The sequence below is a fragment of the Topomyia yanbarensis genome, chromosome 2 (genome assembly GCF_030247195.1).
Source record: "Topomyia yanbarensis strain Yona2022 chromosome 2, ASM3024719v1, whole genome shotgun sequence".
Classification (NCBI taxonomy): Eukaryota; Metazoa; Arthropoda; class Insecta; order Diptera; family Culicidae; genus Topomyia; species Topomyia yanbarensis.
Window position 1 is genome coordinate 209,113,811 of NC_080671.1, and position 576,716 is coordinate 209,690,526.

At 38.8% G+C, this 576,716-nt stretch overlaps 5 protein-coding genes and 3 long non-coding RNA genes across 15 annotated transcripts; 3 read left to right on the forward strand and 5 right to left on the reverse strand.

The window, feature by feature from the left end:
- Positions 1 to 42,563: 42,563 nt before the first annotated feature.
- On the reverse strand, positions 42,564 to 46,514 carry LOC131680008 (uncharacterized). The gene has a single exon (XM_058960744.1). The coding sequence runs from the start codon at positions 46,512 to 46,514 to the stop codon at positions 42,564 to 42,566; it is 3,951 nt and encodes a 1,316-aa protein (XP_058816727.1).
- Positions 46,515 to 80,086: 33,572 nt separating this feature from the next.
- LOC131682810 (polypeptide N-acetylgalactosaminyltransferase 2-like) lies at positions 80,087 to 358,408 on the forward strand. 6 transcript variants are annotated; one of them, XR_009304157.1, is made up of 6 exons: positions 80,087 to 80,105; positions 80,198 to 80,399; positions 80,458 to 80,500; positions 355,787 to 355,955; positions 356,223 to 356,403; positions 356,462 to 358,408. XR_009304157.1 is itself a non-coding variant. In XM_058964571.1 (4 exons), the coding sequence occupies exon 4, from the start codon at positions 308,527 to 308,529 to the stop codon at positions 310,276 to 310,278; it is 1,752 nt and encodes a 583-aa protein (XP_058820554.1). In that variant the 5' UTR covers positions 80,215 to 80,399; positions 80,458 to 80,500; positions 150,287 to 150,347; positions 308,362 to 308,526; the 3' UTR covers positions 310,279 to 310,553. The 6 variants fall into 6 exon arrangements, 3 of the variants coding, with proteins under 3 accessions (XP_058820554.1, XP_058820553.1, XP_058820555.1); XR_009304158.1 differs by lacking the exons at positions 355,787 to 355,955; positions 356,223 to 356,403; positions 356,462 to 358,408 and adding exons at positions 207,047 to 207,258; positions 207,333 to 209,987 and having other exon boundaries at positions 80,090 to 80,105; XR_009304156.1 differs by lacking the exons at positions 355,787 to 355,955; positions 356,223 to 356,403; positions 356,462 to 358,408 and adding an exon at positions 282,531 to 283,606 and having other exon boundaries at positions 80,091 to 80,105.
- LOC131682811 (uncharacterized) lies at positions 175,603 to 181,453 on the reverse strand. Its single transcript, XR_009304159.1, has 7 exons — positions 181,326 to 181,453; positions 180,681 to 180,835; positions 180,573 to 180,622; positions 177,224 to 177,424; positions 176,528 to 176,962; positions 176,243 to 176,423; positions 175,603 to 176,167 (listed from the first exon to the last, which is right to left on the reverse strand). It is a non-coding gene; the product is annotated as an uncharacterized LOC131682811 (long non-coding RNA).
- A 6,237-nt stretch (positions 358,409 to 364,645) lies between the features above and the next one.
- Positions 364,646 to 498,460, forward strand: LOC131682813 (lysine-specific demethylase 5). Its single transcript, XM_058964574.1, has 4 exons — positions 364,646 to 365,566; positions 494,558 to 496,294; positions 496,370 to 497,260; positions 497,330 to 498,460. Exons 1-4 carry the CDS (start codon positions 365,234 to 365,236, stop codon positions 498,401 to 498,403), a joined length of 4,035 nt encoding a protein of 1,344 aa, XP_058820557.1. The 5' UTR covers positions 364,646 to 365,233; the 3' UTR covers positions 498,404 to 498,460.
- LOC131682814 (zinc finger BED domain-containing protein 4-like) lies at positions 448,934 to 453,206 on the reverse strand. Of its 3 annotated transcripts, XM_058964576.1 has the most exons (5): positions 451,879 to 453,206; positions 451,514 to 451,815; positions 451,312 to 451,456; positions 450,190 to 451,154; positions 448,934 to 450,126 (listed from the first exon to the last, which is right to left on the reverse strand). In XM_058964576.1, exons 2-5 carry the CDS (start codon positions 451,802 to 451,804, stop codon positions 449,476 to 449,478), a joined length of 2,052 nt encoding a protein of 683 aa, XP_058820559.1. In that variant the 5' UTR covers positions 451,805 to 451,815; positions 451,879 to 453,206; the 3' UTR covers positions 448,934 to 449,475. The 3 variants fall into 3 exon arrangements, with proteins under 3 accessions (XP_058820559.1, XP_058820560.1, XP_058820558.1); XM_058964577.1 differs by having other exon boundaries at positions 451,069 to 451,154; positions 451,514 to 453,206; XM_058964575.1 differs by having other exon boundaries at positions 451,514 to 453,206.
- A 20,390-nt stretch (positions 498,461 to 518,850) lies between the features above and the next one.
- On the reverse strand, positions 518,851 to 519,409 carry LOC131682821 (uncharacterized). Its single transcript, XR_009304166.1, has 3 exons — positions 519,335 to 519,409; positions 519,090 to 519,197; positions 518,851 to 519,017 (listed from the first exon to the last, which is right to left on the reverse strand). It is a non-coding gene; the product is annotated as an uncharacterized LOC131682821 (long non-coding RNA).
- Positions 519,410 to 527,768: 8,359 nt separating this feature from the next.
- On the reverse strand, positions 527,769 to 528,983 carry LOC131682820 (uncharacterized). The gene is made up of 3 exons (XR_009304165.1): positions 528,658 to 528,983; positions 528,413 to 528,520; positions 527,769 to 528,340 (listed from the first exon to the last, which is right to left on the reverse strand). It is a non-coding gene; the product is annotated as an uncharacterized LOC131682820 (long non-coding RNA).
- A 43,833-nt stretch (positions 528,984 to 572,816) lies between these two features.
- On the forward strand, positions 572,817 to 574,073 carry LOC131680009 (uncharacterized). The gene is made up of 3 exons (XM_058960745.1): positions 572,817 to 572,910; positions 572,968 to 573,422; positions 573,687 to 574,073. Exons 1-3 carry the CDS (start codon positions 572,817 to 572,819, stop codon positions 574,071 to 574,073), a joined length of 936 nt encoding a protein of 311 aa, XP_058816728.1.
- Positions 574,074 to 576,716: the final 2,643 nt, after the last annotated feature.

A 576,716-nucleotide genomic window follows, 5' to 3' on the forward strand; every position in this document is an offset into this window, starting at 1 on the left:
GCAGCTTTTCTCAAAGCCAGACGTGTGTAAGACGCAATGCATAACAGACGTGCGTGGTCGTTAGAAGCTGCATCGGGCGACTAATCAAATCGGCTACCACCGGAGAGAAGAAAAACGTTGGTGGAGGTGAGAAAGCCAAAAAGCCAAAAGCTAAGCAACGCAGTCACTGAAAAGGCGGTAGTAACTGCCACTAAAAATGCCACCAAAACATCGAAGGCTGCAGCGAACAAGCCAAAGAAGGCCGCCAAACCTGCCAAGAAAGCTGCCCGAAGAAGATAAGTAAATTCACGTGTCTCTAATGTTGCCAACAGTCCTTTTCAGGACTAACAAAATACTTGTAAAGAATTAGTGGTGCTTATTTTCCGTTAGCGCTGTTAATTGTAGATGGATTTGTGTCATAGGTGTAAGCAAACCGTCCTTAGGATGAATATATAATGGAAAAAGAATTTTATTAGGAAGTTCCTTTTATTAATTTGTATAACTAAAAATAATTATATAAGAAAATATTCTTCAAATTAATCTACAAACCCGAAAGTTTTCGCAAATCCTTCCAAGAAAATCGGTGAATGTGGTAACTCTGCCACTAAGCGAAAGCTACACCAAAACGAATGATGAAAATATTTTCATTTATCGCACAAAAGGATGGCCTTCCATCTGCATTGAAAAGTCAATAAATAGGAACGCCTTGATGCAAAGCGTGCTCATTCGGTGTGAGCTACGAAAGGGGAAAGATCAAATGTATGTACGCAGTAAAACAATCGTCGGCAAGGTTTGAATTGTTTCAAAAGATTCTAGTCTTGTATCAACATAGTTATCTACAAACCGTCCTTATTAGGACGAATGAAAAATGGAAAAAGATGGGTTGGTAATGTATATGACATAACAGGAGTGTCGTGACCACGCTTCGAAGTTATTTCCAATCTTGCAAAGCATAAATTGACATAATTTCAATGATTGTTCCTATATGAATGAAATAACAATTTTTCAGGTCAACGTGGCAATAACTTTGCAATTTATAGAACAATTTTATATTTTTAGTTATCATATATTAACTGTCATCTCTTCCAAACAACTTAACCCTCTGCTGCCAACCCCGTGGTTTTGCAGGGTTAAGGAGAATCATTGTAAAATGTCCAATACACGATTTTATGTTGTTACCTCCACTAAAACACTTCAGAACACTCCCACCTGTCATACATGTACATTGTCTACTTGATGAAATCATTATATGAAATTATTGACCTGTATTCAATGCGGAGAACTCGGTAATAAAATTGTTTTGCTGAATATACTAACGAACGGGATCCCCAGGAAAATTTCGCTGAGCCCGATGAATCGAACTTAATGCGTAAAATTTAGCCATTTGAAAGAGATACAAGCAGAATTTTAAGAATATGATCATCGTGGTTATGTCCCGGACATTATCCGCCCCTAGTTTTTCGCTAAGCGTGTTCATTTCTGTACGCTAGGAATAAGATTTCGAGAGATTTTAACATTGATATTTCAAAGCAAGAAAATATGAAATTTGTTCATTTCATGAATGAATATCTCAACGAGCTTAGAATCCAGCGCATCCCCTATCAACGCAGACGCTAACAACAAAGGTTCTTTTCAGAACCACCATAATTATTATAAAGAATAACTTGAAACATTCCCACATATTTCATTGAGTACCATTCGATTTGAATTACAAGTCAAACGAGTAGTCACGACACTCCGGTTATGTCCTAGACATTACCCACCCATCTTTTTTGACTAACTTTATCTTTTATGACTTTTTGTTTATAGAAATACATGGGTTAGTACTTAAATGTAATTTTTTGTTTTGTTTTGAATATATCGCGCTAAAATACAGAACGACCGTGATATAATGATATAATACAGTAATGTTTCGTATTTTGTATTTAAGTAGAAGTGCGTACGGTTTTTCAATATAAGAAATCCGCTTAAATATTTCATCAATTTTAAAAATTCAATGGATTCTTTGGTCAATTTTCGATTTAGTTGAATGTTTATATGGAGTTATGATAATATTATATAACACAAGGCCTCGAACGTTTCTACAGGAAGCCAAAATATAGATAATGTGCTGTTTATTAGGTCTATAACAGATAAATTGCGCATATATTGTTATAAATCACCACCACTTTTTCAAAAGCACCATTCCGCTCGGTCAATTATTTTTCCACCAACTATTTTGTATGATTTGAATTGTCATAATCTAAAAAATTGTCTTTTAGAGTTTAATAAATGCTTTATGTGGATAAACCGGCGGAAAGGTGTAATCAATTTTTCCTGCGCATACCACCAAGCGTTCAATTCTTTGACATGCTCAAAGAAAGTTGCTTGAGCCTTAATACAGCTCAACTGGAAGCGCATTTCACTACTGAATACTTGTAAGATAGAATTCTTCTATGTACACTTTTACTAACTAATCTGGTGAACTTCGTCCTGGCCAAAACAGTATTCATGATTGAAATTGTTTCAAGCATTCACGATACCAACACAACAAATAACAAATAGCATAAATTCATCAAGTCGTTCTTAGGTGATGCAAGGTCTTACGTACGCCAACATCGTTTATATATGTACACTAAGGTTTTTTTTTACACGGTTTTTTTTGCACGGTTTTTTTTACACGGCTTTTTTTACACGGTTTTTTTGCACGGTTTTCGCAATTAACACGGTTTTTCGCAAAAATATTCTAAGTCCTTTTAAAGGCAAAAGACTTAGACGATTTCTCAACAATTTTTTTTGCACGGGTTTCGCAAAAATGTTCTAAGTCCTTTTGGAGGCAAAAAACGATTTTTGATCAATTTTTTTTTTGCGCGGATTTCGCAATTAACACGGTTTTAGCAAAAATCCTTATGAAGGCAAAAGACTTAGACGGTTTTTGACCAAGTTTTTTTTGCACGGATTTTGAAATTTACACGGTTTCTGCTTTTCCATTTTGAATGCAAAGAATTTCGAAGATTTTTGGAAAAGTGGAAGTGATTGCTTTTGGAACAGCATTAACGAGTAGATGCCCAATGTTCATGTCTGAGGCCATTTAGAAAACCAAGATGGCGACTTCCGGTTCAGTGGAATTCTCTGAAACCCCATCAATATGGCTATTTATGGAACGGGATTGATGAGTGGACGTCAGATATCGATGTTTAAGGCCATTTTGAAAACCAAGATGGCGACTTCCGGTTCAGTGGAATTCTCTGAAACCCCATCAATATGGCTATTTTTGGAACGGGATTGATGAGTGGACGTCAGATATCGATGTTTAAGGCCATTTTGAAAATCAAGATGGCTACTTCGGTTTAGTAAAATTTTCAATTACCACAAAAATGTTAGAATTTTTGTAATAGCGTTAATGAATAGATACCGGATGTCAATTCCGGAAGTCATGTTTTCATCTAAGATGGTGACTTCTATTTTAGTGCCAAGACGATGTTTTAAATATAAAGACACGCGGCGAGAAAAACAGTAAATTTGGCTGCACGGTTTTACAAATTATTTGTCTGCTAGTTTTGGCAACCAGGAATATTGTGTAAACAGCGAGTGACTTGTAGTTTTAATTAATGCTTGGCGAATTCCTTTTTTGAAATATTTCCCACAGTACTCAATCATGTAACTTGGAAACGCATTGATTTACGTTACTGAGCCTGTCTACATGTTTTTCGTTGCACTAGAAAAAATGTATCGAGGATGCAGGATGCAGACATGCATTTCTATTCATTTCAATCTCGATACTCCCCACGCATTACTTCCTAAATCCGCCATATTTGTTTACATTGCTAGTTTGGAACCGTTGTTTTGGGTTCGATTGGAACTTTTGGCTTCAGTCTTCGCGCATCTCTATAAGCATCATCTCTGCTTTAGTGTACATCTCATTCATCTTAAGGGGGCGTCTGGTGTAGTGGGCAAAAAAATCGACTTCTTTTTTATCCGCTTAATTGTTAGTATTGAGCCTCTAGAATAGTCTCCCGCAATCTCGGTGACCACGCTGAACTTCTTTTGTTTTAAACAGCCATGCATTCCTCGTGCGTATTTGGTGTGACACACGCAGATTTCAATCTATCGGCAACAATTTTCTTAAGACTGACAGCGATAAAAATACAGTGTGAACAATACACTTTAAACTACTTCCACCCAAATTTTTAAGAGAAAATACCAAATGGATTGTTTTCCACGTCATTTTTTCCGTGATGCAATTTGGTATGGAGTATCCTTTAATAGCGTTTTTTCGAAACCGCGTTTTTCAAATTGGTGAACACGATAACTCAAAAACTAATCAAAGAATTGACTTGATTTTTTTTATGAAAATGCACAATATGTGTTGCCTGTCGGTGAACCACAGAAAACAGAATGAAAAAATTGTTCTCTCTATTATTTTGAAGAAAAGTGCACGAATTTTACAGAAAAATATGAGATTTTTCGGTTTACATGAAGCCATTTTCCTAAACTCGAACTTTTTTTTGGGTTCATCGAGTAACTACAAGTCTAAGCTTTACAATTTTTACTTAATTTCCTGTGTCAAACAATTTTATCAAGAGTCATCGTGTTAGCCGCGGCGCTCCTCGACGTGGAAATGGTTGGACGTCTACTCTTGGAACGCTCGTATGTGTGGCTCTGCGTGGCTGCCGACCCTATTCTGCGCGGCTCGTGACGTGAGACGACTAATCTCACCTCACTCTACGTGACTTCACCCAATTCTGAAGAGTCACTTCGGGTGACGTGAGACTCCCATTTAACCGCAATGAGGAATCTCACCTCACCCGAGTCGACTCTCAGAATCGGGTGAGAAAAGTCACGTAAAGTGAGGTGAGTTTCGTCGTCTCACGTCACACGCCGCGCAGAATAAGGCCGTGCAAATATTTTTTTCGTACAGAATAAACGTACAAATTTAAAGCTTAACATTACATAAAAGATGCATTGTTTCCTTGCCTTCAAAATCGTAAAACAAAATAACTTTCGGTTTGAGCACTTTACACCAGACGCCCCCCTTAATAATACAGCGAAGACCTGATTTTATTATTTCCCCCTGATTATGTCAGCTTTTTGATTCGACTTTGAGTCTCGCATGAAGATTCGCTCGATGAGCTCTAGCAGACGAACCAACTCAAATTCGAGTAAATCCATTCATGAGCACATTTTTCTTATCTTATAAATGCAAAATATACAAAAATAAATGTATCTTTTTGTTTTACGCTGGATATTTATACTAAATAATCAGAACCATTTTGGGTGTTACAATGACGTCAGACCTCTGGCAACTGCATATTTGTCAATCCAGTTCCAAAACACTCCATGTTGTGAGTTATACAGAATATCGCTAAGCCGATAGTCTCAATGTTGTATTTCAAAATGGCCTCAGACATTGATCTCTATCATGCGCTCATTAGGCCCGCTCGGAAAATATGCATACTGATTGGGTTATTGAAAATTCTGTTAGACCGGAAGTCGTCATCTTGGTTTTCCAAATGGCCTCAGGCATCGATATTTGGTGCCTACTCGTTAACACTGTACCGAAAACAACCATATTGTTAAAGTGCGGGACAAAAGGAAACCTCAAGATCCGACGTTTCCACTTTTCCAAAAACCTAAGGAATTGGAAAAAGCAAAAACCGTGCTACTTGCATAATCCGTGCAAAAAAAAACCTGTTCAAAAATCGTCTAAGTCTTTTGCCTTCAAAAGGACTTAGAACATTTTTGATAAAACTCCGAAATCATCCCTTTTCCTAAAATCGTCTAAGTCTTTTGCATTGAATGTAACGCGGTTTTTTTTTGCACGATTTTCGGAATAAACGCGGTTTTTTTGCACGGTTTTCTGAATTAACACGGTTTTTTTTACACGGATTTCGCAATTAACGCGGTTTTTTACACGGATTTCGCAATTAACGCGGTTTCTTTTTACACGGATTTCGCAATTAACGCGGTTTTTTTTTGCACGGTACGTATCCCCCGTGTAAAAATACCTTAGTGTATACATATATATATATATATATATATATATATATATATATATATATATATATATATATATATATATATATATATATATATATATATATATATATATATATATATATATATATATATATATATATATATATATATATATATATATATATATATATATATATATATATATATATATATATATATATATATATATATATATATATATATATATATATATATATATATATATATATATATATATATATATATATATATATATATATATATATATATATATATATATATATATATCCCATTCAGATTTTCAAAGTTTCAAAGTAAAGGGTTACGATAGACTGCAGCGATATGGAGATGTTTCGATTCCCAAGTAGCAATTTTTGTTTCAGTAACTATTTCACAACCAGTTGGCAACAAAAAATAGGTGCTGTTGTGACTGACATCTAACTTCCTGTGCGGCCCAAAAAGCGCAGTTTTAGGCCGATTTTCAACATGATTATGATTGAGCAAAACAGTAAAAACTTGTTCCCGTTTCGTTGGAATAACCATGCGAGAATAACTAAATGAAATCATATTGTTGTCAACATGTTGAATGCAGGTCGCAACAAGATTACTTAATCATACCATTTTTTCGTTCACCTAGACTGTCAATCGCAACTGAAAAGTTATTTATTTTCTTTTAAATATGTTAAGATTATGTTACCACTGGAAATGAAAATGAAGACCAAGTTAAAATATATGTTGATTATTTAAATTTGAACAGTAGTGTCATTCTTCATATCAAAAATTGCCAATGAAACATCAAATTTTACTGCGCATCAGGGTCTATCGAGTGATATTTTATTCCACTTCATATTATTTCACGCGCTCTTGGTGAAACCAAATTATCAACAAAATAAAACTCATTTTTTCAGGGAGAAAAACGAATCATATCAGAAATCCAACATTATTCAATGAAATCACACATTTATCATAAATCAGGAACATAAATCGCTTTACCGCTAGACTTTTATGAATATTCGTGTGCCGGTTGAGGTTTTATTTCCAATACATTAGAAAATGATGCATATAAGAAACATGGCTTTCTAGCCATCCAGGGCCAAATTTAGGATGTGATTTTGGTGAATGCGAAACAATTCGCTTTTCGAGCAAATTTATATCAATGAGCAAAGATTTTGATTTGTGAACAACTGCATTCCAGCGTACGGTTTGGCTCCATCGAACAATTTTTAGTTCACATCCAAATATACCTTTCCTTAATATGACCCTGTACTATACTATTCTTACTGAAAACGTTCTAGTTACAAAGTCATATTCTTGTCATACGCGCGTATCAGGCACATATCATCATTATACCTTGAATCACAAACTCACACGTATTGATGAATAGCATTTGCAACACTGAATTGACCAATTCATAACTAAAGGTCAGCAAGATAATAATTAAGTTGAATTTTTGTTTCCATTACGTTGACAAAATTCACCTGTCACACTTCATGCGCTCCACTTCATATTATAGAAGCATTGAACTGTATGGTGGCGCCAACTACAGAATGTTCGGTGTATCGGAAAAATGTAAACATGTATGGTTGTAACGAGAAATTTTAAAAGTAAATTTTGTTTTTACCGCAGTAGTAGCATTAATACTTAATAGTTGAACTATTGGGTCATATTTCTATGAGAAGCACAGGGAAATATTATTACAGGACGCAATAAAAATAAACAACTTCCACCAAAATAGGAGCTATTTTAAACCAACGGTAAATCATATGTATTTATACTTGTGCATCTTATAACGAATGAATGGATAGGAATAATGACTCAATGGTTACAGGAACTGAAATTGGAAATAACGCAACCAGTGGTACACATATGTTCCGCGAGTGAACCACGAGATTACAAATTGAAAAATAAATTTACTTGCAACTTTGATATTTTTTAATATTATCAAAAATATCAAAACGTAATTCAAGCGTAGGTTTTTTTCATGAAGGCTGCAACTATTAAAAAAGTTAAGGATTCTATATCAACTCAGTTGGCAAATAATCCCAATCGTCAAATAAATGCTACAAAATACCCATTAAAAATGCGGCAGTGGAACTTTTTTAAAGACTTTTTTGTTAGGAAAAGCCTACTTGAGTCTACGAGTGGGGAGTGGGTCCAAAATGCCGGTATTTTGTCTATGTGCTTTGTAAACGGTCCCTTTTCGGGTGGAATTCTCAAGAAATTTTTTGAATTATTAGACAAAATGTCATTCAGAAAAAAATACAAAAAAAAATCTATTTTCATTATTTGCATATCATGGGCTAGTATTTTCAGACGCTTCAATTATTAAACAAGAAATTTGCTAAATAGGAGTACTCCTTAGATCACGTTAACTTTTCTATTGTTTCCGGAAGGTACTCCAAGTAAGCGATATATCTCAAATTCATACTACTCATTCCGATCTATCTACTATCTTTCTTGTTCTTAGTTCCGAAATTATTTTCAAATATATCAATTATATAATCAGTGTTGAAGGAATTTAATCATTTCGTTTAAAATCAGCAATAGCATACATGCCATTTGTTTATATTTTTCTGATACATCGAACATATTATAGTTGGCGCCACCGTACAGCTCAATGCTTCTATAATATCAAGTGGAGCGCACGAAGTGTCATCAGTGAATTTTTGCAATATAATGCCAATAAAAATATAACTTATTTTTTGTTTTGCTAAGCATCAATTGTGAACTAGTGGATTCAATGTTGCGAAAGCATTTTATTAATATGTGTGAGTTTGTGCTGAAAGGCGTAATGATGATATGTGACGGATACATTCGTATAACACGAATACGACTTTGTAAATTGAAACGTTTTCAGTAAGAATTTTGGTGTTTGACAACTGTGACTATTTGGTGACAAAATATGTTATTAAATAACCTTGATGTTATCTATGTTCAACCAGTGCAACAAAAATAACTGTATTGTTCTCTCGTTGCAACATAGTTTGTACTTAGACAATTAAAACTAGTTGCGATTTGCTACTTGGGTTAGGGAATGTTTGAAAACTTACATTTTGTCTCCTATGGTAACTATCAACTTTTAACAAGCAGTTTAATGACAGGTTCACTTCGCTTTTCTTCCATCGCCTTCGCTTTGTAAGAGGAACCCAACTAAACTGCAGTTAACCTGGTTTAGAATACACTAAAGGACGAGATTTAATTTTCAAAGTGGTACCAATAACATCACTTTCGAATTTCATCCAAAGTCGGTTAATATGATCACCGGAATCATCTTCGCTATGTTCGATAAATTTGAGTTCCCCTATAGCACCGTTAACCATTCCATCTTCAACGTCAATGTTGGTGGTGATCATATAGGGCATTCCGATTGTCAATCGTAATAAATAAGTTAAACCACATGTTTCCACAACGTCCATTTTATGAAGTTTACTACGAGCGCTTGTTAGCTGTTCAGCGTTCGTGTAACCTGTGAAAACATCGTTAACAATGACATGATGCCCCTCCCGATCACGTAATGTTTCAGTATTATACTTTTCTACGTCTATATTACAATGAAAGAGACGTATTGCGTTCGGTATATTTTTTTTATATTCATTTCGTTTATTTGATAGGCACAAATGCGTTAGCTTGGCGGTGCCAAATTCTTTGTTTTTATATTTTGGATATCTTAAAACTAGGAGGTTACAATGTTGAAATATTTTTTTACAAAAGAAATGAAAGTTTACAGCTATCTTAAGACTAGGAATAATATTCAATATACAAGAGAGGGCCAAAAGAAAAAAATTAAAACAAGGGATTCAGTTTGATATACAAGAGGGGGTGTAATACTATTTTACGAAATATTTTATAGTTATCTTAAAATTAACAATATAGTTTAGTACACAAAAGGGGGAACAAATATTTATGAGAAATTTCATAGATATCTTAAAACTAGGGATACAATTCTATTTAAAAGATGGAGGACAAGAGTTTCAATAAAGAGTAAAAATTATAACTATCTTAAAACTAGGAATACAGAATGCTAATTTGATTTTTTTAACGAAGACTTATGCTTGGTCAAGATATTCAGAGGGTGGCTTATTTCCACATCAGTGTAGCAGCAGTTGTATCAAGGACAGGGGAGAGAAGGCGTATGGTGACAGGGAAAGAAGAGCAAAACTTGCAACTTTCGCTCAAACGGGGGGATCAGCGAAACAAATTTGCGCCTCAGTCTAGTAAGTCGTCGAGTACCGGATTGGCGGATGGTATTCTTCGGACCCGCGGGGAATCCTTCAAAAGTCATCGGACCTCGAGTCGCTCTCGCTTCATTTTCCTTCTATGCAGGCGTAGTGGTAAGGGCGACGGCGGTTACATAGTGGCACTCTGGAGCTGATTGGTTCCACAAGGCAGGAGGAAACTTCTAAAAACGAGAAATAAAAAGAGAGGGGCTAAATTGGGATATTTATCGTTTTTATGAAAGTATAAATAAGGGACATATAGGGGAAATCACGATTTGCCAGCATATATCGGACTGGGACATTGGGTGGTCTACCTCGGGCCCGAAGGGAATCCTTTAACTGAGACCTGGCGTCCAAATACCCGGCGCATACCCAGACAACGTGCTCGATGTCGTGATAGCCCTCGTCACAAGCGCACAGTCTACTCTCCGCAAGTCCAATACGCCGCAAATGCGCATCTAAGGTGTAGTGGTTGGACATAAGTCGGGACATTACACGAATAAAATCCCGACCCACATCCATCCCCCTGAACCAAGGCTTCGTTGATACCTTTGGGATAATCGAATGTAGCCATCGTCCAAGTTCCCCATTGCTCCACGAGGTTTGCCAATTGTTGAGCGTCCTCTGACGACAAATACTAAACAATGAGAGGGAACCCAAACAAAGGTAATCTGATAAGATTTTTCAGATAACGTACACAAGGACTCCTGTATCTTCCCCAGAAAATACGGGAATTGCTTTTAGGCTTCACCGCATGAAGAGCCTCGATAGAGCTGAGGCTGTCCGAAACGATGAAGCAGTGATCTGTGGGCAGAGTGTCGATGATCCCAAGGGTGTACTGAATTGCAGCTAACTCTGCGACGTAAACTGAAGCAGGATCATTGAGCTTGAATGAAGCGGTGATAGTATTACTGAAGATACCGAAGCCAGTGGACCCATCGAGATTTGATCCGTCAGTGTAAAACATTTTGTCGCAGTCGACTTTTCGGAATTTATTACAAAATATATTGGGGATCACTTGCGGGCGTATATGGTCCGGGATTCCACGAATCTCTTCCTTCATGGATGTGTCGAAGAATACAGTAGAATCAGAAGTATCTAGGAAACGAACCCAATTATCGAGGCGAAACAAGATCATTTTCTCGAACAACTTCCTAATACAGGACAGCATTGCAATCGGTCGATACGGACATCACATTTTAAACTATTTAGTAAAAATTTGAAGGAATCGATTTTCGGGAGGATACTTCTGCAATTCCACTGTAAGACAGTGATCGAATCAGTGACCTCGTGTGATGACTTAGCCATCGAAGGATACGATCGCTGCAAGGAGGGGCCATTTAGCAGTCAACTGCTTCAAAAATGTTTGCACTATAGGGAGAAAATGTATCAGAATGCTTTTAAGAGGATCAGTAACATTGAAAGTTGTGAAAATTAACGTTTCATTAGTCCGTTACTGGACTGAGTGGAAAAAGGGGACACTTGGGGTTTTTGGTGTCCTTGGAAGTGGTGGATACTCCTTGTTAGAATTAATATTTCAAAGTCCTGTAGCAAATTGCTTCGGCTTTAGCGCATCACTTCCGTTGGATTTATTGATTGTAGTTGGTGCACTCACCTTGGCACCCTTACGAGGCAATCTAGGGGAGGCTAGATTTCTCCTCTTCAGGCCCGTAGCCAGGATTTTGTTTCGGGAGGGGCTTAAAAATTATTGCATAAATGTATTAATTCTGATGACTTGAAACAATCACTGGAAACTGAACGTAATTATGAAAAGTTCTTAGTGAAAACAATTCCAAAAATAAGACAATAGACACTAAAAACTCTAATAATATGTTGCCTGTTACAAGAAAGGCTATAGTGCATCGACGAATTAAATTTGATTATTTTTTATTTACAAGTTAGAAATTTCTCTAGTTACAAAAATGAATAGTCAAGAGCTCAAAGTATTAAGGGCTGCTTGAAAATGCTACGCTGCATGCTACGCTGCTTGAAAATGCTACACATTCGATACACCTTTACAATTTGTAGAAGACGCTAAATTGGAATGAGTAGAAAAATATCCAAAAACCCGTCTCATGAAACTTTACACGCATTTGCTAATCAGAAGAACGAAACCAACGTCAAGGTTGTCCCCATGAATAGGAATATATCAGTGTGAAATCAAAGTTTACCGTTGCAAAGAATGTTCGAACAAAGTGAATGTCGAAATTTGCTTCAAATCTTCTGATAAGGCAGGCGATTTGTAGATGCAGAAAATAGGTTCAACTCCTATTTTCATGATCAGGTTTCTTTCTACTATTACTAGCTCTTTGACTTCATCCGAAGTTTGCGTTAACTCGACTTTATGAAATTTTCAATTTAAATGATACTGATCATGTCGTAATCAAAACAATCCTGAAAAAACACATGTTTTTTTCATTTGACTCTCATAGGTAATGGGTTAAAGACTATCTTCGACAACATTATCAGGCAACTCAGAATAACTATCTTTTTATCTATTTAAGTTGATTCTTTTTAGGTACTTTTTATATCATTGTACTTATGAATTAAAAATATCGTAGACTGATTTTCCTAGATCCCTAAAACTATAGTAAAAGTCAAAATGTAAAGTGAGTGCAAAAACTACTGATTTCACTACAAAGCAAGAATGCCTTAGCTCTATTGACTTTTGACAATCTTGCAAAACCGTTGTAACTTGAGAAGATTACCTAGATTAAGTAAATATTATATTTGAACATTTTGGTTTTATTTATTTATTTGAAGGTTTTATTTCGGAATTCGTGGGGTTTTGGACAATGTCAAATATATATTTCAATGATTTAATCTACTAATGGAAACTACCCAGAATTTAATCTACTGAGCGAAACTGCTCAGAATCTATTCACAAATCGAAAGAAAATTACTTAGCACTGATTACTCAATGCTTCTAATTTACATAAAATTTGGTAAATATAACATTGATGACACCACCAAAATAACTAGAGACTATAAACATAGATAATAATTTCAGCATCACTTGCTTCCGACACATGGAAGAGAACACATCGCACTTGCACCTAATTTGCCGAGGCTTTCTTTTAGAGTTGTCTGTTTTAAATTACAGCAAATTATCCGTTTCCTGTAAAACTTTTGCAAAACTCTTTGCCAATTCATTAAACAAATATGAACACTAATCTGTTTAGTAATAGGTTTGTTTGTGAATAAAAATAATTAGCTCTTGATTTTTTTCAATCATCATCAAGATTGGAAGAGATGTATGATTTCTTGAAGAAAGTTGTAATGTTTGTCTGATTACATGTTTGTTTTATCACTATTTGGGAAAAAGTTTCAATTAAAGTTGTTGCACCTAACGCAACGAAGACGAAATGAGAAGATCAGAGCGCAATTCGGAAAGAACTCGTGTTGAGTGTATAGTAAAGATAGAAGAGTGATCTTGAGTCGATTTAGATTGGTTGATTTTTTCCTCTCTTTGCTCTCTTATTTAAGATTATCTCTCTCATTTTATTCCATGACGAGCAAAAACGGAACGAAAGACTGTCACATACTTAAGACATGAAATCGAAACTGTTATCCCAACTTATTGACTTATAGATTCAATCAGTCCCAACATTTTAGTCCCTCTTCGTGATTGCCTATTATTTTACCACTTTTTGCCCGGTCCACTTTTAAAAGTATTTTTTTTGCACGTTTGTCGAAGATATCACGGATTTACGGATTAACAGTGTATTAGTACGGAACGAATTACTCGTAACAATGAAATGAAGCGTTAATAAAAATGGTATTGCGTTAAAATGACGCGAAATGAAAATTTTATTCTCGGCTCAATCGTTCTCAGATAAATTGAAATACTTTTTGTGTAGCGCAGAGTAGTGTACAGAGAACAGAGTGTACAGTGTGCACTGACCTAATACAGAAATTCAAAATTGTGTGCAATTCAAAAACTTATCATTTAAAAATAACAAACTGGGTCGTGGGTCTTTTATATATTTCCTTATGTAAACAATAAAAATAATATAACGAGTTTATGTGGTTATCCTACAGATCTCGCGCAAGCGCTTAGCCATTGCACGTGAAAACCTGTTTACGAGGCGAGGAAATATTTTTTTCCTCACCAACTATGTCTTGGGGGGAGTAGTTCATTTCTATCTCGCTATTGTACATTTCCGTGTCATCATCGTAGTTGCTGCCTTTATGTTCGCGAATATCTTCCTTGCTTTTCGCCCTCAATAATTGCCCTTCCAAATAGATTCCATTTCTCCCAAATGTGACATTAATCTGCGAGTAAGCGGTATCCGATCTTGTAGCGGAACATTCACTTTCTCATAGTCCATATACAGAAGGATCTTAATTATAGCATTGTCACACACAACCTTGTGCTTTAAGTTGTGCGAAATGAATGGTTTCGTCTGCACTAATTTGTTGAGCGCTAAATGCCTGCCATGGTAGAACTGGATAGAGCCGGTTTCCGAAAGTCTAATCTCTATTTACACCTTCAGGATGCGAATGATCAATAATTTTATAATCACCGCATTTGGCTGGAGCACCAATTCTTGCTTCTGCTAATCACTAATCTCGACAGATTATTACAGCTACAATTAAAGTAACAGTCTCTTGTATTCTTCAGACAAGGCACACAATATAAAAGTTACTTTTTTGTTGTTCGCTTGGCTCGAGCAAAAGCATAAAGCACACTGAATTTCGTGACCATTGCCTTCGGTGGTTAGAAATAGCCTTCTTTAACTTTTTCTCAATAATTTGTTCAAACCAAATAAGCAACAAGTTTTGTTAAAAGTCACCGGTTTTTTAAATTTATTTTTGAAAAATTTCGGGGGGGCTTTAGCCCCCTAGCCCCCCCTCTGGCTACGTGCCTGCTCCTCTTCCTGGATTCCCCTGGGTTAACCAAAGATGTTCCCTCTCGTGGGTCGTCAGATTCTTGCTCAACGTTAGCCAAACCAGCATAGGGATTTTCGGACAGGACAGATGGCGAAGCATTCTTTAGCATTTTTGCATAAGAACGCCTCGAGCGTTCCTTAAGGGAGCGCTTAATTTTATCCCCGCGCTGCTTGTACGCAGGGCATGATTTAAGAGCATGTAAAGGGCTCCCGCAGCAAATACACTTTTCAGTTTCTTTGTCGCAAGAGTCATCCTCATGCTCTCCTTCGCATTTGCCGCATCGATTCTTATTTCCACAATATGTGGCTGTGTAGCCCAACTGCTTGCAATTGCTGCAGCTCATGACCCGCGGTATAAACAGGCGAACTGGTAGGCGAACCTTGTCAAGGAGGATGTAGTTGGGAAGAGAGGGCCCGGTGAATGTCACCCGAAGCGAGCCTGATAGAGAGTAGGTAGTCTTACCTCCCTCGGTGTTTACGGTATTCAATTGTTTGCATTCCAAGATCTTAATCTGTTCAAGTGAGGGGTCCTTAAAGCAGCCAACCCCGTGCTCCAACAGTTTTTCGCATTTCAGGCCCGGTTCGGACACTACCCCATCGATTTCTACGGCCACACAAGGCACGTACGCTTTAAATTCCCGCGTAAAGCGCTCACAGCAAGCAATCGCGTTTGCCTGGCCGAGATCATTCACTAGAACACGTATCTTGTTTGCCCGAACACGTGTTATCTGAGTTACGGTCGGGTAATTAGCAGTCAGATCTCAAGAAAGTTTTAATATATTAACCGGTTTCTCTCCGGTCCGAAAATATACCACCCATGGCCCAGAGGAACCTTCTGGGTACTGCTTCATACGGGGAGCAATGCGAGTGTTAGGGGGATCAGGGACTTCCATGATTACATCAGATGGTATTTCGCCCTCGGCCATTTAAGCACGAGGGCAGAGCGTTATATAAACGGGAATGTGTCTTATTATTTGATTACAAGGTTGAGTAAAAGTAGGGAAAAGGAAAGAAAGCAAACGAGGAAAAAACAGGCAAAACTTATCTGCAAACAACGTCGATTGTTCCGCACCAGCGAAAACAATGTACTGGATTTACTGCCGGTACCAGCAGAACGGCAGCTAACGAACGAACAAAGGATGACCTTCACTCACTAAAATTTACACACCGAACACCACTGTGAAATATAACGATCCGTTCCGTTCAAAGGTTGGGAGACGTATGATTCGGTACATTTTGTCTACACCAGTCGACTGTTCGAAATCAGCTCTCAATCCGCTCAATTTCAGAGCTAGTAAGGGCCTCGCCATTACCAATTTTGGTTAGTGTGGTGGAAAATACAACATCGGTTTGACGCATAACTTGCACTAATGGAAAGAAATTTAAGGATTGGCCTAGTACAGGCCCTTGAAAAGAATTTCAACATGGTTTGAAAACAAATCATGAATTCCTCCAAACGGATCATCAAAGTTACCAGTGATGTCTTGCAATCGAGAATGAATGGTATTAAGAACATCTGCACCTATCATACTCACTTCATCAATATTTTATTTTATTAACAGATAAAGGCCGAAATGGCCTGTGCCGTATACAAAAGATTCCTCCATTCCACTCGGTCCATAGCCGCGCGTCGCCAGCCACGCAGTCTGCGAAGGGTCCGCAAATCGTCTTCCACCTGGTCGATCCATCGTGCTCGCTGCGCGCCACGTCTTCTTGTACCGGTCGGATTGCAATTGAGAACCGTTTTCACCGGGCTATTGTCCGACATTCTGGCTACGTGCCCGGCCCACCGTAGTCGTCCGATTTTCACGGTATGACAGATGGGCGGCTCCCCCAACAGCTGATGCAGCTCATGGTTCATTCGCCGTCTCCATGTGCCGTCTTCCATCTGCACTCCACCGTAGATGGTACGCAGCACTTTCCGTTCGAAGACACCAAGTGCGCGTTGGTCCTCTACGAGCATGGTCCAGGTCTCGTGCCCGTAGAGAACTACCGGTCTAATCAGCGTCTTGTAGATGGTCAACTTCGTGCGACGGCGAATTCTGTTCGACCGAAGTGTCTTGCGGAGGCCAAAGTAAAACTCGACAATGACTGGGCAGTGCGTAAGCCTCTCGTACCTGAAGGCATAAAATAGACCCCACTTGCGGTCCTTAGCTTCCTGCCCAGTAACTCCTAGCCCTGGCCTCCTCGTGGCGTCGACTGGGATACGAGTAACCTTAGTGAAGATCGGGTAACCAACCCCGGTGGGAACTTTGGTCGTATGCTGGCAGGGAAGGGGGGGTTACCCTTCTTCGGAAGGTGTAAACCTGTTCTGGTGCCCAGGTGGGACCTTAAGCAGTCCTGGCACGATGGCCCACCGGCGAGACAGGTGGTTGGCGTAGGCCCTATAAGCCACCCCTTAAAAAACCCACATAACGAACAATACAGAAGAGAATACGACCCAGAACAATCGGCAACGACCCAGGCGACGAATAAAGGATCACGATTGGAAACTCGGAACATGGAACTGCAGATCGCTCGGCTTCGCAGGATGTGACAGGATAATCTACGACGAGCTACACCCCCGCAACTTCGATATCGTGGCGCTACTTCATCAATAATGATTGATTTTATTCCTGCGAAAGCATTACGATATAGCTGAAGAGTTTCAAATCCAAGTTTCGACTTATGTCTACGCGCCATTGTTATACGAAAAGCGGAGTGAGCTGTAGTGCCGCCAATAGCTACCGCTGCTTTTCCCTAGGAGGCACAAGCAAAATATGCATTTTTTAGCGAATTATGGGATTGATTGAAACGATTATACGTCTCCATCAAAATACGATTTCTAAAGGTTTTACCACATCCTGCAGGACCAGTGAAAAATATTTACAAAGGTATGTTCGTCCCGTCGAAACTATGCAAGATATCAATTAAATGTAGAAACAAATTACGTTGTTCTACATTTGTAGCCCTCACCATAGCGCAATACTCAAACTTGCTCATAACATTGGTACGTTTCTTAACAACCGCTGCTAGAGAACCAGTAGGCAACTGTTCGATATCATCATCGTTCGGCTCCATGACAATAGCTCGAACGAATTCGAAAGTTGTGTTTATCGTTGGTTTCATTTTGTAGATCGACAGATTGAGTTTCTTCGTTTATACGAAGATATTCAGCGACGATATGCTTGAGATTTATATTGCAATCATATTCTTTCAGTTTATTCAATATGACTGCCTCATTTTGGTCATACAATTCAATAAACTTGTTGCGATCGAGAATATCGCAAGTTTCATTCCGGAATGGTTGAAACAAATGAACCATTTTACGCTTGAAATCGTTTAATTCGGTCATTTTATATTTTCTCCATCGTACTATTCGAGGGATACTTCGCCGTTTATAAGTGTTTATACTACTTCTATCCTTAGTTCTGCGCTCTGTGCCATTTCCAAGCTCTTTGAGTTAGTCGTGGTGGAGTCAGTGTTTTTTCACTGTAAGGAATATATTTCTAATGCTGAATCGATCTACGTCGACGAATCTACTATCTCTAACCTCTTTTGTGTCCGAAGGGTTCGATGCGAATCAACAAACTGATGTTATATATACTGACTTATCTGCAGCTTTCGACAAAATCAATCACGATATCGCAGTCGCTAAATTGGAAAAACTTGGCTTCAGTGGATCACTCCTGCGATGGTTTCAATCCTATCTCGTTGGCCGTCAACTCAGTGTGAACATAGGTGATGCATACTCAGTTTGGTTCTCCGCAACGTTTGGTATTCCGCAAGGAAGTCATCTCGGACCATTTATATTCACTCTCTATTTCAACGATGTAATCTATCAGCTGAAAGGACCACGGTTGTCGTATGCAGATGATCTAAAAATTTTCAACATAACTAGGAGCCGAACGGACGCACAATATTTGCAGCAGCAATTCGACACTTTCAGCAGATGGTGTTAAAACAACCGAATGATTCTGAATCCGGCGAAATGTTCTGTGATATCGTTCTCCAGAAAAAAGATCCCATTGAGTTTGAATATAACTTGTCTGGAGCTCTTGTTTCCCGGGTGAGCTGCGTTAAGGATCTTGGAGTGCTGTTATATTCGAAACTTACATTTAAGAATCACATTTCGTATGTTGTTGGTAAAGCATCGCGAAGCCTGGGCTTCATTTTCCGTACGGCTAAATCCTTTACAGACATTTACTGTCTTAAAAGCCTATACTGCTCTTTAGTGCGCTCTACGCTGGAGTATTGTTCGACGGTCTGGAACCCGAATTACATGAACAGCAGCGATCGAATTGAAGGCGTTCAACGAAAATTTATACGGTATGCTCTTCGACGCCTGCCTTGGCGCGATCCTGTTCGTCTACCAAGCTACGAGAGTCGGTGTCAACTCATCCAGCTCGATACTCTCCAGCGTCGTAGAGAAACTGCAAGAGCCTTATTCATCTCTGATCTTCTGTCAGGACGCATCGATTCTCCAGATTTACTAGAGCGAGTTAACATCCAAGCAAGGTCCAGAACGTTACGCGGAAACGTTCTTCTGAGATTGCCGTTTCGACGAACTATTCAAACAGCTAATGCCGCTACCACGGGACTACAACGCCTCTTCAATCGTGTGTCGCACCTGTTCGACTTTCATTTGTCTCGAATATCATTAAGAAATCGATTCCTGCAGTTTTTTAGATGTAATTAGTTTATGTTTCCATCATTGGGGCCGAGTGCGGCCTGTTGATGTACGTGATAAATAAATAAATAAATAAATAAATAAATAAACAAGATACAAAATCAGCCAAACAAATGTCGTCAAGACCCTCACGCTTTTCATACTTTTGTATTATGTTAAGTGTCCACACATCGGTCGAGTCATCATTAATACCTTCTTCGTCAATTCGTTTTGTGTGTTTTCTCGATTTTATTCGTTTATGTGGCCACATTGTTGGTATAAATTCAACTTTTCTGCTGGCTTCCGACATTGGCTGTCGCAGCAAATACCAAGCAGCTTCTTGGGCACACATTTCTACTGAATTCAGCATTTTAATACTGACTTTCTTCAGTAATGAACAATAATCTTGGTCAGGGAATTCTTCTTGCAGCTTGATTAATTCGAGATGCAAGTTACTAATGCCGCTGTTTGTTTAATTTACATATTCCACAACATACGCAGCACATGAATATTCGTCCATAATAAATTGAAAATCCATGTTTGAGAGTAGTTGATTAGCAACCCATGGATTGTAAAGATTAGTCCATAGTTCTTCCATGGATCGTTTCAAGAGAACGGTGGGTCTTTTTTTATTCATTTCGTTTATTTGATAGGCACAAATGCGTTAGCTTGGCGGTGTCAAATTCTTTTGTTTTTACATTTTGGATATTTTAAAACTAGGAGGTTACAATGTTGAAATATTTCTTTTATAAAAGAGAAAAATTTTACAGCTATCTTAAGACTAGAAATAAGATTCTATATACAAGAGAGGGGGCAAAAGATTTTTTTTATGAAAAATTTTAAAACAAGGAATTCAATAGTAATAGATTTTTAGGAAATATTTACAGTTATCTTAAAACTAACAATATAGTTTGGTACACAAAAGGGGGAACAAATATTTATGAAAATTTTCACCGGTGTTTTAAAACTAGGGATACAATTCTATTTACAAGATGGGGGACAATAGTTTTAACAAAGAGGTAAAATTACAACTATCTTAAAACTAGGAATACGGAATACAAATTTGATTTTTTATCGGAGACTTATGCTTGGTCAAGATATTCAGAGGGGGGATTATTTCCAAAATCAGTGTAGAAGCAGTTGTATCAAGGACAGGGGAGAGAAGGCGTAGATGGTGACCTGGAGAGAAGAGCAAAACTTGCAACTTTCGGACAAACGGGAGATCAGCGAAACCAATTAGCGCCTCAGTCTAGTAGGACGGATTGGCGAATGGTATTCTTCGGACCCGCGGAGAATCCTTCAAAAGTCGTCGGACCTCGAGTCGCTCTCGGTTCAGTTTCCGTAGCGGTGAGGGCGACAGCGGTTACATAGTGGCAGTCTGGAGCTGATCGGTTCCACACGACAGGAGGCTTCGTTGATACCTTTGGGATAATCGAATGTAACCATCGTCCAAGTTCACCATTGCTCCACGAGGTTTGTCAACTGTTGAGTGTCCTCTGACGACAAATACTAAAAAATTTGTTGAAGCAGATTGGTCTTTCGTATATGTCACCATTTAATGCGCCCACCTTTGCTAATGAGTCGGCCTTTTCATTGCCCGGGATAGAGCAATGAGGGGGGGGGATACAAAGGTAATCTGATAAGATTTTTCAGATAACGTACACAAGAACTCCCGTATCTTCCCCAGGAAATATGGGAATTGCTTTTTGGGCTTTGGAAACAAGATCATTTTCTCGAACAACTTCCTAATACAGGACAGCATTGCAATCGGCCGATACGAGTTGTGGTCGGAGGCTGGTTTTACTGGTTTTTGAATGGCGATGACCTTCACTTGCCTCCATTCATGAGGGACAGTGGCAACACTGGTTGTGGCGGTTTATTGTCTAGTGTCTATCAGCTCCACTTTAAAAGTACTAAAATCGTTGTATTCTATACTTTTTCTTTTATAGCGTTGGTTATTTGTGTGACTAAAAGGTATTAGTCCCGTGTCGTTATCAAATTATACGGTAAATCATGAAAATTACCCAAGGAATAAAGCATTTAGTTTGGTGAATAATTCCTATCGAGCGAGTGATGATAGTTTAATTGTAGTTGTTGTGATAGTGCTTTCGCCTGTTTGGCGCTTCTGTTGTTGTTGCTGCTGCTGTGTGGTGATTTGCTTTCTTTCATTGGTTCTGTGGCTGAAAGCTCTCAGGCTATAAACAATCCCTAAGGTATTCTAGTACATTTTTTACACATACTTGTGGTTCGATAGTGGAAGGCAAGGGCCAGTTTCACTGTATGCGGCAATGCTCAGATAGCTTACATACATACAGAGGTGGCTGTGGTCAGAAAAACTACTGATTTGGAATAAACCGAACGAATAACAGATTCAAAATATCTATTATCTAGTACGTCACTGTTCACACACTTGTGGTTTAGTTGTGGAAGGCAAGGGCCAGTTTCACTATATGCGGTTATGCTCAGATAACTGTCATATATACAGAGGTGGCTGCGGTCGGAGAAGCAACTGATTCGGTAAAACAGAATATTAGCGGATTTTTTTGGCTTAGCGCGAGTAGTGCCGTGGGATTCAAGTCGGAGTGATCATAAAGCAGTTTGTTAGCATACTTCCCAATAGGCAGACAAAACGATTTCTAACCGTATCGAGTTGGATCGATTCACTAAACTAAACTTATTATTCTGCATCCCCCATAGTATATCCCGCATGTCCTACTGTTTGTGATCGATTTAAGTATTTATTTCTTTTCTGCTATCGTTTTTGTTCTAACAGCTGTGATGGATGATGATACCGTTTGCTGTGTCGTATGCAAGAAGCAAGAACCAGATACAAATAAAATAATATCTTGCATGTATTGTTTCTCTACAGCTCATTTCAAGTGCAGAAATATTATCGGTGGTGCTATTAGCCGAGTGAGAGCAAACATGTATTTCTGTACCACAAATTGTTCTGAGATATACAAGCGAATCGTAGAGATGCAGAACAGCAGATCGTCTATGATCAGTATGTTTGCTTCTGAGTTGAAAGAAACTGTTGCCAGTGTTGTTGCAGACCAAATGACTCACGTGAAGTCAGAGGTTCGTTCAGTTACTGCTGCAATCGAAAAATCGCAGGAATTTCTTTCAGCGAAGTTCGATGATATCGCGTCAGACTTTAATAACCTTAAAAACGAAAACGAAAATCTAAAACAGCAAATTTCGGATCTATCTACATCGCACACTGAGCTAACCAAATTTGTTCATCAACTGGAGGCTAATGTAGATAAGTCGGATCGTAAGACAGTGTCTAAAAACGCAGTTTTGTTGGGGCTCCCATATGTAGCGAATGAAAATACATTTAAATTAGTCGATAAAACTTTTGCTCATATCACGATTGTATGCTAGTATGCGACACGATTGTATGCTAGTAACAAAGCAAACGTGACGATTCCCATTCAAATTGCATTTAAAGACAATAATATCAAGGAAATTGTTCTCTCACGTAGAAAAGAGCTAGGAATGATAACTTCAACCCACGTTGATCAATCTTTTCTGGTTAATGGTAAGGCAACAAATGTAACAATTAGGGATGAATTAACCCCATTATCGTTAGAACTACTGCGAAAAATGCGTGAATATCAAGAACCGCTCAAAATCAAGTTTGTGTGGCCTGGAAGAGGGGGTGGCATACTTGTAAAAAAAGACGAAAATGCTAAGCCAGATCTGATTAGAACTAGAGATGATTTAAAAAAATTGATTAGTCAGTATGCTGTGTCTTCCAAACAAACACCATCGCCGAAGCGGAAGAAAAATGATTTGAACTAATGTTTCATGTTTGTATAACTAATTTGTAAACTTATGTTGTGCTTTGTTTTTTTTTTATAATAAATGGATCAAACGTTAAATTATCTTCATAATCATATCGATGATTTTAACAGGTCTTGTGGGAGGGTATGTCCGAAACAATTGCGTGTGTTACAGTGGAATGTACGGGGAATAAATGATTTACATAAGTTTCATGATGTTCTAATATCAGTTGACCATTTCCTGGTTCCGATTGATATTATTATCGTCGGGGAAACATGGATTAAAACCGGAAATACTTCGCTGTATAACATTAAGGGCTATAACAGCATATTCTCGAGCAGAGAGAGTTCATTTGGTGGCTTAGCAATGTATGTTAGGGATACTATCGAATATAAAATTATTGAAAATGTATGTATTGATGGATTTCATCATATTCATGTTAAACTTATTGTGTCCGAGGGAGCCTTAGATGTTCATGGTGTGTATCGTCCACCGTCATTTGATTTTAATATGTTTCATGATCGTATGGAAAGCTGGCTCAATAAAAGTAATACCAATCATCCTTGTTTAATTTTCGGAGATATGAATGTACCAGTGAATCTGTCGAATAACAATGTTGTGTTGAAATATAAATACCTTTTAGAGTCGTATGGTTTTATATGTGCAAATATATTTGTTACGAGACCATCTAGCTCAAATATTTTAGACCATGTTTTATGTAAAATGGGGGACGCTTATCGCCTATGCTATTTATAGCGATTTAAGTGATCATTCCATGATTTTGTCAGAATTCAACATGCAGTTTGGAACAAATCGGGTGAAGTTGTCCAAAAACATTATAAACCATGATAAATTGGAGGTCGACTTCAAAAGATATATTGATAGTATTGGACCTGTACTTGACGTGAACATATGTTTGCAAAATATAATATCCAAGTACAGCACATTATTGGAAGAATGCACCAAAACAGTTGAAAAATATGTAAACCTCAAAAGTATGCAGTGCCCTTGGATGAGCCTTGATTTGTGGACACTAATAAAAATTAAAAATAATTATTTAAAAAAATCTCGTCGTGATTCAACCAATATTCGCTTAGGTGAACTATTGAAACATGTTTCAAAAAAACTCGATTTAGCCAAGAAGCAAGCAAAAAGAAGTTATTATACTACATCACACTCAAAATTATGGAAAAACATAAACACAATTCTTGGGAAATCACAAAACAAATCAAAACTATCCTTGAACATTAATGGTGGTCGCATAGATGATAGCAGGATGATCTGCGAAGCATTAAACGAACACTTTGCAACAGTTGGTTCAAAACTAGCAGAAAACATCATTCCAACAGTATCAAATCCACTGCGACATATAGAACCAATCGCAAACTCAATTGTTTTACAACCATCATCTGTAAACGAGGTTGTAGTACTAATTAGTGAGTTGAAGACAAACAAAAGTTCTGGGCCTGATCGTATACCAGCAAAAATAATTAAAAATAACGCTCTGTCACTTGCCCGTATTCTGTCTGATTCTTTTAATCTAATGATTCAAACAGGTACCTACCCAGATTGTCTTAAAACAGCAAAAGTTGTTCCTATATTTAAATCTGGAGATTCAACAAAAACTGATAACTATCGACCGGTATCAATGCTCTCAGTTTTCAATGAAATACTAGAAAAATTATTGATAAATCGCATGGTTCAATTCCTGGACAGTAACAGAACACTTTATAGTTTGCAATATGGATTTCGAAACGGGAGTAGTACCACAATAGCTATAACTGAACTTGTAGACAAAATACTGGAGGAAACGGATTCCAAGCGATGCGTAGGTGCCTTGTTTTTAGATTTGAAAAAAGCTTTTGATACTCTAAATCATGGTATTTTGCTGCAAAAATTGGAATCTTATGGGATTAGAGGAGTTGCAAACGACATTATCCGCAGCTACTTGGAAAGTAGAACAGAATTTGTGTCATATGATGGAGAGATAAGTTCGCTAAGACAAATAAGCACAGGTGTACCCCAAGGGAGTAATATTGGGCCTCTACTCTTTCTCATTTACATAAACGACATTGGTAAAATTCCTCTTACTGGAACTCCAAGGTTGTTTGCTGATGACACAGCCTTATTTTATCCTAATGTCAACCCAAGATCGATTATTTCAAGCCTGAATGATGATCTACAAATTCTCCAGGAATATTTTTGCGACAATCTACTCTCACTTAACTTGCAAAAAACTAAATATATGATCCTTCGATCCCCAAGAAAAATCCTTCCCAGTGTTCCAACTTTAGTGATGGGTGATTACGTTATAGAGAAAGTAGAATCATTTAAATATTTGGTTGTTCATCTAGATTGTACCTTGTCTTGGGATAAACATATCAAGGAAATTGCGAGAAAAATTTCGTCTATGTGTGGCATTTTAAAACGTGTTAGTAGCTTCGTTCCACGAAAGGGTTTGCTTATGTTCTACTTTGCTCACATTCACTCTCAGCTAAACTATCTAATTATTGTATGGGGTCGAGCCTGTAAATCAAAAATTTAAAAACTGCAAATTTTACAAAACCGATGTATTAAAATAATATATAACTTACCGTTTCTGTTTTCATCGGTAAGGTTATTCACAGATTTTCCTCATAAAATCCTACCTATTCAAGGCATGTGTGAAGAGCAGACATTGCTTTTGATGCACTATGTGCTACACAACCCAACAAGTATCCACAACTTAATCATAAACGTAATACCTCGGCTGTACAACACCAGGCAAATTAATTATCTCTCACGACCTCGCACATATTCAAACTTTGGCCAGAAACGATTTTCTTTCATAGGCCCTGCAAAATATAACAACCTACCTAGAGATTTACAGATCATAACTAACCGTTTATCATTTAAATCTAACATTAAAAGTTACTTACAAACCCAAATACCTCAACTATTAATTTAAATTTTCTTATGTTGCCATCTAACCATTAATTTGAATTGTCTTATGTTGTCATCTAACCATTAATTTAAATTGTCTTATGTCGTCATATAACTTTTTAATTATTAATTTAAATTTAATTATTTCATAGTAAAAATTAAGTAATTTTTATATTCATTGTTTTTTTTTCTTATCTGTACTTGTGCTTCTTTAAAAGGATACCGTATCCACTAGAAGCACATTATTTGTTTTGTCAGTAATATTCTCTCTCTTTATGTTGATTTAAAATAAAAATATTCTCAGCCATCTTAAATGTAATATTTTATAAATTTTGTAAGTTTTCGCGTTAACGATGGCTGATAATTGAGTGTCCATTACCAGGAGGCTCAACATTGAGCTTTTTGGTGTGGGGGAGAGCGGAGGGTCACTCAAAAAAAAAAATGTTACCCTCAAGAAACTTGTTAAATAAATTCAACAAGCGCCTTTTTGCAGTATCAGGCAGATTCTTCAGCAAGTTGAATTTGATTCTGTCTTACCCTGGGGCGTTATTGTTGCATGACAAGAGAGCAAGTGAGAACTCCACCATCGAAAAAGGTGTTTCGTTCGCGGTATCGGGAGGAGACGCGGCGCGGCACGTTTTCTGTACCGGGACAGAGTCCGGACAGATCTTCTTAGCGAAAGCGAATATCCAACGGTTTGAATATTCCACGTTCTCGTTGGTACTGTTTCGGTTACGCATACGTCGAGCCGTACCCCAAAGAGTGCTCATCTCTGTTTCTCTTGTTAACCCGTCGACGAACCGGCGCCAATAACTGCGTTTTTTGGCTTTCATTAAACTCTTCATTCGCCTTTCTAGCGACGCGTACTGCAGATAGCTAGCGGGTAACCCGTCTTCCCGGAAGGCCTTATATGCAGTGGACTTTTCCGCGTACAGCTCTGAGCACTCTTTATCCCACCACAGGGTGGGAGACCGTCCATGGGTATTCGCGCTGGGTACTGGTTTAGTCTGAGCTTGATTCGCACTGTCGAGAATCAAGCCAGCCAAAAACCTGTACTCTTCCTCCGGAGGAAGTTCTTGAGTGGATTCGATTTTAACGGATATCGCGGTCGCGTAACTCTTCCAAGCAATGTTCCGTGTGAGGTCATACGAGACATTGATTGTTTCCGATGGTCTTGAACCGTTAGCAATTGAAATCACGATAGGCAAATGATCGCTACCGTGGGGATCAGGGATCACCTTCCACATGCAATCTAACTGTAGTGATGTCGAGCAAAGCGATAAATCCAACGCGCTTGCGCGTACTGGTGGTGTAGGAATCCGCGTCATTTCTCCCGTGTTGTCATGTTGAAATTGTCGCAAAGATCTTGGATTAATGTTGATCTATTATCATCATGAAGACAGCCCCATACCGTACCATGCGAGTTAAAGTCTCCCAGAACTAGCCGCGGTGCCGGTAAGGATTCCGTGATATTACAAAGCGTTCGGTGCCCTACCGAGGCTCTAGGAGGAATGTAGATGGAAGCAATGCAAAGGTCTTTACCTTTGATTAGAACTTGACAAGCGACAATTTCAATGCCTGGTGTCGAAGGGAGGTTAATTCGGTTGAAAGAATAGCACTTTTTGATCCCCAAAAGTACTCCTCCATAGGGGTTTTCTCGATCCAGACGAATTATATTAAAGTCGTGGAAGTTGAGATTTATATCGGAAGTTAACCACGTTTCACATATTGCGTAAGCATCACATTTGAAACTATTTAGTAAAAATTTGAAGGAATCGATTTTCGGGAGGATGCTTCTGCTGTTCCATTGTAGAACAGTGATCGAATCGGTGACCTTGTTCGATGACTTAGCCATCGAAGGATACGATCGCTGCAAGGAGGTGCCATTTAGTAGTCAACTGCTTCGAAAATGTTTGCACTATAGGGAGAAAACGTATCAGAAGGCTTTTAAGAGGATCAGTAACATTGAAAGCTGTGAAAATTAAGTCCATTGGATTTATTGATTGTAGTTGGCGCACTCTGAGTGGACGACACCTTGGCACCCTTACGAGGCAATTTAGGGGAGGCTAGATTTCTCCTCTTCCTGGATTCCCCTGGGTTAACCAATGATATTCCCTCTTGTGGGTCGTCAGATTCTTGCTCAACGCCAGCCAAAAGAGCAAAGGAATTTTCGGACAGGACAGATGGCGAAGCATTCTTTAGTATTTCTGCATAAGAGTGCATCGAGCGATCCTTAAGGGAGCGCTTAATTTTATCCCCGCGCTGCTTGTACGTCGGGCATGACTTAAGAGCATGCGGAGGGCCCTCGCAGCAAATAGTGGAACATGGGGAGGCTTGACCAGGTTTTCAGCTAAAACTGCATAAATCTCTAAAAAGGTCATCAATCCATTAAAAGTCATTGAGATAAAATGCGCAAAGTTATTGTGCGTCTTCATGATTTTTGGCAGAATTTTTAATTAAATTTTTGAAAAGTTACAAAAGTTTTTCAGAGGTCGTTTTTTTGGTCAAGTCTCCCCACTGCGGGGAGACTTGACCAAGGCGTGGGGAGACTTGACCAAGAGATTTTTTAAAAATCATAACAAAAATAATGACATAAAACATACTGTAAATATTTTTTTCCATATTGTCGAGATCTTTAGGTAGCAGTAAAAATATAAAAGGGTTGCATTTGATAAATTTAGATTTTTTATAATGCATTTCTTTTTAAGCATTAACTGTGCTGCTTGCATTGCATGTTCACACATCACGAAATCAGTCCTACTATTGCTAACTTTGTTTACTAACACTAAAATATAAAAACTTATGTTTGAGGTGGGATTTTTTATGGCGTGATTAACATTAACAATAGATACCCAAAGCATAAAAAATATCAGGAATTTTGTATCTTTCTTCAGCTAATTGCCACTTGGTCAAGTCTCCCCATAAAATCTTGGTCAAGTCTCCCCAACATTAGTTATTACGTTCAATGTCATTCAAATTCTAGTAATCACTATTCCAATGTTCCAATTTATGTATAATCATTTCACTGCTTCACAAAGATTAAGATGGTATATTTGTACATTAATAGTAATTAGTAGTCGAGTAGATATGTCCATACAAAATTTGATAAAAGATTACATCATTTAATGCAAATTTATCAATCACGTAATATTGTAGCGGTCATGTCATATTCAGCAATATTTTTCAAATTTAGTAGAACCAGTCCTATTTGTTTGCGCCAAGAGTTAGACAACCTACCGTTGATCGACTCTTGCGCAACACCCTAGCAAATACTCCTCTCCGCGAGGGGAAGAAATTAAATTGCCTGTTGAGATTCTCCTGAAGACGAAAACCATGACGATCCTTCACTTGGAATGCATGATGGAAAGGGACAGATAGAGCCAAGGGTTAGCTGACAGAATAAAACAGCTAGTAGGGTCGTTGATTTCCGAACTTGTCCGAAGAAATTTGCGGGAAAATACGCGCTTCCTGTAAGTACGTACGAAATTACCTTCCCTAATCTGAGGATTAACGCTGCTAGTCCATTTCGTCCCAGTCCGCCAAACGTTTTGGAAGCTCGCGTGATTTGTCCGGTTTTAGTTTGTCCAAAGTAATTAATGTGACGTAATGTTACTGTGAATTTTGTCTAATTCTTTGCTCTCCCGCCCCAATAGCTCAAGTATAGTTTAAAAGGGAGTTAAAAGTGCGTTGGTAGGAAAGTGTGTGCAGAAAGTTGCTAGAAAAGGTAAATGTGCTCAACGTTAGGTGCCATTGACCCCAACGCAAGTGCTAACGACCCCGTTTGTCGTAGGCAGACGGCATTCTATTTTCTATTCCGCACAGCTCGCCGACGAACGAGAGAAGAGGCAAAACGAAGGAAAGCAGCACGCGCGCAAGGACGAATTTGAACCCGGCACCATTACGCCGCCGGAAGGAAGAACGGTCCATCAATAAACCGTTTCCTTCAATCGCCGGGAAAACCATCGCAACTTTGCCGGCAGATAAATCTGCATTAGCAACAACCAACAACCGCTGGTCAGAAACCGGCGCGGCCGATCGATGTGATCGCCCGTCATCGAATCAGCCACCGCATCGCAGAACGATCGACAGCAGTAGCAGAAACCAACAGCAGCAGAACTGGTGAGTCGTATCGTTCTTGCTAATTAAGTGTGAAGGGTGGCGTCCAGGGAGGACGCCACAATGAGTTAATCCGTCAGAGCGAAAAACGCTCGAGAAGTCGTCCACGGACGGCTAGATTTAGGGACGCGTCCATGAAATAGGTTGTGTGTCGGCCATTATGTTCTAGCCGACTTTTTATGAACGCCACACACAACCCTTTAATTAATTAGCCACCCGGGTGCAAAGCGATAGCCGTTGAGCGCTGGAGCCGTGAGGTGACGTCACCGAATTTGGGAGAATTTGATGAGGAGCAAAGCACATGGTCAATGAGCACTAGTAGGGAGAGAGTACACGCACACAATTAGAAGATAGGCCTAGAGTTTTAAACATGCAGAAATACAAACCAAAATAGAAATGAAATTCTTTCAGTGCGCCGTTGAATAATAGCGGTAAGCTTGAATCTAGTTGGTACCGCCACACGGTACTATCTTTGATTTTAGGCCCGAGTTTAGTCCGGCCTAAGACGTTAGTACCTGTCATTACAGAAATGGCTGCATCCTGAAGCCAAATGAAAACAGTGTAAAAGGCCGCCATGTTCCTCTTGCATACATCTCAATAATTTGAATCAACTTTTCGAACTTTATGTGCAATATTATGGCCCATGTTGCACAAAAATCATATGAGTGCAAGTAAGCAAGTTTTATCCCGTACGAAAAACAGGTGTAATCGAATTTTAAATGCATTTTTTTAAATATTCTTTATCGTCCTATATCTAGAAGGTGCTACACGCTCATTTCAAAATGCCACATCGAAGAGTTATATTGTAGGTTAGCAGAAGTCGAATCATATTGAAAAAAACTGTCGAACGAAATTTTATAATTGGATTCAGAGATGAAAATTGTTTTCGTTCGTTAGTTTACCTATGGCTATCAAAATGAGTGAAGTTTAATTTGCTCACATTTTTTTAGTTATTTTAACACGAGGAAAAGAATATACAATCACAATTTGTTCCCTTTTCTAGGTTTATCTTCTCTCAAAGAACACCATAAGCAAGTGGAAGTTTATTTATATTTTTACTGCTTTCGAAAGAGTTCAAAACTAAGATTGAATAAAAAACTGTAAATGAAGCCATGCCATATAGCCTAAGTAACACTTTTAAATATGACGGCAAACAAACTGTTACAAATATTATCATTTTGATCGTTATTTAAATGTTATCGGAGCTTATTTGTATTATTTCGTAATTTATAATTTTCTAGCATATCTTGAACGATTTGCATTTCCGCTGTGGTACAAATTTTCGTTTAATTCTTTATGATAGAACAGATATGCTCAGGGTATGAAAGAGCTGTGAAAGCTGAGACTAGACAGATGACTTGGCAAAATTACGCAAAAAGTTGAATACGGAAAAATCGCTTAAATCGTGTCGGAACTTAAGAGGGGTTGTGTAAGATATAATCGGCAGAAAATTGGATACTTTAATTTTTTTCGATGCAAAGATTGTCTTTTCAGTCTGACGCCACATCGAAAACTGTACACCATAACTCAAAATCTACTGGACCAAACGTTGAGACATTTGCACAGTTGTTTTTCACAGCATTTCACAATTAGTCAAGGGAGCTTTTATTTTTTGGTCGATTTTTTCATAGTACTTTGAAACCAAAGTCCGATTATTGCTAAAACAACGATTAACATGTTATTGTAAAGTAATAATATTTAGCAGTTTGCAAAAAGCTCTTGTAGTTGCCTGGGCAATGATGTAAAGAAGAAGAAGAACTGTGCAAAATTCAGAACGATTGGTCCAAGAAATTTTGTCTGCATCTGCATGATCAGGTTCAATTTGTAAATTTATAATTGTCAATTCATTATCAGACAGATGGCAGACTATAGGAAATAACTAATTATAATTTTTATTAATTAAAATTACTGGACTTTTGGTATTTCAGGCTTGATTGGGTAGTCGTGCTGATAATTTGAATTACTTCATTTTCAGCAAAGTAGGTCTGCCAAATTCTATATGCATGGTTCGTAGACTAGTTGGGTAGGATGGTATAATAAGCCCCACCAGGCTAAAATTTCAGATTTCCATTCCATGGACGACATAATTATCTGAAGCAAATAAATAATTTTTCTTGCATTTTTCATGTGTTGCAGAACAGCAACTGATACAAACTTTTCAAAAGATGTAAGCTTCCACTCTTTTTCTATAAGCATTTGATTAAATTTGGAACAGTCAGATTTGGCTGAACTGACTACTAAGTGTAATGTTAGAGAAGCTCTTCAAGCCCTTGGAGTGGCTAGCGCCTAACATTACAACTCTATAACGTTCTGGATAGTATGTACCATTATTAGCAAAATAACGTTTTAGTCAATTCAGCTTTTTGTTGGTGGCTGCGTCCCCAAATGCGCACCCCACTTTGACAAGTCGTCCGTCCAATGTCAATTTTGACAAATCATCAGTCTTGTCAAATTTGACAAACCGTCCTTCAGATTCAATTTTTTGATCGTGGTAGGCGTTCACTTCTGCTCTCAACTAAAATTGAACGTCAAATATAAATAGTTTTTCAGTTGAAAGACTAAACTGATTTCGGTACGGATCCGCACAGTCAACTGTAGTCCCATTCAACAGCGGCACTTAACTCGAAATGTGGATACAGAACATCTGCTATTCAAAACTATTCGCTACTCGCAATCGGCATACAAAAATCGGTCGACCAATACGGCAATTAATCAGTCTTATCATGTAATTGGGCGATTAGCAAACTGAGTAAAACCAATCAGCGATACTCAATCTAGTCGAAACTAATAAGTCAGGTGAATTGCTACCGATTTCTTCGGTAAACGCAGATGCAGCTGTAGCTGACAATTGTCAATTCTTGGTGCTAAATTTTGCTACAAATTTGTATTCAAAATCAGGTGTGAACAAATATTGTTTAGGTCTAGGTTTAGGTACTGAGCATCTTCTAACGATAGTTAGAAGATGCTTTTCCGCGTAGTTTAAAAGCAAGTTTCGTGTAGCTATTATTAGTAATTTCATGTGGGATGAATTTAAGTAAGAGCAGAGGTTCAAATCGCATAATTCTCTCGACACTTTCAAACAGCTGAAAATATGCTTATAAATAAATTCACGAAGAAAATAAAATCATCGAAAAAGGCGTTTGAAAATAAACTAACAAATTTGAAATTTGACGTTTAACGTTTATTAAGAAAATAAATAAGCAGGATACATGATAGCCGTGAAACTCAAGGCTGATGAGACCGCTTGTCAAAATTGACACCGCTGACGTGTTGTCAAAGTTGACACTGTACAAACGACTTGTCAAAATAGAGTGCGCATTTGAAAACGCAGCCACCAGCAAAAAGCTGAATTATGGATCTTAAATAATAAATTGTTTAAGCGGTTACACCACTGTAAAATTTTAAAACAATCGATTTTTTATTTATTAGTCTAAAATGTGCTTTAGGATGTAAAATATGATATCCCAAAACATGGAGAACGAAAACAATTCAAAAATATACAAATCTCGATAAACATATGATTACAGCGTATAAGCTAACTGTCAAAATTCACTTTGAGAGGAAATTCTGGACAAACCGTTACTCACCAAGCACAAACGTTGGTAGTAAACGCAAGAGAAAAGTTTTCTCTTTCATTAACTGATGTGAACTGTATTCAGCCAGTAACGGTTTGTCCGGAATTTCCTTTCAAAGAGAATTTTGACAGTTGGCTTTTACGCCGTAATCATACGTTTGTCGAGAAATTTTCAATTTTGCCGCAACGCTTCTTATGTATAACCCATGTGTACTGCAAACTTTACCCGCGTTTTTCTCGAAACCACTGGCCGGAAATGTAACTCGAACAAATGATTTTTGGTCGCTTTGAAATTTTCACAGTATATTCAAAATTGTTTTCTCCAGTCACGTACGCAGGATTAAATTTTATATTGCTTACCTTTTTATTGATTTTGTGTAGAGTTTTATGACATTTTCTACGTTTTATCACTCAAAACTGCGCCATTTCGCTTAAAATCAAAATATCGAAAAAATCCTACGTACATCGCTATTGACATAAGGAATCAGAAAAACTTTAGTTTTTGGCGCTAGGTAAAAAATCACGGGAGATAGATTTCCGACCATGGACCCCTTCCAAAAAACGCTCATGAGGTGAAAATGCTGCAGAGCCGCCATCTTGTGATGAAATTGCCTGAAAAAAATATTTTATTTGATACAATACTTATGTTATAAATCCTATTCAACAAGATGTCGATTCACCATTTTATTGAGCAATAAAAAAATTCTCGAAATATTCAGACTATTAAATAGCATTAACAGTGAATTTTAAATTAACTTTATTGTACGGTTTTTTAACATAGCCGTGTATTGCTGATCCGAACGCAGCAATGCAAATGGCAGCATCATGTTACCGGAAGAAGACAAAATATGCAAAAATTTGTCATGCTTCTCCTGCACACATTTCGTTATTTTCAATCCTCTCTTCGGCTTTCTTCTGGATATATATGGCTCCCTTTGCTCGCAATAAAGATGGAAATAAATAAGCAAGTTTATCAGGTAGGAAAGACAAGCACTATCGAACTACACTAATAAAATAAAATACCAATTAATGCGTCGAAAACTACGCATTTTCAATAAAAGTGGAATAACCCATTAAGTGGGTAAAGAGTTCGTATCCATAAATGAATACAGCTCTTGTACGTCAACCTGGGTATGCTTTACTCTTTATTTTTCGCAGAACTGTTACAACAAAACGCGTGAAAAATATCCATTCATGAAAATCGCGCCAGAATGAAAAATACTGTCAATAGAATTATTTCTGAATTAAAAAAAAAAACATAAAATAACATTCATTTCACATTATTATCTCCTTAACTACTTAATAAAATAAAACTGCCAACTGGATATATTTTTGGTGGCTGGATCTTTTGGCTGCTCTAAAAATGCCAAACTTGCGCATATTTGCAACATCCTCAGTAGTTTAAACAACCGTTTCTACGAGCATTGCCGAAATGTTCCGTTTCCGCCACGTACTCAGATGCAGGCCGGTAATTTGCAGGTTCCGCTACGAACCTTAGTTTGCAGGTAAACTCGCTTAATTTTTTTTTAATGACTTTTCACTCATTATTAAGATCAGTATATCCATTGACATTATCTCATCGAGTAGTTGTGAAATGAATAACAAGCACCCATTGTTAGAAGCAAAAAATACCCATTTTTTGACAGCTCGAATAACTTCCGAAAATGGGCAATTTGAATACTTAAAATGGGTAAAGTTTTTTTTTACCGTGTTTATCTACCCGCATTTTTTTATTTCCTCGTTCTTTCCTTCTCTCTACACGCTTGATTCCAATTGCACATCAAAGGGTTACAGTTGAGCACGTTTGGATAAATTGAGATCAATTCAGATCAAAGTTGTTTTTGTGAATTAGAAGCAAAACTACAATAGGAATTGTTTTGATTCTTTTCTTTTTGCTTATCGCTAAGAGAATAAGCGGGACCATTTAATTCGTTAATATATATATATCGATAACATATTTTCACGAATTATTGCCCATATATCTACTGTATCAAACATCAAAAAAAGTATATAACGGAAGAAAATTATTGTTTTAGGGGATAGATCCAAACAAATGACAATTGGATATAGATCGTAAAATGCAATATTTTTTGAATTTTCCTACACTCGTGGTTAGTAAATTGAATCAGAATGTTAACAGCTTAGAAATTAGCTTCACAAATACTCTAAGCTAAGAGTAAATAATTGATTTTAAATATGTGCAATGTTCCAATAAGAATAAAATCACATAAAACATCTGAACACAAAATATTTTGAGATTTATTGTGAACACAACGGTGATCAATATATTTATTTCGATTTTTGGCATATGCATCAATAGTTCTGAACAACCGGTACATTATTCCAAAACATTGCTTGAACCGCGAATCAGAAAAGAATGCGACATAAATATGGAATACGTCATATTAAAATATTAATTAACTCTATAGAAATAATTAAACAGGTATAAGATTCTGTCAGTTGTTGTAATGATCATAAGTTAGTTTGAAGCAAAATTGCGTATAAACGGCACAAATAGTTACAGGGTGTTGGTAAAAATATATTGCTAGGATGTTTTAAACTCTCATTTATGTTTTAATGTACTTATTATTTTATTCATAAAATCATAGAAATTTTGTTAGCAAATAAAATCGTTCCAATTTGCATTGATGCATTATAAAAATATATCTATATTCTATCTGCCAAAAAAATAAATATAACGCTGATCATTCTGTCAAAGTTTAATTTTTTGTTTGATCTTTGTTTACTTTTTATTTAAACCTCGCTGAAAAACGTGTATAATTTTAATTCGCAGGCCTTCATTGATAATTGATCTTTATTTCAAACTTGTGAAAATTCACTTGAATGTTCTCCCCCACATCGATAGGTATCATGTTCAATTAGAATGACACTCACAGTTCATTTTAAATTCAAATTGAAATATTTTAACCAATTTTTTAATCAATGTTTGAAATCTCGACAAACATATAATTCCGGCTTTAAAGCCAACTGTCGAAATTCTCTTTGAAAGGAAATTCCGGACAAACCGTTACTCGCCAATCACAGATGTTGGCAGTAAACAAAAGAGAAAAATGTTCTCTTCCATTAACTGCTATGAACTGTGTTTATCCAGCGACGGTTTGTCCGGAATTTCCTTTCAAAAAGAATTTTGACAGTTGGGTTTTAACCAGTAATCATATTTTTGTCGAGAAATAACTATCATGGCACCAATTACAACCGATGGTTCAGCCACCTCTAACTCGACGAGCGCCTATTCAAACTGAATAAAAACATGCATATGTATATCAATTTATTTTCTTTTGTGCATATTATGTCACTACAAAGTACTGTACATCATCGGCCAACTTTCAACTATCCAACACGTTAAAGTTCTATGTTCAGAAACATATCGGCAACAAGTTGACAAAATTGTTCTCAAATCCTATGGAACGAGATATTTGACGAAGAAAAGCTATTTTACTGCAAGAAAATATCGGAATGAATTTACTCATTTTCTTTAACTTGAATTTGTTGTTTTTTAACATTGACGTGTAACGCAGATCAGAACGCAGCCATATAAATGACAGCATCGTTTGATTAAAGCTTACCAAATATTTTAGGCCGGTTTAAAAGTTAGTCCGGTTTAAAAACAGTTAGTACGGCTTTGTGCTTACGGCTATAAATGTTGTTTAGTTAAAATGTAATCAAATGTTTGTAGTACTCCCGCAAGATTTAGTCCCGTTCTAGTATGTTTACGTCACTTCGTTCGGTGTAGTTCTCGTTTTGTTTCGCTGTCTTCCGCTTGGCGGAATTTGATGAGTGGTGAAAGCTTCGCTTTCAGCATGTTTGTGCCACCTGGTGGTGAGTGGCTGCAGTTCCAGTGAGGATAATTTAGGTATGGGGAATTTCTTACCGCCGATTCTCTTAGGGTAAATAGGCTTTGATGATTGCTACTGACTGATAATAGGGTCGTCTACCCGACTTTTGGAGGCTAACTTTGGATAAGCCTGTCTGGTTCGATCCTGATTAATTTCATTTAGGTGAATCTTCTTCAGGGACTCGCCCTAAGAAGAGTTTCATCCGGGCAAACAAATCTTGGCGTGCAGTCTTCCTACGGGAAGTGGCGCATAAGCTGCACGCTTGCTAGGGATCGACCAGGGCTGGCTACAATATTTTCTGTAAGGAAAGGATTTTTCATTCCAAACTTTTAAAGTTACCTTAAGGGATCGAAACAAGTATAAAAATATTTTTGAAAAAAAATTAAGAATCGAATAGAAGACACCATAGCCAAAAATAGAATTTTGCCTCCCCATGTTCCCCTACACTCCTCAGTTTCTCCACCGCAAGCGTCATCCTCATGCTCTCTCTCGCATTTGCCGCACCGTTTTTTATTGCCACAATAAGTGGCTGTGTGGCCCTGTTGCTTGCAATTGCTGCAGTTCATTACCCGCGGTACAAACAGGCGAACAGGTAGGCGAACCTTATCCAGGAGGACATAGTTGGGAAGAGCAGACCCGGAGAAAGTGACCCGAATCGAGTCTGACGGAGAATAAGTTGCCTTATCACTTTCAGTTTTTGCGGAATACAATTGCTTGCATTCCAGAATCTTTACCAGTTGAAGTGAAAGGTCCTTAAAGCAGCCAACCCCGTACTTCAACAGGTCTTTGCACTTCAGACCCGGTTCGGCGACGACCCTATCGATCTCCACTGCCCTACAAGGCACATACACCCTGAATTGCTTCGTAAAACGCTCGCTGCGAGCAATCTGGTTTGCCTGATCGAGGTCATTTACTATAATGCGTATCTTATTAGCTCGAACACGTGTTATCTGAGCTACGGACGGGTAGACAGCAGTCAGCTCCCGTGATATTTCTAGAATATTGGGCGATTTCGTGTTGGGCCGGAAATACACCACCCAGGGTTTATTTGAACTGGCTGGGTATGTTTTAATACGGGGAGGACTGGGGGAATCAGGGGAGGGAGTAATTTCGGCTTTATCCGGTAAATCCATGGGAATATCATTCCCATCCAATGTCACTTCGCCCTCGGCCATTTAGGCACGAGGATAACACGTGGTGTAAACGAGAGATGAAACTTATATTCAGGGGAAAGTGAAGAAGTAGTAGCCGATCGGGGAAAGGAAAGAAAAAAAAATACTTAGGTTATATAGCGGCGATTCCGGCTATTCTGGTATTCACTTCACCAGCCTGGGCACCGGCGAACAAAGACTGCCTCAAACAATGGTTGACCTTCACTGACAATATTTTTTCTTATTCACTTTATGCACGGCACCAGAAAACGAACTGCTCCGATCGAGAGCTCGGAGAGTTATGAACGGTGGGTCTTTGTATAGAAGCACGAATAACATCCAGGTAGTTATCGTACGAACAATTACAATCAGAAAGATAGTCATCCAGTGTTGTATACACCTTTATGTTTAATCTTTCGTGCATTTCCCAGCCTTTTGCTTTTAGTTGGCTACGACGCGAATTAGTCGATTCCATTGGCAACAATAAGTTAGTTTGAAGCAAAATTGCGTATAAACGGCAGAAATAGTTACAGGGTGTTGGTAAAAATATATTGCTAGGATGTTTTAAACTCTCATTTATGTTTTAATGTACTTATTATTTTATTCATAAAATCATAGAAATTTTGTTAGCAAATAAAATCGTTCCAATTTGCATTGATGCATTATAGAAATATATCTATATTCTATCTGCCAAAAAAATAAATATAACGCTGATCATTCTGTCAAAGTTTAATTTTTTGTTTGATCTTTGTTTACTTTTTATTTAAACCTCGCTGAAAAACGTGTATAATTTTAATTCGCAGGCCTTCATTGATAATTGATCTTGTGATGTTTTCGGCGAAGAGAAAGAACGGTTCTGTTGTTTGTAACAGTTGTTACAAATTACCTGTTTTAATTCAATAAACTTGTTTATATATGTAAATTTTAAGATGTATCGTAGTAACTTACATTTAATATTTCTCCTCGCACCAGTGATCAATCTATCTATAATAATCTATTGTTAGCTAGTAGAAACGGTACCCGGGCCGATATGCTAAACCGACGTTCCACACTCTAGCCACGTTGGAATATATATATTTTAGGTTAGGATGTATAGCATGTAACATTTCATTTTAATTCACTTTTACCTTATTTATATCTTTTCTATGTAAGACTTTTTAATCCGTGTGTGGTGTATGCTAGCCCTAAGTTTATCAATTAATCTCGCGCTACCTGTTGCTTCAACGTCTGTCTACTGTCTCATTGCCTGTCTAGTGTCAGCTTATGGCAGCTTATATCCGATAAAGTACAATAGGCCGGTCTAGGGGTGCCAGTTGAGCGCGCATATTCTGTGCCCACACTCCCCCCAGTACAACAGTACTACTCACGCTCCACGTCTAGTACGGCCAAATTAAGCGTGGGCCTCTCGTAGATGCCAGAACCAGTTTGCACCGCAGCGCTGCGAACCTGGCCGTCTTTTCCAGTAGTAGTGGCTATGATACGTCCCTTTGGCCAACAATTCCTTGGCAATTTGGGATCTATGACGATAACGATGTCTCCTACTGTTAGTGGTTTTGATTTCTCGAACCATTTCGTTCTCCTGGTCAGTGTTGGAAGGTAGTCACGGATCCATATCTTCCAAAATTGATTTGCGATTATCTGCGACATGTGCCATGCTCGTTTTAATGCTACTCCACTGTCGTCAAATAGAACATCCGGCTTTAAGCCGTTGGATGATCCTATTAGGAAGTGGTTCGGAGTTAATACGGTCGCGATTTCATCATCTAACGGAATATAAGTTAAGGGGCGTGAGTTCACCGTATTTTCGATCAGTGTTAGGGCATTCCTAAATACTTCATCACTTGGGAGTCGTGACAATTTAAGTTGGGCTAGGTTTCGTTTCACGCTTTGAACTAGCCTCTCCCACGCTCCGCCCATGTGCGGAGAACCTGGCGGTATAAATGTCCATTTTGTTTCCGAACTTGTGAACTCTGCTGCCATCCGATCCTGATTGATGTGCTCACTCACGGCTTTAAGTTCATTATTTGCACCATGGAAATTTGTGGCATTGTCGCTAAAAAATTCTTTCGGTATTCCTCGACGCGCCATGAAATTTTTCAGCGCCATTATACAGGAATCTGTGGTTAGGCTGTGAACTATCTCAATATGAATAGCCCGCGTGGTGAGACAAGTCACAAGAACTCCCCATCGTTTCTCCGACCGTCGTCCAACCGCCACCATCATCGGACCAAAATAGTCAATACCGGAAAAAGAAAATGGTTTTGCGTGAGCAGCTAGTCTAGCTGGTGGCAAACTTCCCATTTCAGGTGGTATTGAAATTGCTCTTTGATTTTTACACCACTGGCAGTTTCGACGAACTTTCTTGTAGGATGCTCGAAGACGCGGCGTGTAGAACCGTTGTCGGATTTCGTTCAGCGCAGTTTCGTGGTTTTTATGGCAATATAGTGTGTGATAGTAAGTTAATATAAGTATCGTAACAGGATGATTCCGAGGTAGAATGATAGGTTGCTTCATGTCATTGGTGGCAAATTCACAAGCATCAATCCTTCCGCGTACTCGAATCACGTTATTTTCATCTTTAATTGGGCTGAGACGATAAAGCTGACTGGATTTCGGGAGTTGCGCGTCAGTTTTAAATGATAGCAGTGCCAACTCATCTGGGTACGCCAGTTGCTGTGCTTGACGAAGTAGCTGATTCTCACCAGCTTTTATCTCAGTATGTGTTAAGGGACCAAAACTCCTAGGATGACATTTAACTGTTTGTCCCAAATTTTTAACGTAGCGAATTACATATGCTGTTACATGGACGACGCGTTTCCATGAGGAGAATCGATGGACGGGTACCACGGGGGGCTGTATCATACCATGAACTAGGAGATGCGGTCGAATTTCCTCATTAGTAGTCATAGAATTAAATGGTAAGAACGGCCACTCTTCCACCGGTAGTTTTATGAACCCTGGCGCGTTAAACCATCTGCTTGTGCTAGAGAGGTCTGGGTGTCGTATCCATTTTGTACCCTCATCGGCAACATTTTCCTTGCCTGCGATCCACCGCCATTGGTGCATATCCGTCGAGTCGAGGATTTCACTTATCCGGAAAGCCACAAATTGTGAATAACGACGATGATCAGCGTGGATCCAGCATAAGACATCACGGGAATCAGACCAAAAGAAGCATTCAGATATAGAGTAAGAAAGTGCATCTTTTACTGTTTTGGCTAGTCTCGCTCCGAGAACGGCAGCTTGTAGCTCCAGTCGTGGGATAGAGACGAATTTCACAGGCGCCACTCTTGTTTTTGATACCACTAACGAGCATTCAACCCTTGAATTCTCTTCAAACCGGAGGTAGATCACTGCTGCATAACCGCTTTCGCTGGCGTCCACAAAGGTGTGAAGTTGAACTGTTCCATTGATTTTAATGACGTCACGATAACATCTTGGAATTCTCACGTTTTTCGGAAACAGTGGCTTGATGAAGGACATCAAGCCACTGTTTCCATTTAGTGAACTGTTCATCGTAGATTTCATCATCCCATCCTACGCCCGACCGCCAAATCTCTTGGAGAAGGATTTTGAGGTACATAAGAAAGTTGGCTATCAGACCAAGTGGGTCGAAAATGGTCATCAACGTTCTAAGCACCTCGCGTTTCGTTGGACGACGTTCACCTGTCAGCAATCGAGAGTCATGCCTTGGCGATGCCTTGTATGAAAATTCGTCCTCCTCCGTACACCACCATAATCCTAGAACCTTTTCTGTCGCGAGCTCAGTTCCAATGTTTAGGTTCATTCTAGCTTTGGGTTGTTCCTCCAGCGCTTCAACTACCCTCTTAGAGTTGGATATCCAGTTCCTCATCTCAAATCCACCTTGTGAGTGAACATATTTGACCTCTCGTGCTATTTTTATTGCTTCCTGCTCCGATTCGACACTGACCAACATGTCATCGACATAGTGTCTGTAAACGATGGCGTCAACAGCTTCTGGGTATAAACTTGAGTATCTCCGGGCGTTTTGATTTTTAATAAATTGCGCACTGCTTGGGGAACAGCAAGCACCGAATGTCATAACCAGCATGATGTATACAGCTGGTTCAGGGTCGCCTTCTTCACGCCATAAAAAGCGCTGACAATGCTGATCCTCCTTTCTTATTAATATCTGGTGGAACATCTCACGGATATCGCCACATATACCCACTCGATGTTCCCTGAACTTCAGTAAGATTGACAATAACGAAGTCAGTTGATCGGGGCCTTTGAGGAGAAAGGAGTTTAGAGATACTCCGAAAGCTGTAGCCGCTGCGTCCCAAACTATTCTCACCTTACATGGTTTATTTGGGTTCACTACAGGAAAGGTAGGAAGATACCAGACCCTGCTGTGTTGCATACTTAATTCGGCTCCCGAAAGTTTCCGAGCGTATCCTTTTTGAATGTATTCAATGATCTTGGACTGGAGATTTTCAGCAAGGTTGGGGTGTAGAGCCAAGCGTTTTTCAAGGCAGCGGAATCTGCGCTGCGCCATCGGAAAGCTATTAGGAAGGCGGATGTTATCATATTTCCACAGAAGTCCTAGCTCGTAGTGTTTGCTTCGACGCCTTGTAAGGGTGTTTAGAATGGTTTCGGCGCGTTGCTCTTCTGCGGATATCAAAAACTTGTCAGGCTTGGTAATGCCAAGGCTCTCCAGAGAGAAATATTGTTTCACAGTTTCGTTCATAGATTGGTCAGCAATAGGATTACATGAGCACATATGTAGACTATGGTGTTGGTAGTTATGTGACGGAGCTTGATCTCCACAGCTGCCGTATATTACCCAGCCAAGACATGTCTTTGTTGCTACAGGTTCATTAGGTTTGCCTTCCCGGCTTTGTTGCGGAAATCCTAAGGTGGTATTGTCCAACCCAATCAGAATTCTTGGTTGGACATCTGTGTATGAATCTATCTGAAGCCCCTGCAAATGTGAATACTTCTTCTTTAACTCGTCGATGTTCATCGTTTGTCTCGGTAGCTTCAATGACTGGACAGTTTGAATGTTATTCATTGAGTACCATTTCGTTCCGCAGACTCCTGAAATGTTCACAGACACTGCTCTCGAATCAGGCTCGTATCGGCGAGTATCCGCGGTCCACGTTAGACACAGTGGCTGTGGTTTACCATTAAGGCACAATTCGGACGCTAGTTCCTGCTCCATTAGGGTGAGTGAGGATCCGTTATCCAAAAATGCATAGGTATGTATTACTAGGTTTCTATTTCGGAGCCTTACCGGAACTATCCGGAACAGAACGGAACTAGATCTACCTCGATGCATGTGGGTATATCCCGAAGTGGGTTCTTCTGATAAAGTCCGCCGTTGTATTGATACATCTCGTCCCATATCTGGCGTTGCAGTTGTATGTTGCGGGTTTGCCTCAAAGTGCACTAGTGGATGGTGATTGAAGGTGCAACCATTTACCCCACAAGTTCCCTGCTTCCTGCATCGTCCACTGTGTTTCTTGAGGCACTTTTTACATAAATGTTTTTCCCGTACTACGGCCCATCTGGAGGATCTGCTAAATTCCAAGAAGCGTTTACATTTGTCGACCGTCGTGCAAATTCCTTCGCAAACTACGCAGCATTTTTTTACAGGCAGCTGGCTTGCATGCAGTACGGCATTTTCTGGTGTTTCAGTGACAAGATCATATTCTGTGTCTTCTGCGTGAGCGTTTATGTAGCCAGTACTTCTTCTATTACTTCGAGTAGTTAGCTTCGGTACGATGACTAGGCTTGCATTTTCCGCTAGGTCGTATAGCCACGCACTAAAGTCTTCGAGATTTGTGTCTGGATGCAACCGTCGATATTTGGCCCAATCTAATCGAGTAGGAGGCGGTAACTTTTCCACCAATTCTTGAAGCAAAGTTATATTGTATTTCCAGTCTTCCACTTCGCAGGCAACGATCGTGGCGCACAGGTTCTGAACCGATAGTGCGAATTCGACCAATGACTCAAGCTGTTCCGCACGTGGTGCTGGCAGTGCGTGGATTTTTTCGATCGCTGAATGAATGATGATTTCGGGTCTACCGAAAAGCATTCTGAGAGTGGCGAGTATACCTGGAACATTTGACGGATGTAGCAGACGGCATTTAACGGCTTCCAAGGCTCGACCCTTTAAACACTTTTGCAAACGAACTACGTTTTCTTCGTTTGTGTACCCGCACATTGTAGTTGTGCTGTTAAAAGTCGAGTAGAATATCGGCCATTCTTCAGCATCTCCACTAAATAAAGGTAGCTCTTTTGAAACGGCATGACGCGCGGCTATCTGACTGCGATTAAGTGTCCCATCCAGATCAACAGCGGAATGTATAGACGATTGGTTGAGAATTACGCTTTGATGCGGAATCAGGCTTGGTGGATTTAAGTTTATATGATGTCTGAGTTGCTTTTCAGCCTTCTTGCCTTGGCCTTTCTGCCCTTCTGGTGGGGTGGGAACGAGATGGGATTTAATCGGGCGTCTTTGGGTTCCAGATGCAGATTCGATTTGTTTTACCCATTGATGTGTCCGATCTTTGGATTCTTCGCTATGTACTGAATAAACAAGGGAGGACGTGTCGCTGTCCACTTGCTCCAACTCTTTTAGCAGTCCGTACTTTTTATCCAAAAAGTCCTTCTTCGCCTGGCGAGCTTGTTCCGCCAGCTTTTGCTGAAGCTCTCTTTCGAACCTGTCTTCTTCCTCCAGTCGTTGAAGCTTCAGTTCTAGCTCTTTACGATGCTCCCATCTGGAGGATTCCTGTGATGATTTCCTGCTTGTTACTTTAGCGGGATGAAAGCTTTTGTCGTCATCGTTGATCACGAAGCCCTCTGAAGTTTTCTTGGCTATTTTGCAGTTCTGACAACTCCAGTCTTCGTGCTCTACTCTTTGGTCCACATTGACACACCTAAAGTGGAACCACTTTTTACAATCGTCGCACTGAACCATGAGCATGTCGTCTGGTTTGCTGCACAATGGACAGCTAACTTCGATGATCGCATTCTGTTCGTGTTGAGCACCCTTTTGTTTCTGACGAATGTCTTTAGGCAACGTTCCGGTTACCGTGCTTAGCGCTGTTGAGTTCGCGGCAGGAGCTTCGTTTACTACTATAGAGGGAGCCAATGGATCTAACATCACAGGAATAATATAGCCGGGCACTGCTGGCGGTGCATCTGTACCTGTTGACAACGTTCGCATCTTTTTCGTTTTCTTCGAGCCGGACTTCCCTGTGCTTGTGGTTAATGCGGTATACTGCTTGTCGACCTTACCGGCCGTGCCTTCAGCGGCATACGCAGAGGTTTCCTCGGTACAATGTTTACCGATCTCAGCATTTCCCAGGGCGTCTTGTCTCCCAGATGATCTTCCACTTCTAGTTGACATCGTACTACCGGCTCGTCGGGGATACGTAAATGTAATTTGTAATTTGTGATGTTTTCGGCGAAGAGAAAGAACGGTTCTGTTGTTTGTAACAGTTGTTACAAATTACCTGTTTTAATTCAATAAACTTGTTTATATATGTAAATTTTAAGATGTATCGTAGTAACTTACATTTAATATTTCTCCTCGCACCAGTGATCAATCTATCTATAATAATCTATTGTTAGCTAGTAGAAACGGTACCCGGGCCGATATGCTAAACCGACGTTCCACACTCTAGCCACGTTGGAATATATATATTTTAGGTTAGGATGTATAGCATGTAACATTTCATTTTAATTCACTTTTACCTTATTTATATCTTTTCTATGTAAGACTTTTTAATCCGTGTGTGGTGTATGCTAGCCCTAAGTTTATCAATTAATCTCGCGCTACCTGTTGCTTCAACGTCTGTCTACTGTCTCATTGCCTGTATAGTGTCAGCTTATGGCAGAGGCCCTATATCCGATAAAGTACAATAGGCCGGTCTAGGGGTGCCAGTTGAGCGCGCATATTCTGTGCCCACAGATCTTTATTTCAAACTTGTGAAAATTCACTTGAAACGAAAATAAATGTTCTCCCCCACGTCGATAGGTATCATGTTCAATTAGAATGACACTCACAGTTCATTTTAAATTCAAATTGAAATATTTTAACCAATTTTTTAATCAATGTTTGAAATCTCGACAAACATATAATTCCGGCTTTAAAGCCAACTGTCGAAATTCTCTTTGAAAGGAAATTCTGGACAAACCGTTACTCGCCAATCACAGATGTTGGCAGTAAACAAAAGAGAAAAATGTTCTCTTCCATTAACTGCTATGAACTGTGTTTATCCAGCGACGGTTTGTCCGGAATTTCCTTTCAAAAAGAATTTTGACAGTTGGGTTTTAACCAGTAATCATATTTTTGTCGAGAAATAACTATCATGGCACCAATTACAACCGATGGTTCAGCCACCTCTAACTCGACGAGCGCCTATTCAAACTGAATAAAAACATGCATATGTATATCAATTTATTTTCTTTTGTGCATATTATGTCACTACAAAGTACTGTACATCATCGGCCAACGTTCAACTATCCAACACGTTAAAGTTCTATGTTCAGAAACATATCGGCATCAAGTTGACAAAATTGTTCTCAAATCCTATGGAACGAGATATTTGACGAAGAAAAGCTATTTTACTGCAAGAAAATATCGGAATGAATTTACTCATTTTCTTTAACTTGAATTTGTTGTTTTTTAACATTGACGTGTAACGCAGATCAGAACGCAGCCATATAAATGACAGCATCGTTTGATTAAAGCTTACCAAATATTTTAGGCCGGTTTAAAAGTTAGTCCGGTTTAAAAACAGTTAGTACGGCTTTGTGCTTACGGCTATAAATGTTGTTTAGTTAAAATGTAATCAAATGTTTGTAGTACTCCCGCAAGATTTAGTCCCGTTCTAGTATGTTTACGTCACTTCGTTCGGTGTAGTTCTCGTTTTGTTTCGCTGTCTTCCGCTTGGCGGAATTTGATGAGTGGTGAAAGCTTCGCTTTCAGCATGTTTGTGCCACCTGGTGGTGAGTGGCTGCAGTTCCAGTGAGGATAATTTAGGTATGGGGAATTTCTTACCGCCGATTCTCTTAGGGTAAATAGGCTTTGATGATTGCTACTGACTGATAATAGGGTCGTCTACCCGACTTTTGGAGGCTAACTTTGGATAAGCCTGTCTGGTTCGATCCTGATTAATTTCATTTAGGTGAATCTTCTTCAGGGACTCGCCCTAAGAAGAGTTTCATCCGGGCAAACAAATCTTGGCGTGCAGTCTTCCTACGGGAAGTGGCGCATAAGCTGCACGCTTGCTAGGGATCGACCAGGGCTGGCTACAATATTTTCTGTAAGGAAAGGATTTTTCATTCCAAACTTTTAAAGTTACCTTAAGGGATCGAAACAAGTATAAAAATATTTTTGAAAAAAATTAAGAATCGAATAGAAGACACCATAGCCAAAAATAGAATTTTGCCTCCCCATGTTCCCCTACACTCCTCAGTTTCTCCACCGCAAGCGTCATCCTCATGCTCTCCCTCGCATTTGCCGCACCGTTTTTTATTGCCACAATAAGTGGCTATGTGGCCCTGTTGCTTGCAATTGCTGCAGTTCATTACCCGCGGTACAAACAGGCGAACAGGTAGGCGAACCTTATCCAGGAGGACATAGTAGGGAAGAGCAGACCCGGAGAAAGTCACCCGAATCGAGTCTGACGGAGAATAAGTTGCCTTATCACTTTCAGTTTTTGCGGAATACAATTGCTTGCATTCCAGAATCTTTACCAGTTGAAGTGAAGGGTCCTTAAAGCAGCCAACCCCGTACTTCAACAAGTGTTTGCACTTCAGACCCGGTTCGGCGACGACCCCATCGATCTCCACTGCCCTACAAGGCACATACACCCTGAATTGCTTCGTAAAACGCTCGCTGCGAGCAATCTGGTTTGCCTGATCGAGGTCATTTACTATAATGCGTATCTTATTAGCTCGAACACGTGTTATCTGAGCTACGGACGGGTAGATAGCAGTCAGCTCCCGTGATATTTCTAGAATATTGGGCGATTTCGTGTTGGGCCGGAAATACACCACCCAGGGTTTATTTGAACTGGCTGGGTATGTTTTAATACGGGGAGGACTGGGGGAATCAGGGGAGGGAGTAATTTCGGCTTTATCCGGTAAATCCATGGGAATATCATTCCCATCCAATGTCACTTCGCCCTCGGCCATTTAGGCACGAGGCTAACACGTGGTGTAAACGAGAGATGAAACTTATATTCAGGGGAAAGTGAAGAAGTAGTAGCCGATCGGGGAAAGGAAAGAAAAAAAAATACTTAGCTTATATAGCGGCGATTCCGGCTATTCTGGTATTCACTTCACCAGCCTGGGCACCGGCGAACAAAGACTGCCTCAAACAATGGTTGACCTTCACTGACAATATTTTTTCTTATTCAATTTATGTACGGCACCAGAAAACGAACTGCTCCGATCGAGAGCTCGGAGAGTTATGAACGGTGGGTCTTTGTAAAGAAGCACGAATAACATCCAGGTAGTTATCGTACGAACAATTACAATCAGAAAGATAGTCATCCAGTGTTGTATACACCTTTATGTTTAATCTTTCGTGCATTTCCCTGCCTTTTGCTTTTAGTTGGCTACGACGCGAATTAGTCGATTCCATTGGCAACAACATTCTAGTTCGATCCATTGGTCAATAAGGGATGTTGAATCGACATTCTTTGTCATTTCGCTTGTAACAAGTGAATGCATGTTTATGGATCTGATTTCCATTGGTACTAACGGAACAAAGTAAATTTATAAGTTCCACAGTAGTGTGCATGTCCTCTGGATGTATTTCTCGAGGATCATTTTTCAACCATTACAAAATGTGAGCATGGGGACTGCCACGGTGTTGAAATAATCAACAACATAGTATTTGCCAAATGGGCTAAATCTTGATGAGGAAAGTATATTTTAAAAAGTTTCAACTAACCTATTGAAATAAATGCAACAGGTAACAGGATCATTATTTACGAGAATAGTTCGCGGAAGAGCAGTTAATTGCTCTATAGGATCCCTCAAGTCGATATTATGTTCGTTAGTGAGTTTATATAAAATTCGCAACAAATGAGACCATCGAGTTTCGTTGGCACTCAATGTTATGAACATTGTTGGCTTTCCGAGTTGGCGACTCATTGCAAAAACGTCATGTTTGCGTTGTTGCCAATATTGAACTGAATTTGGAATAGACTTGAGGAACGAAAAGTTACGCTCTATGCAGGATTCCAAGAATTCTCGGTCCTTCAACATTCCACGGGTTATATTTGCAGTTCCTACATATGTAAATGTGTTTGGCAAACCTTCAGAACCGCGAAGCCGTAGTATTTTCATAGCCATGTAAAGCAAATGTTGTGGCTTTGCGCCTCGTCTGTCGCGGCGTCTAAGTTCACTAGTAGCAGAGAAGAGAAGGGCCACTCGAAATCAAAACTTCTCACAATTCTTTTTAAAATCACTAGCGGCACGTGGTGTCGAAGCCCTGCAAAATACACTGTTAATCAACACATTAGTTCAAAATTATACGACGCTACTGGTATAAAATATATAGCAAATTCATCCCCGATAATCCGACAAGTGGTCAGAATATGTTCTTCCAAATAAAAATTGTCATGCAATAATTAACCCATCTTTCAAACATTGACTGCGTTTTTGGGTTGCAAACGGATATTTTACTTTAAACATTAACCTATCCTTTTCCATCGAAAAATGAAAGTTTTAATGTTGACGTATGGAAGCATACATTTACGTTTAAATAAACTTTAAAATTAAAAATACGTTTAAATCGAAACTTTTGACTGCACAGTTGATTCTTAGCGTACTGACCAAGAAAGATTTTCAATGGATATCTTCCCAATGGTTACTGTGTGTCCTTTTTTTTGAGAACCACCACGCAAGGACATTAAATTAAAACACAAACAGCATTTTATTAGCCAGCCATTTTCCTTTTCCAGGATTCGATATAAGTTTTTTGGTCCTTATAAAAGTGGAGGAAATTAGTTCATAATTATTTTGAATCTTTAATATTAAAGGCTGCTTTGTATAAATTCTCATGAGTACTTTTTAAGGATTTAACGTCACATTTCAATTTTTACGAAGTGTCACCAAGGTCTGTTAAACCATGATGGGCTCGAAAAATTCAGCGGAGTGATTCGTATGAAAAATGCAAACAACAATCGTTCTGACTACTCACCAGTGTTGCCACAATTAAATCTGTACTGGGAGTAGAATATTCTTCGTATTCTGTACCAACACAATGACAAACAGAATCATTTTATATAAAACTCCGATTCGGAATCAGTTGTTTCTTTTGCGATAAAATTTCTCCAGATACCAGTAAAAATTCCGGAGTGTTTGACTGGGTAATGTCAACATCAGCTCCAGTTCAAATTATCGTTGTCATTTTGTTTTCAACCTAAGCTGAGCCACGGCCAGGGCCACATTGAAAGCTGTGTTTCAGTCTAGAAAATCTTTTAGCCATCTGTTTTGCTTTAAACACAAGGAAGATCTGTGTAGTGCAAAAAAACCAGATAGACTGATTACACCCAAGTTTGAATGAGTGTTGCACCGACTACACCGGTGTAGTGCAAAGTCAAAAACGAAAACGCCATATGAGACGTTTGTTTGACAACTCAGTGGTGGGTTTTGCCAGTAGATACAGAACACTAGATTAGGATTGTCGCTGGCATCAGTGGTTAGAACATCATTGTTTTGATTCCGGGATATACCTGTCAAATGGGCCAAATAAAAAAAGCAAAAAAATAATCCTCTATCGTTGTTTCATAGCGACTAACAATTTTTGTTTCTTTTAGCCAGCAAAACAATGGCCATTCTTGGTTGATGTATTTTCACTAATTAGAATGTCTAAATTGTCTAAATCTGTACTGAATTTTAATGAATTTTCATTTCCTTGTGCGGTATATACAAACTATTCCATTTCATAACAATAACAGTCGAAAATGTACAAGAAAATTCGTTCATAAAAACGGAACTCGATATAATGGCCGACACACAACCCTTTAATTAATTAGCCACCCGGGTGCAGAGTGCTAGCCAATAGAGCACTGGATCAGTGAGGTGACGTCACTAAAAGTTTGGGAGAGTTTTGATGGAAAAAGCACACAGTATGGTCAATGAGCACAGTAGGGAGAGAACACGCACACAGACAGAAGCTAGGCCTAGAATTTGAAAACTTTCAAATACAAAATGAAATAGAAATAAATCTGTTCGTTCCGTACCGTGAAATAAATGCTATTTAGTGTAAACGTAGTCAGATGTTGTATTCATGTAGTACTCCCGTAAGATTAGTCTCGTTCTAGTATGTTTACGTCACTTCGTTCGGTGTAGTTCTTGTCTTGTTTCGCTGTCTTCCGCTTGGCGGAATTTGATTAGTGGTGAAAGGTTCACTTTCTGCATGTTTGTGCCACCTGGTGGTGTGTGGCGGCAGTTCCAGTGATGATATATTAAGTATGGGGAATTTCTTACTGCGAATTATCTGAGGGTGATGAGGTTTTTGATGATTGCTGCTGACTGATAATAGGGTCGTTTACCCGACTTTTGGAGGCTAACTTTGGATAAGCCTGTCTGGTTCGATCCTGATTAATTTCATTTAGTTGAATCTTCTTCAGGGACTCGCCCTAAGAAGAGTCTCATCCGGGCAAACAAATCTTGGCGTGCAGTCTTCCTACGGGAAGTGGCGCATAAGCTGCACGCTTGCTAGGGATCGACCAGGGCTGGCTACAAATTGGCGCCCAACGTGGGGCATCTACAAACAATTGTTACAATTAAACTAAAACATTTGTTTAACGGTGCACTGAAAGAATTTCATTTCTATTTTATGTTTTGTATTTGAAAGTTTTCAAATTCTAGGCCTAGCTTCTGTCTGTGTGTGTGTTCTCTCCCTACTGTGCTCATTGACCATACTGTGTGCTTTTTCCATCAAAACTCTCCCAAACTTTTAGTGACGTCACCTCACTGATCCAGTGCTCTATTGGCTAGCACTCTGCACCCGGGTGACTAATTAATTAAAGGGTTGTGTGTGGCGTTCATAAAAACGGAACTCGAGATAATGGCCGACACACAACCTCACTTCATGGACGCGTCCCTAATTCTAGCCGACCGTGGACGACTTCTCGAGCGTTTTGCGCTCTGGTGGCTTAAATCACTGTGGCGTCCTCCCTGGACGCCACCTTTCACTTTTAATTAGCAAGAACGATACGACTCACCAGTTCTGCTGCTGTTGGTTTCTGCTGCTGTCGATCGTTCTGCTGCGATGACGGGCGATGCGATGCCGGGCGATGCGATGCCGGGCGATCACATCGATCGGCCGCGCCGGTTTCTGACCAGCGGGTGTTGGTGCTGGTTGATGCTGATTTATCTGCCGGAAAAGTTGCGATGGTTTTCCCGGCGATTGAAGGAAACGGTTTATTGATGGACCGTCCTTCCCTCCGGTGGCGTAACGGTGCCGGGTTCAAACTTCGTCCTTTGCTGGAATTTCGCGTGCTGCTTTCGTCCGTTTTGCCTCTTCTCTCGTTCGTCGGCGAGCTGTGCGGAATAGAAAATAGTATGCCGTCTGGCTACGGCAAACGGGGTCGTTAGCACATGCGTGGGGTCAATGGCACCTAACGTTGAGCACATTTACCTTTTCTAGCAAACTTTCTGCACACACTTTTCTACGCACGCACTGTTTACTCCCTTTTTGACTTTACTTGAGCTAAAGGGGCGGGAGAGCAAAGAATTAGACAAAATTCACAGTACTATCACGTCACATTAATTACTTTGGACAAACTAAAACCGGACAAATCACGCGAGCTTCCAAAACGTTTGGCGGACTGGGACGAAATGGACTAGCAGCGTTAATCCTCAGATTAGGGAAGGTAATTTCGTACGTACTTACAGGAAGCGCGTATTTTCCCGCAAATTTCTTCGGACAAGTTCGGAAATCAACGACCCTACTAGCTGTTTTATTCTGTCAGCTAACCCTTGGCTCTATCTATCCCTTTCTATCATGCATTCCAAGCGAAGGATCGTCATGGTTTTCGTCTTCAGGAGAATCTCAACAGGCAATTTAATTTCTTCCCCTCGCGGAGAGGAGTATTTGCTAGGGTGTTGCGCAAGAGTCGATCAACGGTAGGTTGTCTAACTCTTGGCGTCTTGGCTTGGACTGGGTCTACTAAATTTGAAAAATATTGCTAAATATGACATGACCGCTATTGGTGACCGTATTGGTGAATTATTTAATAATTCTTATGGATTAGTGTACTAAAACGTACAATTGTATGCAAGCATTGTATTTTTGTTGAATAATCAATTGAAACCGAATGTTACTGAATTTTGACGTTTAAATGTTATTGTAGAATGCAAGTAGAATAATTTCATAAACGCAAATAATACAATTAGTACAAATGGTTCAAGATTAACGAACAATTCAGCATTATGCCAAGTTTTATTTTTAGAGAATTAGTAATTTCTTCAGTTTGCTTCTACTGGTGATTCCCATTAGACGTATGTTAAAGAAATCACCAATTTGGACATGACATGAGAAGCAGGAAGCGGAGAGATTTACCAGATATGCTGCTATTGTTGAACCAAGGCTGATGAACATGTAACTAAAGCAACCTTTATCTTTGGTTTGGTGAAAACTAATTAGGCTTGCTGAATTCTAATTAGGCTTACCCAATGGTTATTTTTTGAGCAACGCGGTATTATATTTAATCACTGCAGTATTATCTAAATTTATTTAAAAAATTGAGATGCTACTTAGTAAAATTGAGATGCTCCTCAGTAAAATCAGCCGGAATTCTGGTTGTACTAGACTCGGTTGTGTCACTAGAGCCTGAATTCTGGCAGAATCCAGCCGGAATTCCAACTGGACTTAGAGTTATGGCTGAACTCATTCCTGCAAGATGATCGGAAGCGACTCGTAATTCGGATTCTTGTGCTTTGTATTATTTTTTTATTATTTTGATTATAGAGGTTTTAACCTTAGGGTCATTCGCCTCTTTTGTGGAAAAATCTCTAACCCTATGTGCCGGTTTGGGAATCGAACCCAGGTGAGCTGCGTACAATATTGTGTTTTGCGTTCTCAATCCATCGAGCGTTGGTTTCGATTCTATTCCCCCAACGAGTGTTGATTTATAATGCAACCTATATATCTAAACAAAATGATCCATCGCAATGTAAACTTCGAACTTGCAAGATTTCAGAGCTTCACTATTTAGGGTAAACTTTAAACCATTGTTTATGTCGTTAAAACAAGCGAATTCTTGATCAAAAATTTCCTACTGATGCTGGTAGGAAGTTTTAGATTTACCTATGTTCACGTCCCCTGGGAGAATTTTCAAATGTACGGGATGTTTATTTTATTTAAAGATTATGGGATTGTTCCTCTGAATCAAACTAACAAGAATTCTGATTGATTTCTGCCTAGTTGTCATTCTAATGTTTCACCGATTCTGAGTCCGTTTGCTGGGAGTCCCAATTCCGAGAAAGGTAAACAATCCAGCTTGAAAAAAACATACGCTATGTCATAATAAGAAACATACAGTTTCATTTAACATGAAATTAATGTAATAGTTGTATGGCTTGTATCAACAGTGTATTACTTGACGAATTGAATTATTATCGACGCATTGAAAAATATTTCCGGTACTAACGTATATGTGTGTATTAACGTATTTTCGACATATTGAAAAATTCTTCCAGAAGTAACGTATTTTCAGTGCATTAGTGTATTGTCGGCGTATTAAATGTATTAAGGTGTATTGAAGCATTTCTCGTATATTTTTTCAATTTGGTATTTTCAATTCACTTTGAATGGGGAGCGAACTGCCCCTCGCCTTATCTAGTGTTCTGTATCTACTGTTTTGTCAACAAGTTTGTTTTGCTTTACTCCTGCGAACAAAAAAAACCCGTCCGACAAATATCTTTCATTAGTTCCGATTCGTTTGATGTTGGATCGAATCAACGGTTTTGTCGGACGTTAGCCCATCAGTGCGGAGTAATGCCAGAAGAAACAATCAATAAATAATCAGCTGATCCAACACGTCTCATGAACTGCCTGGTTGTTAAATAAATCTGTGACATTAAAGAAAAATTTGTGAATGTGGCAACCCTGGCTGTGGTTTGTACTAACATTTGGATGCGAGATGTGACAAACCTGGATTCAGCAAATCAAATGAAGCCTATCCCGATCAGAATGAAATAACAAGATTATAACAGAACACAATTTTTGTAACATATTATGTTATAAATTAGGTCTCGTTAGTAGTTAAAATAACAGAAATTTATAACAAGTAATAATGCGAGATATAATTTTGAAATATTTCTGTTGTGTTTCTGATCGGGATGGGTGCTTACAGAGTGGCGGCGAGAAGCTCGGCTGGGGCTAGAGCTGACATTAGAATGCAAGAAACCTGCTTGCTGCTAACCAAAGGGATGATGTCAGAGTGAAAGCCGAGCGGATCTACACCGGCTACCTACTTTTACTCTAACAGGTTCCATATGATATGCTGCAAGCAAGTTTCTCGTATCTCGCATCCTACTGTCAGTACCAGCCCCTACACAGTTTCTCGCCGCCACTCTGTAAGCGGCCTATCACAGTAAACGCAAGCAATCCGCGCAGATCCGTTCGGCTTCTATTAGGTTTGTTTCAATACACGCTTCTTGCACCTAGTTGCTCCGTAGCAAACAGGAACAAAAAAAACTTGCTAATTTTTAATTCGGTTTGCTACTAGAAGTAGAAAAGGAAAAGTACTTCCGGAGTCTCCTGGTACTGTAACAAGCTTATTTTGACATCAATCCTTTGATTTGCTGCAAGCAAGTTTCTCGAATCCCGCATCCTAATGTCAGTCAGCTCCAGCTCAGTTTCTCGCCATCACTCTGTCAGCGGTCTAACTCAACATTTACAACCTGTTTACTGGTATGCATCGCAGTGTTAAATTATTTTACATGTCATGTTAAAAAAATCTGTACCAAACTGTAATTTTTTATAAAAATATTTTATCCGTATCGTACAGAATCTGTACCAAAAATACTGGAACCTTTCTAGATAAATCTGTACTTGTGGCATCGCTGCTACACACATTTCAGATCTGCGTACCGAGAAGCAATTACACTAGTTTGCAAATTAAAAATAAAAATCTGAACTTCAATATTCGAACACCATTTCTGATGTCAAATTTCGTGCTGAATCCGAAAATGAGGTCCAAAAAATTTACAGTAGAACAGTTTTCGAGTAACAATAAAAAAATGAATTTAATCTTTAAAATAAAAAGTGCGTTCAGTAAAATCCAAATTCCTTCGGTTGTAGTGCATCGATATGAAATAATATAATTTGAATTAAAGGTAATTGAATACACTTTCGATCGTTAGAACATTTTGTTTTAATGCGACTACTGGTTCTGACTTTATTTACGAAACTATTAAACTTTTTCTTTATTTTTCGTGATTTTTTGAAGAAAAATGAGCGTTTGGTCAATATTATGAACAAGATAAAGCAATCCCAAATATATATTTTTATGGGAAATTAACAATGCTAATAACCAATGAAAATAAGCACTTTTTGGGTTAAATCGGATTGCAAAAGTTATTCGATTTTTTGAAAAAGGGAGATTTTTGTGTTTCTCTGGGTCAACTTATTGAACCGTCTCGATTCCAATTTTTTTCTAGGGTTTGCTTCATAATATATGAGGGACTCTCTGTCAGGATTCTGTTAAACAAGTAAATGGAAGAGTTTTTGAAAGATTTTAAGGTTGCACAGAGACTGCTCAAAATTCGCAAATGAAAAAAGCAGTTTTTTTCCACACCGTATGTCAGATCTTCATAAAAATCAATCAGCAGCACTGTAACAACATTCTACACACGCTGATTGATTTTTATGAAGATCTGACATACGGTGTGGAAAAAAACTGCTTTTTTCGTTTGCGAATTTTGCGCATTCTCTGTGCAACCTTAAGGTGGGGTAATATTCGAACTCGTTTATCCAAATGATTCAAGACTTCTGATAACAATAATTTCAGGCTAAATAAAATTATAAATCATCGAATAATGCAATACTGCTTGTACTCTTTACAAGTGTATTACATAAAATAACACTCTCATGATATAAATTTCGTTGTAAACTAAATCATCACATGTCACAAAATTCGTTTTTTGAACCGCTAACTGCTCAACTGGGTTTTGTACAATGTTAATACAAACTATACGAATCCGTAGATATAAGTGATACCTACTACATACGTCAAGTATTATAAAATTAATAATATATAAAACTTTTAATTTGTTAGGACATCGAACAAGACTTATTTTAGGTTTAAAATCTCAAAATCTGATCTTCAGAATGATTTGAAGAGCGCAGAATATTTTTTAATTCCACTTAGATGTTTTACGCAATATATTGTAGTATATTGAAGTTTTGTGAACCAGTACAGTAAAATCGATACATTGTGGAAGCCAGTGTGAATCCAGCATAATTTCAAATTATGAGCTTCAAGACGTTTTAATAACGTAAAATAAATTGTTATTAGAACAAAACGTGACGAAATCGCTGAATAAATCATCATTTGTGAAGCTAGCGTCCGAATTTAACATTTTGCACCGTCATAAGCTTCCGATGTGTGTATCAAGGCGTTGTGGAGCGTGAGGTTTACAACGTATTTTGAGGATATACGATTCTGTATGATGTATGTAAATATTATGCGTATTTTTAATGCCAAAATTTGTCATTACTCCACTGAGCCTGTAATTATTGTCAGAAGTTTCGAAGAGTTCGAATATTACCCCACATTAAATTCTCTCAAAATTCTTCAAGTTACTTGTTTAACAGAATTCTGACAGAGAATCCCTCATATATTATTAAACAAACCCTGGAAAAAATTGGAATCGAGACGGTTCAATAAGTTGACCCAGGGAAACACAAAAATCTCCATTCTACAAAAAATTGAATAACTTTCACAATTTCCATCAGATTTAACCCAAAAAGTGCTTATTTTCATTGGTTATTAGCAGGCTTTAATTTCCCATAAAAATATTTGTTTTTAGGATTGCTTTATCTTGCCCAAAATATTGACTGAACGCGAAAATGAAAATGACGAAAAACTAAGAAAAAGTTCAATAAATTCGTAAATAACGCCAGAACCAGTAGTCGCACTGAAACAAAATCTTCTAACGATCGAAAGTGAATTCAATTACCTTTAATTCAACATTATAATATTTCATATCTATGTACTACAAGCGAAGATATTTGGATTTTACTGAACGTATTTTTAATTTTATAGGTGAAATTCAGTTTTTTTACTGTAACTCGAAAACTGTTCTACTGTAAATTTTTTGGACCTCATTTTCGGATTCAGCGCGAAATTTTACATTGAAAATGAACACCAGCTTATTTAGTTCAGAAATGCTGTAAACTAATGTTATTAATCAGTTACTCAGCAGCCAAGTTAAAGAATTTTTCTAAGATAAATTTTCGATTTTTTTCCGATGCAGCTGACGTTTTATCGAACTTTTTTTTATTTTTTTGTTCGCGAAATTACAAATATTTTTTTTACAAAATTGAATTATCACGACAAAATCTTCCATTGGATTCCCTAATATGTGCTAAGTGCTCCTGTGACATTAAGTTTTAAGTACTCACATTAGCTTTCACTGCATTGGATTGGAATTCAGAAAAAAAAGTGTAGCTTAATTATCACAAGTTATATATATATATATATATATATATATATATATATATATATATATATATATATATATATATATATATATATATATATATATATATATATATATATATATATATATATATATATATATATATATATATATATATATATATATATATATATATATGACAAATGGAAAAATCCACCACCCACGATCACGTTCCACTACTTAGAAAGACAACTCTGCAATCATGTGTTGCTTAGTAAAGGTTCCTTACGAGTTAATCTTCATTGTGCAAAATTAATAAAAGCATTTCCGTTGGACCAGGTAATCAGAGAACATTCCGTTGAAACTGGAATATTCTCCGGACGCCCCGCGAAAATAACAGATAATGTCGTTTTAAAAAACGAGCGTTCAATGATTACATACCCCATTAGCCGTAGCTATACACGTTCTTCAGAAAAACTACGCCCCTATATTTGGCTCAACTATTTGAAATGTTTTCTATACTTTTAATGTTTTGTAGATACCCAGTTTTGAAGAAAAACAAATGAAAAACAAAAAAAAATACACTTTTTACCAAGTTTTAAAGGCTCTGCCGCTCTCATAAGCCACAATTTGTACAAATTAACTAACCAAGCTTCTCCATTTGGATCTCCAGAAAAATAAAAAAATACTGAAAAAATCTAAGACAGTTCAGGATCACTTCAACAAGCATGAATTTGAAATTTTACCCAAAATCGGCCCATTTTACAAAAAATCAAAATTCGCCAGTAGTAGGGAGCGTTTTAACAAATTCACTCCGAAGAAGAAAGTAGTCCTGCTATCCTAACCTTTCATTTAAGAAGTGAGCCCGATGACTTTTTTAACATGATGTCATTTTGGGACACCCTAAGCAATAAGCATATCAATCAGAAAAGTAAAATCTATGATACGAAATGCAACAATACATTTTCTGTTATTTACTGTACGCTTTAGCGAAGCTCGACCTTATCGCCTGCAACGATTTATACGAGCCAGTCTCAAAAGTTATACTAGTTGAAACGTCATACGGGTGCACTCTCAAATCAAAGCAAGGAAAACCAGCAATAAATCCGATTCGCTTTTGTGAGAAGTTTCGTGATTTTTTTTTGTTCGAAGTGGTACTTCTCTTCTCTGATATCATCTATACCGATCTTATACCAGCGCTAGATCGTGTCGATCACTCCCTCCTACTGGCAAAGATCTATCTTTGCCGTCTTTGCGTCTTGGTGCCTCGCACAGTTTTACTGAGTGGCTCAAATCATATCTTGTTGGCCGTTCCCTATCTGTTAAACTAGGAAATATCGAATCACATAAATTCAAAAACTTATCAGGTGTGCCCCAAGGTAGCAATCTCGGACCATTACTATTCTCCTTGTTTTTCAATGACGTTTGCAATGTCCTTCCGCCAGGATGCAAACTTATTTATGCAGATGATGTTAAACTGTTTCTAATTGTGCGATCTAAATTAGACTGCATTGAACTACAGCGTCTACTAGATTAATTTTGTAACTGATGTGTTCGAAATCGATTGATTCTCAGTGTATCCAAATGCTCAGTAATATCTTTCACACGCAGAAAAAACCCAATTTTGCTATGCTATCTCGGGGAAGTCACTTGAAAGAGTGTCAGTTGTCAGGGACCTTGGTGTACAACTGGATTCCAAATTGTCGTTTGAAGATCATTATTTCCACATCTTTGCAAAAGCTCGGTTTTATAATTAGAATAGCCAAAGAGTTTACTGACCCATATTGCCTGAGATCACTGTATTTCTCTCTTGTTCGCTCCATCCTGGAAGCTTCGGCTGTTATCTGGTGCCCGTATGCGACTATCTGGATTAATAGAATTGAATCAATCCAAGCTAGGTTTCCCCGATATGCTCTTAGATCTCTGCCATGGCGCAACCCGATAGAGCTACCACCTTACACTGACCGATTACGTTTGCTTGACATGGACCCCCTTGCAAAAAGGCGAAACATATTCAGAGTCGTTTTTGTAGGAAAAATTCTGATTGGTGAAATTAATGCCCCTAACATACTCTCGCGGATTAATATAAATGTACCCCCTAGAAGTTTAAGATCGTGGGATTTTTTAAGACTTGACTATCAAAGTACTGAATATGGACAGAACGAACCCATTAGGGCGATGTGTAGTGTTTTTAATAGTGTCTACGAGTTTTTTGACTTCTCTGTACCTTGTGATGTTTTTAGAAATAGGCTTAAACAATTACTTAGTGCATAAGATGTGATGTAGATAATTGTTTTAATGTGTTAGATGTATAATTAAGTGAAACCCAATGTAATGTAATCAAATTTAATCTGAAAAAATTGTATAATTTGTATATGCGAAAAGATGATGGGGTTTTTACGCGTATTTGGAGGGCGTTATTAACACGAACTTCAAATGGGCTTTTTCACAAGATAGTCGGAGGATCGATTAGATTAAAAGCATAGCAGAGAGCATGGTGTTGTACTATAATTTCCTATTGTCGGAGGATAAATAATAAATTATGTTTACGGGACCTGTTTTTACTGAAGACACGCACGCTCTTGAAAAAACTACATTTTCAATGTCATTGTGGTTGTGTCCTGTACACAACCCTTTATTTTTTTTCTGCCAAAGTTGTCTTCTAAAAACTTTTATAACTTATTGAGGTGAATATTTTTTATGTACCTAAATTTGAGATAGATCATTCAGTTCAAAAGTTATGAACAATTTTAGTAAAAAAACACAAACATTTCAAATACCTCCAAATACCTTAAAATGGAACAAGAAAAATTGATTTCTTCTTTTAGAATTTGAAAGAATTTAATTGATAGTATATTTCAAGAAAAAATCTCCTAATATGTTTCAAGAAAAAAATAGTGTTTAACTCATTTTATTTTTGTGTGAATATTGTGAATATAATTACTGTTTGTAGTATTGAAAGTAAAACGGATAGTGTAACCTAGCAACTATCATTGGAATATGATCAGAGAGATCAACAAAAACTTAAACAAAGTTGTTCGAATATGATGAAGGGCCGTTGACCAGATTTTTCAGTGTCAGTTTGTTGGAATTCACCTGCGAATCGAAAAATCTCCCTAGTACCTTTTTTGAGTGTTTCTAATACCTCTTTACTGTACATATCAACCAGAAAAGCATGCTTGACTATAGAAGAACAATGTATCAAAAACTTATGATGGGTTGGTAGCGAAGGGTTCCAACAACACTCGTAAAAATTGCTCGTTGCTTACAAATATCATATTATATGTGTTTATAGACTAGCTAGTTAATTAAAAAATCACACAAAATGCAATTTCTAACCTTCAGGAATCAGGAATCAGTAGCGTCTGGCTCAAATGGCACGTTCCCCATGTTGATCGGAGATTTGTGCCTTGCCAAGAATCGTCTTTTCATCATTTTCCTGATGGGAAGGATTGGGGAAGTGGTAAGGTTAGGGGTAAGGAAAACAACAACACAGAACAATTAAAACAGAGCATTCTGCACCCCCGGAGTGATGCTGAACGATCTGCAGGTGCTACAACACCAGGAATAAAACTTCCAACCCCCGGAGGGATTTAGAACCTCTACTCAAACAGTGAGCGGATATATCAACACCCCCGAGGGGATATTGAGAATACAGAACGACAACACCCCCGAAGAGATATTGTCATTCAAATACGGCTAAAAAACTATAGCTTTTTACCACACTGGGTTAGGAACAAAAGCATATCCTTAAATTTCAGCTCTCTGTACATAGGTTCATCTATGTATGGAGAACCAAAAATCCGGATGCGCAATTGCATTAATACAGGGCAATTGCATATCAAATGATATGATGTTCCGTAATCGGATTCACAAAGATCACATGAATAATACTCAGTGCGCTGAATAGTAGCCATGTGATAATTGAGTGTGCAATGTCCAGTCAGTGCCCTGACCAGAATACTGCAGTTGTGCTTGGAAAAATGCAACAAATTTCTTGACATTTTCGGACTCACATCCGGCAGAAAAACCTTTGTTTGAACGCAAGTTTGTAAGCTACGCCAATGGTTGGCATGTTCGAATGCAGCCCAAGAGCGAATCTTGTGCTTTATCCAACTTATTGATAGTGGTAGAACTGGTTCTGGACCAACGAAATCAGTCGCAGCGCCAGCTTTAGCCAATTCGTCCGCCCATTCATTTCCAGTAATACCGGAATGACCGGGTACCCATAGAAGGTAGATAGCATTTGAAATGCTAAGTTCTTCGATTTGAGTTCGACATGCGATTACTAATTTCGATCTCGAATCTGCCGAACTACGTGCTTTCAGAGCAGCCTGACTGTCAGAGCAAAAATAGATTATTTTACCGCAAATTCCCTGTTGAAGTGCGGATTATACGCCACACAGAATCGCAAAGATTTCTGCTTGGAATACGGTACAGTATCTACCCAGCGAATGAGATTGGTTTAATCTCATCTCATGACAATAGACACCAGCACCGTCTCGGCCCTCCAACAAAGAACCGTCCGTATAACAAACTACGTATTCTTCAAGTTGTCGCTCCATCCAGCCAGATAGCCATTCCTCACGAAGAGGAATTCTCACATTGAAAGTTTTAGAAGGAAAACTTCATGTGAGTGTAAGGTCACTGGGAGCAAGTGTATATTCATCCCAAGTAACCATTTGGGGCCACAGTCTTGTGTGGCTAGTTACACGATCTATTGGGTTACTGTTCCAGAGCCCAGTAACCTTAAGACGGTATGCACAAGAAAGTGCTTCTTTTTTCAGAAATACATGTAGTGGTTTTATGTTCAAGAGTGCCTCGAGAGCAGCAGTAGGTGTTGTCGAGAACGCACCAGTCATCGCCATCAAGACCATCCTCTGAAGATGGTTTAACTTTGATTGGATTGTCATGACTTCTCCCTTCTGCCACCAAACAAGGCACCCGTATGTCAGTATTGGTCTAACAATTGTTGTGTAGATCCACTGAATGTACTTGGGTTTGAGTCCCCAAGATTTGCCGAAAGCCCGTCTACATTGGCCAAAGGCCATGCAAGCTTTCTTGATCCTGAAATCGATGTGAGCTGTCCAATTAAGTTTTGAGTCGAGAATTACCCCAACGTACTTAACTTGATCTTCGACAATAATTTCAGAGTCAAAAAACTGCAATGGGCGAGCTCCGGTTGTAATCCTTCGTTGCGTGAAAAGCACCATTGAGGTTTTATTTGGATTAACTGATAGTCCAACATGAAGACACCACCGCTCAACAACACATAGGGCTTGTTGCATCAAATCAAAAAGTGTGTTAATGCAAATACCGGTGATCATTATATGATAATCATCGGCGAAACCATACGTGCAATGTTCATGTTTAGGCATGCGGAACGAAGAATCGCACTTTTTTCAGGCTTTGTAGGTGAGCACCGCGGGACTTTTCTACGGCTCATGCACGCACACGTCATACGACACAAACACCACATCACCGGCTGGTGGACAAAGACGCAAAGCAAAGCAAATGGGATCGCCCTCAACCAAGAAACCACATAAGTACCAACAAGAACTCAATTCAAAACAGGGATGCCAAGTGTTTTTCCAAGAAGTCTGTAATAATTTTCGAAAAAGTCTGGAATTGTCTGGATGGCCTATTTTTTGAAAAAGCTTGAGGATTGAATTTGAGGCTGTGAGCTTTCAGGATCTTGGATTGTTGAAATTTCCAGCTGATGCAAACTTAACAAAAATTATTCGCTTTTAGCGAACAAAAACTTTGCCATTTGTGTTTCCAGTTTATCTAAAAAGTTTTGTTTTCAAAATCGTAGCTCGAAAAGGTAGTTTAAAAATCAACGATGCATTCTTGTGTCTCATTTTGTTATTTTTTAAATCGTCTAGATAAATCTAGACAAATTTTCTGAAATCTGGATCAGAAAAACATAAATCTGTATGTCTGGACGACGCTTAAAAATCTAGAAGAATCCAGATAAATCTGGAAGGTTGGCACCCCTGCTCGGGTCAGACACATCGGTTTTACTTATTTTATACCTCGCAGGATGCATTCCGGTTAGCATAGCGATGCGTGCGATTATTGTTGTATTACCTGTATTACGAGGACTTTAACTGTTCTACGGTTCTTTGAATGTCGTGTATACAAACAAGGTGAAAGTTAATCGTTCACGTGCCGTTATACAATTAATAGCTCTTCAGGATCGCGCATAGATCGAGGACCCTAATTCTGTACAGCGCTGCGGCGATGGCCCGTCAGCTGGCGCTGTTAAACGCGTGTGGGTATAAATGTGGATATATGTATATGTGCACATAGGTGTGTGCGAATATATGTGTGTGAATGTGTGCATGAGTGTGTATGTACATGTGTATATATGTGCATACACTGGTTATTTGAAAGTAGATCGCGATCGGTGGTCCGGCGAAACTTTGCCTTAGAGGTTGGAGGTAGGTACAGCCCGCGGGGGCTATGACTCGATATGAGAAAAGACTAAGTTGTGGCTTTATTTAAAAGTGCATATTAAAAATACTCTTATCTTGTGTTCCTACTGCCCAATTCTCAAAGGAATATTGATATCAGACTAGCTCACACTTTTAGCAATGCTCCTACGGCCGGCTGTTTGGAGTTCAAATTGCTGTAGTTTAGGGAGAAACTAAATCACTCTCGATGGCCGGCTATCCAGAGTTTAAATACAAGAAAAATCATAACTAAATACATTTTTGCTCATTTGTGGTTGCATTGCCTGCTTGTGGCGAATCCTAGACCTGCACCTGTCCTTCAATCCAACTCCGTAATACCTATGGAAGCGTCGCTGAGTCGGGGGCCTTCCTGAAGTAGGTATTACATCAACATTTCCTACCCTATCCTAAGTATCGGTGAAGATGGTCGTGGCCGGAAATAACGATTCTCATGCTATTGGTTTACTGAACTCATAAGAGATAAAGTTCATTCCCGATCATTTATCTCACAAGCAAGATGAGTTGAGCTACCTATAGGCAACATGATAATCGTTAGTATGCAATCTACGAATAGCACCGTGCTTCGCAACGCAACGCAACTTCAAATGGGCTTTTCCACATTCTATTTCATGTAGACCATGTCGGTCAGATGAAAATAATAATAAATAAATAAATAAATCAATAAATTTCTGGTGTACCTGGGTACTCCTCATTAGAATTAAAATTTCCATGTCCTGGAGCAACTTGCTTCGGCTTTAGGCCAGCACTTCCGTTGGATTTATTAATTGTAGTTGGCGCACTCTGAGGAGACGACACCTTGGCACCCTTACGAGGCAATCTAGGGGAGGCTAGATTTCTCCTCTTCCTGGATTCCCCTGGGTTAACCAAAGATGTTCCCTCTTGTGGGTCGTCAGATTCTTGCTCAACGCCAGCCAAAAGAGCAAAGGAATTTTCGGAAGGGACAGATGGCGAAGCATTCTTAAGAATTTCTGCATAAGAGCGCTTCGAGCGTTCCTTAAGGGAGCGCTTAATTTTATCCTCGCGCTGTTTGTACGCGGGGCATGATTTAAGATCATGCGGAAGGCCCCCGCAGTAAATATACTTTTCAGTTTCTCTACCGCAAGCGTCATCCTCATGCTCTCCCTCGCATTTGCCGCACCTTTTCTTATTGCCACAATAGGTGGCTGTGTGGCTCAGCTGCTTGCAATTGCTGCAGTTCATTACCCGCGGGACAAACAGACGAACAGGTAGACGAACCTTATCCAGGAGGACATAGTTGGGGAGGGAAGACCCGGAGAAAGTCACCCGAAGCGAGTCTGACAATGGATAAGTTGTCTTATTATTCTCAGTTTTTGCTGAATACAATTGCTTGCATTCCAGAATCTTCACATGTTGGAGTGAGGGGTCCTTAAAGCAACTAACCCCGTACTTCAACACGTCTTCGCACTTCAAACCCGGTTCGGCGACGACCCCATCGATCTCCATTGCCAAACAAGGTACATACGCCTTAAATTGCTTTGTAAAACGCTCGCTTCGAGCAATCTGGTTTGCCTGGTCGGGGTCATTCCCGCGTATCTTATTAGCTCTAACACGTGTTACCTGAGCTGCGGCCGGGTAGTTAGCAGTCAGATCCCGTGAGATCTCTAAAATATTAAGCGATTTCGTGATGGGCTGGAAATAGACCACCCAGGGTCCATTTGAACTGGGTGGGTATGTTTTAATGCGAGGAGGATTGGGGGAATCAGGGAAGGTGGTGGTGTAAATGAGAGATGAAACTTATATTCAGGGGAAAAGGGACATGAAAAAAAGATACTTAGCTTATATAGCGGCTTGTCCGGTTATTCCACTATTCACTTCACCAACCTAGGCACCGGCGAACAAAGACTGCCTCAAACAATGGTTGACCTTCACAATGTTGATTGTTATATTGATTTCCTCTATGCACAGCACAAGAAAACGATCTGCCTCGATCGAGAGCTCAGACGATTGTAAGATTTCAATGTTACTGATCCTCTTAAAAGCATTCTGATACGTTTTGTCCCTATAGTGAAAACATTTTTGAAGCAGTTGACTGCTAAATGGCACATACTTGCAGCGATCGTATCCCTCGATGGCTAAGTCATAAAACGAGATCACTGATACGATCACTGTCGTACAATGAAATTGTACAAGTATGCTCCCGACAATAGATTCCTTCAAATTTTTACTAAATAGTTTAAAATGTGATGCTTTCGCATTATGTGAAACTTGGTTAACTTCCGATATAAATCTTAACTTCCACGATTTTAATATCATTCGTCTGGACCGAGAAAACTCTTTTGGGGATTAAAAAGTGCTATTCTTTCAACCGAATTAATCTCCCTTCGACACCATGCATTGAGATTGTCGCTTGTCAAGTTCTAATCAAAAGCAAAGATTTTTGCACTACTTTCGTCTACATTTCTCCTAAAGCCTCGGTAGGGCTCCGAACGCTTTGTAATACCACGGAATCCTTACCGACACCGTCGTTAGTTCTAGGAGACTAACTCGCACGGTACGGTATGGGGCTGTCTTCATGATGACAATAGATCTAAGATCTTTGCGACAATTTTAACATGACTATCTTAAGCGGACCCTACATGAGCAGAAATATTGTCAATAAACCAATTATTGATCAATATATTGATCGTGTAATGTCGTTTTGAAAATATTGATCCTGTAGAATTCAAATAGGATTGACGTATTGATGCTGTCTTATCAATATTTTTATTGACAATATTCTAGTCTCGTGTATGGTCCGCTTTAAACAGGGGAGAAATGACGCGGATTCCTATTACACCAGCACGCGCAAGCGCATTGGATTTATCACTATGCTCGACATCGCTACAGTTAGATTGCATGTGAAAGGTGATCTCGACAGCGCGAATCAAACTCAGACTAAACCGGTACCTGGCGCGAACACCCACGGACGGTCTCCCATCCGTGGTGCGATAAAGAGTGCTCAGAGTTGTACGCGAAGAAGTCCACTGCATATAAGGCATTCCGTCGTTAGAAAGGCGAATTAAAAGTCTAATGAAAGCCAGAAAACGCAGTTATTGGCGCTGATTCATCGACGGGTTAACGAGAGAAACAGCAATGAGTACTCTTTGGAGTACGGCTCGACGTATGCGTAACCGAAACAGTACCAACGAGATCACAGAATATTCAAACCGTTGACAGGGTTTCGCCAAGAAGATCTGTGCGGACACTGCTCCGAAAATATACCGCGCCGCATCTCCACACGATATCGCGACCGAAACACCATGCAACACCAACCCCAGGGTGGGACATAATCTAATTCAACATGCTGAAAAATCTACCTGACACTGCAAAAAGGCGCTTGTTGAACTTATAAAACAAGTTTCTTGAGGGTAACATTGTCCCTCATGACTCGAGACAAGTGAAGGTCATCGCCATTCAAAAACCAGGAAAACCAGCATCCGAACACAACACGTATCGATCGATTTCAATGCTGTACTGTGTTCGGAAGAGAAAATGATCTTGTTTCGCCTCGACAATTGGGTCGAAACAAATGGATTACTGTCAGGTACACAATTTGGCTTCCGCTAAAACAAAGGGACGAACGATCGCATTGCGTTGCTTTCTACAGAAAATCAAATGGCCTATGCTAACAAAGATGGCATCAATCTTCTTGGATATTAGGGGGCTTTTGACTCAGTCAACATTCTGTCAGAGAAGCCGCACCAGTATGGTCTTTCACCTATTTTAAATAACTTTTTGCTAAACCTGTTGTCTGAAAAACACATGCACTTTTCGCATGTCGATTTAACAACATTGCGATTTAGCTACATGGGTCTTCCCCAGGGCTCATGTCTAAGTCCTCTACTCTACAATTTTTACGTGATTGACATTGACGATTGTCTTGTCAATTCATGCACGCTTAGCAACTTGCAGATGACGGAATAGTCCCTGTTACAAACTGCCGATTTGCAAGGACCGTTTGTCTGCTTGGGCTCACCACTTGGGTATCGAGTTTTCCACGGAGAAAACTGAATTGGTTATCTTTTCTAGGAAGCGTGAGCCGGCGCAACTCCAGCTTCTATTAATGAGTGTAACGATCAATCAGGTCATCACATTTAAATATCTCGGGATCTGGTTCGACTCTAAAGGTACCTGGGGATGTCACACTAGGTATCTGAAACAGATATACCAACAAAGGATCAATTTTGTCCGGACAATAACTGGAACATGATGGGGTGCCCACCCCAGGTTGTACCAAACAACGGTGATGAAGTACGGGTGTTTCTGTTTCCGCTCCGCTGCGAACATGCACTTCATCAAACTGGAGAGAATCCAGTATCGTTGCTTGCGCATTGCCTTAGGTTGCATGCACTCGACCCATATGATGAGTCTCAAAGTGCTGGCGGGCGTTCTCGGGCTGAAAAATCGATTTTGTAAACTGTCATATCGATTGCTCATCCGATGCGATATTTTGATCCTTTTGGTGATTGAAAACTGCGAGAGGCTCGTCGAGCTGAATTCTCAAACCCGATTTATGTCCTTGTACTTCGACTACATGGCACAGAGCATCAATCCTTCTTCCTACAATCCCGACCGTGTCCGTTTCCTCGATACTTCTGATTCTACTGTGACACATCCATGAAGAAAGAGATTCGATGAATCCCGGATCATATACGCCCGCAAGTGATCCCCAATAAATTTTATAATAAACTAGCTAATACCCGTCGCGCGTTGCTGCAACTTTTAACAAAATAGGAGTAAAACACAATTTGTTCCGAAGCGCCATCTGGCGGACAGATGATCCCCAACCAATATCACACAAACACGCCCCACAACAAATACCTACTGTGTATAAATTTTTACGGAAATCTGTTAAGCCGTTTGGGAGTCTATAAATCATATACATACAAACTTTGACTTTTATATAGATACTAGCTAATACCCATCGCGCGTTGCTGCGACACTCTGCAAAATAGGAGGAAAACATAATTTATTCCAAAGCGCCATCTGGCGGGCAGACAATCTCCAACTAATAACACACAAACACGCCCCATACCAAATACCTACTGTGTGCAAATTTTTACGGAAATCTGTTAAGCCGTTTGGGAGTCTATAAATCATATACATACAAACTTTGACTTTTATATATATAGATAGATAGATAGACTAGCTAATACCCATCGCGCGTTGCTGCGATTTTCAACGAAATAGGAGGAAAACTCAATTTGTTCCAAAGCGCCATCTGGCGGGCAAATAATCTCCAACTAATAGCACACAAACACGCCCCATAACAAATGAAAACTGTGTATAAATTTTTACGGAAATCGGTTAAGCCGTTCAGGGGGTCTATAAATCATATACATACAAACTTTGACTTTTATATATATAGATAGATATATAATATATGGAACTAGCTAATACCCATCGCGCGTTGCTGCAACTTCCAACGAAATAGGAGTAAAACACAATTTATTCCGAAGCGCCATCTAGCGGGCAGAAAATCCTCTACCAATAGCACACAAACACGCTCCAGAACGAATGCGTACTATGTATAAATTTTCACGGCAATCGGTTAAGCCGTTTGGGAGTCTATAAATCATATACATACAAACATTGACTATTATATATATAGATAGATGGATAGACTAGCTAATACCCATCGCGCGTTGCTGCGATTTTCCACGAAATAGGAGAAAAACACAATTTGTTCCAAAGCGCCATCTGGCGGGCAGATAATCTCCAACTAATAGCACACAAACACGCTCCAGAACAAATGCCTATGTCCAACTTTTTGTGTGCTATTGGTTGAAGATTATCTGCCCGCCAGATGGCGCTTTGGAACAAATTGTGTTTTTCTCCTATTTCGTGGAAAATCGCAGCAACGCGCGATGGGTATTAGCTAGTCTATCTATCTATCTATATATATAATAGTCAATGTTTGTATGTATATGATTTATAGACTCCCAAACGGCTTAACCGATTGCCGTGAAAATTTATACATAGTATGCATTCGTTCTGAAGCGTGTTTGTGTGCTATTGGTAGAGGATTTTCTGCCCGCTAGATGGCGCTTCGGAATAAATTGTGTTTTACTCCTATTTCGTTGGAAGTTGCAGCAACGCGCGATGGGTATTAGCTAGTTCCATATATTATATATCTATCTATATATATAAAAGTCAAAGTTTGTATGTATATGATTTATAGACCCCCGAACGGCTTAACCGATTTCCGTAAAAATTTATACACAGTTTTCATTTGTAATGGGGCGTGTTTGTGTGCTATTAGTTGGAGATTATTTGTCCGCCAGATGGCGCTTTGGAACAAATTGAGTTTTCCTCCTATTTCGTTGAAAATCGCAGCAACGCGCGATGGGTATTAGCTAGTCTATCTATCTATATATATAAAAGTCAAAGTTTGTATGTATATGATTTATAGACTCCCAAACGGCTTAACCGATTTCCGTAAAAATTTGCACACAGTAGGTATTTGGTATGGGGCGTGTTTGTGTGCTATTAGTTGGAGATTATCTGCCCGCCAGATGGCGCTTTGGAATAAATTATGTTTTCCTCCTATTTTGCAGAGTGTCTCAGCAACGCGCGATGGGTATTAGCTAGTATCTATATAAAAGTCAAAGTTTGTATGTATATGATTTATAGACTCCCAAACGGCTTAACCGATTTCCGTAAAAATTTATACACAGTAGGTATTTGTTGTGGGGCGTGTTTGTGTGATATTGGTTGGGGATTATCTGTCCGCCAGATGGCGCTTCGGAACAAATTGTGTTTTACTCCTATTTTGTTAAAAGTTGCAGCACCGCGCGACGGGTATTAGCTAGTTTATTATAAAATTTATTGGGGATCACTTGCGGGCGTATATGATCCGGAATTCATCGAATCTCTTTCTTCATGGATGTGTCACAGTAGAATCAGAAGTATCGAGGAAACGGACACGGTCGGGATTGTAGGAAGAAGGATTGATGCTCTGTGCCATGTAGTCGAAGTACAAGGACATAAATCGGGTTTGAGAATTCAGCTCGACGAGCCTCTCGCAGTTTTCAATCACCAAAAGGATCAAAATATCGCATCGGATGAGCAATCGATATGACAGTTTACAAAATCGATTTTTCAGCCCGAGAACGCCCGCCAGCACTTTGAGACTCATCATATGGGTCGAGTGCATGCAACCTAAGGCAATGCGCAAGCAACGATACTGGATTCTCTCCAGTTTGATGAAGTGCATGTTCGCAGCGGAGCGGAAACAGAAACACCCGTACTTCATCACCGTTGTTTGGTACAACCTGGGGTGGGCACCCCATCATGTTCCAGTTATTGTCCGGACAAAATTGATCCTTTGTTGGTATATCTGTTTCAGATACCTAGTGTGACATCCCCAGGTACCTTTAGAGTCGAACCAGATCCCGAGATATTTAAATGTGATGACCTGATTGATCGTTACACTCATTAATAGAAGCTGGAGTTGCGCCGGCTCACGCTTCCTAGAAAAGATAACCAATTCAGTTTTCTCCGTGGAAAACTCGATACCCAAGTGGTGAGCCCAAGCAGACAAACGGTCCTTGCAAATCGGCAGTTTGTAACAGGGACTATTCCGTCATCTGCAAGTTGCTAAGCGTGCATGAATTGACAAGACAATCGTCAATGTCAATCACGTAAAAATTGTAGAGTAGAGGACTTAGACATGAGCCCTGGGGAAGACCCATGTAGCTAAATCGCAATGTTGTTAAATCGACATGCGAAAAGTGCATGTGTTTTTCAGACAACAGGTTTAGCAAAAAGTTATTTAAAATAGGTGAAAGACCATACTGGTGCGGCTTCTCTGACAGAATGTTGACTGAGTCAAAAGCCCCCTAATATCCAAGAAGATTGATGCCATCTTTGTTAGCATAGGCCATTTGATTTTCTGTAGAAAGCAACGCAATGCGATCGTTCGTCCCTTTGTTTTAGCGGAAGCCAAATTGTGTACCTGACAGTAATCCATATATATATATATATATATATATATATATATATATATATATATATATATATATATATATATATATATATATATATATATATATATATATATATATATATATATATATATATATATATATATATATATATATATATATATATATATATATATATATATATATATATATATATATATATATATATATATATATATATATATATATATATATATATATATATATATATATATATATATATATAAATATATTTATATATATATATATATATATATATATATATATATATATATATATATATATATATATATATATATATATATATATATATATATATATATATATATATATATATATATATATATATATATATATATATATATATATATGCTTACTACGTATTAATTTTGATGGCGATCGGTTAAGCCGTTTGGGAGTCCATAAATCATATACATACAAACATTGACTTTTATATATACAGATATAGAATAGATGTTCTACACTGACGGATCAAATCTCGATGGGTGCACTGGCTTCGGTATCTTCAATGATAATATCATCGCTTCACACAAGCTCAATGATCCTGCTTCAGTTTACGTCGCAGAATTAGCTGCTATTCTGTATACCCTTGGGATCATCGACACTTTGCCCACAGATCACTATTTCATCATTTCGGACAGCCTCAGCTCTATCGAGGCTCTTCGTGCGATGAAGCCCAAAAATCAATTCACATGTCTACTGGGGAAGATACGGGAGTCTTTGTGTACGTAATCTGAAAAATCTTAGTAGATTACTTTTGTTTGGGCCCCCTCTCATTGCAACATACCGTGCAATGAAAAGACCGACTCTTCAGCAGAGGTGGGCGCATTAGAAAGTGACATCTATGAAAGACCAATTTGCTTCAACAAATTTTTCAGTATCTGTCGTTAGAGGACACTCAACAATTGGCAAACCTCGTGGAGCAATTGGGCACTTCAACGATGGCTACATTCCATTATCCCGAAGGTAACAACGAATCCTTGGTTGCACTACACGTTGGATTCGCGGCGTATTGGGTTTGCGATTGCGGAGAGTAGTCTGTGCACTTGTAATGAGGGATATCACGACATCGAGCACGTTATCTGGGCGTGCGCCGGATATATAGACGCCAGGTCTCAATTAAAGGATTCCTATCAGGTCCGAGGTAGACCACCCAATGTCCCAGTTGGTTTGCCAGTATATGGCAAATTTCGATTTCCCCTATATGTCCTTTATTTACATCTTTATAAAAACAATAAATATCCCAATTTAGACACTTTCTTTTATTTCTCATTTCTAGAAGCTCCCTGTCCTACCTTGTAGACCCGACCAGTGACAGAGTGCCACTATGCGACCGCCATCGTCCTTACCACTACACCTGCATAAAAGGAAACTGAAGCGAAAGCGACTCGAGGTCTGATGAGTTTTGAAGAATTCCCCGTGAGTCCGAAGAATATCATCCTCCAACCCGGTACAGGACGTCCTACTGGACTGAGGTGGTAATTTGTTAATTTGTATCGCTGATCTTCCGTTTGCCCGAAAGTTGCAAGTTTTGCTCTTCTTTTCCTGTCATCATACACGCCTTCTCTCCTCTGTCCTTGATACAACTGCTGCTACACCGATGCTGGAAATAAGCCCCCATCCGAATATCTTGACCAAGCGTAAGTCCCTGTTAAAATATCAATTTGTATTCTGTATTCCTAGTTTTAAGATAGCTGTAATTTTTATTCTTCATCAAAACTATTGGCCTCCATCTTGTGAATAAAATTGTATCACTAGCAGGGATTGTAATTCTCTCTCACTCACGCGAGACGTAGCTTATCCGATGTCCAACTTTTCCGAGATAAGATGAGTCGCAAAATTCTCCGTCTCCACAAATAGTGTGAGAATGATTTTCCGGATAAAATTTATTTGACTTTTTCCTTCTCACCGGAGAAGGTGATAAAATTTTAATTTCGTGGAAATCAATAAAAACTTCAAAAAATACACTTAATTACAAAGAAAAGCGGCAAAGAAGTATGATAGACTTGTTTTATCGTGTTTTGGAATAACGACAGCAAAGCAGGGAACGCAAAAAGGATACCGTGATAGACTCATTCACTCATTCTCGGGCTGTTTTATTTATCCGGAGAAATAACACGTTGTATTTATCCGGAGAAGTTGTGTGAGTGCCAATAACTTTTCGTGTGAAAATGTAAGTTTTTATTGTCGCAGTAGCAAACTATCCGGGCACATTTACTCATATGAGCGATAAATGCAATGCCTGATCACTAGTTTTAAGGTAGCTGTGAAATTTTCCATAAAAACTTGTTTCCCCTTTTGTATACCAAACTATATTGTTAGTTTTAAGATAACTGTAAAATATTTCGTAAAAAACTATGACTCCCCCTCAAACTGGATTCCTTGTTCTTAAATTTTTCATAAAAAAAATCTTTTGCCCCCACTCTTGTATATCGATTTATATTTCTCTTCCGAAGATAGCTGTAGAATTTTCCTCTCAATACCGTAAAATGGGGGAACATAGATCACTTTTTCAAATGGTTTTCGAATAACTATCTTCAATTCAAATAATTGTAACAGTTTGCATTTTTAAAACAAGTACTGGTACCCATAGATTGAAAATGTTCAAATTATTCGGTATTTTATTTCGTTTTAATATGAAAATAAAATTACATTGTTGTCAATTTTCATTCTTCGCTTTCGGGGTAACTTTGATCAGCAAAATATGCGTATCGAAATGAGAGATAACGCCCGAAATGCTGTGTAAATTGCATATCTGTAGGCAATTTCAAGGCCCGATATTGTGACGTCTCGAAAGAAAACGAAATTACCTAGAATGATGCAGTTGACTTTTATCGAACTTTTTCTGGAAAATAGTCGAAGTTAAGAAGAAAAATCTGAGATTTTTAAAATGGATTATTGAACTAAAATATTTACGGTTTCTAAAAAAGTGATAAGTTCAGTTGAAGTTGATTGATTTCATTAATATTCAAGGAATTGTTTGAACGGATTGAAACGATGCATGGGAGTTGTATAATTTTCAATTTGAATTTGTTTTAATAAAAGGTACATTAAATGACGAAATGAACGTTTTGGATAGACGCTGAACATGTTTAGAGTATTGTTTGTTTTTTTGTTTCGATAATTTTATTGCAGGTAATCATATTGTCGTACGTTACTGAAAAAAAATCTCATTCGATCTATCTTACCCCGATGATCAAAGATACCCCGTTTTACGGTACAAAAAAAAATATCTGAACATTGTAACCTCTTAGTTTTAAGTATTTAAAATGTAAAAACAAGCGAATTTGGCACTGCCAAGCTAACGCATTTGTGCCTATCAAATAAACGAACTGAATAAAAAAAAACGCTCACGACATTCCGTGGAATATTTCAGTTCTGCCAGCCGTTTAGTCCTCGACACGAAGAAACATCTAGCTTGAGGACTCGTATTTCTAGTTGTCTCTTACGATATGGGAGCAGTAGCCAATAGATCAATTTTTGGCTGAACCTGAGATACTTAAACCCGCCGAATGCCACACGGCTTCTAGGCTGGTTTTGTCCGGAGAAAGATATTATTAACGATCTAGTGGACCACAGTCACATTGAGCCAAATTAAGCGTGTTTACCATCTTTGCTGCCCTTAGGCGAAGGTAACCGACTAGTTCCACAAATAAAAGACTAGATTTTGAATATACCATAAAATATTAGATCGTCACGAACCCCAAAAAAGAAATGGAAACTTTTTATTCTCCATACTTATATTCCGGAGACATTTTAGTTTTGAAGTGTCACCAAAAATTCAATGTTCAACAAAATTAAATTTTTTCGCAGATTTGAGAAAATATGCTTTAATGTGCTACCAAACATAAAAAAACTGTTTTGATCCACCTAGTGGTGTAATTGTGTCTTTCTCATATATCCAAACTATGATGCAATAGCTGGTTATGCTCAATACAATTGAGGGCATGTCTCTTGCATTTTAATTACACTTTGCACATGTATACAAGCGCGCGATTGCCACGAACCTAATGAGCAACATGTCGACGCTGACAAACTTTAAGCAAAAAATAATATTTAATTAGCTTAATCAGCATGAGCTCAATATTGTCTTCATGGTAACATATTTTGAAATGCTGGGTGGGTAGTTATTAGTGTGAGTGGGAGGGTGCGTCAGTTATCACCTAACTTATTTTGGTATGCGGGGTGGAGGAAGAAAATGCGGGTGGTCTGAGGAGGGGCGTAGATGGAACCGGCTGGTGTAAGGGGAAGGGGGTACGATAGGTGGTGCAACTCCCAACCACCCTCCATTTGAAACAAAGTTAGCACAAATTAGTTCCGTCATCACCGAAGAACCGAAGTGACTTTAGTTCTGGAATATGCCCGGAACTCGTCACTTCCGGAAGTATGGATAGTGGACAATATATTTTAAAGCAAGTTTTCTAAAAATCGGTCAAGAATTTGCTGAGAAATAGGTGTAATACTAATTTAGGAAATTGACAATTTCGCCGGGGACATCAAGAATCGTCATAAGTGACCAATGTTGCCAAGGCTACATTGATTGGTCATTAGTGATCTAGACCCGCGAATTTAAGCAATGTTGCATCCATGCATTGAAACATGTGGACATAATGGTGATGCTAGTTTATATGAGAATTCGCTGTGTGTTTCTTCAACCCGTAATTCCGGAATCGGAAGTCCGATCAACTAAAATTTAATAGCAGCTTCTTGGTTGATTATACCGTTCATTTGAAACTATATTTGTAGAAATCGATTCAGCCATCGCTGAGAAAATTGAGTGATATTATTTGAAACACACATACTCACACATTACATTTTTTTATGCTCAAGGTGTTTTTGAATATTTTTCTGCTCCCTTAAAAAACACACAGACAGACATGTTGCAAACTCGGCGAACTGAATCGATTGCTATATAATACTCGGCCTTCGAGACAAGTAAAGTCAAATTTTTGAGTGATTGCAAAGCTTTTCTTTATATGAGAAGGAAAAACAGAATTCAACCAAAAATTTAAATTTTGTTGAGATTTCTGCCGGTTGTCGCACACTGTGCGACGCCAATTAGTACAGAAGTTCAGATTCTGTCGAGATCATGCCGACATTGAAACACTTCGGCTCGAAAGCCAATGCACTTTGCCTCTCTTTCTAAGGAAAAAATCGCCTAAAACTTTTTTGTGCAGGACACAATACCTACAACTTAAGTAAAGCTAAAAAATATTTTCGGTTGTGCGGAAAAAGTGAAGCGTCGGCGGAGCGATTCATTGTTCGTTTTTAGAGATAATCACTTTGAACGTTAAGCCACATTTTTCGAGAGTGGTGGGGCTCAGGAAATTCGATTGTGGAATGAACCATGTATAATACGTAGTACGTAATATCATCATTTAAGGAAAATCAGTGGAAACTTGGTTTAAAATGATTTTTAGGTTGAAACTAATTTAAAATTACAACAAGTTGGAATTTTCGGGGTGGGGGGATGGAAAAATCCGGACCCCCAAGTCTTCATCCCGGATCCGCTTGTGCTATACCTCAATTGTTTAAAACAACACCACCACTGCGACATGTGATGGTTTCTGCAATCTACCTCCGTGCCATTGAGGTGGATAGGATGTGGGTTTTCTAACTGGTATTACACATCGCTTTAGGGGGGTAAATATGAAACATGTGTATTTGCTTAGTCCGATATAAAGAATAATAAAATTATATCAAAAGACTGGTCATTAAAGCCACCATAAGTAAAACGTCAAACTGACAAATTCCTTTTAGGATTGTGCGAATACATTTAACTGGTAGTTTCTGTCATCATAACATTCGTGAAAGATGTCAGCAGAATTAAAAAAGCACGTAAAATTTAATTTACATTGAATAGTTTGCTAGACCGCTCGTAATAAATACTTCATTAGAAAATATACCAACCATTCAATTCGTTCTTACAGCTGTCTGATAGTCCTGGCACTGAACAGCTATCGATTATTTGCTACGCAAGCGCGCAACTAATAGTACTGGACATCGTTCTGTAGCAGACCGAAATGCAGTGAGACCTTGTTTTGAAATCTCATCGCGGACAGCGCATTGTTTTGGAGATTCAGTTAAAATGTAGTTAACATATAAAAGTATAAACATATAAGCAGAAGAAAAGTAAATCGAATTAACTCGAGCAAATATTTGAATTTTTATAAAGTATCATTATTTTCAGATTCTGCTCTTCTGATGGTCGTCGTGTAAATTTGGTAGTAAAGGTAAGTAAATAAATGCGAATTTATCGATTATAATACTGTCGTATTAAACGTGTAAATTACGAACATTAGAAAGTGTCAATGTTCATAGAAAATGAATCGCTTAATTATCATAATGTTGTGTTTAAAGCATCAGTGCTTGATACCTACAAGTCGCCAAGTTTATTTCATCTACTAATTTAAAAAATATGAGATAAATTCTACAGTGACCTTTTGTTATGCTTAACCTATTCGTGTTGAATAATCCGAACACGCGTATAGGGTATTAATAAAGAGTAATAAACTATAACTAGAAATCAAGACTAACATTTCAGGACTCGAAATAAATTGACTCCCCAGATTTGTAGGGGGTTTATAATTTGTTATGTATTTTCTTCATTTTCCTGATGAAAACAGAAGAATTGAATTTGACAACACAATACAGACCGCATTCTTATCAATCTCTATTACACTTTTCTCGAACGGGAAAACTACGATTATCCAGGTTTTCATTAACGCAAATTTTGAAATTTACGCGGTTTTCATTTACGCGGTTTTTGAAATTTACGCGGTTTTCATTTACGCGGATTTTGGAATTTACGCGGTATCCATCAACGAGGTTCCCTTTAACGCGGATTCTTAAATTTAAGTGGTCTTCATTTACGCGGATTTTGAAATTTACGCGGTTTTCATTTACGCGGATTTTGAAATTTACGCGGTTTTTATTTACGCGGCCTGTATCTCCCGCGTAAAAAAAACCTGAGTGTATTGACATCGAATTATGATTTAATTCAAAGGATTTGATAAAAAATAAGAGTTGTGTGCAGGACACGACCACGGTGACATAAAAATGTGGCTTTTTTCAAGAGCGTGCTATATAATGAAATTTCGACCCATATCAGGGCTGGAGACTACCCAAGCAGAACAAAACAACTGCGGAATACTAAATTCAGGTATTTCATACCATCGACTGAATAACACATTATGGTTTTAATAAGCTCTACATAAGAGGTAAATTATCAAAAATAGTAATATTATAGGCAGGTATTGAAGAATGTTTCTTCAATGTTTGTTCTCAAAACTTTTACAGAATTAATAAAATTACCCATTAGATACTATACTTTTACATACAGAATTCCAGGAGAATGTCAACTATGTGAACACGTTATGATTGAACAGAGTTTTTGTTCAACTATATTTTTACTAAAGTTTGCTGAAATAGATACTATGGGTTCACTTCATCCTTTCAAATTCGTTGAGATTTGATCCTCTTCGCCATGATTAATGCACACCACTGATCATAACAAAATTCATAACATAACAACTGAGGTAATTATTGCCAGAAAATGACAAAACTAAATTGCCGAAAAGAATGTTTCATCGTACAGAAACTTAACTGTAATTGTTTACTACAGTGTACAGTGGCGAGCAAAACTGGAAACAAAATTCAAAAATTTATATAAGATTATACTAGCTTTTTTATTTCACCACACTTTAAAGACATTTTTATTTTCTTTTATCGTCTATATAATGGCAGATATGAAGATTGAAAAAAATCGCCTTTTATTCCATTCTGCTAGTAAAATAAACTTAATAATCCGTTTAAGGTCCATTTATCCGCTTTTGCTCGATTTTTATCAATGGAACTCTACTAGTATCCTAGCATTTGGTCCAAAGTCCTTTATTTTTGTCTTTCTCAATAGAAAGGTATTGCAATTGCTCTGAAAACCGACTTTCCAACGGAGGCCCGGAGGGCCGAGTGACATATACCATTCGGTTCAGTTCGTCGAGTTCGGCAAATGTCTGTGCGTGTGTATGTATGTGTGTATGTATGTATGTGTGTGTATGTGCGTCTGTGTGTGTATGTGACCAAAAATGTCACTCATTTTTCTCAGAGATGGCTGAACCGATTTTGACAAACTTAGTCTGAAATGAATCTCATCATAAACGGTTCCGGAAGTGCCCGGGAAAAGCGGCCATCTTTCAAAATTAACGAACTTACATCAATTTCCCGGAAATGGTTGGGCCGATTTTTGCAAACTTAGCCCCAAATGATAGCTATATTATCCCCACAGATGTCTATAAAATTTCGCACGGATCTCTTATATGGTTCCGGAAATATACACTGAACCGTCCGGTCACATATGAAATTCCCATATAATCCGGAACTCAAAATTTTTTTTCAAGGGGGGGACCCCATGAAATTTCAGAAATCGAATTCGTATTTTTGATGCCAAACATCTTTAAAATACATGAAACGTCGAGATTTTGCTATCTCGAAAATTTTTTTTTTTTATGAAAATCGCCTTGTTGGGACTTAACCGATTTCGCTCCTTTTTGCCTTTCTCATATAAAGAAAGGCTATGCAATCACTGTAAAAATCGACTTTTTAATCGGGGCCCGGAGGGCCGAGTGTCATACGCCATTCGATTCAGTTCGTCAAGATCGGCTAATGTCTGTGTGTGACATATACCATTCGGTTCAGTTCGTCGAGTTCGGCAAATGTCTGTGCGTGTGTATGTATGTGTGTATGTATGTATGTGTGTGTATGTGCGTCTGTGTGTGTGTATGTGACCAAAAATGTCACTCATTTTTCTCAGAGATGGCTGAACCGATTTTGACAAACTTAGTCTGAAATGAATCTCATCATAAACGGTTCCGGAAGTGCCCGGGAAAAGCGGCCATCTTTCAAAATTAACGAACTTGCATCAATTTCCCGGAAATGGTTGGGCCGATTTTCGCAAACTTAGCCCCAAATGATAGCTATATTATCCCCACAGGTGTCTATAAAATTTCGCACGGATCTCTTATATGGTTCCGGAAATATATTATATTCCCATATAATCCGGAACTCAAATTTTTTTTTCAAATTTAATTTTTAATTTAACCGATTTCGCTCCTTTTTGCCTTTCTCATATAAAGAAAGGCTATGCAATCACTGTAAAAATCGACTTTTTAATCGGGGCCCGGAGGGCCGAGTGTCATACGCCATTCGATTCAGTTCGTCGAGATCGGCTAATGTCTGTGTGTGTATGTATATGTGTGTGTGTCATTTAAACTCACACAATTTTCTCAGAGATGGCTGAACCGATTTTCGCAAACTTAGTTTCATCTGAAAGGTATAACGCTCCCATAAGCTGCTATTGAATTTTTAGTTGATCCGACTTCCGGTTCCGGAGTTACGGGTTGAAGAGTGAAGAGTCACAGCAAATTCCTATATAAACTGGTACCACCATGATGTTAAAATGATGTAAAACATATTAAAATTGATGTAACATTACTCTAGTTTGCGGGTCTGGACCACTAGTGATCAATTAAAGCAGCTTTGACCACATTGGCCACCTATGACGGTTTACGACGCCCCCGGGGAACCCGCCAAGTTCCTAAGCTAATATCACACCCATTCCCCAACGTATTCTCTACCGATTTTTACAAACTTGATTTCAAATGAAAGATACAGTAATACCATGGACTGCTGCTGAATTTTATTCGGTTCTGACTCTTGCTTCCGGAGTTACCATATAAATCGGTACAATCGTAATACCTCAGAGGCTAAAACTATTGAAATGGTTACCAAATTACTTCTAATCGCAGATCTAGATCACTGATTGCCAATCAAACATTCTTTGAATATATTGTCCACTATCGACGATTCCGGAAGTCCGTAATTCCGGGCATATTCCCCAATTAAAGTCACATCGGTTCTTCGGTGATGACTGAACCGATTTTCTCAAACCAAGTCTCAAATAGAAGGCAAAATATGCAGTTGAGTATAGGGTCGCCGCCCCTCCCCTCCCGCCTTGCCCTTACACTTCCCTCCTTCATCACTCCCCTCCCCTTGGACCACCCTCACACCCGCATTTCCTTCATCCACCCCGGGTACCGAAATAAGATGAAGGATTTCTGACGCATCCTCCACTCCCACTCTACTAACCCCCCATTCTCTCCACTTTCAAACCCATTCCACCAACATTTCAAAATATAATCACATGAAAATAACATTGAACTCATGATGATTAAGCTAATTAAATATTATTCTTTTGCCTTTCTCATATAGAAAGGTTATGCAATTGTTGCAAAAACCGACATTCTAACCAAGGACCGGAGGGCCGAGTCTCATAACATTCGACTCAGTTCGCCGAGATCGCAAAATATCTGTGTGTATGTATGTGTGTATGTATTTGTGTATGTATGTATGTATGTATGTATGTATGTATGTATGTATGTATGTATGTATGTATGTATGTATGTATGTATGTATGTATGTATGTATGTATGTATGTATGTATGTGTGTATGTATGTATATAGGTATGTATGTATGTATGTATGTGTGTGTATGTGCAGATTTGTTAACAAAATGTCCACATCGGTTTCTCGGAGATGGCTGAACCGATTTTTACAAACTAAAATTCAGATGAAAGGTATAATATTCCCATAGGTTGCTATTGAATTTCATTTTCAACCGACATCTTGTTCCGGATTGCGAGTTGAAGAGTATGGTTACAAAACAAAATTTGTTGATTTGTCCACATCGGTTTCTCGGAATTTTGTGAACCGATTTTGACAAACTTGATTTTAAATGAAAGGTCCATCAGCTGCTGTTGAATTTTGTGTGGATCCGAGTTCTGGTTCCTGAATTACGAGGTGATACGTACGATCACGCAGCAAATCCCGATTCTAACGAATTCTGCGATGAATGTAAAAAGGTGATTTTTTTTTTCCAAATTATAAACACAACTGTTGAATTTGTAGATCTAGGTCACCAACAGTCATTCAGTCTCTTTGGCCACACTGGCCACCATCGACGGATCAGGAGGCATCCAAATTCAGAATATCAGTTATATTGGTTTCTCGAAAATGGCTAGACTGATTTGATCAACTTAGTCTCAAATGAAAGGTGTTGCGTCCCCGGAAACTGATATTAAATTCCATCTCCATCCGTCTTCCGGCTCCGGAGTTACGGGTTGTGGAGTGCGATCACATAGAAAACTCCGATTCAAACCGATACCGCGATGAATGCAAAAAGGTGCTCTTATATATACTTACCAAGTGTAATAAGAATGAAAGACATTTCCATAATGTTATATTGTACGAACCAGCTATTAAATAATAGTTTGGAGAAATGAGAAAGGCACAATTGCACCTCTAGGTAGATTAAAACAGGTTTTTTATTACATTTTTAGACGATGTGGGAGGCTCTCGACCAATGTTTCGATTATATGGATTGGAATTCTGCACCATTCCTCTTCAACTCTGAACCGCAGCTCGTTTATATTCTTGGGGGGGGGGGGGGGGTAGGAGTGAGTCATATTGTGAATGGTCAATATAATACATTGAGTTTTTGTTCTTGTACTCAAGCTTTGACTATTTTGGCCATGTGTTTTGGATCACCATCTTTCTGGAAAATGATCTCGTGGATTCCGAGTAGGCTTTGGCGAGAGATGGATGTAATTTTTCACTTGTCGCGTTTTTGCAAGAGTAAAAATTTCTGTTGAACAAATACAAAATAGTTATGGAAATGGTTCATAAAGCTGAACTAGCCAGTGAATAATTGCATCGATACATTAATCAGGAAGCCTGTACCTGAACCTTGAAGATCCTTCGATGTCCTATCAATGATAGTAAGGGTTTCTTCTGCCTACTTGCCAAGAGAGGAGGAAAGAAGGCTTTTCCGGATTCGTTTGTAGTTCAAGAGGATTGGTCCAACTTTTGAGTCCGGTGGCCGGCCCAGGGCCTCCGCTGGAGAGCTCCAGCGCAACCGCGGTGAAGGCGCTTTGCAGCTGTTACATCGTCTTCAAATCTTTATTGGCGCGAAGCATTCAGTAGCACTCGAGTACGGCACAATAACGGAAGCATTTATGATGACAGTGGCGCTACCCAAGTAGCAATTGCAACTTGTTGAAAGTTTTAACTGTTGCACAACTGCTAAACAATATTTTTTATTGTTGGATATATTTGAAAAGAATTTCCACGGGTTTTTAAACTGATTGTGCAAATATGTAACTATAGAGCTGGCCAATAGTGTTAAGTATGCAAACATCAATAACAGTTGTGAAACTAATCAGAAACTTTGCTAACTTGCACAAACAGTCTAACAAGTTGCAAATGCCTCTTTGTTTGCCATTCCACCCTAAAACAGAACTGTCCAACTACCCAGTGCTCGACAAATGGCACAGCTATTGTTTTCATTATTTTGCTGCAATTAGGAACATGTTGCACAACATACAAACAAAGTGCGCTTTTTCTATAACATATTTGTTACCAAGAGAGTTACAGATACTGTACAGTAACAAAGCGTGCTACTTGGGTATCGGAGTTTACGCCAGCTTCTTTCAGCTGAAACAGATGTGTCAGCTCTGGCGTTCCATCGCTGGAAGTGGCTCCGTCCGAAGCTCTCTGATTCGCAGTCGCTTTGACATAGGACTTTTTGGGACCCCAGATTTATTGTTGGATGAAAACATTGTAGCGGTTACTGCTGCTGTAAAGTAGTAAGAACGACATGTCCGACGGTCGATAGGTTGCCAAGACTATTTTGTCTCGATGGATACAATGGGATCATGTTGGCGACATTGGAAATAAAACGATGTTCTATTACAATCTATTTATTTATTTATTTATTTATTTCAAGGCGTCAATCAGATGTAGACCGGTTTCTTATAATAATTATTAAACTAACTTAACACTAGTTAAAATTTTGGTTTACTTTAAACTGCTGCTTAAGTTTTGTTTTCGACATAGTGAAGTCAATGCTTTCGCAATGTTTGTTGTAAATATTCATCATTTGGTTTAAAGGGCCAAACTTGGCATAATTAGTGCGATGGCGAATTGTACAAAAGATGCTGCGGTTACGTAGTTGTCGAGAAGGAGCATAAAAATTTAGTTTCGATAAAAGTTCGATTGAATCAATACGATGTGATACAATGTCGCTTACAAATATTACCATAGAAAATTCACGACGATCTTTCAAGGTTTGAATGTCAATTAGCATGCACCGTGCTTCATAAGATGGCAAATGTAGTCCAGTCCAACCTAGTTTACGAAGAGCGAACATCAAAAACTGCTTTTGTACTGATTCTATCCGGTTTGCATGCGTTGCTGAAAAAGGCGACCAAACTATACTACAATATTCTAGTGTTGAACGCACATAGGCTACATATAATGTTTTTATTGTGTAGGGATCTTGGAAATTATAGCTGAAGCGTTTAATAAAACCTAGTGTGCTGTTTGCTTTGTTAATTATTGTGTTATAATGATCTTTGAATGTTATTTTGGAATCTATAATAACTCCTAGGTCTTTTATTCTGTCACACTTTTCTACTTGTTGATTTCCCAATAAGATTCTATTGTTCTGTATATTATTCTTTCTACTCAATGTTATGGAATTACATTTTTTTACATTCAGTTTCAGCAGGCTTTTATTACACCATGTATAAAATATATTTACTTCGTTTTGAAATGTCTGAAAGTCTTCACCATTTCTTATTTCTAGAAATAGTTTCATATCATCAGCATATATAAGAACTTTTACATTTTTTAGAATGAAGGAAATGTCGTTAACAAATAAAATAAAGAATAGCGGGCCCAAATGAGACCCTTGAGGGACTCCTGATGTAACTTGAATTGGGATTGATTTTATCCCTTTAAATCTAACAGCTTGTTCACGATTTGTAAGATATGATTGTACCCATGTGAGAAGTCCTGGCTCAAACCCCATTTTTTCTAATTTAAAAAGTAGCATGGGTATGTCGATGCGATCAAATGCTTTGCTAAAATCTGTATAAAGAGCTTCAACGTGGTTTCCGTTATCCATTGCTGTTAATGTGTAGTTAAAGAATTCGAGTAGATTTGTACTTGTAGAACGCCCTTTGAAAAAACCATGTTGCACATGGGTAATTCTGTTCTTGATTTGGTGGAATAAATTTTCATTAACAATCGCCTCGAAAATCTTGGGAATGCACGAGATGATACCTATTCCACGATAGTTACGCACATCGGATTTTTTACCATTTTTAAAAAATTGGAACTAGGAAAGAGCTTTTCCATGTTTTAGGAAAACAACCTGATTCTAGAGACATATTAAAAAGCCAAAATAAAGGAGCGGTTAGTTCTATTGACAAAGTTTTTAAAAACACCGGAGGAACGGTGTCCAGGGCTTTTAGAGCTATCCAAGTTTTTTAAGGCATCCATGATTGTATGTACTTTTATCTGTTTAATGTTAATATCTCTTGAAAGTTCTGGGAGGAATGAAAAGTATTCACGCTCTCGATCCTTCTCTGAAAATGTAGTGTAAACTTCCTGGAAGAATGTTGCAAAAAGATTGCAGATTTCCTCTGAGTTATCGCCTACCTTTCCATCAAGATGCATTTCTGTTGGGAAATAATCCGATTTTATTTTAGTTTTTACGTAATTAAAGAAGTTTTTTGGGCAAGTTTTTATATTGCGTTCTGTTCTTGCATTGTACTCTTCAAACGCTATATCAATGGCAAGGTTCAATTGATCGCATAGATTTAAATAGTTTGTTAAGTTATCTTCGCTGTTGTATTTTTTGTAGATTTTGTGTGATTTTTAAAATTTTTGATTTCTCTATTAAACCAGATGGGATGTTTTGAGTTATAGTGACGCCTTCTTCTTTTCAATGGTATATCTTCGTGAATGACTTCAAATAATATTTTGTAGAAGATGTCTACGGCAGCTTCAACATTTTCTTCATTTCTTAAAATCATTTGCCAGTTTATTGCATTAATGTTTTGCCTCAAGCTTTCATAGTTAGCGGACTCGTAATCAAATACCTCCTCAAATTCACTATCACCAGGTCTGTCGTTAACATGCAAGAATATAGAAAACTCAATGGCTGTATGATAAGCTTCATTCTTCCATAAGGGAGTAAGTGATTCCGTTACACAGAAGTCTTCGTCTATATTCGTCATTAATAAATAATTAATAATAAATTATAATAAATAATTAATCTAAATAGCAATGTCGCTGATTTCTTATGTGATTTATTTGATTAAGTCCTAAACTGGCAGATTTATCGCAAATGAACTGCAAACAGTGGCGTAGTAGCGGGGGAGGGTTTTGGGGACGAAACCCCCCCCCCCCCCCCGAAATATTTTGGAGAAATTTGAAAAAAATGAATATGTTGAACAAAAAAATGCCTAATATTTTAAATGAAATTCTCAAAGTTTCATTTGCAAAAGTTATCCTGTGAAAATATTTCCTTGTAGTGAAAATTGGCTGCAGACTCAACACCTTCCTTTCGGCACGTTATGGAGGCTAGCTCAACCGCCGAGGACTATAACGGGTAGATCGCGGCGAAGCGAGGAGCTAGGAGCTTAATGGTTCACGAAACGGATATCGGTATCGAGAGAAATTTCGCCACATTCTGTAGTCCTTGACTGACGGCGAACACTGGACTGGAGAGTGTGAGAGAAGTATCCCCATAGAGACCACCAGGCGATTCGCTACCGCATTGGCCAATGGAACCCTGCTGCAGCACGAAGAAAGACGGGCGGCAAGCTAAAGTGGAAGACGAACGCCTTTAACGAAAACCTCTTTGTTGAGTTACTTCGGCGAACAACGGAATCAAGTACGTTGATACGGCTGCCGGCTAACAAGAAGGATTGTGACGGCTTGTGACGTTACAATGTCACGAAAACTAGGGCCATGTAGTAGACGGCGTGCAGCTTACTGGTTAAATGAGTAACTCAGTACGCTAAACGCTGCTTGTCTTAGAGACAGAAGGCGGGCTCAGAGCGCAAGATCGGAGAATGAGAGAGGAGCGCATCTAGAAGGTAGGGACTCTTTAAAACGGGAGATCAAGCTTAGCAAGCCAAGTGCCATAAGTATCTGTGCTGAGAAATAAACGTCAATCCCTGGGGGACGCGTACTGAGTCGTCATGACGAAGACGAGGGTTCGTCGACACCAGTTGAAACATGCCCGGGTAAGCTAAAGATAATCGTTGAGGGTCTCTTCCCGAATCACGATACAAATACCTGGTCACCAACACCGTACGGCGAAGAAGAAGGAGGTAACACAGTCGAGTGGCAAGTGACTAACGACGAGCTCAAAGACACGTCGATGTGACTAAAATCAAAGAAAACCCCCGGTCCGGATGGAATGCCAACCGTGGCGGAAGTCACCGGGCCATTCAGCCTCGAATAGACCAATGCGCAGCGTGGCATAAAAGAATGTGGCATCCTGAAGAGCTACTTCCGGAGTAGAGCACTGCTATCCCAGACGAACAAAAGGGCAGAAGGCGATGCGAGTCGCAGCGGGCGTTACTCAGGGCTCCATTCTCTGTCCAACACTTTGTAATGGGATGCACTGATAATATAAATTCGTGAATATAATGAATCATGTAATGCACGAATTCATGCGTCGTTTTCTGCAACGAAGTATTTTCGTGCCCTGTAAATAGTAAGTTTCGTTCATTTTATGAATAAGATTGGCCGTATGGTGAACGAAAGCTTTCGTTAATTTTACACATTTAATGTATGTACACTGCACGAATGTTATCGTTGATAACGACATTATTTTTCGTGAATGAAATGAAATGTTTTTTTTATTTTAATGAACGTTTGTGTATATTACGAACGATTTCGTTGGTCGCCCGAAATTTTTTCGTTTATCTTAGAAAAGTTTTCGTATTTATTAGCCTCTTATTGTTCTTTTGGGATCGATGTTTGACAAAATCGTTTTTTTTTATTTAAAAAAATCGATGTGGCCAAATCGATTTTATTGTGGTACGAAGAAATGGCCGCTTGATGAACGAAAGTTTTCGTAAATTTTACTTATTTAGTTTACATTGCACGAAAGTTATCGACATTATTTTTCGTGAAAGAAACGAAATGTTTCGTTTATTTTAATAAACGTTTATGTATATTACAAACGATTTCGTTGGTCGCATTCGATCTTTTAGGATCGATGTTTGACAGCACCGATATTGCTCCGGCAGAGAAAAACTCAAAATTGTTCATACAAAATCAACGAGCAGTTCGCGACGGCTCAATCGATTCTGTACTGCTCCAGATTCCGAATCAACTGGAAGCGAAAGAGGTTCAAGAAATCTTCCTGCAACTGGCGGACACGGATACGACTACTAAATAGTCAGAGAACAACAATTATCTGACGAATAGCAACAATGGCTCCATATTGCTCTTTTGACGTGGACGGTTTGATGAATGGTGCTCGTAAATATTATAAAGATATTCGTATATAACAGTGAACGACTCGTTTGCTGAATGAAGCTGTTTCATAATAAGCCAACGAAAGTCATTTCGTAGTTTTCACGAAAAACTCGTAATACAAAATAAAAGAGTTTCGATGGAACTACGAACGGTTCATCATATGTACGAAAAATTCGTATATTTTATGAAAGTTGTTTGTACGAAATTAATTCCTAGCGATTTACGAATATATTCTATTAGTGTGGGGTCTTAACACTGCGGCTGCCCAGGAAAGTGAAAATCGTTGGTTTCGTGGACGATGTGTCAATAACGGTGAGACACTTGAAGAAATGGAGGTGTCGGTGACGGAGACAATAGATGCGATCGAGAGCTGGATGAACGGGTCAGGCTGCAAATAGCTCACTACAAGACGGATTTGTTGTAGGACAGCTACTGCAAAGCGGTTCAGCGGATACAGATCACCATCGAAGGGCATGTGAATGCATCGAAGCGTGCACTGAAGCAATTGGGAGTGATAATCGACGACTGATTGAGCTTAAACAACCACGTTGATTACACATGCGAAATGTTGGGTCTTTATCTAGTGTTTCGTCATCGATACTGCGATATGGGGCTCCTGCTTGGGGTGCGGCGCTGAAAACCAAGTGAAACCGCGAAAAGCTGAACAGGACTCTTCGACTGCTGGTCGTACGAGTTGCGATTGCGTACCGGAGGCAGTATGCCTTGACGCCGAGATGATTCCCATCTGCATTACCCTGACGGAGGATATCAAGTGCTACAATCAATGAAACGTCAGAAACGCGAAGAAGATGATGATAATCGATTCGATGGTGACGTAGAAGCAGGAATGGGATAATACGGAGAAAGGTAAGTGGACCAACCGGCTCATCCAATCCTGTCGACGTGGGTCAATAGAAAGCACGGAGAGATAACCTTCCACCTGAAACAGCTCCTACCGAGCCACAGATGCTTAAGGAGTATCTTCATCGGTGTGGGTACGCAACGTCAACACTGTGCCGGGAATGTGAGAACGTCGAGGAGACACCGGAGCGTCTTTGAATGTCCGAGGTTTGAAGTCTTTGAATGTCCGAGCAGAGTCTTTGAATGTCCGAGGTTTGAAGGGACGTGCAGGGAGCTACTTAAAACGGGAGGACCGGATATCAACCCGGATAATGTAGCCTACAGAATTACAAGTGACGTAGGGACGTGGAACGCAGTAAACAGAGATATGATGTAGATCAGTGATTCTCAACCTGGGGTCCGCGGGCCCCTAGGGGGCCGCGAAGTCATTGCTGGGAGTCCGCGAAGAGAAATATATTTTCCGAGTGCATATTGAAATTTCAAATCTTGTTTCCTAACAAATTGAAAATAACATATTGATAGCATACAAAATTTATGTTTATCTGTGGGGGTCCACAGCAACCCAGTGTGATATCTAAGGGGTCCGTGGTAAGAAAAAGGTTGAGAACCGCTGATGTAGATCGACACCGTCTTACAGCGGAATGGACATCGAACAACGGTTTCGGGAGAGCAATCACCGCCAGGGAACTCTCCGCAGGTATAAGTTAGATCCACCGCCGAGGACTAGTCGAATAGACTGCAACAGAGCAGCGAGTATGAGTCGTCCAAACGCCAGCGAACCGGACGTCACGCTCCATGCGGATTCGCCCGACCGACCACGGCACCCCACCGGTTGTTCCGATAGAAAAATAGCGAAAACCAAAGAAGAATCGATATTGGGAAAACTTTTTTCGCCAGGGAACTCTCCGTTAGCGTAAGCTAGATTCACCGCTGGGGACTAGACTGAGTAGACAGCGACGAGATACCACTAGTCGCGGGTCATCGGCGCACCAGTACATCAGATACCCTGCTTCACCAGAATCGCCGAACTGACATCGGCATCTAGCTGATTAGCTCGATCTCGGGAGAACTTCTCTCGCCGGGGAATTCTGTCGGAGTAGGTCAGGTCCATCGTCGGGGACTAGACCGAGTTGTTCGCGAACAAGTCGAGGACTGAATGGACCATCAAGGAAGTAGTGCTAAATGGCCCAAGAAGAGAACTAAATGGCTTAAAGGAGTTGCGGTGCTAAATGGCACCGGTTACGGAGTCAAAGGGATCAAGAAGTTGTGGTACTGAAACCAAATAAGAATCGGTATCGGGAGAACTTCTTTCGTCTGGGACCTCTCCGTCAGCTTACAGTCAGATTCATCGCCGGGAACGAGACCGCGTGGACCGCGACGATACACCACCAGCCGCGCCGGGGATCCAGCAAACCGGATGCCCTACTCTACCGGAATCGCCGAACTGACCGCAGCACCTGGCTGGTTGGCTCGAACTTCTCTCGCCGAGGAATTTTTCGTCGGAGTAGGCTAGATCTAGCGTCGAAAACTAGACCGAGTAGTTCGCGAACCAGTCGGAAGCTCAACGAGGAAGTGGTACTGAATGGCACAAGGGAACTGAAGGGCTCAGTGAATTAGACAGTCTGAAGTTTGCCGCCCAGATTGTCCTCGTAGAGGAAGAGCATTTATTCTATACCAACAGCTAGCTTTCCTACCTTGACTACCCAAACCCGTTCCCTGAGTTGTTGGTTTTTGAACATTTTTTTCTCCTGCTCAGAATATTTTTGAACATTTTTTTCAAATATATAAAAAAAATTCATATCCCCCCCCCGAAAAATTTTCCTACTACGCCACTGACTGCAAAGTTTCATTTTCCCCTACAACAGGAAGTAGGATGCTCTCATTATCAGCATCTGGTATGAAATCAATACCGCGTTGATTGAAATCGCCATATATGTGAACTTTTACGTGCGGGGAAAGACTATTAATAATGCATTCAGCAGCATGATAAAACTTTTCGTAAGTCGTTTTTCGAGCAAAATTTGGAGGAAAATACACCGAAGCGAAAACGTGAGTTTCGTCTTTAACATGTACTTTCACCCACACATGCTCGAATTCTTTTGATTTTATAGTTTTGATAACTTCTGCATTTAGTTTTGCTGAAATCGCAATCAATGACTTCTTACCAGATACATGACAATCACGGTCATCCCTAAATACATTGTAATTGCTCCCGAAAACTTCTTCACTTCTCACTGTTTCGTCCCAACTAGTCTCAGTTGCTAAAATTACGGAATAATGACAACCTAATATTTTGTTTTGAATCACATTCATCTTAGCTGCACTTTTCATGCGGTTAAAGTTTTGGCAATAGACCAAGATTTCTGTTCTTGACTGAGATTCTCTTGGAGAAGTGTTAGTTTTATGGGAATTAATTAGACCTAGCTCTACCTCTTCTAAATCTTGAATCGCAATATGATTTGTCAATTCATTATTATCTTGCTCTAATGAGCGCGTCGATAGCGGCAAAAACACTGACAGGCGCCAATTCCGGAGGGGTACATAGGTGTGGCAGCAGCTGTTCGATGTAAGGTGCTAGGTTGGTCGGTAGGGCACGGGTTTAAAACATCGCCTCTCTGGAATGCAATGGTAGGTCTGAACGAAGTTGAAGGTGGCCTCGAAAAACGTTTCTTTGCCTCAGCCAGTAGCTCTCTATCCAACGGAAGATTGTCGATGTCGCGGCGTTTGTTATCGTGGTACGCAAATCTGCTGTGGTTGTAATTACATCCGTTATTTTTGTCGAAAATTGTGTGGTGCTTGTAACCGTGATTCTTGCGACGCTTAGTATTATTATTACTGTTACGGGTGGTGTCAAGTGCATTAGCGGGCCTCTGTTGATTCCGTTTCTTCTTTATTCTTGCTTTCTCCGCCGCTTTTTGTTGATTAAGACGACGCAATTTACGTGCGTCGTATTCGGACCAATCAGCCTTCCATACCTTAGAGTTGCCAAGGAAACGCCAGCCTGAGTTACTGGCTGCCTCGACGGACATCTCAGCCTCTAAACTAGGGGAGGAATCTGTTGCGGGTGAAGCAGCAGTCTTTTGTTCCAGTGAGTTTACTGCACTAGAAATTTGCTTTAACTCATCGATAATATCATCCGTGAATATTGGGTTTACATAACTCATATTCTGAGCCGAACAGTTGTTAGCCATGTCAGTTATCACGCTGCTGACCTTTTCAATTTCTGAACAAATTTGTTTCAACTCGCGTGTCATATCGGTGGTCAGTTCATTGACATAGGCTGCGATGTTGTTTTTCGTAGCTTTCATCGATATGTCGAATAATGATGTTAAGTGATTTTTTGTGGCAACGACATCAGTTTTGTTGGAAGCAGCCAGCTCATTCCACAACTTCGAGGTTTTGGCTATGTGTGCAACCGCGTTATTATGATTAGCTGCAGTTGTTTTAATTTCGCCTTTCAACTCGTTTAAGAGCATTTCGATACATTCAAATCCATCTCGGACATTGAAGTTGCTAAATGTGGATGTGAGTTTGTGATTCGACTCCATAACTAGCTTGTTGAGGTTGATGGCTTCTTGTTGTTGTCTGTACAGTTTATCGAAATTTAACTCCATCACGAGACGCTTCTGGCACACGTAGCATATTGGCAGCATGTATGTTAGTATTCTTTGCTCATGGTTCCTCTGAGCACCAACGCATGCAGCGTGGAATTTTTTCCCGCATGATCCATGGCAGTACCACACATGTTTGTCGTCACTCACTGTACAATTATTAATCGCGCACGGCATGTTTTACTTACGCAGCAATGATAAATGAAAACAATACAAATTAAAACACGCACGGTTAAACTTTAAACGGCGCAAATGGAAACGCGACCGAACTGTAACGACGACTTGAATGCAATCGGATTGGGGGACTCAGCATTACTTAACCGGTGAGTTCGTTCTAATTACACTAGTTTACAAACAAAAATAAGCTGCGAGAAGAAGTGTTTTCTAGGCTAACTTTGGGTTGCTGAGCACGAAAACAGTGTTCATTGTTTTTTCAGAGAAGCGATTTGGAGATGTTTTGAAAAACATTTTTTCGTCTTTTTGTTGTTGGTCTAAATCCAGTGAGAAATGTGTAATGTGTGTCGACCACAAGTATATATTTTCAGACTTACATGCGGCTAAAGTCAAAATAAAAAAAATAATTTCAAAAAATCACGAAAATTATTCTTATAAAACTTTGGTCGCTTGAAACATCAATAAATTTATATTTGGTTTACACATATTGCATAGAGCGAGTAAAGGCGCTTTAACCTAGGCTTAATGAGCCAGGGCAAGGTGTAAATACCTGTGTCCCATCCCAAAGGACCAAAGGAGTGACATTAACCTTCTTAGCCAAGTCACTCCCAACGATTTATCATATCCCCTTTAAACTGAAACGGTCGGTACGGTTGTCCTCGTTCGAGATTCAAAAGGATTCGCTTATTTGATTATTCATTAAATGAATTACATTTAATTACTGTATAATTTGGAATCATCTTTAAAACAAACTCTGCACAGTAGGCCTGGCCGTTTTAATATTTGCGACATATTACATATAATATGCTTCAAATGTTAATATTGACCAGAAAAACACTAATGTGTAACTGCAGTGTTTTCCAGGATGCTTTTCAGTACTGGCTGTGTAAGGGTTAGAATAGAATAGAATAGAACCATCTTTCTGGAAAATGGTCTCGTATTCGAGATATGCACATTCTTCGACAAAGTCAGGTGAACTATTTTGCAATATGTTTAGGTAATCTTCTCTTTTTATAATCCCCTCTATTCGCACTAAGGGTCCAACATGCCACCATGTAAAGCAACCCCACACCATCAAACTCCCTTCTCCATGTTTTACGGTTTGCTTCACTTGGTGTTTGAAGACTTTCATTCGGCAGATGCCAAAAATATTCCTTACCATCCGATAACTCGCTTCCAGTCGACCTCGATCTAGCTTTTATTATCCTTGCAGAATTTCAATCGTGCTTTTAGGGGAATTATGGTTACAACCGACACCTTAAGCTTAACACTTTTTCTGGGTTGCCACAAAACCAATAAAATTATAATTTCTACGCAGAATTCTTCTTTAGAAAAATTTTAACAAGGCTTAATTTTGTCAGTGCTTCAAAAAATGAATTTCATTAAAAATTATTGGTTGAAAAACTTGGAAAACAAAGTGACTTTTTGTAGACACTACGGGTAAAATGGACATCCCATATGGGTAAGATCGACACCCCTTTTAATTTATTTTCTCTCCACTTTTTTATTAAAAATATGATATATGCGTGACTAATAAAGTGTGAGTATGTGTGATGCAAACATGTGCTTTTTGTAGCTTCATCATGTAGTGAGGGGAAGAGAGTTCGAAAGCGTATTGCTATAAACAAGAGTATTTTATGCTATAGGATAATTTTTTGATAAGGGTATTTCCAAATAATCCTTACGCACATCGTTGCAACCTTCAGTGTCATTTTATTTCGTAAGAGAAGATTTGCAAGCGTTCTACATTCTGCTAATCGGATTAATTCACTTATAAGTGACACACACTTCTTAGTAAAACTACCTTTTTCAGACTTGATTTTTCGGGCTCTAATCATCAACGATCTACTGGGGTATGCAAAAGATCATTGTCTCATTATGATAAAGTTCGTCTATGACAAACCAAGAGAACACTAGAACTTCGATTTGATGAGCTTTTTGCAGAAAGAGCTAAAGCTTCGATAGAATATGATAAGCAAAAATTCCGATTTTTATTTTTAAAGAGACTAATAAGAAATAAACACAAAAGTATTTCTGTGTATTTCTGCTATTACTATAGTGTGCTAATAGTGTAATTGAAGTATCACAAATATCCTCAGCCTTTTGTAGTGAATCGCATGTAAACACAGCCATCTTAACATCGTGTCGGTTTTACCCTAACCAAAGGGTGTCGGTTTTACCCCAACAGCACCCATTTTTTTTAAGGGCAATTAAAAATATTGAATTTCTCAAACTCGTCTTCAATGCACCCAGTTGATCGAAGGAAAAGCCGATAATAATAGGTACTGAAAAATGTGGTGATTTGAAATGCTTTTGTTCTGTTAAAACCTTAAAATCTACCAACCAAATTTTACATCCAGACGAGTATGAACGCTGCTGTCGTATTTTTTGCTTATTTTTTGATATTCGGCGAACTAACGCAAATCCAATTTGTCTTCAAATGCTCTACATAATCGTATTAAAAATAAAGTGTCATTATAAAATGAACAAACATTTGTTTTCTAGGGAAAGTTGTGGGGTGTCGGTTTTACCCACAATGTCGGTTTTTTCCCACAATTCCCTTACATTTTTATCCGGTTCTCGTGGTAAAGAGAAACAGGTCTGTCTTTGTCGTGAGACATGTTGGTAGACTCGAACGATTCGTAATAACTCTGCCTAAGCTCGACCCCTACCAGCAGAAGACAAAAGATTAGTTCGTAAGTTTTTAAGCCTGTGTCTAATGACTTCGAGTTTTCCAATCTGTATATTTCACATCCTTGCTATTAATTTCCTTAACTTTCCGTACTTAGTAATCTGTGGCTAATTGAGTATCATTGCATACTAGTAGAAATAAAAAAAAATTAAAAAAAGATTCATTGTAATATTACATCCATTTGCGACCTACAAATTTGTTCTAAGACAAACGTTTACCAAGCTAGCAAACGTTCGTGCGGATAAGCCCTTTTCATAAAAGAACCACAATCATATGTTCTAGATCTTTTGATATTTTTCTCATATTCCCCTACGTGTAATGTTATCGATTCGAATACACAAAGATTTCTGAGAGATTTTTCCAAACACTTTTTAAAATGATTGTTTCTTGAGAAAAGATTGTAAACAAGTACAAAACAACAAAAAGTTCAGATAATAATGGCAATAGTTGAAATTGATGGTAACCGAAAATGACTTTTGAAAAGGAGCAAAAGTGGATACATGGTAACATAGGGATGCAAAGATTTTCAGTAACAGTATAGGGCGACCAAAGCTATACATTACCTTTCAAAAGTCGGGGAACACACTCAGTTTAATAATTAGTGTAATAGTATCTTAATACGGAATAGTAGTTTGCATATATTATCAAAAATACAAAATATTTAAAACATATATCCAGTTTTGCTCGCCACTGTAAGTAGCAACCATGCATCCCACATTCGACGTTCCTCGACCATAGCAACATACAGATTTCAAATAATTGATCGGATTTTCGGGGAATTCGCATAAAATAAAGGTGGGAAATATGAGCGACTAAAAATAAAAGTCGCAAGGGCAGAATATGCTTCTTATAACCCGTTTCAAATATACTAGAATTTAAAAATCGGGAATAAACTTCAAGCATAAAAATCGGACAGAGATCCTTCAGCATGAGAATTGCTTAAAGAAATTCACCCATAAAACTCGGCAAGGATGAACCTCCAGTATAAAAACTTGTTAAAAATAAATAAATCGTTCGCAGGAGCATCCGTATATCGTGCTGTTCAAGATTAAAAGTCGGCCAAAAACAACTACTTTGTAAGAATCGGATATATTTTTTCCGGTCATTATACTGAAGGTTTTTTTATACGACTCTTCCAAAGGAAAGTCCCAGACCGATTTTTAAATAATATATTTGAAACGGGTTTTATGAAGCATGTTCTGTCCTTGAGACTTGTTTTCGGTCGCTCATATTTTGTAACAAAAATAACAATATCTAATCACAACAATCTAATCAATACCGCCATCCATTTATACCATTGAATAGAGTAAAGTGCCTATTTTGATCCTATTAGGGAGGGTACCACACTATTACATTAATTCTGCGTCTTTGTTTTTGTCTTAAGTATCAATACAATAACAAAAATTCCTTGAGAATTATGAAATTCTTCTGTTTGAGCGCAGCAAAAACTCAAATCGAATGTCCCAATTATCACACTAGGGTGGGTGCTCCTATAGTTGAGGTGTACCAATAGTTGCAGTAGTGGGTTATACGCCTAACTAAGGTACCAACCATCAACAAATATTTTTTTATCGATTCATCGCATTAAAAATATGCGAGAATAAAACTGTTATCCTTGAAATTTGCTCAAAAAACTTTTGAAAAAAATGATTTTCTTAGAATTTTGAGCTCCCTTGCACCTATAGTTGATATAGTGTACCTATAGTTGCAAGTCCCATAAGAAAGCAATGGATTTGCAACAATAGGAACCGAAATTAGCGATTGCATCACTATTGGTACATGTGTTCCTATAGTAGTACAAGCGGTTTTGAATACATAAATTGGCTATTAAACCATCTTTATATTTTTCCTATGAGGTAGGGACTGAAAGCTTTCGTTTAATGTATTAACATTGCCCATAGGTCTATTCGATTTTTTATTAAAAGTTTTCCTTAAGCATGCGACTATTGATACATCCACCCTACCATTTGAGGCAATGCATTTAGTAAAGATGGCAGGCGCTGCTCTACACCGAGCAAAATTCAATTTCCATAAAAACGTCTTATGACTTTCAGACATAAGGATTTTACATGGATTTTATAGGTCTGTCTTATGATTTGGAGGGGAAATTTTCCAAATTCATCTCTTATTATTTTCATAAAACAGTCTTATGAAATTTATGAAAGTATCCGAATGAACGCCATAGGCGCTCATTTATAAAAATTGCTGACATTTATAAGGAGAAAACGTAGTAGAAATAATGATTTCCATAGAATACCCTAATAAACATCTTATGATCCAAGAGCCTAACAATCTGTTCAGGGTATCATCCAAACAATATGTGGAATCGTTAGACTATATAAGTTAAAGTTCAAGTATAATATTTTTTTATTAGGGTAGTCTTATGAAATTCATCACAATGTTGGAATGAATTCCATAAGTTTTTGATTCAAGGATATTATTGTGCATTTATATAAAAAATAGAACATGGCTGACAACTCTCGAGCATTTTTAGTAGACGAAAAATCAACAGTAAAAATCAACCTTGAGAGGATATTAGGTTTTACACCAACCGATATAACCCCACAAAATGAGCCGGATGAATTTCGTTTGACAATTCTCGGTGGTTTGTTTACATGGGAGTTAGGTGAGTTTGAATCTAACAGATGGGCACCCGTTGCACTCGTACTCACGCAACTGACAAAGTAAACAAACCACCGAGAATTGTCAAACATGAACGTCATTCATCATGAGTTCATTCGTGTGGTCATCTTGTAAAACTCAATTCGGGACAAATGAACCGCCAAGTGTAGATCCCTTCAGAAGATTGAAGAGAAAACTCATTAAATATTAAAATTTGTACATAATGAGCAGAGGTTAAAATATTCGCTCATTCTTACGACAAGCAGTTTATCGCACAGCTTTTTCATCATTAATAGGCACCCAACTTTTCACCTTTCAAGAAATTGCGAAAACTTGCTGACAATGCAGTATAGAAGCGTGATAATTTCGCAACTTCGAATCTTGTGATAAATAAAGTTCAAGAAAAACCATTAATATATTACATTATAGAACTTATTTCCCCACATCATTGCAGTATTTTCATTCTAAGGATCTGTATCTGGTCATTTTTGTGAATTTTTGCGAGACCATTAATTATTCGGCAGTTTTACATTAGGCGCTAAAATATCATCTCATATTATATCGCGAGATCCAATGCTGTCTAGTCGAGAAAAGATGGAGAGCAACCAATGTTACATCGTATGTTTGCTTTTTTATTGCTAGTCGAAGTAGGTGAAATGTCGCCTTATTCTGTTCACGAATGCGAAAATTGTAAACTCTGATAATGAGCAACGCTTCGTCAATATTTCCTGGGAAACTGGACTAGACAACTGAATGCTAATGATTGTTACTTCTTAAATGATTTTGATAATTATACAATTCGCGTCAGACAACTTATTTCATTTCAAATAATCGGATATCTTCAGTAAAAATCATAACCATGTAAACTAATTCAATGCTCACAGTATCCGATCAGAAAGAAATAACAAAATTATTACAGACTGAGTTACTTTGTTATGATAACAAGTTGTGTTATAACTTTGGTCTCGTTAGTTGGTAAAATAACAGAAAACATAACAGAAATTCTTCTAGTATATATCAAAAATATGACAACCTGTGATAGGCTTCTATCAGAATTATAACAAATTTTGTTAGGTTCCCCCACTGCCAATATAGCTTTTATTACCTATTGCATAGTATCAACGAATTTAGCGTGCAAGTCTAAAAATAGAATAGAATAGAAAAATATAGCATATATTAGGGCGTTTTCGTTTGGCAGCAAAAAGCTTCATATAGCAAAAGCTTTTTATAGTTTGGTCAAATGATTGCGTACATGCTGGCTGATTGTTATTACGAATATATGACACGCTGATGGTTATTTGTGCATTATAGCGATTTGAACCTGGGTATTCTGAGTTTTATGTGGATGTTTCCTGCATGAACCAACGACGTTGCTTTCGACTGATGTTTAATGTTAGCATAATATTCCTCGAATCCGTCAAGGGCAAAACGATTATAGATGCATCTTGTTTCCAGAACGCACACATTGAACTTTGCCAAAGCCTAAGGACTGTTTGTTTTCTTTGTGTCATACGCTTTGTTTTCTTGCAGTTTTACTCACTACTACAGCTGCCTATATTACGATGGATTGGATAGCTTTATAATGTCTTTTCAGATTAAGAATGTGGGGCTATTTTTAGATTCTGAATAGTGCGCTTCGGTGCTTCTCTTGTACGTTAACATGATTTACACGATTTTTAGAAATAATGTCGATGCGATATGGTAACATTTAGCAGATAATTTACCTACATTATTTTACGGAGAATACGACAAATGTTACTTATGATTCCAAATAGATTCAAAGAAACAAATACCAAAGTTTTGAGGCTTGCATTTTGAGATTTCAAGTAAAGTTGTTTTCGGGGTTTTCTTATTGGCATTTTTATATGGGGAAGATTAAGCAAACCATTACAATAATCTCATATCTAATAAATTCGCAGAAATACAATTTTTTACAATAGTTCAATCTATCAACTGCGAATATTATAACAGATAATCATAAAAGTCGAGGAATTGTTGAGGATTTTTCGGTGAGACGAATTTTGGAACATTTCATGTTTTCAAAAATACATTTTCTTTTCTAAATTTTATTTAGTTTTAAGGAGGAAATTATTCAATATTTTTTCATTAAAGTTTTTAGCTATTTCAAGCAACACATATTTAAATTGTAACAGCAAACAATAATACCAGCTGGGATATGTATATATTCAGAGATTTCTAGGCCATTTTGGAATATTGATAGCTTTATGCAGCATACTCACAAATATTAATTTTTCAACAATTTGAACAGGTCGCATTATTCCTTCTTTTAACTTTCTACAAAATGAATCAAGTATCTTGATTATTACGAAAAATTTGTTAGTTCGATGTTTTTTTAAAACGAACGAAGCACCATCGAATACAACGGAAACATTAGTACATATGCGCATTCAAAGTAATTGTCAGTTCATTGTAAATGTCAAACTGTCTTAGGTGGAATGAAAAGATACAACAATCTCAAACTCAACTATTTTTATGCGTGAGTTTAAATAAAAAAAAATACAATGCTTTGGTAACTCGAACGCACAAAATAAGATACCCACAAACTGGACAAGTTTCGGTTGTTTATGAAAAACCCGCATAAATTGGAGAAATCGGACTGAAGATCCTCGAAGATCCTCAAAATTCATAACGGTTTTGTGGAAATCAGTATATATCAAACAGTTTTTTAAGTTCTAAAAATTCGTTTTCGCAATATGCACAATTAATTAAAAGAAAATTATTTATATAATTATTTGACTAAACCATAACAAATAGTTTAAAAATGCTTTTTATTTGAATCCGTGTTTCTTTATTTCATCTGGAGTGCTTGATACTTCCTTCTTTAAAATAAGTTTTATATGAAAATTATAATCTTTAGAATAGCTTGTTGATAACTTTACGATTCCAAAACTTTTTGAATAAAGGCTTCAACATTGAAATTATATGCCACATATTCGAAGTTGCGCGTCAGACGAGTGTCTCAGAAAATAGGCAATCTCTTAATCAAAATGCAACCAAGTAAGTTAAACACCTTACTTTCAAGTTTTTAGACCACTTGCATCTAAAACTTATCTATTCTCAAAATAGTGGAACTTTGAATATCCATGTGGAAAACGCAAATATAAGGAAATCAATAAAACTTCGAAAATTTGCTTTAAAAAGTTGAATATATACGCATAAAAAGAGGCTTCAGCGTATTAGCCAATAGACAGTCATTTGTATAATATAACAATCATTCACAGTTGATTGATTGATTTGTTTATTGGGGCTTTAATCAACTGGTCATTTGCCCGCTTTACAGTTTACAGTTAGCATTCAAAGATAATTGTGAAAGAATATGTAATATATTATAACATCATCGTTGTATGCGTACATTAATATCATATTAGCAGTTCAATGATATCACCAGAAGATATAATCTTGATATAAGTTTGCTTGCCTTGCTGATTGGGATATCACAAAAATAACACAGTGAGTAATAAATATCAACATGAGATATAAATTTGATAGTTTTCTGTTATGTCGTTCTGATCGGGTAATTTATTGAATAACACAAAAAAAATATTTAAAATGTTGTTGCAATTTCACTAAAAATCTCACTTCTTTTGTTTCAAACAGCGGTAACCGAAAAGTGCTAGCCTGAAACTATTAGCTTTTGGTTGGCCGTCCAGGCCAGTACTGAATTCATAAGAAACAATTATGAACTTTTCACAAAAGCGACGTTTATGAAAAGAAATATAATTTTATAGAATCAATAACAGATCTCATATTGGATTCATGAGAAAAACTTATGAAATTATTGACGCATATATTGGAGCAAAGTCATAAGACTGTTTTATGAAATACATTATTTGTACGTCTATGGAGTGCATGAATAAAAATAAATGAATTCATAAGCCTGCCTATGACATTCTAAAACGTTCAATGGCATCGTCAGAAAGCTGGTTCATATGCCGAGACTTTCTCAGATGGTTTTTGCTCGGTGTAACCAAAAGCTTCAAATGTGTAGCGTGATAAAACAGGGCAAAAATAGGCACATTACCCTACATACTCTTTTAAAAATCCCCAGGTAACCAACAAGCATTAGTGTATGCAGTAAAGTAGCGTAAAATTTGCATTTCAAATGCTTCTTGCAGCACGATAGCATTCGTTATGCATAACTGTTGTTAATCATCATCCAAAAAACTTGTTAAAAACTTCTTGCCAGTAAGCAGCATTCTGAATGCACAACAGCAGTAAAAAAGCATTTTCATAGCACAGCAGTAATGTAGCCGTATATTTTGCCAAAGGCGATTTTTAAATAGCATTTAAAAAGACTTAAGTGCTTATCAAGTAGCCGTTAAGACACATTCAGCATGCTTATTGGTTACCTGGGTCTTTTCAAAGAGGAATCAAGTGTCCTCAAACTGGGGATCGAGTCTCCACTAATCTAAGCATTTTCCATTTTTCGTTGTTTTTAGAAATGCCCATAGTTTTTGTCTAGTGTAATAGTTTCTTATAATTTTTTTATGATGAACTGAGAATGTTGATCAATGTTGTTAGTTCAGGAATTCTTATTATTAGTTTAGGAACGTTTATGTGAAAATTACATTTAACGTAAACAACATTGCGACGTATTTTGCTGTCTACTAATGGAATTTTAAATGTTTTGACATGTGAAATAAAATATTGTCTCTTTTGATGTGCAACTCCGCTGAATGGAGATGGAGGATTGTGAACAAAGCCATAAGAAGTTCATCATCGAGGAGAGTTGAAACAAGGTGTTTCAGCTCTCCTAGGTTGAGAAGTAAAGCTTGATCCACATTTTCTAATATATACATTGCAACGAGAAAATTAAACGCATACAATCAATAAAAGTTAACTATAAGAACACATAATTATGATATTGTCATGATCCAACACCACTTAATATCGTATTTATATTATAATTTGAAAAATATAACGAAAACTTAGTTTTGCTCATTTTTTTTTATGGTTACCGGAAATACTCAACCACTCATCTAACGTCGTTGGCGTGTATTGGACGGTTTGTGGGTACGATATAAATAGAACAAATGAATTATAGTTGAATCCCTAAACGAACGGTTTCACTAGCAATGGGTACTATTTCAACTCTCCTCTAGTTCAAATCTCCTTGGTTTCCCCTACTTATAACATACTCTTTTATCTCCTTGGTCAGTTCGAATCATTCGAAACTCCGGCTTCCAACGGTTATTGGAAGTAATTTATGAGCCTTCTAGCACAGACTAACAGACATAACACGATGAGGAAATTACCTTAAAAACATCGATCCGGCAATTTTCCCAGAACACTAGCTCCACCTTTTTTTCACGGTCCCAAACACTCATTTGCTGGTGGGTTACCCCTCAGGTTTGGGAATTATTTTTTACTGGTGGTCTATCCTCCATATGCTTGTTCAAATGTCAGTGGCGCCATAATTGCAAATGTGGCCACAGTCCCAGCTGCAAATATATTTAAATTGACCGGTAAAGCGGACGAAGAATTATTTTCGAGTGTTATGTATGTTAGTTTGTGCTTCTAGTATCAACAATATAGAAGAGACAGCAATCCGCAGCATCAGAAGTAAAGAGGTTGTTCTTCTCTCGTTATTAATCTGAGATTTCAAAGCGACATTCCATTAGGTGGCCAGATAAACTCAAGTTTACAAATTTATTTATTTTGTGGGATAAATGTACACACAAAATTTTGTTCTGAATGTTTCTATTTTAAGTTGATTTAAATTTTGTAGTGATTTGAATACAGAACCAGCTGAATCGAAATCCGAAACCCCTTTTTTGATAAGTTTTCACAAACTAGCAAACGTAAATTTCAAGATAATACGACATGATAATTATCTTTTGTTGCGACTAGTAAAGGCTTATCGTCAATATCTATGAAGAAAAAAATGTTGAAATAAATTTACAAAAGAAATGAGATGTGAGATTGAATAAAAAACGTGCCAAAGAAGAACAGATAAAAACGAGCACGTAAAAAAATTGATGAAGAACAAAAAAGAAAAGGAACTGCAGTGTAAAACTAATAATATGAATGTAATTAATTAACCCGGGAAAATAAAACAACTCAAAAATAGGTTCTTTACCGTGGTAAAATGAAAAATTACCTTCACCGCGCTTACCTAAATTTACGTTATTGAAACATTACCCTAAAATTGAGTGAAAAATTCCAATTTAGGTAGTTTTTCGTATTCTTGAACGATATGTTGTTCATAAAAAACCGATTTAATCCACCTAACAGTGAGATAAGACATTTCTTACACATATCACTGTTGCATTATTCATTAGTTTGCCGAATACACGCAAATTTGGCAAGCAACTAGATGCGAGATAAGCACAGTTTCGAGTCCTGCACGAATAACACTTCGAATAAACTGAATAAATTATAGAAAAATAATCAATCACATAAAAATTTAAAATAATTATGAAGCAAAAAAATAAAAAAAAGTTATTCAGAAAATGGACATAATGATTAATATAAATCAAATTAATAAAACAAATCAAATTAGCTCAAATGAAAACTAGACAATATTAAAAAAGTTATGAAATTAAGAGAGTAAATTAAATTGTTTCAAGCTATCAAAGTGTCATCCAATAATAAAATGAACTGACTAAACCGAATTAACAAAATGAAGAAACTGAATCAAATATAAAAACTGGGAAAAATAACAATTTAATTAAATGATAAAATAAATGAAATAAATAATATGAATAAAACAAAAAAAAATGAATTAATAAGATAAATAATATGAATAATATGGATAAAATTAACCCTTTCATACCTAATATTTTTCTTGCACATATATGGTCCAAAACCGTTTTTATTCAGAGTGTTAGAGTAAAGAAACACGAAAAAAATGTTTTGATCAAGATAGATGCTGGTCTACCAGTGTTAGATGCTGTTCAATTTTTACATACCGATCCTTAATACACATCTCCGGTAAAGTTTTCAATAGTTCGATTGAGCAGAAAAGATAGCCAAAAACAGTCTACATTGATAAAATTTATCAGTTTTCAACAATATTAACTGAAAATCAGAACAATTGAAATAACTTCAGTTCTACGGATATTTCTTGTGACTATTAGCGCTCAAATAAATGGTAGTGGTCACAATTATTAGTTTTACTTTTTTGTGAGGAAATCTTGTCTAACCCCAAAGTTATAGCTGATTGAGAAAGTGGTTGTTCATAAATAACTGGGTATGCAGAGGGTTAATAAAATCAATAAAATGAATAGAATGAATAAAATAAACAAAATGAAGAAAGTGATAAAATGAATAAAAATGTTTTCTTTCTATATATTTTATCATTTTGTTTGCTTTTAAACAATAAAATGATTGAAATGAAAAAAATCAGCGAAATTAAAAAGTAATAGAATTAATAGAATAAATTAAATTGTGTCTAATTAATGTTCTAGATGCAATGAATACAATAAATGACTGAACAAAATTAGTCAGATTATTAAAATGAATAAAATGTGTGAACCCGAAAAATAATATAAAATAGTATAATACGAAAAAAGTGAATGAAATAAATTAAATAAATGATACGAATAAGATACATGAGATAATAAACTGATCGGAATGCATACATAGAATGTAATGAATACAATAGATAAAATGAAACAGAAGAATGCTAAATGACAAAAATAAGCAAAACGAATATAATCCATGATATGAATGATCTGAAAAAAGTGAGTACATAGAATAAAATTTAAAAAAGTTAGTTAAATGAAGTAAATTAATAAAACGAATTTCACGAATTAAAAAACCATTGTTTCAGAATATTCTGAAGTGTTTGTGAAAGTCCCATTGCAAAGAGCACGTTTTCGTTCTTCTTTTCTTGATGGCGTTTTAAGATAATCTGGTGTTTCTACTTTATTGATGAAGCTTACTTAGTCATCAGGAAATCGAGAAATCAGGAATTTGTCTTGTAATTAAAAGATGTCATTTTGGTCACAGATATCTGAAAAATGATTTTTGTACAGAATAGAATTTTCAGGTCCAGTACTTTAACGCGTAATTAGAAATAGTAAACTGGGATAAGGCAACCTGTAAGCAGTATTCATTTGCATTGAAGTATATAGAGAAGAGTGTCGAGTGCCTAGATTATGTTGGCAATTATATTATTGTCGATGGCACCGTACATTCAGTCGATTACATTGCAATATCGTTGTACCCAACCTTATCATTTGGGAATTGCTTCATTCGGAATTCTCGTTCTGGAGATATGGGTTTATGCCTACACAAAACAATACTATGACAAACGAATGGTTTAAACTATCAGAATAAGTATTTAAATTCATCGAAAAGCCAGTGGTCATTGAAAGTGGCCCTGGACTGCTTGAGACACAAACATTCTTGAAATTACTAGTCGCATTTTTTCGCAAATAAATATGGGTCATTCCATGCGAAGTGATCAAGGCACGTGTAATCGACCTCCACGGATTTGAACAAAATTTAGAGGAATTGTTCATCTAGGGCCAATATATAAAAACCCAAATTTTTGTGACAATTGAACCACCCCTCGGGTCATGGGAGCACCCCCCGTTTTGGCAAATTGTCAAAACCCTTGATTTTCTTTTGATCATATCTCCGGTTCTATTTACTCTAGAATCAAACTACAGGATGGCTTTTGAAGAAAATTGTTCAAGGAGTCTATAAAAAATATTATTTTTTGCCGACAGTGTTGCCAAGTATGCAATTTTATCAGTTAAATATTGAAAGTTAATTTTTCTCAAAATACGCATATTTTAATTTTGAAAATTTTAATGCCATCGCGTTCCCCAGACATTTTTACATAAAAAACACTTATCATCTCAATATAATATGAGCGCATCTTCAGATACACCGTTTTGAAGAGAAAAAACCGCAATTTCCCATATAAAATCGCAAGCGCACAACACTAAAAAACCAATTTGAGTATTCTGAGTTTAAACATAATTTTTCGTGAAGTAGACGAGAAATGATGAAAAACTACGTATTTGGTTTGCTTCTAGCAGATCAGGGTCGATTTTTATGACAGTTTGAAGATTTTCTCAATTTTGGCCAATAAAAATGGATTTTTATATGAGAAAATCGGAGTTTTTCCCTTCAAAACGGTATATCTCAGGATGCGCTCATATTATATTGGGATGATAAGTGTTTTTTATGTAAAAATGTCTGAGGAACGCGATGGCATTAAAATTTTCAAAATTAAAATATACGTATTTTGAGAAAAATTAACTTTTAATATTTAACTGAAAAAATTGCATAGTTGGCAACACTGTCGGCAAAAAATAATATTTTTTATAGTCTCCTTGAACAATTTTCTTCAAAAGCCATCTTGTGGTTTGATTCTAGATTCAATAGAACCGGAGATATGATCAAAAGAAAATCAAGGGTTTTGACAATTTGCCAAAACGGGGGGTGCTCCCATGACCCGAGGGGTGGCTCAATTGACACAAAAATTTGGGTTTTTATATATTGGCCCTAGATGAACAATTCCTCCAAATTTTGTTCAAATCCGTGAAGGTCGATTTCAAGTTTGCATCTTTTTTTGATCACTTCGCGTGGAATGACCCATATGCTTTTAGTCACATTGGTCATGAAAAGCATATAGGGGTTTTCAGTACAACTCAGTATAAGTTGTAGTTACACAGTAATATGTATGATATAAATTCAGTTCATTCGTAACCGAACGTTGTACCGAGAAACAAGTGCTTTTTGTTCTCTCCGGTGTGATTTAGTTTTTTCGGCAGTACGAAGGTGCTTGCTGTGGCAGAGGCTGCAGTAAAGCACTACTAATAAACAGTCCCGCGAGTGATAATTATTACCTGCGATATCGGTGAAGGTAGTGCAGTGAAGTGCGTTACTAAACAGTTTTCTTGCCTGAAAGACGGCTTTGTTTAGACGAGCTATATCAGCTCTCTACTGTGTGAAGGTCACGCGGGTGACGGATAAAACAAACGAAGGATCAATTCACCTACCAGCTCGTCAGGAACCAACTGGTGAAGTGTTTCGTTTTTTTACTTTTCTTATCGATTTTTATTATTGTTTTTGATTTTTATTTTGATTTAAATTAAATAGTGCGGTCGAGCGTGTTGCTCCCGCTACAAAATGGAACAAACAGAAGGATCACCCTCCGAAGACGAATATTATGGGGAAGAAGAACGTGTATCTGATTCGGAGACAGATGATGTTATGGTCGATCCACTTCCCCCACCTTCCCCCAATGTCTCACAGCCCCCCCGAGTCAAGGTTTACCAGGATGGATCCGCTGGTCCTTGGGTGGTATACTTTCGGCCCAAATTCAGTCAGATAAACTGCGCGTAGTCGTTACTGACTTGAAACAGGCCAATGATATCGTTACCAATAGCCTCTTTACGCTGGAGTATCGCATCTACATCCCTTCTCGTGATGTGGAGATCGACGGTGTGGTAAGTGATGCGGGTTTAACTGTCGATGATCTGATGAATGATGGGGCTGGCCGCTTTAAGGACCCTAACCTTCAATCAGTTAAGATTTTGGAGTGCAAGCAATTGCACTCAAAGTCCATCGAAGATGGGAATTACTATCCATCAGACTCGTTTCGCGTAACCTTCGCCGGATCTGCACTTCCGAGCTACGTTGAAGTGGGAGGAGCTCGTCTACCTGTACGCCTGTTTGTACCGCGGGTCATGAATTGTTCCAATTGCAAGCAGTTAGGTCACACGGCCGCCTATTGTAGCAACAAGCAACGGTGCGGTAAATGTGGGGAACGCCATGCGGATGATACTTGCAGTAGGCCCGCTGAGAAGTGTGTTTACTGTGGGGAGAATCCGCATGCACTTTTAACATGCCCAACGTACAAACTTCGCGCGGATAAACTTAAGCGATCCGCCAAAGATCGCTCCAGACGCTCTTACGCAGAAATGCTTAAAAGAGCTGTTCCACTTATCTCCGAAAACCCATTCGATCTCTTGCCAACTGACGATAACGCCTCTAACGACCCTTGCGAGGGGCATTCTTTGGTTTTGCTTGGAAACTCTAGAAAAAGACCTAATCAAAACTCACCTGAACTTCCTCGTAAGGGTCCTAGGTTGTCCCAAACAAGGGTACAAAATAAAAATAATTCATCAACTGGAAGTGGTGGTATAAATCCAAAGATAATACCTCCTGGTTTTGGAAAATTGAGATACAAGCAGGAGTTCCCAGCACTCCCCGGGGCACCAAAAATCCCAAGTGCTCAAATTTTGCAGTCAGAAACTCAATCTAAAACGGGATTCCTTAAATTTTCTGACATTTTGGACTGGATATTCACAGCTTTTAACATTACCGATCCTCTGAAAAGCTTGCTGGTTGCAATTCTACCAACAGTAAGAACATTTTTAATACAGTTGACTGAACAGTGACCCTTCCTTGCAGCGATCGTATCCTTCGATGGCTAACGCGTTAGACGGAATCACGGATCTGATCATTGTTTTACAGTGGAACTGCAGAAGTATTATCCCCAAAATTGATTCATTAAAATGCTCGCTAAATTACAATCATTGTGATTCATTTTCCCTATGTGAAACATGGCTAACTTCTAATATAAACCTCAACTTCCACGATTTTAACATTATCCGCTAGGATCGAGAAGACTCATATGGAGGGGTACTTTTAGGGATCAAAAAGTGCTACTCCTTCAATCGAATCAACCTCCCTTCGACGCCAGGTATTGAAGTTGTCGCTTGTCAAACAACAATCAAAGGCAAAGATCTTTGCATTGCTTCTATTTACATTCCTCCTAGGGCCATGATGGGATATCGAAGATTCTCCAACGTGATTGAACACCTTCCCTTGCCCCGCCTGCTTCTTGGAGATTTTAACTCTCACGGTACGGGGTGGGGCTGTCTGTACGACGATAATCGATCTTCGACAATTCAAGACCTTTGTGACAACTTCAATATGACAATTCTGAACACATGGGAAATGACATGGATTCCTAGACCACCTGCGCAAGCAAGTGCACTGGACATATCTTTATGCTCGACATCACTACGGTTAGATTGCAAGTGGAAGGTAATATCTGATCCCCACGGTAGTGACCACCTACCAATTGTAATTGCAATCACCACTGGTTCAAGACCATCGGCACCAATCAATGTTCCCTATGACCTCACACGAAACATTGATTGGAAGAGCTACGCTGCTGAGATATCCAAAACTATCGATTCAACACAGGTACTTCCCCGGAGGAAGAATATAAGTTTTTGTCCAACTCGATTCTCGATATCGCGATTCAACCTCAGACGAAACGAGTACCCGACGTGAACACCCAAAAACGTTCTCCCAACCCGTGGTGGGACAAAGAGTGCTCAAACGTGTACGCGGAGAAAGCTGCCGCGTATAAAACCTTCCGGAACGACGGGTTCGTTGCTAGTTGTCGAGTGAACGCGATATTAGAAAAGCGAATGAAAAATTTAATGAAAGCTAAGAAACGCAGTTACTGGCGCCGGTTTGTCGACGGGTTAACAAGAGAAACATCGATGAGCACTCTTTGGGGCACGACCCGACGCATGCGAAACCGAAACAGTAATAACGAGAGCGCAGAATATTCAAACCGTTGGATATTCGATTTCGCCAAGAAGGTTTGTCCGGATTCCGCCCAGGCACAGAAAATCTACCGCGCCGCGTCGCCTTACAATACCACGAACGAAACACCGTTTACGATGGTGGAGTTCTCACTTGCTCTCTTATCATGTAACAATAAAGCCCCGGGGCCAGATAGAGTCAAATTCAACTTGTTGAAGAATCTGCCAGACTGCCAAAAGACGCTTGTTGAGTTTATTTAATAGGTTTCTTGAGGGTAACATCGTCCCACATGACTGGAGACAGGTGAGGGTCATCGCCATCCAAAAACCAGGAAAACCAGCCTCCGACCACAACTCGTATCGTCCGATTGCAATGCTATCCTGCATCCGGAAGTTATTCGAAAAAATGATCTTGTTTCGCCTCGATAATTGGGTCGAAACAAATGGCTTACTGTCAGATACACAATTTGGCTTCCGCAAAGGCAAAGGGACGAACGATTGCCTTGCGTTGCTCTCAACAGAAATTCAAATGGCATATGCTAACAAAGAGCAGATGGCATCAGTATTCTTGGATATTAAGGGGGCTTTCGATTCAGTTTCTATCAACATTCTTTATGAGAAGTTGCACCAACATGGTCTTTCACCAATTTTAAATAACTTTCTGTTGTCTGAAAAACAAATGCATTTCTCGCATGGCGATTTATCGACATCACGATTTAACTACATGGGCCTTCCCCAGGGCTCATGTCTAAGCCCTCTCCTCTACAATTTTTACGTGAATGACATTGACGAATGTCTTGTCAATTCCTGCACGCTAAGGCAGCTTTCAGATGACGGTGTGGTCTCTATTACAGGTCCTAAAGCCGTCGACTTGCAAGGACCACTGCAAGATACCTTGGACAATTTGTCTGCTTGGACTCTCCAGCTGGGTATCGAGTTCTCCACAGAGAAAACTGAGCTAGTCGTATTTTCTAGAAAGCGTGAACCAGCGCAACTACAGCTTCAATTAATGGATCAAACTATTGCTCAGGTTTCAACATTCAAATATCTCAGGGTATGGTTCGACTCTAAAGGTACCTGGGATGTCACATTAGGTATCTGAAACAGAAGTGCCAACAAAGGATCAACTTTTTCCGTACAATAACTGGAAAATGGTGGGGTGCCCATCCAGGAGACCTAATCAGGCTGTACCAAACAACGATATTATCAGTGTTGGAGTACGGATGTTTCTGCTTTCGCTCCGCTGCGAACATACACTTCATCAAACTGGAGCGAATCCAGTATCGTTGCTTGCGTATTGCCTTGGGTAGCATGCACTCGACCCATACGATGAGTCTCGAAGTGCTGGCGGGCGTTCTTCCGCTGAAAAATCGATTCTGGGACCTCTCATATCGATTGCTCATTCGATGCGATATTCTGAACCCGTTGGTGATTGCAAATTGCGAAAGGCTTGTCGATTTTAAGTCTCAGACCTGATTCATGTCCTTGTACTTCGATTATATGGCACAGAACATCAATTTATCTACGTATAACGTCAACCGTGCTCATCTCTTAGATACTTCTGATTCAACTGTATTTTTCGATACATCCATGAAGGAAGAGATTTGTGGAATTCCGGATCATAATCGCCCACAAGTGGTCCCAAATATTTTCTATAACAAATACCATCAAGTCGACTGCGCCAAAATGTTCTACACTGACGGATCAATCCTCGACGGGTCCACAGGCTTCGGTATCTTCAACGAAAATCTTGCTTCCTCATTCAAACTCAATGATCCTGCTTCAATTTACGTCGCAGAATTAGCTGCCATTCAGTATACTCTCGGGATCATTGACACCCTGCCCTCAGACCATTACTTCATCGTTTCGGATAGTCTCAGTTCATTGAGGCCATCCGTGCGGCGAAGCCTGGAAAGCACTCATCGTATTTCCTGGGGAAAATACTGGAATATCTGAGTGCTTTATCTGAAAAATCTTACCAGATTACCTTGGTTTGGGTCCCGTCACATTGTTCTATTGCGGGCAATGAGAAGGCGGACTCTTTAGCCAAGGTGGGCGCATTAGAAGGTGACACTTACGAAAGACCAATTTTCTTCAATGAATTTTTCAGTATCTCTCGTCAGAGGACGCAAATTGGCAATAGTTGGCAAATCTCATGGAGCAATGGGCATCTGGGACGGTGGCTACATTCCATTATCCCGAAGGTATCAACGAATGCTTAGTTTAAGGGGTTGGATGTGAAAAGGGACTTTATTCGTACGATGTCAAGGATCATGTCCAACCATTACTCGTTTGACGCGCATCTCCGTTCTATAGGGCTTGCTGAAAGTAATCATTGTGTTTGTGAGAACGGCTATCACGACATCGAGCATGTTGTTTGGCTGTGCGCAGAGTACCGTGTTGCCAGGTCCCAACTAATAGATTCCCTTCGGGCCCGAGGTACCCGATCAGAAATACATAACAGGAATATTCCAAAACTATATCTCGCATTGTTACTTGTTATAAATTTCTGCTATTTTAACTACTAACGAGACCTAGTTTATACCACAATATGTTACAAAAATTGTGTTCTGTTATAATTTTGTTATTTCATTCAGATTGGGTAGATCACCCTATGTGCCAGTCCGGGACGTCCTGGCAAGCCGTGACCACCCCTATATTTTTCTTATTTATATCTTTTTGAAAACTATTTATGTCCAAGTTTAATACATTTTCCCCTCTCTCATTCACAGTAGAATCTCACCAACCAATCCCTGTATCTACAATATGGCATTGATTCACGAGTCTTCGGTGCATACCCTTCTTGATAACCGTCTATCCAGATCATCATGACATACCTCACATGCAGATGATATAGAGAACATCATGACAGCATCAGAGTGCCAATAATTATCCGAAATATCGACCCTCCCCTCGCCCCTGCGATTACAGGCTGGAAACTACAACACTACAACAAAGTGTGCATATCCGCCATAATGATCAATCAGCAAACGACGATGTGAATTACACAATATGTATCCCACTTCCTACCTTTTTCCTTTACTTACATAAGAGGGGAGCAAGCCGCCCCTAAATACGGCTTTCCCTTCCCCCACTAACATGTGACATGTAATGTAAAAAAAATGAATTATCGGCCTCGTTGAGCTACAGCATTTGGGCCTAAATAAACGTATTTAAGATAAAAAAAATAAATTCAGTTAGTTCAAATATCTGTTCAATGCATAAACTGTGATTGTAATCCTCGCTAATTTACGTGTAGAATACGGAGCACTCGAACGAAACGTCTATTGAATTGTCCAATGCCTGTACTAATTCCGCCATTGAAGCGTTCTCAGCATAAGGCAAATTTGGGCAATTGAAACCATCGCTATACGTTAACTGGGATGCAAGTATAGTTCGATAGTTCTCTGGGTGCCATTTTCCCGGATCTAATTTGTGAATATTTTTGGATTTTATTTTTCATAAAAGTTCATTCCAATACAATAAATCTGCATTTTCAATAATATCAACCCAAAACAGGTGCTTTCATTTTTCAAATGACACATTTGAGCATATGTTTCATTCAAAAATTCAGTAGAGATACGAAAAATTTAAAAAAGTGCACGTGTGATGTCTCTTTTCAACAACCGTACTACCCAATTTGAAATACCCAAGGATTTCCGTAATTGTAGTATATACAAACGCTCAGTATAGAATTTAATTAAATTGGAATTGATGTAGTTTTCGATTTTTGGTCATATGTCATATGTCCTTAGTGCATCGCTTCGAAGGAATAGCCCCAGATCTTCAGAGTAAAGCAGGGTTTCAACATAAATTAGTTATAGTTTTCTCATTATACAAATATTTTGCAAATTTGGCCAGCACCACAAATATTTTCTTTTGCAAGTATAATGTAATATTTAGTTTGTTTCCGCAGGTGGCTCTGTTCTACACTAAATGGAAAACTATTTATTGGAAAACAGAAGACAAAATAGGTTTGTTTTCTTCACCCTGAACAAATACATCGCAAGATTAAATTAGCTTGGATGTACTAACAAATATTTCAGATTAGTTGAAGATCTTATGACACATCTTAGGAATATATTTGGAAATATCAGAATAGATCTGAGTCGTGACAGTTGCCACGAATACGATTAGTGATAGATCGGGGGTGGGGAGGGGCAATAAGTGAGGAATGGTAAATGATGTACGGTGTTCCTAAAACCATTATCAACAAAAAAATTACCATAAATTTGGCATACAGCATTCGAAAGATACAGTATCCAAGCATCTTCTCAGTGAATTTCAAAATGATCCATCGAGAGATTCGAGAGATATGGTGATTTGAAGTTTTATGATACGTTTCATAAGGCTACCAGCAAACACCCACGGGTTTGGTCCTATCTTTATAAACAAAAAAATATTTATCTACTTATTTGGTACGTGGCATTCGAAAGATTAGCAATCAAGTATATCTTCTGCAAGTTTGAAAATATTTCATTGACGGAATCGAAAGTTACAACAGTTTGGATGTGGTATGCGGTCATAGATAGGTTTTCTACCAGACTTCAAGCGTGAATCCTCGTTTGTCCATTGACTATTTAGATCGCTTATACGTGTCGCGGTTTTTAAAGGAAAACCTTACCATTGAATCACATAAATATAATGTACAAACGGTGTTATTTATATGGTGCACCGAAAAAATATGAAAATAGGGTTGTCTACCAAACGTTAAATATTATGTGTAAATGTAAAAAAATGGATAAAAGTTGGAATGTTTACTTCAAAAGACCATATCTCAATGGCAGGCATTGCATTTATCGCTCATATGAGTAAATGCGTCCAGATAATTTGCTACTGCGACATTAAAAACTCACATTTTCACACGAAAGGTATTGGCACTCACACAACTTCTCCGGATAAATACAACGTGTTATTTCTCCGGATAAATAAAACAGCCGGAGAATGAGCGAATGAGTTTATCACGGTATCCTTTTGGCGCTCACTGCCTTGCTGTCACTATTCCAAAACACGAAAGAACAAGTCTATCGTACTTCTTTGCCGCCTTTCTTAGAAATTGAATGTATATTTTGACGCTTTTATTGATTTCCACGAAATTAAAATATTATCACCTTCTCCGGTGAGAAGGAAAAAATCAAATAAATTTTATCCGGAAAATTATTTCTCACGCCATTTGTGGAGACGGAGAATTTTGCGACTCATCTTATCTCGGAAAAGTTGGACATCAGATAAGCTTCTTCTCGTGTGAGTGAGAGAGAATAACAATGCCTGCTCAATAGACCTTTCCACATTTTGAAAAAGTTTTGAAATATACATCAGTCAGCTCAAATTCTTGTTTTAGGTGTGAATTTAAAAACTTTCGCCAAAAATGGCTTAATTTGGACATGATTTAGAGATGTCTTCAATCAAAAATCGTGTTTTTGATATGTTTCCATAGGAAGACCACTTACACTCTGATTTAATAGGCCTTACAAGCCCACATGTCGTCAAAGGTTGTTCCTTAGACATATCTTAACATGTTTTAACAGGTGAACATAGCTCTAATCGCAATAGAAAATTTGTTAATTGGATTTTTATATAGAAAAGAATACCAAAACCAAGAAAAAATACTACTAATTTTCCTTGGTTTTGATATACTTTCCTATATGAATATCCAGGTAACAAATTTTCTAGTGCGATTAGAGCTACACAGAATATAAATGTAAAATTAAGTTCCAGCACATATACACTTAACTTATCGTGCTTTTTTCAGCGATATTTATTGTAATTTTACACGTTGATTGGAAATTATAGTTTCATTAAACAGCAAACCCATGCTCTTGGATGTATTTTTAATCTCATATTGCTGTAAAATAAATGACGTGTAATATTACACGAACGAAAGTGTAAAATCACATGCTTTCTGATGCTCTCATTGAGTGCATCGAATTCAACTTAATTTTCAATCAAATTTTTGATTCAAGCTTTGTATGTTTACATTCGTATTGATTTACATGTCGTTTAATTTTCATTATTTTTTGGTGTGTATGTTCACCTGTTAAAACATGTTAAGATATGTCTAAGGAACACCCTTTGATGATATGTGGGCATGTATGGGCTATTAAATCAGAATGTAAGTTATCTTTCTATAGAAACATATCAAAAACACGATTTTTGATTGGAGACACCTCTAAATCATGTCCAAATTAAGCGATTTTTGGCGAAAGTTCTTAAATTCACACCTAGAATAAGAATTTGAGCTGACCGATGCATATTTCAAAACTTTTTCAAAATGTGGAGAGGTCTACTGCTCAATGGTTTGTTGACCGATTCTATTTATTTTTCAATTATTAAACAGGTAGACGTTTCATTGTTAATTTTCATTAAGAAGAATATAAAATAGAGTTGTCTACATCAATAAATAGACAATATAATTGATCTCAACTATATGTATTATCATTATTTAGTGAATATTTTTGTATTCAAAACGACGACCTACAATTTCTACACATTAGTTGAATGCAACGAACGCAAACTACAAATCATGGAATAATAAAACCATAAATTCAACACATAAATTCAAAAATATGAAGGTATTTGCTGACTCAGATCAATTTATGTTATGATACGATTTTTGTTGGAAATTTTGTACAATCGTGATTCGCTGGTTGGGTTAACTGATATTAAAACTGGTCAAAGGGGATGTTATTAGTACAAGTTCATCTACTCATATCTCTAAGTCTAACTATTGTCAGTTTTATTGTCGAATTGAATTTGACATGAGAATTTGACATTCAGATGTTTTTAGTTCGACAATGAACCAACTAAAGGAGGTCCAACTAAAAAGCGGCCCCTGTTAAAAATTGAGCGACCAGCGAATCACGACTGTGTTAGTTTTAACATTTCATATATCCACAATTCGTAGTATACAACAATTGCAATCAACTAGTATATAAAAATGGATAGGCCGCTATTTTTAATACAAAAATATACACTAAATAATGATAATACATATAGTTGAGATCAATTATATTGTCTATTTATTGATGTAGACAACTCTATTTTATATTTTCTTAATGAACCTGTCTACCTGTTCAATAATGAAAAAATAATTAGAATCGGTCAACAAACCATTGAGATATGGCCTTTTGAAGTAAACATTCCAACTTTCATCCATTTTTTTAATCTACACATAATATTTAACGTTTGGTAGACTACCCTATTTCATATTTTTTCAGCGCACCATAAATAACACCTTTTGTGCATTATATTTATGTAATTAAATGGTACGGTTTTACTTTAAAAACCGCGACACGTATAAACGATCTAAATAGTCAATGGACAAACATGGATTCACGCTTGAAGTCTGGTAGAAAACCCATCTATGACCGCATACCACATCCAAACCGTTGCACAGTGGTCGGAAACGCCAAAAACGTGAACTTAATTCACTAGAGGCCAAACCATCGCATATATTCACATGATGTCATTGGAAGAATTGTTTGTACAACTATTCCCCACAATTTGATAACAATTGAAATTAGGCATGGCTTACTGTGATCGAACTAAAAAAAATAACTTTTTATACTGACGAGATAGAAAGTTGGTGTCTTCAGCATAGTTTTAGAAATACTCATAATGAAGAATTTTGTTGAAGAACTTGAGGTTGTAGAACTAAAGGTTATCGATTTATTGGGCATTTTATATTACAACCCCCTTAAATCTAGTTTTTTTAATATAACTTTTTTCATTGTGACTTTTCGTGCAAACTATGATAACGACAAATGTGTGGGTATCAAAACTACATCATATTGTCTGTATGTAAAAAAGCGAAGTGCTTCAAAGTTATTGAAGATTTTTACATTTTTTACGCTAACTTCAACTACGTAGGGTAACTGCTCCCTAATTCATCTTAGCACCTCTATTCATCTCACCCATTTGAACACATTAGTTAGAGCAGTATCTGCTATCTCTACTCAACGCATTAGCTCAAATGGTAGGATGAATAAGGGTACGTTGTGCTCAACTTTTCGCTTCGCTCAAACGCGAGTATTTTACATTTCCCAGGAAATTTTTTTAACTGTACTGCTTCTTAGGAACGAAGCAAAGATGATGATACCTATTTAAGCGCAATCCACTAACTTTAAGTCGAGTTATCAACGAAATAGTGTGATATCCTGACTAATGAGATGAATAAGGGCTCGTCTACCCTATAAGAAAGAAAGGTGCAAACCAAAATGCGCGAACAGGCACTTTTTAACTGTCAAAACTATGCACAATAAAGCTAAGAAGGTTTGGTACGTGGCACTCTAGAACCCTATGAATAGGGTAAGTTTACTTTATCATGTTTTTTTACCTTTTCCATACACAAATCAGCAAAAAAAAATGTTTTAATTTTTTTGCCACAATCAAAAATTCTTGGTTTGATATTTAATTACAAGTTTTATTTGCTCTTATACCTGAATATTTCATATTTTATAAACGTGGCAGCAAAAATGTAAAGTTTTTAATATCATTCCAGATCCCAAACTAATATATACTCAAATAGACATGTCATAATGAATTTAATGCTTACAAAAGGATACCACTAATTACTAAATTTTACGAAATTTTTTTTGCTGATTTTTGTATGGAAAAGGTAAAAAAATATGATAAAGTAAGCTTATCCTATACATAGGGTTCTAGAGTATCACACACCAAACCTTCTTAGGTTTATTGTACATAGTTTAGACAGTTAAAAAAGTGCATTGTGGTTTGCACCTTTCTTTCTTATACGTAGTTGAAGTTGGTGTAAAAAATGTAAAAATCTTCAATAACTTTAAAACGAATGAGTATTTTTACATACAGTCTTCGACAATATTATGTTGTTTTGATACCTTCACATTTGTTTTGAACATAGTTTTCACGAAAAGTCACAACGAAAAAAGTTATATTAAAAAAGTAGATTTAAGGGGGTCGCCATAGAAAACGCCTTATAAATCGATAACCTTTATTCCTACAAGCGCAAGTTCTTCAACAAAATTCTTCACTATGAGCATTTCTAAAACTTTGTCGAAGACACCAACTTTCGACCTCATCAGTATAAAAAGTTATTTTTTTAGTTCGACCATAGTAAGCCATGCCTAATTTCAATTATTACCAGATTGAATATTTATACGAACAATTCCTCCAAAGACACCCTGTGAATATATTCGATGGTTTGGCCTCTAGTGAATTAAGTTCACGTTTTTGGCGTTTCCGACCACTGTGCGTTGTAACTTTCGATTCCGTCAATGAAATATTTTCAAACTTGCAGGGGATATACTTGATTATTATATCTTTCGAATGCCACGTACCAAATAAGTAGATAAATATTTTTTTTGTTTATAAAGGTAGGACCAAACCCGTGGGTGTTTGCTGGTAGCCTTATGAAACGTATTATAAAACTTCAAATCACCATATCTCTCGAATCTCTCGATGGATCATTTTGAAATTCACTGAGAAGATGCTTGGATACTGTATCTTTTGAATGCTGTATGCCAAATTTATGGTAATTTTTTTGTTAATAACGGTTTTAGGAACACCGTGGATGGTTAGTACTGTGCCATTATTTTTGTTTATAGGGCGAAATTTGGATTCCTTGCATCTTTATTATACATAATGCAACTGATAATTTTTGCGCTATAATTAGTATTATATAAAAAGAAGATAAACTTTCACTCGAATTTTGTTATTCAAAAACACAGTTGCTCTCGGTGATGCTACGAGTATAATATTTTTTTATTTATTTATTCCATCTTTGGCGCGAGGCACCACACAGACTTCCTTAACCTAAATTTGTTACAATATCAATACATGCATTTAATTACACATCATACAATTATAAACAAAACACACGCTTAATTCAACACTGACAACATTAACCAAGTTGAATCTTCGAATAATAACACTGCTAACAAATCATTAAGGTTCCCAAACGCTGAAGTGCTCATGGAATTCCCGAAAACAAAGTCCGCGAGGCCAAGTAGCTCGAGACAAAGCTCTACGTTTTAGTTTTATGTCGACGCCCACCTTAAACGAGATGAACGGCATTGATTCTGCATCCTTCCATTCGGGTACCAACTTTTTCACGTTGACAGCATCACTGCCTAATGATTCAGCTACCATAGGGGCGATTTCATTCTCGCTCACGGTGTTTTTTATTCTTGTGAAGAACAGCCAGCAGAGTGATGAGGCAGAATTTCTTCTCATCGAAGAGTGCGCAAATCTCGATACGGTACAGGTGCCATGAAATATTCTTGTTGATGACATATCTGGAGAATTTTCTACTTCCGATGTACTATCGAGACGGACTCGGAAAATCTCGGCGATAGACTCTTGAATGACCACAATCTACAGTGACACAATCTCATTTTCGTACACCGCTATGCGGTATGCTTATATGCATTTTACAAGTAAAACATTAGTTTACGAGACATTTTATTTATGTAGAAATAGTTTACTAGATAGCATAGGGAAGATACAATAATTATCTTTGTACTACAAATGCTTATTTTTTCAAAAATAATCATAATTCTAAAGATAGTCAAATATACACGCAATCTCATATTCGTACAGTACACATATTTTTTTCAAAAATCAATTGAAATTTCTATAATAAATATTCAATGTGGTAGCTTGTGGTTATAATTACAGTTTTCAATCGTGTTGGAATGCTGACCACTAGTTTTTGTGTGTATTCAACTTAAATTTTATCCCATTCTTCTAAATAGTAGTTTCTAAGATCATCTTCTTTATAATCCGGATAGTTTTGCACGTTTTATCCAAATACTCCCAATTATTTTTCTAATCAGTTAATAAACGGGGTCCGCAGTGGAGAGTCCATATCATTTAAACAATTATAAATTTACTCTGAACTTTTTTCGGACGCCTTATGCTTTAGGTTCTTCTCTTGATCGAATTTCCAATATCCACTATTTCTTAGTAAAAGTGCCATTTTACGGAAGCTTTGCTTTAAAATTTATTTTAAGATATTCATATTAAAATACACATTCTGATCCATCATTCCATCAATGACGACTAAATTTCTAGCACTTCTAGTGGATATATAATACCCCATACAATAACTCCACTGTCACTGCGTTTAGCTGCTGTTATAAGACTATTATGTCCAGGTCTGAGTTCGATTTTCTCCACTCGAAACAACAGCCATTTGAGTCAAAGATGTTGAATTTGGATTCGTAGACAAAGTTTGCAATCTTTCCAATATTCCAATAAAATGTTTCAATGTTGTTTAGTAAATAAAAAATCAATACTTTGTTCTTCTCATTGATAAACAGATTCTTGCTCAGAACACAGGCATTGTAATTGTCCGTTCTTCATACATTACAAGCCGTACCAGCGCAGACTTATACTTAAATGCTATGATTCAATTTATTTGCCATGTATATAACATTAATTACTCGATTTTCCCAAATTTTTCTAATTAAAAATCGTTTATCTCTCATCGTAAATTTTTACGGTTCAAGTTTTTCGCAATATCTGCTCTTCGTTTCGCCACATCAAAGTTTTTAACGATATGTTAAAAAGTTGGACGCAACCTTTGAACAATTTCAAAGATTTAATGAAGTGATTTAGCTTCATTTTGGTAAGTAATAATTAGTTTCCAATCCATAATGGCAGTTAGTTTTCTTTTTTTAACCATTTCGTTAATTTGAGGGAATTTCTTAAACTAATGTAGAGGAAACTGTGACAATGAACTTTTTTTATGTCGTCATTAAATCTATTTTTCTAAGTAAAACAAAAAAATAAAGAAATAACAGGTCTTAAATTACAAATTTATTGACTTTTCGAAAGTGTACGAATATGAAATTGTGCGATTTTCACACCGAGTAATGATTTTTTATGTGTAGTGTATGGAAACTTGCAAACTTTTGATTACAAATGATAAGAAAAAGACATATGATGATTCTACTACCACATTTACAAAACAATACCTATATTAAATAGCGCAAACATTTATGAAACAATATTGAACATATACACTAGAGGTGTACGAATATGAGATTGTGTCACTGTATTGTTTCAGCTTGCTTAACTCGTCATGATCGTTTAAACTGTTTTCATCTGTTTGCGATTCTGTGTGAACAGCAATAGAAGGAGCACGGTTGGGGAGAAAAGAATCAGCATCGGATAGGGGAAGATGGGGTAAAACGCAAACCCGGGGCAAAATGCACCCTTTGCTTATATCGAAAACAACTGAAAATTTCTAGAAAACGGTAACACCAGTCGGAAGTCGGCCATAGTAAACATACACTGTCCAGTTTGATAACCGTACATCAATAGCAGCTCGAGAAATAAACAAAAAACAATAACATCTTCTCATATAATTATTGTGGCTCGTGCAACAAGGATTTCCCGCTCTTATAAATCGTCGCTGTTGTGCTATCTTATGACAAGCGCCATTTAGCACTTTTCGAGAAAAACGATTTTTAAAGTTTGAGATTGAAAATCTTAAAATTTATAAATGTTAGAAGCTTTTCGGAGAAGGCATTCGATGCTTCTATCTTTTCTGAAGTAATCTCTCGATTTGTGCGAAGATCGGTTAACTATATTTACAGTTTTTGCTTAAAATGTAGACCAAAGTCGCTCACGAAAAATACGAATGGATTTCCGGAAGGTGGATGCCGATAGGTGGATGCCGATAGGCAACTTAAGTGTATTTGGCCTCGAAGAGATCCAGACACTGTGTTCAGTGCTCGGAAAGCGGTTGGTGCGATGGAACGTTGAATGACCAGAGTGTGTTATTGCGGAGATGGAGCACGGTGGGAGCTGAGTTTTCGAGCATCCGGAAGTGGCTCTTCATGCACAGTCGCGAGGAGGTCGAGATCATCACGGAACTCATCGGGTGAGAGAATTCCAATTATTTTTAAAAAAATATAGTTGGACAATGTGATTTTTGTTATGCTGGTTCGGTCCGTTTGTGAATTCTTTGTTTTTGTTATTTTTTGCTAAATTTTCTAAAAGGCGTATTTTGGCATGTTGGTTTGAGCTGCGTTTAGGTATTTTATTTTACATGTGTCGGTAGAAGAGGTATTTTTTTAATCTTAAATACCTTTATTTTTGGCCCAAATGCTGTAGCTTAACGAGGCCGATAATTCTTTTTTTAATTACATATCACGTGTTAGTGGGGGAAGGGAAAGCCGTATTTAGGGGCGGCTTGCTCCCCTGAAGAAGAGGTACTTCAGTTATTTGTGTTTTCCGTTAACGCTCAACGAACGCGGATTTTTGTCGAAGGTGAGTTGTCTGTTGGTTTGTATTTGTATTTTTATGCGTTTTTTGTTTATATTACTACTAATTAACCAGATTCGCCAATTTTCTCTATTGTTTCAGAGAGCGAGTAAGGGCGCTATAACCCTGGCTCATTAGCCAGGGCAGGGCTTAATGCTTCTGTCCCATCCCAGGAGCCTAGGACCAAAGGAGTGACATTAACCCTCTTAGCATAGTCACTCCCAACGATTTATCAAACCCCCATCAAATTGAAACGGTTGTGTACGGTTGTCCACGTTTCTTCCTTATTCAAGGTTCAAAATAGTACGTTGATTAAATTATTCATTGAACGAATAATTTGAATGCCGTATAATTTTGAATCATCTTTATTTTGTACACTGCACAGTTGGCCTGGCCGCTTTAATGCTTGTTTCATATTCAATATGTGCCACAAACATTAATAATGACAAGAAAAATTGTGGACGAACGTCCGCAATTTTCCAGGATCCCTACATGTATTGGCTGTGTATGTGTAGACTAGACTAGACTAGACTAGAAAATGTAGACCAAAGTCGCTCACATTCGTGTTATAAGTGTGTATTGATGATAAAATATGTATGACGTGTCACAAATGTGTACAGAAGATTTCATATAAAAATGAATTATAACTGATTCGTAAAATTATGCGTTACAGATCACTATGTCCAATATTATACTTCTCCATGCGATAGCAGCAATATCAGGTTACAAAATGATGGTATTAGAACAAAAAGTTTTTCCAATTTTCCTCCTTTCCAGATCACTATGTCCAATATTATACTTCTCCATGCGATAGCAGCAATATCAGGTTACAAAATGATGGTATTAGAACACAAAGTTTTTCCAATTTTCCTCCTTTATTCAGGAAAAACAATGAACAAAAATTGGTTTCATTGACAATTTAGAGGCAATGTATATCAAACAATGTTATTGTTGACAGGTGATGATTATACGAAACATATGTTCTTCTTGCATAATCCATCACCACATTTCGGTATACTTTCCAAAACAAGTGGAAATCTCAAAAGTAAATTTGTTCAATAATCATGAATATATAAGCCAACCATTCCCAGAAAAAAAAACTATGGTAAGAAAAGTTTTGCTCCCGAGACAAGAACCTAGCTAATGGTTATGGTTGATCTGCATAGGAATTACCTATGTCATCAGAGACATCTGTTGGCTTGCTATAAGCTTATCGGCTTATAGCAAGCCAACAAACTAAGAATATTGTCTCTTTTTTCTTTGTCATAAGAAAGCACAACTCGATCACTCGAGAAAATGGCGTTTGTCATAATCGTGTTTCGCTATATCTCAGTAACCCAGCAGAATTTCAAAATTCTGAAAACGCGACTTTATGGAGATTTTAAAACTTAGTAACATGGCATATCTAACTCAGTTCACCCCAAAATGGCGTTTGTCATAAGATAGCACAACAGCGACGAAATACTGTTTTACTATTATATTAGAGCATTTCAGTTCTATTTATACCGTTGTTCTTTATTTTTTCGCACTACGTATGAAAAATCTACTAAATAATTCACTTTTGCTAAATTTATATCTCTGCTCCATCAAGGTCAAAATGCCCTCTTCTCTTATTTTGCTTATTTTTAATCGAAAACAGAAAAAGATGGGTGGGTAATGTCAGAGACATAACCGGAGTGAAGTAGAATACACTTTAGACCGGTAAATTCTGCACTGGAATAAGCAATTTCTATGCGATTTTGTCGAGTTTAGTACATTCATAGTTTATTTGGAGTATTTTTGGAATTATCAAGTTGACAATTTGCAACATTCTTTGAAAATATTGTTGAACTTTTATGAATGAAGGCACGCAAACGAGCGTTTGACCGTCGTCCTACTACCAGCATCGGAGAAGTAGCAGATCAGCATTTTTCGCTACATGGCCTGTACCAAACAAACCGCTCGTAAGTCCACCGGAGGAAAGGCTCCCCGCAAGCAGTTTTCAACAGCGCCCTGGCAACCCTATACCATCATATGGAGTTTGACAGCGACCGACATATATGGGGCGTTATAGCTATAAAGCCCCAAACAAAGAATTATGTTCATTCATAAAATCGACATTTTGTAACTAAATACAGCTTCTAATCATTCGGTTCAAAATCAATGTTTTGCCTTTCATGGCAGTGATGCTGGCTGTACAGAGACGTCGTCCTTGACAGGGGGCTGGTTGGCAACGAAGGCCGTGTAAAAGTGCCCCAGTCACGGTTGGCGTTAAGAAGCCTCATCGCTACCGAACAGAAACTGTCGCCCTGCGAAAAATTCACAGCTATCAGAAATCGAGCGGGCCTGTGACCCAAAATAAACCACAAACCAACAAGTTGTTTTCAGGACCAGCCAATTATAAAGTATTATTATTATAAATGAAATTTTCCATTGCCTTACAACCTCCCTCCCCCTTTCCACCCGGCTTGAATAACTATCGATCTTGATGATGCTGTGCGGCGGGGGTAGGGGAGAGAGGGTAACAGTGAAACACATTTTTTCTACGATTTAAAATTGATGATAACACATGATATTTGGGTAGCCAAAAGTGTTACATAGTACCACTCTGTTATTAAGTAATACATATATTTTTTCCAACTGGTTAAACTCACGGGAAATATCTTTTTGTGGGTAATAAACAGTCGGTGATAAAATGTACCATTGTGCCCCATGGGTAGGAACTATGAAACACGACGTCGTCTATAGTGAAATATTCTATTTGTAAATTCTGTTCTTTTGTTATGACGAAGAATTATCCTAACACTTCGAATTACAGTTATATTGAGGCGAAAATTACTTGCTTACGAAAGAAATCACTATATCATCGCGTAACATAGGACTACCATATATGCATATTAGCTGCAATCCTGAAAGTAGCGACAATTTCTACATAACTTGTCCAAATTTGACAAATTTGCGCTATATGAGTAGTATTTACTGTGGAAAATCGGAACCCATTCACATTTTGAGACAGACCACAAAAACAAGAAAATTCCACTGTTCCCCATACGTCATCATTCCACAGTTACCCAATGGGTCTATTCACGAAAGTTGTGAAATTACACAGAACCATGACAAGTTACCAAATAACTTTGTTCGCGGCAAATGTTGGGCATAAAATTTGCTATAAATAACAATGGACTAAATATTTATTCAATGGATAGTCACTCATAAAGATGGAATAATGTTTTTCATTGCAAATTTACTCTGGCTATAACAAAACAAACAAACATGCATTAAATGAGATGCAGTCATCAGATCTCTCTCAAAATACAGCAACACATGTAAAGAATTAGAAATTGTGAAATATGAAGGAATGAGATAATTCTAACCATGCATTATTATTTTATTGCGAATGTTTCATAGTTCCTGCTGATCCACTGTTACCCTCTCTCCCCTACTAGTTTTTATTATAGTGGAAAATTTAGGTTTGCGCGTTTTTCCCAAAAGTTTTTTAGCTGTGCTGTTTTCAAGGAAGTTGTAGTTGAATTCAAAATAAAATAGTTTATTTCTATTGTCAGAGATGGACCTTCCAACGAAAACTAGTCTGGCTCGCTTGGAATCGAATTGTATGGACCAACCACTGCTTTCACAAAATCTGTTATTTTCAGCAATTGAACATTCTACACAACTAGTCACAACTATTTCCAATCAGCGCAAAAATCGAAGGTTTTCATTCAGTACAACAGCAGATTTTCACTTTTAGAAAAACAGGCAACATTCTGGCCGAAAATTTTGAAACGGAGCACCTATATCGAAACGTCAGAAAACGTTCGATTTTTGTAAATTGAATCATTACACTAACCTGTCTACAAATCACACAAATAACTTTTTTATTTTGTGCCATTCTACTTGAAAGCGACGATATTGTTCACAAGTGGCTCACTTACCATCCAACGCTCTTAGCAAGCCACTTTCTGATGCTTGTAATAACAAAACTTCAATTCGATTCTTTGTCGATAAATTGATGGCCCTGAAAAGGGCCTTTTGTTTGGACAGTGTTCGGAATTTACTTGGAGCTGGTGTATATGGTAACAGTTTTGGTGCCATCTGAGACGGCGTGCTTGGCCAACTCTTCTGACAGCAGCAAACGGACGGCGGTTTGAATTTTGCGGGAAATGCTGCAAACGAACTGATCGTGAACATCACTGCCCTTTTATGCAATTCTGACGTTAGCGCCAATAGGAATATTTTTCAGGAAACCAATTTTTGTGTTTCGTGATGTTTTCAAAAGCACGAATAATGTTTCAACTATCTGTTCTGTACAAAATGTGTACAATCAATCGTAGATAATAGCCAATTGCTTAAATTTTCAATTTTTGGCAAAAACCTTGTAAATTTTAGCTAACGTCACTTTTGCAAAAAATAGCGATTTCATTTCACTGTTTTTATGCAATTCTGACGTACGGATACAAACCAAAAGTACCGGCTAAAACGTGTCGTATATTACCAACCGTTTCAACTGAGTTATCTGCAAATGATTATTACTTCCTTCAAGTTTCCGAGGCTATATGTGGTGGTCTGGTCAGATGATCGGTTTTGGATCTATACGGATGTTCCGTGGGTTATGTCCGAGGGCCATTCAGTACATTTTCATTAATTTTCCAAAGTTTAGCTGTAAGTCAGGCATTATTATAAAATATACTGTATATTTTATCCTACATTTGAACACTATAACTTCATTTTGGTATCGTGTAGGCCTCTTTCAGGCAACATGGAAGCAGTTCTGGGCTGGAAGTCCTAGTGAATATGGAATGCGCTACCCAAGTTTGTGAGACATTAATACTTGAAGACACCTGCCATGCGGCACATTAACGATGATCTGCAGACATGTTAAGTCATCCGGAAACATGAAGAAACTTTACAACACATTCGGTGATTCCGGATTTCTTTTCAACGGACACATTTTTAAGTGAATATTCCTGTCACGCGGCACATCAAGGTACACCAGCTCGGTTTTCTACGAACAATGCTATCACATGTAAAGTCATCCGGGATGAAACATTTTTGTTAAACATTTCTGTCATGCGACATATCAAATAATATCAACTCTATAATTTATGGACAATGCAAATTCAATGACAAATAGGGACACTGTATTAACAATTCTGGAATATGGAAGTTCGGACCAAACAATTCTAGTAATTATTTTTGTCATGCGGCACATCAAATTCTGTGATCTGTGAAAAATACAATCATATTTAAAGACATTTGAATACAGTGTTCCACTTAACGACTGATCCCGATAATTCCGATTTCCCGCTTCTTTGGTAATTTTTAGTGAATATTCCTGTTACTGTTACGGCACATCAAAATACATCATATAGGTTGTCTATAAAATATTCAAGCACATTTGAAGTCTTCCTAGTACACGGTTATTCTGGAGTTGATTGCATTTTTAGTGGATCAAGCGTGTCGAATAACAGGTGCATTCAGGTACAAACGTTTCACAGGTATGGGTTAATCATTTTGAAACCACAATGTCTCAGATGGTTTCAAAATTAGTTTAGAGCCTTTATATATACAATTTATTAATGTTCATGTTATATTAATACCAGTTTTCATGCTATACTTTGAAAAATTAATGAAACTGGCTTAACATTACCTCGGACTGACCCCATGAAATTTTCGTATAAATTTGGAGCCGGATATGTGAACAGTTCAACTCACGGTTTATGAGACTTGAATAAATTCCATTTCATTTGCAGGTGTTTTGGTTGGAATTGGTTTTGAAATTAGTTGGTTGGGTACCAATTACGCACTACAATGATGAAATATAGAACAACAGCGGTCAAGGTTTTGAACAAAAGTTTTCACCAAGATACATTCGTACATTATTGTGGTGTGAAAAATGCATGTTGAAAAAGACTAAGCTTGCTGCTTTAAAGAAGCATTCGATCTTGCACAGGAGACTTCTTTATAAAATAAAAATAGTTAAAAAAAATTTTATCCTGCTAAAAGAACTAATTTGAATACCACCCTAGCGTAAATATAACACCACCCTAGCCATTTACATCACAAAATGGTGCTTATCTAGCTCCCAACATTACTTATGATATAACAGCTTAAAATAAACTATTTTGCCTTGTTAAATATACCTTCAATACTATATTGCACCGGTACGTCACTTTGGTAAAAAAATGGCGTCTACGTCACTTTGTTTTTCTCGTTTTAAAAGGCCATTTTGCATATTTTTTCAAAGACAATTACACTGAAAGACGTGGATTTTTGTGGAGAATTCAGAAATATGAAAAAATGAAATTTAACCAAAGTGGAGCTTACGTCACTTTTGCATACAAGGGCAGATCAGCATGCTGAGTTTTTATACCTACAGCACAATGTAAGCTCGTCCTTTTTTGTGTTGACCTCAATATGTGTTCTTCGTAGCTCCACCTCTTCGTTGGTCGACCACATATTTTTGATAAACAATTGTGTTTCCAATACAGGGTAATGTAATACGGCACCTTGGTAAAATGTTTGAGAATTGAAACCTTTTTTGAATGCGCCTAGTAAACACGAAACTGTAAACAAACACATAAATGATAACTTTTTATTTTGTGTCATTCTACGTGAAATCTACGATATTGTTCACAAGTAGCTCACTTGCCATCGAACGCTCTTGGCAAGCTACTTTCGGATGCTTGTAATAACAAAATTTCAATTCGATTCTTTGTTGATAAATGGCCCGTACCAAACATACCGCTCGTAAGTCCACCGGAGAAAAGCCTCCCCGCAAGCAGTAAGCAACGAAGGCCGTGTAAAAGTGCCCCAGTCACGGTTGGCGTTAAGAAGCCTCATCACTACTGAACAGAAACTGTCGCCCTGCGAGAAATTCACAGCTATCAGCAATCGAGCTGGCCTAAATTGTGACCCAAAATAAACCACAAACCAACAAGTTCTTTTCAGGACCAGCCAATTATATTCCAGTAAGATATAAATGAAATTTTCGTTTTCCATTGTCTTACAACCTCTTTCCTCCCGGCTTGAATTACTATCAATCTTGATGACGCTGTGCGGCGGGGCACAGGCAGTTTCCATTATAGAGGAAAATTTAGGTTTGCGCGTTTTTCCAAAAAGTTTTTTAGCTGTGCTGTTTTCAAGGAAGTTGTAGTTGAATTCAAAATAAAATAGTTTACTTCTATTGTCAGAGGTGGACCTTCCAACGAAAACTAGTCTGGCTCGCTTGGAATCGAATTGTACGGACCAACCACTGCTTTCACAAAATCCGTTATTTTCAGTAATTGTACATTCTACAAAATTAGTCACAACTATTTCCAATCAGCACAAAAATCGAAGGTTTTCATTCAATGCAACAGCAGATTTTCACGTTTGAAGAAACAGGCAGCATTCTGGCCGAAAATTTTGAAACGGAGCACCTATATCGAAACGTTCGATTTCTGTAAATTGAATCCTTACACTAAACTGTCTATAAATCACAAATAACTTTTGATTTTGTGCCATTCTACGTGAAAGCGACGGTATTGTTCACAAGTGGCTCACTTTCCATCCAACGCTCTTGACAAGCCACTTTCTGATGCTTGTAATAACAAAACTTCAATTTCATTCTTTGTCGATAAATTGATGGCCCTGAAAAGGGCCTTTTGTTTGGGCAGTGTTCGAAATTTACTTGGAGCTGGTGTATATGGTAACAGTTTTGGTGCCATCGAAGACGGCGTGCTTGGCCAACTCTTCTGACAGCAGCAAACGGACGGCGGTTTGAATTTTGCGGGAGATGCTGAAAACGAACTGCTGCATGCTGATGCTGGAAACGAACTGAGCGTGAGCAACAGCATGCTGAGTTTTTATACCTGACTACAGCACAATATAAGCTCGTCCTTTTTAATGTAGAATACATTTAAGCTTTCAATATAGGGGTCCCGTTTCAAAATATCGGCTGCGGCGCCGCGTCAGATTTTGAACGTTAATAACTTTTATCATACTTAACAGAATGATTTGATTTTTAGGCCAATTTGTTGAAAATATGTTCCTCTATGCTGTATTAAAATTTGAAGTATGTATAACATGCACTAATAACAAAACATTGTGTTTTGAAAAATCTTTCGAAAACGACTCGGAAAAGTGAAAATTTTCAGCCCATCCCGCACAGAGCCGTCACTACGGTGGAACAATAAAATAATGAAAAGTTTATATATAGGTCCACTACATGTTTGTTCCTATGATTATTCGCATTGGGTTGCTTGACGAGAGCAGTTGGTGGGGGAAAGACGTCATATTCCTTTGGTTAGGCCATTAGAAGCCGGACGGAAAGGAAAGGCTCATGCACGGCACGAGAACGAGCGAGAAAGCGATTGTAGTGCATATTAGCGCGATTATATAAATATCTGTCGGTCGGTTTTTCTCATCATTCGTATTCGTTCAAGCACTAGCAAGCAGCCAGTCCACCGAAGGAAAGCAGTTGGCGATGACGACGGTCGGAAAAAGTGCCCCAGCTACTGGTGGCCCATTGCAACCAACTACCAATCAGGAGCTGTCGCCATGCCAGTATTTCGCCCCAACTAAAGGGCAACGGAGCAACTAATCCGCTGGCTAACATTCCAGCGTCTGGTTCGTAAGGTTGTGTATTACTTCAAAGTCGAGCTACGCTTACAAAACTCAGCCGTAATGAAGCCAGTGATGCCTACTTGGTCGGTTTGTTTGAGGATACAAAATAGTGCGCCAAGTACGTAACTTTCTCGCAAAAGAAATCAAACTGGCTCACAGTGTCCGCTGGGAGTGGGCATAAATTACAATAAAAGCAACGGTTCTTTTCAGGACCAATCAATTGTGTTCTAGTGAGAGTTAAACTGAAACTTTCATTTTAAGATGTGTAATTTTCAACAAGCAACATAATACGTTGTGTGGAAAGAAGTAGCTTGCACACGGAACAAAAATTTAAATAATCCTCTTGCTCGTTTCGTGCACTGCTTTTCCATTCCTTTCTACTGCTATTATCAGTATTACCAAAATGAATGTGCGTGTTCCCTCACCATCCCTCTAGTGATCAGTGTTGCTTCAATTGCATGTGTTTAAGAGAAACGTTGAAGTCGCATGCTTCTATTCGAGCTTTTTGGCAGCCTCCGTGAACTATCTGCATTAAATGATTTTTTTGTGCCGCTCCGTGCTAGTAGCAAACAAAATGGCCCTACCAGTGTCTGATTCGTGAGATTGTGCAGGATTTCAAAGTCGAGCTAAGCTTATAAAGTTCAGCCGTAATGGTACTCGAAGAAGCCAGTCTTGTCGTTTTGTTCGAGGCTACAAAACAGTTCGCCAGGCACGTAACTATCATGCCAAATATATCCAACGATCCAGCGCATCACCATCAACACCAACGCCGATATCAAAGGTTCTTTTCAGAACCACCATTATTACCATAGAGAATTATTTGAAAATTTCCCATTCAAACGAACGATTCTGTTGAATATTATTAGATTTAAATTAACGTCTCGAATTGAAATCACGACGCTCCGGACATTACCCACCCATCTTTTTGCCTTTCTCAATAGAAAGGTATTGCAATTGCACTGAAAACCGACTTTTTAACGGAGGCCCGGAGGGCCGAGTGACATATACCATTCGATTCAGTTCGTCGAGTTCGGCAAATGTCTGTGTGTGTGTATGTATGTGTGTATGTATGTATGTGTGTGTGTATGTGTGTGTGTATGTGACCAAAAATGTCACTCATTTTTCTCAGAGATGGCTGAACCGATTTTGACAAACTTAGTCTCAAATGAAAGGTGCAACGTTCCCATAGGCTGCTATTGAATTTCTAATGAATCCGACTTCCGGTTCCGAAATTACAGGGTGATAAGTACGAAATCGCAGAAAATGTCGATTTTAATAAATTCTGCAATGAATGTATAAAGGTGAAAATTTTTCCAAAATATGACATTAGGTCACTATCATCCATTCAAAGTCTATTTGGCCACATTGGCCACCATCCTCGGTTCCGGAAGCCCCGGCGGAAGTATCTAAATTCAGAATAACAGTCACATCGGTTTCTCGGAGATGGCTAGACCGATTCGACTAAACTTGACCTCAAATGAAAGGTATTGCGTCCCCGTAAATGGCTATTAAATTTTATCCCCAACCGACTTCCGGTTCCGGAGTTACGGGTTGTGGCGTGCGATCACATAGCAAATTGTGATTCCAACCGATACCCCGATGGAAGCAAAAAAGGTAAAAATTTCGCTAAAATGTCTCTCAAACAACTTAAATTTGCTGTTCTAGGCCACCGACGGCCAACCAAACTTTCGTTGACTACATTAACCACCATAGACGGTTCCGGAAGTGCCCGGGAAAAGCGGCCATCTTTCAAAATTTACGAACTCACATCAGTTTCCCGGAAATGGTTGGGCCAATTTTCACAAACTTAGTCCCAAATGATAGCTATAATATCCCCATAGATGTCTATAAAATTTCGTACGGATCGCTTATATGGTTCCGGAAATATAGACTAAACCGTCCGGTCACATATGAAATTCCCATATAAGCCGGAACTCAAATTTTTTTTCAAAGGGGGGACCCCATGAAATTTCAGAAATCGAATTCGTATTTTTGATGCCAAACATCTTTAAAATGCATGAAACGTCGAGATTTTATGTTATCTCGAAAATTTTTTTTTTATAAAAATCGACTTTTTGGGACTGCCGATTTCGCACCTTTTGCCTTTCTCAATAGAAAGGTATTGCAATTGCTCTGAAAACCGACTTTTTAACGGAGGCCCGGAGGGCCGAGTGACATATACCATTCGATTCAGTTCGTCGAGTTCGGCAAATGTCTGTGTGTGTATGTATGTGTGTGTGTGTATGTATGTGTGTGTGTATGTGCGTCTGTGTGTGTATACGCGAACACAATCTCACTGACTTTTCTCAGAGATAGATGAACCGATTTTTACAAACTTAGTCCCAAATGAAAGGTGCAACGTTCCCATAGGCTGCTATTGAATTTCTAATGGATCCGACTTCCGGTTCCGGAATTACAGGGTGATGATCACGCAGAAAATGTCGATTTTAAGAAATTCTGCAATGAATGTATAATGGTGAAAATTTTTCCAAAATGTGACCACAACTGCTTCGATTTGTAGTACTAGGTCATTAACAGCCATTCAAAGTCTCTTTGGTCACATTGGCCACCATCATCGGTTCCGGAAGCCCCGGCGGAAGTATCCAAATTCAGAGTAACAGTCACATCGGTTTCTCGGAGATGGCTAGACCGATTCGACTAAACTTGACCTCAAATGAAAGGTATTGCGTCCCCGTAAATGGCTATTAAATTTTATCCCCAACCGACTTCCGGTTCCGGAGTTACGGGTTGTGGCGTGCGATCACATAGCAAATTGTGATTCCAACCGATACCCCGATGGAAGCAAAAAAGGTAAAAATTTCGCTAAAATGTCTCTCAAATAACTTAACTTTGCAGTTCTAGGTCACCGACGGCCAAACAAACTTTCGTTGACTACATTGACCACCATAGACGGTTCTGGAAGTGCCCGGGAAAAGCGGCCATCTTTCATAACTAGCAAACTCATATCAGTTTCTCGGAAAAAATGGTTGGGCCGATTTTCACAAACTTAGTCCCAAATGATAGCTATATTATCCCCACAGATGTCTGTAAAATTTCGCACGGATCGCTTGTATGGTTCCGGAAATATAGACTGAACGGTCCGGTCACACATGAAATTCCCATATAAGCCGGAACTCAAAATTTTTTTCAAAGGGGGGACCCCATGAAATTTCAGAAATCGAATTTGTATTTTTGATGCCAAACATCTTTAAAATGCATGAAACGTCGAGATTTTATGTTATCTCGAAATTTTTTTTTTTATAAAAATCGACTTTTTGGGACTTTGCCGATTTCGCACCTTTTTTCAGTTCAATATTACCGTGGCTGTTTTTTCTTTTTCAAAATTTTAGAACTCGAATGATGATTTATTTTCCTGTATATAGTTGTCATGTGATGTACAATAATAAAATGTAATATATGCATTTAAAAGCTTTTAATGAATATAAACAACGCACACATTCTCGTGATTCATGATTGAGAAAGGCACAATTGCACCGCTAGGTGGATTAAAATAGGTTTTTATTGTGACCACGACTAACGATTTAATATATACACCCCATTTCAATATTTCGGAAGGAACAGAAGGTCGAGTTTGGAAAGTTTGTAACTTTCATTGTACTTAACCAAATTACACAATGTTCGCACTAATGATTCAGAAATATGACCAGGAATCTTCTATTAGATTTGTAAGTATTTATAATTTACATGAATAAAGAAAAATTGATTTTCAGGAATCAATTATTATCTGTTCTGCCATTGGCCAGTACTATGCGACTTCCTCATGCTAACAATTCATTTCATCGTTAGCCATCTCCCTCACCAAGGCCAACAACGCCAACAAAAACGGTCCTTTTCAGGACCACCATCATTTTTGTAAAGAATAATTTGAAATATTCCTCGCCCAAATCACCTTTTGTACGAAAATTCCAATGAGTATCAACATATTTTGAAGAACGTATTCCTTATGTATTCTACATCTCTCCGGTTATGTCGCAGACATTACCCACCCATCTTTTTTTGTGTTGTCCTCAATATGTGTTCTTCGTAGCTCCACCCCTTCGTTGGTCGACCACATATTTTTGATAAAGAACAAAATTGAAATTGTGTTTCCAATACGGATATTATCGAACACTTAGGGTAAAGAGAGTAATGTAATACAGCACCTTGGTAAAATGTTTGAGAATTGAAACCTTTTTTGAATGCGCCTAGTAAAAATGTTTTCCCTGTATCGATTTTGTTGGCTATTTCCACCTCACTCCAGTTTGTTTCTGACCATATTTGCAATTTGCGTACTGAAATAAATCATAATTTAGGGTTTAACCCAAATTGCTCTCCAGGGAGAAACAGTCCATGAAACAGAAAATGCAAACTTATTCTTTGAAATGATTTTGGTGGCCCTGAAAAGGGCCTTTTTTATAATGATACAAGTGAGTTCTACCTTTTCAACTTCCAAATCCATACAAAGTGCGTCCCTGCCGCTTCAGAGTATAAACGACATTCATTGCGGTTTTACGCTTGGCGTGTTCAGTGTAGGTCACGGCATCTCGGATGACATTTTCCTGCATACCATCAGCATTCGTAGATTAAATCGGAGATGCATTTTACACCACCACGACGAGCCAGACGCCGAATGGCAGATTTGGTGATTCCCTGGATTTTATCACGAAGAACCTTGCGATGACGCTTGGTACGGGAACGCAAACATGATACCGCTCATTGTACCGTCCGGACGAGCATGTTGCTCGTGTGGTAAGCGAGCACCCACTGATACAAAACAAGCTCGCGTGACTTGTATATATAACATTCCCGTATGTAATGAAACGCTTACGTGCTCCTTTTTGACAGCTCTGCGTGGGATATGCTGGTAAATTGCGCATTTTCCTCGCTGTTTCCGAAGGATTTTCTGAAAATCCTTGTTTTGGTTTATTTATAGTAGTCGCAGTAATTCCGAAATTTAATACGAAATACGTGCACAAATTTCCGATCAGATACAAAATATTGCGATTTCGTCCAGTAGAACGGAAGATATTCGCATTTCAAACCTGGGAAAATTTCTCAACTGAAATTTTTGAAACGGGACCCCATATTGAAACGTTAGAAGTATTCTACTTCAAAATCGTTCTGAAAACCTACCAATTGCATAACCTAAGGCTATTTATTGGCCCATTTTTGTGAAATCTCGTGTGAAACTACTTGCTTGTTCGCCTAGCATTCTGCCCCGTTGTTGCGGTGCATTCTATCCCGTTGTTGTAGTGCATTATGCCCTGTTGTTGTGGTGCATTTTGCCCCCGCACAGGTTCGTTTTGCCCGCTTATTTTTAAAAAGGTGATTTTCAATGATTTTGAAGAATTGAACTATTTTCATGGTTTTGTATATTTTGCAAAGCGTTTTGATTTTGATTACAGAGGAAAATGTTGGCTAAACGATATCAATAATTAAATTCTCCCAATTGATGTTCTATAGCTTAGTTAAATGATCATATTTCCTTAGGGGGTGCGTTTTACCCCATCTTCCCCTATAGCCTGCCTTTTATCGCGAAACGTTCTGAATTGCCTAGCATCGCTCATTATATCTTCGCATGGAGTACACATCCAAAAAATGTTTCGATATTTATTGCAGCTTAGTGCCTCAGGAATGGTTAATGCAACGCATTCGGCATGGTACCGATCGAAACAAAAACCTTCGCAAACGTTAGTATTCTCTCCTGGAGCAAACAAGCCGGCACATTTATTACAGCTCATCTTTACAGTCTACTAGCACCAAACACTGTCTATCGTTTTATTCGTTTCTTCTTGATACAATGCTCGTTCGTTTTGTGCGGAGTCTTGAAAGGTTTCTTGGTTTTCGATGGCGGGGAACAAAAATAACAATTTAGCGACTAATTTCAGCAAAACTACAGTCAGCCAGTTAATCAATCGAATAGTAGTGCAATTAATACGACATTTAGAGAGTTCAACTTCACTACAAACAATATATCACGAGCGACGTACAGGCACACCCAGCAGAACTAGGCAATCGAATGAATCTGAATTATTTCATGGACTTGTTGACTTTTCTCGGTGAAAATGAAAACTCCAAATTTTCCCATTACCACACGTAACGTTTCGGCTTACTGCTCTTCAGCCATCGTCGGATGCCTACAAACATTTATTTAGCATTAACGTTAACATCAATTTGTTCACAAAAAATTACAAAGCTAGCATTCACAAATTAAACACAATTTACAATTAACTCACATAAACTTATATCACGCATCTCCATTCACTCTCGTTCACTCTCCACCGCTAGGCGGCGATCACTCTTCGACTGTCTGCGTTCCTCGCTATTCCAACACTGTCGAAGCTTGGTGACCAGACCGTCGTATGTTGTGCAGAACGTTCCACATTCTCTTTGTAGGTTCACCGTTTTTTCCTCGCCGAGAATTTTGATGTGAAACATCTCTGCAGTTAGTCTGCTCTCCTGGTTTTCGATTCTTTCCAGTATCCGGGTGTTGGCGAAATCGAAGATGTGTCCTTCTTGCAATGTGTGTTGGGCTAAACCAGTTCTCGCATCTTTTTTCTTCGCGTCGTTCTTGTGCTCCGCTACTCTCGTTTCCAGCCTTCTCCCCGTTTGTCCTACATACGTTTTGCCATCGCCTGTTCCACACGGAATCGAATACACCACGTTCTTCTGTTTCCCTGGTGGGATCGGGTCTTTCAGTTTGGAGAAAATTCTGTTTTTTATTTTATCTTTTGGCTTGAAAGCAAGTTTTGTGTCGTGTTTTCTCAGAATTTTATCTAGTTTTTCACTGAGTCCCGGGACGTATGGCACAGCTACATATGCCATTTCAGCAGTCGCATCTTTATTCTGCTGTAGGCCATTATAGTGTCTATGGACCCGATCTTTCAGAATTTTGCGAACAAACCAGTAGGGGTAATGGTTTATTCGCAATATCTTTTTGGCTGTTTCGATTGCCGCTGGTCGGTTTTTACAGTCGGAAAGCTTAACTGCTCGATCTACGAGTGCAATTGCCGTGTTGCATTTATGCGAATAGGGACTCTCTGAATTGAAATCCAGATATCTACCATCCGCTTGTTTCGGTAGCCAAACTCTTTCGATCCGATCATGGTTTCTGATTAGCATCATGTCAAGAAATCTCAATTTCCCGTTGTCCTCCTCTTCAATGGTGAACTGGAGTTTACTGTGGAAATTATTGAACGAGTCTAAGATTTCTTGAATGTGCTCCCTTTTGCCCACACAGAAGCAATCGTCTACGTACCGACGGTACATCATTAGAGGTATTTGTTTTCTCTCTAATGATGCTATGCACTTCTGTTCTAATCGCTCCATCACCACATTCGCAATGACTGGTGAGAGTGGAGAGCCCATAGGGACGCCGTAAGTCTGTGCATATATTACACCCCGATGTACGAAAAACGTCGATTCCAACACAAGCTTAACCGTCTCCATGAAACTGTGTTGATCGATGCTTGTGTGTTTCTCCACCTCTTCCCATCTCTCGTTCAAGCAGTCCAGGGCAAAATCAACAGGCACGTTCGTGTACAACGACGTCACATCCAGAGAGAAAAGAACTACATCTTCGGTGATCTGTGTTCCTGTTATTTGATCAGCGAACTCAAAACTATTTTTAATGTGGTACTCAGTTTTTCCTACTATATTTCCAATCACTCCAGATAGGAATTGGGCCACATTGTACATTGCTGATCCAATAGTCGAAACCACCGGGCGGAGAGGTCTGTCCTGTTTGTGTATTTTTGGCAAACCATAGACTCTTGGTGGATTACAACTGGATATTTTTATCTTCCGGTGTGTGCGCGCGTCGATGTACTTGCTATCGCGCCACCCATCCACCAATACACCGATTTTCTTCAGCACTTTCGATGTCCAAAGGTCCTCCATTTTCTGTTGTTGAGTGATGAAAGCACGTACAAACAACTGAAATCGGACCCCACATGTGTGCTCTCTCATGCTGAGAGATACTTTCTGAAAGGGTTTGGATTAACTGTTCGAAACAGTACATTACAATTCTTTCCCCTTTCGTTTCAGGTCACAGGTATTATTTTGAATAAACCATTCTACAAAAATTTTTAAAACATTATTCGAGAGTATACAATATAATCTTAATTCAAGCACGTATACAAAAAAATCTGTTTTGAACATTTCGATAATTTCTTCAATAACTCTTCAGTAGTCATTTTATTATGACAACGTTTTTGCTTTCTTCGATCGCGATCTACTCCGCGTGATGACTGGACTTCGCGAGCGCCGCTGAATTGGTCTTAGACGTTTTCGCTCGGTTTAGCTGAATCTGCCAAAACTGGCAAATTTTCTTCTGAGCAAGATGATTCCCTCGGACGTTTAATTCGTTGCATTGATACACTTATCATTGTTGTCTTATTTTTCCTTTGCATCAGTTTAAGTTGACTCCTGTGTGCGTTGGTCGTTGATCTGCCAAAGGAAACACAAAAAACATTTGTCGAAATTCTTTTTACGAAAGTTGCCTCAATCTATTTTTCAATTTCATTCTTGTTGGGATTTTTATATAGTATTTTATCACCCGAGGTTAAATTGGAAAATGGATCTGGCGGAGTCGCATTGCATTCAGTAACAGTAACCGCCTGTTCACCCGAATGTTTGTCCCGTGGGTTGGCTAAATAATTTTTATAGCTACTTTTGGGATGTAATAAATCTAATAGAATTTTAGGTTTATAGCTTAAAACTTTTTCAGAAGGTAAACTATCGTTCAAAGAAGTATAAGTATTGCGGTAATTAACTAGAAAGTAAGTAATTCGATCTTCGATTGGTAGAGATCTCGTCTGAGGGTCTAAAATGATTTTTTTAAAAACGTCTTTAACCACCCGCACCATTCGTTCTGCTTGGCCGTTGCTTCTAGGGTTGTAAGGTGGACTTTTCAAAACAACAATTCCTTGTCTTTCCATAAATGAGACAAAAGCTATCGAATTGAACGGAGGGCCCCCATCTGTGACTAGGACGTCAGGAAGGCCGAATCTAGAGAATATAATTGTAAATTTCCTAATAACTTTGCTCGCATCCGTACCGTAAAGCATTAGTTCTATTTCAAGCCACTTAGAATAGCTATCCACCACTAGTAGAAAACATTTCTGATCAAAATAGAAAAAATCAGCATGTAATCTGCTGAATGGGCGTGTTGTTGGTATCCATGACGAAAAGCAACTTTCTGTTGGAGTTGGAGTTATTTTCATACACGATTGACATTGCTTGACAAACTGTTCTATATCTGCGTTGATTCCTAGCCAAAAGGAACACCGTCTAGCCATCTGCTTCATCTTCACAATGCCACCATGGTTGGCATGCAAGAGATTCAGAATGTGACTACGCATGGAAAATGGAATGAATACCCTATCTTGATATAGCAAACATCCATTCGATTCTTCTAAATAGTCCTTTAGAGAATGAATGGTTTGCCATGATTTGTCAAGTCTTTGTGGCCAACCGTTTTTTAAAAATTGCTTGATTTTTGAAAGCAGTTGATCTTTCTCAGTTTCTCTAGCTATTGATATATAATCTAAAGGAATGTCATTGAAAAAATTGATACTTTTAATTTCTCCGGTGTCTAAACTTTTTGGAACTTGTTGACTCAGTGGAAAACGAGAGCAAAAGTCGGCGTTTCCCATCTGAGATGCTGGTCTGTATTGAATATCGAACTGGTATATGGATAACTCCATTACATATCGTTGAAGTCTCGTCACGCACAACTGATTTTTCCCTTCTTTCCCGAAAATTCCCAACAAAGGCTTATGGTCTGTATATATAATAAACTTCTGTCCAAACAAATACTTATGGAACTTTTTGACCGTGCACACCAATGCCAATGCCTCCAAATGTAAGATGGGGTAAGATTTTTGAGCTGTATTTAAGGAAAAAGAAGTGAAAGTAATTGGCCATTCCTGACCATCAATTACATGCGCTATAACTCCTCCGAGACCATAATTGCAAGCATCCGAAACAACTATAATCGGTTTCGATGGATCGTAAAATTCCAACAAACCCGCTTGCATCATAACTTCCTTACTATTAACAAATGCTTCTTGGCAGTTATTGCTCCAAATGAACCTCACATTCTTTTTGAGAAGGTCGTACAATGGTTTAAGTTTGGTTGATAAATGTGCTATAAATTTCCCGTAGTAGTTCAACAAACCAAGATATGCTTTTAATTCCGAAACGTTGGTTGGGGTTTTGGCTTCTTTAATCGTTGATATTTTTCTGGTGATGGCAAAAGACCTCTTTCGGTTATTAAATGTCCTAAATACGGCAATGATACAACAAAAAACACATTTCGCAAAGTTCACTTTTATATTAGCTTTGTTCAATCTATCGAGAACTTGCAGCAATTTTTCCTCACAATCTTTTCTAGTTTTTCCAGCAATCAGTACATCGTCGAGATAACAGCACACATATTCTAATCCACCTAAAATTTGGTCCATAATTTGCTGGAATATGGATGCGCTAGAGGACGCTCCCTGCGGTATACGATTATATGTATATAACCCTTTGATGGTATTTATGACCATAAATTTACGAGATCGAAAAGACAACTGAAGTTGTGTATACGCCCCCGTCAGATCCAGGGAACAAAACACCTTGCAACCCGAGATTGATGCAAAAATATCCTGTGCTAAAAGAAGAGGATAGGTATTGGGTATGATAACCTTGTTAATAGATACCTTACAGTCGATGACCAGCCTGATCTCGTTGTCCTTCTTAAGAACAATGACCACTGGTGAAGCCCATTCACTCACATCGACTGGTGAAATTATTTTCTGCTTCTCCAACTGTTCTAGATGATTTATGACTTTCTCCCTCAGTTTGTACGGTACATCATACGCCTTTTTAAATATCGGTTGTTCCTCCTTTAAAGTCAAATCAGCCTCAAATCCTATAATAGGTTTCGATAAGTCTCTCTCGAAAACATTTGGAAATTTTGATTTTATTGTACCTATATCACAGTCATGCTGTTTACTGACATTCATGCTGTTTACCGCCATCGAACTGAAAAACGTGCGTCTCCAGCCAGGATAAAAAATATCTAACCAGTTTCTCCCCAGCAAAGGAGTGAAACTATGCCTGCCGTCCAGCACAATCAACCCCACCTGACTCTCAATCTCATTCAGCTTCACACGTACTAAAATCTTCCCGAAAATATTCAATGGTTCCCCGTTTACGACTACCAATTTACTTTGGCAGTTTGTGATAGGCAATTTGAAAAACTGAGATATATATGTTGCTTTGCTGATAACTGATACAGCTGATCCACAATCAATTTCCATCTTAAGATTTATACCTTCTAAACAAGCTCTCACAAAACACGGATCGCTGATATGATTCACCGACGATATCATCATGCAAGGGTAAACATCATCATCATCGTCTCGCTCTGTAATTTGCAAACGCTTAAAATCATAAGTTTCATCAGAGTGCTCTCTCTGGCTAATAGAATTAACAACTTCGCGCGCTCCCTTCATCCTGCAATATCGTTTAATGTGTCCCCGCTTTTTACATCGGTTACATCAAGTGAGCATGGCTATTTGCTGTGTCGTACTGATTTTTATAAAAGGAATTGCGAGTATAACCATTTCTGGGGAAATAATTTGCCCTGTCGCCGCTGCGACTACGACTTCGACTGCGATCGTGAAATCTGACAAACGGTCTGCTTTGTCTACTGGATTCACCATGGAACCCAGAAGACTTGTTTCCCAACCTGTGTCTCACCGAGAGAACTCTCCCTGCATCATCTCCGAGAAATTTCGCTCTCAAGCTCGCCAACTCAGTTCTCACTACAATCTTCTCTACCTCATCCAACATTACACCGTCCTGCATCAATAATTTCTTTTTTAAATCCTCATCCCGCAAGCCCAAAATAATACGATCTTTCACTGCTTCGTCCTTATGATCACCGAATCCGCAATTTTCCCCCAACAGTTTTATAGCAAGTATATAATTTTCAGCAGATTCCTCAATACCCTGAACTCTGTTGTGGAATTTGTATCGATACATCATATTCGGTTCGCTTTTATCTAAACGGTCCTTCAATTTGCTCACCATATCATCGTAACTAATAGTGTTTAAATCTTTTCCTGGGTAGAGCAACTTCAACTCTTCGAAAATGTCCGGCCCGCTTAAGGTAATAAAAAGACTTCTTTTTCTATCCTCATGTACATTATTTAGTTGATTAAAAAAACCCCATGCGTTCCAAATAATGATTGAAACTAGACCCTCTTACAAAATGGTCAACACTGCCAATCAAGGATATGGTAAATCACAAAATTGTTCTTGGAAATATAATAGAAAGAAAATACAAATTAGGACGACTTACGTGACCTGTAATCTTACTCCTGCTCACCAATTGTCAGTTCAGTGAGACGAACTTCGCTCACTGCAGCCTGCACTAACAGAGGCTCGATTCTCCGTCAATCCCCTCGTCCAATGAGCGTTTCTCGCCCCACGTGGTAGATGCTCACAGAGATGTATAATCGTGTGTCTATGGCTGATCGCGTTGTTGCAATTGTAGATCACTGATTGATTTTTTTTTAGATTTACACGGGACGATCACCGCCTTCGCACGGAATAATCACCGCTCTTCTTTCACGGAACACTTACGAGAACTTTCTATCTGTGCTTGCGAAACTAGATCACTCACTGATTTCACCCGAGTAAAAAAACTGATCTCACCGTACACTATCAGTAGTCGTTAGTACTATCGTTACACTGAGCACGCTGATTAGCGAATTACAACTATCAAGTGGTGATCAGCGAACCACGCCACACTACAAAATGGTGGTCTAAGCTGGAACCTCTTGTCAGCATGTGATAAACGGTCACAAAATGGTCGCATGGACGCCGATCAAACAATTGATTTTATTTTTCGAGGCTTATTGCACGCTGCCCAGAACAAACAACTATATAATTTTATAAAGTACTTCACTGGGCGCGAATTACCACTCTCGCCAAAAGATTCTGCACGCTTCCACTTTACTATTATCTGAAAAAACTAAGTTTTCCGAACGTCGCCACTGTTATATACTTGACCTGTGGATTTCTTTAAGTGTAATGAAGAACTGCCGGGATGTAATTAAGTTTAGCACGTTACTGGTAATGAGACCAGCTCTTTATTAATCTCTGCTCTTATATAAAGTTCTGTAAAGCTGTGTGCTCTCTCATGCTGAGAGATACTTTCTGAAAGGGTTTGGATTAACTGTTCGAAACAGTACATTACACATACGACGGTCTGGTCACCAAGCTTCGACAGTGTTGGAATAGCGAGGAACGCAGACAGTCGAAGAGTGATCGCCCGCCTAGCGGTGGAGAGTGAACGAGAGTGAATGGAGATGCGTGATATAAGTTTATGTGAGTTAATTGTAAATTGTGTTTAATTTGTGAATACTAGCTTTGTAATTTTTTGTGAACAAATTGATGTTAACGTTAATGCTAAATAAATGTTTGTAGGCGTCCGACGATGGCTGAAGAGCAGTAAGCCGAAACGTTACGTGTGGTAATGGGAAAATTTGGAGTTTTCATTTTCTCCGAGAAAAGTCAACAAGTCCATGAAATAAACATGTTGCGGTGACCATAAAATCTTAGAATCTGAATTATGTTAGAAAGCTGTTTTCTCACTGCTAGGTGGATTACTTGGTAATCTGTGCATTCATATACCATCCAATGTCTATTTCAAGATTGAACATATTGCTTAATCCAATGGATAATTACATCAACTCTGGACAAATTTTCACTTTGAAGTGAATTTACACATTGTTTTGTCTTTGAAGTAAACTTGCGAATTAATTTTGGAGAAATAGTTAATTAATTATTAAGTAAATTCACAAAATGATTTCGTAATCGACTTCCTTGAATCACGCAGATGTGTTTTCATACCCGGGTATTCAAAATCGGTTTAGTTTTGTGTTTTGACAAAATCATCTATATTTCAAAAAAGTAAACAAAATATCGAAAAACAAATAATTTCGTTAAGATCGGTTCAGCGGTTGCTTAGATAATTCCATGACATTAGTGCACATACACACATACAGACATTTTCCCAATTTGTCGAGCTGAGTCGATTGGTATATGAGACTCGGCCGTCCGGACCTCGGAAAAAGTTTTCGAAGTTTGAGCGAATCCTTTACATTTCTTATGTAAGAAATATAAAAAGAAGTAGATGATTTTCCACATTTATTAGATTCCTGATAAAATTGCTAGCCAATAGTGCCATTTGCATAACTCTTACAATTTTGATTGATTTTTCAGATTCAACAGATTTGGGTTCACTTATGCCTTGGATGTGCGGAATTATGTGCCTGCACGGCAGGTACATGCTTTCAAAAATATCTGTGCGAAATTTTATCCTGATCACAGCACTTGTGTTTGTAATCAGGATAAAATTTAAAGTAATTGTGTTTGAGGTAAACAAACCAGTCGTAGTGCTCGTTATTAATTTGGTTTTTTTCCATTTAACGCATGTTTTTCATCTATCACTTATCGATCATCATCATCATTACCAAACGATCTACCGGAATATTGTGGAGTATTGCGTAATCCGACCGCCGAAGTGCCTATCTACGAGGAAATAAGTTTTGTTTCGTGGCAAAGTCACTGATAAAGCCATCATGGCTACCAAGCTGTGTGGTGTTTGTGCTAACGATTGTGAGAAAGAGAGTGAAGTGGCTTTCAATCAGTGGCGTAGTAAGAAAATTTTTCGGGGGGGACATAAATCTTTTTTGGATAGATATGAAAAAATGTTCAAAAACATTCTGAGCAGGAAAAAAATGTTCAAAAACCAACTCAGGAAACGGGTTTGGGTAGTCAAGGTAGGAAAGCTGGCTGTTGGTATAGAATTAATGCTCTTCCCCTACGAGGACAATCTGGGCGGCAAACTTCAGACTGTCTAATTTACTGAGCCCTTCAGTTCCCTTGTGCCATTCAGTACCACTTCCTCGCTGAGCTTCCGACTGGTTCGCGAACTACTCGGTCTAGTCCCCGACGATAGATCTAGCCTACTCCGACGAAAAGTTCCCCGGCGAGAGAAGTTCGAGCCAACCAGCCAGCTGCTGTCAGTTCGGCGATTCCGGTAGAGTAGGGCATCCGGTTTGCTGGAGCCCCGGCGCGACTGGTGGTGTATCGTCGCGGTCTACGCGGTCTCGTTCCCGGCGATGAATCTGACTGTAAGCTGACGGACAGGTCCCAGACGAAAGAAGTTCTCCCGATACCGATTCTTATTTGGTTTCAGTACTACAACTTCTTGAGCCGTTTGGCTCCGTAACCGGTGCCATTTAGCACTGCAACTCCTTTAAGCCATTTAGTTCTCTTCTTGGGCCATTTAGCACTACTTCCTTGATGGTCCATTCAGTCCTCGACTTGTTCACGAGAGAAGTTTTCCCGAGGTCGAGCTAATCAGCTAGGTGCCGAGGTCAGTTCGGCGATTCTGGTGAAGCAGGGTATCTGGTGCACTGGTGCGCCGATGACCCGCGACTAGTGGTGTTTCGTCGCTGTCTACTCAGTCTAGTCTCTAGCGGTAAATCTAGCTTACGCTAACGGAGAGTTCCCTGGCAAAAAAAGTTTTCCCAATATCGATTCTTCTTTGGTTTTCACTATTTTTCTATCGGAACAACCGGTGGGGTGCCGTGGTCGGTCTGGCGAATTCGCATGGAGCGTGACGTCCGGTTCGCTGGCGTTTCGACGACTCATACTCGCTGCTCTGTTGCAGTCTACTCGAATTGTCCTCGGCGGTGGATCTAGCTTAGTTCCCTCGGACATTCACAGACTCTCCTCGGACATTCAAAGACTTCAAATCTCGAACATTCAAAGACCTCGACGTTCTCACTCTCCAAGCACAGTGTTGACGTTGCGTACCCACACCGATGAAGATACTCCTTAAGCAGCCGTGGTTGGGTAGGAGCTGTTTTAGGTGGAAGGTCATCTCTCCGTGTTTTCTATTGACCCACGTCGACAGGTTTGGTTGAGCCGGTAGGTCCACTTTCCTTTCTCCGTATTATCCCATTCCTGCTGCTGCGTCACCATCGAATCGATTCTCATCATCTTCCTCACGTTTCTGACGTTTCATTGATTGTAGCACTTGATATCCTCCGTCAGGGTAATGCAAATGGGGATCATCTCGGCGTCAAGGCATACTGCCTCCGGTACGCAATCGCAACTCGTACGACCAGCAGTGGCAGCGTCCTGTTCAGCTTTTCGCGGTTTCACTTGGTTTTCAGCGCCGTACCCCAAGCAGGAGCCCCATATCGCAGTATCGATGACGAAACACTAGACAAAGACCCGACATTTCGCATGTGTAATCAACGTGGTTGTTTAAGCTCAATCAGTCGTCGATTATCACTCCCAATTACTTCAGTGCACGCTTCGATGCATTCACATGCCCTTCGATGGTGATCTGTATGCGCTGAACCGCTTTGCAGCTCCAACAACAAATCCGTCTTGTAGTGAGCTATTTGCAGCTTGACCCGTTCATCCAGCTCTCGATCGCATCGATTGTCTCCGTCACCGACACCACCAATTCTTCAAGTGTCTCACTGTTAGAGACACATCGTCCACGAAACCAATGATTTTCACTTTCTTGGGCAGCCGCAGTGTTAAGACCCCACACTGATAGAATATATTCGTAAATCGCTAGGAATTAATTTCGTACAAACAACTTTCATAAAATATACGAATTTTTCGTACATATGATGAATCGTTCGTAGTTCTATCGAAACACTTTTATTTTTTATTGCGAGTATTTCGTAAAACCACGAAATGACTTTCGTTGGCTTATTACAGCTTCATTCAGCAAACGAGTCGTTCGCTGTTATATACGAATATCTTTATAATATTTACGAGTACCATTCGTCAAACCGGCCACGTCAAAAGAGCAATATGAAGCAATTGTTGCTATACGTCAGATAATTGTTATTGTCTGACTATTTAGTAGTCGTATCCGTGTCCGCCGATTGCAGGAAGATTTCTTGAACCTCTTTCGCTTCCAGTTGATTCAGAATCTGGAGCAGTACAGAATCAGTTGAGCCGTCGCGAACTGCTCGTTGATTTTGTATGAATAATTTTGAGTTTTTCTCTGCCAGAGCAATATCGGTGCTGTCAAACATCGATCCTAAAAGATCGAATGCGACCAACGAAATCGTTTGTAATATACATAAACGTTTATTAAAGTAAACGAAACATTTCATTTCATTCACGAAAAATAATGTCGTTATCAACCATAACATTCGTGCAGTGTACATTAAATGTGTAACATTTACGAAAGCTTTCGTTCACCATACGGCCATTCTTGTTCATGAAATGAACGAAACTTACTATTCACAATGCACGTAAATACTTCGTTGCACAAAACGACGAATGAATTCGTGCATTGCATGGTCGATTTCATTATATTTACGAATTTATATTATCAGTGCATCGTACATCCCATTCCAAAGTGTTAGACAGAGAATGGAGCCCTGAGTAACGCCCGCTGCGACTCGCATTGCCTTCTGCCCTTTTGTTCGTCTGGTACAGCAGTGCTCTACTCTGGAAGTAGCTCTTCAGGATCTGGCTCATTCTTTTATGCCACGCTGCGGCATTTGTCTATTCGGGGCTGGATGGCCCGGTGACTTGCCTGACTTTGGCAGCAACATCAGTTTCTGCACTTTCCTCATTTCGGGGATTACCATCGTCTAATGACTTCAGCAGTAGCATCCTGAACATGTCCGGATATGCCAGGATCACAGCTTTCAGCGCCACGGTTGGTATTCCATCCGGACCGGGGGTTTTCTTTGATTTTAGTCACATCGACGCGTCTTTGAGCTCGTCGTTAGTCACTTGCCACTCGACTGTGTTACCTCCTTCTTCTTCGCCGTACGGTATCGGTGACCAGGTAGTTGAATTGTGATTCGGGAAGAGACCCTCAACCCGGGCATATTTCAGCTGGTGTCGACGGACCCTCGTCTTCGTCATGACGAGTCAGTACGCGTCTCCCAGGGATTGGCGTTTATTTCTCAGCACAGCTACTTATGGCAATTGGCTTACTAAGCTTGATCTCCCGTTTTAAAGAGTCCCTACCTTCTAGATACGTCGCTTGAGCTCCTTTCTCACTCTCCGATGTTGCGCTCTGAGCCCGCCTTCTGGCTCTAAGACAAGCAGCGTGTAGCGTACTGAGTTACTCATTTAACCAGTAAACTGCACGCCGTCTACTGCATGGCCCTAGTTTTCGTGACATTGTAACGTCACAATCCTTCTTGTTAGATCAGCCGTATCAACGTACTTGATTCCGTTGTTCGCCGAAGTAACTCAACAAAAAAGTTTTCGTTAAAGGCTTTCGTCTTCCACTTTAGCTTGCCGCCTGTCCTTCTTCGTGCTGCAGCAGGCTTCCATTGGCCGATGCGGTAGCGAATCGCCTGGTGGTCTCTATGGGGATACTTCTCTCACACTCTCCAGTACATGTTCGCCGTCAGTCAAGGGCTACAGAATGTGGCGAAATTTCTCTCGGTAGCGATATCCGTTTCGCTCCTAGCTCCTCGCTTCACCGCGATCTACTTGTTATAGTCCTCGGAGGTTGAGCTAACCTCCACAACGTGCCGACAGGTGGGTGTCGAGTCTGCAGCGAATTTTCACTACAAGGAAATATTTTCACAACTTTTGCAAATGAAGCTTTGAGAATTTCATTTAAAATATTAGGCATATTTTTGTTTAACATATTTAATTTTTTCAAATTTCTCCAAAATATTTCGGAGGGGGGGGGTTTCGTCCCCAAACCCCCAAACATCTCAAGTGCGTCAAACTAACTGCAGAAGTTCGCGATTTAATGAAAAGCAGTTCTCAGTTGTTTTGGATGTGTTATGCGTGTACTAAGACGATGTCTCATGCCTGCTTTAGAAACGCGATGTCGTCAACAAGCAGCGTTCTGCAGTTGATGAATGAGGAGCATCACAATACACTTCAAGAACTGAAGAAAACAGTTGACCAACATACAACTAAAATCGATGCCATTCTACAGCGATCTCGCTCTTCGGAGACAACGCCACTACGTTCCTTTCCTCTGCCTGGCACTAGTGGATTGCGAAAAAAACGAAGACTCAAAATGGATGAAAATGTTAGTGCCATCCCGCGTGCGTCAGTTGGCACTAAAGAATTCGAGCCATCCGTTAATATTCCTCTCGTCACCAAGAAAAATGTTATGGTAGGTGTAAAAAATCATTTAAACAGCAGCACAATTTCCCTCATCGATGATGATAGCTTTGAACAAATAGTTGTCCAAGTCAAATTAAATACCGGCTGTCTCTATATATGTACCGTTTATATTCCTCCCAACTCTTAAACCGACTTATACGAAAAGCACGCTTCATGCATATAGCAAATAAGCGATCGAGCGGCTGAGTGTGATACTATTGTCGTGGTTGGAGATTATAACGTTCCTCATCTGAACTGGCTATATGACAATGATATAGGTGCTTTTCTACCCAGCAATGCAACCTCTGAACGAGAAGTGTATCTTGTTGAATTTGTTGTTTCATCCGGATTGAAACAAATCAATTATCTCGAAAATGACAACAATAGATTACTTGATCTTGCTTTTGTTAATGAGCCGAGCATGTTTGAGCTAACTGAGCCCCCTTTGCCGTTGAAGAGAGCTGATTCGCATCACAGACCGTTCATAATGATATTAGATACGGAATGTGTCGATACTGCATTCGATTGCGATTTTGACTTCAATCGGTGTGATTTTTCAGCTTTGAATTATGAGGTAGCGAATATTCAATGGGACGAAATTCTTACTGCTGGTTCGGTTGATAATGCTGTCACTGTGTTTTATGACACACTTTACGAAATAATGCGACGAATTGTTCCAATTAAAACGCGTATGATTGTATTAGGAGAAGGGAGAATCAGCCATGGTTTGATGCGGAATTGAAGAATTTTAAAAACCGGGTAAGGAAAGCGAGGAAAAGATACCTGAAGTCCAGGAGCACATTGCACAAAGCCGAACTCCGTGATTTGGAGGGTCAATACAACGCAAGATCGTCGTGAATTTTCTATGGTATCATTTGTAAACGGCATTGTATCACATCGTATTGATTCAATCGAACTTTTATCGAAACTAAATTTTCATGCTCCTTCTCGACAACTACGTAACCGCAGCATCTTTTGTACAATTCGCCATCGCACCAATTATGCCAAGTTTGGCCCTTTAAACCAAATGATGAATATTTGCAACAAACATTGCGAAAGCATTGACTTCACTATGTCGAAAACAAAACTTAAGCAGCAGTTTTAACTAGTGTTAAGTTAGTTTAATAATTATTGTAAGAAACCGGTCTACATCTGATTGACGACTTGAAATAAATAAATAAATAAATAAATTTGCATGCACAATGCTATCGCAACTATATCCAACGCATCGAAAGCAATATTCAACGTGATCCTAAATCCTTCTGGTCGTTCGTCAACCGTCGTAGGAGCTCGAAAGGAACACCCCTTAATGTTCGCTATAAAGGAAGTTCGGCTACTTCGTCATTGGATGCCGCAAACATGTTCTCGACTTTCTTCCAAAGCATGTTAAGTAATAACTCACCACCTTTGTTGGAATCGTACCTGAGCACTTTGCCGCTGCACGACCTGAATTTATCTCGTATTATTTTCTCTCGTGAGGATGTTCTCGTCAAGTTGCAGTCTTTAGATGCGTCCAAGGGAGCGGGACCCGATCATTTACCACCATCGTTCATCCAAAACTCTCTCGCATTGCCAGTGTCCGTTATTTATTTTCAATCGATCGTTGACTGACGCTGTTTTTCCTAGTTACTGGAAATCTGCTGCTATCACACCTGTGCACAAAAGTGATAGTGTTCATGATGTGGAGAACTATCGGGCGATATCGATTCTCAGCTGCCTCCCGAAGGTATTTGAACGATTGATATACGACATTGTTTATCAGTCCGTGCGTCATATCATCGTTGAGGAACAACATGGCTTCGTCAGTAAACGATCTACAACCACAAACCTTATGGCGTATGTATCCACCATCATCGACAAACTTGACAAGCGACAACAAGTTGATTCCATTTATGTTGACTTGTCAAAGGCCTTCGACGGTGTTCCGCATCGCCTTGCTGTCGAGAAGCTTAAACGCATTGAATTTCCGGACTGGTTAACAGATTGGATTGTTTCTTATCTCGCAGGAGGAAGCGCTTTTGTTCGATTAGGCGATACACTTTCTACGCCTTTTGATATCTGTTCTGGTGTGCCACAAAGTAGTCATCTTGGACCATTGCTCTTCATTTTGTTTATAAATGATCTTGGCACGTTTTTGAAATCTCCGAAATCTATGTTTGCCGATGATTTGAAATTCTACCGACTTATAAAATCTTTGGAGGATTGTAAATTACGCTTGTTAAATTGGTGCACCATCAACGGAATGGAGGTGAATATAGAAAAATGCAGCGTGATTACATTCACTCGGATCCTATCGCCGAACATGTTTAACTATAAAATGTCGTCAGCCACCGTACACCGCAACTTCGTCGTTAAAGATTTGGGAGTTTATTTGGACAGCAAGTTAACTTTCTCTGAGCATGTAGCGCCAAAGCTTTCTGCATGTTAGGATTTTTAAGGCGAAACACTCAGTCGTTCCAGAATGTGTACAGTTTGAAAACGCTTTATTGTTCGCTTGTACGCAGCATCTTGGAGTATGCCGTTCCTGTTTGGGCTCCTTATCACGGTGTCCACATTAACAGCATTGAGAGGGTGCAGAAATGTTTCATCAGGTATGCTCTTCGCCTTTTAGCTTGGACCGACCCAGTTCGTTTACCGCCGTATGTGCAACGTTGCGCATTAATCCACCTGCCTACGGTTGCTGACAGGAGAATCAAATATCAACGAATGCTTATTTTCGACATACTGGACGGGAACATTGAAAGCAGCCAACTCTTGGGTCAACTTAATTTCAATGCACCTAGAAGACAAGCACGCCAAGTGGACTTTTTCCGTTTACCGTTGTGCCGAACGCAATTCGGACGAAACAACCCGTTAAATGTGTCGTGCGTTTAATTAAGTTTCTTGTTTTTTCGATTTTAATGTTGTGCGATTAATAGTCGAAGACCTATATAAAAATAAAATAAAAAAATAAGCACTAGATTTTAAATGACAATGGTTCTCAGCGCAATGGTCCCATCCACAAATGAAGTTTACGCGAAACTTTAAACGCGAGTATCTCGGAAGTGAGCATTAACGCGCTTCGGGAAAGGGGCCATAGCTCCAATGTAACGTAACCATGTAAGGTTAACACGTTTATAACTCCAGTATTAGTCGGTGGATTTTAATCATTTATGCACCAGATTTAGAAACACTTGACTTTTTTTATTCAATTCGTTTATTTGATAAGGCACGTTTGCGTTAGCTTAATGGTGCCATTTTTTCATTGTTTTACATCTTGAATTTCTTAAAACTAAACACATTTCAATATAATTTTGTTTTTATATAATGAAACTAAATGAAAAGTTTACAACTAACTTATACATGTACAGGAGGGGATAATATGGTCGGTGTTAAGTCAGACCGGACTAAGTCGCAAAACATCAAAAAATCAGAAAATGATACCACTGGATAAAGCATTTCGTCAGCTACATCCGACTTCTGTCAGATTTTAAATATGTAACAATAAACAAAAATTATGGCAAATAAATTATTCCAATTATAATGTAAAGGATGCTGCGATTCAAACTTTAAACTCGTTTTTCTCGAAATCAAGATTTTGTCACTTAGTCCGGTCTGACTTAATACCGACCATATAATATTCGTAAGATTAGGGGGACTGGTCATTTTGTATGTTCTTTGTATAGCAATGGCACTTTATGATTTTTAGAAGGGAGATTGTTGGAGCAATTGATTACACTGCGAAACAAAATTAAAAAAAATTGGGAGCAGTACGAAAAAAATGGCGAAAGTTTACGGAGCCAGGAAACCTCTCCGTAGAACATTTTGACGATGAAAACCCTGCAGTTTCAAATTATCATCTGAGGCACCATTAATAAATGGTTAATAGTTAGCAGGCATAAAAGAGATTATAACAACTAGAGGGAACAAAGCGCTACTATCTCCATGTATTCACGGACTGAAACATGGGGTCTCGCCCTAGCATATTGTATACCATTACTTTGACACGTGTGTACCCGGGGCAACATGTGTCAAAGTAATGGGCCTAGCATACGTAAGAGCGAGAAGATAAATTTTCAGTGTTAACAGCGACATGTTAACCTCCAGTAGTTCTGGAAAATGTCATGGTTATGACTAGTCATCTGGTGACTGGTCGCATGTTTGCTCGTGACATGTACAAGTTGCGGATTCTTGCGACATGTGACACAAGCGCGTGTACTATGACACGATACATTTTCCCCGTGATATGTCATAAAATTTGTACATGTTTCAAAACAAAACTGGTTTGTCAAGCGGCTGTACATTTACTGAACTGATGACATGTATGTTCGTTTCCGAACGGTCGCGACAATAAAAAAACAGGTTTGCTTGTTATGTGACATGTCGACAAAGAACCGGTATTGAAAATGGGTAAAATATTGAATACCGTACTTTGGCGGATAATTGGAAATTTAGAAAATGAGATAATTGTATTTCTTTCACCATTTCACAAATAAATATTGTTTGTTGTTGTGGTTTACAGGTGTTGAAAATCAAGTGTTTTAGACATTTTAAATACACACTGGGAAGTAAATGCATCAAAATCGAAAAAAATTCAACTTTTCACTGATAAACATTGTTTGTTATTGCGAGTTACGAGGAGCTGAAAATCAATAGTTTTAGACATTTTAAACGCACATTGGGAAGTAAATGCGTCAAAATCGAATTTTTTTCAACTTCTCACTGATAAATATTGTTTGATATTGCGAGTTACGAGGAGTTGAAAATCAATAGTTTTAGACATTTTAAACACACTAAGAAGTAAATGCGTCAAAATTGAAAAAAATTCAACTTTTCACAGATAAACATTGTTTGTTATTGCGAGTTAAGAGGTGTTGAAAATCAATAGTTTTAGACATTTTAAACGCACGTCAAAATCGAAAATTTTTCAACTTTTCACAGTTTGTTCTATAATCAATAGTTTTTAACATTTTAAACACACACTGGGAAGGAAATGCGTCAAAATCGAAAATTTTTCAACTTTTCACAGATAAACATTGTTTGTTATTGCGAGTTAAGAGGTGTTGAAAATCAATAGTTTTAGACATTTTAAACGCACATTGGGAATTAAATGCGACAAAATCGAAAAATTTTCAATTTTTCACACATAAACATGGTTTGTTATTGGGAGTTACGAGGAGTTGAAAATCAATAGTTTTAGACATTTTAAACGCACACTGGGAAGTAAATAAGTCAAAATCGAAAAATTTTCAACTTTTCACAGATAAATATTGTTTGTTCTTGCGAGTTACGAGGAGTTGAAAATCAATAGTTTTATACATTTTAAACACACACTGGGAAGTAAAAGTGTTAAAATCGAAAAAATTTCAATTTTTCACAGATAAACATTGTTTGTTATTGCGAGTTAAGAGGTGTTGAAAATCAATAGTTTTAGACATTTTAAATGCACATTGGGAAGTAAATGCGTCAAAATCGAAATTTTTTCAACTTTTCACACATAAACATTGTTTGTTATTGGGTGTTACGAGGAGTTGAAAATCAATAGTTTTAGACATTTTAAACGCACGTTGGGAAGTAAATGCACCAAATTGATTTTTTTAAACTTTTCAGACTTAAGAGGTGTTGAAAATCAATAGTTTTAGCATTTTAAACGCACATTGGGAAGTAAATGCGTCAAAATCGAAAATTTTTCAACTTTTCGCAGATAAATATTGTTTGTTATTGCAAGTTACGAGGTGTTGAAAAACAATAGCTTTAGACATTTTAAATAGAGGTTTGCGACGCGCCGCCGATTTCAGGCGCAGCGCGGCGGCACTGGGCACACTGCTAATTTTAAATTTCCATTTTGGCGACATTACTTCCCATTGTGCATTTCAAATGTTCAAAACTTTTGAAAAACAAAACAAAACAAGCAATATTCATCTGTGAAAAGTTGTGAATTTTGCGATTTTGACGCATTTACTTCCCCATGTACGTTTAAAATGTTCAAAACTAGTGATTTTCATATCCTAGTATAGTAGGATTCCGTTTTTGGCAACCATTTTATTTTTTTAGTTGCCAAATCCGGAACCGTGCCAAAAATTGAACCTTATTTTTACAGTTTGGATTTTCAATTTACGACTTCAAAAATGTTTCAAGGATTTTTAATCTTGTGTAAGATGTTAGGTGAAATGTGAATTAGATGAAAGGAAAAAATAAGAAAATTCAATATTATTCATATGTTTATCAAATTCAGTCTTCGCACAGTGATCACCGTCCATACAAAAGTCGGTCAAAACCTCAAAAGGGATCCGAATTTGATGAAAACTTCACATTGGGGTAATTTTACGTCGCTGAATTCATGTTTGGTGTTAATTTCTTATTTCTTTTTACCAGAAAATTTTGGCACCTAGGGAGGTATGCAAATTCAACATTTACAAATATAAAGTGCACTATATCTGAAAATTCATTTTCAAAAAACTCGGTTTAGTGAATTTTCAGCAGAATACACTATTTTTCAATTGTTGATAATGCCAAGAGACATTTATAAATTATATTGTGAACCCTGGGTAATCAAAAACTAGCATGCGTCCCCTTCAGACATATCATGAAAAATCACCTTTTTTCATACGTCTGGATCACTTGAACATTATAATTTTAATTTAATGCACGATTTATTATTTGTTCTGAGTGAGAAAAGACCCTTTAGTAAATATAAGTCCAGCGAATAACCTTACTAATGAAATCAGTTCGACCCTTATCGGAATCTTAACTAAAACGATATATTCATTTGAATAACATAGGTTGGAACACAGTTTTTTTCAGAATTGATCATCTATTTCACCTTTGAAGTTCTGTAAAATATCTATCTTTTGTCCTCAAGACATAATATTTTGAAAAGACTATTCAACCCGTTTACAAACAGAGAAAAATGTTAAATCAGGAAAAATTCAAAATCAGGGAACACTTCTCGAGTACAATGCCCCTCATTACGTGTTACACCTTCGTTTAATTCGAAACGCTTTTCTTCGGCCCACTGGACGTCAAAACTCAAACAATTCACTGCATGGAAGTGTTGATTTCGCTCCTGGGGCTGTGATCTCTTCTTTCTGAAAACTCAAGATAATACAAGCAACCCGATTTTTCAAGAGCCACCCTATCTCAAATCTTTTTAAAAAAAATCATAACAATTTAACCATTATAGATAGCCTTGTTTATTCAGCAAACTTGCTTTAATTTATTTGTATTATATTGTAGGACATTGCGCAGGTAAACTTCACACATCTAAATAGCCGATACTTTGAACACCCTAACCACAAGGACCACCCTAATTCTAACCATTTGAAAAAATCGCCAAAAAAACTAACAAATTTGCCAAAGACATCATAAACTATTTGGAAACTATCAGTTTTGTATTCCTAAAAACGGGCTTTCGATATGTACTGCAAATTTAGTCCAAAGTTTTGTAGTGACGTCGTATTATGCGGTGTAGCGCATTCCTCTGCACTTGACTATAAAAATTGATTCCGTCTAACATTAGTTACACTGCTACCAGTTATATTATACATAAACAATACATTTCTATACTTATTGTAATCATTAAATACACATATAGTGCAAAATATAGTTAACCTTTAAATGCATAACGTTTTGCCTTTCTCATATAAAGAAAGGCTATGCAATCACTGTAAAAATCGACTTTTAAACCGAGGCCCGGAGGGCCGAGTGTCATACACCATTCGATTCAGTTCGTCGAGATCGGTAAATGTCTGTGTGTGTATGTATGTGTGTATGTGTGTGTGTCATTTAAACTCACAATTTTCTCAGAGATGGCTGAACCGATTTTCGCAAACTTAGTTTCATCTGAAAGGTACAACGCTCCCATAAGCTGCTATTGAATAGTTGATCCGACTTCCGGTTCCGGAGTTACGGGTTGAAGAGTGCGGTCACACAGCAAATTCCCATATAAACTGGTACCACCATGATGTTCAAATAATGTTAAACATATTAAAATTGATGTAACATTACTCTAGTTTGCGGGTCTGGATCACTAATGATCAATCAAAGCAGCTTTGACCACGTTGGCCACCTATGACGGTTCATGACGCCCCCGGGGAACCCGCCAAGTTCCTAAGCTAATATCACACCCATTCCCCAACGAATTCTCTACCGATTTTTTGATTGTCTAAAATATTGATTTTCAACTCATTACAACTCACAAAAACAAACAACATTTGTTATCAAAACGTTGAAAAAAGTTCAAAATAATTGAATATATATATATATATATATATATATATATATATATATATATATATATATATATATATATATATATATATATATATATATATATATATATATATATATATATATATATATATATATATATATATATATATATATATATAGCGTCCACAATTCCATTTATCTGCCTCTGCATTAGAGTGACAGGAAAAAATGACCTCTATCGGCCCACCCCCGAATCGATTTCTAGTCCCACCAGGAGTACTTGTTCCGAATTTGAAGCAAATCGGACAAGTCTAGCTACCGGACCAACGTGCCTGAAGTTTGTATGAGATTTTTCGACAATTTACATGGAGAAAAGCCGCTAGCTTACATTTTCGCCACTAGGTGGCACTGTTCACATCGTATTATCACTGTAAGTAAAAATAAGAAAGATAATTTAATTGTCTACAACTTTGTCGAAGGCTACTAGTGCATCCGGCTTTGCTAAAAGAAGTTATTAAACTTTTAGCGAAGTGATGTCTGAGTCAGTTTTCCATAGGGCCTAGCAGTGCATGGTTGTGCATCAGTACTCGATGCGCACGAACTAATCATTTTTGAGAAATAACCGTTAAATTTGGCTCAATAGTATGTTCAGGAGAATTGTAGTAAATAATAGGAGTCATGTTTTGGTTAGAAAATTTTGGTTCCACATTATACCGCATAGAGGGCGCCAACACTAACTTTTCAACGGAGAGAGATAGAAATTAGGTGTCTTCCACAAATTTGTAGAACAGGCATTTTTCAATAATTCTCCCGGACATCTCGATATTCTGTCTCTCTTCTATGAAAAGTTAGTGTTGGCGCCCTCTATACGGTCATAGTTGGAACTAAAATTTTCTAACCAAAACATAACTCGTATTATGTGGTACAATTCTTCTGAACATACTATTGAGCTAAACCTAACGGTTATTTCACAAAAATGTATAGTTCGTGGGAATCGAGTACTGATACACAACCTTGCACTGCTAGGCCCCATGGAAAACTGACTCAGACATCACTTCGTTAAAATTTTAATGACTTCTTTCAACAAAGCCGGATTGACTAGCAGTCTTCGACGAAGTTGTAGACAATTAAATTATCTTTCTAATTTTCACTTTCAGTGATAATACGATGCATACAGTGCCACCAAGCGGAAAAAATGCGAGTTAGTGGGTTTTCTCCATGTAAATTGTCGAAAAATCTCATACAAACTTCAGGCACGTTGGTCCGGTAGCTAGACTTGTCCGATTTACTTCAAATTTGGTGCAAGAAATCCTGGTGGGACTAGAAATCGAATCAGGGGTGGGCCGATTGAGTTTTCAAAAATTCATTATTTTTCTGGGCAGTCTACTCTGCACGGTACTTAAACGATCAAGAATAAGATACAGGTCAAACTAGCAAACCAAGACAAAATGTTCATCTTTGTACAGGTTCGTAAACTTTGTGACTGGTATCGGCTTGCGTGCGACAGGTAAATTATCCTCATGACCAGTCTCAAGACCGATGGCGCATTTAGTTTCCATGACATGTCACGAGACCAACCGTCGAGGCTTGGAAGCTAACCAGTTTGCGACATGACATATTTTCAGCAGAGCGTGAATGTACGGGTAGCTTGACAGGTCGCGAAAAATGTACACAGGTTCCAACTATGAGTTATAATCTCTTTTGCAGGCATGCATGAACCATTAACAGTTCAAAAATTGCAAAAGTTAAGCGAAGAAACCAATTGTTAACAAGAACAAGCCCGATTTTTTACTACAGTGATGTTTCGATTATATCACTATGCGTTTATATCAATACTCGTTTATATCACTCTCGATTATATCACGGTTTTGTCTCGATTATATCACGCTTTTTGAAAAACAGAAAAGGCACACTAAATTTGGATCCAGTTAAGCCACATGTTGTGTCCTGGCACTTCGAATATTTGTTTACTATTAATTTGCTTATTTGCATTTAGGGTAATGAGTCTATTAGTGGGTTTCGGACGATTTCGTTAAGGGTTTATATATGATGAGGTCGGTCAAAAAGTCGAACTTTTTATTCTTTTATCTTAAAGTATAAATTCTTAAGAAAGTATCTTAAATTTTTGTAGAGGTCTAAGCAGTGAAAGCAAAGTTATAGCACTGTTCATCTTATTCCTTTACGTGGGCCGGGGGGGGCGTAAAACTTACGTGAATAATCTCGAAATCATGTTTTACCAAAACCGTTGTTGTAATCACTAGGATTGTCGAAATATCTTTCGATCGATTCCAATTTTTGTTTTAGAATCTTTGTAACTCATTTGCCGTGTCTTAAAGCGGGCGCCTGGTTTACCGGATAAAAAAATCGACTTCTTTTTTATTCGCTTAATTGTTAGTTATCCGCAGGAAAATCTAACAACATAATGAGATAAATAAAATACGCAAGATATGTTAGGTATGCCGAGATATGCATTTTCTCTTGAATTGATGTGAATACTTTCCTTTTGGAAGGACAACATCAAGAATTGGACATGTGACTATTTTTATGAATGTTGATACAACGAGGAATGAATCGTTGTCTCTTCGAATAAATTGTTTTAATAGTCAAGATATTTGCCAAAAACTTTAACGTGCCAGATTCCTTCAAGTTTAGTTTTGGGTAGTTCAACAATTTTAAGAAAAGGTACGGGATACGTAAAGTGAAGTTGTGTGGAGAAAAATTATCCGCTGATGCCATACCATTTGACCCAATGCATTGAACAAAGATGACAGACGCTGCTCTAACCAACGGCTTCAAATAGGTGGTAATAGAAACATGGTAAAAATAGGCTCATTACCCTACTATAATTAATTCTTTTTGACTGACTTTAACTTTTATGACTTTTTGTTTATAGAAATACATGGGTTAATGCTTAAATGTATATTGTTTTGTTTTGAATATATCACGCTTCAAATATATCACGCTAAAATACAGAACGACCGTGATATAATCGAAACATTACTGTATTAGTGTTTTTTACATTTCTTATAAAAGAAATGTATAGGATTCGCTCCAACTTTGAAAACTTTTTCCGAGACCCGGAGGGCCGAGTCTCATATACCAATCGACTCAGCTCGACAAATTGAAACAATGTCTGTATGTGTGTACGTGTGTATGTGTGTATGTATGTATGTACAAAATGTCATGGGGACGCAGCGCGGTAGGTCTTCTGTGCAGGGCGAAATCCGGACAAACCTTCATGGCAAAATCGAATATCCAACGGTTTGAATATTCCATGCTCTCGTTAGTACTGTTTCGGTTTCGTAAGCGGCGAGCCGTACTCCATAGAATGCTCATCGATGTTTCTCTCGTTAGTCCGTCGACGAACCGGCGCCAGTAGCTACGTTTTTTGGCTTTCATCAAACTCTTCATGCATGTTTCCGCCATCGCGTACTGTCGGTAGCTAGCTGGCAGCCCGTCGTCCCGAACGGTTTTATACGCAGCGGCCTTCTCCGCGTAAACGTCTGAGCACTCTTTGTCCCACCATGGATTGGAGGATAGACTGAGAGGAGAGGCCATTTCGCAGTGAATTTCATCAAGAATGTTTTTACTGCGGGGAGAAAGCTTATCAAAATGCTTTTAAGGGGGTCAGAAATATTTAAAGCTGTCAGAATACGGTCCACAATGTCAGAGAAATTTATTAAGCCAGCGCTGTTTTCATTCTATGGCTGAGATATGGGAACACTTGGGGTTTTTGATGTTCCTGGAAGTGCTGGTAACTCCTTTTCTGAGCTCAGGTTACTGAAACCGGGAGCGACTTGCTTCGGTTTTGCACCAGTACTTCCTTGAGTAGTTATTTTAGGGGGCCATGAAGAGACACCGTCTGGCTTTTACGACGAAGCTTGGGAGAGGAAATGTTCCTCCTTTTTCTATTGCTTCAAGGCACAGCTGAAGATGTTCCCTACTTGGGTTCATCACAGTCGCCTTCGTCAGTAGACAAGTTGGTATAGATGTTCGTAGAGACAGGTGGCGTAGCTATCTTAAGCATTTCTGCTTAGAGCGTCGGGAACGCTTAAGATTCTCCTCGCGCTGTTTGTACGCGGGACATGAAGAGAGTTCATGTAGGTTTCCCTCACAGTAGAGACACTTTTCGACATCTCTACCACAGAATTCATTCACATGATTCCCATCGCATTTCCCATAACGGGCTCTATTGCTACAATGGGAGGCTGTGTGTCCCAATTGTTTTCAATTCGTACAGTTCATGACCCGCGGCACAAAGAGACGAACAAGTTGACGAACCTTGTCAAAGAGGAGGTAGTCGTGTAGAGCAGAACCTGCGAAGGTCACCCGACGCGACTGATGCTGAATGCAAACGTTTGCACTCCAGGATCTTCACAGGCTTAAGCATGGGGTCTTTGAAACAGCCAGTCCCATATTTTAGCAGGTCCTCACAATTCAGACTCGAATCGGAAACGACCCCATTGACTTCAACCCTGTTAGCTGGAATATACACCCTGTACTCCTTCGTAAAGGACCCGTAGCCAGCAATATCGTTTGCCTGAGTCAAACTGTTAACAACCACCCGAAGCTTATCAGGGCAAATTTTCGATATCTCTGTCACGGCCGAATACCGGTCCGCTAGAACCCGAGAAATCTGCAACAAAATCAAACACTTTTTTTCTTTGTCCGGAAGAAGATCACGAAGGGAACAGGCATTTTTCAATAATTCTCCCGGACATCTCGATATTCTGTCTCTCTTCTATGAAAAGTTAGTGTTGGCGCCCTCTATACGGTCATAGTTGGAACTAAAATTTTCTAACCAAAACATAACTCGTATTATGTGGTACAATTCTTCTGAACATACTATTGAGCTAAACCTAACGGTTATTTCACAAAAATGTATAGTTCGTGGGAATCGAGTACTGATACACAACCTTGCACTGCTAGGCCCCATGGAAAACTGACTCAGACATCACTTCGTTAAAATTTTAATGACTTCTTTCAACAAAGCCGGATTGACTAGCAGTCTTCGACGAAGTTGTAGACAATTAAATTATCTTTCTAATTTTCACTTTCAGTGATAATACGATGCATACAGTGCCACCAAGCGGAAAAAATGCGAGTTAGTGGGTTTTCTCCATGTAAATTGTCGAAAAATCTCATACAAACTTCAGGCACGTTGGTCCGGTAGCTAGACTTGTCCGATTTACTTCAAATTTGGTGCAAGAAATCCTGGTGGGACTAGAAATCGAATCAGGGGTGGGCCGATTGAGTTTTCAAAAATTCATTATTTTTCTGGGCAGTCTACTCTGCACGGTACTTAAACGATCAAGAATAAGATACAGGTCAAACTAGCAAACCAAGACAAAATGTTCATCTTTGTACAGGTTCGTAAACTTTGTGACTGGTATCGGCTTGCGTGCGACAGGTAAATTATCCTCATGACCAGTCTCAAGACCGATGGCGCATTTAGTTTCCATGACATGTCACGAGACCAACCGTCGAGGCTTGGAAGCTAACCAGTTTGCGACATGACATATTTTCAGCAGAGCGTGAATGTACGGGTAGCTTGACAGGTCGCGAAAAATGTACACAGGTTCCAACTATGAGTTATAATCTCTTTTGCAGGCATGCATGAACCATTAACAGTTCAAAAATTGCAAAAGTTAAGCGAAGAAACCAATTGTTAACAAGAACAAGCCCGATTTTTTACTACAGTGATGTTTCGATTATATCACTATGCGTTTATATCAATACTCGTTTATATCACTCTCGATTATATCACGGTTTTGTCTCGATTATATCACGCTTTTTGAAAAACAGAAAAGGCACACTAAATTTGGATCCAGTTAAGCCACATGTTGTGTCCTGGCACTTCGAATATTTGTTTACTATTAATTTGCTTATTTGCATTTAGGGTAATGAGTCTATTAGTGGGTTTCGGACGATTTCGTTAAGGGTTTATATATGATGAGGTCGGTCAAAAAGTCGAACTTTTTATTCTTTTATCTTAAAGTATAAATTCTTAAGAAAGTATCTTAAATTTTTGTAGAGGTCTAAGCAGTGAAAGCAAAGTTATAGCACTGTTCATCTTATTCCTTTACGTGGGCCGGGGGGGCGTAAAACTTACGTGAATAATCTCGAAATCATGTTTTACCAAAACCGTTGTTGTAATCACTAGGATTGTCGAAATATCTTTCGATCGATTCCAATTTTTGTTTTAGAATCTTTGTAACTCATTTGCCGTGTCTTAAAGCGGGCGCCTGGTTTACCGGATAAAAAAATCGACTTCTTTTTTATTCGCTTAATTGTTAGTTATCCGCAGGAAAATCTAACAACATAATGAGATAAATAAAATACGCAAGATATGTTAGGTATGCCGAGATATGCATTTTCTCTTGAATTGATGTGAATACTTTCCTTTTGGAAGGACAACATCAAGAATTGGACATGTGACTATTTTTATGAATGTTGATACAACGAGGAATGAATCGTTGTCTCTTCGAATAAATTGTTTTAATAGTCAAGATATTTGCCAAAAACTTTAACGTGCCAGATTCCTTCAAGTTTAGTTTTGGGTAGTTCAACAATTTTAAGAAAAGGTACGGGATACGTAAAGTGAAGTTGTGTGGAGAAAAATTATCCGCTGATGCCATACCATTTGACCCAATGCATTGAACAAAGATGACAGACGCTGCTCTAACCAACGGCTTCAAATAGGTGGTAATAGAAACATGGTAAAAATAGGCTCATTACCCTACTATAATTAATTCTTTTTGACTGACTTTAACTTTTATGACTTTTTGTTTATAGAAATACATGGGTTAATGCTTAAATGTATATTGTTTTGTTTTGAATATATCACGCTTCAAATATATCACGCTAAAATACAGAACGACCGTGATATAATCGAAACATTACTGTATTAGTGTTTTTTACATTTCTTATAAAAGAAATGTATAGGATTCGCTCCAACTTTGAAAACTTTTTCCGAGACCCGGAGGGCCGAGTCTCATATACCAATCGACTCAGCTCGACAAATTGAAACAATGTCTGTATGTGTGTACGTGTGTATGTGTGTATGTATGTATGTACAAAATGTCATGGGGACGCAGCGCGGTAGGTCTTCTGTGCAGGGCGAAATCCGGACAAACCTTCATGGCAAAATCGAATATCCAACGGTTTGAATATTCCATGCTCTCGTTAGTACTGTTTCGGTTTCGTAAGCGGCGAGCCGTACTCCATAGAATGCTCATCGATGTTTCTCTCGTTAGTCCGTCGACGAACCGGCGCCAGTAGCTACGTTTTTTGGCTTTCATCAAACTCTTCATGCATGTTTCCGCCATCGCGTACTGTCGGTAGCTAGCTGGCAGCCCGTCGTCCCGAACGGTTTTATACGCAGCGGCCTTCTCCGCGTAAACGTCTGAGCACTCTTTGTCCCACCATGGATTGGAGGATAGACTGAGAGGAGAGGCCATTTCGCAGTGAATTTCATCAAGAATGTTTTTACTGCGGGGAGAAAGCTTATCAAAATGCTTTTAAGGGGGTCAGAAATATTTAAAGCTGTCAGAATACGGTCCACAATGTCAGAGAAATTTATTAAGCCAGCGCTGTTTTCATTCTATGGCTGAGATATGGGAACACTTGGGGTTTTTGATGTTCCTGGAAGTGCTGGTAACTCCTTTTCTGAGCTCAGGTTACTGAAACCGGGAGCGACTTGCTTCGGTTTTGCACCAGTACTTCCTTGAGTAGTTATTTTAGGGGGGCCATGAAGAGACACCGTCTGGCTTTTACGACGAAGCTTGGGAGAGGAAATGTTCCTCCTTTTTCTATTGCTTCAAGGCACAGCTGAAGATGTTCCCTACTGGGGTTCATCACAGTCGCCTTCGTCAGTAGACAAGTTGGTATAGATGTTCGTAGAGACAGGTGGCGTAGCTATCTTAAGCATTTCTGCTTAGAGCGTCGGGAACGCTTAAGATTCTCCTCGCGCTGTTTGTACGCGGGACATGAAGAGAGTTCATGTAGGTTTCCCTCACAGTAGAGACACTTTTCGACATCTCTACCACAGAATTCATTCACATGATTCCCATCGCATTTCCCATAACGGGCTCTATTGCTACAATGGGAGGCTGTGTGTCCCAATTGTTTTCAATTCGTACAGTTCATGACCCGCGGCACAAAGAGACGAACAAGTTGACGAACCTTGTCAAAGAGGAGGTAGTCGTGTAGAGCAGAACCTGCGAAGGTCACCCGACGCGACTGATGCTGAATGCAAACGTTTGCACTCCAGGATCTTCACAGGCTTAAGCATGGGGTCTTTGAAACAGCCAGTCCCATATTTTAGCAGGTCCTCACAATTCAGACTCGAATCGGAAACGACCCCATTGACTTCAACCCTGTTAGCTGGAATATACACCCTGTACTCCTTCGTAAAGGACCCGTAGCCAGCAATATCGTTTGCCTGAGTCAAACTGTTAACAACCACCCGAAGCTTATCAGGGCAAATTTTCGATATCTCTGTCACGGCCGAATACCGGTCCGCTAGAACCCGAGAAATCTGCAACAAAATCAAACACTTTTTTTCTTTGTCCGGAAGAAGATCACGAAGGGCCCGGTGGCCGAGCTTTGATATACTTTGAGCCGGGAAGCCGATTTTGTTTCGAAGTCCATCTCACATTGAGATGAACCGCCGTCAGGGGAAGTCATTTTTGCACGGGCCTAGTACACGTTAATAAAAGAACCAAGAATGGGAAACGTAAACTAATACTTATCTTGTGTATGTAACGGTATCCAGACGACTTACTAGAAGAACGCTGCTTCACTGGTCACTGACTGGCTAACGGTACTCAGAAACAGAAACACAAAAGAAGGGAAAAAATACTGAAACCTCGACTAGGCGTAGAGTGCGCGAAATAACCTTGAACGCGGATTAGCACTATTTGTCGCTATAGAGTGTACGGACTGACAATAAAAGACTTCTAACTCGACTGAGCGCTCGATAAAGAATGTAAGGAAAATGCAAAGGAAAATGTAGAAAATAAGGTTACGCAATAAATATTATGTAGAAGTGCTCTGTGAGAATTTTGATTCGACTCGTGAAAGATTTTTATTTTATATAAAATAAATAAAGTTATTGGTTGTGAGACAAAACATTAATTGATTGAATTAAATAACATTTACTTACAGTTTACTGAAATTACAACAGAATTTCTCAAATTAAGAGTTTATTATTGTTTTTAATGAAAATATATTTTCAATCCTCGATTCACACCAATTATTTTATTGTTTGATGCAATACACAGTATTTGTTCGAATTCAATAACACATATTTTTGATTATGCTGTATGTTTCCTTCGTGGAAGTAAAAATGAGCAGCTTGGATTGAACTGGAAGATGTAGCATTATAAAGTGTCCCAGGGTCCGATTGATGGGACAAATCAAAAAACCAAAAATCTGCACGGAATGTATGAGGAAACGCGCCGTGATTTGTCGTTCATTCGCGAAACTGCAATAGATATGATCATAATTCGTTCGTTTATATTCTCAATTTGCAGGCTTTTGTAGTGAAGCTTGAATCGCTCTTAAACTCTTGATCTTAAACTATTGGTTTTCAACAGCCAACAATTCCCCCTTCAATGTAAAACTCATTACTAAAAAGTTGAAAATATTTCCATTTTCACCATTCGGCGGACTCCCCTGCGCATTGTAAATGTCCAAAACTATTGATTTTGAATGGCCAACAACTTCCCCTTCAATATAAAACTCATTACCAAAAAGTTGAAAATATTTCCATTTTGACGCATCGGCGGACCCTCCTGCGCATTGTAAATGTCAAAACTATTAATTTTCAGAGGCCGAAGATTTACAATTCAATATCTTTACTAAAAAGTTGAAAACAGTTCCAGTTTGACACATCGGCAAACCCCCTATTGTTTTTGAATGGCCAACAACTTCTTCTTCAATATAAAACTTATTACCAAAATGTTGAAAAAAATCAATTTTGGCGCATCGGCAGACCCCCTGTGTATTGTAAATGTCCAAAACTATTGATTTTGAATGGCCAACAACTTCTTCAATATAAAATTCATTACCAATAAGTTGAAAAAAAAACATTTTGGTTCGTCGGCGCACCCCCTGCACATTGTAAATGTACAAAACTATTTATTTTCAACGGCCAACAACTTCTCCTTCAATATTCTGGTTGCAGTTGAAAATCGAACTTCGAACTTGCGCCTTTTGTTTTATTGTGTACATCATCTATACCAGATGCGCTTTAGTTGGGCAAGAGCTAAACAGGAGAAAGATCGAAAGGCGCCAGTTCACTATTTCGATTTCAACTGCAACCAGATTATAAAACTCATTACTGAAAACTTGAAAACATTTCCATTTTGACGCATCGGCGGACCCCCCTGCGCATTGTAAATGTACAAAACTATTGATTTTCAACGGCCAACAACTTCTCCTTCAATATAAAACTCATTACTAAAAAGTTGAAAACATTTCCATTTTGACGCATCAGCGCATTGTAAATATACAAAACTATAGATTTCCAATGGCCAACAACTTTCCCTTCAACGATACTATGTGACCGCTAATATTTTGCTTGAAGTCCTTTCCTATTGGCGATTCTACGTTGAAACCGCTCGCAGATAGCGCTGGGAGGAAAGTGTTGTTGATTTTATTCTGTTCTGTCATAGTGCATATATTTTCTGTAAACATTGGTAAAAAATGACTTTTAAACACCAAATTACCGATCAATTTGTTGATAATTGTTTATGAAAATGGAGGAAAATCATCATTTTATCAGATGATGAGTAAACATCTTGCGAAAAGAGTGTAAAACATAGTGGTTTCTAATATTATTCGCAGAGCTATATGCGCGCTGTTTCGAAATGTAATTTGTTGAGCACCGTAGCCGCCGCAACAGCATTTCCCGTTCGTCCTAAGTTAAGCTAAACCTTCATGAGATGGTGTAAATTCATGAAACTCTCCAGATCACGCGAGGAAAGAATATATCCGGCTAATAGGAAAGTGTCAGCTTTGTATCATGCACAGCCGATCCTTCTCTCCGATAGTCTTCACTGAATCTCCTACATAGTTCAAAATATAAAGAAGTTTGACATTGGTGCTGATTGGGTCTCGGTTTCGAGTTGGAACTTTATTTATGGAGCGATTTTTTATAACCACAATAATACCCCGATTACATTTCGAAGAAATGTATGAGTGAAATAGTTGCAAATTGCTGTAATTTCAGAATAAGCGCAAATAAAACTAAATTTCTTACTCGTTTCATTCATGTTTTGGCAGTGGTAAGCTTTTTCCGAGAAGATAATGAAGATTTTGTTGTAAGCTACGACTCACTTACGGGTGAAAAAAAGCAAACTGTATCACTTTGCCAGTTCATGAGCTGAATCATAGGTGTCGCATGACTAATTTTGGCTTTGCCGCAAATCGCCAATAGCAAGCGAAAAAAGGACTGCCGCACATTCCAATCTTGCAAATATAAGCCATGAATGTCGTTCACTACATTCATTTTGAACCGCTGCTATGAAATTAATTTGCAACAGTTCCAACGCAACGGATGATGAAAGTTTAACACACGGGCCATTCACATACATTCGCAACTGCTAGCGAACGAAACCCAACTACGGCAGCAAGCCGAATAACCGAACTTTCACGAACATGTAACAGGCACGCTCAGCAGCACGAACGTTTTTGCTTTTCTCTCGTCCGTTTACATGCATAACAGCTTAGGTACTCTTGGAGCGTGGCGGTCGCGTTGGTTTTTTCCCGAACTTTCGCATTAAAATGAAATTCCAGCTTCTTCCAGCCTTGGTGGCGGGAAACAAAACCACTGTGTGGCGGCATTCACGCACACCAAGGAACAACATTCATACGTACACCAACCATGAAATTCGTCTATGCCCGCTCAAGGCTGGCTGCCAGACGGCTGCCTCACGCCTGCCAGCGGGCGAAAAATGGCTGGCAGACATTCTGGTGTATGGCTGCCTCGCGGCTGCCAGAAATACAACTCAATCGATACAACCGTTTCTACCAGGATTTCGCCCATCGGTTTTGAGGGAGGCATGGCTGCCAGCCGTCTGCTATACTTCTGGCAGCCAGAGTGCCCACAACCGCTAGTTCTTGGTTCTTCTACTTCTTCTTTGTTTTGATTGTATATTGCTTGTGAATATATGTTAACCAATAAAAAAAGAAAATTATATATTTTCGTTTATTATGTTTTATTTTTTTACTCATAGCATAGAACAAAATTAATGTGAATAATACATTATTAAATTTTTATAGCAATGGTCTAACTAATGGTGCTGATAGTAGTACACAGTAGCAGTATCCGACGAAGCAAGTGAAAAAGTTCCGATGGCGAGTATTTTTGTTAAAGTTGATTCTTATATGCGACTGAACAGTATGATTGCAACATCGACAGTGCGTACGTCCGAAATTTGACACACCGGTCGCAACGACCTGAGTCTGTACATGCAGTAGGTTGGAAGCGAATATAGTAGCTAGTATACGGGTTGATAGACTGGCCCGAGAATCAGCGTATAAGCAACGCCTACAGCCTCGTCTGGGTGTATCACCAGTTCTACCAGCGCGGTGAGATCGTTGTTCTCGCAGAGTAATAACCGGCATTCTTCGCTCGTTTCCAAAACGAGCATAAACCAACACGTTTCTTATACACGTTAGGTGCACCAAGCTGCGAATTCCTTTTCCCGAGTCACATATAGTAGGGTGTTCCAAGACCGGGAGGTCTAGTCACATCCGCCAGGAGAAGTGTTGTACCTGTAAAATCAGTCAGGACAAGAAAGAAATCAATTATCAGAAACTGGTTGAAGGATGCGCACCATAGGTATTTACATTCAATTTAGCACCGTATTGACTCGGTAGTTGGAGGATTTTTAGCGAACCAAATTCGATGCAACCGCTGCGTCGGTTCAGTCTGTATTAAGCAAGAGCAGGTATTGCGCGAATTTGTACTGGCCCTTGTAGCAGGCGATTATCAGACAAGCATGGCAATAGCGGTCTATTAATTCGATATCTGTGGAGGAAATTAAAATAAAAATAATTGTAGGTATATTGCTTACAACAAAGCATTGCTGTTCAAATCTAGAACTGAAATGTTTCAAGAACAAAAGTATGTACCATCAAAACTTAACTCGCAAACGATGCGATCCATAACTTTTGGATGCCTTTCTCGTGCTTCAGAATCATCAGCCTGTGGTCCTGCTTCCGATCTACGTTTTTGAACACAGCATCGGTTTAACGATCGTTTCGACTGTTTATGTTTCCAGGTCTGATTCGTTCAACATCTGCATGTCGTTGTCGCTCGACTCGATATTCGCTGTGATCTTTTACCTTGCTACGAATTTTTTTCAGAGACACTATTTCCCGTTTCCGGTACTATTTCAACTTCATCATTGTGCAGCTCTCCAGCTTTGAGGTTCACTTCATGCTCATCGTCGTCCAGTTCATAGACAACTGCAAGAGACATCCTTTTCAGCCGTGTTGGTCCCCGCCCCCTTGCTGTAATAAAAGCAAACGCATGTGCCGGTCCGGTCCACAACGGGGGGATCTTCGCTGTTTACACACAGAAAAAAAAATATTGGTAAAAGTAATGCTGATTTCGGTTTTAGGTCAGAGTCGCCCTAGGTTCCGCTACAACCAACGCCTACTATTAGGTTGAAAGTAAAACTTTTTAAATAATCAAGATAAATAATCAAAATAAAAGTTTTCCTTTTAAACTAATGAAGAATAGTAATCAAAATAAAAGTTTTATATTCAAAATAAGTGTATGCATTGGTTGTTTTTTGCTAACAGTAAAAACTTATTTTTACTAACATTTTTTCTGTACCAAAAGGAGATATTCTTCGATACGATTTTTTGATGGACCACTCGAATCCAGGTAGTAGCGCATGGAAGTTTCCAAAAAGTCCAAGGTAGCGGTTACGGCGGTGGTTCCGTTTTCCATTAGCTTAGGGATATTACTGACAATTAGTTTGTTGAGATCGGTTGATTCTAGCGACTTGAGTAAGCATTGTTCTGAAAAAAGTGGAATTTTGTGAATAAAGTTCAAAAGATCTATGGATAAAACAAGTATACTCAGTACACTCAAGTTTTTTTTACGCGGTTTTTTTTTGCGCGGTATTTTTTACGCGGATTTTGAAATTTACGCGGTTTTCATTTACGCGGATTTTGAAATTTACGCGATTTTCATTTACGCGGATTTTGAAATTTACGCGGTTTTCATTTACGCGGTTTTTGAAATTTACGCGGTTTTCATTTACGCGGATTTTGGAATTTACGCGGTATCCATCAATGAGGTTCCCTTTATCGCGGATTCTTAAATTTAAGTGGTCTTCATTTACGCGGATTTTGAAATTCACGCGGTTTTCATTTACGCGGATTTTGAAATTTACGCGGTTTTCATTTACGCGGATTTTGAAATTTACGCGGTTTTCATTTACGCGGATTTTGAAATTTACGCGGATTTTGAAATTTACGTGGTTTTCATTTACGCGGTTTTCATTTACGCGGCTCGTATCCCCCGCGTAAAAAAAACCTGAGTGTACATCGTAGGCTAGCGGAATGCTTGAAGTATGGTCCTTCTGGTTGGAGATTTTGGGACATAGGTTAACATGGTACTTTATCCTTTCCTCTAGTGTTTCCAGTGGGTAGAAAGTGACGATAAATGTTGAACGGAAATGTTACATGAAAAGAAGCATGCACCATCGAAAATTAACTAGACGCAAAAGATGCGTTTCGAGAACTGTTGACGACAAACGCATATTAGTTCCATCTGTTTCTCTTGCTAGTTTTGTTTGTCTAGTATGCCGTAAATACCAATAATAGAAAAACGTTGCACTGTGGGGTAACTAGGCCAAAAAGTTGGACAAAATTCTTTTCTACTGTTCTATGTCTTATTTTGTGTTTAGAATTCATGGTAAGCTTACAGAAATGATTTTGAGCACATTTTCCATAAATCCAAAATGTAAAAACAAAAGAATTTGGCACCGCCAAGCTAACGCATTTGTGCCTATCAAATAAACGAAATGAATAAAAAAGTCCTCTATTTTGACTAGTCCAATGTATCATGCTCCTAACAACGCGTGCTAAGTCGTCAGTAATGCAATTAAACTTTCGAGTTGATTTCGCTTCTATTTTATGTCTGATCTTCTTTTGGGTCCCCTTGGTCTGAAGCGGATCAATCGACTATTAAATAAATCAGAGAGCACTGGTAACCGTACTGTCCACGAATATCTATTTCCCTGCAACTATTCTGCCAGTTACTATTCCTGTTCTAGTGTGTATTAATGATTGCTGATTTTAATATGTTACAACAGACAGCTTCGAACAAACAAGATTAAAATACTTGTTTGGACATTTGAACACATATCCGCTAGAACACTACGGTCACATACTGGCATATCCTAATATAATTATGACGGTCACTTGGACATCAATTGTGTAGTTCACTGTCAATTCAATAAACGGAATTACGACAGAACCACCTCTGGTGATAACATCACAATTACCTTTGGATGTGCCATAAAGTTCTTACACAACTTTTATGCTTGAGATGAACGACTGTTCTCTGTGCTTAAATTGATGTTGCTTCCCAATTTTCCACGAACTTGTCCTTAATCTGATATCGATGTTACGTGATATTCGTTATGAAATATCCTTTATTTGGGGGCCACCTATAAACAATATCTCGCAGAAAAAATGGTCTAAAATACATTTGCCCTCCAACCATATTGCAAATTGTTATTGTCCCTGCTCCACTAGTACGTCTCAAATTCATTTTAGTGTTTTATCTCAGAAATTCATATGTTATTTCACGCTCTTACCCAATTGTCAATACATCATTTATGATCGGCCCTTTGGTGATATCTTTAGAGAAGACAATCCAATAAAGAATAGGATTGACAGGATGTTCGTGTGCTTTAAGCACCTTGTGCCACATCTTTGTTTGTTATACATATCTTAAGAATACCAAATCAGGTGATGTGATAGTCGAAAAATTAGATAACCAAACCACTCCCCCCCCCTTCTTCTTCCCCCATGTATGTGCACTAATGTCATGTTACATTGTTGTTAATACTCGGCAGACAAGCTTGTTTGGAAAAACGGAATAGTTCGTATGACTCAGTAGTGCGTTATATATACTATAAAATCACATCTCGATTAAATCATTTGCTAAAAGTAGGTGGAGTATATAATAACGATTTAACATTTTGACTGATGTGCGTTCAACACATCGTTCGAAGGTTTAAACGTTTGTCGGATTTAAAAAACTGCCTACTTCACATGATCCAACAATGATATGTGTAAGAAATGTCTCATCTCATTGCTGGGTGGATTGTCGTTTTATTAAATAACTTCATTTTATACGTTATTTTAATTCTGTTCGCAAATATTTTCTTTATCAGCTTATTCACTTCATGCATTTTGTTTATTTCAAACCTGTGATCTATTTGCTACTCAAACATAGAGGTGATGTCTAGTTTAAGTCCGACTAAGAAGCAGCGAAGTCGGACAGCACACAAATTATGTTAATAAATACTATCCTGTTACTAAATAAACATTGTTAATGCCTTTTTTTCTCATACTGTCCTTAAACTATAGGCATAGATCCTATGCTTGAGTATACCGGGCAAACGAGTGGATCACAAGTTTGTTTGCACTTTCGATAGCGAAATTATGACCACCTCGCCTGGCGGTTTCTTAGCGGCTTTACACCGCTTCAAGTCCTTGGACTCGACTATGCGGCCAATCCGCATTACACTACCTTTGTCCTAAACATCACTTTCTCATGCAGAACATTTATTCCGGTGTTTTCAATTAAAACGGCATATGGACTTTTTTTCATTAGGTCCAATCTGCAAATGAGAGCCCTCTTATTTTGCTTTCTCTTTCGATTATTACTGCAAACCATAAAACTTTTTAAACATTTATCAGCATGTTTCAAAAGACCGAGGTTTTTACTAGGTTATCACACAAACAGTTGAAAGGAAATCAGAAAGGTGACCGAGTAATTTACGAAAGAGAAAGTAAACAAAGAGAGGCTCTCTTTTGTGAATTGGACCTATTGAAAAAAAAAGTCTTCAATATGATTCGAGTCGAATATGAACGAACTATATTATTATCTATCCGTCCTGTTATAAAACTGGTTAAAACAAGTACTTACCGGTTCGAGTTCGTTTGGCTGGTTAGGAGCCGGAAATTTTTCACGATAAACTGAAAAACAATCATTTGACTATAAAGTATTATTTATTGAGAAAATCGAAATGCTTACCTATTCGCTAACTCGCAAAACTCCTCCACAATTTCCTTATGTGTCAATGGAGCCCCGAAAACTTCCACCGCAGTTTTTTCTGGAAATTTTTTCTAGTTTGACGGCTTTTTTGCAAATCCAACGCTTATTTTCTTCCGCACATACACGATGATACTCTGAAACAAAAGGTTAATATTTTGTGTGGTTAAATTTTGACAAATACACAACAAATTCAAGATAATCTGCATAAGGTGTACATATGTTGTGCAAGACAATTGGCGGCGAACCTTCCGAAAAACTTAAAATGATTAAGCAAATAATTTATAATAAATGTTTGTTTTTAATTTCATTTTACTGATTTGGTATTCAACGACCCGATGCCACCAGGAGATAGATTAGGTTATTAATTAACGTGTAGGTTTGTACAAATTTCTGGAAAAACCAAAATTCGACGTTGAAAACGGCGTATTCAATGAAATGGCATTGGAGAGACGCTTTCTCAAAAGCAACCGACGCAGTTCAGGTGTTTTTGGGAATATTACCTTTAGGCCGATTTCTTCACCCTTGCTTAACTTTAAACCAGGTTCACCAGTACGTTTAAACCTGGCTTAAGTGTTAAGCGACAGTAAAGAAATCGGTCCTTATAGATACAAATTGAATACTTACCTATGTAGAAAAAATACTTTAATAATGCAATGCAAGTCTTTCAACAGGCAACTACACAATGGCGGAAAAAAGTAATAACCGCGCACACATTTGGAGCGGGCGAATTTTACTTGTCATTTTGGAATTTGACATCCAAGTGGAAACGTTACTGAATCGGGCCTGGTAGCCGTGAGGCAGGCGTTTTGTTGAGGCAGCCATTTCCGAATGTGGGTGACTTTCCTGCTCGAGCAGCAGCGTGAAAGTTTGTAAGCTTATGACGTTCATAAAAAAATGTCACGTTTCCAGCCCTGCTAAGGGCAAAGATGCTAGCAATAAACGGAATTTTATTCGTTCTGAAGCTTGCCAATGCCGGAAGATTTTTAGCTGTGAAGGCCTATCCGAAGGCTAATGACGATATCTAACGATACCTCCAAGCTTTCGATTATTTCGATCGATTTTAGCAGATAAACTAATATTGCCAATAAATATTATAAGTGAGAACACACCAAGCAGTGGCTTTTGTTACTGTAAATGCTATACAGTGACACAATCTCATATTCGTACACCTCTTGTGTATATGTTTAATATTGTTTCTTAAATGTTTGCCCTATTTAATATAGGTATTGTTTTGTAAATGTGGTAGTAGAATCATCATCTGTCATTTTCTTATCATTTGTAATCAAAAATGTGCAAGTTTCCGTACACTACACATAAAAAAATCATTACTTGGTGTAAAAATGGCACAATTTCATATTCGTACACTTTTGAAAAGTCAATTAATTTGTAATTTAAGACCTGTTATTTCTTTATTTTTTTGTTTTACTTAGAAAAATAGATTTTATGACTACAAAAAAAGGTTCATTTGCACAGTTTGCTCTACACTGGTTTAAGAAATTCCCTCAAATTGACGTAATGGTTCAAACAAAGTAAACTAACTGCCATTATGGGACGGAAACTAATTATTACTTACCAAAATGAAGCTAAACCACTTCATGAAATCTTTGAAATTGTTCAAAGGTTGTGTCCAACTATTTAACATGTCGTTAAACACTTTGATGTTGCGAAACGTAGAGCAGATATTACGAAAAACTTGAACCTTAAAAATTTACATTGAGGGATAAACGAATTTTAATTAGAAAAATTTGGGAAAATCGAGTAATTAAGGTTATATACATGGTAAATAAATTGAGTCATAGCATTTAAGTATAAGTCTGCTCTGGTACGGCTCGAAATGTATGGAGAACGGACAATTACAATGCTTGTGTTCTGAGCAAAAAGCTGTTCATCAATGAGAAAAACAAAGAATTGATTTTTTATTAACTAAACAACATTGAAACATTTTATTGGAATATTGGAAAGATTGTAAACTTTGTCTACGAGTCGAAATTCAACATCTTTGACTCAAATGTCTGTTGTTTCGAGTGGACAAAATCGAACTCAGATCTGGACGTAAAAGCCTTATAACAGCAGCTAAGCACAGTGGAGTTATTGTATGGGGTATTATATGTTCACTAGAAGTGCTAGAAATTTGGTCACCATTGATGGAATGATGGATCAGAATGTGTATTTTAATATGAATATCTTAAAATAAATTTTAAAGCAAAGCTTCCGTAAAATGGTACTTTTACTAATAAATGGTGGATATTGGAAATTCGATCAGGAGAAGAACTTAAAGCATAAGGAGTGCAAAAAACGTTCAGAGTAAACTTATAATTGTTTAAATGTTATGGATTCTCCACTGCGGACCCCGTTTATTAACTGATTAGAAAAATGATTAGGAATATTTGGACAAAAAGTGCAAAACTATCCGAATTATAATGAGAATAATCTTAGAAACTACTATTTAGAAGAATGGGATAAAATTCAAGTTGAATACACACAAAAACTAGTGGTCAGCATTCCAATACGATTGAAAACTGTAACTACAAACAAAAGCTACCACATTGAATATTTATTATAGAAATTTCAATTGATTTTTGAAAAAATATGTGTACTGTACGAATATGAGATTGCGTGTATATTTGACTTTCTTTAGAATTATGATTCTTTTTGAAAAAATGAGCATTAGTAGTACAAAGATAATTATTGCATCTTCCCTATGGTATCTAGAAAACTATTTCTACATAAATAAAATGTCTCGCAAACTAATGTTTTACTTGTAAAATGCATATAAGCATTCCGCATAGCGGTGTACGAAAATGAGATTGTGTCACTGTATTTGTTTCTGTCGATGTTATCAAAGCAATATTAGCATATTATTTATGCCGTAAGAGGCGACTAACAACATGCTAGAAGTTCCTAGGTCGAGGTATTGCTCCGTACCGAAGACTTAACCTGGGCGGACCTTAAGGTTCAGGGTTGTTAATCGATAATTAATCGTCATCGTCGATAACGTTAACCACCCGTCAACGTCATCGGAAACTCCGTTAACGATAATGTATCGTTGGATTCATCGTCATCATCGATAATTCATCGGTGGTTATCGCGATACATTTTGCGTTACTTTCCCGTTTATTGGAGTTGAAGTTGATGCGGTTAAATTTCAATTGTTTAGAGATAAATAACTATTGAAGTACATGTTGTTGGCAGTTGAAAATCAATAGTTTGGACATTTTCTAAGCATAGGGGGGGGGGTCCGACGATGTGTCAAAATCGAATTTTTTGTCAACTTTTCGGGAGCGTTTTATATTGAAGGGAAAGTTATTGGCAGTTGACAATCAATAGTTTTGGACATTTTCAATACACAGGAGATTCGACGATGTGTGAAAATAGATTTTGTTCAACTTTTGGGGAAAGTTTATTATATTGAAAAAGCTATAGGTAAGTGAATAATCAGCTCCAATAAGACTTTAATTTGACTAGTATCGATGAACGCGGATCAATACGTACTGAAAATTCGCCGCGTCTGTTTTAATGAATCTAATTTCAAGTTCCGTTTTTGGTAACAAGCCCGTCCATCAGGTTAACGATCCTTTGTATTTCCCTTCAATGTTCGATATAATCGTTCGTATACATGTATTTCACAAACAATCCGATATTAGAATCAGGAAACACTTTCGCTGATTTATAACATCTAGAGCTATCATAACTCTTTGTCTGTATAACGTGTTATCACTCGATAGTTTGCAACCCAAAAAATATATCGTAGAGAAGGAATAGCGAAGTTAGTCTAAATAATGTCGCAATAAATAGTGATCCGGCCCATTAAGCAGATAAGATTAGTTTTTCTGGGCAATACTCCCACGATCGGCTGTGTGGAGTTGAAACTGCTTTTGTTTAAAAAACATAGGATACTCTCGGTAGCCGGCTACCCAGATTTTAAAATAACAAAAAACTAAACAAGATCTTTTTCGAGCGATCGTGTTTTCGAAAACTAACTGAACTACAAACTAAGGGATCATCCATAAATGACGTAGCATTATATGGAAGAGGGGAGAGTTTTGCATTTTGTGATGATGTGTGACGACGGGAGGGAGGGGGTCATGTCAGGCTATGTAGCTTTTTCAAAGGGGAATAACTAACATCGGTTTTTATTTAAAAAAAATCACGGGGACAGGGGGGGAGAGTTACCGTCGAGCTACGTAATTACCAGGGGGTATTTAGAGGTTTGTGACGAAATGCTACGATGGGGGTGGTAAAAATTACTCAAAAAATGCTACCTCATTTATGGATGATCCCTAATAAACTATGCTTTACAGGTCGCATCGCTTGCTTGGAGCGAATCCTAGACCCTATTTCCTTCCAAACCACCAACTCCGCGACACCTATGGAAGAGTCTGATGAACCTTCGGTATAAGATTCCTCATTTTATTCAAACGATCGCCGGGTAAAATCAGCACCGACACGATAGAAACCACGAATAAATTCGTCGCGTCATTGAATATTATTAAAAAATATAAGCAATGCTCCTTATAGCCGGCTATCCGGAGTTCAAGTTGCTTATTTTGCTAATCGTATTAATACAACAAATGATAAATTTCCCAAATTCTCGGCAGCCGGCTGCCCAGAGCAATTATTACATGATAACGCTATTGGCACACTTACTAACAACTCTCCCCTTCCCGTGATACATGTGGAGATGCAGAGGATTCCTCGGTCTCTAGTAGCAACATGTATCGGACTAACATTCCTTCCTTTCCCAGAAGATCTGCATTCGGACGTGGCCGGCGTCGGTATTGATCAGCATGCAGGGATCGGAATAGATTGTACAATGTGGCTCATCATGTTATTCCCAAGCATGGTGTTCCAATCAACATTTTGCAAACTAATTTGGTTCTGGTCAATAACGGAGTAGCAACTACGGGCGATCTCTTATGCTTATGCTTATGCTTTTATTTTCTATTTGATTATATTGTTTTGTTTGTATTACATTTCTAATTTAGTATATTGGGTGTTCAGCCACAAGTGGTGACTTTTCATCCCTATTGTTTACATGATTCAGTTAATTATTATTAAGTTATAATATCGTCGCTGTTGTGCTATCTTATGACAAGCGCCATTTAGCACTTTTCGAGAAAAACGATTTTTAAAGTTTGAGATTGAATATCTTAAAATTTATAAATTTCTAGCTTTTCGGAGAAGACATTCGATACTTCTATCTTTTCTGAAGTAATCTCTCGATTTGTGTGAAGATCGGTTGACTACACTTACAGTTTTTGCTTAAAATGTAAACCAAAGTCGCTCGCATACGTGTCATAAGTCTGTATTCATGATAAAATATGTATGACGTGTCACAAATGTGCACAGAAGATTTCATATAAAAATGAATTATAACTGATTCGTAAAATTATGCGTTATAGATCACTATGTCCAATATTATACTTTTCCATGCGATAGCAGCAATATCATGTTGCAAAATGATAGTGTTGGAACACAAAGTTTTCCCAATTTTCCTCCTTTATTCAGGAAAAACAATAAACAAAAGTTGGTTTTATTGACAATTTAGAGACAATGTCTATCAAACAATGTTATTGTTGACAGGTGCAAAGACGAAACAAATATTCTTCTTGCATAATCCATCACTACATTTCGGTATACTTTCCAAAACAAGTGGAAATCTCAAAAGGAAATTTGTTCAATAATCTTGAATATATAAGCCAACCATTCCCAGAAAAAAACTATGGTAGGAAAAGTTTTGCTCCCGTGACAAGAACCTAGCTAATGCTTATGGTTAATCTGCATAGGAATTACCTATGTCATCAGAGACATCTGTTGGCTTGCTATAAGCTTTTCGGCTTATAGCAAGCCAACAAACTAATGGCGTTTTCGTTTTTTCTTGGTGCTACACCGGTGTAGTGCAAAGAAAGAGATAGACTGATTACACCCAAGTTAGAATGAGTGTAGCACTGACTCAGGCCCGACGAGAGGGGGGGTCAGGGGGGGCAACTACCCTGGGGCCCGGGTCCGTTTTGGGGGCCCGCATTTTTAACTGAATTAAATTTATTTTAATTTAATTGATGAAGTTTATTGTTTCTGTCGACACTGCAAATATATTACAATCAACTACTTCAACTTTGCCAGCATTAATTGGGTTCGCAATAATACATCATTTCTGTACCCAGACTCATCACACTCATCAACTAACACGTGTATCACTCAGCTACTCGACGGTTACAGCACCGCGGGGCTAGTTCAACTATGTGACGTCACTAATGACAACAACTGTATTTTGGATCTTTGCTTTGGAAGCCAGGAGCTCTCCGATCACTTTGCCGTTTGTCGTGCTCCAGCTCCTCTCGTTAAACTATGCCAACACCACCCTGCTCTTCATTGTTTTCTCCGAAAATGTGTACCTTGTACATTCGAAGATACCACTGAGAAACTGACATATGCCTATCGCAAGACAGATTTTCGAGGAATGCACCTTTTCTTGTCTCGTATCAATTGGAATGAAATCTTGCCACAATCTGATGCAAACGCAGCGGCTGAAATTGTTTCGAACGTACTGATTTATGCTATCGACCAGTTTACTCCTAAAAAACTCAATCATGACTGTGAATATCCTCCATGGTCGAATCGTACACTAAAAAAAGTTTAAATTGGCCAAAAGGTCAGCTCTAAAAAAGTTTTCGAAATACCGAACCGATATGCTAAAGAATCAGAATCTTCTTAAATCATTGTTACAAGAGACTTAATAAGTCTCTCTTCAATTCCTACCTTCATCGTATTCAGAGCCACCTTCGTAACAATCCAAAAAAAGTTTTGGAATTACGTTAATGAACAGAGGCGTGAGTCAGGTTTACCCACTTCTATGTCGCTGGGTGATTTAGAAGCGACTTCATTGCCGGACATCTGTGAGTTATTTCGCCAACAATTCAGCAGTGTTTTTACCAATGATACTCTTAATAATCAACAAGTCTCCGCAGCAGCCGACAACATTCCCCGTAGGACTAGTATTGGACCTCATTTCACGATATCTTCCGATATTGTACAAAAAGCTTGCACAAAACTCAAGTGTTCTAACACTCCTGGACCTGACGGAATCCCATCATCTATCATTAAAAAATGCTCGTCGTCGCTTTGCCTACCTCTGTCCGTCGTTTTCAATATATCGTTAAGTTCCGGAGTGTTTCCTACCATCTGGAAATCATCTTACGTTTTTCCGGTTTATAAAAAAGGATCCAAAAGCGAAGTTCCCAATTACCGAGGAATCGCATCTTTATGTGCACTATCGAAATTATTGGAGCTCATCGTTCTCGAGTTTTTGACACATTGTTGTTCTAGATACATCTCAGAAACTCAACACGGTCTCATTCCCAGGCAATCTACTTGCACTAATTTAGTAGCCTACACCTCATTTATCGCTCGCTCGCTACAGGATCGATTGCAGGCTGATGCAATATACACCGATCTGTCGACCGCCTTTAATAAAATCAACCAATGGCTTCGATCTTACTTGTCAGGCCGTAAAATGTCTGTTAAAATCGGGAATCATTTACCCTCATCCTTCGACGTAACGTCCGGCGTACCTCAAGGCAGCCATATCGGTCCTTATATTTTCCTTCTATACATAAACGATCTGGATTCATTGATTAAGTGCTTCAAGGTGTCTTATGCCGATGATTATAAGTTATTCCATATAGTTAAAAGTTATTCTGATGCTTTGTTTTTGCAATCTCAGTTAGACATTTTCGCTAATTGGTGACTAACATGACTAACAGGATGGTTTTGAATGCCTCGAAATGTTCTGTGATTACGTTTGCACGAAAACGCTCCATCGTAACATTTGACTATACTATCTTGCAAAACAAATTAAAAAGAGAAACTACAGTGAAAGATTCAGTGGTTCTTGTGGATTCAAAGCTTACATTTAAGGATCACATTGCTTTTATCTCGTCTAAGGCTTCGCGTAATCTAGGAGTTATTTTTAGGGTTACTAAGCATTTCACTAACGTACAGTGCTTAAAAACGTTGTACTGCTCGCTCGTTCGTTCCACACTGGAATACGCCGCCGTTGTTTGTGCTCCTTTCTACAAGAACAGCATTCAACGCATCGAGAGTATTGAGCGTAAATTTGTGCGTTTTGCGCTGCGCCACCTGCCTTGGAGCGATCCCTACAATCTGCCCAGATACGAAGATCGTTGCAACCTCATTGGTCTTGAAACACTGTCTTTGCGCCGCAATGTGACCAAAGCGTCTTTTGTCTCTGATCTGTTATTGTCTCGCATTGACTGCCCTGATTTACTCCGTCTTCTCAACATTGATATTCGCCTCCGAAACCTTCGTTCCTACTCTTTTGTCCGTCTTCCAGTGTCTCGTACTAATTATGGCAAAAATGAACCCGTCAGTAGCATGTGTAGAGTGTTCAATCAATGTTACAATGTCTTTGACTTCAATTTGTCTCACACTTCTTTAAAAAAAATTGTTTTCGCGCACCCTTTCCCAAACCTGATAGTGTTAGCCAATTTTTTATGTTAATGTTAATACTTTACCTATGTAAGATAGAGTTTAAGAAGTGTTTATTTTAAGCAGTGTTTAGTGTTAGTCATTGTATCATTTGGTTTGTTTGTTAAATGTTGATACCTAAAAGATAGAGGTTTTGTGCCTACGGGAGAAGGAGCTTTTGAAAATCCACTCCCGCTGGTTTTTCCCTCTCAATAATAATAACTACGTTCCAATCGTTCCAATGGTTTTCTGAAGTACGTGAACGTAACCCAATTAGATTCATTCAACAGTGCAATAGAACCATTCTGGTTTCATTTATCGCAAGTGTTTGTCAAAGTGTACAGTATGAAGTTGTTTACAATTTATCATATTCTTAGCTAATGTTACTAATAAAAGTTGGATATTTTCGGAATGGGGTTGACGAGTAGATGACGAAAATCAATGAATGAAGCCACTTTGAAAACCAAGATGGTGAATTCCAGTTAAGACATCTCTATAACCTAAAATATTGACATTTTCGAAAAAAGATAATCATAGAATAGATATAGGTATATTGATTTGTGATGCGGATGATATGATTATAGAAAACTTCTCTGAACCAGAAGACGCTATATTGGCCTTCAAAAGGGCATCGCTCATCTACTCGGCAAACCCGCTTAAAAATACCCTCATAGTTTATACAGATATTGTTTGAAATAGCTCCAAGGTACCATTTCTATCATCTACTCGTTAAGCCCGTTTCAAAAATTCCCAAATTGTTAGGGTTATCGAGATTATTGTTCAATCGGAAGTCTCCATCCTGGATTTCAAAAAGGTGCCAAATATCCATTTTCATCATGTACTTGTCAAGCCCGTTCCGGAAATACCCATATTGTTAGGGTTATCGATAATGTTGCTCAACCAACGAATTTTGATAAGAATGTGAAGCGAATTTTTTACGATCTAAATCCCAAAAAACGAACTAATTCAATTTACGAACCCTTGGCTTGGTCCGTAAATAGAGGTTCCAGTGTACACATTTGATGCAGAAAAATGTGGGAATTGAACTAGATACTTATTCTACCTATTAGTATTCACCAAAAGTTGAAACTCTTTCTCTCACAACTCTCTGTCTCAGTCTTTCTAACAGCAGACTTCGCTGTTGGATCCCATTCATCGCATTCGGAATGTTTTCTCTCTGAATGTTGGCGCAAATGTAACAACTGATTCCAAAACCGATTTTACCATGTTCAGAAACCAATAAAGAAAATTCGTTCAGGTCATAGTGACAACTGCAATAGCTGCATCCAGTGCCTCAAAATCATCAACATGTACCAACAATGAGAAACAAGGCAGCATCAGTGGTGCGAAATTTTACATTCAGTTGCCTATTTCTGATTAATTTGCTGAATTCAATATTCAGTTTCAATGCTTCCCTCATTCATTCACTTCCAAACTGACTGAAATTTTATGCAGAATCGAATGGTTGAGTGCAGAGGAAATATAAATTCATTCACAAACCAAAGCATTCATTTTTTATTATGTGGACAGTTTGAAGGCTGAAGTTCTTTTACATTTTCGAGCATAACTGAACTGCATAATCTATATCTGGTGCACTTTTGCTTGATGATCTCAGAGCGGACGGACGAGGAAAACAAACAAACCTTCGATTCATCGCGGCGGGCATAAATAGAATTTTATTTCTCTTTCAAGCTCACGAAGGGATGTCAATTTTTCTAAGCTCGGATTCTGAGCAGCATTAACGATGGTAGCATTAACGTGCGTCAAGGGAGCATGAACGATGGCGATATGGACTGTATGGCAATGTCGCAAAAAAGGTTTCCAATTGCAATGGCAAATCGGACGCAAGTCATTCTAATGGCCAGCCACAAACAAATATTCCTTTATTATTTTTATTTTTTCATCTATTACTTATTTAAAATACTGACGACTCTGGTAAGCTAACGCATTGAATCGTATCAAATAAATAATTTTCATAAAAAATAGTTTAATTGAAACGGTTGCATTTGTATAGTTCCTCTAATCGATGTTGAAATAAGAAGTCATATGTGGTATGGCCCGTCAGTACTTCGAACCCCGGGGCCCGGCGCGGCTCTCGACGGCCCTGCACTGACTACACCGGTGTAGTGCACTGTCAAAAACGAATATGCCATAAGAATGTTGTCTCTTTTTTCTTTGTCATAAGATAGCACAACTCGATCACTCGAGAAAATGGCGTTTGTCATAATCGTGTTTCGCTATATCTCAGTAACCCAGCAGAATTTCAAAATTCTGAAAACGCGACTTTATGGAGATTTTAAAATTTAGTAACATGGCATATCTAACTCAGTTCACCCCAAAATGGCGTTTGTCATAAGATAGCACAACAGCGACGATATGCTTCCGCAGTAAAGTATTTTTTTTTTCAGTAGGATGTTTTAAACCTACTTCGTCGCTGTTGTGCTATCTTATGACAAGCGCCATTTAGCACTTTTCGAGAAAAACGATTTTTAAAGTTTGAGATTGAATATCTTAAAATTTATAAATGCTAGAAGTTTTTTGGAGAAGACATTCGATACTTCTATCTTTTCTGAAGTAATCCCAGGAACCAACAAGCATTAGTATATGCAGTAAAGTAGCGTAAAATTTGCATTTCAAATGCTTCTTGCAGTACGATAGCATTCGTTATGCATAACTGTTGTTAATCAGCATCCAAAAAACTTGTTAAAAACTTCTTGCCAGTAAGCAGCATTTTGAATACACAACAGCAGTAAAAAAGCATTTTCATAGCACAGCAGTAATGTAGCCGTATATTTTGCCAAAGGCGATTTTTAAATAGCATTTAAAAAGACTTAAGTGCTTATCAAGTAGCCGTTAAGACACATTCAGCATGCTTATTGGTTACCTGGGATCTCTCGATTTGTGTGAAGATCGGTTGACTACACTTACAGTTTTTGCTTAAAATGTAAACCAAAGTCGCTCGCATACGTGTCATAAGTGTGTATTCATGATAAAATATGTATGACGTGTCACAAATGTGCACAGAAGATTTCATATAAAAATGAATTATAACTGATTCATAAAATTATGCGTTATAGATTACTATGTCCAATATTATACTTTTCCATGCGATAGCTGCAATATCATGTTGCAAAATGATAGTGTTGGAACACAAAGTTTTTCCAATTTTCCTCCTTTATTCAGGAAAAACAATAAACAAAAGTTGGTTTCATTGACAATTTAGAGACAATGTCTATCAAACAATGTTATTGTTGACAGGTGACTAGACGAAAAAAATATTCTTCTTGCATACTCCATCACTACATTTCGGTATACTTTCCAAAACAAGTGGAAATCTCAAAAGGAAATTTGTTCAATAATCTTGAATATATAAGCTAACCATTCCCAGAAAAAAACTATGGTAGGAAAAGTTTTGCTCCCGTGACAAGAACCTAGCTAATGCTTATGGTTGATCTGCATAGGAATTACCTATGTCATCAGAGACATCTGTTGGCTTGCTATAAGCTTTTCGGCTTATAGCAAGCCAACAAACTAAGAATGTTGTCTCTTTTTTCTTTGTCATAAGATAGCACAACTCGATCACTCGAGAAATTGGCGCTTGTCATAATCGTGTTTCGCTATATCTCAGTAACCCAGCAGAATTTCAAAATTCTTAAAACGCGACTTTATGGAGATTTTAAAATTTAGTAACATGGCATATCTAACTCAGTTCACCCCAAAATGGCGTTTGTCATAAGATAGCACAACAGCGACGACTTGTCTTCTGAATGAGAAGCTAAAGAAATCTTATAAACTAATTTATAAACTATAAAGAGAGCTAATCGTTGCAATTGAAGATTGCAACGATTTTTGTCGGAAGTTGCTTATAATACTGTTCGTCATAATTTCTAATGTTTCTATGTTTGCCAGTCTGTGCAACTCATTTGTGCTAATTCAGGGAGGACGCTTCAAAATCAATTCTCAGAATTTTATTCTGAATCCTTTGAAGCGTTTTCTTCCTAGTAGCACAACAACTTGCCCAGATTGGCACTGCATATAGCATTGCCGGTCTAAATATTTGTTTATAAATTAATAGTTTGTTCTTTAGGCAGAGCCTAGAATTCCTATTTATAAGAGGGTATAAACATTTTATATATTTGTTGCATTTTGTTTGGATTCCTTCAATGTGATCCCTAAAAGTGAGTTTTTTATCGTAAATCAAACCCAAGTATTTAACTTTATCTGACCACGTTAAATTCAATCCATTAAATTTAATAATATGGTTATTATTTGGTTTAAGAGAAGAAGCTCTTGGCTTATGCGGAAACACAATCAATTGTGTTTTTGCCGCATTAGTGGAAATTTTTCATTTTTTCAGGTAATCATTGAAAATATTCAAGCTTCGTTGCAGTCGACTGCAGATAATACGACGACTTCTCTCAGTGGCTGAGATGCTAGTATCATCACAGAAAAGTGACTTTTTACAGCCTGTAGGTAGATTTGGAAGATCAGAGGTAAAAATATTGTATAGTATTGGTGCGACGCTTGATCCTTGAGGGACGCCTGCTTTAACGGGTAGCTTATTAGATTTACAATTCTGATAAGAAACGTGTAGGGTACGGTTAGTAAGATAACTTTTAGTTATCATTATTATGTAAATTAGAAAATTGAAATCCCACATTTTGGCAATTAAACCTTTGTGCCAAACACTGTCGAAGGCTTTTTCGATGTCTAGAAGAGCAACTCCAGTGGAATAGCCCTCTGAGATATTTGCCTTTATCATATTAGTTACTCTCACAAGATGATGAGTAGTTGAATGTCCAATACGAAATCCAAACTGCTCAGGAAGAAAAATAGAATTCTCATTGATATGTGACATCATTCTAGTTACGACGATTCTTTCAAATAATTTACTAATAGAAGAGAGTAAGCTAATTGGTCGATAGCAAGATGCTTCTGCTGGGTTTTTATCTGGCTACAAAATAGGAATAATCTTGCCATTTTTCCATCTTTCAGGGAAGTATGCTAATTCAAAACATTTGTTGAATATTTTGACCAAGTATCTCATGGTGATTTCGGAAGGTTTTTAAGAAGAATGTTGAAAATTCCATCATAACCTGGAGCTTTCATATTTTTTAACTTTTTCATGATGGATTTGATCTCATCATAGTTTGTTTCAACAATATCGTCTAGAGACAATACTTGATTTGAAACGTTTTCATATTTTTGTAAGACTTCGGTTTCAATAGGACTCACAACGTTAAGATTAAAATTGTGGACGCTTTCAAACTGCTGAGCAAGTTTTTGAGCTTTTTCTTCGTTTGTAAGAAGTATGTGGTCACCTTCCTTTAAAGCTGGAATTGGTGTCTGAGGTTTCTTAAGAACCTTGGAAAGTTTCCAGAAGGGTTTAGAATTTGGCTTGATTTTTTCAACCTCTTTCGCTAAATTTTCATTTCTTAAAAGTGTGAATCTATGCTTAATTTCTTTTTGTAGATCCTGATAGATACATTTCATAGCAGGATCACGAGAACGTTGATATTGACGTCTTCGAACATTCTTCAAGCGAATCAGAAGTTGAAGATCGTCGTCAATAATAGGAGTATTAAATTTTTTCTGTGTTGTTGGTACTTATAAATTTCTAGCATCAACTATAGATATACTTAAATTTTGTAATGCCGTATCAATGTCAGCTTTATTTTGTAAATCATGGTCATGATTAAAATTATTCTCAATATAAGTTTTGTACCTTTCCCAATTCGCTTTGTGATAATTGAACACTGAGCTAATGGGATTGGAAACAGCTTCTTGAGAAAGTGAAAAAGTTACTGGAAGATGATCAGAATCAAAGTCAGCATGTGTAATCAATTCGCTACAAAGGTGACTTTGATCTGTCAAAACCAATATTTATTGATATTTCATCCAAACTTTGACCTTGAGGTAGCCCTTTCAAAACAGCCTTGAATGGTCTATCTGTCTTGAAATCATATGAATAACATTTATATAGCTTCTCCGTAAGATACTGGAGCAGTCGTTTGTGGCCAATCAATTCCTCCACTGTAACTCAACATTCTCCTCTTCGGCCAATCTGAAAAGAGACTTTTACGTCCGGAAGGAACGTCGAAAGCTCAGTTCGAAAGGCTTTGAAGTCGGAGATCATCAGTGTTATAGGCGGAGGTGATTGCGTTTTCTTCTCATTGGCATTATGCGCAATGCGAGAAATTTTTAAAAATTTCATCAGCTTCACATTCGGATAAAACATCGAATGAGTTGCTGCAGTCAATTGAATTTTCGGGTGGAGAAGATACCCTTTTCCGTTTAGCTTTAATTTTTGGCGCACGGCCTTTTTGGGAGGAAACACGATTATGACAAGCGCCAATTTCTCGAGTGATCGAGTTGTGCTATCTTATGACAAAGAAAAAGAGACAACATTCTTAGTTTGTTGGCTTGCTATAAGCCGAAAAGATTATAGCAAGCCAACAGATGTCTCTGATGACATAGGTAATTCCTATTCAGATCAACCATAAGCATTTGCTAGGTTCTTGTCTCGGGAGCAAAACTTTTCCTACCATAGTTTTTTTTTCTGGGAATGGTTGGCTTTTATATTATTGAACAAATTTCCTTTTGAGATTTCCACTTGTTTTGGAAAGTATACCGAAATGTAGTGATAGATTATGCAAGAAGAATATTTGTTTCGTCTAGTCACCTGTCAACAATAACATTGTTTGATAGACATTGTCTCTAAATTGTCAATGAAACCAACTTTTGTTTATTATTTTTCCTGAATAAAGGAGGAAAATTGGGAAAACTTTGTGTTCCAACACTATCATTTTGCAACATGATATTGCTGCTATCGCATGGAAAAGTATAATATTGGACATAGTGATCTATAACGCATAATTTTACGAATCAGTTATAATTCATTTTTATATGAAATGCACATTTGTGACACGTCATACATATTTTATCATGAATACACACTTACGACACGTATGCGAGCGACTTTGGTTTACATTTTAAGCAAAAACTGTAAGTGTAGTCAACCGATCTTCACACAAATCGAGAGATTACTTCAGAAAAGATAGACGTATCGAATGTCCTCCGAAAAGCTTCTAGCATTTATAAATTTTAAGATATTCAACCTCAAACTTCAAAAATCGTTTTCCTCGAAAAGTGCTAAATGGCGCTTGTCATAACTCAGCACAACAGCGACGAATTGTCGAAAAAATATAGGTAGTCTTGAGAAAGACTGATCGAGCGAAAATATAGGTAGTCTTGAGAAAGACTGTTGCTGTTGAAAAACTCTAGGTAAACCAGGAGCTATCAAGATTTGTGACCGGTTCGAACGAAGGTTCAAGCCGGTATGGGCATATTATATTAGCAAACCAACAGAATACGATGAAAATATTCATGATGGCTATGGTTCCAGTGGAGGTGGTAGCAAAAAGATGGTTTTTAAATTGATGTTCTGCCTAGGCAATTGAAGTGATTCCAACCCGTGCTGGGAACAGATGGTGGTGATTGTGGAAACTGTTGAAAGTAAGAATCAAGAAGGAAGACAGTGCGTGAATTTTTCTCACGCAAAGGCATTAAATCAGGTCTAGAATTTTATCCAAACTGTGGATAATTGATGTGGATTTGATGACCAATTTGGTAAGCAGCAAACGTCACGTTCAAAAATGTTCGAATGTTTGACTGTTTAATCTACCTATGATTATGACCTGTGTCAGGCCATGGCAAAACGTCGGAGGATCCTTCAGCTCGGTCTAAGTACAGACAAACAGACCTAATAATTCGAAGACTGATTTGGGAAAAAACATCGATGATATTCAAAAGAGCACATCTGAACATTATATTACATTACGCTACCTACTGTCGCTTCAGCTCATCGCGTCGTAAAAAGCGATGCTAATACATTTGACAAGCTCTAATAGAATTTAAAATTGTTTGAGTTAAAAGTTGCAGACACAAGAAGTCACCATATAAAACTCTGGCTAGGAATTTTGCACTACCCCGCAGGACCGTAGTTTGAAAGCAAGAATCCTTGTTATGTCATTTGCCATATTGATAAATTGGAATCAAATTTATAATTTTAAACAATAAGTGATTATTTGATTCCATCTTTGGAATTACCGTATCGGTGACAAAATGTTGCATTTAGTTGATACACTATCAACTTGCCACAAATTCATGTGTACCAATTTGCCCCAGGGTATGCACATAATGTTTATTTCTTGAAGTATACAACCGATTCTAATTAGAATTGGTTGTGTTATTGGCGCCGAAATACTACATAGTTAATCTCAGCCGGGATGTTGGCTGGTTCTAATTCGCATTACGGCTTCAGTGACACATTCTAGTTAGAATCGGTTGTATCACTGGAGCCGGAATATGGATTAAAACCAACCAGAATTCCGGCTCATTTTGAATTGAAGTTTACTGGGTGTACGCAAAGTCCGTATACCGATTACCGGAAGTCTGTTGGCCGCTAGTAGCGCCGGCTAGCGGCTAGTTGTTGTTTGCTGATGTCATTTAAAAATTATAATAATATTTTCTACTCATGCAATGGATGACATTTTACTCATACAAAGGATGTCATTTATTAATAGCAAAAGTACAATAATTGTAGTAATTATTACTTTTGGGATGGATCAAAATCCACTTTGAGCGGAAATTCCGGAGAAACTATTGTTGGCTTAGCGCAGTTCACAGCAGTCACGAAAGAGATGACAATACTCCTTTTGTTCAAGAGCATTATGTGTGTGGTGAACATTGGTTTGGAACTTCCCCTCAACGTGAATGTTGATAATTGTCTTTTAAACACAAAGCTCCGATTTACATGTGTAACGTGCCATTTGAGCCAACCGCTACTGATTCCTGAAGTTAGACGAGATGTGATGACTATATTAACGTGCTCCGTGTATCAAGCTCGGAAAACAACTCAGTTTACTTCAACAAATTAATATCATTCTTGCCACGCATAAAATGCTACCACTTCATTATTTTTGTTTTACTGTATGGAGTAAGGTGGGGTAAAAGTGCGCGTGGGGCAAAAGTGCGCATAGGACTTCTAGAAGCACACAAGCGCTAGAACCTGGCAACTCTGTATGGATTTAGTATATCATTGAGTCAACTAATCGCACATATAAGCATGAATGTTTTGAATATAGTGGTTTGAAATTAAGGGGGAATGACCATTTTTCGCTGCTTTGATGTAATTTTTTGGATTTTGGGAATCATAAATTGGCTGTTTGAATAAATCAGAATCTATAAAATTACAGTACCCTAAAAATCTTCAATATATGGTTCGTTGCTGGATATATTTGATTTGATGAAAAAAATCTTATTCTTATTTTCGTAACAATTTGATAAGTTAAAAAACTGACGGTGGGGTAAAAGTGCGCATAGCATATCCGCCCCAATAAAAGGACGCGAATGAAGCTTTTTATATAAAAATTGAACTAATTCTTCCATGATTTAAAGAAGGGACCAGCATCTTCAATATCTGCAAGCTCACCGGTCAAATTACGACTGATATGAGCGGTTTAGGAACAAAAGCATCAGCATAACTGGTTCCAGGGGAAAATATATAGTGCCGAAAGCTCAGAGTAATTAAAAAAGAAACAAAAAAACTATGAATAAGTAAATATAGATGTATTTCCAATATAAATAGCATATTCGCAAGAATTCATGAAGTGATCCACCATTATGTTCTTTCAACATAATGGTAAACTGAACAACATCAACCGAGGTAGAGGGAGCAGTACTTTTTAGTTATGAACAGTGATGTACCAAATCGGGTTTTTATAATTTTGAGGAAAAACCCAAGGTTTTTTCCCGATTAAAACGGTTTTTTCGCGGGAAGATTGGGTTTTTTGGATTTTTGTGATATATTAGTGATTGATCATTAATGTATTGTTATCCAAACACTTTTATTTTATTTATGAGCATTGTTGTCATAAAGTTTTGCATGTATATGAATTCTGAATGGTTTTCCTCGATTGAATCATTGCTATAGCGGTGATCCAACATTTCTTTCCAAATATTGGGGTTGAATAAGTGATAAAACTTTTCAACACGTTTTGGGCTAAGTCGATTGCGTTTCGTACTGTGCATTCACCTAAACGTACTAAACATTTTTCTACTGTTGCTGATGTAGTTGATGCCGAAAGAATTCGGATTACGATTTGTGAGAGTTCTGATTACGGTTCATACTAATGACGAATGCCAAGGCCACTCGCTTTCTGCATATTACTCACTTTTACTTTTCACCGAACTAAATAGGTATTTTCTACATTTTGTATGAATACCTACCTCATTTCGCTAAAAGTTATGCAACCCCTAAAATGAGTAACAAGCAGAATAAAAGTAGTTTGGGCATCACATGATTATTCTAATTTTCACTAGTTTGAGTTACAATGACTATTGTTTCCAGTATTATATGAAACAACTTGAAATATGGAATGGACCGAAATTAAAGTAGCAGGAACAGAAAATGCTTCGTAAAACACGTTATAAATATATTAGAATGTGAAAATTGGATTTAAACTTCAAGTTTAAAAATCGGCCAGGAGCTTTTCGATTATGTCCCACAGAATTAAAAACGAAAAAAAGTATATCCGATTCTTAAAAAGGACTTTCCTTTATACAACTTTTAATCTTGAATGTAACGTTGTACGGAATTTCCCGTGAGCGAATTATACTGGATGTTCATCCTTGCCGACTTTTTTGGGTGAGAATATTCTAAGCGATTCTCATGCTCAAGGATTTCTGTCCAATTTTTACGCTTGATGTTTATATTCGATTTTTATATTTATTTTATATTTATAGATATCTGGAGTGGGTCCTACAAAGTATGTTTTATCCTTGCGACTTTTATTTTCGGTCCCACTGAACGAGCAGCCGCTAGATTTTCAGAGCAGCGTGAACTCAATGCACTAGCGCGACTGCCGAAAAGTTAAAAACATTAAATGAACATCATACATTCGATAAAACGAAAAAACCCACATTTCGTCCGGGTTAAAATGATTTGGGAAAAAACCCGGTTAAAACCCAAAAATAAAAACCCGGGAAGATGGAATTTTTCCCATCGGTACCTCACTGATTATGAAGGAAGAGCAAGAGGGGATGGATATCCTAAAATTGATTAGTTTAATTTATGGGCGGTAATATATCGGCTATTTAATCAGTACGCACTTTTGCCCGTGCTATGCGCACTTTTGCCCCGACCATGGGGCAAAAGTGCACATTTGAGTATTCATAAGAAAATAATTATTTCTCGGATTACAAGCAAAACCAAGAGATATCTAGTATTACGTTTTGAAGATGTGTGATGAGAGTATTAATTTGTAATCATGCCGATTTTCTAGTGCTTTTCTACCAATAGTTATTTTACGTAAACTAATAGGTGCGCACTTTTGCCCCACTTTACTCTACTGTTCTGCCCAAGTTGTACAGTAATGTTGCGATTTCGAGTGGTACAGTCCAGCGTGCCAAGTCCCTTAATAAGCCCACTATTCTGCGATTCAAAATCGCCTTTGAACATTCTTAAAACGCAGATATATTTACGAAACTAAACTATCAGCAATATTACCACAGATGACGCACATTTCGTCGCTGTTGTGCTATCTTATGACAAACGCCATTTTGGGGTAAACTGAGCTAGATATGCCACATTACGTGTTTGAAAAATCTCTACAAAGTGGCGTTTTCAGAATTTTGAAATTCTACTTGGTTACTTAGATATAGCGAGAAACATGATGAGAAATTGTGAGTTTTTTGCTTCAAATCACTGTATCTAGGGATTTGCTCAAGCTATATTGAAGTTTTAGATGTTTTTATATGTGAAAATGTCTGAGGAACACAATGGCATAAACATTTTCAAAAGACACGACTTGTGAGAAAAACACATTTTTAGTATTAAACTGGAAATAAAAGATATTTGGCAACACTGTAACCAAAAATAACATTTTTTTTCTAGATTCCCTGACTCATTTCCTTCAAAATGCATTTCACCGATTGTTTATAGACTATATGAACGCAAAGATATGAATAAAAGTTAAAAATTGATGATTTTTTTCTATGGAAAATTTTCCATGCACGATTATGACACGTCATACAAACTTTGTCATCAGCCTATGACACGTATGAGTGCGACTTTTGTTTACATTCCTAGTAAAAACTCGCAACATAGTCAACCGATCTTCGTAATATTTGAGAGATTAATGCAGAATAGATAGAAGCATCAATTGTCTTCTTTGGATTATTTATACCATTTATAAGTTTCAAGATATTCAATCTCAAACTTTAAAAATCGTTTTTCTCGAAATGTGCTAAATGGCGCTTGTCATAAGATAGCACAACAGCGACGATTTAGGCTACAAAATTTATGTAAAAATCTATCTAAACATCGATTATCTGGGGGTATGGCAGGATTCTCACATAGATTAACGCCCAAATTTTCTCCCATCCGAATATCGACTGTAGCGTCCGAAGGACGTATGTCAGATGGCTTCCGCATAATTTAGTAAAACCCAGCTTTCTCTGGCTTTTCAATATAATATTATCTTCTCTTCAAAGGTATCGAAATACATAAAAAACGAAAGTGTCTTCGAAACCGATCGTTCGTATAAACTGGTTCCGCAAAACAATCGTTGAATGGCCGAAAAACTTCTTCCACCGCAAGCCTGTTTGTAATATTTAGGATGAGATCCTCTTCATTGCACTTCTGATTCGGAGCCGTCGTATAGGGTTCGCAGTACCGACCCTTTTTGGCGAGAACCGGTACTACGGTACTGAAGCCCTTAGTACCGGTAGTACCGGTACTCGAATATTTTTGTTAAAAAATTGAAAAAAGCTTCAAACTGAATTTGAATGCTTCTCAGATGAATGATTTGTGCTGATCAAAAAACATGTGTATTGTTTTTAAATGCTTCGGAATGGCAAGACTCATTTCGCAGAAGATATTTTTCGTATACGGTACCTTCTTTTATTTCGAAATCTAGGCCACTTTGAAATCAATTACTGCTAAGTGGTGCAACTTTCGTCGACTTGAACAGATGGTAAATGTATGAAACCCTATTAACAACAGTAAATCAAAGCGAGAATGGCAGTAAATCCGAGCAGGTTAATCGTATTTCCTTTCTTGCTTTTCTGAAAATTGATTTCGACCTTTATCTCGTTTGCCTACTATTCTCTATGCATATCAAGGCTCCTTGCTTTCCTTTAACTATGGAGTTTTGCTGAATTTTCCGATCACCAATAATTACAAATCGCCCCATTTGAAGCAAAGTCTAAAACTGTTAGCTACTAAATCGCTGTTCGTTCTTTTATAGATAAAGGTTTAAGAGCAAACCAAATACAGACATGACTTAGACCATAGTCTTATTACGCGCCACCCAGTGAATAATGGAAACCAATCAGAATGTCGCTAATAAAACTTTAACTTCTAGAATTATTATGATGATGGCCCCACCTCATTCCCACACAAAGGTGTCATCTCACCGATTTATCTAGAAGGTAAATTAATATAATTAAACGTTATCTTGCAGATCGATATTTTGAAATAGATCCCCTGCAGAGTTCACATATTTGTCATAAAAAATTGTATAGTACCGAAAATACCGGTACTGGCTTTTGTTCAGTACCGGTATTACGGTACCAAAAATGGGTCGGTATTCCCGGGATTTTCGGTACCGGTATTACCGGTACCACAACCCTAGTCGTAGTATGTGCTTCAGACAATCTCCGTCCCGAAACCATCACATTTCTCAGAATTATTAAATAGAAACTTTTAGCATATTTGATAAAAAAAATATCTTATTGAATTCATTTATACAATGTTTATTGCTTCAAACGGCAAAATTAATGGTACGAACATTTTTTGCATTGAAACAATAATTAACCTTTAATCTCAATAGACATTTTCAGTTTGAATAATTTTGCAATCATCTCAATAAAATAATTTTTGGAAAAGAGAACGATATTTGTTACTGAAACGATTTTATTGAATTAAATAAATAAATGTATTTTCTCTCTAGCAATATTTTTTTCACTGAATTAAATCCATATAATTAAAAAAAAACAATTTTTATTGCATGATTGCAAAAAATGTAAGGTAACTATAATAACAAAACGTGAAAACGAATTATTATTTTGGCAACCTATTTACCAATGACCGGTGCGAAAACGGGTGTCTAAATATCTTATTATCGTTTAGCATAAACAAAATACACACGCATTGGCTTACGCACCGGTGCTGATAGTCTTAGTCTGCGATGCCAGGTCCGTATAACAGTCCTTCCTTCACCTCGAATTGGTCCTGGAGAGACCTGTGCACATGTACAGCGCAATCTGGGATCGTGTATAGGGGGAAGATGCGGTAAAACGCACCCCCTAAGGAAATATGATCATAACTCAGCTATAGAACATCAATCGGGAGAATTTAATTAATGATATCGTTTTGCCAACATTTTCCTCTGTAATCACATGTAACCCGAGACAGTTGGAGCCGGAGCCTAAATCAATATTTAGCGGATGGCTTCAGCGCCACTCCCGAAGGAGACCATTCGCCTTGTTCGGTTTGCCCAGCTATTGAGACCCCTCCTACGGGCGGGTACTATTTGTTTCAGAGTTCTGGCTCCAGAATGGTCCAACTGGACTCAGGTACCTTGATTACCAGTCTGAAAACATTCGCTAGAAATCAAAACAGTATACAAAGAAGGCCTCAGACTGGTATAATTGATTAGCTCTAACGCTTTTTATCATCACGGGCAAAGATCTACTCAAACACAAGGTCCCCAATCGTGGCCGATTTAGGAAAGGTGGAGTCGAAGAAAAAAGGAGTCAACTCTGCTCGCTAAAAACGGAAACGACCGAAAATCGTGAAACTACCTATACCAGAAAATACCAAAAAATAGTTTACTGCAAAAAAAACTGTTTAATCACTTCAACTCATAATTCGCTAACAAAAAAATATTTATTTCACATTTCGGGTCTCGAACCCAGGCCTTCCAACTTGCTAGCTAATTTCCTCGCAGCGCGCTAACCAACATGGTCACTGCCTATCCTGTCTCTCTCCCTTCCCCAAGCATATCAAAAATCTAACTACCTAACCTGGTGTTCATCCGAAAATGAGTGGCTCAACTTACGGTGCGTGCATATACAGTCGGCGTGTTTGCGTGTAATACAGCGATTTCATCGCTGACCTAGGATTTTCACGGGGTGGGAAAAATATAACCGCCGAACAAAAAAACTGATAATAGGGTTTCGAACCCGGGCTTTTTGAGCTTGTCACGAAAACGCTGTCACTTAGCTCACTGAACCGGCATTTGCGGGTTTAAACAAAATTGATCATGCGCATGTCAAAAAAAGGAAATGAATACTCACACTACCATGGTTTTACGTGGGTCGCTCGAAGATCCTGTCCGCTAGAGATGCTGATCCGGTTGCCACAAACGATTTGCCCGGTCGTTTGCTGGCAGAGTCTGACCTGATGGAGGTCACTGCATTACATGTTTCCCACGTGGGTTGTTCGATAGTCGGTGCCCAGCAACTGGACGTATGCTAGCAACGACGCTGCTCCCTAGCTAGCACGAATTTGACGGTCGTCGCTCTTCCGGATGGTTCACCGGGAACTTTGTAGCTGGATGGCGGGGTCAGAAGCGGTTGATGACGGATGATGATCGGTGTGACGGGATGCTGCAGCTTCAAACCTGCACGAAAAACACGCATCCAACGACAAGTTGGAATTAGGGCACGCACTGCACTGGCCACCATTTGCACCTTACCTTAATTCGGGAATACCGACTCTAAACCACTGCTTCGATATGCGGGAAGCCACTTAACTTGTACGAGTTATAACTGGGAAGGGAAAACTAATTACTGGCAAAACTGATATAGAGAATCTCACGATTTTTATCTTTACCTATAAAACCACACCGAGGCGCGAGAAAAAAAAAACTAAACCACTCCTGCCTCTTCCACGATCCAGAACAAAGTGAAAAACCAGACCTCGATCCTCTACTACCAAATCCCGGGTGCTGCCGAATGGCTTTCAAAACCCAGAGACAAATAGTTTCCCCTCCACTATAGCTTATTCTGCGGTTAAAGGTCGCAGAAAGGGTTATCTCAAAAGCGGAGCGACGCCTGCGTCGCGACCACCCGCCAAAAGTAACTCGGCTCCAACCACGGCTGGATCCGGTGGGTGCTCAACCACTCATCTGACAGTTCATTCGAAGGAACTCCAACCAACCTCTCACTCTCATTCACATTTCGGGAGAAATTACAGAAGCTTTTACCCATGCTGAGCGGACCAGTTATTCGAGGGGCCGCTCGATATTATTTACATTCATATCATAGTACTACATCATTCCCCACTTTGTTTTCGAAAATTTGATTGGTTGAAAACCAATCAAATTTTCGAAGGATATTTGTATTTGTAATTGAGAAAATCGTGACTGCTGGAGTCATATGTGGTCATCGTCAAACAAAAATTGACTCATCATCTATTTGCAGACATTATCTGTTACTGACCATCATCATTTTTCAACTCCGATCTCCAGCAGCAATCAACTAAATTTAACCAAAAAATGCAATATCCAAGCTAATACTGAACAACTGAAAAACTTTGCTTGATCTTTCCGATAAACTTTGGCTAATGGTAATTGGCAATCACATTCACTCATAATATTCGACTATAATTGGAACATTCCAATGTACAGTTAAACTAAAAATTAAGACACGAATTTCTTTACCTCAGTATAAAAACTAAGAAGTGAAATACGCTCTTCGTAAAACCTTCACCTTTGTGAAAAAATACTAGAATGTTTTGCTGAATTTTTTGCTCCAAACCTCGGAATAACATCCAAGCAAAACGGATTCAACATCACATCCTTTAAATGGGGGTCTGTTTCCGGTTATTGTGAACTACTCTGGAGTTCTCCAGAAAAAAATGTTCACGATAATCCAAAAACGCAAATCGAACGAAGCGAGAATTTCTGACCGTCAAAATTGTTTGACCACGAAAAACTCACAACATAAATTATCAAGAAAAAATACCATACAGTCACCCCTCGATCACACATGTTGAACTCTCATTCATCCCTCTCACGCGTCACTCATTCTCTTGCCAATACCTGGGACGGGACCTGCGGAAAGAAAAAAAACGCGTGTCAAATTGATCCAGCACGCAAATGTCAGATTGAACCGGCTGTCCTCAGAGTGATTAATATGGGGAGTATTTTATTTGAAATTAAGTAAATGCTAACTTTTTTTCAAATATTTCAATAAATTAATCATTAGATCAATAATGATAGTGGAGATGATAGTGTTTTCATTAATTTCGAGATCGGTAATTCTTGTGAACTTCACCCACTGTTCTCACAAATCGGGATTCACCGGAAAATGGTGAAATCATCTCCGGATTTTTCGCTTTGCTTCGACCGCAATTTTTGACCTTGCACTCCATGATAATGAATTCACAAAAAAAATTTGAAAGTTCAATTCTTGTTTGTTCTTTAAAAAAGTCATGTCATTTCTTGAACTACACCAAGTATTAGTGTGTGTGAATCGAAGAAGTAAGATATAACAAACAAAAAGAAAGAATAAGAAAACACGAATCCGCAGGTCCCGTCCCAGGCCAATACCAATAAACCTGTTCTACCAAATGTCAAACCGTAACCGTAACAAACCGTAACTTTAACTCGTCGCGTTCGGTAGTAGAAAATTTTTGTGAAAATTTATCGCGGTTTTTCCGGCGAAAAAGTAGTGCTACGCAGGAAGTCAGCGGATACCAGACGTGCTATCGTAAGGAGAGTATTTTGCGTATCATATCGTGTCGATGTAAGTTTGAAAAGAGACGTTTTTTTCTTTTTTCTTCGCAGGTGTAGCTGCTTTCAGATGGCAAACCTCAACCTACACCAAGAGCTTGCTGCAGAAAGAAGGATGGGGAAGAAGGAGAACAAATTGGATGGAATGGATGTAGGGAAATGCTGAACTGAGCAAAAGTATTGATCGAAGCGGACATTTTTTTACTAATGGACTGTTAGAAAGGACTAATGAAAATGATATCGAACTGGAAAATAAATGGGAAAAGGTAAGAAAATCGTTAAAATTATCAAGTGATACTGGATTCGGTTAAAATTACTAATTCAATTTATTATATTTTAGGAATCAAAGAAAATAATATGGAAGAAGTAAAAAATAAGGAATAATTTACAATATAGGAACAAAATTATAGAAGATTTCAAAAAAATTTACGTTGTGTAATAGCGAAAAAATAAGAAAACCGTAAGTTTCTGAAATTATCGATTAATATTAATTTAAAAAATAACAGTAGAGAATAAGAGATAGGACAAATCGTAGGAATTGCATACTAATCTAACTAATACTACTATTTACAATACTATTTATAACACGATGCTTGTCGTGCTTGATCCAATGTGGAAGAATCCACCTTGTAGTCACTACCTTTTACATAGCTGTTTTGGTGAAGTTGCGTCCACTACACAAAGGCTATGTTGGCGGCTACCGTTGCTTCATTTGTATTCTCTGAAAGCACACTGAGAGTTGCATAAGAGGCTTGCTCCTCTTTTCTTCGCTTGATCACGGCCGTTTGTCGAAATCATCGCAAGGGCTCGCTTTATGATTCATAGCATATTACTTTGTACAGGTCATTGCCCCTGCTCATTCTAAGGCGTCGTGAACCGCAATACTGGTTTAAAGAGTCAGCACAAACTTCTAATGATTTCTCAGCGCAGTTATCTTTCGGAGAAACAAACAAAGCTGCTAATAGCTGCCAGTAAAAAAATTTCCCCGTAGGTGTTTCTTCTCATCGTAATCTGTGGTTACTCCGAAGAGCTACATAGCTTGACTTCTTTCCACTTATCTGCTTAGATGAGAAGAACTGGGGATCATTTTCTTCATCTTCTTTTGATCCTCACTCACTGCCTGACAGCGTTTCGCTCGATACCAGTAATGTAGTAAACGCGACTCAAATCGTGGTTCAACACCAAACCGATTTAACGATCTAAACAAATCCGCGACTCTCCCAGAAATATGGGAAAATTCCTCCGAAATATTTAACGGCGAACGATAGTTTTGACTATTTTTGACATCGGACTTGAACAACGTCCTTAGAAAGTCTCTGTTTACCAGTTCAAGGTTAGTTGCCTCCAACTGACCTTTGATCATAAGTTCATAATCAACTTCTTCAGAGTTCAAATGTTCAGAATAAGGAAATCTATCCATTTTGTACGTGGATATGAAGTAGTATTTATTTATATAATTTGTATTAGGTATAATGAAACGTAGTGAGTATATAGTAAGGAATTGATAAAATAAATGTAAAAATATGGTAAAGAAGAGCAATAAACTTATTCTACAAAATATTTATGTATTTACAACTTAAACCAACTTAACCATTGAGCAAATCCAAACTAATCTAAGGGAAAAAAAAGATGGGTGGGTAATGTCTGCGACATAACCGGAGAGATGTAGAATACATAAGGAATACGTTCTTCAAATATGTTGATACTCATTGGAATTTTCGTACAAAAGGTGATTTGGGCGAGGAATATTTCAAATTATTCTTTACGAAAATGATGGTGGTCCTGAAAAGGACCGTTTTTGTTGGCGTTGTTGGCCTTGGTGAGGGAGATGGCTAACGGTGAAATGAATTGTTAGCATGAGGAAGTCGCATAGTACTGGCCAATGGCAGAACAGATAATAATTGATTCCTGAAAATCAATTTTTCTTTATTCATGTAAATTATAAATACTTACAAATCTAATAGAAGATTCCTGGTCATATTTCTGAATCATTAGTGCGAACATTGTGTAATTTGGTTAAGTACAATGAAAGTTACAAACTTTCCAAACTCGACCTTCTGTTCCTTCCGAAATATTGAAATGGGGTGTATATATTAAATCGTTAGTCGTGGTCACAATAAAAAAGATGGGTGGATAATGTCCGGAGCGCCGTGATTTCAATTCGAGACGTTAATTTAAATCTAATAATATTCAACAGAATCACGTTTGAATGGGAAATTTTCAAATAATTCTCTATGGTAATAATGGTGGTTCTGAAAAGAACCTTTGATATCGGCGTTGATGGTGATGCGCTGGATCGTTGGATATATTTGGCATGATAGTTACATGCCTGGCGAACTGTTTTGTAGCCTCGAACAAAACGACAAGACTGGCTTCTTCGAGTACCATTACGGCTGAACTTTATAAGCTTAGCTCGACTTTGAAATCCTGCACAATCTCACGAATCAGAAACTGGTAGGGCCATTTTGTTTGCTACTAGCACGGAGCTGCACAAAAAAATCATTTAATGCAGATAGTTCACTGAGGCTGCCAAAAAGCTCGAATAGAAGCATGCGACTTCAACGTTTCTCTTAAACACATGCAATTGAAGCAACACTGATCACTAGAGGGATGGTGAGGGATCACGCACATTCGTTTTGGTAATACTGATAATAGCAGTAGAAAGGAATGGAAAAGCAGTGCACGAAACGAGCAAGAGGATTATTTAAATTTTTGTTCCGTGTGCAAGCTACTTCTTTCCACACAACGTATTATGTTACTTGTTGAAAATTACACATCTTAAAATGAAAGTTTCAGTTTAACTCTCACTAGAACACAATTGATTGGTCCTGAAAAGAACCGTTGCTTTTATTGTAATTTACGCCCACTCCCAGCGGACACTGTGAGCCGGTTTGATTTCTTTTGCGAGAAAGTTACGTACTTGGCGCACTATTTTGTATCCTCAAACAAACCGACCAAGTAGGCATCACTGGCTTCATTACGGCTGAGTTTTGTAAGTGTAGCTCGACTTTGAAGTAATACACAAGTTTACGAACCAGACGCTGGAACGTTAGCCAGCGGATTAGTTGCTCCGTTGCCCTTTAGTTGGGGCGAAATACTGGCATGGCGACAGTTCCTGATCGGTAGTAGGTTGCAATGGGCCACCAGTAGCTGGGGCACTTTTGCGGACCGTCATCATTGCCAACTGCTTTCCTTCGGTGGACTGGCTGCTTGCTAATGCTTGAACGAATACGAATGATGAGGAAAACCGACCGACCAATATTCATATATGAAAACACGAGAAAGCACTACTATCGCTCTCTCGCTCGTTTTCGTGCCATTCCTGTGCCTTTCCTTTCCGTTCGGTTACCAATACTAGCATAACCAAAACGAATATTCTGTCTTTTCATCGCCTTCAATCTAGTGGCCAGTGCTAGCAAACTTGCATGTTCAGTTTTTCAATAACAACATTCCAACAATATTTTCAAAGAATGTTGCAGATTTGAAAAGAAGGAAGGAAAAGATTTTCACAAATCTAAATTCTTTTGTCTTATTTGTTGACGCTGATACTGGCCATGGGATAGTGGGGGAACACCCACATTCGTTTTAGTTATGATGGTATTAGCAGCAGAAAGGAATGGAAAAGCAGTGCACGAAAACGAGCGAGAGAGGATAATTTAAATTCTCTTTCTTTCTTTCCACACATCGTATTTCTTATATAGCTTTCTGAAAATTATTTGTTATACACCATAAAATGTAAATTTCAGTTTAACTCTTATTAACACATAACTAATTGGTCCTGTAAAGAACCGTTTATTGTTTTATTGCGGGAGCATAATTTAGACGCACTCCCCGCGTTATGCGCTTGGCGCACTATTTTGCATTCTCGAACAAACCGACCAAGTAGGCATCGTTGGCTTCACGGGGCATCATTACGACTGAGCTTTGTAAGCGTAGCTCGACTTTGCAGTCCTGCACAATCTCACGACCCAGACGCTGGAACGATAGCCTACTGATTAGTTGCTCTGTTGCCCTTTAGTTGGGGCGAAATTCTTGCAGGGCGACAGTTCCTGATCGGGTTGCGATGAGTCACCAGTAGCTGGGGCACTTTTTCCGACCGTCGTCATTGCCAACTGCTTTCCTTCGGTGGACTGGCTGCTTGCTAGTGCTTGAACGAATACGAATGATGAGAAAAACCGACCGACAGATATTTATATAATCGCGCTAATATGCACTACAATCGCTTTCTCGCTCGTTCTCGTGCCATGCATGAGCCTTTCCTTTCCGTCCGGCTTCTAATGGCCTAACCAAAGGAATATGACGTCTTTACCCCACCAACTGCTCTCGTCAAGCAACTCAATGCGAATAATCATAGGAACAAACATGTAGTGGACCTATATATAAACTTTTCATTATTTTATTGTTCCACCATAGTGACGGCTCTGTGCGGGATGGGCTGAAAATTTTCACTTTTCCGAGTTGTTTTCGAAAGATTTTTCAAAACACAATGTTTTGTTATTAGTGCATGTTATACATACTTCAAATTTTAATACAGCATAGTGGAACATATTTTCAACAAATTGGCCTAAAAATCAATCTGTTAAGTATGATAAAAGTTATTAACGTTCAAAATCTGACGCGGCGCCGCAGCCGATATTTTGAAACGGGACCCCTATATTGAAAGCTTAAATGTATTCTACATTAAAATGCCGAAGAAAGTTGTACTTTCCAACAAAAAAACGTGCCAAATCTTGTTGGGCGCCAATTGTAACCCGAGACAGTTGGAGCCGGAGCCTAAATCAATATTTAGCGGGTGGCTTCAGCGCCACTCCCGAAGGAGACCATTCGCCTTGTTCGGTGTGCCCAGCTATTGAGACCCCTCCTACGGGCGGGTACTATTTGTTTCAGAGTTCTGGCTCCAGAATGGTCCAACTGGACTCAGGTACCTTGATTACCAGTCTGAAAACATTCGCTAGAAATCAAAACAGTATACAAAGAAGGCCTCAGACCGGTATAATTGATTAGCTCTAACGCTTTTTATCATCACGGGCAAAGATCTACTCAAACACAAGGTCCCCAATCGTGGCCGATTTAGGAAAGGTGGAGTCGAAGAAAAAAGGAGTCAACTCTGCTCGCTGAAAACGGAAACGACCGAAAATCGTGAAACTACCTATACCAGAAAATACCAAAAAATAGTTTACTGCAAAAAAAACTGTTTAATCACTTCAACTCATAATTCGCTTACAAAAAAATATTTATTTCACATTTCGGGTCTCGAACCCAGGCCTTCCAACTTGCCAGCTAATTTCCTCGCAGCGCGCTAACCAACATGGTCACTGCCTATCCTGTCTCTCTCCCTTCCCCAAGCATATCAAAAATCTAACTACCTAACCTGGTGTTCATCCGAAAATGAGTGGCTTAACTTACGGTGCGTGCATATACAGTCGGCGTGTTTGCGTGTAATACGGCGATTTCATCGCTGACCTAGGATTTTCACGGGGTGGGAAAAATATAACCGCCGAACAAAAAAACTGATAATCGGGTTTCGAACCCGGGCTTTTTGAGCTTGTCACGAAAACGCTGTCACTTAGCTCACTGAACCGGCATTTGCGGGTTTAAACAAAATTGATCATGCGCATGTCAAAAAAAGGAAATGAGTACTCACACTACTATGGTTTTACGTGGGTCGCTCGAAGATCCTGTCCTGTTGCTCCCTAGCTAGCACGAATTTGACGGTCGTCGCTCTTCCGGATGGTTCACCGGGAACTTTGTAGCTGGATGGCGGGGTCAGAAGCGGTTGATGACGGATGATGATCGGTGTGACGGGATGCTGCAGCTTCAAACCTGCACGAAAAACACTCATCCAACGACAAGTTGGAATTAGGGCACGCACTGCACTGCCCACCATTTGCACCTTACCTTAATTCCGAATACCGACTCTAAACCACTGCTTCGATATGCGGGAAGCCACTTAACTTGTACGAGTTATAACTGGGAAGGGAAAACTAATTACTGGAAAAACTGATATAGAGAATCTCACGATTTTTATCTTTACCTATAAAACCACACCGAGGCGCGATAAAAAAAAACTAAACCACTCCTGCCTCTTCCACGATCCAGAACAAAGTGAAAAATCAGATCTTTGGAGTCCTCAGTTTAAAGCAAGAGTCATATCTTCGTGACCGGAACTACGCAATCGTTCACGAAATTACGCAAGTTTCCCCGAAGTCTTTTTGTATACGGCTTCAATTTCTTTTGAATATCCCCAGACCTCGATCCTCTACTACCAAATCCCGGGTGCTGCCGAATGGCTTTCAAAACCCAGAGACAAATAGTTTCCCCTCCACTATAGCTTATTCTGCGGTTAAAGGTCGCAGAAAGGGTTATCTCAAAAGCGGGGCGACGCCTGCGTCGCGACCACCCGCCAAAAGTAACTCGGCTCCAACCACGGCTGGATCCGGTGGGTGCTCAACCACTCATCTGACAGTTCATTCGAAGGAACTCCAACCAACCACTCACTCTCATTCACATTTCGGGAGAAATTAGAGAAGCTTTTACCCATGCTGAGCGGACCAGTTATTCGAGGGAGTTATTAACGTTCAAAATCTGACGCGGCGCCGCAGCCGATATTTTGAAACGGGACCCCTATATTGAAAGCTTAAATGTATTCTACATTAAAATGCCGAAGAAAGTTGTACTTTCCAACAAAAAAACGTGCCAAATCTTGTTGGGCGCCAATTGTAACCCGAGACAGTTGGAGCCGGAGCCTAAATCAATATTTAGCGGATGGCTTCAGCGCCACTCCCGAAGGAGACCATTCGCCTTGTTCGGTGTGCCCAGCTATTGAGACCCCTCCTACGGGCGGGTACTATTTGTTTCAGAGTTCTGGCTCCAGAATGGTCCAACTGGACTCAGGTACCTTGATTACCAGTCTGAAAACATTCGCTAGAAATCAAAACAGTATACAAAGAAGGCCTCAGACCGGTATAATTGATTAGCTCTAACGCTTTTTATCATCACGGGCAAAGATCTACTCAAACGCAAGGTCCCCAATCGTGGCCGATTTAGGAAAGGTGGAGTCGAAGAAAAAAGGAGTCAACTCTGCTCGCTAAAAACGGAAACGACCGAAAATCGTGAAACTACCTATACCAGAAAATACCAAAAAATAGTTTACTGCAAAAAAAACTGTTTAATCACTTCAACTCATAATTCGCTTACAAAAAAATATTTATTTCACATTTCGGGTCTCGAACCCAGGCCTTCCAACTTGCCAGCTAATTTCCTCGCAGCGCGCTAACCAACATGGTCACTGCCTATCCTGTCTCTCTCCCTTCCCCAAGCATATCAAAAATCTAACTACCTAACCTGGTGTTCATCCGAAAATGAGTGGCTTAACTTACGGTGCGTGCATATACAGTCGGCGTGTTTGCGTGTAATACGGCGATTTCATCGCTGACCTAGGATTTTCACGGGGTGGGAAAAATATAACCGCCGAACAAAAAAACTGATAATCGGGTTTCGAACCCGGGCTTTTTGAGCTTGTCACGAAAACGCTGTCACTTAGCTCACTGAACCGGCATTTGCGGGTTTAAACAAAATTGATCATGCGCATGTCAAAAAAAGGAAATGAGTACTCACACTACTATGGTTTTACGTGGGTCGCTCGAAGATCCTGTCCTGTTGCTCCCTAGCTAGCACGAATTTGACGGTCGTCGCTCTTCCGGATGGTTCACCGGGAACTTTGTAGCTGGATGGCGGGGTCAGAAGCGGTTGATGACGGATGATGATCGGTGTGACGGGATGCTGCAGCTTCAAACCTGCACGAAAAACACTCATCCAACGACAAGTTGGAATTAGGGCACGCACTGCACTGCCCACCATTTGCACCTTACCTTAATTCCGAATACCGACTCTAAACCACTGCTTCGATATGCGGGAAGCCACTTAACTTGTACGAGTTATAACTGGGAAGGGAAAACTAATTACTGGCAAAACTGATATAGAGAATCTCACGATTTTTATCTTTACCTATAAAACCACACCGAGGCGCGATAAAAAAAAAACTAAACCACTCCTGCCTCTTCCACGATCCAGAACAAAGTGAAAAATCAGATCTTTGGAGTCCTCAGTTTAAAGCAAGAGTCATATCTTCGTGACCGGAACTACGCAATCGTTCACGAAATTACGCAAGTTTCCCCGAAGTCTTTTTGTATACGGCTTCAATTTCTTTTGAATATCCCCAGACCTCGATCCTCTACTACCAAATCCCGGGTGCTGCCGAATGGGTTTCAAAACCCAGAGACCCCATTCCTGTGCCTTTCCTTTCCGTTCGGTTACCAATACTAGCATAACCAAAACGAATATTCTGTCTTTTCATCGCCTTCAATCTATTGGCCAGTGCTAGCAAACTTGCATGTTCAGTTTTTCAATAACAACATTCCAACAATATTTTCAAAGAATGTTGCAGATTTGAAAAGAAGGAAGGAAAAGATTTTCACAAATCTAAATTCTTTTGTCTTATTTGTTGACGCTGATACTGGCCATGGGATAGTGGGGGAACACCCACATTCGTTTTAGTTATGATGGTATTAGCAGCAGAAAGGAATGGAAAAGCAGTGCACGAAAACGAGCGAGAGAGGATAATTTAAATTCTCTTTCTTTCTTTCCACACATCGTATTTCTTATATAGCTTTCTGAAAATTATTTGTTATACACCATAAAATGTAAATTTCAGTTTAACTCTTATTAACACATAACTAATTGGTCCTGTAAAGAACCGTTTATTGTTTTATTGCGGGAGCATAATTTAGACGCACTCCCCGCGTTATGCGCTTGGCGCACTATTTTGCATTCTCGAACAAACCGACCAAGTAGGCATCGTTGGCTTCACGGGGCATCATTACGACTGAGCTTTGTAAGCGTAGCTCGACTTTGCAGTCCTGCACAATCTCACGACCCAGACGCTGGAACGATAGCCTACTGATTAGTTGCTCTGTTGCCCTTTAGTTGGGGCGAAATTCTTGCAGGGCGACAGTTCCTGATCGGGTTGCGATGAGTCACCAGTAGCTGGGGCACTTTTTCCGACCGTCGTCATCGCCAACTGCTTTCCTTCGGTGGACTGGCTGCTTGCTAGTGCTTGAACGAATACGAATGATGAGAAAAACCGACCGACAGATATTTATATAATCGCGCTAATATGCACTACAATCGCTTTCTCGCTCGTTCTCGTGCCATGCATGAGCCTTTCCTTTCCGTCCGGCTTCTAATGGCCTAACCAAAGGAATATGACGTCTTTCCCCCACCAACTGCTCTCGTCAAGCAACTCAATGCGAATAATCATAGGAACAAACATGTAGTGGACCTATATATAAACTTTTCATTATTTTATTGTTCCACCATAGTGACGGCTCTGTGCGGGATGGGCTGAAAATTTTCACTTTTCCGAGTTGTTTTCGAAAGATTTTTCAAAACACAATGTTTTGTTATTAGTGAATGTTATACATACTTCAAATTTTAATACAGCATAGTGGAACATATTTTCAACAAATTGGCCTAAAAATCAATCTGTTAAGTATGATAAAAGTTATTAACGTTCAAAATCTGACGCGGCGCCGCAGCCGATATTTTGAAACGGGACCCCTATATTGAAAGCTTAAATGTATTCTACATTAAAATGCCGAAGAAAGTTGTACTTTCCAACAAAAAAACGTGCCAAATCTTGTTGGGCGCCAATTGTAACCCGAGACAGTTGGAGCCGGAGCCTAAATCAATATTTAGCGGATGGCTTCAGCGCTACTCCCGAAGGAGACCATTCGCCTTGTTCGGTGTGCCCAGCTATTGAGACCCCTCCTACGGGCGGGTACTATTTGTTTCAGAGTTCTGGCTCCAGAATGGTCCAACTGGACTCAGGTACCTTGATTACCAGTCTGAAAACATTCGCTAGAAATCAAAACAGTATACAAAGAAGGCCTCAGACCGGTATAATTGATTAGCTCTAACGCTTTTTATCATCACGGGCAAAGATCTACTCAAACACAAGGTCCCCAATCGTGGCCGATTTAGGAAAGGTGGAGTCGAAGAAAAAAGGAGTCAACTCTGCTCGCTAAAAACGGAAACGACCGAAAATCGTGAAACTACCTATACCAGAAAATACCAAAAAATAGTTTACTGCAAAAAAAACTGTTTAATCACTTCAACTCATAATTCGCTTACAAAAAAATATTTATTTCACATTTCGGGTCTCGAACCCAGGCCTTCCAACTTGCCAGCTATTTTCCTCGCAGCGCGCTAACCAACATGGTCACTGCCTATCCTGTCTCTCTCCCTTCCCCAAGCATATCAAAAATCTAACTACCTAACCTGGTGTTCATCCGAAAATGAGTGGCTTAACTTACGGTGCGTGCATATACAGTCGGCGTGTTTGCGTGTAATACGGCGATTTCATCGCTGACCTAGGATTTTCACGGGGTGGGAAAAATATAACCGCCGAACAAAAAAACTGATAATCGGGTTTCGAACCCGGGCTTTTTGAGCTTGTCACGAAAACGCTGTCACTTAGCTCACTGAACCGGCATTTGCGGGTTTAAACAAAATTGATCATGCGCATGTCAAAAAAAGGAAATGAGTACTCACACTACTATGGTTTTACGTGGGTCGCTCGAAGATCCTATCCTGTTGCTCCCTAGCTAGCACGAATTTGACGGTCGTCGCTCTTCCGGATGGTTCACCGGGAACTTTGTAGCTGGATGGCGGGGTCAGAAGCGGTTGATGACGGATGATGATCGGTGTGACGGGATGCTGCAGCTTCAAACCTGCACGAAAAACACTCATCCAACGACAAGTTGGAATTAGGGCACGCACTGCACTGCCCACCATTTGCACCTTACCTTAATTCCGAATACCGACTCTAAACCACTGCTTCGATATGCGGGAAGCCACTTAACTTGTACGAGTTATAACTGGAAAGGGAAAACTAATTACTGGCAAAACTGATATAGAGAATCTCACGATTTTTATCTTTACCTATAAAACCACACCGAGGCGCGATAAAAAAAACTAAACCACTCCTGCCTCTTCCACGATCCAGAACAAAGTGAAAAATCAGATCTTTGGAGTCCTCAGTTTAAAGCAAGAGTCATATCTTCGTGACCGGAACTACGCAATCGTTCACGAAATTACGCAAGTTTCCCCGAAGTCTTTTTGTATACGGCTTCAATTTCTTTTGAATATCCCCAGACCTCGATCCTCTACTACCAAATCCCGGGTGCTGCCGAATGGCTTTCAAAACCCAGAGACAAATAGTTTCCCCTCCACTATAGCTTATTCTGCGGTTAAAGGTCGCAGAAAAGGTTATCTCAAAAGCGGGGCGACGCCTGCGTCGCGACCACCCGCCAAAAGTAACTCGGCTCCAACCACGGCTGGATCCGGTGGGTGCTCAACCACTCATCTGACAGTTCATTCGAAGGAACTCCAACCAACCACTCACTCTCATTCACATTTCGGGAGAAATTAGAGAAGCTTTTACCCATGCTGAGCGGACCAGTTATTCGAGGGGCCGCTCGATATTATTTACATTCATATCGTAGTACTACACACAGTCATAATGCTTTGCAAAATAATCAAGAACATGAAAAATATTTGATTTTTCAAAATCATTAAAAATTGCCTTTTGAAAAATAAGCGGGGCAAAACTCACCTGCTCGGGGGTAAAATGCACCACAACAACGGGGCATAATGCACTACAACAACGGGGGAGAATGCACCGCAACAACGGGGCAGAATGCTCGGTGAACAAGCAAGTAGTTTTGTTTTCTAACGAGATTTCACAAAAGTGTGCCATTAAATAGCCTTAGGTTATGCAATTAGTAGGTTTTCAGAACAATTTTTTTGTTTTCGATTAAAAAATCAGCCAAATCAAAGAAGAGGGCATTTTGCCCCCGATGGAGCAGATATAAATTTAGCAAAAAGTGAATTATTTAGTAGATTTTTCAGATATAGTGCGACAGAACAATGAACAAAGGTGTAAATAGAACTGGAATGCACTGATATAATAATACAAATTTCATTTATAAGAGCTGAAAATCCTAATTGCACGAGCCGCGATAATGACATGAGAAGAGCACGATATTGTCTTTTGTTTATTTCTCGAGCTGCTATTGATGTACGGTTATGAAATTTTGACAAAGTATGTTTACTTTGGCGGACTTCTTACTGGTGTTAACCTTTTCTACAAATTTTCTGTAGTTTTCGATATAAGCAAGGAGTGCATTTTGCCTCGGAGGTGCGTTTTACCCCATCTTCCCCTAATGCAATCAATGGTTTCGCCTGAGGCACGCGTCTAGAGCCGGGAGTGTCCCGGCATTTATTCAAAATTATCAAAAAGATTTTTAATATTTTGAATAAATGAAAATAAAAAAGAAATTTTTGATAATTTTGAATGAGAACCTCCCCTTAAATTGCTAAGAAGTCTAAAATCGGCAGAAAAATGACAGCACAGTTTTTTTAGTGCCGAATGTCACCAAAATGGATTTTTTGCGATAAAAAGATTTTGGGGGTATACAACATTTTTCAAACAATTTTTTGTATGTCATTGGATGCGTCCTACAACCTGTACTAGATCTGTTGAAATGTTCAAAATCACTGTAGCACCGTGTGATGTATTCAGTTTCTGTAGATGTTTTATTCTAGCTTTTATTTTAGACTCGAAACTGTGTTCGTCCACCTCCAGTTGGCTGCCTACATCGCATGCGTTCTGAAAACTAATGAATGACGTAAAGTGATATGTGTAAGAAATGTCGCATCTCATTGCTGAGTTGTTTTCAATAATTACTCTGAGCTTTCGACACTCGACATTTTGCCTTGGAACCACTGATGCTGGTGCTTTTTTGTTAAACCGCTTGATTTTAGTTTTCTTTTGACCGATAAATTCGAGCTTTCTTTAGATGTTGGTTCCTTCTTTAATTCATAAAAGATTTGTTGTTATTTTCGCCTTCTTATTGGGAAGGAGATACAATGCGCACTCTCGCCCCAGCATCATTTTTTAATTGCAAAAAAAAATACGGAATGCTTCTCTTAAAAAACTGAATATTGAAGATTTTTAGGCTACTGAAGTTTTGGAGATTCTGCTACTTACCTCAAAACCGAACGCTACTATATAATAAAATCTTTCATATTTATACGTATGATCAGTAAACCTAATTATATATCAAATTCATGCTGTTTCTATCGCTCGTATGGTTTAAAAATTTATTGTGATCATTGTTTTACGAGTAAAAGGTCCAAAAGGTCCAGACTATGAATGTCTCATAGTGTCAGTAGCATCATTGCGTCAGCCATATAATTGTCCTCTACATAAAGTTTCCCTTGCGAAGAGTCTGTCGACATCCCACAAAATGATTACGATATCAAGGTTTTGCGTTTTATCGTCCACTGCAGGAGTTGCTCGATTCAGAATTCAACATCAATTTCAGAAGATAGTCTAAGAAATAGTATTGTACTTTCGAAAAAAAATCAAATTTTACGTTGTGAGCTAGTTGAGTTCCACACCGTCACGATGGATAGAAATAAGCTGCAAATGATTGAAAGCCGCATAAAGGTTGAATTAACGAGCAAAATAATGAAATACTAGTTACCAAGAAATAAATCCCACTATTAATAGCTGAGTGCCAACGGTTATTTTGCTTAAGGGGCCGTACACAAATGACGTAGCTTTTTTTCGGCGGTTTTTGACCCCTCCCTCCCCCTCGTAGCATTTGATTACGAAATTCTAACCTCACCCTCGTAAATAACGTAGCATTTACATACCCCCTCCCCCTCGTCCCATGCAAAGCGCCCGGGTGATGAAAAAAAATTACATATGTTTTTATGTTCTTTCAAAATGTTTGACGACTTTTATCAACATTTTCATTATAACAGCAAATTGCGTGCAAAATAAGCCCATTTCATGACAAATGTAGTGTTGATAATTTTGTTTTGAATTTTAAATGTTAAGGGGAGCATGAAGACAAGTTCTCTTAGTTTACAATCGTGCAGCTGCCAATGATTCTAAGAACCATACGTTCATCTAAATTACTAAATTTTGTTTGGTTGAATCCGAACTGAAAATTTAATTCAGCTTCCAAACTAAGTCTACTAGTTAGCAACATTAGCTAACTAATGTAGCAAGTGGAATTCGCGTACAAAATCTTTTCATATTTTTGTGAACTTGTAATTCCGTGAATCGTAAAATTTACCTCATGAAAAACCGCATCAAAAGTTGAATTTAAATTCATTTCTCTTGGGAATGGAGGAACATTAAATTGTTTTCTCTAAACAATGGGTTTGAAACTTAATGCTACGTCGCCCAACTTCTGACCCTACGCTCCCCCTCGTCACACTTCGTCACAAATTTGGTATACCCTCCCTACCCCCCAAAATGCTACGTCATTTATGCATGGCCCCTAATAGTGAATGTATACTTTCACGATTCAAAAGCTAGTTTCCATCGCAAAAGAGCTTCGCTCATCCGCAGAGGGAACACATGGTTATTTTACGCTCCATTCAGTCGAGTATCATACCACGTGCACCAAAACCAGGCAAAAAATATGCATAACTGCGCTTAGGCTGCAAAGAATCAGGTGTGACGAATACGAACTGCTCATCATTACCTTCCATATGTACGGCTCATTGTGGGAGTTAGCGAACGGTACGCTAGTAGAAGGCTGTTAAAATGGATATATGCTCTGTCCTAAACAAAAAGTCATTATAGAATCATATATAAATTTAGATAATTCATGATCTTCGATAATTGATTATATGATATGATAATTTTATACAACGTTCACACTACGAGTTAAAACGTGTTTTAACGCTATCTTGATGACATTTTTCGTGTTGCTAATTATTATAACATGTTTTAACTATGTAGTGTGAACGTAGTATTATTTTTTTAATTTTTACATGTAATCTAACATACGACACAGAAAAGCATTATATCTACAGAAAATTTAGAATAGGACGTAAGTAACAATGAGAGATTCTCTTTGGAGTTTTTCTTTTCTGTTCATTACTCGGCCATTTCAACATTTACTACTCTACTCTTTGCATAATATTCTAGTAAAAACCGTCGGCTTTCGATATGTACTGGAAAATTAGTGCAAAACGTTGTAATGACGTCGTAATAAACGAAAGAGAAAGTAAACGTCCTATTGAAAATTTTCTCTAGATATGCTTTAATTTAACCTGTATCCTTGCTACACGGAAAACCGATTCATCACAATTTCAACTAAAAAATTAGTTGAGTTTTTGGTTTCGTTTAGTTAATATTTGGGCGAACTAAATTTTTGTTGAAAACAATAATCCAATGTTGTTGGTTTCATGCTGTCAGTTTCAGTCTGGACACGAACGTTTCAGCCTAGCACAAAACTTAAAAAGCTAAAGAACAAAACTTAAAAAGCTACCTAAGCTAAAGCTTGAAACGCTTGTCTCAGTTTGTAACGCTTGTTTTAGTCCAGACACAATTGCATATGCCGTTACACTACCTTTTCAGCCAAGACACAAACGACCAGAATTCAACTAATCTCATTGTTGAATTAAACTGCTTCATCATAAAATACAACATAGGATATCTCAAACGTTTTGTTTCACCGACCGACGGATGAAAGGTATGGAATTAAATTGTTGAAATATTCCGTATGTCAGTAATTCACACGTAAATACAATACATAGTTATGCTTCTCATAATGTTATCTTTTTATAAACTACACTCTTAAATGAGACGAAATAGCCAAAGGTATTTAAGGATTGGTGGTAATTGATTGATGGTTTCAATTTTAGATGAAAGGTGTAATTTTTTTTTTCTATTTAGTCAGCCAGCACTACAAAAAACTTTATACTTATTCCACATCTAGCTTGGAATCTCAAAAGATGGAAAATAATTATCATATTGCATATTACATTAGTTAATAATTCAAATTTTACTATATAATCGACTAAATACGAAATAGAATGATTTTGACAATTTTCGACAATACTTTCAACATTCAGTACACATGTATTGAAAAAAATGTCAATCAAATTCATTCCTTTATTGAAATGTTTTTGAAGAAAAACTAGATTAAACCAAAATGAGGTCAGTTGAATTTCTCTTTTTTTTTGTGTACTGGTTCAGGCATGTATGAACATAATTGCTGTCGCTACCTTAACGTATTTCAGTAAGGTGTGCATCTTAGCTACTTTGCTGCCATTTCGTATGATGTGCGTCTTGAATCAAAATCAATAATAATTTTCAATAAACTATTATTTGAGAATCTCGCAAAATTAAAAGAAAATTTAGTTACGTTTTTAATTTTTCTGTTGAAATCAACTAATTAGGAAAACAAGAATTTGTTTTATTATTTCTTCATCGAATGGTTTTCAGTGTGTAAATGAAACAAATGAATTAATGTGTTAAAACGAACCAGGCTAAAATTTTGCTCCTTCACTTTTGGCCTCAATTGGCAATAACCAGGAAGGATTCTTCAGTTTCGCTTTGATTGTACTAGTCCTGACATTTCCGTATATGCTCTGACTCGACAAAAACGACAATTGAAACAGAAGGTGAAGGCTTTTCCTCTATAATTTACCTGATACCAAATTGGACACTTCTGGAGCTAAAATTTCTCACTACTCAGAATATAAATTTCTTTTATTATAAATATTAGAGCATTACTTTCACGCAACAACATCATCACACAAGTTGACTCTGTGGTAATGCAAAAACCTATGGTAATGGTAATTAATTTTTTTATATTGCCGTTTTTGTTTATCTTCTCCCCCCAATAAATTAATTTGCATATCAACATAAAACGGCAAATCCATGCACATGGTCCGTTATATTATTTGGTTCGTATTATCTCATATACAGCATTTCCCCGATCTAATGCGGTAGCTGAATACTGTCGTTTAATGGATACTAGTGCATACTTAGTGTTGTTGATCTACGATTGGTTCAAACCCAATTCAAAAATGTTTGAATTTATACTCCTAGCCTCATAAAATCAATGTGTGAGTGTGGTTCATTTTAATTTCGCTTTTTTTCTCACTCCAATTATTACACATGCCACAGCATTACCATCAGCAGCAACACAGCAAACAATCGTACCGTGCCAGCATGCAACCGCATAAAACAATGAATGGAGAGGCATGAGATGAAAAGTAATGCTTTCAAAGTCAGTTGTTAATCTTGGACCGAACCGCACGCACATTAGCTGTACTGCCAGCTTACGGGAATTTGCGATCGAGTATTCATTCAATCGTGCTCGAATTGGGAGTGAGGTTTTGTGTGTAGTACTCCAAAATTAGCTCAGTGCAATAGAATACTTGAAGAGCCACAATATACCCTAGTTTCAGAATAGTTTAAGCCTTGGAGCAATTGTGCAATGAGTAATAAATTTGGTTGTCTGCCTGTTATTACTACATTGTCTAGTCATCCATGAGATCAAAAAAGTTTGAATGCAGTTACCTTCGTTATATTCTGCGAAAGTTCACAGCGAATCGCGATTATTGGATGTATCAAAAACAATCTTCAGACTCAAACAGCAACGCACCAGAAAAAGTGTATTCGCCGATCAAGAGAGTAAACGAGGTAAACTAAAATATATTTAGATATGCACTGTACGTAGGTACCATTGAAGCATGATTCGCATAGTGAAAGGCATGTACATATCATGTCATAAATCGTGATGCGCATTTTTTTCGAACCGAAGAGTACCGCTTTCAAATTAGTTTCTTTTCTTGCGAGTTAGACTATCGTTTTGTTAAATTGTTGGCTTGATAGTAGAGCCTAGACAATATAAGAAAATACATACCTTCTAAGTTATGCTGAGAAAATAATAGTAATAATTAATGCTCAACAGTTCAACCACTTATTTGGTGATTAGTGTGTGCATTACCCTAAGACTAGGTTCATGGAAAGGTTCAAATAACTAATCACAATGAATGGATAAGTTTTCAGAATATTTATATAGAGTAGAATGGAGTGAGGTAGCCAATTGCATTCATTAGTCCGCAATACATGTTAAAAGTTGAGTGTCATGCTCGCCGCCGATTGCAAATAGTGGCATCACTTATGAAGAGCTAAGTACTACACGACGGAATATTTTCGTGAATTACTTTCATTTGGTGCAACGAAATAATTGTTTTATATTTCTTATAAAAGAAATGTATAGAATTCGCTCAACTTTCAAGATTTTTTCCGAGGCCCGGAGGGCCAAGTCTTATATTATTGGGACAATGTCTGTGTGTGCGTATGTAGCGGACAAATTCTCATTCGTGTTTCTCAGCAATGGGTGAACCGATCTTATCCAAACCAATTGCAAATAAAAGGCCTCACACCCAGACAGAACCTACCTTTCGAACGAACTATAGTTTGTTGAAATCGGACTATAAACGAAGGAGATAGATGAATACGGATAACGGATTCTTGCCGTTCCCCAATATCTAGAAATAATACCAAAAACCTGTTTTAATCCACCTAGAGGTGCAATTGTGCCTTTCTCATTTCTGCAAACTATGATTTAATAGCTGGTTCGCACAATATAACATTATCGAAATGTCTTTCATTCTTATTACACTTCACGGAAACGCTCCCGATCGCATAGCAACTAATATATTAGTCGAATTTCTGAAATCGATTGGTTAAAATTTGGTACAGCTAAACGATTGTTGATTTTTTTAAACTTTCATTTTTGTTTTTGAATGAACAAAACAGTTGCTGAAACAACTAAATCATCTAGTTGAAAATGCGATGCTGTCAGTTAGCAAAGACACACACCATCCGAATCAGCTCATCAAATAGCTGTAACAACTAATATAATTGTCGATTTCAAGATTGGTGCGAGTTGAAACTGAAAACCGAGATGGTTGTTTCAGTCAATTGTAATATTGGAATAATTCCCAACCAGTTGTAACAACTAATATAATTGTTGATTTCAAGATTGGTGCGTGTTCAAACTAAAAACCAAGATGGTTGTTTCAATCAATTGTATTATTGAAAAATATCCCAACCAGTTGTAACAGCTAACGATTTTGTTAATTATAAGGAGGATTTGTTACCCAGTAAATAAAAAGCCAAATTATCTTCGAAGAAGTTTATTGCTATCATATCAATGGCTTGATTTATCCAAACGCGTTGTATCACTAGGAAATATAAATATTAACACTGTTCAGCGCCAATACGTTTACATTAATTCTATTTTATAAAAAAATATATATGGTAAGTATATATATAAGAGCACCTTTGTGCATTCATCGCGGTATCGGTTCGAATCGGAGTTTTCTATGTGATCGCACTCCACAACCCGTAACTCCGGAGCCGGAAGTCGGATGGAGATGGAATTTAATATCAGTTTCCGGGGACGCAACACCTTTCATTTAAGACTAAATTAATCAAATCGGTCTAGCCATTTTCGAGAAACCAATATAACCGTTATTCTGAATTTGGATGCTTCCGGAACCGTCGATGGTGGCCAAATAGACTTTGAATGACTGTAGGTGATCTAGATCTACAAATTCAACAGTTGTGTTTACATTTTGGAAAAAAAAATCACCTTTTTACATTCATGGCAGTATTCGTTAGAATCGGGATTTGCTGCGTGATCGTACTTAAATCAGGACCTGTAATTCAGGAACCAGAACTCGGATCCACACAAAATTCAACAGCAGCTGATGGACCTTTCATTTAAAATCAAGTTTGTCAAAATCGGTTCAGAAAATTCCGAGTGCTGGGCGAATGACCTATAGGTTAAAGCCCCAATAAACAATAATAATAATAATAAAATTCCGAGAAACCGACATGGACAAATCAACAAATTTTGTTTTGTAACCATACTCTTCAACTCGTAATCCGGAACAAGATGTCGGTTGAAAATGAAATTCAATAGCAACGTATGGGAATATTATACCTTTCATTTGAATCTTAGTTTGTAAAAATCGGTTCAGCCATCTCTGAGAAACCGATGTGGACATACATACATACATACATACATACATACATACATACATACATACATACATACATACATACATACATACATACATACATACATACATACATACATACATACATACATACATACATACATACATACATACATACATACATACATACATACATACATACATACATACATACATACATACATACATACATACATACATACATACATACATACATACATACATACATACATACATACATACATACATACATACATACATACATACATACATACATACATACATACATACATACATACATACATACATACATACATACATACATACATACATACATACATACATACATACATACATACATACATACATACATACATACATACATACATACATACATACATACATACATACATACATACATACATACATACATACATACATACATACATACATACATACATACATACATACATACATACATACATACATACATACATACATACATACATACATACATACATACATACATACATACATACATACATACATACATACATACATACATACATACATACATACATACATACATACATACATACATACATACATACATACATACATACATACATACATACGTACATACATACATACATACATACATACACACATATACACACATACACACACACAGATATTTTGCGATCTCGGCGAACTGAGTCGAATGTTATATGAGACTCGGCCCTCCGGGCCTCGGTTAGAAAGTCGGTTTTTGGAGCAATTGCATAACCTTTCTATATGAGAAAGGCAAAAGAATAATATTTAATTAGCTTAATCAGCATGAGTTCAATGTTATCTTCATGTGAATATATTTTGAAATGTTGGTGTAATGGGTTTGAAAGTGGAGAGAATGGGGGGTTAGTAGAGTGGGAGTGGAGGATGCGTCAGAAATCCTTCATCTTAATTCGGTATACGAGGTGGATGAAGGAAATGCGGGCGTGAGGGTGGTCCAAGGGAAGAGGAGTGATGAAGGAGGGAGGTGTAAGGGCAAGGCGGGGGGCGGTGGAGGGGCGGCGACGCTATACTCAACTGCATATTTTGCCTTCCATTTGAGACTTGGTTTGAGAAAATCGGTTCAGTCATCACCGAAGAACCGATATGACTTTAATTGTGGAATATGCCCGGAATTCCGGACTTCCTATATTCAAAGAATTCCTTCAAACTATATTCAAAGAATGTTTGATTGACAATCAGTGATCTAAATCTGCGATTAGAAGTAATTTGGTGACCATTTCAATAGTTTTTAGCCTCTGAGGTATTACGATTGTACCGATTTATATGGGAAATTCCAGTGTATCCTTACTAACACCCCTGTAACTCCGGAAGCAAGAGTCAGAACCGAATGAAATTCAGCAGCAGTCAATGGTATTACTGTATCTTTCATTTGAAATCAAGTTTGTAAAAATCGGTAGAGAATTCGTTGGGTGTGACATTAGCTTAGGAATAGGTGGCCAATGTGGTCAAAGCTGCTTTGATTGATCATTAGTGATCCAGACCCGCAAACTAGAATAATGTTACATCAATTTTAATATGTTTTTCATCATTTGAACATCATGGTGGTACCAGTTTATATTCAACTCGTAACTCCGGAACCGGAAGTCGGATCAACTAAAAATTCAATAGCAGCTTATGGGAGCGTTATACCTTTCAGATGAAACTAAGTTTGCGAAAATCGGTCCAGCCATCTCTGAGAAAATTGTGTGAGTTTAAATGACACACACATGCACAGACACACACATACACACACAGACATTTGCCGATCTCGACGAACTGAATCGAAAGTTGTATTACACTCGGCCCTCCGGGCCTCGGTTAAAAAGTCGATTTTTACAGTGATTGCATAGCCTTTCTTTATATGAGAAAGGCAAAATATTAAATTGACTATTACCGCCAAAACTGCTAAGTTGAGGTCTTCCGAGAAGTTATTGGATTTAATATGCTCTTTCTTTTGACATTATGTGTTCACTTATGCCCCCTATAAGCAGGCCCGATGAGAGGGGGGGTCAGCCGGGGCAATTGCCCTGGGGCCCGGGTCGCGTTTGGGGGCCCGAATTTTTATCCGGAAGATGGGTGAAAACGTCTGGTATTCATAGAAGAGCAAGAAAAATAAGAATTGTAATTTCTTTGTAATTATTCACCCTATTAAATTGTCACATGATGAAAGCGGAGAAAAATTTGAAAGACATTTTAATCTAATAGCTTGAGAATTCGAAATTGTGGATACCAGAGCTTTATTTTATATTTAACTTTTTTCCTTTTTTATTTCGACTATGTTAGTCACATTTTCTTTTTACATTTTAACGACATTCAATTAGCTAGAGATTACTGGGTAGGGAAATTTATGAAAATTAGAGCCATAGTACTCAAGTGAGAGCAAGGATGTGATGTAAACAGATCGGAAAACTAGAAGTGGCTTAATATCGTACGGGCTTAATCTTTGTCTTCTGTTAATGAGGGTCGAGCTTAGGCAGTATAACTACGAATCGCCCGAGTTCACTAACATGTGTCCTGGTATCGATAGACGTGTCCATCTTTACCGTGACAACCGACGATATATTTAACATTTGTTAAAACAAACGTTCTTAGAGGAGTTGTCTACTTTATGTACTAGGTCAACAAAACCGAGTTTTTTGTTTGAATTGGCAGAATACTTTACAAAACGTTCAGAAGCCAATTCAATGTATTTTCGAAGAGAACAGCGCCAAACAGAAATGCAAGCACACGGACGTATCCGTCCTCTTCTGCGTTCGTTTCTTTACTGGTGGAACCGGTTGTTGGATTGCAGACACTGGGAGTATTTTATTGAGTGAATATTTGTTTCTGTAAGATCCACAAATCTTGGTTTTGAAGCTTTTTTGTGGTTTGGCATAAGATAACGATGTGCTGTTAGCGGTTATAGTAGGCGGACTTTTCTTAGCTACTTCTGTACAATGTTTTAGGTGGTGCAGTGTTTTTTGGAGAATTTGCGCATAGGAATCTGCCCTGGGTGCATAACCGGTGTTGTCTGATGAGATGTTCCATGTTCGGTTAATATGCATAAAATGGTTTTGTAAAAAGGAATTAGTTTGTTCACAAGCATTCTCACCACAGGAAAAGGATTAGAATTACCCTGGAAAATGTTCCTCAATGTTATTAAATCCATTTCTCCGTACCTTGATATAAACTTTTTTTTATCGCCATGTCAGGAGTGGGCAGAGATAAATCGTATAAGCGCACCTGTTTAGAGCCGTTGTCTATATATATACGGGGATGCTTTAGTTAACGTTGCCGCATTCGTTGGCGTGTTGTATGTTGTTTCGCGTAACGAATGACTGTGATTAATGTTTTATATGGTGCAATTGTAGGATATTAGCTCCTGCCACATTGAGCACCTTTTTCACTTTTAGTAATTGTTTCACTTCTCGAATAGCTGGTCTCAAACAACATTTCCAAAAAAAAACAATAGCAACACAATTTATCCACAGTGGGGCTAGTTTTTGCCGGGGATCTATGGCGGAACGATTTTAGCTTGGACTCCGGGAGGGATGAGAAGGTAGACTGACCTTAATTAACCGGTAATTGAAATAAATTTTTATTTGTGTATTTGTATTTTTATAGCACGTTAAAATAATTTTTCGCCAAAAATGCTTTGTGTTAAGATGGAACACTAATTTTGGGCGTCGCTAGAGATGTTTGTAATATCCATAAGAAGCCAATTGCTATGTGCCAAATAAGGAAATCAAATCAGTTCAATTCAGTCACCAGTACTAGCAGTCGTTTGCCCGCTGTACTCGCAGTTGTTTTATTTGCGTTTAATTCCTTATTACTGCGTTCTGTGTCATTTTTTTGTCTATTACTGCATATTCCAACAGCGTATTAAAACCGACTTCTACATTAAAACATCACATTCCTTTCCAAAAAAACCTTCATAAAAGCTATGATTAGAAAATTTTCTCGGTTATTCAATATTTTTAATCCTACAACGGTTTTTTTTTGGGGTACATTTGTACCCCAGAGCTATTTGCAATCCCTGTTATTCCGTTACGGTTTATTTTAACTGCAAGCAAACTTTATCATAAATCAATTTGATTATTAAACTTCCATTAAAGCTGGTGCAACCTATTTGTTTCACTTAAATAACCTAACAGTGCCTGCTTAAAATTTGTCTGGGGTACAAATGTACCCCACAAAACCGTTTACGTTAGTGTTTTATCATGTGTATATAATTCGGAAAATTTATTATATCTTTTTTATAAGCAAAATATCGATACATAGTAACTTGCGTGAAATTGTATAGGCTTCAACACTGCTGAACAATTAAATCTGTTATTTGATTTAATAATGCTACTATAGCAAAGTAACTAGAAAAGGCGCTTGGATCGTAATCGTATTTTTTGGTTTTGATGTCAAAATATGATTTGTATATAATATGTACTACGCACCACTCAATTCCTCATCTTCTGTAGCCCAAGTTCTGGAACGTACAATGCACTGGTCTGTTCCTTCATCGCCTATTTTAACTTCGTTACTGCATATTGCTGTATATTTACTATTTGTATTGTATTTGTATTTGGTGTTCAAACAAGCATCGGAATAAATGCACTTTTTGGTCGGTTTTTGAATTATTTACTATTTGTTCAAAAGGCAATTTAATAATATTTACAACGCCGTATAGATAGTAAAAATCGGTTAGAAGCTTCCGAAGTTATAGCAATATTAAGGTTAAAAGGGGATGTTGACGTATTTTTAGGACAAATTGTATAAAAATGAAAATGTGCATAAAAAATTTGCAAAGCACGATTATTTTTGAAAAGGCTGCTTTGATTGGCTTATTTTTGAATAAAACTATCTAATTTAATTATAAATTCAATAAAAACTAGGCATATTAGAGCGGTTTTAATTCTGGGGTACGAATGTACCCCACAAAACCGTTTACGTATAGAAAAAGTTACGAAACCGTTGTAGGGTTAAACGAGAATTACGAGCTGAATTTGCTACCTTATTCTTGCTAACAACAAAAGCTAAAAACTGCTCCACCGCTACCAACAGATAAATCTACCCGTGTATCATTTTGTCTAAACCACAGAAGCAAAATATCGTAGGGGAGCCCGGGGCTAGTTGGCGGTTGAGGTAAGTTGGCGGAATCCCTTTTTCTCTGTTTCAATTAGACATATAGCGCTGGCTCTTCTTGTGTACCTCAAGTTAGGTAAAACCCGTTATCCAATGTGTTTTTGTTGCAAAACGATTTGTTTGGTGGAAGTTGTGGGTGATATTGTGTTTTCGAGTATACCACGTAAATGTTCTAAATTTTAAATGCTTTGCGTTATTTAGAGTGATTTTAAATCTATTTCCCGAATGATTATATTTTTCGATAGCGCGTGAAAAGAGCATCCGTATAGATATTACATCTATCCACAAACAAAAGTAATTTTTTAAATAATTTTTAATAAAATATGCGGTTGAGGCAAGTTGGCGGTGCTGCACGTGGGATAAGTTGGCGGTACTATTTACAGTGCAATAAAATCATGAAATATTTTTATTTCTGGAATTCACTCCAAAGTAAGAAAATCTTTTTCTTGTGTATCTCGCCAATGTAGGAGACATTTATTCCGGCCAATTGCATAAAAATTTCGAAAATTTTCTTTTGTATAGGGAGTACGCGTCAAAGTCAAAATTCCGGGGTATTGAAACTGAAATATAATAGCAAATGTCGGTTAATATACAGTTTTCTCGATAAGACATTCAGCACGTTCCAAAAGGACCCTTGAAGTAATTGAATCTCCATTTGATTGCTTAGTTTTTGGCGCATACCCACATACCGCCAACTTACCCCCGGGGCCGGGGTAAGTTAGCGGGTTTTCCGCGTCACATATTTTTGTCTCTAAAAATGGAGACAATGCATCAAACACTTTAAAAAAATCGGCGATAAAAATTGAAACCAAAAAACCCCGCCAACTAGCCCCAGTCTCCTCTACTTCAACCTACTGTGTCGAACGTGAATAAAAATGAATGACGATCAAAGCGGAAAATGGCCGTACTGTGGTCAAACTGTATTCCTGTTTACTTTTCGAGGTGTCCCTTAAAATCACCTGTTGGAGAAGTTAAAAATATCAAATTTGCAAATGGAGGTAAAGATGATCAATGTCTATACCTTACAATTTCATAGTTGGACATAGTGTACTGATTGGCACAAATCTCCGATGAACATGGGGAACGTGCCATTTGAGCCAGACGCTACTGATTCCTAAACCCGGGAACCCGCTAATTGAAAAACTCGTAACCATAGCAATTTTAGCAACAGCAACATAGTTTGATATATGAATGAATATATACAAGTCCTCTAATCAAGATTCAAATAAGTAAGTTGAGAAGGGCCCGTCAGTAACACTAGCCTTGGGGCCCGCCGCCGCTCTCGACGGCCCTGCCTATAAGTGAGATATTTTCATTAATGGCTATTGAGATGATGTCTTCTGTAAATTTATAGCTCTTTCTTTTGCAAACAACTATGCCCAAGACACGAAGTGTCTGTCTTGCATGCTTTAAAAGTTATAGCATGTTATTTATCGTTCAATATACTAATGATCCGTTTTATTATACCAGCCGAAATAATTTATTTCGATAAAACGGAAAAGGATGATATCAGGACACATTTTGTACTTAATTTTCTACTTACCACCGCTTGGATTAAGCACCAAACAACTTCAAGTTGTCTGGTTGTGTCTTGATCAATGTGCGATCTTTCATTTGCCAGTACTTTCTGAAGCTAATTGCCGGCTGTTCGGCCATCCATGAAATGTCAGCTTCTTTCTCTGAACAGCCTAGATAAGCCTTGTGGTTGTTTCAACAAGCTAAGAATTACACTACGGACTACCAATCCGGTGGTAAAAACCCACCAAACAGGAAACCCACACTTCCATAGTGTCATGCGACCCGTGTTATGGGTAAAATTGTTAAGGGGGTTTAAAATATCCTCAATGGCGAACGGAGCCTGGGAAGTGCTGTGCGAACTTCCCAGTATGCTGCATTACGCAGCGGAACATTCACTCTACGCACCGAAGTTTTTTCGCCGATCCACTTAATTTTGCCGAATTTTTGTTGGCTGGGGGTTTACTGAGACTCTCGACTGATGGTAGCTCGGTGAAGTTTTGCTGGATTTCGATTATCAAATGTGTACAGACGAACCTGCCCAGAGACCGTGTTGTATCCGGCCAAGAATTGAGCCATGGGGTTCCTGCTCCCATGTCGTAGAAGGCGACCGAAAGTAGGAGTTCCTAAGTCAAGGTGTAGTTCCGTGCCGAGGGCTTAATGACTGGAGGGTCCAAAATATGCCAGTCGTGCACGGAGCATTTTGGGTTTTGCCCTTACTGTGTTATGCGAATCTCTGACACAGTGAACCATTATTTTCATCGCAAATCGTGGGAATCAAATGATCGTGTCCCATTTAAACCTGATATGGCTCGCTATATGCGTTAACATCCCAACTTGCTTGGTGTCCTCTAGTTATGCAATTTATGTTGGATATGAAATGTACAGTTCTCTAATTAACAATGGTTAGAATAGCACAAATCAATCTTCTGCATAAACGTACAGCAACTATGAATTTATCTCGACACATGCAGGATGGTAAAGCTTCCATAGAATTGGTCTAAGAATCGTATTTCCATAAAGGAAACTTCTATTTTTGAAAGTTACTTTACACTGCCTTCATTGCTTACAACAAGCCAAGCAAGACTAACCCACGTGAAATGCATTGATCTCGCATTCTTGTAAATAAGGCTATTGACGCGTGTCTCATAACGGAGCTTCCCAACCAATAGCACACAAACACGCTCCATAACAAATGCCTACTATGTACAAATTTTAACAGCAATCGGTTAAGTCGTTTAGGAGGCTATAAATCGTATACATACAAACATTGACTTTTATAAATATACCCATCGCGCGTTGCTGCGACTTTTAACGAAATATGAGGAAATTACAATTTGTTCCAAAGCGCCATCTGGCAAGCAGATAATCGCCAACCAATATAACACAAACACGCCCCATAACAAATACCTACTGCGCATAAATTTTTACGGATTTATATTATCTATATATATATATATATATATATATATATATATATATATATATATATATATATATATATATATATATATATATATATATATATATATATATATATATATATATATATATATATATATATATATATATATATATATATATATATATATATATATATATATATATATATGTATATATATAGATATATATATATATATATATATATATATATATATATATATATATATATATATATATATATATATATATATATATATATATATATATATATATATATATATATATATATATATATATATATATATATATATATATATATATATATATATATACATATATACTAGCTGTAACCCGGTGCGCTTCGCTACACCCATCAGGACTAAACGAAATATTTTAAAAATACTAAAAATACTAAATATTTTTGCTCGCGGATAGACAATGTTCTTAGTTTGACCACCTGGAGCACAATTAAATTAATTGCTCTGTTTTCCTATACACAATCGTTTGAAATCCATTAATATCATTCGAATTCGAGGTACATCTGCTCCTTTATATTTTCTAGCTACAATGGTCGCTTAAATGAAATTTTTCAACCAAAGCACAGTTGTGGTGGGTCGATGTTGCGCAGTAACTAATATAATAGGCACACAAAGTTTCAATTGCAACACATGCGGTGCACAGTGTTGCAAAACGACGTTTTCACGATCAAAATTTAATAACTCCTGATCCATTGGTTTTGGAGAATGGATTTTTTCGAAGAATTTTCTGGATATAAATAGATGCATGTTTTGATATAATAAATTGGATTAATCCCCTAAAAGTGAGATAGAAAATTTATTTCCCCAAATAATTTAGCTAGAAGCTCACTGTCTTCAGTAAAGTTCTAGAAAATATTATTGTGAAAATCTTTACTGAAGATACTAAAGCTCTATATAGTAACAGTAGCGAGATATGTAGGTTTGCTTGGGAGTTTTCGAATATAACTTTTTACGATTACTTTTTATTATTAAAAGTGTCTTCTACAAAGTTGTTAAAAGCGATAAAATACACATTTTTATAACAACGATGAATCTGTAGCTCTCGAAACAACAAAGTTATTGTCCATTTTCGAATATTTTTTATCAATTTACACCTTAAGCAACTCCGTTAATCGCAAAAATTCGCAGAAAGAACTTTATTTTTTCGAATAAATATAAAAACCTTCGTCTGACGAAGACTGCTGGGTTGGTAACGTATAAAACCAATACTCCTGAAAGCATGGTGGATCGACTGAATTAAATAATTCAATACGATCATCCATAGATTTATATGCGTAACAGAATTACCATCGATTTTATTTTGGATGGAGTAGTGTATGAAATTGAAGTCAATTTACGCAATCGATTAATTCTTCAACAGATTGTATTATGTTACAAAATCATGTGGAAATGAGGTGCAAGTTATTGTTGCATCGATTAACATTTTCCCAACCCATATATCTAACTTTTTTTTGGCGAATTAACCTGCGAAGGTGACTATAAGAATCATTCAATAAAAGTATGCACATATAGTGAAAAGTTCTGTTTTCGAAACATATTTCCAATGATACGAAGACATAACGGAGTGTTGGTGGACGTGGGTAAAGTTAATTCATAAAAAATGGCGCATTTAAAAAAAATATTTTGGCGATACAGAGAGTGTTAGTATATTCATTCACTTTCCATATATTTACTGCACAATTAAACAGTATTTCTTCAACTATCATAGCAGAATACTAAAAATTGAGCCAGTGACAGAAAATCTCTGGAGGTATCTCGTTTAAAACTTGCTTTGTGGTGTAAATCATAAATCAAAATATATTGGACCAATCGTTTTCAAGGTTTGTACAGTTCTGCTACATATCCCCAGGTATTGATCGAAGCTTTTATTTTTTTCTTAATATTTGAATTTTTTTATAGCATTCTGCAGCTAAAAATGCAATTTTCTCTAAAAAAATCATGAAACTTATTTTTGTGAAAAATGTTATGATCTTTAATGATGCTATGATATGAAGGAGAACTGTGCAAAATTTCAAACAATTTGGTTCAGTAGATTTAAAGTTATTCTGTACATTGCATTTATTCGTGGTGTCTCCTGAAGATTTTCAATATTTTGCGGTGAACATTAAGGAAAATATTGCTTAAATGTTGCATTATTGTCTGAATAGACTAACACTCTCGGTATCGCCAATTTTTTTTAAGCACGATATTTTTTCAACAATAATCCTACCCCCTTAAGCAAGAACTGATTTCATCAGTAGGTGTCGACTAACGGATAAAATTTGATGAAGATCGCGGACCACGCTACCAAATATTCGATTAGTTCCTTTTATGGGTCATCGTGAATTCGTCCTATATAACAGTGTTGCATTCTTTCAGCATTTTGCTTACATCCGAATTTTGATTGATATTGTAAGTAACGTTTTCCGCAAGCGCAAGATTTAGTGGCTGTTTTAGGGCAGAGCTGTTCGTCCATAATCCAGCAATGTTGATTTAACTTCGGATGAAGCGATCGCAGGTGCAATTTTCAATTTAATTTTCGACAAATTCATGCAATTCATCAGTATTATATTGTCATTCGCGTAATAGATCTCTCTAAATTCTTGCCATTTCATTTATGTGCTGGTAAACATACATGCAACAAAATTTTAAGATTTTTGATGTAATTGATAGATATTGCATCAGAAACCCTCCCTCTCCTTCAGATTCCGAAACCAACAATCATGTCCATCGTTTTGGTGCCAAATCATATATAATATATATATAGCTAAAAAAAATTCTTCAGTACACCCCCCCCCCCTCGCTCTCCCTTTCCTCGGATTAGGTACTTCTCACCCTTCCCATCGTTCACAAAAACCATCCCATGACCATCTCCTTAGTGGAAGGAATACTTATGTCAAAATTGAATTCATCGCTAATAATCACATTGAATGAATAGATAAGGATTACTTCAGAACCCCCCCCCCCCTTTCTTGGTCCACTCCCATCATCCATCGGCTCAGTGGGAGAAATACATATGTCAAATACTAATAACTATGGAGATATAAATAATTCTTTGCCTAAAAAACAACCCCCCCCCCCTAAAGCTAAGTGTACCCCCCCCCCCCCCAAAAAAAACATTCCATGAACATCTTCTTGGGAGAAAGAATACGTATGCCAAATTTCATCAAGATCGGACTTGTAGTTTAGAATTAATTAGCGGACATACATACAAACATACATTGATTTTTATATATATATATATATATATATATATATATATATATATATATATATATATATATATATATATATATATATATATATATATATATATATATATATATATATATATATATATATATATACATCAGAAGGAGATGATTGCGACTTCCGTTATGCGGTAGATATGCTGCTCAATATATATATATATATATATATATATATATATATATATATATATATATATATATATATATATATATATATATATATATATATATATATATATATATATATATATATATATATATATATATATATATATATATATATATATATATATATATATATATATTGAGCAGCATATCTACCGCATAACGGAAGTCGCAATCATCTCCTTCTGATGATTTCAAAAGCGTTGTATCATATTGGAGCAGAAATGGGCTTCCGCTCGTTACCGGCTGTGATGCGAACAGTCATCACATCATTTGGGGCAGCTCAGACATCAATCTGAGAGGCTCTGAACTGATGGAGTACATAAGCAGTACAAATCTCCATATTCTGAATGTGGGAAACCGATCAACTTTTGCGAGGTCTGGGAGGGAGGAGGTGTTAGACGTAACGCTTCACCCTGATAGAATTTTGCATGAGCTGGAAAATTGGCAGGTTCCAAATGGAACTGAACCGTCTCTATTCGATCATAAATATATATTTTTCGATCATATTCGGTAATATAAATCTACAAACTGCGACCTCTTATTGGAAAATTTGGCTAAACTAAATTTTATGGATATTTTCCAACAATTAGTCAACTAGATGACTTAGATGACGTCGTGGATATGACACACTCATTCATAGTAGCATTCTACGAAGAAGCTTGTCCCGTCGTACTGTTAAAACGACTAGGGGAACCCCGTGGTGGAGGGCTGAGCTTGAAAGAAGGAAGAAGGATATGAGAACGATAACGGCTTGAACCTTCGTTCGAACCGATCACAAATCTTGATAGCTCCTGGTTTACCTAGAGTTTTTCAACAGCAACAGTCTTTCTCAAGGCTACCTATATTTTTGCTCGATCAGGCCTTCTCAAGACTACCTATATTTTTTCGACAATTAGTCTTTTTCAAGACTACCTACTTTTTCTACTCAATCAGTCTTTTTCAAGACTAAAACATTTTTCAAGAACAATTCAGCCTAAAGAAATATTTAATTCTTCCAACATGCCTGGGTCCTCCCAGAAAGGCCGTGTGCCAAAAATTAAAGCTAAACGGAAAAGGGTATATTCTCCACCCGAAAATTCAATTGACTGCAGCAACTCATTCGATGTTTTATCCGAATGTGAAGCTGATGAAATTTCTAAATTTCCTCGCATTGCGCATAATGCCAATGAGAAGAAAACGCAATCACCTCCGCCTACAACAGTGATGATCCCCGACTTCAAAGCCTTTCGAACTGAGCTTTCGACGTTCCTTCCGGACGTGAATATCTCTTTTCAGATTGGCCGAAGAGGAGAATGTTGAGTTACAGTGGAGGAATTAATTGGCCACAAAGGACTACTCCAGTATCTTACGGACAAGTTATATAAATTTTATTCATATGATTTCAAGACAGATGGACCATTCAAGGCTGTCTTGAAAGGGCTACCACAAGGTCAAAGTTTGGATGAAATATCCAACGAATTGAAAAATTTACTTGGCTTTTCTCCTTCACAAGTTATTCTTATGAAGAGACAAGCTAGCGGCAATAACACGCCAGTACGCTCTGGAATTATCCAAAAGCTTTATTTAATTCATTTTAACCGTAATGAAGTTAATAATTTGAAAGTATTTGAAAAAGCACGTTTTATGTTCCACGTGCGAGTAAAGTGGGAACATTATAGACGACATGGGGGCAAATTCAAAATCTGACCCAATGTTGTAGATGCCAAGGCTTTGGGCACGGCACAAAAAATTGTCATTTGGATTCCAAATGTATGATCTGTGGTGATAAATCGCACACTAAAGATACTTGTCCGGTGAAAAAAACCACAAAAAGCTTCAAATGCGCTAATTGTAGCGAAAATCATAAATTTCTGGGGTTGTCCAGTTCGAGAAAAAATTATAAATTCTCGTTCTAGACAACAAAAACAGCAAATAAAAAATGTACCTACTTCTTTAAGTACACTTCAAGAAAACACGTCCAAACGTGTTAATCCGATTCAAAATAGATTAACAACTTCTTCTACCACCGTCACACCATCCTACAATGGTGTGTCATCTTATGCTTCAGTGGCAGGTAACAAGGCCAAAATAACGGCTACAGTTACCACGCCCACAAACTCGTTTGCCCTCAACGCTTCCTTTAGTCCAATGGATCTAGGTAGCGTAACGGAAGAAAAATTAAAATACATGCAGGACTCAATGCTACCTATGATGATTGCCATGTTAAATTCTACCTCCATGTTTGAAGCTTTTCAAGCGGGTTGGGAATTTGCTAACAAAATTGTAATGAAATTAAAGTTTAACAATGACTTTAAATAATCATTTAAATTTATAAAATTGGAATGCTCGTTCATTAAAAACGCGCGATGACGAATTTTTCAACTTCTTGAGGATACATAATGTGCATATCGCCGTTGTGACCAAAACTTTTTTAAAACCAATTATTAAATTGAAGAGTAACTCTAATTTTGTTATTCATCGATTTGGTCGAATTGTTGGATTCGGCGGAGGAATCGCAATAGCGGTTAATCGCAGGATCAAACATTCCGTTACGCCGTCTCTTGACACCAAGGTGATCGAGAGCTTGGGTATCGAAGTTGAAACTGATCTTGATATCATTTTTATTACTGCAGCCTATTTGCCTTTTCAGTGCACTGGCGAGCAAATTAATTTCTTGAAAGAAGACTTACAAAAACTTACAAGAAATCGGTCGAAATTCTTCATAATCGGTGATTTTAATGCCAAACACCGAGCCTGGAATAATGCTCAAAGCAATTCCAACGGTAAACTACTTTTTAATGACTACTCTGCTGGTTATTATTCAATTTTGTTCCCGAATGGTCCTACGTGCTATTCGTCTGTAACGAATCCATCAACAATTGATTTGGTTTTGACAGATCAAAGTCACCTTTGTAGCGAATTGATTACACATGCTGACTTTGATTCTGATCATCTTCCAGTAACTTTTTCACTTTCTCAAGAAGCTGTTTCCAATCCCATTAGCTCAGTGTTCAATTATCACAAAGCGAATTGGGAAAGGTACAAAACTTATATTGAGAATAATTTTAATCATGACCTTGATTTACAAAATAAAGCTGACATTGATACGGCATTACAAAATTTAAGTATATCTATAGTTGATGCTAGAAACTTATCAGTACCAACAATGCAGAAACAATTTAATACTCCTATTATTGACGACGATCTTCAACTTCTGATTCGCTTGAAGAATGTTCGAAGACGTCTATATTAACGTTCTCGTGATCATACTATCTATCAGGATCTACAAAAAGAAATTAAGCATAGATTCACACTCTTAAGAAATGAAAATTTTGCGAAAGAGGTTGAAAAAATCAAGCCAAATTCTAAACCCTTCGGGAAACTTTCCAAGGTTCTTAAGAAACCTCAGACACCAATTCCAGCTTTAAAGGAAGGTGACCACATACTTCTTACAAACGAAGAAAAAGCTCAAAAACTTGCTCAGCAGTTTGAAAGCGTCCATAATTTTAATCTTAACGTTGTGAGTCCTATTGAAACCGAAGTCTTACAAAAATATGAAAACGTTTCAAATAATATATTATCTCTAGACGATATTGTTGAAACAAACTATGATGAGATCAAATCCATCATGAAAAAGTTAAAAAATATGAAAGCTCCAGGTTATGATGGAATTTTCAACATTCTTCTTAAAAACCTTCCCGAAATCACCATGAGATACTTGGTCAAAATATTCAACAAATGTTTTGAATTAGCATACTTCCCTGAAAGATGGAAAAATGCCAAGATTATTCCTATTTTGTAGCCAGATAAAAACCCAGCAGAAGCATCTAGCTATCGACCAATTAGCTTACTCTCTTCTATTAGTAAATTATTTGAAAAAATCATCCTAACTAGAATGATGTCACATATCAATGAGAATTCTATTTTTCTACCTGAGCAATTTGGATTTCGTATTGTACATTCAACTACTCATCAACTTGTTAGAGTAACTAACATGATAAAGGCAAATATCTCAGAGGGCTATTGCACTGGAGTTGCTCTTCTAGACATCGAAAAAGCTTTCGACAGTGTTTGGCACAAAGGTTTAATTGCCAAAATGTGGGATTTCAATTTTCTAATTTACATAATAAAGATAATTAAAAATTATCTTACTAACCGTACCCTACACGTTTCTTATCAGAATTGTAAATCTAATAAGCTACCCGTTAAAGCAGGCGTCCCTAAAGGATCAAGCGTCGCACCAATACTATACAATATTTTTACCTCTGATCTTCCAAATCTACCTACAGGCTGTAAAAAGTCACTTTTCTGTGATGATACTAGCATCTCAGCCACTGGGAGCAGTCGTCGTATTATCTGCAGTCGACTGCAACGAAGCTTGAATATTTTCAATGATTACCTGAAAAAATGGAAAATTTCCACTAATGCGGCAAAAACACAATTGATTGTGTTTCCGCATAAGCCAAGAGCTTCTTCTCTTAAACCAAATAATAACCATATTATTAAATTTAATGGTTTGAATTTAACGTGGTCAGATAAAGTTAAATACTTGGGTTTGATTTACGATAAAAAACTCACTTTTAAGGATCACATTGAAGGAATCCAAACAAAATGCAACAAATATATAAAATGTTTATACCCTCTTCTAAACAGGAATTCTAGGCTCTGCTTAAAGAACAAACTATTAATTTATAAACAAATATTCAGACTGGCAATGCTATATGCAGTGCCAATCTGGGCAAGTTGTTGTGCTACTAGGAAGAAAACGCTTCAAAGGATTCAGAATAAAATTCTGAAAATGATTTTGAAGCGTCCTCCCTGGTTTAGCACAAATGAGTTGCACAGACTCGCAAACATAGAAACAATAGAAATTATGACGAACAGTATTATAAGCAACTTCCGACAAAAAGCGTTGCAATCTTCAATTGCAACAATTAGCTCTATTTATAGTTTATAAGTTAGTTTATAAGATTTGTTTAACTCCTTATTTAGAAGACAAGTAGGTTTAAAACATCGTACTGAAAAAAATACTTAACTGCGAAAGCATATTATAACTTAATAATAATTAACTGAATCGTGTAAACAATAGGGATGAAAAGTCACCACTTGTGGCTGAACATCCAATATACTAAATTAGAAATGTAATGCAAAGAAAACAGTATAATCAAAAAGAAATTAATATATATATAAAAAGGATATGAGAAGAGCTTGGAACCGGCGTCAGCGTGATGATTCCAGGGCTTTCAGGTCAGTTGGTAGTGCATATAAGAAATGTCTCAGATCTGCAGAGCGAGCTGGCTGGCAAAAACTATGCACTAATGTCTCTAGTCAATGTTCACAGATCTTATTCTGGTGATTCGGACTCGTGGGTGTTAGCACGCACATTGGTTACCACTGAATCGGTCAAGTGGGCAGTTGACAGTTTTGCTCCATACAAATCACCCGGAAAAGATGGAATACTTCCCGTGCTACTGCAAAAGGAATTTGATATTCTCAAACATGTCTTGAAAAAGATTATGCTTTCCAGTCTTGTTACCGGTTATATCCCGAAAGCAAGGCGTGAAATAACTGTTAGATTTATTCCCAAAGAGGGATGCTCAAGCTATGAAGAAGCCAAGAGTTTTAGGCCTACTAGCTTAAGTTCTTTTCTTCTGAAAGTTTTGGAACGAATAGTCGATCATCACATCATGAACGTTAGTTTAGTTGAATAACCACTGCACAAAATGCAACATATCAGTGTGGGAAATCCACGATCACTCTGCTTCACAATGTTGTTTACAACATTGAGAAAGCCTTCTCGCTCAAGCAATGTAGCTTGGGTGTATTCCTAGATATTTAGGGTGCTTTTGACAATGTGTCCTTCCAGTCTATTCTGGAAGCGACGCGCGGTCATGGGATATCAGCATGTATTTCGGGTTGGATAAACGCAATGCGTAGTAACCGCATTTTTTGCTCGTCACTGGGGCAGGCTGAGATACGGAAGTTGAGTATTTGCGGTTGTCCTCAGGGTGGCGTTCTATCACCTTTGTTATGGAACATGGTTGCCGATAGCTTGTTGAAGAAACGCAATGAGCTTGGATTTCCAACCTACGGGTTTGCTGACGATTACCAAATACTAATTACTGGACTTTGCATCGGAACAATCTTTGACTTAATGCAACAAGCATTAAGGGCTGTCGAACAGTGGTGTCGACAAGTTAAATTATCAGTTAACCCAAGCAAAAGTTCAACGGTTCTTTTCACGAAGAAGCGAATAACAACCGGGTTCGTCCCTTGCAGTTCTTTGATTCTGAGCTACTGTGTGCAGATCAAGTCAAATACGTTGGAATTAGATTGGATTCCAAACTGAATTGGTCTTCTCACATTGAGTTCAGAGTCAAGAAAGCGTGCATGGCCTTCGGGCAGTGCAGACGAACTTTTGGAAAGACCTGAGGTCTCAAACCTAAATACATCTATTGGATTTACACGACAATTGTACGTCAAGTACTATCATACGGATGCCTTGTGTGGTGGCAGAGGGGAGAGGTGATGACAATCCAGTCAAAGCTAAACCATCTGAAAAGAATGGCGCTCATGGCGTTGACTGGTGCTTTCACCACAACTCCGACTGCTGCTCGTGAGGCACTTCTAAATCAAACCATTACGCATACACCTCAAACAAGAAGCACTATCATGTGCATACAGACTGCAGCTTACTGGGCTTTGGAACAGTAACCATGTTGATCTTGCTACCAGTCATACGCGATTGTGATCACAAATGGTGGCATGGGATGAAGATATTCTTGCTCCCAGCGATATTACACTCACATGTAGTTTTCCTTACAGATCATTCCATGTGAAGATTCCCTCTCGAGAGGAGTGGTTGTCTGGCTATATGGAAAGACAAACGCAAGTAGTGGCATTATGGTTTGGCGAAAAAACCTATACGACGAGGTATTGACTCGATGGATGTGCCTTCATCGACGATGAAGTCTATGGGAATTTCAAGCAAATCCGGGTTCAAACTTTACAACGCACCAAGGCAAGGTTCCTAGCAGACGCAAGTTTATTTTCGTGGGTTCACGGAAAAAAAATGACTTGGCGAGGGATCTGTTCCTTCAGCAAGAAAACCGACTTTTTTATGACGGATTAGGCTATGAATTTGGAAAAAAGGGAGTGCTTCAATAAACGGATTTTACGCTTCATTAATTTTCATGTTACGTGTTGGCGAAACCTAGTCAGCTGCAAAGAAGTGCTATCAGGCCAGCGCGCAGAAAATCCTCAAGGGCAGGCAGGGTTTTGATTTTTTTTACGTTTCTCATAAAAGAAAGGTACATAAATTCTTAAACTGTGAAGGTTATTTCCGAGTCGTGGAGGGCCGAGTCTTGCGTACCAATCGACTCAGATCAACAAATTGAGTCAATGTCTGTTAACGAGAAGGATTCTTCAACAAACATCACTGCCTGCTAGCTCGTGGTAGTATCGGGTTCTTACTGCAGTGGTTTGTAGTAGTTAAGCTTACCGACTAAACCTAAACCTCTTGTTTGCCCTAATCCTCATCCCCCGGATCCATCGTTAGGTATTACTTCAGGATGGATTGTGCTACTAATCTTTTTATTTTGTGACAATCGTTCACGTTTTCTCCATTGCTACTTTTCTAATCCTTCTAGGTGCGATTCGTTCCTCAGCTGGTGCTGAGAATCCCTCGGGTGCGGTATCGATGCCTGTTTTCGTGTACCATATAGCATTCAACCACTCCGACGGAGATATCATCGGTAGTGAAACTTCGCTGACCGACCTTTTCTGTGTCTACTCACAACCAGAGTTACAAATAATCGAAGCTCTCTTTTGACGGCTGAAAATGAACCTGATGCGACTCGCGGTGAATAGAAAAAATATTCATTCGAGTATCTATGTTATTCATTCAGTTGAATATCGTACGATATATTCATTTCTCTAATTATCAAGGAAAATGTTTTCTAATGCCGATAAAGCATATTAAACAACAGTCAGCATCGCTTACATTGTGCCTGGGACTACTTTGATGCGTTTGATTCGTTGCTGCACAATCGTTTCGTGTAATAATCGGAGACGAATGAAAATCTGCATGGATGAATGGGCGGCTTGTTCGTTTGACGTTTTCAGCTGCGTCACTGAATATTGAAAATGAAGGTGGCTGAATATGATCAATTTTCATATTCATATTTGCATATTTTTAACTCTGCTCACAACAATTGCTGGTATCGCAATTTGTGGCAACAAGAACAGATCCGAAGATATGGACCAGTTTGACTTATATCCCTTTCCAGCAACTCTCTTAATATTTCTTCCTCGATTTCTTCAATGGCTTGTTTCTAGGTTGTCTGAACTCAAATGAAGTTTTAAGATTCAAACGGCTCGCAGTATTATTTCCTGTTAAGACATGATTAAAGGTAATTATTCTAAATCCTCCTTGTCGGTATTACTGGTGTCACAATTCTAACAAAAACAATATTTTGTTTATTGTTTGCAATAAATCGAAATTGCTTTTATTACCAAATTAAATTAATTAGCTATAACTTAGTTAAAAAAATATTACAAAAAAACAAACTGATCACCTTGTTCATCACTTCTGGAATATTAGTGTATTGAAGTAGTGAAATGCATATCTTTTCACCAAAACAGCTTCTGGTCGAATAGTTGGGCACGTACCCCTGCGGTTATTGTGCGCAAATTATACTTGCGAGCCATTGTTTTGAAAAACTATGAAAAATAAACAATAAAAATCAGCACAAATAAGAGCGATTTTTATTCTACTTCATAATTAAATTAAATTAATTGAGTAAATGGTTAAAAGCGTTTATATAATACTAATTGTTACTTACGTGGTAATAAAAACCAGTATTTAAACAGGTGTTGTCACGAGTCATATTTCCACTGACAGCACGAAACCTGACGAAACGCTAACGGCAACCGTACTCTGGGGTACAAATGTACCTCACGCCAACTTGGACACCTGCTTCCACGAAGGCTATAAGCAAACTGGCTATACCACCTTTTCCTAATTTTACTAAGAACTCTGAATTGAATTGTGGTTAGGGTTCCAGGTTGGTAAATGCCGAATTCTCGTCTTCCCACGGCTCCAAAAAAGGCGTGGGTTACATTTGTACCCCAGTGCAACGTTCTAGGGTTAAGAATTATTTTTCTACCATTTATACTTTATGAAATTTTCCTTGAGGCTTTCAGAGTGTTCCTTGAAAGGAACGGGTTTAGTTTATCATTTTCAATTTAGATTTTTGATAACATGTTAATTGAAGAAAGTATCTAGCTCAAAACAGCGACTTTACTTGTTCGATCATTACTGTTATTTTTCTCATCAATGTTAGTGCACATGGTGGGTGGGTATTTGTTAAAACTCTAGACCAATTCCAACCAAACCACCTGCAAATGATCTGGAATAAAATTTCATAGACTAGTCATGTTTATCTGATCTTATTATCAGCTCCGGATTCTTACTAAAATCTCGTGGGTATGTTCGAGGTAAATTTTAGAAATTTTCATTAATTTTAAAATTGGCATTAGTATTACATGAACATAAATATATTGTATATGTGAACGCTCTGAATGAATTTTGAAACCATCTGGGAGCCATGGTGGATACATGTTTGTGATTATTTGTACCTGAATATACCTGTCATGTGACACAACCGACAATAAATTCAAAAGCAAAGTTAGAGACCGCTCATAAACCACGTAGACGTAGGGGGAGGTGTTTAGCAATAGTCTGCGTTTGTCTACGAGGGGGAAAGGAGTTTTGCAAAAGTCTACGTAGACTTTGATTTCTTATTATTCTTGTACTACTAATTACACTACTTTACAAAATAAAAATCTGAACTTCAATATGTTACCTCCATTTTCGATGTAAAATTGTGTGCTGAATCGGAAAATGATGTCCAAAAAAATTTTAGTATGTGTATATATATATATATATATATATATATATATATATATATATATATATATATATATATATATATATATATATATATATATATATATATATATATATATATATATATATATATATATATATATATATATATATATATATATATATATATATATATATATATATATATATACTAGCTGTAACCCGGTGCGCTTCGCTACACCCATCAGGACTAAACGAAATATTTTAAAAATACTAAAAATACTAAATATTTTTGCTCGCGGATAGACAATGATCTTAGTTTGACCACCTGGAGCACAATTAAATTAATTGCTCTGTTTTCCTACACACAATCGTTTGAAATCCCTTGATATCATTCGAATTCGAGGTACATCTGCTCCTTTATATTTTCTAGCTACAATGGTCGCTTAAATGAAATTTTTCAACCAAAGCACAGTTGTGGTGGGTCGATGTTGCGCAGTAACTAATATAATAGACACACAAAGTTTCAATTGCAACACACACGGTGCACAGTGTTGCAAAACGACGTCTTCACGATCAAAATTTATTAAATTTTACTCCTGATCCATTGGTTTTGAAGAATGGTTTTTTTCGAAGAATTTTCTGGTAATAAATAGATGCATGTTTTGATATAATAAATTGAGTGATTAATCCCCTAAAAGTGTCTTCTACAAAGTTGTTAAAAGCGATAAAATACACATTTTTATAACAACGATGAATCTGTAGCTCTCGAAACAACAAAGTTATTGTCCATTTTCGAATATTTTTTATCAATTTACACCTTAAGCAACTTCCTTAATCGCAAAAATTCGTAGAAAGAACTTTATTTTTTCGATTAAATATAAAAACCTTCGTCTGACGGAGACTGCTGGGTTGGTAACGTATAAAACCAATACTCCTGAAAGCATGGTGGATCGACTGAATTAAATAATTCAATACGATCATCCATAGATTTATATGCGTAACAGAATTACCATCGATTTTATTTTAGATGGAGTAGTGTATGAAATTGAAGTCAATTTACGCAATCGATTAATTCTTCAACAGATTGTATTATGTTACAAAATCATGTGGAAATGTGGTGCAAGTTATTGTTGCATCGATTAACATTTTCCCAACCCATATATCTAACTTTTTTTGGCGAATTAACCTGCGAAGGTGACTATAAGAATCATTCAATAAAAGTATGCACATATAGTGAAAAGTTCTGTTTTCGAAACATATTTCCAATGATACGAAGACATAACGGAGTGTTGGTGGACGTGGGTAAAGTTAATTCATAAAAAATGGCGCATTTAAAAAAATATTTTGGCGATACAGAGAGTGTTAGTATATTCATTCACTTTCCATATATTTACTGCACAATTAAACAGTATTTCTTCAACTATCATAGCAGAATACTAAAAATTGAGCCAGCGACAGAAAATCTCTGGAGGTATCTCGTTTAAAACTTGCTTTGTGGTGTAAATCATAAATCAAGATATATTGGACCAATCGTTTTCAAGGTTTGTACAGTTCTGCTACATATCCCCAGGTATTGATCAAAGCTTTTATTTTTTTCATAATATTTGAATTTTTTATAGCATTCTGCAGCTAAAAATGCAATTTTCGCTAAAAAAAATCATGAAACTTATTTTTGTGAACAAAGTTATGATCTTTAATGATGTTATGATATGAAGGAGAACTGTGCAAAATTTCAAACAATTTGGTTCAGTAGATTTAAAGTTATTCTGTACATCGCATTTATTCGTGGTGTCTCCTAAAGATTTTCAATATTTTGCGGTGAACATTAAGGAAAATATTGCTTAAATGTTGCATTATTGTCTGAATAGACTAACACTCTCGGTATCGCCAATTTTTTTTAAGCACGATATTTTTTCAACAATAATCCTACCCCCTTAAGCAAGAACTGATTTCATCAGTAGGTGTCGACTAACGGATAAAATTTGACGAAGATCGCGGACCACTCTACCAAATATTCGATTAGTTCCTTTTATGGGTCATCGTGAATTCGTCCTATATAGCTGTTGCATTCTTTCAGCATTTTGCTTACATCCGAATTTTGATTGATATTGTAAGTAACGTTTTCCGCAAGCGCAAGATTTAGTGGCTGTTTTAGGGTAGAGCTGTTCGTCCATAATCCAGTAATGTTGATTTAACTTCAGATGAAGCGATCGCAGGTGCAATTTTCAATTTAATTTTCGACAAATTCATGCAAATCATCAGTATTATATTGTCATTCGCGTAATAGATCTCTATCAAATCGTTCACAAAAACCACCCCATGACCATCTCCTTAGTGGAAGGAATACTTATGTCAAAATTGAATTCATCGCTAATAATCACATTGAATGAATAGATAAGGATTACTTCCCCCCCCCCCCCTTTCTTGGTCCACTCCCATCATCCATCGGCTCAGTGGGAGAAATACATTGTCAAATACTAATAAATATGGAGATATAAATAATTCCTTGCCTAAAAACAACCCCCCCCCCCCCCTAAAGCTAAGTGTTCCCCCCCCAAAACATACCATGAACATCTTCTTGGGGGAAAGAATACATATGCCAAATTTCATCAAGATCGGACTTGTAGTTTAGAAGTAGTTAGCGGACATACATACAAACATACATTGATTTTTATATTATATATATATATATATATATATATATATATATATATATATATATATATATATATATATATATATATATATATATATATATATATATATATATATATATATATATATATATATATATATATATATATATATATATATATATATATATATATATATATATATATATATATATATATATATATATATATATATATATATATATATATATATATATATATATATATATATATATATATATATATATATATATATATATATATATATATATATATATATATATATATATATATACACAATTTTACATCGGAAATGAAGGTCACAAATTGAAGTTCAGATTTGTATGTTCTAAACTACTGTAATTAGTAATAGACAAACGCAGACTTTTGCTAAACACCTCCCCCTCTACGTCTGCGTGGTTTATGAGCGGTTCCTAACTTTGCTTCTAAATTTATTGTCGATTGTGTCACATTACAGGTATATTCAGGTACAAATAATCACAAAAAGGAAACGCAGACTTTTGCTAAACACCTCCCCCCCCCTAGGTGTACGTAATTTATGAGCGGTCCCTAACTTGGCTCTGAATTTATTGTCGATTGTGTCACATGACAGGTATACTGCCTATGATCGCAAGTCAGTCCCTTAAAGATAGGAAATCCCATGGAAAACGAGACAAATTTGCGATCATGGGTAGTATATTCAGGTACAAATAATCACAAACAGGAAAGTTATGCGATTCTTTATGGGGCGTCACCTGAAGCGATTTTTTTTCGAAAGATAGATCCTCGTGAATGTTTGAGCATGTGCAAAAGACATAAAATGTTCATATTTTATTTTAGATTATTAATTACTAGTCTTTGGGTTAAGGATACGAGGAGCATTCATGATGTCAGTGAAAATAAAAATAGAAAGTGTCTGAAAACCTTTTTACCTTTCTCATAATAAAGGTTATACAATCGGTCGGCCGAATCTCTTATACCATTCGACTCAGTTCGGCGAGATCGGAAACAAATCTCTATGTGTGTGTGAGTATGTGTGTGTATGTATGCAATAATGTAGGTATATATGTGTCAAATAATCTCACTCATTTTGCTCAGAGATGGCAGGTACGATTTTAACAAAGTTACACTCAAATGAAAGGTGTAATAACGTCATAGGTCGCTATTGAATTTTATTATAATCGGTGTTCTGGTCCCGGAGTTACGGGTTGAAGAGGGCGGTCACTTAGCAAATTCCCATATAAACTGGTACTACCATGATGTCCAGATGATGCAATATATATTAACCGTTATGTGTCCAACAAAAAAACACCTTTAACAGGCCAACGAGGCTCATCGGGTACCTGCTCCGGAATGTCCATTCTGGGGTCAAATCACCAAATGGTTACAAAACTACGAAATACAGCATACTGATGCAAGAATTTTGATATCCATATTGCTAGTATTCCATTGAAATTCAGAACTAGTATCCCAGCACTGGAACATGCTTCCGGAAATCCGGATTCCCGGAAACCGAATGAAGTAACCCGATACATTTTTACCTATTCTAATAGTGGATGAGTCCAAAAACCCAAAAGTATCAAAATCGATTACAAATTACCTTAGTTATTGGCATTTCAGTTTTGTGGGTACCCACGTCGGCCTGTAACGTAGTAAAAATTTTCAGGAGCCCCTCCTCACTCCCCCTTACTATATCAACAATATTATTAACTCAAAAGCTTCAATTTTCAGCTATGGACAAAACATGGGAATTTTAATAATTGAAACCTAAAAAGGTACCCGGGTACCACGTCGGACACATAACGGTTAAAATGTGTACAACATTGATTGTATTTGTGTGTCTAGGTACAGACACTTATACTCTATATTCTATTTAAATGGCGCTGCATGACATTTAAAAAAATACTCGAAAAATGAATTTAAACATTTTATTTATGAAAAAGTTCCTGGAAGAAAATTTTTTATTCCTAAATCTTCGAAAATATACATTAAAAAACTTTCAAAAAGTAATAAATGCTAACATTTAAAGGGTATCTTCATCATAAATATCAAAAAATATGTTCCATAAACAACCACGAAGCGGCAGTTGAAATTTTGTTTGTGACTAGTACTGCCGTTCTACGCATAATTGTCCCATGTATATAGGAAATTCAATAGAACATGGAACAATTAAGCTTATAACGGCAGAGTAGAGACCTTAAACTTTATAACTACGAAGAGAAAAACGTGGGCACGATATATTGCCATATTTGCGCAGTAGATATCGACCGATTTGCTTCACAAAATAGACAAAGCGACACACGGGTAAAAAGTTTGTTTGCCTTGTTGGTGACAGAAGATCGCTTTAGCATCTGTTTTGAACGAGAGAAGCAGATAGACTGATACTGAAACTTTACTTACAATCGAATGCTTTCAACTCAGAGGAAATATAAATTAATTTACCTATTGTTTATTATATGTGAAAGCTGAATGTGGCATCTTTTAAACATTAGAGCATAAATGAACTGCGTATTCTATGTCTGATGCATTTTTGCTCGATTATCCTCCTCATAGCCAGCACTTGAATTGGAACCGAAAATAACAGAATGAATGCGCTGAACCGACCTAATGAAGCACGATGATCCTAAACGATGCTAGCAAATGGAATGAGTTAGCTAAGGACATGAATCACATAAAAATAAATAAGCACAATGAACACAAGCATTATTTGTATATATGGAATCAAAATATCTACTCCAAATCAAAATCAAACAGATAGGGTGACGAGCCTATTTTCACCATACTAAGCAAGGTGCCTCACTAATTCGGTAATTTCTTGCCTTACAATCAATGGAATGCGTAAAAGACATCAACCGCTTTGCTTCGTTGTTAAGAACCAATATAATAAAACAAATGCGTTGAAAACAGTAAAATTCTCGTGCTTGAGCACAATGAAAACTCGAATCGAGTGCCTCTATTGTTGCGCTACCATTTGACTCAATGCGTTGAACAAAGATGGCAGACACTGCTCTAACCAACGGATTCAAACGGGTAGGGTGATAATAGAAACATGGCGCAAATAGGCTCATCACCCTATTTCTTTAATCTTCACAACTGAATCACTGAATCGATTCTATTTATTCGAGTGAATCGGACACGATTAGCTCACTACACTAATTCTCTATTGTGTTCATGTTTGGTTTAATATTTCAGTATAGATAATAGTACACATCGACAGAATAATTTCAAATTGTTTCTTATAGTTTATTAATTTTGAATGCACCAGCAAGGCTCAAAAAGATCTTACTAGTTAACAAATAATGCTCTTTTGGTATATGTCACACTTTGGCCATAGTTGGAATGGTTATAGCAATATATCTTTTTAGATATACTGGAGTGACTTGCTTCAAAAAGAAGTATACCGCTATTCAAAAATTTAAAAGCACCTTTAAATTTACACTTGTATTATATTACATCCTACGCGGTGTTCGTGAGTCCAACTGATAGTATAGTGTATAGTATAGTGAAATTAAAACGAAAACCTTTCTCAACGTTATAAGAAATTTATATTATTCGAAATACGAGTTTTGTATTTCGGACAAAAATATTTTGATTTTAAATTACCTTAAATTAATTCTAATGGATTTGACCAGTGGTAGATAAAAACCCGTTTTAATCCACCTAGTGCTGCAATTGTGCCTTTCTCATTTATCCAAACTACGATTCCATGGCTGGTTATGTTTAATATAATGGTGGAAATGTATTCAGTGCGATTTAAACATACGTACAATGAATCAATAGCTACTAACTTGAGTTGCTATGTGTCGATGCTGAAAAACTTGAAACCAGCGGTGGATTCAGGAGGAGGGTTTGGGGGTTTGGACCCAGCCAAAAATTTTCAACTTGTTAAGAAATTTTAAATTAGTTTCTCAACTCAAAATCATTTCAAACCAAATTTTTCGCTGGTTTTTCAGACTCACTAGGAAAATTTATTCTAGAGAAATTAGAAAATTTTATTCGCGTAGAGGGGTACTTGATAAGAGAAGGGCGGTTTAGGGAAGGAGGGTGAGTGATGTGGGGGGGTGCCCCCCACCGCATCCCCCTAACTACGACCCTGTTAAAATACAGAAAACCTATGCAAGTCAAAAAAAATTGGCTGGGATTAGGTTGACGATGTTCAGAGTGATTGCATAACCTTTCTATAGGAGAAAGGCAAAAATGTGAATTTGGTGTGTGTCCGCACTCTTAAACACGTACCTCCGGAACCGGAACTCGGAATTTAATGAAATTCAATAGCAGCCTACGGGAACATTGTACCTTTCATTTTAGACTAAGTTTGATAAAATCGGTTCAGCCATCTCCGAGTAACCGATGTGCATATTTTTGGTCACATACATATATACATACATACACACACATACGCACACACACATACATATGCCGAATTCGACGAACTGAGTCGAATTGTATACGACAGACGGCCCTCCGGGCCGGGATTAAGTTGTCGCTGTTCAGAGTGATTGCATAACCTATAGGAGAAAGACAAAACCAATGTAAAAAGTATTATTGCTCGATGTTTGTTTTTGTCCTAAATATTGTAACCCGTCAGGGTAACAATTTAGCTCTGGGTAGAAATATACCTATTATTGAGTAAACACTCCGTAGAGTGTATTGTTTACTTAGCGGACCCTATTCACTTTAATAAAATTCAGTCTTCAGCTCAGCAACGCCGTCGAACGTGTTCACATAGAACTAATCATCTACCCATTTCCAAAGATGATAAAGTACAAGATATCCCACTGTCAAATTACACGAACAAACCTTCGTCAACATCATTTTAGTGATTCTAACACCATCTTTCGAGTTCTCATTGAACCAGCAGAACGCACTTGTGCAAATTTCTTTCAGCGTGCAATTGCGCGAGCATGTCAGGTGCTTTCGGAAATGTGGTTCTTTTCGCACCGGAATGAGAGTGAGGCGAATGGCAAATGGAATGAAATGATCAATAGGAAAACCAATGAAATCCTTTCGTACTTGATCGGAGCTAAATTCGGAAAGCACTTATGAGGAACGATTATAATTTTCGTTTGGAGAACTGTTTGTATCGTTCATGAAATATGCGAGCATATCGTTTATAGCAGTAATTCCCAACCTAGGGTCCGTGGACTCCTAGTAGGCCGCGAAGTCGTTTCTGGGGGTCCGCGAAGAAAAATATATTTTCCGAAATTTCAGGTCTTGCTTCCTAACAAACTGAAAATAACATTTTGACAGCATACAAAATTGATGTTCATCCGGGGGGCTCCGCGGCAACCCAGGGTGATTTCTTAGGGGTCCTAGTCTAAGGGAAATTAAATCCAAAAAGGCCAACCAGTTACTTCTTACTGTAATATTTATTAAAGGGTTACAGATTTTGGGGGCAGCATATAATAATGGTTTCAAGGGAATAGGAAAGATTTCGGCGTGTAGATCTTTTAGGAACTAACCGACCACTTCATTATTAAAAAAATAATGCGAGTCCCGGCAGACTGACTCAGTTATGGACTAGGCTCTAGATCTCTCCAATCTCTATTGGTAGCCGCAGAATGAAAACGAGAAATCGAAAAATATTTTTCAAACAGACTCTTTCAGTATACTTTTTCCAATTGCTACCCGTCATTCTTTACCGCTTAGCTAATGCGCTTCAGAAGGATGTGCTCCTTTCTCTTTGATGATGTCGTTTTATCCTAAGAGAAGAGACGACAACAGGCTTCTTGCTCTTCTTAATTTTCTCGACTTGGCCCTGCCGTAAATCTGAAGACAACAAGCGTTAATCGTTGCCAGATTCCCTTTGAATGCTTCTTAAATTGCCGAAAATAATTGTACCTAAAATATCGCACCTCTACCAAGAATTTACAATGCTAGCTGCATTTAAAAATTAAATTAAATATTTATTCATGTCTCTCGTAACAATATACGTAACTATATCGTCATTCAGGTCTTTTATTCAATTTGCACGAAATGTTGATGTGTATGAAAAATAGCCAGAATAGATTCAGCAGCACTGTTTTCCATCCCGATTGTAAATATAATGAACGCATGACCGGCAAAATGACCAATCAGAAGCTGGTTCAATATTGAGGTTAGGACTGGATCAAGTTAGCTACGCGTTTGTCTTCTCTTCTCTTAGGTTTTATCTACCATTCTCTTCGCTCTCATGTCGGTGAGAACAGAACGATATTCACAAACGCGCCTTGTGTATTGGAATGACAAAAAAATGACAGCTCTCAACATATGCGCGCGCTTTGCGATACTCTTTAGTAGTGTAGATGTGTGAAATGGCAGACTCTGTTCACTTCGACAAAATTCAGTCTTCAGCTCAGCAACGCCATCTAACGTGTTCACGAAGAACTAATCATTTACCCATTTCACACACGTGTGTTCTGCTGGTTCAATGAGAACTCGAAAGATAATGTTGGAATCACTAAAATGGTGTTGACAAAGGTTTGTTCGTGTAATTTGACAGTAGGATATCTTGTACTTTATCATCTATGCTTAAAGTTATGCTCACCGCTGTTCGATACCGTTCACATTCAATTTGTAAATTTTTGTATAGTTTCGCGTTTGTGAACGGTTTTGTGCGTTCAGATAGGTGTAGTAATTTTTGTTTTATGTTTGTATATTAATAACATAGGGCTTAGGTAGGTCACCGTACTCCTCTTGCTGTTATATTGGTTGCTGTTTATGCTGCAAGGGAAATGACAGTTATGCGGCGAGGCGGTTTTTTTTGTGTTGGTGTTTGTTTTCGTGCGAGGTGGAGGGTGGCCATGGAGGGTGACGGACTCCAGCCAAGAACAGACGTTCCAAATTTATTCCTTTTTTCGGGACAGTTTCCCGCCACCACAATAAAGTTCAGTCCGCGCGTGCGATAGCAAGTGAAAATCCGTCAGTGAATCGGTGTGTGGTCCGAGCATTCGGAAAAAGTCTGGTGTCGGGTCGCTGATTAGGGAAGCTAATCGTTAAGGAGTCACTCGCTTCCCCGGCTAATTATAAAGGACCCAGAAGACGCCAAGCCGCTCTCACAGTGGAGGATCAGCCGAACAAGCCTAGCTCTCCTCTACTGCTAATCGTCAAGGAGAGCGAAGCAGGTTAGACAACGGATCCACCAGAGGTAGGTCACTTCGGTGTCTACCTGGGCCATTCACGGGGAGTTAGTGGACACGGCGATTATTCGCCCCGTCGCTAGAGAGGTTCCAACAAAAGAGCAAAGCTCACTTCCCTAACTAATTGTCATGGACCGCTGCCGGAGCAGCCAACTTAAACCGAAGGAGAACGCGGCCGTTGTTGATCCGGCCGGTCGGAAGATGCCGCACGTCGTTAGCAGCCGCCGATTAATTATCAGCGTGTAGAGCAGTGAAGGGAAAGTGGACGCAGCAAATAAAAGTTGGTAAATTTATTTTATATTTTTGTTTACTTTTTTTGTTGTTACGAAAATCCGAAATTCTGTTAGAAGCGCCCTGAAAAGAAGGGTCCGCCGCAAACAAGAACCCGAGTAGTGAGCAAACCCCTATTTACAATATTTAGAAAATTTGAAATAAATCTGATCGCCTTACGTTTAATTTTTATTTGAACATTATAATGTACTTCTGGCTAATTTCGCATTTTCCACCAATAAAAATCAAAAAGAGTACGTGGGGGGAGCTAGTTGTCTGGTAAAAGTCCTCTTAAATCTATATTAGGAGGCAAGGGGGTCAAAAATCTCAAATTTCGGTCTACGTGGTTTATAAATGGTCTCTTATCGGAACACACGGGGCAGTTTGCGGCCAGTTTCAGAATAACCGTATGCCCGGATGATTACAAATGTGTTTGAAAAGTTTATAGCAAACCGAGTTGATGTAATTTGATGCGCCACAAATGGGATAGTGCAGGACTCTGAGAATCGTTCATATCAGCATAGGAAAACAACAGTGCTAGAAATCTCAAAGGCTAAACCAAATCAATGGAATAGCGGAAAAATGGCCCAAAACAGAGACATACAAACGAATTATTACTAATCTAATATTATCCGTTAATAACATCTAAATTTTTCAATCAATACATTGTGTGGGAAAACTGAATTTTCCCTTTTTTATATATGTCGTGCTGGGCCAAAAATATCGAAAAAGAAAATTTTAAATCAATTTGAAGTTCATACTCTCAATAGCGTTTACTCAAATTTCCAATGCAACTGGGAACTAAGAACTGAAATTGCAGCTACTTCTAAAGTGAATAGAACGCTACTTCTAAAGTGAATAGTTCACACTTTACTTCGATATCGACTTTTTCTAAAAGTAAATTCCCAGTAGTATCTTTGATTTGAATTATTATTGCTAATTCTAATGTCAAAGAACAAATAACAAACTCTCGAATTTTCTTTTTACGGAACTTTTCGTCATTTGCGTTAGTGCACACGGCTCTCAAAATCTAGCGAGATCGTCGTAGGGCACCAGCGGGTATTATGCAGAACCATTTGTGCGATTTTCGTAGGGTTAAATCTTTAACTAATACTAAAAACTAACTTCTATTCCATAATTTTCAATTCAGTAATTCGAGAGATAGTGCTCACCGCAAGTCGTGAAAAATAAATTGCGTTGTGAAACGACGGTCGCTACTCTGCTTATTAAAAAAAAACTATTAAAAAATTTCAAACACTTTATAATCACACCTTTTGTTTAATAAGCTTTTGTAGTATTGTATAGGGAGAATGCAGAAAATTCCTGTATTTTCTCAATCCGCAACATATAAGCCCTTAAGTATACCAATTCATTTAGGATACACTTTTAAAATAAACTCGCACGAATGGGAATAGGTTAGGAATTCACTAAATTAGGGAAGAAGAACCTCTTGAAAACTATAAAAAAAATAGTGTAGTTCGATGCAATTGAAAAAATATCCTCAAAAAGGGATGTACCTATTAATGTGGGACACAGCGAATAATAAATACAATAGAGACCCGTTTTTATCAGCCCCATAGCGTATTTTAAACTGACGAAATGGGAACATTGACTAAATCGGGATATCATTTTTTCTTTCTTTATAATAAACCGAAGCTGTTAAAATGCCTTTCCTCTCCCTTGATGTAGTCTTTATCTTTTCCCTTGATGTAGTCTAGTAATAAGCTCTAGTTAATTAAAATAAATCTCTCTTAGAGGGGTCTTCTAGCGTAAAATTAAAAAAAGGATTTTTGTGAATTTGCATCTTTCAGTTAGGGAAAATATGCTCAAGAAAGGATTTACTCAAATTCCGCCATGTTCATCTGCTAGAACCCATAAAACATTTTCATATGAGGCTGACAAAATCGGAGGCAGACAAAATCAGGGGTTGATCAAATCGGGTCTTCAATGTAGTATAATGAATAGGCAATATTCAAAGAAGTTTTATGTGAACGAGTGTAGAACGACTTTGCTTCTACTTACTTGGAGTCAGCGGAGTAGCCGGAAATTCGGCTTGGTGCGAGTTCGGTGTAAATCGAACTAACTGTCAAAATAGCATAACTCCGAACCAGTTATCTTTAAAGTTTTAAAATTATGGAGAGCTAATTTTTCAAAAAATAGTAACAGAATTCGTGTTCGTGTTGAGACTATCATTTAAAACAACTTTATTAAAGGCTGAGTACTACGTGTAGGGAGTATATCGAGCTATAAAATGATATTTCGTCGCTGTTGTGCTATCTTATGACAAACGCCATTTCGGGGCAAACTGAATTAGATATGCCACATTACTTGTTTGAAAAATTTCTACAAAGTGGCGTTTTCAGAATTTTGAAATTCTACTTAGTTACTTAGATATAGCGAGAAACATGATAAGTAATTGTGAGTTTTTTGCTTCAAATCATTGTATCTAGGAATTTGCTCAAGTTATATTGAAGTTTTACATGTTTTTAAGTGTAAAAATGTCTGAGGAACACAATGACATAAACATTTTTCAAATGAAAAATACACGAGTTGCGAGAAAAACGCAGTTTAAATTTTAAACTGAAAATATAGCATATTTGGCAACACTGTAACCAAAAATAACTATTTTTTCTAGATTCCCTAACTCATTTCCTTCAAAATGCATATCACCGATTGTTTATAGTCCAACTGCACCCAAAGATATGAATAAAAGTTAAAAATTGATGATGCACGATTACGACACGCCATACAAATTTTGTCATCAATACACGCCTATGACTGACGACCATTGTGCGACTTTTGTTTACATTTATAGTCAAAACTCGCAATATAGTCAACCGATCTTCGTAATATTTGAGAGATTAACACAGAATGGATAGAAGCATCAATTGTCTTCTTTGGATTGTTTATACCATTTATAAGTTTCAAGATATTCAATCTTGTGATATTGTAGCTTGTAAATAAAACACGCGTTTGTGCTCAACTCGGCAATCTACCATTAATCCTTTATTCTACCACAGATATCGTACAGATGGTGCGCTTTACCAAAGACTCAGTACAGCCTTACCACATTTCCCCTTCATTCAATATGTATAAACTTAAAACTTTAACAAACAATCTTCGAAACGGCTTGGCCTTTTGATTTCCCGCTGCGACCGCTTCACTAATTTAATGTTACAGGAGCTAGGTGGTTCCAGGCGTTAGGTACTGGTCATGTCCTGCGCTGATTCAATATCGACCCCCTTATCGGTTGACTTCGATGTATCTTGTGCAGTACTGTCTTCCGCTTCTTCAAATGGCTTGAATTTCGATCGTACGTTTTCCCCGTCTCACAGTTCTGGACGGTTACTCTTGGTCCCTATTAATCTGTAACCTGCATTACAGTCGGACCAAACGTGGGAGTAAGCTTGTTTCTAGATAGCACGTTTTTCATCAACACCTTATCCCCGATTTCAATTCCTGACGGTTTGGCGTTACGACGCGAGTCCTCCAGATCCTTTCCCTTCTCTTTCAACTGTTGATCTCTGTCTCTATAATCAGTTGTCGGAACTCAAGTAGTAACATCACGCAAAGATGGCAATTTTGTTCGTTTATTCCTGTCTTACATCAGTTCCCCTGGTGTTTTCCCAGTTGTACTATGGGGTGTTGAACAATAAATATACAAATACAAATGCAGATCCCTCCTCCAATCGCGCTTGAGGGCTTGACTTATTTTAAGCTTTTTCACCAATGATCGGTTTTGTCGTTCTACGAGTGCGTTCTCTTGGGGCCAATACGGCGTGGTCTTATTAAGTACAATTCCACGATGGTCACAGTTCTCTTCAAATTCTCTACTGACGAACTGACGACCGTTGTCTAAGGTGATAGTCCGAAGATAGCCCAGGCAAACAAAGATGTGTTCCAAACGTGCTGTTTCACCCGCCGTTATTTTACGAAGAATCTCGATTTCTTTATATCTACTGAAGTAATCAATAATTACCAGAAGATAATCACCCGATGGCAATGGCCCAAGAAAATCTATCGCTACATCACACCACGGTGTATCCGGAAGCATTCGTCTCTGCATTGGCTCAGGGCGTTCCAGTAGGCTAACAAGGCGACATCCTTCGCAAGAGTTAATTGTACGAGCAATTGTATCGTCCTTACCTGCCCACCAACAAGTATACCTTAGCCGTTGCTGCATTTTTGTTTGACCTGGGTGACCCTCGTGTGCCAACTGCAACATACGCTGTCGCAGGCTTTTCGGAACAATAAGTTGAGATCCTCGAACTATTAGATCTCCTACTTTTCCGAGCTCGTTCCAGAACGCATGGTAAGGCTTGATACAATCAGACGAATAATTCCATATCCCGCGGTTCAAACATTCTCGTAACTCGCTCAACTCCGGATCATTTGCGGATGCTGCTTCGAATTCATCTATATCTATCACAGCCAGCTCTAATACAGAATTTCAGAATCTGGGTCAAAAGCATCGGCATCGGATGAGCTTAATAGTCGCGATAGGGAATCCGCGATATTAGATTTCCCTTTTCTATACACTACATCGCAGCTAAACGCTTGTAACCGAAGAACCCAACGTTCGATCCGAAGGCTGATGAATTTGGTGAAAATATCGTCTCAAGAGGCTTGTGGTCAGTTTCTAGTTCAAACCGGATGCCGAAAAGATATATCTAAAACCTTTCAACGGCCCAAACCAACGCCAAAGCTTCTTTTTCTGCCTGTGCATACCGGCGCTCAGTATCAGTTAAACTTTTGCTGGCGTAAGATATAACACGTGGTTCCCCTTCGTAAAATTGCAGATCAACCGCCCCGAGACCAACTGGTGATGCATCAGCAACTACTCTGGTCTTAAGCTTCGGATCGAAGTGCGAAAGAATTTCGACCCTACCATCAGATGAACGATGTGCCGAAATGCACTTTCTTCCTCTGATCCCCATTTGAATACAGCCTTGTCTTTAGTAAGCTCCCGGAACGTTCCTCACAGCTTTCTGGTAGAAGAAAATTATTGATAGCTTCTACTTTACTTTGCGACGGGGTCATACCCTCTTTGTTAAAATGGTGACCCAAAAATTCAATTTCAGTTAATTTAAACGCACATTTCAGCTGATTGAGGAGTATGTCGTAATCTTTAAGTTTATCCAGAACCTTTCGAAGTGCTTTATCGTGTTCCTGTTCGTTCTTTCCAACGATAATTATATCGTCAATAAAATTTATACAGTTATCACAATCGGACAAAAGTTGTTCAATAATCTTTTGAAAGATTTCCGGTGTGCACGATATACCGAAGACCAGTCGTTTGTAACGAAATAAACCTTGAATAAATAGAACAATTATATTCGTGATTAATACCGTTAGCATAAAATAGAATAAAGCAAATTCAATAATTATTCATTGTTCCAATAATAAAATACAAAATTTAACATCCAATCCTACCTTTATGTGTTATAAATGTCGTCAAAGATTTGCTTTCATCGTCCAGTTCCAATTGATAAAACGCATCTTTGATATCTAATCTGGAAAAGTACATCGCACCGTTCAGTTTCCACCGAATGTCCTCTATGGTTGCCAACAGTTGGGTCTCGCGAAAGATCGCTTTATTCACTTGTCGCATATCGATACATAGTCGTATATCTCCGCTGTCCTTGATAACAATTACCATCGGGGACACCCAACGGCTTGGTCCTGAAACCGTCTCGATTATGTCCTTGGCAAGTAGTTCCTTCAACTTTGCCTCAGCTCGATCCATTGTGGCAAATGGAAGTCGTCGTAGTCGTTGTGCTACTGGCTGGACTGATTTATCGACCGGTATGTGAATTTTGACTCATCGAATGCTTGGAAAAGGTCGGGTAACTTCTTGTTGACTAGGAAGACCTACTATCAAAACCTCCAATGTTTTTGCTGTTACTCTTCCCAACAACGGCTGTGGTCCGTCTTTTACCACAAAAAACCGAGCGACAGTTTTGAGTACGTTTCCACAGTCCATTATTTCAATAAGTGCTTCAAACATTTTCATGATGACTAAATAGTAGGGTGACAATGATTTATATGAAAAAAAAATTCACAACCTACACCCCCTAGCGTCGTTCCAAATCATAAAAAAATGACACTGTCCAAATTTGAGCGAGATCGGTTAACCCTAACCCCTCCCCCAACGAGCTTAAAGTTTGTATGGGATTTTTGGCCAAAATGTATGGGGAAACACTCACAGTTCACATTATTTGTATTTGTATTTGTATTTGTATAAAAAAAAGTCCAACTGACAATTTGTCTAAATGAACTAAACTAAACTAAGTTAAACTAAACACAATTAAACTAATGACAATACACGACGACGAAACTGCGAAGAATTCACGACGAAGTCGAAAATTTCAGCAAACTCGTTGAAGCGACGACTCATTGCTAAAATCGGACTATTGGCAGCGTAGTTAGTGCTGCGCATTGCAGAATGCAGCAGGGCTCGTGGGCGAAGAGAACGGGTAGGCGCGTAGAGGCTGATTTGCGCTAGTAGCTCCGGATCATCATATTCAGCCAGCAGAATCTTTGACACGAAAGTAGCCTGCGCTGCATGTCTCCGATGCGTTAAAGTATTAAGTCCTAAAAGACGACAACGGTCCTCGTACGGTGGCAGGTTTAACGGATCGTTCCACGGCAATCCACGTAACGCATATCGTATAAATTTACGCTGGACTGCTTCGATCCTAAGGCTCCACGTTGCTTGATAGGGGCACCAAACGACGTTTGCAAATTCCAACTGCGGGCGCACCAATGAGCAATAAAGAGCCTTGAAACACAGAGGATCCCGAAATTCACTGGAAATTTTGAAAATAAATCCTAGTAATCGATTGGCTTTGTCGATGGACGCAGAGACGTGATGAGTATACGTTAGCTTTTCATCAAGAATGACTCCTAGATCTTTCACGTGGTCAACGCGTTGCAGCTGAGTTCCTGCGATGTTATAGTTGAAGGTAAGCATATTTCTCGTTCGAAAATAGCTGATGACAAAACATTTTGCAACACTAAGGACCATCATGTTTCTTACACACCAGCTATAGAAGGTGTCGATAAGATGCTGTAGCTCACGGCAATCGGCTTCATTTCGTATAACAAGAAAAAATTTTAAGTCGTCGGCAAAAAACAGCTTTCCTCCACGCCTTAGAACGAAAACTGCATCATTCACGAACAGTGAAAAAAGCAGTGGACCCAGCGTACTACCTTGAGGAACTCCGGAAGTGTTGATAAAGGATTCTGAAACAATATCGCCAATTTGAACAACGACTTCACGGTGTACAAGGTAGGATCGAAGCCAATGACAGAATCTAGTAGAACACCCTAGCTTATCAAGCTTTGTTATCAGTATCTCATGATTAACTCTATCAAAAGCTGCCTTTAGATCAGTGTAGATAGTATCCACCTGCAATTTCTTAGACAATTGTTCCGTGCAAAATGACGTGAAGCAGACGAGATTCGTATCGACCGAACGTCCGGGGAAAAATCCGTGCTGGGATGTACTGATGTAGTGTCGACAAGCAGAAAATAACGCTTCGTTGATGATTGATTCAAATACTTTAGATTCAACTCCAAGCGAAGTGACTCCGCGATAGCTCTCCATGTTGCATCTGTCACCCTTCTTGAATACCGGGAACATTACTGAGCGTTTCCAATCCTCAGGAAACGTTTGCTGCTGAAGCGATAGGTTAAAAATATATGCAAGTGGTGTTACAAGTAAGTCCGAACATTTTTTCAATACAGTTGAAGGTATAGCACTGAGGCCGGGTACATAAGATGACTTGGTTTTCCGGATTGCAGATATAACCATTTGTTCGGAGACAGTAAACACATCCATATCAACAGCACAAGCAGGAACGTCACGAGAAGCATTTTCGAGTTCGATTGCGGTTGGCGAGTCAGCTGAAAAAACACTTGAGAAGAATCTGGCAAACAGCGTACATTTCGCCACAGTTGTCGTAGCTTCTTCGCCGTCGTAAAGCATCCTTGATGGAAGTCCAGTTTCTTTTCGCTTCGTGTTGACAAATGACCAAAAGCCCTTCGGGTTTCGGCGTAGATTATTCTGCATGCGGTTTACATAGCGTTTATACAGAAGCTTGTTGTAACAACGATACTCATTACTGGCAAAAGTGAACATGCGCTTAGAAAGAGAACACCGTCGATTTGTGTACGCACGTAGAGTTTTTGCTCGAGTACGTTTTAGCTTTCGAAGAGAGCTGTTTGACCAGGGCGGCTTGCTAGGAGGCTGACATTTAGGCACTGAGGTCTCAACACAGTTCAGTAGTAGTCGCTTGTAGAGGGCAACTGCAGCATTAACACTCCTTTGGGCATACAGTACACTCCAATTAATTTGCGACAGAGAACTGCGTAGTTTTACAAAATCAGTTTTGCGAAAGTTGAGACGGTCGACAGAAACAGTTTCTACGTACTGAACTGAGCGAATAGTGCCAATTGAGATTTCAAGCGCTGGATGAAAGTTGTCAAGTGGAACAATCACGCTGGATGCTTCATTGACGGAACATACAGGTATAATAGTCTCACTAACAAAGACGAGATCCAGAAAGCGTGACTGGTGATTGGGAATCATGCTTACTTGACTTAATCCGTTGAAAGCAAATCCGTCCAGTAGCATACGACTGGCGATGTTGGTTGTCGAAGCAATCGGGTCAGGGTAAGCGTATCCGTGTCGTGACGGCACCCAAATGAGCCCTGGCTGATTGAAATCACCAAGGACAATCATCACGCCATCCGCGCCACCTTGTGAAGAAGCGTTATTCACAGCATCAATGTGAAGTTGCATGACATTGCAGTCGAGTCGCTTTTCAGGAGGAATATAGACAGCACCAATATAAAAGTTCCTCGATGGAGTTGTAATTCTAACCCAAACAGCCTCAACACTGGTTAAACTACCCACATCAATCTCACATGAGGCAAATGCGGTGGAAACAGCTATCAAAACTCCTCCTCCACGACCGCGAATACTGTTGCCACTATTTCGGTCCGCACGGTACACGGTGTAAGCATCGCCGAAAAGCTGCACCGATGTTATCCTCGCATCAAGCCATGTTTCGGTGAAGACGCAAACATCGTAGTCACCGTCCACAGCAGCTAAATACACGTCATCAATTTTCGTCTTAAGACCTCTCGCGTTCTGATAGTAGATCCGCAAACCATCAGCGTCATGTGAGAGGTGTCGTGCTGCATACCAATTATCAGGACTGCGAGTTCGATGATCAGCATAACCACGATTGACGCTGGGAGAGCAGGATGTACTGTTGTCCAGAAGGGGAGCAAGCACCGGTGCGGAGGGAATGACCGAGTTATGACTGTTGTGTCCAGCGGCTGACTGCAATGGGAGGCGTACTGAGCGGACAGATGCGATGCGATCGAAATTTTCATTTTGACATTGAAGATTCGCTGCAGCGGTAGAGTCCATTAAGTTGTGTTCATCATCAGACTGTAAGTGAAATTTACATTGAGGGTGTGCAGTATCTGGAAGTGCTTCGGAAGGACATATACCCTTCTTGGCTTTACCTGACACAGAAGAAGTCGCCGATTCGTCAGGTATACCGAGATCGCTCGCCGGGGTACAAGAAGTTGGACAGACGAGTTTATCCAGAATAACTTGGCGCTACTGTCCACCACGAGATGGATTCATCTCCGCAGCAATCCTGATGATAGGTCGTTGAATTTTTGAATTGGTCACAAATTCACGGAAGTAGATGTTCTCCGGCCAAGAGTCTTTGGACAGAGCCTTATCCCTGTATGATTTGCTAACGCCAACTTTAAAGGTTATGAAGCTCAGAGACGAGAGATCCTTGTCCTTAGGAACTAGACGCACTATTCTCGGTTGCAGATCTACCCCCAGACAGTCTTTTACAAGCTTATAAATTTCATCATCCGTCGTGCTGGGATCGAATGCTGACAAGTAAACCCATAACAACTCCTCAGGTGGTGAAATTGTTTTTATCGTTTCAAACGCAGCTTTGGATCCACGAATATTAGGGATTTTTGTTTTGAGCGGATCATCTTCACGTTTGCGCTTGGGCGTGTTTGAAACTGGATTATATGCAGCAATCCCTTTCCAAGGCGTGCTTACAGTTGGGGATAGCGGTCTCGAGTCAACTTTAACCGAGAGAGCTTTGACGACATCTTTCAAATCAGCTATGTCATTCTTTATAGATTTCAAGGAACTGTCGTCGGGTACTATGTCGCAACAACGCGAAGCCATACTACGGAAATTATCATTCGAAAATAAGTCAGCACAACCGTTGCACATCCAGAATAGGTTCCGTGGGTGGGTTCCCAGGACGTCACGAACATCATAATCCATCTTGACGCAAATCATGTGGAACGAATTTCCGCAGTAGCCACGACATGTGATTCGATCAGAATCATTAACCACTTTCGAGCAATTGGTACAAGCCATGCTTTTGGTGTAGAAATAACGCCTAGCGGGTATGCAATATGCGCAAAATAACTAACGGGTATGATAACGTGCGTCAATCCAAGCTAACTTGCACGCAATGTGTGATCTCAGCTATCTACCAGAAGATGTCGCTTTTGGCGGAAAAATTGAGCGTGACGTAGTGCGCAGTGATAACGTCAACAAAAATCACAAACAAATTTGCACTTTCACGAATCAACACAACTAGATAATATCGTGCTTGAAGCCGCTAAATTTCAATGCACTCGTACAACCGATAAACAAGATAAACACATAAAACAAAAATAAAATAGATCGCGATTGTAAAAACACTAAAAACTTGAAAAAAACTTTCAGCTCAATAGACAACCGGTATTCAACAAACAGTGATGCCGAAAAAAAAAGTGATGCCGCCCCTAGAGGTCGCTATAAACTTCCGAACACGGACTTAGGAAGGAGTTAAGCTTTTGAAGATATGCCGAACAAGTTTGTCGGAGACTGCAAGACAATCCAACCAAGCGTTAAAGAGTTATTAACGTTTAAAGTTGGATACTGCTGCTTAACATTCGCAAAGGGCGTACTCCGCTTATCTCATATACTGCCTTTTTATGCAATTCTGACGTTAGCGCCAATAGGAATATTTTTCAGGAAACCAATTTTTGTGCTTGGTGATGTTTTCAAAAGCACGAATAATGTTTCAACTATCTGTTCTGTACAAAATGTGTACAATCAATCGTAGATAATAGCCAATTGCTTAAATTTTCAAGTTTTGGCAATGACCTTGTAAATTTTAGCTAACGTCACTTTTGCAAAAAATAGCGATTTCATTTCACTGTTTTTATGCAATTCTGACGTATGCACTTTTGCAAAAAATAGCGATTTCATTTCACTGTTTTTATGCAATTCTGACGTACGTATACAAACCAAAAGTACCGGGTAAAACGTGTCGTATATTATCAACCGTTTCAACTGAATTATCTGCAAATGATTATTACTTCCTTCAAGTTTCCGAGGCTATATGTGGTGGTCTGGTCAGATGGTCGGTTTTGGATCTATACGGATGTTCCGTGGGTTATGTCCGAGGACAATTCAGTACATTTTCATTAATTTTCCAAAGTTTAGCTGCAATTCAGGCATTATTATAAAATGTATTGTATGTTTTATCCTACATTTGAACACTATAACTTCATTTTGGTATCATGTAGGCCTTTTGGAAGCAGTTCTGGGCTGGAAGTCCTAGTGAATATGGAATGCGCTACCCATGTTTGTGAAACATTTATACTTGAAGATACCTGTCATGCGACACATTAACAATGATCTGCAGACATGTAAAGTCATCCGGAAACACGGAGAAACTTTACAACACATTCGGTGATTCCGGATTTCTTTTCAACGGACACATTTTTAAGTGAATATTCCTGTCACGCGGCACATCAAAGTGCACCAGCTCGGTTTTCTTCGAACAATGCTATCACATGTAAAGTCATCCGGGATGAAACGTTTTTGTTAAACATTTCTGTCATGCGACATATCAAATAATATCAACTCTATAATTTATGGAAAATGCACAAATTCAATGCCAAATAGGGACACTTTATTAACAATTCTGGAATATTTGGAAGTTCGGACCAAAAAGTTCTAGTAATTATATCTGTCATGCGGCACATCAAATTATGTGATCTGTGCAAAATACAATCATATTTGAAAACATTTGGATACAGTGTTCCACTTAACGACTGATCCCGGTAATTCCGGTTTCCCGCTTCTTTGGTAATTTTTAGTGAATATTCCTGTTACAGCACAACAAAATACATCATATAGGTTGTCTATAAACTATTCAAGCACATTTGAAGTCTTCCTAGTACACGGTTTTCTGGAGTTGATTGCATTTTTAGTGGATCAAGCGTGTCGAATAACAGGTGTATTCAGGTACAAACGTTTCACAGGTATGGGTTACTCATTTTGAATCCACAAAGTCTCTCAGATGGTTTCAAAATTAGTTTAGAGCCTTTAAATATACAATTTATTAATGTTCATGTTATATTAATACCAGTTTTCATGCTATACTTTGAAAAATTAATGAAACTGGCTTAACATTGCCTCGGACTGACCCCATGAAATGTTCGTATTAATTTGGAGCCGGATAGGTGAACAGTTCAACTCACGGTTTATGAGACTTGAATAAATTCCATTTCATTTGCAGGTGTTTTGGTTGGAATTAGTTTTAAAATTAGTTGGTTGGGTACCAATTGCGCACTACAATGATGAAATATAGAACAATAGCGGTCAAGGTTTTGATCAAAAGTTTTCACCAAGATACATTCGTACATTATTGTGGTATGAAAAATACATGTTGAAAAAGACTAAGCTTGCTACTTTAAAGAAGCATTCGAACTTGCACAGGAGACTTCTTTATAAAATATAAATAGTTAAAAAAAATTTATCGTGCTAAATGAACTAATTTGAATACCACCTTAGCATAAATATAACACCACCCTAGCCATTTACATCATAAAATGGTGCTTATCTAGCTCCCAACATTACTTATGATACAACAGCTTAAGAATAAATTGTTTTGCCTTGTTAAATGTACCTTCAATACTATATTGCACCAGTACGATTTGGTAAAAAAATGGCGTCTACGTCCCTTTGTTTTCTCGTTTTAAAAGACCATTTTGCATAATTTTTTAAAGACAATTACACTGAAAGACGTGGATTTTTGTGGAGAATTCAGAAATATGAAAAAATGAAATTTGACCAAAGTGGCGCTTACGTCACTTTTGCATACAAGGGCAGTATATGTGACCCACATGCAAAGGTGGGGCAAGGTTAGGAAAAGCTCATATATCTCTGAAACGACGAGAGATAGAAAGTTATGATATTCCACAAAGTTGTAGAGAAATAAAAGGACTTTTTGGTTTCACTGGAAAGTTTCAGGATTTCTCCGCATGGTGGCAGTAATGAGCCGAGGAATTTAAAGGGAATGCTCCTATCTGTACAGCGCTAAGAGATAGAGCATTTGGATTTTCTATTTTTTCCGCACAATAGCGTTAGATAATCAAACTAGTTTCAAATAATACCAAATAATAAATTATTTCTTGTGCAGAGTTTCTTTTGTTATACATAACATGTTCCTGAGTTTTCTTAAGACTCTCAGGTTATAATAACATCTATATTCTTGACTTTCTTTATAATCCCATTGATATTTCTCCTGTTGCCTCATTTATTAACCATTTTTGATTTTTTTGGAGCAACTGTTGACTAATTCTACGAATGGTCTCTCCTCAAAGACGTCATGAACAGTGCCGCGCGTCAGTGCTCGTTGATTGCCTCTCGCAGAAGAAGCGTACTCTATGCGCCGTGAACTCATTTAGACAGGCATTGGTTGCACGATTACAGGGCTGATATTTTGGTGATAGGTGAGAACTACTAGGGTCTTTCGAATGCCGATTAGTGACTTTTTCATCATATCTGGTCTCATTTATAACTTAGGAATAGGGCTCAAAATATATTCTGTCACCTTACGCGGACTACTAGGCTTAAACACTACATTCCGCTAATAATGCAGCCTAGGATAAATACCTAAGTATGCTATAATCCAATTCGCGCTGTGCTTCTATTATAATCAGCATCCCCTATCACCTTGCAAACAAGCAAAGCGTGCATGCCAACTGCGCTGCCTGCCCTGTCGGGAGTACATCACCAGATATTTGAATTTTGCTTTGTGCGACTATTCCGGCAAGGAAGGATCGTCTCCTGCTATAGCTGCAACATTGCTGCCGGCGCTCGTCGATCGCTCTGTCGTAGTAGAGACTGAACTGGCTGGGTAGTGTCATTTTCCTTTGTGCGTATCATCGCGCATGTTGCTTGCTATCGCTGCAGAGATGTAGTGTATGTTGTTGCCGTTGGTGCTCGTTGGTCGCGTCGAGACGTGCCATGTGCTGCCCAACTCAATTGATATTGGTTATACGAGTATGGGACTGATACTTCGGCAGTAAGCAAAGGGTGCTAGGGCAATTTGAATGCCGGATGGACAATAGTCAAATTAGATTCCAGCTCCGAGCAGCTTTTTAGGTACCTGTGCAAATTCTTAGCTCGATCTCTGAAACTATATTTTTGCACCTACTGTTTAAATTTTACATGGGATTTTGTGTGGGAAAAGTAACTTTCATAAAATAATTCCTCCAGGGCATTGCTTCATAAAAATAAATCGTTATGTGACATTTATAGGAAATTCAACATAGAAACAAAGTCTCGAAAACCACAAAACGATTTGACGCTTGAGAAAAAAGTTATTAAACAGAAACCGATTGATGCTCTGACGATTGATAAAAAAAATCATTTTTTCTGGCACCACCGCTGTTGGTTGTCCAATTATATGAAATTTTGTTTTGATTCACTCTTAATGTGTCTAAATCATTTATGTATACTGTATGGCCACCTTGTTTTTTGGTTTTTGATTAATAACTTTTTCAACAAGCCTCAGATCATTTCGCGGTCTTCTAGACTTTATTTCCTTGATAAATTTCTTATAAAAATCAGACATCAATTTATTTTTAGAAAATAACGGACGACTCTTGGAAGAAGTATTTCGCAAAAGACGATTTCCTCATGCAAAAAACCCCCGTAAACATTAAACAGTGGGCGCAAAAATATAATTTCACCGATCGAGCTAAAAATTTGCAGAGGGAGCTAAATGGATCCCAATAAGTTACTCTGAGCAAAACTTTATTTTTTTCATATAACCATGTCTCACTCAAATGGTCAATTTTTCATCACATCTAGTACCACACATAACTTCCAGACTGGACAATACAAATCAATACTTTGGAATGGTAGTCCATGTGAGATCATGAAAACATGGATTACCATTCCAAAGTACTAAGTAACTCAACAGTGACATTATTTTAAGGACCCCAAAGTAGGGTAATTAAATACCCATACCGCGGCGGAACCCTTTATACAATGAAGCTCCATTTTTATCATTACTAACGACTTACCTTTCAATATACGGGCCCTTTTAAAAATTTCGGTAGGAAAGTCGTGTAAGGTTTGGTACGCTTATATCTTTTGCTGTACTGCATATAATTAATAATTTTTTTGCCATTTTGTCGAAAATAAGTTCAACAATGTTGTCATAACGAAAAACTGTTTTGAAATTTTTTTCGAAAACTGCTCGGAAATGGCGAAAAATTTCAGCTCATCTCGGTCAGACCCGTCAATATGATGCATCAACCGAACACTTAAATGATGAAAAAATTTAAATGTAGGTCCACTGTAGATTTGTTTCATTTTGTGTTGAACTGTTTAGAGCGTACAGGGTCCTCAAAGGTCTGTACAATATCGAGAAGGAATTATTTGTGAGCTGAACACGGCTGGTGGATGAATCTGTTTGTGTTAGCAGAGGCAATTATTTTCATTTCTGATTAGAGGGTAGCATACACGACGAAAGCCGGATTTTAAAACATTGCTCTCCGGCGTGACCATTTTCCAGGATGGTGTGTTGCCTCATATCCATGCCATTCTGCCGTCAGGCGTTGGCAGGCGAAACAGTGCCGAGTAAACCAGAACCTGCCCTTATCAGGACGACCATTAATGGTGAGTTTCAGTGGCGTAGCCAGGGGGGGGGGGGGTTTGGGGGTTAACCCCCCCCCCCCAAACCAAAATTAATTGGATTGAAAAAAAAATTGATACTGACGAATTTAATTTAATATTCCACAAAATATTTTTGGAAAAATATTCTCTGATCACTACATTGAGAACTGTGTTTAAAGCGTCATGAGAACTTTTGGAAAATTGTGGGAAGGGGATCTTGTAACTTATCTCTTAGCCAAAATCCCATAGTTATTAAATTACTTCAATGTAAAATAAAATAACTGTCTGAATTATTATGAGCTCATTTTTGGAAAGATGCTTCAAAATATGGATTAGAGACAATTTTTCGAATGGGAATCTAAATTTGAATAGGTTGATTGCATATAAAACATAAGCTTGTTTACCGCAAACTTGCATACATTGCACATTTGCTGAAAATGTATTTTTTTAGATTTGTAGAGTTTGGACAACAATTCAATATGGTTAACAACAAGAATAACATTTCAGAAACTAGTTGAAAGCTGATGTAATTTTGTCTCTAGCGGGTCAGGATCGGTTTTATGGGCATGATATTTTTGTTGTATTATCAACTATATGAATAGCCTCTTAGCAGGATGCAATGAATGGCGTACTAAAATTTTGTGTGCTACGTACTAGTACTGCAAGTTGTGAGGTTGACTAATGAAGAAAAGTAAAATTAATGCTCGATAAATTTTTAACGGTTACGATCACATTCATTCGAAACTACCAAATTTCGATGTTAAGTAACATAGAAGAATTTCAAAACGGAAAACTGTTCATCTACTGATAGAATAATTTTGACGGTTAATCCTCCTAGAAGTAATTATAGAGAAGAATTACTCTTCAAGCAAATTTGGATCGAAACTTAATGTTTCCAGCAAAGTTTTCGAAAGTGCTATTTCAAACAACTTTGTCAAAGACAAATATCCTACATATTCAGAGTATCGAAATATAGTAGTAGAAAACCTTTACAACAAGCTATTCTGAAATTACTGTGTTTGATAAATCTCTTCTGCGGTAATTAAATAATAAATTCACATTGCGTACAAGGTGCCTTTGAAGCTTACAAAAAAATAAGGGAACTGGATTTAAAACAAATAATTCCCAGATATTAAAAGGACTCAAAAACACAAAGAGTGATTCCATTTTCAGGAGCTAGCATCAATTCGGCGCTAGCTTAGTCCGCCCACCAAGTTAGTGTCGGATTCTGATGAGATAAAGTCGAAACGCAAGTTTCAGTTCCATCCATCCATAATTTAGTTATAGGTTTTGTGTTCTCAACTCGCAATGATTGTTTCAAACAATTTTATCCGTAGCGCAGAAAAAAATAGTTTTCACCTAAATTTTTCACTAAGAAGAAATATAGCAGGCCCAGTCCATTTAAATCCCTATATGTGGAATTCATGTAGCCTTCATATTTTCAACAAAATTGTTTGAAATGACATTATCAAAAACTTTGCTGAATGCACCATGTCTCTTAATATTTTTGAAAAATTAATTCACCATAATTACCTCTATGAGAATTAATCACTAAAATTCCTATATCAAAGCAGGCGCTGTTTTATGTTGATAACTTCCCGAAGTTGTCAAACCTTCAAAGTCAAGGATTATTATATTAGGTGATCTTGAACGTTGAAAATTTTTTAGATCATTTATCCCACTCGCAATTTTTGACTTCATTGACATATTATACAAGAAAATAATCTATAGAGGTTTGAAAACTGTTCCATGTTGATCCTTCTTGTTTGTAGACTGGAATGACATCTGTTAGACTACTTATGTTTTTGAGTTTTCAATGATTTATCAAACTCATATTAAATTTTAGCATTTTTTCAAAAAAATTGCGATTTTCATCAAAACCCCCTCCAAACCAAATTTCTGGCTACGCCACTGATGAGTTTTGATTTGATATTCCTTCTCTCTCTTTTGTTGGCGCATCATATTTTTTAAAATTAAGCTTCCTTGAAAACAACACACACTTTCCTAACCATTGGTTTGTTTTATTATGAAAGATACAATGCTGGTTTCTTAGGAGACATAATAATGGTTGGGGTCTGGAAGCATAGATCAATTTTGAAGTTCTGCGGACGACCTTCGTTGCAAACTGCTTTCGGGGAGCTTTCCATCCGGTGGATTTACGAACTGTTTGGCACGGCATAGCATGAAAAATTCTACTCCGCTACTGCCGATGCTAGCTCGTCGCTGTTGTGCTATCTTATGACAAACGCCATTTTGGGGTAAGCTGAGTTAGATATGCAACATTACTAATCTGAAAATTCTCTACAAATTGGCGTTTTCAGAATTTTGAAATTTTGCTTGGTTACTGAGATATAGCGAAAAAAGTGATAAGAAATTGTCAGTTTTTTGCTTTAAATCACTTTATCTTGGGATTCGCTTAAGTAATGTAGAAGTTTTAGATGTTTTTATATGTAAAAATGTCTGAGGAACACAATGGCATAATAATTTTTAAAATAAAAATACATGTATTGCGAGAAATATGCAGTTTTACTTTTAAATTGGCAATATTTCATGTTTGGCAACACTGAAATTAAAAATTACTATTTTTTCTAGATTGCTTGCTCAATTTCCTTCAAAATGCATCTCATCGATTGTTTCTAGGCCGAATAAAGATATTAATAAAAGTTAATAATTGATGCTTTTTTTCTATGGAAATTTTTCCATGCACAATTATGACACGCCATACAAATTTTGTCATCAATACACGCCTACGATACGTGTAAGTGCGACTTTTGTTTACATTTATAGTGAAAACTCGCAACATAGTCAACCGAACTTCGTGATATTTGAGAGTTTAATACAGAATAGATAGAAGCATTAATTGTCTTCTTTGAATTGTTTTTACCATTTATAAGTTTCAAGATATTCAATCTCAAACTTTAAAAATCGTTTTTCTCGAAATGTGCTAAATGGCGCTTGTCATAAGATAGCACAACAGCGACGAGCTAGTAGCATAACGACGCACTATGGGGTAACTAGGCCAAAAACCTGGACAAAATTATTTTCTGCTGTTCTATATATTATTTTGCAATTATAATTCAAGAGAAGCTTAAATATTTGATCTTGAGCACATTTTTCATAAAAAATCCACCTAACAGTGTCAAATTTGTTTTCTTCTAATATTTCTTCAAAAACTCAATCTTAATGAAACCATTGTGTATGGTGGCTATAGTAAGATTCGAAGGACGATTTTCTAACAAATATGATTTTCTAAATTATATTTGTACATTGGAGACAATACATAAATTAACTTATTTTATTGATGATAATTCCAAAACTTGTTATGTTATTCTTCTCAAAGCAAAAAGTAATATTTTGAAAGGAGACGATATTTAACTGATTACCACAGAAACTGCTGCTTTGTATGCATGCATTCAATATTACAGTCACAATAATGCTGTTCATCGTTGTGTATGTATGTTTTGTTCTAAGATTGAGGTGTGGATGTAAATGACCGCCCAAAGAAAATATTTGTGTAGACATAGATGAAAAAATTACTAGGAGAATCTCATTCTCTTGGTATATAGTAAATTCAAGAAAAAAAAACACTTTCAGTTTATCAACTATGAACAAAAGCAATAAAAAACTTTTTTCGGAAGTGCTACTGTACACTGAAGAAAAGTGAGTAACGTTAACATTCCTCGATGACTCTTTGTTCCTCATCTACAAGTTCTACCGCTGGTTTGAAAAGGTGAGGAGGGAGGGAGGTGTGGGTTTGTCATCGAAAATTTATGACTATTATAAACGGTAAACAATTTACGAAACTGATAAGAAATTTTAGCAGGCGATTCATTTAAATAAGACTTATAGTTGCTTATAATGTTTGATAAAAGGCACAAAAATTATGTAAAAACTACGATTTTCAAATTGCTCTCAAACCAACGGTCGGACGCGGTCGGATGAGTATCCACTTGCGATGGACTGACAATAGCCGATAGTTTCGAATGCTTTCAACCTTTTATCTTAATTTGACTTAATTTGATAACTTTTTCAATTGCGAAATAGTACTAAAATCACAAAACAAACAATTACCTTTTTTGTCAAAACAAAATAGTTAGACTTTTTTATTTCGATATATCCAGCATTAGAGTAGTTAGAATAGGTCATTAGCAACGTTTCCTAGTGTAATAATACTACATTGATTGTATTGTTCAATTTCAGTAGAAAGTGTTTCTTATTGCCTGATTTAGTAGAAAAAAATGTGTTTATTTTTAATAATGTTTGACCGTGTGTCACAAATTTCGACCAAAGTTTTTAGTTATCATTTCAATGGTACACGATGTAGAAAATATTGAAGAATGTTTAAAACATATAGTTTGATTGAAAAGTTAGAATTTTTTTTCCTTTTTTGTCCAACTTTTTGTTCTAGCCACCCCATAGTGCGACGGTCAAATGAGTGATGAGGAAATCCGACCAACCGTTGTATAGTCGCGCGAATATGCACTAGTATCGCTCACTCACTCGTTTTCGCGTCATGTGTCTTTCCATTCCTTTCTGCTACTAATACTAGTATGAACAAAATGAATATGCGTCTTTTCCTCACCTTCCATCCTGGGACGGGACCTGCGGATTCGTGTTTTCTTATTCTTTATTTTTGTTTATTATATCTTCCTTCTTCGATTCACACACACTACTACTTGGTGTAGTTCAAGAAATGACATGACTTTTTTTTTTAAATCAAACATTGTTGATTTTCGATGAGTGCGAAAGAAAAAGCTGCGAATAATTTTATTATTGCGAACGAAAAAGGCTTACACGTTTAAGAACGAGTACAACAGTACCGTGGTTTGGTGTCGTGAATCCGTTATCATGAGGTGCAAGGTAAAAAATTGCGGTCGTAGCAAAGCGAAAAATCCGGAGATAACTTTTCACCGTTTTCCGGTGAATCCCGATTTGAGAGAACAGTGGGCGAAGTTCACAAGAATTGACGATCTCGAAATTAATGAAAGCACGAGAATTTGTAGCGTATGTATTTTAAAAGCATTGATTTAAGTATTTATTAAATTGTTTGAATGGATCTTTAGGCTCATTTTACGGATGAAGATTATTGTGTAGATAGAGTAGGAAACGTACACAAAAAGAAGACCGCAGTTCCGTCAATATACTCGTGCTTAGATCTTGATTCAGATGATGACGAACTGTATGGAGACAAATTGCGTAGATCTCTTCCTTTGTACTCGTCGCCAGTCTTGAAAGAACATAATTACGCTGATCTGATTCCTCGCGATTCAAAATCGTTCGATCCTCCAGACAGCGAAGACGATTGCAACTCGGGGTTTGATCCGCTAACTTCAGCTCCAATTTACGAAACAGAGCAGAAATTCCAACCGCCGAAACGCATCAAAAGTCACAGTAGATGTTTCAGGTAGATACAATATTTGAATCATTAATTTCATTATACTTCATTAATGTAACGCTATTAAAGAATGATTCAATTGTGGAAACAGAAGGCAAGGCAATGGAAAAAGGAAGCTTTGTCGTGGAAATATAAGTACCTGGAAAGAAAAAACAAAGCCCCAATATCTAATTCCCTGGAGAAGCTGTTTCGTAAAGATCAACTTGACGTACTAACGGGACGCGTTAAGAAGGTCAATAAATGGTCCAATGAAACATTCATTGAAGGACTGAAAATACGCTTTGCTAGTGGTAATGGGTACGACGCTGTTAGACAACTGCCTTACGTTGCTCTTCCTAGCTATCGAACACTGGTGGAGAAATTACAAGTACTGCATTTCGATACAGGTATGTCCTTTCAGTGTAATGACGTGTACATCTTATTTTTTGGATTTAACTATACAGGGTTGCTGCATGAAATATTATCGATGATGACCCATAAAGTGGCGGTCATGAATGACATCGAGAAGAATTGTGGGCTTGTTATTGACGAAATGAGTACGGATGAGGCCGTTGAATTTTGTTCAAATAACAACAAATATTTTGGTTACATAACGCTACCTCCTAGCAATGAACTTGCCACCCATGGGCTGGTATTCATGCTGGTTGGAATTGCAGTGCGCTGGAAACAAGTGATAGCTTATGAATTTTCCGGTAACTCGATTCCCAAAGGTTGCCAAATCACAAGAGTTAACGAAATCATTGCAGCAGTGGAAGGTATCGGTTTACAAGTACATTTTGTAACCTGCGATTGTGGCCCCTGCAATAAGACTATGTTGCATGACTACGGTATTAGCACCAAAAAAGAAAATATCCACGAGAATCATTCAGTTGTGCACCCGTTCGACCCAAATCGGTATTTGGAATTCATACCAGATCCGGTACATGTTTTTAAAAGCTGTGTCAACGGTTGGATTGCTAATGGTGTCATAACTGTACCAGAATGGTATAAACAACGGCAAGGATTGAAATCATCATTGGTAGATAGGGATCATCTGACGCTTCTTGTAGCTACAGAGGACAATCAAGATCTTAAGTTAGCATATCGTTTGCGGCCTGCTGATGTAGATTTTGAGAATCTTAAGACGTCGAATGTCGATAAGATGAAGGTCAGCAATTCTACGAAGTACTGCAGCTATCACGTTGCCACTGCGCTCTATGTTCTGGCCGATCAAACAAATAATCATACATTGAACACCACTGCTGCTTTTATCAATGATCTGTCGAAATGGTATGAGCTCATGACGTTAAAATCCACAGAAACCCCTCTCAAACAATCGAGTACAGATGCATTACAACATCTTGAAATAATGATCAAACTATTTGGAGACATCAAAGTATGTTCGAAACTGTACTGATTATATTTACCATATTTAATATTATTTTTGATTGTAATTTCTACAGGTTGGAAAAGATGGACACTGGAAACCATGGCAAACCTCACTTGTCATGTCCACCAGAGCTGTCATCCGACTACAGAATTCATTGTTTAGCAATTATGGCTTTACGGAGCTGTATACGTCAAGGCTGACGCAAGATTGTCTCGAAAACTTATTTTCAATTATGCGTATGAAACAGCGAAGACCTACACCAATTCAGTTTCGGGGCCACTTACGAACAATAACTGTTGCACAATATATGCAAACAATCAAAGGGAGTTCATATGATAAGGATGATGGCGTCTTTCTGACCGCATTCATTGAGCAAATTGACGAAAAAAAACCGTGGAAGACCGTAAACATCGAGCTGCTCAGCAGCAAGAGTTCAGCGTAAAGAGCTCTATCGTTGTTGATATCTCAGAACGCGCCGATCAACTGCTCTTGATGGATAAGTCTGAAGCAAACGCATTGTTTCACATTTCCGGATACATCATGGGCAGTATCAGAAAGTGTTTAAAAATTTGCGGAAAATGTTATGAACCATGTGTAACGAATGTACCCTTCAACAAAGCATATGGCAAGTACTCAAGCTTGCTAGGAAATGCGAGAGGAAAACCATATGTTTACGTTTCGAACCGAATTTTTGATTTTTTTGTTTGTATGGAATCAGACTGGAAAGAGCATGTCAGTAAAGAAGTGACTAACGAGTCATTAGAAGCGCTGAAACGACGCTTGGAGGAATATGACTTAGATATTCCAGATTGTCATAGCTTAAAGAAAAAAATAATCAGGCGTTTCGTTCAGTTCAGAACAAAAACAAGTCGCGTGAGCAAAATCCGGAAACGAAAATTTGATAGTCGCAGCATGCTGAATTAACATCCATCTCTTATTACTCTTTCATTATATTCGAATATATTAATTCATTTGATTCTTTCATACAACATTTGTTTATTTGGTTGCTTCTCCTTTTATTTATTCCTATTCAATATTTTTTATCACTATAGAATGTTATCGTACCTAAAACATAATACTAAAAAAGGCCTTTTCTATTGCACAGTTTTGATTTTTTTTGTTACTATCATCTCAACTATTATTATTGATCTGATGATTCATTTATTGATATATTTAAAAAAAAGGTAACATTTTCTCAATTTCAAATACAATACTCCCCGTATTAATCACTCTGAGGACAGCCGGTTCAATCTGACATTTGCGTGCCGGATCAATTTGACACGCGTTTTTTTTCTTTCCGCAGGTCCCGTCCCAGCTTCCATCCAGTGACCAGTATTGCCACACTGCTTTTCACAATAGCCTTCCAACAATATTTTCAGCAAATGTTGCAGATTGGAGAGAAAAAAATTTAGAAATTCCAAAAATATTCCCAAAAAACTATGTAGGGTAATTTCGATTGAGATGCCGCACTCTCTATCTCTCGTATATAGGGTCAATTTTATACGGCAATATGATATTGTGAGTTTGTCTTTCGGGGAACTACAACACTAGAGATGTTAAATAATCCTTATTATTAACTCACGAAAATTGTATTAATGATTTTGTGCGTCCAGTTCCATCATGCCCAAGTAATAACTGAGTTTTATAGCACGCTACAAGTGCAATCTAAGTTTTATCAGTGTCTATAAAACTATCATAAAACCACAATTGTTACTAGGGTGGAGCGCCGAAAATTTTTCAGCCCGCATTAAAATTTCGTTTTTCTTAAATCGTTCGATTTTTTTTGTGAATCATGTATCGGTTGAATAGCTGGGACCTTTTAGAAGGCATTCTGATCATGAGCATGGTCGGAAAATATCGTCGTGCGGCATCTCTACCATACAATTGGGAGAGATGTCCATCAAAATTACGAGTGATAATCCGCACTTGATGGCGGAGGATACGTAGCTAATATATATATTTTTTTCCACCTCGTAATGTCATTTAATGATAATTTGCGTCAGGTATGGGTTCTCGATAAGGTATATTCACAATCCACAGTGACATATAGGATTATGAATCAATTATCTATATATTTAAACGAGCGATATGTATCTGAGTAATAGTTACTTCGGTTTATTCTCTAAAGTTACAGGCACTAACATCAACGAGAGGTAAAAAATACTTTTGTTCACTATTTTTCAGTTTGTGATCACGGTGCGACGCCTCACCCGCAGAGGCGGCATCTCTCCCGCAATGATCTTTTTTAAAAATGTTCATTGAAATTTAATGATTTTTTTTCATGTCAAATTTCATCATATATTGAATGATTTACTTTAATGCAGGACCGGTTTTTAGAAATGTGCGGCATCTCTTCCCAAATTACCCTATGCACAGAAGACGGCAAAGGAGTATACACAGGAGTATGTTTTGCCATAATATTTCAATAAAATTCAAACAGTATTTCCACAGAGAATACTAACATACTAACTATTTTCTTTTAAAAGTAATTAAGTAATTAAACTAAACATGGATGGGTTACGTCTGTGACACATCGGACATGTTGTTTGAAATCTAGTGATGTCCAACAGAATCTTTAGATTGGAAATAACATGTTTGAATGGAAATTTTCAAATTATTCTTTATTATAATTATGGTGGTTCGGAAAAGAACTATTGATGGTTGTACTGAGTTTAAAGATCGTTGAATGCTGAAGAATTCTCAGCATGATATCATTGGTGTTGGTGTGGGTTATTAACCAGTTATAATTGTATCATGTTGTGTGTTGCAGATTTCAAATTAAACCACTGGATCAATCAAATGAAAAAATATGAAAAGTCCGAAATATATCTCCCACTTTCTACATTCATGTTTTTTTATCATACAAAATTACCCTTATCAGCGCCAAAACTTTTTAAAATGTCCGAAGTAAGGTCATGACACTCCGGTTATGTCACAGACATTACCCACCCATCTTTTTTTATTCAAACAAAAATTCAGAACAGTTTAGAAGGATCCCAAAACCACTGGTAAAGTTTGGTTTTTTTCTGCTCCATAGTCGTTAATCGTTAGAATGATTCAGTGGTCAAAAACACTTCAAAGCCTCAAGGGAAACTTTTATTTAAATTTTATTTCCCAAAATTTGGTCTTTCAGAACATTCATTTTACATTATAGATATTTTTGGAGGGACGGATCCAGAAAAAATTTCGGGAGGGTTTGTGAAATTTCGATTCGATGCCTATATTTTGCTTTGACATAAGATTTCGATGTTTCATGCATTTTGAAATCTTTCGGCGTCAATACTTATAATTAAATTCCGATTAAAAACAGTTCTAATCCATCTAACAGTGTGATGATACATTTCTTATAACTCTTATTGCTTTCTTCGGGTATTATATCAATTAAGAACATTTAGAACTTGATGCTTCGCAATGTTTTTGATAACGCATACTACAAGGGATAGTGGCAGGACTCAGAGAATCGCTAAAATTAGCATAGGACAATATCAGTGCAAGAAATCTCAAAGGTCAAACCAATTTAATGGAAAAGCGGAAAAATGGCCCATATAATGGAAATAAAAACGAATTATGCTAATGCTCCGTTAATAACATATATAAATTCTTCAATCAATGCATTGTGTAGCGAAAACTAAATTTTCCTAAAGGGGTTATATATGTTGTGCTGAGTCAAAAAATTCGAAAAACAAATTTTCGAATAGATTTGAAGTTCATACTCAATAGCGTTTACTCAAATGCCCAAGGCGGATGAGAACTAAGCATTGAAATTTCAGCTCTTGATATCTCACTATCCTGAAGCGCATGCGTGCATAGTTCAAACTTTAGTTCGATATCGACTTTTTCTAAAAATGACTTCCCAGTAGTATCTTTGATTTGAATTATTATCCCTAATCCTATTGCCAAAGAACAAATAAAAAACTCTCGAAAACCGTTAGGGAAAATCATTATCATTACTGGAATTTTCTTTTACACGAAACTTTTCGATAACCTTCCGTCACTTCTTTTAAAAAAACTCAATTACTTTAAAATTTACTTTTTTATTTCGACTATGTTAATCACATTTTCCTTTTTTACATTTTAACGACATTCGATTAGCTAGAGATTACTGGGTAGGGAAAGTTATGAAAATAAGAGCCATAGTACTCAAGTGAGAGCAAGGATGTGAAGTAAACAGATCGGAAAACTAGAAGTGGCTGGGTCGGTTGTCAGGGTAAAGATAGACTTGTCTGCCTATACCAGGACACATGCTAGTGAACTCGGGTGGTTCGTAGTTATGCTGCCTAAGCTCGACCCTCATTAGCAGAAGACACAAATTAAGCCCGTACGATATTAAGCCTGTTCTAATAACCCTGCCACTTCTAGTTTTCCGATCTGTTTACTTCACATCCTTGCTCTCACTTGAGTACTATGGCTCTAATTTTCATAACTTTCCCTACCCAGTAATCTCTATACTGTTATGATAAATCTCTTCTACTGTTCATAAATAATAAAATTTACATTTTATCCAAAGCTTGAGTTTGTGAAGCCACAATAGAAAGTGATTTAAAAAAATAGATTAAGGAACATTTCGTAAATATCATTTTATAACTTGTTATACTCCCTACACTTAGTATTCATGACTGTAATAATGTTTTTTAAATGATAGTCTCAACAAATTCGCTAAAGACACGAACTCTGTTCCTATTTTTAAAAAAAATTTTCTCCATGATATTAAAACTTCAAAGATGGCGTTTTGGACAGTAAGTTTTCATCAAACTTCCACCAAATCGAATTTCTGGCCACGCCACTGACTCCAAGTAAGTAGAAACAAAGTCGTTCAACACTCGTCCCCAAGAAACTTCTTCGAATACTGCCTATCAATTATAATACATTGAAGACCCGTTTTGATCAGGCCCCGATTTAGTCTCATATTTGATGGACTCTAGCAGACGAACAAGGCTGAACGCGATTTTGAGAGTATGAACTTTAAATTGATTCAAAAAAACTTTTTTCGATTTTCGGGCTTAGCACAACATATATTTATTTAACCTCTTTGGGAAAATTTAGTTTTCCCCACGCAATACATTGATGGAAGAATTTGGATATGTTGTCAATAGAGCAATAAATCGCTTGTATGTCTATTTTATGGGCCATTTTCCGTTTATTCATTTATTGGGTTTAGCATTTGAGATTTCTTGCACTGATGTTGCCCTATGCTGATTTGAACGATTCTCTGAGTCCTCCCACTATCCCATGGAGTATGTGTTATCAAAAACATCCCGAATCATCAAGTTATGAATGTTCTCTATCTATATTATATACGAAGAGAGTGATAAGAGTTATACAAAATGTATCATCACACTGTTAGGTGGATTAAAAACGTTTTCATATGAAAGTTCTCATCACTTCGAAACGAAAAAAGTTTAGTAGTCAGTTAATGTTTTAAAGCAAATTATGCGCCCTAAAATAATCTTCAAGTTGTCGAAAGGGTACTTCAGTGTAAAATAAAAACTACAAAAGCATCTGTTTAAACAAAAAGAAGGACATTGCAAAGTACAACAACTTTGCCAAACATGTTGCAAGGCTAAGCCATTTAATTTTAGCAAAAAGTTAAAATTGCTGCTAAATTCACATTCTAGACCACTGTGTTGTGGGAGCATATTGAATGATATTCTACACAGTATTAGAATCTGGACAAACGTCTTCTTTCGATTTCCAATTCTTCTGCCACTCTATTGCACGGTAGCAATATTTAGCTCTTAGCAGGGAAATAAACGATTCTTTGAAGCACAAAACTTCAACTATAACTACCAAATAACACTCACCTAAGTCAATGGCACGTCAACAATGCAAACTCGTCCTTTGATAGCTATTAAACGCCTATCCTCGTCGCCAATTTGTGATATTGTAGCTTGTAAATAAAACACGCGTGTGTGCCCAACTCGGCAATCTACCATCAATCCTTTATTCTACCACAGATATCGTACAGATGGTGCGCTTCACCAAAGGCTCGGTACAGCCTTACCACAAATCTCAAACTTTAAAAATCGTTTTTCTCGAAATGTGCTAAAGGGCGCTTGTCATAAGATAGCACAACAGCGACGATTTACGATATGTTCTTAAATCTATTTTTTCACAAACTCAAACTTTGGATAAAATGTAAATGTTATTGTTTGTAAAGAGTATAAGAGATTCATCATGTACAGTAAAATCATAATAATTTATTTTAAAGATGAACACAAATAGCCAAAAATATTTTGATACCCTGAACACAGGTAGTCTGCAAGTCTTCAACAAAATGGTTTGTAACAGAACTCCCAAAAATTTTGCTGAAGACAATAAGTCTCGAACCTAATTTGTTTGAAGAGTAAATTCTCCATAAATCGTTTTTGAAGAATATAACGCCAGAATTATTTTATCAGATGATGTGTTATTTAACGTTTGTAAAATTCATCAAAGATACCAAACCTCCGAAATTGGCGGTTTCGAAATAATGTATTCTTGATCTTAAATTACTATTTTCAAGTATTTGTTTTACCTAATCATATAATTGACAATACAACAAAAATCAAATCATCATAAAAATCAGATTTCAGAAAGTGTTATTCTTGTTATTAATCATATTACTTTTTCGTCTCAATTCTATGCATTCCCAAAATAAAAACATGTTTAGCAAATGTTGAAAGTTATGCAATTTTTCAGTGAGCAGTTTTATGTTTCATAGACATTCAACCAATTCCAACTTCGCTTCCTATTCAAAAAATTGACCTCAATCCATATTTTGGTACATCTGATACATCCGGAAATCTGAGGATTAATTTCAGAACTCCGGAATAAGTTTCTATTGGAATTACAACTATGATATCCCTACCAATAGATCAGTTACAAATCAGGATTCCATTCCCACAATTTTTCATAAATGCTCATGATGTTTAAAACAATAGGTTATCAATGTACTTAGATAATTATTATAGTAATATTAAATTAAATCCATCAGCATCAATAAATTTTTCGCTTCAATCCAGGGTGAGGGTGAACCCTCAAAACCTCCCTTTGGCTACGCTGCTGCTTGGAGTTATTCATTTCCCTTTCATTTTCCGAGATATGTTCCAGATCGATCCGATGGTTATAAGTTAGAAAATTTGCTGTCAAAAGGTTCACGTAAATGAAAATGCACCGATAAGTGATCAAGTTTCGTCCAGGCAATTTTTAATTGTTCGGTTATTATTTTTAGCGGTGGTAGATAGAAAAAATAAACACGAAACTCCTTTTATGGAAATAATATTTGGCTTATTTAAGTGGATTATTACCATATTGAACAATAAATAGGCGACAAAGAGTAATCCACAAACAACAAGTCATAACTTTTAAAGTATTCAAAATAGATGTTTGATGTCTTCACTAAAGTTGTTGGAAAAAGTAAGAGCTACAAATTTGCTGAAGGCATCATTTCAGTACAATCACTTTTAAGAAAATGTATGAAGATATCTCACTTGTAAGCGGATTAATCAACAAAAATACAATATCAAAAGATAGTGCATATTGCACCTATTAAATTCCCCGAAGATGCTATTGACCTAAAATTAACCGTTTTGGCGTTAATAATTGATTGTCTATTTTGGTCTTATTTATTGCTCTGGGAAATGGTAAAAAAATCGTCCGAATTCAGTGGTAAATATCTCTCTTCATAGCAGGCCGATTTCAACAAGCTATACACTGAGCGGAATCGCTACATCCATATTATATGATATTCATATAACTCAGCACTATTGGAATTTCCAATGATTGCTACATTAGACTTTCAAAAGTATATCAAACTTATATGGATATCATGTTGAATGTTGCATTCCTCACAAATTCAATTCTATCAGGTTTCCATATAACATTTAAATTCCAGTGTCAGACCCAAATCTATCAGCGCACCATATAATAACTATCTGATAATTATCATATTAAAAACTTTGGGTGGTCCAATGAAATGTATATGACACTTTGATAAATGTATAAGGAATATTTAACGGATTAAAGCATATGATGGTTTATTAAATCTATAAGAAATGTTAGTTATTTAGATAGAGAGCTTTTTCTACGTAATCTATATATATAAAAATCAATGTATGTTTGTATGTATGTCCGCTAACTAATTCTAAACTACAAGTCCGATCTTGATGAAATTTGGCATACGTATTCTTTCTCCCAAGAAGATGTTCATGGAATGTTTTTTTTTGGGGGGGGGGGCACACTTAGCTTTAGGGGGGGGGGTTGTTTTTTAGGCAAAGAATTATTTATATCTCCATAGTTATTAGTATTTGACATATGTATTTCTCCCACTGAGCCGATGGATGATGGGAGTGGACCAAGAAAGGGGGGAGGGGGGGGGGGGGGTTCTGAAGTAATCCTTATCTATTCATTCAATGTGATTATTAGCGATGAATTCAATTTTGACATAAGTATTCCTTCCACTAAGGAGATGGTCATGGGATGGTTTTTGTGAACGATGGGAAGGGTGAGAAGTACCTAATCCGAGGAAAAGGAGAGCGAGGGGGGGGGGGGGTTGTACTGAAGAACTTTTTTTAGCTATATATATTATATATGATTTGGCACCAAAACGGTGGACATGATTGTTGGTTTCGGAATCTGAAGGAGAGGGAGGGTTTCTGATGCAATATCTATCAATTACTTCAAAAATCTAAAATTTTGTTGCATGTATGTTTACCAGCACATAAATGGAATGGCAAGAATTTATTTGATAGAGATCTATTACGCGAATGACAATATAATACTGATGAATTGCATGAATTTGTCGAAAATTAAATTGAAAATTGCGCCTGCGATCGCTTCATCTGAAGTTAAATCAACATTGCTGGATTATGGACGAACAGCTCTGCCCTAAAACAGCCACTAAATCTTGCGCTTGCGGAAAACGTTACTTACAATATCAATCAAAATTCGGATGTAAGCAAAATGCTGAAAGAATGCAACACTGTTATATAGGACGAATTCACGATGACCCATAAAAGGAACTAATCGAATATTTGGTAGCGTGGTCCGCGATCTTCATCAAATTTTATCCGTTAGTCGACACCTACTGATGAAATCAGTTCTTGCTTAAGGGGGTAGGATTATTGTTGAAAAAATATCGTGCTTAAAAAAAATTGGCGATACCGAGAGTGTTAGTCTATTCAGACAATAATGCAACATTTAAGCAATATTTTCCTTAATGTTCACCGCAAAATATTGAAAATCTTCAGGAGACACCACGAATAAATGCAATGTACAGAATAACTTTAAATCTACTGAACCAAATTGTTTGAAATTTTGCACAGTTCTCCTTCATATCATAGCATCATTAAAGATCATAACTTTGTTCACAAAAATAAGTTTCATGATTTTTTTAGAGAAAATTGCATTTTTAGCTGCAGAATGCTATAAAAAATTCAAATATTAAGAAATATGTAGCAGAACTGTACAAACCTTGAAAACGATTGGTCCAATATATTTTGATTTATGATTTACACCACAAAGCAAGTTTTAAACGAGATACCTCCAGAGATTTTCTGTCACTGGCTCAATTTTTAGTATTCTGCTATGATAGTTGAAGAAATACTGTTTAATTGTGCAGTAAATATATGGAAAGTGAATGAATATACTAACACTCTCTGTATCGCCAAAATATTTTTTTTAAATGCGCCATTTTTTATGAATTAACTTTACCCACGTCCACCAACACTCCGTTATGTCTTCGTATCATTGGAAATATGTTTCGAAAACAGAACTTTTCACTATATGTGCATACTTTTATTGAATGATTCTTATAGTCACCTTCGCAGGTTAATTCGCCAAAAAAAAGTTAGATATATGGGTTGGGAAAATGTTAATCGATGCAACAATAACTTGCACCTCATTTCCACATGATTTTGTAACATAATACAATCTGTTGAAGAATTAATCGATTGCGTAAATTGACTTCAATTTCATACACTACTCCATCCAAAATAAAATCGATGGTAATTCTGTTACGCATATAAATCTATGGATGATCGTATTGAATTATTTAATTCAGTCGATCCACCATGCTTTCAGGAGTATTGGTTTTATACGTTACCAACCCAGCAGTCTCCGTCAGACGAAGGTTTTTATATTTATTCGAAAAAATAAAATTCTTTCTGCGAATTTTTGCGATTAACGGAGTTGCTTAAGGTGTAAATTGATAAAAAATATTCGAAAATGGACAATAACTTTGTTGTTTCGAGAGCTACAGATTCATCGTTGTTATAAAAATGTGTATTTTATCGCTTTTAACAACTTTGTAGAAGACATTTTTAATAATAAAAAGTAATCGTAAAAAGTTATATTCGAAAACTCCCAAGCAAATCTACATATCTCGCTACTGTTACTATATAGAGCTTTAGTATCTTCAGTAAAGATTTTCACAATAATATTTTCTAGAACTTTACTGAAGACAGTGAGCTTCTAGCTAAATTATTTGGGGAAATAAATTTTCTATCTCACTTTTAGGGGATTAATCACTCAATTTATTATATCAAAACATGCATCTATTTATATCCAGAAAATTCTTCGAAAAAATCCATTCTCCAAAACCAATGGATCAGGAGTTATTAAATTTTGATCGTGAAAACGTCGTTTTGCAACACTGTGCACCGCATGTGTTGCAATTGAAACTTTGTGTGCCTATTATATTAGTTACTGCGCAACATCGACCCACCACAACTGTACTTTGGTTGAAAAATTTCATTTAAGCTACCATTGTAGCTAGAAAATATAAAGGAGCAGATGTACCTCGAATTCGAATGATATTAATGGATTTCAAACGATTGTGTATAGGAAAACAGAGCAATTAATTTAATTGTGCTCCAGGTGGTCAAACTAAGAACATTGTCTATCCGCGAGCAAAAATATTTAGTATTTTTAGTATTTTTAAAATATTTCGTTTAGTCCTGATGGGTGTAGCGAAGCGCACCGGGTTACACCTAGTTCTTATATAAAGCTGGACTGATTGTTTTCGGATGTGCTCCAAAATTATGGTATTCCTAGTATGTATACCGATCGTCTTATTATTTTTAATTAAAATAATGCAGTCATTCTTAGACTGTAGTGAAAAAACTATAATCTAAATAAAAGATTAAACATTTAATAGTTTTTAATTCAGAACATATTTGTATACCATTGGTACCAGTACACAGTGGTCCAGATCTAATTTAGGAGAAATTTTTACTTTCTGACAAACCTGTATAATTTAGCCGTATCATGTCTTAGGATGAATTTGTGTACATCAGAAGATGCTTCTTTTTATGGAAATAGTTATTAGGGTGGTTCTAATTTATCTAAAATACGAAAATAAACTTTTTACTGATAAAAGATAGAGCCCCACAGTCTTCCACAAAGTTGTGAAGTAACTTATGTTGAATAAATTTGTTGAATATATTAAAGCTCTATCTATTTTAGTTTTTGTTATACAAAAAATTTAAAAAAAAGATTAGGGTGTTCCTGAGAATAAACGCTTTTTTAGTATAACTTTCGTATCTTTTACTTTTTGTTAACACAACCTTTAGTTATGGACACTTTTCGTTAAAAAAATAGCCTATTTCAAGGCTAATAGCCTATCGCTGGGCACCTAAAATTGAATACTGTTTCAACCACATGAAAGACCATACTTTTTAGTATATTTGAGCAAAAATTGGCGAATACGTTATTTTTTTAAAATTTGCAATTTAGATTTAAAGTTTGTAGTTTTGCAGGTTCAACGCATTAACGCATTTACACACATATCGTTGTATTATGAAAAAAGCCACTTTCAAATGTCATTCTCTCATCGCAGCAAGCTTTGCATAAGTGAAATGACTGTCAAAAAAGGTCTCTGATTTTATTCGTTTTAAATAAAACTAGTAAATATGGATATTAGTCGAAGAGAGTTGGCGAATTTGCTTATCACTGGTAAAAAGACAGATGAACTGCTTAAGTTCATCACAAGTAGTAAACCAAATGTAAAATTGAGACTTGTTAATGTTCGAAAGAAATTTTATATTTTGTTGAAACAACCTATGAACAGCTTTTAGAAAACTTCAATCCACGTTTTTTTCATAACTCTGAAAGTCTAACTTTATTCTTTCAAAAGTTATGGAAACTTTTCGTTCATAAATAGCCCTTTTTCAAATGTCATTATCTCTGATTGGGGCAAATAAAAGTAAGTTCGGATTGAACCATAGAAAAGAACTTACTTTTAAGTATATTTGAGCAAAAATTGGAAAACATTATTTTTTTAAACATGTAATTTTAAATTTATTAACCAAAGTTTTAAATTTTGTCGCATAGCGACATAAAAGAAATTGCCTAAAGCCTTTGTATTTTCTTTTCTGTTTTGCTTACATATCAACAATACAGAATGTGCTAATTAAAAATAATTTGGCTATAAAAACAATTTATGATTTATATAAGGAGAATTTATTCAATGCCAATTAATTCAAAAGTAGATGCATTGCATTTTCAGGTATATCCAGCGGTGCTTGATGAATTCGACGTTTACATTTAAGACATGAAACAAGAAGTCTCTTGAAAACGTCATCAGGATTGACGAGTCGATCGAATTTGCGTGCGTGGAATTCTCGGAATCTGCGAATACTTTTATTCCTGGTTTCTTGAACTTCTTCACTGCACATACCTACTGGCAGCATGTTATGTTGAATAATTCATCCTCCATGGACCAGGAGTTTATACACGGTTGGTGAGAGAGCGTACCAGCCATACAGGCGTACATAAAGCAATCGTGTATCTTTGGCGTAACTATGCCGGTCGAGGGATTGCCCTTCCTATGATCATTCTCAGGGATAGACCGTTCCAACATCAAATTATGGTCTTGTCAAATTTTGGCCTTGTCTAACTGCAAATGACGTGAAAACCCAAGATGATACCAGATAAGGTATAGGCATACGTAAAGCGAGAGTTTTGGTTTTACAATTGACAACATCTACATTGCGTAAATACTGCTTCGCTTCCCAAAAAGAGGTTATTAAAAACGAAATTAATTAAAACAAAGTTTTGAATATAGAAACTAGTGTTTTCCGCCTTTTTGAGGTTCTCAAGGCGTTTGCCACCAATAATATTATTGTACACACAAGCATACACCTTATGCAGATTATCTTGAATCTGTTTTGCGTTTGTCAAATCTGCCACTCTTCTTATTTTTATCCAGACACGCTCTTCTTCCCTTTTGGGCAGACCCTCGATGCCGGTTTTGCGTTAAATGCGATGTCATATGTTGATTGTTTACCACAAACAGTTTCGGAACTGCGTGAAGGAGAAGATTTTATGGAAGCAAGCCATTCAGAAGATGAACTCCTTGTCGAAAAATGAGACATGGACCTTAGTTAAGATGCTCGAAGGACGGAGCAACATATACAATCAACATATGACACTTGCGATGTCATATCGTCGCTGTTGTGCTATCTTATGACAAGCGCCATTTAGCACATTTCGAGAAAAACGATTTTTAAAGTTTGAGATTGAATATCTTGAAACTTATAAATGGTAAAAACAATTCAAAGAAGACAATTAATGCTTCTATCTATTCTGTATTAAACTCTCAAATATCATGAAGTTCGGTTGACTATGTTGCGAGTTTTCACTATAAATGTAAACAAAAGTCGCACTCACACGTGTCGTAGGCGTGTATTGATGGCAAAATTTGTATGGCGTGTCATAATTGTGCATGGAAAATTTTCCATAGAAAAAAAGCATCAATTATTAACTTTTATTAATATCTTCGGCTTTATTCGGCCTAGAAACAATCGATAAGATGCATTTTGAAGGAAATTGAGCAAGCAATCTAGAAAAAAATAGTAATTTTTAATCACAGTGTTGCCAAACATGAAATATTGTCAATTTAAAAGTAAAACTGCATATTTCTCGCAATACATGTATTTTTATTTTAAAAATTATTATGCAATTGTGTTCCTCAGACATTTTTACATATAAAAACATCTAAAACTTCTACATTACTTAAGCGAATCCCAAGATACAGTGATTTAAAGCAAAAAACTGACAATTTCTCATCACTTTTTTCGCTATACCTCAGTAACCAAGCAAAATTTCAAAATTCTGAAAACGCCATTTTGTAGAGAATTTTCAGATTAGTAATGTTGCATATCTAACTCAGTTTACCCCAAAATGGCGTTTGTCATAAGATAGCACAACAGCGACGATATGTTGATTGTTTACCAGAAACAGTATCGGAACTGCGTGAAAGAGAAGATTTTATGAAAGCAAGCCATTCAGATTGTTTCATCAGATCCTATAATTTGTCTTAAATGTAAACGTCGAATTCATCGAGCATCGCTGGATATACCTGAAAATCGAAGACTGCATATCAATATGTAGTAATAATAATATATGCATATTAATATGTAGTCTTCGCTGACAATGAAATGCATCTACGTTTGAATTAATTGGCATTGAATAAATTCTCCTTATATATCATAAATTGTTTTTATAGCCAAATTATTTTTAATGAACACATTCTTTTATGTCGCTATGCGACAAAATTTAAAACTTTGGCTAATAAATTTAAAATTACATGTTTAAAAAAATAATATTTTCCGATTTTTGCTCAAATATACTTAAAAGTAAGTTCTTTTCTATGGTTCAATCCGAACTTACTTTTATTTGCCCCAATCAGAGATAATGGCATTTGAAAAAGGGCTATTTATGAACGAAAAGTTTCCATAACTTTTGAAAGAATAAAGTTAGACTTTCAGAGTTATGAAAAAACGTGGATTGAAGTTTTCTAAAAGCTGTTCAAAGGTTGTTTTAACAAAATATAAAATTTCTTTCGAGCATTAACAAGTCTCAATTTTACATTTGGTTTACTACTTGTAATTAACTTAAGCAGTTCATCTGTCTTTTTACCAGTGATAAGCAAATTCGCCAACTCTCTTTGACTAATATCCATATTTACTAGTTTTATTTAAAACGAATAAAATCAGAAACCTTTTTTTGACAGTCATTTCACTTATGCAAAGCTTGCTGCGATGAGAGAATGACATTTGAAAGTGGCTTTTTTCATAATACAACGATATGTGTGTAAATGCGTTAATGCGTTGAACCTGCAAAACTACAAACTTTAAATCTAAATTGCAAATTTTAAAAAAATAACGTATTCGCCAATTTTTGCTCAAATATACTAAAAAGTATGGTCTTTCATGTGGTTGAAACAGTATTCAATTTTAGGTGCTCGCATCAGCCATATTGAGCCTTGAAATAGGCTATTTTTTAACGAAAAGTGTCCATAACTAAAGGGTGTGTTAACAAAAAGTAAAAGATACGAAAGTTATACTAAAAAAACGTTTATTCTCAGGAACACCCTAATCTTTTTTTTTAATTTTTTGTATAACAAAAACTAAAAGAGATAGACTTTAATATATTCAACAAATTTATTCAAAATAAGTTACTTCACAACTTTGTGGAAGACTGTGGAGCTCTATCTTTCATCAGTAAAAAGTTTATTTTCGTATTTTAGATAAATTAGAACCACCCTAATAACTATTTCAATAAAAAGAAGCATCTTCTGATGTACACAAATTCATCCTAAGACATGATACGGCTAAATTTTACAAGTTTGTCAGAAAGTAAAAACTCCTCCTAAATTAGCGATCTGGACCACTGTGCAGTTGGTGGTGAAATGGAACTTTTGATTGAAGGAATTTTTTTCATTTTTTTTTTTTGAGGCTACTCGTCTTCAAAATTCAAAAAGTAGATACAGAACACTAAATTAGGATTATCGCCAGTAGTACCGTTTTATCATTTTCTAGCATAAGTGAACTGCGGAATCTATATCTGGTGCACTTTTGCTCCATAATCCCTCTCAGAGCTGGCATAGAAACAAAATTCAGTTTGCTTCTAAAACCGAACATGCCCGAACCTGAATGCGCTGTGTCGGGAGAATGAATTACAAGGGGAACGAACCATACATTTCATTCATCGTGGCGGGCATCAGTTGAATTTTGTTTTCTTTTAAGTTCACGCAGGGATGTCAATTTTTTCAAGCTCTCGTTCTCAGTACATTAGAATACATTATAGTAGATGTGGCAACATTTCTCAATTAGGAAGAAAAATCTTCAGTTTATTACACGGTGCTACAGCAATTTTGAACTTTTCAACAGACCTAGTACAGGTTGTAAAGCACTTCAAATGCATTTTAAAAAATTGTTGTAAAGATGGGGTATAGAAAATCTTGAATTATAGCAAAATTAAACCATTTTTTGGGACTTTCTGCAATAAATTAATTGCGCTGTCAGTTTTCAGCCGATTTGCGATTTATCAACATTTCTAGTTAGAAGAAAAGTATACCTTTCCAAAGGTAGCCATATGATGCTGTTTTGTAAGAAATAATGCGCCATTTTTGGACAACAATATTAAAATTACCAAATTTTTGAGTTTTTTTCTTGAAAAACATGCAAATGGTTCAACATTTTCCCAGAGCCACGGTCTAGTTCTAATGATACTTCGAAAGAACATTTAATTCCGTGTCCAACGACATTTTGATCATTAAAATCGATTGGGAACTGGCAAAGGTATTCAATTGTTTCCAAATTGGAAATTGTCGTGCATGAGCCCTTAAGGCGGAAAATTCTCTTTCGAAATAACCGCTGTGGTGCGATGTTGATCATAGTAGCAGTGCCACATAAACCCCTTAAGAGTCGTGGGAGCACCTTAAGAGTCGTGGGAGCAATTCTAATTTAGGCAAAGTCGAATTACTCCGTTATTTCTCCACCGATAGTCATGATCAAAATGTCGTTGGAAATTAAATGTCTTTAAAATTATCATTAGAACTAGGACGTGTTTCTGAACAAATGTTGAACCATGTTTTGTCATGAAAAAATAGCTAAACTTTGCTGAAGTATTTGTCTATCTGAATTATTGAATAAAATAAATTTCGTAACTCACTATTAGGGGGATTAATCATAAATCCGATAAAACAAAAAGTAGGGGAGTTCTACTCCAAGAAACTTTCTCAAAGACACCACATTGCTAAAGTCAACAGTTTTGACGCAATCCAAAAAACCCCTTTGGGACCAATGTGCAGTGTGTTACCTTTTCAGCAGAACGAAATTACATTTGTATTTAAAAATTTGTGTTCAACTGACAATAAGTCTTAATTAACTAAACTAAAAATAATTATCTTAACAGCAAACGGTGACGGAATTGTGATGAATTGGTGTCGAAGTCGAAGTGCTCGATAAACTCGTTGAAGCGACGAACCATCACTATAATCGGACTATTGGAAGCGTAGTTAATGTTACGCATTTCGATGTGTCCTGTACGTGATCAACGCGTTGTAGCTGAATATACTTGTGTAAAATTTTTAATCTATATACGGCTCAAAACTATAATAAAACTGTTAATAAAGACAAATAAATTCTACAGTCTTAATTACGCAAAGTCGTCACATTAAATATTGTTTATAAAATGTCAATCTAGTAGCGTTACTGGAACGGGTTAAGTTTAAAAGAAATTGTAAAAGGAAGCAAAAAAACGTTTTCGTAAGAGGCAACAAAAACCAAAATCATTTCTCCATTTATGGCATTTTCTATTTTAGCACATTGCCATATTAAATTAGTAAATCAGTTTCTTTTACTTCATATTTAAGTTATACTCCCGGTCATCGGTTATAGAACTTTCGAAACGTGCACATAGAGGATGGATAGCTACTCCCAGGCTCCCTCCGTTGATTCTCGTTCATTCGCTTGTTCTGGTCAATCACGAAGGCTACTTCTACGAATTTTACGATCGTCATGCTCATGCTCAGTTGGAAAAGAAAGCAAATACACGATAGGTTTCATATATATTGAGTATGACTGCTCCAATGGATTTGAATACCATTAACAAATTAAACCAGGATAAATTTGACCTTTAGCAAATCTAAAACGATTTTGATGCGCTGGAACTTGGCTCAAATTTCTGTTGAACACAATTTTCATTATATATTGAAGCATTTGTATGAGGAGAAAATGGCAACTTCAGGCAAAGAAATGACAATTTTATCTTTGCTTCAGGTCAGTTTTCGAAACAATTGTTTGTGACTGCGTTTTAAATTCTACTTGTTTTCCTTTTTCTATTTTTGGTTGTCGGTTTTTAAATAAGTCACGGTTTTCCCATCCCTACGCCATACCAGCCTATCCCAAGTCGGTGCATAACTATGTTGGCCGTTTTTAATTTCTATATGACCAGATTTTAAATTCAGTAAAACTCACCTACTTAACGAAATTGCGACATTTTCGCATTTGGTGGTGATAGTTTATTTTTTAAACAAATTAAAAGCTTGAAATTGATGTCTGTTTTCTGTGGTTAGTTGTTGAAGAGAATATCATCTCGTGTAATTCGAAACCATTACCTGGTGGAAATCAAAAAAAAATCCATTAGAACGTATCTTTACCATTTTAATTTTGTTAAAAACCCTTACCAAACAAAAACATTTGCTTTCGGTCCGCCATTTCGTTTTTCTTGTCAGGCTTCGTTTTACAACCCACTACTTACACCCACGAGACGGTTGAGCTCATTAGCTATTCATATAACTTGAATATGCTTTTCTAATCATATTCATATTGACCGCGCTGGATTCAAATTTATTGGATATCACTGAGGTTTAACATGAACTTTGTGTAACATTCATATGTATTCATATAAATTCTACACAAAGAATTGTGGTCTGATTCATATGACAAATCTAATAAATACAAAAGATATTTTCATTTCAGTGTAGCTCGTGTGAAAGGTATTCGTATAAGCTATCTTAAAATATATAAAATGTTTACCTTTATTTTCAATTTTGACAGATAATCTTAAAAAACTGCAAAAACCGAATTTTTGCACCTTCAAACATGCATATCTTGGAAACTAAACATCAGAAACCAAAACAAATTAATAGCGTTCTGTCTGGGTGATAGGCCTTTCATTTGCAATCGGTTTGGATAAGATCGGCTCAGCCATTACTGACAAACACGAATTAGAGTTTGTCCGTTACATACACACACAGACATTGTCCCAAATCGTCGAGCTGAGTCGATTGGTATATAAGACTCGGCCCTCAGGGCCTCGGATAAAATCTTGAAAGTTTGAGCGAATTCTATACATTTCTTTTATAAGAAATGTAAAAATATTTCTGACCAGTAATACATTGGTAAAACGCAACGTTACTGTTACAGCAGTTACTGTGCGCAAATTATACTTACTAGCCAAATCAGCAAAGATGAGAACGATTTTTTTCTACTTCAAAATTAAATTAAATTAAATTAAATTAATAGAATAAATGATTAAAAACGATTATATAATATTAATTGTTACTTACATAGTAAAACTACCAGTATTTAAACTGGTATTGTCATGAGTCACATTTCCACTGACAACACGAAATCTCACGAAACGCTAACGGCAACCGTACACTGTGGTACAAATGTACCCAAAGCCAAATTTGACACCTGCTTCCACGAAGCAAACTGGCTATACCACCTTTTCATACTCTTACTAAGAACTCTGAATTGAATTATGGTTAGGGTCCCAGGTCGGTAAAAGCCGAATTCTCGTGTTCACACGGCTCCAAAGAAGGCGTGGGGTACATTTGTACCCCAGTGCAACGTTCTAGGGTTAATGTGCCGCATGACAGGTATATTCTGGATTCACCGACAAAGGAGGCATTTCAGATTCACTAGATCCCCCAGACCTGAACCACTTCCGCGTTGCTCGAAAACGACCAATACCAAATTACACCAAAAGGAAGTCGTGGTGTTCAAATATACGATAACATAAAAATACATTTTACAATAATGACAGATTTGATGCTAAACTTTGTAAAATTGATGAAAATGTATTTAATTTCACCCGGACATACCCCACGGAGTACCAGCATAAATCTGGAACCGATTTTCTGACCAGACCGCTACATACGCCTTATGAAACTTGAATGAACTCTCGATTATTTGCAGTTGATTCGGTTGAAATCGTTGAAAATATACAACACACTTTTTTGGTACTGTAGGTTTGTATTACGTACGTCAAAATTGCATAAAAGCAGTAAAATGGACACGCTGTTTTTGCAGAAGTAACTTTAGCTTAAACTTACAAGATTTTGGTTAAAAAGTGAGAAATAAAGCAATTGGTTATGGTATACGAAAGATTGTAAACATTTTGTATAGAACAGATAATTGCAATTTTAATCATGAGTTTGAAAACATCACGAATCACAAAAACTGATTTCCTGGTAAATATCATTATTGCAATTTACGTCACAATTGCATAAAAGGGCAATTGGGATGACGTGGCCAACAAAAATATCGTTTTCAGAAATACTTCAGATTTTTCAATAACCATCTTTAGAGGTATGTACCGTGCAGCCAATTAATTCCGCGCATTTAAGGCGTAAGTGAACCTAAATTCATTCTGAAAAATTGATATTGTTATGCAATTGGTCCCACTGGCTTTCAATTTTATCATGTCTGAATAAACAATAATTATCCTTTTGTATTGTCTTGGGATTTACGTTTTCTGGTTTGTGAAAACTTTTATCAAAAAGGATTTTGAGGTGTTGTCGATTCAGCAGGTTCAGTGATCAAATCATATAAAGTTGATATCAACTCCGAATGAAACATTCAGAATTGGTTTCATTTGTAACCTTGAGTTTATCTGACCACGCATTGAAATGCAAAATTAAAATAAAAAAAAATTAAAAGCAAAATAAATCGCATATTACCAATGAAAGAAGAACAACCTCTTCCTTGGATAGTGGGAGGATTACTGTCTCATCTATATTCTTAATACCAGAAGGCTCAGAAATTTCTTTTTATTATTATGCGCGGAATTCTAAACTGCGCAGAATTATGTGCCTTCACGGTAATCCTGTTTCTGTGCATTGTTATCAAGCCAGGTCACCTTTGACCCATTTTCATCGTTTTTGTGGAAACTCGGTACATGTACCGCCACGACGTAACGAAAACTATCCAAGAAACCTTTTTGGATAATACCTAAAAAGTACTCTTTAATGTTCACACTTAGTTTACCTTCAAGCTTTAATTTGGTCGGTTAAGTCAGTCGGAAAACATCAAAAAATGAGATAATGATAGCCGTGGATAAAGAACTTCTTCAGCTACATTCGACTTTTGCCATATTTGAAATGTGTAACAAGAATTATGGTGGTCATAACAGTTTTTGCAACCGACCGAGACGGTTGTGCCTCCAGGTGGAAGGTTTTGTTCTCGAGAGAGTGACGGAGTGCGAGACGCTGCATGCGTTTTTGTGGGAGAGAGAGAGACCAGTTTGTTAAGTGTGAGTCGACAGTTTATACGTCGGAGGCGTGGTCAACGGCATCCTCGACAAGTGGTGTTTTGACAGCAAACCGCGGGTAGACGAATTTGCCTACCGCGGGGGCAGAAATTGACAGTGATCGTGCCTGTACACACAGAAAAAATATATTGTATTGGTGTCGTCGGGCAATTCTAATCGACGAGAGGGGAAGCGTCACAGGTAGACCCATTCGCTCTATTTGTCTACCGCAGTGGCACCGAAAAGTGCCGCATCGGCAGTGGGATTTTCGCAGCAAGCCAAAGGTAGCCACATTTGTCTACCGCAGTGGTGGAAACGGAGAGAGCGCGTTTGTGGTGGTGATACCGACGAGCAGCTTAACCGGAGAGAGTTTTGAAGTGTTGCAGGTAGGCCTATTTCTCTACTGAAGAAGCAACGCGACGAAGAAGGACAGCAAGTGTCACATTGTCAAACAACGGGCACCGAGTTTACAACGTAACACATGAGGTGTGTTCTACCGGTGTCTTCGTCACCTAAGAGATAGCAGATAACAGGTACAGGTGACTTTCGCTGGGTCTGCGCTGCCCAACTATGTCATTATCGATAAGATTCGTCTCCCTGTTCGCCTTTTTATCCCTCGTGTAATGAATTGCCTTAATTGTAAACAGCTTGGCCACACAGCCACTTACTGTTCCAATAAGGCACGGTGTGGCAAATGTGGGGGTTCTCATCAAGAGGATATATGCAATGAAAATTCAGACAAATGTTTAATGTGCGGAGAAAACTCGCATGAGCTCCCTGCATGCCCCATTTATAAATTGCACGAGAATAAAATTAAACGATCCTTGAAGGAGAGGTCTAAGCGCTCCTATGCAGAAATGTTGAAAAATGCTACCCCTAAACCCATCTTCTTACACATCTCTATTTTCGGAACAGTCTGACTCTGACGGAGCGTGCGAAGGTACATCATTTGTTTTACCCGGAAATTCCAGAAAAAGAAAACAGTCTTCTTTTCCCAAGCTGCCAAGAAAGGGCCTTCAAATTTCTCCACCAATAGATAAACTGCGCCCAAAACCTAAAAATTCCGATTCAAAACCGAAATCAATTCCGCCCGGTTTTGGGAACGTACAATCCAAACAGAACACCATTACTGGAAATAATAAAATTTCGACTTCCTCTGAGCCTCAGCCGGGGGTAGGATTATTGAAATTTTCTGAAATTGTTGATTGGATTTTTAAAGCATTCAACATTTCTGAACCACTAAAGAGTATACTTTCAGCTTTCCTCCCAACAATTAGAACATTTTTAGAGCAGCTTATTGCTCAATGGCCCATCCTTGCATCAATTATATCTTTCAATGGTTAATTCAACTACTAAGGTGAAAGACTCCATCACTGTTTTACAGTGGAATTGCAGAAGTATCATACCAAAAATTGATTCCCTAAAAAATTTACTGCATGATTTAAAATGCGATGTTTTTGCTCTATGTGAAACATGGTTTACCTCAAACATTAATTTCAACTTAAATGATTTCAACATTATTCGCCTAGACCGAGACACCCCGTATGGAGGAGTGCTTCTAGGAATTAAAAAGTGCTATTCTTTCTATAGAATTACCATCCCCATGATTGCTGGCATTGAGGCTGTAGCAGTCTAAACGAGTATTAAAGGCAAAGACATGTCTATCGCTTCTATATATATACCTCCCAAAGTTCAAATTGGACAACGTCAAATTTTTGAGGTAGTGGAATCCATGGCTGCTCCGCGTTTGATACTGGGAGACTTCAACTCGCACGGAGTATTGTGGGGTTCGCTCTACAATGATAATAGATCCTCTTTGATATACAATGTTTGTGACGAATTTAATATGACAGTTTTAAATACTGGCGAAACAACACGCATCCCCAGACCTCCTGCACGTCCAAGTGCATTAGATCTATCTCTGTGCTCGACATCACTTCGGTTAGATTGCACGTGGAAGGTTGTACCTGATCCTCACGGTAGCGATCATTTGCCAATCGTTGTTTCAATTAACAGTGAATTAGGCCTTACGAATACAATCAATGTTCCTTATGACATAACACGAAATATTGATTGGAAAACATACGAAACATTAATTTCCACTTCTCTTGCTTCGACAGAAGAGCTACCCCCTACCGAAGAATATGAATTCCTAGCGGGTTTAATTATTGAAGCAGCAGAACAAGCCCAAACGAAATGCAATCCTGGAATGACAATAAATAGACGGCCCCCTAATCCTTGGTGGGACAAAGAGTGCTCTGATGCATATGAAGCTAAAAAAGTTGCCTACAAAGAAATTATGAAACAGAAAGGGGGTATACGTGAGAACTTTGAAAATTATTTCATTTTGCAAAACAAATTTGACAGTATACGTCGTGCCAAAAAGTCTAGTTATTGGAGACGCTTCGTTGATGGCTTGTCAAGAGAAACATCAATGAGTACTCTATGGAACACAGCCAGAAGAATGAGGAATCGAAACGTGACTAATGAAAGCGAAGATTTTTCGAATCGTTGGATATTTAATTTTGCCAAGAAAATTTGTCCAGATTCTGCTCCTGCGCAGAAAATCATTCAATTATTGAATTAAATTCAACTTGGTGAAGAATCTGCCTGACCTAGCAAAAAGACGCTTGTTGAATTTATTCAACAAGTTTCTTGAGCAGAATATTATCCCGCGTTACTGGAGACAAGTGAGAGTTATCGCCATTCCAAAACCGGGAAAACCAGCCTCCGATCATAACTCGTATCGACCGATTGCAATGCTATCCTGCATCAGGAAATTGTTGGAAAAAATTATGCTACGACGTCTCGACAATTGGGTTGAGGCGAACGGCTTGCTCTCAGATACCCAGTTTGGTTTTCGGAGAGGAAAGGGAACGAATGATTGCCTGGCGCTACTTTCGTCAGAAATCCAACTCGCTTACGCAAAAAAAGAACAAATGGCGTCTGTGTTCTTAGACATAAAAGGAGCATTCGACTCAGTCTCCATTGATGTTCTCTCGGAGAAGCTACATCAATGTGGTCTTTCACCGATGTTAAATAATTATTTATACAATTTATTGTCAGAAAAGCACATGAATTTTTCATATGGCGATTTGGCGACAATCAGAATAAGTTACATGGCCCTCCCACAGCGCTCTTGTCTAAGCCCCTTCTCTATAATTTTTACGTGAATGACATTGATAACTGTATTGTCACCCCATGCACTCTAAGACAACTTGCAGATGATGGGGTGGTTTCTGCCACAGGACCTAAAGCTATAAATTTACAACAACCATTGCAAGATAGCTTGGATAATTTATCAATTTGGGCTTTAAAGCTGGGCATCAATTTCTCTACGGAGAAAACAGAGTTGGTCGTTTTCTCAAGGAAGCGTGATCCAGCTTAGCTTCAGCTTCAGTTGGTTGGTAGAACGATAGCCCAAGTCCTGACTTTTAAATACCTTGGAATTTGGTTCGATTCTAAAGGCACATGGGGAGGCCACATTAGGTATCTAATAACGAAATGCCAACAAAGGATAAATTTTCTGCGATCAATAACTGGATCATGGTGGGGTTCTCATCCAAGTGGCATGATAAGATTGTATCAAACAACAATACTTTCAGTAATGGAATATGGGTGCATCTGTTTCCGTTGAGCTGCGAACACTCACATTATTAAACTGGAACGGATACAGTATCGTTGTTTACGAATTGCCTTAGGTTGCATGCAGTCGACCCATACGATGAGTCTTGAAGCACTAGCGGGAGTTCTTCCTTTAAAAGACCGATTTTGGGATCTCTCCTGTCGTTTACTTATTCGATGTGAGGTTATGAACCCACTGGTAATTGAAAATTTTGAAAGACTTGTCGAGCTTCAACCCCAAACCAGATTCATGACAGTGTATTTCAATCACATGTCACAAGAAATAACGCCTGCTAGGTATGTTCCCACATACGTCAATATACTAGATACTCCTGAATCCACTTTATTCTTCGACACGTCCATGCAAGCAGAGATTCGTGGAATTCCGGATCATCTACGCTCGCGGGAGATCCCTAAAATATTCACAAGTAAATATCAACACATAGACTGCCTTAAAATGTTTTACACTGATGGGTTACGGATCAGTGAGGCCACTGGTTTCGGTATTTTCAACAATAATTTTTCAATTTCTCTCAAACTTGCAGAACCCGCCTCTGTTTATATAGCGGAACTAGCAGCAGTTCACTATAGTTTACAAATAATTAATACTTTACCCCCGAACCATTACTTTATCCTCACTGATAGTCTCAGCACAATTGCAGCTCTACGCTCAAAGAGGATTGATAATCACGATCCATTCTTTTTGGGGAAGATACGAGAATCTCTGAGTAACCTGACAAGAAAATGTTATAAATTTACCCTAGTGTGGCTCCCCGCCCATTGCTCTATAGCGGGCAATGAGAAAGCTGATAATTTAGCCAAGATTGGCGCACTAGATGGTGAAATATATGAAAGACCCATCGCTTACAATGAATTTTATAGCGCTTCTCGACAGAGGACACTTGCTAGTTGGGAAACATCTTGGGACAATGGAGATATGGGACGATGGCTACACTCAATTATCCCTAAAGTATCAACGAAGGCATGGTTCAAAGGATTGGACCGTAAGTCGGGACTTCATCCGTGTGATGTCTAGGCTCATGTCCAATCATTATACTTTAGATGCGCATCTCCGTGCTCGCTGAGGGTAATCATTGTGCTTGTGGAGAGGGTTACCATGACATTGAGCATGTTGTTTGGTCCTGCACTGAATATCGTGAAGCCAGATCACAATTAGTAGATTCTTTACAAATCCGAGGAAGACCAATCCATGTTCCTGTTAGAGACATCCTGGCGTATCGCGATCCTCTATACATGGAACTTATCTATCATTTTCTAAAAACAGCGTCTGTCAAAATTTAGTTAAATTCATCTCCTCATACTCTCATCCAAGGCTAATCATTCACCAATTAAAGTGTCCTAGAATATTCAGTTTTTAAATTTAGACAATAACAGAAAAAAAGTAAATAAATACACCCGAAAATACTAGATCATTATGAAATACAACAATGTAAGGAAAAAAGCAAACAATAAAGTGATTTCAGTGTTAGTTTTAGACAAATTACTAGTATAGTTAAAATTAGTCTTAAAGATTTTTGTAACGTGCTATATAAAAAAAGAAACCGGCGTAAAAAGCTTTTGCAAATACCGTGTCAAATAAACGTATGGAAAAAAAAGAATTGTGGTAAAAATACATTTCTAATTGGTCGGTGTTAAGTCAGACCGGACTAAGTCGCCAAACATAAAAAATGAGATAATTATAGCACTAGATTTAAATTAAGTAACAATAAAGAATTATGGCAAAAATTAATTTCCAATTATAACGTAAAGGATGCTGCGATTCAAACTTTAAACTGGTTTTTCACGAAATCAATATATTGTCACTTAGTTCGGTCTGACTTAACACCGACCATCTGGAATTTAAAAACAGATTAAACCCTATCAGAAATCGCACTGTTCGGAAATTTTCTAAAGCCAAAACAATTATGCATCCCTTTCTTATATGAACCTTTGATTGTCCTCATTGTTTGCTTGAATTACTAAACTACAGCAAACAGCTCAAACCCGCTACCTAAAAGCTTCCTGCGGAGATGTCCACGAGAACGATCGAAGGAAAATATTAAATAACAATAAAACCGGCCTAATCAGTTAGATATTTGATTCAAAAACACATACCTTACCGAATGAATTACATATGCATAATAAACAATAATCTGCCAAAGGTACAATAAAACACAACTAAAGCTAAAACTCATTTTTTGTTTCAGGATTTTGACTTCAGGAATATCAGCAATGGATGCAGATGTACACAAAGTATTCAGCGCCAGTTGATTCCTTGTTGATTTACATAGATAGCAGAATCCTCGGCACATTAAAGTGCTGAAAATTCTAGTCAAAAAGCAACATAACCAGCAAACTAAAAAGTTAGTCGAATGCAAAACTTCCGATTATTGGTTGCTTGTAACATGCGGAGAAATTTAAAAATATTTCTGATATTAGTAATAACATGGATCCTGATTGCAATATATTACTTCGAAGGAAGTTACAAAAGTCGAAACCGCGCATTGAGGTTACGCGATCAGCAAACGATGGTAGTTACACAACAAGTAGTTTCTGATTGGCATGAACAGCAGTTCAGTCCATCTACATCTCCGCGACAACATATAGTATCTAACTCGCTGATGTATTTGTCTTCGCCTCGACACACATGGGATTATTTTGATGAATTAGGATACATACAAAAAGGTAGTCTACAACACGGTGAAGACCCTTATTTGCGCAATCGATTCAATCAACAAGCTAGTGATAGTTTGAAAAGCAATCGTGAACTTCCTGACACCCGCAATCCAATGTGCCGAAAAAAATGGCCAAGCATTCTTCCGCCCACCAGTGTAATCATAACCTTCCACAACGAAGCACGTAGTACACTGCTACGCACAATAGTTAGTGTACTGAATAGATCTCCAGAGCACTTGATACACGAGATTATTCTAGTAGATGATTACTCGGATTTTCCAGAAGATGGCCTGGAGCTTGCTAAAATTCACAAGGTGAAAGTAATACGGAATGATAAACGGGAAGGATTAGTGCGATCGCGGGTACGGGGCGCAGATGCGGCGACTGCATCAGTACTAACTTTTTTGGACAGCCATTGTGAGTGCAACGTTGGTTGGTTGGAACCTTTGTTAGTCAGAGTCAAAGAAGACTCTTCCCGAGTAGTTTGCCCTGTGATAGATGTTATTAGTATGGATACATTTCAGTACATTGGTGCTTCTGCTGACCTACGTGGTGGTTTTGATTGGAACTTAGTGTTCAAATGGGAATACTTAAGCAATGCCGAACGTCACGATCGCCAAAAAGATCCAACAACCCCAATTAGAACACCTATGATAGCTGGAGGGTTGTTTGTGATAGATAAAACATACTTCGAGAAACTAGGGAAATATGATAGTCAGATGGACATCTGGGGTGGAGAAAACTTGGAAATAAGCTTCCGTGTGTGGCAGTGCGGTGGCAGTCTAGAAATCATACCTTGTAGCAGGGTCGGTCATGTATTCCGTAAGCGGCATCCATATACTTTTCCAGGAGGTGGCAGTGGAAACATTTTTGCTAAAAATACTAGGCGTGCTGCAGAAGTTTGGATGGATGACTATAAGCAATACTACTATGCTGCAGTTCCTTTAGCAAAAAATATTCCTTTTGGGAATATTGACGATCGGATGGAGTTAAAAGAACGATTGCAATGTAAGCCATTTAAATGGTATCTAGATAATGTATACCCACAATTAACCATACCTGAACTGCAAACCAAAGGAAGTCTACGCCAAGGACCATATTGCATGGACACGTTAGGCCATTTAGTAGACGGACTAGTTGGTCTCTACCACTGTCATGATAGCGGAGGTAATCAGGATTGGGTTATTACCAAAAAAGGACAAATCAAACACCTAGATCTTTGTCTAACATTGTTGAATTTTTCAATGCGATCACGCTTCAACATAGCCGTACTGAAGTACTGCGATGAATCTACTAATCAACAGTGGCACAGAAGAGAAGGCGGACTAATACAGCACAGTAAGATTAATGTTTGCTTGGACTCACGTTACGCCAAAGAGAAAGGCATTACTGCTGAGCGATGCAACTCAGCACTCGAATCGCAGCATTGGAAGTTTTATACAAAGTGAGATCATAAAAAGATAACACACACACTAGTGATACAACTGAAATCCTCCCTAGATGTATTCATCATCACTGTTCATTGTCCGCTGAAAGTTACGAAACATTTAAATAATAATCGAATTGAGACTAGTTACGATTACTTAGCGATCAATTAAATTATAGCAAGTAGTGCTTTGGAGCACTTCAACAGCATCGTGATTGTACATTCCGAGAAATTATTTGTTTTATTAGAATTCATATTATTAAACCTAAATCAAAATTGTAAATGCATGAATTATTATTTATCTGGCTTTCTTCGTTCGAATATCACACCGAAAAAATGGCGAAAAATTGGTGGTGTACCAAGAATTGTATTGCTCATAATAATGGCCATGTGTCTGACTGTTCAAGCGCTCGACAATTGTTTGATTAACAGATTTTTGACATTGAAAATGTCTTGCTCCACTCTTTGTACTGCCGCTAGAAGCATAACTGTCCCATGTATATAGGGATTCCCATAGCACATGGGACAGTTATGCTTCTAGCGGCAGTGTAGCTAGGTGTCATTCTAAAATCTAAAATATCTCCTATGCAACGAAATTATGTCATGTTTGCACGCTTATAACTCCGCTATTACTAGATGGACTTAAATCATTTGTACAACAGCCCATTCAGAAACGCCTAACTTAAACATTGGTAATAATTTTTGATATGTGCAAGTCATCTATTCAAAATCGGTAGAATAGAAAAGTTCACGAAAAAAGGGAAAATTCCCATCAACGAGGCAGATTTTTCTGGCAGAGCCATCTATAGGAAGCACCTTAGCGGCTCAATCAAACGCGAAAAGATATAAGTAGAAATGCCAGGTGCCCGCTTAAATTAGTTGTTGCTCTGATCCCAAACGAGCAACATTATGACTAAAGTGTCTGACGGTACAGTAAGCGCTAAAGATTTTCGGCAACGTTATAATTTGCACACACTCGCACCTAAGCAGAGTCGTCGAGGCGGGCCTCAAGGCTGGCATTACTGACGGGTTCTTCTAAACCTACTTATTTCTTGATTAGAGAAATTGTATACATTTAACTGTTCAAATCAAACTGTGTTGGACCTGTTGATCAGAGTCTTATTATGTTAATATATGAAGACCTTTTTGCATTAGGTCCAATCTGCAAATGAGAGCCCTCTTTTTCGCTTTCTCTTTCGCTTATTACTGCGAAACCATAAAACTTTTTAAACATGTGTCAGTATGTTTCGAAAGACCAAGGTTTTTACTAGCTTATTATGTGTAGAGTTGAAGGGAAATCGTAAAGGTGACCGAGTAATTCGCGGAAGAGAAAGTAAACAAAGAGAGGCTTTCTTTTGCAGATTGGACCTATTGAGAAAAAAGTCTTCATATATTCTGGTTGCAGTTGAAAATCGAAATAGTGAACTTTTGATTTTTCTCCTATTTTTAGCGTGTGGAACTAAAGCGCAACTGGTGTAGATGATGCGCAAGTTGATTCTCTAACATGTACACAAGATGCGCATTAGTTGCCCACTCTGCAAATAAGGAAAAAACGAAAGGCGCAAGTTCACTATTTCGATTTTCAACTTTAACCAGAATATTGTTTCTATAGGAATGAACGAATTCCAGAAACAAAACCCTGTAACTTCGGAACATCAACACAGCAATGATCGATTTCAAAGGCTTCCCTACCCGTGAAACCTTTACCAAGGTTGAGCATTTGCTGATGCTGATTGCAAAAGTGTGACCATTTGCTTACTCACAAAGTCTAATGGGGGAATCAAAACACATTTCTTTGCTAAATATAATTGCTAAATATAATTGTAGATAGTACAACGAACAGAAAAACGTCAACTACAAGATTTCCATCTACATTGACGTAAATCAACTACATAACCTGTTGAACACAATAAAGGACGTCTACTTGGAGAAATTGCTTTCCCGAAAATGTGTAATAGTGGTGGTCATGCGTTTGAGATGTTTTTAGACAAGAAACAAGAAACTTCTTACCGCATAAAAGCGCCTTGCATTATGGAAATTTATCTACTACTGTAATCTGTGGACGATCTGTTCTCTGTGGAAACTCTTGTGTTGAGGCGCCAGTTAGAGAGCGGGCATATCGTAGTTGGTAATTCGATTGCCTTGTACGCAGCTCACCTGGATTCAAGTACCAACCCTGCACATAGGTCTGAGATTTTTCTAATCCGAAGAGGCGAATGACCATAAGGTTAAAACCTCTACAATCAAACAACACCTCTACAATGAAACAAACCTCTACAAACCAACACACTTAACTTCAATATATGAATATTCGAACAAAAATTTACCCCCCCCCCCCCCATTTTTTCCTTAAGGCCAATTCACTTTAAACTTTCTGAAAATGAAGTACTACTGTATAATTATGTTTTGACAACTTGAATCTTCTCTCCTAACCCAGAACTCTACGCCTGGTAGCTGTAAGCCTGTGCATGTGTTTTGAGATCAAAATATAATAGAAATACAACTTAGTATGCAAAATTATACCCGAAATCATGAGGTCTTCAGTTTCTGCTTGACATTTTCAAGGATCCTCTAGACTAACATGAGTTAGTATTAGGGTTGGCAGTACCGACCCTTTTTGGTGAGAACCGGTACTACGGTACTGAAGCCCTCACCGGTAAAGTACCGGCACTCGAATATTTTTTTTTAAATTCGTTTTTAATTGCTTCGGAATGGCAAGACTCATTTCACAGAGGATATTTTTCGTATAGGGCACCTTCTTTTATTTCGAATTCTAGGCCACTTTGAAATCAATTACTGCTAAGTGGTGCGACTTTCGTCGACTTGAACAGATGGTAAATGTATGAAACCCTATTAACAACAGTAAATCAAAGCGAGAATGGCAGTAAATCCGAGCAGGTCAATCGCATTTCCTTTCTTGCTTTTCTGAAAATTGGTTTCGACCTTTATGTCTTTGCCTACTATTCTCTAATGCATATCAAGGCTCCTTGCTTTCCTGTAAACTATGGAGTTTTGCTGAACTTTCCGATCACCAATAATTACAAATCGCCCCATTTGAAGCAATTCACCAATTCTAAAACTGTTAACTATTAAATCGCTGTTCATTCTTTTATAGATAAAGGTTTAAGAGCAAACCAAATGCAGGTATACCTCGATTTAACATACTCACGATTTAACATACCCTCGATTTAACATATTTCGATTTAACGTAATTTTTACCTCGATTTAACATAATCCAAAACAATTTTAATGTAAATGTTACTAAAACGAAATGTTAAGAATCAATATCAATTTTATTCTATGATCTACTTCCAATGCTTAAAAAAACAAAATTTATTTTCATTTTTTCGCTAGATTATGTTTAAGATTCTGAGATACAAAAACATTCTTTTTTTGATACCGCGCAGCAAAATGAATACACGAATTTGTGGTTCGAGTTATTACCTGATAATAGTTTTAGCTAAAAATAGATAACTGGAAAGATATGCTTGATGGAAGGTATAGGGCGGTGACGAGATATTGGCGGACGGTGAGTCCCACTAATAGACATTGGGGCTGTAGCAGTTATTACGAAACTGTTGGAAATTTGTAATGAAGTCATGACAGTTCTTCGATGTTAACGCACCCAACTAGAGCTTGAAAGAACGTAAGCTTGATTCCTGCTAAAGATAATATCTTTTCTCAGGCTGTATTGAACAGGTGAATTTTTCAGTGCATGTGGACATTTTCCAAAAAAAACTTCATTATGGATCGATTCCTCTTGCAAAAAAATGCAATAGACGTTAATGATGGAAGATACAAGTCTTCCTTCAATGTACGACTCCTGGTAAGCTCACGGTGTTTATTTATCAATACCGGTGCCAGTCATTACTTAATCTAAACAGAGGAAGCACACAAAAGCAATGTTAGTCCGACACTGATTGTGATTATATTCTTTTTTATATTACTGCGTATTCTGTATATCTGTATATATTACTCTCAACAACTGCAACGGGTAGAGAATGGTCGTTAGTAGAGATTGGGATTCGAATAAACTGTACTGGCATTTGCGTACGATTTAAGATGATCGAAGACTCTGGATACTTGCCCCCCAGGAGTATCATAATAAATGTTCACGTTTAAATAGAAATCTAGGAGATAGATCCAATAAATAATAAAAAAGAGATAGATCCAAAAAAATTAAAAGAAGATTTCCGTCTTTGTCGCCTGTTACAACGTGGGAGCAGGAAACCAGTGGATCAATTCTTGGCTTTAGACATCACATGCCACGCGGCTATTTTGGAGATCGATAATTCGATCCATCAACATTCCAGTGAATTCCACCTCCTCGTCGTACATAAGAATTGAACTTTTTTTTTAATATTTTTGTATTGTAATTAAAATGTCTTATTCATTCTGATGAGTTCGACTTTTAAACTGAGGTATTGTATCTGTCGTGTACAAAATGATTTAATTCAACTTTTTCCTTAAGGAGAACTATAGCGCTACAATGGCTCGATTTGGTTGTTTTTTTTCTGCAGGTAGAATTCCTGTGCTTACAAAACATCGTGACTAGTCGTTTGCTCGTGAACTCAAGTAGTGTTCTCTTTTTGAATTCTGCGATTATCTGACGGACAGGTTGGTCTACCAAGATAAAGATGAGACAAAATAGAAACACAAATTTTCTTACTTACTAAAATTAGGCATTGTGCTCTTCATGCACACAATGGTTAATCCAACTTTGTTGACTATTCTATGTTATCCTGAATTCTGAGACAATTTTGCGACGAACTTTATGAAATGAATATCTGTTAGAATTGGCGAATACTTGGCAAGGTTAAGATAAATATGTTGTTTATGTTCAAAAGAGCAATCTAATTGTTTAATTGTGAATATGTGATTTCTATATCACTGTTAGGTGGATACAATCAGTAATATCATCGTAAATATTTCGTATGATGAATAAAAAAAATAATTCTATTCGAAAACAAATATTTCTTTTGAATTTCGATTTTACATAAAATTTGATTTAACGTACATGATTGAATCGGAAAATGTATGTTAAATCGAGGTATACCTGTACAGACATGACCATAGTCTTATTACGCGCCACCCAGTGAATAATGGAAACCAATCAGAATGTCGCTAATAAAACTTTAACTTCTAGAATTATTATGATGATGGCCCCACCTCATTCCCACACAAAGGTGTCATCTCAACGATTTATCTAGAAGGCAAATTAATATAATTAAACGTTATCTTGCAGACCGATATTTGTCATAATATAAAAGTCAATGTTGGTATGTATATGATTTATGGATTGGTCAACGGCTTAACCGATTGCAGTAAAAATTTATACATTGTAGGCCTTTGTTATGGAACGTGTTTGTTTGCTATTGGTTGGGGATCATTGGCGTGCGCAAGGGGGGGCTAGGAGGGGCTATAGCCCCCCCCCCCCCTAATGCACTGGAATTAAAAAAAAGTATTTAGTATTATTATAGTGTTGAAAAGACATCAAACTTACTGCATATCTCATTTTGTTTAAGCAAGCCATGTTATCTTAGTTGGCGCAAGTTCGTTGAAATCAGGAATCTCTATCGATAACAAGATAAGGTTGCTGAGAGGAAGCGGTAACTGCAGCAAAGATTCTGTTACCGGCTTGAAAGTACAAGAGTGTTGGTGATCAATTTCACTTTTTGCTTTGACTAAAAATTATAAACTTTTTATTGCAAATGATTAATGCAGTCGATAAAGGCATATATGGTGATTCCATGAGGTATTATATGGAAAGCGAGAACAAAAGAAACTTTCAACTTTCTTCTAAAATTGAACAGTAATATAATCTTAGAAGAACTAAATAGATGCTATTTATTTGGATAACAACTTATTGTACTTCTATCTTCTTTTCATTTTAACGACATTAAATTAGCTAGAAATTACTAAATAGGAAATGTTTTAAAAAATTAGTTACGAAAGGATTTGGAATATACAGATAGAAAAGCTGTCGGTTCTCATGGTAAAGACACTGTTGTGCAAAGAAGTGCAAACTTATCTTAATAGTGAATACCAAAAAAATATATGTTTAAATATCATATTTCATGGAAAGCATGAGATATACAATTCCCCCTTTAGGACAAAAGGTTTTGGGGAACGATCAACAAGAGATTGCCTGATCACAACGTAGCAGCAAGTTCATAAGGTGATCAGTTCAGCAGTCACGTGACTATCGGATAACAGACGTGGAAACTGGTTCGATGTGGACTGTGGAGTGCCAACGACCAACAAATGCCAAAAATCAGTCTAGGAGCTTATTGCTCGCACTGTTTATATGTTAGAACAGTGTAGTGCAAGGATGCAAAATGCCTACCTTTTCTGCGGCTGCAATTTTTCTGCCTACATTCTCATTTCTCTTTCGACGCTGCTGTTGTTCGCTAGTGCAGGACGCCCAGCGCTGTACGGCAGTCTGTAAGCAAAGCAGTAACATGACAAAAAATACTGCCCCCAGTACAGCCATCAGACGCGAGTGGTGCAGCTTATCTTTCCTTATTGTACACTTTTTAATATTTTTAATCACAAACGACGACAATGAATGTGGTTCGTTTACGCCATGACCGGCATCAACGCTTTCATGTGCAGGTTCTCCCTTTGACTATGCACAGAAAAATGTATAAAGCGAGAGATCAAACTTTACTACGCCACACTCTCACCGAGCAGTCGGAGTGCAGCAGCAAAACAAAAATGAATTCTACTGCTGTACGGGAAAATGTACTCGGTTTGGCTACTGTTCTGGCAAGAGCTGTAGTGATGCGTCGCTGTAGCGGGCTGTACGGCTTGCGCAAATGTAAATATACCGAAAAAATGTAGTTTACCGGTACCGTTGGCATCCCTGGTGTAGTGTGCTGAAAGCCGCTGAAAAGGACGATCACGACAGGGGCGCATAAGCCTTGATAATTATGGACTAGAATGTTGGAGACAGTTTAAAATGATATTCAGTTTTGGGCATGTAGAGCGTAGGAGACTCGTTAGAGTGATCAGTAGACAACCTATAAGGCGTCGGTGACTTTTGGGGAAAGCGTTGCTGTTACTGGAGGTATGCAATCGAGGAAAATATGTGTGTGGAGCGTGACTGGAAAGTGGCTCTCTGGAAATGTCTAATGCATTCAACCATGGTTCGAATCAAATACCCAGTCGCTATAAATAAATAGCACAAGTTTACGAAAAATAAATTGATTTCTTTCCTAACTAAGTTTTCTAAATGCCACTAAATGGACCACTAAAAAGCCTCTAAAAGTGTTATTAAATGTTTTCCTATAGAAAGAAAATTTTCTATTTTCTACTTGATTCTCGGAGTAGCTCGGAAGTTGTTCAGAAGTTTTTGTTTGTCATCATTTTTCTTCTTGATATCATAAAATAAAGTTAACAAAGTTTTAAAGTAAAATAAAAATTATTTTTTAAACTTAAAAACCTATAGTGAAAAAAAATCAGTGGGCCATAATCCATTACCAAATCCTGACGAGATAGAAAGAGAAACAATATATTTCGTAAATATTTTGATCTGATTACTCAAATTCAATTTTTGTTTTTTTATATTTTTGTTTTTTTATATCTCATAATGAATTTTTTATGGATTTTTCCACCTTTCGAGCTCAGTTCATAGCACTTTTTTATTGATTTTATTTATATTTTGCTTTGTGTTCAGTTGTAAAACTTTTCATTGAAACATTCTTGAGTTTTGGTTGTCCAGGAAAAATTTAATTGGTATTTAAACAAGGTAGCTTTATAGCAGGCGGCCTATTAAAATTGAAATAGCTCGTATGTTGAGATCCACTCTGATTTTTTAACAAAATTTTCCTAACATAATTCAAAAAATTTAGAACAAAATCCAAATTAGAAACATTTGAAACTCTACAAATGTAGAAACGTTATGAGTCTTCTTTTCCGGTATAGGGCTCTTTGTGACCGGTTCTGTAAATTTTTTACTGCAATTTGCTTGCAATGAAATGAAAAATTTTTGAAAAAAGTTTTCATAAATTGTCACGCGATGGAACAATACAGAATTAATTCTGCACACAAGAAATGAAAACCCGAGTATGATGATCACAATGGCCAAACCTTTATATGTGCAGTACAAACAGATTTCATGTAGGGGAGACCGGGGCTGGTTGGCCGAGTTTTGCTTTCGGAATTTCTGTACTCATTCTGGTTAGACTTTTTGAGAAGCGGTTTGTGCTGTCATAAAGATACGACCCTTGAGCACATATATAATTTTTTTCATTCATGAAAAAAAATCAGGGAGAAAGTTATTAGCAAACAAATGCGAAAAGAAAAATCGGCCAACCAACCCCATGGCTGGGGTAGGTTGGCCGAGTTTGGCAAAATAAGTTAAACACGTCAAATGTATCAGTGGAGAACTTTTAATTCAAAAAACATCGTATTTTCTTGTATAGGTAAGGAAAATAAAATCCACTCTTCACTTTTTAGTCTTTTTAAACTTTGTGGACTTAGTTTTGGCAGCTTTGGTGAACTTTTTACCAGCTCTCGCTGACTTTTTCCTCCGCCAGCGTAGGGTTACGTTTGATTTCATTTTTCTGCTCCTCCAATACAGCTTTTATTGGGGAATCGGTCAAAATTTGAGTCGATCGGCGTTTACGACCTTGCCACTTCTTCGAATCAGATCGTGCACTCGCCTTGGGAAGAGGTCTGACGTCTTCAGAGAGGCTTACATCTGCAGCAGATTCTATGCTAATGGACGATTTTTTTCGGGGTTGGGTCGATCTGAGGCAAATCCTGCCAGAAACTCCTCAGGAGGAAAAATAATTTCAGGATTGAAGGTGTCCTCGCCAAAGGACTCTGAAACCAGCTTGGCATCTAATTCATAAAATACGGGATCAACTTTTTTACAAAAAATTTCCGACTATTTATGATTCTAATCTCTTATTTCTATTTGGTAAAAATTTTAAATTATTTTTACTACTTATTTCTCGTGTATATATCCTTATAATCATCAATATTAGCGTAATATCAAATTTTGCTTTGAAATAGGTTGGCATTTCACAAATATCAAAGTGCACATTACTCTTCACTAAATCTACAACTCGGCCAACCTACCCCAATGTATATTTTCGAGAACAATCACGATTTACACAACAAATATAAGGTTACACAGGTAACCGTTATACCGTTTTGTTGGGTTTTGAATACCCTTTCTAGCAGTACCAAGTTTTTGGAAATCAGATGTGAATTGATTAGCGTTACACATATTATTTTTCAGAAACATAAATTTACTCACCAGTGCCGAAAAAAGAATAAACGTGCTCCTGTACAAACGACACCACCAAAACACCTGAAATTACGTCGATCGGTGACCTAATACCCCACCAAAATCACTATAGATGTCGCTACTGCGCATAATAGTCTTTTCATAAAAGGCACTCGGCCAACCAGCCCCGGTCACCCATAATGTTTGTCTGCTGTCCTGAAGGTGCCATTGTGTTGTCGAAGTGATGTCATCGTTTTCGTATAGGGCTATCAAGCAATCGAGCTGGACCGTAAAGCAAAACATTATGGCCAAAATCGCGGGTCTGGAAGATGTATGGTCAGGATCTGAACAAATTCAATAAATGTATCTTCCGGGACAGAAGCTTTATGTTGCCAAAGATCACAAACTTCCAAGAAGTATAAACTTGTTGTTGCAGACAAGTTTGCCGGAAAAGTATGTATGTAAGTATGATCTGGCAGTAAATTAGCAGTTATTGCCGTTAGAGTCCGATTTTCATCACAACCTACAATATGAACCGGGCTATACATCTACGATAGTCTTAAAAAATCTAGTGATTAATTAGGTCCATCCCAAGTTTTTGCAAGATTTGGCGAGTAGCTACTACAGTAAGAATGCGCAATAGCAGTACCGGGATAATGACGTCAACGTCCTTGAGAATAGGATGAAATCCCCAAACTGCCCGGAATTCCATCCAATCCAAATCTATACACTCTATAAATATACAAAATTGAAACATAGCTAAGGATTCTAATTCAATGACCAGATACTGGAAAAAGCAGTCCAAAGCTCAAATTTTTATTCCAGACGAATAAAAATCGCAAAACCCACAATGCATAGTGGTTCCATTCCTTAAGAGAAGTAGTCATAAAGATTTGCCATACAAATATCGCTACTAAACTATATTTCTTTAGTAAATGTTGGGTAGCTGAATCCGAATTTCGCATTAAAAATTGATTGCATCCACCTAACAGTGTGATATGGCCTTTCTTATTTCACTAATCATTCATATTTAATTAACATTACTTTTTGCTCTAACATTTTTTAGAGTATCAAATAGTACATTTTTTGATGTTGTTCCTGATTACAATAACAAGCTGACGACAAAATTTCAAATTAATTGTAAATGCTTCCCTAAAAAAATGTAAGAATACAACGTGTTTTAGCCACCGTAAAAAAAGCGTTTCGCATAAATAAAAAATATCCTCATTACGGTACAAATAATTTTAAAATAGAGCAACAGTTCATGACTTCAAATTTATTTGTGCATGGGTACTACGGATATGGTATGAATTCGCAACGGACTTTCTCGAAAAATCCGCATTCGAGATCATCGTTGTGGTACGAAATAGAGTGAGCCGTACATCGAATATTCTATTCTGACATGTGTTTCAAAAGGTAGCCTCCAATAAATTAATATAACTCAAGTTGTAATGATCCGATCGAAAAGAAATTTTGTGAAAATAATAATTAAGCTATATAATTTCAAGATCTGAAGTATTAATAAATAATATAGTTTTAAAATGCGAAATTGATTTTTTCGTCTTGTACTAACTCGTCTTACATATACATTGTATATTATACAACATCTTAAAATCTCCAGGCATTCTGGGCGCAGACATGCGCAGCTGAAGCCTAGTTTAAAAGGAACTGAATAGTCTGAAGATCATTTTAAAGAAAAATTCGCGAGGGATATCGAAGGAAAAAGTTAGTTAAAGCCAAATTCAAAATTTTTAGTTAAATTCTTCGAATACATACTCCTTTCTGCACTCCATATCCACCTAAACCCGATAATTATCGTTCAATACACAGCTATTAGTAACATTGTCTGATAAAAATACTAATATTGATAACTACAGTTCGACAAAAAAAATTCTGGCGAGCAATCAATATTGTTGAACTTATCGGTATATAGCGAACCACCCTAAGAATTCATTTATATACTAAAAAATCCGTTCATTATTGTCAAAATCAAGTTTGAAACAATAAAACATATCCAAAACCATATAATCACGAGATAAAAACACGCTCTTGCCGATATTTTTTTTATATTATTGGACTATGGGGACCACTGTGCAATGTATCTTTAAACTACAATTAATAGGCATCACTTTCTTCTAATAACGTTTTATGCTAAAGCATACGTCCAATTGAAAGCATCAAATTGGCTTTGCTTATTGCAGGATACATAAATCAAATGTTAAAAAATAATTCCAGTCATCTCATATGAAACAAATACTTTAAATATTCTTAAAAAATTCCATGCATCAATAGTTTGAGAGTTATGTGGGACTGAAAAATGGTTAATTTTACTAACTTCAAAAAAATCATATTGCAAAAAACATGAGAATTGTTTTGCGTCAAAGGCCACGAGAAATTTCGAGGAAGTTGAAAATGTTTAATGTTAATTTTTAAGCCTACTTAAAATGGGATGATAATTAGATACAGAAATACTTTGATTACTTTTTTTGAGAAACCAGTTTCTACATTTAAGAAATAAATAAAACAACTTAAATTTACAATAACAAAATAAAATAACTGTTTTACAATCGAACCTTTACCAGAAATCTACCTGATAATGAAGGTTTGACATAACTGAATATTTTTAAGCCGTTAGCCCCCCCTAATTCAAAAGGCTGCGCACGCCTATGTTGGGGATTATCTATCCGCCAGATGGCGCTTCGGATCAAATGGTGTTTTCCTCCTATTTCGTTAAAAGTCGCAGCAACGCGCGATGGGTAATAACTAGTTTGTCATAAAAAATTGTATAGTACCGAAAATACCGGTACTGGCTTTTGTTCAGTATTACGGTACCAAAAATGGGTCGGTATTCCCGGGATTTTGGTAGTAAGCAACCATTTCCAGTTACAAAAAACTCCCATGCCTCCTTAGGCCATCGTCAATGTGAGAGATTGTAATGGAGGAATTATTTCTTGTCGCACCTTGCTGGACAACAGTTACACAGTAAATTTAAGTTCCGAATCAACGGTGAACCGTTTAGACAACGACACGACCTGAAACATCATGAAAAAATCCGAAGAAAAAGTGTCCACGAAATTAATCGCCAATTACCAGTACATTGAGCGACCCCACGGTAAATATGAATTTCTCACGCAACATTGTCTCAATTTTCTTAATTTTTATTTGCATACCCTAGCAACCAAAGGCCGTAACAACTAGGAATGAAAACATTCTCTTTCGTTTGCCGCAAGAATAGTTTTTTTGTTGTTGTTACATTGGTTTGCCATGTGTAACCAAGGGTTGCGATATTTATATAGGCTATTTGAGAAAATAACAACAGATTCACCGATGTTGCTAGTTTCATAGATTTTCTGATCAAACATCGAATTTGGCAGTACCAGTTACCTGAGTCACTGATGGGTAGTCATATTCGTGATACAGTTTTGGAATGCAGTGTCTAGTCGTGTCGTTGGTTTAGGTCTGGAAAGAAAACCAGTATGTATCCCTATTACTGGCATAGGATAATCAAAAACGTATTCCAAAGACATAATTCTTGCCGAAGTTCAATCCAGAATCAACAATTCCACCATGGAGATAGGATGTTTGGTCGTTCCCAAAGTAACGGATGTGATTCCCTCAACGAATATCGCTATATCCAATTGGCCGATACCAGCAGGTTTCCAAATGGCGGATACGCAGTTCCATACGCCCAAACATATCAACATGCTCATCGGGATTCTTCCAAATGAGCGATGACCTTCCGGGTCTTCGATAGACATATTTTGGATGGGAAGTCACTGGAGACGTAGGAAATTCGTATTTGAAACGCCCCACCTTGAAGCGATCAATTCATCCGATTGAGGACACCCGGTTTCCCAAGCATGAATATCCAAATAATTCTGGCAATCCATCCCAGCCCGGGGAGTATGTTCGCGCCTCAATTCAGCGCTAATAACAGCCAAGTAATTCAATCCACAGCATAAGAACATATTCGAGCATCATCAGTGTCATCAGTGAACAAGAACATTCCCGTATAATCTCTTACACGATCATCACACACAGCAATAGCCGCAGCAATACATGGAATTTTCTACGGCTCACGTCACATGACGCAAATATTACATCGCTAGCTGGTGTAAAATAATAAACAAAGACAATAACAGCAAACGGCATTGTTTTCAACCAAGAAGCTGCATTGGTGTTCTTGAGACCGGCCGACAAGAATGTGGTACGATAATGCGTCATCGTCAGTGAGTGAATGAACTACGCGTTTCCAGAACGCGTGGTGTGGAATATAAATACGCGCTTTCTGCGTATCACAGCAGCCAATTTTATTCCAACTAATGAAGAGTAAAGTACAAATCAAAAAGTTTTAATATAATCGAGTAAAGTGTAACACAGTTTTTCCGTTTGATCAATCACATCCAGTAGCAAATGGTTTTCCAACATACAGTCCACTTAAGTTTTTTTTGTTAGGGGAAACTTTGCCACTGCGACCACTATTCAGGTTATCATTTGTGGCCTCCCCTGTTTGTTCTACATGTTACAAATTGCCCGAATCCAATGTAATTGGAAGCAAGTTGTTTGTTTGTCCACATGTGTCGTCCCAACCAGGTAGTACATTATTAATGTAACTAAGGATCCGTTTGGGACAGGTATGCCATACCTCGTGAGGCGTCTTAAGATGCCTTCCGAAGTATCGCTCCCTTCGAAAAAATAGTACTGCACAATGGCAGAGAATATGTTCCGAGCTCTCGGGCTCGTAGTTACAGAATCGACAACTGTCGTCTTGACTGTGATTATACAAAAATCTTTTCGTTTTAGATCGATTAGTTTTTTAGCTCTCGTTGTATCTGAATGTATGAATTTCTCAGCTTGTCGAGCGCCTTCTACGTTACACCAGTTGCTTAATAGTTGGTCTCTTGTCCAAGCCGAAAGTTATAGAATGATTGAACAGGTAGATATAGGAATGTTTCTAGTCCAACAAAAATGTTTAATAAACCACGCCTGGCTAATTCGTCGGCCGCTTCGTTACCATCGATTCCTTGGTGGCCAAGTACCCAGAATATCATTACTTTATTCCGAGTTGTCAGTTGTTGTAAGGATGTGATGCACTGCCAAACCAGTTAGGACTCACATTTTGACGACCATAATGCCAACAGTGCTGCTTGGCTGTCTGAAAAGATTGCGATTTTTGCATGTCTGTAGTTTCGATTCCTACACTCAAAAAAAAGTAAACGTTATGCCTATTGATTTTACACATAGATTTTTGCAATTAACGGAGGCATATAGACACTATTTGCTGGCACATAAACCTAATGTGTGTATTTACAAGAAATATTAATCTTACATTCACATTTCATAACTATTAGCCACATAAAACCCCATTCTATAACAATATGCACATATAACTTATGTGTGTGCATACATAGTTTATACAGTTGACACATAGAAGGTATGTGTGCGCGTGATAACAATAGCATTTCTTCTTCATATGAATTTTAAGCGGTTTGATGCAAATAGAATTAACGTTTGGATTTTTTTCAGTGTATGGACCTCAGAGCAGATGTATATTGCATATACCTCTGCCTGGAAAACTGTAGGCCACTTTCCCATTGATATCGCTTTTTTAATTCTTGGTCCATAGACTCCCGAGCCAGTCAGCTCACCCATTTTTGAACCATCCGTATAGAATGATATTGTACCTTGAGGTAGTATGGAACCCCCTACATCTCATATATGACGATCCACTATGTGAACCTCATATGAGATATCGAAGTTCGGTTTAGCCTCCATTTTATCTTGATCTTTATTCAAGACAGGGTTTAGTTTGAGTCTCTTTATTATACTCAGGTGAGCATTTAAATCCTCATCAAATAGTGGTTTACCCTTAGCAGTCTCAAAGAGCAAAGTCTCACTTCCCTCATAACATGTTTGTGCAATGAAGGTAGATGAAGCATAGCTTCCATAACTGTAGTGGGTATTGATTTCATAGCGCTAGAGGCAGGCTAGCCTCTGAACTTTAGTTAGTTTAACTTGGTCGGTCTTTTGCTTAACTTTGGGCCACCACACAATGGAGGAATAAATTAATCGTGTTCTAGGAATGGTCGTGTAGGACCAGTAAACCAACCTCGGTTTGAGACCCCAAGTTTCCCCCGAAGAGTTTACTGCACGCTCACAGTGCTGTTGTTGCTTTATTAACGGCGTTTGTCAGGAGCGAGTTCCAATTCAGTTTTTGTCTGGGATAACACCTTGGTGTATCGCTTCTTTTGCGTAGTTGATTGTAGTTCCACTGAGCGTTGGGGGAACCAACTTTCGTTTTTTCCTATTGGCAAACGGTACAATGACCGTTTTTGCAGGGTTCGCGTTGAGTCCCTCTTTGAAACACCATGTCATGATGAAGTTCAGGGCTAATTGATTCCGATCGCATAGTACAGATTCATGTTTTCCCCTTACAATTAGGACAATGTCATCTGCATATCCAACAATCTCGAAACCCATTTTAGTCAGACCATTAAGAAGATCGTCCACCACTAGCAACCAGAGCAGAGGTGATAGAACGCCTCCCTCTATTGGCTGTTATAGTTGCTTTCGTGTCTCCCAACGTTGCTGTGAGCTCTCGACTCTTGAGCATTGCAAGAACCCAGTCCCCTATCGATTTTTCCACTACTTCCCTTTTCGCCAGGGCCTTGAGAATTGATATGAAGGACGTATTATCAAAAGCACCCTCGACGTCAAGAAAAGCGCAAATTGCCATTTTTCTTGAAATAGAGGGTTTTCTCAATAAGTGTCACTAAGGTATGTAAGGCTGTTTACGTAGATTTGCCCTTTTGTTATGCAAACTGGTACTTGTTAAGCGGAACTTTCGATAAGTGCTTCGTTCGAATATAACGGTCTAGCAGCTTTGACATTGAAAATGTCTTACTGCACTATCTGGGGCAGGGTGTCATTCTAAAATCTAAACTCAAACGATGTCACGTTTTTGCGTCACTATTTTGAACGCTAATAGCTTTGTTATTTATGAACGAATTTCCGTCTGGATATCACCAAACAATTCGGAAATAGCTGAAATTATTTTTTATTGCTTTAGTGTTTTTGTATTTCAATAGCACACTATTGAAAAATAAACAAAAATGAACAGATCTCGAAAACGTGAAAACTCCCATACATCAGTCAATCTATCCCCGGCAGAGCCGTCAATAGGGAGCAGGTTAGTGGTTCAAACGAACACGAAAAGTTATAAATAAATGTGCCGCTTGCCTGTTTGAATCAGTTGTTGTTCTTTTGCCAGACAAGTAACATCGTGCCTATAGCGTCTCGTACGACAGATTTGAGCACCCAGCATACTACGCTTCTATGAATGACATCATCATCGACTATTTAAAGAATATCATTCATCGAGCGTCTTCATTCTCCCGTCTAACGTCGGGCATTAAAAAACAGCAGTAGCAATCATGCATGTTGACAATGCGCTGCGATGAGTGCTGCATTTGATCACTGCTACGGCTACCGCTGGGGGTGATCCGGTGTAAATAGCGCGCGGCTGGAAGAGTTGGCAAACCTCAGTTGAAGCTGACTAATTGTTCCATTCTGCATGTTATTATTGTTAAATTAAAAGCCCTTTTAAGGACTATAACAATAACAAACAATAAAGAACAAATTGGAATATTTCCAATCATTGACATTGATAATCCAATTGCGCAGTTTATATTCGTTATTTGTTGCTTGTTTATCTGAAATTTGCAACAATCTGTTATTTGTTTAAATTTATCCTTCCGAAACAATACAAAAATGTGCAGCTACTTAAAGTACATTTCCAGGCTAAAATTAGCGAAAACCTGTGATTTATTAAAAACAGTCTTTCGGAAACATAATCCAAAATTCTGCAATGTTTCAGAAAATTGGAGGATGTGGCAACACTGCCAGCTAGCGAAAGCCGTACCAAAAAGAATCCACAAATATTTTTTCGTTATTCTGCATGAAGGCAGTCCTTCCATCAACAATGCGAAAGTGATGAAAGACGATGTCACGTATCAAACTATCAGTATTTCATATTAGGGGAAGATGGGGTAAAACGCACCCTGAGGCAAAATGCACCCCTTGCTTATATCGAAAACTGCTGAAAATTTATAGAAAAGGGTAACACCAGTCAGAAGTCCGCCAAAGTAAACATACTTTGTCAAAATTTCATAACCGTACATCAATAGCAGCTCGAGAAATAAACAAAAGACAATATCGTGCTCTTCTCATGTCATTATCGTGGCTCGTGCAACAAGGATTTTCAGCTCTTATAAGGGCAATTTGTATTATTATATCAGTGGATCCCAGTTCTATTTATACCTTTGTTCATTATTCTGACGCACTATATATGAAAAATCTACTAAATAATTCACTTTGCTAAATTTATATCTCTGCTCCATCGGGGGCAAAATACCCTCTTCTTTGATTTGGCTGATTTTTTAATCGAAAACAAAAAAAATGTTCTGAAAACCTACTAATTGCATAACCTAAGGCTATTTAATGGCACACTTTTGTGAAATCTCGTTAGACTATGTGCTTGTTCACCAAACATTCTGCCCCGTTGTTGCGGTGCATTCTGCCCCGTTGTTGTAGTGCATTATGCCCCGTTGTTATGGTGCATTTTACCCCCGAACAGGTGCGTTTTGCCCCGCTTATTTTTCAAAGGGCAATTTTTAATGATTTTGAAGAATCGAATATTTTTCATGTTCTTGATTATTTTGCAAAGCATTGTGACTGATTACAGAGGAAAATGTTGGCAAAATGATATCATGAATTAAATTCTCCCGATTGATGTTCTATAGCTGAGTTATGATCATATTTCCTTAGGGGGTGCGTTTTACCCCATCTTCCCCTAGATGCTGAAGGGAAAGGTTGTTTGTTTCTTTCCAATTTTAATTATTTATCCGATTTAAGAAGCGCGCGGCTGGAAGAGACAGTAAACCGTAGTTGCGGCTGACTGATTATTCCATTTCGCATGTTATTTTTGTAAATTAATAGCCCTTTTAAGGACTATAACCAACAATGAAGAACAAATTTGAAAAATTCCTGACAATGACAGCGATAACCTAATTCCGCCGTTTATATTCGTTACTTGTTGCTTGCGCGTACATTGACAATCTGAAATTTGCAACAATCTGTGATTTGTTTAAAATTATCCTTCCGAAACAATACAAAAATGTACAGTATATTGCCATGCTGAAATTGGCGAAAACCAAACCAAATCCAAAAGTCTGCAATATTATAGAAATCGGAGGATGTGAAAAATCCGCAAATATTTTTTTGTTATTCTGCATGAAGGCAGTCCTTCCATCATCAGTGCGAAAGTGATAAAAGCCGATGTCACGTTTCAAGCTATCAGTATTTCATATTAGATGCTGAAGCGAAAGGTTGTTTCTTTTCATTTCGAAATATTTATCTGATGCAAGTAACGTGCGGCTGGAAGAGATGGCAAAGCTTTTTTTGCAGCTAACTAATTGTTCCATTCTGCATGTTATTTTTGTTAAACCAAAAGCCCTTAGTTAGTTTAGTATTTTTCATTCCATAGCACGCGTGTTTGTGTATCCCACAAATAGTCCTTTTCGGGATTCCACCAATGGTCCTTTTCAGGACCCCACATACAAAAGAGTTAATTTGAATGATTCCCTTAAAATGGTTCTTTTTAGGATCCCAAATATAGAACATTTCAGAGTTAATGTTAATTAAACCACCAAATATATAAAGATACATATGATAAACTTTCTTCGTTTACGAATAATTTGTTTATGACCAGTTATTTTTGTATCGTGGTTGCAAACATTTGATTTGATAGCAGGTATTTAAAGATAGAGGTAAGGTTTTGTTTGTGAGCATCATTAATTTATGTTCCCATTTCATGGATTTGAATAAAACTATTTTAAACCTTGAATTTATCACACTATAGGTTATCGATTTTAATTTAAAAATTCAACAATTATCTCTAGTGAAGAATAGCATGTCTGTGTGTAGTTCTGAAGCAGTCGATGGCATTAACGGGTTTTAATTTGGCCACGGATAATATTGCTTGTTCATATAGCTGGCTGCATTTTTAATGTCATCGTGGTCGTGTCTTGTACACAACCCTTAATTTTTCTATCAGTTCCAGAAGTGTTGATGTCAAACTAATAGGTCTGAAGGCCTTGGGTAGTGTCAAGCCTTTTTACTTGTTTTTAGAATAAATATAACCCCAACTTCTCTCCAGCTTATAGGTGTGTGCCCAAGCTTAAGACTGGATCTCAGGATGTTTTGTAGATCCGGAAGAATTATGTCTGTCGATTTTTGTACAAATATTGCTTGCCCATTTAATTAGAGATGGTGTGAGAATCCAACAGGCCAGTTCCTGTAATGCCTCAGAAGTCCTGTTAGGACTGAGTCCATCACAATCCTGACCTGTCGAATTCTCGTCCTTCGCAACCGACCCAGGAAAGTGGGTGTTCATTAGAATATCCAATGTTTCACTGTTTCCAATTGTGAGAGAACCATCGCCTTTTTTCACTTGCCCTAGGCCATTTGTGTGATCCTTTGATAAGGCTTTTTTGAAGGCGAACTGCCTCTGGAAAGTTTTCGATGTTCTCACAAAACTCGCTCATTGATAGTTTCTTAGCCTTTCTCAACTCAGTGTTGTATTTGGTAAGAGCGGTCCTGTAGTTTGACCAGTTATCAGTAATCTTCGCTTTATTGAACAGGCGCCTAGCTTCCCTCCTAAGTGTTGGTAGATTTACGTTCCACCAAGAAACATCACGACGTATAGACTGGTATTGTTGGCGGTTATGATCCTCTCTTGTAAGTCGTTTACCGCATTATCCAGATCTGCCGGAGTGGATCTTACTCTCCGTTTTTTCGAATGTTCCAGGTGTGAGCGGAATACGCACCAATTTGTTTTCGTTATTTCCCTCTGTGTTTTTGCATTGTGAGTTTATTGGCATCTATGGCAAACATTATGTGTCTGTGATCCGACAAACTAGGTTCGTCAGGAACGTGCAAACTCTTTATCTTTTCCTTTATTTGAGCAGTGCATAAGTGAGGTCCAGTACTTCGCTCCTAACTGCGGTCATAAATGTAGATACAACTCCCTTGTTACATACATTGACATCATTTGACGACACGTATTCTAGTAGGTGCTCACCTCTAGTATCTATATCCGTGCTACCCCATGTTGTGTGATGTGCATTGGCATCACATCCAATTATAAATGGCTTGTTTATGGTTATGCAGTACTTTATGAGGGCATCGATTTCAGAAGGTGATGTTGTATCCGCATCGCCAGGGAAGCAGGCAGATGCGATCACAAGCTCCTGCTTTCCCATAGCCGTTTGTGCCTTCACTATTATTGCAACGACGTCTCGTTGAATGCATTCCAGTAAATAGCGAGTTCCAGTGGCATTTTCTGGTCCAGTATATGCTTCGGCTCTTGCCTTTTGCGCACCTTCATCTACAGGGGCTTTTGATCCTCTCCTTGCGTTTCAGTTCGTGAGCCGCATACATTAGGGTTTTTTGTGTATTGCTCGTGAGATGGGCTGCCACCGATGCACTCGTTACCGTTGCTGCTGGCTTGCCATAATCAGAAGTCCGTCGTGAGGTGCTCCGTGTTGGGTCACCCACAGGAGCTTTTACAGTCAATACTTGCCTAGAACTTCCACGGTCGGCGAAAACCGGGGCACCCTTAAACCGGTGCATTTTAGCCTTTCCGAATACATAGTTCAGCTGGTTGTGTTGGGAGGTTATCAGTTTCACTGAAGCCTCTTCTACCGCCAACAGGAGCTCTACCGTTTTGAAGACCGTAGTCATCTTCACAACCCTCCAGCACTCTGTGCAAAAATTGTCGTTGTGATTCTGCACCAGGCGAAGGATGCTCCCATCGCACCTTTCCATGCTGTCTGGGAAATAACCGATGTAAAGCGCTTGTTTTGGGATCTGCGAAGTTTCAACGGCTTTCAATGAAGCGCCTTCCCAAGGTTTGATCGCAGCTGTGGCATCATGCAGCCACTTAGTTGTATCTTTGTCTACACAGGCGATTTCGAGATACCCTTGTAGGTGCACTTCCTAAACTTGGGTCTCGTATTGTTTGAGCTCTGCATTCAGCTGCTCATGGCTGAGGGTATTCGCAGGGTATCCAACCGGGATGAAGGCCATCGAGTGCGATCTGGCCATTTCGTTGAAGGTTGAGCGCTACTCAGTTTTTAGTATCTGTCTGGTTTTCTGTTTTTGGTTCCTTCCTGCAACCACTATTGTTCGGCAACTCCATGTCTTTCGAAGACTGTCGCTTGGATGGTGCCTTCCCTATTGGAATTTTTACCAACTCCAGCGCTTCAGTGGGTTTGTGGCCGTTTCTCAGCAGCCACCCATAGTCATAGCTGGAAAATGTCATGGTTATGACCAGTCATCTGGTGACTGGTCGCATGTTTGCTCGTGACATGTACAAGTTGCGGATTCTTGCGACATGTGACACAAGCGCGTGTACTATGACACGATACATTTTCCCCGTGACATGTCATAAAATTTGTACATGTTTCAAAACAAAACTGGTTTGTCAAGCAGCTGTACATTTACTGAACTGTGGCATGTATGTTCGTTTGCGAACGGTCGCGACAATAGAAAAACAGGTTGCTTGTTATGTGACATGTCGACAATGAACCGGTATTGAAAATGGGTAAAATATTGGATACCGTACTTTGGCGGATAATTGGAAATACAGAAAATGAGATAATTGTATTTCTTTCAACATTTCACAAATAAATATTGTTTGTTATTGCGAGTTAAGAGGTGTTGAAAATCAATAGTTTTAGACATTTTAAACGCACACTGGGAAGTAAATGCGTCAAAATCGAAAATTTTTCAACTTTTCACAGATAGACATTGTTTGTTATTGCGAGTTAAGAGGTGTTGAAAATCAATAGTTTTAGACATTTTAAACGCACATTAGGAAGTAAATGCGTCCAAATCGAAAAAAATTCAACTTTTCACAGATAAACATTGTTTGTTATTGCGAGTTAAGAGATGTTGAAAATCAATAGTTTTAGACATTTTAAACGCACACTGCACAGTGGTCCAGGAAGCGAAATTAGCGGGAAACAATTAATTGCGCTTTCATCTTTGGATTTAGAGATTTGGTGTCTTAGAAACATTTATTGTGTGTGACAAACTGCATCTTTTGGCTGAAACGGTCTTAGGGTGGTCCTTAAAGTGTCAAAGTTGTAGAAATTATTTCAAATTTTAGTTGAGATAGAGTGATATTTTCTTCTACAATATTCTAGAACAATCAATTCTGAGCAACTTTGTTGAAGATTCTAACTTTGTATCTCAAACAGTTTTCATTTTATAGTGAGTTCCATGTCATTACTTAGGGTGTCTCTCAAAAAAACAGTTTTCTCCGTACAGTTTTTCAGTGTGATTTTTCTCACAAAAGTACTCTTCTGTGTACTTTTAGAGCATGATTAGGGGCAACTTTTACTGAAGAAAGAAAATTTTTATCTTGTCTGGTTCAAAAGTTATACATAATTTTCACTGAAAAATACGCCCTTTTCAAATGTCGATATCTTAAAAAGGGGCAAACGAAAATTGATAATTTTGATTGCATTTGAAAGGTTGTACTTGTGTTTTTAATATATTAAAAAATTGGAGAACGCTTTTTTGTCTTTCTCAAATAAATCAAAATTACGTAGAAGCATTTTTGCATACATTCCTACAGCGCTCATATAAAAAATATTTGTTTTACGGAGATTCTGTGAATTTTTGCCAACACTTTTCAAGAATGCAGGCTGTTTTATTTTGTAGATAGGGTAATGATCCTATTTTGGACCTATTCGTTAGGGTGCCGTTCTGTATCACTAATGCCGACCTATAATTTGCTTCCAATCATCGCCAAGATTTTTTAAAATCATCACACATTTTCAAGCTTTTTGAAATACAGTTATGTTCCGATCTACAGATTTATATTACAGATATTTACGAATATGTACAGATGTATGTCTGTATCATTCACTGAAATTTGATTAGGTTCATAAATATTGTTTGGCTTTGTGACTGTCATTAAACTTTGTTTTGATTTACTTCTTTTCTTCAAACAAGTTGCAATTAAACCCACACGAATTTTCAAAACTGTCGTTGTTTTGGTAAACCACTCTGCAAAGCGCTTGAATACAACATATGCAATACCAAAACTAAGCATTATTTTGATTATCAAATGGTGAACTGATAAGAGTTTGACTCATGGTAGCTAAGATGTTTGGAAACGCTTTCCGCTATTGGACATCTTTAAAAGACGTGCTAATTATGAATTTTAAATCATCAAACATAACCCTATTTTTACCATTTTTTGTTAACCATTTTTGTTAACGTCGGTTCCAACAGCATGAAGTAACAAGTTACTTTACGCTTGTCCGGACATGCCGTAGGCTCAGGTGATTCGCATTTCTAATGCCAAAAGACCTTGAATCCTACGGTAGCAGACAAAGGGTTAAGTCGCCGGTAAACTTTAAGCTTGCTCAAATGACCCTTCCGCGCTTTTCTAAACTTTCTCCCTTCAACTCCTTGCTCTCCCTTGAGTACTATGGCTCTTAATATTAAAAAATATACTTCACCTTCCAGTCCCTTGCTAATTAGATACCGTAACAACAGTTGACAAACATAACCCTGTACCATAAAAATGTATGTGCACTACCTAAGTAACATTTAAAGTTTTATAGCACACTACAAGAGCAGTCTAAGTTTTGAGAGCTCCTTCAAGAGTGTCATAAAACTTCAGTTGCTACTTGGGTAAGGTTCCTTTACGCAGGGAATACGCGCGTAAAAGACTTCAGTGTATATTTGGTATTTGCATTCTCGCTGGCTCCATTATTGTTGGTAGTATGGTAAGGTGGAAGTGAGAGGAAAGCGATTCTAGTTTCTATTGCGATTACATGCAAGTTTTTCTTTAATATACAAGTTCTCAGGAATAAGGCAAATATTGACCCTAACGCATTGATTATAATTCATATGCATTTCAACGATTGTACATAGATCGAGTAATTGATGATATAGTGCGGCACCCTAACGAATAGGCTCAAAATATGGTCATTACACTATCATCAATATGAAAAGCCTGCAAATGTATGTGGTCCTTGAAAAGTCTTGGTAAAAATTCACAGAATCTGCGTAAAATAAATATTTTTGGTTATATGAGCGCTGTAGGAATATATGCAAAAATGCTTTTACTTAAATTTGATTTATTTGAGATAGAGAAAAAAGCGTTCTCCAATTTTTTAATATATTAAAGGCACAAGTACAACCTTTCAAATGCAATCAAAATTATTAATTTTCGTTTGCCCCCTTTTAAGATATCGACATTTTAAAAGGGCGTTTTTTTCAGTGAAAATTATGTATAACTTTTAAACCAGACAAGATAAAAATTTTCTTCTTTCAGAAAAAGTTGCCCCTAATTATGCTCTAAAAGAACACAGAAGAGTACTTTTGTGAGAAAAATCACACTAAAAAACTGTACGGAGAAAACTGTTTTTTTGAGAGACACCCTAAATAATGACATGGAACTCACTATAAAATGAAAACTGTTTGAGATACAAAGTTAGAATCTTCAACAAAGTTGCTCAGAATTGATTGTTCTAGAATATTGTAGAAGAAAGTATCACTCTATCTCAACTAAAATTTGAAATAATTTCTACAACTTTGAAACTTTAAAGACCACCCTAAGACCGTTTCAGCCAAAAGATGCAGTTTGTCACACACAATAAATGTTTCTAAGACACCAAATCTCGAAATCCAAAGATGAAAGCGTAATTAATTGTTTCCCGCTAATTTCGCTTCCTGGACCACTGTGCACTGGGAAGTAAATGCGTCAAAATCGAAAAATTTTCAACTTTTCACAGATAAACATTGCTTGTTATTGCGAGTTACGAGGTGTTGAAAATCAATAGTTTTAGACATTTTAAACGCACATTGGGAAGTAAATGCATCGAAATCGAAAATTTTTCAAATTTTCGCAGATAAACATTGTCTGTTATTGCGAGTTAAGAGGTGTCGAAAATCAATAGTTTTAGACATTTTAAACGCACATTAGGAAGTAAATGCGTCCAAATCGAAAAAAATTCAACTTTTCACAGATAAACATTGTTTGTTATTGCGAGTTACGAGGTGTTGAAAATCAATAATTTTAGACATTTAAACGCACACTGGGAAGTAAATGCGTCAAAATCGAAAAATTTTCAACTTTTCACAGATAAAAATTGCTTGTTATTGCGAGTTACGAGGTGTTGAAAATCAATAGTTTTAGACATTTTAAACGCACATTGGGAAGTAAATGCATCGAAATCGAAAAATTTTCAAATTTTCGCAGATAAACATTGTCTGTTATTGCGAGTTAAGAGGTGTCGAAAATCAATAGTTTTAGACATTTTAAACACACATTAGGAAGTAAATGCGTCCAAATCGAAAAAAAAATCAATTTTTCACAGATAAACATTGTTTGTTATTGCGAGTTACGAGGTGTTGAAAATCAATAGTTTTAGACATTTTAAACGCACATTAGGAAGTAAATGCGTCAAAATCGAAAAAAAAATTCAACTTTTCACAGATAAACATTGTTTGTTATTGCGAGTTAAGAGGTGTTGAAAATCAATAGTTTTAGACATTTTAAACGCACATTAGGAAGTAAATGAGTCAAAATCGAAAAAAAAATCAACTTTTCCGGATAAACTTTGTTTGTTATTGCGAGTTAAGAGGTGTTGAAAATCAATAGTTTTAGACATTTTAAACGCAAACTGGGAAGTAAATGCGTCAAAATCGAAAAATTTTCAACTTTTCACAGATAAACATTGTTTGTTATTGCGAGTTACGAGGTGTTGAAAATCAATAGTTTTAGACATTTTAAACGCACATTGGGAAGTAAATGCATCGAAATCGTAAAATTTTCAAATTTTCGCAGATAAACATTGTTTGTTATTGCGAGTTAAGAGGTGTTGAAAATCAATAGTTTTAGACATTTTAAACGCACACTGGGAAGTAAATGCGTCAAAATCGAAGAAAAAATCAACTTTTCACAGATAAACATTGTTTGTTATTGCGAGTTACGAGGTGTTGAAAATCAATAGTTTTAGACATTTTAAACGCACATTGGGAAGCAAATGCATCGAAATCGAAAAATTTTCAACTTTTCGCAGATAAACATTGTTTGTTATTATGAGTTGTTTACTATTTTTAACTGCAACCGTCGGCGCGGCCCGGCGCGGCGGCGCTGGGCACACCTCTAATTTTAAACGCATTTTTAAATTTCCATTTTGTCGAAATTACTTCCCGTTGTGCATTTCAAATGTTCAAAACTTTTGATATTCAAGTCCTAATAACTCGGAAAAACAAGCAACATTCATCTGTAAAAAGTGAATTTTGCGATTTTGACGCATTTACTTCCCCATGTGCGTTTAAAATGTTCAAAACTAGTGATTTTCATATCCTAATACAGTAGGATTCCGTTTTTGGCAACAATTTTATTTTTTGCTGTTGCCAAAACCGGAACCGTGCCAAAAATTGAACCTTATTTTTAAAGTTTGGATTTTCAATTTACGACTTCAAAAATGTTTCAAGGATTTTTAACCATGTGTGAAATGGAATTAGATGAAAGGAAATAAGAAAATTCAATTTTAGTCATATGTTTATCAAATTCAGTCTTCGCACAGTGATCACCTTCCATAAAAAGTCGGTCAAAACCTCAAAAGGGATACGAATTTGATAAAAACTTCACATTGGGGTAATTTTACGTCGCTGAATTCATGTTTGGTGTTAATTTATTATTTCTTTTTACCCGAAAATTTTGCCACCTAGGGAGGTTTGCAAATTCAACATTTACGAATATAAAGTGCACTATATCTGAAAATGCATTTTCAAAAAGACATCGTAAACTATTTGGGAGCTATCAGTTTTGTATTCCTAAATACGGGTTTTCGATATGTATTGCAAATTTAGTGCCAAGTTTTGTAGTGACGTTGTATTATGCGGTGTAGCGCATTCATCTGCATTCGACTATAAAAATTGATTCTGTCTAACACTAGTTACACTGCTACCACTTGTATTATACATAAACAATACATTTCTATACTTATTGATATCATTAAATACGACACATATAGTGTAAAACATAGTTAAGGACATTATACATGCGAGCCACAACATAGCTGCTGCGCCACACACACCCCTCTCCCCTGCCCAACCATGTATCTGACATGAGCAAATATAAAAATACGTTTTTCAACACACTAACCTTGCTGGTGTGCCACGAAACTGCTACTTAAGGAAGCTAGAATATTTTCCTATAAAATCAATCCGAGTTTTTGACGGAATGCCATCTGTAGCTCCTATTTTGTGCGAAAATATCGCCCCTCTTCACTTGGGGTTTCTTTTCGAAACACTTCTTCTCGTTTTCATTGCACTTTTTCAAATGCACTTTTTTCACACACCACTGCAAAAACACTCGCGAAACTTTAATCATTTACTAACAAAACTTCAAATTTTCTGCCAATGTGCAGATGGTCAAAGAAAAATGTTCGGAAACTCTCATTTGTGCGTTTGAATTTTCACTTCAGATTTCAGTTTTTCCTAATGTAAACAAGCGAGTCGGTGCCTAGCAAGGTGGCTTCCGCATATCTTCACCTTAACCTTTAAATGCATAACGCTTTTTTAAAACAACATTGCGAAAAACATCACAAAATTATCACAGTAAAGTATTGAAACTGTAAGACAATTTTAACAAAATTAAAAAAAAAATGATTTGGGCTTTTGAGGATTAATATAACTCCCATGTTTGGAAATAAAGTCAAATGCAATGTCAATTGATACAAAAAATATCTATTGCACATTTTTAAAAGATTTATTATGTACAACAAGAATGCTGACAAAACCCATTTGTTGCCAAAATCGGAGTGTGCCAAAATGGGAGCATGCCAAAAACGGAACGTGCCAAAACGGAATCTTACTGTAAATCGAAAAAACAAAAAAAAATTAGCGAGAAGTTGAAAAAATTTCCATTTTGACGCATTTACTTAATAATGTGTGTCTAAAAAGTCCAAAACAATCGTTTTTTCAACTTCACGTAACTAGCAATAACAAAAAAAAAGTTTTGTGTGAAAGTAGATTTTTTTCCATTATGACGCATTTAATGCGTCAGTGTGCGTTTAAAATGTCTAAAACTATATATTTTAGAATCCTCGTAACTCGAAATAACAAACAATATTTATATGTGAAAAGTTGAAAATTTTTCGATTTTGACGCATTTACTGTCAAGTGTACGTTTAAAATGTCTAAAACTATTGATTTTCTACTCCTCATAACTTGCAATAACAAGCAATATTTATCTGTGAAAAGTTGAAAAATTTACGATTTTGACGCATTTACTTCCCAGTGTGCATTTAAAATGTCTAAAACTATTGATTTTCAACTCCTCGTAGCTTGCAATAACGAACAATATTAACCTGTGAAAAGATGAAAATTTTTCAATTTTGACGCATTTACTTCCCCTTGTGCGTTTAAAATGTCTAAAACGATTGATTTTCAAAACCTCTTAACTCGCAATAACAAACAATATTTATCTGTGAAGAGATGCAAATTTTCAAATTTTGACGCATTTACTTCCCAGTGTGCGTTTAAAATGTCTAAAACTATTGATTTCCAACTCCTAGTACTTTTCACAGATAAACATTGTTTGTTATTGCGAGTTACGAGGTGTTGAAAATCAATAATTTTAGACATTTAAACGCACACTGGGAAGTAAATGCGTCAAAATCGAAAAATTTTCAACTTTTCACAGATAAAAATTGCTTGTTATTGCGAGTTACGAGGTGTTGAAAATCAATAGTTTTAGACATTTTAAACGCACATTGGGAAGTAAATGCATCGAAATCGAAAAATTTTCAAATTTTCGCAGATAAACATTGTCTGTTATTGCGAGTTAAGAGGTGTCGAAAATCAATAGTTTTAGACATTTTAAACGCACATTAGGAAGTAAATGCGTCCAAATCGAAAAAAAAATCAATTTTTCACAGATAAACATTGTTTGTTATTGCGAGTTAAGAGGTGTTGAAAATCAATAGTTTTAGACATTTTAAACGCACATTAGGAAGTAAATGCGTCAAAATCGAAAAAAAAATTCAACTTTTCACAGATAAACATTGTTTGTTATTGCGAGTTAAGAGGTGTTGAAAATCAATAGTTTTAGACATTTTAAACGCACACTGGGAAGTAAATGCGTCAAAATCGAAAATTTTTCAACTTTTCACAGATAAACATTGATTGTTATTGCGAGTTAAGAGGTGTTGAAAATCAATAGTTTTAGACATTTTAAACGCACATTAGGAAGTAAATGCGTCAAAATCGAAAAAAAATTCAACTTTTCACAGATAAACATTGTTTGTTATTGCGAGTTACGAGGTGTTGAAAATCAATAATTTTAGACATTTTAAACGCACACTGGGAAGTAAATGCGTCAAAATCGAAAAATTTTCAACTTTTCACAGATAAACATTGTTTGTTATTGCGAGTTAAGAGGTGTTGAAAATCAATAGTTTTAGACATTTTAAACGCACATTAGGAAGTAAATGCGTTAAAATCGAAAAAAAATCTACTTTTCACAGATAAACATTGTTTGTTATTGCGAGTTAAGAGGTGTTGAAAATCAATAGTTTTAGTCATTTTAAACGCACATTATCATTTTAAACGCACGTTTGTTATTGCGAGTTACGAGGTGTTGAAAATCAATAGTTTTAGACATTTTAAACGCACATTGGGAAGTAAATGCATCGAAATCGTAAAAATTTCAAATTTTCGCAGATAAACATTGTTTGTTATTGCGAGTTAAGAGGTGTTGAAAATCAATAGTTTTAGACATTTTAAACGCACATTAGGAAGTAAATGAGTCAAAATCGAAAAAAAAATCAACTTTTCCGGATAAACTTTGTTTGTTATTGCGAGTTAAGAGGTGTTGAAAATCAATAGTTTTAGACATTTTAAACGCAAACTGGGAAGTAAATGCGTCAAAATCGAAAAATTTTCAACTTTTCACAGATAAACATTGTTTGTTATTGCGAGTTACGAGGTGTTGAAAATCAATAGTTTTAGACATTTTAAACGCACATTGGGAAGTAAATGCATCGAAATCGTAAAATTTTCAAATTTTCGCAGATAAACATTGTTTGTTATTGCGAGTTAAGAGGTGTTGAAAATCAATAGTTTTAGACATTTTAAACGCACACTGGGAAGTAAATGCGTCAAAATCGAAGAAAAAATCAACTTTTCACAGATAAACATTGTTTGTTATTGCGAGTTACGAGGTGTTGAAAATCAATAGTTTTAGACATTTTAAACGCACATTGCGAAGCAAATGCATCGAAATCGAAAAATTTTCAACTTTTCGCAGATAAACATTGTTTGTTATTATGAGTTGTTTACTATTTTTAACTGCAACCGTCGGCGCGGCCCGGCGCGGCGGCGCTGGGCACACCTCTAATTTTAAACGCATTTTTAAATTTCCATTTTGTCGAAATTACTTCCCGTTGTGCATTTCAAATGTTCAAAACTTTTGATATTCAAGTCCTAATAACTCGGAAAAACAAGCAACATTCATCTGTAAAAAGTGAATTTTGCGATTTTGACGCATTTACTTCCCCATGTGCGTTTAAAATGTTCAAAACTAGTGATTTTCATATCCTAATACAGTAGGATTCCGTTTTTGGCAACAATTTTATTTTTTGCTGTTGCCAAAACCGGAACCGTGCCAAAAATTGAACCTTATTTTTAAAGTTTGGATTTTCAATTTACGACTTCAAAAATGTTTCAAGGATTTTTAACCATGTGTGAAATGGAATTAGATGAAAGGAAATAAGAAAATTCAATTTTAGTCATATGTTTATCAAATTCAGTCTTCGCACAGTGATCACCTTCCATAAAAAGTCGGTCAAAACCTCAAAAGGGATACGAATTTGATAAAAACTTCACATTGGGGTAATTTTACGTCGCTGAATTCATGTTTGGTGTTAATTTATTATTTCTTTTTACCCGAAAATTTTGCCACCTAGGGAGGTTTGCAAATTCAACATTTACGAATATAAAGTGCACTATATCTGAAAATGCATTTTCAAAAAGACATCGTAAACTATTTGGGAGCTATCAGTTTTGTATTCCTAAATACGGGTTTTCGATATGTATTGCAAATTTAGTGCCAAGTTTTGTAGTGACGTTGTATTATGCGGTGTAGCGCATTCATCTGCATTCGACTATAAAAATTGATTCTGTCTAACACTAGTTACACTGCTACCACTTGTATTATACATAAACAATACATTTCTATACTTATTGATATCATTAAATACGACACATATAGTGTAAAACATAGTTAAGGACATTATACATGCGAGCCACAACATAGCTGCTGCGCCACACACACCCCTCTCCCCTGCCCAACCATGTATCTGACATGAGCAAATATAAAAATACGTTTTTCAACACACTAACCTTGCTGGTGTGCCACGAAACTGCTACTTAAGGAAGCTAGAATATTTTCCTATAAAATCAATCCGAGTTTTTGACGGAATGCCATCTGTAGCTCCTATTTTGTGCGAAAATATCGCCCCTCTTCACTTGGGGTTTCTTTTCGAAACACTTCTTCTCGTTTTCATTGCACTTTTTCAAATGCACTTTTTTCACACACCACTGCAAAAACACTCGCGAAACTTTAATCATTTACTAACAAAACTTCAAATTTTCTGCCAATGTGCAGATGGTCAAAGGAAAATGTTCGGAAACTCTCATTTGTGCGTTTGAATTTTCACTTCAGATTTCAGTTTTTCCTAATGTAAACAAGCGAGTCGGTGCCTAGCAAGGTGGCTTCCGCATATCTTCACCTTAACCTTTAAATGCATAACGCTTTTTTAAAACAACATTGCGAAAAACATCACAAAATTATCACAGTAAAGTATTGAAACTGTAAGACAATTTTAACAATATTAAAAAAAAATGATTTGGGCTTTTGAGGATTAATATAACTCCCATGTTTGGAAATAAAGTCAAATGCAATGTCAATTGATACAAAAAATATCTATTGCACATTTTTAAAAGATTTATTATGTACAACAAGAATGTTGACAAAACCCATTTGTTGCCAAAATCGGAGTGTGCCAAAATGGGAGCATGCCAAAAACGGAACGTGCCAAAACGGAATCTTACTGTAAATCGAAAAAACAAAAAAAAATTAGCGAGAAGTTGAAAAAATTTCCATTTTGACGCATTTACTTACTAATGTGTGTCTAAAAAGTCCAAAACAATCGTTTTTTCAACTTCACGTAACTAGCAATAACAAAAAAAAAGTTTTGTGTGAAAGTAGATTTTTTTCCATTATGACGCATTTAATGCGTCAGTGTGCGTTTAAAATGTCTAAAACTATATATTTTAGAATCCTCGTAACTCGAAATAACAAACAATATTTATATGTGAAAAGTTGAAAATTTTTCGATTTTGACGCATTTACTTTCAAGTGTACGTTTAAAATGTCTAAAACTATTGATTTTCTACTCCTCATAACTCGCAATAACAAGCAATATTTATCTGTGAAAAGTTGAAAAATTTACGATTTTGACGCATTTACTTCCCAGTGTGCATTTAAAATGTCTAAAACTATTGATTTTCAACTCCTCGTAGCTTGCAATAACGAACAATATTAACCTGTGAAAAGATGAAAATTTTTCAATTTTGACGCATTTACTTCCCCTTGTGCGTTTAAAATGTCTAAAACGATTGATTTTCAAAACCTCTTAACTCGCAATAACAAACAATATCTGTGAAGAGATGCAAATTTTCAAATTTTGACGCATTTACTTCCCAGTGTGCGTTTAAAATGTCTAAAACTATTGATTTCCAACTCCTAGTAACTCGCAATAACGAAAAATATTTGTCTGTGAAAACTTGAAAATTTTTCGATTTTGACGCATTTACTTCCCAGTGTGCGTTTAAAATGTTTAAAACTATTGATTTTCAACACCTCTTAACTCGCAATAACAAACCATGTTTATCTGTGAAAAGTTGAAAATTTTACGATTTTGACGCATTTACTTCCCAGTGTGCATTTAAAATGTCTAAAACTATTGATTTTCAAAACCTCGTAACTCGCAATAACAAAAAATATTGACCTGTGAAAAGTTGAAAAATTTTCGATTTTGATGCATTTACTTCCCAGTGTGCGTTTAAAATGTCTAAAGCAATTGATTTTCAACACCTCGTAGCTTGCAATAACGAACAATATTTATCTGTGAAAAGATGAAAATTTTTCAATATTGACGCATTTACTTCCCCTTGTGCGTTTAAAATGTCTAAAACGATTGATTTTCAACACCTCTTAACTCGCAATAACAAACAATGTTTATCTGTGAAGAGATGAAAATTTTCAAATTTTGACGCATTTACTTCCCAGTGTGCGTTTTAAATGTCTAAAACTATTGATTTTCAACACCTCTTAACTCGCAATAACAAACAACGTTTATCTGTGAAAAGTTGAACATTTTTCGATTTTGACGCATTTACTTCCTAGTGTGCGTTTAAAATGTCTAAATTATTGATTTTCAACTCCTCGTATCTTGCAATAACGAACAATATTTATCTGTTAAAAGATGAAAAATTTTCAATTTTGACGCATTTACTTCCCCTTGTGCGTTTAAAATGTCTAAAACTATTGTTTTTCAATACCTCTTAACTCGCAATAACAAACAATATTTATCTGTGAAGAGATGAACATTTTTCAATTTTGACGCATTTACCTCCCAGTGTGCGTTTAAAATGTCTAAAACTATAGATTTTCAGCACCTCTTAACTCGCAATAACAAACAATGTTTATCTGTGAAAAGTTGAACATTTTTCGATTTTGACGCATTTACTTCCCAGTGTGCGTTTAAAATGTCTAAAACTATTGATTTTCAAAACCTCGTAACTCGCAATAACAAAAAATATTGATCTATGAAAAGTTGAAAATTTTTCAATTTTGACGTATTTACTTCCCAGTGTGCGTTTAAAATGTCTAAAACTATTGATTTTCAAAACCTCGTAACTAGGGTTCGCAGTACCGACCCTTTTTGGCGAGAACCGGTACTACGGTACTGAAGCCCTCAGTACCGGTAGTACCGGTAAAGTACCGGTACTCGAATATTTTTTAAAAAAATTCGAAAAAAGCTTCAAACTGAAATTGAATGCTCATACCTATGATCTTATTCTCAGATGATTGATTTGTGCTGATCAAAAAACATGTTTATTATTTTTAATTGTTTCGGAATGGCAAGACTTATATCACAAAAGATATTTTTCATATAGGGCACCTTTTATTTCAAAATCTAGGCCACTTTGAAATCAATAACTGCTAAGTGGTGCGACTTTCGTCGATTTGAACAGATGGTAAATGTATGAAATCCTATTAACAACAGTAAATCAAAGCGAGAATTGCAGTAAATCCGAGCAGGTTAATCGCATTTCCTCTCTTGCTTTTCTGAAAATTCGTTCCGACCTTTATGTCGCTTGCCTACTATTCTCTAATGCATATCAAGGCTCCTTGCTTTCCTGTAAACTATGGAGTTTTGCTGAATTTTCCGAATCACCAATAATTACAAATCGCCCCATTTGAAGCAGTTCACCAAGTCTAAAACTGTTAGCTACTAAATCGCTGTTCGTTCTTTTATAGATAAAGGTTTAAGAGCAAACCAAATACAGACATTACTTAGACCATAGTCTTATTAGGTGCCACCCAGTGAGTAATGGAATCCAATCAGAATGTCGCTAATAAAACTTTAACTTCTAGAATTATTATGATGATGGCCCCACCTCATTTCCATACAAAGATGTTATCTCAACGATTTATCTAGAAGGCCAATTAATATAATGAAACGTTATCTTGCAGACCGAAATTTTGAAACAGATCCCCCTGCAGAGTAAACATATTTGTCATAAAAATTGTATAGTACCGAAAATACCGGTACTGGCCTTTGATCAGTACCGGTATTACGGTACCAAAAATGGGTCGGTATTCCCGCGATTTTCGGTACTGGCATTACCGGTACCACAACCCTACTCGTAACTCGCAATAACAAAAAAATATTGATCTGTTAAAAGATGAAAAATTTTCAATTTTGACGCATTTACTTCCCCTTGTGCGTTTAAAATGTCTAAAACTATTGATTTTCAATACCTCTTAACTCGCAATAACAAACAATATTTATCTGTGAAGAGATGAACATTTTTCAATTTTGACGCACTTACCTCCCAGTGTGCGTTTAAAATGTCTAAAACTATTGATTTTCAACACCTCTTCACTCGCAATAACAAACAATGTTTATCTGTGAAAAGTTGAATTTTTTTCGATTTTGACGCATTTACTTCCCAGTGTGCGTTTAAAATGTCTAAAACTATTGATTTTCAACACCTCTTAACTCGCTATAACAAAAAATATTGACCTGTGAAAAGTTGAACATTTTTCGATTTTGACGCATTTATTTCCCAGTGTGCGTTTAAAATGTCTAAAACTATTGATTTTCAAAACCTCGTAACTCGCAATAACGAACAATATATGAAAAATTTTCGATTTTGACGCATTTACTTCCCAGTGTGCGTTTAAAATGTCTAAAACTATTGATTTTTAACACCTCTTAACTCGCAATATCAAACCATGTTTATCTGTGAAAAGTTGAAAATTTTTCGATTTTGACGCATTTACTTCCCAGTGTGCGTTTAAAATTTTCAATTTTGACGCATTTACTTCCCCTTGTGCGTTTAAAATGTCTAAAGCAATTGATTTTCAATTCCTCATAGCTTGCAATAACAAACAATGTTTATCTGTGAAAAATTGAAAATTTTTCGATTTTGACGCATTTACTTCCCAGTGTGCGTTTAAAATGTCTAAAACTATTGATTTTCAACACCTCTTAACTCGCAATAACAAACAAAGTTTATCTGTGAAGAGATGAAAATTTTCAAATTTTGACGCATTTACTTCCCCTTGTGCGTTTAAAATGCCTAAAACTATTGATTTTCAATACCTCTCAATAACAAACAATATTTGTCTGTGAAGAGATGAACATTTTTCAATTTTGACGCATTTACCTCCCAGTGTGCGTTTAAAATGTCTAAAACTATAGATTTTCAACACCTCTTAACTCGCAATAACAAACAATGTTTATCTGTGAAAAGTTGAAAATTTTTCGATTTTGACGCATTTACTTCCCAGTGTGCGTTTAAAATGTCTAAAACTATTGATTTTCAACTCCTCGTAGCTTGCAATAACGAACAATATATGAAAAATTTTCAATTTTGACGCATTTACTTCCCAGTGTGCGTTTAAAATGTCTATAACTGTTGATTTTTAACTCCTCGTAACTCGCTACATTTACTATCAACACACTAAGCCAGCCAAAAGTTGTTCAGTAATTTCTTTTGACGACTTGCACAGTAAAGTGAAATTTTTACTGAGCTGTCAGCAAATTGTTTAAAAAATTGCAGCAAAGTTTTCATTTTTTAATGATTTTCAGTAATTTTGCGAATAATTTGCTGAAACCCGCAACATTTTTCACTGAATTTATCAGCACTTCTGTTCTTTTCGGTACATTAACATTATCCAGTTAAATACTGACTGATTGTTCGGCAAAATTGTACCAGCATTACCGAACCTCGTCAAAAACTTACAAAACAGGTACAGTAAATCATCTGTCAAGTCGCCATTTTCAGAGAAAACTGCTGACTCACCAGTATTTTTTGACGTTTGGATAGAACGGATTGCGGAGAACTCGGTAACCGAATTGTTTTACTGAATTGATTACCGAACGGTTTGCTGTTTAAAACCTCAGCAAAATTTTACTGTACCCAGTAATTCAAATTAAGTGTGAAAAAGTTGAAAAAGTTCAAAATAATTCAATTTATATAGTGTCTACCATTCCGTTTATCTGCCACTGCACGGTACTCAAACGATCAAGAATAAGATACAGATCAAACAAGCAAACCATAACAAAATGTTCATCTTTGTACAGGTTCGTAAACTGTGTGACTGGTATCGCCTTATGCGCGACAGGTAAATTCTCCTCATGACCAGTCTCAAGACCGATGACGCATTTAAATTCCATGACATGTCACGAGACCAACCATCGAGGCTTGGAAGCTAACCTGTTTGAGACATGAGACTTTTTCAGCAGAGCGTGAATGTACGGGTGGCTTGACATGTCGCGAAAAATGTACACAGGTTCCAACTATGCCCATAGTTTCTTCGCCGCTCCGCTTTAGTGACGAGTTCTTCCTGTTCCTCTTGTTTTATTCTCGGAGCCTTCCGACCCACCGGTTGCTCCGCCGGACCGGTCTGTGCCCTATCAGTCACTGTCCGATCCTCGTTTCTATCTGGAGAGTTGAGAATGGACGAAGAGCAGGACACATCATCCTCCAATGCGCCGCTATTCAGTTTACTTTCCACGCAATCCCTCTCCTCTTCCACCTGCATCGCCACAATCTCCTCCAAACTCATATTTACAGTGTTCTTAGTGTTTTCCGTTTTGTCCACACGAATAGCTAGGAAAAGAAAGTCAACCCTGCCAGAGCCCCGCTTGACAGGGTAAGGGCAAAATACTATGGGGTGCGCCCTGGTGCCCCACAGGCTACGTGTGCGACTTGGTATTTGGCAACACTTCGGATCCCAGTCCTAGTTTTACGTGTCGTGTGTTGATCCAACCGAGGAGTTGTATTTCCCTGAAGACATTTATAAACATTGTCAGCCACCAACAGCAAACTGCAAATTTCCCACACCAAGGGCCACCCCTAAGCTCTAGGGGCAGATCACTCTAGGAATGTATAACAAATTTGCATCAACTTAGAAAAAATGCATTTAATTTCCATTTTTGCACTCCCTCGCAACATTGCACTCCCTCGCAGAAAAGATTACTTAACAATCGTCCTACGCTGATCCACTTTGTTCGATGTTTTGTTGAATGTAGGGCTGGTTTTTTGTAGGGTTTTGACGTCTTACACGCAACGCAGAATACATTGCACGCAACGCAAAATGCATTACGAATTTCTATTTTGATGGAAAGAAATGCATTTAATTTCGCTGATTTTTAAAAATGCATCACAAGTGATCTGCCCCTAGCCTAAGCCCAAACAAACTCCTTTGGTCAAATTTTGTATATGGTTTGCTTCGTATGGTAGCGTACTTTGTTCGACCGAATAACCGAGCCCTATCATACCGGTTTGAACCTTTATTCGAACCGGTCACAAATCTTGATAGCTCCTGGTTTACCTAGAGTTTCTCAACAGCAACAGTCTTTCTCAAGACTATCTATATTGTCGCTCGAGCAGTCTTTCTCAAGACTACCTACATTTTTTCAACTATCAGTCTTTCTCAAGCCTACCTACTCTTTTAGGCAATCAGTCTTTTTCAAGACTAAAACATTTTTCAAGAATAATTTAGCCTAAAGAAATATTTAATTCTTCCAACATGTCTGGGTCCTCCCAGAAAGACCGTGTGCCAAATATTAAAAAATAAACGAAAAAGGGTGACGGGTGCATAATGCCAATGAGGAAAAAAGCAATTACCTCCGCCGATAACAATGATGATTGCCTACTTCAAAGCCTTTCGAACTGAACTTTCGACGTTCCTTCCGGACGTGAAAGCCTCTTTTCAGATTGGCCCAAGAGGAGAATGTCGAATTACAACGGCGGACTTTATTGGCCACAAACAACTACTCCAGTATCTTACGGAGAAGTTATATAAATTTTATTCATATGATTTCAAGACAGATAGACCATTCAAGGCTGTCTTGAAAGTTGAAGGGTTACCGCAAAGTCAAAGTTTGGATGAAATATCCAACGAATTTAAAAATTTACTAGGTTTTTCTCCTTCACAAGCTATTCTAATGAAGAGAAAGGTTAGCGGCGCTAACACGCTAGTACCGTAGGTGCCAAGGCTTTGGTCAAAGCAGAAAAAGGGATTTTTAGATTCCAAATGTATGATATGTGGTGAAAAATCATATACAAAAGATACTTGTCCGAAGAAAAAATCACAAAAAGTTTCAAATGCGCTAATTGTAGCGAAAATCATAAATCGAATTTCGTACCTTCTTGCTTAGTCGATGTGACGGTTTAACCACCGTAAGATGACGATGTTGGGCTAGTGTGCCGCTTGGAAATCTGTACGTTCTGTCGGTTAACTGCTCCCACCACTTGGGAGATGCACGTCGATTCCCCGCAGCGAGAGGTATCAAGTCGTATCCTTGCTGAACGTGATGGTGAGGAATTCGGGGTACTTCGGTTCGTTCCAGAGTATAGACGACTAGGGGAGACTGAGGAGACTTGATCCCCGGGGAGACTTGATCCCATCATTGTAACTCAAAGGCGGATCAGAATACATTAATCGAATATACTATAAAGTTGCGTAGTTTTATCTAAACATAAATTTCATTAACACTTTAATTGGACTTTTGTGTAACCGATTTTTTACCGATTTAAAAAAAAGTCTCAGAAGAACTGAAGAAGATTTATTTTTCAAATTTTCAAACTTTTATAAAATTGATAAAATCACCCACTACATACTCTACTTTTGCATACAGAATTACAGGAGAATGTCAATTATATGAATACGTTATGATTGAGCTGATTCTTTTGTTCAACTATATTTTTACTAAAGTTTGCTGAAATAACAGACATAACACTCAAAAACAAAGCTTCGCCCGCTTTAACGGTCATTTTAAATATATTTGTAGTTGGGACTGTGGCCACATTTGAAATTATGGCACCACTGACATATGAACAAGCACGTGGGGGATAGACCACTAGTGAAAAATTGTTACCAAACCTGAGGGGCAACACACACGTAAATGAGTGTTTGGGACTGTGAATAAAAGGTGGAGCTAGTGTTCTGGGAAAATTGTCGGATCAATGTTTTTTGAGGGAATTCCCTCATAGTGTTATGTCTGTTAGTCTGTGCTATGGGTTCACTTGATCCCTTCAAATTCGTGGAGATTTGATCCCCTTCGCCATACTTCATACACACCACTGAAAATAACCAAATTCACACCAGAACAATTGAAGTCATTGTTGTCATAAAAAAAATGTCAAAAATGAACGCTTCATCGTAAAGAAACTGTAATTGTTTACTACAGTATACGTAGCAACCATTCATCCCACATTATCGCAATACCATTTGAGTCAATGCGTTGAGCAAAGATGGCAGATGCTACTCTAACTAAAAGCTTCAGATGGGTTGGATGACAGTAGAAACAGGGCAAAAATAGGCTTATTACCCTACATGCACTTATAAACACGTTTGCATAAAGGAATCAAGTGTCCCCAAATTAGGGATCGAGTCTCCACTAATCTAAGAACTTTCCATTTTTTTGTTGTTTTCCAGAAATGCTCATAGCTCATGTCCAGTATAATATTTTCATGTAATTTTTTTTATGATTATTAGTTATCCCTAGAAACAATATAAAACTACAAAAAAATACATAGTTTTTTATCATTCCACGGAGTTGGACTGAAAAATAAAAAAGGGGATCAAGTCTCCTCAGTCTCCCCTACCGTACCGTACCTGTTACTGAAAGCTGGGCCCTGCTGGGGCTGTGGTGTGGTCCCGGTGGATGGTAGATTCAGGCGTATCACACTCACTATTCTGATCCCGTGGGTTCTCGAAGAAAACAGGCACTACGGCGATTTCCACTAACTTGATATTACTTTTTCACGGCACAAGTTACTCTTTAGCCGCCGTCCTCAAACAGGTTTTCGAGTAGGACTCCCTTTTTCCCGTTCGTTATCTTTGATGATCTATCATCGACTGACTTTTTTCCAAATCCTCACTTACCATCAGGGTTGTTAATCGGTAATTAATCGTCATCGTCGATAACGTTAACCACCCGTCAACGTCATCGGAAACTCCGTTAACGATAATGTATCGTCGGATTCATTGTCATCGTCGATAATTCATCGGCGGTTATCGCGATACATTTTGCGTTACTTTCCCGTTTATTGGAGTTAAAGTTGATACGGTTAACTTTCAATTGTTTAGAAATATATAACTATTGAAGGACATGTTGTAGGCAGTTAAAAATCAATAGTTTTGGAAATTTTTTATGCACAGGGGGGATCCTACGATGTGTCAAAATGGAATGTTTTGTCAACTTTTAGGGAGAGTTTTATATTGAAGGGAAAGATATTGACATTTGAAAATCAATAGTTTTGGTTCATTTTCAATACACAGGGGGTTCGACGATGTGGAATGGAATTTTTTCAGCTTTTGGGGAAAGTTTATTACATTGAAGAAGTTATTGGTAAGTGAAAATCAATAGTTTTGGGCATTTTCAATGTACCGTGGGTGCGTCAAAATAGAAATATTTTCAACTTTTCGCGAACTTTTTATATTGAAGGGCAGGTTGTTGGCAGTTGAAAATCGATAGTTTTGGACATTTTCAATTCACAGGAGGATCCACCAGTACACAGTGTTTCCAAAGTGGCAAAAAGGCGAAAGAAATTCGTTGAACCACGAAAAACATTTTTTTAGCTATAGTGTCTTCAGCAAAGTTTTTTTATATTTTTTTTGCATTCAAAAAGAATTAGTTGGGTGATTTATCCCTCTAAAGCTGAGAAGCAAGTTTTTGTTTGGTCATTTAGGAAAATAAAAAAAACCTTAATTGGCAAAGTTGTTGAGAATATCTTAAGTATTAACATCGCTGAAGAGACTATGTGTCTATCTGTTGATTTTGATTTACATTTGTGGAGATTTCTTTGATATACCCCTGAAAATTATCTTTTTCAAAATACTTTACCTGGTAATTTTGTAGAATTTCAAAATGTTCCAAGATTTTGTTCAGCTTAAGAAAACTCAGAATTTTTGTAATGTAAGTTTATTTGTATCTCTTACAACTTAGAAGTTATCAAATGTTTTAGTGTCCAAAAGGTAATATTTTTGTATGGAAGCCGCAAATTTCCGCAGACGAATACCAATACGAATCTGTAAAACAAACACAATTAAAATCGTTTGGTGGGCTCCAGCCTACGTTCAAGTCAAATTCGAGTAAATTCCTTCTTTAGCATATTTTGCTTATCTTAGAGATGCAAAATATACAAAAATAATAATACTGTACTGTAAGACCTCCTTAAGGGAAATTTTTACTAAATGATCAGAATGGGTTATGAGGATTTGTCTAAACTAAAACTCTATTATTAGGCCGTTCATAAATTACACTACATATTTAAGGGTAAAAGAAGGAAGCATGAAGCGTCTTGTTACATAGTGGAGAGAAGAAACGGAGGCGCTAAAAGCTTCCCAACTAGAAAAGCAAATCAAACATTGGAAATATGTATATTCTCCTTTTTAAAATCCAAAATCTTCTAGTTTAAATTAACATTATAATAAAATCTGTTAATCACCACTTAAATGTGTAGTGTAATTTGTTACTGGCCTAATAGAAGTGGTTTAGTAGATTTTTCAATATATGTTTTTGCGTGCTAAAAATTATTAATTACACAATAGCCCAACATTTGTTTTCTTCATGGTCAAAACAATTTTGATCACCTTTTTGCCGCTTGGAAACACTGTGCACCTGGGACTCTTCTGTGCACCAACTTACTCGAAAAGTTGAAAAAAATCCATTTTGGCACATCGTCGAACCCTTCTGCATATTGAAATGTCCAAAATTATTGATTTTCAACTACCAACAACTTACCCTTCAATATAAAACACTTTCCCTAAAAGTTGAAAAAAAATCATTTTGACGCATCGTCAGACCCCGCTGTGCATAGAAAATGTCCAAAACTATTAATTTTCAGCTGCCAACAACATGTCCTTCAATAGGTATTTCTTAACAATTGAAAGTAACGCAAAATGTATCGCCACAGACTAACAGACATAACACTATGAGAGAATTCCCTCAAAAAACATCGATCCGACAATTTTCCCAGAACACTAGCTCCACCTTTTATTCACAGTCCCAATCACTCATTTACTGGTGGGTTACCCCTCAGGTTTGGGAACAATTTTTCACTAGTGGTCTATCCCCCATATGCTTGTTCATGTCAGTGGCGCCATAATTTCAAATGTGGCCACAGTCCCAACTACAAATATATTTAAAATGACCGTTAAAGCGGGCGAAGCTTTGTTTTTAAGTGTTATGTCTGTTAGTCTGTTATATCGCGATAACCGATGAAACGCCGATGACGATGAATACGACGATACAATTATCGACGATGACGATGAAAGCGACGATACATTATCGTTAACGAGTAACGCCGATAAATTATCGTGAAAAATGTATCGTATTAACAACCCTGGTCAATACACTGACAAAATCGCCCAGTAAAGTTCAGCCGGAAATGAACTGGAATTCTGGCTGGTTCCAGCTCGTCCACGGGCTCCAGTGACACAACCGATTCTAACTAGAATCGGTTGTGTCACTGGAGCCGGAATACGAACTGGAACCAGCCAGAATTCCGGTTCATTTCCGGCTGAACTTTACTGGGCGGGGGTAGACTGAATCAGGCACAGACAATATCGCCCAGTGAGTACATTTTCTGGCAGAGACCGCTCTGCTAGATTTCTGTAAGTCTTGGTTTGGCAGCCCTGTCAGATTTCGGCGCGTATCCTGTCGGGTTAGTTGAGCTAGGACGAACTCGCGTTTTCCGGCAAATTTTGACAGGAACCGAGCTAAACCCTGGCATAACTCGTACATAAACTGTGTAAAGATCCTGGCAATTCCTAGCTGGTAGAATTTAGCACGAATCAAGCAAAACATCCCACTGAGACGTCCAAAAAATTGTTTCAAAATCGTTCAACACGGGTCCAACGATGGACGTTCGTTGAACGGTTATTTGGACGTTGTCCAAATTCGTTCAACGAACGTCCTTCATTGGACGATTTTGAAACCAACCGTTCTTAGAGGGATCTGACAAAGATGTGGCAGGAACCGTACAGAGATCTTGGCCGTACATTTCTGGCTCGATTTTGGATAAAAGTTAGCAGCATCGGTTGGTTTAACTAGAGCACTCCAGTTAGAGTGTGGCCAAGAGGCCATGACGTATCCAAACGAACATGGAATTTGACGTATACACAATAGAAATACTTCAAATTTCATGTTCGTTTGGATACGTCATGGCCTCTTGGCCACACTCTAACTAGAGTGCTCTATGTTTAACCGCTTCTGTCAGAAACGGTTGTTGCATTTGAGCGAATTCGTTGCCAGAATTCTCGCACAAATCGCGCAAAATGCTCGCAGAAACTCTGCCAATATCAATTTCGCTTTGCTCAACTTTTGCTAACTTTCTGCTTGCCACGCTGACCGGGCGGACCGGGTCTTCCCTATATTTCTAAGTACTTCGATAATTATGTTTCTAGAATCATCCATTTCGTAAACTAGCATTCGGTGAAAAGGAAATCGTCGTACTGACGCTCTTCCTTTTTTCAAATCATCTATCTATTGCTTTTAACCCTTTCATGTCCAAAGATTTTCTAGTGCATGTAGGGTTTCAAAACTATTTTTTCCTTGAAAACAGGGAGGTTAAGAAATACGAAATCTTTTTTCATAAAGATAGGAGCTTCCCTCGCAGCTGCTCAATTTCTACCTTCTAATGGTCTAATAATTATTCCCCTAGAATATTCGATTTGAAACAGATTTTGCGTAGTGACCGCAGAAATTGACGGAATTGACGGACTGATTCGAATGGAATATGTCACTCGGGCCTCCGGGTCTGCGTTTAAAAGACGGTTTTCAGAGCAGTTTTCTATTGAGAAAGGCAAAACGTAAATCGTACGAATAAGAGATAGCAAATAGGGGCACATTTTACACTTTTATAATGAGTGGCTCATGTCCCTTCAGATTTGACCGCACTTACCGCTTGATGACGTCCCAGTTTGATATTTCTTTTGAGTGATTTGAGAAAACTGAGAAAACAAAAATCGTCAACGCAGGCCTGGATACGGTTAAAGAAATATAAACAAATTTTGGTATCCTCGCATCGTTGTCCGGAGCAGTTGGATATGTAATGATATTTATTATTTTTAATCTAGTCCTGTAATTTAATTCTATTTATCGAATCGTATATTTAAAGCATTGTCATCAATACCCCCAGGGTTGAAAAATTGATTCGGTTCTGTGACTAAATCTAAAGACTATGGCGTGCGGCATCGAAAAATTTATTCCGTGCATTTTAGGTCGTCTTGTTTCAAACACCTATTAAATCTATCTAAAGGGTAAATGTTGCAAAATTACACAAACTAAACATTAAAAATCTGACACGTTTCATTTTGTAGATGATGATCGAGTTGCACTTTTTGTTGCCAACGAACGGAAAACAGCGACCAGCTGCTGCATTTGCTCTACCACCCGTTTTTTCTAAGAGATCAGAGATGTGTATTTTCGCTCTGCAGTTTGTTGCTTTTAGCTAAATAGTTGAAGAAATTTTTCTCCTCAAAATATTTGGTAAGTAAATAAGAACAGTTTTGCATGTAATATAAGTTGTTATCGTGGGCGTGGAAACGACATTTATTCACTAATACTTGTGGATACACTGGAAGATAAACTAATGGCGTTTTCGTTTTTGACTCTGCACTACACCAGTGTAGTCGGTGCTACACTAATTCAAACCCGAGGGTAATCAGTCTATCTCTTTTTTGCATTACACCGGTGTAGCACCAAGAAAAAACGAAAGCGCCATAAGACTAATTTAATTTCTACCACTTTTTATAGTTTATTTCTGCTGCCTCTGCACTCCTTGCTGTCGTTCGATTCCGTTCACGTGGCTTCAATGTGCCGCCTCGTGGATCGTCAACTCGTTGGTAGCGAGCCGCGTGGCTTGTTTCGATATTCCACCTGTTGCTATGGGCCTTGGTTGCGTTTAGATGACTTCGCATCTGCGTGGTGACTTCAGGTATGGTTAAGATGATCGGTCGTGGTATAACGTATATATATAATAACATTTTTTGCAGGAAACTATTCAGTCATGTCAAACTGAGGCTTCCAATAGTCAACACCGGTGAAACAACGTCATTTCGGTTATTGACTTCAGATACATCGAGCAATACGGAACATTTGAACAAGACTGTAGCTTACCCGAGTTCTAAGCCACTACAATTCCATTTGACTTTAGTCATACCGGCTGGAATATAATATAGAATTCTGGCTGTCTAAGAGACAAGTATTTTAATTGTGCATTCATTATTTTTTTGTTTTTTTGTTGGTGATTAATTCATTTCAAATATATTTGTAGTTGGGACTGTGGCCACATTTGCAATTAGGGCGCCACTGACATGAGCAAGCGTATGGGGGATAGACCACTAGTGAATAATTGTTCTTAAACTTGAGGGGTAACCACCCATATTGATGGTGGTTTTAAGTGTTTTGTGGTAACCGGAAGCCACCATCTTGGATTTCAAAATGACGCCAATAATCAATTTTCACTTTCTACTAATTACTACCTTTCAAATGACCCTCATATTGATGGTGGTTTTCAGCGTTTTGTGGTAACCGGAAGCCGCCATCTTGGTTTTCAAAATGGCACCAATCATCGGTTTTTATCTTCTACTAAGTACTACCTTTGAAATGACACCCATATTGATGGTGGTTTTCAGTGTTTTATTGTAACAGGAAGCCGCCATCTTGGATTTCAAAATGGCGCCAATCATCAATTTTCGCCTTCTAACAATTACTACCTTTCAAATGACCCTCATATTGATGGTGGTTTTTAGTGTTTTGTGGTAACCGGAAGCCGCCATCTTGGATCTCAAAATGGCACCAATCATCGATTTTTATCTTCTACTAATTACTAACTTTGAAATGACACCCATATTGATGGTGGTTTTTAGTGTTTCGTGGTAACCGAATACCGCCATCTTGGATTTCAAAATGGCGCAAATCATCAATTTTCGCCTTCTACTAATTATTACCACAGAGAACAGACATCCATCTTCAGCATTCAACTTGTGTAAAATCTCTAACGGTTTCGAAGGTAGTTTGGATATCTAAACCAGGTGCGCTACTGTCGTCATGTTTTTTTTTGTGGCTGAGTGCGACAGAATTGACAGCGGTTATTCCTCTACCCAGTCAAACTAGTCCGGAACCGATTCGGACTTCCAGCATGAATTCCAGCTCAAATGCGTCAACCGATAGAGTCAGAATCGATTGTTTTCTTTGAGCTAGATTCCATGCTGAATCCATCCAGGATTTCGAACCGGTTCCGGAATCGATTTGACGGATAGTTGGGATAGGTTGGTGTGGCGGCGCTAGTGTTTTTAGTATATTAATTCAAATGTTTACACACGTTTTTTAAATATTTTTGTTCGATCATGGATGTCTGTTCTCTGTGTTATTACCGTTTAAATGATAGCCATATTGATGGTAGTTTCAAGTGTTTTGTGGTAACCGGAAGCCACCATCTTGGATTTCAAAATAGCGCCAATCATCAATTTACAGCTTCTACGAATGGCTACTTTTCAAATGATACCCATATTGATGGTTGTTCTTAGTGCGAATGCCAAACATCCATATAATATATATTGGAAGCCTAAATTTTGGGTTATCCGAACGTTACAGAAATTTTGGGTTATTCGCTCGTTATAAATTTTAGGTTATGCGCTCAGTACTCAAAGTTTGGGTTATCCGCTCTTTACTCAAATTTTGGGTTATCCGCTCAGTACTCAAATTTTCGGTTATCAGCTCAGAACTCAAATTTTGGGTTATCCGCTCAGTACTCAAATGTTGGGTTGTCCGCTCGTTACTCAAATTTTGGGTTATTTCATTGTTATTTCGACGTCAACATTTCATAAGGCATTATATACAATATGCTCATGTTGAGAAAATGGCGTCCGAAAAATTACCACGTATTTTATATTCCCATTTATGAACAGGAGCTTGATTTAAGGACCAAACAACTCAATGCCGTGTTAAATTAACCATTCTTTCCGAATAATATAATAGATTTATTAAAAAAATTGTATTTTGAACGTTTTTTGTAGATAAATGTTTTGGTCCCTTTTGAAACATCGCACTGGTTTTGTGCCCTCTCCCATCATCCCTTTTCGGTGAGACGTTAGCTTATAGTGCGTGCGGGTGAGCCCTTTTGTTTACAGCAAATGATTATGTGACGTTTATTTTGATCCCTTTCTTGGTGTTGCGATGTTTTTGTTCCCTTTTCAAGTATAGTCTTTTTCATTAAGAAAAGGGCCCATAAACAAATTTTTCCGTTTTGTTGTTTGGTGTTTATGAGCCCTTAATTTTTGAGGGGAAGTGAAAGGGAACATAAGCAAAACAAGTTATTTTGCTTATGTGCCTTTTCGATAATCCATTATTTCCCCAACAGCCAGGCTTCAGAATCGGCTTATTTAAGGTATGTATAAAGCTTTGTTAGTGTCCATTTGAAGTAAGTATTTACCGGAATTGTTTACGTTTTGTTTATCGGCCCATTTGAAATGTTCTCGTCGATTTATTTACTTTACTGTTTATTTACTGTTACTTGTTTGGGTAGGTTTCTACCCAAAATTAGGTAACGGCTGGTAAGCGTGTAGCATTTGAGCGAATTCTCTGCCAGAATTCTCGCACAAAATGCTATCAGAAAGTCCGCTTTGCTCGACTTCTGCTAACTTTCTGCTAGAGCACGGTGACTGGGTACCATTCTTTTTTGAAAGTTTATGACATCTGTCAATCGACCCCAGGGATGCCAGGTGCACAGATTTATCTGTGTTTCACAGATTTTCCAAATGCTGCACAGATTTCAAAAACTGCACAGATTTCCACAGTTTTCTGTTTTTACGCACAGATATCCACAGCTTTCTTCTAGAATGCACAGATTAGCACAGATTTCTCAATTTTTTACCTTGCGCTTAATTTTAGACTCGCGCAAAAACTCAAAAAAATGGTTACCACATCTTTTCAGCCAAATTTGTACGTTTTCCGTGACACCGATAGACACAGATTTTTAAATGGGCCGCGCACAGATTTTTCAAAATATCACCTGGCATCCCTGATCGACCCAACTAGTGAATCGAGTTGATTCGTTGGAGAGAAGGCGTGACCCATCTAACGTAACTGCGTAACCAATTATTGGGTCATTTCCCATTTGTTGCCCGGTTTTAGCTACTCCAGGTTGCAGTTGATTGGTTATAATGAACTCCCTCGCATCAACATATAAATCAAGTGCCTCTAATCTTTGTTTAAATTTATATTCCGTTTCGTTCTTATAAAAACAATCGATCATATTTTCTAAAATTTTCTTTCCTACTTGAGGGACAAATCCTGTGCTCTCTACTGTATTTAATGTTTCATGAAAAGGAACAAATAATGTATGTTGCAAATCCTGTTGTAAATCGAAGACTGTTTTTCTGGGCATAGAGTTAATATTAAGCTATTTCAACTTCAATTTCAGATTCAATTTGCTCATCTTTTCAGTTAATCTATTTTGAAAGTTACCTAAATCGTCTTGTCCTGTTGGCCTACCGACAGCTGCATTATTTCTAGCTTTATTATTAAATTCGTGGGAAGGAAAATGATTTTGGGGCTCGCAAGTAGAGTTCATATCATTTATGACGTCTACATTCGATATGTTGGTTGAGCCTGAACTGCAATTGTTCTCTTCGTTACTGAAATGACTTTTGAAGTGTCTTATAAAAAAGGATCGTATGCCGTAAGTTCTCATGCATTTTCCAATATTACATGCGTATTTATTTAACTCCCCGTGATATTCTTCAAATGGTCGTATAATCGATCGTATGTGGCAGACTTGCACATGCATAATGCATCGGGTCAATTCGTCTGTGTCAGCCTTTTTAAGGCAGTGCACAAGGTAACAATGTTCAGTGATTTGATGGGAATATCATATAAATACCCTGCTAAAAGGTTCCAAACGTCGGCCTAGGGGCAGATCACTTGTGATGCATTTTTAAAAATCAGCGAAATTAAATGCATTTATTTCCATCAAAATAGAAATTCATAATCCATTTTGCGTTGCGTGCAATATCTTTTGAGTTGCGTGTAAGACGTCAAAACCCTACGAAAAAACTAGCCCTACATTCCACAAAACGTCGAACAAAGTGGATCAGCGTAGGACGTTTTTTGAACAAACTTTTCTGCGTGGGAGTGCAAAGTTGATGCAAAAATGGAAATTAAATGCATTTTTCTAATTTGATGCAAATTTTTTATACATTCCTAGAGTGATCTGCCCCTAGACGTCGGCTGATTGAGGCGGATAGTCTATATCATAAGCTATAAATAGTTTCAAACAAATATCCAAAGTTTTTAAGAAGTTGGGAAATTTGTAGGTGAACGCATTATGCCATAGTGTGTATCCACTGGGGTTATTGCCGAGTACTATAATAATGGGAGTGAATGGTAAGCCTCTCTCGAAAAATCTGTTAGTCAATCGTGCTAATTCTCCGTCCAACTGAATAAAATTTGAAGCACTAAGAAGAATGGTTTCATTTGTCTCGACCATCGATGGTTTCTAGGGTTTTGATTTGGCAATTTTGCCAACAGGATGTCTACACGCTAAAACATGAGCCAAAAGTGAGATAATGGCAACGTTCCTTGCATCTGTAATGAAATTACTGTTAGTATAGTTCTTTTTATGCTCAATTTAGTAAAATTAACCCTCGGAAAACGTCTTATTTTCGATTGTTTCAAGAAGTGCTTTTCCTTTAGAAAAACTCTAGAAAGAGAACTGCGGAGACTCCATTTTGGGTCGATTGGATTCGCGTTTAGCTGTCAAAAAACGAATCCAATCGAACATTGCCTATCCTTATAACATTGGACGTGTTGCCATATAATGCCGGGGCATACGTTGCCAAAAATGCTGTTTTTTTCTCCGCAGTTCTCTTACTATGAGTTTTTCTATTTTCCTTCGGTATCTAATATTTCCAGTTCGAATATTCTACCTATGCCACAGGCAAAACTATCCCAGCGTTCGAACAAACTTGCTGATTTTCCCGGCAACCTTCGTTCGAAATCTATTTGTATTAACTGGTAACCGTGGTGATTCTTGAGTGTAGGATACTGGACAACTAACGATTCGCTGCTTCTACATTCTGTTTTTGAAAACTCCGTGAGGCGAATGTGACTAGTTGATTTCCATTTCGCACGTAAGTCTTCCCACTCATTCTGATTGTGAGTGAACCATTCCTTCAACTTTCGGTACTCATCAACTGAAAAATTCTTAGTAACACCACTGAGAACTGACATACAAGTAAAGTTTTCAACTTGTGTAAGAAATTAAACTGTCGCTTTGAAATGACAACAGCAAGTAGCAACTTGCCACTGGTCGGCGCTTCGATCGGCCAGCAATCGCTATACAGGACTTGTATGCAAACTTGGATAAAACGGTGACTCACGCATGCGAACCTGTATGCGATGGCGATTTGCAACGTATTTTTATTTAAATGTTTACACAGGTTTTTCGGGAAAATTTGTTCTAGCTTAAATGTCTGTTCTCTGTGGTAACACCACTAAATGGTCATTTATTGAATATCGAATACACGACGTATTATCACAGACTAACAGACATAACACTATGAAGGAATTCCCTAAAAAAACATTGATCCGACAATTTTTCCAGAACACTAACTCCACCTTTTATTCACGGTCCCAAACACTGATTTACTGGTGGGTTACCCCTCAGGTTTGGGAGCAATTTTTCACTAGTTGTCTATCCCCCATATGCTTGTTCATATGTCAGTGGCGCCATAATTTCAAATGTGGCCACAGTCCCAACTACAAATATATTTAAGATGACCGTTAAAGCGGGCGAAGCTTTGTTTTTAAGTGTTATGTCTGTTAGTCTGTGGTAATACTTACTTATGAATGCTCCGACAACCTCTAAAGACACGCCAAACTGCCTCAGTAAATCAGCCACTTCTGTCTCGTCCGGATCTAGCAACTGAAATTCCTCAACAAACGATTCTTGACTCACTCATATTGGATATGAAAGGTGGAAAATTGTAGTTCCTCTGGCAAAATCTGGCGAAAATTACCTGAATAGGCACACAGGCACACCGCCGGAAAGAAATTTTCCCAAAAATAAGTTTGGCTGTATTGAAATTTTTCACTCGGTTACACCACAGACTAACAGACATAACACTTAAAAACAAAGTTTCGCCCGCTTTAACGGTCATCTTAAATATATTTGTAGTTGGGACTGTGGCCACACTTGAAATTATGGCGCCACTGACATATGAACAAGCATATGGGGGATAGACAACTAGTGAAAAATTGCTCCCAAACCTGAGGGGTAACCCACCAGTAAATGAGTGTTTGGGACCGTGAATAAAAGGTGGAGTTAGTGTTCTGGAAAAATTGTCGGATCAATGTTTTTTAGGGAATTCGTTCATAGTGTTGTCTGTTAGTCTGTGGTTACACTGCAAAAATCACACTCCTAAAAAAAACATGCACACTATCAATAAAACTTTCTTGAATCGCATAACACCATGGTTGATTCAACAAAATATGATTGTCAATGCGATAAAAAATGTTTGCTGATTCAACAAACAAGAGAAGTTGAATTCAAGAAACAAGTTTGTTGATACGACCTAGTAAATTTTTTGTGCGTGTAATAGACAACCCAAGGAATGTAATTGCTGCATCAAACCAAACAATTGCAGAGAAACTTGGCAGTGTAGGAGGCAAATACATTAACAGTGTCCAACATGTGTAGGGGTCCAAATTAGGTTGGTTACCTTATATTAAGGTTCAAGTTACCTTTTTTGAGCATGTGTTAGTTTTGAACGCTGGATAGCATGGGTAGGAAAAATTGTGTTCAGCTTTGCGACCAGATTATCCAATTAAACCTTTTCAAAACTCTAAAAGAAGAATATCAGCCAATTTATCAGATCACAGCGATTCAAATCATACAAAATAGCTGCTGGAAAAACTATCGGTTTCGCTAAATGGTGCTTTTGAAAAAGTGGCTGATTTTTTGTCACACTACCACACCGCGCTGGGGTGCGCAACACAACAGCGCATAGAAAAAATCACAACCAATCTTTCAAAAGCACCATTCAGCTAAGCCGATGGTTTTTCCAGCAGGTATTTTGCATGAATTGAATCGTGATGATCTAATAAATCGACTGATATTCTTCTTTTTGAGTTTTGAAAAGGTATAAATGGATAGTCTGGTGGCAAAGCTGTGCACAATTTTTCTGACGCACACTACCAAGCTAGTGGCAGATCACTCTAAGAATGTATAACAAATTTGCATCAAATTGAAAAAAATGCATTTAATTTCTATTTTTGGATCAGCTTTGCACTGCCCCGCAGAAAAGTTTGTTTAATAAACGTCCTACGCTGCTCCACTTTATTCGACGCAACGCAAAAACATTGCAAGCAACGCAAAATACATTATGAATTTCTATTTTGATGGAAATAAATGCATTTAATTTCGCTGATTTTTAAAAATGCATCACAAGTGATCTGCCCCTAGCTACCAAGCCTCGACAAACATATGATTACGGCCTAAAAGCCATCTGTCAAAATTCACTTTGAATGGAAATTCCAGACAAACCGTTACACGCCAATCACAGATGTTGGTAGTAAATGAAAGAGAAAAGTTTTCTCCTTCATAAACTATTGTGAACTGTGTTCGACTAGTAACGGTTTGTCTGTCCATTCAAAGTGGATTTTGACAGTTGGCTTTTAGGCCGTAATCATATGTTTGTCGAGAATAATGCTTTTTTATTTCTAATTATTTTTTATTTCTCAGTGCTGTTTTTGGAAGGTTAGTTTTTTGTTGAATACATTTTTGGCAACGCTGGTTTCGCTGGCACGCAACTCACGGATGCCAGATTTGCAGACAAGTCTGCAAATTCGCAGACTTTTAATTTAAGCTTCAGATTTTTTCGATGACGCAGATATTTGCAGATTTTCTAGTTTGGTTGCAGATATTTGCAGATTTTTTAGTTTTGTTGCAGATATTTGCAGATTTTTGAATATAAAGGCTTTTGGTTACACTAGCTTTCCTGACATTAAATGTTTATTTTTTTGTTCTTCCCAGACTTTTAAAATTATTATTGCAGACATTGAAAAAAGTACCTGGCATCTCTGACGCCACTTTTTAGCAATGGTCTCTCTTTCGCTTCTATACCAACACAATCGTAAGAGCAATGCGTTAAATAAACGAAACAACACAGGGTGTACTTGCAAAGGAACATGCACGTCGTGAACAAAATTTGTTTGTATTATAATATTCCGTAATTAGTCGTTCAGGATTATTATTTTGAAGAAGCAAAGCTTTCACTAACAATTGCAGACAAAAAAGTTTGTGGTTAACAAATATCGTGTTGTAGAATATTGTTTTTGGCCAAACTTCGAGTAGCCCATTTAGCGGATGAAACCTTTCACAAAGCCATACGCAAATCAGGAGCTGTAGCGACACGATATGTTGTTCGAAGAGTGAGAAAAGAACTTACCTACATTTTTTCTGTTTTTTAAAGAAAAAAAATCATTAAGCGTGATATCGTACCGATCTGTTGCAGTATTTAGAAAATAGTGTGTAATATACGTGTGGAATACGTAACATTGATAGTAGAGTGGATGTGTAATTTTGTTTTCTGTTGGCGAAATCATAAAGCGTTGTTTGATTTGGTAAAATCTACACTAAAAGCATGATATTGTGTGATGCTAGTGAACTACTGCAGGAAGCATTAAAAAAATCAATGGCTATAAATTTTGGTGATTAATGATCCAGCCTCGTTACTAAAACTACAGGATTATAGTGGCAAATCATGAAAAGTAAAAATAAAATATCCAATTCACCTGGATCGGTAGGTGATGTGACTGGTGCCAGCTATCCTTTGTGCTCGAGTATCAAATTGGCCTCAAACGGAACTAATCCGCTAATTGGGGCTGGAAGTGGAGAACCTTTGGCCCTACATCCCCTGCAGCCAGTTAAACCTCACATCTCGTTGGACAAGTATGATGAGTTCCAGTTTAAAGTGCCTCCGGAAGCACCGGTATTTGAACCCTCTGAGGAGGATTTCAAGAATCCTCTTATCTACATAAATAAAATAAGACCGATAGCTGAGAAATATGGTATCTGCAAAATTCGACCTCCATCGGTAAGTAGCTATCTGCAAAAAAAATCTTAGTGGCATTTTTCAAACTCCACTTTGTCCATTATGCATATTTTTTGCATTGGTGGCCTTCAATAGGCCATTTGTTTAGAAATTTAGTCAATATTATAATGATGATGAGACACCAAAATAGAAATAGGTACTCCATCTTTGTTTTCATTGCAATGGAATCATTTACAAGTGAAAAGGCAATTTGAATCGAATATACTAAAACGTGTCGAACCTCTATTCCAAGTAGGACTTATTTCTAGTATATATAAATTAATTTGAAATGCTGATAATAAAACTTCTGCGTAAACATAGGTATGGTTTATTATGATTTATTTTTTGAATGCCGTATCGCTTAATATATAACTTTTAATGGCGTTTCGCTACACCGGTGTAACTGATCATACTTTGGTGTAATAGGTTGTAAAGGGGTGTAATAAGTCTATCTCTTTCACACTACAGCGGTGTAGTGCCAATGTAAAAATGAATACGCTTTCATTGTTCCTGGCAATAGGCTGCAATATGTACATATATTCAAAATTAGCTTATTATTCGGGAAAATATATTCCATTGCTTCATCCATAAGGCATAATTGGAGTTTGGTTTAACTGAGTTAGACAGTCTGCAGTCGATCCAATAAGTGAAAATGCGCAATTAACCAAATATTTGAGTGTAGCAAATCATTAACACGACTTCAAATTTTTTGTTCTACGCTTTTACAAGGTAGTCAATTACATAACCGGATACGCCAAGGATGTTTTACAGAATAAGGGAAGAGAGAATGTTAGGCTGGCCCCGTTTCTAGTGTCATGAGTAGTGGCATTTTCAAACTTGACTTTGTCCATTTGGAATATTTTTTGCTATGGGGGCCTTCAATACGCTTTCTTTTGAAAAGAGCGATACTGGCAGTAACATCATTCAAAGAAAATCTACAGAGAATATTTTCAGATTTGGTTTTAATATCTATTAAAAACTTATGGTGGTTTTCGCACCCTAGATTGCATGAATCAATAATCAAAATTCAAAACTGCATAAAGTACAGTGAAGACCCGATTTTGTCTAACCTGGTTTTTATCAGCTTTTTGACCCGATTTTGTCAGCCTCATATGAAAATTGATAGTTGGTACTGTGCTGATATTTCACCCTAAGGAGGAAAATTGGTAAAAACCAAAATTTCTCACTAGGGTGAAAATTTGTTGGTTAAAACTAGTCTTTGTACAGGAGGGCACAAATCCTTGTTTCATACTTAGTTGCGTTTCGGCTTCGCCTCATCAGAAACCGACACTAACTTATTGTCGGAATAGATTAGCGCCGGCTTGACGCAAATCCCTTAAAACTAAAACACACTTTGTGTTTCAATCGAACGACTGATCAAATGTGATGTCCCGTTCGAGCAGAAGTTCTGTTTATGCCGATGAGACACAAGTTTCGGCTTCACTGTGTCTCATCGGCATAAACAGAACTTCTGCTTGAACGTGACATCACGTTTGCTCAGTCGTTCGATTGAAACACAGAGTGTGTTTTAGTTTTAAGTGATTTGCGTCAAGCCGGCGCTAATCTATTCCGACAATAAGTTAGTGTCGGTTTCTGATGAGGCGAAGCCGAAACGCAACTAAGTATGATAGTTGGTAGCTTGATGGGCTCTAGCACACGAACCAAGTTGAATTCGAGTAAATCCTTTCTTGAGCAATATTTTTTTTTTACATTGTGCTCTTGGGGTCTTAAGCAGATTTAAAATAAATAATCAGAAAGGGTTGTGATGCTATATCTAGGAACTGAAAAGGAATATTTTAAGAGTTTCGGTTTCTTAAAAAGAAAGAAAATATATGTCCCGATTTTGTCATTGTCCCCGTTTTATCAGACTAAAATTCACGAAGGGGCTGATAAAAACGGATCTTCAGTGTATTCAAAATTATCAAGTTAGATTTTAGTTTTACTGTATAAATAGACTAAATCTTGATAAATATATGATTACGGCGTATAAACCAACTGTCAAAATTCACTTTCAGTGGCTATTCCGGACAAACCGTTACTCGCAAATCGCAGATATTGGTAGCAAATAAAAAAAAGTTTTCTTTCACATTAACTCATTAACAAAATATCAGACGAAAAAATCCAAAAGTGTCAGGAACAGAACAGTTTCTTTGAATCAATTTTGTGTTGACGCAAATAAAATCCTTGCTACATAGCAAATAAACGGTACGTTAGGGTGATTCATAGATGGGCGGGTACGGGTATATTTGGGAGATACCCTAACCCGTACCCATAGGAATCGGGGCGATTTCGGGTTTTGTTATCAACGGATACGGGTCAGATTTTTTCGAAACATTGCCCACGTACCCGTTTTTGAATATTTGGATGACTTTTTTTCGTCAATATCAAAAAGTGATAACTTATCCTCGTAGAAAAATATTAAATGTTTTAATTTAATTTTTATTTAATTTAAAACAAACCTTTTTCCCATTTTCATATACATACGTCTTATAGGTGAGCGTGTATCAAGTGAACAAGACTATTCTTAGATTTTGAACTGAAAATGAACTGGAAGTCTATCATTTAAAAAAAATCATTGTGCAATTTTTCGCTGCGCTACAGAACAGGGAAACATAAATCGCTTTTTGTGAAGTAGGTAATTGTTTACTTTAGGTACTTTTCCACCTGTAAGTGGAAAACATGTTTTTCTTTCGTAAATATGCTAGTTTATTGCTGCAGATTAATAAAAATGGGGCGGAAACCGAAAATTTTAATAATTGATCAATAAGATTAAAAATAAGTTCTCCCTCTCGTAAGTTGATGGGATTGACGGTATTGTAAACATCATCAAGCCACAATAGATTCAATAGAGATATCTAAATATAAAGACCTTCGCTCTTTTTAGTTTCTATTTGCACCAAGTTCTACTACTAGAGGTTAATTAGTTCTCATGTTAATAATCCACCAATCATTATGACTACTCAGGATTTGATTTATATATTTATGTCAGCCTTTTTTTCTGTTCTATACCTTTCCTCTATTTACCCGCTCATAACCAACAATCAACCAGCATCAAATAGATAATTGAGAAAGGATGTGCTATGTGTGGTGGTTGGCTGTTCAAGTATTAGCAGAGTTTGAAGTACTAATGTGTATCTTTCATGTGATGGTCATAACTTCAGCTGTATCTTGTACCTGTCTAATCTATTACGTCTCTCATATATTGTCTTTCATTTGTTCTTTCCGAGTCTTATACTATTATTCTACACCCGCCTTCATATGGGTCAGCCATGAAGGTGATAGTGAATGTCTTAACACTCACACATTCTCAAACGCGGTATCAAGCGGGAACCTACAAAAATGCCCTCGCGCACGCGATTGCGAATCCGTCACGTCCGGAAGTCTATACTTGATCCTAGAAGCCAAGGTCCATGCCTTCAGCTGGACCAATTAAGAAAGTACTCTCATACCTATTAGACAACACGTCTCATGGCGACAAGACCGGGAACCCTATCGATATAAGGGATGACACTCTCTGCCAGAATTCTAACCACTCACCGAAAATTTAATATCAGACCCACGGTTCGCGCGACCATTCAAGGACACACGCAAATATGTTACAAAATCACGTCAGCGTACAAACGTTAGAGCCCCACGCGATTTCCCAACCTACACCCACGTACTCGCAAACATGATTACACCCCGGTGATAAGGTGAACGTCTCAGCACTCATAAACTTACCAACGCGATCTCAAGCGTCAACCTACAAACTCCCGCGCTCGCGCCATCATGAATCGGGATCGTCCGAAAGTCTCTATCCTCGGTACCAACAGCCTAGGTCCATGTTAATTAGTGAAAAAATAAAATTGAAAAATTAAGAAAAAATAACTCCCATATCCACTGGACAAAACGTTCCATGGCGACATGACCGGGAACTCTAGTGACATGGGGTAACTCAATCCCCGTCAGAACGTGATCCGTACACCGAAAACTAAATATCAGAATGACGGTCCGCGAATATATGAATGGCCGCAGGGTTTCAAAATTGAATTTATACACGCGACAAACACGCAACATACGAACGCTTAAGCCCTTCGCGATCATCTACGCACACCTATGCCCGCGATCGCGCAAACTTGATAACACAACGGTAATTATGTGAACGTTTTAGTACTCACGAAGTTACAAACGCGGTCTCAAAAGCGAACCCGCGCACGCGCGTGGTCATTAAATCCATACATTCAGTTGAACCAATCGAAAAATAAAGCTCATATCCACTAGACCACACGTTCTACGGCGACATGACTGGGAACTCTGGATTTGGAAGAACCAACTTTCTTCTATAATCTGAACCGTACACGAAAAATTAAGTATCAGATTCACGGTCCACGAGCGATCATTCTAGAACACGCGCGAATATGCGAAAGGCCCACGGTTATAAAATAAAATGTATACACGCGAAGTTACATACACGCTAGTACGCGCAACATACAAACGCACACGCGATCGAGCACATTAACGTACAAATGTTCGATCCCTTCGCGATGATACACGCGATCGCGAGTCCCTACGCCCGCACATACCTGAACCGTACAATGAATATCACATTCAGAATCATGGCCCGCTACAATTGGCCTAAAGCAGTGTTTATTGGGCGCCATTGCCTGTCTCGTCTGCAATTTGTAGCCTAGCTCTACAGCTACAGTAGGACAACTCCCGAAAAAATATTATTAAAAATAAGTTTTCCCTACTAACCTTGCCCATAGCCCAGTCCAAGGATCCGAAGCGCTAAGGATCCGCTGGGCGAGTTGCGCTCTTACTCGGCAACGCAAGCGATCTGTGATCCAATTGTTTGCCCGGTATACTTTTGGGCAGTGACTATATTTTGATTTTTGTCAATAAATACCATTCTATTGTTACTAAATAAAACATTGTTAACCCTAGAACGTTGCACTGGGGTAAAAACGTACCCCACGCCTTCTTTGGAGCTATGTGAAAACGAGAATTCGGCATTTACAGACCTGGGACCCCCCTAACCATAATTCAATTTAGAGTTCCTAGTAAGAGTAGGGAAAGGTGGTATAGCCAGTTTGCTTATAGCCTTTGTGGAAGCAGGTGTCCAAGTTAGCGAGGGGTACATTTGTACCCCAGTGTACGGTTGCCGTTGGTGTTTCGTCAGGTTTCGTGCTGCCAGTGGAAATGTGATTCGTGACAATACCAGTTTAAATACTGGTTGTTTTACTACGTAAGTAACAATTAGCATTATATAATCGTTTTTAATCATTTATTTGATTTATTTAATTTAATATTGAAGCGGAACAAAAAATCGTTCTCATTTTTGCTGATTTTTATTGTTTTATTGTTAATTTTTTGTAGTTTTTCAAAGCAATGACTCGCAAGTATAATTTGCGCACAATAACTGCTGTAACAGTAACGTTGCGTGTTACCAATGTATTAATGGTCAGAAATATTTTTTTATTTCAATTTCCACCCCATTTCGTGGTACTTTCTAAAACACGACTTTTAAACTTTCACTCCTCAAAATAATTGCACTTTTTCACAAATATCGAAATTCCATTTTATACCGTTTCAAAACCATTCTTTCAACTTTTAGAATCCTTCGATTTTTTCAAATCGGTTGAAAATTCGCAAAGTTATAGTATTTTTTGTAAAAAAGTCCAAAGCGCGAGTTTTTCCCTTTTTTTAGCTCAAACCAATTTATGTATCATTGATTCAATGAATTACTTTCACTTACACAGCTATTTTCGCAATTAAAAAAAGAAGAAAATGATGTATTATACATTTCTTTTGTTTGCATTTTTACCTGCGAAAATTGCGATCAAATGCTTGGGGTAGGGGAGAGGGGGTAACAATGAAACACATTTTTTATACGATTTCATTTTGATGATAATAGGGTTAACGTGCCCTTATTTATCTCATTAGTGACGATGTCACACTATTTCGCTGATAACTCGGCTTACACTGATTGGATTGCGCTTAAATAGGTATCAACATTTTTGTTTTGTTCTGAAGAAGCAGATCAATAAAAAATCTGGCTTGGAAAATGTAAAATACTCGCGTTAGAGCGAAGCGAAAAGTCCAGTACAACGCACCCTTATTCATCTCACCATTTGAGCTAATGCATTGAAAAGAGATAGCAGACACTGCTCTAACTAATGTGTTTAAATGGGTGGGATGAATAGAGGTGCTAAGATGAATTAGGGCGCAGTAACCCTACATGTTATTTGTGTAGCTAAAAGTGATACATAGTTTCACTCTGTTGTTAACTAATGCATATATTTTTTCCAGCTGGTAAAATTCACGGGAAATAACTTTTTTGGGTAATCAACAGTCGGTGGTAAAATGTACCAGTGAGCCCCATGGGTAGGAACTATGAAACACGATGTCGTCTACAGTGAAATATTCTACTTGCGAATTTCATTCTTTTGTTTTGACGAATAAAGATCCTAAAGCTTCCTATTAAAGTTATTTTGAGACCCAAATTGTTTCCGCAAGATATCACTATATCATCGCGTAATATCGGACCACCATATATGCATATAAGATGCAATCCTGAAAGAGGCGATAATTTCTACAAAACTTGCCCAAATTGACAAACTTTCCATTTAATGAAATGTATTTATCGTGGAAAATCGGAACCCATTCACATTTTAATATAGATCACAAAGACAAGAAATTTTCACTGTTCCCCATATATCATCGTTTCACAGCTACCCAATGGGTCTATTTATGAAGATTGTCAAATTGCGCAGAACCATGACAAGTTACCAAAAAACTTTGTTCGCGGCAAATGTTGAGCATAAAATTTGCTACAAATAACAGTAGAATAAACATTTTTCTGGTGAACGGTAACTCATAAAAATGAAATAATGATTTTTATGGCAAATTTACTCTGACTGTTATAAAACAAACAAATATCCATTAAAAGAGATAGAGTTATCAGAAATCTTCCAAAATATAGTAACACGAGTAAAGAATTAGAAACCATGAAATATGAGGGAATGAGACGATTATGTTCATGCATTATGATTTTATTGCGATTGTTTCATAGTTCCTGCTGATCCACCGTTACCCTCTCTCCCCTACATTTATATCCCAGTGCAATGTTCTAGGGTGGAAAACACAAGTGCAACGTTCTAGGGTTAATGCCTAATGTGGCTACACCACATCGATTTTTTCTCATGCTTAAACTAGGGATAGCCCCTATGTTTGAGTATACCGAGCAAATGAGAGGATCGCAGGTTCGCTTGCGTTTTCGATGACGAGTACGAGGACAACTCGTGCAGCGGACTCGGCTGTGCGGCATAGCCGCATTAAACTAGTTTCGCCAAAAGCCTTACTTTTGGGTTCATAGGATTATTATGAACCCTATGTTATTAAGTACAACTTACTTTAAGGCTAATTAATGAATTAATAAAATTTTCGCTTTCCGCCCCTTTTTTATGCATCTATAAGGGCAGAAGTACCTACAGTAAACAATTACTGTGAAATATCTCGAGCATTTTTGAAGTATTAATGTTGTAAATTTCCGATCTTTCCGATATTCGAAAAGAAAAGCGAGTGAATGGGAAAGATATGTATTATATGACTTCTATCAAACTGTTTAAGGAAAATAGTCAAAATTAACCACCAAACATTAAAAATTGTAGATTTTTTATGGCTTTTTTGGCTACAAAATGTATTGATCAGTTTCATTTACATTTGCTTACATGTCATGTATACTGCCGTTCTACGCATAATTGTCTCATGTTACTTTTTGATCATTTTCACTTTTTTCCTTAAACAGTCAGTTTTGAAGTATATTTTCAGAATACGTATCCAAATCATACAGTTTGTTCGAAGACTCCGTGAAAAAATACCAAGTCTGTTTGTCTCATTGTTGAAATTCTACGCATAATTGTCCCACTAACAAAAAACCCAAAAAAGTGCGCAATAAAAAATAGTTACGTAGCGTTTAATTAAGAAATACATTACGCTAGATGTCGGGCCCTGAAAAAATTGATGATACAAATAAAGGTTCATTAAAATGAGATGGCCGTGGTCAACAGTGCCAACGTTTGAGACAGAAGATAATAGGTGAGCTCGACAAATTCTGACCGAAATTACAGTACGAGTAGATGGTGGCTTCGAAACAGGTTTATGTGAAAATACGATTATATAGAATTCCCCAGAGGCTATTCAATGGCTAAACTAAAACTCAAATGTTTGGAGCGTTGAATGAAATACAACCCATCATTATACGAGAATCTCGTTCGGCAGCTTCGTGAATGTCAGCAAAAGGGGTCCGCTCACAAAACTAGGGAAACCGAACTCTCATCGACGGACCCTACGCGGGTTTGGTATCTTCCCCTTGGGGCTGTCATCAATCCAAAAAAACGGGTTATCTGGGACGCTGCTGCGAAGGTAAATGGAATCTCGTTGAATACAATGCTTTTGAAAGGGCCAGATATGTTGACTTCTCCACCAGCTGTCTTTAGCTGATATAGACAACGTCAAGTGGCCATCAATGCGGTTATCAAGGAGATGTTTCATCATCTTAGAATTTGGGAAAGTGACAAACAGTATCAGCGATTCCTTTGGCGGGAAGATCCTTCGCAAGCTCCGGAGGTATTTGTGATGGACAGAGCCACATTTGGCCTGTTCTCCATGCTGGTCTCAGTATGTTAAGAACCTGAATGTTGTAGAGTACGCTGAGGAATTTCCAGAAGCAGCAGAAGCCATAATCGACAATCCCTCGTTTGGAACTGCAAGCTGCAGCGCTGGGCTGCCGTTTGGCCGCAAATGTCGAAATGAATCATTCTCTGGCGGTCGCCCAACGATTTTTCTGGCGTTATTCTACAACCGTGCTATCTTGAATTAGGTGCATGGAACCCCGGCGTTATACTCTATTCATAACCTTCAGAGTTAGCGACATCTTGGCTCAATCGACTGTGGATGAGTGGTGATGGGTACCAACTGCTGAAAACGTAGCTGACGAAACCATCAAATAGGGTAAACGACCTAGACTTCGCACAACTGTTAGGACTGTCCGCATAACATGTTGTTGGTGTAAGATTTATCGGGCATCACCCGATGGCACAGTTACCCGCTGGGTGTTTGACTGTCTACTTTACACACTATACATATGTAGGATTGGATTATTTTGCACCAACACTCATCCGAAGGGCCGAAAAAACCAGAAGCGGTGGGTGGCTCTGTTCACTTGTCTCACCATACGAGCAGTACACCTGGAGGTGGTTTATAGTTTGACCACTGAAGCATGCAAGTACTACGGTTCATTGCTCGCAGAGAATCCCCACTGGAGATGTACTCGGATATGGGCACCAGTTTCATAGGGGGCAGTAGAGACCTAGAGAAGGAAATTCAGCGAGCAATAGTGGGTGTTGCATCTACCTTCACGAAATTGGATCTCCCGATGGCGCTTCAATCCACCCGTTTCTCCTCATATGGGTAGAGCATGAGAACGAATGGTTCGTGTGGTTAAAATGGCAATCTTTGCCCTTCCAATGGATAAAAATGAATGATTAATTACGCTGTTAGCAGAAGCGAAGTTCATAATTAACTCTTGACCCCTAACATTCGTGCCACTGGAAGCTGCAAATGAGGATGCTTTGACTCCCAATCATTTTCTGCTCCTGAGTTCAAACGGCATCTCTCAACCTTCAACGATGCCGGTTTTTTGTTGGAGACGAACCACTGCGACACGTGCAACGGATCTGTTTTGGACGCGTTGGATCTGGGAGTACGTACCAATTATAACGAGACAAACAAAATGGTTCGACGAAACAAGGCCAGCACACTTCCTAATCCTTGATATAATTATCTGCTAAACGATTGAAATTATGTTCATAGGAATGATTAATCGTTGAAGGTTGTAGATCGAACTAATCACCTGCACTGATAGCACAGATCGAACTAATCACCTGCACAATAGCACACCGTACTCGCGATCGCGTATTAATTTAGTTTTACTCTCTTGTTTAAGCTCACTAAAAGAAACTAACTGGGTATAGCTTTAAATATTTCACGGGAGTGTAACCTTAGCTAATACAACCTTCTTGCATGTGGTTTCTACCTATCAAGTCCAGCTAATTGTCACGATCGTCTCTGCTGTCTGCTTTGATGCATGACGTCGATCTCATTTGATCACGGTGCTGCTCGTGAACGAGGGGCTAATCCTATACGTATTTTAACACCTCGACCCGTAATACCTATCCTTAATTGGTCTTACTAACATCTAATACGTCCAGAAGAGCCACCTTGATCGCTGGTCGTTGCAATACACCATTGTTGGTTTGGACGTCAACTTTACGCACCTGTCCGTCCAGACTCGGGTACGTTTTAATCACGCGGCCACGAAGCCACCCATTTCGCACGGATTCGTCGACCACGACCACGAGGTCGTCCACTTGCAACGGCCGAACTTCAGAAAACCATTTGGTTCTTCTGGCAATTGTGGGAAGATAAACTTGAATCCAGCGTTTCCAGAATTGGTTGAGTAAATGCTGAATTAATTTCCAGCTGGTTCGTAGAGATATTTCCTCCTGAACTGGAATCCTATCCTGATTGGTTGCCCCACTGGAGCTCATGAGAAGGAAATCATTTGGTGTTAGAACCTTTTGTTCTGGTGTTTATAACGGTACGAATGTCAACGAGTGGGAGTTGACAATCATCTCTGCCTCGGCCAAAAGGGTCAAAATGATTCATCGTCTAGTTTGTCACGGTGCGATAATGCTTTGAAGGCCTCTTTAACAGACCGAACTTTCCTCTCCCAGACGCCACCCATGTGCGGGGCGGACGGTGGGTTGAAATGCCATTCTGTGTCAACATTAGTGAATGCGGCAGCAATTGACCGGTTGATATTTTTGGTCTCCTCGGCTAACTCTTTTGCAGCGCCTCGAAAATTTGTACCGTTGTCACTAAAGATTTGTTGGGGTTGCCCTCTTCTAGCGACAAACCGGCGAATTGTCTTCCTACAGGAATCCGCAGATAGAGAGTGAACCACTTCCAAATGGACAGTCAAGCAGGTAAACAGCGTCACCCACCGTTTAACGTTGGTTCTACCTCTTTTGACAAGCATCGGTCCAAAGTAATCCAACCCAGTAAATGGGAAAGGGCGTATGCAAGGCTGAACCCTAACCTGTGGGAGCGGGGCCATCCTTGGTTCGCTTGGCTTAGCTCTATATACAAGGCACCACGCACAGTTTTTGACTACTTTGTCGACTAGTGATCGTGGCTTAGGAACATAGTACTTCTGCTTCATCTCATTTATGACAGTGCTCTTATTGGCATGACCAAAGCGTTGATGTAATCGAAAGATAAGTAATTCCGTCACATGACACTTCCTTGGTAAAATTACTGTGTTGCGAAAATTAAAGCAGCAATACGTGGCCTTCGGATCTATTCGGCTTTCCAAACGTATAATACCGTCTTCGTCGAGAAGCGGAGACAACCCTTTCAGCTGGCAAGAGTTCTTTAAACGCTTCCGCTGGAAAATCGATAGTCCTTCATTCGCTCGAAGAATCGCGAGTTCTGCGTTCTTTTTTCTGCGTCCATGTCATCTTTATTTTGGATGCAACCTTGGTGTTCCACCGTCGATAATACGAAAATATGCTACTGCGCAACACGCCTTTTCACTTACGTCTACAAATAGTGCAACTTCATTGACTCGTAGCTTTCGAGTTGTCGCTTTCTCCGCAGAGAATTTCTTCGTGGCCTTGGGGTCGTCTTCCCCGACCCGTGCTAGAACTTGTTCCGAATTCGATTGCCAGTTTCGGATCTCGAAGCCTGCTTTACCATGTATTAGGCGAACGTTTATCGCCAGGTTGACTACTTCCTCAATCGTGTCTCTACTATCAAGGTAGTCATCCACGTGTGTGTTCTCTACAATGGCCAGCGCTGCTTCGGGGCAGCGGTCTGAATAGTCCATTGCGTTTGTATTCTTAACATACTGCGCTGAGCATGGAGAACATTTAGCTCCGAAGGTAGCAACGTCCATGACGTATATCTGTGGAGAGGATGCTGGATCGGTCCGCCATAGAAACCTTTGTGATTGGCGATCTTCCTTTCGAACTAGAAGTTGATGAAACATTTGCCGTATGTCGGCTGCTATCGCGTACTGTCGTTGCCGAAAACGGCATAGAACTTCAATAGATCTGGTCCTTTTAATAGCATCGAGTTTAGTGAAACACCACTGACTGTTGCTGCGGCATCCCAGACAACGCGAACTTGAGCTGGCTTGTGAGGATTCCGAATCACTCCCAATGGCATATACCAAACCCTCCGGGGATCGGTACCCTGCAATTCCTCTATAGTGGCTTTATGAGCGTACCCTCGTTCCTGATACTCGACGATTTGTTCGGCAACTATATTTTGAAGTTCCGGATCTAATCGCAGTCGACGCTCTAATCATTTCAATCGGCTCTCGGCCATCGGGAAACTGTTTGGTAATTCGATGTTATCAGTTTTCCATAGCAACTCGGTCTCAAATCTTCCAGATTCGGTTCGCCTCGTTGTTTGTTGTAGAATTTTCCGCGCGCGATGATCTGCGGTTTCAGGGACTGCAAATCCAGAGACACCTACATCTTCCAGCGCAAAATAGTCCTTTACTAGGTCATTTAGTTCACGGTCCGCTGAGCAGTTGCAGATGTGTACCATTAGCCTCTCTGGTCCATTAGACTCGCGGCGGCCGCCAAACATAGTCCATCCCAAACGTGTCTTAATAGCTATTGGCTCCGTATCACGTCGATCTCGTTTGTTCAGTAGTAGCATGAGCCGCGCGTTGTCCACCCCGATCAAAATACCTGGTACTGCTTCTGCATAACTCTGTATCGGAAGACCTCGTAGAAATGCAAATCTCTGTGATAGTTCTTGATAATCTAGATTTTGCGTGGGTAAACCTAAATTGTCTACAGTACGAACGTTTTGCAGTACATATTCTGATTCATTGTCGACTGCTCGAATGGTTAGCTGTACTCTCTTTGACGAAAACTCTTTTCTGGTTACATTACTTGTCCATTGTAAGCAGAGAGGGGCTTCAATTCCGTCAAGATTAAGTTTACTGGTTAAAGCGTTCTCCAGCAGCGTTAAATTAGATCCATCGTCTAGGAATGCAAAGGTGGTGACCGATTTGCGCTTCTTGCTCAGAACTACCGGGATTATTTTGAAAAGAGAAGTCGTCTTGTTAGTGCAATGTGCGGATATAACCGCCGGTAGTCCTGGTTCAGGAACATTATCCGACGATTTGGGCTTAGGCGCATGCAACAGTTTATGATGAAATTCCTTGCAATCATCTATACCACATGTACGCTTCGTTCTGCAGGGCCACTTGCCGTGACCGGTTAGGCAGCACTTGCATAAATTATTTACTTCGACAAGCTGGAGACGCTCGGCAGGAGTTAGTTTGAGAAATGTGTCGCAGTTGCGAATACGATGATCGATACGCTGACACGCGTGACATGGTTTCGGACCTTTATTTCGATTCGGTTCCGTAGCTACGAATGGTTCTTCCGATTCTGACCTATGACCACCGCCGTTGGAGTGAGCGTTTAAAAATCCATCTTTTTCTTTATTCGAGCTCCGTCGTGTGCTGTAATCATCTCTGCCAGAATCTGTCGGTAGACTTACGTTACAAGCAGCAGTTTTGATAGAGGAAGCATAGTCGCTGAATGCTTTTAGTGTGACCTCGGGGATCCGCTGACTATGGAGGCCCCAGTCCAGCCGCAAACTCGGCGGAAGCTTCCCTACCTGTTCCACTAGCAGCATCGGGTTCGAGAGGTGGGCATGCAGATTTGCAGCCTCGATGTAGGTGACTAAGTTTCTAACCTCTCTGCCAAACGTTACCAGTGTTTCCAGCTTGCTGACATTCGGATTAGGAACGCAGCGTATTTTCGACAACAAACAATTTACTAATTGTTCTGGCCGCTCACATTCATCTCGAAGTGTGTTGATGATTTCCGGAATCGCGGAAGGTAAAGTGAGAATACTCTGAACTTTCTCTCGGGCACTCCCTACCAGACTTTTCTGCAACCTTGCCAGATTTTCATCGGGCTGAATTCCGCACATGGACGTAGTTGACTCGAAAGAGCTTAAGTACATTGGCCACTCCAATGGATCTCCGGAAAATTTTGGAAGCTCTTTGCTCACAACGGGACGGGCAGCAAGCTCTTGCGGGCTGATGACACCATCCGATGGCCACATGGAATTTAGTGGCGGAAAGTGCGGCATAGTTGTATGCTGAGGTAACGGATAATATGTCGAAGCATTTGGTGGTGGTATCGGCTGTTGTGTTGTAGAGTGCATCCCAATTGCGGGGCCATGTGAACTAGGTACACTTAGTTGTGGAGGGTCATTCGGCGGTAATTGGCTACCAGTTTGCATCTTCGCATCTACGATTCCAGTCATAACTGGTGCATATTGCTGTTCGGCGAATTGTCGAAATTGACCTGGGAATGGGATCCTTGGTGGGAACATGTTGATGCCAAATGTGGGCCACGCCATCGATTGTTGCTGAGCCATCATATAGTGCGACGACGTATTTGGCACCAGTCCAGGTTGTTGAATTGTATCACGGATCCCATGCGAATAATGTGGTAGAAGATTATTCTCTGGCAAAAGATCGAACGATGTCCCTGTAGCAATTCCAGCCACGGACGATGAAGGTTGCTGTCCCTAGGGTGGGAGAATTGGCTTTGATAGTCCATACGACATATCGGAACCATGTTGCTGTTGTTGACTTCGATCGGAAAAACTGGATCTTGTTGAGTATAACCTGGCTCATGCTGGACTGGCGGAAACAACGCCTGTTGTTGTGTAGTGTAATGTGTAACTTGTTGACGTGCTAATATCGGGTCAATTGTGTACACGGGCTGTGGTTCCAGTGGCACATTTCCAGTCTTATTAATATTAAGTCTGTTCTAATGACCCTGCCACTTCTAGTTTTCCGATCTGTTTACTTCACATCCTTGCTCTCACTTGAGTACTATGGCTCTAAGTTTCATAACTTTCCCTACCCAGTAATCTCTAGCTAATTGAATGTCGTTAACCCTTAAATGCGCAATGTTGTTTTAAAACAACATTGCGAAAACCATCTCAAAATTATCCCAATAACGTATTAAAACTGTGAGACAATTTTCAGAACATTTGAGAAAAATTGGTTTGCGCCTTTAAGGGTTAAAAACGTAAAAAAGAAAATGTGACTAACATAGTCGAAATAAAAAAAGGAAAAAAAAATTAAATTCAAATTCATTTGTATTTTGTACTTACAATTAGTTTCTTTCTCTTTTGGTGACAATTGCCCTCGACTGACCTGCGGTTGTATAGGTTATGTTCGGGTTACCTATGATAGAGAAATAGGCTACTAAGGGATGCCCAGGCATATTAAGTATATCTTACTTCAGATCACTTCCGTGAAATACAATATTGTCGCGGGTCGAATAATCCTTGATATAATTATCTGCTAAAGGATTGAAATTATGTTAATAGGAATGATTGATCGTTGAAGGTGATCGAACTAATCACCTGCACTGATAGCACAGATCGAACTAATCACCTGCATAATAGCACACCGTACTCGCGATCACGTATTAATTTAGTTTTACTCCCTTGTTTAAGCTCACTAAAAGAAACTAACTGGGTATAGCTTTAAATATTTCACGGGAGTGTAACCTTAGCTAATAAAACCTTCTTGCATGTGGTTTCTACCTATCAAGTCCAGCTAATTGTCACGATCGTCTCTGCTGTCTGCTTTGACGCATGACGTCGATCTCATTTGATCACGGTGCTGCTCGTGAACGAGGGGCTAATCCTGTACGTATTACTTCGTCAAGCGGTAGCATACTTCGTCAAGCGGTAGCTAAGCTGACTGTGTTGGACGTGCGTTAGATAAATGAGGCTGAAGAACACCAGCCTCACGGGTATGGGTATATTGACGCAACCTACATCAGCTCATCCAGGCAACCCTACGAGAGACGACCGCTGATCAGCCCGCCCATCTATGGTGAATTATATAAAGCGAGAGGAGAGAAAGAAGGAACTAAATAAACCATAAATCAGTCATCTAGATACCGCGTGAATTAAGACTTATGCTAAGAGTATTCAAATTAATTGTTTGAATTTGAAATAAAGGATGATGATAATGATGATGATGATTGCCACCCATTGTAGCAAGGAAACAACCAGTAGCAATGGACAGTCTCTCTAGCATAAATTGTTCATGCTTCACATACTTACGCGCATTCCACGGGTGTTAAAAAGATTAACCTTACAGTGACAAAATCCTATTTCAAGTTGTGAAACAAGCCATTATATAGAGAGATGTCCCAATGGGCGGGGAGATGAACCCGCCCATTTTCCACGTTGCGATAGGGAGCTGGCATTCCCACTCTCATCATACGTTTCAAAGGGTACTCAGACGGTTCCTCCTCTGTTCCAATAATGATGTGATAATTGTGTCATTTAGTCATAGTTTTTCAAATATTTAACATATTGAATGACTCGATATTTCTTGCCTTTTTACAGTACTCACCTGTTCATTATTGTGAACATAACTGGTCACTTATTCGGTCCCATTGCATGGGTGTTAATTTCATCGATTTCTATTTCCACGATCGGTGAATCGTCCAGAAAGAGCCAAGCCGCTAGTGTGCTGGGGCAAGGACACGCTAGACAACACTGAACAGCAATAGACGCGAAAGAAGCGCATTGCTGCGAAAAATTGGAACCAAAGGAAGTCTTGCCAGTAGTTGCAATTCCCCCAAGCAATACACCTCCATCGCAGCAACCGCTATCCAGTACTGTCCAGCGTCTTCCCGCCCCAGTACACCCTTGCGTGTCATGTCCCTCCTGGCGATCCACTATTCCTCCAACTATTTCTGTGGCACCGTTTTTGTTCTACTTTTCCTTCTCTATTTCTCCACCCAACAATTATTCTTTGTATTAAACTCTTATGCAACTACCTCGGATGCAATATTTGTGATCATAAAACCATAATTGATCACTCTACTCTTCTTACAAGTCCCACCTCCCGCCTAACACCAGCCTTTGCTACCACTATATCGGACCCCCGTTTTACCATATTTGAGCAGCAATAGGCACCATGGTGTCTGCTCCTTACTCTACTGGTCGCACGAAAAATCTCGAATCACTTCTGTATTTTCACTTCACTTATGCTGATTTCGTTTTTAGAACCGAGTCGCTCTAGGTTCGCTCTGAGCTGTCACTTTTGTATGGATTTTGTAAATATTAGAGCGAGCCTAGGGCGACTCTGGTCTAAAACCGAAATCAGCATTAAAGACCGCACAAAATCGTCAATGTACATTTACATCCATCTTCTTCGCTGCTACCTTGTATTTTTCGAGCAATGAGAAAATGAATCTCATCCGAATGCTTTATGCGCTGTCATAATCTTTCGCACTTTACTCGCCAGCACTTCGCACCGTTGGTTTTAATTGAATGCTTCGTCTCTGGAGGAGCGTCAGACTCCTCCAAAACCAAACGCTGATCTTTTCGCCTCTGGAATACTTCAAACTCCTGTGCAAGTAGTGTTGATAAAAACAACTACTGCTTTCGCCAACACCTCAATTGTATGTAATATTATGAAAAATCCGGGCGCGACTAAAAAATTGACGTCTGCATTCAAGCGATGTCTACTTTGTTGGAATTCAAAATAAAGGAGAACTAAAACTGTAAAGGAATGAAGTGTATGATGGAAAATTTATAAATAATATATAAATTTATTAAAAACTAACAGCCCGAGCAAATTCTCATGGGCTCAGAGACCTTAAAAAGACCATAATCATGATCCGTACCAAATTTCGCAATCATCAAAACACCATAAAATGGTCTCAATAACCCCACGCAGAAAAATAATTTTTGAATCCAAATAATATGAGGATTGAAACAACAAATTTACCAAGTTGTTCTGTGTTCAATAAAAATATGTTGATGTAAATAAAATAAGAATTGATTGGATCAAACATAGAAAACAGTCAAATTAAAAAAAATATTTTGTTGACCTCATCATAATAGTAATTGAAACAAACTACAAACTTGTTATTTCAATAAGTTTGTTGTTGTATATAACGCGAATTTTTTTGATTCAACTGCATGACAGATGTTACATAATTTTTTTTTGTTCATTCAAATTGTAAAAATTTAGCTTAGTTCAATGAATTCCGGGATTTGAAACAAACAAAATATTTAGATCAAAAATGAAGAAATCATTTGTTGAATCAAACATGGACAATTCTTTTGCGTGCCATAATTACTCCAAAATATGGTGACCACGATGATGGTGTTTTCATGTGTTGATCCCATGGCAAACACTATCAAAATACCATATAGTGAGGGTGAATCTGAAATGGGGTATTATGGGTTTTTCATTTGTACGGGAGAGCAGTTCGATTTCTTCAACCAGGACAATGTCCAACACGTTGGTTATAGGGGAGACCGGGGCTAGTTGGCGGTGTTTTCAGTTTTCAATTTTTACCGCTTTGATGTAGGTAGATCTTGCAAAATAGAATACACAGCATGAAAGAGCAGACTGTTGGCAACATCTCTGATTTTTTTTAAAAGTGTTTGATGCATTGTCTCCATTTTTAGAGACAAAAATATGTGACGCGGAAAACCCGCCAACTTACCCCGGCCCCGGGGTAAGTTGGCGGTATGTGAGAATACTCCAAAAACTAACCAATCAAATGGAGATTCAATTACGTCAAGGGTCCTTAAACGCTATTATATTTCAGTTTCAATACCCCGGCATTTTGACTTTGACGTGTACTCCCTATTCAAAAGCTAATTTTCGGAATTCTTCATGCAATTGGCCAGAATAAATGTCTCCTACATCGAAAAAGATTTTCTTACTATGGAGTGAATTCCAGAAATAAAAATTTTTGATGACTTTTTTGCACTGTAAATAGTAACGCCAACTTGCCCCGCATGCAGCACCGCCAACTTACCCCAACCGCATATTTTATTAAAAACTATTTAAAAAATAACTTTTGTTTGTGGATAGAAGTAATATCTATACGGATACTGAAAGCTCTTTTCATGCGCTTTTGAAAAATATAATCATTCAGGAAATGAATTGAAAATCACCCTAAATAACGCAAAGTATTTAAAATTTAGAAAATTTTTCTTGGTATGCTCGAAAACACAATATCACCGACAACTTCCACCAAACAAATCGTTTTGCAACAAAAACACATTCGATTACGGGTTTCGCATAACTTGAGGTACACAAGAAGAGACAGCGCTATATGTCTAGTACAAACAGAGAAAAAGGGATTCCGCCAACTTACCCCAACCGCCAACTAGCCCCGGGCTCCCCTACACTGATTGTCCTACAATGTCTTTATTGTGAATGGCTTTATCTTTGAAGCCATGTGTGTTCGATGCCTCACCTACATCATTGGTTTCGACGGTGACAGCTAATATCTCGTCAATTTCTTCGCGTGCCCATCCTCCTCGCCTTTAATCATGGTTGCCTCTCGCAATGTTGTTGGGGTGCATCCCAATTACATATATTTATTTATTCGTCAATCAATTGTAGACTACATTATACAAATATTAATTTCTTATATACTATACTGTATACTAATCCTATGTACTATGATGCCGCAAAGAGTTGAAAAACTGTTTTAAACTTGTTCGGGGCATGGTAAAGTCAATACTTTCACAATGCTCGTTATACACAGCCATCATCTGGTTTAGTGGTCCGAATTTAGCATAATCTGTACGGTGATGACCTATCCCGAACAAATTTCTATTGCGTAATTGACGAGTAGGAGCATATAAATTTAATTTTGACAATGTGTAAGATGAGTCAATATGCAGCATGAAATCGTTTAGAAACGAGATCATAGCGTAGTCCCGACGTTCTTTCAATGTTTGAATATCTATCAACATACAACGTGCTTCATAAGATGGAAGAGGGTATGCTGTCCATCTTAACTTGCGTAGTGCATATAATAGAAACTGCTTTTGAATTGACTCAATTCTCACTTCGTGTTTTTTTATGAATGGTGACCAAACAATACTACAATATTCTAAAATAGACCGAACATATGCTACGTAAAGAGTTTTAATTGTGTAAGGATCTTGAAAGTGATATCCGAAGCGTTTCATAAAATTAAGCATATTACTAGCTCTATGTACAATTGTATTGCAATGTTCCACAAATTTTAATTTTTTATCTAAGATAACTCCTAAATTTCTTATTTTATCGCATTTCTGAACGGTTTGATTACCTAATGTAATGAAACGGAGGCCGTGATTTGTTTTCTGCTAAAAGTCATGAGATTACATTTTTTAACATTTAATTCCAGTAAACATTTACAACACCATGTATAAAAGATTTGTGTTTCATTGTGAAAAACATTAAAGTCATTATTATTTCTAATTTCTAAAAATAGCTTCATATCATCCGCATATATGAGAATTTTAATATTTTTTTTAAATAAGAGAGATGTCGTTGACATATAAAATGAAAAGAAGAGGTCCTAAGTGTGAACCTTGAGGAACCCCCGAAGTAACTTTTATTATATCAGATTTCATTTCATAGAATTTTGCTTTATTTGCTGTCGATCTGTTAAATACGACTTAATCCAATTGAGGAGTCTCATCTCGATTTCCAATTTTTCAAGTTTGAAAATTAACATGGGAATGTCCAATTTATCGAAAGCTTTGCTGAAGTCAATGTAAAGAGCTTCTATATGATTTCCTTTATCCATGGCATTTAACGAGTAATCAACAAATTCTAAAAGGTTTGTAAGTTGAACGGCCTTTAAAAAACCCATGTTGTGAATTTGTTATTTTATGTTTGACTTGGTTGAAAATGTTTTTATTTATGATGGATTCGAAAAGTTTGGGAAAGCAAGACAGAATGGCAATTCCACTATAATTACGAATATCAGATTTTTTACCCGATTTATTAATAGGTATTAAAAAAGATTTTTTCCAATCTTTTGGGAAAATACCAGATTCTAGTGACTTATTGAACAGCCAGAATAAAGGTGGGGTGAGCTCAGTTGCTAAATTCTTTATGAAAGCAGGTGGAATTTCATCAGGTCCTGAGCCTTTAGTGGCATCTAGATCATTGAGACCAGACAAGATATCTTAAACATTAATGTGACTGACACCAACATCCCTTGAATGATCAGGAAAATAAGAAAAATATTCGCTGAATACTTAGAATAAGTTTCTTGAAAAAATGTTGCGAAGAGATTACAAATATCTTTTGAAGTTTCACCCTCTTTCCCATCTAAAGACATTTTTGATGGGAAGTTGCATGAATTCAACTTAGTTTTGATGTAATTACAAAAGTTTTTTGGGCATGACTTGATCTCATTTTCAGCTTTTGCATTATATGAAGTTAGTGCCGAAGAAATAGCCAAAGTTAGGCCACGAATGTTGAGGTATTTTTTCCAAATTATTCTGATTATTGTGTTTCCTGTAAATTTTGTGAGCTTTTTGCTTCCGATTTTTCAAATTAATAATTTCCTTGTTGAAAAATACTGGACTTTTGGATGTATGATTTCGTCGTTTTTTCGTGAGTGGAACTTCATCCTGTATTATTTGCCATAATATATTATAAAAGAAATCCACTGCACATTCAATGTTCTCTTGATTCTTTAAAAGGGACCGCCAATTAACATTGCTTAATTTATATTTAATATTTTCATAAATTGCTTTTCTATAATCGAAGACGTCCTCGAAGTCACAATCAATTGCATTATGATTCTTGTGCACAAAAATAGAGAATTCTATTGCTGTGTAAAACGTTTCATTTTTCCATAAGGGAGAATGAGATTCATCAACACAGAAATCTTCATTAATGTTTGTTAATAGCAGATCTTAATAACGATTATCTTGATTTTTTATATGGTTTATTGAAAGAAAATCTCATATGTTGATTTGAAAGCTAGAACCGGTGGAAAGTACACTGAGACAAAAATGTGGATTTCTTCAGCGATATGTGCTTTAACCTGTAACAAACGACTAGCTCAATCGGGTTTATTTCACCCAGGGTCGGCTTTCACACTGCTCAAGGGAGGACTCACAACCTTGACTTACCTGATAGCACTTCTGACGAAAGAAACAGATCGACATTTAAGACAGACATAAGGCTCATTGAAAAAGTTATACAAAACAAGAGAAATACATTTTAACTTATATATTTGATAGTCTTACATGACGAACACCGGTGCTGCCATTAGAAACTGTTGGGGCCCTTGTTGCTTCGTGATGCTGAGGAAGAGAGGCTGGAGGGAGTACTGGAACATTCTGTTGCTACTTGATGTGGATAGAGCGCGGAATGACGAGGTCCGCTGGAAGTGATTAACGGTTGCTCTATCCACGGTGCTCGCAGACGCCGGGGGAACTCATCGGTATAGGTGCCAGACCCGAACCTCATAAACGTCCGTTCCCGCACTCAGCGAAAGCGTGTGGCACGGCGATATCGTATGTCCCACCGGTCACCAGCACCGCCTTTGACGACTAGGTGTTCTCTTCGTTGCTGACACGGACCGGCCAGATAAACTTCGGTCGACAGCAGAAGTATCAATCGTTGGATCCTTATCAGCGATCGGACGTGCAGATGTGACGTAACACACGTGGTGGTGCAGGACAGTCCTGATAACCTCCTTCGAACCGCGCTGTCTGCAAAGCTAGCTCTGGCTTCGAAGGTCGGAGACTTACTTCCCACACACAAATTTTCACCACAGTCCTTATCGTCCTCTTGTCGAGATTTTCCACCGGTATCTCACGATTATCGGGGTTAATTTCTATAACTCGCGGTACCGACTGTTTACGTCCGTCTCTTAACGCAGGCTTCCAACGACTCCACGTTTCCATCACTTCTCTTCTCCTTCTTTCCTCTCCTTCTCTCTCTCTCGCTCTTCCTCAGCAGAATACGGAAACAGTGGTTCTGCGGTGCAATTAATTTCGCCCGTTCGTCTATGTTTACCTTATTTTCGCCGGTTGGAGATGTTAGTAGGTATGTTTTCAGGGGTGGATGAGTTTATAAAGTTTCTTAAATCCTAGATATTTAATTAATACTTTTATGTTAGTATACAAAAATTTCCTAAAACTAGTAACAAATATGATGAGCCTTAATGATGAAAAATTACTATACAAAAAATAATGAAAGATAACAACATTATAAATTATTTAATTAAACTAACAAAATATGACTGCTCTAAATGTGGATCTCCGCCAGGGGAAAAATTGCAAGAACCCTTGTAAAGGTTACTCAGCAATTTTTCGTAAATACACCGCTAACGATGCAGGATCCTGACCAACTGAACAATTCACAATAGTTTGGATCGTCTATACTAATTATCTTCCGTTGGAAACGCACACCATAATTGACAAGCTATCCCTTTGCTCCCCGCCCGTAAGTCATATCTGTCTTCTCCTTTGTTAAGAGTATGAGAAACATAAGTTTTCTTCTCATTTACTCTAACTATTCACTACATCTTAATCTAACTCCAACTTTTCTTTATTTATTATTATAACCTACACGCATACACTCTATCTCAACCAATCGGGTACCCTACACTTCCATTCAAACACTATTTGCTCGCATACTCATTCATACTATTCTATGGAACTATCTTTATCTAATTTAGTTTTACCACCAGGAAATCCTTTCTTCTCTGGGAGGTTTAGTGAGGCAAGTGTCTGCCTCAGCTATAGTATTTGTTTACATCAACCAGCTGGATTTATTTTGTTAACTACTCAATGTCTTTTCAATTGAAAGAATTAAGTGTCTCATAATAAACTGCGAATTAGGGAGTAAAATAACCTTCACTATTGGAATTTCCTTTCTTTTGGAAATTCAATTTAAACTGTCATTTGGAACCACCCTAATTCAGGCGATTGTGCGAATAAGTATGTGAGTCAAAATACTCGTTATCCATTTTTATTCGAACACACAACAGGCTATCGGGCGAAAAGAAAGCGTCAAATTGATTCTGTCGTGTGTAATCGAAAGTCGCAAAAAAAATATGGGCCAACGGAGATTTCTCGTGGACACCGTGGATTGCCAGAAGCCGTCACGCTTTCGAAAAATACCCGGCAGAGTTTCGAGGCTCACACTACGATCAGAAGGACGTCTGCATATCGCACAGATAAGTATTTTTCCTACACATAATCGTTGCAACGAGCAACTCTAACCTACTTTTTCTTTTTTTCTCTTTTTAGGTTTTCTATGATAAACAGAGTTTACCAATTATCTATCAGGAATAGCAGCATTTTGTGAATCAGTCAGCAAGGAGCCAATAAAATGCGCTGGTGTAATCTTCCTAATTCCGAAATTCTGTAGTGGGGTTCACGATAGGATTGGACGATATACAGAAACGAGAATCCAGATTATCCTGGTTTAAGATGAGCGGCTGGCCAAATTCCCAAAGATTTGCCATCCAAATCTGTTAGCTCGTATGACGAGGAACCTTTCTTCGCTTTTACGTGCGCTGGCAGATATTGTGGATCATATTTTGCGTTATAGTTTTCTATCGCACTGGACAGTTTCCTGTTTCGTCTATAAACTAACTGCCCGACGTCGAACGATTTGCTGTAGGTTCTATGACGAAGGTTGTAACGCTTTTGCCCTTCTTTGTGCGCTACTTCCAGCTTTTGCTGAACCAAGTCGCGTATTTGGCCAAATAGCTTTTTCTGTTGAGCGACTCGTTCGTCGGGTGTCAGATGCTGATGTGAATAGGGTCGGTGATCTGATCCTGCCCATAACATTTCGTACCCATGAGTAGTAAAATAGGGCGTAAGAGTTGTAGCAGTATGAATTGACGAATTCAAAATCGTCTCGATTTCTGAAAGCCTTGTGTCCCAAAGTTTCTGATCGCCTTTGACATAGGACCTTATCGCTGCATTGACTGTTCTATTTACGCGCTCGACAGGATTTGCCTGCAAGTGGTATCTAGAATTCAGCCAATGCCGCACCTCAAACCTTTCCAGAAGATTTTTGAACTCTCTGGATAAGAAATTAGAGGCGTTGTCTGTTATTACAACTTCCGGAATTGAATTTCGGAAGAACCACTGGTCTCGGAGATTCATACAAAGGGACACACTGTTGATTTTTCTGAACGGGATTAACATGACCCATTTACTGAACAAATCGACGATGGAAAGAATGTATTGATTTAGCTTCTTACTTCGAGGCAATGGCCCAATGAAGTCTAGAGCTATTATTTGCCAGGGGTGTGTGGTAAGTCTCTGATCTCCCAATGGAGGTGCCATTGCTATGTTTGGGGCTTTAGTCTCCTTACAGGTGGTGCATTTATTTATATGCTCACAAACTTCAATTGTCATACGAGGCCAGTAGTAACGCTGTCGTATTCGAGCTAAAGTTTTGTCCACTCCCAGATGCATAGCTTCATCATGACACCGGTACATTATAGCACGACGTTCCTCTGGACCGGGAACCAGTTTCCAGTCATAGCGATCATCATGAAGTTGATCTTGGCTGGAAACATATTTATAAAGTTGTCCATCTCGAACCTTAAAATCAACATAATCGTCAGGGTTCTGTTGTACTTTTTCGATCAGGTCGTCATACCATGAGGAGGTTTGCTCGATTGTCAAGCCAGCTACACTCCTTGATAATGCGTCTGGCACAATATTATCCTTTCCTCTTCGGTGCAAAATGGTCATGTGATGTTGTTGAAGGGACAAGCACCACCGACTGCACCGTGAGGCAGTTTTCCATTTAGTGGTCATAATGTGGGTTAACGCCGAAGAGTCGGTCACCAAAGTAAAGTGTGACCCTTCAACATATCCCCTGAAGGCCTCAATAGTCAAGAGGGCAGCCAACGCCTCTTTCTCACAGGCGTGATAATTGCGTTGGGGAGTAGTCAACTTATGTGAAAAGTATGCAATGACTTTCTCCTGTCCATCTACTACTTGTGTCAGTACACCAGCAACTGCGACGTCACTGGCATCTGTCTGAATGACAAATTCCCTCGAAAAGTCTGGGCACACAAGAATAGGGGCTGAAATTAACTTTTCCTTTATCATATTGAAGGCCTTTTCCGCATCATCATTCCAGGACAAAGTTTTGGCTTTGGTTTTAAGCAAGTCCGTCAGATGAGAGGTGGTCCCACTAAAGTCCTCAATGAAGCGGCGATAGTAATTGGCCATCCCTAGGAACCGACGCAATTTTGTAACGGTGGTCGGTCTTTCGTATTCGACGATCGCTCGCACTTTGTCGGGGTTCGCACGAAGGCCATCTGTTGAAAGTAGGTACCCTAGAAATGGCAGCTCGCTAACACCGAATCTCGACTTCTCAAGGTTGATGGACAGGTTGGCCTCCGCAAGGCGCTTTGCAACTTCTCGTAGCAACCGAATGTGATCCTCGAACGTCTCCGATACGATGACGACATCGTCAAGATATACAAAGACGTTCGGTTCCAATTCACCATGTCCCAATACGCGGTCCATCAAACGGGATAGCGTTGCTGGACTATTCACCAGTCCAAACGGTAACCTGGTGAATTGGAACATTCCTTTGCCCTGGACACTGAATGCTGTATATCGCCGGGAACCTTTTTCCAGAGGAATCTGCAAGAAGGCCTCGGATAGGTCTATGGTGCTTAGGTATCTAGCTTTGGGAAGTTGGCCTAGTATGCGACCAGGATGAGGCAAGGGGTAGGCATCGCGGACGGTCCGCTCGTTGATTTTACGGGCGTCTAAACAAAGACGAATTTTTCCTGTGGGTTTGATGACTGGCACCACATTTGACGACCAGTCCGAGTGAGCTCGTTCGATTATTCCCACTCTAAGCATCCTGTCTAACTCTTCTCCTACTTTCTGTCGCACCTTCGGAGATAGAGTATATGGATACTGGCGTGCTGGAGGTTTACCTTTCCATGCCTCCGTCATTTCGATTCGATGCTCTGTCAACGGGGTTATTGACAAATTGAGCGGATCAGCTACTTTGAACAGGCATTTAACTGCTTTTAATTGCGTTTTTTCTCCTTCCGTCAACACGCTCTCTTCGCGTGATACACGGGGTAACTCTTCTTCGTACGTTAGTGCGCAGTTTAACACGGTAGGCCAAATTTGGTATTTGTCCCAAAAGTCCATTCCTAGGATACAATCCACGGAAAGTTCTTTGACTACCAATGTGGGTATGATTTTAATCTTCCCCTGGAAATTGAAGGGGATGTATAATTGCCCGAGGATTTCGATTTCAGTTCCACTGGCTGTACGAACCGAAATCGGTCGAGACGGTGGTTTCAATTGTTTGTTATTAAGTCCCTTTGAGCGGATCCCATAAATTTTTATGTCGGCGTAAGGTCGGTTGTCATTTAGTTTGGACAAAGAGATCGTTAGAGCCTGGGGAGAATCAACTGCATACAAATCTTCTGAGACCGGTTCCCAGAAGTCGGAAGAAAGACTTCCCGCAGAGTCCTTATTTACGCAGAGGGGGCTGACGGTCGGCGAATTTCGATCGTCTGCAGTCCGTTTTTTCGACAATACGGACAATTTTGGGTTTCAAATCCCTTAAACCCACACACAAGGCACATAAAACCTTTAAAATTCCTACACTGTTCTACAGTGTGGTTAGTTTGTCGGCAATAAAGGCATTCATAACTTCTTGGTGGACGATGGGATTCGATCAGGGTTTCTAAAGTTCTGGTTGGTTTCGAAGGACCTTCCTTAGGGTCACTGGACATGCCAGGCCTAGACTTAATTTGTGTTTGCTCAGTGGGCGCCTTGGAATCCGGTTGGCGGAATTCCTTTTTATTGAAATTTCCATCTTTCTGTTTGTTGGAACCATTTCCTTGGTTCGAGGGTTTGTATGGTGGCTTGTTGTCGTTACAATTTCTATTATCGGCTCGATTGTGTTTATTTTCCGATATGGCATTTGTGCTCTTTTCGGAACCAAAAAGCTTGGAATATAGGGAGAAATTAGAAGCGTCAATGACATGACCTGCTTCTAATAATTCCGGTAAATTTGCTATCGGCTTCCAGAGAAGGGCTTTTTTATAGTCCATTCTCATGTTCCTCTTTAGAACATCCAGCTTTTCTGCGTCACTCATGGGTGAGATCATGGAACGGAACATGCTCTCCATGTCATAGTAGAAGTCCTGAAAAGTTTCGTTGCGCTGTTGCCTACGCTGATAGATCCTGGTGCGTACGAGGAAATCTAACTCTGGGTGTACAAATGTCTTACCAAGCTCATAAACAAGATGTCCCCAGTTTCCCAACCGACCTGCAGACCGCATCGACATGTACCAGTTGAGGGCTGGTCCTGTGAAAAGATGTAGTGCAGAATCGAACAGTTCAGCCTCTGAGGTATGTTCAGATAAAGCTAACTGTGAAATAAGGACCAAAAATTCATTCAGTTTAAGGCCCTGGTCAGTACCAGCGTATTTATCGATTTTTCATTTCGATACTGGCAAGGATTTATGGTTAAAATTACCTCTCTGGCTGGGTTCAAACGGCATATCAGTGGGAACCGTTGCTTGATACTGCTCGTGGTTCGAAAAGCGCGGTATTTCGCGCGGAGGGTGAATTCCTGCCAAGCTAGGCGTAGGACGTAGGTTGTTAAGGTAGTCATTAGGTGTTTGATAACTTGACCAGTTCGAGACTTGTGCTAGGTACCTTGTGTTGAGAGTTCTCTCGTACCAAGGTTCTGGGTAAGGGAGCGTCCCTGGAACTGTCGTTCCAGAGGTGTAAATTGGTGCATTGATTATGGGAGTTGGGTGACGCAGGGTTGTAACCTGGGTGAAGAGATTTTGAGGATTAGAGCTCACGGTAGTGGTTATACGAGGGTAATTATTTGCTGTGGTAAGGGACGTTGCGGCACCAATTATCGGTGTCGACAAGAGAATCGACGGTGCTGATGCAACCGCTGTCGAACCTTTCGGAATCGTACCAGTGTTGGTAGATTGTGGCAAAACAGGGTTACTCAACAACTCTTTATCATATGGTGTGTATGGAGTACGAGGATTCCCGAGCTGATTGGTTTGAATATGGGTCTCTTTAAATCTTCGTAGTAGGTAGATTTCGTGTTCCAGTGAAATGACGGCATCTCTTATGTTTTTAGAATCAACCCTGTTGGAGCTAAGTAATCCTAATCTGCTTAGTGAACCAAGGATATCTAAGTCATCTTGAGAAACGTTGTTTTGCTGAGTATCTGGTATCTGCTGGGGAACCAAAGCTGTCGTTACTGCTGGTAATGGGGTTTCTGTGGTCGGTGGAGGTACCGTTGGAGTTAAATTGAACAAATTTCCCAACCCTCCCATATCAGGCCCTTGGAATTGTCGTTTTCCGTAGAAATGTCTATTCAAATATAGCAAAATCTTATCCTGAGTTCTATCTAAATCACGTATTGCATCTTCTTCTATATAATTTTTCAGTAACAATATTCGATTTCCTAGATGCAGTAAGGATGACTGACATCTAGGCGGCAAATCTTTAGGACACTGCTTTATGGTGTCTTCAATATCCAACAATTTGGTCTCACATACTCTCATCTCTTCACTAAGATCACGTTTCAGAATTTTCATATTTTGAGTATCTTCTTCTTTTTCTTGCTTCAGTCTTTCCCTCAACGATCGACGTTTCCTAGATATCGTATCATTCTGAAGGATAGGTACCTCCCTGATCTCAAGTTCGAAGTCTAATTCGTCTTCGTTCAGATGGTCTACCCTAATGTCATAGAAGTGTCTACTTAAATCACACTCACGCAACTCAAAGGTTAGAGATGGAAGCTCTGCCATTTTGACACCAACGCCCTGGTTATGTTCTACAAACGTTTCTTGATATTTTTGGCTAGAGTGAACTGGCTTTCGTACGGACTATTGATTTCAGTTTGGTGGCTATGGGTGCGTTTCAAACGGTAACAATATCGAACACTTCCTACAAATGTTGATCACACAAACTTTGCTTTACCACAGAACATTGAACGGTTTGAAAGGAAACATCACAAAGTTCACGATACACTTCAGGCGCTATCGTGTGTCTCCCGGAGCAGGTGGAAAAATGTTCTCAGACACAGAGTCTGAGAATATTTTTCTTTTAACGTGGGTCGCCAAATGTAACAAACGACTAGCTCAATCGGGTTTATTTCACCCAGGGTCGGCTATCACACTGCTCAAGGGAGGACTCACAACCTTGACTTACTTGATAGCACTTCTGACGAAAGAAACAGATCGACATTTAAGACAGACATAAGGCTCAGTGAAAAAGTTATACAAAACAAGAGAAATACATTTTAACTTATATATTTAATAGTCTTACATGACGAACACCGGTGCTGCCATCAGAAACTGTTGGAGCCCTTGTTGCTTCGTGGTGCTGAGGAAGAGATGCTGGAGGGAGTACTGGAACATTCTGTTGCTACTTGATGTGGATAGAGCGCGGAATGACGAGGTCCGCAGGAAGTGATTAACGGTTGCTCTATCCACGGTGCTCGCAGACGCCGGGGGAACTCATCGGTATAGGTGCCAGACCCGAACCTCATAAACGTCCGTTCCCGCACTCAGCGAAAGCGTGTTTTTTTTTTTTTTTTTTTTTTACAATGGAGAAGACCTTTATGTCCTAGCCCAGTACACGTGCTAACGGTAGGGTCCAATCTACCACACGGGGTGCACTGCGGGCGTGTCGGACTCGAATGGTGACCAGCCATTAATACCGACTAAACTCCATTGGGCTCCGCCATCATTCCTCCCAGGAACTACCTCTCGGTATTACTTCTGGGGGGATGGCTGTACTCAATGTACTCATTCACTCTCACTCGCGCGATCATACATCCTGTATGAGGCTTACTTGGGTGCTCTCTCAATCACACTTTGATTCACTCTCAAACACTCCCACATGAGGCTGACTTTTGTGCTCACCTTTTACGTTCCATGCGAGGCTGACTTGTGTGCTCACCTTACTCATTCCTTGCTAGGCTTACTTTTGTGCTCGCCCTACCCATACATGTGAGGCTGACTTGGGTGCTCACCCTATCACCTGATTCACTCTCAATCGTGCCACTCTATTGTACCTTTGTCACTCCCTCTGGCATCCCATGTGGGACATTTTTCTTAGGCCCCACTTCTGACATACCATGCGAGGCTGACTTTTGTGCTCACCTTTTTCATTCCTTGCTTGCTACCAACCTGTGAGGCTGACTTTTATGCTCACCCTTAACATGCAGTGTGAGACTGACTTGGATGCTCACCCTTTCACTCCTCTGCCACGCCATGAGGCATCGATAGCTTAGTTCCAACATACTACGCTACGACCCTCCCGTCTTGGCATGAGGCAGTCCACTTATACGCCTATACACTCACTCTTCTGTCTTGCTTCGGGGTGGCTGGGTTTACCCCTTACGCGGTTGCCATTCGCTGCGCCAACCTACCTCGGCATGAACAGACCATTCACTCTCTTATTTTGCGCTTGGCCTTTTTCGCTCCAACTAACCAATCACTAGTTAGCCGTGCCCGCCGTCTGTTGCTCGGTTCGCCAGATTACCTGTAGCCTACTGGCAATCTGGATGGTAGCAGCCGAGACTGCGTTCCACTTCTCCACCGTTTGACACATCCGCTGAATAAGGGTATCCGGGGTTGTGTCCCAGCCACAGACGTCAAGCATTGCTCTTCTTTCGACGTCGAACCGATGACATACGAACAGTATGTGTTCGGCAGTTTCGTCTACACCTGGGCAGTCCGGGCAGACTGGGACCTCCGCGTGTCCGAACCTGTGGAGGTACTGACGGAAACAGCCATGGCCTGACAGGAATTGTGTCAGGTGGAAGTGAACTTCCCCATGGGGTCTTCCCACCCAGCTCGATATGCTAGGTATCAGCCGGTGGGTCCACCTACCTTTCGAGGAGTTGTCCCACTCACGCTGCCATCTGGCGACCGAGGTCACCCTGGTGCGCTCGCGGGCTCCCCTATTTCCACGTAGCTCAAAGCACTCCTCATCTTCCCGAATGACCAGCCCGACTGGCATCATGCTCGCTATCACGCAGGATGCATCGTGTGATACCGTGCGGTAGGCAGATATCACTCTGAGGCACATCACGCGGTAGGTGCTCTCCAGTTTCTGTAGGTAACTGGTTACCCTCAGTGCTCTTGACCATGACGGGCCGCCGTACCTGAAGATAGATACGGCAACGCCTGCCAGTAACCTACGTCTACTGGCGCACACCTTTGAGCTGTTGGACATCATTCTCGATAGTGCCGCAACAGCAGTCGACGCTCTCTTGCACGTATAGTCGACATGGCTGCCGAAGGTCAGCTTGTCGTCTATAATGACTCCGAGAGACTTCAGACTTCGCTGTGAAGTGATCGCGACTTCTCCCACATGGATAACTGCATGTTGTGCCGACTTGCGGTTGTTGACGATAACTACCTCCGTCTTATGATGAGCGAGCTCCAGGCCTCTCGCGCTCATCCATTCCTCCACCGTGCTAATCGCGTGTTCTGCGGTTAGTTCTACCTCAGGAATTGACTCCCCGTAGACCTCCAAGGTTACGTCGTCGGCAAAGCCGACGATCTTGACCCCAGGAGGGAACTTCAGTCTCAGAACCCCGTCATACATGAGGTTCCATAGCACCGGGCCTAGGATCGAGCCCTGCGGGACTCCGGCGGTAATCGGAACCCTTTTCTGACCGGCATCGGTCTCGTATAGCAGTACGCGGTTTTGGAAGTAACTTTCCAGGATCCGGTACAGACCCACCGGTAGGCTAAGCCGGTGTAACGAGAGCGCGATGGCATCCCAGCTTGCGCTGTTGAATGCATTCTTCACGTCAAGTGTCACTAACGCACAGTATCGAATACCTCGCCTTTTTCGTTGGATCGCTATCTCGGCAGTATTTATCACTGAGTTGATAGCGTCCACTGTGGACTTACCCTTCCGAAAGCCAAACTGGTTGCTTGACAGACCGTCCGTACCTTCCGCGTACGGGGTGAGCCTGTTGAGGATGATCCTCTCAAGCAGTTTGCCAGTCGTGTCTATCAGACAGATTGGTCTGTACGCCGATGGGTCGCCTGGCGGCTTCCCGGGCTTCGGCAACAGCACCAGTTTCTGCCTTTTCCATCTATCGGGGAAACGGCACTCGTCAAGGCATCTCTGCATAGCTAGCCTGAACATGTTCGGGTTCGCTATGATCGCTGCCTTGAGAGCGTTGTTCGGGACTCCATCCGGCCCTGGAGCTTTGTTCATTGCTAGGGATTTAGCCACTGCGAGTAGTTCTTCGTTCGTCACTGGAGCCACCATTTCGACCGTGCCCGCACTGTCTCGTAGTGCAGGTGGCCAGGGGCTTGTGGCTCGAGACGGGAAGAGTACTTCGATAATCGTTGCCAACCGGTCCGGAGACCGTTCAGGGGGTGAGGAGCCCCCTTTGGTCTTGGCCATCACAATCCGGTAGGCGTCACCCCACGGATTCGCGTTGGCACTCTCACACAGGTTGTCGAAACACGCTCTCTTGCTGCTTTTAATAGCCTTGTTAAGGGCTAATTTCGCAGCTCGAAACACTTCACGGCGGTTCTCTCTTGCATCCTCGGTGCGAGCTCTTTGCATCCTACGTCTAGCTCTGAGACAGGCTGACCGTAGAGCTGCAATCTCGGCACTCCACCAGTATACCGGGCATCTACCGTTTCTTGGCAGTGTTTTTCTCGGCATAGTGGCGTCGCACGCGCGTGATAGAACAGCTACCAGCGCATCCCCGCTTAGACTGTCGGTGTTGGCCTCCAGTCCCAGGGCCGCGGTGAAAGCTTCGCTGTCGAAGTGATTGGACTTCCACCCGCGTACCTGACAGGGATCTCCCGCCCTCGGATGCTGCACACCATAGTTGATCTTAAAGCGGATTGCTAAATGATCGCTATGGGTGTAGCCTTCGTCTACCCTCCATTCCATGCCTGGAGCCAGACTCGGGCTGGCAAAGGTCAAATCAATCCACGCCTCCACTCCGTTTCTACGGAATGTACTAGCGGAGCCATCATTAGCTAGCACAGTATCGAGTTTCGCAAACGCTTCCATTAGCGCTTGACCCCTGCTATTTGTACAGCGGCTGCCCCACTCCACTGCCCAAGCGTTGAAGTCTCCCGCTATTACTACCGGTTTCCGGCCCACGAGGTCCGACGAGAGCCTGTCGATCATCTGGTAGAACTGTTCTATTGGCCACCTTGGTGGGGCGTAGCAGCTGCAATAGAACACACCATTGATCTTGGCAATCGCCACACCCTCGGCGGAGGGGTGTATTACCTCTTGAACCGGGAACCTTCCCGTTGTACAGATTGCCACCATTCCAGACCCGTCCGACACCCAATTGCCGTTGCCGGCAGGGATGCTGTACGGGTCTGATAAGAGGGCGACATCTGTCCTCGACTCCGAGACCGACTGCCACAGCAGCTGTTGGGCTGCTGCACAATGGTTAAGATTTAGCTGTGTGACTCTCACGGCTTCTTCTTATTTAACTCGCCGAAGGGACACGAAGGTCCGCCCATAGCATGTTTATGGGCTTGCTTCTTAGAGGTGCAGATAAGGCACTTATATGCCTTAGTGCACCCCCGCTCTTTATGCCCCTCCTCGCCGCATCGACGACATAGCTTACTCCTGTCTAAGCCTTTGCATTCATAAGCTTTATGGCCGGATTCTAGGCACCGATAGCACCTGTCCACTGAAGGCGGCTGGGGTATACTAATAGGGCATACCGACCAGCCGATCTTCAGCTTCCCTTTCTCGGTTACCTTTTTGGCATCCGCATTCAGTAGCCTGAGGTAGGCTACTTGGGTGCCAGAGGGTCCGTCCCTCAATCGCACAGAGGCCCGCTCGATTGTGACGCCGCATTGCTCCTTGACGGCTGCGACGACGTCTTCTGCGGTCGTGAACTCGTCCAAGTGCTTGCACTGGAGAGTTGATTCCGCACCTAGCGACCTGATTTGGGCGCCCTCGCCAAGGACCTCTTGAGCCAAGGCCTTATATATTGCACTTGATTGTGCGCCTCGCTTCAGCACCAGGAGCATCTCTCCCGTGTTAGTGCGTCTTACGCTACGCACATCCTGCCCAAGGGCCGAGAGGCTTTCGGCCGCCTTCATCGATTTAAGGACATCGGCGTATTTGTCCTTGTCGGTTTTTAACCACAAGGCTTCGCCTCTGTCCTTGGCCTTCCTCGCAGGCCGCGGTACCTCCGGTTTCGGTGTCGGCTTCTTCTTGGTAACCAGCGTCCAGGGGTTTGAGCCCCCCTGCCCCGGTCGTGTCGGGTTGCTGGTACCATCGCTCTCCACAGCGAGGTCACTCTCGCCCTCGCTTACCTCACCCAGGCGGCGTTTGACCTTGACGGTTGCACGCCGAGTGGTGTCGGTTTTGGCACCCTCTCCTGGCGACTTCCTAGGGCGCTTCGCATTCGATGCCGTCTTGCGATTGCCCTTTCCCTTTCCCTTCGAGGGGAACTCGGTCGCCGCTCCGATCGACGTGGCTGCTCCATAGAAGGTAAAGGCCACTGTCTGTGAACCTCTATTAACCTTCTCTCTTTCCTCCCTATTGGAGGCCACTGTCTGGGTTTCTCTGTCGGGCCTCTCCCGACATTGCACCCTCTCAACATATGCCTGCTGTTCCTGTCTTGCGACACGAACAGCTTTCCGGAGCTCCAGAAGGCTCAACTTCAACTCCTTGGCTATGTTCTGCTTTGCGCTAGCGAAGTCGATTATAGCATCGAGTTGCTTCGCTACTTTGCGCATCGCAGCTATTGGCCCCTCCGATGCATTGGTAGGGGTATTGCCTACCGCTGCTGGGGGGTCACTGGTGCTTTCGAGTACAGCACTCATCGTTCCACTACTCTCCCCACGGGGGGGAGACCTCGCCAAACCACCTCTTGCGAAGGGGTTTGGCACCTCCGTCTGTTTATTTTTATTATTTTTATTTTGCTCCATGAAAATTCCCACGAGTAGCGCGAGAAATATATGTCCGCCACGCCAGAGCTCCGCATTAGCGTGGTAAGGGACGCTTACTGTGGGGGTTGCCCAGGTACCCCACAGGCTCCGTTAACGATCGAGCATCTTTTTCACCCCCTCGATCACTCATCCCTCGGCACGGGTCGCTTCACGCCTTGGAATTGGGGTTATGCCCTACCTTGCTTTACGTGGTGATCTCGGCCCGGATCATCACAACCATCCTCCTTTACCAGGGCTTTGGACCTGTAGCTCTGGATCTCAATAGTTCCATGTACGTATGTTATTACAGACATGCTACTATTGGGATCCGTCATTCGCTAGCGGAGTTTCAGCGAAAGCGTGTGGCACGGCGATATCGTATGTCTCACCGGTCACCAGCACCGCCTTTGACGACTAGGTGTTCTCTTCGTTGCTGACACGGACCGGCCAGATAAACTTCGGTCGACAGCAGAAGTATCAATCGTTGGATCCTTATCAGCGATCGGACGTGCAGATGTGACGTAACACACGTGGTGGTGCAGGACAGTCCTGATAACCTCCTTCGAACCACGCTGTCTGCAAATCTGGCTCTGGCTTCGAAGGAACGGAGACTAACTTCCCACACACAAATTTTCACCACAGTCCTTATCGTCCTCTTGTCGAGATTTTCCACCGGTATCTCACGATTATCGGGGTTAATTTCTTTAACTCGCGGTACCGACTGTCTACGTCCGTCTCTTAACGCAGGCTTCCAACGACTCCACGTTTCCATCACTTCTCCTCTCCTTCTCCCCACTACTTCTCTCTCTCTCTCTCGCTCTCCCTCAGCAGAATTCGGAAACAGTGGTTCTGCGGTGCGATTAATTTCGCCCGTTCGTCTATGTTTACCTTATTTTCGCCGGTTGGAGATGTTAGTAGGTATGTTTTCAGTGGTGGATGAGTTTATAAAGTTTCTAATAACAAATAATGATGAGCCTTAATGATGAAAAATTACTATACAAAAAATAATGAAAGATAACAACATTATAAATTATTTAATTAAGCTAACAAAATATGACTGCTCTAAATGTGGATCTGAGACATTGTTTAGGTGTCAACGGTAACAAACCCATACATGTTCCCAACCCAACAGATAGTGACATCGCCGATATCCGATAGACCTTTGCTGAAATCGGGCTTCTCGTGGTTGATTTGACCCCGACTCTCCCATCTCCGCTGCCGTGGAGGTATTCGCCTTTCCCAGTGATGTTGGTGTGGGTTGACTCCAGGTGTAAATCGGTATCCTAAACATCTAACGGTTTCCCACCACAGAATATTATTAGTTGCAGATCTTCCAGGTTTTACACAAATTCCAGGTACATTGGAAGAACGTTACCGTTCAGGACCTCTGTTCGGTCAGTAACGGCTTGTCCGCACACCTAGAATAAATCGTGTAAATTTACGTCTCCCGACCCTGATATTTACGAGCATTAAAAATGACATAGTTTTACGTTTGATTTTAGTCTTTCCATGTCGTTGAATTTTGCGAGTCGCGTAATTTTACTCCACATGTGGCGTTTGTTTAAAATGTTGAAGGGTGTAATTTTATGGCACTGCGTATGAAAAGTACATCTTTCATGTAAAACTAAACAGAACACGGTTATATTTCGTCATTTCATCAATTGCGATTTTTTAGATTGTAGCAAGTTTAGAATTACGTCAATGATAAAATTCAGATTGATGGAATTTGATGGATCGATAACTCTGGTCCAGATAGTTAAGTCACCTTTCTGGCGTCGGGAAAGAAGAAGTAGAATCCAACTTCTATACTTACTAAACAAATATCCTCCTCTCGGGATACTTGTGGAATGCGCAGTAGTATATACGGCCTCTAACAAAAGCAAGTATCGGACTAACCATTCGTTCCATTTTCCTTCCGCCATCTACGTTCGGGCGTGTCCGGCGCCAATATTGATCAATAAACGCTTTAGGATTACCAGGAGTTGCACATTGAAAGATGTTTCGCTACTCCCAAGCATTTATCCAAACTATGATTCACTAGCTGATTATGTTCAATATAATTGTGAAAATGTTTATTACATTCTTATAATACTTAGCACGCATCCTACTCATCTCGTATTTTAAAAACTATAATATTTAATTAGCTTAATCAGCATGAGTTCAATGTTATGGGGGTGGGGGCTAGTAGAGTGATAGTCGAAAATATATCAGAGTTTCTTTATCTTATTTCGGTATGCTGGGTTGATGAAGGGAATGCAGGTGTGAGGGTGTTCGAAAGGTGGGGTTGTAGGGAGATGAAGGGGGAGGGGCATTGGTAAGGGAAAAGCGGGGTGCAACGTGCAACTGTATATTATATCTTCTATTTGAGATTTGGTTTGAGAAAATAGGTTTAGTTATCACCGAAGAATCGATGTGACTTCAACTGGGAAATATGCCATGGAAACCGGCACTTTCGGAATTGTCGATAGAGGACAATATATTCAAAGAATAATTGATCAGCGGTCTGGATGTGCGAACCGATGTAATATGGTGACCAATTCAATAGATGTTTAGCCTCTGAGCTATTAGCAGTGCTGAGCTCGATCACGGTACTGATGGCAAACCTGCTAGACAAAAGAGAATGAAACGGTTAGCAGTTAAAACAGTAAACGATGCTTATTGAGTTACGGTTCTCATTCCAATGAATTGACAACAGTCAGACGGTTCAAATTCTGAATCTCTCACACATTGGAATCATTATTGAGTGGAAGGGAAATTGACCATCATTTTATTAACAATATAAATACGGTTATAACGGACATCTTATTACAAACAACGAGCTAGAATTAACAAACAGGTGGTTTCTCATAAATAGCTATGCATAAAAGAAACTGAAAGGTGGCGAAAAAATAAACAAAGCACCGCATGCTGCCTGCATACAATACACTGATATTATTTCGTTTACAATACCAATACAAAATTAATGGTACTCAATCTGTCTATTATTTCAATACGTTCTCTTTCGCACGGCTTCTGTGAGAGATAGTTAACTGGAGCACTATCCGAGGAAAATGGAAACGAAATAACGGTCATTTTTGGGGTGATACGTTCATTTCATATTTACCGTCACAATTCAAAGACCATCGTGAGATTGCACAGCACTGGCTATTAGGATTGTAACGGTTCGTTTAGGAACTTCCTGTGTGACTTTACTAACCAACCTGTAACTTCGGAACCAAAAATTAGAACCGAATAAAATTCAGTAGCAGTTAAGTTAATAGAATTACTGGTATATTTCATTTAAAATCAAGTTTGTAAAAATTTATTATGAATTTTCAGGGAAATAGGTGTGATATTAGTTTAGGAACTTGGCGAGTTCCCCGAGTGCATCAACAATCGTCATAGGGGACTAATGTGGTCAAAGCTGTTTTGAGTAACCATTAGTGATCTAGACCAGCAAATTCAAGTAATGTTGGACCCATTTTAATATGTATTACAACATTTGGACATTATGGTGGTATTAGTTTATATGGGAATTTGCTGTGTGACCTCACTCTTCAACCAGTAACTGCAGAACCGAAAGTCGGATCAACCTTTCATTTGACAAAAATTAAGGGTTGTGTACAAGACACGACCACGATGACATTACAAATGCAGCCAGTTTTATGAGCAAGCAATATTATCCGTGGCCAAATTTAGGTTGCACAGAGAATGCGCAAAATTCGCAAACGAAAAAAGCAGTTTTTTTCCACACCGTATGTCAGATCTTCATAAAAATCAATCAGCAGTACTGTAACAACATTCTACATACGCATCATCGGATATTACATCGGATAAATAATTAAAATTGGAAAGAAACAAACAACCTTTCCCTTCAGCATCTAATATGAAATACTGATAGTTTGATACGTGACATCAACTTTTATCACTTTCGCATTGTTGATGAAAGGACTACCTTCATGCAGAATAACGAAAAAATATTCTTTTTGGTACGGCTTTCGGTAGCTGGCAGTGTTGCCACATCCTCCAATTTTCTGAAACATTGCAGAATTTTGGATTATGTTTCCGAAACACTATTTTTAATAAATCACAGGTTTTCGCTAATTTCAGCCTGGAAATTTACTTTAAGTAGCTGCACATTTTTGTATTGTTTTGGAAGGATAAATTTAAACAAATAACAGATTGTGGCAAATTTCAGATAAACAAGCAACAAATAACGAATAGAAACTGCGCAATTGGATTATCGCTGTCAATGATTGGAAATCTCGACAAACATATGATTACGTCCTAAAAGCCAACTGTCAAAATCCACTTTGAATGGAAATTCCGGACAAACCGTTACACGCCAATCACAGATGTTGGTAGTAAATGAAAGAGAAAAGTTTTCTCTTTCATAAACTGTTGTGAACTGTGTTCGACTAGTAACGGTTTGTCTAGAATTTCCATTCAAAGTGGATTTTGACAGTTGGCTTTTAGGCCGTAATCATATGTTTGTCGAGAATATTCCAATTTGTTCTTTATTGTTTGTTATTGTTATAGCCCTTAAAATGGCTTTTAATTTAACAATAATAACATGCAGAATGGAACAATCAGTCAGCTAATTGTTAAATTCTGCATGTTAGAGGTTTGCCAACTCTTCCAGCCGCGCGCTATTTACATCGGATCACCCCCAGCGGTAGCCGTAGCAGTGATCAAATACAGCACTCATCGCAGCGCATTGTCAACATGCATGATTGCTACTGCTGTTTTTTACGGCCCGACGTTCGACGGGAGAATAAAGACGCTCGAGGAATGATATTCTTTATCCCTTGGGAAGGCAATCTAAAATCCTAACATTAAAGGGCAAGCCGGGCCTCTCAGACCCGTTTAAATTCAAGCTCCTTTTTGCCTTTCTCATATATAAAGGATATGCAATTGGTCGAAACTTCGATTTTTTAACAAAGATCCGCAGGGCCAAATCTCTTATACCATTCGACTCAGTTCATCAAGATCGCAAAATGTCTGTATGTGTGTGTATGTATGGATGTATGTATGTGTCAAACAATCTAACCGATTTTTCTCAGAGATGGCTGGACAGATTTGCACAAATTTAGTCTCAAATGAAAGGTACAGCCTTCCCATCGATCGCTATTGATTTTTTTATTGGTCCGACTTTCGGTTCTGGAGTTACGGGCTGAAGAGTACGATCACACAGCAAATATAGCACCATATAAACTGGTTCCACCGCGATGTCCAAATGATGCAATATATATTAAAATATGTGCAACATAACTTGACTTTGCACCGAAGGCGCTTCGACCACTTTGGCCAGCTATGACGGTTCTTGATGCCCAGGGGGAACTTGCAAATTTCCTAAGATAATGTCAGACCTATTTCTCAGCGAATTCTTTACCGATCTTTACAAACTTGGTTTCAAATGAAAGTTACAGCATTGGCTGCTGTTGAATTTCTAATTGAATCGACTTCCGGTTCCGGAATTACAGGATGATGAGTACGAAAACGCAGCAAATCCCGATTTCAGCGCATAATACTACGTTCACGCTACGAGTTAAAACATGTTTTAACGCTATCTTGATGACATGTTTCTTGTTGCTAATTATTATAACGTGTTTTAACTATGTAGTGTGAACATGGTATAAAGCGATGGATGTAAAAAGGTGAAATTTTTTTCCAAAAGGGTAGTATTCGGAAGATCACGTCGACCATCGATTGGTTCTGAGATCTATTTTGTTTGAACACGACCAATAAATGTTTCTGGGTTGGTATTAATTTCTTCTGATGCATAACCGGAGTACATATTCAGATTCTTCTTCCGAGTCTGCATCATATTCATCGTCGGAAGTAATATCATTCGCATCTTCTTCCTCGCTTTGCAAATCGGATGTGCGAACCGATGTAATATGGTGACCAATTCAATAGATGTTTAGCCTCTGAGCTATTAGCAGTGCTGAGCTCGATCACGGTACTGATGGCAAACCTGCTAGACAAAAGAGAATGAAACGGTTAGCAGTTAAAACAGTAAACGATGCTTATTGAGTTACGGTTCTCATTCCAATGAATTGACAACAGTCAGACGGTTCAAATTCTGAATCTCTCACACATTGGAATCATTATTGAGTGGAAGGGAAATTGACCATCATTTTATTAACAATATAAATACGGTTATAACGGACATCTTATTACAAACAACGAGCTAGAATTAACAAACAGGTGGTTTCTCATAAATAGCTATGCATAAAAGAAACTGAAAGGTGGCGAAAAAATAAACAAAGCACCGCATGCTGCCTGCATACAATACACTGATATTATTTCGTTTACAATACCAATACAAAATTAATGGTACTCAATCTGTCTATTATTTCAATACGTTCTCTTTCGCACGGCTTCTGTGAGAGATAGTTAACTGGAGCACTATCCGAGGAAAATGGAAACGAAATAACGGTCATTTTTGGGGTGATACGTTCATTTCATATTTACCGTCACAATTCAAAGACCATCGTGAGATTGCACAGCACTGGCTATTAGGATTGTAACGGTTCGTTTAGGAACTTCCTGTGTGACTTTACTAACCAACCTGTAACTTCGGAACCAAAAATTAGAACCGAATAAAATTCAGTAGCAGTTAAGTTAATAGAATTACTGGTATATTTCATTTAAAATCAAGTTTGTAAAAATTTATTATGAATTTTCAGGGAAATATGTGTGATATTAGTTTAGGAACTTGGCGAGTTCCCCGAGTGCATCAACAATCGTCATAGGGGACTAATGTGGTCAAAGCTGTTTTGAGTAACCATTAGTGATCTAGACCAGCAAATTCAAGTAATGTTGGACCCATTTTAATATGTATTACAACATTTGGACATTATGGTGGTATTAGTTTATATGGGAATTTGCTGTGTGACCTCACTCTTCAACCAGTAACTGCAGAACCGAAAGTCGGATCAACCTTTCATTTGACAAAAATTAAGGGTTGTGTACAAGACACGACCACGATGACATTACAAATGCAGCCAGTTTTATGAGCAAGCAATATTATCCGTGGCCAAATTTAGGTTGCACAGAGAATGCGCAAAATTCGCAAACGAAAAAAGCAGTTTTTTTCCACACCGTATGTCAGATCTTCATAAAAATCAATCAGCAGTACTGTAACAACATTCTACATACGCATCATCGGATATTACATCGGATAAATAATTAAAATTGGAAAGAAACAAACAACCTTTCCCTTCAGCATCTAATATGAAATACTGATAGTTTGATACGTGACATCAACTTTTATCACTTTCGCATTGTTGATGAAAGGACTACCTTCATGCAGAATAACGAAAAAATATTCTTTTTGGTACGGCTTTCGGTAGCTGGCAGTGTTGCCACATCCTCCAATTTTCTGAAACATTGCAGAATTTTGGATTATGTTTCCGAAACACTATTTTTAATAAATCACAGGTTTTCGCTAATTTCAGCCTGGAAATTTACTTTAAGTAGCTGCACATTTTTGTATTGTTTTGGAAGGATAAATTTAAACAAATAACAGATTGTGGCAAATTTCAGATAAACAAGCAACAAATAACGAATAGAAACTGCGCAATTGGATTATCGCTGTCAATGATTGGAAATCTCGACAAACATATGATTACGTCCTAAAAGCCAACTGTCAAAATCCACTTTGAATGGAAATTCCGGACAAACCGTTACACGCCAATCACAGATGTTGGTAGTAAATGAAAGAGAAAAGTTTTCTCTTTCATAAACTGTTGTGAACTGTGTTCGACTAGTAACGGTTTGTCTAGAATTTCCATTCCAAGTGGATTTTGACAGTTGGCTTTTAGGCCGTAATCATATGTTTGTCGAGAATATTCCAATTTGTTCTTTATTGTTTGTTATTGTTATAGCCCTTAAAATGGCTTTTAATTTAACAATAATAACATGCAGAATGGAACAATCAGTCAGCTAATTGTTAAATTCTGCATGTTAGAGGTTTGCCAACTCTTCCAGCCGCGCGCTATTTACATCGGATCACCCCCAGCGGTAGCCGTAGCAGTGATCAAATACAGCACTCATCGCAGCGCATTGTCAACATGCATGATTGCTACTGCTGTTTTTTACGGCCCGACGTTCGACGGGAGAATAAAGACGCTCGAGGAATGATATTCTTTATCCCTTGGGAAGGCAATCTAAAATCCTAACATTAAAGGGCAAGCCGGGCCTCTCAGACCCGTTTAAATTCAAGCTCCTTTTTGCCTTTCTCATATATAAAGGATATGCAATTGGTCGAAACTTCGATTTTTTAACAAAGATCCGCAGGGCCAAATCTCTTATACCATTCGACTCAGTTCATCAAGATCGCAAAATGTCTGTATGTGTGTGTATGTATGGATGTATGTATGTGTCAAACAATCTAACCGATTTTTCTCAGAGATGGCTGGACAGATTTGCACAAATTTAGTCTCAAATGAAAGGTACAGCCTTCCCATCGATCGCTATTGATTTTTTTATTGGTCCGACTTTCGGTTCTGGAGTTACGGGCTGAAGAGTACGATCACACAGCAAATATAGCACCATATAAACTGGTTCCACCGCGATGTCCAAATGATGCAATATATATTAAAATATGTGCAACATAACTTGACTTTGCACCGAAGGCGCTTCGACCACTTTGGCCAGCTATGACGGTTCTTGATGCCCAGGGGGAACTTGCAAATTTCCTAAGATAATGTCAGACCTATTTCTCAGCGAATTCTTTACCGATCTTTACAAACTTGGTTTCAAATGAAAGTTACAGCATTGGCTGCTGTTGAATTTCTAATTGAATCGACTTCCGGTTCCGGAATTACAGGATGATGAGTACGAAAACGCAGCAAATCCCGATTTCAGCGCATAATACTACGTTCACGCTACGAGTTAAAACATGTTTTAACGCTATCTTGATGACATGTTTCTTGTTGCTAATTATTATAACGTGTTTTAACTATGTAGTGTGAACATGGTATAAAGCGATGGATGTAAAAAGGTGAAATTTTTTTCCAAAAGGGTAGTATTCGGAAGATCACGTCGACCATCGATTGGTTCTGAGATCTATTTTGTTTGAACACGACCAATAAATGTTTCTGGGTTGGTATTAATTTCTTCTGATGCATAACCGGAGTACATATTTAGATTCTTCTTCCGAGTCTGCATCATATTCATCGTCGGAAGTAATATCATTCGCATCTTCTTCCTCGCTTTGCAAATCGCTTTCGGAATCGTCTGCTGTTGAATTTGCTCGAATTTCTTCCATTATTTCAGATTTCTTGAGACGATTGAAAACATAGGCAGATCGTCTTATAGCCATTTCAATTTTTTGTTGCTTCTAGATCCTACAATTTGAATAATTACGACAACTATAACACAAAGAATAGACAACAAAAATAGACAATAACGACAAAGTTAGGTTATGTTGTATCCAAATAATTGTCAAGTAGACCACAGTGGGTGAATTGAAAGTATTTACCCAAAAAAATATGACACGTCATTATCGTATGCTATTGTTTCTTATAAGAAAAGGTAAAAAGATAAAATCAATCAAAACTTGAAAAAATACCTGCTAATATGAAGATTGACTCATCAAAATGTTTTTTTTCAGATAAATATTAATGTATAAAACCCGTGGTATTCCTAGTAAATAATGCATGCACACCGGGCCTGTCAGGCCCGGCCTGCGTTTTTTTGCATGTAAAAAATTCAAACATAGCTGCGCATCACTCCATAGATGAAAATTTCACAATTCTTTATTCTTGTTATAGATTTCAAAGCTACTTATCAAAATTTCCATGCCATTATACTGCATACACATTTTTTTGTAACTAAAAAATTATAACGTGTCGGGCCTCTGAGACCCGCGTGCCTTTTTGAGGGTTAAATAGTCGATGATGATGCCATTCATAGAAGCGTAGTGTGCTGAGTGCTCAAATCTGTCGTACGAGACGCTGTAGGCACGATGTTACTTGTCTGGCAAATGAGCAACAACTGATTCAAACAGGCACGCGGCACATTTATTTATAACTTTTCGTGTTCGTTTGAATCACTAACCTGCTCCCTATTGACGGCTCTGCCGGGGATAGATTGACTGATGTATGGGAGTATTCACGTTTTCGGGATCTGTTCATTTTTGTTTATTTTCCAATACTGTGCTATTGAAATACAAAAACACTAAAGCAATAAAACATAATTTCAGTTAATTGCGAATTGTTTGGTGATAACCAGACGGAAATCCATTCATAAATAACAAAGCTATTAGCGTTCAAAATAGTGACGCAAAAACGTGACATCGTTTGATTTTAGATTTTAGAATGACACCCTGCCCCAGATAGTGCAGTAAGACATTTTCAATGTCAAAAAGTTTGTGAAAATCGGCTCAGCCATCTCTGAGAAAATTGTAAGTTCAAATGACACACACATACATACACACAGAGACATTTTCCGATCTCGACGAACTAAATCGAATGGTAAATGACACTCGCCACCCGGGCCTCGGTTAAACTGTCGATTTTAGAGTGATTGCAAATACAGTTTTGACGGTGTACTTTTTGCTTGTAGTTTAAGAAAGCAATATCGTAGATTCCAAATTTTCAGGTCAATCATTGGAGATAGATCTAATGCACTTGGTCGTGCGGGTGGTCTGGGGATGCGTGTTGTTTCGCCTGTATTTAAAACTGTTATATTGAACTCGTCACAAACATTGTATATCAAAGAGGATCGATTATCATTGAAGAGGGAACCCCACAATACTCCGTGCGAGTTGAAGTCTCCCCGTATCAGCCGCGGAGCAGCCATGGATTCCACTACCTCAAAAATCTGACGTTGTCCAATTTGAGCTTTGGGAGATATATATATATATATATATATATATATATATATATATATAATATATATATATATATATATATATATATATATATATATATATATATATATATATATATATATATATATATATATATATATATATATATATATATATATATATATATATATATATATATATATATATATATATATATATATATATATATATATATATATATATATATATATATATATATATATATAATATATATATATATATATATATATATATATATATATATATATATATATATATATATATATATATATATATATATATATATATATATATATATATATATATATATATATATATATATATATATATATATATATATATATATATATATATATATATATATATATATATATATATATATATATATATATATATATATATATATATATATATATATATATATATATATATATATATATATATATATATATATATATATATATATATATATATATATATATATATATATATATATATATATATATATATATATATATATATATATATATATATATATATATATATATATATATATATATATATATATATATATATATATATATATATATATATATATATAGAAGCGATAGACATGTCTTTGCCTTTAATGTTCGTTTGGACAGCTACAGCCTCAATTCCCGCAAACAAGGGGATGTTAATTCTATAGAAAGAATAGCACTTTTTAATTCCTAGAAGCACTCCTCCATACGGGGTGCCTCGGTCTAGGCGAATAAAGTTGAAATCATTCAAGTTGAAATTAATGTTTGAGGTAAGCCATGTTTCACATAAAGCAAAAGCATCGCATTTCAAATTATGCAGCAAAATTTTTAAGGAATTAATTTTAGGTATGATACTTCTGCAATTCCACTGTAAAACAGTGATGGGATCTTTCACTGGAGGAGATGAATTATCTATCGAAAGATACAATCGTTGCAAGGATGGGCCATTGAGCAATCAGCTGCTCTAAAAATGTTCTAATTGTTGGGAGGAACGCTGAAAGTATACTTTTTAGTGGTTCAGAAATATTGAATGCTTTGAAAATCCAATCAACAATTTCAGAAAATTTTAATAAACCTATCCCCGGTTGAGGCTCGGAGGAAGTTGAAGTTTTATTATTTCCAGTAATGGTTTAGCTTTGGCCGCAATTTATTTATTGGAGGATAAATTTTAAGGCCCTTGCTTGGCAGTTTGGGAAAAGAGGATTGTTTTCTTTTCCTGGATCCTCTAGGTAAAACAAATGATGTACCTTCGGACGCTTCGTCAGAGTCAGACTCTTTCGGCAATAGAATAGCGTATCTGTTTTCTGGGACCGTGGGTTCAGGAGTAGCATTTTTCAGTATTTCTGCATAAGAGCGCTTAGACCTCTCCTTCAAGGATCGTTTAATTTTATCCTCCCGCAATTTATATATGGGACATGCAAGGAGCTCGTGTGAATTTTCTCCGCAATGTAATCATTTTTTTAATTTTTATTGCATGTATCCTCTTGATGAGGCCTTCCACATTTGCCACACCGTACCTTATTGGAACAGTAAGTGGCTGTGTGGCCAAGCTGTTTACAATTGAGGCAATTCATTACACGAGAGATGAAAAGGCGAACGGGGAGACGAATTTTATTAATAAGAACATGGCTAGGCAAAGCAGATCTAGCGAAAGTTACACGAAATGAATAGGATGGTCGGTAAACTTTTTTCTCTTCTTCAAGTGATACTGAGTACAATTGCTTACAATCGAGTATTTTTACTTTATTAAGCAGGGTGTTCTTGAAACAACCAACACCATGCTTAAGTATATCGTCGGCAATGAGGCTGTGTTCGGAGATGACTCCATCGCATTCTATATCGCGCGAAAGTATATAAACTTTATGTTCACGCGTGAAGAGTTCGCAGGATACTATCTCGTTAGCTTGTCTAATGTTATCAATGCTAACTCGAAGTTTTCTTTATTTACTTTCACGATCTCTGTTACAGCAGAAAATCGTGAAGTCACATCGGTTTAATGGCTTTCCTTTCCGCCTGAAGAAAACTCGCCAAGGTCCAGAAGACCCTTGAGGGTATAATTTTATTCTAGGGGGAGTTGAGGGAGGGGGATCAGAAGAATTTTGCTCTTGTGAAATGGAGGATTCCGTCTCACTATCCTCCATCTCGCCTACCCTACACAATAAGTTGATTAAATACTAACACTAGCAAAATTATACTAAAAATCTACCTGTCCTTCGAAGAGTTGCAGATTCACGCTGTCTCCCTCTGTCACACGTTCGGGTTGAACACAGCGCAACCACCACTACCAAGATGGAGCCGCTGTTTACCTGTGGGTCCAGGGGTATTTCCTTACTACGCAGCGTGGCTAGGTACATAAATACACAAAAGCCCGTATCTGCACTAGCACAGATGAATAAGTGATGATGAAGCGAGACGCTTCACCAACAAAATGCAGCTCTGTCTCACTCCGTCACAAGCGCCGACTGTATGCAGCGCAACCACTACCACCACCAAGGTGGGGCCGCCGCTTACCTGTGGGTCCAGAGATATTTCCCTACTACGCAACGTGGCTAGGTACACAAATACTCAAAATCCCGTATCTGCACTGAGACTTCGTTGCCTTCGCACCAACACTCGCTTATCGTGTGGTACCACCACCAAACGACCGCTCTCGCAGCCAACAATCCTGCCTGTCTCCGCACCAACACAGTATCAAATATTAACACAGTACACAAACTTTTAGCCTATTCACGGCTTGCACAGCCTTGGTTGCTACAACCAATCAGCAAACACAACCTTTCAAGGCGAAGGCTAAAACTGTTATGAACTTTTCTATTACTGATGTATACCAAAATAGTATCGGTCAACTTATACACTTCTAATCAAGCTCTTTGCATCTTTTTTCTTTATTCGGAATGTTATGATTCCTTTTATTAGTATATCTCTACTATGGGCTATCTATACTCATATACGTACAAACGATCGTGGCCATCGAGATAACACAAACCTGGCCACAAACGCGACCATGCAATTGCAATAATCCACACTTACGCCCGCGATTTCGCCTACATGAAAAAAAATCCCGGTAGTTAAATAAACGTAGCATCTTTAAACTTCCAAACGCGGTCTCAAACATTAACCCACCACTTACGCGATCATGAAACGGATATCACGTCCAGAAGTCTTACCTCGGTCCTAGCAGTCTGGACCAATGTTCTCAGTTGAACCAATAAAAAAGTGACGGTCATATTCACTAAACAACACGTTCCATGGTGACATGACCTGGAACTCTAGTGATATGGGGAAATGGACTCTCTGTACCATACACTAAAAATTAAGCATCAGATTCACGGTTTGCGCGCGATCAACCAAGAATATACGCTACATCATTATAAAATCGAAATTATACACGCGAAGTCACACACACGTGACAAACTTGTTAACATAAAAATGCTTGAGCCCTTCGCGACCATCCACGGCACCTACACCCTAGATCTCGTAAACATGATAATATCCCGGTGATAAAGTGAATGTCTCAGCTCCTATAAATTTTCAAATGCGGTCTCAAGCGTGAACCTACAAACTCCCGCGGTTGCACGATCACGAACCGGCCACTTCCGGATGTTTCTTTCCTTGATATCAGCAGACTAGGGACCATTCATAAATTACGTAACGCAAAAATTGACCAAAATTGACTCCCCCTCCCCCCATGTAACAAATTGTCACAAATTTCTTCATCCCCCCCTCCCCTGTTACGTAACAAATTCCTAGAAATTTTTTTTTTCTTCGGTGAAAACATGTTACGTAACGATCTTGCGGACTCCCCCTCCCCCCTATGTCACAACTTGTTGTACCCCCCCCCCCCCTAAAAGTGTTACGTAATTTATGAATGGTCCCCTAGATCCATGCCTTCAATTGGACCAATTAAAAAAAGAAAGCTTGCATATTCACTGGGCACCACGTTACATGGCGACATAACCGAGGACTCCAGCGATATAAGGTAACTCTTACTCCCTGTCAGAATGTGAATTGTACACCGAAAACTAACTATCAGAATGAAGATCCACGCGACCAACCAAGAACGCAAGCGTATATAGGAATGGACACACGGTTACACAATCCAGTTTTGTACACGCGAAGTCACATGGACGCGAGCACACGTGACAAACACGTTAACATACGAACGCTGAAGCCCTTCGCGATGAATAACGCATACCTACGTTCGCGATCGCGCAAACTTAATAACACCCTGGTAATAGGGAGAACGTCTAAGCACTTACGAAGTTTCAAACGCTGTCTCAAACGCGAACCTACAAACGTTCGTTTTCGCGCGTTCATGAATCGGTCACGTCCGGAAACCATTACTCTCTGCCTTAATAACTTAGGTCCATACATTCAGTAGGACCAATCAAAAAGTAAAGCTAGACAACAACATGTTCCATGACGACATCACTGGGAACTCTAGTGATACGGAAGATTTCACTTTATTTTAGCATCTGAGCCGTATACCAAAAATAAAGTATTAGATTCACGGTCCGCGCGCGATTATCCAAGAACACACGCGAATATGCGAAAGGCACACGGTTATAAAATATAATTTATACTTTCGAAGTCACATACACGTTAGCACATGCGACATATAAACGCACACGCGATCGAACACGTTAACGTACAAATGCTCGAGCCCTTCGCGACTATACACGCGATCGCGAGTCCCTACGCCCGCACATACCTGAACCGTACAATGAATATCACATTCAGAATCACGGCCCGCTACAATTGGCCTAATGCAGTGTTTTAGTGGGCGACATTGCGTGTCTCGTCTGCAAATTGTAGTATGTGATTCTGACGCACAGTGGCACGACTTAGAACAAAAGGTGGACTAAAGTCCAAACTTTACCGTATCGGTTCAAATAGGACGTTTTTATGTAATTTTGCTGCGCTGAATTCGTTTTTGATATTAAAACATTTTAAAAATAAACATTTACCATTCATTAGGGTGCCTGAATTTTTTTTTTCGAAATCGTTCTTAAAATTTGTGTATGTTAATTTTCGTGTGCTCAATCGTTTTTTTATATGAACTCTTGTAAAAAAACTCATTATACATTAGGGTGGCTCAAAAATAATTATTTTGTTGTGAAGGTTCAAACATTTTTTAAAGAAATTTGTGTGCTAACGCCAACGCCAGCACCGTTATAGTAGATTTTGGCAATGTTATTAAACAAAAATATTTTGAGACTATTTTTTTGGAATCTTAGTACGATTATCAAACATTTTCTGATAAATGGTAAATTGAAAAAAAGTTGTTTATAAACTGTTGGTTCGTTTTATAATTTTTAGGTGGAAATAAGTAAAACGCCACTTTGAAAAAATTTAAATAATCAACTTTATTTTCGAAAAAATGCAGTAACAAATATTACTAGTAGTGTGTAGCTTCACCTTTCTTCAGAATGACTTCTTGCAGTCGTCTTGGCATAGACTGAATGAGAGATTTTATCGTGTTCGGATTAATTTTAGCCCACTCATCGATGATAGCTTTTTTAAGCTGCTTAGCGGTGTCAAATGTCCTACCCTGAGCAAACACATTCGTCGACAGAATTGTATAATATTTGTATAACCTTAAATTGACTCGATTCACCGTTATTTTGAATAATGCCAACGAAAAGCGCAAACGAACAAGCTCAACTAATAAACTGAAATGGCGGCGTTATAATTATTTCCATCTCTAAATACATTCAACCAGCGCTTTTTGTTCACACACACAAGTATAGCTCGATATGTTCTCTTTATTTGTTCACATATACTAGTGTGATTCTTAAAATAAACCTATGACACTGATACTTACACTCATGGAAATGGTAGGCTCAAAAATGATACTGGTGTTATATTTATTTCCACCAGTGTAGAACTCAACTGTGTTCCTGAATTTGACAGTTATTGCATAAGTTAGCAAAAATAGTTCCAGAAACATTTTATGACATATTTCAGATGGTTGAGAATATTTACTGATTTTTAAACATTCTTAATACCTTTACCACCTAAAAACCAAGCTTCCCAATCGGTTTCTTATTCTTGATCACTAGTAAAACCCTTGTAGATCATGCTCTCAATGCTATTTGAAAGTTGTGTATGTATTAATGTCATTATTCTAGCTATAAAGCGATTATTCAAATTCAATATAACTAATCACCATGCGTCTCCATTGACAGTTTTTTAAAATTTTGACTGCTTATCGCAAGTTTTCGCAAAACTAGCATAGACTCATTTTAAAGAGAAAATTAAAAGCTTTCGAATGAGTATAGTATGATCGCGGGCATTCACGGGCGTCGTTGTTGTTATCGCATTAGAAGTTCGAATTCAATAAAAAATCATGACAAATAGTTATCTAAACACTAACTAAACCAACTAGTGACTAATTTTTGGCGATTTTACGATGTAATTTTATCACACGGATAATTTTGGTGAAGTAATGCAATGCATAAAATCAACCGTTTCTTTGAAAAATGAAAATAATCGTATGTAGTTCCTATGGTCCAATAATTCAAAAAACACTTGAGATATGACCTTCAAAAAGTTGTCAAAAATCCATTTTACGTTCAAATCACCTAAAATCTCGCGAAAATGTCTCTGATGGCTCAGCTGATACGAGAAAAATACTAGTTGAAATATCGCATAACCTTCATATACGGACTTAAGTCCGGGCTCGTCCCACTGTGCGTCAGGGTAACAATTTAGCACTGGGTGGAAATATACCTTTTTTTGCGTATACACTCCGTAGAGTGTATTGTTTACGTTAAAGTTATGCTCACCGCTGTTCGATACCGTTCACATTTAGTTTGTAAATTTTTATATAGTTTCGCGTTTGTGAACGGTTTTGTGTAATCAGATAGGTGTAGTAATTTTTGTTTTATGTTTGTATACAAGAAACAGGGCTTAGATAGGCCACCGCTCTCCTCTTGCTGCAATAAGTGTGCTGGATATGCTACACATAGCGATGACAGATATGCGGCGGTACGGTTCTTTTGGTGTTGGTGTTTGTTTTTTTGTGTCGTGAGGAAGGCGGCCATCGTAATATAGTTAGAAAGTGACGAACCACGGCGTATTACAGACGTCCGTAAACAGTGCTATTTTTTCGGGACAGTTTTCCGCCACTATTGCCAGCAAAGTGAAGTGCGCGCGTGTGACGGCCAGTTTAATCCGTCGAAGAGTGCCGGCCCGTGGTTCGGGCACATATAAAAGTGGTGTTGGTTCGCCGAACTGGGACAGCTAACCGTAAAAGAGCATTCTCGCGTCCCCGGCTAAAAACCAAGGAACCTAACACCGACCGTTCTCGCTATAGAGGATAAATCGAACGAGCCTAGCTCTCCTCTATAGCTAATAGCCAAGGAGAACGAAGCAGGGCGGACAAAGGTTCCCCCTGGGAAGTTTACTGCGGTAACGTCCGGGATCGTTTACGGCGAGTAGACGATCCGGCGATCCGTCGCCAACGTCGCTAGGGAGGTTCCAACAAAGGAGCCAAGCTCACCTCCCTAGCTAAACGCCAAGGACCGCTGCCGGAGCAGCCAACGACCAAAGGAGAACGCGGCCGTTGTTGTCCCGGCCGGTCGGAGGAAACCGCCCGCCTTTCCGCCCGCAGCAGTGAGCCACCAGCAGCAGCAGTGAAGTGGAGAGTTTGAGGACAATAAAGTCGGTAAATTTAGCAATTTATTTTGTTTGTTTACTTTTGTTTTTTTGTTGTTACGAAAATCCGAAATTCTGTAGAGGCACCTAGGCCGCCCTGAAAAGAAGGGTACGCCGGGCAAATAAGAACCCGAGTAGTGGGCAAACCCTTACTTACAAAGATTATGGGTTTTTACGCGCATTCGAGGTCTGCTTCTGAAGTGAACCTTGAAATGGGCTTTTCCCATACAACAACATTAAATTTCATGTAGACCAACATGGGTCAGATGAAAAATGGAAATAAATAAATATTTTTTCGATTAATTGATTAAAATAGTGGAAAGTCATATATTTTCATGAAGGAATCGGGATCATGCAACGGCTTAGTCCGGGGACGATCTGACAGAAAGTGCTTGTTTCATATATGTACCATTGAATTGATAGTAGCGCTAGTATACCATTACCATATGACTGCCATCGTTGATAGATTGTTTCTGCTTCCCGTAGATTTCTACTTGCTTGCACCAATATATTTTACAACAAATTTACTTTAACTTGGTTTATTGATAATTATCATGAAAAATAAATCGTACAGAGATTTTAGTCATTTGCCTCTTTGCCGGGTTAGAGAAATTTCTTTAACAAAATCTCTAGCCCTATGTGCGGGGTTGGGAATTGAACCCAGGTGAGCTGCGTACAAGGCAATCGATTTACCAACTACGCTATCTTCCCCCCACGAGGTTAAGTAAGGTAATTGAAGTTAATACTACTAGACTAGATGTTGTGTATAGACGTAAACAACGTCAAGAAATGGTTGGGTGTGATCTGTTCAAATCCCGAACCCTACCCGAATCCGAAAATTCCAAATTCGAAAAACCAAAACCGGTCCAAAAACCCGAACCCTACCATCTCTAGTTCATACTCAAAATGTTTTTCTCGTATTTCGAATAGTTTAAATTACTTGCAACTTTGAGAAAGGTTTCCGGTTTAATTCCACTATATTATCAGCTGGACATATACAAACACCGTGTAATATGTAATACGATAAAAATGTTATTTTTAAAGCACTTTCAATTTTTCAAGCGGAATTTTACAGACGGTACTGCAAACATCTTCAAGCATATTTGAGCAGACAACTGCTTTGAGATGGTTATTGCATTACGCCTCGATAGTGGTGCCCCGAAGAGACCGAGAGGGCTTATGGGCCTTTTTTATGTTTTGTGTTATTTCATACTCTGCACCAGCCCAAACCAACAGTCAGCTAAGAGCCTGTGCGCACTGGCGTGGCCGATTGGCGGGTCGCCGTGGATTGACTTTCTCTGTGGGCTGTGTTTGCAGACATTGTTCAACAGCTTAACGGCAGTCTTTGTGGGCACGGCTCGCAGTGGAAGTCATTATGTGTCGATTTATCGGTCGACCTCGTCAACGTGCACAGGCGCATTAGGGTTGGACAGAGAGGTGGTGGAATTCGCGGACGGGGGAGGCGGTTTTTTCCGCACCGTGTGTCGGGTCTTCATGGGAGTCAGTCAGCAGTACTGTAACAACATTCTACATGCGCTGATTGATTTTTGTGGGGATCTGACATGCGGTGTGGAGGGGAGCTGCTTTTTTCGTTTGCGAGTTTTGCGCATTCTCTGTCCGACCTTAAAAAAAATGAAAAAAAAATAACAGTAGAACCCTATTAGTTGTGTTGTGTTGTAATAATTGTAGTTTTTGGTACTAGTGTACAGTTGTGTGCTAGTCGTGTGTCTATCTGTGTATGTGGGTCTTCTGAGTATTTGTGACATATGGGACAGGGAATGGATGCAGAACTGGCTTATATGAACCCTCTCCTAGGTTGTCGGGTTTGACGGTATTGCAAACATCTTCAAGCATATTTGAGCAGACACCTGCTTTAAGATGGTTATTGCATTACGCCTCGATAGTGGTGCATCGAGGAGACCGAGAGGGCTTATGGGCCTTTTTTATGTTTTTTTGTTATTTCATACTCTGCACCAGCCCAAACTAACAGTCATCTAAGAGCCTGTGCACACTGGCGTGGCCGATTGGCGGGTCGCCGTGGAGTGACTTTTTCTGTGGGCTGTGTTTACAGACATTGTTCAACAGCTGTCTTTTTGAGCACGGCTCGCAGTGGGAGTCATTGTGTGTCGATTTGTCGGTCGACCTCGTCAACGTGCACAGGCGCATTAAAAAATAACAGTAGAACCCTATTAGTTGTGTTGTGTTGTAATAATTGTAGTTTTTAGTACTATTGTAAAATTGTTATGTGCTAGTCGTATGTTTATCTGTGTATGTGTTCGTCTGAGTATTTGTGACATATGGGTCAGGGAATGGATGCAGAACTGGCTTGTATGATAGAATAGTGGGTATTTCTTCTTTGGATCTCTTTTTATCGGTGTTCAATTCGTACATTCGATTCGACTCATTTGGATTGGATGAATGAAGGTACGATTAATTTACCGACGCACATCAATCATCCATTCTCGGTCAGCATAGCATGAGAAACTTTTAACGGAATGCAATTGTCGTTAATAGTAAATATATATCATTTTCTGGCATTTAGACGATTCAAAGTAGTTTTATTGCATGTTACATGTGTGTTGTTCAATTACTATTCAATAACAGTACTTACGCTGCTCTTTATTTCATTTTATTTTATTTATTTTCGGTCTCATGCGTCATATTCCTCTGATGACTTCTCCGAGTTAATTTAACATAAAAGGGCAACATTGCTGTCAACAATGACTATTCGCTGCCATCAGACGTCGCCAGGTTTTGGAAGAATTGAGATGTGCTCTCATACTCAGTTGAATCAGATAAGTAGGAACGACCAACAAACGGCAAGTAGCATATTACACATGTCTTATTTTAATCCATAAATATTATTTGTATTAACTTATTATTTACAGGTAACACACATATCTCAACACACAACACTTCCCATACACACGTAAACATTCAAACTCGCAAATTTACAAATGCTCGACGGGTGACTGGGCCAAGTGCATTCACTCGTAGGATCTATCATTTCGATGATCGCCTCGATTCTACCAAACCAGTGCACAATTGAGCTGATTTAAGCTAGTCTCGTCTGGTGAATGCATGTAACCTGGAGGCCCCAGACACGACAGGACGAGACGGACAGATGACGGACAGGACTTGACGGGGCCTAGTTCAGAGTTTTAGGTATTCTTCAATGCACGGCTAGCGACATAAAAAAAAAGAAAGGATCTGCTATGTGTGGTGGTTGGCTATTCAAGTATTGGTAGAGTTTGAAGTACTAATGTATGTCTTTCATGTCATGATCATAAATTCAGCTGTATCTTGTACCTATCTAATCTATTACGTCTCTCATATATTGTCCTTTATTTCTTCGTTTTGAGTCCTATACTGCCATTCTACACCCGCCTTCAGCTGGGTCAGCAAAGATGGTGATCAGGAATCAGAATATAAGATGGTGATAGTGAACGTCTTAACACTCACACATTCTCAAACGCGGTCTCAAGCGGGATCCTACAAAAATGCCCTCGCGTACGCGATTGCAAATCGATCACGTCCGGAAGACTATTCTTGATCCTAGATGCCTAGGTCCATGCCTTCAGCGGGACCAATTAAGAAAATACGCCCATACCTATTAGACAACACGTCTCATGGCGACATGACCGGGAACCCTATCGATATAAACGATCCCACTTTCTGCCAGAATTCTAACCGCGCACCGAAAATTTAATATCAGACTCAGTTCGCGCGACCATTCAAGAACACACGTTACAAAATCGCGTCAGCGCACAAACGTTAGAGCCCCTAGCGATTTTCCAAGCAACCTACGCCCACGAACTCGCAAAAATGATTACACCCCGGTGATAAGGTGAAAATCTCAGCACTCATAAACTTAGCAATACGATCTCAAGCGTCAACCTACAAACTCCCGCGCTCGCGCCATCATGAATCGGGATCGTCCGGAAGACTGTATCCTCGGTACCAACAATCTAGGTCCTTGTTAATTAATAAAAAATAATAAAATTGAAAACTAACTCCCATATCCACTAGACAAAACGTTCCATGGCGACATGACCGGAAACTCTAGTGATATGGGGTAACTCTCTCCCTGTCAGAATGTGATCCGTACACCGAAAGCTAAAGATCAGAATGACGGTCCGCGAATATATGAATGGCCGCAGGGTTTCAAAATCGAATTTATACACGCGAAGTCACACGCGACAAACACGTCAACATACGAACGCTTTAGCCCTTCGCGATCATCTACGCACACCTATGCCCGCGATCGCGTAAACTTGATAACACTCCGGCAATTGTGTGAACGTTTTAGTACTTATGAAGTTACAAACGCGGTCTCAAATGCGAACCCGTAAACGCGCGCGATAAAGAATCGGTCACGTCCGGAAATCTTTAGCCTTCATTCTAGCAATTTAGGTCCATACATTCAGTTGGACCAATCCAAAAAAAAAAATAAAGCTCATATCCACTAGATCACGCGTTCTACGGCGACATGAATGGGAATTCTAATGATATGTAAGAACCCACTTTCTTCTGGAATCTGAACCGTACACAAAAAATTAAGTATCAGATTCACGGTCCGCGCGCGATCATTCTAGAACACAAGCAAATACGCGAAAGGCACACGGTTATGAAATAGAATTTATACACGCGAAGTTCATACACGTTAGCACACGCGACATACAAACGCGATCGAGCACGTTAACATACAAATGTTCGAGCCTTCGCGATGACACACGCGATCGCGAGTCCCTACGCCCGCACATGCCTGAACCGTACAATGAATATCACATTCAGAATCACGGCCCGCTACAATTGGCCTATTGCAGTGTTTTATTGGGTGACATTGCCTGTCTCGTCTGCAAATTGTAGTATGTGATTCTGACGGGGAGCCCTTCCGAGTACCTAGCTCTACAGCTCCAGTAGGACAACTCTCGAAAAAAAAAATTATTCGGAATTTTTCGAAGTTAGTCACTCGAGTTTATATAAAATCATATATTACTATAACTATAGTCCAAGTTTGGCCAAAATGCGACCTACACCAACAGTGCAGATTTGCTAAAATAACAAGCACTTGTTGAGCCTTACTGAGAGTATTACAGCAAGGTATCAAACTTAACTTCGAATATTTTCGGTCATAGATATACACTGGTGGTCAATAAAATAGGTGTGATATAAAAATACGTAAAATTTTGAGATTTCTCTAGAAATACTTTTATACTCAGACATTTTATAGTTAGGTACACTCGCAAATATGAAAAAGAACAGTTTATGTGTGAATTAAATGTTATGCTATATCGTAACTGTTAAGAGTACCTGGTCAGTGAAATAGGTGTATTGTAATCCATTGCATTTAAATTTTTCAAGTCGAATGATTTTAAGACTTTAACCCATTATAATCCAGAGTTGTCTAAAGAGAGCCAAAAGAAGTGATGTCTTCAATTTCACCATGTTTTATTCGTGCAATTTTGGTCGAATAACTTCTTTTTAAGTACATCCCTCCCCAAGGTTTAGGGGAGTGATGTGCCAGAGTTGTGATCGAGTGTATTAGTTGTCCATAGTAACGAAGTATAAGTGGCATGGGTTTGGTAAAGATGTGGTGGTGTATAAGTCATGTAATTTTGTTCGTCAATAATACCGCTACAACCACAGGACACGTGTTACCATTGGAAATGGCACAGCGTAGGCATCGTGTGTAATTTAAAGCTGGTGAGAAATTTCCAATAGAATTACTTAAATGTCATCCAATATTCCTTTCATTTATTTAACACCGGGAAGCGAGCAATGCAGATGAGCATTTGCGGGGACTGTCGGCCTGTTTATGGATTTTTCGTTGCAAGGTTTTATATCGGAAGACCTTCGTTACAGGGTTATATATCGGTGGTTGTTGTGCTAGCACAGTATTTGTTAAATTAGAGCGATATTTTCCAGGGCGTTCTATTTTGGATGGTCAATGGACTTTCCGCAAGCATAATTTGAGATACTACTGTCGGATAAATTAGGCGACAGGGTTACCAAAACACAGAATAATCTGTATTTATACAGATTTTTCAGTCATTTTCAGACCAAGAATCTGTATGTGCAGATTTTTGCATGTACGTACAGATATACAGATTTTTGAGAAGTGATGTTACTAAACCTATTTTAGAAATATTTTTTTAGTTTCAGTAATACTTCCTCTGTGTCTCTTTCAGTTTAGCCCTCTATATTAGGCTGCGCACGCTGATGAAGTCGACTTAAAAATGACTTTTGCTGTCAGCCGTGTTGACAATCATTGCTTCACAGCTAAATGGCAGTGTTGGTAAACCCGGCTAATAGTAAAAGTCATTATTTATGTCGACTTCGTCCGCGTGCACAGCCTAATTAAAAAAAAAATTGTCCGAAAATTCGATAGCTACATTGGTCGACTTAATGTATGTAACATTATATATCAACAAAAGTCATTAAATGAAGAAGAAAATGATTTTTCCATTGTGCACATCGGTAAAGTTCAAGTTTCTGGATGCAAAATATCAGAACGATTTGTAGTGTTTTTTTGACGAAAATGTAAGCAGGTCCTTGCTTGACTGATTTTAACCACAGGAATTAATATCTTCGATAGAAAATCCACCAAAACGTTAAACAACTCAACTGATTCGTTACAGATATCGACACAGATTTTTCGAAGAGTAAATACAGATGAAAAGATTTTTTAGGACAAAAATACAGATTTAATTTTGGCAACCCTGTTAGGCAATTCACTTTTTCCACAGCTCGTTGAGGGGATGGTGTGTGAGTTTAATGGGCGCACAGTCATTCTTGTCCTTAAGGGGCGTTTTGCACTACAAGAGAAAAATACATTTTTATAGCACATTGGAGAAAGGATTTTATCCCAAAGGGATTCGTTTTCTGAGAAGCTTCGAAAAGTAGTTGAGGTTTACAAGTTTCTCCAGCTTTTTTGTTGGTTTTTACATGAAGTGGATTTGAAGGTTATGGAATCAATGCTTTCGAAATATGGTACACCATAATCATATTGCTCCACGAGGAGTTTTTCTATAATTATACTCGTATAGGTCCCGCTTCAGAGCCGCCAATTAGACTAAATGCTTTGCCCCTCGTTTCGCTTCTACGAAAGGCAGTCCGATTACGCATTCATACACACACGCAGGCATGATTTCAAACAAATCTCGACAAACATATGATTACGGCGTGAATGTGATTACGTAGGAGGAAGCCAAAGTCCCTCTAAGCAAGGTCCTAGCATGCGTCAAAAGTGACTCAAAACCAGAGCCGACGCGTGGTTCCACCATCAACCTGTTCAATATACCGAAAAGGCCCTTAAAACGCCACAATCACATCTAATTCGACTTCATGAGACGATTCTGATCAGATGATTATTTCTTATGACTTTACTCGAGTGGGTTTGACGTCCGATAAAATCGTCGATTCCATCCAACATCTAACGAAAAGGACCAATGAAAGATGTTCGTCGACGGCTTTTTCTGTTCGCAGAAGCAAAAAAATCCACCGGTGAATTGTCAAACAATCGTCTGGTAGAATGCTTAAAAGAGTAAAAAGTATATAACAAAACAGCCAAGTATAAAAGGATCATTGAGCAGAGTTAATAATCGAAGCTCTTTTTTGACGGCTGGAAATGAACTCGTGGTAAATAAAAAAATTATTCATTCCAAAATTCATGTTATTCATTCAGTTGAATATCGTGCAATAATATTCAATTCACTAATTATCGAGGTAAATGTTTTCAAATGTTGGTAAAGCATGTAAAATAATTGAGTGTAGAACTCATAGATGACGACACGAATGAACTCGTGATGAACAAAGTTCATGTTTGACAATTCTCGGTGGTTTGTTTATTTCGTCGGTTGCGCCTACTTTGATGTGTTTGATTCGTTGGTGGACGTTCACTTCATGCAATAATCGGAGACGAATGAAAACGTGCACTAAATGAATGGGCTGCTTGTTCGTTTGACGTTTTTAGTTGTGTTACTAAATATTGAAAATGAATGCTACTGAATATGATCAATTTTCATTCAATGAATTCGAAGATTTGTAACTCTGTCATTGAATACTGAATATGAATAAAATATTGAATGATATGAATTAACTTGAAATGTATAATCTTATGTTCTACACACCAAGAAATAATCGTCTTTCTGTAGAAGAAAAATTTAATTAGTTGTCAACCGGTTTAAAATCATACCTTAATTCAGCGGTTCTCAATCTTTTTCATACCACGGACCCCTTAGAAATAACTATGAGTTGCTGGCCACCCACCCGCCCCCCCCCACATAGGCATCGATTTTGTATGTTATCAATATGTTATTTTCAGTTTGTTTGACTTGAAATTTCAATATGCACTCGGAAAATATCTTTTTCTTCGCGGACCCACAGCAAAGACTTCACGGCCCCTAGGGGACCGCGGACCCCAGGTTGAGAATCACTACCTTAATTCTTTCAAATGGTATAGAAATTAGAATGTTCCACATGCAATTTATTGAATCTAGAAAAAAATATTTTTCTCGTAGGCATGAAATATTTAACATCAACCCGTTCATTATAAAAATAGAGCTCGAAATCATTCGAACAACCCCTGGTTTGAGTTTATGTCCATTTTACACTCTCAGTAGAGTTTTTAACATGTAATGGCAAAGAGCAAACAATTTTTTTAAAGCAAAAGTAGACAATTCATTATTATCGTTGAACCAACTAAATACATACGCCCCTACCCTACCACAACTCTTCTCCCATATGGACTCGATACCAATGCACGCTAGTTCAATATTTGACTTGAACCGGTACAAAAGGAAATAGAAAAAGCCAATGTGCCATACACACTGTATCACTTACGATAACACGATATAAGATTATGATTCACAGTAACACACGATCATTTCACTCGTTACCACAATGAGTGGCACAATGAGGCACACGTCTGACAACTCAAAAACTGTCAACAAAGTGTAGTTAAATAATCATAGCAACCATTGCTTTTGTTTTACTGAACACCATGGCACATCGTGGCACATTGCGGCACAAGCTACCACGCTGTTTATTTGTGAGCACAATTCGATTTGTGCTAAGCGGCTCACCCATTGGAAAAAGCCGTTGCTCATGACACTCACGCTGCTGTCCCAACTGTCGTTCATGCAACTGCTCAATCCAGAGCATGCGGTGAGAGTACGAGATGCGTGCCTGTTTGTGGTTGAACCGGTTATGGGGAGACAGACAATTTCATAAATTCTACTCGCTGGGCACGCTAGGTTGGTTTATCGTTCGGATCAAATTGTCGAACTTCAAGGCTTGCAGATTATTACTCTTATTTAAATTAATTTGCGTGCTGCTGCCGTTAATTTTAACCCATTATAACCCAGGGGTTTCAAAAAGTGAGCCAAATGCAGTGATATCTTCAATTCCACCAAAAATGTATCAAAGATTATGGGAAAAATAAAATCACCGCTTAAAATGGTTTTGAGAATGAAAATATCTCGTGCAAAAAATTTCGTACGCTTAAATAAAAACAACAAATTTTAAGTTGTTTGACATGTTTCCTCGGATTTTCTGATAGACAACACTTCTTTTACCCCTTTAGGAACATTTTGCCACATAATGGAATTATTAACACGAATTCCAACAATAAAATTCAATTAAATGTATTGCTTACTTTTCAGCCGCCATTTGCCCCAACTATACACGGTTCAAAAATGTAAACAAAGTTATAAAACATGGCAGTTGTCTTGTTTCACAATGAAATATGAGGTGCAATGATCCCATTAGCGCAATAATAAAGCAGTTAGATGCCAAAATTCTGCAGTAAATACGCGTTAAACGATGGATAGTTCTGCGTATGAAATTTCATACGCTAGGATATAATGGGTTAACTGAAAATAGATTTTGGGTCGTCAGATTTTGCTTACCTGTTCAATGAACAGGTTGAACGTACCGACGCGTCGCCTCTGCTCAAAAATGTTAGTGGTAGTGAACAGAGACAGCCTATAAAACGTGGTGTTGATGACGTACCATTCGCCCAGAGAACCTGTCACACATACAAACGCAGAGACAGTTTTTGTTTTGACGCATGCTAAGACCTTCCTATATAAGGACTGGGAGGAAGCTATGCATACATTCGCACTTGTGCATGGGAGGCGGGTGGCACCCGTTTGCATGAAAATTAGATAATGCATAGCTTGCCGAATAATAGATTGTAATTAGAGAATCAACCTGTAATATTTGGTATTTCCGCGTATGGGCTGGAATGGATCGGGACCATCTGCCTTGTTAGTTTTGGATCAATGCTTTTTAACAAAAACAGAACATTCTAGAAATGATCATTGATTGATCGTCATTTAACATGGTGTTTAAGTAGAACAACACTCCCGATGACTGGCTGTCCGGGGTTGTTCGACGTAGGTTTTCAGAAATTGATCGCCAGCAACGTTTATGCATATTGCTAAGATCATGTTGTCCACCAGGACGTGTGTCCGGATCTTCTCTCTTTTCTACTAACACAGTTTCTTTCCCGTGATGTTCGTGGTTAGGGGAGCCAGCTGCCATTTGAGTTGGCAGTGTTCCGAATAGGTTCTATATTTGTGCCGGCCGATCTAATGTACATTTGATAAGGGAAATGTAGGAGGGTATCTGCGGTTTTATTGTATGTGTCAATTTTTACTGATTCGAGAAGTGCAAGTGATGATGCTTTCGAACTCCATCAGTTTGTAGTTTCGCTTGTTGTGGTTAACGGGGTGGTTGCAGCTGATCTCAATAATGATGACAAGCGAGTCGCGCGCGGTAATCGGTTACCAAAAGTCAATGTTATTTATTCTTCGAGGACAAAATAGGGAAATCATTCGTGATTTCAAGTCGACTTTTTTCTTCAATATACATAGTGTACGATAAATATATATTGACTGTAAAATCATGTTCGCGTCGCGTCAACATTAAAGATTTATCCGAGATAGCCGGAGTTAACGTCGATTTTGCAATAACACATGCATTATCCATAATTACTATTACTTTTATTACAAATATTGAATTAGATATCAATACCCTCCCCTAGGTTGACGGGTTTGACGGTATTGCAAACATCTTCAAGCATATTTCAGCGTCAGTTTTAAAGAAGCTCTGGTAGACAACTGCTTTAAGATGGTTATTGCATTACGCCTCGAGAGTGGTGCATCGAGGAGACCGAGAGGGCTTATGGGCCTTTTTTATGTTTTGTGTTTTTTCATACTCTGCACCAGCCCAAACTAACAGTCAACTAAGAGCCTGTGCACACTGGCGTGGCCGATTGGCGGGTCGCCGTGGATTGACTTTTTCTGTGGGCTGTGTTTACGGACATTGTTCAACAGCTTAACGGCAGTCTTTGTAAGCATGGCTCGCAGTGGAAGTCATTGTGTGGTGATTTATCGGTCAACCTCGTCAACGTGCACTGGCGCATTAAAAAAATAACAGTAGAACCCTATTAGTTGTGTTGTGTTGTAGTAGTTGTAGTTGTTTGTACTAGTGTACAATTGTGTGCTAGTCGTGTGTCTATCTGTGTATGTGGGCTTCTGAGTATTTGTGGCATATGGACCAGATAGTGGATGCAGAACTGGCTTATATGATGGAATAGTGGGTGGTCCTTCTTGGATTGGATAGATGGAGGTACGATTAATTTACCGACGCGCGTCAATCATCCATTCCCCTCCAGCATAGCATGAGAAACTTCTAGCGGAGTGCAATTGTCGTTAATGGTAAATATATATATCATTTTCTGGTATTTAGACGATTCCAAGTAGTTTTATTGCATGGTACATGTGTGTTGTTCAATTACTATTCAATAACAGTACTTACGCTGCTCTTTATTTCATTTTATTTTATTTATTTTCGGTCTCATGCGTCATATTCCTCTGATGACTTCTCCGAGTTAATTTAACATAAAAGGGCAACAGAGACAGCCTATAAAACGTGGTGTTGATGACGTACCATTCGCCCAGAGAACCTGTCACACATACAAACGCAGAGACAGTTTTTGTTTTGACGCATGCTAAGACCTTCCTATATAAGGACTGGGAGGAAGCTATGCATACATTCGCACTTGTGCATGGGAGGCGGGTGGCACCCGTTTGCATGAAAATTAGATAATGCATAGCTTGCCGAATAATAGATTGTAATTAGAGAATCAACCTGTAATATTTGGTATTTCCGCGTATGGGCTGGAATGGATCGGGACCATCTGCCTTGTTAGTTTTGGATCAATGCTTTTTAACAAAAACAGAACATTCTAGAAATGATCATTGATTGATCGTCATTTAACATGGTGTTTAAGTAGAACAACACTCCCGATGACTGGCTGTCCGGGGTTGTTCGACGTAGGTTTTCAGAAATTGATCGCCAGCAACGTTTATGCATATTGCTAAGATCATGTTGTCCACCAGGACGTGTGTCCGGATCTTCTCTCTTTTCTACTAACACAGTTTCTTTCCCGTGATGTTCGTGGTTAGGGGAGCCAGCTGCCATTTGAGTTGGCAGTGTTCCGAATAGGTTCTATATTTGTGCCGGCCGATCTAATGTACATTTGATAAGGGAAATGTAGGAGGGTATCTGCGGTTTTATTGTATGTGTCAATTTTTACTGATTCGAGAAGTGCAAGTGATGATGCTTTCGAACTCCATCAGTTTGTAGTTTCGCTTGTTGTGGTTAACGGGGTGGTTGCAGCTGATCTCAATAATGATGACAAGCGAGTCGCGCGCGGTAATCGGTTACCAAAAGTCAATGTTATTTATTCTTCGAGGACAAAATAGGGAAATCATTCGTGATTTCAAGTCGACTTTTTTCTTCAATATACATAGTGTACGATAAATATATATTGACTGTAAAATCATGTTCGCGTCGCGTCAACATTAAAGATTTATCCGAGATAGCCGGAGTTAACGTCGATTTTGCAATAACACATGCATTATCCATAATTACTATTACTTTTATTACAAATATTGAATTAGATATCAATACCCTCCCCTAGGTTGACGGGTTTGACGGTATTGCAAACATCTTCAAGCATATTTCAGCGTCAGTTTTAAAGAAGCTCTGGTAGACAACTGCTTTAAGATGGTTATTGCATTACGCCTCGAGAGTGGTGCATCGAGGAGACCGAGAGGGCTTATGGGCCTTTTTTATGTTTTGTGTTTTTTCATACTCTGCACCAGCCCAAACTAACAGTCAACTAAGAGCCTGTGCACACTGGCGTGGCCGATTGGCGGGTCGCCGTGGATTGACTTTTTCTGTGGGCTGTGTTTACGGACATTGTTCAACAGCTTAACGGCAGTCTTTGTAAGCATGGCTCGCAGTGGAAGTCATTGTGTGGTGATTTATCGGTCAACCTCGTCAACGTGCACTGGCGCATTAAAAAAATAACAGTAGAACCCTATTAGTTGTGTTGTGTTGTAGTAGTTGTAGTTGTTTGTACTAGTGTACAATTGTGTGCTAGTCGTGTGTCTATCTGTGTATGTGGGCTTCTGAGTATTTGTGGCATATGGACCAGATAGTGGATGCAGAACTGGCTTATATGATGGAATAGTGGGTGGTCCTTCTTGGATTGGATAGATGGAGGTACGATTAATTTACCGACGCGCGTCAATCATCCATTCCCCTCCAGCATAGCATGAGAAACTTCTAGCGGAGTGCAATTGTCGTTAATGGTAAATATATATATCATTTTCTGGTATTTAGACGATTCCAAGTAGTTTTATTGCATGGTACATGTGTGTTGTTCAATTACTATTCAATAACAGTACTTACGCTGCTCTTTATTTCATTTTATTTTATTTATTTTCGGTCTCATGCGTCATATTCCTCTGATGACTTCTCCGAGTTAATTTAACATAAAAGGGCAACATTGCTGTCAACAATGACTATTCGCTGCCATCAGACGTCGCCAGGTTTGAGAAAAATTGAGATGTACTTTCATACTAGTCTCGTCTGGTGAATGCATGTAACCTGGAAGCCCCAGACACGACAGGACAAGACGGACAGATGACGGACTGGCCTAGTTCAGAGTTTTAGGCATTCTTCAATGCACGGCTAGCGACCTCAAAAAAAAGAAAAAAATAAGGACCTTCGCTCTTTTTAGTTTCTATTTGCACCAAGGTCTACTACTAGAGGTTAATTAGTTCTCATGTTAATAATCCACCAATCATTATGACTACTCAGGATTTTATTGATACAAGAAATCCGCTTCAAGATGTTGATTGCAATACGCCTCGATAGTGGTGTATCGAGGAGGCCGGGAGGGGAGCCTTTTTTCTGTTCTATACCTTTCCTCTATTCACCCTCTCATAGCCGACAATCAACCAGTAACACATAGATAATTGAGAAAGGATGTGCTATGTGTGGTGGTTGGCTATTCAAGTATTGGTAGAGTTTGAAGTACTAATGTATGTTTTTCATGTGATGATCATAAATTCAGCTGTATCTTGTACCTATCTAATCTATTACGTCTCTCATATATAGTCCTTTAGTTCTTCTTTTCGAGTCCTATACTGCCATTCTACACCCGCCTTCAGCTGGGTCAGCAAAGATGGTGATAGTGAACGTCTTAACACTCACATATTCTCAAACGCGGTCTCAAGCATGAACCTATAAAAATGCCCTCGCGCACGCGGTTACGTATCGATCACGTCCGGAAGTCTTTCCTTGCTCCTAGAAGCCTAGGTCCATGCCTTCAGCTGGACCAATTAAGAAAATACGCTCATACCTATTAGACAACACGTCTCATGGCGACATGACCGGGAACCCTATCGATATAAGGGATCCCACTCTCTGCCAGAATTCCAACCGCGCACCGAAAGTTTAATATCAGACTCACGGTTCGCACGACCATTCAAGAACACACGCTATAAAATCACGTCAGCGCACAAACGTTAGAGCCCCTCGCGATTTTCCAAGCAACCTACGCCCACGAACTCGCAAACATGATTATCCCCCGGTGATAAGGTGAAAATCTCAGCACTCATAAACTTAGCAACACGATCTCAAGCGTCAACCTACAAACGTTCGCGCCATCATGAATCGAGATCGTCCGGAAGTCTCTATCCTCAGTACCAACAATCTAGGTCCTTGTTAATTAATAAAAAAAAAATAAAATTGAAAAATAACTTCCATATCCACTAGACAAAACGTACCATGGCGACATGACCGGAAACTCTAGTGATATGGGGTAACTCTCTCCCTGTCAGAATGTGATCCGTACACCGAAAACTAAAGATCAGAATGACGGTCCACGAATATATGAATGGCTGCAGGGTTTCAAAATCGAATTTATACACGCGAAGTCACATACACGCGAGCACACGCGATAAACACGTCAACATACGAACGCTTAAGCCCTTCGCGATCATCTACGCACACCTATGCCCGCGATCGCGTAAACTTGATAACACTCCGGCAATTGTGTGAACATTTTAGTACTTACGAAGTTACAAACGCGGTCTCAAACGCGAACCCGCAAACGCGCGCGATCATGAATCGGTCACGTCCGGAAATCTTTAGCCTACATTCTAGCAATTTAGGTTCATACATTCAGTTGGACCAATCAAAAAAATAAAGCTCATATCCACTAGACCACACCTTCTCGGCGACATGATTGGGAACTCTATTGATATGGAACCCACTTTCTTCTGGAATCTGAGCCGTACACAAAAAATTAAGTATCAGATTCACGGTTTGCGCGCGATCATTCTAGAACACACGCGAATATGCGAAAGGCACACGGTTATGAAATAGAATTTATGGACGCGAAGTTACATACACGTTAGCACACGCGACATACAAACGCACACGCGATCGAGCACGCTAACGTACAAATGTTCGAGCCCTTCGCGATGATACACGCGATCGCGAGTCCCTGCGCCCGCGCATACCTGAACCGTACAATGAATATCACATTCAGAATCACGGCCCGCTACAATTGGCCTAATGCAGTGTTTTAGTGAGCTACATTGCCTGTCTCGTCTGCAAATTGTAGTATGTGATTCTGACTGGGAGCCCTTCCGAGAACCTAGCTCTACAGCTCCAGTAGGACAACTCTCGAAAAAAAAATTGAATTAGATATCAATAGCATATATATTTCACGAAATGTCTCGAGAGAAAAGTTAATCGATTTAGTTATATTTTATTGTTTTTGGACTGTCGTGGTTCGTCATGATAAAAATAAGCCGGAAATAATGAAAAATGTCGTTTGAAGAATAATCGATTCAATTAAATATAACTATCATGCTCGACAGTCGATTGTCTGGTGTTAAAGCAGCATTTTTCACAAATCTCGACAAACATATGATTACGGCCTAAAAGCCAACTGTCAAAATCCACTTTGAATGGAAATTCCGGACAAACCGTTACTAGTCGAACACAGTGCACAACAGTTTATGAAAGAGAAAACTTTTCTCTTTCGTTTACTACCAACATCTGTGATTGGCGCGTAACGGTTTGTCCGGAATTTCCATTCAAAGTGAATTTTGACAGTTGGCTTTTAGGCCGTAATCATATCTTTGTCGAGAAATTGAGAATTTACGAAATAATTCAACAAACGATAAATCTCATCAATTCTCGGCAGCCGGCTGCCTAGAGCAATTAACACATGATAACACTTCTAAAAGTTTAATAGATCGTATCACTTATCAAGGTGAATTCAGATTTGTGTAACTGTTCGCCCCATCCCACTAACAAAAACTCCATCCCGTGGCAAACGTGGAGATGCAAAGGTATACACGGTCTCCATAACAACGTTTGTTACACTAACATTCTTCCGCTTCCCCGATGACTGTAAGGACGTGGCCGGCGCCGTTATTGACACTACAAATTATGGAACTCTTCAAAGCTGCACATTGAGGATGGATAGTTACTCCCAGGCTCCATTCGTTGATTCTCTGTGCAATTTCACTTGTTCTAGTCAATCACGGAGTAACAACTACGAATTGCTCATGCTCATCCCTCCCCAAGGTTTAGGGGTTTGACGGTATTGCAAACATAATCAAGCATCAATTGCTTTAATATGGGTATTGCATTACGCCTCGATAGTGGTGCATCGAGGAGACCGAGAGGGCTTATGCGCCTTTTTTAAGTTATATGTTACTTTATATTCTGCACCTGCGCATACCAACGCTAAACAACTGGTCTATGCGCGGTGTCGGGGCCGACTGGCGGATCGACGTAGATTGACTTTTGCTGTGTGCCGTGTTTGCAAATATTGTTCTATTGGTGGTATTCGTGGACGGGGCTCACTGAGGGAGTCATTGTGTGTCCATTTATCGGTCGACTTCGTCATCGTGCATATACCAATTAAATTAATTCAATAATTAAATTAATTTAATAAAGTAGAATAAGTAGAAAACTATTAGTTGTAACTTTGTGATAGTCGTAGTTTTTGTTACTAGTGTACAACTGTTATGTGCTAGTCGTATGTCTATCTATGTATGTATTTGTCTGAGTATTTGTGACAGTTGGGTCAGGGAATGGATGCAGAACTGACGTATTAGATAGAATAGTGGCTAATACTTCTGGTGATCAATCTGAGCATTTGGTTCTATTCATTCGGGAAAATCGGGTTGGATAAGTTAGGGTAAAATACATTTACCGACGCACGCGAGTCATGCATTCCCGGCCAGCATAGCATGATGAAAGTCCATCAGCATGCAAGTGTCGTATATGATAAATATACAACATTTGCTGCATTTAGACGAGTTTGATTGCATGTTACATATGTTTTTCTATTCTACTTCATTAGTCTGTTTCTTTTGTACATCAATTAGTTTGATTTTCCATTATTTATGTATACCAAAATAGTATTGTTCAATTTATACACTTTTAGTCAAGCTCATTGCATCTTTTTTCTTTATTCGGCATGTTATGATTCCTTTTATTAGTATATCTCTACTATACGCTATCTATACTCTTATAAGTACAAACGCTCGTGGCCTTCGCGGAGGTATATAGAATTTTGTGACGAAATGCTACGATGGGGGGAGCGGGGTGTTAAAAATCACTAAAAAAATGCTATGTCATTTATGGATCATCCCTAATATAATCAGCGCCAACAACTCGTCCCCGTCCCTTATCACCAATTTTTATACAGTGATTCATCAGCAGTGCTATCTTTGAAAATGAACCACCTTGATTATGCAACTAATTTTTTCCGATCTTTTTTTAAATGCAAATAATTAAGCAATCTTCATTTTGTTATATTCTGAATTGCACATATTTTGTCGTATGTAATTTTAAATGTACTTTCATTTGATGGCATTGTAAGGGAACACGTATCCGCCGGTTGAAGCCAATCGAGCTGACATTTCTTTAAACTGAATAAACTAATTTATTTGTTTGTTTAGACCACTAAGAAACGAATCCACTGGGCCTTTAATGCGGGTGGGAAATACGCATGATCTTGTCTGAGTGAATGACTTTTGAATTATGTATGAGGGTGGAAAATTGACTAATCGAAAGATCAATTCAAATCCAATTACCAATTTGCGGCAATCATTTCAGCACGAGGAACAAATGTGTTATGGTCATGTTTAATGCTTTACTTTTAGTCCATTAACTCATCAGTCAATTATACTGAGCTAAGAATAAGTACGTACTATTTGGAAATGGGGGGTGTTTGATTCGTGCATGATGTTAATATCGTTTAGGAACTCAGCATTTATATTTTTTTCTGGGGTAGCATTACGCATCTCGAAACGAAAGGTGTATTGTATGCAAGCTTGTATGAAAAGGTCGATTCGAAATGGTTCCATAATGTCGCCCCTGTTTCGCGTCTTCATTGTAATATCGGAACGTTTACTCGAACGAGGTGGAAAATTTCAAGTTACGGGATCCCAATATGCTTGTGATTATACCAATAAGGGACCGTACACAAATGACGTAGCTTTTTTTCAGCGATTTTTGACCCCTCCCTCCCCCTCGTAGCATTTGGTCACAAAATTCTATCCTCCCCCTCGTAAATAACGTAGCATTTACCTACCCCCTCCCCCTCGTCCCATGCAAAGCGACCGGGTGATGAAAAAAAATACATGTTTTTCAATTATTTTAAACACATGTCCGTTCGAAATGTTAACTCCGCTAGCGAATGACGGATCCCAATAGTAGCATGTCTGTAATAACATACGTACATGGAACTATTGAGATCCAGAGCTACAGGTCCAAAGCCCTGGTAAAGGAGGATGGTTGTGATGATCCGGGCCGAGATCACCACGTAAAGCAAGGTAGGGCATAACCCCAATTCCAAGGCGTGAAGCGACCCGTGCCGAGGGATGAGTGATCGAGGGGGTGAAAAAGATGCTCGATCGTTAACGGAGCCTGTGGGGTACCTGGGCAACCCCCACAGTAAGCGTCCCTTACCACGCTAATGCGGAGCTCTGGCGTGGCGGACATATATTTCTCGCGCTACTCGTGGGACTATACATGGAGGCAAATAAAAATAAAAATAAACAGACGGAGGTGCCAAACCCCTTCGCAAGAGGTGGTTTGGCGAGGTCTCCCCCCCGTGGGGAGAGTAGTGGAGCGATGAGTGCTGCACCCGAAAGCACCAGTGACCCCCCAGCAGTGGTAGGCAATACCCCTACCAATGCATCGGAGGGGCCAATAGCTGCGATGCGCAAAGTAGCGAAGCAACTCGATGCTATAATCGACTTCGCTAGCGCAAAGCAGAACATAGCCAAGGAGTTGAAGTTGAGCCTTCTGGAGCTCCGGAAAGCTGTTCGTGTCGCAAGACAGGAACAGCAGGCATATGTTGAGAGGGTGGAATGTCGGGAGAGGCCCGACAGAGAAACCCAGACAGTGGCCTCCAATAGGGAGGAAAGAGAGAAGGTCAATAGAGGTTCACAGACAGTGGCCTTTACCTTCTACGGAGCAGCCACGTCGATCGGAGCGACGACCGAGTTCCCCTCGAAGTGAAAAGGAAAGGGCAATCGCAAGACGGCATCGAATGCGAAGCGCCCTAGGAAGTCGCCAGGAGAGGGTGCCAAAACCGACACCACTCGGCGTGCAACCGTCAAGGTCAAACGCCGCCTGGGTGAGGTAAGCGAGGGCGAGAGTGACCTCGCTGTGCAGAGCGATGGTACCAGCAACCCGACACGACCGGGGCAGGGGGGGGGCTCAAACCCCTGGACGCTGGTTACCAAGAAAAAGCCGGCACCGAAACCGGAGGTACCGCGGCCTGCGAGGAAGGCCAAGGACAGAGGCGAAGCCTTGTGGTTAAAAACCGACAAGGACAAATACGCCGATGTCCTTAAATCGATGAAGGCGGCCGAAAGTCTCTCGGCTCTTGGGCAGGATGTGCGTAGCGTAAGACGCACCAATACGGGAGAGATGCTCCTGGTGCTGAAGCGAGGCGCACAATCAAGTGCAGTATATAAGGCCTTGGCCCAAGAGGTCCTTGGTGAGGGCGCCCAAATCAGGTCGCTAGGTGCGGAAACAACTCTCCAGTGCAAGCACTTGGACGAGTTCGCGACCGCAGAAGACGTCGTCGCAGCCGTCAAGGAGCAATGCGGCGTCACAATCGAGCGGGCCTCTGTGCGATTGAGGGACGGACCCTCTGGCACCCAGGTAGCCTACCTCAGGCTACTGAATGCGGATGCCAAAAAGGTAACCGAGAAAGGGAAGCTGAAGATCGGCTGGTCGGTATGCCCTATTAGTATACCCCAGCCGCCTTCAGTGGACAGGTGCTATCGGTGCCTAGAATCCGGCCATAAAGCTTACGAATGCAAAGGCCTAGACAGGAGCAAGCTATGTCGTCGATGCGGCGAGGAGGGGCATAAAGAGCGGGGGTGCACTAAGGCATATAAGTGCCTTATCTGCACCGCTAAGAAGCAAGCTCATAAACATGCTATGGGCGGACCTTCGTGTCCCTTCGGCGAGTTAAATAAGAAGAAGCCGTGAGAGTCACACAGCTAAATCTTAACCATTGTGCAGCAGCCCAGCAGCTGCTGTGGCAGTCGGTCTCGGAGTCGAGGACAGATGTCACCCTCTTATCAGACCCGTACAGCATCCCTGCCGGCAACGGCAATTGGGTGTCGGACGGGTCTGGAATGGTGGCAATCTGTACAACGGGAAGGTTCCCGGTTCAAGAGGTAATACACCCCTCCGCCGAGGGTGTGGCGATTGCCAAGATCAATGGTGTGTTCTATTGCAGCTGCTACGCCCCACCAAGGTGGCCAATAGAACAGTTCTACCAGATGATCGACAGGCTCTCGTCGGACCTCGTGGGCCGGAAACCGGTAGTAATAGCGGGAGACTTCAACGCTTGGGCAGTGGAGTGGGGCAGCCGCTGTACAAATAGCAGGGGTCAAGCGCTAATGGAAGCGTTTGCGAAACTCGATACTGTGCTAGCTAATGATGGCTCCGCTAGTACATTCCGTAGAAACGGAGTGGAGGCGTGGATTGATTTGACCTTTGCCAGCCCGAGTCTGGCTCCAGGCATGGAATGGAGGGTAGACGAAGGCTACACCCATAGCGATCATCTAGCAATCCGCTTTAAGATCAACTATGGTGTGCAGCATCCGAGGGCGGGAGATCCCTGTCAGGTACGCGGGTGGAAGTCCAATCACTTCGACAGCGAAGCTTTCACCGCGGCCCTGGGACTGGAGGCCAACACCGACAGTCTAAGCGGGGATGCGCTGGTAGCTGTTCTATCACGCGCGTGCGACGCCACTATGCCGAGAAAAACACTGCCAAGAAACGGTAGATGCCCGGTATACTGGTGGAGTGCCGAGATTGCAGCTCTACGTTCAGCCTGTCTCAGAGCTAGACGTAGGATGCAAAGAGCTCGCACCGAGGATGCAAGAGAGAACCGCCGTGAAGTGTTTCGAACTGCGAAATTAGCCCTTAACAAGGCTATTAAAAGCAGCAAGAGAGCGTGTTTCGACAACCTGTGTGAGAGTGCCAACGCGAATCCGTGGGGTGACGCCTACCGGATTGTGATGGCCAAGACCAAAGGGGGCTCCTCACCCCCAGAACGGTCTCCGGACCGGTTGGCAACGATTATCGAAGTACTCTTCCCGTCTCGAGCCACAAGCCCCTTATCAACATTTTTCATTATAACAGCAAATTACGTGCAAGATAAGCCCATTTCATCACAAATATCGTGTTGATAGTTTTCTTTTGAATTTTATATGTCAAGGGGAGCATGAAGAAAAGTTCTCTCAATCCTAGAGCTGCCAATGATTCTAAGAAGCATACGTTCATCTAAATTACTAAATTTAGTTTGGTTGATTCCGAAGTGAAAATTTAATTCAGCTTCCAAACTAAGTCTACTAGTTAGCAACATTAGCTAACTAATGTAGCAAGTTAAATCCGCATACAAAATCTTTTCGTATTTTTGCGAACTTGAAATTGAAATTCTACGAATCGTAAAATTTACCTCATGAAAAACCGCATCAAAAGTAACTTGTTTGAATTTAAATTCATTTCTCTTGGGAATGGAGGATCATTAAATTGTTTTCTCTAAACAATGGGTTTTAAACATAATGCTACGTCGCACAACTTCTGACCCTACCCTCCCCCTCGTCACAAATTTGGAATACCCTCCCTACGTCATTTATGCATGGCCCCTAAGGATCATTTATAAATTCTGCCACGCTATTAGGAGGAAGAGATATGACTAATTGTGACATAAATGGGAGGGGAGCACGTCATCTGCTTTGACGCAATCGGCCGTTTTACGCACGATTGCGCCATGTATATAGGAAATTCCATAGAACATTAACACTTTTGCGAGTAACGACATAAAAGTGCCACTACAAAATGAAGGAAAAACTAAAAGAATTTGATTCGTATTGGACCAGGGGGAAAAATAACGTGGTAATATGACAGAGAGTTAGTTAGGATTGGGTAATCTTTGTGTGACATAATTTTCGAATGTTCCACCATACCACTTTTAAATTCATCGTTTACAGTCCATTTTACGTTATCGGCAACACTCCCGACAGCCGACTGTCCGGAGTTCAAGTTGTTTTCGATGAAACAATCGAGATTAGCCAGAGTTTAAATGCCTAGAAGATTTACGTATCCTACAGTCAATAAACTATTCAAACATGCACGAAAATATAGTCTCAGCCGCATCTCTTGCTTGAAGCGAATCCTGACTAAGTACCACATCAACACTTCCTTTCTCATCCCAAGTTACGGTAAAGATGGTCGTGGCCCGCAATGTTGGCTCTCAGGGGAAACTCTCGCTTGGACTGAATCAATTGTTATTCCCAAACAATGCTCCTCAAGTAGTCTGGCTGGAAATGAGAGTCATCAGTCTGCATTCTACGAAGTATACCGTGCTTACGCAACGCAACGCATAATATAATCAGCGCCAACAATCCCGTATGAATTTGACAGATACCAAGACTGTGTGCATGGTAGGTACGATTGAGACTGCTGCAACTTTGTATGTGTAATTGATACAAAAATAAAATAATCTGTCACTCACCTTTTTTATTCACCCGCAGTGTATTAGAACCGGTTTGTACATAATTGCGCCGGGTTAACACGTAATCTTTAGCGGGATGTAGAAATGCTTTTAAGGTTCAACTGAAAAAAATTGGGAAAGCGTCCATCTAAAAACGAAAAAGAACGGTTTTTTGCGCACAGCAGGTCAAATCTTCATGAAAATCGTTCAGCAGTATTCTAACGAGGCCTCAAAGATATTTATTGATTTTCATGACAAATGTGTAAATGGTAGCGAAAAAACTGTTTTTTTCGTTTTCAATAATGATCGCTTTTTGAGGCACACACACATACATACATAAATAGCTCAATCTCAACCATTGCGACATAGCACAGCAGTTCTTGGGGTAGCCGACAACAGAAACGAAGTGCGACGATGCAATTATTGTAGATTTGTATCGTGCACCTCCCGACAACGGTAACAGAGTAGTGGACAGTGCAGGGATGGCGGAAAGCCAAGTGATGAGCGGTTTCCCTATCCAAGAGGTGGTTGATAGTATACACGAAGGCTTCATAATCGCTAAGATCAATGATGTATTCGTGTGTAGCTGTTATGCTCCTCAAGGTAGACACCAGAGCAATACAATTGGATGCTGGATGCACCAACCGACGCGTTAGTCGGATTAACGCAGGTTTTTACAAGAAGAGACTATAACGCTTGGGCCGTGGAGTGGGGTAGCAGGATGACTAACGAAAGGGGTTACAGCTTGTTGGAAGCCCTGGCGAAGCCGTATGTAAATCGATGGTTCCGCTAGCACATTCCGTAAAGACGATAGGTGACCTATAATCGACGTAACGTTCTGTAATTCGTCGCTGATGCAAAGGATGAATTGCTCACTAGTACACACATAACGATGATCCACTATACCCTATATACCCTTCGTTGGTGGAACTGTACTGTATGGCGGAGAACTTCGACAAAAGCCGAAGCACTTCGTGCAGACAGCTCCGCTCCAATTCCGAACGTCGATAACCTGTCGGAAACTCTAGCGAGGGTATTTAACGTAATAATGTCAAGGTATTTGGAGCCGAGGAGCTGCCGTCGTCCGGCGAATTGGAACGAAAGGCTCAGCACCCTCCTTGCAGACTGCATAACACCCAGAAGACTTGACAGAGTGGTTTGCGAACATGTCAAGAGTTCAACAAGGAAGTGGTGCTAAATGGCACGCGACGGAAGTCAAAGGACCTAAAGCAGTTGCAATGCAAAATGGCACCGGATAGAGAGCCAAAGGCCTCAAGAAGTTGTGGTGCTGAATGACACAAGGGAGCTGAGTCGCGGTGTTAAATGGCACAAGGGAGCGGAAGGGCTCAGTAAATATAACAATCTAGAATTTACCGCCCGGATTGTCCTCGTAGGGCAAGAGCACTAGTTCTCTACCCTGAGCTAGTGTTCCTACTGCTATAAAGAAATTGCCACGTTGTGTGGATAGTCGAAAACTGGTAGGGGGTTAAGGAGGGATACTGTAAACCAACTGAAGCAACTAACTACTAAGTGATTGGATTAGAGTGTGTATTAGGCACATAAAAACCCCTCCGCGAAGTAGTGCCGTAAGGTATCAGGTTCTGAGCAAGAGTAGTTGTTTTAGCGAGTCGAGTGGCTTCTCAAACCCGGTACCTAAGTTGCCGGTTTTTTGCACATATTTTTCCTGCTCGGGGTGTTTCTCCCTCCCCTAGGTAGGGGGGTTTGCATCAGTGCTAAAGAACCTCAGACAGACAATTGATTTAAGATGGTTATTGCATTACGCCTCGATAGTGGTGCATCGAGGAGACCAAGAGCCTTTTTATGTTTTGTGATTTTTTCATACTCTGCACCTGCCCATACTAACGCTTAACCACTAGCCTGTGCGCGATGCACAGTGGTCGCAATGGTACCGAAACGTGCGTTTAATTAATGGTGCTCTAGGAGTTGATTTTAGCGATTTGGTGTGTTAGAAACACTTTTTCAGAATGGAATCTCCCTTCTTTTGATGTATACTGAATTGTGATTAATCCACCTAAAAGTGAGATAGAAAATTTATTTCCACTAACTTTTAAGATAGAGGCACGATGTTAATGACAAAGTTATAGTAAATTCTACTGCGAGAAAACTTGTTGAACATGCAAACTCTCCAAAATGTAATGGTGTTGAGATAAAGCACGTTGTTTGTGGGAGGCACCCACAAAATTATTTTTTTATTATAACTTTTTTCTGAGATTTTTGCAATTCTTCAAATGTTCTATGAAGCTGTTGAAATTTAGAAATTGCAGATATTTGTCGAAGACGTCAACATTTTTTATTTCAAAACTTAAGAGTTATTAAATAAAGTGGGTTAAAAATACCGCCATTTTGAATGACAATTACTAAGAGATGTGGAAATATGTGGAAGACATTTCGATTCCATGAGAAAGACAGTGAAAAGTACTATAAGCAAAAATACTACTCACAACGGGCATCCACCGGCCTGTATATAAAAAATACTTTCTGGCAATGCATGTTTTTCATTTTGTAACAAAATAATTACGACATTTTAAGCATAACTTTTTATAGCAATGGTTTCTATGTGTTATTTTATTCTACGAATATTCTAAAAAATCGTTGGAAATGTCGAAGTACACATATGAATCCAAAACTCTCAGCTCTGTAGTCTCCAACTTACGAATTATTCCTAAACTAGCACAACAACAAAAAATGCCCAAAATTTTTTGGCTGTCTTTACAAGAATAAAAACCATTAGAAACAGTATTAGGGTTACTGCGCCCTAATTCATCTTAGCTCCTCTATTCATCCCACCCATTGGAACTCATTAGTTAGAGAAGTATTTGCTATCTCTATTCAACGCATTAGCTCAAAAAGTCTAACTGTACTGCTTCATAGGAACGAAGGAAAGATGGTGATACTTAAGCGCAATCCAGTCACTCTAAGTCGAGTTATCAACGAAATATTGTGACATCCCGACTAATGAGATGGATAAGGGCTCGTCTACCCTATATGCCGTTTTCATGAAACGATTACTTGGCCGGAATTGTCAATAATTATTTTGCAAGCACGCATTGAATGATTAAATATTTGAAATTAACCCTAAGGCAAGCGAAAATTGTGACTTCGCTTCTAAGACCCAATGAAACCAAGAGCCTCTTTTTTGTCGTTTTACCAGTGAGAGAATCGAAAGCCCGAAAACGCTCGATCATTTGTATTTCGAATTACAAATTCATTGAAACTAGGGAACTGTAACTAGCCGAGCCTCTGAGACCCCTTGCCTTTTTGAGGTTTAAAATTTGGCAGAGATGTAATATACAGGTGAAAATATTTTTCTAAAGATTTTCTGGCAATTCGGATCCTAAGTAACAAATCTGACTACACAGTCGTTTCGTGAAAATGATATCTAATACTCTTTGCTATGGTTCATACTCATGAAAATACAGTAAACCTTTTTAGACGTCTCTAGTGATCAAATTCCAAATCTTGTTAATTTATGAATAGTTTCAGATAAATGAAATTCAAAGTTTACGATTTATATGTGTATTTATTACTCTCAATGATTTTTTAGAATATTCGACACATAGAAAAAAAATCGCTAAAAAATTTATGCTGAAAAAGTCGTACTTATTTTGTTACAAAATGCAAAACATACTTTGCCGGAAAGTATTTTTTGTATACAGGCCGGTGGATGCCCGTTGTGAGTAGTATTTTTTCTTATAGTACTTGTCACTGTCTTTCTCATAGAATCGAAATGTCTTCCACATATTTCCACATCTCTTAGTAATTGTCTTTCAAAATGGCGGTATTTCTAACCCACTTTATTTAATAACTATTAAGTTTTGAAATAAAAACGGTTGACGTCTTCGACAAATGTCTGCAATTTCTTAATTTCAACAACTTCATAGAACATCTGAAGAATTGAAAAAATCTCAGAAAAAAGTTATAATAAAAAAATGATTTTTTGGGTGCCTCCCACAAACAACGTGCTTTATCTCAACACCGTTACATTTTGGAAAGTTTGCATGTTCAAGAAGTTTTCTTGCAGTAGAATTTACTATAACTTTGTCATTGACATCGTTCCTCTAGCTTAAAAGTTAGTGGAAATAAATTTTCTATCTCACTTTTAGGTGGATTAATCACAATTCAGTATACATCAAAAGAAGGGAGATTCCATTCTGAAAAAGTGTTTCTAACACACCAAATCGCTAAAATCAACTTCTATGGCACCATTAATTAAACGCACGTTTTGGTACCATTGCGACCACTGTGCGATGGTGTGGCGGGCTGGCGGGTCGACGTGGATTGACTTTTGCTGAGGGCCGTGTTTGATGACATTGTTCTACAGTTTACTGGCAGTGTTGGTAGACGGGGCTCATAGTGGGGGTCATTATGTATCCATTTATCGGTCGACTTTGTCATCGTGCACAGTCTAATTAAATTAATTTAATACATAAGTAGAAATCTATTAGTTGTCGTTTTGTAATAAGTGTATTTTTCAGTACTATTGTAGGGAGACCGGGGCTAGTTGACGATGTATTCAATTTTTATCTTTTATCGCTTTGATTCTTGCAAAACAGAACACGTTGCATGAAAGGGCAAACTGGTGGCAACATCTCTGAATTTTATTAAAATATTTGATACATTGTCTCCGTTTCTAGAGACAAAAACATGTGACGCGGAAAAAAACCCGGCTCCAGGAAAAGTTGACGGTATGTATGGGGTAAGTTGGATGCCAGAAAATAAGCAATCAAATGGAAATTCAATTACATCAGTGGTCCTTATGAAATCTGCCGATTGCCTTTTCTATAAAACTGTATATTATTCGACACTTTCCATTATATTTCAGTCTCAGTGCCTCGGCATTTTTACTTGGACGCGTACTCCATATTCAAAAGCAAACTCTCGAAATTCGTTAGGCAATTGCAAGTAAATGTCCCCTGCATTGACGAGAGACACAAGAAAAAGATTCTCTTACTTTGGAGTGAATAGGGATATTTAGGGGTATGCGGGTTATGGCATTTTCTAATGCAGTTTATTACTGTGACTTCTCAATCCTTTTTTTTATTTCGAAGACCAAAACTATTGCAAAAACATTTTTTAGTTTGTTTCCTTTTAGAACAATAACATATTCAAACCCATGAGACTAGTACGACTTTATACGTTACCTCATCAGCAGGCATGGGAAAAATCATTTCACGAAATGGTGAATTTGAAATCATACACCAACATGCTCTTACTGTGAAACCCGATCTCGGCAACCCTTCTCGTGTAGAGTTACGCTTTCATGCGACAGCGAGAAGCAAAACACAAAACTGAAAAAAGTGATATCGCACGGCAATGTTAGTGTTCACCCAATGATTCATTCTTCATCACATATATAGTGTTTTGAATGAAAGCAGAAAGGATCGCAAATGAATGTATTCTTTCATTCACAAAGATTCATTTAAAAACATTCACCGGATCGTTCTAATAAAAAAACTTGTCGTTCTTGTTTATAGTCCTATGGAATTTTTTTGAACTCTTATTAGGGATGGGCGATACTTCAAAAAGTATCGATACTTTGGTATCGCGATACTTTTAGTTAATTCGATACTGAGTATCGATGTATCGACCGAAAAGTATTGATACTTCCGATAGTATCGATCAATACCGGACTTGTTTTTTTTAATTTCGGGAAAATCGACTATTTTCAATATATTTTGACAAAAAAATTAAATAATATATACGGGAAGGGTTCATAGTGCTAATAAGATCGCAGCACTAGGTCAACTCAAAATCGAACCGTTCATAACTCGGACAACCATTCTCATCGCCCCTATGGTTGCTCTAGATCTGCTAATTTATTAAATTTAGTAACCATTTGAATAGGATTTTTACTATTTTGATACCTCGATGGTACTGGTTTACAAGCGCAATGTCTATGTAACTTCTCTACTCTATCTATAATTGCGGAATCGGAAGTCAGATAGTAATTAAGTTTAATAGCAATTGATCTACATTGTATCATTTATTTGAAATCAGATTTGCAAAAATTGGTCAAGAATTCACACGGCAATCGAAATCACACTTTATTCGTCCCAAATAGCGCTATCACAACTAGCAAGAAAAATTCGCTGGGATAAATGTTCATTGGAGAGGCGGCATCCGTCATCGTCCATGATTCTCCCAGCTAAGGAAAACAACCTTTCCGATGGCGTGGATGTCGCGATTGCTGGAATATATATTTTTGCCAATTTAAACAAATTGGGAAAGAGATGTCGCAATTCGTTATTCCACACGGCAAGGGGGTTTGTTTTTCGAGGCATAACTGTTCTGGAATAGAAAGCTTTGATTTCCTGTCGAGCAACGTTTACGTAGTCATCAGTCGAGTATGCCGTGGCAACCTGATTGACCAAAGTGTCGTGGAAATTCCATAAATTTCTTTTCGAATTTGATTCTCTGGTTACAATTGCTGTTGATGAAACATGAGCTGCGTTGGACTCGGGAGCTTCTTTTCTTAATTCGTTTACTATTACTTTTTCCATTAAACTGATCCCCTTCGAAACCGCTAAAGCCTTTTGAAAATGAACCTTTAAAAATCGAGGGTCCAATAGTGTCGCCATTGTGAGAAGCATGTTGTATTCGGCTTCCCCAAATCGTCGTACCATTTCTCCTGTTAGAAACTTCTTCAAGGATTGTGCACAGATGTCACGGTCAGGTATTTCAACTTTGGAAAGTTCCTACGAAAAAAAGAAAAAAAAGCAAATGTGACAAGCTTAGATATGCAAAACCATTGAACTTACTATATTTATCATCGAAATCAATGGTATAACCTTGCTAGCCGTCGTGGTCTTTTCCGCTGACATTTCGACTGTCGCATCATAAAATGGCCAAAGAAGGTCTAGTATAGATGCTAAAGTTGCCAGTTCTGCAGCTGTCAACATGTCCAAATCAGGAAAGTTAAGGGCTGCCACAGATACAATTTTTTGCATCTTCAGGAAACGATCGCACATCAAATATGTTGAGTTCCAACGCGTAGTAACATCTTGTATCAACCGAAGTAGCGTGCCCTCAGTAGCTCCTCCGTCTAACTGCACCTTTCTCAATTCATCCGCAAACTTGTAACTGGTATGTGAGAAAGTCACAATGTTTTTGAGTTTTTTAATTAGATCTGGTATTCCTGGAACGTATGGGATACGCTGTCCGTTTACCGATTTGAAACCCACCCCTGATGAGGGTATTAAATTTAGTGTATGATTAAAACATGCTAAATGTTTTGATTCCCCGAATGCTTCTTTCGCAGCAAGAACAATATTCGGAGCATTGTCAGTAACAACGTGCGAAACTTGCGTCGGTTTTAGACCCCAATGGTTACAAAACTGTAGTGATGCAGTCGCCAAATTGTCGTGTGTGTGTGCACTTGACATAGGCTCCACTCCCAATACTGCCGAATGCATTTCGTCATCGACTGCATAGTGCACAGTTACACCGAGGAAAGCTTTAGTATTGTGGGGCTCAGTCCACCCGTCCATTGTTAGGACAACAGCAGAAAGTTTTGAGAACTTTTCGCGGACGTGTTGCGACAATCTCTCATACTTTTGTTCCATCTGTCTAGTAAGGGTTCTTCTGCTAGGTGGAGTCCATAGTGGCACTGTAGTTTTACAGAAATATTTGAAACCTACTTTTTCTGGCGTCGAAAGACAGAGATTGTCTTTAAGGACCATGAACAGTAACGCATCCGTTATGTCGATACTACGAGAACCACCATCTGCAATAGAAAATTTACATTTATTTTAATCATAGCGAGCATTAAAATTTTACTAGTTTTCTATTAAATTATCACAAGAAATACAAATAATAAGTAACATGATATCTAATTTTTACTGACTAATTAATAAATTAAAAGGGAAAAATATCGTTCTTACCTTGAAAAGATTTTCCACGTTCAATGACACAATGAAGAGATTGTTGCACCAAAGGTCTCGGTGAATCATTATTCCCCGTTTGTGGTCGTAATACGCTGCTCTTCGAAGCAGACCTTGACGCTGCACCACCACCGATAGAACCACCCTAATGCAAGATAAATTCAGTTTTTGCAATTCATATAGGAAATAAAAATATACTCACCGCTTCTATAATACTTGAAGACGAATCATCGTTGCTTTCGTGAGTACTGTCAAGATCGTCATTGGCGTTGGCATCAATTATCTGCTTGTTTTTAAATGTTACGTTCCCCTTTTCTCCAATTACAGCATCTTTGTGGTTCTCTTTAGTAATACCGTGCAGTGCCAGATGCTTCCATACATTGCTGGTATTACCGGATGTTGAATACATTTTGCGGCATATGCGGCATTTTGCTCCTTTCTCACCGTCAACTTTATTCAGAAAATTCCAGACACCACTTACTGAACGACTCATTTTGAGCTGCCCTACAGAAAAATAATAAAAAACTAGAATATTTCATGTTTGTAAGTAGAACTTCAAAAACTTACCGTCAGCGTGAAGTTACGTTATTTTACCAAAAACCGGAAACCCAAAATAAATTGCTGTTTTCAAAACTGCGTGAGCGGTTATTGGACGCTGGCGTAAAACGCTACTCCTGGAGTATATGAGATTTGTTCCAGTACCAGGAAAAACTAGAAGTATTCCGGAGCAAACAGAAAAATCGTTCCTGTATTCCATTCTCTTTTTTCATCTTATGGTAGCAAACCGGAGTAAAAAGGAGCAACTTTTTTGCTTCTGTTTGTTCTGGAGCAACTGGAAGCAAGAAGCGCGTACTGGAACAAACCTATTGATATTGACCTTTCTATTCCCAGTAAAAAAGAAAAGGCACTGAATAACGAAATAATGAAAACAAAATATTGTGCACTGTAAAAATCGGTCGAGGTTAGGTATTTTGCGATGAAAACAAACCAATTCCCTTTGACTTGAGTTTGCATCTGCGGTTGTAAATGAGCTGTCAGAAATCTTAATAGAGTATAATCTGTAACTCTATTAGTGTGTTCAACGATTCGTTTTCCTCCACCTGTCATAGATGGAAGACAACAAATCGAAAATAATTTTTCGGTTCAATTATTTTCATGGTGGAACCTAAAAAACCGGTATTGTAGGTCTCCGGAATAAGTTTTAGAGCGACGTAGACCATTCCAACACTATTAATACTTTAGGTGAGCTATTTCTAAATTGGCTGGCAGTTTTACATATGATAGCTGGAGGAAAACAAACCCCCCAGGTAGTGTGTGAAATCATTTGTATAGAACTCTATTAGGCAATCCATGAGACATTCCTGATTAGCTGATTATTTCTTCTGACAAAATCCCCAATTCTATCCAACTTCAAACGAATCGGACTAACGATGTATGGTCGTCGGACGGGTTTTTCTGTTCGCAGGAGCAAACTTGTTGATAAAACCCTTGACTGAATTTTCAAACAAATGTCGTGGTGCCTAATGACAAAAAACGGAGAAAAAATCAACTCTTACCAGGACAATAATGTTAAGGGTGGAAGCATTATTCATTTTTGAGTGTGTTGGGAAATAAACGCCAAAAATGTGTGACGTCACATTTTCAGAAAATGATTACCCCACAGGCAAAAAGCAACTTTACAGTAGCTTAAGGGGTATTTTGTGAATTTTTTCAGCAGAGTATAACAACCTCTGTCATTTTTTTTATCAAGCTGTGATTATTTCTTATCAATTTCTCAATGAAGGTTATTTTAATGAATACACTATTAAACATTAATTTTAAATTTTGGATAAAGTCCAGTTTACAGTTCTGGAAATGAATCACGGCATTTCGCACGGGATTTTTGCAGTGTAAATATTTTGTTTTCATCACGAAATAATTCAGCGCCTTTTCTTTTCAACGGGAATAGAAAGGTCAATTGACCTTTCTATTCCCGTTGAAAAAGAAAAGGCGCTGGATTATTTCGTGATGAAAACAAACCAATTTCCTTTGACTTGAGTTCGCATCTGTGGTCTGTAAGCTGTCAGAAATCTTAATGTTATTCCGTAGATTTTCGATTTTTGTCGAATTTTTATTTCGCTCTTCAAATTCGACAGCAGCACCAATACATAGGAAAATATTCCCACCCTTTACGTATGGTTCTGAGACGATACCACGCGCGAGTATCGTTCAAAAAGTATCGATACCGATACTTTATGACATCTTGAAGTATCGATACAAAATTACTCGATACTTTCAGCAAAGTATCGATACCGTCGGTATCGTTACTAGTATCGCCCATCCCTAACTCTTATTGTTAAGTAAGTAGTTTGCAATGTGCTGACGAAAAAAATTTTTTTTAGAATGAAACGACGCTGCACTCAAAAAAAGATCCTGTTGCAAGTTATCCAGGAGGAGGGCAGAAAATTCCACTTCAAATCAGATGAGAATTGCAAATATAAGCAAGCACCGCTGATGCTCGAAAATTTCAAAAGGAACACCGTGCTGTCCACGCAGTAATGAATTTACCTGCACGAGAAAACCGATCCGCGGAGCCGCAACATATATTGTTTGAAAAATACGAAATTGTTAATTGAACATTTTTCATGTGTGCCATGTACAAGCATGCATTTGTCCGGAAATAACGTCTTAAAACGATTCCGTGCATATCACAATATCAATTTCAAGTGGATTCTAGTGCAATCTACTTCCCAATATTGATTATAGTGTACATTTGCACTATAAAGTTGACCTAACCAAACCGGAGAATACAATCTCACATTCATTTGTGAACTAAAAATTGATTCACTTGTGAATGTTTACAGTACAATCTTCCGATTCAATCCGCCAACAAAGAGCGCCATCTTCTTCATTCAACATAGTACGTGTCATTCTTTTACCTGGCTCACATCTCCGGAAGCTCATTTTTACCTACGTTCAGTTGTGTTCATTTGGAGAGTTTTCGTCGGATCGTGAATGAACGACTGGCTGCTGTCAAAGCAATGAACGGATTCGCCAAGAATCATGCGAATGAATGATAATTCCCATCCCTGCTCATCAGATCTACTATAGTTGGCAAATGAAACTTGGGATTGCAAGCTGCTAGCGGATTGCAAAAGTACCAGATCATGTTGTGAGGGGTGCTGTCCCGGTTAACAATAAAGCGAACGACATGTTTGCAGATACGTCATTAAGTAGGACAACTGACAGTTTGTTAGCTGATTTTAGTTTGTCTTTTAATTTAAAAATCAGAAAAGAATAATTCAGGTTTAAAAACAACATGAGTGTACTCGTAAGGACACCCGCTATCAATACATATGGGTCATTTCACGCGAAGTGATCAAGGCACGTGTAATCGACCTTCACGGATTTGAACCAAATTTGGAGGAATTGTTCATGTAGGGCCAATATATAAATACCCAAATTTTTGTGTCAATTGAGCCACCTCTCGGGTCATGGGAGCACCCCCCGTTTTGGCAAATTGCCAAAACTCTTGATTTTTTTGATCATATCTCCGGTTCTATTTGCTCTACAATCAAACCACAACATGGCTTTTGAAGAAAATAGTTCAAGGAATCTAGAAAAAAATATTAATTTTTGGCGGCAGTGCTGCTAACTACGCCATTTTTTTAGTTAAATATAAAAGGTTGTTTTTCTCTCAAGACATATATTTTAATTTTGAAAATTCTAATGCCATCGTGTTCCTCAGATATTTTTTTAATAGAAAACACTTATAATCTCAATATAATTTGAGCGGATCCTGAGATACACCGTTCTGAAGAGAGAAAAAACCGCAATTTCCCATATAAAACCGCAAGTGCACAACACTAAAAAACCAACTTGAGTATTCTGAGTTCAAACATAATTTTTCGTGGAGTAGACGAGAAATTATGAAAAACTACGTTTTTGGTTTGCTTCTAGCAGATCAGGGTCGATTTTTGTGACCGTTTGAAGATTTTTTTGAGATGTTTGCCAATAAAAATGGATTTTTATATGAGAAAATGCGAGTTTTCCCTTCAAAATGGTATATCTCAGGATGCGCTCATATCATATTGAGATGATAAGTGTTTTTTATGTAAAAATGACTGAGAAACGCGATGGCATTAGAATTTTCAAAATTAAAATATTTGTATTGAGAGAAAAATTAACCTTTCATATTTAACTGAAAAAATCGCATAGTTGGCAGCACTGCCGCCGAAAATTAATATTTTTTCCGATTCCTTGAATAATTTTCTTCAAAAGCCATCTTGCGGTTTGATTCTAGAGCATATAGAACCGGAGATATGATCAAAAGAAAATCAAGGATTTTGGCAATTTGCCAAAACGGGGGGTGCTTCAATTGACACAAAAATTTGGGTTTTTACATATTGGCCCTAGATGAACAATTTCTCCAAATTTGGTTCAAATTCGTGAAGGTCGATTTCAAGTTTGCATCTTTTTTTGATCACTTCGCGTGGAATGACCCATATGAAAAACTGAGACAATTTTTCCAAATTAAAGATCCCATTTCCAGAAATGAAAATATTTGACGACTATTTTTACACTGTAAATAGTACCGCCAACTTACCCCAACCGCATATTTTATAAAAAAGATTTAAAAAATTACTTTTGTTTGTGGATAGGTGTAATGTCTATACGAATATTGAAGGCTCTTTTCACGAACTATTGAAAAATATAATCATTCGGGGAATAGATTGAAAATCACCTTAAATAACACAAAATGTTTAAATTTAGAAAATTTACAAAGTGCTACTTCCGCAAAACAAAACGTTGTGCAACAAAAACACATTGGAAAGTGTGTTTCACATCACTTGTGGTACACAACGAGTGGCAGCGCGAGTTATGTCTAATAGCAACGGAGAAAAGGGGCCAACTAAGCCAAACCACCAACTAGCCCCGGGCTCTCCTACAATTGTTATGTTCTAGTCGCATGTCTATCTGTGTGTGTTCGTCTGAATCAGCGAATGGATGCGTATATGGTAGAATAGTGGCTATTACTTAAATGTGTGCAATCGATTCTATTCATTCGAGTAGGTCGGATTGGATAAATTAAGGAACAATTAATTTACCGACGCACGTTAGAACTTTTTCGGAATTATTGTGCCCGTTTAGAAGTAAATGTAGATTCACATAACAATAGCTAACTAATCCGAGAGCATTTTTCTAGATGCTCAGGCAGCGGAGAAATTTGTGTTCGGGAAAAATATAGTGATTTTTTCTGTTCGTTTCAAGTTTGTATCAAATGAATATAGACACATTCCACGCACTTGTATCGCTTACCTCATAAAAATAAATCTGCTAATATAAGTAAAAGTTGTTCTGAAATATGTTGGTATAGGTTTAACGCTCCCAAATAATAGATATATAGAAATTTTTTAAAAGAATTTTATGACGGTCCTTTATGAAAACCAGTAATACATTTATGACTCGTTTTTAATAATTGAATTGATTTTTCCGTACCACACCGACAGGTTTGTAATAAAATTTATTTGTAATAATCTTAAATTCCATTTTATTGTTCACATATTGTACAAAGACTTCATCTTCGGACGCAGATTTATTGAGTGAATTGATCGTCGGATAAAAGGGGGGCAAAAATTGACCATTTTTGCGTTGTCCCCTAACGCAAATATCATGTTTTTTCAATTTTTCACAAAAACAAATCACGCTATCTATGAAATCTTATCAGAAGCTATTAGTACTCATCAATACCTTTCTAAAAATATGCTATTTGTATATAACAAGCTTTGGAATCGTTCTTTCAGAGGGGTGCACTGAAGTGTTGTCTCCTAACGCTTTCCGTTGCAATACGATAAATCCTTCTACAGAGTTACTTTGAGAGCCTACAGAACAGTATATGGACATAACAGATATAACCAACCTATTTCAGCAATACCGCAGCCATGCAGTGTCATGGGTGGTCTCAGAGGCGAGGAGAGGGGGGGGGGGGGTTCCATTAAGGGGGAGGTCTAATAATATCGAAAAATTATCAAGTTTTTTATTACATATATCAGTAAATAAACTATCTAAGGATATATCAACAATTTCAGAACAGAGTTCGAAGTGATTTCAAAGATATAGAATGGAACGCATTAGAATACCAAATAAGCATGAGAGCGCGCGGAAGAATTTGGTCATAGGGAATAACACTCACTCGTCGTCACATTCTTTCAAATTAGCGGGATAATTATTGACCACTTGGAACTAACCCGGTTTGTCTTTTCGGGATAGATTTTCTTCAACATGTAGTTTAATGCATTTTTTGATGTTTTATCGCACTTTAAATTCAAATTGTTATCCTGAGGATACGCATTTTTTAGAATTCGCTAATAAAAGATGCAATTTTACGAAATTCTCCAGTTTTCTATTATTTAGATAATTCAATGACAAGCCAGCCATCTGAGCCATAAGACCGCAACTGTGTGAAATTTTTTAACGAATTTTTTGGTATTCCAATATATCAAAATTTTCAAAAAACTGGATCTTACCCTTCTTTTCCAAAAATTGCGAAAAAAGGCTACATTTTGATTAATTTCCGCAATCATCACTAATAAGTGTTGTCTTGCAGATCTATGAGTAGAAACAGTTGTGCAAACGCCAGAGGATGAACTGGAAGGGCGATAAACACTTTCGAAATTTTATTTTCAACCGTATTACTCGTATTTCGTGACAACATTATATACAATATGTAAATATAATAACTGCTCGACTGAGTTTAATCGTTTGAAAGTCTTTCCTTTGTTGAATTGCTTCAGAGTCACATTTGTGTATTTGTAACGTAACGAGAAAATAAATATTGAACAGACCTATGACGTAATTTATCTGCCCTAATCACCAGTCAATTTTATTTTCTAGATTTTGTAAGGTCAAAAATCAAAGTCAGTGCACCAAACTTACATGAAAAAAACTTAGTTGGTGAACAAAATAAAAAAAAAATTGAGTCACCCTAAGTAACAGTTAATTTTATTTCATATATTTTGCTATGTCAATCAGGAGCGGATCCAGAAAAAAATTTCGGAGGGGGTCCAAAATTTCGACTTTAAAATGTTCATTGTACAATACGTAATATGTAATATCCTCATTTAATTAAACTCAGTTTTGGCAATCGAATCTGGTTTGCAAAGATTTTGAACTTAGAATGAATTTAAAAAAGAAACTTTTTTAAAAATTATCAAGATGTTAAAAATTTGGGGGGTCCGGACCCCCAAGACCCTTCCTCTGGATCCGCCACTGATGTCAATAATATATTAAACTTACCAAAACTACTTGAAACCACCTTTTTCGATCCATTAGAAAGTGGCGATTGTGGTCTACAATCTCTCCTATACCGCGCCACACTGTGGTATGCGGTGTGTCCTGTTCTCATTTCATATTAATTTGATTTCTTATTAAAACACATGAAAGTGAAACTAGAAATACATCTGGTTTGGCGTTTCAAATCTTTATTTTGAGTTATTTACAAGTTCAGAGGTAATATACATCGCTTGGTTTGAGCTTTAACAAATTCTTCAGTCGCGTTAGGGGACAACACTTCATATGCGACTGTTTGTGTTCATTTTGGTGTTGTCCCCTAACGCAGTGTTCGCAGCGGTCGTGAAAAAAATTTCCTGAAAACTCGAAAATCTAAGTATACAGTATTGTTCTGTGACTATCGATGATCAAATTTCAAGAACAAATAGATGCTCTAAAGTTTGAGACAGAGCAGGTTTTTTGATAAATACAAGTGTAGGTTGGAAAATCAATTTTTTGCGCTGTTGTCCCCTAACGCGACATTTTCACCTCTCAGAATGAAAGGATAACCTGAAAAACATCAAACCCATAACATTAACGTTGTGTTAGGACTTTTAAAGTATTCAATTAAGTTTTTTGAGCGTGCATCGTAGGATTTTTCAAACGACGAGCTGTTAACAGTTGCATGATGCGTGCAAACGTTGTCCCCTAACGCTGGAATGTGTCTATAGTCTCCTGTACGCAAATTCTCACTGCGCGGTATTCGTAAAATTAAGTGGATGTGCGAGTTCAAATCGGCTGTACAATGAGCAGAAAAACATCTTGATAAGCTTTCTCCCCGCAGTAAAAACATTCTTGATGCAGTTCATTGCGAAATGGCCCCTCCTTTCAGCGATTGTATCCTTCGATGACTAATTCATCGAACGAGGGCAAGGATTTAATCACTGTTCTACAATGGAATTGCAGAAGCATTATCCCGAAAATCGATTCGTTTAAAATTTTACTAAATAATTTGAATTGCGATGCATTTGCCCTATGCGAGACATGGCTCACTTTAGAAATAAACCTACACTTCCATGATTTTAATATTATTCGCTTGGATCGAGAAAACTCTTTCGGAGGAGTACTTTTAGGGATCAAAAAGTGCTATTCTTTCAATCGAATCGACCTCCCCTCGACACCAGGCATTGAAGTTGTTGCTTGCCAAACCAGAATTAAAGGCAAAGACCTTTGCATTGCTTCCACCTACATCCCCCCTAGAGCCTCAGTTAGCCACCGACGGCTTTGCGATATTGCGGAACTCCTCCCCGCACCGAGGCTAGTTTTGGGTGACTTCAACTCCCACGGTACGGCATGGGGTTGCCTTCATGACGATAATCGATCTATCCTACTCCATGAGCTTTGCGACAACTTCAATATGACTATTTTGAATACGGGTGAAATGACACGGATTCCTGCCCCTCGGGCGCGACCGAGCGCCTTAGATCTGTCACTCTGCTCGACATCGCTGCGGTTAGATTGCATGTGGAAGTTAGTCTCTGATCTCCACGTAATTAATATTGCTAACGGTTCAGGGCCACCGAATACAATCAATGTTTCGTATGACCTCACACGAAATATTGATTGGAAGAGCTACGCGTCCGCGATATCCGACAAAATCGAGTGCACTCAAGAGCTTCTTCCGGAGGAAGAGTACGGGTTCCTGGCTGGCTTGATTTTCGATACCGCGATTCAAGCTCAGACTAAACGCGTACCAGACGCGAACTTATGCGGGCGTCCTCCCAATCCATGGTGGGAGGGTTTGTCCTTTCTTACGTAATATCATAAAACAAGTATGAAAAATGAAATCAATAAGAAAAATATTATTTTCATAAGAAAAGGGTATTATTTCTTATCTCTGCCATGAACATGTGTATTACACAAAACGAGCATATATTGTACTTCATGGTCAAGGAAGGGCGGACCTCTAATTAAAGTATTTCCGGCAGGATATGATTCCTAAATAAGTTATGAAATTTTGTTGATTGTTGGCAGGGTGAGGAACGACTTAATTGTCGATGGTGTTGGAGCAGTTACAACAATTTCTTGACTCTTGATGTTATTAGGCCAACATCCTTTTTTCAAATTTTCGCTTCCGCAAGGTATCTGGAAAATGTTCTGTCATGCGATTGTCAAAGATCTTGTAGACCGAATATTTCCAGAGTGTGAACTGTATTTGACTTCAAGAAAATTCGTAGATGGCTATGTCGGAGCCAGAGCTGAATAATTTCAGTGAAATCAGTTGATAGCTGATATCCTCCCGTTTTGAGCTATCACCTTTTCGGATGAATATCAATTCAACACTAATATCATTTCATTTACTGAATGATAGTAATCAAGCAAGAAAATTGGAAAACTATGATGGTGGATACAAGATGGAATGTTAAACCAAGGTTGGACCAACGTCGGACCAATGTCGGGCAAAGTTGGACCGACATCGGGCCAATAAGTTCACCAAAATCTTAAGAACTCTTATCAGGGGGGAGGGGGAGGTTGAAAATTTCTAAAAAAGTCTTACGTAATTAGTGCATGGCTCCTAACGAGAGCGTGGAATATTCAAACCGTTGGATATTCGATTTTGCCAAGAAGGTTTGTCCGGATTCCGCCCCGGCACAAGATTTACCGTGCCGCGTCCTCTCACGATAACGCGAACGAAACACCGTTTTCGATGGTGGAGTTCTCACTTGCTCTCTTGTCATGTAACGATAAAGCCCCAGGGCCAGACAGAATCAAATTTAACTTGTTAAAGAATCTGCCAGACTCTGCCAAGAGACGCTTGTTGAATTTATTTAATAAGTTTCTTGAGGGTAATATTATCCCTCATGACTGGAGGCAAGTGAAGGTCATCGCCATTCAAAAACCAGGAAAACCAGCCTCCGACCACAACTCGTATCGACCGATAGCGATGCTGTCCTGTATCCGAAAGTTGTTCGAGAAAATGATCTTGTTTCGCCTCGATAATTGGGTTGAAGCAAATGGCTTACTGTCAGATACACAATTTGGTTTCCGCAAAGGCAAAGGGACGAACGATTGTCTTGCGCTGCTCTCAACATAAATTCAAATGGCTTATGCTAGCAAAGAGCAGATGACAGAGAGAGCAGATCTTTCTGAGAAGCTGCACCAGCATGGTCTTTCACCGACTCTAAACAACTTTTTGCTAAACTTGCTGTCTGAAAAACATATGCATTTTTCGCATGGTGATTTATCGACATCACGAATTAGCTACATGGGCCTTCGGCAGGGCGCATGTCTAAGCCAAGCCCCCTTCTCTATAACTTTTACGTGAATTACATTAACGAATGTCTTGTCAATTCCTGCACGCTAAGGCAGCTTGCAGATGACGGTGTGGTCTCTATTACAGGTCCCAAAGCCGTCGATCTGCAAGGACCATTGCAAGATACCTGGGACAATTTGTCTGCTTGGGCCCTCCAGCTAGGTATCGAGTTCTCCACGGAGGAAACTGAGCTAGTCGTATTTTCAAGGAAGCGTGAACCAGCGCAACTACAGCTTCAATTAATGGGTCAAACTATTGCTCAGGTTTCAACTTGAAAGTTGAAATCTCGGGGTCTGGTTCGACTTTAAAGGAACCTGGGGATGTCACATTAGGTATCTGAAACAGAAGTGCCAACAAAGGATCAATTTTCTCCGTACAATAACCGGAACATGGCGGGGTGCCCACCCAGGAGACCTGATCAGGCTGTACCAAACAACAATATTGTCGGTGATGGAGTACGGGAGTTTCTGTTTCCGCTCCGCTGCGAACATACATTTCATCAAAATAGAGCGTATCCAATATCGTTGTTTGCGTATTGCTTTGGGTTGCATGCACTCGACACATACGATGAGTTTAGAAGTGCTGGCGGGCGTTCTTCCGCTGAAAAATCGATTTTGGGACCTCTCATATCGATTGCTCATCCGATGCGATATCTTGAACCCGTTAGTAATTGCAAATTTCGAAAGGCTTGTCGAGCTCAATTCTCAAACCCGATTTATGTCCTTGTGCTTCGATTACATGGCACAAAATATCAATCCTTCTTCATACCATCCCAGCCGTGTCAATCTCTTTCATGCTTCTGATTCAACTGTATTCTTCGACACATCCATGAAAGACGAGATTCGTGGAATCCCGGATCACATACGTCCGCAAGTGATCCCAAGCATCTTTCATAGTAAATTTCGAGAAGTCGACTGCAACAAGACGTTTTACACCGACGGGTCAAACCTCGACGGCTCCACTGGCTTCGGTATATTCAATCAAAACCTCACCGCCTCATTCAAACTCAATGATCCTGCTTCAGTTTACGTCACAGAACTTGCTGCTATTCAGTATACCCTTGGGATCATTGATATATTGCCCACCGATCATTACTTTATTGTCTCGGATAGCCTCAGCTCAATCGAGGCTCTCCGTTCAATGAATCCTAGAAAGCACATTCCATATTTTCTGGGGAAAATCTGGGAGCGCCTGCGTGCTTTGTCTGTAAGATCGTACAAGATTACCTTAGTTTGGATTCCCTCGCATTGCTCCATTCCAGGTAATGAAGAAGAGGACTCTTTAGCTAAGACGGGTGCTTTACAAGGTGACATATATGAAAGACAAATTAGCCTCAAGCTGGACGCTCATTTCCGGCGTATTGGGCTCGTGGATAGCGGTATCTGCGCTTGTGGCAACGGTTATCACGAGATCGAACATGTTGTCTGGGCATGCGCCGAGTACTGTTCTGCCAAATCTCAACTATTCGATCCCCTTCGGGGCCGAGGAAGATCACCCAATGTCCCGGTTCAAGATGTACTAGCAAGCCGCGATATTCTCTACATGTCCCTTATATACACGTTCCTCAAAACTATCAATATCCAAAGTTAAATGCCCCTATCTTTTCTCTTATCATTCCCAGAAGTGCCCTCTTCCGCCTACCGTACCCCAACGATGGTCTGATACAACTCCAAGACGAGACAAAACATCTGTCGAATGAACCAACAACACGAGACCTACAGTACAACACGCACAACGCGGTGTGTTTCCGATCCGTATCTGAGCCGTACTACGAAATCGTCTGGAGGAACCCCTGCCGGCTCGAGGAAAACCGCCCGGCGTCCCAATACTTGATGCATCCGTTCGAGTCTGTAATCCTGGCCGTTGATTCCTGATACCGGAAACTGAAAGTTTATATCTCCCCCCCCCCTGTCAGCCTTGTCCACCATCTCTCCCATGTCTCTGATACACAGATGTATGACTTCACCCCCTTCTCCCCTTGAATATCTTCCCAAAACTTATGTGCCCCCTATCTTCTAGGTTTAGTTGATCAATATTTAATCTCGTTAAGAAATGCCCAACAGTACCACTACTTTAAAATAGCCCTAATTAATTCCCCCTAATCTTGAACCACTCTCTCTAGTTATTTCTAGTTATTAACTAGAAATAACTAAAACTAAAGCTTGTAAAATGTTCCGCTTAGTTAATAATTAATTTCTCCAACAATCTCCCTTCTAAAAATCATAAAGTGAATTACTATACAAAGAACACACAAAATGACCCGCCCCCCTGATCTTACGAATATTATATTATCCCCTCTTGTATATGTATAAGTTAGCTGTGTTTTTTTAGTTTCATTATATAAAACAAAATAATATTGAAATGTGTAACCCCCTAGTTTTAAGAAATTCAAAATGTAAAGCAATGAAAAAATGGCACCTTTAAGCTAACGCATACGTGCCTTGTCAAATAAACAAATCGAAAAAAAAATAAAAATAATACACTTCTCACAGCTGATAACAAAATTAGTACGGTCTTGCGCGGTTATCAACCTCGTTGACGACAAAAGAGACGATACAACAGATAGAGAGTAGTCTCTTGCAGATAAACCAGCGCGCGAAAGAGATATTTCTGTTAAAACTTGCTGAATATCACCAATTTGCTTTTTCATTTCGCACATCTCCTCACGAAACCGCGCATCACACCCAAGTAACAATTTTGGTTATATTGAAGTTTTATAGCGTTTAATAAAACTAATATTTTAAACCTCCCATGCTAACTTTATGGTATTATGTACTTCCTCGAGGCTGCTATAAACCCATGCTATAACAAATTGGCCCAGTTTTATTGTAATCAGTAGAACTTGTTATGCAAACTATCATAGGAGTAATAGTTTTATTACAGTTCTATTCTACTCTTTAGATGTGATATTAAACCAACAGCATAAAACCTTCTCCTGACCTAGCAGTGTGGAAAACCACTATATGAGCGATATTTAACCATCATAAAACTGTAAAGTCTTCCTGAAGAAGTCCATAAAACTTCGTATGCTATCCATGTTAGAACATTCAGTTTTGAACTGAATTTTTACACTGATTAGATGTAATCAATAAAATTTTATCGTGGTTTTATCCCTTAACATCGCATGATGCCAATCATCGAACAAAATGCCATATTGTAAGGTATACATTTTTTTCAGAATAGTGATTAAAAGAATTTTATTATTGTTCATAACACACCCATGTGTGTTTAAGGATTTATGGTGAAACATCATGAAAGAGCAACGCAAAATAAATGCGCCCCATGAATTCTACTATAAAGAGCATTCGGTAATATTTTTCTGCAAATATTGAAACAACACTTAACCAAGTTTTAGTAAAAAATGTTAAATGTTTTGTTAAAAAGTGCAGATTCTTTCAAAAAAATGTCTCAAAACGTTTGATTCCACCCTTCATACGAACAAGAAGGCGTATATTTGAGAAACTTTACTTCGAAATTTGCTATTTTTGCTTCAAGGCGACATTTTTTTTAATAAAACTTGGTATACTTGAATAATTCTTTCATAAGACAATTCCTCCTAAAACGGTCATAGCTGAGCAATTCATATAGCAAGCGTGTTTATCATGGCACTTCTGCATCTATGTTGAGAGTGACAAGTTTTATGCTGGACTAAATCACAGCTTGCTGGTTTTGATTATTTTGACAGTGACTTTGTCCAAGATGGTAAATGGAAGGTGGGGGTTTTTACTATGTAACGGTGCGGTTGTCAAGTTTCAGTAGCGCAATAGATTAAAATACACACACTGAATACTCGCCATCTCTATAGTGTGTTCACCATTTACTGTCAGTGTCATTCCAATCGAGCACGAGATTTGTCAATAGTCCTCGTTCGATAAAGATTCGCAGATATTTTCTTTAAATTATGTTCCGAAATCTAAGGACAGATCTTGAGATGCATTTTTAAAAATCAACGAAATTAAACATTTACTTTCCATCGAAATAGGAATTTGAAATGCATTTTGCGTTGCGTGTAAGACGTGAAAGCCCTGCCACAAACTAATTCTACTCCAACAAAGTTTCGAACGAAGTAGATCAGCGTAAGACGCTTGTTGAACAAATGTTTCGGCAAAAGAGTGAAAGTTGATGCAATAATGGAAATGAAATGCGTTTTTTTCACATTGGATTCAAATTTGTTATGCATTTCTAGAGTGATCTGACCCTAGACCGAAATGCATTTGTATGAGCTTATTGTTTATAGTACTAAAACGCAGATGGGCTTCCTTTTTGTAATATAATGTGAGAAGTGGTTCTTAAAATTGTTGCAACAGCTGTTTTTGTCGGCAAAGTCAATTTTTGTAAACAGCCAAAAAACAAATCATTGCAACCCTCTCGTGATTGACAACTGCAAAAGCACGCACAAAAAAGCTCTCACCTTTATTTACCATCTTGATAATCATCCTGGAAAAACGAGAAAAACAAACCAATCCTCCTGTCAGCGGTTGTTCAGAAATTCTTATTATCCTGCAAAGACGAAATAATCCTGACTTGGTTCGTCTTCTGCTTTGGGTCAAAAGAAATTGAGGAAGAATTCCATTTTCAAATGGAATTTTCGAAGTAACTTAGTTGCACTACAGTTACTATATTACATGCAAGTAAACAATAAGATTCGAGGCTCTGATGACAATTTTTTAACTCCTTAGTATAGCTCATGCCTTTCATAAGAGTAATTATTTTAAAGAGGTTTTAATATAGACATTCTAAAACCTGAATACGTGCAATAATCTCCAATAAAACTGTTTTATAACTTAATTTCTTGTTGTATGTTAGTTTTATTCCAGTTTTAACAAAGTATATAGAACCGTTTCACAACCACTATATAAACTTGTCACCTAAAGCTTTATCGTGGAAGTCATAACATAGTTTTATAGTGAAATTTAGGAACAATTGAAATGACAGCTGCATAAAACCATAATAAAATCACCGGTTTCAAGGATTCCCTCATAAAACCAGGATAAAACAATGATAAATCCCCGAGGCATTTTAATTGTTACTTGGGCACTCTTCTGTTTGATATTGAGTGTGAATACCAAGAGACGGGGTGCGGCACAGAGGAGTAATTGGGGTCAATTCCTGGCCAAAATTATCGAATGAAAATATTTTGGTTATTGGCCAGGAATTTGTTCTAGTTACTCCTCTGTGTGCGGGTAGGAATTACGGCAGCAGCATTCGATAGTAGTTCGCGCCTATCACGAAGAGCTTGGATATGCGAAACATCACTCATAATTTTGAGCATGGTGTACACATTAGACTGGTTCAATTTTTCACTTTTAGCTCCACCAGGCTTTATTGATTCCTTTTATGACCCTTAGTAATTGTGCAAATTTTGGTACCAATCGGTTGTGTCTACGGACCCTCCAAAAATTTCAAAGTTTATATGGAAATTAGTATGGAAAATCGGCTAAATTGAAAATAAATTCTTAAAAAATCACCTCATCAATCAATGCATGAGAATACCATATATTTCTAAAGGTATTCTTCTACTGAACACATTCGTGGAACATTTTAAGTTTGTGAAAATTCGCTGAGAAAAGTTATTAACTAAAGACTTCAAAACAAGTGGATTTTATTATTAATCATAGCAACCCCGTTTTAATAGCTCCATCGTTATACAAGTGTAAACTAGGTTTACCACCAACCGCTCCCGTATGGCAGATGCATATTTCTTTTGGATAGCTGTATCTGCCATACGGGAGCGGTGGGTGGTAAGCCTAGTTTACATTTTGTATAAAGATGGAGCTTTTCAAACAGGATTGCTATGATTAATAATATATATATATATATATATATATATATATATATATATATATATATATATATATATATATATATATATATATATATATATATATATATATATATATATATATATATATATATATATATATATATATATATATATATATATATATATATATATATATATATATATATATATATATATATATATATATATATATATATCCCCTCGTAGCATTTGGTCACAAAATTCTAACCTCCCCCTCGTAAATAACGTAGCATTTACCTACCCCCTCCCCAGCGTCCCATGCAAAGCGACCGGGTGATGAAAAAAAATACATGTTTTTCAATTATTTTAAACACATGTCCGTTCGAAATGTTTGACAACTTTTATCAACATTTTTCATTATAACAGCAAATTACGTGCAAGATAAGCCCATTTCATCACAAATATAGTGTTGATAGTTTTCTTTTGAATTTTATATGTCAAGGGGAGCATGAAGAAAAGTTCTCTCAATCCTAGAGCTGCCAATGCCAATCCTAAAAATTTTTTTTTATAAAAATCGATTTTTTGGGACTTTGCCGATTTCGCACCTTTTTTCAGTTCAATATTACCGTGGCTGTTTTTTCTTTTTCAAAATTTTAGAACTCGAATAATGATTTATTTTCCTGTATATAGTTGTCATGTGATGTATAATAATAAAATGTAATATATGCATTTAAAAGTTTTTAATGAATATAAACAACGCACACATTCTCGTGATTCATGATTGAGAAAGGCACAATTGCACCGCTAGGTGGATTAAAATAGGTTTTTATTAAAAATATTGAATAGATTAAAAATATTAAAAAGTGTAAAATAAGGAAAGAGAAGCTGTACCGCTCGCGTCTGGTGGCTGTACTGGGGGCAGTATTTTTTTTGTCATGTTACTGCTTTGCTTACAGACTGCCGTACAGCGCTGAGCGTCCTGCACTAGCGAACGACAGCAGCGTCAAAAGAGAAATGAGAATGCAGGCAGAAAAATTACAGCTGCAGAAAAGGTAGGCATTTTGCATCCTTGGATGTAAGTCTTCCCGTCTTCTCTGTATGAAGCCGAACACCAATACAGCAAGAGAATTTCGGTATTTCACTCACTCATATTATAACATCACACGCGTCGTCCTGGTATGACCTAAAGATAGTAGGAAACAATTTTTTCTTCTCTATTTCGGATATTGAAATTTCACACATTTCGACTCAATATAAAGGTACAAATTCTTCACATCACACCACCGTATACAAAACCAGTGCTTGTTTCTTAATATAAAAATGCGAGCACAATCATAAGTACGATCGCAATCACACGAATAAACCGTCGGACCACCGTAAAAGCACCTCCGAACACGAGCGTTGCTACCAACGAACTGCGGCGAGCTCCACACGTTCTAGGCCTAAATACCACATGCCCTAAAGCAGCCCTGACAAGGCGAGTCAGCGCTGCCTTTAAATAAGCGCTTAGCCCAAATCTCTCTCCTCCCGTGATCCTTCAGCGTTACTGCAAGGTTGGCGCAGGCCTAGCTAGCCGCCCATAAAAATAGCATGCTCAGGAAGTTCAACAAGAAATTTCGGATGGACAAAAGTGGTACAGACGTACGCAACGGAAACGACTGGAAACTTGGGACATGGAACTGCAGGTCGCTTAACTTTATCGGGAGCACTCGCATACTTGCCGATATAGTGAAAGACCGCAAGTTCGACATTGTGGCGCTGCAGGAGGTGTGTTGGAAGGGGTCTACGGCGCGGGTCTTCCGCGGGACAGAATGTGCAGGTTGAGGATCAAGGGCCGGTTCTTCAACATCAGCATAATTAACGTGCATAGTCCCCACCTTGGAAGTAGCGATGACGACAAGGACGAATTCTACGCCCAACTGGAGCGTGAATGCGATCGCTGCCCAAGACATGATGTCAAGATCGTCATCGGCGACCTTAATACTCAGGTTGGCCAGGACGGCACTTCTCGGGCATTATTGATGTAAAGACCTATCGGACTCCAACATCGACTAGGACCTCTATCTGGTGATGGTTAAACTAGGACCAAAACTATCCGTAGTGAACAATGTAAGATACCGGCGCCCGTCGCTGTGTAACCTGGACCGACTGAAGGAAACCAACGTCGCGACAACGTACACGCTGCATCTTGAAGCAGCGCTGCCACCGGAGGAGGAACTCATCGATGCTCCCTTTGAGGACTGCTGAACCAGGACCAAAGCAGCCATAAGTAGCACTGCGTTCTGGAATACGTACAGAGGAGTCGACGGTACGATTGGTTCGAATGCGAGTGCCAAGAGATATTGGACGTGAAGAATGCAGCACGCGCAGCGATGTTTCTTCAAGCCACTCGTCAGAACGTGGAGTCATATCGACGAAAGCGAAAACAGCAGACTCGTCGACGAAAAGCGCCGCCTGGAAGAGTCTCAGAGAGAGAGGAGACGGAGCTGCTGTATCGCTCTCAGGAAACGCGGGCGTTCTTCAAGAAGCTGAATGACTCTTGCAACGGTTTTGTGCCGCGGGCCGAAATGTGTAGAGACAAGGAAGGTGGCATCTTGACGGACGAACGCGAGGTGGTCGAAAGGTGGAGGCAGCACTACAATGAACATCTGAATGGGGCGCAGGCGGACAATCGGGCGTTCGAGGAGGACGATTATGTCAATGTCGCAGCCGACGGGAATGTACTGGCGCTCACTATGAATGAGGTTAACGAGGCTATTCAACAGTTCAAAATGTTTCTTGAACTGGTAAGGATGGTCTAGGAGCGGAACTCTTCAAGGTGGGTCCGGAGAAACTGACAGAATGCATGCACCGAATAATCGAAAGAATCAGGGACAGGGAACAGCTACCGGAGGAGTGGAAGGAAGGGGTCACCACCCCGATATACAAGCAAGGCTGCAAATTGGACTGTGAAAACTACAGAGCGATCACGGTGACAAAGGCCGCTTACAAAGTGCTATCCCAGATTCTGTTCCGGCGCCTATCACCGCTGGTAAATGGATTTGTCGGGAGTTATCAGGCCGGTTTCATCAACGGCAGATCAACAAACGACCAAATCTTTACTATACGGCACATCCTCCAAAAATGCCGTGAATACCAGGTCCCGACACATCACCAGTTCATCGACTTTAAAACCGCATATGACACGATGGACCGTGTGGAGCTATGGAAAATGATGGACGAGAACGGCTTCCCTGGGAAGCTGACAAGACTGATTAAGGCTACAATGGTTGGTGTAAGGTGTTGTGTCAACATTTCGGGCGGCCTCTTGGGTCCGTTTGAAACACGCAGGGGATTTTTTTTACAATGGAGAATACAATTTACGTACTTACCCAGTACACGTGCTATTAGTAGATGCCAAGCTACCACACGGGGTGTTGGGGGGGGGCGGTCTCTCATGGTGACGTCGCCATGATTAGGTAATACAGACTAAACTCCATTGGGCACCGCCATTGTTCCCCCCAGGGACTACCTCTCGGTATTACTTCTGGCGGGATGGCGATACTTGATGTACTCACTGACTCGCTCACGTCCTGTATGAGGCTTACTTGGGTGCTCTCTCTGTCACACCTTGATTCACCCTCTAACCTTTCACATGAGGCTTACTTTTGTGCTCACCTTTTTCGTTCCTTGCGAGGCTGACTTGTGTGCTCACCTTTTTCATTCCTTGTTAGGCTTACTTTTGTGCTCGCCGCTAACATACCATGTGAGGCTGACTTGGATGCTCACCCTATCACCTGATTCACTCTCAATCATACCACTCTATTACACCCCTGTCGCTTCACCTAGCATCCCATGTGGAACATTTTTCTTAGGCCCCACTTCTGACATACCATGTGAGGCTTACTTGGGTGCTCACCGTTTTCATACCTTGTGAGGCTGACTTTTGTGCTCACCTCTAACATACCATGTGAGGCTGACTTTTGTGCTCACCCTTAACATACCGTGTGAGGCTGACTTGGATGCTCACCCTTCACTCCTCTGCCACGCCACGAGACATCGATAGCTGAGTCCTAACATACTACGCTACGACCCTCCCATCTTGACATGAGGTAGTCCACTTATACTCCTATACACTCGCTCTTCTGCCTTGCTTCGGGGTGGCTGGGTTTACCCCTTACGCGGTTGCCAGTCGCTGCACCAAACCTGCCTCAGCATGAACAGACCATTCACTCACTTTCTGCGCTCGGATTTTTTCGCTCCAACCAACCAATAACTAGTTAGTCGTGCCCGTCGTCTTTTGCTCGATGCGCCAAATTCCCTGTAGCCTACAGGCAATCTGGGTGGTTGCAGTCGAAACTGCGTTCCACTTCTCCACCGATTGACACATCCGCTAAATAAGGGTATCAGGGGTTGTGTCCCAGCCGCAGACGTCAAGCATTGCTCTTCTTTCGATGTCGAAAGGAGGACATACGAACAGTATGTGTTCGGCAGTTTCGTCTACACCTGGGCAGTCCGGGCAGACTGGGACCTCCGCGTGCCCGAACCTGTGGAGGTACTGTCGGAAACAGCCATGGCCTGACAGGAATTGTGTCAGATGGAAGTGAATTTCCCCATGGGATCTGCCCACCCAGCTCGATATGTTAGGTATTAGCCGGTGGGTCCACCTACCTTTCGAGGAGTTATCCCACTCACGCTGCCATCTGGCGACCGAGGTCACCCTGGTGCGCTCGCGGGCTCCTCTATTTCCACGTAGCTCGAAGCACTTCTCATCTTCCCGGATGACCAGCCCAACTGGCATCATGCTCGCTATCACGCAGGATGCATCGTGTGATACCGTGCGGTAAGCAGATATCACTCTGAGGCACATCGCGCGGTAGGTGCTCTCCAGTTTCTGTAGGTAACTGGTTACCCCCAGTGCTCTTGACCATGACGGGCCACCAAACCTGAGGATAGATACGGCAACGCCTGCCAATAGCCTACGTCTACTGGCGCACACCTTTGAGCTGTTGGACATCATCCTCGATAGTGCCGCAACAGCAGTCGACACTCTCTTGCATGTATAGTCGACGTGGCTGCCGAAGGTCAGCTTATCGTCTATAATGACTCCTAGAGACTTCAGACTCCGCTGTAAGGTGATCACGACTTCTCCCACATGGATAACTGCATGTTGTGCCGACTTGCGGTTGTTGACGATAACTACCTCCGTCTTATGCTGAGAGAGCTCCAGGCCTCTCGCGCTCATCCATTTCTCCACCGTGTTGATCGCGTGTTCTGCAGATAGTTCTACCTCAGGGATTGACTCCCCATAGACCTCCAAGGTTACGTCTTGACCCCAGGAGGGAACTTCAGTCTCAGAACCCCGTCATACATGAGGTTCCATAGCACCGGGCCTAGGCCGGCGGTAATAGGAACCCTTTTCTGACCGGCATCGGTCTCGTATAGCAGTACGCGGTTCTGGAAGTAGTTTTCCAGGATCCAGTACAGACCCACCGGTAGGCTAAGCCGGTGTAACGAGAGCGCGATGGCATCCCAGCTTGCGTTGTTGAATGCGTTCTTCACGTCAAGTGTCACTAACGCACAGTATCGAATGCCTCGCCTTTTTCGCTGGATCGCTATCTCGGCAGTCTTTATCACTGAGTTGATAGCGTCCACTGTGGACTTACCCTTCCGAAAGCCAAACTGGTTGCTTGACAGCCCGTCCGTACCTTCTGAGTACGGGGTTAGCCTGTTGAGGATGATCCTCTCAAGCAATTTGCCATTCGTGTCGATCAAACAGATTGGTCTGTACGCCGATGGGTCGCCTGGCTGCTTCCCGGGCGTCGACAACAACACCAATTTCTGTCTTTTCCATCTATCGGGGAAGCGGTACTCGTCAAGGCATCTCTGCATAGCTAGCCTGAACATGTTCGGGTTCGCTATGATCGCTGCCTTGAGAGCGCTGTTTGGAACTCCATCCGGCCCTGGAGCTTTGTTCATTGCTAGGGAATTAGCCACGGCGAGTAGTTCTTCATTCGTCACCGGAGCCACCATTTCGGCCGCGCCCAGACTGTCTCGTGGTGCAGGTGGCCAGGGGCTTGTGGCTCGAGACGGGAAGAGTGCTTCGATAATCGTCACCAACCGGTCCGGAAACCGTTCTGGGGATGACCCACGGATTCGCGTTGGCACTCTCACACAGGTTGTCGAAACACGCTCTCTTGCTGCTTTTAATGGCCTTGTTAACGGCCAATTTCGCAGCTCGAAACACTTCACGGCGGTTCTTTCTTGCATCCTCGGTGCGGGCTCTTTGCATCCTACGTCTAGCTCTGAGGCAGGCTGATCGTAGAGCTGCAATCTCGGCACTTCACCAGTATACCGGGCATCTGCCGTTTCTTGGCAAGGTTTTCCACGGCATAGTGGCGTCGCCCGCGCGTGATAGAACGGCTACCAGCGCATCCCCGCTTAGACTGTCGGTGAAAGCTTCGTTGTCGAAATGATTGGACTTCCACCCGCGTACCTGACAGGGATCTCCCGCTTTCGAATGCTGCATGATCGCTATGGGTGTAGCCCTCGTCTACCCTCCATTCCATGCCTGGAACCAGACTCGGGCTGGCAAATGTTACGTCGATCCATGCCTCCACCCCGTTTCTACGGAATGTGCTAGCGGAGCAATTATTGGCTAACACAGCGTCGAGTTTCGCAAGCGCCTCCAGTAGCGCTTGGCCCCTGCTATTTGTACAGCGGCTGCCCCACTCTACTGCCCAAGCGTTAAAGTCTCCCGCTATTACTACCGGCTTCCGGCCCACTAGGTCTGACGAGAGCCTGTCGATCATCTGGTTGAACTGTTCTATGGGCCAGTGGAGCGTAGCAGCTACAATAAAACACACCATTGATCTTGGCAATCGCAACACCCTCGCGGAGGAGTGTATTACCTCTTGAACCGGGAACCGTTGTACAGATTGCCACCAGACTCGTCCGACACCCAATTGTCATTGCCGGCAGGGATGTTGTACGGGTCGGATAGGAGGGCGACATCTGTCCTCAACTCCGAGACCGACTGCCACAACAGCTGTTGGGCTGCTGCACAATGGTTAAGATTTAGATGTGTGACGTTCATGGCTTCTTCTTATTTGCGTCACCGAAGGGACACGAAGGTCCGCCCATAGCATGGTTACGGGTTGCTTCTTAGCGGTGCAGATAAGGCATTTATGCGCCTTAGTGCAGCCCTGCTGCTTATGCCCTTCCTCGCCGCAGCGATGACATAGTTTGCTCCTGTCTGTACCCTTACATTCGTACGACTTATGGCCGGACTCAAGGCACCGATAGCACCTATCTACTGAAGGCGGCTGGGGTATGCTAACTGAGCATACTGACCAGCCGATCTTCAGTTTACCTATCACGGTAACCAGTAAAAGTGCTTTCAGTAGCCTGAGGTAGGCTACTTGCGTGCCGGAGGGTCCCGCTCTCAAGTGCACAGATTGTTACGTCACATTGTCCCTTGACTGCTGCGACGACATCGTCTGCGGTCGTGAACTCGTCCAGTTGCTTACACTGGAGACACATTCCACGCACTTGTATCGCTTACCTCATGAAAACAAATCTGCCAATATAAGTAAAAGTTGTTCTGAAATATTTTGGTATAGGTTTAAGGCTCCCAAATCATAGATACATAGAAATTTTTATGACGCTCGTCAATAAAAACCAGTAATACATTTAAGACACGTTTTTAATAATTGAATAGATTTTTCCGTACCGCACCGGTATGTTCGTAATATAATTAATTTGGAGCAATCTTAAACGCCATTTTATTGTATACATATAGTATAAACATTTCATCTTTGGACGCAGACTTTTTGAGTAAATGGATTGCCGGATAAAAGGTGGGCAAAAATTGATCATTTTTGCGTTGTCCCCTAACGCAACGTGTTTTTTTTTTCAATTTTTCACGAAAACAATGCACGATATCTATGAAATATTTTCAGAAGCTATTAGTACTCATCAATACCATTCTAAAAATGTGCTATTTGTGTATAACAAACATTGAAATCGTTCTTTCACAGGGGTGAAGTGTTGTCCCCTAACGCTTTCCGTTACAGTACGGTAAATCCTTCTGCAGAGATACTTTGGGAGCCTACAGAACTGGATATAGACATAAAAGATATAAGCAACCTTTTTCAGAAATAGCGCAGCCATGCAGTGGTATGAGTGGCCTAAGGAGTGGAAAGAGAGGGGGGCATTATGCCATTAAGGGGAATAATATCGCATAATAATCGAGTTTAATATCGCAAAATAATCGAGTTTTTATTACATCTATAAATGGATAAACTATCTAAGGATAAATCAACAATTTCAGAACAGGGTTCAAAGATATGGAATGGAACGCAATATGCCAAACAAGTATGAGAGCGCACGGAAGAATTTGGTCATAGGGAATAACACTCACTTGTCCTCATATTCTTTCAAATTGACGGGATAACACTGTTCAACACACGATTGGGGAGCAAAACGAAAAAAATGGCGAAAGTTTTGGGTCCCAGGAAACCCCTGGCGAAGAAATTTTTGAAAAAAATTGGAGCCGGGCTTCACAGTTCAAAACCAAAGTTTGTATGGAAAACTAGGGGTGTTCAAGAGGCAAGATATCAATGAAAATGCCATCTTAAATTTTCGCGTAAAGTCTTACATAAAATGCTTATTACATCGGAAAAGTAATCTATACAAGTTTTTAGCTCAATCGAACATCATTAAGGGGGTGCGGCGTTTGAATATTGTTTTCATAATATAAGAAAAAATCCAAAGGAGTACATGAAATGTAGAAAATAGATTTTTTTTTGTCGAAAGATGTCTAAAAATAGCATGAAACAACAGCATCTAGCCTCAAAACAAATGAAAACCGCTGAAAACAAATTATAATTTTTTTTAGATCCAGGGACTTAGAAATTTTTGAAATTTTTTTCGAAAATCGAAAATTTTACTGTAATGCCCTACGATTGAAAAAAAAACTTCCAACTAAATCACCGCGAAGGAATTTTTGAAAAAAATTCGAACGTGACTTCATAATTTAAAACCAAAGTGTTGTGATTTTTTTGAAAATTTGCATCTTTTAAGTGAAAATGGACATTTTTGATCGATTTTTTCCAACGTGCTGGGCTTGGGACCCTCTCCTAGGCTGACGGGTTTGACGGTATTGAAAACGTCTTCAAGCATATTTGAGCAGACACCTGCTTTAAGATGTTTATTGCATTACGCCTCGATAGTGGTGCATCGAGGAGACCGAGAGGGCTTATGGGCCTTTTTTATGTTTTTTGTTATTTCATACTCTGCACCAGCCCAAACTAGCTGACTGTTAGAACCTGTGCACACTGGCGTGGACGATTGGCGGGTCGCCGTGGATTGACTTTTTCTGTGGGCTGTGTTTGCAGACATTGTTCAACAGCTTAACGGCTGTCTTTTTGAGCACGGCTCGCAGTGGGAGTCATTGTGTGTCGATTTATCGGTTGATCTCGCCAACGGGCACAGGCGCATTAAAAATTAACAGTTGAACCCTATTAGTTGTGTTGTGTTGTAATAATTGTAGTTTTTAGTACTAGTGTAAAATTGTTATGTGCTAGTCGTATGTCTATCTGTGTATGTGTTCGTCTGAGTATTTGTGACATATGGGTCAGGGAATGGATGCAGAACTAGCTTATATGATAGAATAGTGGGTAATCCTTCTTTGGATCACTTTTTATCGGTGTTCAATTCGTACATTCGATTCGACTCATTCGGATTGGATAAATGAAGGTACGATTAATTTACCGACGCACATCAATCATCCATTCCCCGTCAGCATAGCATGAGAAACTTTTAACGGAATGCAATTGTCGTTAATAGTAAATATATATCATTTTCTGGCATTTAGACGATTCCAAGTAGTTTTATTGCATGTTACATGTGTGTTGTTCAAATAATACTCCATAATAATACTAACTCTTCTCTTTATTTCATTTTGTTTTATTTATTTTCGGTCTCATGCTTCACATTCCTATGATGACCTCTCCGAATTCATTCATCAAAAAAGGGTAACATTGCTGCCAACAATGACTATTCGCTACCATCAGACGTCGCCAGGTTTTAGAGGAATTGAGATGTACTCTCATACTCAATTGAATCAGATAAGTAGGAACGACCAAAAACTGCAAGTAGCATATTACACATGTCTTATTTTAACACATTAAATATTATTTGTATTAACTTATTATTTACAGGTAACACACATATCTCAACACACAACACTTCCCATACACACGTAAACATTCAAACTCGCAAATATACAAATGCTCGACAGGTGACTGGGCCAAGTGCATTCACTCGTAGGATCTATCATTTCGATGATCGCCTCGATTCTACGAAACCAGTGCACAATTAAGCTGACATAAGCTAGTCGCGTCTGGTGAATGCATGTAACCTGGAAGCCCCAGACACGACAGGACGAGACGGACAGATGACGGACTGGACTAGACGGGGCCTAGTTCAGAGTTTTAGACATTCTTCAATGCACGGCTAGCGACATAAAAAAGAAAGGATGTGCTATGTGTGGTGGTTGGCTATTCAAGTATTGGTAGAGTTTGAAGTACTAATGTATGTCTTTCATGTGATGATCATAAATTCAGCTGTATCTTGTACCTATCTAATCTATTACGTCTCTCATATATTGTCCTCTATTTCTTCTTTTCGAGTCCTATACTGCCATTTTACACCTGCCTTCAGCTGGGTCAGCAAAGATGGTGATAGTGAACGTCTTAACACTCACACATTCTCAAACGCGGTCTCAAGCATGAACCTATAAAAAAGCCCTCGCGCACGCGGTTACGTATCGATCACGTCCGGAAGTCTATCCTTGATCCTAGAAGCCTAGGTCCATGCCTTCAGCTGGACCAATTAAGAAAATACGCTCATACCTATTAGACAACACGTTTCATGGCGACTTGACCGGGAACCCTATCGATATAAAGATCCCACTCTCTGCCAGAATTCTAACGGCGCACCGAAAATTTAATATCAGACTCACGGTTCGCGCGACCATTCAAGAACACACGTTACAAAATCACGTCAGCGCACAAACGTTAGAGACCCTCGCGATTTTCCAAGCAACCTACGCCCACGAACTCGCAAACGTGATTACACCCCGGTGATAAGGTGAAAATCTCAGCACTCATAAACTTAGCAACACGATCTCAAGCGTCAACCTACAAACTCCCGAATTCGCGCCATCATGAATCGGGATCGTCCGAAAGTCTCTATCCTCGGTACCAACAATCTAGGTCCTTGTTAATTAATAAAAAAAATTGAAAAATAACTCCCATATTCACTGGACAAAACGTTCCATGGCGACATGACCGGAAACTCTAGTGATATGGGGTAACTCTCTCCCTGTCAGAATGTGATCCGTACACCGAAAGCTAAAGATCAGAATGACGGTCCGCGAATATATGAATAGCCGCAGGGTTTCAAAACCGAATTTATACACGCGAAGTCACATACGCGCGAGCGCACGCGACAAACACGTCAACATACGAACGCTTTAGCCCTTCGCGATCATCTACGCACACCTATGCCCGAGATCGCGTAAGCTTGATAACACTCCGGCAATCGTGTGAACGTTTTAGTACTTACGACGTTACAAACGCGGTCTCAAACGCGAACCCACAAACGCGCGCGATCATGAATCGGTTACGTCCGGAAATCTTTAGCCTTCATTCTAGCAATTTAGGTCCATACATTCAGTTGGACCAATCAAAAAAAAAAAAGCTCATATTCACTAGACCACGCGTTCTACGGCGACATGAATGGGAATTCTAATGATATGTAAGAACCCACTTTCTTCTGGAATCTGAACCGTACACCAAAAATCAAAAATTAAGTATCAGATTCACGGTCCGCGCGCGATCATTCTAGAACACACGCGAATATGCGAAAGGCACACGGTTATAAAATAGAATTTTTACACGCGAAGTTCATACACGTTAGCACACGCGACATACAAACGCGCACGCGACATAAAAACGCACACGCGACATACAAACGCACACGCGATCGAGCACGTTAACGTTCAAATGTTCGAGCCCTTCGCGATGATACACGCGATCGCGAGTCCCTACGCCCGCACATACCTGAACCGTACAATGAATATCACATTCAGAATCACGGCCCGCTACAATTGGCCTAATGCAGTGTTTTATTGGGCGACATTGCCTGTCTCGTCTGCAAATTGTAGTATGTGATTCTGACGGGGAGCCCTTCCGAGAACCTAGCTCTACAGCTCCAGTAGGACAACTCTCGAAAAAAAATTTTTTTTTTAACGTGCTGGGCTTGGGAGCAGAACAAATAAAAAGATTACGGAGATTTACGGTTCCAACTAAATCACAGTGGAGATATTTTTGAAAAAAAAAATGGAACGGGACTTCACAGTTTATAATTATTGACCACTTGGAACAAACCACGGTTTGTCTTTTCGGAATTAATTTTCCTCCACAAGAACCAAACATTGTAGTTTAACACAGCTTTTCAATGTTTTTATAGCACGTTAAAGTCAAAATTTTATCGAGGATACGCATTTCTCAGAATTCGCAAATAAAAGATTCAATTTCACGAAATTCTCCAGTTTTCTATCATTTAGATAATTCAGTGACAAGCCGGCCGGCTGACCCATAAGACCGCAATTGTGTGCAGATTTTTAACAATTTTTTTATATTGTAATATGTCTAAATTTTCGAAAAGCTGCGGCTTTCCTTTTTTTTCCAAAAATCGCGTAAAACGGCTGCATTTTGATTAATTTCCGCAATCATAACTATTAAGTGTCTTCTTGCAGATCTATGAGTAGAAACGGTTGAACAAACGCCAGAGGTTGAACTGGAAGGGCGATATTGGTTTTCGAAATCTTTACTTCAACCGTATTACTGGTTTTTCGCGACATTATATACAATATGTAAATATCATAACTGCTTGACTGAGCATAATCGTTTGACAGTCTTACCTTTGCTGAGTTGCTTCAGTGTCACATTTGTTTAATTTGAACGCAACAGGAAAATAAATATTGAACCGCAATTTTATTCTGAAGATTTTATAATGTCAAAAACAAAGTCAGCGCATTAAATTGCTTGAAAAAACTTATTTGGTCAACAAAATAAAAATTTGGTGAGTCACCCTAATAAACAGTTCATTTTATTTAATATATTTTCCGATGTCAATAATGTATTCATCTTATCAAAACTACTTGAAACCACCTTTTTCGAACCATTAGAAAGTGGCGATTGTGGTCTACCATCTCTTCTATATCGGGCCACACTGTGGTAAGCGGTGTGGCCTGTTCTCAATCCATACTAATTTGATTTCTAAATATTATTTGTCTAATACACATAAAGGTGAAACTAGAAATATATCTAGTTTGGCATTTCAAATGTTTGTTTTAAGTTTTTTACATGTCTAGAGGTAATATACTTCGCTTTGTTTGAGCTTCAACAAACACTTCGGTCGCGTTAGGGGACAACACTTCATATGCGACCGTTTGTGTTCATTTTGGTGTTGTCCCCTAACGCAGCGTTTGCAACGGTCGTGAAAGCACGAAAATCTAAGTATACAATATTGTTCTGTGACTATCGATGATCAAATTCCTAGAACAAATGGATGCTCTAAAATTCGAGATAGAGCAGGTTTTTTGATAAATACAAGTGTAAGTTGGAAAATCCATATTTTGCTCTGTTGTCTCCTAACGTGACATTTTCACCTCTCGGAATGAAATGATAACCTGAAAACATCGAACCCATAACATTAACGTTGTGTTAGGACTTTTAAAGTATTCAATTAAATGTTTTGAGCGTACATCGTAGGATTTTTCAAACGAAAAGCTGTTAACAGTTGCATAATGCGTGCAAACGTTGTCCCCTAACGCTGGAACGTGTCTGGAGAGTCATTTCCGCCCCTAACGACCTCACCTGGGCGCCTTCACCCAGGACCTCTTGGGCCAAGGCCTTATAAACTGCACTGGATTGTGCGCCTCGCTTAAGCACCAAAAGCATTTCGCCTGTATTGGTGTGCCTCACACTGCGCACGTCTTCCCCGAGGGCCGAGGGGTTTTGACCGCCCTCATCTACTTTAGGACGTCGGCATATTTGTCCTTGTCGGTCTTTAACCACTAGGCCTCGCCTCTGTCCTTGGCATTCTTCGCGGGCCGAGGTGCGTCCGGTGTCGGTATCGGCTTCCTCCTAGTGACCAGCGTCCAGGGGTTTACGCCCCCTGTCCCGGTTGCGCCGAGTTGCTGGTGCCTTCTTTTTGCCGGCGGGGTCATTTGCGCCCCGGTTTACCTCGACCAAACGGCGTTTGGCCGTGACGGTTACACGCCGTTTGGTGTTGTTTTTTGCACCCTCGCCTGGTGACTTCCTAGGACGCTTCGCGTTCGACGTCGTCTTGCGCTTGCCCTTGCCCTTCGAGGGGAACTCAGCCGCCCCTACGAGCGATTTGGCTGCTTCAAGGCCCCTGTCTGGGTACCTATGTCGGCCTTCTCTCTTCCCTCCCTCTTGGAGGCCACTGCCTGGGTTCCTCTGTCGGACTTCTCTCGATATTCCACCCTCTTGGCGTATGCCTGCTGTTCCTGTCTTGCGACACTAACAGCTTTTCGGAGCACCAGCAGGCTCTGTTTCAGATCCTTGCTGATGTTTTGCTTCGCGTTAGTAAACTCGATTATACTATCGAGTTGCTCCACCTTTTTACGCATCGCGGTTAGTGGCCCCAGCGCGTTGGTAGGGCTATTTTCTACCACTGCTACGGGTCACTGGTGCTGTCGGATGCAGCCCCCGTCGCTCCACTACTCTCCCCACTGGGGGAAGACCTCATCTAACCACCTTTAGCAAAGGGGTTCGGCACCTCCGTTTGTTTGTTTTTATTATTTTTCACTTCGCTCATTAATCCCACGAGTAGCGCGAGAAAGAAAGGTCCGCTACGCCAGAGCTCCGCAGTAACGTGGCAAGGGACGCTTACTGTGGGGGTTGCCCAGGTACCCCACAGGCTCCGTTAACGATCGAGCATCTTTTTCGCTCCCTCGATCACTCATCCCTCGGCACGGGTCGCTTCACGCCTTGGTCTTGAGGTTATGACCTTTTTTGCTTTACGTGGTGACCGCGGCCCAGATCATCACAACCATCCTCCTTTACCAGGGCTTTGGAATTGTAGCTCTGGTTCTCAATAGTTCAAAGTACGTAGGTTATTACAGACATGCTACTATTGAGATCCGTCATTCGCTAGCGGAGTTACGCAGGGGACTAAGACAAGGCGATGGGCTGTCCTGCCTGCTCTTCAATATAGCGCTGGAAGGTGTAATGTGAAGAGCGGGGTTCAACATGCGGGGCACGACAGTTCGTGTGCTTCGTTGATGACGTGGACATAATCGGTAGAAACAAGGAGACGGTAGCAGATCTGTATACCCGACTGAAGCGCGAACGAGGACTGAAGATAAATGTGTCTAAGACGAAGTACATGCTGGCTGGCGGGACCGATCGCGATAGGGAACGCTTGGGCAGTAGTATTATGATCGACGGCGATGAGTTCGAGGTGGTTGACGAGTTCATCTATCTAGGTTCATTGGTGACTGCGGAAAATAACACCAGCCGGGAGATCAGAAAGCGTATTATCTGTGGAAGTCGTGCTTACTATGAAATCCACAAAACTTTGAGATCCAGGAAGCTTCACCACCGCACGAAATGCGCCATGTACAACACACTGATTAGACCGGTGGTTCTCTACGGGCACGAAACGTGGAGGATCTGCAACCACTCGAAGTCTTCGAAAGAAGGGTGCTGAGAACGATCTTCAGTGGTGTGCAGGTGGATGGCGTGTGGAGGAGAAGGATGAACCACGAACTTGCGCGACTCTATGGTGAGCCAAGTATCCGGAAAGTAGCTCAAGCTGGAAGGGTACGGTGGGCGGGGCATGTTGTAAGGATGCCGGACAACAATCCCACCAAGTTGGTTTTCACCTCCAACCCGGCAGGTACAAGACGGAGAGGAGCGCAGCTTTCCCGGTGGCTGGACCAAGTTGACCAGACCCTGGCGAGTATCAGGCACCTGAGAGGTTGGAGACAAGCAGCAACTGACCGAGTGACGTGGCGGAATATTGTGGAACAGATGAAATCATGAGAATATGATATACAATCAGGAAATATAATATAAGTCAGGTAAACTAGAAAAAATGTAATTTTTGGTTACAGTGTTGTCCCTCTCCTAGGTTGACGGTATTGCAAACATCTTCAAGCATATTTGAGCAGACAACTGCTTTAAGATGGTTATTGCATTACGCCTCGATAGTGGTGCATCGAGGAGACCGAGAGGGCTTATGGTCCTTTTTTATGTTTTGTGTTATTTCATACTCTGCACCAGCCCAAACTAACAGTCATCTAAGAGCCTGTGCACACTGGCGTGGCCGATTGGCGGGTCGCCGTGGATTGACTTTTTCTGTGGGCTGTGTTTGCAGACATTGTTTAACAGCTTAACGGCTGTCTTTTTGAGCACGGCTCGCTGTGGGAGTCATTGTGTGTCGATTTATCGGTCGACCTCGTCCACGTGCACAGGCGCATTAAAAAAAAATAACAGTTGAACCCTATTAGTTGTGTTGTGTTGTAATAATTGTAGTTGTTAGTACTAGTGTAAAATTGTTAGGTGCTAATCGTATGTCTGTGTATGTGTTCGTCTGAGTATTTGTGACATATGGGTCAGGGAATGGATGCAGAACTGCTTATATGATAGATGAGATCACTTTTTACCGGTGTTCAATTCGTGCATTCGATTCGATTCATTCGGATTGGATAAATGAAGGTACGATTAATTTACCGACGCACGTCAATCATCCATTCCCGGTCAGCATAGCATGAGAAACTTCTAACGGAATGCAATTATCGTTAATGGCAAATATATATCATTTTCTGGCATTTAGACGATTCCAAGTAGTTTTATCGCATGTTACATGTGTGTTGTTCAATTGATACTCAACAATACTAACTCTTCTCCATGGGCTTGGCGGTGGACTCCAGACTGACTCTAAAGTAAACATCATTCAATTGCACAATGTATTGAATTTAAAATTTAAGTGAACTATCCAAAGTATTGGGATTATATCAAGTCAAATGTTCAAAATTTGCCTAGTAATTTTGAAGAACCATCATTCACGCGAACCAAACCGTCAAATAAAGTGGATATGTTCCCAAATATAAGCAACTTAGACTACGTCCCTCCCGTTCTTTTCTTCTACTTCATTTGTCTGTTTTTGTTTTTCTTCTATTAGTTTGCTTTTCCACTACTCATGTAAACCAAAAAATCAGTCAATTTATACGCTTCTGCTTAATGTCTTCTTTTTTTTCTTTTAATTCGGCATGTTCTTTTTCCTTTTTATTTATTTATTTATTTATTTATTTATTTATTTATTTATTTATAATTGATATCAACAGACACAGTGTGGTCCTAATGATAATTTCTTAATCTATTTAAAAAGTCAAATTGTAATCTGCTACGTGGAATGTGAAGATCGAACTCGGATGACACTCTGTTGAAGGTCCGCTACAAACCAATGATGGCACCGTTTACTCCATAGTTAGTCCGGCGAAGAGGTAATCGGAGAAATGAATTATTGCGAAGGGCGCGAGGGCGAACGTTCATATTTATCGCACTGAGAAGCTCGGGGCAGTCAATTCGATCTTGCAAAATATCCGAAATCGTCATAGCACGGAATAGATCCCGCCGCATTTGCAATGTATCGAGTCCAATAAGCAAACCCCGGCTTTCGTAACATGGCAGCTGGTGAGGCAATCGACGAAGGGCAAACCGAACAATGTACTGTCTCAATTCGATGGACACCGTTAAGATAATGAGGGTTCCACACAACTGAACAACATTCCAGAGTTGATCGAACGATTGAGCAGTAGAGAGATTTCAAGCAGTAAATATCTGAAAAGTGCTTAGATATTCTCATTATGAACCCCAAACAGCGGAATGCCTTTGCGACAATATAGCTGATATGCTGTTTAAACGTCAGTTGTTCATCGAGAAAAACTCCGAGATCTTTGATACAATTCGCTCTGTCATTCATGGATTCAGCTAGACAGTAATCGAATCGAATTTGCGTTTTTCCCTCGAGACCGTACATTTCTTGGGGTTTAAGGTCATTCGGTTGAACTCGCACCATTCCACAAAGGCGTTAAAGGAAAGCTGCATCATCAGTATTCCGGATTCTATGGTATAACTTGAGGTCGTCGGCGAAAGACAACCGTGGTCCTTCTAAACAAAAGTTGACGTCGTTGAAGTACAGAAGAAAAATCAATGGACCGAGATGGCTGCCTTACGGAATACCAGATGAAGCAAAGAATTCTTCGGATACACAATCACCTATTTTGACTGCTAGACGACGATCACTGAGAACTTTGCCACTGCAATAGCGTGATTAATCTTGTCAAAAGCAGCTGAAAGGTCCGTGTAGATAACGTCAGTTTGAAGGCCGTCCGACATGGCATCTGTAACATATGTTGTGAACGACAGAGGATTCGTAGATGTTGAACGTTTCGGCATAAATCCATGCTGAGTCTCGGAGATATACTGTTTGCAGCGACTGGAGATGGGTTCCAACACAGCCATTTCAAAACTGCGCTTAGCGTTGTAATACCACGGTAGCTGTCAACTACCTTTTTATTACCTTTTTTGTGAATTGGAAACATGAAGGAGGATTTCCAGAATTCGGGAAATACTCCGGTTGTTAGCGACAATTGAAACAGATGACAAAGAGGTTCAATTAGACCGGCAGAGCATTTTTTTAGAATAGTTGGTATGCTATCTGGGCCTGCCGAAGTTGAAGCCTTCATTTTGCCAATCGCCAGTTGTACCATATTATTGTCGATATTGATAGAGTTCAAATACTGGTATGATTGAGGTACATTAAGAGCCGCGCGTGAAACCTGGGTCGGTGTCAGTTTCTCGTTGGAGAAAACACTCGCGAACTTTTCAGAGAATAGTTGGCAAATCTCCTGTAAACTAGAGCTCATACGTCCTCCATAGCTCATCGTTGAAGGCAACCCGGATTCCTTTCTTTGCTCGTTTACATGCTTCCAGAATGTTTTAGGTTCGGACTTCAACTTACGTTGCAAGTTTCGCAAGTAATCGGCATGGCAACGCTTCGATGTCTTTTTATAGACTTGGTTAACATGAAAGTAGTGTTGTCGCAGCACGTAGCTCCCAAACTTGGAGTACTTCTTCAGAGCGGCTTTTTTAGTCGCTTTTAGCCGTCTCAGCTCGGCAGTGTGCAACGCTGGGTGCTTAGATTGAAGGCCACTTCTTTTGGGTACATAGCGATCGATAGCATAGCTCATAACATTGGAAAAGGTCTGCACTGCAACGTTGACATCATCATTGTCGAGAATTTCAGTCCAGTGGATATTCGACAGGAAGTCCCCACTGCGGGGAGACTTCATGCAAATTCTAGTAATAACTGTTCCAATGTTCCAATTTATGTAAAATCATTTCACTGCTTCACAAGGATTAAGATGGTATATTAGTACATTAATAGTAATTAGTATTCAAGTAGATATGTCCATACAAAGTTTGATAAAAATTACATATTTTAATGCAAATTTATTAATCACGTAATATTTTCTGTAAGGAAAGGATTTTTCATTCCAAACTTTTAAAATCACCTTAAGGGATCGAAACAAGTCTAAAAATATTTTTGAGAATCGAATAGAAGACGCCATAGCCAAAAATAGAATTTTGCGCTTGGTCAAGTCTCCCCATGTTCCCCTACTACCAAGCGTTCAATTCTTACCAATGCTCAAAAAAGGTTTCTTAAATATTAATCTACCTATGATTATGACCTGTGTCAGGCCATGGCAAACGCCGGAGGATTCTTTGGCTCGGTCTAAGCACGGACAAACAGACCTAATAATTCGAAGACTGATTTGCGAAATACATCGATGATATTCAAAAGAGCACATCTGAACATTATATTACATTACGCTACCTACTGTCGCTTCAACTCATCACATTGTAAAAAGCGATGCTAATGCATTTAACAGACGAAGCCCTAATAGAATTTCAAATAGCTTGACTTAAAAGTTGGAGACACAAGAAGTCACCATATGAAACTCTGGCTAGGAATTTTACACTACCCCGCAGGATCGTTGTTTGAAAGCAAGATTCCGTGTTATGTCATTTGCCATACTGATAAATTGGAATCCAAATTATAATTTTAAACAATAAGTGATTATTTGGAATTACCGTATCGATGACAAAATGTTGAATTCAGTTGATACACTATCAACTTGCCACAAATTCGCGTGTACCAATTTGCCCCAAGGTACGCACTTAATGTTTATTTCTTGAAAAAGATGTAGTTGTAGTTGTAATTAGTATTTCAGCTTTAGTGATACAACCGATTCTAATTAGAATTGGTTGTGTTATTGTCGATCAGTCGATTTATTGGATTATCACGATTCAAATTATGTAAAATAGTTGGTGGAAAAACGATTCAACAAGCGGAATGGTGCTTTTGAAAAAGTGATTTTCATTACGCAGTGTTATGTGGCGTGTCCCAGCACAATGTGGTAGTGTGACAAAAATCACAGCCACTTTTTCAAAAGCACCATAGCGCTTCGTTAATTGTTTTTCCACCAACTATTTTGCAGAACTTGAATTGCGATGATCTAAAGAATCGACTGATATTCTTCATTTAGAGTTTTGAAAAAGTTTTATATTGATAAACCGGTGGCAAAGCTGAACGCAATTTCTCCTACGCATAGGGGAACATGGGGTGACTTGACCAGGTTTTCAGCTAAAACTGCATAAATCTCTAAAAAAGCCTTCAATCCCTCAAAAGTCATTGAGATATAATGTGCAAAGTTATTGTGCGTCTTCATGATTTTTTGCAGAATTTTTAACTTAATTTTTGAAAAGTTACAAAAGTTTTTCTGCGATCGCTCTTTTTTTTTTTTTTTGGTGAAGTCTCCCCACTGCGGATTTTTTTTAATGCATTTTTCTGAGGATTAACTGTACTGCTTGCATTGCATGTTCACACGTCACGAAATCAGTCCTACTATTGCTAACTTTGTTTACTAATACTAAAATATAAAGACTTAGGGTGATGAGCCTATTTTCACCATACTAAGCAAGGTGCATCACTAATTCGGCAATTTCTTGCCTTACAATCAATGGAATGCGTAAAAATTGACATGAACCGCTTTGCTTCGTTGTTAAGAACCAATATAATAACACAAATGCGTTGAAAACAGTAAAATTCTCGTGTTTGAGCACAATGAAAACTCGAATCGAGTGCCCCTATTGTTGCGCTACCATTTGACTCAATGCGTTGAACAAAGATGGCAGACACTGCTCTAACCAACGGCTTCAAATGGGTAGGGTGATAATAGAAACATGGTGCAAATAGGCTCATCACCCTATGTTTGAGGTGTTTTTTTTTTATGGTGTAATTAACATTAACAGTAAATACCAAAGCATAATAAATATCAGGAATTTTGTATCTTTCTTCATCTAATTACCACTTGGTCAAGTCTCCCCAACATTAGTTGTTGCGTTCAATGTCATGCAAATTCTAGTAATAACTGTTGTAAATATATATCATTTTCTGGCATATAGACGATTCCAAGTAGTTTTATTGCATGTTACATGTGTGTTGTTCAAATAATACTCAATAATAATACTAACTCTTCTCTTTATTTCATTTTGTTTTATTTATGTTCGGTCTCATGCGTCACATTCCTATGATGACCTCTCCGAGTTCATTCATCAAAAAAGGGTAACATTGCTGCCAACAATGACTATTCGCTACCATCGGACGTCGCCAGGTTTTAGAAGAATTGAGATGTACTCTCATACTCAATTGAATCAGATAAGTAGGAACGACCAAAAACTGCAAGTAGCATATTACACATGTCTTATTTTAACACATTAAATATTATTTGTATTAACTTATTATTTACAGGTAACACACATATCTCAACACACAACACTTCCCATACACACGTAAACATTCAAACTCGCAAATATACAAATGCTCGACAGGTGACTGGGCCAAGTGCATTCACTCGTAGGATCTATCATTTCGATGATCGCCTCGATTCTACGAAACCAGTGCACAATTAAGCTGACATCAGCTAGTCTCGTCTGGTGAATGCATGTAACCTGGAAGCCCCAGACACAACAGGACGAGACGGAAAGATGACGGACTAGACTCGACGGGGCCTAGTTCAGAGTTTTAGGCATTCTTAAATGCACGGCTAGCGACATAAAAAAGAAAGGATGTGCTATGTGTGGTGGTTGGCTATTCAAGTATTGGTAGAGTTTGAAGTGCTAATGTATGTCTTTCATGTGATGATCATAAATTCAGCTGTATCTTGTACCTATCTAATCTATTACGTCTCTCATATATTGTTCTTTATTTCTTCTTTTCGAGTCCTATACTGCCATTCTACACCCGCCTTCAGCTGGGTCAGCAAAGATGGTGATAGTGAACATCTTAACACTCACACATTCTTAAACGCGGTCTCAAGCGAGAACCTACGAAAATGCCCTCGCGCACGCGATTGCGAATCGATCGCGTCCGGAAGCCTATTCTTGATCCTAGAAGTCTAGGTCCATGCCTTCAGCTGGACCAATTAAGAAAATGCACCCATACCTATTAGACAACACGTCTCATGGCGACATGACCGGGAACCCTATCGATATAAACGATCCCACTCTCTGCCAGAATTCTAATCGCGCACCGAAAATTTAATATCAGACTCACGGTTCGCGCGACCATTCAAGAACACACGTTACAAAATCACGTCAGCGCACAAACGTTAGAGCCCCTCGCGATTTTCCAAGCAACCTACGCTCACGAACTCGCAAACATGATTACACCCCGGTGATAAGGTGAAAATCTCAGCACTCATAAACTTAGCAACACGATCTCAAGCGTCAACCTACAAACTCCCGCGCTCGCGCCATCATGAATCGGGATCGTCCGGAAGTCTCTATCCTCGGTACCAACAATCTAGGTCCTTGTTAATTAATAAAAAAATTGAAAAATAACTCCCATATCCACTGGACAAAACGTTCCATGGCGACATGACCGGAAACTCTAGTGATATGGGGTAACTCTCTCCCTGTCAGAATGTGACCCGTACACCGAAAGCTAAAGATCAGAATGACGGTCCGCGAATATATGAATAGCCGCAGGGTTTCAAAATCGAATTTATACACGCAAAGTCACATACACGGTCACAAAGTCACATACAGTCATGAATCGGTCACGTCCGGAAATTTTTAGCCTTCATTCTAGCAATTTACATTCAGTTCGACCAATAAAAAAATAAAGCTCATATCCACTAGACCACGCGTTCTACGGCGACATGAATGAGAATTCTAATGATATGTATGAACCCACTTTCTTCTGGAATCTGAACCGTACACAAAAAATTAAGTATCAGATTCACGGTCCGCGCGCGATCATTCTAGAACACACGCGAATATGCGAAAGGCACACTGTTATGAAATAGAATTTATACACGCGAAGTTCATACACGTTAGCACACGTGACATACAAACGCGATCGAGCATGTTAACGTACAAATGTTCGAGCCCTTCGCGATGATACACGCGATCGCGAGTTCCTACGCCCGCACATACCTGAACCGTATAATGAATATCACATTCAGAATCACGGCCCGCTACAATTGGCCTAATGCAGTGTTTTAGTGGGCGAAATTGCCTGTCTCGTCTGCAAATTGTAGTATGTGATTCAGACTGGGAGCCCTTCCGAGAACCTAGCTCTACAGCTCCAGTAGGACAACTCTCGACTAAAAAAAAGTTATTAATCGCGTAATATTTTCTGTAAGGAAAGGATTTTTCATTCCAAACTTTTAAAATTACCTTAAGGGATCGAAACAAGTCTAAAAATATTTTTGAGAATCGAATAGAAGACGCCATAGCTAAAAATAGAACTTTGCGCTTGGTCAAGTCTCCCCATGTTCCCCTACTACCAAGCGTTCAATTCTTACATATGCTCGAAAAAGGTTTCTTAAATATTGATCTACCTATGATTATGACCTGTGTCAGGCCATGGCAAACGCCGGAGGATTCTTTGGCTCGGTCTAAGCACGGACAAACAGACCTAATAATTCGAAGACTGATTTGCGAAATACATCGATGATATTCAAAACAGAACATCTGAACATTACATTACATTACGCTACCTACTGTCGCTTCAACTCATCGCATCGTAAAAAGCGATGCTAATTCATTTGACAGACGAAGCTCTAATAGCATTTCAAATTGCATGACTTAAAAGTTGGAGACACAAGAAGTCACCATATGAAACTCTGGCTAGGAATTTTACACTACCCCGCAGGATCGTTGTTTGAAAGCAAGATTCCGTGTTATGTCATTTGCCATACTGATAAATTGGAATCCAAATTATAATTTTAAACAATAAGTGATTATTTGGAATTACCGTATCGATGACAAAATGTTGAATTCAGTTGATACACTATCAACTTGCCATAAATTCGTGTGTACCAATTTGCCACTTGTGGGTACGCACTTAATGTTTATTTCTTGAAAAAGATGTAGTTGTAGTTGTAATTAGTATTCCAGCTTTAGTGATACAACCGATTCTAATTAGAATTGGTTGTGTTATTGGCGCCGGAATACTACATAGTTAAGCTCAGCCGGAATGTTGGCTGGTTCTAATTCGCATTACGGCTTCAGTGACACTATTAATCGGTTGTATCAGTGGAGCCGGAATATGGATTAAAACCAACCAGAATCCCGGCTCATTTCCAATTGAACTTTACGGGGTGTATGCTAAGTCCGTATACCGATTATTGGAAGTCTGTTGCCCGATAGTAGCGCCGGCTAGCGGCTAATTGTTGCTTGCTGATGTCATTTAAAAATGATAGTTATATTTTTTACTCATACAATGGATGTCATTCATTAATAGCAAAAGTACCTACAATTACTTTTGGGATGGGTCAAAATACACTTTGAGGGGAAATTCCGGAGAAACTATTGTTGACTCTGCGCAGTTCACAGCAGTCACGAAAGAGATGACAAGACTCCTTTTGTTCACGAGCACTAGATGTGTTGTTGTTGTGAATGTTGATAATTGTCTTTTAAGCGCAAAGCTCCGATCTACATGTGGAACATGCCATTTAAGCCAACCGCTACTGATTCCTGATTCTAGTTTTAAGTCAGACGAGATGTAATGACTATATCAACGTGCTCCGTGTATCAACCTCGGAAAACAACGCAGTTTACTTCAGCAAATTAATATCATTATTGAAGCCACGCATAAAATGCTACCACTTCATCATTATTTTTGTTTTACTGTATACTGCTCTGTCCAAGTTGTACAGTAATGTTTCCATTTCGAGTGGGTATAGTCCAGCGTACCAAGTATTCCTGAATAAGCCCACTATTCTGCGATTCAAAATCGCCTTTGAACATTCTTAAAACCCAGATATATTTACCCAACTATACTATCTGCAATATTACCATAGATGACGGGTTACAAAATTTATGTAAAAATCTGTCTAAACATCTATTATCTGGGGTATGGAAGTATTCTCACATAGATTAACGCGCAAATTTTCTCCCATCCGAATATATTTGACTGTAGCATCCGAGGGACGTATGTCAGATGGCTTCCGCATAATTTAGTAAAACCCAGCTTTCTCTGGCTTTTTAATATAGTATTATCTCCTCTTCAAAGGCTTCGAAATACATAAAAAACGAAAGTGTCTTCGAAACCGATGGTTCGTATAAACTGGTTCCGCAAAACAATCGTTGAATGGCCGAAAAAATTCTTTCACCGCAAGTCTGTTTGTAATATCTAGGATGAGATCCTCTTCATTGCACTCCTGATTCGGAGCCGTTTTTAGTATGTGCTTTAGACAATAACTGCCGGGCAAACATTGGTTCATAGAAATCGTCGTCCGTCCCGAACTCATCAAATTTCTCAGAATTATTACATAGAAAATTTTAGCATATTTGAACAAAAAATGTTTTGGAAAGAGAACGATATTTGTTACTGAAACGATTTTATTGAATTCAATAAATAAATGTATTTTCTCTCTAGCAATATTTTTTCACTGAATTAATAAATCCATATAATTAAAAAACGATTTTTATTGCATGATTGCAAAAAATGTAACGTAACTATAATAACAACGACCATTGTGAAAACAGATTATTATTTTGGCAACCTATTTACCAACGACCGGTACGAAAACGGGTGTCTAAATATATTATTATCGTTTAGCGCAATCAAAATACACACGCATTTGCTTACGCACCGGTGCTGATAGTCTAAGTGTATGAAAATTTGTAAAATAATGTAAATATTCGTAGTGCTATAATGTTTGATCGCTGTGTGTGTTGTGTGTTGTTTTGCCGTTACGAAAATTAGTATTAGTTAACATTAGTCTGTACCAGCTTTGCTCGAAGGCGATATATATAAATAAATATTTCCAGTTTAAAAATTAAACTGCAGTTTTCTCACAATTCATATATTTTTATTTTGAAAATGGTTATGCCATTGTGTTTCCCAGGCAGTTTTACATAGAGCAACATCTAATTCGTCAAAATTATTTGTGCTAATCCCCAGACACAGCTATTTTAAGCAAAAATCACAGTATTTCTCAGCACGTTTCTCGCTATATCTCAGTAACCAAAGAGGATGTCAAAATTCTGAAAACGCCTCTTTGTAGAGATTTTTTAGACAAGTAATGGGGCATATCTAACTCAGTTTACCCCAAAATGGCGTCTGTCATAAGATAGCACAATAGCGACAATATAATAACATATCATCAAATAATTCGTTTTAGAGCTCTACTTTTAAAACAATTATGAGATACTTTGTAACTAATAAAACAATGCAATCTTCTTACTTCATATTTTCAGAGCTGGCAGCCACCTTTCACGGTCGACGTTGAAAAGCTAACGTTTGTTCCGCGCGTTCAACGTCTAAACGAGTTAGAAGCAGAGACACGCATAAAACTAAATTTCCTCGATCAGATCGCGAAGTTTTGGGAATTGCAAGGTTCTTCATTGAAGATTCCTATGGTTGAGCGCAAGCCATTGGACCTCTATACATTGCATAAAGTAGTAAACGATGAAGCAGGCATCGAAATCGTCACAAAAGAACGCAAGTGGTCAAGAGTTGCTTGTCGTATGGGATATCAGCAAGGAAAAAATGTAGGAACGAATCTTAAAGCACATTATGAAAGAATTTTATATCCGTTTGACATTTATCGTTCTGGTAAAATTATTGATTTGGCAAATTTAGAAACAGAGCAAGAGGATTGTGAATACAAACCTCATTCAATCGAAGCCCGGCAGCAGGTGCAACCTCCACCCGCAACAACAGCCAGGCGATCTCAGCGTTTTGCTCAAATGAATAAATCAGCCAGTATTGGAGCAGAGAACGACTTATCTAGATTCTCGCCAAATAAATATCGTTTGAAAAGTATGTATGGCACTAGTACAAATGGATCGACAAAAGGAAAGTCAGACATAACGTATACGCCAAATCCGCATGATCCAATGGCAAAGTATATCTGTCATATGTGCAACAGAGGTGACGTGGAAGAATCGATGCTACTTTGCGACGGATGTGACGCTTCGTATCATACTTTCTGTTTGTTACCACCATTGCAAGAGATTCCTAAAGGTGATTGGCGCTGTCCGAAATGTATTGTAGAAGAGAACTCCAAGCCAGTAGAGGCATTTGGATTCGAACAAGCTCAACGAGAGTATACGCTTCAGCAGTTTGGTGAAATGGCCGATCAATTCAAATCCAACTATTTTAACATGCCCGTTCACCTTGTTCCAATAGAGCTTGTTGAGAAGGAATTCTGGCGTATTGTTTCGTCTATCGATGAGGATGTAACTGTCGAGTACGGGGCAGATCTACACACCATGGATCATGGTAGCGGATTTCCAACTAAATCGTCGTTATATCTATTGCCGGAAGACCAAGAATACGCAGAATCCAGCTGGAATCTGAACAACCTGCCAGTGTTGGACGAGTCTATTTTGGGGCATATCAATGCGGACATTAGTGGTATGAAGGTACCATGGATGTATGTTGGAATGTGTTTCGCTACATTCTGTTGGCATAACGAAGATCACTGGAGTTATTCTATAAACTATTTGCATTGGGGTGAGCCAAAAACGTGGTACGGTGTTCCTGGAACAAGAGCTGAAGATTTTGAAGCGGCCATGAAGTTGGCAGCGCCAGAGTTATTCCAATCTCAACCGGATTTGCTGCATCAACTAGTAACGATAATGAACCCAAACATTCTCATGAACTCTACTGTACCAGTGTACAGAACCGATCAACATGCTGGTGAATTTGTTGTAACATTTCCACGTGCATACCATGCTGGGTTCAATCAGGGCTATAATTTTGCTGAGGCGGTAAACTTTGCTCCTGCCGATTGGATGAAAATGGGTCGAGAATGTGTGAATCATTATTCTAAGTTACGAAGATACTGCGTATTTTCTCATGATGAGCTGGTGTGTAAAATGGCACTTGAGCCTGATCGATTGAATCTTGGAATAGCGACCGCATGTTATATCGACATGGCAGAAATGGTAGACACCGAGAAAAAGCTAAGAAAAAATCTTCTAGAATGGGTAAGTAGATAAAAAAGACTTTGCATTAAATTAGTTTGCTTCAACTTCGTACTATACATCTCCATATTTACACAGGGTGTTACAAACGCGGAACGGGAAGCATTCGAGCTACTATCGGACGATGCAAGGCAATGCGAAATCTGCAAAACGACGTGTTTTCTCTCTGCGGTCACCTGCAAATGTACTACGAATCTAGCTTGCCTCCGCCACTTTGCTGAACTCTGCGATTGCCCCTCGGAAAATCACACTCTCAAATATCGTTACACACTCGATGAGTTACCGTTGATGGTACAGAAGTTGAAGGTTAAAGCGGAGTCATTTGAGAAGTGGCTGTTCAAAGTACGAGATGTACTTGATCCGGCAATCCATACTAATATCACCTTAGAGGAATTGCAGGAGATTGCTCAAGAGGCAGAAACACAAAAGTTTCCAAACAGCGTCATTCTAGAACGACTAAATTTCTCCATACTGGAAGCGCAAAAGTGCATAACTGTGATTCAGCAGCTCGATATAAACAAAATTCGTACAAGGACACGAAACACTGCTGAGTGTGCCAAGTACAAGCTTACATTAGAAGAACTTGATATGTTCGTAAATGAAATCAACAATTTACGCTGTATAATACGCGAAGGAGACAGTGTACGCGAACTGCAAAAAATTGGTAAAGAATGGGTAAAACAAGTTGAAGGTGCCCTGAAAGCTCGATTTAAAGATACCAATATCCAGCAGCTGACGCACCTAATTGAAGAAGGTAACTCACTATGCATCGAATTGCCGCAAATTGTGCTGCTGAAAGATCGACTCGCCCAATTCAAATGGTACAAACAAGTACGTCTGCTACGAGAAAATACAATCGATCGCCTATCGTTGGATGAAATTAAAAAAATGCTTGATGACGGAATGAAAATCCTCCCACATACAGTTCTGGAGAAGGAATTGGCGGAACTCCATGGAATTATGTTGCAGGTAAGTTTCGACAGCCATTATTCTATCAATAGCAATGGATTCCCATCCAACTTTGTATTTCAATTCTAGATTGTAGATTGGGAACAATCTGCCAGCCAATGTTTCAAGACGGAGACTCGTCACAAAATCAGCGAAATCGAAAGTCTTTTGGAAAGGGCTCATCTGATTGAAGATTTTCTTCCATCACACAGTCAACTACGAGATGCTTTGCAGAAATCGAAAGAATGGCTTCACGCCATCGAGTCACTAGAGCGTAATGAGAACTGCAACTTTTTCCACACATTGCAGAACATTGCCAATCGGGCTAAGTTGCTGCCAATGGAAGCCGAACGACAGAAGCTGTTTGAGAGCATGGGGGCAGACAGAGATGGCAAATTATCGTTGTCATGTTTTGGGTATGCTGAATCCGCCGCTAGCAGTGGAATCAAGAGGAAACAAATGAGTAACGTTGATGAAGTAATCAAAAAAATTAAAGATGATCCATGCATCACAGAGCTTGACGAGCAAATTTTAAAAGCACAAATACTTTGCTGGAACGATAAAAATAAAGTTAGTGCACTGAGTCTGTCCAGTTGGTATACTAGCATAGAAGAAAAATTCGGTGATAGCAAGATTGTTTATCACTGCGGAAAGTGTTCCGAAATTGCGAAGAAAAAAACTATCAAACTATACAAGGAAGAGAAAAAAGAGTCTTTGAAAGAGCAGCTAAAACCAGATCTGGACTTCAAAGTGGAAATTAACCAGTTGGAGGAAGACACTCAAATATCGCGGGAAAGCTTTGATGACTTCGAAGATGAAGATAATGAGGGCGACGATCAAATGAGCGACCCAGATAATCAAAGCGATCGAGACAGTGATAATAGCCACGCTGAGGATGAAGAGGGAGCATGTGATGCTTTTGTTGGTGATAGTGAAGACAGTAATTTGGACGATTATCCGAATAAGCTCGACTTGGATGACGGAGAGAAAAGTACCAGCTTCGCAAAGCATGCTACCGGTTCGCTGTATAGTGACGTTAATTCTTTCGCTGCAACAACTAGTCAACAATGTAAAACTTCGAAGCAAAAGTTGACTACTGGTATAAGTGATACTTCAACGGCTGTAGTAATGCCTACGATAGATCCAAGGGGTGTAATATTTTAGACAAAACAATACAAACTCTTCGTGAAGTAAATAGTACCTTTCTTATCACATCCTGTGTATGCGAGCTTTTGCTTTCTTTCACGTAGGAAAATAGACAACCATGTCTGTGAAATTGGTCTTGTTTCTTTCAATGTTTGCAATTTGGTTAATCGCTATTATCGTTTCCAGATATCAACGCCACTTCTGAGTTATTCTAGAAATAGATGTCTATAATATTATTATCTATAAGTTCAAATGTCATATACAGAAGATAAATACATTAAAGTCTCGTATCTTTCCCGTTTTCTGTATAATTAAGGATGATGAGCTTTGTATTGAGAAAATCAAACAGTGTTGGGTCACACAACATTTTTGGCCCCACTGCGTGAGAAGGTTTTACACCAACCGACATAACCCCACTAAATGAGTCAGATGAACTTCGTTTGACAAACCTCGGTGGTTTGTTTACATAAGAGTTACGTGAGTTCGAGTGTAACAGATGAGCACCCGTTGCACTCGAACTCACGCAACTGACAAGTAAACAAACCACCGAGAATTGTCAAACATGAACTTCATTCATCATGAGTTCATTGGTGTCGTCATGTTGTAGAATTCAATCAATGTACTGGATACTGGGTGTGGCAATGCTGTATTGCTCTCTCGCTCAATTTCTGTAACTTTATTACGTAATAAAGTTCAACTTCATATATTTTCCATATATCTGCTGTCCACGTGCTTTACAGAGATCGAGCGAGAGAGCAATAGCATTGCCACACCTTAGTATCAACCTCATTGGAACTCAATATTCAGGCAAGGATCGGTGCTACCGGGCGCCAGTTATACCGGTTTTCCTAGCCCTTCTGGCAACCGGCCGATGATACGAAGTGGTGAGCAAACATTAGCTCACACTGTGAGAATGACACAGAAAAGTCAGTCGAAATTAAACCTGCAACTGGACTAGATCGCTCCACCTGAAAAATTAAATCAAGATTAAAAGTTTAGTGCCAAATGTTAGTCGTATGTCAGAGAAATATAGTGTAAAGTACTTACCGTGAAGATTACCTGTGTTTGAAAGTCTCCAATGAAGTTCGCTGCTGCTGCCTGCCGTTCTGTGCAGTGCTTCGCTAATTTCTTCGCTTGCCTTCATTGCGAGCTGCTGCTGGTCGGCGAAAGCGTTCATCTGCTGCAGTGAGTTTGCGTTACCTGTGCCAGGTAAATTGAGAGTTGCAGCAAGTAGGGTACGTGGACCGATAGTTATCCTCGTCTCACCGGAGAGATTCTGGCGACGATGTAAAGAATCACAAAGTAGGGGTAAGCGACATCATATTTTTGGTGCCGTGACCAGGATTCTCGTCCGGACCGCGTGCAGTGCCTTCCATTGAGCATCGCCATTTTGGAAGCCGGCACGAAAGGAGGTTCTACGAAGGAAGTTTCGGATTCTTCGCTTGCTGCTTGCTGCATATTATTAATACAAGGCTCGATTTATCGGGCGCAAGGTAATTACCTGTCCAAATTGTTTTGCGAGTATCGCAGGTGCCCTCTAGATTCTCTTCGTATTTCTTTGTATGCTTCAACGTATCCAATTGTTCTTGGTCGACAATTGCTGCTGTTCGACACGGCGTGGTTGCATTGTCGCCGGCTCCAAGGCGCCATTTTGCCATCGGACAATTGGACCATTGTTCCTCGTGGCGTCCCTAGCCGCATGGGTTGCGGTGTGCTTTGTTCCGGAGCCTTCCGTAGCATATCGGATCGTGATTAATCCTGCTGTGACAAATCGAGCTGAAGTTTTTCGCTGGTTTTGGAGCTGTGGCGGTCCTAGCCGTGGCATTTGCTGTACCGCGTCCCTAGCTGCGTGGATTTTGCTAGTTGCTGTGGCGTCCCCAGCTTTGGCAATTTTTGCTGTGGTGCTACTACCGTGCGCTTTTATTAAATTGTTCCTGCCATACGCGCATTGAACTACCTTTTTGGAGCTTTTCGGCGATTTCTGCTGGCGCGGTCTGGCAATTCCGGAAGGTCCTACGGTCGGTACTGCAACGAGTCCCTGTTGGCTGTATAGAATACAAGGCACTCTTTGCCTTGGAACAGGTGAGCACATTTCCAAGTTTCGTTGTTACTTTTTGTGGGTCTACTTTTGGTCCTTTTGGCACTCACGAGGTCAGCTGCTTGCACGACGGGACACACTGCTTGCTGCTCTGGGTCGGGCAGAGGCTTTTGCTGCCGGATACGACGCTCAGCGGGACCATACACAGGTGACGCTGAGGCTCGAGTACCTGAACGGAGTATGGAACAACCTGGAGACGGTGCAGGTGCAGCTTGAGGACGACGAGACCACCGAGGAAGGTAGGGCAGAGCACGGTGCCACTCGTGCGTCCTTTGAAACTCGGCTATTTGAAATAAAAGCCAGTCTCATTTCAAAATTGCCTCCTATTCCTAACAATCGGAGCCCTGTTTCCCCACACGTGTCCTCCACTCTCTCTGGCATCAAGTTGTCTACGATTTCTCTGCCCGAATTAAATGAAGATTATATGCAATTGCTTGCATTCCATGATACATTCTTGGCGCTCATTCATTTAAATCCGGAGGTGCTGGATATTCAAAAATTTCACTATTTGCGGGTAGCTGTCAAGGGGGAAGCTGCTCAGTTGATCGAGTCGATTGGTATCAGTTCCGCTAACTACGTTTTGGCTTGGCAGACGTTGGAGAATCGGTATTCGAATCACTACTTGCTAAAGAAGCGGCATATTCAGGTACTCTTCGACATCACGCGTGAAGAAGGAGTCCGCTGCATCACTACATGGGTTGGTTGACGAGTTCGAGTGGCATACGAAAATCTTGCATCAACTAGGGAAGCCAACCGCCGCTTGGAGCACTATCCTGGAACATCTGTTGTGTACGCGCCTGCACGATGATTCACTGAAGGCATGGGAGGACCATGCGTCTACGGTAGCGCATCTGGAATACGCTTGTCTCATCGAGTTTTTGCAGCGGAGAACACGAGTGCTAGAATCCATCTCCGTAAACCATCTTACAGTAAAATCAGCTTCTGGTATTTCGGCTCATTCACCAAAGAAAAATCAGCTCCGCTCTCAGTTTCGCTTCACTTCGTGTGCATCGACTGCAAGTTTGGGTGAAAAGTGCATCGCCTGCAACCAGCCGCACTCCGTGACGAAGTGTCAGAAATTCAACCGGATTTCACCGAGTGAACGTCAGCAGCTTGTGAATTCCAAACGCCTTTGTCACAACTGCTTGAAGGGTGATCATTTTATCCGCAACTGTCCTTCAAATTTCAGCTGTCGGAAGTGCAACCGATGTCACCATACGCTTCTTCATTCCGGCAGAGAAAAGAAGAGCCCAGGTATCTGCTACGCCGCCATGATTTCAAAGCCAAGATCTAAAACGTCGCGTTAAGGTTGATCCACAATAAACATAATCGATTTCATTCGACACAACTTTGTGATGGTCCAGTTCGTTTAATTAGTTGGTATCATGGCGAAAAAAATTTATTATTCACTGACATGTTCAAAACAACATTTTTCTTCACTCTTCGGTCTAATTTTTTCACTTTTCGACAAACATCTAAAGATCGAGTTATATCGTACGCAGAGGCGACGCGTGGTTCCATCGTCAACCTGTTCAATATACCACAAAGACCCTGAAAACGTCATAATCATCTCTAGGACCAATGAAAGATGTTCATCAACGGGTTTTTTCTGTACGCAAGAGCTGAGCAAAACAAATTTGTTGTCAAATCCAATGAATTGTCAAACAAACGTCTGATAGAATACTTAAAAGAGCAAAAAGTACACTGAGAGAATATATTTGTAAATGTGCTACGAATAGGTTTCGTGCTGTAAACTTTCGTAAAATATACGAATTTGTCGAACATAGGATGATAGATTCGTATTTGTACGTAAACGTTTCTATTTTCATTACGAATTTTTTGTAACAACCACGCAACGACTTTCGTTTGCTTATTACATTTCGTTATTCAAACGAATTGTTTGATAAAATACACGAACGTCTTTATATTTACGAGCATCTTTCGAACATTTTTTCCGAAGAATCCCCAAAATAAATATGCACCAAAAATTCGTATCGTTGAACGAATTTATTTGTAAATCTGCTAAAAATAGATTAGATGCTTTCATTTCGTGAACTACCTAAATACATGGCGACTTGATGAACGACAATTTTCGTAACTTTAAATGTTTACATTGCACGAAATTCACCATAGAAAACGAGACTACGATAATTTCGTGAATACTTATAAATAATGATATGATATGAATTAACTTGAAATGTAGAAGCTTATGTTCCACACACCTGTATAATAAAGATTGAAATATTTGTCAACCAAAAAGTCATCCCTCAATTCTTTCAAATGATATAGAAATTTGAATTTCCCTCGTACAATTCATTGAATTCAGAAAAAAATATTTTTTCTCGTAAAATATCGTAGGCATTGAACATCAACCCGTTCATTATCACAATAGAACGCAAGATCATTCGACCAACCTTACGTCCATTTTACACTCTTAGCCAGTCAAACCCATTCCGAAACCGGTTCTGATTTTCGAATGGAGTCAGTATGGATTCCAACTCAAATGCAACAGCCGATTCCGATTCAATCGGTTTCGGAATCGGTTGTTGCATTTTAGCTGGAATCTTTACTCCATTCAGGGCTCCGAATCAATTTATGAATGGTTTAACAAGACACTAGATAAGTTCTCAACATGTAAATGCAAAAAGCAAACAATTTCTTTGAAGCAAAAGTAGACGGTTCATTATTATCGTTGAACCAACGAAATACACACACGTCTAAAACCAATATCCCCCAAATGCAGCAACATTTGTTCAGGCTACCCAAGAAAGCTTTCGACCGACTGTTATGAACGTACGGCGGCACGCGCTCAAAAATTATAAATCGCTCTCGTTTGCACTCAACTCTAAGGCCCATATGGACATCGCACCAATGCACGCTGGTTCACTTGCAACCAGTGGTCATGGGAAAACAGTAAATTTTTTAATTTACTCGCTTGATGTGATAGGTTGGTTTATCGTTCGGATCAAATTGTCGAACTTCAAGGTTTAAAGAATTTTCGTGCAGCTGCTGCTAATGTTAATTTTAACTGAAGATAAGTTTCAGGTCGTCAGATTTCGCTTACCTGTTCAATGAACAGGTTGAACGTACCGACGCGTCGCCTCTGATCGTACGGTGTATGATTAGTGCAGAACGAGCTTCAAGCAAAATGAGTAGAACAATCTGAACTGTCAGTGGGGCCCATAATTTGTGTGCCCGCTGAGATGTTGACTTATGTCAGTTCAATGCAAACGGGATAGGGGTGCCATATACGTGGAAGAGCCACTCGAAATCAAAACTTCTCACAATTCTTTTTAAAATCACTAGCGGCACGTGGTGTCGAAGCCCTGCAAAATACACTGTTAATCAACACATTAGTTAAAAATTATACGACGTTACTGGTATAAAATATCTAGCAAATTCATCCCCGATAATGCGACAAGTGGTCAGTCAGAATATGTTCTTCCAAATAAAAATTGTCATGCAATAATTAACCCATCTTTCAAACATTGACTGCGTTTTTGGGTTGCAAACGGATATTTTACGTTAAACATTAACCTATCCTTTTCCATCGAAAAATGAAAGTTTTAATGTTGAAGTATGGAAGCATACATTAACGTTTAAATATCGAAACTTTTGACTGCACAGTTGATTCTTAGCGCACTGACCAAGAAAGATTTTCAATGGATATCTTCCCAATGGTTACTGTGTGTCCTTTCTTTTGAGAACCACCACGCAAGGACATTAAATTTAAACACAAACAGCATTTTGTTAGCCATCCATTTTCCTTTTCCAGGATTCGATATAAGTTTTTTGGTCCTTATAAAAGTGGAGGAAATTAGTTTATAATTATTTTCAATCTTTAATATTAAAGGCTGCTTTGTATAAATTCTCATGAGTACTTTTTAAGGATTTAACGTCACATTTCAATTTTTACGAAATGTCACCATGATGGGCTCGAAAACTGACTACTCACCAGTGTTGCCACAATTAAATCTGTACTGGGTGTAGAATATTCTTCGTATTCTGTACCAACACAATGACAAACAGAATCATTTTATATAATTATTTTTCATTTGAGATAGTGATATACTGAATTGGTGCTGATGCTGATATTTGGCTGCGAAAAATCAAAAAATCCGACTCGGAATCAGTTGTTTCTTTTGCGATAAAATTTCGCCAGAAACCAGTCGAAATTCGGGAGTGTTTGACTGGGTAATGTCAAAATCAGCTCCAGTTCAAATTCTCGTTTTCATTTTGTTTTCAACCTAAGCTGAGCTACGGCCAGGGCCACATTGGAAGCTGTGTTTCAGTCTAGAAAATCTTTTAGCCATCTGTTTTGCTTTAAGCACAAGGAAGATCTTTGTAAAATTTCCGAAAAATCTATGAAAAATTGAAATACTTCCAAAAATCTGTGGAAATCGGTGAAATTTTCATGAAAATGTTAAAAATCTGTCTTCTGACAAAAAGATTAGGCAATCTATTGGCGTTTTCGTTTTTTCTTGGTGCCACACCGGTGTAGTGCAAAAAATCGAGATAGACTGATTACACCCAGGTTTGAATGAGTGTAGCACCGACTACACCGGTGTAGTGCAAAGTCAAAAACGAAAACGCCATATGAGTCGTTTGTTTGACAACTCAGTGGTGGGTTTTGTCAACAAGTTTGTTATGCTTTACTCCTGCGGACAAAAAAACCCGTCCGACAAACATCTTTCATTACTTCCGATTCGTTTGATGTTGGATCGAATAAACGGTTTTGTCGGACGTTATGCCCATCAGTGCGGAATAACAATCAATAAATAATCAGCTGATCCAACACGTCTCATGAACTGCCTGATTGTTAAATAAATCTGTGACATTAAAGAAAAATTTGTGAATGTGGCAACCCTGACTGTGGCTTGTACTAACATTTGGATGCGAGATGTGACAAACCTAGATTCAGCAAATCAAATGAAGCCTTTTTCGATCAGAATGAAATTACAAGATTATAACAGAACACAATTTTTTTAACATATTGTGTTATAAATTTGGTCTCGTTAGTAGTTAAAATAACAGAAATTTATAACAAGTAATAATGCGAGATATAATTTTGAAATATTTCTGTTATGTGTTTCTGATCGGGATGGGTGCTTACAGAGTGGCGGCGAGAAGCTACAGTGACACAATCTCATTTTCGTACACCGCTATGCGGAATGCTTATATGCATTTTACAAGTAAAACATTAGTTTACGAGACATTTTATTTATGTAGAAATAGTTTTCTAGATACCATAGGGAAGATGCAATAATTATCTTTGTACTACAAATGCTCATTTTTTCAAAAATAATCATAATTCTAAAGAAAGTCAAATATACACGCAATCTCATATTCGTACAGTACACATATTTTTTAAAAAATCAATTGAAATTTCTATAATAAATATTCAATGTGGTAGCTTTTGTTTGTAATTACAGTTTTCAATCGTATTGGAATGCTGACCACTAGTTTTTGTGTGTATTTTACTTAAATTTTATCCCATTCTTCTAAATAGTAGTTTCTAAGATCATTCTCATTATAATTCGGATAGTTGTGCACTTTTTATCCAAATATTCCTAATTATTTTTCTAATCACTTAATAAACGGGGTCCGCAGTGGAGAATCCATAACATTTAAACAATTATAAGTTTTCTCTGAACGTTTTTTGCATTCCTTATGCTTTAAGTTCTTCTCCTGATCGAATTTCCAATATCCACCATTTATTAGTAAAAGTACCATTTTACGGAAGCTTTGCTTTAAAATTTATTTTAAGATATTCATATTAAAATACGCATTCTAATCCATCATTCCATCAATGGAGACCAAATTTTTAGCACTTCTAGTGAACATATAATACCCCATACAATAACTCCACTGTGCCTGCGCTTAGCTGCTGTTATAAGGCTTTTATGTCCAGGTCTGAGTTCGATTTTCTCCACTCGAAACAACAGCCATTTGAGTCAAAGATGTTGAATTTGGACTCGTAGACAAATTTTACAATCTTTCCAATATTCCAATCCATTCTTTGTTTTTCTCATTGATGAACAGCTTTTTGCTCAGAACACAAGCATTGTAATTGTCCGTTCTCCATACATTTCGGCCGTACCAGAGCAGACTTATACTTAAATGCTATGACTCAATTTATTTACCATGTATATAACCTTAATTACTCGATTTTCCCAAATTTTTCTAATTAAAGCTTAGTATGCACCTCTTGCGAAATGAGGTCGCGAAATATTTTTCCTTCTTCCGTACGTAATTTTGACATTTGCTCGCGAAAACTAGTCTGTGTGTTTGCTGTTAGATGTCGCTTTTGATAACTGAAAAACGACATCAGCTGTTGTTTGTTTATTTCTTTTTTATATTATTGCTGTCATTTGAATGTTTTAAATGATGTATTTTATTAATTCATCACGGATGTGTATGAAATCGGTAACAATTGTAAACCTATTTGCCATTCATGAAGCTCTCAGGAAAGTGACGTACTCAGCGTGAATCATATTTCGAGCAGGATTAATCATAATGCTTATTTGTGACGGTTCCGGATGTCTCGGGTAGGTTTGCCACCTCTGGAGAGGCTTTGACCCGGAGATTTTCACTGATCTAGGGGGTGGTGGATTTTGATTGGAATTGGAATCAAAGCGATTGCTAGGCATTTTAGAGCACTTTAATCGCTTTTTATTACTAAGTTAAAGTAAAGCTGTAAATTTTTGACGTTTGAGAACGGTTTTATCGGTTTAATGTGGTGTAGTATTTCACTTCCCCGACTAAGTGCCAAGAATACAAAAGCACCAGCTACTCTCACTGTGGAGGTCGAACGAACATTGCTCTCCTCCACAACTAACAGGAAAAGGAAAGCAAAGGAGGCAGAGCTACGACATCACACTATGTGGTGTCGGTTATTCGTCGCCAACAAATTTTAATTTCGCAACAAAGGGGCAAAACTCACCTCCCTAGCCCAGTTAAGGATCGTTGCTGTAGTAGCAACAAAACCGCAAGAACTCGTTTGATGTTGACCTAGTCAGTTGGATTAGAAAAAATCTGCCAGACCTTAGTGCAGCAGGTGATAAGCACCACTAAGAGTGAAATGATTTGGTAAAATTGCAGTAAAATAACTTTTTTACACCATTTTGAGCGACTTAGTGGAATGCAACATTTCAATTGTAGCACATAGCGAAATATTACTTTCCTTAACCCTCCGGAAGTCGCGCATATGGCTTACCGAACGAGCAGCCGCTGGTCCCCTAAGACGATTTCGCTAGATTTTCAGAGCAGCGTGCACTCAGTGCACTAGCGCGACTTCCGGTAGGTTAATTTGTAGTAAATTTTGTTTTTCATTTTCATTGCTTTGTGAAAGAAATTAGCAATATTTGGTGAACTCTTCGCAACCTTGAAACGAAGGGTTAGTCGGGAAAAATAAATCTGAACCAGAGTAATAGTTAATTTAGACTTTTTAAATATTTTGTAAAGAATCAATTAATTCCAAAAAAATTGAACCTATGCTTTTTCCCACCAAACCCGGAGAAATTGATGAAAAACCCGGAGACCCGGAGATCGCTCCCGAAAACCGGAGTCTCCGGGTCAAACCCGGAGGGGTGGCAACCCTAGTCTCGGGGAAGTTCAGTCTGACCAATTTAGACAGTACAATTCCTGCAATCGGAAATTTAAATCATTGGCTGGCCATTTTCTATCTAAATTGGCTGCTTCTACCGGTTCTAGAAGACCCAGGGAAATGATCGAAATTCGCTCAAACCAAATCTATTGTAATTGTCCGACTCGTAAGTCTTAATCGGCGTTTGACCATTAAGAAGCAAATCTGATTGCCTTGGCCGCCTTTACCGCTTTCACAAGTCTCGGGGAAAGTACCTTTCGAAACACGTTTCGGAATCCGGAATGGATTCCAGCCCAAATATAACAACCGACTCCGACTCAATCGGTTTCAGGTCGAACCAAACCCTAGGCTTTAAACTTTGGCTGACGTTAAAAATCGATTATGATAACAATGGCTACTAGCAAAGGTTCTGGAAGTCTCAGGGAATGCTACCAATAATCAGTACGGATACAAACCTATTTTTGGTATAACAATTGTGAGAATCGTAATTCAAATTTATTGCCATAAGTAATTCGTGGTAATTCTTATTGCATGAAACACTAGAGAAGGTTTAAGGAATCCCGGGAAAGTGTTCCATGGTCTGAATCGTGATTCCAAATTACTGGATTATATTATATAACTAAATTGGTCACTTAACGAAACCGAAGGTCAAACGAATCGTCAACCAATCGGATCAACAACTGCTGTACTTCAAGAATACCGTATGTGCTATAGCACGTTTACTTAATCACCAGGCTGCTTTTTTGTATGCTAGACGGTGGGTACCGGTGTGTGTGAATGATCACGTTTGCGACCGGGTTTGTATTATCGCGAAGTTCTCACGCGTTGCTATGTGATGCGCGCATTTATGTGACGAGTCTAGCAGAGCCTTCATCATCATTGAATATTGTATATCAAATATAAAACATTGATCAATAAATACTAAATATCAAGCATTGAATATGAATATTAAACATTGAATATTACATTTTATATATTAAATATCAAATCTTAAATATTCAATAATAAATATTAAATATAAAATAAAGAACATAAAATATTAAATACACTGAAGACCCGATTTTATCAGCCCCCTCATATGAAAATTGATAGTTGGTAGTTTGATGGGCTCTAGCAGTCGAACCAAGTTGAATTCGAGTAAATCCTTTCTTGGGCATATTTTTCTTGTCTTAGGGATCCAAAATATCCAAAAATAAAAATCTGATTTTTTTTTAAATTTTGCACTGTCAGACCCGCTTAAGGAAAATTTAACCTAAATAGTCAGAAAGGATTGTGAGACATCTACACTGATAAAATATAAATGAATAATAAATATATAGAGAAATTAATACACCAATCAATAATTAAATTGGTAAATAAATTAATTAATAGTTTCTCGTTTTATAGGCATTAACATAAACATTTCACATATGTTTCAGCACATATCGAGGGACGATGGTTTCGTCTAGCACATTATGCAAAGAACGAAGGGGCGAATGTTTAAGCGGCTTGGTTTATTACATAGTAAAAAGTAAACAAAAAGAATTACATTGTTACTTACGATACGACCTAATGAAAATTTTCCCCAGAAATAAATGAACATATAAGTAAATAATGAAGGAATAAATAAATGTAAAAATATACTAAATTCAAACCCAGTCGCTTTCGCCTTGAATCGCTTCAAAGCATATATCAGTTAAGATATCTTTTTGTGTTTTTATAGCTATGTTTTGTCTTCTTGAAATTTTGATTCACATGATAATGAGCAAAATATTTTTCATCTTCTGCTTCAAGGATAGTCTTTCGGATAATTTTTTCCACCGCTTTCTCTACTGGCCTCTCAACGACAAAATAAAATAAAAAAAAACAAAGTCGGGTTCTTAAAAGTCTATTTAACTGAAAGTTATAACCATTAAACATGCGCTATACAATCCTTGAATTACATCCTATTTCTAACAAATGCACATTTCGCGAAAGAGAAACTTTGCTCATCAACGTAAGGAAACGAACTCTACCAAACATTTAAAAAGGGCTTATCTGCAAAACGTAAACATTGAGAAAATTGTCAAAGGTCAAATTCATTATAATCCTATTTGGAAAATCGTTACTATTTTATTTCTTTTGATTGCGCATATTGCTACTACTTGTATTACTGCCGCAAGAAGCATAATTGTCCCATGTGTATAGCGATTCCCATAGCACATGGGACATTATGCTTCTAGCGGCAGAATACCTCACACAAAAAATGCTGTTCAAGTCTGATATTACATCGAAAGTTAGACGAATTAACTGAATTCTAAATTGATGGTCAGATTGACCCCACTGAACATCATAAAATCAGATTGGCCCTGTATGTAAATTATGGAAAAGATGTTATAAGCCTTTTACAATCAGTTATAATACAATACGTTATAATCCATTTAAAATGAGTGTATTGCTAGTTAGGCACTTTTCAATCAGTTAGGTCCTTTCATAATCAGTTCGGTCATAAAAATCAATTAGGCCCTTTCATAAATTGCTGTAAAATCGCTATCAAAATTCTTCAAAATCAAATGTTACGTTATGTACGTGCTCGGGTAGATATTAGAGAACTCTAGTTAGAGTCTGGACAAGAGGAATTTGACGTATCCAAACGAGCAGAAATTTGATGTATCCAAACGAGCAGAGCATCGTGATTTGGAACTAATTGAGTGAAGTATTGTGATCTTAGAAGATAACATTTATAATTTTTACGTGAGTAATAGTTGGTGTTTTACTTTTGAATTCAACCAATTCATTTTGTTTGTTTTTATGTATGCATTTTGCTGTCAACAGAACCCTCAGATTGCTGAATAAACGGACATGTATACCACTATAGACACTCATAGTAATAGACCAGCGAAGGTACTTTTATCGAGCCAAACAAACTGTCAAAATTCGGAGCCAAACGAGCATGACGTCATACAATGCAAATAAGCAGAACAAGTATTGCGATTTTATATAAAAAAATTATTTTGTTATTCACAGTAGGTTTCACTTTTCATGTTCGTGTTAGTATTTTACAATGTTATTTAGAAAGATATTTATTGTGTTCTATATAACTGAATAAAAAGCATTTTACTTATATTTTTTTTCATCAAATTTGTGTTTTTTTTTAAAGAAATTGGATTTTGTTTGCTTTTCTTAATTTCTTGTTGCTCAGTATCAAACGTATAACTTCTCTTTTGATTCACATATTGAACCACTTGAAAAATTATTTTAATAAAAAAAGGTGATCGAATACAGTCGAGCACGTTCGAGCTTGCACATTTTTGGGTGATGCCAGTTTAACGCGCTTGTTTTTTTAGTTGCCAGTTTTGCGGTTTTTACATCCGCGAGTCTATTACTATGAGTGTTTATATATACCACGCCCAAGCAAGACGTCAACATTAGCTACTTCAATCGTTCCGACTAATATCACGAGTAAAGCCTCGAAGGATTTCAGCTGGATTCCAGTATAGTCGTGCCAAATCGCTGTATGTCGAAACTAGGGTTAGTGATGTTTCTCAACCATAACTTCGTCTTTCAATTAAGGTTCCACAAACGACATTGGGAGTTCTGTATCACTTACACGACTCGGTAAAAATATAGTTTTCTGCAATGCAACGAATTTGCTAACGTGACCATAATGGAGATCAAAAAGGAGAACAAATAAAAATCCATATCGTTATATTGTAAGATTTTTGTTGAACTATGTTTTTCATCGCTATAATAAGATTATTTCGCAGATTATTGCTCTCACTGGAAGTAGTGTCTACATTAATGGAAACTGCGATAATTTGGAGATTCCGCTAACGGGCATTATTAAGCGGTATGTCACTACCAAAGACCACTTCCCTCTATAACATTCAATGAGTTATGATGTATGGCACTAAGGAGAGCAGCCTCCTTGTGGTAATTCTAGCTACGGTGATGGGACAAGTAATACCGAAGTGTCATAAGTATTGGGCATCGACTTTTCGATAAAATGTATCACAGAAATGCCTTATGAGGCGGGGAGTTTTGTGATTTGCGATATTGTATTCAACGACGAGAAAACGAACGAAGCAAAAACCATTCAACACACTCACCGACAGATCATCTGAACCTATCTTCCAGACTAGACACGCCGGAGTGATATGTAGTGCCCAACGATAGCAATGAAGTAACAGAGATTACGTGTAGTGTACAAAATCGTATTGGTGCATAAAATTAGCGCGAGTCAGTAACGCTACGTTTGCGAGTGCATCTGTGTAACCTACAAGATAATGAGAACCGGAGTGAATCGGTATTTGTACCTACCAACTACGAAGAATGTTTGCCGCTTGTTTGGGAAACATACGAAACAAGACAGCTCCGTAACGGTTGAAATCACCAGTATAATTCTACTCCTACTAACAACGCACACCGTATGGCACACAGTACGTTTTTCTGTAACCCGGTATACGTTTATTTTGTTAACCATATATATATATATATGTCAATCATCTACCAACACAAAGTTAAAATAAATTATAAAATTGATAAGAAAAGATACATAAGAAACAATTTCTTTATTCGTTTGAAAAACAAATATTGAATTTAAGAATGATATGCACATTAGATGAGTCAAGGTCAACGACTTCTAGGATTTACTTGCTAATATTCGAAAGATGTATGTTACCGAGTGGTGGTCCTGAGACTATTCACAGCCATTGGGTGAAGGGTTTGGGCATTCATAATGTACCAACCAGCGAAACAACCGTTTCAGTCGTATATGAACGATTGTAGATAATTCTCATTTATATTCAAGATTAAAATTTATCAAGTGACCGATATAAACATGAAGCACTAATGTCAACCCTACATAAATCGTCAACACAGTAGAATATCGCCGCCAGAAAGATCCAACGACAAACAAGTTTATCCTGTGCCAAATCATTGAGTCATTTTGGGAATGCAACTGATTCGTTATGGTTATTCCTGCACGTCTTACGTCGGGGAACGATTTTTGCAACAGATCGATTAATCATCATGAGAATTCTGTGAATAATTTGACACATTCCCTAGCGGACTGCGTCCATTTGGACAATTATTGTTTTTTTTTCCTGGACATTGCTCTTCTGATGTTGGTCTACTTTGTTGCACCTATCTGATGGGTATTCCTAGGGCCAGCAAACAGCAGTGCGTGAAGGTCGTAAGTGTGACAGTGATTGCAGTTATGCATTCTAAGGGCAACTGCATACTAGCGAATCAGTTTAGTGCTAAAGGAAAGTAAGATGTTAGAGCATTATTTGAGGAAAAGAGAAATGTCAAACTACTCACCAGCAGCACTCCATTGTCATTCACAGCAAACTGGGCGTGGCATCATATATCGAAGTTGAATATAAAAACATGGCGGGGGTCAATAGTTATTTTTTGTGATAGATGTAACTAGGAACATTATGATTCAAACAGACATTGACCTACTATCATAGCTTTTCTCTCTTGTTTTTGATGAACGATTAATTTTGAGACGAAATCGAACATATGTTTTATATAGCTTTTCTTTCAATTCATGACATTCTGGGATATGCGGTGCTGGAATTTTTGATATTTTCTGGAAAAATCGCTGTTCGAGATTTTCGTTAATATCTTGTAGGCATACAATTTCTTTTTTAAACATTTCTTCGATCTCAAAAAAATAATTAAAGGTCTCTGCGTTTACGTTCGTCAATGAATGTCCTGTGAAATCCTTTATCTTAGAAAATATAGTGTAATCAGTGTCGGGTAATAATTTACTAATGCAACTATCAATGCATTTTTCACAAACCTTCCAACGATAGATATTTCTAACCACCATGCCAGCCAGATAATAGATCACATTATACTCCGATGACGTGTTACTTAGATTTTCACAATATTCAATAATGTTGCTCTCATCGTCCGTTAAATTTATGTTAGTGGGATATCCCGTAGGATATTCAACTGGTTCCTCAATTTTTTCCTCTGAAAAAACTTCTGCCGTTTTCAGATAATCAGAAAATCCAACTAACCAGTTTCGTTCATCCCAGTCGTATGATGTTTTTTTAATGTCCCCCATGTACTGAGCCATGCAAAGGAGTTTTAAATTATCTTTGGCCTGAAGGGCTGTTGGTTTTGGCTGGCGCCGCCTGAGCTGGGAGAAAACATTTTCTATACAGTCTTGCGAAAGTCTCCCGGCGCAAAAAAAAGGTGTACTGCTTCTCATCTAAAAAATATCTTTGAAGTCGAATAACACAATCCGTAGTTAAAACCGCCGAAGCTTGCCACGGTTTCCAGTGTCGAGTTGCTCACACTTTGCACTGATAAATTACGTGACGAAAATTGCTAAGAGTTTCTATGGCTCTGTTGTATGCTTCCTGATTGGTATGGCTAAATGCCAGGCCCGGAGATCTCGAGGACATATAATCAAACCAGCGAGACAACAGCCCAAGAAAAAAAGCTGTTGGTAAAATGTCTTTCCTTCCACTTATGGAGCTAAACATATGTAATGCACAAACCACTGTGTGATTGGCATATTTTCTCGCGTTGGTGACCTTCATTTTATCAAAATTCGACATGGACATGAATTTACATCATCTAACTTCAACCCACAAGCCATCTTCAGATCAGCAGATAGTTCAAAATTCACTAGGTCAGTCAAGTGGGTTATGTCCACAGTCCCACTGCTAAGTCCCTGTTCTTTGACAATCGCTTCGGGTAACTCAATAGTCTTGTTGTTGATCCAGCCATGCACGATGCTTTTAAAGACATGGACAACATCCGGTATGATCTCGAGGGTGCGTGATGTATCGTTAGGGTGATTGATTGGCGCGTTCATCAACACATTGTTCTGCGCATGCTTGACACCCACATCGTTCCAAAAAATTTTATTTCCACCTGCAACATTTAAAAATTTCGTTCCATTTTTAAAGTTTTACCTTACTGAATTACCTCCACAATCACTGATGACGGCATGCACGCGCAGTCCAATTGCTTCTGATCTCTTGATTAGATCAAACAGAACAGTTTTAATGCTTCCGGTTTCAATAGAATCACCCGTGAAAAAATACCCGATGACTTGCTTCCATCTGGATCTCAGACCTGCTATCATAAAGACGAGTAGATGAGTTGCAAATTCTACATAGGGCGGCAGAGTCGACATCCCTAGATATTTTTTTAAATTTGAGCAATAAAATCTGCCCGGTTGAATTGCCATTTCATCGAATACTATCGCAACATCCCTATCATCAAATGCCATTCGAGAAATCTTGTGCTTCAAAAGACGCAGCACTTCTTCCAAACAGCCACTATCAAAATGAATATGCTGTATTTTCCGGCGAAGAGTCCTCGCAGAAGGAAGAAAACGCTTTTTACATTCGACATCGTAAGCCGTCGCGCCGCAAAGAAATTTGGTGCGGAATCCCTCAATAATGCTTTCTTCCGACCACTCTCGAACCCTCTTCTTTCCAGCCATTAAAACATATTGATCATCGTTCATTGATCGTTTGATGTTCGTTAGAGCCGCATCAGTTTCACATGCTTCAAGTTTTCTTTTCAGGTTCCGATTTTCGGTTATCAGTCCTCGCATCTTCCTAAAAAGAGTAGTCAATAAGTCGAAATTTTTGATAGGCTGAAAATAAGCATACATTTTCATCTTGCGTGGAGAATTTTCAACCACGCCTAGCGAAAAACTATCTGCATCCACCGATATGGCATTATCCACATCTATATCAGTAGAGTCCATTGACTCTTGGCTTGTTGAAACAGACTCGGTAAGCAGCTCTCGAGCTTCACACTGACTGTGCCGTTCTATGAGATTGCACTGTCCTACGCAGTCATCTTGCAGTTGTACCTCCGACTGGACACTAAACGGTAAGCCACAAACTTCCGGCTGCATAAAATTTTCAATAATGACATCACTGTCAGCTGCACCCAACTGCATGACAATATCGTGTATCGGATTTGCTCCTTGAATTTTTCTGATTTTTCCGCTTGTGTCGTCCTTATTAAAGTGCAACTATAATTTATAACTTATTGAATATCTAAGATTGCTATAAAAAGCATTCAACTTACGCTGCAAAGTCGCTGGGAGGATGACATGGGAAAATTTGCATCATATCCGCAAAATACCAGCCAGGCGCTCCGGTTCGGTCCATGAGGAGGGAATCGAAAAAATCTTACACTTTTCAAACAGCTACGAGATTCATTGCTGCATTGCTTGCTAAAACACTTCATTTTTGCCAACAGAGAAAAAAGCGAATCTTTACTACGCGAGATTAATTTTTTCACCTGCGCGTGTATCGTGAGTGTTTGAACATTTTCAAGCGTTGCCAATGTTCTTTTTAAATAATATATTGTGGGCACTGGATGCCAAATCACCTGATTTCCTCTTGTCCAGACTCTAACTAGAGTGCTCTAGTAGATATTTGTTAATGGAAAACATGAAATTTAAATTTGTTACATTCTGCAGTTAGGCCCTTTTGAAATGTTTGGATAGAACTGGGTAGAGCTAAATTGTAATTGTTATTGTAAATTTATTAGCTTACGATACCCTGTTGGTTACATTTGTATACCTTATGTCAGGTCAAGGAAGAAAAAAAAATAAAAAAAAAAATATAAAATTATAAATTCAGAATCAAAACAAGTATGACCCAAAAAAGCTCCTACGCCTTTCACCAGTAGCTGGTCGAAAACACTTTACGGTGCGATCTTTTCAATTTCGTCCGACTTCTCCGCGTCTAGCAACTGAATCTTTTTCCGGAAGTGTTTTTTGATTGATATGCAAATCATCATGCTTCGATCACTGCCCACTAGATTGATGGTGATTCCGTTCTGTTAAAGAAGTGGGAATAAATACAATCTATAGGATCACAAGAATGAGTCACACTTACCGAATCTACCGGTGCGTCTAATTCGATGTAGATACGTTTCGCAATCGGCTCGTACCTGCTGATCCATCGGTAGGTCGAAGTTGACGACAATGGTCACCTGTTCGACGTCGATACCTAAGACGAAAGAATCTCTCCGTAACCTGGTGCTGTAGCCAGAATCAAGTGGTGGAACTTACCCCTGGACAAAACGTTCGTTATAATCTGTACCTTCTCTAGTCCGGTTCGGAATCGATCCAGAGCGTCCAACCGTTGCTCCACCGTTAGATCACCGGACAGTACCGCTACCGAGTGACCATCCTGGGACATCCTGCCGGTCAACCAACCGGCCGTTTTGCGTACCTGTTTCGATCGATTAACAGTTCTGAAAATAAGTTTACTTGGAGTTTACAATTGTCCTATACATCATATGACAGAAAATGATCGCTTGTCCGACGGTAATCACACAATTTCTCGTCCTGGATGCGGAACGACGTAGTACTGTTTGATGTTATCGAGTGATTCTTGCTCCCGCGCCTGCCGAATGACGATCGGATTGGGTACGATGTACTCGGCAAACTCCATCACCTCGCGCTCGTACGTGGCCAAGAATAACACCGACCATAACACCCGCCTCGTCCAGTACAAAAAGGGAAAACTAGGTCGTACGTCCTGAACTTTATACCCCAGTCCATTAGCTTGCCGGGTGTTCCGATGATGATATGATTAGGCAGCTTCGCCCCTTTGACGGTCTCCTCACCGCGAACGGCGTAAGAAAGTTTGATTTCCGGACAAAGCTTTGCCATTTTGGCAGCTACTTCCCCTACTGAATTGCCAGCTCATACGTTGGGGAAAGGCAAATCATCCGCATATAGTTTTTCAACTGATGGTCTCAACTGAGCATTGCCAGCACGAAGGCAACGGTTTTTCCTATTCCCGACTGACTGAGCGATTATATTCCGTGGCGGACCGGCCAACAGAGTAGGTAGAGCCGTCTCCTGAATCTTGGAAGGGGCATTGAAACCCATCGCATAGACTCCCTGTAGTAATTCCGGCTTCATGTGCAAAGCTTTGAAAGTTTTAACCAACCAATCGGCGAAGAAGAATCCTTCCGCTGTACCTCCAGATCCAGCTTTGATTCTACTAGACCTTAGCGAACATCTTTCATTAGCAAACTTGCATCCGCCGGGCTAAAAGAATAGTCATGGATAATTTTGAAGCTGATACTAAATATTTCGGGAGAAAATTTAGAATAGAACGTAAGAAACAATGAGATTCTCTTTGGGGTCTTTCTCTTTTGTTTATTACTCGGTCGTTTCAATATTTAGTACTCAACTCTTTGCCTAATATTTTAGTAAAAACCATCGGCTATGTACTGGAAAATGGCAAAGTGTTATAGTGACGTCATAATAATCGAAAGAGAAAGTAAACAAAGAGAGGCTCTCAATGTTCCTTATGTCCTTATCAAAATTTTCTGCAGATTTCGACTTACTTGAATACCTATGCATCTTCCGCGGAGGAAGCTGTTTCTCCATTTTCTCTTGCAGCTTGTTTTTCTTCAGGAGCTGCTAGAGTCAGAATTTCCGTAGCTACCGAACTCCAAACATCAGGTGCAGCTTTGGTTCTACTGCCGGTGGACTAGGTTTTTCCGCATTCTCTTTCTCTGGACTGCCAGCCGCCGGCTCTGAATCCTTATCCTTGGCGATATGTACTCAGTTCGTTAACCTATTTGTATTGAAAAGAAAAATTCAAATCCCATCCCAATGATCGCTTCAAAAATAGGTTATAACAAAAAAACACCGAGTACAGAAATTTCTTGATCCGTCGTCTTTTTGACCCAGTTATCGGCAGCGCTTGCCATCGTTTCGATCGGGTATTAAAATTCAAGAGCAAGGTACAAAGTATGGGAAATCGTCCTGAATCAGCATGGGTACTGTCCCTCGGGTGGTTTATTCCTTGCAATTCGCTGAAGTTTTGACCAGAGCGACCTTGCGGAAAAAACGATGCCTTCTTTTGCCTGCTCACTTCCCTGCCATGAAACCGATGATGAGCGCTTATTCCAAACGGTTAGCCGATTGAACTTGACGTGCCATTATGTTTGTTCTGTGAATTGATAAAGACATCTAGATATGCAAAGGAATGTTTGGAGGAGGGATGCTACTGGTAAACACATACCGAAAGAGAAAGTCCTTTCCGAGCATCTTGATGTTGTGTTTTCTGTTGGCCCATTATCACTGCGTTCTCTTGCTGGGTGATTACCATATTATGTTGTTGGTGTTCGATCTGAAAAAAATAATAAAAAGTATCCGTAAATGAGTGAACTCGAGCTTTTTAAAGAAGAATAGGGTATTACACTACAATGTACTAAACAACACGGTACTGATCCTTTCGAAATAAAAAAGGTAATAAAAATGTCTCACCTTGCCGCACCAACTGAATAAAAAAGTCGTCCTGCACACCGCATGGTACAGTATAGTACTGCTACTGTGTTTGAATGTGCTGTTGCTATCTTTTTTGCAGTTGGTCAATGGTCTTCTACATTTGGCTTGGATCTATTGCACTAATTGCGGTTGCTGACCAGGTTGTACCGTCGGTTGAACGTTATTGCTACCGACCTTTAGGATGATGGTCATGGTCTGGAGGAAATCTTAATTTTCTGATGTTATGGTTGAAGGTGGTTCTGCTGCTGAGCTTGCTGTGAAATGTTGGCGATAAGCACTCGAATAGTGATTGCTTGCTGCTGCTGGAATGGAATCACGAGCACTGTGGAGGTAGTGATATTTTCATGCAAGGAACTGGTAGGAACCTGGGACGGGACATGCGAAGACGGTCTTCTTTTTCCCTCTCGGTTTTGTTGTTATTTTGCAAGGAAAAGTTCGCTCACAATATAATTTCAAGCAAAGGTCAATGATAGAGCTGTGCAGATGAGGTACAGAGTTGTGCCGATGATGCACCGAAAATGATGTAGTTTTCACATGACGTAAATTATGTTATCATTCATATGAATAATCTGATTATAGCTTCATTATCCGTAACTGTCAAGTAGTAGAGTTTTGTACCTATTTTTATCAAGAGACATTAATTTTTACCTAGAGCCGAAAATTAAATAACTGTTTTCAAGAATTTTGATTTTGTCTTGTCATAGACTAATAGATCGCAATCGATTGATCAATTTCACCGGTTCACATTTCCTTTCGATCATGCGAGCCTGCCTAGTCCTAGTTTTCCACTCTAAGTTTATAACTGATTCGCTCTAGAATCCTATCCGTCTTTCAATTTCATTGCTTTCGTTTCTCTTAGTCTCAAATTAGCCGAAAATAACCAACAAAATCGATACAGTAGAACCTTGCCGCAATTGAAACATAGTAACAAAATCAAATATTTGGAATATTTATTTTTTATTAATTGCCGGGAGCAGTGCGGATAGAAAAAAATGGGTAGGTAATGTCAGAGACATAACCGAAGTGAAGTAGAATACTCTTAGGCTTTTAATTCGAATGCTGCAATATTTGCTATCTTCTGCATTAAAAACCAGCTATTTCGATATTTGTTATGATGTATTGTGCCCCGCTGTTGTGGTGCATTTTACCCCTGTACAGGTGCGTTTTGCCCTGCCTATTTTTCAAAGAGCAATTTATAATGATTTTGAAAAATTGAATATTTTTCATATTCCTAAATATTTCGCAAAGCGATTGTGATTTCAGAGTAAAATGTTGGCTAAATGATATCATTAATTAAATTCTCCCAATTGATGGTCTATAGCTAAGTTATGATTATATTTTCTTAGGGGTGTATTTTACCCCATCTACCTCTACATACGCTTGTATTACATTCACATAAATCACTTGCGACGCAAATCTTGGTTATACCTCGAAAATTTCAAACCTGCACCCGAGACACATGCGTGGCAAAATTCAAATGTTAGGTTTGTTCCATAGTTTCGAGTGGGTAATTACCAACTCGATTATTTTCAAACTGTAGGGCATTTGCGCGTCGAATGTTAGCATTAGAGAGCTAAGGCGAATGCCCTATACATAACATGTTCAAACCTTCACCAATCGTGGAGTTTTCGCAATAACCCTGCATTTGCCACGTATGATTATAACCAACAACGAATGTAGTGCCAGGCAGCGATGCAACATGTTTTTATGAAATGTCTGTACAAAAATAATTAAAATGTCTGTAAATTTCTCCAGATGGTTGTGTAAAGCCCAGTTATACTAGAATATTAATTTAAAAATAGATTGAAATTAGAGTACTATTAATAAAGGAATCACTCGTAGTAGAGTTATTCTAGTCAATTTTGCTAAACACTATTACTCTTTTAAAAGTCTAGATTTCTAACTACATCTGTAGGAGGCTGTAAAATTTCGACATGTCTGTAAATCTGGTATCACTGGTGCCAGGACATTTCTTTAAATGGAGCATTTCACTAGTTGAACTGCGAAATAAGTAAAATCAATTAGCTGAACATAAAATAAACTGGTCTTAATGTGTATGTACAAATCCCGTCACACATGCAGCAGTTATATAATTAAACTGTGTTTATAGCAGCATATACATAGATGATATGTAAAAAGTTGTCCCAGTTTGCCCCGAGTATCAAATCAACGGCAGAAACATATTATATCAGTATCCAATAAGCCAACATCATCTCCTTCACACAACGCAATCAATGCTATTAAAATCGTCAATCGCACCACCGCTTGCCAAAAGATAATAATTATGAACCAAAAAATGATGAATTTATCTGAGCCCGCCACGCATAATTTAAAGAGCAAGAGAGCGGGGTCTTTCGGATTCAACCACACCCTCGCACGCGCACACTTGCAATCCGCGTATTGAACACCGAAAAAATTGCGTTCTGCTTTTTCTGCGATGTGTGCTGATCATTGTATGCACACTACGCCTGTGCATCATTGGATGGAATGATGCCTGGCGGCAGTCATTGAATATATTCCAACCGAAGAGTTTGAGCTGACACAAAACGTAGCAGCTACTACAAGCTCAGAAAGCAAACTGACGAATTTTCTATTATGTGCCGTTTTTATACCTGGCGAAGTTCGTTGGATAAAAAAGAGGCAGTCCTAGCAACGCTCGCTGCTTGATTGAGTTGTACGGACCAATCAGCGCAGATAATTACCACCCTTACAAAATACATTATTTTCGTTATCTATAATAGACGTACATTTTACGGGAGTAGATACAATATACGTGCACATATTTCCGATCAGCTAGTGCAAAAATATAACGCTTTCGATCAGTACAACGGAAGTTATTCGCATTTGAAAACTGGGAAAATATCTCAGCAGAAATTTTTGAAAAGGGACCCCCATATTGAAACATTAGAAGTATTCTACTTCAAAATATCTTCTTTAACGCATTCTGATAGCAATAGGAACTTCTTTCCACCTCAAAATATATCTAAAGGTTTTTAACAAAAGCATATAAATATAGATTCAAAACAAATTTTATAAATGCAAAATTTTTGTTTTTAATACGTCATAGACTTTGCCAGAAAAAAACGATACTGCCCAAACGTTATTGCTTTCAAGAAAATGAAAATCGTCAAGATAGGTCCGGTTCGCAATGACAGGCCATTGCCGGTTCGCGGTGACATTTGCTTTTTTTCACTTTGCACGTCCCGTCCCAGGTAGGAACCAAGGCTGGAATATGACGTTTGTGCTTGACTCCGATTTCTCTAAATCAGAAAGACAACCGCTTGTAAAAATAGTGGCAGACAAGTTTTAAGGCAGAATGTGCCGATGAAATGTTTTCCGATGTGTCCATCATTCGTAAACTCCTGTTGTTCGTTTGAGCAGTAATTGCTATGTGGTCCATTTTTGAGGGGTTGTTGGCTGTTGCTGGATTTGGAGTTGTTGGTACTGCTGCGGTTGCATCGATTTAATGTTGGTTAGCTGATTGCCAGATCCAGGATGTTGAGACAAGATTAGTTGAGCTGATTTGCTTTGTTTTAGAGGAGAAATATTACTGGGCCGAGGAGATTGCGCATTCGAGCGAAAACCACAAAAGCGAAAGGAAGTAAATCTCCACGTGTTTTTTCTGGTCGAGCGAATAAATTTTCAATTTAACCTCCGGAAGTGAAAAAAATAAAAACAAAACTACTGTACAACTTTCTAACCCGTACTAAGTGTTTTTCAATATTCATATATCGACTAACTTGAGAAGAAGTGAAATAACGTGCTATATTGTACTGAGTACATAACCTCACAACATGATGGACCCGCCGGGAAACCACAGCAAGCCGCCTGATAAAGATACAGGCCAAATGGAACAGCAGCCAAGGAAATATCAAGTGTACGAGTACAACCAAAACGATAAGTACCCATATAGAGTCATCGTGCAACTGGACAACACACTGGAAAGCAAAGCGCCAATCAATAATCTAACCGTCGGAAAAATGCTATCGCAGAACAACGAATATAAAAACAACATCAACAACATGCGTCCTCTTGGCAGAAACAAAATAATAGTGTTCATGAAGAGCTATCAAGCAGCAAATCGACTACAGTCGGATCCCCAGTTGAAACCAAAAGGATACAGGGCTTATATTCCCCGAAGCTTCGTTGCCGTTTCAGGAGTTGTATCAGCAGTTCCAGTGGACATGACAATCGAGGAGATCAAACAGAACATTCGAAGCGATTACCCGATCCTCAGCATCAACCGCCTACACAGATTCGAAGACGGAAACAAGATCGAGACAGCTCGGATTAGCATCGCTTTCCGTGCCAGTGCGCTGCCAAAAGAAGTCCGTTTGTTCTGTTGTGTGAATACGGTGCGACCATTTATAAATAAGCCAGTATTGTGCCTTAACTGCCTGAGGTACAATCACAAGACGGACAACTGCCGGTCCAAGAAACGTTGTGGCAACTGCGCTCAGCAACATGACGGCATGGAAACGGGAGACTGCCCGAACAAGCGAAAGTGTCTGTACTGCAAAAACAACTCGGAACATCGAACATCGGACGAAGATTGTGCTGAACGAGTGAGACAACGCAACATCAAAACCATAATGGCAAAATCGACAATGACGTACATGGAAGCCAAGGAACAATACCCAATACTTACACAGAACCGATATGACGCATTGGATAACGCTGCAGATTTTCCAGCTCTTCCGGACAGCTTCGCCAGTATGGCGGCGGGACAATACCGAACGAAGAATGAGCGACAGTACAAACCTCAAAAACCAAAACGACCTTTGCAGGAAGTGAACATTGCTGATCAGGTTCAAGTTTTGGCAGATACGAAGAAGAAAAGAGCCTGTCGATCATCTGGTAGAACTGTTCTATTGGCCACCTTGGTGGGGCGTAGCAGCTGCAATAGAACACACCATTGATCTTGGCAATCGCCACACCCTCGGCGGAGGGGTGTATTACCTCTTGAACCGGGAACCTTCCAGTTGTACAGATTGCCACCATTCCAGACCCGTCCGACACCCAATTGCCGTTGCCGGTTTGGTGGTCTATGGAGGTGGAAAACGCCTGGCAGGAAAAACGGGAAGCCCGTATACGTTTCAACCGAACAGGTAGCATGAACGAATTAATTGATCTAAAACGGAAGGAAGCAATTTTTAATCGCCTGAAGAAAGAATCGCAACGAAGGCGCTTGAAGGAGTTCGTCGCGAGTATAGATCCTCGAACCCCATCAAAAATCGTCTGGGAGAAACTTCGAAACATAACCGGAAAAAAGCGCTCCGCTGGAAATGTACTTGTGCACGCCGATACGAAGATGGCAGAAAACTTCCTGGATAAATTCTTTCCCTACGAAGAGATACTAGCCATAACACCAAGTTATTTGCCCAACTACGATATAATTACTCTCGAGTTCTGGAACCAATTTCTGGCAAAGAAAACAATACCTACGTCACCAGGCCCGGATGCAATATCCTACAGCATGCTGCGTTTACTAAACAATGACACCAAAGGAATCATAGTAGGTGATTTGAATCGGATATGGAAGACCAACAGGATACCTCTCGATCTGAAATCCATCAAAATAGTAGCCATTCCAAAACCTGGCAAAAATCCAGAACTTTTAGAAGGTACAAGACCAGTGTCCATGATTAATTGTTGTCTAAAAATCTTAAATGCAGCTATTTTAGAGAAGATTCATCTACATCTCGAGCAGAATCATATCCTACCGAACCTCTCTTTCGGTTTTCGAAAAGGCTTATCCACAATGAGCTGTCTAGAATATGTCGTCAACAAGGTGTTGTCATCAAAACGCAAAGGATTGATTGTCGGTGCAATATTCGTGGATCTCTCCAATGCATTCAATGCAGTGAAGCCGGAGATCTTAGGAGAAATTTTAGAAGCATGCGCAACTCCGCCGGAGTTCATCAGCTGGATAATGACGTTCCTATTCAACAGAAGAGTGCAACTACAGGTAGGCAATCAACAAATGGTACGGTACGTGCATCAGGGTCTCCCACAAGGCGATGTACTTTCGCCAACATTATTCAATATATACACAGCGCAACTCCATGACATCCAAGTAGAAGGTGTCGTATTAGTCCAATACGCCGACGACTTCTCGATAATTGTAGTGGGAAACTCAATAGAACAGGTGAATGAAAGAGGTAATGTCTTCATGGAAAGATTCGCCAATCGGGCGAAAGAACTCAACTTCACTATAAATGCACAGAAGACGAAATCAGTACTGTTTCTGAACAGTCCAAAGGAAATGAAAATATCAGTCAACAATGAAGATATTGAATCAGTAAGATCACACAGACACTTGGGAGTGCTAATCGACAAATCCTTACGTTTTGGTCCTCATTCTAGGGAATTAGCTCAGAAGATGACCGAACGTCTGAATATGCTGAAAGTGATCAGCGGCACGAAACATGGAGCCCACCCAGAAACCCTGAGTATGGCATACAATGCTCTAGTCAGAAGCTTTATTGAGTACGGTACAAGCATATACAGTTTAGCCAGCGAGACAAATCTAAAACGACTTGACATCATAAACAACCAATGCCTGAGACGAATAACAGGATGTACGAAAACTACACCTAGGAACACCAGGGTTGTTAATGCGATACATTTTTCACGATAATTTATCGACGTTACTCGTTAACGATAATGTATCGTCATCGGAAATTCCGTTAACGATAACGTATCGTCGCCTTCATCGCCATCGTCGATAATTGTATCGTCGCTTTCATCGTCATCGTCGGTTCATCGGTTATCGCGATACATTTTGCGTTACTTTCTAGTTTATTGGAGTTGAAGTTGATGCGGTTAACTTTCAATTGTTTAGAAATAAATACCTATTGAAGGACATGTTGTTGGCAGTTGAAAATCAATAGTTTTGGACATTTTCTATGCACAGCGGGGTCTGACGATGCGTCAAAATGAAATTATTTCAACTTTTCGGGAAAATGTATTATGTTGAAGGGAAAGTTGTTGGCAATTGAAAATCAATAATTTTGGACATTTCAATACGCAGAAGGGTCCGATGATGAGTCAAAATTGAATTTTTTCATCTTTTCGAGTAAGTTGGTGCACAGAAGAGTCCCAGGTGCACAGTGTTTCCAAGCGGCAAAAAGGTGATCAAAATTGTTTTGACCATGAAGAAAACAAATTTTGAGCTATTGTGCGATTAGTAATTTTTAGCACGCAAAAACATATATTGAAAAAACTACTAAACCACTATTATTAGGCCATTCACAAATTACACTACACATTTAAGTCGTGTGGTGATTAACAGATTTTATTATAATTTTGATTTAAACCAGAAGAGTTCGGATTTTGAAAAGGAGAATATACATATTTCCAATGTTTGATTTCCTTTTCTAGTTAAGAAGCTTTTAGCCCCCTCCTCCGTTTCTTCGCTCCACTATGTAGCAAGATGCTTCATGCTTCCTTCTTTTACCCTTAAATTTGTAGTGTAATTTATGTACGGCCTCATAATAGAGTTTTATTCGTTTTTTGAATACAGTGAAGACCCGTTTTTATCAGCCTCTTGGCGAATTAAACTTTATACCCCTAGCTAGCTTGCCGGGTGTTCCGATGATGATATGATTAGGCAGCTTCGCCCCTTTGACGGTCTCCTCACCGCGAACGGCGTAAGAAAGTTTGATTTCCGGACAAAGCTTTGCCATTTTGGCAGCTACTTCCCCTACTGAATTGCCAGCTCATACGTTGGGGAAAGGCAAATCATCCGCATATAGTTTTTCAACTGATGGTCTCAACTGAGCATTGCCAGCACGAAGGCAACGGTTTTTCCTATTCCCGACTGACTGAGCGATTATATTCCGTGGCGGACCGGCCAACAGAGTAGGTAGAGCCGTCTCCTGAATCTTGGAAGGGGCATTGAAACCCATCGCATAGACTCCCTGTAGTAATTCCGGCTTCATGTGCAAAGCTTTGAAAGTTTTAACCAACCAATCGGCGAAGAAGAATCCTTCCGCTGTACCTCCAGATCCAGCTTTGATTCTACTAGACCTTAGCGAACATCTTTCATTAGCAAACTTGCATCCGCCGGGCTAAAAGAATAGTCATGGATAATTTTGAAGCTGATGCTAAATATTTCGGGAGAAAATTTAGAATAGAACGTAAGAAACAATGAGATTCTCTTTGGGGTCTTTCTCTTTTGTTTACTACTCGGTCGTTTCAATATTTAGTACTCAACTCTTTGCCTAATATTTTAGTAAAAACCATCGGCTATGTACTGGAAAATGGCAAAGTGTTATAGTGACGTCATAATAATCGAAAGAGAAAGTAAACAAAGAGAGGCTCTCAATGTTCCTTATGTCCTAATCAAAATTTTCTGCAGATTTCGACTTACTTGAATACCTATGCATCTTCCGCGGAGGAAGCTGTTTCTCCATTTTCTCTTGCAGCTTGTTTTTCTTCAGGAGCTGCTAGAGTCAGAATTTCCGTAGCTACCGAACTCCAAACATCAGGTGCAGCTTTGGTTCTACTGCCGGTGGACTAGGTTTTTCCGCATTCTCTTTCTCTGGACTGCCAGCCGCCGGCTCTGAATCCTTATCCTTGGTGATATGTACTCAGTTCGTTAACCTATTTGTATTGAAAAGAAAAATTCAAATCCCATCCCAATGATCGCTTCAAAAATAGGTTATAACAAAAAAACACCGAGTACAGAAATTTCTTGATCCGTCGTCTTTTTGACCCAGTTATCGGCAGCGCTTGCCATCGTTTCGATCGGGTATTAAAATTCAAGAGCAAGGTACAAAGTATGGGAAATCGTCCTGAATCAGCATGGGTACTGTCCCTCGGGTGGTTTATTCCTTGCAATTCGCTGAAGTTTTGACCAGAGCGACCTTGCGGAAAAAACGATGCCTTCTTTTGCCTGCTCACTTCCCTGCCATGAAACCGATGATGAGCGCTTATTCCAAACGGTTAGCCGATTGAACTTGACGTGCCATTATGTTTGTTCTGTGAATTGATAAAGACATCTAGATATGCAAAGGAATGTTTGGAGGAGGGATGCTACTGGTAAACACATACCGAAAGAGAAAGTCCTTTCCGAGCATCTTGATGTTGTGTTTTCTGTTGGCCCATTATCACTGCGTTCTCTTGCTGGGTGATTACCATATTATGTTGTTGGTGTTCGATCTGAAAAAAATAATAAAAAGTATCCGTAAATGAGTGAACTCGAGCTTTTTAAAGAAGAATAGGGTATTACACTACAATGTACTAAACAACACGGTACTGATCCTTTCGAAATAAAAAAGGTAATAAAAATGTCTCACCTTGCCGCACCAACTGAATAAAAAAGTCCTCCTGCACACCGCATGGTACAGTATAGTACTGCTACTGTGTTTGAATGTGCTGTTGCTATCTTTTTTGCAGTTGGTCAATGGTCTTCTACATTTGGCTTGGATCTATTGCACTAATTGCGGTTGCTGACCAGGTTGTACCGTCGGTTGAACGTTATTGCTACCGACCTTTAGGATGATGGTCATGGTCTGGAGGAAATCTTAATTTTCTGATGTTATGGTTGAAGGTGGTTCTGCTGCTGAGCTTGCTGTGAAATGTTGGCGATAAGCACACGAATAGTGATTGCTTGCTGCTGCTGGAATGGAATCACGAGCACTGTGGAGGTAGTGATATTTTCATGCAAGGAACTGGTAGGAACCTGGGACGGGACATGCGAAGACGGTCTTCTTTTTCCCTCTCGGTTTTGTTGTTATTTTGCAAGGAAAAGTTCGCTCACAATATAATTTCAAGCAAAGGTCAATGATAGAGCTGTGCAGATGAGGTACAGAGTTGTGCCGATGATGCACCGAAAATGATGTAGTTTTCACATGACGTAAATTATGTTATCATTCATATGAATAATCTGATTATAGCTTCATTATCCGTAACTGTCAAGTAGTAGAGTTTTGTACCTATTTTTATCAAGAGACATTAATTTTTACCTAGAGCCGAAAATTAAATAACTGTTTTCAAGAATTTTGATTTTGTCTTGTCATAGACTAATAGATCGCAATCGATTGATCAATTTCACCGGTTCACATTTCCTTTCGATCATGCGAGCCTGCCTAGTCCTAGTTTTCCGCTCTAAGTTTATAACTGATTCGCTCTAGAATCCTATCCGTCTTTCAATTTCATTGCTTTCGTTTCTCTTAGTCTCAAATTAGCCGAAAATAACCAACAAAATCGATACAGTAGAACCTTGCCGCAATTGAAACATAGTAACAAAATCAAATATTTGGAATATTTATTTTTTATTAATTGCCGGGAGCAGTGCGGATAGAAAAAAATGGGTAGGTAATGTCAGAGACATAACCGAAGTGAAGTAGAATACTCTTAGGCTTTTAATTCGAATGCTGCAATATTTGCTATCTTCTGCATTAAAAACCAGCTATTTCGATATTTGTTATGATGTATTGTGCCCCGCTGTTGTGGTGCATTTTACCCCTGTACAGGTGCGTTTTGCCCTGCCTATTTTTCAAAGAGCAATTTATAATGATTTTGAAAAATTGAATATTTTTCATATTCCTAAATATTTCGCAAAGCGATTGTGATTTCAGAGTAAAATGTTGGCTAAATGATATCATTAATTAAATTCTCCCAATTGATGGTCTATAGCTAAGTTATGATTATATTTACTTAGGGGTGTATTTTACCCCATCTACCTCTACATACGCTTGTATTACATTCACATAAATCACTTGCGACGCAAATCTTGGTTATACCTCGAAAATTTCAAACCTGCACCCGAGACACATGCGTGGCAAAATTCAAATGTTAGGTTTGTTCCATAGTTTCGAGTGGGTAATTACCAACTCGATTATTTTCAAACTGTAGGGCATTTGCGCGTCGAATGTTAGCATTAGAGAGCTAAGGCGAATGCCCTATACATAACATGTTCAAACCTTCACCAATCGTGGAGTTTTCGCAATAACCCTGCATTTGCCACGTATGATTATAACCAACAACGAATGTAGTGCCAGGCAGCGATGCAACATGTTTTTATGAAATGTCTGTACAAAAATAATTAAAATGTCTGTAAATTTCTCCAGATGGTTGTGTAAATCCCAGTTATACTAGAATATTAATTTAAAAATAGATTGAAATTAGAGTACTATTAATAAAGGAATCACTCGTAGTAGAGTTATTCTAGTCAATTTTGCTAAACACTATTACTCTTTTAAAAGTCTAGATTTCTAACTACATCTGTAGGAGGCTGTAAAATTTCGACATGTCTGTAAATCTGGTATCACTGGTGCCAGGACATTTCTTTAAATGGAGCATTTCACTAGTTGAACTGCGAAATAAGTAAAATCAATTAGCTGAACATAAAATAAACTGGTCTTAATGTGTATGTACAAATCCCGTCACACATGCAGCAGTTATATAATTAAACTGTGTTTATAGCAGCATATACATAGATGATATGTAAAAAGTTGTCCCAGTTTGCCCCGAGTATCAAATCAACGGCAGAAACATATTATATCAGTATCCAATAAGCCAACATCATCTCCTTCACACAACGCAATCAATGCTATTAAAATCGTCAATCGCACCACCGCTTGCCAAAAGATAATAATTATGAACCAAAAAATGATGAATTTATCTGAGCCCGCCACGCATAATTTAAAGAGCAAGAGAGCGGGGTCTTTCGGATTCAACCACACCCTCGCACGCGCACACTTGCAATCCGCGTATTGAACACCGAAAAAATTGCGTTCTGCTTTTTCTGCGATGTGTGCTGATCATTGTATGCAAACTACGCCTGTGCATCATTGGATGGAATGATGCCTGGCGGCAGTCATTGAATATATTCCAACCGAAGAGTTTGAGCTGACACAAAACGTAGCAGCTACTACAAGCTCAGAAAGCAAACTGACGAATTTTCTATTATGTGCCGTTTTTATACCTGGCGAAGTTCGTTGGATAAAAAAGAGGCAGTCCTAGCAACGCTCGCTGCTTGATTGAGTTGTACGGACCAATCAGCGCAGATAATTACCACCCTTACAAAATACATTATTTTCGTTATCTATAATAGACGTACATTTTACGGGAGTAGATACAATATACGTGCACATATTTCCGATCAGCTAGTGCAAAAATATAACGCTTTCGATCAGTACAACGGAAGTTATTCGCATTTGAAAACTGGGAAAATATCTCAGCAGAAATTTTTGAAAAGGGACCCCCATATTGAAACATTAGAAGTATTCTACTTCAAAATATCTTCTTTAACGCATTCTGATAGCAATAGGAACTTCTTTCCACCTCAAAATATATCTAAAGGTTTTTAACAAAAGCATATAAATATAGATTCAAAACAAATTTTATAAATGCAAAATTTTTGTTTTTAATACGTCATAGACTTTGCCAGAAAAAAACGATACTGCCCAAACGTTATTGCTTTCAAGAAAATGAAAATCGTCAAGATAGGTCCGGTTCGCAATGACAGGCCATTGCCGGTTCGCGGTGACATTTGCTTTTTTTCACTTTGCACGTCCCGTCCCAGGTAGGAACCAAGGCTGGAATATGACGTTTGTGCTTGACTCCGATTTCTCTAAATCAGAAAGATGTAACCTCCGATAGACTATGGGCGGATAACGACTAGCAAATTCGCTTCGAGTGTCGAACGAGACTCTACTTAGCTCTGGGTCGGCATTGGCTCAAGAGATAGCAGGATTACTAGTCACTTTTAACATTATATTTATTACACTGTGGTACTTCCTCAACTCCACTCTCTTAACCTAACCACGTGGTTTCAAACTTAATATACTAGGTTGTACATGCTTCTTTTTCTCTTAACCTAGTTTTAGTCTCACCCTCATGCTGCCATCACCACCACATCCATGCGTTCCGCCTGCCGCTTTCCTCTATGCTCGTTACTATTGCTCGTGCGTTCGGAATGTCTCTTCTGTCCGTTCATTGAAGCTGCTCACGTAGTCGGGGTATTGTAGCACGCCGCGGTCCGCGTCCTGCGGGCCGCTCAGTTGGTCACTGTAGTGAAACCTGAGGGTTTATACATGTGGGGTCGACATCGAAAATCCTGATCCACCGGTTCCTACCGGCTCGAAGTATCGTTCTGGATTAGCGATTGCTCACGGCGGTTTGACTGGCCGGACTTAGCGGTCGAACTCTGGATTCGGTTCACCTCGTGTTCGGAACTGAGACGGATTTCTATCCGTGTAATATGGGTCCTGACTCGATTAACCGGAATGCACGTGGTTATGAGTCACTCGCGAACAATTTGTAAATTGTTGAATCACCGAAAACTGTTTCACCGTGTGTACTGTACAAGTGATCGATTTAGAGTACCTCGAGGATTGGTGATGGCGTCCAACAGACTTCGCCGTTAAATGGTTTTGTGGCCCGTCAGCTATCTCCTTTCTCTGTCCAGTTATCACCACCCTTGTGATAACGGCGATCATATTATAGCATGGGTAGATATTCCCTGTGGTATCTTTGGTAGAGGTGATGGGCTGATTTTGAGGGGCTTTTAATCCAGGCCGTATTGGTTTTCTTGGTAACCTAACCAGAACGGTTACATTATTCCGCGCTCGCCCGAAAATAAATTATTCTAAATTTATTTTACGATGAACAGTTAATTGTCAACTCGTCCCACCAGCAACTCCAGGTTTGATTTAAAAATCGCAATCTCTTGTTGAACAATCTATATAAACATTAACATCATACAAACAACATCGCGAGGAACGCTTTTTGTTCCCTTTTTATAGCAATAAACGGTGAATCGGCTTTAACTTCCAGAAGCAAACTTCTTGTACTACCTATCCCGTTTTAAACGATTTATCTTACTCTTTCAATACTCAACGTTAGTATTCTCCAAACTACCGAAGCCTACACATGATCAGGTTGCGCGAGCCTGATCGTTGCTATATATCTAGCTTTTGATTCGTCAACCGTTGGTGAAATATAAATACAGAAAACAAAAGGTGTATTTTTTTAATTCGTAAAAGTCGTCGATTGGTGTTAGAAAACCCGACAGATAGAAGCTTCTGAAAATCCGTGGTGTCCTACATCAGAATTTGGCATCAAAGTCATGTTTCATTTATCGGTTTTTCTTCTGAGTGGCGAAAACGAGCGTTCTCCCAACAATCAAGTGGTTTTAGCGAAAGCAAAATAGATTGAATTATAAATAATTGTCGGTCGTTGATCTGGTGATTTGGAGATCGTCGTGAAAGAGTTTCTACTATCCGAATATCTATGAGTTATAACTCAGTGCATATTTTATGGTTGCAAAAACACATTGAACCAAAATTTTAACGCTTGGTGGCCACCTCTACTATACGACTTACTTTACATTTTCTAATTATTCGAGCGAATTTTTGTTTTTGGTTTACATAATTTATTCATCTATTTTTTTAACTATTCCCCGGTTTCAGATCGGATGCGGAAAATACCCCGATGTTTCTTCCGTGTTCATCACCGAGTTCGTACGAATTTGTGCCGCGTCGTGATAAAACTATACAAGAAGTGTATGCGGGGCCAAGTTTGGCATTGAAATGTTCGCTAGCGTTTGATAAGTGAAAATTTTTTTTAAATACCTTTTGACCTACTTCATAAACGGGGGCTTTCATAGGGTATCGCAAATCGTTGCGTAATTTATTACTTTCATAGTTTTTCTTTAAGTTTTTCATCACGAGTTCATATATTTTCCTATCAATTCGCTGTTTCTGTGCATCTCTCTCATTCTCTGATATCAATTTAGTATCGCAGTCTAGTTTATGCTCTTCTCCACGTGAAATAATTTCGTGTCCGAAAACAATTCTGTGTGGGGTAAACCCTGTGGAAGCATGAATGGTATTGTTTAACAGGTATTCGATTTCTGCAACCCGAGAATCCCATAAACGCTGATCGGACTTAACATACGTCCTGATACACGCATTTATCGTTCTGTTAAGTCTTTCTACCGGATTTGCTTGACTATGATACCGTGAGTTTTTCCAGTGGCAGACATTATAACGATCAAGAAATTGTTTGAAGTCCTTGCTTAGGAAACTTGTAGCGTTATCCGAAATCAAATATTCGGGCACCGAATATCGTCTGAACCACTGATCTTCAAGGATTCGTATCGTTATATCGGAAGAGATTTTCTTTACAGGCAGTAAAAGACACAATTTTGAAAATAAATCCATTACTACAAACAGGTGAGTATTTCCGGATTTGCTGCGTGGTAAGGATTGTATGTAGTCGATGGCAATAATTTGGAACGGTTTTGTGGTTAGTCGGGGTTGACCCATTTCCGGATTCTGAGAAGTATTACTGGGTTTTGATTCCTTGCATATGATGCACTTTTGTACAAATTTTCTTGTATCATTGGCCATTTGGGGCCAATAATATGTTTTTTTAAGTAAATTTAAAGTCTTTTCAAAACCAATATGCAATTGTTGATTATGGACTTGTTCGAGAACTTGGGTTCTAAGTTCGTTGGGCACGCAGAGTTTCCAATCAAAGTGAAAATCCAACGCTTCATTGGAGGGGGGAACACTTTTGTAAAGTTTTTCGTTTTAGATTTTAAATTTATCTACCTCGTAGGGGTTGGTAGAGACTTTTGCGAACTGATTGGCGTACCAATTGTCGGATTTCCTAACATCTATCGCATCAACGGCTCGGGACAGCGCGTCTGGTATGATGTTTTCTGTACCTCGCCGATGCTTGATTTCGAAATCATACTGCTGTAAATCAATACTCCAGCGGCTTAATCTAGAGCTTGACTTCCACTTTCCCTGCATAATGTATGTCAATGCCGAAGAATCCGTGATAATTCTAAAGTGTGTGCCTTCAATGTAACATCGAAATTTGTCTATTGAAGCTATAACTGCAAGACCTTCTTTTTCGACGATTTTATAACGTTGTTGGGCGGGGTTTAATTTCTGTGAAAAATAAGCAATCACTCTTTCTCCTTCAGGAAATTCTTGGGTAAGTATGCTTGCAATCGCTTGATCGCTGGCGTCGGCCTGAATACAAAAGGGTAATTTAAAGTTGGGGTTTGCAAGAACTGGTGCAGTTATTAAGCTTTCCTTAATTCGATTGAAAGATTGCTCAGCTTCATCTGACCAGACAATCCCCTTCGGTTTGCTCCTTAGAAGGTTTGTTAGGGGGGCTGTTACATTGCTGAAGTTATGAAGGAATCTTCTATAATAGTTAGCCATCCCTAAGAACCGTCTCAAGGACCTAATTGATTTAGGCCTCTCGTAATTGATGATAGCTTCTACTCGTTCAGGATTTGGTCGGAGACCTTCTTTAGACAGAATATAGCCCAAATATGGTAATTCTGACAAGCAAAATTTGGACTTCTCCATATTTATGGAGAGGTTTGCTCTAACCAGACGATCCGCAACTTCACGAAGGCTAGCCAGGTGTTCCTCAAAAGTGTTACTCACTACCACTATGTCATCTAAGTAAACGAACACTCCTGGTTCTAGTTCCCCGTACCCCAACACCTCATCCATTAGTTTGGATAGAGTTGCCGGACTATTTACTAAGCCAAAAGGTAGCCGAGTAAATTGAAATAAGCCTCTGCCTAATACCGAAAAAGCGGTGTATTTTCTGGATTGTTCGTCTAATGGGATCTGCAAAAATGCTTGCGAAAGATCAATAGTACTGAGAAATTTACAAGGACCCAATCGGCCCAATATGCGGTCCTGGTGCGGTAAAGGATATGCATCTCGATTAGTTCTCTCGTTTAAACGACGAGCATCGAGACAAAGTCGAACTTCTCCTGTAGGTTTTATGACAGGTACTGTTGGTAAGCACCACTCGCTTTTACCTTTTTCTATTATCCCCTGTCGTAACATTTTATCAAGAGTTTTATTCATTTTACCTTGAATGGCTGGTGATATTGGGTAAGGATTCATTCTGACAGGTGGTTTATTTTGAAATTCTTGTTTGATTTCTATTTGGTGTTTGATGAGATTGGTTTTATCCAAATACTCATCATTGGCTATTTTAAAACGAGATTTAACTTCTTCTAACTGGGCCTTTTGCGAGTCACTGAAAAAAAATTCATCCTGAATCTGGTCCAATTCCGAAAGATCACAGGTGGTCACAACTGAGGGTTTTATGCCGAAAGCTTCCCAGAAATTGTGGCCAAGATATAATTGCCTAGTGAAGCTTGGAGCGACTAGAGTGGGAATAATCTTAGTTTGCTGATTAAACGTAATTGGCAAATTTACGTATCCGGAAACCGGGACCTTGGCCCCATCTGCTGTCTTTAAAATGATATTGCTGGACAGTAGCCTTATTTGCAAAGCCTTCCTCAATTGTCTCTCTCCAGCTCCTAGGATGGTTTGATGCGCTCCGCAGTCCAGCAAACCAATTACTTTTATTCCCATTATATCCACCTGAGCATGTGGACGGTTGTCCCCATCCACATTTATAAAAAGCTCATGAATTTCTGAAGCTTCGAAATATTCTGTATCAGGTATTTTGCTATAGCCGAGCTTTGAAAGCTCCGTAGAGACCTGGTCTGGGGGTTTATCGTAGTTGGAATCAGTTACCCCTCCGTCTCGTTTTTTGCACAAAAAGGGCAAGTATGTGTAGCGGCATCACAAAAGCCACATCGCTTACAAAATTTTTGTCGTTTTTCAGGACATTCTCCGAAGTGATGTCCAGGTTTTCTGCAATTGTAGCAGGTACCAATGGCTGGGCGCTTATAATTTTCTACTAAGATCCTCAATGTCCCCTGACTACTTCCTTGCATAGGTTGGTCATTTTTGGGTTTGTTAATTACCCTATTTACTTTGTCTGAATCTTTGGTTTGGGTTTTGGGTTCGTCATCTTGTCGATGGAATTTGCTGTTTTGAAAAACTCGTGTTCTGTTCGGGCTATTTTCTGTTTTATTATTCAGAGGTGTCCTTAGACTAGTTGCACATTCATTTATTTGATTTGTGCGAGGACGAGTCTGATGTTCTGAAGGTTTTTGATAAATATACCAATTGTTCTCATCAATTTGTCTACCGTATTCCTTTAATTTTGAAAGATTTTTAATTCTTGCGCTAGTAAGCGAATTTTTGTATTCGTGTCGCATATTGCGCCACACGATTTCAAATTTCCTTTTAGAAGAAAGCTGAGACTCCATAGATTGAAATATTTTTTGTACTTCGTGATAAAAATCAACGAATTTTTCTCCTCGTGCTTGTCGCCTAGACGCTGCCTGCACCTCTAGTTGGTAATCAATATCAGGTGGCAAAAATTCCCTTTTAAGTTCCCGTTTTAATCCTTTCCAATTACGAAAATCCCTGTTTTCAATTCCATCTATCAACCAATCTTTAGCTCTTCCAGAGAAAAGATGGATTGCCGAACGATATAGTTCATTTTGATCCACCCCTTCCGCCATACAACGCATCTTTATTTCCTTAAGAAATTCCATCAATTTGCGACCGTTGTCTCGACCGTCATACCTAAGCTTCCAGTCGGCAACAGAAACTCTTTTGAATCTGTGAGATTTATGTCTAATAGGCGAACTTAACCTCTTCTTCTTCTTTGTTGTCTTATTCTTGCGCCGTCTATGATAATCTGAGCTATTGGATTCAGTGGAAATGGCTGTTTCTGATGAACTTTCAGAAATATCTGATAAACTGTCCGAAGTATCTGTAGCACTCGTATTGCTGCTGCTACTGCTTGATTCGCTAATTCCTTTCTTCTTACTTTTTGTCTTCTGTCTTTTTTTCTTTCTACTTCTTTCCTCTGTTTTGATTTTTGTTGGTTCTAATTCATTTTCTGAATGTGATAATTCCGATTGACCGGACGCTCCTATTGCTCTAATTTTATGTAATTTCGTTGAAACCTTATTCTTTAACTTTTTTTCTGTGACACCTTTACGGTTTAGATCATCGATGGTCTGGTCGACTACTTTCCCTCTTCTGTTCAGACTTTTCAAAAGTTTTTCCAATTTAGACTTCATTTCTTTAGTTGCTCGTTCTTTTTGCGCTTTCTGCTCTACGCGTATTATTTCATTTATTATTTGTCTTTCATTTCTGTATGTTTTTTGTTTACGCCGAGATTCTATTACGAAAGCCTTAAACAGATCAATCATACCTTTCCAATTTTCTTCTGTACCTTGTTCTAATTCTAATATTCTTTTAATAAAATCTCCCTCAGTTTTTCGTTCCTCCTCTGATTCAGGAGTAGTATTCGAGGGGACACTTCCAATACCTTTGCCTGTCTTTTCTAAATGTTCTTCTAATTCTTCCTTACGTTTTTCCTTCCCATTCTCTCCTTCTGTTTCACGACCCGACTCTGAAATTTCCGTTGTTTCTCCTGCAGTGTATTCGCTATCTGAGCCACTTGACTTTTCCTGTCCTTTTCTACGTTTTTGGACTTCCTGTCTATCTTCTGGTAACTCCGATAACATTGTGAAGTACTTCCCATATAACATTTTTAAACGTTTTTCAAGATCTGTCAGCAAGACAACAAATTTATTTGCATCTTCCCCTTGTTTAACTAAATCCAATCTGTGAATATAGTGGATTAATCTTGTTTGTAATTTCTGTTTTTGACGCGCGTGGGATTTTGATGTTTCTAATACAAGAGAAATTTCATTAAGGTTTTCGACAATCGGTTCTAATTCCTCCTCTATGTTTTTAAACGGTTTCTCATATACGATATCTGAGCCGTTCATACCTCTCTCTTCCTTCAATTTATCTTTCAACTTGCGACGTTTCACACTGTCATGTTCATTAAGCCCATATAAAATACCTCGAATGAGAAGTTCAAATTCCAATTCATCTAAATTTAAATGATAAACGTCCATAGCTCGATAAAGTATTTGGTATTCCATTTTCTTGATTTGCTTGCTCGAATAATATTATTGAAAATATAAGTAAATTTTAGTAGATATAAAAAATAGCTAAAAAACTTCCCAGTGCGAAAAAAATTGAACCCTTAAACAATTACACCTTCACCCATGGCTGATAATCAGTAAGCTAAACATATGAAATTTATCTTATACATTATTTTTTTTTTATTTTAATCCTAGTTAAGAATATACATATTTACATTATTTGGTTCTGGAATATCAAATCAAGACCCATTCACAGTTTAAGTGACAATACTTTTTTTTTACACAAAAGCCGTTTGTTTGTTAGATTTTATGCTTTCTAGATTGTGCAAACTGGACTCTAAACATAATATTTATGCTTCGCGCACTAGTAAAGCTACCGAAGATCTGAGCTAACCAATCACTTATTCATCGTGTTGTCGAGAGATTGTGAAATAACTTTAATGCTCCGATTAGATTCCATTTCTTCACTATTTCAAGCGATAACCAATCAATTATTTCCTGCTATTCTTTTGCCGAAAAAGTTTACTTGGGCGCCATTTGTAACCTCCGATAGACTATGGGCGGATAACGACTAGCAAATTCGCTTCGAGTGTCGAACGAGACTCTACTTAGCTCTGGGTCGGCATTGGCTCAAGAGATAGCAGGATTACTAGTCACTTTTAACATTATATTTATTACACTGTGGTACTTCCTCAACTCCACTCTCTTAACCTAACCACGTGGTTTCAAACTTAATATACTAGGTTGTACATGCTTCTTTTTCTCTTAACCTAGTTTTAGTCTCACCCTCATGCTGCCATCACCACCACATCCATGCGTTCCGCCTGCCGCTTTCCTCTATGCTCGTTACTATTGCTCGTGCGTTCGGAATGTCTCTTCTGTCCGTTCATTGAAGCTGCTCACGTAGTCGGGGTATTGTAGCACGCCGCGGTCCGCGTCCTGCGGGCCGCTCAGTTGGTCACTGTAGTGAAACCTGAGGGTTTATACATGTGGGGTCGACATCGAAAATCCTGATCCACCGGTTCCTACCGGCTCGAAGTATCGTTCTGGATTAGCGATTGCTCACGGCGGTTTGACTGGCCGGACTTAGCGGTCGAACTCTGGATTCGGTTCACCTCGTGTTCGGAACTGAGACGGATTTCTATCCGTGTAATATGGGTCCTGACTCGATTAACCGGAATGCACGTGGTTATGAGTCACTCGCGAACAATTTGTAAATTGTTGAATCACCGAAAACTGTTTCACCGTGTGTACTGTACAAGTGATCGACTTAGAATACCTCGAGGATTGGTGATGGCGTCCAACAGACTTCGCCATTAAATGGTTTTGTGGCCCGTCAGCTATCTCCTTTCTCTGTCCAGTTATCACCACCCTTGTGATAACGGCGATCATATTATAGCATGGGTAGATATTCCCTGTGGTATCTTTGGTAGAGGTGATGGGCTGATTTTGAGGGGCTTTTAATCCAGGCCGTATTGGTTTTCTTGGTAACCTAACCAGAACGGTTACAAAGACAACCGCTTGTAAAAATAGTGGCAGACAAGTTTTAAGGCAGAATGTGCCGATGAAATGTTTTCCGATGTGTCCATCATTCGTAAACTCCTGTTGTTCGTTTGAGCAGTAATTGCTATGTGGTCCATTTTTGAGGGGTTGTTGGCTGTTGCTGGATTTGGAGTTGTTGGTACTGCTGCGGTTGCATCGATTTAATGTTGGTTAGCTGATTGCCAGATCCAGGATGTTGAGGCAAGATTAGTTGATCTGATTTGCTTTGTTTTAGAGGAGAAATATTACTGGGCCGAGGAGATTGCGCATTCGAGCGAAAACCACAAAGGCGAAAGGAAGTAAATCTCCACGTGTTTTTTCTGGTCGAGCGAATAAATTTTCAATTTAACCTCCGGAAGTGAAAAAAATAAAAACAAAACTACTGTACAACTTTCTAACCCGTACTAAGTGTTTTTCAATATTCATATATCGACTAACTTGAGAAGAAGTGAAATAACGTGCTATATTGTACTGGGTACATAACCTCACAATATGATGGACCCGCCGGGAAACCACAGCAAGCCGCCTGATAAAGATACAGGCCAAATGGAACAGCAGCCAAGGAAATATCAAGTGTACGAGTACAACCAAAACGATAAGTACCCATATAGAGTCATCGTGCAACTGGACAACACACTGGAAAGCAAAGCGCCAATCAATAATCTAACCGTCGGAAAAATGCTATCGCAGAACAACGAATATAAAAACAACATCAACAACATGCGTCCTCTTGGCAGAAACAAAATAATAGTGTTCATGAAGAGCTATCAAGCAGCAAATCGACTACAGTCGGATCCCCAGTTGAAACCAAAAGGATACAGGGCTTATATTCCCCGAAGCTTCGTTGCCGTTTCAGGAGTTGTATCAGCAGTTCCAGTGGACATGACAATCGAGGAGATCAAACAGAACATTCGAAGCGATTACCCGATCCTCAGCATCAACCGCCTACACAGATTCGAAGACGGAAACAAGATCGAGACAGCTCGGATTAGCATCGCTTTCCGTGCCAGTGCGCTGCCAAAAGAAGTCCGTTTGTTCTGTTGTGTGAATACGGTGCGACCATTTATAAATAAGCCAGTATTGTGCCTTAACTGCCTGAGGTACAATCACAAGACGGACAACTGCCGGTCCAAGAAACGTTGTGGCAACTGCGCTCAGCAACATGACGGCATGGAAACGGGAGACTGCCCGAACAAGCGAAAGTGTCTGTACTGCAAAAACAACTCGGAACATCGAACATCGGACGAAGATTGTGCTGAACGAGTGAGACAACGCAACATCAAAACCATAATGGCAAAATCGACAATGACGTACATGGAAGCCAAGGAACAATACCCAATACTTACACAGAACCGATATGACGCATTGGATAACGCTGCAGATTTTCCAGCTCTTCCGGACAGCTTCGCCAGTATGGCGGCGGGACAATACCGAACGAAGAATGAGCGACAGTACAAACCTCAAAAACCAAAACGACCTTTGCAGGAAGTGAACATTGCTGATCAGGTTCAAGTTTTGGCAGATAAGAAGAAGAAAAGAGCCTGTCGATCATCTGGTAGAACTGTTCTATTGGCCACCTTGGTGGGGCGTAGCAGCTGCAATAGAACACACCATTGATCTTGGCAATCGCCACACCCTCGGCGGAGGGGTGTATTACCTCTTGAACCGGGAACCTTCCAGTTGTACAGATTGCCACCATTCCAGACCCGTCCGACACCCAATTGCCGTTGCCGGTTTGGTGGTCTATGGAGGTGGAAAACGCCTGGCAGGAAAAACGGGAAGCCCGTATACGTTTCAACCGAACAGGTAGCATGAACGAATTAATTGATCTAAAACGGAAGGAAGCAATTTTTAATCGCCTGAAGAAAGAATCGCAACGAAGGCGCTTGAAGGAGTTCGTCGCGAGTATAGATCCTCGAACCCCATCAAAAATCGTCTGGGAGAAACTTCGAAACATAACCGGAAAAAAGCGCTCCGCTGGAAATGTACTTGTGCACGCCGATACGAAGATGGCAGAAAACTTCCTGGATAAATTCTTTCCCTACGAAGAGATACTAGCCATAACACCAAGTTATTTGCCCAACTACGATATAATTACTCTCGAGTTCTGGAACCAATTTCTGGCAAAGAAAACAATACCTACGTCACCAGGCCCGGATGCAATATCCTACAGCATGCTGCGTTTACTAAACAATGACACCAAAGGAATCATAGTAGGTGATTTGAATCGGATATGGAAGACCAACAGGATACCTCTCGATCTGAAATCCATCAAAATAGTAGCCATTCCAAAACCTGGCAAAAATCCAGAACTTTTAGAAGGTACAAGACCAGTGTCCATGATTAATTGTTGTCTAAAAATCTTAAATGCAGCTATTTTAGAGAAGATTCATCTACATCTCGAGCAGAATCATATCCTACCGAACCTCTCTTTCGGTTTTCGAAAAGGCTTATCCACAATGAGCTGTCTAGAATATGTCGTCAACAAGGTGTTGTCATCAAAACGCAAAGGATTGATTGTCGGTGCAATATTCGTGGATCTCTCCAATGCATTCAATGCAGTGAAGCCGGAGATCTTAGGAGAAATTTTAGAAGCATGCGCAACTCCGCCGGAGTTCATCAGCTGGATAATGACGTTCCTATTCAACAGAAGAGTGCAACTACAGGTAGGCAATCAACAAATGGTACGGTACGTGCATCAGGGTCTCCCACAAGGCGATGTACTTTCGCCAACATTATTCAATATATACACAGCGCAACTCCATGACATCCAAGTAGAAGGTGTCGTATTAGTCCAATACGCCGACGACTTCTCGATAATTGTAGTGGGAAACTCAATAGAACAGGTGAATGAAAGAGGTAATGTCTTCATGGAAAGATTCGCCAATCGGGCGAAAGAACTCAACTTCACTATAAATGCACAGAAGACGAAATCAGTACTGTTTCTGAACAGTCCAAAGGAAATGAAAATATCAGTCAACAATGAAGATATTGAATCAGTAAGATCACACAGACACTTGGGAGTGCTAATCGACAAATCCTTACGTTTTGGTCCTCATTCTAGGGAATTAGCTCAGAAGATGACCGAACGTCTGAATATGCTGAAAGTGATCAGCGGCACGAAACATGGAGCCCACCCAGAAACCCTGAGTATGGCATACAATGCTCTAGTCAGAAGCTTTATTGAGTACGGTACAAGCATATACAGTTTAGCCAGCGAGACAAATCTAAAACGACTTGACATCATAAACAACCAATGCCTGAGACGAATAACAGGATGTACGAAAACTACACCTAGGAACACCAGGGTTGTTAATGCGATACATTTTTCACGATAATTTATCGACGTTACTCGTTAACGATAATGTATCGTCATCGGAAATTCCGTTAACGATAACGTATCGTCGCCTTCATCGCCATCGTCGATAATTGTATCGTCGCTTTCATCGTCATCGTCGGTTCATCGGTTATCGCGATACATTTTGCGTTACTTTCTAGTTTATTGGAGTTGAAGTTGATGCGGTTAACTTTCAATTGTTTAGAAATAAATACCTATTGAAGGACATGTTGTTGGCAGTTGAAAATCAATAGTTTTGGACATTTTCTATGCACAGCGGGGTCTGACGATGCGTCAAAATGAAATTATTTCAACTTTTCGGGAAAATGTATTATGTTGAAGGGAAAGTTGTTGGCAATTGAAAATCAATAATTTTGGACATTTCAATACGCAGAAGGGTCCGATGATGAGTCAAAATTGAATTTTTTCAACTTTTCGAGTAAGTTGGTGCACAGAAGAGTCCCAGGTGCACAGTGTTTCCAAGCGGCAAAAAGGTGATCAAAATTGTTTTGACCATGAAGAAAACAAATTTTGAGCTATTGTGCGATTAGTAATTTTTAGCACGTAAAAACATATATTGAAAAAACTACTAAACCACTATTATTAGGCCATTCACAAATTACACTACACATTTAAGTCGTGTGGTGATTAACAGATTTTATTATAATTTTGATTTAAACCAGAAGAGTTCGGATTTTGAAAAGGAGAATATACATATTTCCAATGTTTGATTTCCTTTTCTAGTTAAGAAGCTTTTAGCCCCCTCCTCCGTTTCTTCGCTCCACTATGTAGCAAGATGCTTCATGCTTCCTTCTTTTACCCTTAAATTTGTAGTGTTATTTATGTACGGCCTCATAATAGAGTTTTATTCGTTTTTTGAATACAGTGAAGACCCGTTTTTATCAGCCTCTTGGCGAATTATAGGCTGATAAAACGATGGCATTGACGAAATCGGCACATATTTTTGCTGGTTCTGAAGAGACGAAGTCGAAACGCAAACACCTGGACTAACATATTTTTTTTTTCTTTCTTTTTAATAAACCGGAGCAGTTAAAATATTCTTCTTTAGTTCCTCGACAAAGCCTCATAACCCGTTCTGGTCATTTAGTAAAAAAATTCCTTAAGGAGGTCTTACAGTACAGTATTATTATTTTTGTATATTTTGCATCTCTAAGATAAGAAAAATAAGCTAAAGAAGGAATTTACTCGAATTTGACTTGAACGTAAGCTAGAGCCCACCAAACGATTTTGATAGTGTTTGTTTTACAGATTCGTATTGGTATTCGTCAGCGGAAATTTGCGGCTTCCATACCAAAATATTGCTTTTTGGGCACTAAAACATTCGATAACTTCTAAGTTGTAAGAGATACAAATAAACTTACATTATAAAAATTCTGTATTTTCTTATGCTGAGCAACATCTTGGAACATTTTGAAATTCTACAAAATTACCAGGAAAAGTATTTTGAAAAAAACAATTTTCAGGGGTATATCAAAAAAATCTCCACAAATGTAAATTAAAATCGACAGATAGACACATAGTCTCTTCAGCGAAGTTAATACTTAAGATATTCTCAACAACTTTGCCAAAGAAAGTTTTTTTTTATTTTCATAAACATAAGCAAAAACTTTCTTCTCAGCTTTAGAGGAATTAATCACCCAACTAATACTTTTTAAATGCAAAAAATATAAATAAACTTTGCTGAAGACACTATAACTAAAAATGTTTTTCGTGGTTCAAAGAATTTCTTTCACCTTTTTGCCAATTTGGATCCTGGTGTGAATTGAAAATGTCCAAAACTATCGATTTCCCTTGAATACAAAAAGTTCGCGAAAAGTTAAAAAAAATCTATTTTGATGCACCGACGGTACATTGAAAATGCCCAAAACTATTGATTTTCACTTACCAATAACTTCTTCAATATAACAAACTTTCCTCAATAGTTGAAAAAATCCATTTTGACACATCGTCGAACCCCCTGTGTATTGAAAATGTCCAAAACTATTGATTGTCAACTGCCAATAACTTTCCCTTCATTATAAAACTCTCCCGAAAAGTTGACAAAAAACTCCATTTTGACACATCGTCGGACCCCCCCCCCCCCTGTGCATAGAAAATTTCCAAAACTATTGATTTTCAACTGTCCTTCAATAGTTATTTAATTCTAAACAACTGAAAGTTAACCGCATCAACTTCAACCCCAATAAACGGGAAAGTAACGCAAAATGTATCGCGATAACCGATGAACTGACGATGACGATGAAAACGACGATACAATTATCGACGATGACGATGAAGGCGACGATACATTATCGTTAACGGAGTTTCCGATGACGTTGACGGGTGGTTAACGTTATCGACGATGACGATTAATTATCGATTAACAACCCTGGAACACACTACAAGCAATAGCAGCGCAAGTCCCTCTAAAATTCCGGCGTACCAAGATTATAGGAAAACAACTGGTAAAGCACTGTTACAGGAAATCGCCGATCTGGGATCAAATACGCGAGCTACCACTCGGAGAGGAGCTAGGTGAGAATCAACGATACACAGCAATTGAAAGAACAGCTTCTGAACATTATACCATGCTCCAACAGATGTCCTCAATGGTCAAGGGACCGTACAACCTAGGTGAAGTGCCAATCTGCACAACCCTAAAGGAAGGAACGTGGGGAAAAAAGAACACAGACATGAGAGTACTAAAACAGTTATCCTTATCTCTTATAAATGGCAAATATAGCGGTCGACAGCTGATTTTCACGGATGCATCGACGGACGGAGCGATGTGCGGAATTGGCGTCTACCATGAAGCGAAAAATTTCAGATTAAGCCTCAGGCTGAAGAACACGGTCTGTATTATGTCAGCTGAACTAGAAGCTATCTATGTCGCACTGCAATACATCAGTTCGCAAGATATACAAAACGCTGTCATCATGACCGATTCAAGGTCCGGCTGCGAATTCATCAGACGAAATAAAGAAAAAACCGAACGGAATAAAGTGATTGATAACATTCTAAGGATGGCCGCCAAAACTAATACGACGATACAATGGATCCCAGGACATATCGGCCTGAGAGGAAATGAAACAGCGGATCAACTGGCAAAGGCAGGGATCGAACAGGATGTAATATGCAATAACAAAATCCTTCTACACGACGCCAACAACTATTTTCAGTCCATCAGCGAACAAACTTCACAACAGTGGTACATCGAATACTCAGCAGAACTTGGCAAAGGCAGAAAATTCTTTCAAATTCAAAACACAATCCCCCCAAAACCCTGGCACCATAAGATACAATTGAATAACATAAAAGTACGCACTCTAAATCGCTTATTAACCGGGCACGATTACTCACGATACTGGCTATATAAAATGAAAATAGCGGAAGACGACACCTGTGATGTATGTAATGTTCTTGAAAACTCTGACCATATCATTTTCTTTTGCGTCAAATACGCACCGGAACGAGCAAAATATCAACTAGACGAATACTGCAACATATATCAAATCTTTCAAAAGAAAGATATTACCCTCCTTCGCAATGTAGTTCATTTCCTGACTGAAATAAAAAATCACATTTAGTTGGCAACAATTCCTCACTGCGAAGCAAAAGCATAAGGACTGGATTACGCTGGCTGACAGCAGCAGAGAAAAAGTCTATAGACTATAAACAAAGCATCGTTGGCGATATAGCATATACGCTGATGCCATCCCCCAGGTCTCTGCAGCAAGCGGAACCAACCAGAAGAAGAAGAAGGAGAAGATTTGCTTTGTTCGGGTGTGCTGCAAATAATATTAATTATTTAAATTTAATTGTTTAAAACTAGAAACAATCGCACTTCCAGTAATATTTTTAAACTTACCATTCAAATTCGAAATATTGAATTTCTAAACTACGAAATATTGACAGGTTGCGATGAAAAAAATACAAAAAATTACCAATCTTGTGTTTTCTTATATTTTTTCATTGCAACCTGTCAAAATTTCGCGAGCCTCCGTGCGAAATAATACCGCTGACCATTATTGTCGCGCTTACAATAAAATCTCACATTGCGGGCGTCTGAAAGGCGCCTCAAATATAGCCGCAGTTGCTCCGCAAGCAGATTTCAGTGGAGCTTTATTTTTCTGCCAGCTGTGTGCTTTTCGAAAGCTTCAAGGAAAAAGCTGCCTATAAGTTGATATAGGCGGCTGTCACGCGCCTATCTCAATTGAGCTTTCATATAATCGCATATCGAGCGATTATCCTGCAAGGCACAATATTTCGCAAGGAAAAAGTTTGCCTTGGTGACAGCGCATAGAAAGCAGCGCTGTCTCGCGGAAGTATTATGAAACTTATCGTTTGTCGAACCGTGTCTCAGCTAACTTCATTTTTCGTTATCTTTTTCGCGAGAGCTGCGTACCGCTTACGAAATGGAAACGAAAAAATTTTTCGCGAGCATTTCGCGACGTTTTTTATGCATAGGTTTTGTATAGGAAATTTCATTTCGCAAGAGGTGCATACTTAGCTTATAGATTTTAAAATGTAAACCACTTTTATTTCAAATTTCTGTCATTTTAGCAACGCACTGAAGAGTAACAAATATTTGAGTGTACCTTTTTTCGAAAACGGATGTTAGTATGGATTTATATCCATCCTCAGTGTGCCCATACGGAAAGACGGTACTGACAGTAGTTCGCGCCGGGTACCCGTTTCGTCTGACCTTTAATCGTAGTGTCGAGAATCAAGCGAGCCCAAACCTTGTACGCTTTCACTGGGGAAATTTCTACTTCTGATTCGATTGTTTCGGATATAGTGGACGTTTAGCTCTTGCAACCAATGGGCACACTAATTGTAGCGTATTAAAGATGACCATATTGAAATTGCCGCAAATATCATGCAGTAAGATAGATCGGTCATTAATGTTGAAGACAACCATATGGCATCCGCATACCGTAGGAGTTAGTCTTCTAGAACCAGTTGAGGTGCGATGTATATGAAAACTATGTCAACAAATCTTGACAAGCGACAACTTGAATACCTGGTACCGAGAAAAGGTTAACCCGATTGAAAGAAAAGCACGCTGAAGCTTTTAATCGAACGGAACGCAAAATTAATGCAACGAAATGTAAAAGAATGGAGTTAGTGGTACTTAACTGTGGAACATTTGTAATATCAGTAATCAACAAACACATTTTCGCTGAGCCGTCGGCCACACAGTCCGCTAACAAAGCGTTTTCTCAAATAGACATCAGTTAGTATCCGGGAATATCCATTTTCAGTTACAAGCGCTGTGTCTGAACTTTCATCACTACTGACTACGAGTAAAAATCACTCCGAATCTTACTACCCACTTAGGAGAAATCATTTCGCCGGCCCGTGTGCAAAGCTTAATTTGCTCAGATTAAAATATTCTATATGAACCAATTTCACGATTCTTGAAAAATCAAAGTTGGCTAGTTGGGCCACAAACGATACATTTATGTAAATTAGATGCGCGAGGTCAATAAAACACCTTGCGGTGATATATTTCTGCTGAGTGCCATATAGGGTGATGAGCCTATTTGCGCCATGTTTCTGTTATCACCCTACCCATTTGAAGCCGTTGGTTAGAGCAGTGTCTGCCATCTTTGTTCAACGCATTGAGTCAAATGGTAGCGCAACAATAGGGCACTCGATTCGAGTTTTGATTGTGCTTAAACACGAGAATTTTACTGTTTTCAACGCATTTGTGTTATTATATTGGTTCTTAAAAACGAAGCAAAGCGATTGATGTCAATTTTTACGCATTCCATTGATTGTAAGACAAGAAATTACCGAATTAGTGAGGCACCTTGCTTAGTATGGTGAAAATAGGCTCATCACCCTAACTGAACTTATTTTTCAGTTATCACTGTAAATATCCGACACTTTGTTTTTGGAGAAAACAGCAGGGTCAAATACTCTATTTACACCGATTTGTTATTTGATTTGATATGATCGATGCAGTTAAAAACTGGAAAATTTAACTGTATCGATAATACCAAAGGAAGAACAAAAAGCGACTACGGGAAGATCTTTCTCCCGGTTTGCTCCAAAATACTTCCAATTTATTCGGTACTGGAACAAAGACAATTTTTACATGAAGTTTAAAGTGTTACTCGGTTTGTTTTTGAAAAGGGGAATTTCCGTATCATTCCGCACACAGAACCAAATCCAGAATAATCGCGCTACGGAATCTCTCGAAAACCTGTAGAACTTGAGTTCTGGATAATATGTTTTATTTCGTCCGCAAAATAATGCTTTGAACTTCATAACTACAGATGGGCGTTACGAAAAGGAAGCTCGTAACCGCTTCCGCTAGCGAATGACGGATCTCAATAGTAGCATGTCTGTAATAACCTACGTACTTGTACCGATTTTGTTGGCTATTTCCGGCAAATTTGAGACTAAGAGAAACGAAAGCAATGAAATTGAAAGACGGATAGGTATTCTAGAGCGAATCAGTTATAAACTTAGAACGGAAAACTAGAACTAGGCAGGCTCATATGGGCATGATCGAAAGAAAATGTGAAGAATACTTTGCCTTCTGCAGAGTAGGAGTTGGGCGTTGCACCCAAGTCTACCGCATGGTCTATGGTAGAACATAACACATCATCATGTTTTACCGCCGACGCCGGCAAAAAATTCTTCATAAATCCTCGCCTAGAACGACCATGCGATCATTCTTCTCCCTTTCTGCTAGCATCAAGCCGTGACGTATGCATTTATGAAGAATTTTTTGCCGGCGTCGGCGGTAAAACATGATGATGAGTTATGTTCTACCATAGACCATGCGATAGACTTGGGTGCAACGGCCAACTCCTACTCTGCAGAAGGCAAAGAATTCTTCACATTTTCTTTCGATCATGCCCATATGAGCCTGCCTAGTTCTAGTTTTCCGTTCTAAGTTTATAACTGATTCGCTCTCGAATACCTATCCGTCTTTCAATTTCATTGCTTTCGTTTCTCTTAGTCTCAAAGTTGCCGAAAATAGCCAACAAAATCGATACAGTAGAACCTTGCGGCAATTAAAACATAGTAACATATAAACTAGTTGGTAAAAAAGTAGATAAAAATTCGATTTCTGCTAGCTGAGCTGTGTCATTAATTGCTATCAGCCATCCGTGTGTGCGGAACGAAAAAATCAATAAGTAGTTCAATCACAATAGGATCGGTGCGACACCGATAGCTTGGTGTCGATTGAATGCATACGTCACGGCTTGATGCTAGCAGAAAGGGAGAAGAATGATCGCATGGTCGTTCTAGACGAGGATTTATGAAGATTTTTTTGCCGGCGTCGGCGGTAAAACATGATGATGAGTTATGTTCTACCATAGACCATGCGGTAGACTTGGGTGCAACGCCCAACTCCTACTCTGCAGAAGGCAAAGAATTCTTCACATTTTCTTTCGATCATGCCCATATGAGCCTGCCTAGTTCTAGTTTTCCGCCTAGAGCCTGCCTAGTTCTACCTATCCGTCTTTCAATTTCATTGCTTTCGTTTCTCTTAGTTTCAAATTTGCCGAAAATAGCCAACAAAATCGATACAGTAGAACCTTGCGGCAATTAAAACATAGTAACAACCTACGTACTTGTAATTATTGAGAACCAGAGCTACAGGCCCAAAGCCCTGATAAAGGAGGATGTTGTGATGATCTGGGCCGCGGTCACCACTGTAACAATTCAATCTCAAAATTTAACTAACACGCACTCTAGCCTCTTTCACTGTCTAGATTGCGTGTTAGTTAAAATTGTCCCGCGGTGTCGAAAGGTGTTGCGTTAGAGCTTAGCAGTAGGCAGTGCGGAGATTTGTGTGCGTTTGTAAAAAGTACAAAAAGCCGTGCGACGGCTTTTATTCTCCTATTTAGTTTGGTGCTATGCATCGGCTCACCACACCGCCCCTTCGACCACCGACGCGGTCTAGACACAAGTGCTAGCTTTGGAAATTCTGGCGCTTCAACCAAAAATCAGAAGTGCGACGATTTCTGCAACGCTTTGCTCACCGGAGCTGCACGTCACAACCATCCGGTGTGCACGTTTTTTGTTGCTGGCAGCTTGTCCGGCGTACCGACAGTGCCAGCAGTTATCTAATCCCGTACGCAGGAAGACATCCGGAGATCCTTAATCGCCGCCTGCGCAAATTCATCACCGCCGGTGTAGATACATCGCCGCCACCGCATCGCTGCATCAGGACAGTCTTCGCAGTAGTGCGAAAGTGAGTGGGCAAGCAACGAAAAAGACTGTAAGTAGCACTATAAAATCCATGCGCATGGTTCGTTAAAGTTTAGCCGATACACGCACCCGGCAAACTAAAGTTCGGCCGCATTATGGCACGTTAGCCCGGTAGAAAATAGCGATCGCTCATCCGCACACAGTAGGGAACAGAAAGAATATAGGCAACACCGTAGAAAAATCCTAGGTTAAGTTGTGAAAATGCCAGTTACTTAAATAAATTAGTCATGTTAATTGTTCTTCCGGCAAATAATGTTTTAGTGTTAATGTCGTCATGTTAGCCATGTTCCCATAGAGATTGCGAATTTGAAGAGGTATCTCATGTTTCGCGTCGTTGTAGTTTTGTAGTTTTTTGGTGATATTTACTCCAAGCGGGCTACTTGGGAATCTTAGCCCCACCACTCGAGTCTCTTTTCAGTTTAGTTATTTGGGTTTTGAGGCATTCTTCCAGTGATGAGACAATACGAGTGGTGTTCTTAGGTATTTTGGGATAGGAAAGTGAACTTCTCTGGGTTTATTCGGGTAATTTGATGCATGAAACTTAGTACCTCTCGATTCAGTTGCGTCTGCTAGGTCGGTCCTCTAAACCTTCACTATATCGACCCACCCTGAGGCTGGGTTTCTGGTCGGGCAACCCTAAAGCACGACAAGTGTCCTCGAAAGAGGTGGCGCTTAAGCCATTTGTTCGGAAAGGTGGGACGATTGGGCAGATTGAATCCGTAGCAACGTCGTGCGCGCTACATTTTGGCGCCCAACGTGGGGCCACGTCATTGGGAACTTTAAGGAAGTTAAAGCATTTTCTTGAGTAGGTTTTCTATTGAGGTACCTGATACGGTTCAAGACATTTCTTTCTGTTGTGAATTCAAATAATAGACTATATTGTGATCTTATAGTTTATTCTTCGTAGATTTCTTATTGCTATTTTTCTATATTTTATGGTGTAGTACGTATACTGAAGTGTGGTGATAGTTATAGAGTTTGTGTTTAGTTTTTCGGATATTTGTTTTATTTTTATGGGAAGTTTGAACGTTCATTATGGCGAACAATTTTCCTAACGCATACCACCTGACAAACGATGAGGTGGATTACGAATTGGTAATTCGGGGTAGACTGGAGGAGACTAAATGGGATCTGGAGGCCAAATGTCAGTTTTTAGGGAAACTTTTTCGCAACGATGCCAAAAGGCATCGTGAGTACCCTTCCAAAAATTCAATTTATGAGGAATACGACCATATTTTGGCGAAAGTAAACTTTTTCGGAAGGAGGTTGGAAAAAAGATCCGATGACCGGGTTATTTCTCACCTTAAGCACTATCTGCTAAGGGTGATGAGGTGGGAAACATCCGATTCTTACTCAGAAAGAAGGCGGATAGAGCTTGCGAACGGAATTCATTCCCTTTTGAACCGGTCTAATGGAATCGGGGGTCCCTTGGAGCAGAGTAGCGAGTTGGTTTCAAAAACCCGCGAAAGGTCATTATCCAACACTTACGCGGTTTTCGACACGCCCGAGTGCATAAAATGGGAGACTACGGACGATTCGCAGTTCGAAATTTTGTCCTCACAGTCGCTTTTCGAATCCGCACAGAAGAGTCCCCAGGAAAGTCGTTTGGGACAGATGTTGTTAGATCGGATAGCTGAGTTAGAGAATGAGATTGCCGAAGTAAACTTCGCGAACCAACAGAGATCTGATGCGCGGTACAGTTACGATTGGGATGATAGGGAACGTGATCTGTTTGGTACGAGTTGCTCTGAGTCCCATCTTGAGGACGACCCCTATACCGACGACTGGCATAATCGTTTACCAAGAGTCCAGTTTCGCAGTGATCACCTGTTGGTGAATGCAGGCTATCCCTTCCAAGACTATAACGAAAGAGAGTACTATAACCGGTCTGAGCTGGTAGGACATGCTCAATTATTTCGCGCGAAAACGACGGATCAGAATAGAGGTAGTAAGAATCTTCCAACCGATACTAGTAAGGGGGATAGTAGTGAAAGCGATTCGTGGATTTCCAGCTGTCAGTCTTACGAACACGCTAACCGTATGGTACGCGATAGTCCGTCGAAATTGTTCCACGGGAACTCAAGCGGGATGGGTAATGAAATGGAAGAGTCAGGCTGGTCGTACATGGATGCTGACGAAGTAGATTGCTTACTAAAGAAGTACGATGATGCCCGGTTGTCTCGTGAGTCTTTGAATTCTGATATATTCGAGCCCCTTCCAGTCGATTCATTTCAGAATAGAAGATGGGATACAGTTGAGCGTAGTCTGAGGTGTGAAGCATACGAGACTGTTTCGTCTGAGGGCTACATACAGTTTAAGGTACGGGATATTGAGGTATAATCTATGTAATACCTTTTAACAGTGTAGTGTGTATCTTTTTACATCTCTCCAATACCATTCTCGGCAGTTACTCTGTATTCGAACTCCAAGCAATAAAGACGTGTGTATTACACTTGCGAGTTACTCGTCTTTATCCGAAACATCCGGTTGTCCCATTAGGTTATGGGCCCAGTACCGGTTCCGGAAATTGTCGTGAAAGTGATATAAGTTTTAATTCCGACAGAAGCGCCGAGTTTAGTGTTTTGTTGTCTGCATAATGGCGGATTCTGCACAGGAAGAAATTCGCCGTGTCGCCATGTTTGATGGCCAAAACTTCGTCTCGTGGAAGTTTCGCATGCTCACCTTGTTAGAAGAGCACGACTTGGTAGAGTGTATTGAAGTCGAAACTGACGACGTAGAGGAGTATAAAGTGGAAGAGGCGGATTCGGCAGCCGTGCGACAGCACAAACAAAAAGCTCTCGTGGGACGTCAGAAGAAGGATAAAAAGTGCAAATCGATCATCGTATCTCGAATTCACGATGATTAGTTAGAGTTGCTTCACGGGAAGAGCTCCGCGAAACAGATGTGGAATACATTAGTGCGCATTTTTGAAAGAAAAAGTGTTGCAAAGCGTATGCAATTGAATCGTGAACTTTTCGAACTACGTCACTCGGTCGGTTCATTGCAGGAGTATTTTGTGAAATACGATCGGCTCATTCGCTTGTTCAGAAATGCTGGTGGAAAAATGGACGATATCGACGTCGTGTGTCGATTGCTCTTGTCACTGGGTTCTGAATATGACGCCGTTGTGACGTCAATTGAGAGTCAGCCCGAAGAACAAATAACGATGGAATTTGTTAAGTGTAGACTCCTTGACGAAGAAATAAAGCGAAAGTCTATTGCCGCGAGTGATTCCTGTGTAGAGAAAAACGAATCTGCTGCCTTCAGTGGTAGTGGTAGTGCTGCACGCAACCCGAAGCCGAAAAAGAAGAAAGTATTGAAGTGCTTCGGTTGCCAGAAAGAGGGACACAAAATTGTAAACTGCCCCGACAAAGATAAAGAGAAAAAGCCAATGAAATCATCTGCTTTTAGTGCGGACTCGAGCGATAACGGTATGGTGTTTTTAGTGAAAGAACGCAAAAGCAAGCCGTCGCTGAACCGAGTGCAGTGGTTTGTGGACTCCGGAGCAACCGAACACATATGCAACGACAAAAGCTTATTTTCGAAGCTTTTGTTGCTGGAGAAACCGATAAAAATAGCCGTAGCGAAAAACGGCGAGTGGGTGATGGCCGAATACGTTGGAGATGTATCTGTGTTGTCAGTGGTCGGACAAAACGTAATCGAGTCTAAAGTGGGCCGAGCTTTGTTTATTCCGGAGGCACGATGCAATTTATTTTCGATTAACAAAGTCGAGTCTGCCGGAATGAAAGTGGTATTTGCGAACGGTCAGTTGGAGATCCTTAAGGGATCGAAAGTCGTAGCCACCGGTGAAAGGCGAAATAAACTATACCAACTGAACTTTTTCTCGCGTCAGTGTGGTGGTGAGATCTTGTGTTTTTCGGGACAAATAAGTAAGGCAACCGAATTATGGCATCGACGGTATGGCCATTTGGGAGAGCGAAATTTGTCGTCGCTTATAAAGAACGGAATAGTGAAGGGAATTCCGTTGAGTGGTAGTGCTGATGCAAAAGTCATTTGTGAGCCGTGTGTGTCCGCGAAACAAACAAGAAATCCATTTATACTGAGCGAAGAGCGTCGTTCGGGGCGAGTATTAGAGATCGTTCACCCGGACGTTTGTGGGCCGGTGACGCCCGTCGGGTGGAACAATGTACGTTACTTCGTGAGTTTTATTGACGATTGGTCACGTTTTACGATGGTTTACCTGATTCGGTCGAAGTACGAAGTAGTGGATTGTTTTAAACACTATTAAGCCCAAGTAACGGCAAAGTTTGGAGTGAAAATCTCGCGGTTTCGGTCGGACAATGGTGGTGAATACACCTGCAAGGCGATGCGTTTTCTATGTGAGAGTAAGGGTATAAAGATGGAATTCACGGTACCCTATACTCCCGAGCAGAATGGGATTTGCGAACGGATGAACAGAACCCTCGTTGAAAAAGCGCCCTCGATGCTGTTCGATTCCGCTATTGGTCGTGAGTTTTGGGGTGAAGCGATACAAACTGCTACGTATTTGACTAATAGAAGCCCATGCAGTGCTCTCGATTCGAATGTAACGCCGTATAAAATATGGGAAGGTAGGAAACCGGACGTTTCAAAACTGCGGGTTTTTGGATCACCGGCTTACTGTCACATCCCGAAAGAACACCGGAAGAAACTTGATGAGAAGACGTGGAAAGGGGTATTAGTCGGATATTGTGCAAACGGGTATCGCGTGTGGAATCACGAGATGCTGAAAATCATTGCTGTGCGTGATATCATTGTTGACGAAAAGGCAAGAATGTCCGATACAAGTGAGAAGAAAGAAGCAATACGCGTAGTGAGTGTTTGGGATAACGTTGAAGAAGCCAATGAAGAAGAATCACAAATAGAAGAGTACGAAAGAACTGAAGACTCAGATGATTTTGATACATGTGATGACAGTGCTAGTGATGATCCTGTAGTTGAGCATAGCGATAATGCAGTGGGTTCTAGTCGCGAACGGAAACCGCCGTCATGGCATAAAGACTATGACATGACCTTTGCTGGAGTTGCGCTTGGTGCCATGGATTACGTAGATAACTTGCCAGATACCACAGCTGGTTTGAAAACACGAGCTGATTGGCCGAAATGGCAGCTGGCTGTTCAAGAGGAGCTGGATTCGTTGCAGAAAAATGGAACATGGACTTTTTGCGAACTTCCAGAAGGGCGAAAAGCGATAACATGTAAGTGGATATTTCGTATCAAGCCCGGAGATGGTGGACAGTCGGATCGATTTAAAGCAAGGTTAGTAGCCAGAGGGTTCAGCCAAAAGAAAGGTCTTGACTTCACCGAAACATATTCTCCAGTCGCTAAATTGGACACTTTACGCGTTATGTTAGCAGTTGCCAACCAGGAACGAATGACAGTCCATCAAATGTATGTGCGTACGGCATTTCTCAATGGCGAACTTTCGGAGGAAATATTCATGACTCCGTCGGAAGGTATGTGCCAAGTAGACGGTTTGGTCTGTAAACTAAACAAATCACTTTACGGCCTGAAGCAGGCTTCCAAAGCATGGAATGACAAGTTTCATGGCTTTGTGACGAAAATGGGATTTCGACGATCGAAGAGCGATCAGTGCTTATATGTACGCGGCACTAGCAAGGAAACGATTTTTTTGATACTGTATGTGGATGACATTCTTGTAATGGGGCATGATTCAAATGAGATCGAAGCAGTTAAAATTTGCCTTGCCAAAGGCTTTGACATGACAGATGGAGGAGAAATTGCTATTTTTCTTGGGATGAAGGTTGAGCGAAAGTCGAATGATGAGAATTAGTCAACGAAGATATTTGGAAGCTTTACTCGATCGTTTCAACATGACGGATTGCAAGCCAAGCTCTGTACCCATGGAGTGTCGCATTCGTCTGGAGAAGAGCACTGAAGAAACCCGTACGGATAAGCCATACAGAGAATTAATTGGTTGTCTCATGTATGTGACTCTGACTACCCGTCCGGATCTGGCAGCGGCAGTGAATTATTATAGCCAGTTCCAATCCTGTCCGACAGACATGCATTGGACACACCTAAAGCGTATTTTGCGGTACATAAAGGGAACACTCGATCTAGGGCTCCAATATACGGGACAACATGATACTCAGTTAGTGGCAGCCTTCTGTGATGCTGATTGGGCGAACGACATTAATGACAGACGATCAATTACCGGATATTTATTCAAGGTATTTAACTGCACAGTGATTTGGACGACGCGTAAACAGCGTACGGTTTCTTTATCTTCAACCGAAGCCGAGTTGTGTGCTCTTTGCGAGGCAAGCTGTGAAGGAGTATGGTTGATGCGTTTACTACAAGATATTGGCTACAAATGCGAATCACCGATACCGTATCATGAGGACAATCAGTCAACGATAAAAATTATTCAAGAACCCCGTGATCGTAGCAGACTCAAACACATTGATATAAAGGATTGCTTTATAAGAAATCTAGTTCAGCAAGGGAGCATTGAGCTGATGTATATACCGACGGAAAAGCAGCAAGCTGATATCCTAACCAAGGGTTTGCCAGTTGGTCAATTCCGGCGACTTCGAGCTGCTATAGGGTTGCGAGATTCCATAAATTAAAGAAGAGTATTGAGGTATAATCTATGTAATACCTTTTAACAGTGTAGTGTGTATCTTTTTACATCTCTCCAATACCATTCTCGGCAGTTACTCTGTATTCGAACTCCAAGCAATAAAGACGTGTGTATTACACTTGCGAGTTACTCGTCTTTATCCGAAACATCCGGTTGTCCCATTACGGGAAACCTGTTCGCGTATTGGTTTGGATGGTAAAGCGGGTGTCATGCTAGAATCTGAGGTCAGGGATAGCTCGAACATCGATGTTACTGGGGCACGAGACGGTTTGATATTGCAAGCCAGTCCGGTGGAAAATATGGGTGAAGACAGTGGGAAAAGGGTTTCGAAAGATTTTCCGACAAAAATTCGTTGGAAAGCAGCAAGAAATCTGTCGAACGGGTGTCTGTACGGTCGACTGATGAAATCGTCGACCCGCAAAAGACATGGCTAGAGACGACGAAGATCGACCGAAATTTCGGGAAACAAAACAGAGTTCCGTCGATAGTCATGATCGGGTTGTGTCCAACACGACGACGCAGGGTACTTGTTTCCGATGGTCGTGAGTTTTGTTGCCTTCGGGGTTCGTTCTGGAACGCGGATAATTCGAAGAGAATCTCGACAGCTCCGACAATAGTCAACCGAAACATTGTACTTCGCTCAAAAGCTAACTTCTCTACCAAAGAAGGGACCCCTGTGAACAATTTGTAGCAATCGGGCAAAGAAAAAGGTTATGTTTCTGCGTTAGCACTTAAATCCGTGCTGACTAATGCAAAGTGGGTTAAGGAAGCACATTGCTACGACACGTTGAAGTCTATTAAGAGAGCTGCCCTGCGGAGGTTTACCAAGTATCGTACAATATCATTCAGAGACTATTACGTCAGTCTCAACCATGCGTACAAACGAGCCAGTCAAAACTGTTTCTATCGATATCAGCAAAATATTCAGCGTAATCTCAAGTCGCATCCTAAACGTTTCTGGAAATATGTAAACGAACAGCGCAAGGAATCTGGACTGCCGTCGTCTATGACTTTCAATGGTAACACAGCTTCCACATCACGAGATATATGTGCACTTTTCTCGGAAAAATTCGCGAACGTGTTCACAGATGAGGAATTAACTATTGAGCAAATCGAACTCGCTGCTAGCAGAGCTCCACTTGTGGGTCAAACTCTGAGTGCTATCGATGTCAACGCAACGATGATTACCAGAGCTTCCTCTCGACTTAAGTCATCCTTCAATCCGGGACCCGACGGGTTCCCCTCCGCTTTTCTGATAAGGCACATTGAAGTTTTGGTTAACCCGCTTCTTAGCATCTTTCGAACATCTATTGACAGAGGTATTTTTCCATCTTGCTGGAAATCAGCGAACATGTTCGCAGTACATAAAAAGGGAAATAAGCGAGACGTCAATAACTACCGTGGAATAACTTCATTGAGTGCTGTCTCGAAGTTGTTCGAGCTTATGATTATGGAACCTCTTCAGGCTCACTGTAAGCAGTACCTAAGTGACGATCAACACGGCTTCACGTCTGGGCGGTCAACTGCGTCTAACCTATTATGTTTAACATCCTTCATAACAGAGAGTATGGAACATCGCGCTCAAACCGACGTTGTTTACACCGACTTATCTGCCGCTTTTGACAAGATAAACCACTATATCTCAATAGCAAAAATGGAGAGATTTGGAATTAATGGTAGTATTTTGCAATGGTTTCGATCCTACCTCACTAACCGAGAGATAACGGTTGTCATAGGAGAATGCCAGGCCCCTGCATTCTCTTCTACATCTGGAATACCTCAAGGAAGCCACTTGGGACCGTTGATGTTTCTGATATACTTCAATGATGTACATCTAATTTTGAAGACTCCACGATTATCGTTCGCAGACGACCTCAAGATTTTTCGCCTAATTCGTTCAATTGAAGATTGCAGAGTTCTCCAACAGCAGCTTCAAGTCCTTGCTGATTGGTGCAACACGAACCGCATGTATGTAAACCCGAAGAAGTGCTCGGTAATATCTTTTTCACGGAAGGATTCGATTTATTTTAACTACCGTCTACTAGAGACAGAAATCGAACGTGTCAGTCACGTGAAGGATCTGGGAGTGATTCTGGATTCTCAACTTACGTTTAAACAACACGTATCCTATGCAGTAGGTAAAGCGTCTCGAGCACTGGGATGCATATTCAGGATAGCCAAAAACTTTACGGATGTTTATTGTCTCAAATCGCTGTACTGCTCTTTATGCCGATCAATTCTAGAATATTTCCCTGAAGTGTGGAGCCCGAACTATAATAATGGCGTTGAAAGAATTGAAAGTGTGCAGCGACGCTTTTTACGTTTCGCGCTCCGTAGATTGCCGTGGAGAGATCCTGTCCGACTACCTAGCTATGAAAACCGATGTCAGCTGATTCAACTAGAGCCCCTACATGTTCGAAGGAATACCGGAAGAGCTTTGTTCATCGCTGACACTCTGCAAGGCCGTATAGATGCCCCAGCTATTTTGGAACAAATCAACATAAACGTCGCACCTCGAGCACTACGTAACAACAATATGTTCCGGTTGCCATTCCGACGCACAAATTATAGTATGTATGGAGCCATCACTGGTCTGCAACGAATTTTCAACCAGGTAGCTTCAGCATTTGATTTCAACGTTTCTCGACATACTCTGCGTGTACGTTTCTCCAGATTGTTTAATCATTTCGTTAACAACACTTGACCTTTACATTCTTTGTTTGTAATTATTGTATGATTATTGTTTTTATGTGCGACTTGAGTATTAGAAATAAGATTAGTATTTAGGCTAACATCATTGGGGCTTTGATATGCCTGTTGATGTATTAAACAAAATAAACAAATAAACATTGGAGATTTGAGTGGGAAGCGGCCTACGATACTGAACTTCAAATACCGCAGAAAACTCAACTAACCCAATTCCTCCCTATCTCCCACTTAAAAGAATTAAATATTTCGAGCTATGTATCTCTCATTTCTTGAGCAGAGACAATTGCACCATGATGCGAAAGCTCTGGTTGCGGAAAATACTATTCCACCATTTGTAAGGCCCCGCACTGTTCTTAGCACAGCTGCAGCCCCCACAACAACTTGAATTTACTGGGGGATCCTTGCGAAAACTCAAGAGGCCTTATAAATCTGGTGGGAAACAGTTAATTTGATTTCGGGAAATAAGCTTCGTTCCCCCTCACTAGTTACTACTGCACGTATAGCTATCCCCTCGACCAGAAGTCAGAGAGAGTTCACGGCGCAAGCCTGAACGATGATCTACCAAACCAGAAACTCCGAGCCAAAGTGGCGTTGAAGAGGAGTACCAGTAATGGGAAACACATCGCGAGTCCAAGACTGGGGGTGCTTGGATGATGACCGTGCAAGACTCAGAGGACCTTCCTGTGTAAGGTCGATGACGAGCAAACCCGAGTGAATCGAGCTGGCAGTATCAACTAGGAAGAGGGAAAGTTACGTATTTTCTTAAGGAAATTCAAGAGGGAAAGTATTCGAACAGGATGGCCTGCCTGTCGAGAGAGGAGTCGATATCTTCCCCGAGGCCGAGACTAAGACGAATAGGGTGTTGTGCTAATCACAATCACCCACCCTCCCTCGTATTTCTGTAAATAATTCCCGTTCGTATTAAATGATGTTAGTGTTTTTACAACTACATCGAGTCTTATACTCTATGTTAGTACCTAACGCTAACATATATTGAAATTTACCTGATAATTATGTCTATATTTTGTTAATATGGAATTATTTAATGTTTTTTGTTCGATGTTAACATTTACATGTTTATATTTTTGTTATTTATATGCATGCAAATTATTCAAGTATTTAGTTATCTGTGTATTATTTATTTATGAAATATTTATTTGTTTATTTATTTCATGTTGTTTGTTTAGTGTTTATTTATTTATTTTCGCGTTATTTATTTATTTAATTTTTTGTGCTATTGATTTATTTATTTAATGTTTATTTGGAAAGTTATGGGGTAATTTTTATGGCAACTTTTGGCCAGTTATTCTGGATGGAAATATGGTCCTTGTTGCTGTCCGGTTTCTCCTAAAAAGTAAACCTGCCATTAGATTCTGTTCAAAAAACTTACCTTCAATCGGAATCCAACTTTCCTTCTCGAAGTCCGCTGGTTTCTTCAAAACCAGTTTCCGTATGGTATATTCCTGTGGGGTGGTTGCGCATGCAATTTTAATACCCAAGCCCACTGTCCGTCATGTAAATAATGTTTGAAAAAAACCCTATCGCTGAATAGCAAAACTATAATTAGTCCAACAGACCTTAACCGTCTATAAACATATATAAATTTAGGCATATACCAACCCACTCACTCCAACTGATACAAGATTAATTAAAAGCGGATACACCTTCCTAGCCAATCAAAATTCAGTATCCTAATTAGAATAAAACAATGGCTGGAACCGGAAACAACTTTATAGCCAATCAGATCGTACATCAAACAATCCTGTACTGGGCTGAAGGCGCAGTACAGTTTGAGATTGCATTTCTCGATCAATTTGGTGGAGACCGTACTTGAGTGAAGGTGTTATTTCGAGGAATTCGAGAGGTTTATAGAAGCGCGAGTAGTAACTTTAAAAAAAAGCTTGCTTAGAGTTTTGATGCGCGTTCGTGACTTGGATTGTGATAGTTTTGAACTAGAATTAGTCTGAATTAAGGTCCGTTAACCCATTCAATGTGGGTGTTTGGTCTGGGGACCAGTGACACACGGGCGTAGCTGGAAGGCAAGCAGCTGGTTCTCCGCCAAATTTCATCCGGGAACGCAACCATCCCGTCGATATTCGTCCGAGAAAACACGAATCCCGCCTACCGGCCATCGCTACATCGGCCGAGCTGTGCGGCCTTCCAGTCCTTCCCGCCCTCCGTGGCCCATGCGGTCACAGTCACACCGCCAGAATCGTTCCGGATCGTCATCCTTCAAACCGTCGCATCCGTCGTTGGAACACCGCCGTGGCTGGCCAGCGATACCAAGTAAGACCGTTCCTTTTGTACTCACTAACCAGAGCTCTGGGGGGAAGAAACCAACCACTGTAAATAATAATGAAAACTCTTTTGCTGTCCTTTCCATAGCTCTCGAAGGAAGATTGAAAGTTACATTTTGACGCCCAACGTGGGGCCACGTTGCTTTAGATAGATTTGCATTTTACAGTTTTATGAATACTAATTTTTGAATATTGGGATAAACGGTGATTGGTGTTTGCATATATTTGATTAATAAGGTAGTATTAAATAGGTATAAAAAAATATTTTGAACTGGTGAAAATTAATAATAATAAGTTTGCGTGAAGTGTAGGAGATTATTTGAAATATTGTACCAACATGACTCCATTGAACATTGCGAATCTCTATCGTATGAACGTTACACGCCTAGAAGACTACGAGATAGATTATGAATTGATTTTGCGAGGCTTGTCAGTTTCGGGGAATATACAAGATAAAGAAAGACGTCTTCGATCTTGTCTACGCGACGACGAGAAAGAGAATCGGGAATACAAAAACTATCGGTCGGTTCCCGAAGAATGCATTTTTATTGAAAAACGCTTAGAAGATATCGAAAGGAGAATAAAGACAGTTGCCGACCCAGCCGCGAAGTTTAGATTATACCATTATTTCAAGCGTTTGCGTAGGTGCGTCGTTAGTAGCCCAGAAGAAGAAGAACATCGTTTCGTACTAATTGATATTGTCAGAGAAATGCTTTCCCTATATTTCAGAGAGTTTATTCAAGAAGAAGATGACGTCCACGGATGTTTACTCAGAAACACAAAAACAGATCGCGATTCCAAATACTGATACAGCGTGCGCCTTAGGTACAGCTGAAGACACAGCGAGTGAAATTCAAAAAACGTTGGGAGCTATCCCCAAAATTAATAGTAGCCAACGCCGTGTAGTTTTTCAGAGATCACACAGAATAGAACAGTCGAGCTCCCAAACACTAGAACCCGGGAAAAATCATAGGGGTTTCGGAGCACCCGAAGATGAAAATCAGTCAGGGTCACGGTCGCGGACTTTCCTTTCTTCAAACATTTTCGTCGAAAGAGGAGTAAAAGACAAACATATTAAGCCCCCACCGCTGGTCAATCCGACAGAGTATGTTCATAGATCTGAGATAGATAATTATGTAAAAAAGTGTATAGACCACTATTTGAATACTCAGAATAGCGAATTCGCGAGAAATCACGAACGTCTACCCGCGTAGAAAATCTTCAATCATGGGGCGAAGATTGACGGAACCACGAAGGTTTTCTGTCGTCCCTGGTGATCTTAGGGTACCCCAATCTATCAGTAGAAATCAATTATTTGTTGATACTTCCTTTAATCGAACGTTACCGAGACAGTCTGATTTTGAGAGCAATCATGATAATCCCTTAATCGACTTGAATTTCGATGAAACGGATAGTACATTTTTGTCACCTCGGAGACAGAATGACCATGCACGAGTGACTAGAAAATTTCCACATCAGATTTGTAAAATAATTGGCACTTGGCCTAAGTTTAGCGGGGATAATAATTCAGTCCCCTTGGTGTCTTTTCTACGTACCATTGATATGCTATGCAAGTCATACGAAATCGGGAAAGAGGAATTAAAACCCCATGCCCATTTGTTTTTCACTGGTGACGCCTATACGTGGTACACCACATATGTTGATCGATTTACAACATGGGATGCTTTGATATATTATCTGACGATCCGCTACGACAATCCTAACCGCGACAGGTTCATTAAGGAAGAAATGCGGAATCGAAAACAAAAGGCGAATGAACTTTTTAGTGCGTTCGTAACCGACATTGAGTCTCTTTCCCAAAGGTTAATGAATCCTATGTCGGAGGTTGAGAAGTTCGAAGTAGTAGTAGGGAATATGAAGATGTCCTACAAACGTCGTTTAACTTTAGAAGATATTCGCTCGATTGAAGACTTAGCCCAAAAATGCTATCGATTTGACGCTCTGGACCAGAATCTGTTCACACCAAAGTCAAGAGGAATAAATCCAGAGTGTAATACCCTTGAAACTGAGGAACATGAATTAGATGATGAGGAAATAAATGCAGTAACTGCTAAACAAAATCGAAAATTCCAAAAATCCAATAAAATGAATGCATCCGCGAACTCGAACGAGAATGCTAGCACCGAATCGTTGGACGTTTTATGTTGGAATTGTCGCAAGAGAGGTCACTATTGGAAAGCCTGCCCCGTAGAAGCAAATATATTTTGTCACGTTTGTGGCTGGGTGGGAAAAGTGTCAATTCATTGCCCAGGTCAGCATAATGCTAATACAGATAATACACGGGGTCAAAAAAACTTAGTAGGGAAGGATGCTTAGGGAGTCAAGCCCCTTCTGATACACATAGGATTCCCAATGACCAACATGTGCAAATTTTCCCCTTATTTTGTAATGTTTTTGAAATTAGTGTGAAGCCGCACAAATGCCCGTGATTAAAAGTGAAAGTCTTAGGAATAGAGGTCAAAGCTTTAGCAGACACTGGTGCTGCAATATCCATTATCAACTCAGTAGATCTTGTCACTAAACTAGGTTTGAAAATTCATAAAATCAATCTTAAGGTTAAAACAGCTGATGGTACCCTTCACGAATGTTTGGGAGGAGTTCTAATTCCATACACATACGGTCAAATAACCCATGTAGTTCATACGGTAATCGTCGAAGGAATTTCTCAGGCGTTGATCCTCGGAATCAATTTTCTGAACCAATTTGATTTTGAACTACGAAGCCCACATGAAGTTATTCCTCTCGCGGATTCTCGGAGACGCAAGAAACCATCAATGTAATTGATTTGAATTTCGTTGAAAATTATTTTGACGCAAGTCCAGAATTCATCGTATTTACTTTAATTCCAACGGGTGCAAACCCTACAGAAAATTACCAAACGTCTGAACAAGATCACAGCCTAGAAATACCCACTATTGAAACATCTAGTACAGACTTCCACAGCCCTGAAGACATTCGAACTGAACATAACCTAACGAGAGCCCAAAGAATCGAACTTTTCAGTGCTGCTAAGCTATTACCACGAACTGAAGAAGGGAAACTAGGAAAAACCGATGTGATTGAACATAAAATAGAATTATTACCGGATGTGAACATTCGCCGAAAGCAACCGATGTACAAATACTCACCGGTGGTAGAACGCGAAGTAGATGCTGAAGTTGAACGAATGAAACGACTCGGGGTAATTGAGGAGTGTGAGGGACCCGTCGACTTCTTGAACCCCATATTACCCGTTAAGAAACCCAGTGGTAAATGGAGGATTTGTCTCGACTCTCGAGGGTTAAACCAAGTAACTAAACGAGACGATTTTCCATTCCCCTTAATGACAAACATTCTTCATCGAATAAAAAAATCAAAATATTTCTCGGTTATAGACCTTTCCGAATCCTACTACCAAGTTCCCCTCGAAATAAGCTTCCGTGGTAAAACTGCATTCAGGACAAATAAAGGGCTTTACCAATTTACTGTTATGCCATTTGGGTTAACCAATGCTCCAGCTACAATGGCAAGACTCATGACTAAAATTCTGGCTCATGATCTAGAACCCTATGTCTATGTGTATCTTGACGACACAATACTTGCTACGGAAGACTTCGAAACACATATCAAATTATTAAAAATAATAGCTGACCGGTTCAGAAAAGCTGGACTGACGATAAATGTTCAAAAATCAAACTTTTGTCAAGCGAAAATAAACTATTGGGGTACGTACTATCAGACCAAGGAATGTCAATTGCAGGGTTGTTAATGCGATACATTTTCACGATAATTTATCGGCGTTACTCGTTAACGATAATGTATCGTCATCGGAAACTCCGTTAACGATAATGTATCGTCGCCTTCATCGTCATCGTCGATAATTGTATCGTCGCTTTCATCGTCATCGTCGGTTCATCGGTTATCGCGATACATTTTGCGTTACTTTCCCGTTTATTGCAGTTGAAGTTGATGCGGTTAACTTTCAATTGTTTAGAAATAATTACCTATTGAAGGACATGTTGTTGGCAGTTGAAAATCAATAGTTTTGGACATTTTCTATGCACAGCGGGGTCTGACGATGCGTCAAAATGAAATTATTTCAACTTTTCGGGAAAATGTATTATATTGAAGGGAAAGTTGATGGCAATTGAAAATCAATAATTTCGGACATTTCAATACGCAGAAGGGTCCGACGATGTGTCAAAATTGAATTTTTTCAACTTTTCGAGTAAGTTGGTGCACAGAAGAGTCCCAGGTGCACAGTGTTTCCAAGCGGCAAAAAGGTGACCAAAATTGTTTTGACCATGAAGAAAACAAATTTCGAGCTATTGTGCAATTAGTAATTTTTAGCACGCAAAAACATATATTGAAAAAAACTACTAAACCACTATTATTAGGCCATTCACAAATTACACTAAACATTTAAGTCGTGTGGTGATTAACAGATTTTATTATAATTTTAATTTAAACCAGAAGATTTCGGATTTTAAAAAGGAGAATATACATACATATTTCCAACGTTTGATTTCCTTTTCTAGTTAGGAAGCTTTTAGCCCCCTCCTCCGTTTCTTCTCTCCACTATGTAACAAGATGCTTCATGCTTCCTTCTTTTACCCTTAAATATGTAGTGTAATTTATGTTCGGCCTCATAATAGTTTTATTCGTTTTTTGAATACAGTGAAGACCTGTTTTTATCAGCCCCTTGGCGAATTATAGGCTGATAAAACGATGGCATTGACAAAATCGGCACATATTTTTTCTGGTTCTGAAGAGACGAAGACGAAACGCAAACACCTGTACTAAGATATTTTTTTTTCTTTCTTTTTAATAAACCGGAGCGGTTATGATATTTTTCTTTAGTTCCTCGACAAAGCCTCATAACCCGTTCTGATCATTTAGCAAAAAAATCCCTTAAGGAGGTCTTACAGTACAGTATTATTATTTTTGTATATTTTGCATCTCTAAGATAAGAAAAATATGCTAAAGAAGGAATTTACTCGAATTTGACTTGAACGTAAGCTAGAGCCCACCAAACGATTTTGATAGTGTTTGTTTTACAGATTCGTATTGGTATTCGTCTGCGGAAATTTGCGGCTTCCATACCAAAATATTGCTTTTTGGGCACTAAAACATTCGATAACTTCTAAGTTGTAAGAGATACAAATAAACTTACATTATAAAAATTCTGTATTTTCTTATGCTGAGCAACATCTTGGAACATTTTGAAATTCTACAAAATTACCAGGAAAAGAATTTTCAGGGGTATATCAAAGAAATCTCCACAAATGTAAATTAAAATCGATAGATAGACACATAGTCTCTTCAGCGAAGTTAATACTTATTTTCAACAACTTTGCCAAAGAAAGTTTTTTTAATTTTCATAAACATAAGCAAAAACTTTCTTCTCAGCTTTAGAGGGATTAATCACCCAACTAATACCTTTTGAATGCAAAAAAAGATGGGCGAGTAATGTCAGACACATAACCGGAGTGAAGTAGAATACACTTTAGACCGGTAAATTCTGCTCTGGAATAAGCAATTTTTATGCGATTTTGTCGTCTTTTGCACATTCATAGTTTATTTGGAGTATTTTTGGAATTATCAAGTTGACAATTTGCAACATTCTTTGAAAATATTGTTGAACTTTTATGAATGAAGGCATGAAAACGAGCGTTTGACCGTCGTCCTACTACCAGCATCAGAGAAGTAGCAGATCAGCATTTTTCGCTACATGGCCTGTACCAAACAAACCGCTCGTAAGTCCACCGGAGGAAAGGCTCCCCGCAAGCAGTTGGCAACGAAGGCCGTGTAAAAGTGCCCCAATTAGGGTTCGCAGTACCGACGCTTTTTGGCGAGAACCGGTACTACGGTACTGAAGCTCTCGGTACCGGTAAAGTACCGGTACTCCAGTATTTTTTTTTAAATTCGAAAAAAGTGTCAAAGTGAAATTGAATGTTCAAACCGAAAACCTTATTCTCAGATGATTAATTTGTGCTGATCAAAAAAGTATGTTTATTGTTTTTAATTGCTTCGGAATGGCATGACTCATTTCACAAAAGATATTTTTCGTATGCGGCACCTGCTTTTATTTCGAAATCTAGGCTACTTTGAAATCAATACCTGCTACGCGGTGCGACTTTCGTCGACTTCAACAGATGGTATATGTAAGAAACCCTATTAACAATAGTAAATCAAAGCGAGAATGGCAGTGAATCCGTGCAGATTGCTCGCATTTCCTCTCTTGCTTTTCTGTAAATTGGTTTCGACCTTTATGTCGTTTGCCTACTATTCTCTAATGCATACCAAGGATCCTTGCTTTCATGTAAACTATGGAGTTTTGCTGAATTTTCCGATCACAAAAAATAACAAATTGCCACATTTGAAGCAGTTCACCAAGTCAAAAATTGTTAGCTTCTAAATCGCTGTTCGTTCTTTTATAGATAAAGGTTTAAGAGCAAACCAAATACAGACATGACATAGACCATAATCTTATTACGCGCCACCCAGTGAATAATGGAAAACAATCAGAATGTTGCTAATAAAAAAAAAATCATAGAAAAATTTTACGCCTCTAACGCTAGATATGAATATTTTGAAATTTAGTACAAGATCGTTAAAATTTAATTTCGACAAAATAGTGCAGGAATTTAAACAAACCGTTCAGTACAACGGGTAATGTTTAACGTTTAGAACTATTATGATGATGGCCCCACCTGATTTCCCCACAAATGTGTTCGATCAACGATTTATTTAGAAGATATTTAATATAATTAAGTCATCTTGCAGTCATTTTTTACCAGGTCCACCTAGAGAGTCCACATATTTTTCATGAAAATATTGTATGGTACCGAAAATACCGGTACTGGCTTGTGTTCAGTACCGGTATTACGGTACCAAAAATGGGTCGGTATTCCCGGGATTTTCGGTACCGGTATTACCGGTACCACAACCCTAGCCCCAATCACGGTTGGCGTTAAGAAGCCTCTTCGCTATCGAACAGAAACTGTAGCCCTGCGAAAAATTCACAGCTATCAGAAATCGAGCGGGCCTAAATTGTGAACCAAAATAAACCACAAACCAACAAGTACTTTTCAGGACCAGCCAATTATATTCCAGTAAGATATAAATGAAATTTTCATTTTCCATTGCCTTACAACCTGCCTCCCCCTTTCCTTTCGGTTTGAATTACTATCAATTTTGATGATGCTGTGCGGCGGGGACACAGGCAGTTTCCATTATAGTGGAAAATTTAGGTTTGCGCGGTTTTCACAAAAGTTTTTTAGCTGTGTTTTGAAACGGAGCACCTATATCGAAACGTTAGAAAACGTTCGATTTTTGTAAATTGAATCATTGCAATAACCTGTCTACAAATCATACAATTAACTTTTTTATTTTGTGCCATTCTACTTGAAAGCGACGATATTGTTCACAAGTGGCTCACTTACCATCCAACGCTCTTGACAAGCCACTTTCTGATGCTTGTAATAACAAAACTTCAATTCGATTCTTTGTCGATAAATTGATGGCCCTGAAAAGGACCTTTTGTTTGGGCAGTGTTCGGAATTTACTTGGAGCTGGTGTATATGGTAACAGTTTTGGTGCCATCTGAGACGGCGTGCTTGGCCAACTCTTCTGACAGCAGCAAATGGACGGCGGTTTGAATTTCGCGGGAGATGCTGCAAACGAACTGCTGCATGCTGATGCTGCAAACGAACTAATCGTGAACAACAGCATACTGAATTTTTATACCTGACTACAGCACAATGTAAGCTCGTCCTTTTTTGTGTTGTCCTCAATATGTGTTTTTCGTAGCTCCACCCCTTCGTTGGTCGACCAAATATTTTTGATAAAGAACAAAATTGAAATTGTGTTTCCAATACGGAGGTTATCGAACACTCACCAACATTCATTCGTGTTTCGACTAGCGAGCTGAACGGACGCTCCCGAATAAGCGAGCATAGGCAAGCAACAATCGGAGTTCATACAGTAGCAAAGTGGAAAAAACTGCGCATTTAGTTTCGTCTCCCGCGAGTGCGACAACCGGCATAGACCGGGAAAGCCTCCGCTGCCCTTTGTGTTAGGGTAGTGTCCGCCGGAATAGAAAAACAAATTGCCATTGGAAAAAAAATACAGTGTGAAGGTGAAAAAACAGTTCTACCGTCGATCGGACAGGTTATTTTTGAGTGCAAAGTGAAGTGAAAAACCACGTAACTCGACTCGTTTCCCGTGATAGTGAAAACCGGGTAGGCCGGGAAGTTTCCCCGGATAAAGCCACTGGGAACAAAAAGTGACACTAGGTGTGAAATCGGAAAGTGACGTTGCAAGTAGTGAAAAAATCGCCAACGGCGATTTACTCGGCTGGGTGTGCAGAAGCAAGCTTACGGAAGTGAAGTGACGCTATCGGCACAAACAGACGTGTCGCAACAAGCAGTGAAAAATCCGCCATCGGCAAGTAAAGCCGACGGGTGCGCGAAAGCTTAGCTTACGGAAGTGAAGTGACGCTATCGGCACAAACAGACGTGTCGCAACAAGCAGTGAAAAAACCGGCATCGGCTAGTAAAGCCGACGGGTGTGCGAAAGCTTAGCTTACGGAAGTGAAGTGACGCTATCGGCACAGACAAACAGACGTGTCGCAACGGGCAGTGAAAAAACCGCCATCAGCTGGTATAGCCGGCGGGTGTGCAAAAGCTTAAGTGAAGTGAAGTGACGTTATCGGCACAGTCAAACAGACGTGTCGCCGCAGGCAGTAAAAAACCGCTATCGGGACGCGATTAGTGAGTGAAAAAGTGTCGCAATCCGTAAACGTGCATCGTAGCGAGTGACTGGCTAGATTATTTCGGCCGGCCGAATGGCCGACGTACGGGCTGCCTCGGCCACCGGATGATTCCGGCGCTGGCTGTCCGAGCTGGATGGATCCGGAAGGAAAGCATGGTAAGGTGATCGTGCTATCACTCAAGGCTGCCAACGAAGGAGTGCTGCCAAAAAATCATCCCTTCAGTGTCGGTAAGTCGATCCAACTTTTAATTGGTAATGCATATTCCGTTACTACCGAATCAAAAGGAACCAAGTATATTTTGAAAGTAAGACAGCAAGCACATGCCACCAAGCTGCTCGATATGAAAAAGTTATTCGACGGTACACCGGTTGAAGTTACAGCGCACCCCACACTTAACTACAGTAGGTGCATTGTAAACTGTTCGGAGGTCAATGACATGTCACAGGAAGAGTTGCTAACCGAGCTGGCTCCTCAAGGAGTGACAGCAGTACGCCGGCTCACGAGAATGGTGGACAAAGTGAAAGTCAATACGTCCACCATGATACTGACGATGGAAGGAACCACCTGGCCACAGTACATATATTTTGGAGCGCTCAGAGTTCCAACGCGATTTTATTACCCCGTACCCATGCTCTGCTTCAACTGCCTGGAATACGGACACACAAAAGCTCGCTGCAAAGGTGCATCTCGATGCCAAATCTGCTCGGCCCCCGAGCACAAGGCTGAAGACTGTAAAGGAGTGAGTAGAAAACTGTTTCCACTGTAAGTTAGGGCATAAACCGACCGAGCGGAACTGCCCGGTATACAAACGGGAAAATGAAATTGTTAAACTAAAGGCAGAACAAGGACTATCATTCGCAGAGGCCAAAAAGATATACGACAGCCGCGTCGGTGCAAAATCGTACGCCAACATTAGCAAAAGGCTAATAGTACAACAAGATAGCAACAGTAAGGACAAAGAAATCGAAATCTAAAAGAAGAGATAACTCCCCTTCGAAACCAGCTCACCTCTGTCATCGCTGAACTGAAGAGACGCCCAAGCTGCCAATGCAAAAAAACTGACGAAGAGAATACTTCGAAAAAGGAACAACGGAACAAACGTGCTAAGGAAATATCGCCGGAAACAACAACTGGAACTGAATTTCGTCCTCCGCCTTTGAAGAAGGTTTCTTCAAAAATGAACGATAACACCCAACCTGGCAAAAACATTCAAACGTCCGCAACACAGCCGATGCTTGAAGACCCAATCGAAACCCTAAATTCCGATACTAATACGGAAGAAATGAGCATCACGGACAATGAATCTGACCGATCCGATACAATTGTTATCAATCGAAAGGGCAAAAGGAAACACCACCGAACCAAAAATGCAACCACCAACCAACAATAATAGAAGAAAGAATAGAGTAAATTTAGTCGATAACAATTTTGCTCTACAATGGAACATCGCCGGATTAAGACGCAGACTACCCGAATTGCAGTTGCTAATAAACCAATACTCTCCCAGTATATTAGCACTGCAAGAAACGATGACACCAATCATTTCAACCCCCACCATCCAAGAATATGATATGCACCTGATAGAAGGATCATTCAACACAATCAAGCACGGAGTTGCTCTTGGAGTGAAACAGGGCATTCCTCACAACCGGCTGCAACTTAATACTGACATGCAAACGATAGCCGTCCAAATAGACAAACCAAAACTACGGTTGCCAGTGTATACATACCCCCAAGCGAGTATTCAACCAAGAAAATCGAAAAACAACTCAATGAACTGATTCTTCAGTTACCCGAACCTGTAGTGCTATTAGGAGACTTCAATGCTGCTAGCACCGAATGGGGTTCAAAGCACACCGATCGGAAGGGACAAATGCTAGAAAAATTCCTCGGGGACAAAGGACTGATTTGTCTCAACGACGGCACGAACACCAGAATCAACTTCTCTAATGGTATAACGACTGCAATTGATCTCTCGATAGTATCCTGGCAAATTTCAGACAGATTCAGCTGGCAAGTGGAGGAAGACAACCACGGCAGTGATCACTTCCCTGTTGGTCGCTCGTCTCCGACAGTTTGTGCAAGACCACGATGGCGATACGATGACTGGAATTGGGAGAAATTCGAAAACGATGCGGAAAAGGAACAGACACTAAAAGAGTTTCAGGCAGCACGAAAAAATTCAAGGACTGCTATCGACGAAGCAAAGAAGTCAAACTGGAAGAAATTCGTTGAGGAAATCAACCCGGCCACAAATTCCAAGAAGCTTTGGGAAAAAATTAATGCTCTGAGCGGTAAAAGACGGAACAATAAAAAATATCTGCGAGTCGACGGCACATTCACCGATGTACCTGCTGACATGGCCAATTCACTAGCCGACCACTTTGCAGCAGTATCAGCAACTGGCGGCTATTCAGAAGCTTTTCAGGAACGGAAAGCCGAAGAGGAGAGAAATATACCCGACTTTGACGTAGCACCCTCGCCGTTGGATGCTAACTTCAGCTTCAGCGAATTAAATTGGGCACTCAACAAGGCTGCAGGACTATCAGAAGGCCCCGATCGAATAGGCTATCCGCTTTTGAAGCATCTTCCCCCTCGGGCGAAACTGATTCTACTTGACATCTACAATGGCGTCTGGAGTAGCGGTATCGTCCCGGCTGAGTGGAAGGAAGCAACAGTAATACCAATCAAGAAACCCGGAAAAGAAGGAACCGAAGCGGACGAATACAGGCCTATATCACTAACAAATCAAACAACCGAATTGGAAACCGGCAGTTTGCCTTTCGTCCAGGCACAGCACAGTGGTCGCAATGGTACCAAAACGTGCGTTTAATTAATGGTGCTCTAGGAGTTGATTTTAGCGATTTGGTGTGTTAGAAAAACTTTTTCAGAATGAAACCCCCCTTCTTTTGATGTATACTGAATTGTGATTAATCCACCTAAAAGTGAGATAGAAAATTTATTTACACTAACTTTTAAGATAGAGGCACGATGTCAATGACAAAGTTATAGTAAATTCTATTGTGAGAAAACTTGTTGAACATGCAAACTCTCCAAAATGTAATGGTGTTGAGATAAAGCACGTTGTTTGTGGGAGGCACCCAAAAAATCATTTTTTTATTATAACTTTTTTCTGAGATTTTTGCAATTCTTCAAATGTTCTATGAAGTTGTTGAAATTAAGAAATTGCAGATATTTGTCGAAGACGTCAACAATTTTTATTTCAAAACTTAAGAGTTATTAAATAAAATGGGTTAAAAATACCGCCATTTTGAATGACAATTACTAAGAGATGTGGAAATATGTGGAAGACATTTCGATTCTATGAGAAAGACAGTGAAAAGTACTATAAGAAAAAATCCTACTCACAGCGGGCATCCACCGGCCTGTATATAAAAATACTTTCCGACAATGCATGTTTTTCATTTTGTAACAAAATAAGTACGACTTTTTCAACATAAATTTTTAGTGATTTTTTTCTATGTGTCGAATATTCTAAAAAATCATTGAGAGTAATAAATACACATATAAATCGTGAACTTTGAATTTCTGTTATCTGAAACTATTCATAAATTAACAGGATTTGTAAAGTGAACACTAGAGACGTCCAAAAAGGTTTACTGTATTTTCATGAGAATGAACCATAGCAAAGAGTATTAGATATCTTTTTCACGAAACGACTGTGTAGTCAGAGTTGCTACTTAGGATCCGACTTGCCAGAAAATCTTTAGAAAAATATTTTCACCTATATATTGCATCTCTGTCAAATTTTAACCGTCAAAAAGGCAAGGGGTCTCAGAGGCTCGGCTAGTTACAGTTCCCTAGTTTCAATGAACTTGTAATTGGAAATACAATTGATCGAGCGTTTTCGGGCTTTCGATTCTCTCACCGGTAAAACGACAAAAAAGAGGCTCTTGATTTCATTGCGTCTTAGAAGCGATGCTTTATGAAGTCACAATTTTCGCTTGCCTTTTTGAGGGTTAATTTCAAATATTTAATCATTCAATGCGTGCTTGCAAAAGAATTATTGACA

Coding starts and splice junctions, on each gene's coding strand:
- LOC131682810 (XM_058964571.1), top strand. CDS start 308,527: ATGCAAAACTTCCGATTATTGGTTGCTTGTAACATGCGGAGAAATTTA.
- LOC131682814 (XM_058964576.1), bottom strand. CDS start 451,804: ATGAGTCGTTCAGTAAGTGGTGTCTGGAATTTTCTGAATAAAGTTGAC. Junction 451,457..451,513: donor CTTCAAGTATTATAGAAGCG/GTGAGTATATTT, acceptor ATCTTGCATTAG/GGTGGTTCTATCGGTGGTGG. Junction 451,155..451,311: donor ACGTGGAAAATCTTTTCAAG/GTAAGAACGATA, acceptor TTTCTATTGCAG/ATGGTGGTTCTCGTAGTATC.
- LOC131682813 (XM_058964574.1), top strand. CDS start 365,234: ATGAAAAGTAAAAATAAAATATCCAATTCACCTGGATCGGTAGGTGAT. Junction 365,567..494,557: donor GCAAAATTCGACCTCCATCG/GTAAGTAGCTAT, acceptor TCATATTTTCAG/AGCTGGCAGCCACCTTTCAC. Junction 496,295..496,369: donor GAAAAAATCTTCTAGAATGG/GTAAGTAGATAA, acceptor ATATTTACACAG/GGTGTTACAAACGCGGAACG.
- LOC131680008 (XM_058960744.1), bottom strand. CDS start 46,514: ATGTCAACTAGAAGTGGAAGATCATCTGGGAGACAAGACGCCCTGGGA.
- LOC131680009 (XM_058960745.1), top strand. CDS start 572,817: ATGGATCCGGAAGGAAAGCATGGTAAGGTGATCGTGCTATCACTCAAG. Junction 572,911..572,967: donor AAATCATCCCTTCAGTGTCG/GTAAGTCGATCC, acceptor CCGAATCAAAAG/GAACCAAGTATATTTTGAAA. Junction 573,423..573,686: donor AGGCTGAAGACTGTAAAGGA/GTGAGTAGAAAA, acceptor CTTCGAAACCAG/CTCACCTCTGTCATCGCTGA.